Source organism: Drosophila grimshawi, unplaced genomic scaffold (assembly GCF_018153295.1).
Source record: "Drosophila grimshawi isolate 15287-2541.00 unplaced genomic scaffold, ASM1815329v1 contig_311, whole genome shotgun sequence".
Classification (NCBI taxonomy): domain Eukaryota; kingdom Metazoa; phylum Arthropoda; class Insecta; order Diptera; family Drosophilidae; genus Drosophila; species Drosophila grimshawi.
This window is the reverse complement of record NW_025063098.1, coordinates 28,435,244-29,009,580: the sequence shown is the minus strand read 5'-3', so window position 1 is coordinate 29,009,580 and position 574,337 is coordinate 28,435,244. Positions and strand designations below refer to the sequence as shown.

The following is a 574,337-nucleotide window of genomic DNA, read 5'->3' as shown; positions in this document are numbered from 1 at the left end:
AATTACTTTTTAATACTAATACGAACAATTTATTTATTAACTAAATTTGAATTAGATTGTTGAATATTAATATTTTAAAAAACTTCACTTCTTACTAAAGATTCATAATTTCATCATCTCAAGATATTTAATAATCATGCAAAAATCTTTTTTATGGTTCCTGGTTCCAACTAACAGAGTCAATATCTACAAATACAGATAAACACACAGATATGATTAAATCGACTCGGATATTGATGCTGATCAATAATATATATATTCTTTATGGTGTAGAAGATGCTTTCTTTTGCCAGTAACATAATTTTGCACAACTTCCTTTTACCCTTATTACCCATGTTTAGTGTGTTCAGGGTACATTCTAGGCTTAATTTGATTCAGTTTTATTTTATTATGATCTAGGAAATCGCAGTATATCAAATAGAAATTTGCAGATATTTACTCTCAAAGCAATCAAGTAGCAATATAAAAAATATCTTTATACAAATATATATATATATTTTTTTTTGTAGTGCTTTTTTCGTGTGACTCACCATGGCTACCCAGCAAGGCAACGCACGATATTCGCACAATGTACAAAACTACTAAATTCGATATGCGATTTATAAGCAAAAAATATCTCCCTCCCTCTTTCTCATTGTAACTCCCTTCTCTCTCCATTCCGTTTGTATGGTACGCTTTTTGGGAGCTTTGCCTATTGAAGATTTTTGGTAAGCACTGTTTGGTTGATGTCCAAGGCGACTCTTAAATGCAGAGAAAGGCACCTAACAAAGGGCATTGCACAATTTTATGGTTTAATGCAATTTGGCCCAGATGGTTCAAAGAGAGGGGTGTGATTGAGGTTGTGGGTTGGCCAAGTACTGTCTAGTTATTTGCGGTTGTGTGTAAGCTGCAATTTTCTCAGAATTTCTGCATTCAATTTATAATCTAATATTTTTTTTTCTACTTCTAGTTATTTTTGGATTGTGCTGCAAAAATGCATTCGATTTTCCATGAAATTTTCGAGTAGATTACATAAAGTCTGCTTGCAAAAGGAATTCTGTGGAAAATATTTCCAATACAAAGGTAAGTTTAGTTAACCAACGAAGCCCTTCAATTACTTTTTATGTTATGTTTAAAATTGAATTTTCAGATCAAAAATGGTGCTTAAAGGGTATGAAAGGATCTACTATGTATGCGTTTGTATTTAATATTTGATTTGGTTTTTGTAATAATAACATTGCCTGCGCCTGACACAAAACTGCAACTTTTTCAATTAGCCAAGCATAGCAGCAGCATTAGCCTTATCGGCACAGAGCATTGCCCAGTCTAATGGCCTGGGGAGCTGGTCCTAATCCACTGTGGCACAAAGTTTTCAGCACGTCCGTGCTGACAGTTGAGTGCCCCAGGCGCCACAAAATGTTGCTCACCGTTTGCCTCCCACCTATTTTTATAATCGATATTTTTGTTTATTGTGAACACTAACGTAAATGCGACTGTATTAACTTTGAGCCTGCAGCATCAGACGAACAGATGCTGTCCACTCGAAGGTGTATAGTTATGTGTTAAATGAATACCTTACAGGTTATTGTAAAAGTGCTAAAAAGTAAATAATTATACGATATCAAGCAACTGTTTATTGTTAATTTTAGCTGCTTTGAGCATATATTTACCACTTAAATTTTATATTATTTATATATGCGGATATTATTCACATCAAGATAAACTGCACGTTTTCTAATAATAATAAGGTATTTCTTCTAGCTCAAAATTTGCAGTTCTTATGCAAATCTTTCCATTGCACACATTTTCACAAAAATTAGTTTTTTACAAAGTCCTTTGAATATGGATACAAATTACTGTAAAGTTTTACAAAAGCATATAAGGGAATATTTAATTTAACATCTCGTACATTAATTATAACATTTGATGTTTTTATATTTCTAATATCATCTATTTAACTGACATATCATTTATTTTTCATTAGTAATAACCTTACGCTTGTCGCAATGGGAATACAAAATTTCAGTAAATAATAATACTTTGAAATAAAATTATTAATAATAATAATAATGTATGATCCATCGGATATATACCATCAGCAATCTTAGAGTTAAGGTTTCCAAACTTAAAGATTGTTAAAAGAAAAATGTCTTAATATCCACCCCTTTCTTGTTCTTTACCACTTACTTATTATTATTCATAGTTTTGGCTCTCACTTAATATTGTAACGACTTCCAAATTCTACTTGGCCAATACTTTGTCATAGCTGAAATATTAGTTTCCATTGCTCACTTCAATCCCAACTATGGCTACCATTAAATAACATTAGTATTATTAATAGTGTCAGCACCCTCGAGCCACAAAATTGTTTATGATTTAGTTTGTTGTTTATACTTACCACAGAAGAGTGGCTCACTTTTCCCAATTGCCTGGAGACATTCAATTGTACCGCCTGTCAAAGTGGATAAAAAAACAATATAAATAATGCATGTGGGAGGTTATGTGCTGAAAATTACCCAACGGCCAATGCTATTAAAAGAATAAGGGAATTGGGGTTGACATTTGTAATAGAAAAGGTAAAACTCATATTATATTTATTTATTTTTATTTTTTTATTTATATTATTTATGTGTATTTGTTTGTCAACTGTTGGTTGGCCCGCGGCTGACCGATGTCAAGCGACTGACCTATGAGACATTTACAAAATGGTTTCTTTTGGCCTGAACGAGTGAGGAAAGACAACTGGAAATATATTTCGCTTTGAGACAATAACTGAAAATGGCAGAGAACTAACCGAAAAAAATGGCAAAGCGTTGTCCTCGGCTCGTTTCGAGAGCAACGAAAACAGCAACAAAAATTCCAATAAATTCAATGCGACACATCGGGGACAGACACTTGGGAAGACTCTTGGGGCATGTCACAGCAGATGAAGCATCCTGTGCAGCCAGTGCGACAAGGAAGGGCGTGGCATGCCCAATTGTTGCTGTTTTTCTCTGTCATTTTGCGGCGAATGTGTGTGTGTGGTAAAGTTCAAACCTTTGACATTTTGTGCGCCGGCATGCATTACTCATACGCAGCGTGGTTTGCCACGGAGAAAGGGGCAGGCAAGTGCCGAAAGCGGTGGAGGTCGGGGCTGTATGTGAGTAACTTAATGGCAAATAGCTCTGCAGAGCTTTACGAAAGTTTTCCAATATACTCGAGGGTTACTTATAAATTTAATGAAAATCTCAGCTAATAGTTTTGCACAGCACATAAATAAAGTTGCTGCTGTCTGCTGCCATTGTTTACCACTCAACCCTACCCCCGCTGCACTGAGAAGAAAATTGCGAATGTTGTTAAAAGTATTTTGAATGAATGAGTTACAATTTTCAAAATCAAAATAAGATGTACAGCAAATTTAAAATAGGAACACTACACGAAGTAGGAATATAAAAAAAAACTGATGTCAATTTCTTTAATCTAGAGAAAACTGACTTTATCTTTGAAACTAACGAACGAGTTAATGTAAAATTATTGTTATTTGATTCAAGTTTCTAAAATCAAGACCAAACTGACTTAGACTTAACACTATTTGCTCTGCTTTCAATTATTGGTACTTGATTTGAGGTTTTTCATTTCGTTTAAACTGACTTAGTTTACAAAATTTGATGCTTTATTCATGTTTCTTGAATCTAGAACAAACTGAATTAATTTAACAATACCTGCTTATCTCGCACTTGTTGGCACTAGATTAAGATTTTCTTACGTTTCTTGCTGTGTAGTCGGAAGTTTTCAAATGTTTTGCGCCTTCGCTCTGCCTTGAAGCATGTGTCACAATTTATATGCAAACTTATCAACGTCGCAATGTCTCCATGGCATCGTTTGCATGCATGTATCCTGGGTACCAAAAAAAAAAAGAAGAGAAAGACTAAAAAAAATAGGAAGGAGAAAAGAGAAAACTTCAATGTGCTGTTAATTCCCAACACTATGCAGGAAGTGCGACAGCTTCTGATTCTGCTTCGGCAATAGCTCCTGCCACAGCTGCATGAGGCAAGCAGGCGCAGAGCACAAGGAGATTGTCTGGCTGTCGGCAGTCGGCAACATAAGTTTGGGGATTTTTATTTGCTGTCTGCCGGAAAATATTGCCAGCAGGCTAACACATGACAAACGCAGCCGTTTGTCAGGGCCAATATGCTAGCCAGGCGGAGGAGATGAACACGGCAGGGTGCAAAGTACTCAGTCTCTTAGCCTTTTATAAAACAGAATCTAAAACTTTACGCTTAAAGTTCAAATAAATCATTTTTCGACTGCTGCTCATAAGGCAAAAACAAAAAAAAAAAATAATAATAATAACAAGACGAAACAAAGCAAACAAACAAACAGGCAAAGCTGAATAAATTGTAATTATTGTTTGTTCATTTCTTCTTCTGCTCAGCAGAGGCTTAGCAAAGTTGTTGTTGTTTTTGTTTGCCACTTGTTGTTTTCGAGTTGTTGTTGTTGTTAATGTTGTTAATGTTGTTAACTTTCAGTTAAAGTGCCACTTTGTACAATTTACTTAATGCGTTCTAAAGTGTCTTGGGGCACAAGGGGAAAAGAGAATTTAATTTAAAATCAGCCCAATGAAATTAGCCAAATAAGCAGCTTTTGCAGCATTTAATGATGTAGCCAAAAAAGTGAAATTAATTTTATTGAATCTTTTTAATTGCTTACCAAAAGTTGCTCGCACTTGTATAACAATTTATGAATATTATGAGCACGTTGATGGAGTTAATGAAGATTGGCTCAATTGTTAAGATAAAGAAAAACTTTTCGACTTTTATAAACTACAAAATTTGTTTCCACTTTAATAAATCAGAATAAAGTTCAGCAAGCTCTGCACAGCGAAAACAAAAAAAAAAAAATATAGTTGAAGTAGTAGAATAAGTAGATCTATATATTTATATATGTTCAGCTGCTTCAAAATAATAGTAGTGCACATATATTCCAGTCAAAATAATAGTAGCTTTTTTAGATTTCCCAAGGGCCAAATAATATTTCTAAAAACTATAAATTAGTGGATGTGTTATACTCCATTTATATACAAATATATATATATATAGAGGTTACAATCAGTAATTGTTGTCATATGTATATTTTCATCACTTTATCATTTAGCTACCCTACGAACAATCGATTAAAGAGTTCTTTTATGAAAAACTATTTTGTTTGCCAAGATTAACTCACTCGATATGCGCACAATTCGTCTGTTAATATTTAAACAATGAATCATCAATATCTGACTAGTATTTCGAATCAGTATATCATTCAGGGGAAAGTTAAATCTTAGATTAATTAAGATGTCGGTAGTTTGAATTTATTCTGTTCATTCCTTGCATATTAATATCTCTGTTGAATGTAGAATAATTATAATTAAAATTGATTTAACCCCCTGTGTTTCTCTCTTCCTCTCCCTCTCTCTCTGTGCATCTCATTAAAAGTGCAAATTTAGCTGCAGCAGGTGTTGTTGCCATAAGTTGCCTCCAAGCCGTTCCGCTTGTCAATTATGCTGCCGTCATTTTTGTGGCAAACAAATTTAGTTTGCTTTTCAAATGCACAAACATTGCGTATACGCAAGGTGTGCATGTCTATTGAATCAACATGCGTTTATTCGAAGAGATAGAGTGCGTCAGGTAGAGAGTGTTGTCGAGTCATTCACAGCTATTTGCCACTGGAAAATAAATAATGTAAAATGTTGCAAATACTCGGCTGCCATTTTGCATAAGCTCAGTATTTTGGGGCCTAATGAGGTGCATGAGGATTTAACCGAAAATGAGATAATTTCAAAGGTGCGTACACTGAGAAAAAAATAGTGACAGCTTTTTGCTCAAGATGTGTGCCTGGCATCTAGATTTCAGTTATACCATTTTGTGCGGTGTGCAGCAGCAAATAAAACGCGACGAGTCGTGAAGGATATAAAATGGATGAAATCTGTAATTTTAACACTTTAGAGAGGCGCATCCGATTTGAATACACAAATACACACATACACAGAAAGGAGAAAGCACACTCTCATCCAGATTCGCAAGCACATTAACATGCAAATGAGAGGGAAGCGGGGGAAATAGATAGACACTCACACACACACACACACATCTTTGAATCTCACATTTAATAGGGATTACGACAATGGAAAATTGCGTTAAATGTTACGTTTTTGCTTGGCTGAATTTGCATTAGCTGCGCTGTTTTCTGTTTCTGTTTCTGTTTCTGTTGCTGACGCCTGACTTCATTTCACAGGCAACTAAAACTCAACGAGCCGAGTGTTTTTCCACTGGGGCCTTCATCTTACAAAATGAGATTAAATTCAATGGCAAACAATAATCTAGATAAGCGCCAAACAATGCCAGAGTTAAACTCATCCTAAGCATTTTCACTTCACATTCATTTGTGCTTGTGTTAATATGCATTAAAAATAATCAGTTCTGTTTCGATTTCAACATGTTATTCAAACCAAAAGTTTTTAACATAATATTTCATTTAAAGTAATGGTGCACAACATTTATTTTGTCACAAAATATATAAGTTAGACAGAAATTATTTGAACTTCTATTGAAAACTATTATTTATTTTTATTTAATTTTTTTTATTTACTTATTTTTATTTACTTTATTTCAAATTTACTTACTCGAAACTGAGGAAAATATAAGAATTTATGCCTGCAGAATTTGTATATTCCACTAAGTATATTTCCCGAGCAATTTCTGCTTTTCCAGAGCAATTTTAATGAGACGAGAAACACTTTTACTTAAACCTCTCACGGAATCGAAACAACACTTTATTGAAATTTGAAGTGTGATTATTGCTTGACTGATTTGCCTAGTTTGTTGAACTATAGTAAAAGTGCATTTATTGCTGTAATCAACAGCATTTGAGATATTTGTGCATTGTGGTAACATTTAAATTGCATGTTGCTGCAAATGGGCTGCAATTTGGCTGTTGTATTAGTGCTCATCAGCTGAATCAAGCTAGTTAGTTGCACTAATGAGTGCTTATGCCACACACACAGTCGCACACACAGGCAGAACATATTGATGACGATAGCACTTGTGGGATTAGACAATCGATACTCACACACAAATGAATACTCAATCACATTCACATTCGCTGGCTGTAAACGCTTTGCTCACACTCCGCAGTGAATTAAATTACAGGTGTGAGTGTCTGTCTGTCGGTGCGTGTAAATATCTGTTATACATAAGTACCAATCCTAAATGATGACAAGTGTTTTGTGGGCTAATGAACACAAGTGCTCAAGTTGCTGCCAGCAAGTGTAATTTATAGTCATCTAATTGGTCAACCAAAATAATGATATCTATCGACCACACAGACTAAAACTAATCGATTACTTATCACATAATTATTTGATTGAGCTTTTCAATTTATCCAAATTCGTATTTGATTTACCAGCATTTGTGGATTGCTTTACTTTGAATGATTTAAGTTTTTTATCTATAGTTCTTGTAGTGAAAAAGTTTAGAAAAATACTACTTTAAAGTTAAGGACGCAATTTATGACCGATTTCCATGTGAAAAGTATACATCCAAAATGTGAAATTGTAATGCAAAAGCTATGTCAGAGCTTTACAGATTTTAAAAAGCAATCACTTTCTTTTTAGTTCTTGCCTTATCAAAGATTGTAGTTGGTTTTACGCAAAGGCTTCCATATTTATTGTCGGCAACAAATAAATCAAAAGAAAGATTGAGCGAACAATTTTAACTTAGATCATTTCATACGAATAAAATGTTGGTTATCCGAAATTTAAATAGTGACCGCGATGAAAAATTGTGTACAAAATTAAGTATTTAAATATAAAACAAATAAAATACCCTTGCTTACATTTTGCGATATACATTCTACTGTGCGTATTTTGAGTTTTCAACACCAACACATTTAAATTGATTTTGGTAAGCCCCGATTTAAGTGCACGAGCCACTTAACAAAAAATTGCTGCTTTAAAATGCAATTGCATTTTTATTGTTTTTATGACAGTCGTTGACAAAAGCTCAACTGCAACATTTAAGTGCGCACAGCGAGGAGAATGAATATTTAAAAGTATTTTAATGTGATCATCTCTTTCAGTCAATCAGCTTTTGCGAGCTGTAAGATTTGGGTTTAAATGCGATGTTCAAAATTTAATGGCAGTCTGTCAAAATTGTCAATAATTAAAAACACATTTTGAGGGTATATCCAGAAAATGTGTGAGAAGAGCGAAACTTATTCACATTTTTAATACTTTTGAGTAGGGCAATTCGAATTTGTACTAAAATGTGTAACGCATTAAAAGAGAGGAGAAGACTCTCATTGATACATCACTTTGTTGCAAAGGAACAAACTTTTACTACACAAGATCAACCTTAAGTCAGTGTTGAAATTCACCACCTTAATTGAGAGCAAGGATTCCAAGGATTCCAGAACAACCGCCACATCCAGTAAACATATGCAATTAATTTGCCAAAACTCCATGCCCCACTCATATTAACCAAGGCTGTTAATATATTGTTTATAATTTAAAGATTTTCCTCCTAAAAACAGATTATTTATAAAAGTAAAGCAAAAACTCTTCTACGACGGGGTTTCACTTATTAACTAAACTTTGCTTAACTAAGAATAATTTACTTGCATTAGTTGTCAATGGCTTCTTAAACATTTGAAAATATATCTGCTTTTAAAGTGAAATTTAAATATTTGCTATGAACTTAAGCTTCCCCCTCGAAAACTTGCACGACTTGTTCATTAATCTATTCAACTGACTGGCAGAAACTCATTACAATTTTCTACTGAATTTGTTCAATGGTTGAGTTGAGTTTGCAGCCGTCGTTAGTTATTAATTAATTAATTGCGCATACGCCACGTCTACTGTAATATGTAACTCAAAAGTGTTGCTTAATAATGTGCGTTTGTTATGTTTTTAAACATGAAGTAAATCGAAATTTTACACAGTTTAAATGAGGTTTAAATAAAGGCTACATGTATTTGTATATGTATATATTTATTTTATGCCATTAATTTATGATGCATAAACTCAGATATTTTGCATTTAAATGCGTCCTTGTCGGCTGTTGTTTTTTTTTTTTTGTTATTTTGTTGGTCACGTTTTATTTTGTTATGAATAAAAATATGCGCGAAAAGCCCAAAAACGTTATTTCCAAATTGAAAAAGTTCCATAAATATAGAGATACATGTTAGTACAACAGCGACGGAAAAAAATTGTATGAAAAGTTCTGCCTTTTTTTGTAGTCTACATTTTTTACTTTGTTTTTTTATTTTTTATTTGGCTACCCAACTAAACTCAATTTAGTTGAGTCTGAGTGTGTTTTGGGGAGTGTGTGAGACTCGATGTCGGCATAAACTTTACTACTTCGTGTCTGTGGCACTCGATAACGGCCGCAAAAATGTTATATATTTATACACATACAAACATATATACAAATAGATATATATCTGTATATTATATAGCAAAAGCCAGCATCTGGCCATAACTGTTGCCAACTTATGGAGAGCTGTGCAAAAAGTTTTGCATGGATTTAATAGAAGCAGTGATTGCCAATGCGAAGCTCACTTTCCGAGTTATGTGCGGGTTAGCTGCAAACTATTTATTTTAATATACATATGTGTATTTGTGTGTTGTTATATGCACTCACGTGAGAACTATAATATTCTGAATGTTTTGCGGTTTTAGTGAGGCATATCATACTATTTATTTTAAAAGCTAACAAATAATGAGGTGGAACGCTCCACTCATGAGAGCTCGACTGGAAAATGCTTTGAGCACAAACTTTAAACTATTATAGTTATTTTATTTTTTATTGTTTTGCATTATAATAGACTCGATTCGATAGACTTATCGCCAAAATTGTGATGTTAATGTAAGCTGTAATCGATTTTTATTGATATCTTCGAAGCGAGAAGATATTGTATCGATAAAATGAAATAAACTTAGTATTCGAGAATTTATATTTCGAATATAGAGTCTGAAACTTTTATAGTGGCTTGCTCAGATTTATATGACTAAATCGACTTGGCCGTTGATGCTGATTCAGAATACTCTTGCATGAGTTCATTATACCCTTCTCACCGCTTTTAATGGGTTCAGGTTATAAAGCTCTTAACCCCATTGAACTTGCAGAATTTATTTTCAAAAGTATACCTTAAAATTTATATAGTTATAGCTATAGTTATAGTTTTCATTTATACATATAAATTTGCTTTTAAAATAGAATAAAAATGGGTATAAACTTCATGAAATAGTACTGGCTTTGATACACTGGGATGCCAGAACATTTGTTATTCATTTTAGCCATAATTATTGATCCACTTCAGCAACTCTTTATAAATTCATATTTTTATTTGTAACTACAACTTTTACAATGTTATATGAGTAATCAATTAAATACACATACTCATTACATAAACATGTTTGACTTTTTCTTGATCATGTTCCACATTTAAATATGCCATTTATTATTGTAAAATTCCATGGCGTAATTGTTAGCGACTTTAAAAGGGATTAAAATGCAGTCTAATTAATAATTAATGTATCAATTAGCACAATTAATTTATGCAACTAAGTAGCTGTACCTAATGAATTTGGACATGACTAATTAATTCGATTCGCCTTGATTTGTGAAATATTTGCAATGAATAGCCAGTGCGAGTAATGATGGTTATACACTAATTAATTCTTAATACCCAAACCACATTCCACATTCGTGGCAAATGGGATGCTTGCAAAACGCTGAAATGACGTAATGCAGCTTTAATTATTCTTAACAATTGACGTAGTCAACCTGCCGGCATTTGGCCAAAACAATTAAAACATTTTAGCTCGTTACGATTTTAGCCAAATGCTTAAAAATGCGCTAATGGCAATTTGCAGAGGACTATATATACATTTATATGGTACACATCGTAATCAAATTAGATCCGATATCCTGTTGCACTGCGGCCACCATTGAAGGAAGTCGTGCATGTTGAACTTGAATGGATGCAGAGGGGCGAAAGCATGTTGCTGGGGGGAAGGGGTTCCAGTTGAGGTTGTGCATGGCGGTAGCCACAAAACCAAATATTGCTATTACACTTACAGGCACGGAATTTAATTACATGCACACACACAAACACACACACACACACACACACACATACACACACACACACACACTCTTCTCGCTGGTCAGTGTATTCGTGGGCGTCCTCGTGGTTTGCGCTTTGGTCGAAACGGGTATTTTTTTCTTTTTTGTGTAACTCACATTTTTCATTTATTCAAAAAGTTCTGTTTTTATTTTTTTTTTGTGTGTGTTTTTAAATATTTAATGAAATACTTGGCAAACTCGCTGTTATTCGAAAGCGGTTGAAAATATAGTGAAATATTGTATCAATATATATACGAGTATATACATATATATACACTTAATTTTTGCTTTTTGATGTCATATAAAGCTAACTCATATTAAAGGGGAATAACAGACAAAGCCTGCAGTTTGTTGAGTGTTTAGTTTGATTTTACTTTGTTAATTTCTTTACAATTTAATATTTTATGTATTACGAAATCTAAGAAAAATTTAAAGTTGTGGCTAAAGCATAAAATGAACGGCTCAATAATGTTGATTGTTACAAAGCCTTGCTGTAAAATTCAACCATTATTTTTTTGTATGCAGGCAGCAGTCAGCTGCCACATTATGTTGCAAGCAAGCACATTAACTCGTTAGCGCGTTTGTGAAATGAGTTGTTGCACTCTGACCGATGGCATCTCAGCCATCTTAGTATAGTTTTTCTGTTCGCCTATCACGCTATCAATCTCTGGGTGCTTGGCTTGTGCTTTGCGGTACACTAATGCAATTTGCGCAAATATCTTTTATTCATATTTAATCCACTTTGTGCCAATTCCACTTATGCCTTGCTCTCCTTTAGACGCCCACTGCCAATGTCCTTGTCGTCTTCCTGCCCTGAGTTTGAGTTGGAGTCTGGCAACTGACATCTGCAGGGCCATGTAATTGGCATTCGAGTCAAGTGCAATTTCGCCAGCCAGCAGCAGGCAAGTCCCAGCTCGACACCCACGGTGCCGTCTCCCGGCTACAGTTTATTGCGGTAATGGTAATGCAAGAGGACTGCCATCTAGTCACCTCGTTAAAGGTAATTTTGCACAAATAATGTCCATGGCACTTCTCGCTTCATTTTGGTTTCCTTTGCTGCCATGCACAGTGCACAACTACTTCAATTCAGCTGATCTCGCATTAAGTATTCACAATTATTGAAGGTTATACTTTATAAGAAGGGTTTACTCAAGTCGAATACTAAGTGTACATAAATTGCTACACTTGGAAAAAATCGACGCCAAACTTTAACTTGCTTCTGATTTAAAGATAGGATTTTTTTCAAGACTCACGACTAGCATTGTGACTTTTTAGGAATGCATTTCTGAATTATGAAAAATATTATAAAAAACCCCATATGTTTCGAATTGTCGACTAAGGGAAAACCTTTCTATTTTATAGACATTTCTTTTCTTACTATTATAAATTATTCCATAGAGACTATAATAACTATACGAGTATACTTAAAATTTATAATATAAGTTCTTGAGCTTATTTCATTTCATCGGTCGATGCGAATATCTACACAATTGTAGAGATATGGTCTTCTGATATAACCAACCATATTATATTGTACAATTTGTATTAGGATCGCAGATTTTGCTTACCAAAACTTATTTTCATTTCGAAAATATGTTGAAATAGCAAGCCTGCAATTTGTTTTTTTTTATTGATCGTAACTCCTAGTCGAGCTATCGTCAATTGTTCAAGTCTCCAATTACTATAAATAAGTGAGAAACTATTTATTGTGGAGTCCATAACGGAATCCATAAAGTATGCTTCTTATGCTAAAATACTTGAAAGCATAAATGTTTAAAATTAAAATGAAAATAATATAAATTATATATAATATATGAAATTATATTATATATATAAATATATCGAGTCTTTTAATGTGAATTTATTTATTTAGCGTACTTTTTAGTTTCTTTAATTTTAATCATTTAAATTTATACCACCTTGTACTGCACATTTTTCTCACAGTGTACGCATTTGCGCTTCCGCTGTTAGCACACACAAAGAAACCGTGGCATACTTTTGTGCGCTTCGTGCTTAAAGCCTTGCATTTTAAACTGTTTTAAGTGCTGCTTTGGTTGCTTGGCCAACTTGGCAGCTAGTTGGAGAAGCATTATCAATGCCGCTAAGTTGACTTTTGGCTGCGCTGTTGCGTTTGGCGTTTTGAGCCATTGATTTTGCAATCAGGGCGTTTTATTGTTGTTGCTGTTGTTGCTGCTGCTTTGGCCTGGCCAAGTGGCCTTATCAGCACTTGTGCCTGCTCATTGGCCGTGCTCAATTTGCATAAGTGCGCATGGCTTACTCAGCAAGTTATCTACGTTTTTGGCTTTGTAATTCAATTACTTGGGCATTTGTCTTCTTGTCTCTCACAGTCGCATAAATCATTAGCGAGCCAACGAAGCGACCAGCGCGAGTTGCGAATGGGCCAACAGATTTATGGCTTTTACCTCTGCACATTGATTACACGAGTTCGCCTTTCATTACACAGCTGATTGCGTGTACACAATAATTTCAACCATTGAATATGCAGCAGCTAACGAGCAGACCGCAGCAACAACAGCAACAACAGCAGCAACAGCAACAACAAGAATAACAACAATAACAACAACGGCCACAGAAATAGACAACAATGCAAATACAGCAACATTTGCATTTGCATGAAACTTCGCTTTCAAATGCGAATGCAGTAATTATGAAAAGCAATACTCATTAGTTTGGTTTAGCTGGAAAATGTAGCTATTTCCCAAAACTACTACAAGTAATTAGCTTCGTTACACTCTGAGGACTTGGTAACTAACTCAAAGTATAAATTGCAAACACAGAATAAGCATGTGCAAATGCGCAGGAAGAGCGAGCTTGATTTTTAGATACTCTCTGCGTGTGTAGATTTTACTAATAACCAGAATATGTTGAAATATATTGCATGTTGTGAATTAAATATTGGAACGTGAAGCAAATCAGAATGATTAATTCGAGAAAACTCGAATCAGAGATACGCTGAACTCATCTGACTCACAACACAAATGCTTTTGAGTGTATTATAAATCAATCCAAATGATATATCTTTGCAACAGTGTCTCTTATTGCTATCGGAAATCGATTTGTATTGATGTTCTTAAATGGGGGCAGTTATCGATAAATTGAAATAAATTTTGTCTGCCTATGGTAAACGAGAATTTGTATTCAATATTTTTGAAGTCTTTAGCTCTTTGACTTTATTCATGCAGACAGGGCTATATCGGTGTTAGATGTTTCCATCTGCCTGTTACATAGCTCGGATTATAAATAAAAATGTGCACAATTTATATACATATTAAATGTATATTAAATGCGTATACTTAATATACGCCCTTTGTGAAATGCTTATCAAATACGGGGTACAATATGCTGATGCCGTTAAATTTTGAAACTGATTTTAGTCAAGCAACTTGCTCACATGACAGAACTGTTGTTCCCCACTCTCTCTCTCTCTCTCTCTCTCTCTCTCTCTGTCTCTCTCTGTCTCTCTCTCTCTCTATCTGTCTGTCTGTCTGTCCCTCCCTCTCTCCTCGTAGCGGTGCTGTTGAAGTGCCAACAATGGACCCTTTTGTGGGTCCTGGCAGAGAATGCAGACAGACATTGCTGTGTGGCATTGTTTATTCAGATTGGCTCAGACGCTGCTCCCGCCCCACCTCCTCCTGCTTTGGCTGCTGCTCCCTTCTGCTGTGAATGATAATCCGCTTAGGGTTGCCACGGCACCGCTAATCCTGTAAACTAGCGGGGCAATCATCCCTCTCATTGGCGTCGATTGTCTGAGTTCCTGGGCTGTTACGGACTTACATCCTTATTTAACGTGTCTAATGAGCTCACTTTTAATAATTTTAGCAATATTCATTTAATGTGAAATTAACATTTTCTTATTTAATTTGCAGTGTCAGCATACAGAGTTATGCTTAAGTTAAGATTACATAAAGTAAACAGAGCGGTAAAAATTTTATGCCAACTGTATAAAGTTAGATTAAGTCTGCAATTAAGAAGCTTAAGTTAAGTTTGTTGTTGCCTCCTGTTTTAATGCTTAAACTGTGACCATACTGAGTAATTAGAGCGTCCAAGGTCTTAAATTAACCATATATTCGTAGCTTAGGTCTTTACACTGAAATTAAGAATCTTGGATCAAATTTGTAGTTATGATTTCCATTAAAATTAAATTTATATTAATCATCAAGAGTATTAATCACATATTTAATCTATTTCAAAGAGAATACAAAGTAATTAAAGAGTCAAAAGTCTTCATATTCTAAGTTTATTTAATATGGAATGAAGAACCAGAACCATAACTCAAGTTTTTTGGCTTCTGGTTTATGAATCATAATGTTCGATTCTGAGTGGACAAAGTAATTATAGCTGCAAAAATCTCAACTTACAAACTTGTAGATTATGTCTACTTATAAAATAAATAATTATTTTTCTTTTATTTTCATTTTATATTTTAATTCAATTTTTGCCTGTCACCATTATTATTTTCCACTCTAATTTGTAATTTTAATTTACAGTTTAATATCAGAAAATTTGTATATTTTACTTTGGATCAAGTGTGTTGTCTTTCAACTTCTCATTTTCTTTCGCCTTTTTATAAAACCTATTCTTGATTTGCGCTTTTAGATTGTAGTTTGAGGTTGATACGAGTATTTTAAATTGAAGAGATATTTATCATGAATTTTTGTGTTGTGTATAGATTTTGGCGCTTTTGCTATTTTCGCTCGCGGATTCTTTAGCAGCTGCCGGCCGCAGTTGAGCTGTCAAAATTGCTTTAATTGGGCTAACGAAATTTTGCCCGCCTGCAGCCACGCCCCCTCACGTCCACTCCCCAACACATGCTCCATCTCCTGACGATTGCTCTAGCTAGTACAGTGATGTCCTTAGTAGTCCTGTTGCCGGGGTGCTTTGTTTGTTTGCTTTTTCGCCTGACTGCCTGGCGATGCTTCAACTTTGGCGTTGTTGTCCTTGCTGTTGTTGTTCCCATTTTTGTTGTGGTTGTTGCTGTTGCTGTTGTAGTTACTGTTGTTCTTTATGTGCTTTTTGTTTGAACCTTATTGTGTGCTGCTTGTGCTAATAATCGATATTATTTTGTTTTCTTTAACAGCAAAAAGTTTTCAGCGGCTTTTCAATGGCTGCTGTGTTTGCTGAAATGAAATTTTACCACCAGTTTTAAATGCAACAAAAACAAACAAATTTGGCTAAATTATATTTTGAGATGCTGAAACCAATTTAAATTATCTAATTGCAGTCATCTGATATTAGGCAAAATTTGCAAATTATTTACCTCGTCAGCAAGGATTTCCTATTATCTCATTATGCAATTGCTATTTACTTGATTTGAACATTTATTGTTCACTTATAGAGAGTGAAGCTTGTTACGCACTGAAGCAGAGGTCTCCGATGCTGTCTGTCTATTTGTCACTCTACGAACTAGTTACCCATTCTTAAAGTTATTCTGGCGAACGTTGGAATATATTCGACTTTATGTGAAGTACGTTTTGACACTAAAATAAGTAAGAGATTAAAAGATTTCAATTAAGATTAAAATATTTGACTTAAAATTGATTGTGTTGTTATCGAGTTTAATTTTAATCTTTCCTTCTCGAATTTATCCTGATGAAAGTAAGAATATATTCGATGTTGTGCTTCAGGTATATTTATTGTGTTTTACTACAGAAATTGACTGCAACACACGCCTCATTCTAATGTACTTTGAGAATTATTACAAAAAAGGACCCATTGTTGCCCGAATGCTCTAATTGTAATTGAATTCGATACATATTTTGAATTCAAGTTAGCAATTTGCGTAAAAACAACGATCAAAACATATTGCGAGTTTATCATATTAGCTAGCTGTGACTTAGTTTGCTCTTTCCCAAAAATATATAATATGTTCATCAAATGCGTTTGCTCATTCTGCTACAAAATTAAAAAGTCTTTGCTACCAACAGAAGTCGCCTACCAAATTTCGCTTGAGCGCGTCTCCAGGACTTTATTTCATTTTGTTCTTCCTTTGCTTCACATTTGCTTACTTTTATGCCTTTTTATGGCTTTGTGCTGGTTTTAATTGCTTCGAAACTGGAGAAGCCGACTTTGAGTGTCGGGCTGCTAGCCAGCACATAAAATTGCGATTTTGCTATCTCTCAAATATAAACTCACACACACACACACACACACACACACACACACCCACACACACACACACACACACACACAAGAGCACACACATCCATATTTAACGTCCTATTCCAATGCATTTTTCCTTTTTTTCGTTTCTTTTTGGATTTTGTGCCTATTTTAGTTTGCCTTTTGCTTCCTGTAAACGTTATCCTGACCTGTCATTGATGTTACTCCCAAAGTTTCCTGTGCTCCTGTGATCCCTTGCGTCAAAGAGCCCAAACCAAGCCCCCCACATGGCCGTCCACCTGCATATGTTCACATCTCAGTCCCCCATTTGAAGGCATGCATATTCAACTACTTTTTGTACTCCAGCAAGAAGGTATTCATTTTTTTTCATAGGGTGTGTAACGTCGAAGATGATAAATGAGCATATACAGTATGGTTGTTTCTACACCATTGTCTAACAAGTATAACTTGTCTTAAAGTTCATTCAAAGAAAATTTGATTTTCTTTAATGTTAGGAATATATTAAATTAATATATTTTATTCTAAAACATTAAACTTTGCCATAGCTAAATATATAAGGCCAAAAAGGCAAGTTTTTTCTTTCATTCAAAAATTATTCTGATAGTTCCCATATTCTTAAAATACTAATGAAATAAAAATGTGAATATGGTTTCTTATATTTAGTGGGGCAATCCTTATGAAGTATTCAAAATAATAGGAACTGTTTTTCGGCAAAATATTGGTTTCATTACCACTTATTTTTTGCCATTCAACTAATTATGCATTTTTTTAAGTTTTCTTTGATACATTTATTTATCAGTCTTTCCAGCATGTCTCAAATATGCTGAAATAGAATATTATATTTATATTTTTATTAATTGCTTTTTTAAATTAATTATTTCTAAAGACAAATAAAACCTTACCGATTAGCTGTTTCATCTATATCAAGCGGTAATTTTGGCACCCAACGCAGACTCATAATGGAATCGCGAAATGTAAAGAATGTGAATGTTCGAAATGTTGGGCATAGTGGAATCCTGCTATAACAATTTGAAAAAAACTATCAAAATTAGATTACTATATCTCTGTTCTGAAAGGGTATGTAATCTTTTGAGTGCCTAAAATAACAATTCTCACTTGTTCCATTTACATTTTTTCCATTCTTGATTCGATAGACTAAAATTGGAAAAAATGCCTCAGCTTCATCCCCAGTTTCATCGTCAGTTTCGACTTTAGCCTCAGGCTCTGGCTCAGGCTCAGTTTCAGTTGTAAACCATAAAATTGGTCACAAGTTGTGGGCGTAACTCCAACAGCAGCATTTGCTGCTTGAAGCTTAGCTTTCTGTTTATGTTGGCGCAGGCTTCGAGCTTAGTGGCGAATTCATTTCGAGCCGTTTCCCTGCCACTCATGACAATGGCGAGCCGCTGCATGCAACACACAAAAAAATAAAGAAAGAAAAAAAACTGCCACTTGTGCCAAAATCCAAATTGAATTTTTTCTTCTATCCACTTGGTTCTTTATGCCGCAGCCAATTTATGCAAACGCATTCGCCACAGTTTGCGGCTGGTTGCACTGTGCAGCATGCAACGCGCAGACCCTCAAGTGAAAAAAGTGGTCCATTTTGTCCTGCCACGGTATAAGCCAAAGGAAATTGGTACTACAGCTCATGATACATATACACCAACTGCACTAGGACTTTTTTTGGAGAGCTTAATGGGAGACAATTCAATAATCATCTATCTGCCTGATTTAATGTGAATATTTCAGTATAGTAGCTTCCTTAAAGATAGTCGCCTAAGGAGTTGGTGAATGAAGGAAATTAATTTTATTTTTAATATTCGATTTTAAATAAATATTCGTGTGTCAAACTGACTCGAATTTCGTATGATATTCCGATAAAGTTTATGATTTGGCTTACATTTTTTTGTTGTAATCGATGCCGTCTTTTAATAATTTAACCGGTTCCAGCTTTGAATTGATCTCTGAAATGATACATTAAAGACTGTTATTCAGATTGTGAGTTTGTTAATTGCCGCATGTCTGGTTGATCCACTTATTTTAAGTGCATTTAAAAGCACGAGCCATTTAACAGTTGTTGACATGAGCTCGACTGCAACATTTAAGTGCAGACAGCCAGGGGAATGCATATTTAAGAGTATTTTAATGTGATCATCTCTTTATGGGAAAGGCTCCCTTCCAGTCAATCCTCTTTTGCTGTCTGTTTGTGCTTAAATGTGATGTTAAAAAAGGAATGACACTCAACTGTGTCATTAAATTTTGAGGGAATGTTTCAAAAATGGCACAAACTGAACTTAGTTATAAGTTAGTCTAAGCATAACGAAACTTATTCATATCAAGATTCTTTCTTAATACTTTTGAGGGGGTCAATTTATAGTTTTTTTTTTTTTTTGCAAGGTGTAATGCATTTAATTGGATGCTTCAAATTTTTGTAAGTTGCAACTAGTTAAATGTAACGCTTAGAAAGATGGTTTGGTTATTGGTTAGAAAGTCTAAGCTGAAATTAGGAAACAAACTTATTCCACACAAAAGTATATATTTGCCTGTCTCGATAAACGATATCCATCAAGTAATATAATGTCAAGATTTTACAAAAATTACAGATAGACTCTGAGATATATATATATATATATATTTAGAAAGAGAGAATAAGTGAGAGCAACTGACAGTTTTTAACAGAAAGGCAATAAAAATAAATATGTTTAATATTTTGGAGACAGAATGAGAGACTGACTAAGGTAGAAAGGATACAGGAATAGAGAAAGGGTAGGCAAAGAAGAAGACTAAATACTACAGATCATAACTCTGATATTTATTTTATTAAAAACAAACTAACTCGTCAATGGATTAACGGTTGTCTTACAATTTAAACTACTGCAAATTTAATATCTGTATATTTAAGGGTACTTAAACTTTAACAGTCAATTTAAAAAACTTGCTCAACTTTTCACGTTGCACAGTTAAGTTTTACAGGCGTTTCTATTGTTAAAACAAGCAACAACATTTTTTTTTGTCCTTATCAGTTGTCATTTGTATTCCTCTTTGTGTTTTTAGGTGGTCTCTACGCTCTCTATGAAATTAAAGCTCGACAATACTGTTTTTGGTCTGCTTTATCTGGTGAATGTATAGCGGTCAAGAATAAAAACATTGCCAACGGAGAATAAAGTAAAAGGGGTTGATTTTTATCTTTTATTTTCAGTTGCTCCCCAAAAATAAACATTGGGAAAAAGGCGCGGAAAAATAGTTTTCATTTACGCCATTTGCGTCCGGCTGTTGAAACGGAAACGGAAATGCAACGCCATTGTCCTGCGTTTCAGTTGTTGGCCGCTATTCAAGCCAACGGTTGCTGACTGTTTTCTAGCTTTGTCCGCGCTGGTCACCGCCAAATATTTCCGTTGAACTGCATTTGGTTTCAGATTTTCCTGCAATTTGTTTATTATTGTTGTTGCACTATCTTCTTCATATTTGACAAAGACAAGTAAATATTTATTTACATGTATACAAATTGAGGTTTGGCTTAAGTCCAGCTATGCTCTACTAAGCTAACTAAATTTAACTTCTTCAGTAAATTTGCGACTTGTGTTTGTTCTACATATTGTTTAGACTTTGGTGGATAAATCGATTGCTTCTGTTATTTTGGCACTTTTAAATATACATATGCAATGCATTTGAATGCTCAGAAACCGATTTAACACTTCATTTAAAGTAAATACAACACATTTCGGTCAGATTCGAGTCTAAAATAAGCTAGGGTGCTTCTATGGAGAGAGCTCGACTGCGAGATAGCCTGTACTTAGCAGTTAAAAATAAGTTTTGGTCAAGAAATTCTTATCTGATATTAAAGAAATTCTTACAGTAAATTATATATCAATTGGCGGGCAAAATATTTGCAATTGTTTCTTGAATTTCTTGAATATCAATTTATATATATATATACATATATATTATAATATTAGTGTATAGTCGGTAAAATGAAATAAATTCCATCTGAGTTCTCGGAGATCGTCTTGTTCATACAGTTGGCTAAGCTCGACTGATCCAGAATACACTTTGAGTCATCGGAGCTGCTTTCCTTTGCCTGTTACTTACGCTTGCTCAACTATATTATACCCATTTTACGCATTTTTAATTGGTTTAGGGTGTACATGCATATATTCAGCTTCTCTGACAAAATATGTAAAGCTTTTTATCTGATTAAAATGCAAAAATCCAATTTGTTCAAACTCGAATTGGCTGGCGAATTCAGCATATCAATCAGTTTCGGCAGCAGCCAGGACCTCGTCCAGATCCTGCAGGACTGCATCCATTGAAAATAGATGGCACACGTAATGTATCAATCTGTTTTGTGGTTTTTATACCTCTACTCCCCACCCACCCCCAGCTTGCCCAGCTCTGTTTGTAAACCTGGCTAGAGTTGAGTGGTGGCTTTTAGTATTAGCCAAGGTTTCAAGCAATTTTTTTTTTTCGGTTTGCTCATGTTTTTACAGCCAATGGAGTCGCATAACATTCTTTATGCTTTGCAAGACTTTGTGTGTATATATTTAGTACACTCAGGAAAACATTGTAATAAACATTAAAAGCGTTATCAAAATCAATCGAAATCATTCTTCACATAGAATTCCCCTTGCATTATGGGTACATTTTTAATTATAGAGTGATTTTTATTTATTTTAGAATCTTCAACAAGTAATTGTAATTCAAGTTCTATTCAATATCGTTTTTTCGCCGAGTGCATCATTTATATTCATATCAGTTGGCTGTCATTTCATAATTACGCTCTGAGCTTGTTCAAAATTTATAAAAAGGGTATAATGAAATTGTAAGAAATAATGTAACAGGCAGATGGATGCATCTGCAAGCCCATAAAGTTTATATATTCTTGATCAGAATCGATAGCCAATTCGATTTCGCAATCTGTATGAAAAAAAGACTATAGAGACTATGAAAACTAAAGACTTTAAATTATAAGTATGCTTTGTATATATTATTTTGATGACTGCTCCCATTTCCCAGAGCATCTAGCTAGTCGAGCGCTCTCGTCTTTTGTATTCTAACTTATGTAAGTTGGTGCCATGCATTGTTCGCAGTTCGTTTAAATCTTTAAATATGCATATTTTTGTAATTAAAATTGTCAGGCTGGGCGAGCCAAGTCAGCGCAGAAACATTCTCAGCTGCCTCAATTAGTGGCAAGGCGTGGCTAACAACGGTTTCTGGCCCTGTCAGGCGAGGACAGGGCAGGACAGGACGGGCACATAGCCTAGAAGGCTGCCAGTGAGATCTCATTAAAATTAAAAAGCTCAGCAAAGAGCAGACAACGCTGGCAACTCATTGCTGCCTACGACCACTTACTGCCCTGCAGATGGGAGAGATTTGGGCCAGGCCAAGAGTGTGTTGGCCTGCTAGAGGAGAGGGCGAGGCGGCTTCTTCTAAAATTAAAGCCACACTTGAGGTCATATGGCCGGGACAGGTTGAATTTAATAATTGCAACGAAAGTCGCAACTGCTGCTCGAATTGTATGCTGGCACAGGGCTTTAATTAAACACCAAGTTGAACCAGATATCGGACAAGGACACTGGGAACTGGATGCCTACTCGGCCTACAACTCTTTGTAAACACACGGCTGATGATTGACATGCCTAACAAGCTTTGCTGCCTGTGCAGGTTTTCGACAATGCTCCACTCCTCCTCTCTCTCACTCTCTCCCTCTCTCTCTCTGTCACTGTCTCTTTCTCTGACTCTCTCCTAGTCTAGTTGAATTTTGAATGCACGTGGAAGTATGCTTAATGAAGCATTCCAATCCAAAATTGGTTTGTGCTATGTGCTAATCGAACCATGGGCCAGCACTTTTAGCACAAGATGAGTAGCACTCATACACAGAGAGAAATAAGCAAGTACTGAAGCAGTGAGCTGCATAGACAGAGGCCTTATATTTTAACACTAGGAAATGAATCAATTTTACCTTCAGTATCTGTGTGAAGAAATATTGAAATAAAATGTCATCAATGGGATTTACGCAAATAAAACTAAATTATATTGGGTATTTTATAACTTATTTCTAATAATTCTGACTCTGAGCTCCTAAAAAATTTAGAAATAGTTAAATAAAACTATGTAAGAGGTAATGGTAAGCATCGTCGATCCCATAAAGCATATATATTCCTGATCGATATCTCTTAATACAATTTAAAGAAGATTGGATAAGATTTTCTCCCAGTCTAGCTCTGTAGACTAGAGCAATCTTATTTGCTTTTTGAAGATTGCTTATATTGACTAAATCGTTCTCATATCAAATACTGCGAATAATTGAACACATTCGAACTTTTGCCTCTGTGTACATTCAGAGCATTCACCCATATTCCTGCATATGTACATAGATGAGTTGCAGGTTGCAAGTTACATGTTGCAAATTGCAAGGCACTGGCATGTTGGTTATTAATTAAGGACGCAGGTCATCAAGGCAGTTGACAGTTATAAGCATTTTGCTATAGTTGTATTTAAGAGATGGATAACAATGCAGTAAATCGTCCAACATGTTCACAATAACAATTTACTTGTCACATTTTCCGTCCGAGTGCGAGTAAAATTCAAATTTCCATTAAATTTTGTCCTGCATAACTAAGACAAATGCAATTTACTCGGTCAGCGAAAATTCAATTAGTATGCAAACTGTCATAATTTGCATTTAAGTAATGGCAAAAGTTTTTTCCATTAAACTCGGCCAACTAAAAACTGACTCAACTGAAGTAAAGTCCTGAAGCCTTGGAGTGACAGAAATTGCAAGATATTATATATAGTCGGTTGATGGTAAATATAGCTCATGTATTTGTGGTTGATAAATTGGAGCATGCTAATGGATATTTGAGAGTTATTTATAACAGCTATATATATATATATATATATGTATATATATTTTGAGTGAACACTGCAACTGAGAAACTTTGGTCGGTCTTTTAAGATGACGCCAGTTCGAAGCTGGTTTTTTTCTTCTGGTAATTCCGAAATTCCTTTAATTAAAACTGTTTCGATAAAGTTTAAGAATACAATAGACTTGTTTATTATGCGTAGCGAGAAGTTTCCTTAACAAATAACATTTTCTGGTTCTGTAATTAATAAGTAAGAGTTGAAAGGCTAAACTTATAAATACAAACAATTATATAAATAGGCTCTGAAAAGCTTATAGTGAAATATGTTTATTCTAGGCGGAAACTTGAAATATCAAAATAATAATATAAATAAGGTTTGAAAGGCTATTTGGGAATTATATTTATTCTAAGCAAAAAACATGATTTTTGATTGTGGCCAACAAACATGACAGTGCCGAGAGGCATGCAGCTGCAACATATTGTAATAAATTTACTTACACGCAGGCAATGTGCAGCGGGGTATGGGAGTAGGTTAAAACAAATGCATTTAATGCCGCATGGAGCTGGCAACAAACAGCATACAGCTGTTATTATGTAATGCCCGCCACCCGAACTGAAAGGAGACTGAAAGGGGTTTTTTTTGTGCATGGTTAAATAAATTTTGTGCTGTTGGCAGGAATTGCACATAACTCTGTTGCACAGATAAACAAACACACACACACACACACACACACACACATGGTTAAAAGGTTGAGTTGCATTTTTGGTTATATTACCAGCAATTATGATACTCGTTCCATATATATGTTTGGACTACAGTTACATAGCAAATAACTGTAGTTTGTGCTTTAAAGCATTTGTTGTAGTTGCAGCAGCAGCAGCAGCAGCAGCAGCAGCTTTGCTGAATGTATCCATTTAAATTGTGCACTGTGCTGTGGACAAAAAGAGCGAACCCAAAGCAACTAACCTACAAAATGGGAGTAAAGCAACCATAAATTGCTTCGCTTTTGCATGTGTTTCTCTGTTTATTTGGATATAAATAAATTGCAGGGTTCATAGTCAGTCGTAGTCATAGTTATTGTCTATTTTACCCCAAACCAGTTGTTCGCATATCCATTAGTCTGCCTTTTAGTCCATTTTGATACCCTCGAAAGAAGGGATCTTTTTACGCAGCGCATAACGGAAAGAATAAGGCAAATGCATACTTTTATGTGGTATATTTGTGACTTGTTTTTATGTGGTACATTTGTGGCTAAAGATAATGTAGCTTACGGGTTTTTTAAAGTGTGGTTAATGATGACGTTGAGAATTGGTAAGTGGCTGAAATAATTGAATTAAATGTCGAAAAAATTAGCAATTTTTTTTATGTAAAAGTATGTAATAGATATAGGGAAGAATCTCCAGTAGAAGAAACGATAAAGTATATTTTGTATTGATCAGTCTCAAAAGTGGAATTGATCTAGCTATGCTCGACTGTTTGTACAAGTCGTCCTACTAAACTATTGGAGCAAGAGACTTCAAATTTGGAATATAAGTATCTGCAGTTCAATTTTGTGTCATCGATAACTTAGCTTAGCAAATATCGATATTCGATAACAACAAAGTACTCAGTTGCTAAGATTTAGTCTTTCTCATAGTCGTGGTCTCTCGACTGGAGCATTCTAACTTCTTCTATAACATTTTGGCAGAAGTGATTTTATGATTATTATTATTAATATTATTAAATAATTGAAACTGCTACATGATAGATCTATAGTCTCTTTATCAAATTCAATTAAGCAAGACTTTCTTGTAGCCAATTGTATTCAATCATTTTCAACTTAAAGGGTATTTATTAGTCGTGTATAAATCAATTTATTCTAGTTATTGCTGCTGTCAGTTAAATAAGAAAGCAAAAAAGCACAAATCACAGCTGTGTTGGTTTGCAATTAGAATTTCCATGTTCACCGACCCTTAAATCGAATTTTGATGAAAGAATAACTGGCAGGAATTGAAATTGGAATCGAATAAACAACTGATTGACAATTTGAATTGAATTAAAAGACCGATGAGTAAACACTTAGAGCTCCAATTAAAGTGCGAAAATAACAAGTAATTAATAAACATTTAAGCTGCTGGGAAAAATAAGACCAACAATCCAACAGTTAATGGACAACTTGAATATAAAATCTCGGTCGCGTCAAGTGAAATCAATTTACGGGACATTTACGGACATTGCTTGTAATTGCATTTGCTCATCAGAGTTGACCCCCCAAACAACATTATTATCGGCACTGATTGCCGTTTGGTGGACATCAGCATATGAAGTATACGCCGCGTTGGTTTATAAAAATTTCAACATTCTGCTCCAGCTCGAACTGTCCGTTGTGGTCTGATCTGATCTGGTCTGGTCAGGTCTGGGCTCGTCAGGTCTGGTCTGGTCTCGTAGATTTTTCGTTCAGTCGTAAGAATGTAGCAGTTGCCTTGGCCCCCCTCGTCACTTCTTGTGTCCAGTCGGGCATGTCAGGATTGTGATAAATGACGTAAAATGATGGCAGCGACAACTATGCAACAACAACAACAACAACAACAGCAACAACAACAACAACAACTACAACGACAACAACAAGAATGTTGCAACGTTGTCGCATGTCATTCAGTGACCGAACCTCATGCCTGGTTTCTGTCTGTTCCTGTTTCACTTTGAGTCTGCTGCTGTGCTGTGCATTTCTCCTGATATATACTTTTCCATTTTTTTTTTTTTTTTTGGTGTTTTATACATATAGAATCCTGTAATTTCAGGCCATATAAAATGCAGGCTGCCATTTGTTGCCAGCCTTCATTCATGCAACGTTGACAACGTTGCCGACGAAGAAGCAACGGACAAATTTGTCTGCTGGTGCTGCTGATGCTACTCTATCCATTTGTTTGCTTTAACGAAATTGAATTTCATGTTGGCTTCGCTCGACAACCCTCCCATTTCCTCCCCATCCCTGCATCACCAGTTAATATTTTCAGCTCGTCGTGTTAAGGCAAACACAGTAGAAGAAATCAACTTTGGCTGCATTTACCGATTGTGCAATTAAATAAGCAAACACAGTCAGCGCATGCACCTTAATTAAAATACGGCAAAAATGCTTGCAAGCTCAACATATTTAAACTTGGCTTTCAACTGATTCTTTTGCTCAGCTCAACTACCAACAACAGAAGCAACAGAAACAAAAATGTTGCCTCAATTACGACTTCATTCACAAAATTGCTTGATAATATCGCCCCATAGTTGAATTCATATAAATATATATATTTTACTATCCTTACCTTAACGGGCAACTGGCGTGGGCTGGCGTGACATAAATCTAATCATAATGTGGCGCCCAAAACACTCGCAGGTATCCATTTCGTATTTGCAGCGGTCTTATGCATGGAAATCACGCCCTTTAATTGAAATATTTATGTTATTTATGCGTAGTGGAACGAACATTAGTCTCAGTCCCTAGACAAGAGCGACGAGCGAGTCTAGTTCGAGTGGCTTTCAGGTAGAATTCAGTGATACTCTATCTCTAATGTAGTTCAGTGGCAAAACTTTGCTTCTACTTAAATCGATGAATTGAAGTTGTTCTTGATTATGTATCGAAAATTGAGATGTCTAATAATAATTATCAGCCTGATTGTTACTTCATTTTGGGGTCTGCTCGCAATGACAATTTGAGGCTAAGATACTTCTCCTTAATTGCTCATAGATTATTGCTTGATGTCTTATATGATACTTTGAACAGGATATTATTTTTGTTTCGATAATTGAAACTCATCTCGCTTGTTTCATTTCAAATTTTGATACTTGTTAATTCTGTCTTCTTAAGTGTTGTTTCTTTTTAGTCTCTTGTGATTGATACCCAATGCGATGGTCCGACTTTCTCGTCAGTTTCATTTCCGTTGAGTTAAACTTCTCTTTAAAATTGTCGCTATGTGTGTTTTGTATTTTATTCATTAAGTTTAACTTCTCGTTACTATCGCCTCGTTATATGCTTGTTATCCATCTCATCTGTTTAATATTTGACTCGGTTCCATTAAGTTTCCTAATACTCTCATAGCTACCAGTAGGCAAAACATAATAATCGTATTACTCGCAAAGCTTTCATTAATGTTTTTACTTAAGGATATTTCTGGCTGTAATAGTATATTATTTAATTAAGCTACCGAATAATTTTATTCGCTTCAGTTATTCGTTGTCACTCGCGACATACATTCGTAAAATACATTCACACCCTGGCTATAGTGTATATCAATTGGTGTAGCGAAAGGCACCACATAAATCATTAATTACAATTTATTGTTGGCAATTTGCACCTGACTAAGGGCAATATATATCACCAGCTATCTTTGATGGCAAAACAAAAGCATTGCACAGCAGAGAAAAGGAAAGCAAAAGCCAAGCATTTTCAAGACTCCTTCCCATTACTCCTCAAAATTGTTGTCGTCGCAAAATTTGTTTACCGTATCGAATATGGTTGGCAACAAACCGGAAAGCAAACCAACCCACCAAAGCATCGTTGCCAACCAATATTTATTGCCTGGCACATTGAATTAGCTAATTTAGTTTGACAATCATCATCGAAGGCTGCCTGCCAAGTGCTCTGATTGTTTTGCTTCCTAGACGCTTGCCATTTATGCAAGTAAGTACTGCAAGCAACCAGACTAAAAAGGATGTCTACTGTAGTTGACATTTCCAATGGGTGTCAATAAATTACAATTTGTGACCATAAGCTTGAAAACACTCAGAAAGCTTTTAGTGAGTGATTGTTGATATAATATATTAATGGACCATCTAACTGTCATGGAAAATAAAACTATAAAAGATTTGAATATGCAATTTATTTTGTAGAATTTATTATCTGGAATATATTCTTTACTGAACAAATTTGCGTCAAAGGTGAAACGAGTTTCAAATCTTTTTAAACAATGTTATATTTTTAAACTTAATCCGTGCCTTCTTGAATCAAATTTGATGTTGCTTTTTTCTTCGAATTTGGAGAAGACAATCTAGAAAATCGATTCAATTTGCAGTTTCAATTTTTACAAAATAAAAACTAAAATTTACAATAATGTTTTTAGTTTTAGGAATGCATTTGTATACCCTGTGGCCAATAAATTGCAGATAAAGTGATAAAATTATGAATATACTGGAGTTGTGCAAAAGTAAATGTATTGGACAAAAGGAAGCATTTCTGAATAAAAAAAGTGTATATATATTCTTAACATCAATAACCAAAACTAGTAATTCATGTCTGACTGTTTGTCTATAAGATCTAAAGATTTTTCTAGTTTGAATTATAAATACTCGCTTACCAATTTAATCTTAACGATATACAACAATCGGTGAACTAGAGCTAGAACAAAGACACATTTGTATTGATATATCTTTCTAATCACTTACTTAAGAAGGTATTTACCTGTGGAGCTCCCTCGACTAGAGCATTCCTACTTTTTTTTTATTCTGCGTGTTCTTCACTGCTTTAAATGAATAATAAAACAATAAATTGACGATTATTTATGGCTCAACAATTGCATAAATAAATAAATTTCGATATAATATATGCAATTTGGTTTTCAAATCTAATTTACCCACGTTGAGCAATAGAATTTGCATTTATTGCATTTGCATTCGCACATTGACGAGTGTTTTTAAATTAAATTTGTCACGCATAGGTTGAATATGCAACTGCAATAAGTTTGTAAATACTTAATGTAATTTTGCCACAATCATTGGCAATGCATAAATATTTAGTACATATGTATGAGAGTTAACGTTTCTGTGTGTGTTTGAGTAAATATTGCAAAAATTTGATAAAGCATGAAATTAAATATCGTATGCATAAAGTTTCTCTTTTTATGAACGCTTGACTTGGCCAAATATCATGGATTCATGCAAAGGAAATGCAAACTCTGTTGTCCATTGTTTGTGTGTGCCTGTGTGTATAGGTGTGTGTGTGTGTGTGTGTATGTCAAATGCTCTTTGTGTGTGCGTGTGTGTGAGTTTGTTTACAATTGTCATGAATATTGCAATTATTTGGCTCTTGTATCGCCAAGCGTCCACATTTGTTTTTGGCTTCGAGAATTTGTTCAACAAATGTTTGCGGCCTCCAACAGCAATTTGTGTGTGTGTGTCAGTATATTGTTGTTGGTGTTAATTTGATATTTTATTTATTGCAGTGCATGCAATATTTAACTTGGTAATTGTGTTTGCAAATTTTACCATTATTTTCCTCTGTAATAAAAACATTTTACATTTCGATTGTGTGCTTTAAAATCGATTTAATTTCGATACAAATTTGTTCATAATTTTGTGGTCAATGCACAATTTGAAACAATATCGTGGTTTTAATCCGATAAAATTTTAGATGTGGAAATAGCTCGGAAAACACATTTTCTTAATATATTATAATTTATATTTCACTGTTTTCAATGCATACTTTTTGTAAAGAAGCAAGGTCTTTATACACCAATTTTTATATTTATTTATTTATGTTCGTTATGTTTTCTTCAAATATTCTTTAAACCTTATTGTGGGACTGCGTTTTTTATTGGATCTGATTTAAAAGTACAGGAAACTCTTTTTCGGGCATACTCATTTGTAAATACAAAGTTCATCAGAAGTTTTGGATATTCATTCAATTTTGAATTATAAGATTTTTTGTGCTCACTGCCTCAACTGCATACTGCCTTGAAGAAAGAAAGTCTAGAATAGCTTTTAATTATTAAAAAATCTCTAGCAAAGACATATTACTATTTTAGAGATATTTTTTCTTTCTCAGTCAGTTTGAAATTTCCATATTCATAGTAAATGTATCTTTCCTCCATCAACTAGTTACACAAACTAAAAAGTTCGTGTAGCTCGTTTCCCACTACAGTTTAAATTCGTTTTTAAAGATTGTTTCCCACTTTGTTTTACTTGCACTGCGGTTTTTTCTTTTTGCTTCAAACTGAATTTCTATGTTCTGTGTTTTCTGTGTTTTGAGTTGCTGCCCAGTTTAAACCCATAACGAGAAAGACAATGCCAGCAGTTTTTGCTTCGATTTTAAATTAAAAACCAATGAGCCTTCATCAGTTCAGAGGGTAGAGGGCTGTCAGTGAATGAAAAGGGTGAACACGCACTATTATATATATACATATATATATATACATATATATTATATATACATATATATACATATAGTCTGGGGCGCTACATCAACATCAACTTTGGCTGTTTTGCTTTGTTGGCCGATTTCAGAGCTGAAATGGGGCATTATTTTTACGGACCCCCATCTGCACCTTGTTCTCCCCCCACCCCCCTCCCATAATTTGGTGTTGTGGGCGCGTTGCATGTCAACTTCAGCTGGGGTAGCAAATATGGGGGCGGTGGGTATCGAAGGGGTATGGGGGAAGACCGGTTATGCATGCATTTTTATGGGCAGTTGAAAGCGTAACACGATAAAATGTTTTGTGAAATTTTTGTTGTATGTAAAGTTTTGAATGCCCCCAACACCCAGCTCGTTTAGTGTGTGTGTGTGTATGTGTATGTGTGTGTGTATGAGTGGGTGTGCGGATATTTAAGCCCTCTTTTGCCAATGCAGATGCGAGTATAAGCCAGACCACCAATGGGTTATCTACATACGAAAATACACTCGGCCAAAAATGAAGAATTTTTATCAAAAATAAATAAATTTTAAGACATAAATTAAAGTATTAATTGCAGTACAATAATTTCTATAAATATATTTTTAAGTACAAAAAGTAATTTTTACTTAATTAAGAAATTGTATTAATAACAATTTTTAAGTATTTTAAATGTCAAAATGAATTTAAGAATATTGAAGCAGGAATTTTAGTTGGAACTATGATTATAGTGTTCTTTTCGCACAGTGTACACACGACGTGAAGGTAGCTAAAGTTTTGTGCTGATAACGCGGCAAAGTTGAAACGCTCATAAATCACAACACCACAAAGAAGTTTTCACTAAAAATATTCAGTCAACCCTCGTTTTAATCCGCCCATCCACAACAACGACAACAATAACAACAGAAATCGACAACAACAACAACAACAACAACAGCAGCAACAAGAACATTGATTTGCAGGCAGGATGCATTACGGCGACTTCTGACCGAACTGTGAAAGCCAAATGGCTTATAAGCCACCACAAGCACAGCTGGCTAACTGCTGTTGCCAATTGTCGAGCAAGTTTCTTTTTGGCCTGTGAGTGCTTAAGCCGTAAGGCTTACACTTGACCAAGTTTTGTTTGGCTGCCGTTGTCACAGTTGCAGCACTTGGCTAAGAACTTCACGTGCAAATGCATGCATTGTGCAGCAATAGTAGGGTGATGTCGTGATACACAGAGAGAAAAACATTGACCTAAACTTGGATATAACTTGGGCCTAGCTGGTTTGTAGTTTTAAGTATTGTATTTTCCATAATTAATAGGTAAAATGCTTTTTGCTTGTTCTTCAAAATGTGAAGGTAACTTTTGATTTCAAAAAATAAATAAATATAATTAGATAAAGAATACAAATTTTTAATCACTTTTAGAGTAAGCTTAAGAACTTAAGTTTTAGTTTCAAAGCTGATTAAGTTATATTTAAGGATGATATCAGGATTGACAAGAATTTGAGTACCTTAGCTGATTACCAAATAATTAAGTTCATTCATTCTTCTAATTGATTCGAGCAACCATTTAATATATCTTCGAGTGTAGGGATTTAGTTTTGTGGGTGGATTTGGGAAAGGCTGTTGTTGTTGATCTGTGGTGCATATGCAACTAATGCACGTTCTTATTGTGTGTGCGACTTTTGTGTTTTGTGCTGACATAAGTAAGCTACCCCTACTTACAGACAATTCACCCGCCCCCTATTCATCTCTGACTCATCCTCATCGCTCCCTGGCAAATTGATTTATGTGCAGCAAAGTGTTGTTGTCTGATTTTTGTTTTTTGTTTGTGTGTGTAAGCCTTGCTGTGTATAAGTTTTTGTGTGTGTCCTGCCAAGGTCCAGTTTTTATGTTCTGTTTACTCATCTGACCCAGACACAGACACTCACTCACACACACACTCACACACACACAAGCTGGCACTCATCTCTTATAAAGTTGCTCTGGTTGCGGCCTGCCATTAAGTTGTTAAGTTATCTATGTCGTATCGGCATTTTGGTGCGGTTCCTTGGGCGAACAAACATTACGTTATTTTTATTGTATTTTGCTATAAATGCCCCCGAAATTAGAAATTGCACAGGGCAACCAAGGACCACCAAACAGGATATGTATAGAGAGATAGACAGACAGACAGACAGACAGACAGACAGACAGAGAGTGAACTTAGGAGCTTGTCCATTCCGACCGCAGTTTGTTTGTGTCTGATGTAGTTCGAGTGTATCTTTCGCCTTTGGTCCTTCTTCTTTCTCGTCGGTCAGCACATAAAATAAAAGCCGAGGGGGGCAGGTGGGAGGCGAAATGTGTTCGGTAATAAAGTAGAAACGTGCAAAAACTAGAAAAATGTGGTCAGAGCAAATAATAAACAGCGTCGAGAGCACAAAAATTCACAAAGGCTGTGGCTTCTCTACACTGTAGGTGAATAAAGAAACAAAAAAGAAAACAAGTTCGCAGCATAAAGTAAAAGTAAGAAATAAGAAAAAAAAAAGGAAAGTAAGAAAGAAAGAAAACTGAAATAGAAATAGAAATACGAGCTACGTGCAATTTGAGCTGTCAGCTCTTCTCCTTTTCATTTTGTTCTCTTGTGTGGGCTGCGGCTTTTGGCCATAAAGTTCTTGCCTGTTGAAGCGAGGTGCAACACTCCATTGGGGGCACTCAGGCATTGAGTGCAATTTAGTCCAATTTAATGTCATGTGCGATTGTTGCAAGCAGTTGATGAATGACAGTTCTTGGTAAACTGTTTGAGATGTTCTGTAAATGATTTGTATAAAAACTTTTGTAGTTGCAAATTAAGTTGTAGCAAAAGAGCTGCTAAACTATTTATAATGACTTGTCATTAAGCAAATATGTGAGGTGATGTAAACTTTGAAGTGTTTTAAATTTAGATCTTAGTCTCTGGGAAATATTAAAAAAATAAAAACATTAGGAACACTATTTTGCACTCGAGTTTTCAGCAATTAATTGAATAATTGAATTTATTTATATAAATAGATATATTTATTTAGATTGAATGCACTTATATAAAATGCAGAACAATCTTATTTATGCTCATTTTTCATAAAATATTCTTGATTTGTAGATAACAGTTTCAGAACATTCTTAATTAAAGATTTTTGCCATTTTAACATTATAAATTCTTGAATCGAATCTAATAAATTTATAGTATAAATTGTCATTTCGATATTTAAGTATATCACCAATCCTGAAGCCAACTAAATACGTATTTAATTATGGCCATTTAAATTTATATACACTACAACTAAATATAATTTAGATTTTTATATTTTTATCTTAAAAATCAAAAGCGACTCATTATTTCATTAAAATCAGTTTATTATGCATTGTTGTATATATTTTATTACATCTCCTTACTTTTATAATTTAAGACCTTTCAAACTTTGTCTCTAACTTTCACCTGAGTCACCCTATTATTGCTGTCAGTGCTCGGACCTTTGTGGCCAGTTGCTGTCCATAGTCCGAACAGTCCATAGTCCTTGGCCCTGCTTGGTCAGTGTTGTAAGTAAGTACGTTAGTTAAACAGCGCCAAGTGCTGTGAGTCAATTACATGCCATATAACGGCAATCTTAATGCCAAGTCCGACCAATTGCATTGTGTGTGCTGCCTTTAGGAGAGAGAAATAGGATATGTCTTTGTGTGTGTGTGTATTAAAATGTGTGTGTGTGTGTGTGTGTTGCTGCCATCTCTGTCAATTGGAATTGATGCAGCGAACGATACGCAAACGTAAATTCACCAATGCAATTGCATTGGCAATATCTGCATTATGATTGTCACTTCAAATGCTTGAAATGCTGATTGAATGGACAGCAATTCGCTTGGAAAGCCTCATTCATCCATCCACATAAATGGCAGATACAGACGGCAGCACATGAAAAAATAAAATGCAATTTTGCCAGCACAAAGTCACGCACTTGGCTGTCAATGTTTTTATTCTGCCAATAATTCACAAAAGAAAAAGAAAACAAAACTCTGCTTGCACAGCGCATGCAAAAATGACAACTCCAGTTTAATTGATTTGTGTTTTGAAGCCAAAGTTAAAGTCAAACCTTAAACTAAAGCTGACAAGGACAGACAGAGAGCTTGGAGGTGGCAGGAGAATTACAGCTAAAAGTTGGCAGGGAGATGAGCTGGAGTGGAACGAAGTGAAGTCTGCAAAGCTGTTGCTACTATGTGAGAAAAAGACCAACTAGTATCAGGTATATACATATTTGATTCAAGTGAACAGAGCAGCAAAAGAACCTTAAATCAAGTTTTTTGTCTCTGCTCCTCTCATTTACATACTCATTGTTGAGAGCAATATTTACTTTATTATATTTTTTATATTGTAAATCTAAGTTTCTTAATTAAATATTTTTCTTGGTTGTTGTCTGTTAACATCTTTTTTATAACTTAGATACGGGCAACAACAATATTTATAAATCATTGCAGTCCACATATCGGGACTGCAAAAATAGTTTAATGCAATTTTCAACTTTTGGGCGCATTTATCTGCAATGTGTACGATTTTTTATTGGTAAAGTTTTATTTACAGAGTATCTCCTAGTCTACCTCCTTCTCTCTCTCTCTTTTCTCATTATGTAAGACAGGTATGTTTGACGAAGACATAACTGAATGATATTAAAATTTCCAGTCATGTCACCAGATAATGCAATTGGGGAGCTGGGCTCACAGAGCGTATGATTAATATGTCATTGTCAATTTGTGCAATAAATTTGACCTTAAATTGGTTGACCATGATCGGTACAGCTCTGTTCGAGTCCTTGTGCAAGCTGTTATTCAATATGAAATTCAGTTACCATTTTCATCCCCCTCTAAACCAGAGTGGACGAGAGGCAACAAAATATCGAACAAGCCTAAAGTTCTGAAAAGTTCTCGTTAGTTGAGCATTTTGGAGAGTTTTGTAGTTTGGGTTTTGTGCTCTGCCTGTCTGTGGCAGGCGTAAAAGTTCTTAATTGAATTCTGTGGAAAAACACTGAATACTCAACACGAGAGTATTTTCTTCTTATGGAAAAACAGTTAAACTTCAAATTTCATCATCAAATTTTAATAATTTCACAGTGGACTTGGGCTTGGACACGTTATCCAGCTTAAAGTTGCGCTTCAAATTATTTATTTATTATTAAATTGACACAATTAACTAATATTCAATTAAATAATTTATTTTATTATTTATGAGGAGGAAAAGTGAGTGATTTACCTTCATTCATTGTTTGTTCGTTTAATCCGCGCCTTGGGACGATGATTGAACATATATTTATAATTAGCTTTTCCACCATAAATGAGTAAATTAAAAAATACCAGCAAAAAAAATGCTATAGATTATATGGCTATTAATACGAAATCATTGAAAATGTATTTAATTTTTTAAGAGATACCCTAACAAGCTCTGCGTTATTTTTAAAATTTTAACAGTTAATTAATAATTTTTGTATTTATATTATAAATAAAATTTGATAACCAAATCCTTTAAAATAAGTCTTTTATTGCAATCATAAATTGATTTCTATCTAAATGTGGACAATTATCAACAAAAATAAATAAACTTGATCGGTATTCTTGATATTCGAAGACTGATACTCCAATTTAGCCTCTGCCGATCAGAATATATATATTTTACGTTATTCTGCCGTAAATTGTTATAATTTTTTCAGCTTATTTATGTAATATCTATTATTATTATCTAATTTATTTTTCTAAACTTGCCCTATTCATTTAGCTTGCTAAATAAAGTTATGCGATTCTTCCAAGGCAACAATTTTGCCTTATTAATTTAAATCTGTCACTGACATTATTCGTATTTTTAAATTAGTTTCGATGCACTCATCTGAAAGAGAAGTGCAAGTTGTTTTTTATTATTTTTTTTTTTTTGTCACATGCAAACGAAATGAATTGCAAACAAAGGCAACTTGAGCAGGGGTTGTGTGCACTCTGCATGTCAATCATGATTGCCAAAGAGTCTACAAGAGGCTAACTCAGGTAGTATACGGTAACAGGTTGTAGAGCGACACGACTCTGGCAACTAACTTGGCTAACTGCTGTAGCACGTTTTTCATTTAAACGCGTGCTGGCCAAAAAAGGGCAAAGAACATTTTCGGTTGACATGCATCGAAGGAGCTGTATGTACTGAGTACACAGAGCGAAAATGCATTATTAAACAAAATTGTGAGATAGAAAGTTATCAGATTTTATTGAGAAATGCAAAGTTTTAAAGAATGTGTACTTAAAAATGGAAAGTTCACGTTGGAATTTTAATTTCAGTACTAGCGAACACAATTTGTAAATATATTCTTCGATTTTCAATTTGTTCACATATTATGTCCTTTTTTATATTTCATATATTACTTTCTTGCTGTGTACTGGCACTGGAGTACATGAGTTGCCCTGGTTGCTTGCGAGGTCCTGCCAATTGGGCGCACTTCAAAGCAAAGTTTTTGTCAAAGTGTTGACATGAGGCGAAGCAAGTGCTGCAAACGGCAATAATTGAGTGCCTGAACATGCTGGTAAACATCAGTTAAAACCATCTGATGCTTCGATTCGAAATTTGACTACAACCAACTGTCCATAATTAGTTGACAACAATTTATCTGTTCGGTCGTCCATTTCTATCCATAATTTGAGACTAATTTATGCAATTTCATTTGCATTTGATATCTAATCTAGCGTTAAATTCAGTTGCAAATTTGTGGCTAATTCCATTCGCATATTAGCTTTTAATTCATTTTGGCCTTTCGGCAATTATTGTAGATATTTTTCAGCTCACTATTTAAATATGCATTGACAAATTATCAAATTGAAATTATGCACTAATTAAAGTACATATTATTAACATTGAAATTCGAATGCATTACAAGCTGAAAATGTATTTTGAATTAAGACAGAGTGACACGAGTTCAGTTGGAAATTACATATATGTATATATATAATAAAATAATGAGTCATAATATATCGACTAATCCAAAGCCTAATTTAATATATAAATATATTTCATTAAATACTTATTTTTTCAGATGATCCATGGTATTTGATCTTTGGTATATAAATACCCGCTTATAAAGATTTAATTAAAAATTGCTGTTTTGATTGCGATCGCAATGGTATTCGAGAACTTATATGCCAGGAGGCTTTATGGAGGCTTTAGCTCCATAGTTGTTATAGACTATGAGATGTGCTTGTTCATTCAAGGAAGAATATATATCATATATATTTACTTTAACTCTTGCATAACTTCATAATAATATAAATACATTTTTCCAGTTAAAACAAAAAACTGAATACATTTGAAGTTATGTCATCTTTGACAAAAGGAGGCAGCTTTTATTTTTACTTCAACTTCACCGCTCAAGTTAAATAAATTTAATAACGCATACGCAAAACTTAAACACACATTGGAACACACGCACACACACATAAACACACACACATAAACACACACGCACACACACATGCGGCACATAAGCAGCAAAAGCGCTAAGCAAAAAAATAACCCGACAATAATAAAAAGTTAAATAGGGTGCAGCAAGCGATGAGCAACGGGGGGCAACAACAACAAAAACAACCGCAGCAGTAGCAGCAGCAGCAGAAGCAGCAGCAACATAAACATTTTCCATTCAACTTAAAATTGTTTACAAAATAATGTGAAAATTGCTGGCAAGCATGTGCTGCCCGTCTGCACACATGTGTCCAAATGTGTGTCCCAGTGTGTGTGTGTGTGTGTGTGTGAGTGTGTGTGCGTGTGTCAAAATGGCGATAAATGTTACTAAACGAGAATAATAGCAGGAGCAACAACAACAACACAACAATATCAGCTCCCTAAGCTGTGTGCGTGGCAATTTAACCCTAAGCGGTTTTTATTTATTTTTTTCTTTTTTTGGGTACATATTTTTTTTTAAATACTAAAAACAATCATTGGACAAAACGGGTTATTGCATAACAACAGGAATACAAAAAAATTACACATACGCAATTTTGAGCACAGCTATAAAATTGGGTATACTTTGCTGCTTGAGTTTTATATACCCTTAAAGAGGATGTTATGATGTAGTCGTAAGGGGAATAATGTCTTACGAAGAAGGCTATTAATTGAGTCACAGAATGTAGAAATTCTGTAATTAATATACACATTTTTACTATTTTCTATAGCTTTTAATTATACTATATATATAAAGCCATCTTTAGGGAGGGTTTATTAGCAGACTTTTTATTTGCCTCGATACGACTACCTCTGAGACTCTTAGTCAGAGACTCAGAACAAAAGTCAGTCAGCAGATCTGCTCTAGATTGGTGCAACTACCATTTGGATAATCAATCGCATTTTTAAAATTATAAAATAATTTAGATGAGAGCAACTTCGGAGTAGGGTATCCAATATTCAGTTTTTCTTAGACAAATATTCCTTCTTCTCTTTTGTTGTTGTTCATCATTATTGAATTTTATGGTATGTTAAAGAAAGCATTTTTATACATTTCACGCGCGCACATAAATAACGATTATGGTTGCAAGGGCAGCCATACAGAAGCTTTATGACTTTTGGCCAAGTAAATTGGCTACAATACGGAACACTGGCAATGGCACTGCATAAAGATTATATGTGGCACGCCAACTGTGGCAAGAGTAAATGGCTTCATTCTACTGCGGCTAAAATGCCAATTGTCGAGCAGCGAGCGGATCTCAACTTGAGAAAACTACAATAAATGAAAACTTTTTCTGCACCAGCAGCGATATATGCATCTGAGTATGTGTGTGTGTGTTGTGCGTGTTGCATCCGCTAAATTAATCCAAAGTGGTCTGGCGGTGCACTCTCACGACAGCACCGCATCAGAAGTCACTGGCAAAGTTCACAATTTCAAGACAACAACAGTGGCAACAACAAGAACTAAAACAACTGATGTTGCCACAGCAAGTGGCGTCAACAGACAACCTTACCCAAAATTGTCGAGCATGCTGTAACGGAAGTGCAGACAGGCTCTTCAGAAAATGCACTGAGAGAAATATTGAAGAATACTGTACTCAATACAGAAGTTATTTAAAGTTGATAATTCTGTATAAAACCCACTATGAAGAAAAGTATATTCAAACATATAATTTCTAAACTCAAGTTAAATTCTTGGTAATTTCCTAAACTTGAAGCTATTTAGATTTAAGCTATAATATTCAGCGAAATTTTAAGTTAAAATGAGATGGAACTCTTTCGCAAGGCGAGAATTTGATAACTTTAACTTATCTATTTATTTTTACTGTATTATCATCAAATAGAATTTCTGCGTCAAGTTAGATTTTTGTAATTTCAGAAACTCTAAACTATTTCGGGAAAGCTAATAACAATTATTTAAAAGGTTTGCTTTAATTCTTCAATTTAATTCTTAAATTATTGTTCACTGACCTCTTTTTATAACTTGAACACATTTTTGAGGATCGATATCAGGAGTTGTCCTTGAGTTAGTATTTACTCCAATATATTCCGAATCCCGTCGAGACAAATTCTTCTAATATATATTTTTTTCTAATAACAAGTACTAATGTTGTTTTGACCAATTAAAACATAATCTTACAAAGAAATGAAATAAGCTTGTATCGATATTTGAACTTCTTAAAAAGTAAGAGCTAATAAGTCTTACACTTATACTAAGTATACCAATGCATATAATGAATATTAATAAAGCATCAGATTTCAGTTGTGAAATCAATAATAAACTCTGCTTATTTATACATAATTCAGGATAGAGAGTCTATTTTAAATTTAAAAACAAAACAATTTTACTCCGACTCTAGTTCAATTTAGAACAACAACTTTCTCTGAGTGCGTATGTGTGTGTGTGTGTGTGTGTGTTGAAGTTGCTGTGTAATCAACACACTCAACACCAGTTGCCATGACAAAAACCTCAAAGTTGCAATATAGCGAAAAGTCAATTGTATTTTGATGTTGCATACGCCGCAACAGCGGCAGCGGCAGCAGCAACAGTCATGGTAATAGCAACAACAGCAGCAACAGCAACAACAACAGATGCTGCAGTAGCAGCAACAGCAATTAAATCACCAGCAACTGTAGCAACAAGAGCTGGAGCAGCAGCCACAGCATATTTGGTGCACAAGTTTCGGCCGCACATTGCAACAATATTCAATTATTTACTACAATAATGGCCTGAGGTTAGTTGTAGATGATGCAAACTTTTGCCTGCAACACTTGAAAATGTTGCTGCCGGTTATTTTGCAGCATCGACACTTGTCTTACTTTATAATGATTTAATAATACATTATCGTGTGCGCATACACTTGGCAAAATTGGGTGTATTCTTTAGCTGTGGCATTTGGTTAGAGTAGAGCTCAAGGATGGAAAAATGTTTACATTATAGTTTCTTATGATTACAAAAATAATAGAAATTAAGTATAGACTATTTTTAATTCATTTATTTTTTTCAGCACTGAATGACCTTATTTTTTATTTATCTAGTAAAGTTATATGTACTTAAGACTCTTTCTTATCAAGTAACTTACTTTCAAAACTGACACAGTTGAACGAAAACTAGACTGGTTTATCCAGTTGAAGACAGTCATTCAAACTTGAAATTTCCAAGTCCGTAATGCTCACCAAATGCACTTAAGGCAATCACACATTAAGAGAGTTCAACTAAAAGCCAATGACATTATCAGGCTTATGGTTGGTAATGCATCATAATGACACTTCAAAAATGAATTTCTCATGGAAATGATTAATTCCAACCGAAGCAAACACCTGGATAAACCTCAAATTCAACACAACTTTAACTCACTTGCTCGAAACATTGCATAAATCAATTCACTGGCTGGAAGAAGACTTGAATGATTTCATCTAAAAACCCAACACTCAAATAACTCAAAACACTTTCTGTGGTATTGGGATCCCAATCAACATCCAATTAACCAGTCTTAACTATTCTTCAAAATTTAAATTATATTATATATTTAAATATTAGATATTTTATAGCTAAAATGTAATTATTTCGAACATAACTACATCTTTTTCTGCATGTTGCATACACAATGAGAAATTATGATGCGCCCCACGCCCCACTTGAAGTAGTATTTAACGACTCACCAAATGTTAATTCCAATTTGGGTTAGTTATAGGTTTGTTTAACTAAAGCGCTTTGCGGCCAGGTCACTTCATAACACTTGAATCCCTTAATAAGCCTGCGGCGTATGTGTTGCAATGTGGAGTAATTAACGGCACGTGTATCAAGAGGCAAACCAAAATTGTAACCTGCTGATAAGCGACCCAAAACCTTCAGCACTTAATGACTTAATTTTTTAGTTTAGCTTAGTTTTTTTATTTTACATTTTCTATTTTTTTTGCCTTTCGCCATTCAGCAGAAGTGTGAATTATAAGCACGCAAAGCCTGTCACGGAGCGTCGTTTAGTAAGCGTTGCGAGTGCATTTTATTTTTATTTTTGTTTTCGCGGCGGCAACAGCAGCGAAAATGTTTAAAACCCTCCAGGCGATAATAATCTGGAAAATGAGCAGCAAAAAAGTTACGCTGAAAAATTGTTCAATTAATGCGAGCGCACTTGTTTTTTTCTTTTGCTGCATGCCACAATGTTGTGTGTTACGTTCGCTTCTAACGTGCATAATTTGCACACACGCACACACAGCCAGCCACACACACGCGCTGTTGTCGATTACACAGCTACATGCCTGTAACTGCCATGTAATTAAGCGCATGCCAGAAAGTATGCAGCAATAATGTTGCCATGCACCGGCAATCAATATGTGGGCGCTGCTGGGCGTGGCACAGTCCCGGCTTCCGTCGAAGCCTTGTCAAAAACAGCAGCGATATAAAAATATATTTATTTTATACATAAAATGTCGGTTATTTTTTTAGTGTTCTGTTGACCAATCATCAATCAATAGCCACCAAATTACGCATACGCCACATTGGACAGCACTAGATCTTCTCTGTTGTTGCAAATTACTTAAATTGCTTTTTGTTTTTCATAAATTTACGAAAAGTGAGAATAAAATTTAGATTTAATATAGAAAGTACGCATATACAATTTAGGTAGATTTTATATTATAGTCAATAACTTTCAATTGTGGTGTAAAGCACATTTATTAAAAAATATATATGCAAATTAAAATAATATAATAAATACATGCATACAATTCCTTAATATATTCATATCTTGGAATATATTGTGTCTGTGTATATTTATCGTTAAATGTTATTAAATACTTTCCTGCCTGTAAATATTTGTATGCAGGGCCAGTCAGCGCAAGAAATTGTTTAAACACTTTTTCTTTATACAAAAGTATACAAATTATGGGACAGCAGTGCACAGACCAAACAATAATAATAATAATAATTATTAAAGGGGTAATAATAAATTTGAAAGTTCACTTACACTTTGCAGCAACAATGGCCTTAAGAAATTTGTTAAATATTTGTCTGTTTATTACAATCAATTATTATTAATTATTTCATTTTATACAGACAACTTCTGGTTCATGACTTGTATATATATATATATATATATATATATATATGATGGACTTACCATCATCACATTTATCATTAATAATAAACAAGTAAGTAAAATATTGAGCTTCATTCAAAAATGATTTATTTAGTTTTGTTGCTCACGGCCGCACTGCTGAACCTTTGCTTTGAGTAATTTATAAATGTTTGTGGGCAAACCAAAAAAAAAATAAAATAAAAGTCATAAATAGATTTGAAAATTTGTTGACAGCTTCAAATTTGTGCCCGCTGGGCATTTGTCTGTCACGCAGGTCCCAAATGAGCGACTATCAAAATAAAAAAGGGGTCCTGTGGCGTTGTTTCATTTTTGTTTATTTATTGCCAACAAAGCCAAAACAATTTTGGTGTCGCTTTTGTGTTGTGCTGTGCGTGTGTTTGTATGTTTGTGTGTTTGTGTGTTTGTATGTGCTTATGTTTTTAATGTGTCTAAATGTTTATGAGTTTCTGCCCAATTTCGTTCGCTTTGCGCCTCATTTGCATTTTAGGTGCTGCCCCCCGAAATGACACTATTAAAATACTCGTAATACAAAGTGAGAAACTGAAATGCTTTATGTTGAATGTTGACACACGCCAAGTGTGGCATTGTGCAGCGTTGCACAGTGCAATGCCAGAGGCAACAACAGCAATTGTGCCATATTCTATATGCCCATTGTTGTTGTTGTTGTTGGTGTTGTTCTGGGCATCGCTGTTGGCTGCTACACTTGGCGTGTGTCATCATTCAACATAAAGCATTGGCAGTTTACAACTGGGTACAACGAGTACTCACAACAACAACAACCACAACAACACACAAAGGCAGCCAGCTGCGAGTGTGAAAGCCACTTGAAAACACGACTAATTGGAGCCGACACTCTTATACACATACACATGCATATGTATGTCTCAAAATAAGTACAGTAAAAAATTGTTCCTTGAGTTTAATACCGCTTGTTGTTTACAGCCATAAGAAAAGAAAAGTTTAAAACTAAAGAAAATAACAGAGAAAGGAATTTTCTCCAATTAAAAATGTATTTTCTCCTATCAAAGAAAAATTCCCGAAAAACAAGTAAATATCTAACAATCGCGATAAAGATTCTGCGAGAAAAACCAGTAAGAACCCAGAAGATTTTTATTAATTTATACAACAACATATTTGCTAGAATTAATGTAAAATCGAATTTCGCAGTTTTCATTACTCTTTAAACACTTTTTAAGAGGAAAAAAACTTGACTGGGTCACTTTTGAACAAAGCTTGAAACCAAACTATCTTTTTCAATACAGAACCATAGCAATGTTTTTTGTCATTGTGATTTCGATTCATGGATAATAATAATAGTTTTAAGTACAGCCTTCACATTTTCTTAGAATAATTGGGAAATCTAATTGAGAATCCAAGCCAGTTTTCGTTTTTTAAACCTGGTTTATAATTTGCACTTCCTACTCATAAACAAAGCTTAACTAAAGTCAACTAAACATATTTATTTTTGAATGTAAATCGAGAACTTACATTAAAACTCACATTTTTGGCACAGTGTACACATATACATATACATATGTATAAAGAGCCTTCCGGCTATCGCATTAAGTATGCGCCGCGTTGTGCAGCGTCCACCAAAAATTTATGAGCGCAATTGCTGCTGCCTGCTGCTATACACAGGACACTCGCAGAAACGCACACAGACACACATGGACACTTGGGCACACACAATTACAAAACTGTCGTCGATTGTTACAAATCAATGAGCACATGGATTGGCTCCACAGTCAGCAGCAAGGAGCAATGAGCAAGGACCAAGGAGCAAAGAGTAACGAGTCATTAGCAGAACGCACAGGACGAAAATTTGCTGAAGTAGCGCTAATTGCAAAGCAATCGAAGCACATGAAACGCGCACTAAATCACAGCCAGGACGGGCGTAGAGTGTGGGGTGGAAGGTGGGGGTAAGTAACACACAGTTACTTACGTGCCATTGATAAGGACACACATGCCACTTAGGAGGCACAGCTGCTTAGCTAAGCATTTGCTGCCGCTGCTGCTGCTGCTGCTCTTACTGGCCATCCTTTGGGACTTAGCTAGGTCCTGTGATGAAGGTCAATATGCTTACACTTAGCCTGATTTTCTTGCGCTTTTGTGCTTTGGCTTTTATTGACAAACACATAAAATGCGCTTGAACCTTTTGTTAACACAGCAAGCAGCTCACAGCACACCTTTGGTTTCACACACACACATATTTATACATATATATATATAGATTTCTTTTTTTTTTTGGGTCACCTTTGTGTGTCGTTGTCCCTTTTGGGATACTGGTCATGAGAAAAAATCTCCCTGAAACTTGCAAAATCTACAACCACTTTTGGCGGCAACTCAGCTTATAATGCAGAATGTATATTTATTAAATGAAAGATTGGCCGCTGCTCAAAATTAAGGTTTTTGTTTTCTCAATGCCATGCTCGATTTTCAGCTCAGAAATCTTCTTACATTACTTTTTTTCTAAATTATTTATTTTCTTCTAAAAAGCAGCACATTTTCTCAGTTCTAGTTAATTTTAGACCGATTTTCTATAATTAAAAAGCAATGCCATGTTCAACATGTTTAAGCTTCTAGAATAATGCTTGAAAACACAAAGCAAAGTCATAAATCGTTATTATTGTTATTGTTATTATATTTTATTATTATGCCAACGTTTTTCCATGCTTAACTCACAAGACAATTATCGATCGGTTATCAAAATGAATATGTAAATTTAGTTACACCCAGTTGAAGTATTTTCGGGTAGTGTATTTAATATTCGGTTAGCCACACTTGACAGTTGTGCATCTTGATTCGGGGTTGCCTTTCATTTCGGTTGCTTAACTATTTATGAGCTAGCAATCCCTGGAACGCAGTGTGTCTTTATTTGTGCTGCTACTTTGGCTGCCTTCGGGGCGTTAAATTGACTTGGCTTAGGCCCCACACACACACGCACACATACACACACGCACACACACACGCACAAACACACACATACTCGCATATGCACACGTGGGACTTACGCATGGACGCACCTGGGCATCTCTTTTACTTTTTAGCCCGGTAAGTTGATCAGAACAGCATTTGGGCTCTTTGAACTTTAAGCGCACAATTTTAAAGCCCCCATTTAACTGGGCTAAATTTGTAAAACGCGTTTTACGACCAAATCTTCTTCTTGGCAAATAAAATTTAGTACTGTCACTAATTTCTGCGCTGGCCAAAAAGAAGAATAAAAAAAAGCGAAAAGTTTTTTGGTGTTAGCCAGTTTAACGCTACATAAGCTACCAAATGCTTAGCCTTTTTTATCGCCGCCGTTTGTGCCATAAATAAGCCTAGATGGCTGACAAAAAACGGAAAACTTGGTAGCCTCTAAGTAGCTACAGCACTCCGGGGACCAATTACCCCATCGGTCAGGTAACAAGTTGGGTGTTGACCCCCCCATAGACCAAGAATTAACTTACATTTGGCCCGGCGAAAAAGTTGGCCCAAAGAAATGCCCGCCGCCTTGGCCATATGTTTCACTAATGGCCGCGCACATTGCGGTCATTAAGGGTAGCCCAGCCTGCAGATGTTGCACAGTTGAGCTGGCAAACAGGTGCCCAGGTGGGTGGCCGTGGGTTTGATGCCAAGGCCAACGGTTTTTGGCCAACATGACTACCACTACTTCGTCCACTATTTGGGCCCACAACACTTGAGAGTTTTATTGAAACGCTTTTCACCAACTTTCCATTTGTGCATTTTTCAGAGTGCTCCTTTTTTCTCAAACACCGGGCAAATGTAAAGTACGTCAATTTTTACTAGGTAAGTTTTAACTATACCAATAAATAAAGAATGGAATTTGAATAAGTGATTTAAAGCAGGTAAAGTTGGCCAAGATTTTTACTATGATACAAATATATTTAGTTAATATTTACTTTAGATTTCTGCCACAAATTTCACTTGACGGCGATTCTCATTTTTTCGCATATATAAAGGCAAGAATTGTTAAGACTAGTAAATTGAAGACATGTGGAAATAAATCAGTGGCTCTAAGACATGTAATTTCTATCATTTGATTATGCTAGGTTGAATAATATAATTAAAATAGTTTAAGTAACCACAAAAAAGAGTCACAGGTAATAACACGAAATTAAGTAGACCACTTGCAATTAAAATGCACTTCAATTAAGATAATCCAATTAGACTAAGCATGAATCAAATAGCGTATAAATATTGGTTAAAATTAAGAAACGTTTAATTGATTGCATTCAGTGTTTAATTTAAGATTTTGGCAATTAGTAATCAAACTATTTGACAAGCTGAGCTCTTGAAAATTGAATATTTTGCTATAAATTCACGAAAATATTATTTACGTAGAAAATATCAGATATCTGTGTGCATAATGCTTATGTGTGAGTGCACGCGTGCTTGGGACTAAATTGTTAGAGCTAATACAAACATAATAGCAATTATGCAAAGCAGCAACGAGCACCTGAAACTACACAGTCATAAATTGGTTGGAGTAGGGAAGACAAAGTGGAAATTGCATTCAGGCAGAGGTACACAGTGAGAAACAATTGAGAATTTCTTGCTCTTTAGGTAAGACAGAAACAACGAAGTTCGTGATGAGAACTTGAATCATTTTAGTGATCACAAGTGAAACTTAATCGATTTAAAAAAAAAAGAAATAATAATAACGACAATAAAAATAATAAAATGGTGTTTAAGATCTTAACACCAGTTAATATCTAGTTGCAGCCAGACTTACTTCTACTATTTTTAAAGCATTGAAACTAATTTTTTAGATTGAAATATTATGACTTACTATAAAAAATTTTAAAATTCAAATGGAATATAAATATAACAAACTCATTTTTAAAAGACATGGCAAGAAAATATAGATATAATAAATAAATATTTTGAATTCAGATTGAAGAAATGTGTTAAAACAATCATTTTTTAAAGTCATTACAAGAAAGTTCTTTAAAAAAATTTAAAAGTTAGTTAAAGATAATATATAAACTTTCTTAAGCATTTTTTTAAGAGTTTTTTCTTTAAATTCTTACTTTGTTGCTTTTTCCAAATGTGGCTCGCTTATCTAGTTTTTCTATCTATGTAGTGCTCCCCAGATGTGCTATTTACTAAATATTTTTCGCAGTGTAGTGCAAATTGCTTTTCATTGTTTGCATGTGCGTGTGTTTGCGTGTGTGTGGCTACTTACATATATGTATATTTATACGTGTGTATGTGTGTTTATCTATTTACTTATGCAACCCACTCACGTATGCGACAATAACCTCATCAATGTCTTGGGAGTTGCACACACACACACGCACTCACACACACACACTTGTATGTGTGTGGTTATGCAATAGTATGCAGGTTATTACCGGGCAAGTTTAAATTGCAAATGAGCTTGCTTAGCTTTTCAGATCGTAATCAAAAGTTTCGCTCACCTCTCGCCGAGGCAGTTTCCATCTGTCTACGAGTCAGCTGGTCAATGATTGTGCAATTCATTTGAGCGAAAATTCATGCCATATCCTTGGCATATCCTTGGCACATCCTTTTGCCAAATAGTTTCAATTAAATGTTTGCTATTATAGATACGCATCTGTGCGTTTGAACAGAACTGCTTAGCATTTATTGATCCGTCGCCTTATAAATCAAAGACATTAATCAATGCTATGCAAAAGCAAATCCCCTAAAAGGGAATTGTCAAATCTGGCCCTTTGTATCTTTCTCTCTCTCTCTCTCTCTCTCCTTTCTCTCTCCCTCTCTCTCTTTGACTGAGCCAAATATTAGCACACTTGAGCTGCTGACAAATCTAGAAATAAGGGGGGCAAAAAATCAAGAACACAAGATATACCGACTATTATTTACTCTTGCAAAAGGAAAGTTTATCTGAGATCATTTAATTCAAGTTAAATTTAGTTTGAAAACTAAGAGAGTTTACATAGTTTGGTAAATAGTTGGATAGTTAATACACGGCTATCATATAGAGTTATAGTTTATAGTGTAAGAGACATCCTCTTCCACGCGACACCTTCTTCACGACAAAATTAAAGCAACCACTGCCAGAGAATACCAAAGAAAAAAACCTCACATCTAAAATGAAAGAAACTCAGAGCACAAAGTAGAAAATTATGCAAACGAGGCCACTCTCAGCAAAAAACAAAAAAAAAAGAGGAAAAAAAGAAAAGGGACAACGAGGCCCAATATCACAGAGCACAGAACCACAAAAGAATTGGCCTAAAACAAAAGCCCAAGACAAAGGCATTAAAGTGCTCAACTGTGACTACTATGTAAATTTTATGGTTTCACCTTTTTGCCAAGAAACAACGAAACAACGAAAAACAAAACAGAAATAAATTCTTGGAAAAAAGAAACCCACACAAGCTGTTCCCTAACACACAGGACCCGACCTACAAGCCAACCGTTCCCCACCTAGTCGGTCGAGCAGGCGCTAATTATGATATATGAAGGTAGAGGAAATTATAAGAATATAGCAACACACACACACATAAATTGATATTAATTGCGGTTGTGCGTCCACAACTCATTGACGTCGAATTTTCTGTCTAATTGTTTTTGGTCATTATTATTTGTTGGAATCAGACTTCGACTTGATTCAAAAGTAAAACGCATTTTTGCAACATCATTAAATCACCGCGGCAGTAGTAAAAATAAGGCTAATAATCATTTAATAGCTGTCTCAGCAATCTCAGTCACTGTCTAGTCCCCAACCCCCGCAAAGTGTTGGTCATAAATAGCAACGACTTTGTTAGAGTATGAAAACAAAGGTATATATTCTTTGATTATGAATGACACTAGCTGAAATCAAAGCTACATATTGTAGTGGTAATTATATAACTTAGCGCTTCAAGTTTGTTCTGACTATTAGCTATTAAATTTTGTAAACTGTATCTTTATTATATACAAAACGTTTATTCATTAAAAAAAAATGGAGTTAAACATTTGTACATATTTTTTTCACTTTTCATATTGTACATCTATATACATTTTTTACTCGATTGTTTTGTAATTAATCTAACTGGATTCAAAACGTTGTTCTTCTGCAGAACTAAAGTTTGCTTCTTTACAAAATTAAAATCTAATATTGGTAGATTTTTTAAAGCAATAAATAAACTATTTAAGAGTCATTTTTAGCTGCTTCTTGTCAAGAATGATTGAAGCCCACACTTTAGTGGCAGATTAGCTGACATGATAAATTTTCTTTTCAGACACTGATACAACTATTTGGAGTTACTTAAGCTGCCTTCCATTGACCAAGATTAATCCAACTGATAAATCACAATTTCTTCCTCACTTGCTTTCCCAGTTATGTCAACTGGATATATGCTGGCTTCTACCCCCAAGATTAATCCAATACATAAATCAAATTTTAATTTTACTAGGTATCTTCCTCCTCCTTTGTTGCCCCAAACTAGTTCATTTTTCAGCACAGCTAACGACTGCCCGAAAGTATTTATATTTAATCGAGAGACAGAGAGAAAGAGAGAAAGAGAGATGGTGGGTTTATGAGGAGGGGGGTTGAGTTTGGTTGGCAATTTATTTGAGACCACATAAAACAAGCGGCGAGCGAAAAATGTAGCCGTTTCCTTGTTGTGCTTTGCATTTGGCTTCGCTGCTGTTTCGCCTTGGCCCGGCTAATGAACAAACAGTGCGGATGATGAAAAAACCACAGTAAACAACGCCAATTGAGAAAGAGCTGAGAATCGCAGTGCTGGCAAATAGCTGGGGCCAAAAGGACTTTACATGTAAACAGGCGCGCTGCATAAGCAAAAGCTAAAGTAAACTTCAAACGAGAGGCAAATAAATGATGGCAACTGCCAACTAGCCAGTGGAGCAACGAAGTGGCAGAGGGGGCTAGAAGCAGGGTGCAGTGTTAGTGCAGCAGTGCAGCATTATTAACTTGAATAAAAATATTTACTGCTCGTCAAGGGTTCAGTTATCCGACAGCGGCAGGCAGCAGTTGGCTCTGCGATGACGAAGTGACAAGGACGAAAATAGTAGTAAGGATAATGTTGATGAAATGCGCCACTTAATGCACTGGCATTTACTTTCCCACCCCACAAGAGGCATGGCCACCCTCATTATACCCTTTAACCATTAAAACTGGGTGAAACAGAGGGTGCCATGTACGTAAGAGATAGAAGGAAGCAGAAGCAAACAGCCGATTTCATCTAGCCCTGCCATGTCCGTCCATATGAACACTTACAAACGCTATTGGAGAAATCATTCTGAACATTAAGAAAATTGTCATAAATTGAATGGCCTGAAAAAGACACAAAAACTTTCTGGTTTTTTCAAATAATTTTTAAGCATTCGAAAATTTGTATGATGTTTAGAAATAATTTCTAAAAATTTGGAAAGAAATGTTGCTGCTCTTCTTTATATTTGTAATCCCATCGGGGCTCGTCTTTAGGGGTGTATAAAAATTGCATAATTATTTACATTTTAAATTTGAAGCATAGTACAGATTCAGAGATAATCTTTTTCTATTAATGTTGGAAGGGAATAATTTTTAAAATTCAAGAAAATGCTGACAAAAAGTTTGGAAATTTAACTTTCAGTATATACGCATATCACATTTCTTTAAACCCGATATTGATAACTTTGCAACCAACGGGGTTCAGGCCACAACATAGGAATATATGTAGCTATAACAGTCACCAACATCGCTTATCGTTTATTAAATACAGTACAGGATTTTTGTGATAACTGCCAACTTGTCTATGGGGTATGTGCTCGTTCAGCACTTTCAACCGTTCAACGCATGCAATTTTCTTTTTTTGGATTTGTAAAGTTTCTGTTCAGTTTTTTTTTTACAGCTCTTTGTTAGCCAAGCCATGATTAAAGTCTATTTTGTTGTAATTTGTTGCTGGCTGCGGCGACAAAGTTGTTGTTTTTAATATAGTTGTTGTTGTTGCTGTTGCTGTTGCTGTTGCTGTTGTCGTTGCTCCCTTTTAAGTGGCACAATTTTGTGGCGCTCAAGTTTTTCACCTGGTCGTCGCATCGCGTCTCCGTCGCCGTCGCCGTCGCCGTCGCCATCTTCATAACGCATCGCTGCTCGAGCGTCTACCCGAGTGCAACTGAGTGAATAAACCGCAGCTGCCACGTGCAGAGTGCTGGTCTTGGTGTTTGAGTTTGAGTTTGAGTTGGCTGACTGAAGGGTGAAATACGTAAGAAGGGAAACTGCGGGGTTGCGTGGGAGCCAAAATGCGAACTGTCGCCCAAAATAGCACCCAACACCCAGCACAAAATTTGCTGGCAAAACATGCGCGAATTAATCTTAATTGAAAATTCCATACCGCACGCCTCTCTGGCTTGCCATATGCCTTTTACTTACTAACACACACACACACCCACTCGCATACACATACATTCACAAACACTTTCGCAATGAAATATTAAGGGAAATTAAAATGCGCATTCACATGAATGCACAGCAAGTCCTTCCCAAATATGGTTGAGCCTGAAGAATGCACAAAAAGAAAATGTTTGTTTGCATTGAACAGCTGGATTTATATTGATTAAGTTTACATAAATTATAACTGTTGCAGTTTTCACGCAAGACACTGGCTTCAATTCCCAATTCCTTTTATTAAAGAAATAGTTCAAACATAAAAGCATTTTTTAATTTGTCTATGCTGTTTTCGAATTTCAATTATTTTTAAATATTTTGAAAATTCACATTACTTTTACTGAAACTTTCTGAATTTCAATTAATATTTTAATCCTTTTCACTTTCAATTCCCTCTACAAATTCACCAAATTTATAAATGTGCCTATTTTAATTAAACTTTCTGAATTCCCTTTATTTGCATGAATATTTTTTCACTTTTTGGCATTGTTGTGGCGAACACAAATTTTTTTTCACTTAAAAACTCACGGTTTTTTCCTGTGTGTTTTTTAATCGTATCGTGCCTCACTCACATCATAACATATTAAAAGATATTTGTGCTGCATCAAATTTCATTTTTCACATTTCTTTTCATGGAAGCGGCAGCGGCAGCAACAGGAGCAGAAACACTCTACTACAGCAGCTCTGTTTATTTTTCATTAAACCGTATTAAAATGCTAAACAACAACAAGAACACACACAACACACGCACACATGCACTTTCTGCCACACACACACACACAGAGTCCCCTCCTCCCTGCCTCTGACACACTCTTCGACTCTCTTGCTGTTCCTTCCACAACAAACAATTAGGCGGCATGCTAATTGTTTCAGAAGGCATTCGCACTTCGTCGCTTCTCAAGTGTGTGTGTGTGTGTGTGTGTACAGACGCCTCCGTTTACCAGTGACGCCTCTCAGCTTCTTCTGGTGCAGCTTAAATTGAAATTTAATGCTAGAGCATAATCCATGGGATTGGGCCATACACATGTTAAACACATTTTTGCCTCGACTCTCGAGTTTTTAGCAGAAAATCCTTTTGGCATTTTGCAGACAGAGAAGTTCTGTTCCGGAGTAGTTGTTGTTGTGGTCCTGACCGGAAGCTTTACCTTGCAAATTCTAATTTGTATGCAAATCAAAATCAATAGGATTAACCAAGTTACACTGTAACTGCTACTCTTTGTTGTTGTTTCGCTCTCCATTTTCCTGCACGCTGCACAAATTGTTTTTTTTTTTTTTTTTTTTTTTTGAAGCGAAATATATTTCAATGCATGCAGTTCGTGCCGCAGGTGTGTGTGTATGTGTGAGTGTGTATGTTGTGGAGTGTGTGGCTTAAATGTGCATAGTTTCTGGCTTATCTGTGAACCTTTTACACTCGCAGTTAAGCCAAAAGTTTATGTTTTATACAGTTTTGGCCACGTTAAAGTTTATAAATTTTTCGCTGGCTTTTGAAAGCATTAAAAGGTAAATTAATAAGCAGCAAGTGGCAAAATAATACCAAGCTATTTTGAATAATAATAAAAATGTAATGCCTTCTTAAAGGAAACCAATTGCAAGTAAGACAATTGTAAATAGGGAATATTTCGTGGTCATAATTGATTTAATACGAAGTAAACAACTTGATAGAACTTAAGCCATACATCAACAATTTACCGGAGAAGACTTAAGCAATTTCAACCAGACAATCCTATTCCTTTCACAAAGTACGCAAACTTCCTTAAGCCATCAAGTCACACAAAACTAATCCAACCAACTTAACACTTTGCAATCAGTTTCCCTTAAGTATTGTGGCTACTAAACACATTTAATAATATAAATAAATTTAAAAATAAAATTGTCCGTCTTTATTCAATAATTTTTCATTCAATATAATTCAAAAGAAAGTTACATATATTTATGACAAATAAAATATCACAAAATACATAAGCCAAGGCATGCCAGAGCCTAAGCCGGAGGCATCTTTTTTTTAATAAAACTTGGCTTACTGCGTGTCAAATGGAATTTTTTCAGCCACATTCACATGAACGGAAAATAAGCACAGAGGCTGAATCGACCGATAATGTGGGCCTTTTATACACAAAATTCGAACTTAAATTTATTTCTCACAGACTTTTGGTAAGCTATATTTTATAAATATTTGAATATGTAAAGAAACTTATAAATATGTTTTTTGCATTTTTAAAGTCCGCTTTATTCGGTTAATTGCAATGGAGAAATTTCTTGAAAATATTTAACATATTTTTCAGTAAATTTCACTCATATTTTAGTTATGAGCAATTTCTATCTGTTGTCCCCTTGCTTTCATATTCCGCTCCTGTAGACACAACTGCCCGTATGTGTAAATAATGAAAAGGTAGTCTGGCATGTCTGTATAAAACAAAACCATGTAAGAATGCGACACTTGCCAGTCATGGACTAGCTCATACCCTGTATTCATTTTCAACTCTTCAGCACACATCATAAATATATAAAGATTGTATATATAAAGATATGTATATGCATTACTTTACTCTAACTCCACGTCTTAAAAATCGAACAATTTAATAATAAGGATTTTACTATCTCGAAATTATTTCAGCTTAAGAATACTTAGTCAAATTTAAGGATGATAATCTGATGTGATAATATGAAGTTCTGATTAAAACAACACTTTGGTTAGTATATTAAATATGTTTTAAAAGAATACCTGCTAAGAATGCAATAGGTTTCCTTTTCCATTTGTTCATCCCGTTCATCATAGTCAATATACCCCTTTTCATACAATTTTCAATCTGCCACGGGGTATACATAACAGGAGCATAAAATTCTTACTTTGTCTGCGCTTTTGCGGCTTTCGTTGCTGCCGATGGCCCCCGTAGCCATAGTCGTAGAAATAAGAGCTGGCTGACAGTTAGGGATTGCATAGTGCAGACATAATCTGCCAGTTATATGTATATATTTTTGTACCTCTGTTGCATTTAGGTTGCGGTATCTGGCGAGTGCCATAAGCGTTGTGAAAACGCATCGTCGCACATTGTTTTTATCAACAGTGAGTGACGGTGGTGCAGCGGTGGTGCAACTGTTGCTTCTGCTGTTTCTGCTGCTGCTGTTTCTGCTGCTGTTTCTGCTACTGCTGTTGCTGCTGCTGTTTCTGCTGCTAGGGCTTATATCCAGCCGCAATGAGCATATTTCATGATGTATATATGCCTCAATCAACAGTGCAGGTGCAATATGCGATCCATTGAAATATGCAGGTGGCATGTGTGGCAACTTTTCATTCCACATTATACAGCTCGAGAGCACTGGCAGGCAACATTAATTAGTTTAACCGAATAAACTTGGAAACTGCTGCTACTTATGCCAAACACACTTTTACTAATTCCATTAATTGTTTCTTTTTTGCTTTTCTCATTTTTTGTTTGCTTAGTTTTGCAAGCTGCGCACCATTTTGCCTACAAGGGGCGCATTTAATTAGCTTAATAAAGCAATTCAAGCAGCGAGAGTGTGAATAAAATCGTGCCTACACTCGAAGAAACACTATGTCATAAATACACAACAATTTTCTTTTAATTTTCATCTGATAAAAACAGTCGTCCTTATCCTTAAAACATATTTTAAAATAATCTAACATTTTTTTTTTACTATGACAAAAAATCAAGATGGCAAACATAAATGAATTTTCTTTCCGGTTCCGATTCTTATTTGTAAAGTTGAAGAACCACTTACAGGTTCATGAGAATGCTGATTCTCAATTCCGGCTCGGATTCTTCTTTTCTGGATCCGTTTTAGCAACTAGCAAACAAGTTCCTGAAATATGAATTTCGTTTAGATGATTTTTGAACGTGCTCAGAGTTGAATAACGTTTGTACTTGGTTCGAGGACAACATTATTTTTATGCTATCATTTTTTCACAGTGTATTGTGAGCAGTGCCTACTAATAAAACTGTTATAATGAGTTTGGCCGTAACGAGTTGAAGAGCCAGACAAACTACGCCTCAATAAAATGAGATAAAAGTTGGCAAGGCAAGTGGTTGTGCTTGTGTGTGTGTGTTTAAGGGTGTGTGTGTGAGCTCGTGCTTATTAATTTGATTAACATTGCCTACGGTGTGTATTTGTGTGTTGTGCCTGTTTTGCTGCTGCTAATAACGGTAATTCGTTCAATATGCCGGCGCCTTTTGGGTATGCAACGCATACATTTTTAAGCGCACAGCAGGCGGGCAAAAGCGGACTGCATAAATTCATTTTAAATTAATTTCATAAATCAGTAGGAATGCATATAATAATGTACGTGTTTGTGTGAGCATATAAATCATGTAATTAACATGCGCATATGGCCCCAGTGCAGCAACCAACTTGCCACATGCTCCAGCTTGCAACAACCACACCGTGATAAACAAGATATTAACGACTTAATTTACTGCATGCCGAAGCGCCTCACAAATGTGTGTGTGTGTGTGTGTGTGTGTATGGCCATAAAATGCAGGCAATACAAATATAAAATGTTAAATAAATAAACCAGGCAATCAAAAAAAAAAAAAAAAAAGAGAAGAAAAAACCAGGATATTTTTGGGTTTGTATAGTAAGTTGGGAGGTCGGTTTGCCTGGCTTGGATAATGCTCTTGCAATTTATTGGCCAGTATATAGATTTATAGTCGCATAAATTACACATACTAGTTCAGCTTAATGGATCTTATCAATCATTGAATCGACATTGTTGCCACATTTGACATACATGTATTTTTAATGCCTCAGTTGTTGCTCACAATCAGCATTTATTCAGAACCTTTTTTTTTGTGGTGGGTGGGAGAGAGGAGGGGCAGATGAATATAAAGAACACTTAAGCAGAAGATTTATTTAATTTATGTGTAGGTTTATCTATTCTTTAGTTGGGTTTATGTTAAGCTAGATTACAAATTTGTTTGTCATTTTCATATTATTTGTTTTATTTTTTAAGTAATAAGGGAAGCATATCAATGAGCCTTACAGATAGTTTAACGACTAACTTATTAACGAGAAATAAGATTTGTAATGTTGCTATATTGCAACGCACTTCGCTTTTGTAGTCTGAATTCGAATTTCAATTTGCAGTTAAATTAAATTTTGATAATTTATCGAAACAAGTTGTCAACTTGTCGCTCAACTGTTGAAATGTTTTTGACTTTACGTTGCCAAAGTTGCTTATACTTTTAATATTTTGTTGACAATTGAATTAAGAGTGAGTTAGTGTGAAATTTTGCAATGATGAAAAGACTCTGTAAGGCAAAAGGTAAGAAAAAATAAAATGTAATAAACTACTGTGGTTTTTCACACTTACTAACCTTTCTTCATCGTTTCTACTGTTCTGATATAATCAGAAAGCTTTAAATTGTTCATATCGAAATATTTGCATCTAATTCAATGTGCATTGAGACAAAATTCTTCTTCCACCTCAGAGCATTAAAAGTATTATTCGCTTTCTCAAATTGCAGTATCTTATCTACAAACTTAGTAGACCTACCCCATATGCCCCAATCTAGTGACTGTAGGGCATTAAACAGTGCATCTCCTGTGTGAAATTTAAACGCTTATCTGGCGCAGAAAATTCGAGCGTTGTTTGCTGTCGCAGGTTCTGTGAATGAAGCCAATTTTTCAATAAAGTGCAATAAATGTTTATCCATTTATGAGCTTAATGTGGTTTCGTATGCCCAAGCCCAAGGCAGCTTGTATATTTTTCATTCTTAAATTGTATACCCTGTAGTTTGCCAAACAAGACAGTGGGCTAGTACATTTTTTATGCTTTAAAAAATTATTCTACATTCTTTGGACCAAGTATTTTATTGACACATTATATTTATATTTATGTAAATATATATTCAAAAGGATATAACATTTTAAATAAATCGACGTCTTAACTCAGTTTTAGTTAAACCTATTAAGTTCAGATAAGCAGGGTATCTAGTTAGTCGTTCAATTCCTCAAATAATTGCTGCTTTTATTAATGGCTGCTGGTCGACCGCACACTCATTGCTGCCACACTCATATAGTGTGTGTAAGTAAGAAATTCTGTCATGTGGCAATGCAATTGTATGTGTGCCCCTTTGTGTCTATGTGGGTGTGGGGGTGTGTGTGTGTGTGTGTATGCTTGACTGCATTAATCAGTTGTTAAACAACGTAAACCTTTTAGTAATTAATTTTACTGATAACTGCAGAATTGGCAACAAGCAAATTCATTGACAGTTTATTGATTGGTTTTGCCAAACTGTTTGACAATTAAGCGATCCTCTCAAAGGCAATCAAACTGATTGCCACCTTTGCGGCAGCAACAAATTATTTATTATTACATTTTTGTGAATGGAATTTAATTGTGAAACTATTTCGAGTTGAGGATATGCAAAAGGTTAAATCAGTCCAACGAGGCAAGTGAAAACATTGCCGATAAATTTACTCATTAGACAAGCGCTGTTAGTTTACAATTTCATCAGACGTTGTGCAAATTCATAGAGCCTGCTAACAAAAGCTTATACGTTTAAATATTACGTATATAATAACTAGCTTCTGGCCATTAAATCAGATTAATTAAATTTCTGTTTAGGCCAACACGTAAATCTATTCCATAGATTACAATATGCTTATGTCAGCTGAGGGTACTTGTTTTGGCTGCCAAAAGTGCAGAGGAAACTTAGCATGCCAGCATGTCCAATTGAAAGCCAAAGTCAAAGACAGCCAAAGTCTGGTCCCTTATCTGATTAGAAATTTAATTAGTCTCTCCTTCAGAAATAATAATTGCTGAGGCAAACACATACAAAACACTGCTATTGAAAAGTATATGCCCGCATAGGTTAAAGTGGAAAGTGCAGCTCTAAACGGCGCAACCAGAGGGCCAGCCAGATATGGCTAAAACATGTGAGCCTTGGCAAATTGGGAGTGTATGAAAGAAATTGTATGTAATTTGAACGCCTTTGCAGTTGGCCGACGGGCGGGCCAAGAAAATAAAAACGCCCATGTGAGGCAGAAAGCCAACGACCTGCTGGCAAAAACAGAAAAAGAGAAGTTGGCCCACAGGACGAATACCGCAACAGTGCACTGAGAGAAAAGCCGGATTTCCAATTCAAGCACAACCACATAATTTCCTCTTGAGATAAGTATACTATGCTTAATTTAAGAATTTTTATTCGTGTCAAATTAAAGGTTGATTTTAAAGCAACGGCAATGTTTATCTAAATGCATCTTATGTCAAGTATAACCGAAACTAGAAACAAAAATGTACAGCTTGAAAATCTTTTTTTAAATGAGTATTTTATAGTAAACATATTTAAGTATATTCTATCTTTTGTCTTTAACATTGAAAATGTACTTTAATTTATGTAGCGCATATCTTTATTTTGTATATATTTTTATTTATTTAATATTTACAATATCAATCATTATTGTACTTACAGGTATTAATACTAATTCTATATGTGTAAGCTTGAGTTTTAATTTTAAGCCAAAGGCTTCCTCCAAGTTTTTACATAAGGAATACTTAAACATATCTAAATACCTTTTCTTCAATAACTTTTCTTTGAATTTTAACTAACTCGAAACAGTCAAAAACTTCAGGAATGGAAAACGCTCTTGAAATAAGAATTTCATACTCTGATCTAGAATTTGTATTAGTCTGAATACAAAGTTCTAGACATTTTCTCTGAGTGTATGGGTAAGTCCTGGCTTGAAGCTTAAAAAGTTGGGTGTGTGTAGACATTTGCACGCATGCTGCCTGCCGACTGTCTCTGCCTCCGCCCAAGTGTTCTCTGTGTGTGTGTGGAGAAAAGGACGCGCCCAGCTTTTAAGTATAATTTTGCTAAGCCAGGCGGAGAGACACGAGATAGAGGCGGGAACAGGTATAAAATGCTAGACAAAAAGATGAGCACGCCCCCAGGATGTTGCACATGGAACATGGAAGCAAGTAGCAAGTAGCAAGTAGGAGATATCAGGTAGCAAGTGAAACTGTAGCTAACCGAGTAGGTGGAGATTATTTAATATGATTATGCTGAAGTAAATTGCTTGCAAAAATGTGTGTTGCATGTGTGGCAGACGAGCCCTGCCGCTCTGCTTGAGTTGTGTTTCAGTTTTGTTTTTATTTCTTGTAAGCAGTTCATTGACTTTCACTCGAAAACACTTTAACTGCAATTAAGCACCATATGAAGCAGCATTTAAGCGCCACAAGCACTCAGTTCTATGCCACACACAGACACACGGGTTGCATGTTCAACTTGACTAAATTTTCGTGACAACTTGAAGCTTAATCTGAAATGCAGTTGACATTTTAATTGTTTGTGCTTAATGTCCTCCTGTTTTTCTATTGAGTTTACAGTGCATTAATCTGGCAGTTTTAATAATGAATTTCTTCTAAATGAACAACAGATGAGTGGTTAGCAAACAAAAAATACAATTCTGTGCTTATCTATAGTTTAAATTGAATATAATATCGCAAAGCTTACAGACTGATATCAAACTGCCAAAATCTTAAGTTTCACTATGCATTTAAAAGAAAGCTATTGCATATAAGAGTCCGACAATTGTCTGTCCTAATATTTGGAGCATAGAATAGGTAAAGAACTTTTTCAAGAATATTCAAGAACTCATCTGTCGACTTATTGTTTCTATGACAGCCATATGATATAGTGATCTGATGTAGTTAGAATATTTATTCAGAAATCTATAATCAGTCCTTCAGCTATTTATACTTTTGAGTTTAACATTGTTTGGTATATCTTAATTTTCTTCTAAGTCTTGTTAATTTCAATTATTGAATCTTTCAAAACTTTCTTGAGTTATTGTAAAATTTATGACTAAAAAGTTAACAACAAGGGGAAATTTATAAGCAACTAACTCTCTTTTCTTGTTGGATACTTTTTAAATATGAATTTATTAAAAATACTTTGCTTATTATTCCGTCATTAAAGGCACCGCGCATAAGAAAATCAACTATTAAATTGATATCTTTCTTTCACGCTTTCCGTGGTTGTTAAAAAGTTTTGCTTTAACAGGACGTAAACAAAATATTTCACTAAACTTGTACAACAAAACAAAATTCTTTCTTAAATTATTTTGACAGGGTTCTTTATATGTTTAAGAGCTCTTGAGATATTTATAGCTGCTTATGAATACTTAAATATGTTTATTTATGAGCTTCATTCACGCCCTGCCCCACTGACCCGTGCGACAGCTCATGGTGTTGCCCATTTAGTGCCAATATTTGGCTAAACACACATACACAAATCCACACACACACACACACAAATGAACACGAGCCACACTTGCAGCTAACACAAATATACAGTTGCCGCTGGCATTTGTTGCACGTTGCAGTGGCAAAAAGGAGTCGTGGGCAATGCGGTTGCTGTTGCCACAGTCGCAGTGGCAGCAACCCGTGTTGGGTGTCGTTTTATGGCGAATTGCTTGCTATACCCTCACAATGGGTCCATTGCTGAAGACATATCGATAACAGTCGAGTCTTGATTTATGCATCAATAATGAATATTTGCAAGCTCTTCCTTATCCATACATATCTAACAATAATACCAATTACATAACGCATCTACCTACAAATATATATGAACGGGATGCAAAAAAGCTGGTATTAGCTTAAGCTAACTAATTAAATTATGAAACATTCATTTCTAAATGCGTTAATTGTGTAATCAATTTGAAAATTGAAAATTGAATTGAAACTGGCTGTGTACTTTTGCTGCCATTACTCTGCAATATAAGTTAGCTTAAAGCTTATGACTATAAGTTAACTTAAATTAAAATAAATAAATAAATAACTAAATATAATCACTTAAAGTTCTAATAAAAATCGAATATCGTCAAGCTATGAATAAAAATCTAATTTAAAAACACTAACAATCTCGATTCAGATAAATCATTGTCTGAGATACTTTCTTGCTAAACAAGACTTTCGGACAAAGTTTATTTATTATATATTTATATATATTTGTACCCATAAATGTTCATTATCTAGCCTCATATGAATCATTTTTAGATTTCCACAGCTCCACTTCATTATGTAAGGGTATTCAAAGTTCGGAGCAAAAATATTTATTCTCGTTTTTATGCAGCCGGACAATAATCGCTGGCATTGCTCGGAGCTCGAAACTCGCACAAGTTGAATTTATGCGGGCAGTTATTGCAGCTCACACACACACAGCCACACACACACACACACACACACACACGCACACACTCACCCACGCACACTCAGACACGTACGCACTCTTGTGCTCTGGCGCCATTTTGTTTTTTAAATGTGCAATATGACGGCGGTAAAAATACTGTTGGTAGCTGCCATTGTCAGCTACATTTCCATAACCATTTTCATTTTTCCATTTAAAGTTGTTTTCGCTAAATTGAAACCAGAAATTGCCGACTTCAGCGCAACAAGTTTTAGCTGTTGTTTAAATTGGCTTAAAGCAACAGCGCCTATGTAAATATTTGTAATTAGACAAAAACACATTCGAGTTGGTGTTCGCTCATTGTAGGTATAGACACAGACATGGAAACAATAAAAATACTCAAAATGCCAAATTCATATTTATTAACTTTGATATTCAATCGAAACAATGCTCTGAGAAAAATTGCATTGTTCGCAGTCAAATTACATTTGTACCTTTGCCACATTTGCATGCAAGACAACAAAAGATACAAATAAACAAATGTAATTTAATTAGTGCTAGTCCAATATGCATTGCATCTATATTTGCCTTGCTTCTATCGTATATACTCTGTATTGATTTGAATGGGGTATGCGTATTAGGATAACTGGTGACTTTCCTACAACTCTCTTTCTGTCTAGAAAAAAATTAAATCTTATAAAGACAATGTGAAAAGGTTGATCTACAAGAGCAATTAAAAATTGTTATAATTCAACATAAAAAGAAATTAGCATTAAAATAAATTCATTTTCATTTTAATCCAGTGGAATATCTGGAAGACAAAAGAAAATAATCTTTTTGCATATACATTTATTAAGTGCTGCGTTGCAGGACAACTTATAGTCTTGCATTTCTCTGATATTTGTTTATGTTTTGTCAATTATCCAATTAACAAAGAGACACTAATTATTAAGTAATGCGCTCAAAAGCCTCAAAACAAAACAAACCAAACCGAAACAATGCGCAATATGTTGGATATGTTAAAGGGAATGTGAATGGGAGCTGAGAGCATTGACATTAATAATTGTGTGCCACACACACACACACACACACACACACACACTCATCAGCTCGCACTACAATAATAATTAAATTACTGATGACATATGAATGCAATCAAATTAAAAAATATAATTATTTTTTCATTGCATTTTAAAGTGGTTGAATCGTATGCCGCGCACAAGTTTGCCAAAAAATTATGTGAGGCATAAAACATTTAATTGAAGAGCGCGCAAATATTCGATTTGACAGTCGCTGAAAGCACCAATCAAAATGACAGGCGTTGAATGACATTAAATATTTAATTGCCCAACGAATTAAGTTTTTATATTGGCTGGACTTGTAAATGTCTCTTAAAAGGATAAGGCGAGAAGTTGAATGTATATCAGCATTATTCAAAATACAATTGGATAGTTTGGTAGATAGACTTACAGTTCTTTATTTGACAATAATTACGAATAATAATTATATAGAAAACAATAAATTTAAATGCAATTTATATTTGTTATAAAAGTATTTAAAAAGAAATTATATACTTTATTCCCTATATATTTCCTTTATTTATTACTGTCGGTATTTGATAATAATTAAAATTAATTACAATTAATAACTTAATAAAATATGTTTCATATTTGTATATTTAGTTTATTTAGATTTAATATTCCTTTCATAATAAAGTTCTTCCCGCTCACACAAATATTTACACGGTATGTTAATTGAATACGTACATAATTTTGCCGCTTTTATCAATTAAGTTGTCAACTGAAATCAAATCACAAAGTGCAATTATTGTAATTGGCTTATTTAATTGGATATAAGTAAGCATTTAAATACGCATGAAATGGGAATCAGGTATTTGCGGTATTTTTTGCCAGGACCTCGATGTTGCCATTACGGTCTCATCGATTCGGTTTTATTGTTATGCAGTAAGCATTTTTAAGGCGAGCAGACCGCAAAATGTCAAATATCAAACAAATAGGTCGAAATCAAAATCAAATGATGAGTTACTGTTGCTGCGGTTTAGTTAGCCAAATCGAAATAAAAAACCATCTACACCAAAACCAAAAAAAAGCGATTGATGGGAGTAATTAAGCAATTATCTGGGATAGGCGAATGTATTAGAGCTGCCGTGTGACAGGACCTTTGCTCAAACACTCATTGAATGCCAAAATAACCACATCTATTAAGTTCTTTTTGGTCTGCCCTTTTTTAATACTCTAGCTGAGGGTAGAGGGTAGTAAGTATTACAGTTAAGATTTGCAACCGATTGAGCTTTGGAGTTTACATGAACCACTTTTTGGTTACCAAGCTATCCTAAATCAGCTCTCCAAGTATGTGTGTATTTAATGCTCTTCGCATTTTGGGCAAAAAACGATCAACATATTCAGGCTATGCAAAGGGTATTTAAACTTTGGCATGCCCAAGATTTTCTTTTCTTTTTCTGCTATTTGCGACCAGACGTAAAAGAAAAAAATAAGTACATAAATTGCAGCCACCATGACACTGACAGTGACTGCCAAAACAATTACAGCCTTTTCAATACACGCCCACACTCACATAGAGAGAGAGCGAGAGAGATAAAGTCCGTTGGACAAAGCTGATGGCCAGAACACACGGTTGACATGTGCCAGGCTCAACAAAAAAATAAAATAAAAATGCCTTTTGGCCATGTGGGTGGCATCCACATAGCATAGATCACAGCTTGACTCGGACAACGTGTTCAATGCGAACGAGCACTCGCCATCGCCCATTGTTTGTAATCTGCTTAAAATGTAAAGTTAACAATGTGCCCGATTGGCAATTGGCCAAAAAAAAAAAGCCAGAAAAACGGAGAAAAAAAATTGAAATAGTACTACAACAACGAAAAGTCGAAAAGTCACAAAATGTCCATTAAGATTTGGCTTAGAGCGACCTGAATGGGAAATAGATTGATTGCATGTAGCTCGCTCAGTCTTTCAAAAAAATAAAAAGCATTTTAAGGAACTTCAAGTAAGTTTCACCTTTCCACTGTATTTGCCGTTTAAAGTTGCTGTGAGCAGTTTATATGATTTGTGCTAGTTGAAGGCAATTATGTCGAAATTTTAGGGATTAAAAAAATCAAAGGTGAGGAGCACAATTAAGTGAAATTTTGTCAACAATTAGATAATAAATATTGCGGACATTCGCTTGCCAATGTAATATATTTCTCCTTTATCTATTTAACCTTTATCCATTATTCATGATTAATTCATGACTGATTTGAGAGCAAACTTGTTGGCTAACAATGACCATGTGTCGACCTTTCCCATCAGTGTCGTACCTAGACTTTGTCAGATTCTTCAAAAGAAAGTTTTTTAAGCAGGAAAAGATTGTGCTCCCGTAAAGAACATCTTCTGACTATATTTCTTATGCACAATATTTACAACTTGTTTGGTTTACATTATGAAAATGTCATTTGTTGATTTGTTTAACGAAAAAATAAATTTAACTTGCAAGTAATTAACCGAAAACTTAATCAAATATTGAGAGGGGGTCTAAGGGTTCCAGGGGTCAATTTTAGATGTGCATTATAATTAACGAATGCAGATTTACTAAACGTATACGTAATCTTCTATATATATTATTTATGCTGCAAATTTGTTTGGCACGTGAAATTTCTTTGACATTCTGCTAGTAAAGAATATGCTTTTTAAGAAAAGTTTTTTAACCCACACCATTCCTCTCTTTTCCCTTCCTTGCAGAAGAAAATTTAATGAAGTTTTCATGACAGAGAAAATGAATAAAGTGTATGGATGTGTGTGTGTATGTGTGTGTGTGTCATATGTATTTGCATAATCGATGACTTATGCGATTGCAACGCAATTCAATTAATCATTTACATAATTAATTCACTTAATGCCAATTCTGAAATAATTCGGTCTGTATGTGAAAGTCGAGTTATGCCACTAGTTTTGTATCGGAATCAGTCTGTTTGTGCCTCAGTCTCAGCATTTGATGTTCTTCCTCAGATTGTTCTTCACTATGTGTGTTTGTTTGAGCTGCTGTATTTTGAGTGGCCGGCGCTGAGTGCTCGGCATTTTGGCCAAGTGGCACTTTGCGTGCGGCCACAAGTCAATTGCAGTGCACAAATACACGCACGCACACTCAAATACATACATTGACATACATTGATTGCAGCAGTAGCAGAACTCGAAAGCTATTGCGAGAATACACGTCGTATGAGTAATTTCAGTGACTGGCACAAGAAATGCACTCGGAGAAACACCTTCTAGTAATATCAAAAGAATAAAAGGGTGAAAATAGCAAGCATTTTGTTTTTATTATCACGCCTATTATTTATTTATGTTAAGGTATAAATTATTCTTGATTTTAACATCGACATTAAATGAAAAATTCAAATATGACAGCGGCAATTTGAAGAACACATCTGTTTTGAAGTAAGAAGTAAGAAAAAATAAAGTCAGACTCAAATCTAAAACGCAACATTTGCTGTAACTTTGCATATCAAATTCGCTGTGCATGTTATTCGCTGAGTGTAGAAATGTCGCAGGTCTGGCAACCTTGTCCCAGTCAAGCAGCCAGGCAGTCAGGCAGGCAGGCAAGCCAAGTCGAGCCGTCTAGCAATGTAAGCAAGTCGTTTCGACCGCATTCCCTGTGTGTTGTGCGGCTTGTTAATTTGATTTCTTGTCAAAGCCAGGCGCAGACATCGAATGGCAAAAGACTTGTCACCTGCTGCTAACCTCGCCTTGTCACACTTTTGACTTTGCCCGTCTCTTTCTGTCTCTTTATGTCGCAGCTTGCCGCTGACGTGACAATTTCACACGAAAAGCACACACACACCCAGAGATAGAGAGAAAGAGACAGAGAGACAGGCCGACAGACACGCGTTTGCCTTACATAAATAAACAATGGCAGACAGGCAGGCTGGCAGGTGAAGGCAGCAGCTGTGACAGGAGCAGCTGTAACAGCAACATCAGCAGCAACTACAGCAGCAGCGGCCTGCCACGTCTTTATCCTTATCGAATCAAGGACATTTCATTTCGCAGTCACTCGCAACGAGGCGTTAAACAAGTAATGCGCGTCAGAAATATTTAAAATTTAAAACCATTAAACACTTTCAAGCTGCACTGCGCTTGAAACCAGCTGTTTTCTATTTTTTTAATAGATACAAGTATGAAAACGTATACGAATTTTAATAAATTCATATTACTAAGCTTTGAAAAGAAATAAAATATTATAAATATTGTATATTTCTATGTCTTCAGAAGAACACCTACAAAAATTGATAAAAAGATTTGAAAATACATAAATAAAAATATAAGAAAATTAAATTAAATCACACAAATATCTCATTAAACATTTCTGACATTAATTATTACATGGAAAAAGGGTAAAAACTAATTTTAAATAGTCAAACTAATTTTTCATTAGTACAATTTAATAAACGTTTGATTGCAGCACTGAAAGATAAAACTATAAAAAAGAAAAGAAAATAATTGTTAAAAATAATCTTTTATGTTGATTGTTAAATTAACTGAACAAATCGCGGATATATAAGCTTTCCTTTCCATACATCGAAATATGAATTTATTAGAATTTTGAAAAAGAAAATCTAAAATAAAAACTCTTCTATCATTTTTTAATTATGTACAAGAGACATGCGTAAATAATTAAAATTTAGTGCGGTTGGTTTAACATTTAACATTAATTTGAATCAGAATCTGTGTCCATTAATGGAAAATTCAACTCACGCAGTAAACCTAAGGATAAGAATTTGGGTCGAACCGTGTTATCTTGTGGCTTGCAGCCGCACTTAGCCGAAAACACTTTCAAGATGCCTCGCCGTGCTTGCCACTTGCCTAATTGTAATATAAAGTGCTGTATTTAATACGCTTAAATGACTTGGCCAGCAGCATGGCCAGAACCAAAGAGTCGCTTACAAAACCGCGCTTCATGAATTTCAAACAAAATGGCACAAAGCAGCGGCGAGCGCATAATCAAAATGGCCAAAGCGCATTTAAGCCATAAGCGCATAAAAAATATATATATATACCGAGCTATTACAAAGAATGGTCCACATTGAGAGAGAGATAGAAAGAGAGAGAGAGAGCGAGACAGAGAGAGAGAGAGAGAAAAGAGAGAGAGAGAGAGAGAGAGAAAGAGAGAGAAAGCAGTCGCTTAAGCTTAAACGCAGAAGCAGGAAAAGAGAAGAGAAGTTGATGATAAGAGCCTGCTATATGGCAGTATGTGGTGCTTGACTATGGCCATAAAGCTATAGCCGTAGGCTCTAGGCTGGCATATAAAAGAAAAACCTACGAAATGGCATCACATTTCAATTGCCAGCACACAATGCTAACAACAAACACGTAAGCACCGAGATAGCTCGATAGGCAAGTGAGAATGCTCTAGTCGAGTGCGCTCGACTGGCAAATACCCTCAACTACAGACTTTAACTATCCATAAGCGAACATCTCTGAGATATTTTAAAGAACATAAAAAGCTTGCTGCTGAACAAGTTGGTAAGCATGAATATAACATTTCCCCAAGCGGTTTTAATGAAATTTGTACAAATGGTAGATAATATCTGTCATGGTATATCGATTCTTATCGACAATTGCGCAATCGAAGAAGTTATCAAACAAATTAAATAAACTTGCACTGTATATGGTGTACGAGAAATTATACCTCCACTTAGAAGTCACTTGCTATTACAGCCTTTGAGAGTGGCTTAAGGTCAAGAATTTATATCCTTTATGAAGTCATCGACTTTTTCTTTTGCCGATTACTTACTTGAATGGGTATAACCATTGCACGCATTCTAAATGAATTCGGTGTATAAAAATCACAAAAAACATCGGAACATATATTCACTAGTTGACTTTAAAATGCTCTAATAAATACCTTTCATTATCACATAAGTATATATATATATATATATATATATATATATATATATATATATATATATATATATATATATATATATATATATATGTTTAATAATCGAGAAACGATTCGGCTGATGATTCAGCCAGATGAATGCAAAACATTCTCATTTATTTATTTTGATTTTTGCTTGTCCTTATAAACGAAAACTCAGTTTTATAATCTATAAAAATAATAAATTGCTACATTAATCATTTTTGTCTAAGTAATCCCTGTGCAAGCATTTGACACAATTTGCATAAGGTTTATCTTCAACAGACTTAAGGGAGTTTTAAATTTCAAATATCATTTTTGCAATTTACCTCAAAGCAAAACAACACACATGGATGAGATATTTCGTTTTGAAGACAAGTCTGATCCCAAACCAGCAAAACAGCTGTTAAACGTGCAACGTGCAACGTGCAACTGCCTGGCAATTTGTCACTCATATGTGAACGTTGCAACATGTAAAGAATGTTTCCCATGGTAAATGAACGCTTTGGAAGATGACACATTCAGTTTGTTATTTGAATTGCTTTCGTAATATTTTTCAGGGTTGTCAGCTTGTTCGGCGTTGCAAGCTGAATGATTTATTCGACATACCCAAAACCAATTGCAATGTGCACAAAAACTGTGGCAATGCAATTGAACTTCTGCATCGCTCTATCCCCACACCCAATCGCCCAAAAAACACACACACATAAAAAGAGTTGGCAGATTTGAAATTGACAATATTTCACATTGGCAAAAGGCAAATTTATTTGCAGCTTGGCAGCCGTTTTGGCCCATTGAACTTTGCTGTTGATTGCGAGAAAAAAAAGGAGGAAAAACGTGACGAAAAAAGCGTTGCCTGCTTTGGGCTGTTAAAAAGTTTAGCTGCTTAAAGCACTCTTTAATAGGGGCCTTTTAGACAAACCAACAAACACTCACAATAAAACGTGGCAAGAGCAAAAAAAAAGGTCCAATCGTCTGTAGGCCCATTGTGCGGCTTGGCCAAGAAGGTCGGTCTTTCGCAGCACAAAATAAAAAGTCAGCCAAGTGTGTAAAATGTTATCGCAACATCAAATTTCATACATCATAAAACATATTGGCTTAGAAAGTAACAATTTTGATTGCGGTAAAGCGGCACAAATACGACAGGCGTCTCGGAATAACAATTTCAGAATACCCACCCCCAATCTCCTACCCCCAACTCTCTCTATCTTACTCTCTCTCTCTCTCTCACTCCGTCTCTCTCTCTCTCTCTCTCTCTGTCTCTCTTTTTGGCTCTCCTTCTACCGCTCTGCCAAATTGGGGCGCAAGCAGGCGTGGCAGGCAACGAGGCGCACAGCTAAGCGGCTTTTAGCCCAAAGAGACTTGAAAGTGACACAGGCAAAAAATGTTTGCTTTCATGTATACCCTGCAAATCAGTAGGAATGGGTAGATCCAGGCAGTTATGAAGTACAAACTTTTATGTATATACATATCGATAAATATCGATATATTGTCTCGGTTATTTAAGCATATACAAATTTATAAAAGTTGTAAATTTAAAAGAGTTAAAGGTATTAAATATAAAATATATATTTTCGTTAAATATAGAGAGGTAATTTGATCCATAACTCTTTTTTATAAGATTGGTAAAAATCGCTTTCCCTCAAAGACTAACGCATATAAGCAATATCACTTTTTGAATATTCTGATTTATTTTTTTTTATGGCTAACTCATTTTTCCAAAATCGATAAAAATAAATTTTCATTCCACAGACTTAGAAGCTATCACTTTTTGATATTCTGCCCGATCTCCCTTATAACTGAGGACACATAATTTTAGTTTCCAACAAAATTGGTATTTCACCAATTACTTTCCATTGCCAACCTTAGGAAGCACAAATTTCATGCCAATCGGGCCAGAAGCCATTAAGGTATTCAGTATTCTAAGTTCATTGTTTGTTGAAAGTTTTATTTTCAGTTTGAGCTGGTTACAGGGCATCTTGTAGTTGCATACACTTGACTGGGTGCCACTCAGCCCGGAGTGCTCTCAACCCCTCTGTCAATCTCTGACTGCCTGCTCTCCTGTCTTACTCTTATCGATGCCAATGAATCTTGCAAGCGTCGCGACGCCTTAAAGTAGGCCAACAAGCTGAAGAGTCTGTAAAACTGTTTTTGTGAGTTAATTTTGAAGCGTCCAAAATGACTTTATAAGTAGCTGTGACCCATAAACTCAAAGTGCACATGCCGCATGCTACATGCCACATGGCATGTTGGCTAGATAAAATCGAATCGGTTCAATTCACTTCTAACCCTACTCAATGTTCATTATTGCTAATCAAAATGCAGGCGAAAACTTTGCAAATTCCACAAGTTGCAAGTGTTGCAAAGTGGCAAGTTGAAAGTTTGCCAGCATAATGTGCAGCAGCCAGATGGCAGCCTTTTTGTATTTGGCTGATAATCAAGAGCCAATGATAATATGGCGAATGCTTCTCGCATTTGCAATGGACTATGGGAAAACGGACACTTTTTTTTTGACTTGATTTCGAAAACTACAAATTAAGTTTAGAAATCTCCCTAAATTTAAAGAATTTTCTTCAATATGAGTAAGAAGGTTTTACTTGATTTTAGAAATAATTTCTTAAAATAAGAAAAACAGTTTCAACAAATTAGAAATCGATTATCTAAAAAATATGGTGTTTTTCCATATATTTCGAAATATTTTCTATTATTATAAAATAAATTTCGAAAAAGTAGAGCAATCCCTCATTTTTAGAAAACATCCTTTCTAAAATTTACTGAGTCAGCTTTCATATTAGCCTTTAACTGTTGCCTGCCTTTAAGCTAAGGATATGAATTTTATAAACTGTGTACAATTTTTGTATAATTGAAATCTTAATTCTTAAGAAATGTGATTTCAAAATTATTCTCCAATGTATCCAAAGAAAAAATATCCTGGAAATTTGTCATGTTTTTCTAAATTGTAAGAAACAAATTAGAAATGAAAGCCTTGGTTTTTAGATAACTACAATTTTTAGTTTCATAAATTTATTTTCTAAATAACATGAATTTGGCTGGTAGTCGGAAATGAAGAGGAACAGATGCGGCAGCAGAGCTGGTCGTAGGGAGTAGGCCTCCTTACTTACTTACCGGTCTAATGACGGGACACTGTAGACTAAGAAGTCACCTCACTAGACTAGGTATATATAGTAGCGATCTCTGCAGGTTCTGTGAAAGAGAGGAGGAATCCTCGATATACATCCTAGCAGAATGTGTCGCACTAGCTAGAAGAAGATGTAGCATCCAAGGGTTGCATGTCTTGAATTTTAGAGACATAGAGGACCTCAACCCAACAACGATGCTAGCATTCGTACAGGATCTGGGGCTGATGGAAGAGCTATAGGCTCAGAAGGGGGCACAATAGACCCAACAGGTCGCGGTGCAACTTCCCAATAATAATAATAACATGAATTTAAGTCGATTTTATTCTGAGTGTAATACGCTTACTTTCCTAACACAACTTCAATAATGAGCTATCAGCCATTAGTTATCTTATCATATCAAAAAAATAACAAACATAAAGTGTGTTCTTTTTTGAACGCAATATTAAAGTTTGAAGCATTTCTAACATTATTAAAGTTTGAGGCGTTTCTAACAAAAGTTCGTTTGCTGGAAAGATAATTTGTTTGCCAGAGAAAAGCTGTTTTCATTCCATTGAGCCACGTTAAAAGTTTTGAGCCAACTAAAACTTGACTTGCTGATTGTCAAAAACCATTGCTGCAAGGCAACAGTTGCTACTACTTAAAGCCGTTGCCCGTTGGCATTGTTGTTATTGTTGTTATTGTTGTGGTGTGGAAGTGTCTTCTGATGCGTGCGAGTGTCCTGAATCTAAACGGAAATAGTTCAAAAGTTCAGCACAGTGGCAACAATCAGGTCGACGGGCGAAAAGAATGATGCGGCGGCAAGCTGCAAGTGGCAAGAGTTGAAGCAACTCTTCGTATTGTTGTCAACGATGTTGTGGCAACGCATGGAGCAGTCAACTGTTCTGTTGTGGTCCTGCCCAAAGTAAACCCACTGCACCCACAGTCAATTTAGGCACTGAGAGAAAAGCGGTGTTCTTAATTCGAAATAAAAATCGTTCCGTTTTGTTGTTCAGACTTAGCATGTTGATGTTTTCATGAATGAGTTTCAACAAGTCTAAATCTATTATCCTCAATGCCTTATTAAGTAGAATAAAACTTACAAAATACTTACCTAAAATAAGAGTAAAACCTTAGTCTTTATCTAAGAACTTTGAAGTTTTACTTTAAGATCTCATAGGAAGAATATCAAACTTGAGTACTACAAATAACAACTAAATACTTTGTTCAGAGCTCTGGATTTTAATAATATCTGATTGAAAACATATAATAAATATTAATTATCAACACTTTAAAGTTCAAATGAATTTAGTTTTATATAAATATAGAACTTCGGTAACAACTCACAGCTAAATACTTTGATTAAGTTCTTGACTTATAAGTAATCTTTAAGTAATCTAATCTAAATAATTATTTACTTTTGACTTTTCGGATTAACAAAAAACGTTCCGAAAATATAAATTTAGTTTCCTCTCTTTCTCTTTCTAACAAATTTTGTGCTGAATTCCCTTTAATTTTGGCTGAGTGTATCTATGCGTGTGTGGGTGGGCGTGTGTGTGGCAAAGAGTTGCTTACAGCTTTGCCTTACGTTGTTCATTTGAATATTTTAGCTGCTGCATTTACTTCCTCAACCGTCTGGGATTTTATGGCAGAGTTTGTGGTGCAAGGGGCACTCTAAGCAAGCTTCTTGTCAGTGTTTATGTCACCGGAAGTTTTGTTTTCACATGTGGTTAACGTCGAGCAGGCACAGTCTATCCTGACAGCCAGTCAGACAGACAAACAGACAAACAGACAGATAGACAGACAGACAGTCAGGCAGACAGACAGCTAGACAGACAGTGAGACAGTTAGTCGAGCAACGTCTTCTGCTTCTGACCCATTTGTCATGCGGCTGTCGGCCTTAACTATACACTTGGCCAGGCTTTCAGTGCGGCCCAGGACGTTTGCCTTTGCGGTCATGTAAGCTACACACACAGACAGGGAGAGGCTAAATCTCGTACCTAGCATATATATTTTGTATGAATATGCAAAGTACTTAGTGCAACAATGCCAGATTATAGTGAAATTTATTAGCTCGTCTGTGCGGCCTGTGGCATTTTAATGTCTTATGACTGCAGTTGGCAAATGCACAATGCACACACACTCGCACACTCGCACACCACCCACATATCTGTGTGTATGCACTCAAAGCTGGGAATATACATTCACATCCTCCCCCCTCTCCCTCTCTCTCTCTCTTCACATTTCCTCTTTGCCCCAGTTCTACTGCTCCTCGACTCGGTTCTAATCAAAGCCCAAAGGCAGGAACAGCAACAACTTCTTGGCTGCTAATTAGTTTATCAGCATGCCATGAATTCAGGTTGCACACAGGCCTGTTCCAAGATTCGTAAATTTTAGAGATAGTAACAGCATTGAGATTCAAAATGGATACAATTTCTACAATTTATTAATAATTTGTTTGAGTATATTATATATTCAAAGACTTTATCTTTATATTAAATCGATTTGTATCGATATACGCGAAACGGATGCAGTTATCGATAATACGAAATAAACCTGAACTGCCTTTGATATAGGAGAGCTTATATTGTTACATATTTGAGGTAACTTATGGCTGTTAAGGCTGACCAAGAATATGTATAAGCCTGAAGAGGTCGTAGATGCTTCCTTTTGCCCAACTTCATCAACAGCCATTAAGCACAATTGTTTCCCATAATAGTTTCCACAAAATTTCAAACGAAATCGAAACTCGGAAGCTGTCTTGACTACTTAGGAATTCTAATTTCAGTGCCACTTGCTGTGCTGTTTATGCAGTAAGCAGAGCAAGAAGAAACAAGTAAAGAAAAAATCTACACAGTATCTGTATTGCTTTCTATATCTGTGTGTGTGTGTGTATGGGTGTGTGTATGTGTGTGTGTGCTGCGTGGGCGCAGCTCAACGAGTAATTAATGATAAATACACTTCCGACTAATTGATGAGAAAACAACAACATGTAAAAGTGGCAGGCAGCATTTGCTGGCGCGCTGAGTGAAAACATGTGTGGCATGTGGCAGGAAGTTTTGGGGGGCACTCACCAACAAGCAACGCTAATGCCACATTAATACCTACGAAAGCCAGCCAGCCAGAGCCGCGATACTTAATTGATAAAACGTAATTACTTGATGCCAAGTAGCAAAATGCACTCGCACGGAAGTCAAAGTTGGCCAATTCAAATTCAAATTCAAATCAAAATCAAATACCGCTTACATAAATTGATGCAATCAGTTGGGACTCGAGTCGAGTGTGTTTCAAAGATGCGGATGCTGGTTCACACATCACATTCACAATCTCATTCAGAGACAGAGTGGTAGATGGGTGGGAGGAGGGGACCAGCACCCACATCGTCATTTGTTTGGCTTTTGGTTTTCCCAGCACTTTTCTGTTGCATTTGGATAAGTTCAAGCTGCTTGCTGCCTGCTGCTTGCTACTCGCCAAGTTTGCTGCTCGCTGCTGCATGCAACATGCATTATAAATTACAATGCGTCGCAGGCTTTCAGCTTCAAACTACCTTTTGCCAGCTTTTTGCCAACTTTGTGTCAGCTCTTGCCACTTTCGGCTGTGGGTGCAAAGTTTCTGTGCTTTGCTTAACTTTGTTCAGTTTTCAATCTCTAAGTTCATGAATTTGTGAGTCTCAAGTTTGCTCCTCGCTATACCCTGTAAATCTATAAAAGTGTGTTATTGTCAATCCATACTCAAGTTTCGCTCTCAGTATATCTTGAAAATAAACAAAAGTTGTTGTGCGAAATGTTGGTATCTATTTAAATTGATCTCAGCAACTATATGAGCTCAGATGATATTTCAGAAAGAAATATGAGTAAATAAATTAAAGTGGTATACACACATAGAAGATATACCCTAGACATTTTTCTCTAATTTTAAAAAATCCACACCGAAATTAATAGAAATAATAAGACAACTTTGTGTTTTAGAAATATATTCTCAGAATATTAAACAGTCAAAAGAATGACTGATTTTTTCTGGTTATCTACTGGAATATTAGGTGTAGCTACTGGGTAACTGTTAGTCGAGCATTCTCGTTTTTAGCTCGTCAACTTTGGCTATTAGTCGGCAGGCTGGCAACTGTCAAGAGCAGAGTTTCTCGTTACTCTGTCACCAAGCACCCGCCCATCAACCCTCCCCCCTCTGCAAACACCACCCCCTCTCGCACTTGGCTCAGCTGCTCTGTAATTGTAGATGGTATTGCATGACATATTTTGTTATCCATTATGTATATATATTTTAAAATATATTCTTGATGTTTGTGGAAGCGATTTATTGTGTGACAATCGCTTTTATCTGTGACATTATATTTGTTACTATGTCAACTTCATTCGTTTTTCGCATTTTCCGTTTAACAAATCATTTCCGCTGCTTGAGCGGAAAATATCGTTTAAGTTCCGCTTTCCTGTTTCACATTTGCGTGCAGTGGCTTTGGGCAAAGAAAAACTTTTTATAACATATTTGTTGGCGATCCGTTTCCGACAGTTGCCTTGGACAATTTTGATGAAATTCTCTGATGGAGTCGAGCATGGGGCATGAAATTGCACAAAACAGCGGGGCATCTGTATGAAAATGACAAATGGCCTTAGCCAGTCTAAGGACGACAACGCATAACGGACATAATTGGAAAGAAGTTGCCACAAAAACCGATTGCAAATCAAACTATGAACTTGCCAACTGTGACCAACCATTAGCAGATTAGACTGGAATAATGGAAAAACTGATAAGTTGACAGCGAGTCGAGAGTGCTCGTCCATCAGACACTTTCTTACCATGAAAAAGCAATTCACAAAGGCTTAAAACAATCGCATATCAAATGTGATTACTCTCGCTTACCTTCGAGATACTTGGCGATATTTTTTCTAGTTATATCACCTTCATTCCACTAGTCTCTTATTGAGCTTGAAATATAGTCAAACTAATTTATTAATGGAAATTCCTGTTACTCGTATCAAATTCAACACAGTCTTTGTAAATCGAAATCTAGATATTTATCTATCTGTCAGGCAGTCGTCTAAAAGAAACTGCATACCAAATTTTATTTCTATCAGTATCTTTGAAATCTCTTATCCTGTCAAGCTGCGCAATCTTGAACTTGTCCAAGACAAAATTTCTGCTAATCGTAATAAACTAAACACATTATTGTCTCCTCAGCCCAAACATCAAATGCTTAGCGATATTTTTCTATAACTTAATTGTCAAAAAAAAACACATTCAAAATTTCAGCTCAATTTGTCATTTTAGTCCTAATAATCATAAAGTTGGATTGGCTGCATCGACAGAGCTCGTCGGATAAGGATACAGTCAAGTTTCATAATCTCAAACTTTTCCAAGTGGAAATTTCTGTTAATCGCACCAAATGCAATACCGTACAATAACTTAATTGTATCTACAACTATTGCAAGTTTATAATATTAAATATAGCCTAAATATTCTTGCATAATAACCAATATTTTTCGCTTATTTTATAATTTTTCTCTAACTCGAATACTTCAAGAGACAAATTTATTCTTTGGCTGCTCAAGCTAGATTTCAAATTAGACCAATTCCACTTTGCATAGAGATGTCTTCTGCCACTTGTTACCTACCTGCCTGAAAGCTTAGAATACACATTTTTGATAAGTACTTAAGTACAGGGTATTGTAAACCAGCTGGAATTTAATTGAGGCTCGACCTTTTCAGCCGAAGCTTCTGTGTCTCGACGTGTGTGTCTGGCCAAGTACAATGACCTCGACGCCCACTTTGGCTTGTCTGCTTAACAGCAAGACCCCCCCCCCCCCCACCCAATCCACTCCCACCTACACACGCACACACCCCCTGAGTATGTGTGTGTGTGTGTGTGTGTGTGTGTTTGTTGGGCACGCAGAATGTGGCCACACGCTGTGACAATTTTGGCAATGCCAAAACGACAGCGGGTGTCCTTTTTTGGGGCGAAAACTGTCAACGAGGACTAGCCACAAAACACAGCCACAAGATGAGCTTGGAAACCAATGAACTGCGAGCTGAGTATTTCAATTCTTACAGTTGCCAGAGAGTGCGGACTCCTGAGTACTTTTAAAGTCCTTTCGAATGCGAATTTAATACGATTCGAGTGCATTTCAAATTTACCTGGTGGATTTTCGACACAAATAACAAGAAGAAGAAAGAAAACCAACTTCTCTTTGCCAATTTCGTGGCACAATGTAAGAGAGTTAAATGCATTAAACTTGCACAAGGAATAGTCAGACAGCCAGACAGCCAGACAGACAGCCGGCCAGTTAGGTAGACAGCCAGGAAGTGCGCCTCAGGATGCGCCAGCTGTGTTCAATGATAGCGGAAACGGAAACTGCTAAATAACGTTGCCACTCACAAGCAAAAGTACACACTCAGCAAAAACATTTCATTGCTGACTTAAGCTTGATTGAACTCGATTCAAGTGTTTGCAGTTCCAAGAAAGCCATACTCGATTTAAAATCGATTTATGACCAAAATAAAAGCTGAAATTAAGCACTTAATATTCCTTTAAAGAAGTATGTTTGTTGACTTGCTAGAAATAAGTAGGAAATCTTTAATAATGCTCTTGTTGCTATATTTGCTATATTTTTGTATAATCTAATAAATTCAAGTTCCGCTATAAAATTTCTTATTTTCGATATTTTTATACATTAATTTTCATTTCAGGTTGCCATCTTAAACGGGTGCAAATAATTTCCTCATCGAGTTAGTCTTTTAAGAATAGATTTTTTATATATCTGCTCCAGTCAGACTTTTAGATAAAGAAAATTAAAAGGATTAAGTCAGCATTTCTTGATTTAAAATCGTTTCCTACTCAAATGAAAAGTAAGGCTGGATTACTCATGAATGTATACTTAAGCACCAAGTAGCTGGTATTCTTTCTCAGTGTACAGCTAACGAAAGAAAGACGATAGCAGCGTGGACTGCTTTGGCAGTTGGCAGGTGCAAAGTGCAAACAATGATTAAACCAGCTGCAATCCCATTTTCTTGTACCGACAACCATGCCCACCGCCCATCGCCCATCGCCCCCACACGGCCACGCCCCCACCGTCTAGCCACAGTAGTCGCAGTTTGATTGTTTAAATATTTGATGCGATACCAGATGGCAAGAGCTGCCATTCGCTTCAACTCCTTGCCACCTGTATAATTCATATCGATATCCCCGTATTGAAGAGCTCACGTCCGTGTCAACTTCTATACATGTGAATGTGTGTGTGTGTGTGTGACGGTGTGCCAGTGTGTACACATTACACTTTAATTTAACTGCAAAGAAAAAAAACACATCCAAAAACTGCTGTGGGTAGAAAAGCAATCTCGACTGTGAATTTGCGCTGTGTGCAGTTTTTTGGAATAAATATTTATTAAAGCATGATGCTTTAACTAGGCATCACTTTTTATAGGGTATCTTAAATGCAAGGCGGATCTTTTTTATGAAAGTATTTATGAAATTTAGAGATTGCGCTGACTACCTATGCCGTAAACCCCATCGTAATATATTTTAAATAATTAAATATTTTTATTTTATTTTATTTAATTTTATTACAGAATCTACTTTATAATTTTGTTGTACCGAATTCCTTTAAATATATACAGCCCACAGTTAAAAATACATAACTGGTTAATATAATTTAATAATATAATGTTGAATATAAATAAATAAATATTCTAAATCTATGCTTACTCTTCTAATGAACTCCCAAAAAAATAAATACAAATCTAAAAACAAAACTGTTTGAATATCTTGCATAAATACAAACAATTAAACTTAGAGCAAATTAGTTTCAAAAGTTCTTGTTTTCTTTTCCCCCTTTTGGTTGCTCCCATTATCAATAGAAATATGATTCTCGATTTTTAGGATGTTTCTCTAAATGATAGGTGTGCTGCAGCAGCCAACACAGCAATTGCTTTCAATTTGTACAACAATACTTCAGCATAATGGTTTTGTTGCACGGATTCCTCGAATCATAAGTGGATGCCCCACTTTCGCCTCTTGTTGCCATGTTGCAGGCAATCTGGCTGGATATTAAAAACACTTGAGCGCCATCTCCTCTCCTAAAAGCAAACTCTGCCAAAACACATAAATACCTTCATATAAAATGCATTTATAAATAACGTAGCCATCGTAAAATAAAAACAAAACAGCAACAACAAAAAAAACAACAAAGACAACAACAAGAGCAGGAAACTGGATTGGCCAACATCAGTTGGTTATATAACAAAGTTAGTTGAACCAGCAAAGGATTTTTTGTGGGCGGCAAAGTGGGCAGTAAAATAAATAAAATATTAATTTATTTTTATTTGCAATTCTCGTAAAATAAATTTCAGTTTCAGTTTTTGGCAGGCAACAACAGGCCATAAATTTTAATTTTTACTTGGCCAACAAAATGACATTTTTAGTTTTTATGAGTTGCCTTTTTGACATGCACACACACACACACACACACACCAGAAGTGTGTGCAAAGTGTGTGGGTGTGCGGATGTGTGGCAAGCACACAAATTGTGAGCATAATAATTAAGATTGATGCTGATGTACAAACCGAAAAGTTTCTGTTGCTATATTTCTATTGGGTTCATCATCAGCATCAGCATGATAAATCCTTTAATAGTAAAATATGTTTAATTATTCTTGTTCCTCGATTGTTCTAACATTTCTAGAAATCAAACAACAAAAGTTGCTCCAGTCTTCTGTGGCTGTTCTGGTTTATTTATTATTTGATTACATGTTGATGCTGTTTGCATTTTAGTAGTTGAGAAACTTCATCAACTGGCGTATTTTTAAGCTGCCAATATTCGAATGAAAAATGATTAAGATCGGACTACTAAGTCAATTAGATTTCATAGGAAGAATTGGTTGAAAGAGCAGCTCTTCAAAGGGAAACTTTCATATTTTCGAAGATATCCAAACAAGAGTCATCAGTTATTATAATGCTCCTGATACTTGGACAACAAATCACATTTTTCGTCTATTATTTTCTATTATATAGCATATCTCCAATAGCAACAATCTGTCGATAGATAAGTTCTTATATTATTACCAAATCATCTTAACGAAAGTCACCAGAAATAGCTGCTATTATTCACCTAACATTTTGACAAAAAAAAAAATATTAGCATCGGATAACTATATCATATAGCTCCCATCGGAACTATCGATCAAAAGTTCGACTTTGATCTGCAAGGGTGTTTCAAATTCGGCAAGTCTCATATAAATATTCCATTTTGTTTATATATATAGTTGAAAAGTTTTCAAATAATCATTAGATGTAACATTAACAAAGGTATTTCTGAAAAGTTTTCATGCTTTTAGTTTTTAACAAATAACATTAAACTAAGCAGAACCACGAACCAAGAAAAGCTCGCTTGAAGTATTTTCAATTCAAGTTGTTTGTCTTTCCGAAATGAGGAAAAACATAGTTTTTTATATATATGTTTTTGAAGCTGGTGAAGGTAATGCGGCAGATCAGATCCAGCCACTAATTAAACGATTAACTCAAGTGGAGTTTCAATGGTCGCAATTTAATTCACCGCAAACAACCTGCAACAACAACAACAACAAGAACAACAACAACTCGGCATGCTTAACAGTGACTGTATCTGTATCCGTATCTGTATCCATTGCAGCTGTCTGAAAGTTGTTGAAAACTTTTCCAAGTGAAATATCAGCGGGAGAATGACTGACTAAAAGGAAGCAAATGGGTAAAGTAGACAGTAGTGGGGCAGGTTGGGGGTTGGGGGGGTACATGCACTTTGCACTTCTTCTCCATTTTCCCTCTTTTTTTTTTGCAAAAAGGGGGAGTCCAATGCCGAAGTTGGCCAGCACTTTCGCCTGGATAAAGCCAACTAAGAAACCCGGTCACGTTATGCACATTTCGCTGCACTTGCGCCACGGATGGCAGCCAGGACGAGCAGCAGCAGGAGCAGGAGCATGAAAAACAATAAGCGACCAGGGAACAGGATGAGCAGTGCGAGGGGCAAAGGAGACAGCACCCGCAAAAAGGGCAGCGCAACGTGCACGTACAAAGGCCAAAAAACGCATTTCATGCATAGCACCGGGTAAAACAACAGCAGCAACACCAACTAGAAAAACAACAAGAAAAACGGCAAAAGAAAAACAACAACAGCGTAAACATCAGAAGAAAACGCACTGGAAAAACACAGATATAAAAATCAGGTACAAATGTTGTCAAACATCAAACAAAATCAAAAATCCTAGAAAAAAAAAACAAATTTCTCATTTAATAAAGATTTCTGTTTGTTTTTGAGATTATCTCGAAATAATTTAGGTACGATTTTTTTAGTTTAAAATATTTAAAATGCAGAAATTAACTGCCAGAAAATTGTCTATTTTAAGTACTTCAGTTCTGTAAACAATTCCTTTTATTCTTCAACAAAATTTGCTTCAGTTGAGATATTAAATTCTTTAATCAAGTAAGCGCTGCTAACTTGGCTAAGCTCAACTTACACTTCTATTTACTTGGTTTAAAGTAAAACGTAGCAATTTCAGTGTACAATTTAAATAAATGTTTTTATAAATGAATTGCTTTAATTCACTATTATTCCAAGACTTTTAGACATTGAAATAGAATCAAAAGTTAAAGTACAAACGATATCGAAAATCGTAAACCAAAACAAATTTTTATTTGTATCGCTTGATGTGACAATTATGCTTTCAGCCTGCTGCTGCTCAAACTTCGAACAGTGCTTTTTCGCTGAGTGTGATGACTAAAATCAACGGCCAGCGGCGGAACACGGTACCAGAAAATATTGGTGGCAACAGTTTCAGTCCAACGTAAATTACCTGGAAAATACGTGACTTCAGCGCGAAACGTGAGTGAGCCGCACTGCAAGGAGAGGTCCACGAGTGGAAAGGTTGCCTACGGCATCAGTGAAAGGCCGGCGAAAGGACATGCCAATGCAGCAGAACCGAAACAGACCAGGACAAACCCAGACAGGACACCAAAACAAACAATTGCAGGCGTTGGCATTGCCGGCATCAGCATCAGCATCAGCATCGTTTGTGTTATTCCCAAAACTAACCAAAAACGGCGAGAAATACACGCACGTCGCACATCGCACATCAGCACAATGCAGTACAGTGCACCTGAACGCCAATGACTTAACAACAAGCAGCTGCACTGCAAAAAAACAACAGCACAAATATTACACTTTCAACTATTTTCGTGTGTGTATGTGTTGTATGAAACGTCACAGGAATTTTCTCGCCAACACTTTCAATGTGTTCACTTAGAGGTTGTTTAACACGAAGTTGAAGAAGAAAAAAGAATGCTCGACTAGCAGATACCCTTGCTGCAAGTATTGTACACCCAATTGTTGCATAAATTGACGTACTAAAAATATGAGCTGGAGTCATTTAAAGAAAGTGTTGATTCTCTTTCTAAAACACGTTCTGTCTCATTCACCTATTCTCGCAATGTCTCTCTCTCTCTCTCTCTCTCTATTTCTGTTTCCCTCGCCCTGTCTCTGTCTCTCTAAAAAACACCATCTGTCCCACTCTCTCTCATTCGCTCCTTCTGTATCCCTCTCTCTCTGCCGCCTCTTCTCTATTTGTCTCTTTTTTTTTGGTTTCTTTTCTATAAATCAATCTTTTCTCTTTGTCTCTAACTCTCTCACTTATTCCATATTTCCCGTTCATTGTATACATTTAAGTCTCTCTATTCCACTCTCTTTCTCTCTAATACTCATTTTTCATTTTCATTCTTATCTTCTAAAGTATTCTATCTCGCTCCATCTCCCTCTTTAATTTGGTTTTTTATTTTTCTATATATTCTCTTGCCTCCCATTTCTAGTTTCGATTTCTCACTGTATCTGCCCTTCTCATCTTATATTTTTCATATTATATTTGTATATTTCTTTTATTCCTTTCTCTCTCTCTATCTGTCTTGCTCTCTTTAATAGTATTTATGCTAGACTGTAGACTAAATAAGAAATATGTGTTACATGCAGCTACTCAAGTTCATAATACTCAGCTTGCTAACTTTCCAATTTACAGAGTGTATGTAAAATTAAATCTGCTGCTGCTGCTGCTGTTGTTGTTGCTGCTGCTGCTGCTGCTGCTGCTGCTGTTGTTGTTGCTAGCCACTTTTCTCGCAGTGCACTTTTGTGTGGCGAGCTGTGCGTGATTTTTATGCGGCCAATGCACTTAATTCAATTGAATTCCGCTTTGAGGCACCATTGTCTAGACACGTGCCCCACTTGCCACTATCATCATCATCATTATCATCATCATCAGCAGCAGCAGCAGCACTCCTGAAATGCTTGTTGTTGTTGCTGCTACGTTTGCAGTGCAATCGACGTCATAAGTACCTTCAAGCAATTAAAACACTTTAAGCCTACATCATAAATGTCAAAATTAATCCACTTCCAGCTGCCAACCGGTGGATGCCGCTGCCATTCCCACTTTGCCCAGCTTTTCTAATCTGCCGACTTGGGTCTGCTTTGGCTTCCTCGTCTTATCATCGTCGTCTAGGGCTCTCCTCCACGTCGCCATACGTCGCACTTCATTCACAGTTGGAGCACATGGAGCAGCAGCTGTAACGACTCTTGAACTTGACATTTTCCTTCTTTTTTTTGTATCCCTATCTTCATCCCTCACCTCATCCCTTCACTGCCTGCCACTGCTCTCCTGCCTTGTGACTGCTTGTCACTCTTATTTTTAATCTCATGCAGCAGACGACACACTGAAAATTTTCTGAAAAACAAAAGATGATTAAAAATAGCAGCGTGTAAAAAATGGAGGAAAAAAAAAACATTTTGCGTGCAGCAGCCAAAGGAAACAAATAAGAGTAACTGTGTTGCAGTTGAGTGTATCCGACGGTGCAATACTCTGTGAAAAGTTGGTAAATCATCACAGCAAGATAGTTTAAAAATTTGATTTTAAAATGCAACACAAAAGTGTTTTTAAAGAACTTAATTACATTAAGTTTCTCAAGAAAAGTATTTTTCTTAGAAATATACTCAGCTTATTATATTTATAGCTATTGTTCAATGACTATAAATTAATGTATATATTATGTATATATGTATACAATAAAACCTAAATCGAATATCATTTAATATTGAATTAAGTGAATTTTTCTTTATTTCTAATTTTATTTAAATTTAGTAGACAATTTTCATAAGATAAAATCTAAATAATTTTTCGTTATTTAACTTATTTGTTTTGAGTAAGATCAAATCAAAAATACGTTTGTGTTGCACAATTGGTTACATAACTGATATACCCTCTCGCATATAAATAGATGTTGCATGTGTTGTTGTTGTTGTTATTGTTGTTGCTATTTGCTGCTGCCGTCCCTTTTTTGGAGCGATTAACGCGAATGCGCAATTGAAATTAATTGTCAGTCAAAGTGGCAGCCACAGCGCCAACAAAGACACAGCACAGTTGCAAGAGGGGCGTTGGCGGTGGGGAGGCAGAAGTGAGCCAGCGACTTGGTTGCAGCAACAGCGGATCAGTGGATTCATGCCCCACGCATCTGCAACTCGCACGTGTTTAAAGCGCATTTTCTATTTTTAATTTCTTTAGTCGCAGTTTTCACTGGAAAAACTCCGAAGCTCCTTAAAAGTTGTTGTTGCTCTTGTTGCTGTTGCTGCTGCTGCAGTTGCTGCTGCTGCAGTTGCTGCTGTTGCAGTTGCTGCTGCTGCAGTTGCTGCTGCTGCAGTTGCTGCTGCTGCTTGCTGCACGCACATGTGGCACAAATGATGTCAACGCGGATTTGCGTCGCCGGCTGCTGCTTGTCTTCGACTACCTTCGACTGCCCTTCCTTTTCCGCTCGAGCAAATCTTGCCTTTATTTCGATGCACTCGCGAAGGGTATTTCACTTTTGTTGGCAAGCAAACGTTCAACTATGCTATAGTGTATATATAGCTTTGATCGGCACGATAAGCCGAGTCTCCCTATATGAATCCCAACCATTTATCTATCCTGTTAACTTTGAAGACTACCTCAGTGGCAAAGCCTTCTCAATGAATCCTCACATATATATCAAGGATATATCTTTTACACATGTTGTGTAAAAAGTTGTAAAATGCATATATAAATATTTTTGATAAGGATGAAAAGCCAAGTCATCTCAGAGACTAAAAGATCTATAAAATAGAATTTCTCGGATACCGCAGGCATATAAAGATTAGTTCACTTTATCGATAGCTGCCACATTTCGCGAATATCGATTCAAATCGATCTCCGATAGCAATAAATTGGACAATTATTAAGACGCATTTATTATTATAATAAGAAACTGAAATTTTAATATTCCGTAAGGGTATTTCAAAGTCAACATTCCGATTTGTATTTTTGTTGTTTTGTTTATTTTCAAAACTGTGGCACAGACAACGAACGCGTTCTCCAAATGAGGCGTGCCTCACAATTTGATTTCATAAATTTTCATATAAATTACAATCCGTTTCCCCTGCTCCTGCTTCTGCTCCTGCTCCTGCTCCCTCTTATTACTGCAGTTGCCACTTCAGCTCCTGGTCCTGTCAATGTTTATATCAAATGCGCCTTGATCTTCGCTCCGAAAGTGCGGCGGAAACATCAATTAGGCATTTCACAATTTATGAAATGAAAAAAGTCGCCTTGAATTTTGTTTATTTCTCTGTTTTTTTTTTTTTTTGTTTTTTTTTGTTTATGGCTGTCTGACGAGATCCTAATTGCTGTAAAGATGCCGTAAATGCTGTGCCTTGCCACGCGGCAGGATGTTTATGAGTCCCATTTAAATTAGGCGGCACTTAATGAAACTAACTGCAACTTGTGCTGGAATTAGCCATGCCTGGCAATTATCTCGATTATTGTGTGCCATTGTTTGATGGCTACTCAGATTTTATACTTCGCTTCAGATGTGTCGAGGGCATTTTTATAGCTGAGCGTGTTATTTATTTTATATGCATATAGTGTAAGAATTTATGATCTTAATTGCTGACAATACAAATATAAATAAACCTATTTACTGATGGAGTCTGTGCACTGCGACCAGGTGGGTCCACGACGTCTCTCTGTAGGATTTAGTCTGCCTAGTCTCTTGGTGTTAATCTCTCATCTCAACTCAGATTCTATTTATGACAGCTTACACAATCTTTAGGTTGTGTAGAGCTCTTAGTCATATTCATAGTCATAGTTGTTTAGCGGTTTCTTACTCTGTCCAGCTCCAAAAGAGGCCTCCCAATCTGTGTAGAGCATCAACCAATTCGTTGCCAGGAATGCCTGTGAAGAGGACCATATCCTTATTGTTGTATCTCTCTAATATATCCAGGAATATGTGAAACAGTTCCAATGAAGCCAAATTGTTTTATTTGATATTAAGGAAGGTGTTAAGTGGCTTTATTATAATAATGAATTAAGTAATTAGTAATGATAAAAAACATTTCGTATTTTCTTTATTTTTTAATTAAGAAATCTTTAGATATTGTATATGAAAGTAATTAAAATACCTTTCCAAAAGTATAAATTTCTTATAATAAATTCATTTTCTCAACAATTGATTGATCTCGTAACTTGAATAATACTTCTATTTTATCTAGTTGTATATTTTTAAGCAAACTACTAATGGATTGGGTTGTGGATTTTTTGCCACTCAATAAAATAGTGTCAAAATGTGGGAAATTGAATAAAAATTAATCAGACAATCAAGCAAATGTTTGTTTTAAAATATATAACTAGACTAATGTCTTGAAATTAAAGGATTATTGAAGTCCACGAAAGCAATCATGTTGAGCGCAGAAATAATTATTAAAGTTAGAAATTGATCCAAAAAAGCTGAAGCTGAAGCTGACTTGGATTAAACTGACCTTTTATTAAAGAAAACTCGAACGAAACTCGTAAAAAATAACCTTAAACATTCTAAGGAATTCCAACTGAATTAGTCAAAAAATGTTATCCGATGCATTCTGAGCGCATCTGAAACCGGCTTAGACTGGTTTTTGTGGCACCAACAACTGCACTGCTAAGAAGAAGTTCTCACTTATTTGCAGCAGATGCTGCAACTCGTATGTGCCTCATTTCATACACACGCCCACACACCCACACACCCACACACACAGACACAGACACAGACACAGCATGACCTGGCAACAATTTTAAGAAAGTGCTGTTGGCAATTTGCATGTGCCGCTGAATTAACTGTGGCCATGCAACACGCTGTTGCACGCCGCGCTCCGACTCTGCATATTTTTCACACTCGCATTGTGGCTGTGCCAGCCACTGTCAGAGATTATTTATAAATTGCCAGTAACTCAAGAGCTGTGTGGCATGCTGCATTACGGCAACATGAGGCATGAGGCATGAGGCATGAGCAACGTGCACACAGAAGACGCTCCACTTCCGGCCACACAATTGCCAATTGCCAACTGGCAACAAGCGAGCAAGCTGCAACCAACAACAACGGCCAACTGCTTGTTGCCACACATGCCACACATATTATGCTGCTCAAATCAGCTCAGCGGCCACTTGAGACGCCAGACAATGGGTGTGGCACACATTGTCGACGCCTCAAATGATAACAACAACAACAACAACAACCACACACTGCGCAAAACCAGAGCCTGTAAAAGGTGTTTGCAGCAGGGCGTTCACCCGAAACAAATTTATAGATTTACTGGATGAAAAAAACAATTCAAAAATTACAATCAAAAATAATAACAACCAAAATTTGGTTGCTTCTTAAATTATATTAAATTTCAATTCTGATTCCGATATTCTAAAGTTTAATTCTTGTTTCTTTCTTTCGCTGTTATGGACTTAAATTTGTAAAAATTAAATTGAAAACTTGTTGCTTTTTTGTGCTTTCATCACAGCTTTAAGGAAGTCGGAGAATTTTGGAAAATTAATTGGTAAACATTGATGTGAAGACTCAGATTGTAAATGCTGAACTTAATATTAGTAGTTTAATTACATTATTTATTATTAGTTAGTTTATATCAGAGTTCTGAAGGGGAGCATTAACTGGTGGATAGATGGGAAAATATATAGATGGATATACAAATGTATAGATAGATAGATAGATAGATAGATAGATAGATATATAGATGGATAGATAGATAGATGGATAATATCGATATGTATACAGTAAGGAATATAGGTAGGCCGATCAATAGATAGATAAACAGATAAATAAATAGACAGATAGTTAATTAATTAGATCGATAGATACGTACATACATGTAAATAGATATACAGAAAGATATATATATATATTTATTATTATATAAATATGTACATATATACACAGATAGATAAGAGATAGATATAGATATATTTATATACATATGCAAAAATGGGCAGTTAGATAGATAGACCGACAGTTAGATAAATAGATAGGTAGATGGATCGATGAATATATACATAAAGATAGATAGACAAAAAGATGCAGATCTATAGATAAATATATTAATTTTACATGCAGATAATAGATGGGTAAACAGTTCATAGATAAATAGATAAATAGTTAGTTCGACGATAGATATATACATATAGATAGATAGATAGATAGATAGTTGAATTGGCTAGCTTAGAATTAGATAAATCTTCCACTGTCGCTAGAAGATGCCTTGGAGATGAGTAAGCCAGTAAATCAGGGTCATATATATTTATATATATATATATATATATATTTATATATCGTATATGGTGTATCCATTGCCAAACCATTCCATATCCTCTGTGATGTCGAGGCCTCCAAGTTCTTGTGTCCAGACTGAGTTGAGATTGAGAAGTTTGGTGCTTAGTTTGAGCTTAGTTTGAGCTTAGTTTGAGCTTAGTTTTGACTAGCAGCAAAACTGAAATCAATATTGATTTACTGAGTATTCTGCATATATTTTGTGTACAAATGAAATAAAAAACAAAAAATATATTTATAAAATGAAATAAAGAGATAAATACAGAAAACAAAGAGAAATATCTACATCAAACACACGGAAGCAGATACAGTTTTTCTCTCAGTGCAGCATCAAGTGGAGCAAGTAACTTTAGCAACTTGAAATCGTATCAGATAACAAAAACAAACAGCAGCTCAAATACTTAGAAAAAACAAAAGCCAAAATAATAATAACAACAAAAAAGGGACAGGCAAATGTCTAAACAAAGGCTCAAATTGTTGTTGTTGATGTTGTTGTTGTTGTTGTTGTTGTTCAACACTTGAGTTACAAATCGACGCATTTGTTTGTTCCTGACTCACTCTCTCTCACTCTCTCTCTCTCTCTCAGCCCGAAAACTACAGTTGGCATTTGCATTTCCCACGTTGCCCCAAAAATAAAAAGTGTTTGTGGCCAAGAGGAAAAAGAAAGAGGAGACTTTTCCGTAATGTCAACGTGAAGTCAACGTCAAAGTTGAGAATGTCAGCTGTGCCACAAAAGATGCAGATACAAAATTTGTAAGTCAAGCCACAGGCTACAGCTAAAGATACAGATACATTTGACTGTTAATTGGAATTTCAATTCACAAGAGAAATGTGAGAAAAGATAAATAGACGAAATTAACACGTACTCAGCTGAAAATGAGCAGGTAGTTGAGCATAAGGGACAGCCACACACACACACACACACACACACACACACACAGCTAAACACATACAGATACAGGTACAGATGCCGAGGCATAACTAGCCAAATAACCCTAATAAATAAGTCAAGTCTCGAGCGAGGCTATAAGTTAATACGAGCATGTTGGCAGTTGGGGCAACAACTACTACAACTAAATGCCACACAGCCCAATGATGTTGCATGCAGCAGGTGGAAGGATAGTCGATAAGACAGAGAACGATAGAGAGTGGGAACCGCTTCAAGATACCCTATAAAAGCAGCAACTACAACAACTGAAAGTCTGACAGATCCAAAATATTGCAAGAGAGTGAGAGAGAGGGGAAAAGAGTGAAAGGGGGAGAGAAAAAATAGCTTGGAAATACCTCTAATAATCCCTATCTTTAAGTATTATTAATTGCAACAGATATTGATGTGAATAATGGAAATACTCAAAGGCTTGGGTCTCTAAAAGTTATTGCTATTAAATTTAATATAAGTAGTATTATAATTATTATTATAGTTATTAATATTATTAGGAACTGCATAAAAGTTGCAGCTCAGGAATAATATCAGCTGCGAGATTAATGTTTCCCAGTTAAGAAACCACATCTGCCTCCATTCACCTGTTACACACTCCACTCGAATATACCCCATGGCCAGGCACCTAATGCTTACAGGGTATACGAAAAAAAGAAAAGTTAATTAAGGTGTTTGTCCGCAATAGGGATAGCCACGACAACAACAACAACAAAGGCAGACCTTATAAATGAGATATTTATCCAGCACTGGACAGACGTGGCTGAGATACACACGGCTAGGAGTAGGGGGTAGGGGAGAGGGAATAGGTGAAGAGGTAGGGGTCGGTGGAAAAGGTAAAGAAAAGGCGAGTGATATGTTCGTTTGGTTTCTGGTTCTGGTTCTGGTTCTGGTTCTGGTTGGGGAACCTGTTTCGGAGTGTTTGCTTTTGAAATGTTTGTCATTATCATCGTTAACTTTTTGATGAGTCGAACGTGTGTGATAAAAGTGTCGCAAGGATTTTGATTGGGAAGGAGGAGGAGGGGGAGCGGGCAACGAGAATGGAAATGGGAAACCAAAGCGCAAAGAAATGACAAAAGAAAAACCTAATAACGCAACGCACACACAGATTGTACAGTGGTCTCTCGAGAACAAGCACTAATTTAACATCCGAATGCAAAGATCCAACAAATAAATAAACAAAATTCTTATTTTGATGTTGGCTGATGTTTTCTATTTATGAATTATTATTTTTACTATCAAAAAAATGTTAGTTAAAAAAATAATAGTGCTTGACAGAAGTAGTTAAAATTAGATAAAGAAAAGTTACAAGTATTTTTCAATTATTATTCTAATTCTTAAATAAAAGTTTTCAAACAAAAACTCATCTTTCGACAGATCTTTTCTCAGACAGCTATATGATATAGTGTTCCGATCCAGCCATACATATACCACCTGTAGCAAAAGGCCGAATATACGATAAGTTTTATAAAGATATCTTTAAAACTTTAAGAATAGTTTTTGTAGAAACAGAATATTAAAAAAAGTATATAATCTAAATGAAATACAATATAATTTTTATAGCCTCTGCAAAGGCATAAAAAAAGTAATTTTATATAGTTTACAATTTATGCCACTAAGATTTGTGGAGACCTCGAGCTTGCCACTTATCGAGCGTTCACTGTAGCTGAGGGGGAGGTCTGAAGTCGGACTTAACTCGCATGTATGTTTCAGATACAAATTGCCATTAGTTTATTGAGCGGCTGGAATTTATGGTTCTTCGTGCTGCATGCGGCATGCGGCAAGCGGCATGCTGCTTTCACTACACTCTCCGCTGCCACATGCCGCATGTGGCATGCTGCGCGTGTGTGTGTGTGTGTGTGTGCGAGTGTCGTGGGCAACCACGCAACAGACGCACGAAAAATGCTCACAAATCTCAGACCCGCTCAGTCACATGTGGCTCCTCTGATGTCCTCTCTCTCCCCCTCCCCCTCCACCTCCTCCAACTCCTTACACCCCCTGCGTCTACCTCAACAGACAGCATTTTTGGCATTTGTGGCACGTACAAAATTCATTTGTTGCACTATTTGATGAAAATGAAATCAAATTAAATTTTCGGCACAAATTCAAAGTGAAATTTCTGTTTGTGCCCACGTACACTGAGCAAAACAATCGTGTATTTTTGTGTGTTTAAATTATTCAATTTAAGAATTTATAATCTCAAATTTCTTCAATTTCTTAAGAATCAAGACTCATTTGTACTAATTAAAACATATTAAAAAAAAGGAGAAAACGAAGCAAAATCCAAAATATAACTTTGACTTAATTGGGACTAGAATAAATATTATTCTATATACATAAATTCCATATTGAATCTGTTTATTCAATATTAAAAATTTGAGTTTATTTGCTTCCTATTTCATTTTCATTATATTTCTCAGTTTTACGAACACATTTTTAATTTGAGATTGTTAAACATATTTTAAGCTAAAAATTTCTTTTCGCGAAGTGCACTAATAAATTTCTCTCAGTGTGTGTGGGCATTTTTCAATGCCAAACATCGAAGCATTTTCCTTGCCTTTTCTCTTATTGTACCCTGGACAAAAGAGAGTATTGAGACGGGTATACTAAAATTGTGCAAAAGTATGCAACAGGCAGCATCGCTATATACATAAGGTATATATATGCTTGATCAGCAACAAAATAGTAGACGATTAAGAAGAGTTCTCCTGTGAGCCTCTATAAATTCGCCGATCTCAGAGACTATAACAGTTGCAGACTTCAAATTTGGCATATACGCTGATGAAGCTCTTATTTAAGGCTATCGATAAATGTATAATCGATGAAAATCGATAGTCACAATTTTAAATATACATTTACTTTTTTTACATGGGTATTTTTAGACCTTGACAGCTCTAAAAATAATAAAAATGTTTATTTAATATTAAATCATATTATGCATGTATTTAGATAGAGGGTATCTCCAAGTCGAGCAGCAGTTTTATTTGTGTTTTTTTTTTGCTGTCCTTGCAATATTTGTGTGTATTTTATTGGTAATATGTTTTCAAGATTGGCATCTGGAAAATGCCAAATTTTGCCTGGCTGCGAATGTGGACAACATTTAACAAAACATTCACAGATACAACAGCAACTAGTAATGGCCACAGCTAAGTGTATCTGTATCTGTATCTATATGTGCATCTGTATCTGTATCTGTATCTATATGTGCATCTGTATCTGTATCTCTAACTGTTTTTGTATCTTTTGACGAGCTGTCTGCAATTCATTTTATTGTTTATCAAATTGCTTTTAATAACATTTGAAATTGCGCATATTTGTGTAGGCTAAAAAATAACGTTGTGGTTTCTGCAGTATTTTTAAGCAATTGTTTATTTTTAAATGTTGAATTTGAATATTGTTTGAGTTGCTCTTCATTTTTATAACGAAGATAAAAAACAGATTATTGAATAAATTGAAAAACTGAAATAAAATTTAAAAATTGGATATAAGAATAAAGACAACAAACTTGTTTTAAGCAAAAACATACTCAAACGAAGAATAGATTCTTAGTTAAAGCCATAAAAAATGATGATAAATTAAAGCCGTTGTTTATTTTTAGCGTAGAACTGGCGACAGCAAAAAACTCGGGATAGAAAAGAAAATAGTCAACTAAAGATATATATATCAATAACTAAATTACGATCTGAGAACAGGATCTACAATCGGTAATCGGTAATCGATTTTTATCGATAAACATGAGTCATGGGCACTTATCACTAAAACTAATTATTAAATAATAAATAATTATAATAATAATAATATAACACAAATAGTTATTTAATTAATTCCATACACATCAAAATTGACCAACAAACACAGTTTTCCAATTGAGTCAATTGATTGTCCAATACTAATCATTATTAAATTACACAAAGTGCGCTAAAAACAATTCTCCAATTGAATTAATCGATGAATTACTCAATTTACCAACACTAATCGCAACTACAACGACAAAATTGAAAAGCATACAAATTGACAACAACAACAGCGAAGGAATTCTCTCTTCGGTTCTCAGTTCACAATTATGCCATAATAATAACTGTAATCAGGCTGTGCTCCTAGTTACAATTTGCCCATAAGCATAACAAGAAACAGAAGAAACAACAGGAACAACAACAAAAACAACTACCGGCATTTGCCCAAAACAAAACAAGTTGCACACACAGGCAGCTCTTATACTACGCGTATAAGTTGTATGAAAACCCAGTATTTGCTGCGCTGTGCGCTTAAGTAAAGAGAGGCCTGCTGCATTAAAGAGCATTACAAATATATATATATAAAATGTAATAGCTAATTTATTGCTATGTAATTTACTTACAGTTACCCATTACTACAATTTTATGAAATGACTCTTAATAAATCTATAATTATTAAAACAGTAAGCCACAAAATCCCATCTCTCTCTTGAAATCACTCTCTCTTAAAAGCGCTCTCTTTTCAGTGTTGCTGGCACCCAACAAGAAAAAAACATTGGTTAAGACACTGCTCTCTGTGGCTGCGCTGCCAGCAGAGCTGCTCACTCGACGCCTGTTCAGTTTTCTCAGAGCAGTTGTCGTGTTCGCACGCGGAGCGCATTGCGTAAAACAAGAGCAAAAAGCAGCAGAGGAAAAAAAAATAAGTTTTCGTTAGTTTCGTGTGTGTTTTTGCGCAATTATTACTGGCAGTAAAATTGGTTAAATGTGGCCAACAAATAACGCCATTTAATGCAAATGTGTGAAAGTGTTGTCTCTAAATAAAAATATTACAACTAAGAAAAACAACAGCCGACTTTGTTTAACGCATTTGTAAAACGTGCGCGATACGGAAAAAAACCACAACAAAAACAACTGCAACAACAATTACCATTTGGAGCAGCTTTCAAAAACGGTAAGCGCAGCACACATACCAATGTAAATTGCACAAAGCGACACATGCACAACATAAATGTAATTTAACATTACACTTTGAACCCGTTGCTTGTTGTTGTTGATGCTCTGTTAGCTTGCCATCTCGCTCTGACCCGCTTGTTGAGATCAGTTGTTCGCCATTAAGCGGTTAATTTGCGCTTTACATTATAACTGTTATGGCAGTGTAACAACTGTTTTTTTGTTACAGTTGCACACACACACAGACTTGTACTCTCTTTCTGTGCATTATTTCCGCCACTTTCTTTAATTGCTCTCTTTAAATCTAACTGCATTTGGCCTTGACGCTTTTTGTCTGCAAGTCAAGCTTAAGCTTTGCATCGAAAGCTCAACCTATCAGCAAAGTCTTTGCGTGTGCGTGCGTGCGTGTGTGTGTCTGTGAGTGTGTTTATTTTTGCGGAACCAGTTTAAAAGAAAGAAATAAAAAAACAAACAGCGTAGCAAGAAGTTTATTTGCTTTGAAAAAAATAAAAAAGCTCAACAGGTTTTTTATGTTTTTTACTCACGTTTGTTTCGCTGTTGTTGTTATTTAGCTGCAAATTTGTGTGGCTGGCTTGACGCTAATTAAATATGCACAATTCCATGGGAGTGTAGAGGATGGGGCGGGGTGCTTTGCACTGAAAATGATAACTAAGGATAAGAAATATACAAAAATTAAAACCCAAATATTAAATAAAAACAAAAATACCAAAATATAGAGTCAAATCACAATTGTTATGCAAATAAATGAACATGACATTAAATGCCCCCAACAAAAGCACATTTAATGAGCGATAAGAACAAGAGAGAGTTCACACTGAGTTTATCAAGCCTAGCTGAGCCAAGAATTTATACAGTGTGTGCAGCAAGTATTTTGACTAAGTAAAAACAATGCATTCAAATTCAAATTTGCTAACGTTTTGTCATTTTCTTTTTTTCTAATTGAAAATAAATAGTAAGATTTATGGATTTCATTAAAAAAAAGAACAAAATAATATCTTTGAAACAAAAATAACAATTTTTTTTGTAAACAGTGTCAAACAAATGTTTTGAGAACATGTTATTTTATTCTACATTTAGCATGTTGATAAGCCTTTGTATGTATTCCTGTGTCAATATATGTACAGTGTGGTATATGTTTATATGCATTTATGTTGATATGCATCTATGTTGATATGCAATTGTGTTTATATGCATTCTCTGAGCAGTTGTCAATCTTGTAAACATATTCGCTTACATATGCAAATATGTATGTATACATGTATCTATGCTTGTACACATGAAACTTACATTTGTATCTATGTTTACCTTATGTCAATAAGTGTTTATATCCATTCTCTCAGTGATTTCAAACTTTGTAAACATAAATTGTTTATCAAATACGGAAAGAAATAAAATATTCTGATATATAAATGTTTATGGACTTAATTCCATATATAGTTATTCATATATGTGCGAAATTCTTTAACTGCAACTGTTCCAAAGTCAAACCTCAAATTAGCAAAAATTTATCTCTAATTTAGATTTGATTAATGGTACATTTCAAGACTTTTGTTCCAGCTTAAGTCATATTTCTTCGTATAATTTAAGTCGCTCACTAAACTGCTGTTATTTTTTATCTTTGACTTAAATTTGGGTCAGTTTCTGTTACTCTTAAAAAAAAAAAACAATTGAAAAAATAAAAAGAAGAGGAAGAAACTAAACCCGGTTTCGGTTTTCTTGTCTTACGGAAGTCATTTAACCGTCTGCTGAGCACAACAACAATAAGAAGAAGGAGAAGAAGCGATGTTCAAAAAGACTTTTTTTTTGGCATCTAGTTTGGGCCATGTTAGAAAGTGGCCCACAATTGCGGCCAAGAATGAACCTTAACTGTTTAAAAACCATTTGTTAAATCGACATGGCATTTTTTTTATGTATTTGTTTGTTTTTCTCTTTGTGTATATATTTTTTATAAGTGTTTTTTGTTTTGCCAAAAGTACTTTTCGCTAAAACTTAAAATTAAATAAAATAAAATAAATAAAAAACCTTTTGCAATTATTTTCACTATTTTTTTTTTTTGTACACATATGTTTGCACTTTAGACAGCAGCTTAAGACAGTTCTCTGCTACACTGTAAAAACCAACAAATAAATGAGTTTCGAAATTGAAGATTCTTTTAACTTTCGTTTTTTATAGTTGATGAGTTTTTTTTAATTGAATTAATTTATATTTGATTTGCTTGGCTTTCAATCCAAATTTTATGCTAATTAAATTGAGGTTTTCATGTCAAAGTTGTTTCACTTTCTGATCTCAAAGGCCTCGTAGCTGTACTCCTGAATAGACTTTAAATTCTTGATGACAAACTCCTTGATGGCTGCAACATACTCGCCAGCTGTCACAATTAGCTGCTTAAAGGCCTCGATCACTTTCCCCTCGCCCTGCAACTGCCCCTTGTAAAAGTCGTCTGCAATCCGGACAACATAGCCCCGGAGGCCCAGCAACTGAGCCTGGGTAGCGGCAAATAGCTCGAATGCCTCCTTGGGCACCGCGCCATGGATCTCGAAGTCGCAGGACACAAGATCAGGTTTTGATTTTGAAGAGGCCATTTCTTTATGCAAAATGTTTTTGGGGAGCTCCGAGAAAATATGTGAACAAATTTTGAATGCCTGCTTTGAAAATGAGAATTGAGAAGAAAAAAATATTTAGATTTAGTTATCATTGAAGTTTGAAATGAATTATGCATAGACTGTATATATATATATATAGATTGATAGATAGATTCATAGTATTTAGCTAAGTTCAACTAAATGAATTATTTATTTATTATCTAATTATTTTGTTTTGTATTTATTTATTTATTGATCTGCAGACTGTCGTTTCATCTCCCCCACTTTTTCTCACAGTGCACTTGTTTTGCGATGCTTTGTCTTTGATGAGTCAACATCTGTTTTGAAGCCACAATCAAATAAGCCTGTTGCTGCTGCTCTCAAACGCTTCGCTTTAAGTTGACCGCCATTTTTGTTTTGGCTCTCTCTCTCTCTCTCTCTCTCTCTCTCTCTCTGCCTGCTTTATCAGCAAAGAGCTTCATGCTGTGACGACAGCAGATCGTGCATAAGCCGCGAACGTATTACAGAGTAAGAGAGAGAGAGAGAGAGAGACAAAGGTAGAGAGAGATATGAAGTGCGCAATCAAGAGCCAGAAATATTTATTTTTAATATATTCAATTAGGTAAAGAAAAAAATGGGATTTTACCCACAGTTCCCGCTGCGACATTCTTGACCACTTTAATGACGTTTTTTCTAATTCACTCTCCAAACTGCCCTCGACTCGCCTAATGCCTTCATCAGCTGCAAAAAAAATAAAAATAAAGAGTGAAGTCCCATTAATATTCGAGGTCTCTTTTTTTTGTTTTTGTTGTTGTCTTTGTGCCTTTATTCCTTTATTTTTACCTGTTTCCTTTTCGCCTCCCGCTGCATTTATGATATCTTGTGCAGCGATGCGATGCAACTACACTGGCAGAAACAACTGATAGCCACAACTGGAAATTCAGATCCTTACTAAAGTCACAAAGTTTTAAGCTACTATTTAAATGAGTATAAAATTATTCTGCAAAAGTCATTAAGCTTGACTTAACTATTTTTCTCAGTGCACTTGCTTGATTAGCTAGCTTTGCCTGCCTTTTAATCGATTTCCTAATTAAACTCTCTTCGCCCCGCAGCTGTTGTCACATCCGTCTATCTAAATAAGACATAAAATGTATGACTATATATATAAAAAAAAGCCCCCCGAGAAAAAAGAAAAAAACGAGAAGGAAATGTATAAATAATAAACCTCTCTGGTTGGGTGGGCAATTAGCTGCCACGCCCACATTTTCCGCATATTTCCAGCATATTTGCCACATTGCTCACTGGCCATTTGAATGAAGGATAGCACAGCCAGCAACAACATTAGACGCGCCTAAACGTTCAAATTAGCGAACCACCAAACTCACACAAAAAACAGAAAAAAAATGGAATAAGAGAGAAATTTAATTAAAGCAACGTTAAAAAAATAGAATGCATAAATTTAAACACAGACACCCGCCTCGCCCCTTGTCCTACACCCACCTGGCTTTTTGTAATTTTGTAACCTCAAAGCAAAACAAAAAACGTGTAATTTTCACGGTCCCAAGCTGCCACTTTCCTCTCCCCCTTCTCTCCACACCCCTCTCGCTTTTATTAGCGCAGTCCCAGCATAATGATTAGGGTCAGCAGGAGGCAGCCCAAAACATGTACATATAAAAATATAAATTATTTATTTTGTAAGCCGAAGCTGGAATACTCTAAGTGCATTTTTTTCTACGAAAATAATATATATAATAATTATTATTATTCTTTTATGCTTATTTTCAATGGTTTTAATTGTACTTTGTCAAACTTTGGAACTTATTTGTGAATATATGATGCTTGTGTATTATTTAACTATTCTACAATTTGAAGTTTCTTAAAGCAACTTATTTACAATTTTAATTATACGATTGTTGACTTCAGATTTTAATGTTTACTTTTCTACGCAAGATCAGTTTTAGTACCTTGACTATCTTTATTATGTTTTAAAAGTACCTTAAACTAAGCTTAAATTTTAGAAAAGAAATAATAATTAACTTAAATTAAGTCAAGCATAATAAAACCAAGCAAACTAATGATTATATATTCATTTATATTACAACGGATTCTAGAATCCGGATATGAATATTGAGCCCGTCAGAGTATTATTCGACTTTACAGTATTTTCCCAAACTATTTGTATCTATCTTTTAATTGCTATATTAATTAATTAATAGCAGTAGGTTGACTAACTAATTTTGTTGACTCATTTGCTGTGAGTTCTGTGATAGTTGATAACTTTTATGAAGTTCCACAAAATTGTTGGGAAAATTCAACACTTTGGATAAAGAAGACTAAAAAGTTCGGTTATTAAACACTTCTGATTTTGCTGACTCACTTACTCAAAAACTACCGAGTTTCTCACAGTAGTTGAATTTTCAGTAATTCAACCAATAAGATTAATATATATATGAAAAGAGCTATTTTCTTTTGATTATCTTCAAGCTGACTTTAAAAAATCTATCCTAAATTGTCAATTTCTTAATTTCTTAAAATGTTTTTTTTTTTTAAATAAATTGCAACATTTTTATTCACAAGTTCTTACAGCGATTATATTGAATGTTGATTTTAATTTTTTCAAAACAATTTTTAAATATTCATAATAAAAATAATGTTAATAATTAATAATAGTTTAAAATAAAATTATAAATAAAGAAAACTAGATAAAGTAAGAAAAATAAATTGGGTTCAGTGTATAAAAAAAAATGTTAAAAGTTGAAGATTAAATTCACAAACTCTTAAAGCAGAGCAAATATTTAAGCAGAAGTCAAACAAGCAATTCGATGTTTCCAACAAGTTGACAATTTGTCAACCTTTCAAATTGTCAGTTGTACAATTTGCCAAGCTGATTACGTATTTATGATGATCGGCGCAAAGGGTATCTAATATGTTTCAGACTTAGCGACGGCAGCAGATTTTAGTTTTATCTCTGTCGGTTTTTTGGCAAAGATAAAAGCATTTGTCATTAGCATGAAACGCTAAAGGTTTTCCTCGACTTGCTCCGCGAATTTCACTTTCGTCTCTCCAAACAGTCCACAAATATTTGAACTTCATTAGAGGGCCAGACGACGGTGCGACCGACCGGCGACCATTCACTACTTGACTTGTGGCCTTTGACCTTTACTCCTAATGACTATTTGCTCATTATTTAAATTAAAACCCAATTTTAATGCAAGCCAATATGAAGCAGAAGAAGAAGAGCTGTGCAACAAGCATAGCAAAATATGTTTATCTTTTAAGGGAAGCATACAAAGAGTGCTGTGGTCGGCTAAGAAATACCCTGTAAAAAAGCAAACTACCTCTGTTTTTAATATAGTAAATAAATATTCGATTGATATTTATATATTTATGTGTATTTTTCTTGTCTTTGTCGATCAAATATATGTTTAAATATATTTCGAGTAGTCATGGCTAAAAATGTTTAGTCGTCGTTAAAAACCTACACAATTTTGTTTAACTAGATATACCTGCCATCTTTAATGTTTACGGATATGACATCAAATTTCATGTTAAGAAACACTTAAGAACCTATTGCGATAAGAACTCAGATAAGAAATGAAATGCCAACGAAAAAAGTGCAGTAAAATCATCAAAACCTCAATACTAAATCATGTTTCAAAAATATCGTGCAACAAGCACAAAAAGAGAAATGCAAACATTTCCGCAGGCAAACAACTGAAATTGATGAGTATCTTAAAAGAGACCAAGCCGCATTATACATATATGTGGGCAAGAACAATCAAAAGACAAATGTCATGCTTGGCTGAGTCCGTATCGGCACTTGAGGAGGGTAAACGGAGGGAGTATGGGGAAGCAAACCTACGCGCTGAAAATTGAGGTGCAGCTCCGAGATGGAAACCACCGATTAGCGGAACAAGTGGACAAAGTCATTGATGATGATGACGACCAACTGACAGATAACGGAGAGTCCCAGGAGTCGGCTTTCGACACATTCACCGCCCAGTGCTGAATGCTCAATGCCCGACCAGCCCTCGTCTTTCGCTCCTAGCTGAGAAGCACCCTCCTTCATAATTGATAACCATCTAATATAGCCTGGGAATATTTCTCAAACTTTAATTGCAGTGCAAGTAAAATTTAGTGAATGAATAGAATTCTCGAAAATCTCATTGGCTTCTTTATAAGGAAAATGCCACCAGTCTTGAAAATGAGTAAAAGGCTATATATTTATTTATTTAATAATGTGTTCAGAGCTTCGCTGCAGGCTTTTGATATACGAAAATGTAGAGTTATAATAGAAGGTATAAAGAAATGGTATGTGGATATTAGAAGTTTCCAGAGAAAGAGATTCAAGAAGAAATATGCTTGTCAAACTTAAGATTAGCATCGAATATAAGTGGATCCACAAAATAATTATTCAAAAATCACATTCGCTTTTAATATGTCATTGATTTAAAATGAAAGAGTAATTTAAATAAATTATATATTAAAATTTGAATGGCATTGATTTTGAATTCAATTGCAACTGGCTAATGGAAGCCATCTGTAAATTTATTTACTGCTTTTGTAACAAATCATTTTAGTTTTAGTTTTGCTTATGACAAGCAAAATATAGCTTTTCTTTACAATTTAGGTTTGCTTTTGTGTTGGAAAATCGTCATTATCTTTTAATTAACTTTCTAGGCCATTTGCGAAAATGACAAAAAGTTTTGCTCCATTCTAATTGCACAGCGAGTGGCGGAGTCTGTTTTGTGTTTATCTTGTGATTGCTTTTAGTTTTAGTTTTTCCCCGACAGCTTTCATGCCAAACAGAATTTTCCTTTTCATTATGCTAATTTCACTGGGGTAAATAATTACAGGACGCAAATTGAAACAGGCAGAGAGAGACAGAGAGAAATGTTTGAAAGTAATTGTCAACATGGAGTTAAATACACACTCACACACACACACAAGTAACAAGAATTTTATCCCAACTTTAAGCCAGTTTTTTGTATTTTCTCTATTGTTGTTTTTCCCAACTTCGTTTAATCGGCTTTTCTTTGAAAGCCGCTTGTTGTTGACTTTCCCACGCTGACTGACTGAATGAGTGATTAACATAATCGACAATGAAATGAAATTCCAATTGAAAATAAATATAATATTTATATTTTAATACCGGAGGTATTATATTTATATAAATCCACATATCTCCCACAATTTGAAAGCCAAAGTCACCAGATTTGGCTGATAGTGCTTAGTGCTAGTAGCATCCGTTCTAAAAGCCAAAGATTGGTTAATGATTATTTTTTGATCAGCCACAAAAAGTGGGTTTAATCGGCAAAAAATCATTCTCTATTGTGAGTTCTTGGTTGGTTTTCTATCTCTCGCGCCTCTAATTGAATTATTACATTGAGCACAGCAAGAATAAAGTTTTAGGTTGCATACTCAACATGCTGCACAGCGAGAAAAGTGGCGTTTGAATAAAAAATCATCTAAGAGAGTAAAAAGGTTGATTTTATATAGTTACTTATTTATTTATTTTTTTCTAAATACATAAATGGTTGCTTGAATAATGGTTACGAGAGAGTCTGAAGTATGAAAAAGTACTCAAAGTTATTGCAACACTTTTCTCGCTGTGCAGCTTCTGACAACATGTGACCCCATTGGGCCCCATCATAATGTGCGAGTAAGCCGCAAAGTTATTTCCGAGTGCATCCATCGTGTGGCAACAATTTGGGACTCCTATGAGTAGGCAGCTAGCCGAGCTGAGCTGGCTCAGCATTAAATTTGTCAGTCAGAGTTTTTTTTTAAGCTGTGCTGGTTCATTCAACTTGACTTCTGCTATGCGCTATATATGTTGACAGTGGTTCGATAACTTTTCAAGTTCTAAGCTGGTCATTAAAAAACATGAAAGTCGCTTTTGTGTGTGTGTATGTGTGTGTGATTGTGTGTGTGTTGGTAATTTCAGCTTTCGGTTTGTTTGTTGAATAATTTATGCGCATCGTACCAATAATAATAACAGTAATTAATGCGATAAGAACATTGAATATCAACCACAGTCAAAATCAACACACAAAACCTGTCGCCATATTCGGCCCACGCATTTCATGTTCAAAAATTAAACGGCGAAATGAAATCCAGCAAGAAGTCGACGAAGATTGAATACTCTTGCAGATGAATGATAAATAGATGTTAATATAAGTAAAGAAATATAAATGGAGATAGAGATAAAAATTAATGTAGATATAGATACAGATATATATAGATTTTTAATAGACATTTATTAAATAAACACTAGTTATGACAGATGACAGATGTGTCACCAGATTCGTGACAAAGTTAAAATATCCCTCTAGTACAAGTCTAAATCAATAATGAGAGAAAAAAAACCGTCATTAAAATAGGTATACGACAGAGTATAAGAAGTATGGGGTAAAACCCGCATACAAAGCAAAGCTTTAAGAACATGAAAAAAAAGAATAACAAAATGAAAATTAATTTTATGTATATGACAAATTTATTTTTATATTTTGTTTTTGTGTCATTGGTGTCTTATTTTGCTGCTGCTTGTGGAGTCGCACAGCGGGTCAACATTTTAAACACCCCAATCTCTAGAGAGATAGCTGAAGGAAGAAGGTGAGGAGGTAGATGAGTAAGAGGAGTAGGAGAAGGTTTTTGTGTTCGAATTCGGTTATCGCAGTCGATTTGGTTGGTGGGTGTTCCTTCTCTTTTTTAACAGGGTCATGGGTCATAAACAAAACGCAGCTATGGCTCTATTTACATATGCAAGTGTGTGTGGGTGTGTGCATGTGTGCGCGAGTGTGTGTTAATGCCCATGAATCACACACACGGCATTCAAATTGCCGACAATTCAAATTGTTGGTGGACAAAACTGATTGCCATACAATTTCAACTAGTTTCACCAATTGATTATTCAGTCAGTATCAACAGCTCTAATATATAATGCACATATGAGCTGAAGTATCTGAAGTAATTTAATACAATAACCCATTGTTCGCTTATGACATTGGTACACTCTAAAAAATAATAGAATACATCATAAAAATTGTTCTCATATTGTTAAAATGTTTGTAAAGTCCAGAAAACGTTTGTTTGAAATTAAATATTAAGTTTCTATTAGAAAGTAGAACTTAAATGGAAAATTTGAAGCCTCTAGCTCTGGAGGGTCAGTCCCTGAGATCGTTTAGTTCATTTACACATTTTGAATGGGTTCAGGGTCAAAGAAAAGCAAGCAAACTTAATGCATAATTTGTTCTTGATTCAACTACTAAAACATATAAAATGTGAGCAGAACATCAAAAGTGGGACTTTTAGATATATTCTTAGCAGGAGTCCGCTAATTCAAGAATAAACAACTTTGCATCAAATCATTTGCATTGCTAATTAAAATAACCCATTCTTTCATTGAATTTATCACTTCTAACTAACACTTATGAATTTGATTACGATTAGAAAAGCAGCAAATAAAACTCGTTTCTCATGCGAAAAATGTATTCAGGCCCCAAGCATTCAATTAGATATACAACTGTATGGCTATTATTTTAATACAATTAATATCTTATATCTGATTTAACTAGGCTCGATTTGCTAACTCGCATTTACTTCACATCCAACTCAGCGTTCAGATTGCACTGAACAACAGCTTATAAAATTACAATAATTGTTTCCAGTTATACAGTCAGCTATTAAATTTAATCATGAGAGATAAGCTCATCTTATGATTAAGCCACTTATTTACTTCGAAATGCACACCTGAACCGGTTTTAATTCTTATTAATCCGTTTTCTGTTGAAGAACGGGATAATTTTACATAAAGTATATCAAATATTACAGTGTTCATTTACAGGGAGATCAATTATTTTTTGGGAGATATTAATAAAAATTTGTTTTTTATTTTAAAGGGTTTCGGTTTTAATTATTCTTAATGATAGATTTTTAGTTCCTTTTTTTATTTTTCATACAATTCTCCTATTTAAATTGCGTTGGCTTCAGCTGGAATGAAAAAGTAGTATTAACTTTTCAAATGAGCATAGCAAATCTAAACTTAAGCTTGAATCTTCTGCCTTTTAGAATGGATAATAGAATACTTAGTGATCTATATAAATAAAAATTATTATAAATTCACCATGGGCCAATAGAAACTTAACATATCTTAGATTGTTCAGGTTATGGTGTAGGCTTCACAGTTGCTGGGGTTTGTTTCTTTTATGTGCTTAGTTTGCAAAATAGATTAAAGATTGTGGAATGTGTTTCATTATTATATTCTTAATAGAGATACGGTTAATTGCATCAATGATTTGTCAGACAGCAAATCAAAGCAAATCATTTGCCATTCTTTTTGCACTTAGCAAATCATCCCTACTCAATTGTCTTTGCAATCGCATGTTGTTCTTAATGCAGGTACCTGGAAACAGCTCATGTCATCAGCTAGATAGACACACCATGATTCGGGTCTTTAATGGATTGGCCAAGCACTCGTTGAAATTTGATTCTTAAGACAATCCACTTGCCAGACAGAAATGATTATTGATATATAGGGAAGCGTTTTGTGTTGTGTTGTTGAACAGTCCTAAAAAAAAAATAAATCGTCGCACTTCTCGACTTCGGTCACAGTGGTTTTTTCTCTTGCATTATCTTGAAGATAGTAGGCTGGATTCTTTAAGCTTAAATATATTCACGAGCCATGTAATTCGAATTGCGGATTATACCTAATTAAAGGTGAAACAAAGCTAGAATTTTTAGCGTGTATATGTATGTCAGTGTCTGCATATAGATATTAATCTTTTAAATGTATTATTTAACATTAATATTGCGTTATGTAAAGAATAAAAAATATAGCTAAAACACAAGCAGAATAATATTCGAAAAGCTTTGCACATCACACCTTTTGCACACCGTTGATGACTTGTTTGCATGTCCTGGCATTCAAGCTGTCGCCACTCAACCTGAATATTGATCAATTATGGCCCGTAGCAAAAAGGACCTTCGTTCACTATCCTCTATCGCCACTCCCCTCTCTCCACCTTCCGCTTTGTTTGTGCTGCACAGGAGCAATTAGCGTTTGACCCATTATCATCATCATCATCGGCACACAATACACCCATATAGTTTTGTACATTCATATCAATCAGTCTGTTTGCTAAGCCACTCTTCTACTTCTTTCTATTTGCAGGTAAGCTTTTTGATGAGATACCTGAAACAACAACAACAACAGCAATTGAGTGAGTATTTTTGAGGGAGCTTTTGTGATCCACTTCAAAAGGAGAGCTTCCCGCTTGTAATTTGATGCCCATTATCCAAGTCATTTCTTTCTTTTTGTTTGGGTTCCTTTTGTTCCATTTATGGGAATTAAATTCGCTTCAAATTTAAAAAATAAATATTTTCCCACACAAAACAATAGCAAGGAAATATGAACTTATTTCAGAAGCTGGAGAACTTTAAAAAAAAACTAGCACAAAACAACTTTAAAATAATCAGCCAGCTGAGCCCAATAACAATTTTCTGGCTACAAATTGAGCACGTCACTAAATATACCTATATATATTGATTCTGTGAAAATTATATCAATTATCATTAGTTGCTGGCAATAAGAAAAACTTGAAACTCACATTTTCCCAACAATTGATGACAGTTGAAAAGAAAATTGGTGGCGGTAGGGGGAGGAAACGTGAATTGCATAAAAGCCAAAGCTAAATAGCATCGAAAATTTTGCTGACTTTTCTTTTTTGTGTGTTGAGGCTTTGGGTTTTCTTGGGCTTGGAATGGGGATTTGGTGGATTGGGATTGGGATTGGCCTCATTAGAAATCCTCGGAAACATTTAATGCCAATTGAAGCGGCTCCCAAAATGAAATAAAACAAAATTAATGAGCTACAATTGGTGCGCAGGCAACAACAACAACGAAAAAATACATTGACCAGAATAGAGATAAAAATAAATTAAATTAAGCGTTGTTTCTCAAGATTTTTGGTCCGTGCAGACGACGACGAAGAAGAAGACGACGAAGATGTACGGCGGGCATTTTAAAAAGTTTTTAGACCAATACATCGAGGGCACAATTGATTGTAAATAAGCATCCACATACACACACAGACACATACACACACACATGCTCATGAAGACAACATCTTAAAAGCAAAGCAAATCGAAAATCGTGACAGGAATGCCTAAGAAAATTGCCACACTCGAAAAAACCAATTGGAAAAATTGCAAACGAAGCCGAAAAACCTTATTTTTTCACCCGAATTAATTTAAATTTTGGCAAAATATATTAATTTTTAAATTACTTACTTTTATATTTTTCATTTTATTTAGCAAACAATTTCGTTCCATTTAACGTACACTTTTCATTCGAATTTTACACTTAATGCAATATTAAAAGTAAGGTTTAGAGTTGAGTTTTTGGGGAATTGAAAGTGCCAAGTACTCCATATTTTCGTCGAGTGCTCAATGGGCTCAGTTGCCGAAATTGTTCGGCAGCCTTTTTCCTTATTCTATTTAGCCATGGATCGCTTTAATTGCAGCACACAAAATGCTGCTCCACATTTGATTCAATCAAACGCAGATCCATTGATTTTCTTTTATATTTGTTGCTTTTTTCTTTTTGTCGTCCTTGTCTTCTGCTTATAATTGAAATTGCTTTGCGTTTAGAAAAATAAAATAGAAGGCAGCACATTTTCAATTAATTTGGCAACCGCAAAAGCAGCCGCAAAGAATTTTATTTATTTATATTGCGCCTGCTGTTGCTGCTGCTTCTGCTGCAAGAGTCAAAGTGTCAAAAGCGTCCCCAAAACAGTTGGGCGGGAAAAATAAGTTAGTGATGGGGGGAAGTAGACGCACTTTTTCCCACCATCAAGTGCAAACAAATCAAGCGACAACGTTTTGTGGAAACAGTCTGATGGAAAGGGAAGGGATGGGAAGGGGGTGCGATGGGGGGAGAGGTCTTATGTTGTTAGGGGGCATTTTTATGTAGATTTTATTTGCAGCAGTCGCGAGTCAAGAAATTCACACAAACAAATTGAATTTTGTATACATTTTTTATATACATACCCCACACACACAAAACATAAAGGGACTTCTTGTTTGCCTTACGTCCTAAAAAATGCTGCTACAGTTTTTTTTTTTTAAATTTTTTTTCTTATTTTTAAGCAAGCAAGGGTTCGGAATTCTTTATGACTCTGCTTTAATGTTTGCATTTTTGCATATGTCTATGACTGTAAAAAATGAAAAAATAACAACAAAAATTGTATCTCTTCCTATTCAATTTATATTAGTTTTCTTTCTATGATCTTTCACATAAAAGAATACAATTCTTAACTAATAATATAAATAATATTTATTTTATTATTTATTCTTATTTTATTTACATTAGTCTCGTTTTGACGCTCTTCTACATAAAAGATTATTGTTAAAACTCTCTTGGCACGAAAAAAATTAATAATTTAAAAAACATTTATGCTTTTTCACTTGAAGGCAGTTTGCTTAAATCTTTCTTAACCTTGGTTTTTATGTGAAATCCGAAGGGGAAAAGAAAAGTTACTTTTTATTATTCACAAATCACGTAATTACAATTTTCACAATTTTTATAAAATCTCACATATCATGTTTAAATTTATTTCGTCAAATTAATAGAATCGTTTACCTTTCCACAAGTACAGAGTAGCCACTTCCTGACAATATATAATATTTTGGAAGCAAAGTCATCCAAAAGAATGTTCTCAATAGCACAAAAAGATGAACAACAATTATAAATGTTACAAAAACACTTATAAATTTGATTCAGACGACATACAAAAAAAAGAGATAAATAAAACCTTAAAAATATACTTCTTTTTGCAAAAGACATAGAAAAATATGATTTATTTAGCTTGTCAAAACATTTTCTTCTAAAGCACTAATAAATTTCTTTTCTTTGCTAAGTAAATAGGAAAACATAATTTTTTGCCTTTGTAGAAATACTTCCTTGACATACTGTATATTTTAAGCACATTTTTTGAAATGGAAGGCAATAGGAAGACATGATTTATTTTCCCTTGTCAAAACACTTTCTTGACATACTGTGCATATCTGTTTTCTGCCACATAACCTTTGTAAGTCAAGCTGAAAAACAAAAACACATTTAATTTCGCTTGTCACTTGTCGGCTTTTGTTTGCAGCTGCTGCGCTGCTATTATTATTTATTATTTTCCATTTTTATTTATTTATTATTATTTATTTCTATTTATTTTTTGTTATAATAAAAATAAAAAATATTTGTGAACATTTTGATGCAAATCAGTGGAGGCGAAAGCGACGAAAAACGTCAACCAAAAGTCGCCACAAAGACACAAAGATAAAAGAGTATTGGAAAGAGAGAGAGAGAGGGATAAAAATTCATAATATAATATTGACATGGCGGACAGCTTGACAGCCGTAAACAGTGAAACATCAAAAAGTTATCACAAACGGGGCGTTTGTACCACGCTGCGTATCCTTTTGCCAAAGGCACTGCAAAAAAAACAAAAGCGCGAACAATAAAAAAAAAACAAAAAAAATGGGGAAAGAGAAAGGAAATAAGAGCAGGCGGAGGGGAGGCACCGAGGCAGGACACATGTTCTGCAACACCGGCTGACAAGAGATTCTCTTCTTTTTTTTTTGAGAAATTTAAAATCAAGCTAAAGTTGCCGCTACTTTTATTTTTTTCGTTCGCTTTTTGCGTTTTCATCGGCAGTGAAATGCATAAAGTTTTACACAAAAGTTGCTTGTTGGATTTGTTTGTCGCAAAAAGGGTCGCGAACATTTCAGCAGTGGGCAAGGGGGTGAAAAGGGCTGTAGTTGTGCATGTATGTGTATATCTATATGTTTGTATATATATATATATATACTTATATGTAAGAAGCAAGTGCTGAAGGCCAGGTCGCCAAAGTTTTGCAGAAACTGACTGTGAAAGTTGCTTTTCTCTTTGTTTGCTGGCATTTTCTTGGGGGTATTAGTATTAGTGTTGTTTGCCACATTTTCTTTAACATTTTTTTTATTTTCTCTTTTTTTTTTTGCTCTGTTATGCTTCATTTTGCCGAAGCCAGAAGTGCGTGCAAAAGAGAACGAGAAATTTGTCAGAGCGGAAACGAAAAACAAACGAGAAAAAACCAATTGTCTAAGACACAGCGAAGCTGAAATGCCCTTAAGGACTGAAGAACACTTCTCAGATATTCTCGTTGTATTGTTCAGAATGTTGGATTCAACACAAGTTCCATCAAATCAGCTTTAAGATATGAATAAACAACTGTATCAAATCGACTCTATATAAATTTATAAATATATATATAATTTCTACATGCGTTACACACTTGAAGAGAAAAGTGCAATCCCTTCGGTAGGGTATCGGAGTAAGGAATGTAGAAGTACAAGTCAAAAGGCTCTCTGCACTTTTGCGGTTAGAGGCGAGACCAATTTGTAGATGTGAAAAGTTTTGAGCAGAGCCATCTTGTTCCCCAAAACCACCAACCAAAAACCAACCTTACACTCCCCCCGCCCCGTTTTTCCCTCACAAACTAACTGTTAACAAGCAGACGCTTTGAATTTTTCGCGGTATTTGCGACGAAAATGAAAAAAAAGGCTTGCGAATTGTTGTGATTTATAAGACTTACTTGCTGAGAAGTAGGTGATAATAAGCGGGAAGAGAGACAGAAAGAGAGAGAGAAAACCTGTTGACAATTGGCTAAATGCGATGTGCCCCCAAATATCCTTTCGAGCATATCCTTTTCACCTCAAAGAAATGAAATCCTAGATATGAATCGGCTACCGCAAATATTGTGCTCAGTTGGTGGCATTTTCGCTTTCAATAAATATCTCATAATTCCACACAAAACAAGGATGCAAATGCCAACGTGCAACGGCAATTCATTGAATTGAATTGCCAAGGCAACACACACAGTCACACACACACACACACACACATAAAAGACTCAAACAGAAGCAAAGTCCTTGAATGGAAAGATTTAAGATCTCACCAGAACGATAAATCGTGCTAAAAGGTGTCTCTCATTCGTTCAGATATTTACCTATGGGATGTGTGCGCATATGTGTGTGTGCAATGTGTGTGTGTGTGTGTTTGTATGGTGTGGATTTGTTTGTCTGATAACCTAAAACTCGCTGTGAAACCTGATTTTTAACTGGCAAAACTGAATGGCGCAGACATGACTACAAAAGGCTCGGCATGTATAGCTGCTTGCATACACGTATGTGTGCTGGAAATGAAATGAGATTTCCCTACAGATAACATACGCACACAATCACACACACACACACACACACACGAACAAACAAACTTATGCACTGTGGTTTCTCGAATATGAAATCGTTTCGGTAAAAGAATTCGTGAATAAATCCAGCTTTTCAAATAACACAAAAATGTCTAACAAACATAAGTATTCCGTTATTAAAAAAGGAACAAATACAATTTGTTAATGAAAATAAGCATTTTAGCTTCTATTCTAATTTTATTTACAATAATTCAGTCTTCAATTATAAAATTTGCATTAATTATTGGAGAAAAAAAACGAACTTTAGCAAAAACATTTAATTTTTTATTTAGCTTTTCATGCTTTGGAATTTATAAAATTGGCTATTAATTAAAGAAAAATAATTATAAATCATTTATTTTATGAAAAAAAAAATGCAGTAAAAAATTCAAGAATCAAATTTTTATTTATAATTTATAGAATTTGAGCAAATAATTTATTAACCGGAAAAATGTGGTAGAATTTAATTATAATAAAAAAGAAAAACAAACTGGTAACATAAATTATTTATTTTTATTTATTTAGTCGGCAAAATTTATTGATTATTTTCATTTTCAAAAATGACTTGCGAAACTGTTGATTTAAAATTGCTGTATAATTCTAATTGATGAAAGTCATAATTTCCCATCAACTACGGTGCCTCATGACCCACACACACATAAACTCACACGCACACACACACACATATATATGTATATATACACACTCGCATTCTGGTGAGCCACACACACACAAGGTAGATATTCTCAATTTGAATGCAAACATGTTGGATTATTATGATTTCCTTCTACCGTTGGCATTTTTTTTATCTCTTGCCTTATTTTTTTAGTAGTTTGTAGACCGTCATGTGGTTCTCTATGGGGTGTATGTGTGTGTGGTGTGTGTGCTGCAATTTTTTGTTTTTTTTTTTCTTTTTTGCTGCTGTGACAAGTATTAAGTGCAATCAAAAGAAGATTTACAAGCGTCATGAATGAAATATTTGCATCATATGCTGCACACTGAGGGACCAGGAACAGACACAGAAATAGAGAAACAGAAACTGGCAGACAAGGCAACAGTTTTGCAACGTGTGTCTGCCACATGAGTCCTTGTCCTATCGTTTGCCCTACCTGCCTGCTAGCCTCTGTTTGCTTGCTGCGCGCATAAAAACCCATTTGACATGATATTTATGGCACTTTTCGAGCATGGCTAATAGAAAATTTTACCTGCTCCTATCTTGATGCAGCCAGGTGAGCTTTAATTATTGATTATGGCACCGCGACTCTTCTAAATATGACGTGTGTGTATGTGTACGTGTGTGTGGAGGCGATGGCAAACAGGCGATAAGCCACCAGGCATAAAGTAAATGGACGAATTGAAATGAGCTGAACTCATTTAGATTTGAACCCACAATATACACAGATAACAAAAAAAAAAAAAAAATATGCTAAGACAAGTAAGAACGCTTTAGTTGAGTTAACTCGACCAGAGAATATCCTGTACTAAACTGTTAAATTCATTGATATGATTGAGAATATATCCTATTCAAAAATCGGTAAAAATGTTACTCTTAGTATTATCGGAAATCGATTTGTGATAATTGAATTGAACTGGTTCTATTCCGCAATATTCCAAATCTTAAGTTTCTAATTTTCCTAGTTTCTGAGATGGGCATTTTCTTCCAGACTTACATGCCTAAATCGTCTCAGCTTTTGATCTTGATCAAGAATCTATATCACTTTATTGGTTAGAAGATGATTCCTTCTGTTTGTTACATATATTGGCGCAAAACTCTTTATATCCAGGATGTAAATTGGCTCAACTGAGCTCGAAGTACATAGTACTAAATTTGAATTCATCTGAGAACTCAAATTTCCTAAATTTTTACATTCATAACTTACGCATACATTTTGATAATGGTTTCACTTCAATATTATATTTTCTTTATTCTATAACGATTTAGCCAATATGACAACGCAAAAACCTTCAACGTAAGCTGTGAGAGCTTTATAAACTAATAAAAGTCTCCAATTACTATAATAAGTGTGAATCATTCAATTTGAGTGCTTTGAAAATAAGAAATCAAAACCATATTCAACACTGCTCAAATTAACTTGAATTAAGAAGTCATTGGCTTGTCTAAAGTTCGCCTAAGTCTCACTAAAGGATAAATACTTCAATCAAAATACGTAAAATTTCATTACCAAAATCATACTTGAAAAAAGATCAGATTTCACTCTTTTCAATCTAGACTATGAAGCACAATGTCGTGCTTGAATTTTCTGTCAGTGTACTGCCTAATAATGAAAGCGTGACAGCATCTTCTTTATTTAGTGGTTTTGATTTTTTTTTTGTTGCTACACTTTGTAAAAATTTCCCATGACTCTTGCGGTAACCTTTCCCACAATTGTTGTTGTTGTTGTTGTGGCTATTGCACCAAATTGGCCAAACAAACAACAAACGTTGCAGCCAGAGTTTAAAAGCGACTGCGTCTTTCAATGTTGCCCCACAATTGCGATTGGCTCTGCTCGCGAATGTATTCGCATATTCATGATTACGATATATGAATGCTTGTATGTATATGCGCATGCATAAATTAGTAGTCTCCTCGCTACCTGGCTCATCCACTTGCCAGCTTGCTACAACATGTGGCAGACAGTTGCGATGATTAAGATGCAAGATGTAGTTATTGTTGTTGTTGTCAAATGCAGTGGCGCTGATTACATGAAATCGACTCTGACTTTTTGGTATCTATGCATGTGTGTGTGTATGTGTGCGAGAAATTGATGGCTTTGATGGATTGACAACCACGCCCATCTCTGCGTTGATAGTGGGCGGCATGATACTTGCAACTGAGATCCCGTAAATCCCCAAAAGTCTCTGTCTGCCTGTGTGTGTGTCTGTGTGTGCTTCGGTGTGTGTGTATGTGTGTGCTTGTAACACAATGCGCCTCTGTCTTTTGAAACTTGACTAATATTAATGATACACACCACAGTTGACCCCCCTCCCCTCCTCCCTCTCTGACACAATGTGTGTCTGGGCTATATAAATTTTGGTTTGTCTGGTGTTATATTTTTCTTTTTGTGGCTTGAGCTTGTGTTTGAAACTTCAAAGGCGCTATAACATTGGCTGATTGGTTAGTGTAGATTGGTTGGTTGACATTAAGCAAATATTAAAGATCTAGCCAAAGCTTCATGAGCTTTCTAATATAATATAATAATATTTATATAATATGTTATAGACACAGCTTAAATGTGCTATAAAATAGTTTGCAAGATTTCTCGAAAACGCAGTCATAAAATCAATTTTTAATTTTAATTAAAAAAAAAACACTTTTTTATCTACAAATGAGCTTAACTATTATTAGTTATTAATTTTATAATGAATGCTATCTAATTGTTATTTCTTCATTTGTTATTTTCAGCTTATATTTGTATCGAATGTCTAGCTACGGATACAAAATCCATGCGCTTTCAGACTTAAGGTAATTATCACATTTTTACGGATTAATTGAATAAGCTTTTAAGTAAGCCAACAAAAACTTATCGATTGACATTACTTGGCTTAATTTTATTTCATTCAATGTCATCAGTATATAAAATACCCACATTATAGCAGTAACATTATTTTCTTGACTGACACTTTTAATTGATTTTCTTGGCTCGATACAGAAAACACAAATGTTGATAGATGACATATTTCAGAACATCTCTCAGTTCGTTGACTTAAAGCCCAAAGTTCACTGAATCTCTGAAGTCAATGTAAATGTGTATTTTATATATATTTTATATATATATTTTACTGCGTTAAGGTATCTGAAAATTCAAGGCAAAGGTTGCCAGATTATTATTGGGGGAGCCCTGCACTCTTATCAAAGTTTAATGGTGCAATTGATAATCTTGAAACTGCTCGCAAGTCAAATGATGTGAAAATGGGTATGTGTGTATAGCTGTCTGTGTGTGTGCGAGTGTGTGCGTTAAGTTTATGACTGTGCGGCTATCAGTGACGCATTTTATGGCCGCAACATGTGAACGGCTCGTTAAAACGGTAAACGTAAAATTGGCAAAAGGCCGACTATAAAATCGATGCAGGGGCAAGCATACAAAAGGTAATCAGTATGTGTGCATGTATGTGTGTGTGTGAATGGGTATTGTATGTGTGTGTATATACATATATTTATGACCAATTTGGCAAAGTGCTTAAAACTGTAAACAGCGTCGAACGACGCACAAAAGTATGCAAAGTTAAAGCGAATGCAAATGCAAATGCCAAAAGAAAAGGAACTCCTCAACAAATACACAAATGCAAATACACTCTTCAAATTAACATAGCAACTTGTTCTCTAATTAAACTTAGAGGCTGGCAAGCTCTAAATTCTTCGTATATAGTACAAAAATAAATTGTTGTAATAATTACTTACAGCTTGAGTCCATTAAAAATAGGAAGAAGTTGCCAAGAGGCAAAAGGAGGCATCCTCGACTATTTAAATTATATATATTCTTGACCAAAATCAACAAAAGAGTCGATTGCAGGGTATTCCAATTCTAATTCCAAATCTAATTCCGGGAATTTGATTCCCGATGTTTAAAGCAAGAAAATGATGCCGCTTTGCACTTGCAGTTGAGTAGATGGGTTTTTTTTCTGAGTGCACGCACAAATATTGCGCAAATTTGCATTGTTATCAGAGAGAGAGAGAGAGAGAGAGAGACGGAGAGAGAGGCCCGGGTTCGCAATGCTGCGGTCGCTGACGCGTCTTGGGGCATGCCCCCGGCTCAAACAATGGGGCAAGCAGCGAGGCAAACAGCAGCGCTTGAGTTGGCAACTGTTTTGGTCCCACTTGGCGTATGCGTAACTTCCCGTATACATATACGTGTGTGTGCGTGTGTATGCGTTATTAAATTTATTCGACTTGACGTGCGCACACACAGAAGCCAATGCAGAGCATGGGAGAAAGACGAAGAAGAGTGAGAGAGAGAGAGAGAGACGGAGAGGGAGAGAGAGAGAGAAATAAAGGAACTGTTGTGGTTGCTGGAGAAACAGCAGAATAACAAGGAAGGTGTCCTTATGGGGGGAGTTTGAGGGTTGAAAGATTGGATGAGATTGCGAGTTGGGATTTTACAGCAGGCCGCCATGGATTTTGGCATGAGTTACTCAACACACACTCTCTCACACACACACACAAACACTCACACAAACATACACACTCAGACACAAAATGTATATGCAGCTGTCTGTTTGTGTTTCGTTTCTCTTTTTTGGCCTGCTCATCGTCATTTAATATTTAAATTGCTTGTGGTTAAAATATATAACTCATGTATGTATGCTTATGGCAATTTATATTTTAAATTATTAAAACAGACATATTGCAGAACATACACACACACACATACACACACATACCACACACACACACATGCTATTTGAAACAGTTCCTTGTGCCATTTCAAACTTGACTTCACACAACACAAAATATTCTGTGGATTTATTTCATCCTCTAATTGAATTTCACATTTCCTATTTTAGGCATATCAAACAGAATGTTATCAAGACAGATGTCACAATAAGTCGGCATTAACTCCTGAGTTTCAGCCTTCAGATTAAAATATATATATACGTATTTTGTTACATGCACTCATGTAGGCCTAAGTCGATCTTAAATGTGTCGTTTTTTGTTGCAAGTTGAAAACTCCTTTATTTGTTGTTTATATTGAGATTATAATCCCAATCAAAACAATACAATTTTGCAGCTAGTCTAAACAGATGAAAGCAGCTAAACTTGCATAACACATTGTTTGTTCTGTCGTGTTGCCAAAAAATGAATAAAATTCGCTTATTGACTTTAATGCTTACAAATACAAGCGTGGCTTCAAACAAAGTGTCAATTACATATGCTGCAGGCTGGAAACGTTGTTAGTAAATGTATGTTATTTATAATTCAATATATTTATTTCATGATACGAGTATACTGTTGAGAATCATTCCAATACTTTTTTATTTCTAGAGAATTTATTTTTTATAAGATAAAGTTTGTATGTGTTTTTTTTTTTTTACTTTTGATTATATGTTTAATTAGTCTCATTTTTTCATAAATAAAACACTTCCATTGCATAATTTTAAAGACTATCCTCCACAAATTTTAAATTAATTTTCATACAATAGAAAAATAGAAAAATAAAACTGATATTTTTTTCTTATTTGCAGTCTCAAAACTTTGCGAGTCTTATGTTGCAAACCTCTTGAATATAACATTGCGTATTTGGGGGTATTCCAGCAACAAAATTTCAACTTATATATGCAAAATGTTTCTATTTTATTTTTTATTTTATGTATATTTTATTTTACACTGAATTTTTGGACCTTTGAAGTTTGTTAATTGCTGAAAAAGTTGCACGAATTCCAGCGAGGATTGAGTTCAGCATTCAACAACATGATATTGAGTTTTATATTATTTAAATGTGAATATACAGCTTATACAAAGTAATAAAATGCTTTGACAACGAAACTCTTAATTCACAGTATTTCATCAACTTTGTGTCAACATTTGTCACGAATGTCAACATTTGATGATTTACTTAACAAAGAAAATATACAAAAAATAAAAAAATAGGAAAACCCATTATATTGGGAGCATAATTTTTGTTGAAACTTTGTGTGCGAATAATTGAAATGTGTGTGTGTGTGTGTTGGTATATAGGTGTGTGCGTGTGTGCGTGTGTGTGTGTGTGTATGTCTGCGTGTTTGAGTGAATGCATTTGCATTAGAAATACGCTTCACAAAAGTTTCTTTTATTTGCAAAGTTGAATTTTGCGGAGCAGTAATTCATATAAGCCGCTTTCTGCACTGATTGCCAAATGCGCCTTGACAAAAGGCAGGAGACAGTGGGGCGGTGAAGTGGGTTGGGCAGAGGGAATTGGGTAGCGTAAGCAGCTTAAAGCTCAGTCTTTTGGGCCTTGTTGCCAGGCGCTTCAAGAGCAATCTCTAATTTAATAATAAACCTCATCAAATGCTTATCTGCTATCAGCGCACAACAAATTGCCAGCAGCACAAAACAGGCCCAAACATAAAAAATTGCAAAGAGCAAAAAAAAAGTAAATATATATATATATATATATATATATATATGTATACGTACACTAAGATAAAGATAATCCCACATGTGCGTGTATGTGTATATGCGTGGCATGTGCAGTCAGCGAAAAAGATACGTATTTGTGCCAAAGTTCGGTTTAACGGTAAGCTAAGTTGGATTGTTAGGACTAAAATGTTTTCTTAGAATAAGTAATAATATGACTTGTTATTTGAAGAACTCAGATTCTTAAGCTCTTGAAAGACCTTCTAAAACTTGAATTAAATATGTTTACTTTATTAACAAATTTGATGCTTAAAGTAATGTATTTAAGATATTATATTCGTATTTGCAAACCACAGTTGCCTTGCATAAAGAAGCCAAGTTCATTAGTTAGGCATGACATTGAAATAAATATTTTATACTTCATTTAAGAGTTTAACTACTTAAATTGATACCATTAACATATATATTTCATATTTGACTAACGCAATCGAACTGAACCAAAAAAACTAAGTTATTAAAAGAAAATATACAGCAACAACCTGCTGAAGAAATGATATGCGAACATTGTTTTTTCGCTCAGTGTACACACTGTGTCGAGACAAATGATGTAAATGCCGCACTCAAAGAGGCTTGCCACAGCTTGGGGATCTACTTTTCATTAGGCGCGAAAATATTAAACAGACGACAGACTGAAATTATTACATTGGTTGAGTCGCCCAGTAGCAGTGTGAGAGAAAGAGAGAGTGGATACAGAGAGAGAGAGAGAGAGAGTTGGTGGGAGAAACGTCATCAGCAGAGGCGATAACAAATTATATCACACATACGCGACGTAGGCTGCACGTGTCATTGAGCAGCTCATCAGGAGCATAAACCGCCACTCTTAGCATCCATACAGCACTAGCACTTTCTCTCTCTCTCTCTATAACACTTGTGCTGTCTCTGTCTAAGAGAGAGGAAGAGCGATGAGGGGCAACTTGTGATGGCAAACACACTTGAAGCTCCTGCTGAGCAAACAGTTGATATGGCATTGTTAACAGCTCCCGCTGTGCGCTGTGTGTCCTCAAGCGGTTTATTATATATGTATCAGTTATGCCATATATTATGACATTTCGTTTTCCAAGTACATAAGTATACACACACACTTGCACACATAATGCGCTATGTGTATTTTTTCTCGTTCGTATTAAAATAGAAATCAGTGCGACTATAAAAACCAAAGTTATGTGCCAAACTTCTATATATGAAGATTTACGCATGTGTGTGTATGTGGCCTTCAGCCTCTGTCGTCCTGTCGCCCAGCCCCGCCCTTCCCCAACCATCACGTGGAAGTGGGCGTAATTGTGTTTTTATGCTCGGCATTTTGTGTGCTTTCATGTGTTCCATTTCCGCACGCAAATAAACACTGAACTCAACTGAACAACAAGCAACCAACCAACCAAACAAACAAATTCAGTCAAGCAAACTCACAATGTCAAAACAAGCAAAAGTATCATAATATATATATATATATATATATATATATATATATATTTATAAATATATATATATATTAATATATATATATATATTAATATATATGTATATGTATATATGCTCACAGCATAAATCATTCAATCACAAATATAAGTGTGAAAAGTTTCGCATGCGACAAAAAAACAGAGAAAAATTATATAATAATTACATGGACTGTTTTTTTGGTGACCCCATTCCATATTTAATATGTATGCTAGGAAACTGGTGTTAGCAAAACAAAAAAGAAAATAATTTTTAAATAAATACTTAACGAAGCTTATTATAAATTCTTTTTTTAATATTATGATTAAATAAAAATAAAAAAGAACAACTGTCTGAGGGACAACGAAAATTATATACTCTTGCAGACTAGAGTTATATCGATTGTTCCTATTTTAGCTATTTGATATATTAATTGTATGTTAATGATTGTTTGTCAAAATTGTAGGAGTATAACATAACATAACAATATAACAATTATAACTACTGATTTAGGTAAGAATAATTTGTTAAACAAAACAGTTATGCATACAAAAACCTATTTATGGATTGTACCTATGGTAGCCATTTGAGCATAGTAACTTTTTCAGGTGAAATCTTGATTAAAAGCCCTTGTTTTTTAAAAATAGGATTACACTATTTGAGGGTCTCATTTTAATATGATAATCGAGTCAGAATTGCATTTGTAACTTTGAATATTGTATTATATAGGATTAAAGACAAGCCTATATCGACTCGGCTATTAAGGTTGATCAATAACATATATTCTTTTACTATAAAACTCTCAAACGCAAAGCTAAAAAAAAAAACGAAAAAAGAAGCTAACTGAAAGTTAAAGCTTGCCGTCAAAAAATGATTGCCATTGTTTTCGCCCTTCTTTCGTCTACTTAGTGTATTAATCATATAAAATTGATTCAAGATTGGATCGCTGTAATGTGTTCATAAATATCCACATATCCATGCGAACATTAATTTACTTTACTTTATATACATTTGTGCGTGTATTAATGGTATATAATATATATATATATATATATATATATATATATATATATATATATATATATATATATATATATATATAAATAAAATCCAGTGCTACTCGTCTAATTCCCTCGGCTGGAGAGGAGTGTTGACAAATCCTTGGAAACGCCTTTCCGTCTAACCCCTAACGGCACTTCATAAAAATGTAATCCGGTTGATGTTGCTGTTGTGGTTGTTATTATAGCCAACTGGGCTTATGACGAACACAATCATTAAGCCATTATTATTGTTATTATTATTACATATATACGACCACCAATACAAAAATTTCCTCGAGTTCTCACACACACAAGAACACAGACACATACACTCGCACACCCAGAAAATGTAGACTTTATGGAAAATCGAGCCAGAGCCGTTTTCAATATGATTTACGTTTGCTGCCCAAAGGCTTCTTTCTGCTTTTCGTTTTTATCGATAAACAACTTGAAAAAGAGAGAGAAAAAACACGCAGAATGAAGCAAGGAGCAGTTGTGGTGAGAGGTGAGGAGGGGGTGGGAAACAGCATACACTTGACAGACATTTATCCTGGCAGCGTCAAGTGTCTACTGCCATCTCGGTCTCACAGTCTCCCCTCTCGCTTTCGCACTCTGCCTCTATCTGTGACTGCATTGCTGCGTTATCTGTTTGTCGATTTTGAAATCTGATTTTATGGATTTTCATTTCGTTTGACTTTGCGCTGATTTTCAATTGCTTTGTCCAAGCACTCTCACTCACTCACTCCTTTTCCCCATTCATTCTTTTTGTACTTTTTATTATTTGTCTTTTTTTTAATAATAAATGCAGAGAAAACCGAGACTTGACAGCAGCAGTCCCTGTCACTTCTCTTCATCTGTGGCTGTCCTGCCGCTCTGACTGTGTCCTGCTGCTTCTGCTGCTGCTGCAAGGAAATCCTCATGGCAAGGACTTTTACCAGCTCATTGTTTGTATTTCATTCGTTCCGTCTGTCTATCGCTCTCTCTCTCTCTCTCTCTCTCTTCCCACACAGTGGGAAATAAATGATTGATTTAAATTAAACTTTTTATACCCCGAACACCTTAAAAATGGCAAAAAAAAAGGGTTGTAATGAAATTGTGCAAATGTATGTCACAGATAGAAGAAAGCAACTCCGATGCCATAAAGTATACATATATATTCTTGATCAGCATCAAAAGTAGAATCAATTTAGGCCTGTCAGATTGACAAGTGACAAATCATATCAAATTGATTTATTTTGATCGATGTCTACCCACACAATTGTAAAAATATAGTCTTAATAGACATATCGAATGAGAAGGCACATGTTGCTAGGGTATATCCAAGTCGCCTTTTCACTTAATGCGAGAATCAAATATAAATTGTTAAAAAGTAAGTAATTCTCGGTTTGAGCGTTCGCAACTGATAGCTATGTATATATATATAGCTATATATATATATATATACATATATGTCTGTAATCTTGGTGGACTATCACCTTGACTCTTTCTCCCTGTGCAGTCAGTTGTTTACTTTGCCTCATTTTTTGTGAAATATATATTTATGCTGTACTTTGGTCAATAGTGAAATTGATTTTTGCCGCTGCCTCAATTGTTACTGTGCCCCGTCCCCGCCCCTCTCGATACCACGCTCATAGCTGACTGGCCCAAGCAATTAAGGTTATGACCACATCAACTGTCCCTCATGGGCACGCCCACCTGTGCCTATCCGTTGAGAGACATCAGCATATATAATGTATGAGCTTGAAAAATGTCATTACATATTAAATAAACGCCTCTTTGCGCTTGTAGATTTTTTCAATCATTTCAAGCTAATTAATTGCTGATAAATTTTCATAATGTCTGTGCTGCTGCACTGTTGCAAATTGGTTGCATGTGTGTGTGATGTTTATGTGCAACACTGCAATTAAACACTTCAATAACAACAACAGCAGCAGCGGACTATTATCATTATTGTTATTATCATCATCAGAGCTGACGGCATAATTCCTTCCATTAAAAGTCATCCCAAAAGATAAAAGTACTTGTGTTCATTTATTATTAATTTTTAATATGGTTTATCTTGTTGTTTTTGTGCGTTCTTTAAATTAATTGCCAAAGTGCCTTTGCCTGCATTATAACAATTTATTTTCATATAATATTGTTACGTGTTTTTTTTTAATTTCCGTAATGTTCATTTTCTGCACAAAATGTTAAGGATAATAATCGCTTCACTTGTAGTTATCACTCCTATTAAATATAAAAATCACAAAAATCCATTGTAAACATAAGCGGCTTAATGTCTCTCTTGATTTTTACATTTACAGTATTAAATTATACACAATAAATCGGTTAAATCTGTTAGTAATTTTATTCGACTGCTTTAGAATACTCTTCAGTAAGGTGGCAATATTAAGGCACTTATCAAATTAAATGGCCTGTCGACTCAAATGAACTCAGTGAGAAATATAATAAAACAAGACAGATATAGTCGATAGAGCTCGACTTTGAAATACCCTATGTCTACCTTTTAAATACATAACATTATTGCTATTTATTTGTTATAATATATGGGGGTATATTATATACCATATCATAGCATATAGAATGCTATATGTTTACAATTGTGTATACAGTTGCTATCGGAAATCGATGTATATCGATATACTTGAAAAATTAAATACACTTGATCTGGCTCAAAATTAGATGTGTCTAGCTCTGATGATGAAAATAGATACTTTATGAGGTTGCAGATGCTTCCTTTCTACACTATTTCCCTTTTACCCATTTTCAATTAGTGCGGGGTATAACTAGTCTTCCATTAATTTGTTCTTATCCAACAAAACATTCTGTTTGTAATCTAAGTTAAATCAGCCGCTTTGAGCATTTCCAAATCATTAATTTCATATACGCTTCGAGTCACAATCGTTTGAATCTGTGCATTTATCATGGCAACCTGGTTAAATTCAAATTAAATGAATTGGATCTAAGTGCCAGTCCCAATTTGACAGTTTTGCTAAGTTTGTCAGAGTAGCACGCACAGCACACACACTCACACGCGCACACACATACAGTCTCTGCCACACATATGCGGAGAAAGTTGCACAGTTGGAGTTGCTTATTAAAAAAATCATTTTTCATTGCCATAAACACTCACACATAAAGAGGGAAGAGCGGGAAGCAAGTGCCAGGACATTGCCAGGACACGCACATGACAGTCATCAGTCAGTAGGTTAACTCGATGCTGCTCCTGCTCCTGCTACTCCTGCTGCTCGCTTAAGTGTTTGCTCGAGCTTTACTCGCGCTCAGTGTGACTATAATCTGCCACAGACAGTTGCACAACAACACTTTCTACTGTATTAACAACAACAACAAATATAACAAAAACTACAACAAACCCCCTATAAGAAAGAGACAGATAAATATAAACTGGCTACGGTGTGTGTGTGTGTGTGTGTGTGACAGTGTGTGTATCCCCCTTGCATAGCCTGATAAATGATGTTGCGACAATAATTAATTATATGCCAAGTGATGTTGGCAACGAGGTGAAGGAGCAGTGGCTGTTGGGGATGAGCGGGCATGGTACACAATTCGAAAAAATATTGTATGTTTCAAGTTGGTTAACTGATTTTTTGCATTTCTGGCCAAATAGTCATTTCAGCATTATTTCAGCTAACATATTCTTTTTCTTTGAGCTGAAATGCGATTTTCATAGTTTGTCAAGTTTAAATAGTAAATTAAAATAAGTCTATCTATACTCTATCGTTTACTGATCTTTTTATTTTCTCTCTCACTCTATACATCTACCCTCCTAACTTTTTACATTCCTAAAATGTTCTTTATTTTATTTCTTACTTCTTAATTAAAACTGTAACATGTGCGGTTTTTAGCCTACATTAAATTAATAAATACTTAAATGATAAATGTATAAATCAAAATAAATTTCAAAATGTTACTTGATCCAAACTCAACACATTAACTTTTATAAGCATTAATTGAAAGCTCAGTTGGCTTAAGTTATTCTTTTGCAAAGTCAAACTTTCTTTGCTCAGCCCACTTCTTTCGCGCAGTGTAGCCACAGAGGGGTCAGCTGGAAATCGTGTATGTTAATAGTTAATGCCGCAAGCATTTCATTTAAATTACGCGGCATTTTACAGGACTTGCTGCACCTCAAAAGCGGCGACCGCACCTGCCACAAGCTGTTGCCTCAAAGATTTTCATGTTAGGTTGAGCGACGATTTTGTGTGCGGTTAAAAGGTGTGTGTGTGTAGAGTGTGTGTGTGTGTAGTGTGAGTTGCGGCAGTCTCACTTACTTTGCTATTGTACATTTTAAGTCAAAGCACATTAGAATCAAAACCTTTTTTTGTGCGACTTTTCTATTTCCAAGTGCTGCGGCATAGTTTAAAAGCCTGCAAGGCAACAATTAAATTGCCATTTGAGTTATGCAGTTGGGTGTGTGTATGTATGTGTGCATGTGAGTGTGTGTGTTGGTATGTGCATGATTTAGACATTTCAATTTGCATGTGTTAACATGCAATGCAAAAAGGATTCGATTCTTATCGCTCCCCCTCACCCCTCATCGTTCAGCGCCCACACAATGCCAAAGGCCAACATCTAACTACCAACTGCCAGCTGTGGTCTTGGAGTCACTGCCTTGGCCAAATAACTACCAACTGCTGCTAGCCATGGCCAATACAAAATGGTTTTTATTCCTATTTTTTCGCTTTTCTTTCGTTAGCATTCTTTTGTTTGTTTTTTTTTTCTTTGGCATTCCTTTCCTGCATTTCGCATTTAAGTTGAGGTTTATTATGGCGCAACTTTCCACACTTGCATGCCATGTGCATGAGCACCGCCCCTACCCTGTCCCTCTCATCGCTCTGCTACCCCATTTGCCATATGCCACACCAGGAGTCGTGTCTCCCTGCTCAGTAAGCGCTGCACCTTCTTTATGTGGAAATTTGAATATCCTGCGGTAATTTCCACTATTTTTAGTACTTTGTTGCCCTTTTGAACTGTTAGTAGTGTGTTGCTCTGCAGCTTACTTAAACTACTCCACACATATTTATGAGCATGTCTGTGTGTGTGTGTGTGTGTATGTTTTTGGGGCAGAGCTTTGGGGTTAACTTGTGGTATGGGTACTGTTGGCTTCGCGGTTAAGTGTCCAACACTTGCAACATCCAAACTGCAAAGCTCATCTTTTGTGGCATTTACGAAGCTCCGTTAAACTTTATACATGCCTCTGCACTCCCACCCCCTTCCAATATGGTTGTGTGTGTGGTTTTTGTGTGTGCATGGCCAATGGGGCAAGGTTGCCATTTGATTTAGAATGTGGCAAATGCATTTGCAACTATTGATTTGGATCTTTAGAAATTCTTAAACATAAAACTTATATTTTATTGTTTGCCTTTTGTAAATCTTAAAAATATCGCAGAATTCAAAACTTTTCCAAATGATTAAATTCAATTTGCCAAAAATGCAACATGACGTTCCGATAAATTAATTGGTGTAGAATTAAAATCATTTTATACAAATATTAAAACTGAAAACTTATTATATATCAATTTAAAAAATCTAGAAGCTTTCAAGTTTGCCAAATGCAGCTTGAACATAGAATAAACTGCAAAGATTCATTTCGCAGAAGTTTTGATAAAACTTGTTGGACCGGAATCAGAAGCATTTTATACAAATTTTAAAACATTCAACTTAATATCTAATAATTTTAAAAATACACAAATAACACAGACTTAAAAAGTGACTTTTCCAAATGAATAAATTCAAGTTGCCAATAATTCAGTTTCAGAGGAAGGCAAAACAAAGCGCTCAGATTCAATTCACATGGAAATCGCTTAAGTTTTGATCAACTTATTGAAGTGGAAGTTTGCTTAGAACTTTTGTTTGTCTCGACCGTCTGTAGAGGCTTTGGGCCAAGTTGCATAACTTTGATGTGGATATCTGTTAGCTCAGCGAACGGATGTCTAGCGAATTGCTAATCATCTCTATACCAAACACACTCGCACACTCCAAACAAGCGCAATTAGAAGGTTTTTGGTGGCAGCGAACATTTCTCGTTTTGTTGATTGAGAAATTAGCCAAGTTAGCAGGACAGCAGTTTGGGCAACGGTTTGGGGGCGCAGGACTTTTATGGCATTACAACGCTCAAAGGCTAAAGCTTCATTATGGCCAGCTTGCTGTCCAATCCTGTTGTGCATGAATGTGTGTGTGTGTGTGTCAGAGTGTGTGTGTGTGTGTGTCAGAGTGTGTGTGTGTGTGTGAATGCTTAGATTGCGTGTGCGTTCATTTTTGCTCATTTGAAGCGCATTGCCAGCTCGTTGGCTGGACAAACAACAAGCCGCTGTAAGCCAACAACAGCTGCTAACTTGTTCTGAGACTGTGGGTGTGTGTAAGTGTGTGTCGCGTGCCTGCGTGTGTGTTTTTGTGTGTGCGTGACAATTGTTCGTACACCGAGTTTTTGGCAAAAGTTTTCGCCACAAACTTAGCGCGCGAGCTGTGTGCACTTCATAATTTTGGTATTTCGGTTTCGCTCTTCACGTGCATTGAGGCATTTATGCTTAGGCTTAATCGACGCTTTGACTAACAAATTCTTCTCGAATTTTTGTTTTTCCTTAGTTTTCTTTTTTATTGTTGGTTAGCCAGCACATTGATGAAGTTGGATCGTTTAGTTTATGCGGCAAGTGCGTGACACGAATGTTAAGCAAAACGTAGTCACAGATACATAACAGAATATATTAGAATAGAATCGTAAAGCCCAAAAGTGCACAGCGAGAAAAAAGGGCAAGTCGGTTGATAGTATGCCTAGATTAAATATACTTAAGTGCAGAATTGTTATCTTATTTAAAGTACGATTTTAGTTAGGCTGTCCAAAGTCAACCGATTGAAAATCAGAACTGGAACTGGAATTGCAATTAAAAATCAAAATTTGTCTCCCTTGTTTTTTCAAACTTGTAGCTTGAACCCCTAAGTAGCAGAGCCATATCGAAAAACCGAAAAGCCACACCCGTACAATATTTTAAACTTTACATACCAGAACTGCAACCGGAACCGGAACCGGAACCTCAGTTCGTTTCGATTTGAATTTTAAAATGTATCGAGTATTAGCAAACTCAAAATTGGCGTAAAAACGTATATTAATTACTTACATCAGCAGGACAAAGAATGTATACAATTATAATTTTGAAAATAATTAGGAAATATTATAATTGTTGGCAAAGATATATCAGTTTTGAATTTGACATTAAAAAATAAAAAACACACGTGAATTAAATGTTGTACCTATTCCTAGTAACCATTAGACACCATTACGTATTTTAATATATATTATGTATATTATATTATAAAGTATCTGTCTACTCTTTAGTCTTTAATTATATTCAACTAAAATAAATGTGCCATAATTGCAAATACGTAAATTAAAGTCCAACGAACTTAACATATTATTATTATTATTTTTTTCCTGCTGTGCATGAACCAGTGTGTCGAGCGATCTATGGGTCGCGGGGGTCGCGGGGGTCGCGGGGGTCGCTGAGGTTCAGCTTCCACTTGGCTAGGTTCAAGCCGCACATTAGCCTCAAATCGAATGTGGCCAGAACGCACAAATTTGTGACGGGTTAAAAGCGGCCATCAAATGCATGGTGTAAACAAACTCGCACAAACTCATGTCCAATTATGGTCAGCGCCAACAGAGCAACAAACACAGCAGGCAGGCATGGTCAGGCAGGTCATTTAGGTCAACTACGGTACATGGCCCACTGGCTGGGCCAAAACACTGATACACAGATACGAGATACGAGGCGCGGCAGCATAATACTAAAAATAAATGAAGACATTAGCGACGCTCAAATGACATGTTATCGACTTTGAGCCACAAAAGTGGCCTGGTTGCCTCTGGTTGCTTGGTTGGGGCAATCATTAGGTGGCATAATCATGAGGCTCCCCCCTTCCCCCATCCGGCACAATAGATCATATACAAACAACAATAATGCGCAAGCTTTTGTATGTGTGGCACTCGCTCTGGGTTTGGTTGCCTTTTCAAAGCTCTCGCTTTAGCGCGCTTTAGATTCTTGCCAATGATACAGAAACATGCAAACTTCCGGCACAGGTCGGAAGTGCAGAAGCGACAATCAAATTCACACTGGGAGAAAATTGGAGAGTGGTAAATTTCTCTCTTCACACATATAACATAGACTAGTTCTTACACATAGTAACATAAAATAGATTTTCAGGCTTATCAAATTTGTCTCGGAAAAAATTGTATTTTTTAAACGTTAAATTAATTTACGAAATTTAAATTTTTATTTTCAGTTTCTAAGGCGATTTCTAATTGATATTGTTTGATGAGTGTATCGACTACGGTTTAACTCTACCCCAATAAAGGAAAACATATTCTAGACTAAGGAAAAGCGGAAAGCTGGTAAATATTTTATACTTCAACTATTTCATAAGTATTCATCTAATTATTTAAATATATTTGGAATTTTAAAGTGAGCGTTTCTTTTAATTCAAAAAATTAACATCTTTCCTATCTTTGGGGTGATTTAAAAGATATATGTATTTATTTATTTTTACAATAGTTTTGTTAGATTTTTGTTGTGATTCTACATAATAATTATACATCATAGTTTTTGATGAGTGCATAGACTACTCCATAACTGCAGATTATTTGGTTAATTAAGTATATTTTTTTCTATTTCTATTCAGGAATTATTTTTGAAAACCAAGAAATCTTTTTCGCTTTCACGGTTACATTTTTACTTAAGCTGTAGAATATTTTTTTTACGTGAACATTTAGCATAAGCCATAAGCAGAGACCAGTACCAAAAAAAAATAGCTCCACCCACACACATAAAAAAGCCATTAACTTTGGAAAGGCGGCGATTGAAGCAACGGATTTGTATTTTTTTTTTGTTTTATTTTTTTCTTTTTAGTATGTGTTTTGCGATAAATTTTCATTTTGGCCAGAACTGCGCTTTTTCGCCTCATCCACCAGCACGTGGACAGTCTGGGCCAAGCTATGGCAATCAGATGAGGCTACGACATGCACGTAAATATTTTAACAGCCAGAAGCGAGTCAATGGCCAATACACGGAGGGAGAGTATTGTAAACGTGGCTCAAATGGCGCAGTTACCAACAGTTGTTGCTGCAACAGCAAAATGCAAATCAAGTTCTTGGTTTGCTTGCTTGCTTGCCCTTTCACACACACGGCTGCAACATACAACATGAGTCGGCCAGCGCAAGCCCGGCACTCAATCAATGCACGCGCCCATCAATTAAAGGTCATTTACATGTCAATGCAGTCCGTCAGTCAGTCGAGCAACACAAACCACAACACTTAATGTTGGCCAACTCGGCGACTACTTCTTGCCAGTAGTTGTGCAGCCAGCCACACGTCATTTTCTTTCGACTTCTTTGTAGGACTTTGACTTGGTTTCTAGTTTCCCAGAACTAACGGCACTTGCATGTGTTCTCAACTACATTTTCTTTTTGTTTTCCCTTGTTTTTTCCACTTCATTTTCTTCGCTTTCTTTTTTTTTTCTTTGCATAGTTTGTGTTGCAAAATAGCATTTTGTTGCTAGCCAAAAAAGGAAAATAGTTTGCAGTTTGTAATTTTTACAGCGTTGTAATTTGTTAAGTGCCTTGGCACACTCATTTTTAGTTTCATGGCTCTTTTAGTTGCACAGTTTTGCATATATACTTACGTGTTTTTTTTTTTTGTATTTTTTTTATTTTTGGTTTTGCTGTTCTACAAATGAAGTCATTAAAAGTACGTAAGATTTTTATTGAGCTTTAAAGTTTTTAGTTTAAAGTTTTCTTCAGCTAAATCATAGTTCGCAGACTTATTGCATATGTTGCTATTGAGGCACTATAAAGTATAATAATATTTAATTTAAATAGATTAATCGTTCGTTCCTATATTTATAATTCGACAGGATACCCAAGAACTGAAAGTCGTTTCAAAATTTGCTTGACAAACTTTTTGTGTAACATTGCTAATAAGCTCCTTGGCAACTAGTTAAACAATTTCTTAGTTATTCACTAAATAATTAAATATACAATTTATTCATATTTAAATCTTTACTTTATACTTACTTTATTCATTACGCTTATTGATAATGAAAGCTGCGTTTTGTTGTATTACAATAAATGTTCACAATACGTTTGGGTGCCATTATAAGAATGTTTATATATGCTTACAATAATTTTGGGTCTGTTAATTGAATTCAGCTATTAAAATGTGAACTCAACTCTTAAGCGACTGGTCGTCAGATTGTGTACAATTATTTGTGTTTATAAGAACTGAGTTGAACCGTATAAATGTATATAGAGCAATGAATATATTTATGTGTATATATGTAGGTTAAAGCAAAGGTGTAGAAGTATCTAATTGAATAATGTTATTCGTCTCGCAGAAGCTTTGCTCTGTTTTTCTCCTACTTTCAACTAGTCTAACAAATATATTTCAGTCTCTGCATTAAGAGTTAAATTCTCACTATTATAGATTATATTATTATTATCGCAACTAAATAATATATATACTCATTGATCTGCAAGGCACATTCTGGGAATCCTTAAACTCAACTGCTTTGCGTATTCTAATGCAGACAGCTCGAAAGTATGCTTTAAATTTAAATTCAGCAATGTTCCTAACAAAAATCATGCATTTCTCGCACACACATAAACACACCCAACCACACACACACACAAATAAGCAATGAATGAGCAAAATGCAGTTGGCGAATTTCTTCACTGCAAACTTACAGTTTGCCATACATAATTGTCATTGTTTGCATGCATTGTTATATGACACACAAACCATTCACACACACACACACACACACAACCATCTCCTCTTGTGCCTTGCAATTTATGTGTTGCATTGTTTATGACAGCTTTATCGCAAGTTAATGACATGCGACTGTGATTTAATGTTTTTGCCACCATTGCAAATATGCCAGACAAAATGTCGCCTGTCGTTCGTCGCCGCCAGAGGGCGCTAATGTGCTGAAGCTTTAGACCAAACTACTTGAACAACTTTCTCATTTAAAGTTAATATTAATGTGAATACAGTTTCTGCTACTGCTGTTGTTGTTGTTGTTGTTTCCTTTACTTGTTTCATTTTATCCAAGCGCAGGGTGGACAATAAATTGCTTGGCGAGTTTTTGAGCAACAGCAAACAAATTTTGTCCAAGCATGACAGTTGACATTTATGCAGCATTGTTTGCCGTGCTGCCCCCGCTCTCCTTCACTCCCACAACGCAACTGAACTGAATCGCAGGTCCTTGTGTGCCAGTTCTTCTGTTCATCCTGCCAGCCTGTTGTCCTGTTTGCCCGTTTGCCTGCTTGCCTGCCAGTTCGTCTTGCCTGGATGCTTGACTGCCTGGCGTCGTAATTTTTATAATGAGAAATTGTCGGCACATAAAATGAAGTCCACACGATGACAGCTGACAACGCGAGCCCATCCACAACCACCCACACACCTCACTCCCAACCCCACCCCGCACCACCTTCCTCCTCCAATGCGCCTGCTACTTCAACAATTGCTGTTAATTTTAAGCTCTTGCGAATTTCCGCATCAGCTGCCCAAACGCATTGTTGTTCTTGTCGCTACTTTTGTACATAATGACTACCCGGCGTTCGCAAGTTTTAAAATACCCTAGGAAAAATATAAAGGGTGGTTTAAAACAGCAAAGAATTACTTTATATATTACAACATTTATTTTTATTAATTATATTTATATCTTTTATTAATATATAAGTTTAATTTCGCATTACTATACATTTATTATTTATATTATTTATCATAGTTTAATATATACATTCAAATATATTTAATTTGGTATTCAATAAAAGAAAAAAAAATAAGTATACTAAGTTATTGCAGAAAGGGTATACTTTAGTCGTATCAACGTGTGCTATTGGCAATGCCAACTTTCTGCGTCACAAACAAAAAAGCAGACGAGAAAAATCAAGTAAACAAAAAAAGTTCGTTTTCGTTTTCTTATTCCTTTTTTTAATTTTTGGCGTTTTATTTATTTTTTTCTCGAAAGTAGGTTAAAATAAAATACAATCTTTCAAGGTTCAATGCGGATAAGTTTTATGTATAGCGGGAAAGAAGCAGGCACAGAAAACAAAGGTCAAATGAACAATTTATATACCTGTACAGGTAGCCCCTAGATATATATATATATATATATATATATATATATATAGATGCGATTCTTGAGTTTGCGTGCTGTTCTTATCCAGGAGGGCATCTTTGCCTTCTTCTTTTTGGGCTCAAGTCACATATTTCAATTAAAGTTGAACATGCAAAGCGCAAAGCAAACAAAACAAACCAACATAAACAACTGCCCCCAAAAAGAATTTTTGGACCTGTCCCAAAATAAAAAAATAGCATTCACCCAATAATTCCTGGGAGCTTCTTTCATGCGTGAGCTAATGAAAAATGATTTATATGAGAATTTGCGTATACGTGTACGTAACTTGCTGGCTTTATGGCCAAGTCCAACGCAGCACAATGGGTAATTAACACGCTGCACAATAACATGGCTAACACTAACGAAAACAACAACATAAACAACAGCAAATAATGCATCAAGCTGTTTTTCAGGTTCAATGCGTCGTCTGCGGTTGCCAAGTTGATTAGAAAAGAAATGCAAAACCGTAGTACACTTAGAGAATAACACGACATTATTCTGATTCAAATATAAAACGTTTAATAAACAGAGTATCAAACTGAGAGAGAAACAGGAACCGCTTAACGATTGACATTTTGTTACAAATTCAGCATCGGAACCGATGCACATCATTTTTTGATAATCTTTAAAAGTAGTGCGTAAAAAGCATCAATTGGTCGTAGTTATACCATTACACTTTGCGAACCGGAACAAGAACCAGAACTTAAATTCATTTCAGTTTGACATTCTGAATATTTCCAATTTCAAAAATTAATGAAATGATCAGCTAAACCAAACTAAGACTTGATTTATAGTAAATTACACATTTAAAAATTTAACTTAACTTGAAATTAAAATACAAAGTAAATACTTTAATTAAAAGAAGATCTTTAACTAATAAAATATATATTCTTGGATTGAGTTCGTGTATTTAAAAAACAACCAAGCAACAGAACATTCGTACTTAATTTAAGTGCAACACATTTTTCGCTGTGCAGCGGCTGAAACCAAAGTCGAACTATAAAACTAGTTTTCATAACATCGAAGCCACATAAACAATAACAACAACAACAAACACCAACAGCAACAGCAGCGAGAAGAAGACGAAGCACAAACACCCACAGCAATTCAATAGTTAGAAAGCAAGAACACTTAAAGAGTGGCTAATCAGAGAACATGGCCCAAAAACCGCAATACACACTCTATGTGTGTGTGTTTGTTTCTACTTGTAATTATTCTTTCTTTTAGCCCGGCAGAGAGCATTGTTACGGCCAGGCATAAACCAAAATAATAAAAGGCAGTCAAGCGCAAATTATGCAGCAAAGCAGCAAACACGGTGTAAAAGATACATTTTTGTGCACCGAAAAAAAACAGATGCACAGATTCAGTAGATACACAGCAGCAGAGACAACAAATTCAAATATGCAGTTCGTATGTAATTGCAACAAATGTTGGCAGTTTATAAATATGCAAGTGGCATTGCATACAAGTTGCAAGTAAATAACGAAAATGAGAAGCAAGTTAATGTGGTGCGAAGGGTGCGCGGTTGCATGCATCCGGCAGATACGCTTAAGCATGTTACTTACAGCCCACTCCCAAAAAAAAAAAAAAAAACAAAAATCAGGGGAGGAGCAGCACAAAAAATAGGAAACCGGGAATGCTAAAATGCCACACAAAAGGCACACACAAAAGAGACAGAGACAGAGAGCACGAGAGATTGAGACGGAAAGAGGGAGACCCAAATGCATAGACTCAAATAAATTAGCAACTAAACTAAAAACAAAGCAAAGTGGCTGCAAGCGACGGGTGCTGCTATCCAGAGGAGGAGAAGGAGATTGGGGGGATTTGTTGCCCGCTTGGTGCTTGTGCAATGAATGGGGAGAAAAAAGAAGCCCAGCTGCAATGAAATTATATACAAATGCAGGGCGCGTGCAGGCATAGAATCACATACACACACACACACACACACAGCACTCAGACACACACACATGCATATAAAATTGTAAAAAATGTTTAACGGTGGATTTGTGGCAGTTGGGGTAGAGGTAGAGGAGTTTGTTGAAGCTCTATACATTTGTTGGTTGCGCCTGGCAACACATTTGCACATATATCATTATAAAAGTAAAAAAAAATAACATTAATAAAAATTAAGCATGTTGTGTCTAGTAATTTATAAGCTTGAAAATACTCTGTCACACAGCTAAGCAACATAAAATATATAAATTAAATTGCAAAACATGGTGTTTATGCTCGACGGAAGTCAAGTCAGGAAATATGGCAAACTATTGCGCTTGCTACTATTTCATTTGATAATTTGGAAATATCGATTTTCTTTTAAGGAAGATTATGTCTGGGTATATTAAATAACAATTGATAGCCTTATAAAAGTCCTGGAACTTGTGTCTTTCATTGTTATTGGTAGTCAATTTGAACAATATGGGAAAACAACATCGATTTTTTGCGTGTTTCTTAACCGATTTGTATACGTATGATTAACATTTTGACTGGATATATTATATGCAAAGGCAGAACTTTTGCAGAACTTTATATAACATTTTTTCCATTTTCATTTTATAAAAGGTTTTCCCGTTTGCAAACAGTTGGAATCGCTACCGGGCGGTGTTTTCAATGTGTTTTCAATGCTGTTGCTGCCCGAAGCAATAGGAAAAATAATGTATTCCGACTTGCATATTAACAAGCATTGAGAATTGGAGCTAAACAGCGCTCATTATGCGGCTTCAATGTGCATCTATTTAAAATTAAAATGAAGCTGCTTTTGTTTTCTTTTTGTTCTTTATTCTTTTCCTCTCTCTTCCCTTGTTTTTTTTTTTTTGCGCTAAAGATCCGAATTTGCCACATACAAAACACGCATTTGTTGTTGTTGTTGTTGTTGTTGTCGGTCTGCCACTTGAGTGATTTTCAATATGAAAATGCATGCGGAAGAGGGAGAGAGCTGACAGAAGAGACATGCAGACAGACAATTCGGTGTGCTGGTGGGGGTATATTGGGGAAGTGTAACAACGGCATGCTTCGCTGAATTCGAGTGCAGCAGCAGCAACTGCAACAGCGCCAACATTATGTGGCAACAAAAGACAGCAAACAGAAGCAATATACTCTGCGGCTTTTACACCATGTGTGTTTATGTGTGTGTGTGAGTGTGTGTATCTGTGTGTATATATAATAACATGTCTGTCTATATGTGGCAGCCTATTTAATTGCTGGCAATGGGCCCTTTGTATTCTGCAATTCGTGTAATGTTTTAAACAGACAGCTTATGCCAAATGCATTTTTTAATTTTGTGCTTTTTGTTACTCATTCTAATTTTGTATAAACATGCAACATAATGTGGCAGCGTCTATTCATTTAAAATTCAACTTGGTGTGATATGTGAATTTGAATACTAGAATACTTAATGCCAGACTATTAAAACTAAATAAAAAATGGGACCGATCTCCGATGTGAATGATGGCTCTATCAATAATTAAATTTAAAAAAAAAGAACTTGATAATAGTTTTACAGTTGTTAATTAACTGGTTTGGGTATATACTATATCAATTGGAAGGCTTTGTCAGTACAATGTGCTTTTATTGCTATCGTTAATCGATTTTTATCGATATTCGCGAAACTTTATCAGCTTGTGGTGAATGACAACTTCTCGCTTTTCCATAACTTCATCGTACCCTTCTTCCCCACTAGAACTATTTCCATATATTGTGTTTCACATGTAATAAACTAGGAAAGCAACTCAACTTCTCTAATATTATGCTTTCTAGGTAATTTCTTTATAACAAACGAAACCAATTACAAGTCCTGTTCAGTTAACTGTAAATTTGCATTTTGGCAGCAATTAGACAAGATTCAAGTTTTTTTTTTTTTTTGATTTTGTATAAATACTCAAATTTTCGTAAATTCGTAAGCAAAGAATACTAAAACAAATAAAAAAGAAAAGGAGAAAAGTGAGGGTCGGGGTGGAGGAATGTTTTACGAAATGCTGAACATAGCAATTTGTATGTGCATAACAAAATAAACAAAACCATTTCTGATTTCATATTTATGGCTAGTCCTGAAAAATATTCAAATTGATGCAGCAGCCATAATTGGATTTCCAAACACAAGACTCAGACACACACGCACTCACACACACACACACACACACACACACACACACACACACACACACACACACACACACACACACACACACACACACACAAGTAACAATTATAAAACTTGACCTCTTTTTTGTGATAGTTAGTTAAGAGATAAATTTGATTATTTATTTAAAAGCCTTCTTTCATCTTTGCATTACTTTAGTTGTGTGTTTATTATTTTCGATTTTTTTTTTAACTCACATCAGATGCTAAATGACAAAGTTGACTTTTGTGAAAGCTGAATTTCATTGAGACTTTTTTTTTGTCGAAAAATTGAAAACTGCGCTTTAAAATTGAGTTTTTATGATTTTATTAAAATATTCAGAAAAATATTGCAAAAATGGATCACATGCTTAATGGCTAGAATTGAGTTAATTAACTCTTATATCAAGTACTTAATACATGAAATCAAACTTAATTTTTTAATGAATGAATTTAAAATCAATAATGATTCATTAATTAATTAATCACTTATAATTATTTAATGTTTTAAATAAAATAATTGCAATCATATTCTGGAATATACTTGAAGTGCGAACACAAAGTTTTTCTGTGAGTGTGCATTGTCCCATTGGTGTTGGTGCTCTTGTTGGTGTGGATTTGATCTGCTTTTGGTGTGCCCTGCCTTAAGCCAAGTGGCATCTTTAACTCATCTCGTATCATCCCCTCCTCTCAGCCTTGAGTTGCAAGACCCTTGTTGCAACATTCTGCACACACACTTGACTTGCAAATGTTTTTTTTTCTATCAGCTGCTGCTACAGATGCATCTCTCTGCTCTGCATTGCTAAGTAGCAGTGAGCTTAATTAAATTAAATGTACACACACACACGCACACACACACACACACAGACACAGACACACTCAGAGTGAGAGAAAGACTCTTATGAATAGACATTAGGTATGCGTTAAAATTTAAGTGGCTTACACGAGCGTGTCATGTATACACACTTGAGCCAGAGCATGGGCACGAGGCGGGGCGGGGGCGCTGCCACGCCTTGTTTGCCACTTTTGCATATGTATGACATAATTAGTGCTATAATAAAACCAACACACACAAAGCCACTTATAGAGGCACTTCTAGTTCAAAAGTGTGCAAAAAGTTGAAAAGTCGCTGTGAACATTTTTTTCCTTTTTTTTTTTTTTTTTTTTGTTTTTCGCTCATTTGAAATGTTAATAAGATACCATCATCATCATCAACATCAACATCATTATCATCATTTACATGTACAAACACATATAGCTTTCTCGTCTAGAGTATTCTTTGGGCAACTTTTTTGCATATATTTCACGCTTCTTTATTTTGATTCTCTCGTTACAGTAAATTACTTGAAAATACATTAAAAATGTACAAAAAGCTGCAGTAAAACAAAAAAAAAAAAAAAAAAAAATACCAAACAAACAGAAAAGAGAGAAAAAAGGTTACTGGCAAAAATAAGGTGAGTTAAAATAAATATTATTTATGCTGCAGCTGCTGCTTTAGCTTATTAATATAAATGGAGAAAAAAAAGTTAATTAATATAGGTTTAGCATATAAAAAAGAAATATGGTTTTTATTTCAACATTGTTTGCAAATTTCTGCGGCTTATTTGTTAAATCGACTGTAAAATAAATTTTCTATTTATTGAAACCAAATAAATAAAATGCGCGCAAATAATAAATGACAATAATCCTGGGCACCGCAAAAAAAAAGAAGAATAAACATTGAATACACTACAGATATGTATTTAATAAAATAAAATATAGTAGCGAGAGCAGATTTCCCAAACCAAATTTGTTTTATTAATAAATATGTTACATGCTCACTTATAAGTTTGTCTACTTATATTATTTTTAAATGTATTACATATATTTATTTATTTATTTTTTTTGTATATGTAAGGCTAGCTCTTAATTTTGAAAACAGTGTATGCAAATGTGCGAACGACATTTATAAATTATGCAATGTAAGCCCTAAAGACCTCATAACTTTTATCACTCACTGTCACGCACGCAAACACACACAAATATTTATTAAAGAATATATAGAATAGTTTTTCATATATTTCTCATACACAAAAAGAAAAAACTGACACTGTTCATTTTGTGATGTGTTTATATTTGTTAGGGGTATGTGTGCATATGTATATGGTTTTGATGTCTGTGTGTAGGTGTGTGTGTGTATGTATAATGTGTATGCTTGTGGGTGCAAAACAAAAACGCATGAGCACAAAAATTATTCTTACCCCTTCGCTGCAATTGTGAGATAAACTTGCACAACAATTTGTATTCTTTGGCAGAGTCCTGCGGCAAGCTGCAGCAGATTGTGTTTTGCGTGTGTGAGTGTCTGTGTGTAATTCATAACTGAAAGCATAGAAACACACAAATAAAAGTAAAACTACTTCACTGCTAGACAAATTATGCGTCAAAAGCGATCCTGCGCATCGAAGAGCTGAAGAGTTTAATTAAAATTTGCACAGAGGTCAACACGAACATGGACTAACACATAGCCTGTAGTCAGCTTTGGAGTAGAGTGTTGTGGAATTTCTTGAGTTAGTTTAGAATGTATGTTTTGTGTGATGAATACTTCACTTTGTATCTGGCATTACAACCGGAAGAGGTTCTTTTGATAATTAATAGCAAGGTGTGAGTTTTGAAGAACTTGAGAAAGTAAATATAGTTTGACGAAGAGGAGTGCAATCGGATGAAGTTATTTGCTAGCCAGTGAAGTGACACGTGCAAGTGAGTTGGTATCGCATTAAGTTGCTTGTCTTATGTGGAATTAATCCTGTCCATTCGACTGGAACTCACGAAGATAACTTAAAATAGACCTTGTGTGAGTTCAAATTGACCACGCATTGTGCCTCGACATGCACATATGTATTTGTATCCATTTGTGTGTTTCCATTTTCGAGTGCATTCAATGCATTCACTCATCCAAAGTGCTCAGTTTAAAACACAGCTTTGCTGAAATGGATTTGTGTTACATTCTATTCATTTAAGGTCACTCTATTGAACTTAACTTGGATTCACATTTTGAGTTTAGTACTGCCGATCTCTAGTCTCTTTATAGATTGAAGTATATCCCATTATAAGTCTGTTTGTTGCATTGAGTTCTTGTTGCACTTCTCATGTTGTTGCATAAAATTACACTTCCGACTCACAGTTACTTTTTTATAAATATAATTAATAACTGGAAGTGCAACAATTCCAGCGATTATTATTTGATTTTTCACGCACGCATAAAGAATGGCGCATTATTTGCTTATGGACAATAAAATGTGAATTAAAATATTGTACGCTACATTAAAACCTACTGATGCATGTCTAGTTGCTGATGCCATAACGTATGGCGGCCCAATAAATATTATCATTTAACTGGTGCCGAACGATTCTGGGGCCAGCACGATGAGGGGTAACACGCCCACGGGTAATCATTCAAAAATTACAAACAAGCGACTGCAATTAAAATTAAAAATTAACAAAATATTTGCCATCAGATATGCGCGTGCACACACACACACACACACACACACACATACGCATGCACACGCATTCACATATACACACACACACGCACACATGCACAGAATTAACACTCTGGCATTTGGGACAGCAGCTTCAACGACTCATTAAATTTACATTTGCATATGAAATGATTCCAACACGCAACAGAGACTAACCCTATACCCTCCAGCCCAATCCCCCAACACACACACAAACAGACACACACCCACACACACACACACACCCACACACACACACACACACACTCATTACACAACTACTAATTAATGCAACTGTTGTTGTTGGTGTTGTTATTTTATTTGGTAACAGGAGCAAAGCTGAGCTTTGCAACTGAAATGTTTAGCTGTGCGTGGGTGTGTTTAATGCATTTTATTATGCATTATGCTTATTTACCATAGTAAATATAGATACAATAATTGGATGCACAGCAAATAAAAATAGTTTCAAATTTAATTTAGCATTTTTTCATTCAAAATTGTTCATATTTATCTGTGGTAAAGTGCACTTAAATTTTAGAAAAGTAGAACAATATTCGAATGTCTGTTGTATCATACTTCAATTATTTTCAGCGCTGAAGGGTTTTTAAAAAAACGATTGATTTAAAAAGAAAACACTATTCTTTCAAACAAAAATAATTCACGCCAACTGAGACCATATTCCCAAGTTAAGATATTTAACTTGACTTTTAGAGTTGTTATTTTCTCTCTCTGTATACATACATATATAATTTTTTATGGCTGTCAAATGTGTCGCTGGCAGCAGCTGAGCATGCAACATGACTACCAACATTTTGTGGCAACCAATTAGGCCAAATTGTGTGCTGGCTTATATGCATGTATATATATATATATATCCCGATGTGCATGTGATTATGACGTTATTGCATTTTATTTTTATATTTTTTTACAGGAATATTAAAATGTAATTAAAAGGCCATTGCCAGATGGATGCTTGGTAATGTAGGTGAGGATGTGGCGGGTTGTTTAATTTCCATAAATTTGTTTGCTGTTTAATTGTATATTTTATTTTATTGAAAAAAATATTAAATATGTCAAAAGCAAATATTTCCAAATAAATTACAAATTGCTGAATTTTAAATATTAAATTTAACTTCGGTGAAATATGCCAGATTCTTTTTAATTATGGCACTCTTACTCGATTATGTACAATTTTTTTGCTTTCAAATATTGTGAAGTACTTTTACAGTTCTCCTTTTTTTTTAGGATCACCTCCCCTTTTCTGTGGCCTTGCTTAATTTTCAGGGCAGCGGTCACGCTTTTCAATTTGTCGATATGTGAATGTTACACATACTTTTGGTGATATTCAATTTCGTTTCATTCTGCAATACCATTCTTAAAAAATTCTTAAAATTTGTAGTTGCAACTTTGTGCGTGCAATTTTTAGCTTACATTTATTCTCTCTCACTCTCACTCCTTCTCTCTCTTTCGCCCGCATGATTCATCAGGACTCGTCAATACACATTTTCATTGCATTGAAAATTGCTGTGTGTCGCATAAAGTGCACTTTACGAATTTTCGCTTTTTTATGACAACATTTCAGCATTTCATTTGAGCCCAAAGGCCATATAACACTTGCAGTTCCCAACACACCCCTCCCCCTGGCCTCCTTGTCCACACTTTGGAGGTTATGTAACTTCTTTTTATTCACTTTCTTTTATTTTTGTACTTTGATTTAATGGCTATAAAAATAAAGAGAGGGAGCGAGCGAGAGACAGCGGAAAGAGCGTGACATAAAAAAGAATCACAATGTACGCTGTGAATTTCAATAAGCATCGCGCACAGTGCGTATACACAATGTCAACTACTGGGCCAAGGCAATTTTTAATGTTTATTTGCTTCGTTTAGTATTCGCAATACCCTGGCTGAGTAATATTGTGCCGAAGTCACATTCTATACATTCTTGCTTAAAGACATCTTAACCAGAACCACATAAAGTTGATATATTCGTGATCAGGATAAACAGCTAAAGAATCGAAATTTGGAATATAAATTATTATTATTGTATACCACAGGCAAATAAAGTTGACTTCAATTTATCAATAACTGCCTTCGTTTAATCTAATTTGTAATATCGATACAAATTGATTAACGATATCAATAAAAACTAAAATTTTAAAGCTAAATCTGACATTATATTGATCAACTGTATATCAAAGATTTGTATACGTTTAGGGATAGGATACAAGGTAAGTGCAGGGTATCTGCTAGTCGTACACTTCCGTCCACAGTTTTCGTACTTGCTTTATTTTTCAACTGTTTTGAAACGGTGGCGAGTTGGCCGCTTAAATTATTGGCAAATGAAACATGAAGCTGGCTGCAACCCCAAAAAAGTATGCAACGAATTTTGATTTATTTCTTGGCATGCCTATGCGTATGTGTGTGTGTGAGAGTGTGTGTCAGCCATTTATGCATATAAATACATAAATTGAAATGAAGTGCCAGCCACTTTTGTGCACATTTCAGAGATTTTAATCTTTATTTATCGCCACTGCATTGTCCACTGGAGCCAGCGGGGCCAACTGCGACGATATGTTAAGCAGCCACTGTTTCCCACTCTCCCACGCCCCTCTCCGCGCATTGATTAATGTTAATATCTTTGCATAAATGCGTTACGCATATTTCAACACGTATTTCTTTTGCAAACAATGTGCAGCTAGATGGCAGAGCCAGTGGCATATTTATGCATTTTTAATGCACAAACAATACAAAATATATGTGTTATGCAAAAAAGGCAGCATTTTTCGGACCGTAAACGAGAGAAAAATTTAAGTCTTGTTTCCCTTGTTTTTGTAATCTTCATTGATTTTGAGCGGCTGATGCAAAAAAAGTCGTCAAATGTTTCGCTACTGTTTGTTTGGTGGTATTGCTACAATATAAATAGCCGGAAGCTGTGGCTGGCATGTTTTTGCATGTGTCTGTGTATGTGTGCAAGTGTGTGTACGTGTATGTGTGCGAGTGTGTGTATATGTGCACGCGTGCGTGTGCGTGTGTGTGTGTGTATTACGTGTGTATCAGACAGTCGCTTACACATCCGCCGCAGGGCGCAATCATCGCCAATATGCACATTAAATCCAAGGCAACACATAAATAATCCATTATATTGGCATTTAAAATATTTATCGCAACTGTGAGTCAAAGCCAAACAATCTATATGTGGCAAATTGATGAGCTTTAGATACCCCTTAAAGAGTACGCCTGCCTAAAGAACAATAAAATTAAACAACTTAAATTTTACTATGCGTAAAAAAATAATTTCCGATTTTAATTTAATATCGTTGCGATTAGTATGATAATTAGAAACATTATGGTAACATTTTGGCATAAATTGAGTGTTTAATGATAGACAGAGATAGACAGATAAGTACAAAAAGCTATAGATAGATTTATATAGGCAGACAGATAGATGGATATATAAGTATTCAATGATAGATGGATAAATATTTAATGATCGATATTTATAGAGATTGATTGAACCATAGAGAGTTAGAAATAAACTGTAGGTAATTATTGAATAGCAGATTTTAAGTGATAGAGCGAGTAATATAATATATTCATCTTGTTCAGTGCAGTTTGCTGCCAACTCTATTTATTTTTGGCTAGTTTTAATTCCTGCCTACTTGAATTCAATTCAAAATAGCCAAAAAGTATTTACAGGGTACAAGCATACATTATGCAATGCCTTTGTTGTGCCCTTTGATTGACTGTGTAAGCTGAACCATTTATAGCAATTCGGAGCAGTAAGTGCGGGCTTAATAGAATTTAAGCTGCCAACGAGGCAATAAAATTGCAATTGTCGATTGGCAATTGCCCAAAAAAACACTAATGGCCCTTAGCAGTTGCCCAAAAGCTGTGTGGCCATTACTTGCTTACCAACTTAGCAGGCCAACATTATGACCGATGGATACCACTTAACTGGCTACTTGCTACTTGCTACTTGATACTTGCAACAACAAGCAGAATGGAAAGCATGCAAGTCGTGTGCATTTATAAATAACAAGCGCAACAAAATGCACACAATTAGCGCTATAAATGGAGCCCCGAGACTGCGACTCTCAAGGAAGAAGAAAAGGAAGACAGATGCTGCTGCTGCTGCTGCTGCTGCTGCTGTTGGTGCAGTTGCAGTTGTAAACAAAACCATTTATGGGTCCCAATGCTTGAGCACTGAACGCAAAACTTTAAACGTGACTCACATTTCAACAAAACTAAGAACTATAATGGGCTGTCTACTTATATATAAATATTTGTATGTATGTCTGTATCCATGTTGCACTGAACAATAAGCAAAAAGTGAGAGCTGTGGGCCCGCGAATTAAACAGCATGCAACTCGTGTAATAAAACAAAGCGCAAATTATGAGGGCCGGACAATGGACAATAGCACAGACAATGTTTACAGACAAACGGAGGGAATGGGAATGTTGGCATGGATTGGCAGTTACCCTGTAAAATTGTTTGTGGTAATGCAATGCTTTCATAGATCTTATGTATGCCATCTTATTTTCACAATTTAATTACGTTTTTATTTATTTTAATACAAATACTGAAAACTTAATCAATTTTCAAATTGTATACATCCAATTACAAGAATTTATTTACATAAATGGAAACAATACTTATTAAATCTAGTACAAAATGATCACTTGTAGTATTAGTCTCAATCGTTGCAGATCTTAACCTAAATTCAAAAATGTTGAAAGCAAGTAAACATATTAGTAAAACATATTAGTTGTTCAATTAGGAATTACAATTTTTAGTCAAGCATATTGCTTATTATTTCATTAAGAAGACCTTTTTTCCTCTGCTTGAATACTTCAATATACCCGTTTGCTTCTTTATGTTTATAGGGCATACAATAAGCTAGAATAAACAGAACTCAGGAAAGCATAAAACTGCGCCGAGTTACGCATTGAGGCAGCTGAGTGCGCAATGCTCAGCATTCACTGTTCAGTGTTCGGCGTTCAGTGTTCAAATACTGTTTGTGTTGGCCACGATGAAAATTAAGTAGTTGTAGAACCAGTCCCTAAAGATTGAAGACGGCAGCGGCGAGTGCGCCCAAAGGCGGCAATCGCAAAAGTCGCCATCATCGTCATCGTCAACGTTGTCATCGTCTTGGACTGTTTGTGGCACTCGTAATTGAAGTGTACGCGTTGTGCATTGCAGTGCTGTGCGGTGCGGTGCGGTGCGGTGCGGTTCGGTTGTGCCCCCTGGCAATCAGGGCCAAGTTAAGTTGGCTTTAACGCTGGCCAGCACCAACTTCTTGGTCAGGTTGGCAATATGCTGTATTATTTACAATACGCTCTCTCTTAAGAGTAACTGCTACACTTGCATAATAAACTGTTCAAGCCAATGGGCGACATTTTCATTTGGCCACTAGATGGACTCGCAGACAGACAGAGGCAGAAACTATACACAGAGACTCTCTCTCTCTCTCTCTCGCGCTCTCTCTCTCGCTCTCTTTCTCTCCCCTCTGCCTCGCTCTATTATCCACTATGCAGGTCTATTATTTTATTTCTATTTCTGTAATGCTGCTGCCCAGTTTCAGTTTCAAGTTGTTTATTTATGTGAATGACTGTGCGTGTGCTTACGAGTCTGTATGTATGTGTGTGCGTGTGTGTGTGTGTGTGTGTGTAAGGTAGTTGCACATAAATTTACGAGCGTTAAGCTGCTTACGTGAAGCGGAGTTAAGTTAAGTTGATAAGCAAAGGGGAATAATATTCTTCAACTGGGAGTGGTTGGTGGCATAAATAGAGATAAAATGAGTGAGCACAGCTGACGAGGATTTCCTGCAGAAGAGTTGATTAAAAATCAGCAAAGAAGTACGGAAAAACGACTGAGAGTCTGATTAAAATAAATAAAACAACTTCACTTGCATCTGCATGGGGAAGAATAGGAATAATTGGAAAAAGTCACCTAACTAAACTTGGCATAATCAGTAGCTTAACAATTCTAAGAGGAATTCAGAGAAATAATATGTTATCAGCTCGAAAGAGTTAGAAGCTCTCAACCAGACTAGAATTCTTGAATTACTTAATAAAAATAGAGATAAAAATAAAATAGAATAGAATAGATATTAACAAAATCTACTTTTCAGAACTGCAATCTTGGGAATAGCATATTAACATTACATTACATTAGGAGACATATAAACAGAGTTCGAGCAGATTGTCTTATAAGCAAATTGCTTGTCCAGTTTCAATAACATTTTTTCCCTTTAAATTATCTGATAATCAACTTGACAAAATATAACTTTTATAATATGGTAATAACTAAATTAATTTATTTTATTATCGTTAACAAAAATGTTGTTCATCGAACTTGAGTTGAAATTAACTTTTTAAAAGTCGTAAATATTAAGTGAAAATTGTTCTAATCAAAAGTTGCTTTCAACTAGGATAGAAGCGAAACTTTGGCTACAATTGATAACCGAGTGGTTTGTCGTTATCTGGAAAAAAGGAAACCAGTGTTTGTTAAATGTTTGTTGGCTTTTTGGCCGCCAAAAACTAAACAGTGGGTGAGGGGAGGGATTGATATCAACAAACTGGACAAGCCTAGGTAGTGCGTGAACAGGAAGCACTAAGGATGAGCTTGTTGAGAATGAAATCGAGGCGTGTTGAATTGACGGGATGGGTTCTCTGACCGCAAAGTGTGCCCATTTGAACTGAGTAAATAGCAAGGCTGATATTCTGGCAGCGTCAGCGACTTTGGTCGAAGCTCGACCACATTGCGCCAGACAAGAACAGGAGTTGTAGTAGTAGTAGTAATAAAAATAAAGACATCAAGACACGGGACACAACAATGAACGAGCCATTAAACATGAATGCGTCACGCACACACACACGCCACAAAACTGTGCGTCTCTTCGCCCAACCCCTCGCTTCCTCTTCCTCTGTCACCCTTTTTAACTTCAGGCTCAACAAGTTCTGTCGCTTGGCTCTGAGGCACGAGGGCATTATGCAAAAAGTTTGCACAAACTTAAATACATATATATGGACGACAACATGATTAACAGACAAATGACATTACAAAGCCTTTCACTTGCCGACTGCTTCTCTCTCTCTCTCTCTCTCTCTCTCTCTCTCACTCTCTCTCTCTCACCCTCAGCCAGCCTTTCTCTTAAGCCAGATAGACAAAGCGCTTGCTTTCAGGCATACTCAAATCAGGTCTTAACCCCATTTTTCTTGCATCTGCTTAGCCTCCGCCAAGTTGCATGCAACTTGAACTTTTGCTGCCCCGCTGTCTTCAAGCTTTTCAGCGCATGTCTTACTTTTCCCTCTCTGCCTGTGCCTCTGCTTGCAACTGCAACTGCAGCTGCTGCTGGTTAATGTAATGAGTGGCGTTTGTGAGGGCATCTTTTGGATTTGGCGCTGCCTCTTTCAAGTTGGCTTTGGCTTCGCACAGCTCATTAGATGCCTGTTCCCCCACCTCCTCCTCAATCCCCGCCAGCTCCCAAACAACTTGACTGCAGCCAGTTCTCATTAACAAACAGCGCAAATGAGTATAATGAAAAACTTCAAATTATGCATAATGTGATTAACTATTTCATACCCTTTTGTATCTGATGCATTTTTATTTGCAAAAGATAGAAAAATTCGACCAAGAAAGAAACAATAAGTAAAAAATTAATTAAATTAAGTTAAAAACGAAACTACAAAATATAAAATATATTTTTAAGATTTGTGCAGATGCAAAATTTTCCAACATTTGTTGCATCTATCGGGGAAATCCCCAAAAAAAAACCATAAAAAAGAAGTTATATAAACTAGTTAGAGTGTCCAAGGATAAATGTTATTCAGAAGACAAGACGGTTAAAACGAAGTTCTTAATGATGATAAAGGACTGAGAATACATAATCCAAAAACAGTTCGCTGATTGAAATATATTCCTTTCAACAATGATAATCATTTGCAAGCTCAGTCACTTATGATACCCGATATGCTTAGTTAACAGAGTATCTCGCTCAACACACAAGCTTGCACTCTCATAAAAAATACGAACCGAAAACACCTCGTAAAATTTAATGAGAATTCCGTTGGAGAACTCTGTGCATGGCGAAGACGATCTGCCCATCTCTGTTCCACTTGAACGCTTCGCCCAACCGCAGCAAAACTTGCTATGCAATTTGCACTTGGACTCGGAGGCGTTATAGCGTAATCAGCCTGTAGTTATTTTTAGTCAGGTTTTGTCTGCAAGACTCCGATTACAGCCATCGCAGACGCAACAGCCAAAGGGTCTTAAGACTGAATTCAAACTTGGAGGTTTGCTTGCTTGTACCCTTGAATGGAATTAATAAGCTAGCTTCCTCGACAAACGCCCACTGCCATAAACATAACTTTATATGTATACACGTATTTATTTATGTATATATAGTTAAGAGCAGCTTAAATATCTTTCATCTTCATGTCGTTAGCGTGGCCATTTGGCTTGTCCCTTTCAAATTATTATCAAGCGAAAATTTCCCAATTTGCTACAAAGAGAGATTAAGCTCATTTATACTATGAGATGTGTAATGAACTTGATATGTGTATGATATGCCTCAACTATAAGTAAGTGAGAAGTAAGACATATTAAAGGAAATTCAAGGTATTCTTAATTTAATTTAAATAGTTTATTGCGTAGATTAATGTGCACTATTAGCAAAGAAATGTGCGAAATAAAAGTTTGACTAAGCACAGTAGTTGTGTCACAAAACATATTTAAAATTCATTTTGAATTTCGCAATTTATCGTTTGCACATTCATCTTATTGTCCATGAGTTTATTTATAAGAGCTATAAAAACAACATTTGGGTAGATAGAACTATATAGAGATAAATGTAGGGCAATTCTCTGATGTTTGAAATATATGTAGTCTAAATGAACGGCAGCGTTATATCTATATTTACAGGAATTATATATACTCAAAGTATCATGGCAAATTTGATTTTATTGAAGAAGTATAAAATTGAACTCGTCTAACTTATTTTTGTCAGCCATACTCTAACTTCTCAGCTACTATTTTTTTTTATATTAGTCGACATATACGGCGATTATTTGTGTTATTGTCCATGTTGCAATATATTTTTAAGTATCTTAAAACTGTTTACAGTCTATCCCCGCCCCACTTTAATACACTCACTGCTGCAACATTTTTAAAACCCATTTGTGCTTAAGTTGCAGCATTTGCGAACTGAAGCAAAGTTATATTCAGTTTATTTGTTTATCGTTGCTGTTCGTGTAACGCCTTTCAATATAAGTTGTTGCATTTGTATCCATCCCTTAACCGCTGCCCTTCTGCCCCTCGAGCAATCGCTCGTCGAGTATTTGCCAATATCGAGAGTTGCAACGCTGCCCCATGCCCAATGTGGAAAGCAATAAGCAATACAGCCGCATGTTTACTTTGGGCTTCAGCTGGCAATGTGAATGTACTCTCGTACAAGTACTTATGCCTCTCAACCAACCCCCCTCCCTTCTGCCTGCACCACCTTAAATCTATCCCCTTTTTGAGGAAACTGGGATGTATCGCTGTAGACAAACATGTCCCAGCTGCCAGTTTGGCACTTCTGTGTACACAACATGTGTGTGTGTGCGGGTGTGTGAGTGGGTGTGTGTGGTGCTTGCCGGAGAAACGCTGTAAACCACGTTGGGCGCCATAAACATTGGCTCACAACTTTGCCAAAAAGTTGCCAAGTATTGAAATCTCTTGCCACACACACAAAAACATTTTACTGTACAACTATAAGATACAAAACCACAAACTAGGCAAAAGGACAGTTGGACAGCAAACTAGAAGTTGAAAACTTGCCACGCGTGTGTGATCCCAATTATACACTCAACAAAATTAGAATGGTCGAAAATCCGTGATCAGACTACGAAATTCTCATTTTGTTGAACATTTTTAGATTTCTAATGTAAAACTTTATTGATAGATTCAATATTAAACTACAACAAGTTCAAGTTCAAGTTCTTAAAATAAAAACTAAAAGCTTTACACTTATTCTAAGTAAAAGCATGCTCTTTGTCAGTCATTTATACTTGATTTTAGAATTTTGTATCTACTTATTTAATAACACGCTCCAAGCTGTTTTTTTCCTTAAGTGTATATATATATGTATAAGGGCAAGTGTGTCCGAGTGTGCAAGTGTGTGCAAGTGTGTCGTAGAACTTCAGCAAGTGTTTTATTGTTTTGTAGTTTGCTCGAAAATTTTTAATAAGAAATTATTAAACAACTTGTAGTTTATTTCATGGGTGTTGTCGCTCTTGCTTTTTAATTTTAACTCAGCAATAGCAGCAGTGTGTGTGTGTGTGTGTGTGTGTGTGTGTGTGGGTGTGGCAACAACAGCGTTTTCAACAAGCTGCACAGCAATTGTGGTAATTAGTCAACTTGATTGATGAATGCGTTTGCGTTTGCGTTCTACTTCCACTGGCCGCCTCACAAATTTTCTGTAGCATACTTATTTAAAGCGGTGGATGAGTTCTAAGACGGAGGAATGCTATGAGGAGAGCATAGGGCGGAGGCTGTGGCGGGGGTATGGAAACGACATGACAAGAAATTGGAAAATTGGAAAAGCCAGCGGAGCGCGTCGCGTCACTCACAGAATTGGAAATGTCATCGTCATTAAAAAACGACGACGGGCATTAAAACACTCTGCCTTAATCCTTAACTGTCGCAGGCTTTAACAAATTTAAGCATTAAATGCGCTGCTTTTGTTGTTGTTTGCGCTTTTATTATTGTTGATGTTGTCGTTGTCGCTGTTGTTGTTGTTGTTGTTGTTGTTGTTGTTGTTATTATTGCTGTTGAATACCCTGCAGCCATTAAATGTGCCTGAAAGTGAAGTCTCTTTCAAAGGTAGATGAATGAATATAGCATCCAAAAGCGAGCAGAGCCACTTAATGTAGGCTGAACCCATCAAAAATGAATAAAAGAGTCTATTCAATTTGTGTCTAGGTATGTTATATGCAAAAGGATGCGAGTGAGCTTCCTTAAAGCATATATATTCCTGATCAGAATCAACAGCCGAACCGATTTAGTCATGTTCGTCTGTTCATCTGCATAAACAAGTCGATCTCAGAGAATAAAAGAGCTACAGACTTCAAATTTCATAAATAAGTTTCCGTTTATCACACGCAAATCAAGTTGAAAAAATGGGATTTTAATTAAAATATCACTAGTGTTGGATAAAAAAAAAACACCGATTTTGTTAACTAATGTGGATATGCATATGGAAAAAATTCCAACCTTCAATTCAAAATACTTAATAGCTGGCTTCAGGGTATCTTCTAGTCGAGTGGATCGACTAGAGTGCCTCAACTTATTTTATCTGTTTGTTTGTTGAGCTGCAGTAATAGTAAGAGCTATAAGCCTGTAATTTGTATAGACACTGAAAAAGAGATGAATAAATCTAAGAACTATATAGAATGTCTCATATAGATCCGGATTCATCGAAATTTAATATATAGAAGCGAGGTTCATCATAGGCAAACATTTCATAATAATCGTTGAATCTTTTATACGCACCCTTAGAAGCAATTAGACATCTATATTCCTTTAGTTGTAACTACAGGGTATCTGTTGGTCACGTTGTTTACATATTTAATTTATCCCCAAGTTAATCATAGGTAATCATTTCATGATGATTTTTTATTCTTTTCATATATATTCAGATTTTTACTAATAGTAAGTCACCGATTTTTAGCTTTGTTCCGACTACGGGGTATCTGTTAGTCGTGTGGCTGTCGACTCTGTTTTCTCACTTATTTTGTATTGCTTGCAGTAATAAAGCGCACCGCAGGCATGCGAAAGCCAATTTTCAAAAGCGCGTTGTGGGCGGTGCGACTATTTAATAGCAGGCAGCACACACACACATACAACACACACACACACACACACAAACATACATATTTTTCAACACACATTGAAGTATTTTGTAGAGATGGAGGAGGGTGCCGCAATAAAAATCCAAGTCTTGTTGCTGGCAACCTGGCGTCAACTGGCACGAACAGAACAGAGCAGACACCCTGCCCCCCCTTCAACTGAACTCAACCTAAACTTATTATACCTGCTACCTCCGGTACACCTCCCCCCCTCCCACCCGGCACCATTACAGCCCTTACCAACAGTTCGGTGCGGTTGTAATTTAGTGTGCCTAATGAATTTAGTGCCGTTACATACCGGAAAAGAGAGCATGTGAGTGCAAAAATGCGCACTCTCTTCTGAGGAATGTGTCCGTGTGTGTATGTGTGTGTGTGTGTGTGGGTGTGTATAAATATGTGAGAAATCTGCGCGTTGGCAAAACTTCGTTAACCTTTATTAACGACAGACGGGAGAGGAGTGTGTTGGGGAGGGGGGGTTGGGTTGCGAGGTTAGCGTCTAATTAAAACAGACAAATGCCAAGCAGTGAGAAAAGAGGAAGAAAACGGTGTATGACTTTATAATTGTGTGCATGTATGTGTGTGTGTGTGTGTGCAAGTGTGTGTGTGTGTGCAAGTGTGTGTGTGTGTGCAAGTGTGTGTGTGTGCAAGTGTGTGTTTGTGACGTTCAAAATTAACAATTATTTTTAATTGCCAGGCAGGATCAGAAAATGAGGTGCCGATGGCGGAGCACTTTCTTCCTTCCTCTTTCCTCTTGGCCATTCCAACTTAATTGCCAGCAATAAAGTAGGCTTTCAATTTTCTCCATAGGCACACAAACACACACACACACACATACACACACACACTTGGGCACATACAAGTTGTGCTTGGCTGAAACTCATTAAATATTTGTAAGGTTTGCTTTTTTAGTCACATTTTGCTCATCTTGCTGCCAATTGGCTGAGCTAAAAACTTGTCAACAGCAATTCGCTTAGATTAGATTGCCGAGATGGCCAGGCCAACCAGGCAAGAAGCCAACAAGCCAAACAAGCCAAACAAACAAACACTCAAGCATATCAATGCAAAGCAGCAGCTCCTTTTGGCCATTGCAAGTGGGTTATTTACACGGTCAGCGTGGCATAAAAGTTAAAAGTAATTTTCTTAAGTGAATATAAATGTTGAAAGTCTTGGCAACAACAACACATAAATACAAGTATTATGCTCCAGCTCCAGCTCCAGTCGAGAGTGCTCGACGACCAGATACCCTCAAATACTTCATTTGGTTTTGCGCATTCTTCTGCACAACTTCATTGTACTGCTTGCATTAGTTTTTAATGGGTTCAGGGCATAAAAACTAGCACAGCTACACAGTGAGAAATTCTATTAAGTGTACTTTAATCTTATAATGTTGTTGTCATAATTATCACTTTCTATTTATTTCTATTAAATCAATGCTATTATTTTAAAGAAGAAACGATTGAATAGGAATAGGTATCAAAAATAGTACATCTAAATGCTCACATAAGCACACCTTTTTTCTTGCTGTGTAGCTACCGAGTTAGCAAGCATTGCCAGTTTAGATAAGCCAAGCTAAATTTAAACGCCAAAACAGACCCTCGTGGCATAAGGCGGCAAGCTGCAAGCGGAGTGGTAACAGGGATGGGTGGGGATGGGGAGGGGGTGATGTTGTTGGTAGTTGTTGTTATACGTATCCATTGCACGGTTAACTTGGCCGCCAACGGGCGAAAGTGCTTAAAGTTTTATGCGAAATTGAAGTTGGCCATACAAATAGCTATGAGGAGGAGCAGTTGCAGCTGCCGTTTACCTAGCTTCTGGCATAAATATCCACACCCACACACACAAACACACACTTCTATTTATGGCTGAGCAAAATCAGGTGTTGAGATTTAAATGGATTTTGGCACACGACACTTGGGCATTGAACTTGGCTCCGCCTTCTGTCTGCACATCGATTAGCAGACTCAATGAATGCGCCAATCACCGAGTTGGTTTTAATGTTGGCTGCCTAATCGCTTAGAGCAGCATTTGGCCAATATTGCAAATCGTCAGATAGTATATCGGACTTTAGATTATTACTTGAGCAAATAAATGTGTTGATTAAGCCTCCATAATTATAATGAAAGAAATGCGCGAAAATTCTTCTCAAAAATATTTGTGTATAACTTGCCTAAAGCAAGGCTCAATTAAAGCTGCTTCACTCGAGTAATAATCTGCCCACAATCGAATCGATAAGGAAGCAAAAAGGTTCAGCCAAGCGCTAAAAATGCAATATCTATAATTATAATTGTTTAAACTTGCTTGAAGCAAAAGAGGCGGCAGTACTGAAAATTGCATCATTGTTGTCGGCTAATTAAAGCCAAGTGGCAAGTAAATTGTACATTTTTGTTCAGGAGCCGGCGGGTGATGTCTGCAAAGGCAAGCTGGAAAGTCACCGAAATTGGAAATCAAATTATAGCGCGCATAATTTAATTGCCTTATCAAAATTTCAGTCAAAAGCAGCTGTCAGAGCCAACAAATTTATGGCGCCCAAATGTGTGCAGCCTAAATGCGGCCCAAACTGGTCTTGTTTGTCTTCTCTCCACCTTTCTCCACTTCTCTGCTCTGATCTGCTCACAACAAAAACAACAACAACAAAGGAGCAAATCAGAAGCATACGAAAAGTTTTAATTGAATTCAATTCAAAAACTTGCCATCCTCCGCCTAATGGGCACAATTAAAATGTCCCTTTTTCGAGCCGAAATTCGCTTAAAGCTTTAAGCAACAGCATTCGATTCGAGAGCATGACAAATTCATTAAGTGCACAAAGCCCGTAAAGTGCACGCCGTCCACAACATTTGGGGAACCCAAACAAAAAAAAAAAAACAAAATAAATAAACGCGAGAGGAGCGGACAGAAAAAACCAGGGAACATTTTACAAAATTGGAAACGCTGCCTTCGAACGTAATTACTTCACACAGAGCGTGGAGTAAAACGATAAAGCTGAATTCGCTGGGACACACACGTTCGCTGGAGGGATGTGTGTGGAGTCCTTTGAGGTGTGCCAAACACATAATGCAACATTATTTTCACAGCGGCACAGAGCGACTGAGAGAGAGAGAGAGATAGAACAACAGAAAAGTACACTTGCAAAATAAATTGAGCAATTTGTACGTCAATCAACATTGCTGAAAATGTTGGACAGTAAATGAAAATTGCTATTTCCAGAATCTGCGTGAGGAGAAAAACGTCTGCGAGAGAAATTAAAAATAATCTTGATCTACTTTTTAGAAAAAGTGTGACTTAAAAACATTACACATACTAGCTAACTTAGAGTTCTTAAAACAATCCAAAGCTATCATCGTAGAATAAATAATAAAATAAATACTCTCAGAAATCTTAGAAATATTTCTTAGTTTGTTTTAATTTAAATGCATGATGAAAGTGATTTAGTCTACTTATTATTATTATTATCTTATTTATCTCTCTTGATATAAAACCTGTTTTAAGCAGGTAAATCCTTAATAACAGTATTTTCTACGTCAAAATCAGAGTTGAGCCCACAAAGAACAGCGTTTTTCTCTCAGTGCATGCTCTCCCTCCGCACGTGGACAGCCTCTCCTTTGTGAAACGCACATGAGTCCTTGTTTTTCTTACTTTGCTATTAAATTCATCTTTTTTCCATTTGTTCCCTGACAGTTATTACTGGACGCATCATTTGCATCTGTCGCGCCCGTCATTCTATCCATCATATATTCGACAATTAAAATGAAAATTCTCCCTTTTGGTTTTTGCATGCGTTCGAGTTGTGTTTTATGAACCTTTTTTTCCACGCACTTTCACCTGTCGCCTCCCTTTGGGGAAAAGGTGCTACTTAAAAGTTGCCCATTAAAAAAGTTTTCTTTCAATTTTTTTTTAATGAAAACTCACTTTTAAACAGTTTAAGTAATAACTTTGTATACCCTGAACACATTGAAAACTGTAAAAAGGGTATAATGAAGTTGTGCACAAATATGTCACAGGCAGCAGAAAGCATCAAGAATTATATCCGTCTGTTAAAGAATATTAGAGCATTAACAAGTTAATCACATTGAACAAATTAATATAAACAAGTTGACACTGTACTTAAAAGCTGAGCTTAGGGTATCTCCTAGTCGAGTAGTATCGACTAGAGTATTCCAACTTTTTTGTGTTCTATTGATTTAAAAAATAAATTGAGGGAGAACACGAAAATATCTTGTATCCTCGAAAGTCGACAAAGTGTGGGAACACATCCGGAGAATTTAATTATAGACATTATTAAAGTGTCAAGTAAAATGAAAAACTTGTGTTACCGTGTTATTTACAGCCCAGGATTGATACTTAAATATAATAATAGAATGTAGGATACATCAGCATACATTTTAAATTAGGATAATTATGTCCAGTGTACACTATAAATAGAGGACTAACGACAGAGAGCTAAATGTTCTCAAGCCAGAAGGGATATTGAGATATTTAAATAGTAGTTTCAGCTTGACCTTTTTATATTGATAAAGACATTTCAAATGCCTTTTAGGCCATTCATAAAATGAATAATATTATTTGAAGTATACAAAAGTATACGAAATAAATAGTTTGGCTTATTAGAAAATCTGATCTCTTTATTTGCAGACACAAACAAGAACATCCACTGCGAACAGGATGCGTGAAGTAAGCGCAGCGGCGCCACTGTCCTTGCTGCTGCTGGTGCTGGTTGTCCAGGCGCTCAACTGGCCGCTAGGCGAGGCACTCTTTGGCCGCGATGATTGTCGAGATCTCACCATATCGTCCTGCGAATGTGCTCCCTCGCTGTCGGAATACGAACTCAATTGTCCCGGCAACAGTTACAATCCCAAGTTTAAGATTACCATTCGACCCGGCAGCACAGTGCAGATCGAATGCAATCTGACAGATGCCTCCGAATACACACAGATGCCCAAGCTGAGCATTGGTAGCATTAATATGGTGCAGATCAAGCGTTGTCCACTGCCCCATCACACACCCATCGCTGGCATCATGGACCATTTGGGCATCCGGGATACGAAGGTGCTCATCTTTGAGGGTAATGATCTGCACGTGAATCTCACACGGATGCACTTCGAGCGGCTGCAGAAATTGCAACGTTTGCGATTTGCTGCACGTCGTTTGCCGTACATTCCCGAGGATCTGCTGAGCGATATGCATCTGCTCAACTGGCTGGATATGCGTGCTGCCAATCTGGGTGCGCTGCCCGCTCGCCTGCTCGCCAACATGGAGAACTTGCAGTTTCTCGAGTTGGGCAGCAACAATTTGAAGCAGCTGCCACGCGGTCTCTTTCACAATCTGCACAAGCTGTTGCATTTGAATTTGTGGAGCAATCAGTTGCACAATCTCAGCAAGCATGACTTTGAGGGCGCCACCTCCGTCAAGGATATCGATCTGCATAACAATGGCATCGTTCAGCTCAAGCCGGATGTCTTTGCCCTGCTCACCAATGTGACAGAGATCAATTTGAATGGCAACAGTTTTCGCTCACTGCCCGAGGGCCTATTTGAGCACAATAAAATGTTGCAGCAGGTCAAGTTGCAAAATAATCGTGTGCCTCTGGCCAACCTGCCCGCTCGCCTCTTTGCCAACCTGCCCGAGCTGCGCACCCTCTATTTGCGCTGCGAACTGGAAACACTTGCAGCCGATCTCATCGAGAACTCGACGGCCTTGACAGACATCTCGCTATATGACAATCGGCTGAGCACATTGCCAGCCAAATTTTTGGAGCAACAGTTGAATCTGATTAATTTGGATTTGCACAAGAACCTCTTAAGTCATCTGCCAGATGGCATCTTTCATCATCTGGTCAAATTGGAGACGCTGAATCTCGCCGAAAATCAGCTAACAGAAATATCAAGGTAAGTTTACAGCTTGAGCTGTGTGCGTCTCTGATGACATTTACCTCAAATTGATTTGATTAATCTCTCAATGGTTTTTTGTGGTCCATGCATAGCTCGATTGGCATTCAAGAAGATTGGAAGAAGAATAGCTTTATCAGATTAAGCAAGCAAGCCTAACGCTTTTCTTGCTGCTTGCTTACGTCCTGACACTAAGCTCAAGAAAAGATCGTCCTGCATTTCTAAAATTCCTCATAAATTTGTTCCCAAGGCTTACTTTATTTCAGTTTTTCTTAATTTGCCTCAAATGCAGAAAAAATTTCTCCAATTTCTAAGGTGTTTTTTCATATTAGTGATTTAATATTAGATTTTCTGTTATTTGTATTATTAGTAGACATTGGTATTTGTAGATAAAAATAAAAAAAAATACAAAGATAAGGATTTATTTAGGACATACTTTTCTAATTTATATAATTTATTGCATCTTATATACAGAAATGATTTCTACAAACTAGATAAACTTTCTAGTTCTCAAGACGATTTTAATTTAAGCGCGAGTTTCTCATTTTAAGCAATTGTAATTTTTTAATAATCTTATCTCAATTGAATATGAACTCATTCTCTGTCTCCAATTTTTTTTTTTCGTCTCTGCTTACAGCAAACTGTTTAGCAAATTGATGAATCTGAAGACGCTGCGTATGAATGATAATCGCTTGTTGACGATTCGTCCTCAGGCATTTGCCGGCAACACTTTGCTGCGTCAACTGAATTTGGCGAACAACCGAATCAATCTGCACGAATATCTGACTGTGCATGGCGTGGATATGGATCTGGGCTCACCATTTGCCCATCTTCGCAATCTGACAACGCTCAATTTGCGCAATAACTCGCTAATGGTGATCTTCAGTGACTGGAAATATGCGATGAGGGAACTGCAGGAGATTGATTTGAGCTACAATAACTTTACGTGGCTGGATTATTCCGATCTGGACTTTGTCTCAGCGTTTGACTTGACAGTGAACATGTCCCACAATCAGCTGCACACGGTGCACTTTTACAAACAGACTGAGTTCCAGCCGCTGGACAAGGGTTTGCGACTGGTGCACGGCGTGAAATCGGTTCACGTGGACCTCAATGATAATCCCTTGGTCTGCGATTGCACCCTGCTGAGATTTTTACAGGTGGTGCGTGGCGACATTCAGCCGGATTATGCCAAGAATTTAATCACTTATACGGATAGACTGAATTGCCAGGCGCCGATTGCTCTAGCGGATCGTGCAATGAGATTTGTGCATCCGAGCGAACTCGTCTGCAATTTTGACCAGGCCGAGGATCCCAAGGAGCGCCGCTGTCCCAGCCACTGTGAGTGTCTGGTGCGCACCTTTGACTCCACTCTGATTGTCAACTGTTCGAATGGCGAATTGACCAAGATACCCAAACTGCCGCGTCTGCCGCAAAATCTCCTCGAGATGGAGCTGTATGTGGAGAACAATACGCTGCTCAAGTTGCCGCAAAATAATGCACCCGGCTATGAAAACGTGACCAGATTGTATGTGGCCGGCAATAATCTCACTCAGCTGGAGCCCAGTCAATTGCCCGCAAATCTAAAGTATCTGGATATGAGTCGGAATCAGCTGCAGTTGCTCAACTCCAGTGTGCTTGGGTATCTCAACAGCACCTTGGATAATGTAACACTGCGACTCTCCCAGAATCCCTGGATCTGTAATTGTGGGGCAAGGGAATTGTTGCTATTCACGCAAAATAAATACGAAAGGATACCGGATCACACGAACATGTTTTGCATGGATGCCGAGATGCCGACGCGTCTAATGGAACTGAATATCAATGATATATGTCCGAGACCGAAGAGTCTGCTCATCGCTGTCACCGTCATCATCTCGCTGGCCGGTTTCCTTTTGGGCATCTCGGCGGCTCTCTACTACAAATACCAGCAGGAGATCAAGATCTGGCTGTATGCCCATAATCTGTGCATGTGGTTTGTCACCGAGGCCGAGCTCGACAAGGATAAGAAATTTGATGCGTTCATCTCGTACTCGCAGAAGGATCAGAGTTTCGTGGAGAAACATCTGGTGCCGCAGCTGGAGCATGGACCACAAAAGTTCACACTATGCGTTCATGTGCGAAATTGGCTCGTTGGTGGCTTCATACCCGAGAACATTGTTCGATCTGTGGCGGATTCGAGAAGAACGATTATTGTGCTGAGTCCGAATTTCATTAAATCGGACTGGGCTCGCATGGAGTTCAGGGCGGCACACAGATCAGCGCTGAATGAGGGCAGATCTCGTGTCATAGTCATCATCTATTCAGATATTGGCGACATTGAACAGCTCGACGATGAGTTGAAGGCGTACCTGCGCATGAACACCTATCTGAAGTGGGGTGATCCATGGTTCTGGGACAAGTTGCGTTATGCTCTGCCCCATCGGTCGCCCATCGGTGTTAGTCAGGGCAATGGTTCGCTGATCAAATCGGCCCTCAAGGGATCCACCGATGACAAACTGGAGTTGATTAAGCCATCGCCAGTGACGCCGCCACTGACGACACCGCCCGGCGATACCACAAAGAATCCGTTGGTGGCCCAACTGAATGGCGGAACTCCACATACGGCAATCATGATTGCCAACGGCAAGAATGGCCTAACCAATCTCTATGCGCCGAATGGCAAGGCACATCATCATCATCATCATGGCAATGGACACATCAATGGCGCCTTCATCATCAATACGAACGCCAAGCAGAGCGATGTATAGAAGTGGCACAAAACGGAGCCCGACGCCGATGAGCTCCTGTTCCATTGAAGGCAAATTCCAAATCCTTTTGCTATGACCAATCCCAAGCCCAAACCCAAACCCAAATCCAAATGTTGCACCCACAGCTGAATGTATAAAAAATTAGATGCAAATTCTGACTAGACAAAACAAATTCTCAAATTCTGCAAAAATCATCCTACATTTTATGCTCTGTGTATGAATGTGTGTGTCAGTGTGTGTGTGTGTGTGTGTGTGTGTGTTCGAGTGTGTGTGTGTGGGTGTGTCATTTTTTTCTGTCTAGCTGAAATTCTGTAGAATAATTTTACAAGAAATTCCCAAGCGCAAAACAAAATTAAATTGGTGAAAATTCGCAATTTTCAAAATTTCATGTGGCCTTTGTTGACATAGAAAAAAAAAAGAAAAGAAAAACAAAAACAAAAAACAAAAGAAAAACAGAAAGCAGAAAGCAGAAAAGAAAATGAGAAACTAAAAACAAAAACAAAAACTAAAACTAAACTTAGGCTAATTAAGAGCTTATCATTCTGTTTAGTGTTAAATACATAGTATATGTAAGTTAAGCATAAGCAATCTTAATTATTTTGTACATTATTCATTATACTACTACTTATGATATTGTACATTTTTTCTTTGTTTAAGTTGAAACGCACGCTAAGGAAGCTCACAATTTAATTTTTATCATCTTCCTGCACGAATCTCAAGTTTTTATAGAACTTTTGAACAAATTGAGCTTTATTTTTTTTTTTCTTATACAATCTATGATTTGTCTATAAGTAATGCACATGCAATATATACATACATATGACGTATCCAAATAGTAGCATATAAAACTATGCCGTGTACTGAATGTAATTAAAAACAAAAAAAGAAAAGAACAAAAAAATTATAAATATATTAAAACGAAGAACAAGAAATTTATCATCCTCTTTGTATGTATGTATTGGTATCTACTGACCTATCCCACTGTACATACAAACAAATGGAAAATTTTGTACACTTCCAAATGCATAACAAAAAATCTCATTTAAAATATATAAATATACGTTTAATATTTACACATCTCTTTGTCATGACGCTATTAACTGAAAGTACTCGTAAATGCACTCTATACACGGCATACAACATATTTACTACCATACATACATCACTTTATCAACCTAATGCATATACATACAAGCATACATACATACATACATTATATTTCTTCGTTTTCGCATTTCAATAATAATACGCATAGCCGATATGTATAAGTAGCTACATATGTCATGTCTCTGAAATAATATGTATTGCCTAAGGTACCTACAAATTTATGCAGACAAAAACACTCATTTACTTATACAAAATGAAAACACACGTGTATGTACATATGCATATGTACAATTACATCATTCAATGTAATTGTGTACACCAGTGTGTGAAGTATACAAATACAAATAAATAAAATATATTTTAAAAATTAATTTCAAATTGTGTGTATTTATTTATCATAATGGAAGAACCTTATCCACTGAAAGATGGTGAATTTTCAAAGATGCAGCTCTCTTAAGGTATGCACAATTTTTAAAATAAGTTTTAACTCTAGCTGTTGATATATATATATATATATATATATTTTTTTTTTTGTTTTTTTCAGTATTTTAAAAAATTTTTAATTATTTGTTTGATGTTCAAGCTTACTCACGTGAAACTGGCCTTCCTACCAGGCGCACAGATGGCGGAAATAGCCTGATGTTCAAGTTGAAATGTTGCTGGTTGCTGTTCGACTGGAATTTAACCTGTCGATTTGAAGCTGAAACTTGAGGAAATTGAATTTGACTGCTGTAATAGAAGAAAAATGTCATCAAAGACGAACGACACAAACAAATTTTTCTTTTTTGTATATATTTTTGACTTTGCTTATATTTTTTCAAATCTATTTTTTATACAGAGCATATATAGATTTACATTTAATTATTGGCGTAGTATTTTAAAGAAAACTGAACATTTTTACAGACGGCTTAAGCTAATAAGAACAAAAGTAAAGTAGCTAAAAACAGAACAACAAAATTAAGTACATTTAGCCCAGTCTCATCGTAAACAAAATACAAACAATAAAAAAATATAACATTATTAATCTGCGCTTGCATTGCAGTTAAATACTTGTTGAAGGCAAACATTTCAGTTGAAATTTTAATGCTGCTTTGGAAAAATACTAGAAATCAATTGTCGCATGCAATTCTCTGGTGTAAACTATATAGTATATATAGCTAAAGGGCTTTTTGTTGTTTTGGGGTTTTTGATGCCTTTACATATGTAAAGTGCAAGTATATAAAATATATATAATATTATTTTTAGGCATATACACTTATAATTCCATTAATTGGGATTTGTTTGTTGTCGTTGTTGTCTTCCATAGACGTCGTATGACACGATAATTAAGTATATATATATATGTAGTATAGTATCATAAGCATTCTTTCAAAACTCGAAAAATTCATTACTTGTCTACTATCAGTTTTTTTGTTTTTTTTTTGCATTAGCTCACAATCAGTTGCGAATATCTATTATTTTCTCTGTCTTCTTTGGTGTTGAACGTTCCTAACTTTGGGATTTTCTCATGTCTTTTCTTTTCTTTTATATTAATTAGTAGATTTTATATTTAACTCTCCATCACTTGTGTAAAACAGCCTGGACTTAAGGGGTGGTATATCCTTTATGTTTAAAGCAGCATATCATCATCGCTCTCGGTGAACTCGCCATTGGGTTCCAGCAGCAGATTCGCCTCCTCGTTGGACTGCACCTGTAACAAAGATAATATTGTTTTGTAAGAAATCTCTATGGATCAAGATTGTTGATTATTTCCTGCCCTCGAGTATCGCACCGAAGAGTTGCTGCGTCGAAAGAGTCGTCGCACGCGTTGCCTTCGCGATGGCGAGATGGCAAAGAGTCCGACGCATGCCACAAAGCACGTCACCGACAGGATAATGCCCAGGATCTCTGCAAATGATGATTCGTGAAAGTTGAAAAACAAAAAGGGGCTCTTTGGATAGCACTTACCGCCCACGGAGGCCGTTGGGCGGGCAACAGATGCCACTTCTGCAGCATCGGATGCTGCAGTTGTCGTTGCATCATTTGGCGACTGCTTACCCGTTGTGCTCCTAGCTGTTGTTGTTGTCGTTGTTGTAGTGGTGGTGCTGCTCGTGCCACTGCCTGCATCCGCATCGTCCTGTGGCGGCGTGCTCAGGCCCAGGAAGGGGCAAATGCTTGGCGTGCGTTGCACATACAGCAAACTACACTGCGTGTCCTACAGAAGAAAACCAGGAATTTTTGTAATTAGAAACTTTCTTCATTAAGTGCAAAGAAAAATAATAAACAAATAAAATTGATATCAGCGCAAACCCATAAATTGAATGTGATAGCTACACTCTTACAAAAAATATATGCGCCACAACTAAGAAAGTTGACTTTAAATATAAGTCGCACTTCTCTTTTTTGGGTTAACTCTTTTTTAGAGAGCTATATATGCGAAATATATTTTTAGAAAATAATTTATTTTTCTGCCTTCTGCTGGCTATAAGCAAGTTTGGTGGAATAAATATATATTTGAAGCTGTTTTTGAAAATGTAGAAGAAAATGTAAAGTTTTACTGTGCACTTTTAAGACAGGATATATTTGTACAGATTCAAACCCGTAAGCCGAAGCTGCTGAATAATGCAGCCTTGAATTTTAAGCCAAAAATAACCTGGGATTTAGTAAGTAATAGGCTGGATTAGTTTTGAAAACGACCAAAATGTGCGTTGTAGAAATTCTATTTGGGAAAATTAATAGGAGCAGATTTTATTTAATTTTAAATTTTAGCCTTATTTCAGTACGCCCAACATTTATTACATTCACATTCGTCGCATTTCGCGATTCCATTGTGGGAGTCACAAAATCACATTTTGACTTATATAAAAAAGCTAATCGGCTTATTATTATTTGTGTATGCGAAATAAAAAATAAAATAATTTATTAAAATATAAAACAGACCAAAGACACTTTTCAGAAAACAACCCAATAAATAACATACTCATTTTAACATTTTAAAGGATTTCATTTCAATTAAAAAATAAATTAATTTGATTTAACTTTTCTTGAAATATCAGTTGTTTACTGACGAAGGTTGAATGTATAAAATGTTGTCTCCTACGTCGAAAATACTTTACTGGGAACATTCAAGAATGTAAGAAATGTTGAGTGTGGAATCCAGGCTATAAGATGCACATTTTTTGCAGTGGCTCAACGCACGACCCTTTGGCGCCTACCGAAGCACGGCGACTGGTGGCGCAACAACTGTTTGCACAGACCTGCCACGCCCCCAACAACAACAACGACAAGAACAAGAGCCACCAGCCACCAGCCAGCCACAATGGGGAACACACAGCCGCACTTCACAGAGTCCACAGAGTCGTTGTTGCACGGTATCCGTTGAAGCTGCACGCTGCGTGTAACACTTTCGGCCAAAGACCATTTCCGGCGGCAGGCAACAACAGACGGAAACATGGCAGGGCAGTGCAACAGAAAGACGAGGAGTGTGGAACCATCGTGGGGGCGGTGGAGAAATAGAGCAGCGCTGCAAATGTGCGCATAATTTAAAAAGTTTTGCGCCGCCTGCAACTGGCAACTGCAAGTGGCAACAAAAAAAGCGACTCGGCGTTGCAGCAACTTTTTCCCGGCAACCCGTGCAACCCGCCCGCCAAAGTAACGGGTCCGGAGGTCTCGACACAAACTAAAGTTGTGTTGCAGAACAAGAAGGACGTGGCACGCGGCAGGCGGTAGACGCATTAAAAAGTTTGCAGCCATTTAAAATCCCATTTCATTGAATCGCTAATTTTCCGACAGCGTCCCCAGACAAGGTCCTTTTTCGACATTGTTCGTGCGTTCTGGCCAAAAAAAGTAAAACAGGAAACGAACAACGAAAATTATCCGAGACTCAAGTGGAGACAGAGCACGACATGTAGATACCCTGCACTGCAAGTTTTATAAACGATTTCAATAATATCTTCTGTAAGTATTGCAGATGATCAACTTCATGTGAAGTTATATTAATGCTGATCAGGAATAAGATTGAAGTTGTCACCGTGTGCCTATCACGACACATTTTTAATGACTACAGGGTATCAAGATGAAAATGTGGTGCATTGTGTCTAAAGTTGTTTACCGCTCAATGGTGTTGTGCCACCAAATTTCACTTGGGTGTGGGTGTGTGTGTGTGTGTGTAATTTCCGCAATTTGAGACAACAACAGAAAGTTGAACAAATAACCGCAGCGCTAAACTGCTTTCGCACTGCTGACGAAAAGTAATCAGCAAAATATATTTGTGCTTAATTTAAGAATCAACATTTCATCGCTATAGTTCCCAACAAATGGAATTTGATAACTTCAAATTGCTGGAATGCCAGGCATAGAAAGAGTTTATCAACTTTGGGTTACACAAATAAACGTCATTTATTTTGGGAAAATGTTTTTAGCAGCTGCACGCCAAAACCACATTATCTTCCTGTTCCTGTGTCAAAGTTAAGTTAAGTTGGGATTTGGCTAATCATCAGCATTCTAGTTAAACTCAGAATAAATAAACGGAGTCAAAGTCAAGTTCGAATCTTCACAGACAGCTCGACAAGGGGATAACCTGGACTCGTCTGTTAAATAGCTTTTCTGATAGGAGTTTCTTATGTTGCTTGATATGAAATAAATAACTAATGTTCAGAATCATTTAATCAATATAGAAATATCATAACATTATTAATAGCTTAAAATTATAGTTAACTAAAAAATGACTGCAACTTATAAATAATTGTGCATTTATAAAAGCCTTGCGTGACTTTTTTAATACAGATAAATCAAACTTCCCCTTTGATGTATGTAGGTATTTAAAAATGTTGACAAAACTTTCGAAAAGTACGAGAAAAAATGAGAACACAAAAATGCAATTAAACTTTGCTGTCAACTCATCCAAACTGAACTTTCGGCGCTGTACAGCAAACAAGCCTTGAATTAATATAAGTTTAAGCATTAATTATCGATTATCTGAATTTAGCGCAGTCTAATTAAAATTGACTTTTATGCTTCCGGCAGGCCAAGAATAGTTTTAAGTATATTTTATCACAAAGTTTCACAATCGCATTGAATCAAACACTTTGCGTCTATTTGACTTGAGTTTCGTTAGCTGGACGAGCTATTTTTGCAATGCTGCCTATTTGCATTTACTTAATTGAGCATGAAATGTATGTCAAATAGACGCAGAGGGCAAATTGCAAGTCCATAGCCAAGCCAATGGTGCGAACCCAAATGCCATTACATTCACTTGACAAAGAAATGAAATTAATAACACCTACATATCCAAGTGTGTAATGCAATTAACGGCAATCAGACAAACAACACTCACAACACATGGCTGAACATTCCTCCCTCTCTCTCTCTAAATGTATGTGTGAGTGGGCATCTTCCTAATATACACTGAGAAAAATGACCACGGCGAGTAAAAGAATCACTTAACAACTTAATCTCACACAGCAATCCATCAATCGATGAATAAATATTTAAAATGTGCTCGCTTAAAGCTCTAAAAATGTTTAATATGTCGAAAACGATTTACTTTAATTGAGTACGCAAATATACAAATATTTACCAAATCAATATTAAAAAATAAATTGCAGTTAGGACAAAAAAAAAAAAAAACGAGAACACATTTCTTTAATTTTTTAATTAAGGTAAGTTTAGTGCAATTTTATTTTACATACATCTTGGATGTCTCACTGAATCATAATTGTATGCGTTATTTCTTTCTGTGTACTAATGTCAATCGGTAAGCGAGTGAAAGGACGACGTTTTGGTTGCAAGCAGCTTGCAGCTATTTGTGAACTGGTTTAAATTTGGGTCAATTGGTTTGTGCCACATGCGAGTAAATGCTATGTTGCAACTAAGCTTGGAGCACACAACGACGCTCCACTGTTTGTTCAGCACAAAAAAAAAACACACACAGAGAACGAGAGAGAGAGAGGAAAGTGACGAGAGAGTGGGAAAAAAATAACAAACAAACAATGGCAACATATTCAGAGAGAATGAGAACAAGCCTATCCACAAAATGGACAGGCAAATATTTTCAATCGCTGTCGGCGACTCCTTTTAGCAATTTGTGTGAGCGTGTGTGTGTGTGTGTGTGTGCGAGTGTGTTTTGTTAAACCTCAGACACTAATTGCTGCATTTTGGGACCTGGCTAATAAAGTTGCCAGCCAGCCAGCCAGTTGGTCAGACCACTAATTACAACGTGCTGCAAATTGACAATTTTGCTGTTGCAGCATGCGGTTCTCTCGTGTCTATCTTTCTTTGTGTCTGTGTGTCTGTCATATATATCTATCAATCTATTTGCAGCTAGGTAATGTAAACAGAACGCAAAATCAATTAAGAGATTGGTTTGCAAACATAACACACACAAAAGTGTTGCATCAACATCGTTGCAGATTTCAAGCTCAACTTCACATTTCAATTTCGGGGGCAATTCACGCTCCATGACATTGAAAAATATTAAATTGATGAGCATTTTGTCTTCTACACTAAATATCTACCTGCTCAATATACTGAAGGCAGTTGCGAATTTTGTTCAATAAATATTTGAAAATCACACATTTGGCGACTGGCAAATTTCCTAATTATCAGGCAGATTTTTGTTGAGCATTCATTTGTCCATACACAAAATATTTGGCAATTAAATAGCTACATTTTAAAAATGTAATATGCACGATTAGTTTAAATAAATAGTTTTTTCTTATCGATAAAGCTGTTCACAATTGTTTGACTCACTCTTTGCACCAAAATAAATGGTTTTGGTTGCACAAAAGACTGACAAAAATGTTAGCTACGAATGAAAGCCTAATTACTAAGCAAAAAGAAACATTTTTTGGGAAGAAAATGCTGCTAGCGAGGATAAGTTTAATTAAGATATGCGCAGCAGAATTGAATTTTATAGAACCCTGCTTTGTGCTGGGTGTAAGTAACTAATGCAACTCCTGCAGCCAGGACAATGACAACTATTTGATAAGCAAGAAGCAAAGTAGAGTAGAGCACAGAACAGCAGATGCTGATGTTGCCGTTGATAATGGGGAAGGGTCAGCGTCAGTTTGCGACAGTCAACAATAGCCAAGAGATAGAGAAAGGTAAGAGCTGAAAACCGCGTGTATCTGGGATCTAAGGTAAAAGGCCACAACCCCCCAAGAAAAGGGGCAACAACAACAACAAGCAACAACATGTTATTGCTGTAACAAGCAAGGCACGTACATTTTTCATACACTTCCAAAATGTTATTAGAATTTGTGTCAGCCGAGTTCTCTATGCTTATGATGTATAAATATTCCTCATCAGCACCACAAGCCAAGTTGTATATGTATCTATTTACCCCAAATGCGAGCCGAGTTAGTTTTAAAGTTTATTTGATTTAAATTGATTTAAACAGACGTTTTTTGTAACAGTCAAATACATAAAGCGAAATCTGATTTTAGAAAATTTATATAAATGGCAAATCACCCTGAAAAATACATAGATCTTCTGGTTCTTAAAAATAAGTTATAAATCAACTTCTTAAAATTAGTCATTATTCTTTTCCATTTTTTATAAATGCATTTAGTGAAAGCCAAAAAAAAAAAATTGCTCTTCTGTGAAAATCGCCCTCAAAATTGGAAAGAGGATTTGGTTTTCAGAAATTAATGCTAAAAATACGAGAGAACAATTTCTTAAAATTTGAAAGACATTTGTTCCTAATATGTTCTAGATAGGTCTTGTATTCCATAAATATTATAAAGAAATATATTTAAAAGTAGAAATAAAGACATTTGTTTTTAAAAAGCTTTGTAATATTCAGAAAAATGTAATAAAATGTCCTTGGTCGACTGCTTTATTAGAGTCGCCTGTTTGTTATTATAAGCATCTTAGAAATTAATTGTATTTTTTTCTATATTGTAGAAAGCTGTACACTGGCATTAAGACAAGAAAAGCCTGGTTTATAGAAAGACATTAACTTCTTCTCCTCCTGAACAGAAATATGTTTACCAAGGGCGCAAAGAGTATGACAAATTTGTAAGATTCACGGCCATATTTTTTCTCCAAAAAACCATTGCGTTAAAAATAAATGCTTGTATGAAAAAGTAGTTTGTTTGCCAGAATATGTCAGTTGTTGTTTCGTTTTTTTTTTTTCGCTGTTGAACTCTGTGCTGCAAGAGTATTTAAATATCGGCGTGTTTAAGTTGTTTGTCCCTTCTTGTTAGCTGTTGCAATTGTTGAAGACAACAAAGGCATTGGACCAAAACAATAGCACGCCCGCCGGCCAAAAGCGACGGGAACAACAACAACAACAACAACAATACCAACAACAAAAACAGAAACAGCAACAAGAACAGCCACCATGCCTAAGAAAGAAGAAGCAAACCAAAAGCCGCACAGGTCGGCAGGCAACATTTTTGCTGAAAGCAGCAGCAACAGCAGCAACAACAAATGGCTGGCAAAGGGGATTTGCCAAGTGGTAAGCATAACAAAGGACACCTGCCACATTGTTTTGCGCCCAGTTGTTGCCACGCTCCCTTTTTGCTCTGGTCTGTTCACTTCTGTTCTGCGTCCTTTTCTGCATATTTCTTATACATTTTTACTTTGAAGCAGCCCGCGACGAGGGTTCCTTTGGCCAGACTTTACATAAGAAACTTGCTGCCGCAGCCAGCACATGCAGAGGGCTGCAAAAATGTCTGTGTGTGTGTGTATGTGTGTGTGTCTGTCAAATCCACTTTGGGCTTGTCGCCTTACTGCGTCTGCCAGGTCAATTTAATGTTGTGCTTTTCTACAAGCGCTCAAAGATATGCTACACTTTTTACAAAGTAGTTTTTTACGCCTTTCATGTACAACTTTCTTTTTACATTTCGAAGGAATTCATCTGGATATTTCGATGTAAGCTTGTTTCAAGTGGAAAAAAAAAACAAAACAAATTTAATAGCCAAGAATTAAATAACAATTTCAATAGAATTTTAATTGAGATTTTTCATGATTTTCTTCTTAGCGAAAAGTTAACAAGTCTAGAATAAAATGATTTCATTCATTACTATAACCTTTACAAGCCTGATTTATAAATTTTGTCAAAACGAAAGTCAAAGAAAATGCCAAATCCTAATTTAAACGCAGATTAAAACTAGAGAATATATCGAATGTGTTCCTATCTGAATAAAAACACTTAAGATTTTGCAAAACTCACGCAAGGACAACATGTATTCGTGGTAAACATTAAATAAGCTACATAGTCTACTTTCTTAGTGTATATAGTTAAAAATGGTTGTACTCACATCTGTAATGCTGCTGGAACTCTCAGTTTTGTTGCTGCATATCAAACGCATCTGAACATTCATCTTGCCTGCAATAAAGTGAGTGAATAGAACAGATATTAGAATTTTAATTAGCTCAAATGGAGCCTCTTAACCAAAAAACCCAACCCAAAAAAAAAAGGAAAAACAAAAACACAACAAACTTGACCCTAATAAAAAGTGATGAAAACCAGACTAGAACCCATACTAAAACAAATCGGCATTTTATTTTAATTGACCGAGAAACAACGCAACACAACACACACACAACTGGGGCTACAAGTTCAACAACAACAAAGCGGGCTTAAATGAATCCTTATCATATTGCGAAAGTCTGGCCAAAACTACGGGTTGGGGCCTCTGTCGGTCCCTCTGTCTGACATGCTGCAAAGTTATCACATAAAAGCCAAAAATAATTATCACTGGAGACGACAACAAAAGCCGCATGATATGAGTGGCAAGGGAGGTAAGCGGGCTGAGCGCAGGGTGGGCCAGGGGGTTGATGGTGGTTCCCTTTTGTGGTTGCGGCCGTCGTTCAAATGCGCAATATATGCATGAGTGTGTGTGTGTGTGTGAGGGTGTGTGTGTTTGTCAGACAAAATCAGCACACCAGCATTTAAGGCAACGCTGCACTGTGCAAAAATAAACAACATTTTTTTGTGACAACTCAACGAAGACTTTCAGTGTTTCTGCTATTGTAAAATGTTGTACAAAAGTAGTTAAATCTGATGGTATTTAGTGGAAATAATTTATTGAAATAGACAAATAGACAAAATCAAAGTTTTATCAATTTTTGTGATAACTCAAAGATAATCTTTTCAGAGCTGACCAATAAAAATAACCACAATTAAAATATTGGTGATATTTAGTGAAAATAAATAATTGAAAACAGTCAGCAAATAGACGCATAACTCTAAGCATTATCAAGTTCAAAACTGAACAGGTTAACAAACTTTCGTAAGAGTATATAAATTATTTTTTGTTGGCAAAAAAATAAACTCAGTTTAGCCCACAATGCTCTCTGGGGAAACGAGGGAGCTGTATTAGCAACTGTTGTGGGATTTTTGCCTCAGCCGCACAGTCAAACAACCAGCACACCACACACACACATACACACACACACACATACACACACACACACACAGACACACACACAATCTACACCCTCCAATCTAGTCCCAGGCCCCACTTGTTCCGCTGCGTAACCCTTTAGCAGTTTGGTTGTGCATGTCAGTAAGCATATTAGAATTGTCTGATCGCTTTCAGATTGCAACCACGCACACACACAGACACACATCCAACACCCTATAACAAACACAAACACGCATAATTTAGCACGCACAACAAAAAAAATTTAGATTTTATAATACTTGGTTGTATTTTCATTGTGTTTTTGTTGCTTTTAGAGCTTTTGGAATGCGGGAACGTTGTCATAATTAAATTGACAGTTTTATTGCCCGTTACCATATAAACACAAAGTTCTATTTAATGGCAAAGTTTTTTCGTCTGTCTTTCTGTTTTTGTTTTTTAGTGTCACCACACCAAGCGGCTGATGGTGCCAATAAAAATCATTGCCATGCACGAAAAACAACACACCACAAAAGTCGCCAGCTGTTTTGTGTGTCTCTTTTTGTGTTTGCGAGCTTTTAAATATTCATGGCTCGAATGCAGCAAGCAACGGTCGCAGCTTAAAAAACATAGGGGCTTAAAATGAAAAATAAAGCGAGTGTAGAAATTATATAAAACCTGACTGCCAAATAGCCTGGAATCAGCTGGGCATAAGAAAGTGTGACTTATGAATACATGTAAGACAAACTTTTGAATGCCAATGAAATATAATCATAATTGTGTTAATAATCTATCTTTGTAAGAAGCTTCTCAGCATTAGCTTGCATATAATATAACTCACTATGTAAAAAGAGTTTGCACCGTATTTAAAAAACTAATGCAAAATAATAAAAAAATATTTATAAAAATACAACGCTTTTGTCCTCATTGTCAATGGCTGTTGTATATGCTATTATCTGCATAAGGCAACATCATAATATTGTTGTATATGCTATTATCTGCATAAGGCAACATCATAATATTCTTAAAGGTAAATCTTTTTTAAATTCTCTAATCGCTTTATATAAACACGATGGCTTTTTCCAATCCAGAAGTTAGTTTTGCAGATCTGATTTGATAATGGTGCTATTATACAGATATATACCTCATTCATCCGCTTCCTTGCACTGCATTTTATTTAGACTATAAGGTATTATTTCATCTTTTCATCTTTTAATCTTACATTAACATTATTTTTGGAGGGTATTAGGTATTAGAAGCGCTCGCATTTGCAGCCCGATTATTTGACGTCTTTATCTGCTCGACAATTATATTTTTGTGTGTTTTGGTTTTTGCTCTCGTTAAAGCTGCTTTCTTTGTACGCCTGCTTATTTTGATAATTTCAAGTGCTCTGCGTTTTTTGTCAGCGGGCACGACATAAAAGACTCTCAGATAAGCGACGAAGGGAAAAAGTGAATGAAAAAACGCAGCGCGAAACGGTCTCGACTGCAAAGGCGCCTAAAAACAGGCAGCCAAAAAAAGAAAAAACTTGTCATGAGGTTTTTCAAATGTGTATGTTTGTGTGTGTGTGTGTGTGTGTGTGTGTGTGTGTGTGTATTAGATGAGGTTATGGGTTGCTCGGGGTTGGCAGATAAGCGAAAAGGAAGTGCATTGGGCTGTGCGCCAATTGTAATGCGATTTTGTCATTATCAAAACAGCAAAATAAAAAGAGAAAAAAAAATGGCGGGCCGGAAATGCGCGTGTTGCGCCAGCGGAAGTGCAAGCGGAAACGGCAGCGGATGCGGAAAAGGAAACGACAAGCAGCTACTTTGAAATAAGAAGAAGACGTGCAAGCAGTGCACAACTTAAACGCTAATCGAATTCGTCAACACACACTCGCACACACACACTCGCACACACACTCGCACACAGACTCACCCTCTTTGCCGCAGCCCGGCAGGTCGTGTGTGAAGAACAAATTGACCACGTCCTGCGAAAAATCGGTGACAACCTTGCGATACAATCCACAAATATTCAATTCGATTTTCGTATTCTTATAGTCGACCTGTAAAATGAAAAACAAAAATGGATTTAGCGCAGTGCCGGCTGATCCAGTTTTCTAAGCAATAATGTGAACTCACCTCAATTTTGCCGGAATTGGTGAAGGATGCGTTAGTCCGGAAGTTGTAGCGCATATTCGGCTCATCCTGCACAAACTCAATCTCACAAGTGTCCGCTCTGAAGTTGCACTCGTGCGGCGGACAAATGACACTAGTCTCCCAATCGAAGCGATAGTGGCAATCATCAATGGAACTCAACACCGGTTGGCCCTGCATTTAAGGCAAACACACACAATCGTAAAGCAGCTGCTAAAGAAGACCCAAAGCCAACAAGACGAGCCACAAGTATAGCCTGTACTTACACGACCAGAGCGCATGTTGCAGCTAAAGTGAATGCGTGTCGATAGATTCATGGCCTTGTCTGTCGGACAGGGATCGCCCTTTACGTAGAGCAGCTCAGCGGCTGTGCGGTTGATGGGCGATAGCTTAACCCGCGGGAAACCGAGGCTCTGTGAAAAGGTGCAACAGATAAAACGAGCAAGAGCAAGAACTGGCAGCAAACCAAGTGTGAGTGTGCGTGCTCGACTGGCAGATACCCTGTACCTCACACACACACATACACTTGTATACACTTATGCACAGAGTTATGATGAAACAATTGTAGATTTTATATATTTATTTATATACTTAATGGCGCCTAATATCAGTCGAAACAAGTCAATAAGTAAAATTAAATTAAGTTACAAATAATATGTAACTTTTATGCTTTTTGAATTACAATTTTTAAGACTCGATTTGATAGTGAGATTTCATTGCGCTTCTGATTCTCTTTTAATTACTCTTTTGATTGTCATAAAATTGAAAACATAAAATTAATTTGTATACAAAATTTCGACTCGACTGTTGTTATCAGATATGTCTACTAGATCTTCATTTTTAGCATTTTATGTTACCCCTTTTGCCAACCAACTTCAATAGCAACAGGGTATAAAAAAAAGAAAGATATGAGAAGAGAAATGAAAAGAAGGGTAAGGGGCAGCTGTAGTGTATCCTTGGGCAAACACATGTCCAACTTTATGACTGAGATTGCTGCAAATAACTCGAAATCTCTATCAGAGGCACGTTTACGTTTGTCGCACTTCTCCTCGGTCATTCCACTTGTTGTTGCTGTTGCCCCACTGGACATGCGTTTGAGTGGCCTCGCATATCGATGAGTAGGTCGATGGGCGAAATGAAAACGATAAGCGTCGCAACCGAATGGATGGACAAATGCCCAGAAGTAAAACCCGGACAGAAAGTCGCAGTCAATGCACAGCAAAAAAAAAAAAACAAATAAATAAATAGAACACAAAAAAAAAGCGACAATTTAATGGATGGCATTTTCATGATTTCGACGAGCAGCCGACAAAAGAAATGTAGTTCAGCTAATGTGTGTGTCTATTAGCTCCTTAATCGATGCGAGGAGATCAATCAAAGTTAAGTACAGAGATGCTTTTTACAAATCGAATATAAATTATATTAGTTTAGCTTGCAATATCAGCAGCTACAGTGGTCGCTCACAAAGAAACACAATTTATAATTATATAACAAAGATCGAATTAAATTTCATTAACGAATTGAGAAATTGTTTACTGTTCATAAAATACGATGGGTGATTGAAAATTACACATAATTTGTAAAAATTCCATTTTCAGTAAAACATTTAGATTTTTATAAAAATCTATATCCGAAAGTATTAAGACGTCAAACAGAACTCGATTCATTTCTGCACTTTTCGACCTTTTAGACAATTCAATTTCCGAATATTACTGTGCAAATATCAATTACAAATCAAACACAAGTCCACTCAGCTATAACTAAAATATTCAACGAGTTGCAAGTCAATAGTTTGTGGTGCAACAACAACAACAACAACAAACTCTCGAGAAGCAGCTCAAAAACTGAGAGAGTTAGGATGTGCTTGCAATGTGCTTGGCAAGCATTAGCTTTGCAAATTGCTCGATAATCGACCTTTTTGTCGCCTGTTCAATGCCGCTTCAATTGCAACAGCCACTGTGCCACATGCACCACCCACCAACACCCACTAACGGAACGGATGCATGCAGCACGCGCCAACTGACAACTGCCAACTGGTGCTCCTGCCCCTCCTCCTACTCATCCTGTTCGTCCTGTTGCCTATTGTTGTTGGCAATCAGGCAGCTTAAACATTGTCAGCAGCAGGACAACCAGAGAAGGAATAGTAGACCGGACAGTAAGGCAGCTACACTCAAAAAAAAAACATAACAAAATATTTTAAGCAAGACAGAATACTCTAGGCGAGAGATGACGGCTAAATGTTATCCTGAACACAGCTGTTAAATATAAGACAGATTTAGATAGATCATCTATATATTTAGATTCTTGCAGTTGAGTATTTTATTGCTATCGGAAGGCGATTTTTATCGATATTCGCAATTATTATGAAAATAACTAAAATTGATCTGCGTTTACGAGAACTTTCAAAATTTGAATTATCTGAAATCGTTAAACAGACGTATTTGGCTGCATCGCATCGACTTTTGATGCTGATAAAAAAATATTTCTTTATGGAGTCGGAGAGTCTTAACAAAAAAAGGAATAGTTTGAAAAATGAGCTACAGGATGGACACTTAACCTTAATGGCTAACTCTACGAGAATCCTACCAAAAATGTAAAACACTATTTTCAGTTGATATCTTTATGTTGGTTAAGAAAAAAATTAGTATTTATTGGAGATTTAACACAACTTTCTCTGTGGCATCGAATAAATTGAGTTGATTTGGAAAATATTTTTGCAAGGAGATGATACAGAAATATTTGTATTATTTTTTAAGAGACATTTTGTTACTATATTTGTGTTTGTTTTTTCTTTTTTTTCTGTGTGTAGTCTATAGTCAGTTGGGGCGGACATTCAACTGTGGACGTGAGCTTAATGCTTCAAAGTGGAGCAGTTGCAGTTGCACGGAGCAGCAAGAATGGCGCTCGAGTGGCTGGAGATTTATGCACCGGGGTCAGTGCGATGTCGAATGGTGGCAAACGTTGCACATGTTGTCGTATCATCTTAAACGTATTAGCCACTGGCGAGGCAGGAGGACAAGCGGACGGCAAGATGGACCAGATGAGCGGGGCAGACAAACTCATTTTGTATGCAGCTCAGGCACGGTTTGCGCAGTTTGCTCTCTTATTTATTGCTAACCGTTACGCTAGCTGCCAGTTTTCCTATTCGCTTCTTCTTTTTTTTTCTTGTGCCATTGGAAATCCATTGAAAACTCAAAATCTGAGCTAATGCGGCATCAGCAAACAAGCAGCTGGCAGCAGCATCTAAAAATGTTCTTCAACAGGCAACCCTCATTAGCTATGGATATAGCTGCGGCTATATAGTTCGACTTTAAACATATATCTACATCTACATCTATATATATATATATATATATATATATATATGAAAGTAAAGTAAAGCTGGCGCCAGCTTATCAGCTTAGCTTGCTAGACGGCAAGTTTTGAGTGAGCTGCTGTTCTTCAAAAAAGAATTTATTGAAAAACTTTCTTATCGCATTGGTACAAGTCAGCCACTCGAACGGACGACTCCTGTTTGTCCATGTGTCCTGGCCGCTTGCTTATATTTTGCTTCAAGTCTCGTGAACTTTTCGCTCACAAATAGAGAGTGAGAGGGAGAGAGAGAGAGAGAGTAAAGCACAACCAAAAACACAAAGTTAAAAAGCATTGACCGGACGGGTGAAAAACTAAAAAAATAAATAGCCAGCTTAATTGTTTGCAAATACCAAATAAATAAGTTGGACAAGAAATGGCAAAAAAAGTATCAATAAAATAAAAATACAATGCCAAGACTTATTTCTATTGAGCACAAAAAAGAAACGAAAAGTTTGAGGCACGTTTATCTCTAATTGAAAGCACTGTACTGAAATTAAAAATACTATGTAAGTAATAATTTTATGCAAAATTGAGTACAACTCGAAATCAATAATCAGAACACTGAACGAATTAGAGTATATATAAAATATTGATAAGCAACTCGGATTCGAAATCAAATATAAAAAATGCGGAGAATTATGCAGAGAATATATGTTTTGAATGAACTTGTGTAGGAGTATGCAACAAGCAGAAGGAAGTGTATATATATTCTTGAGCAGCATCAACAGCTGTATGATCAAATCGACCTCATAGATTACAAAAATATGGAATATAAGTTATCGTATGCTATTCGCTGATCAATTTTATTTCATTTGATCAATAACTGGGATAATCCCAGATAATCGATACAAGTCGAATTCCAACAGCAATAAAAAAACCAATTCTAAATTCATAGAACTCCAATTGATATTTAATACAGCCTGACACTGATCAACTTTTAAGATTATAGTAAAATCGAGTAGGAAACGCAGATTTCGTTAACCAAATGAGTCTTCATATTGAATAAAGTACAATCAGTAAGTCAACTATGTATTCAAAAGCTGACTTTGAAAACCTCGCAGCGGATAATATTTATTAAAATGCAAAATGCATTGAAGAGCAGTACAATGTGAACATTTTTGCAATGATTTGAAGAATAAATAATCGAGAATTGAAACCGGTTCTATTGTGAAATCTATATTTCTTTATAGATGCAATGTAGATCGTTCCGAAACAACAAAAAATCGCTTATTCATAAGTTTAACTAACTTATTTTGCATGCTTGATTTATTAGATGCATTTTTAATTGGAAACAAGTGTTGGCCGAGGTAATCTGAGATGTGTTTTTCTAAGCTGTTTTCAGTTCGATCCGAACACTGAGTTGGACGTGAAGTGACTGCGGATAAGCAAATCGAGACGAAATGAATACTAAAGGCAAACTAGTTTTGCTGCTACTGAGCACCATGCTAAGCGGTAAATTATATTTTCCATATTCAATATGAGAACGTCAACAAATTGTTTCTTTTTTTTGCGCAGTCAATACAAACGCATCGGCGACGACAAAGTGCGGCAGTTTTCAAGAGTATCTGCTCTACAGCACTGACACGGAAGCGAAGCCCACCGAATATACCTGGATGGGTGTACTATATGAATTGGAAGGTGAGTTCGCAAACTTATCCTCTGAATGACTCTCTTGAATAAACTAGTGTGTTCTGTGCAGACTCTTCCCTGACGAACACAAACTGTAGCGTGATCATTGTGAGCGAGTCACACGTCCTGGCAACCGGCTCCTGTGTGCGAGAGAAGCGTCCGGAGTCGCTAACGGTACGACTGGGCATGTGGGATGAGAGGCATAAGCCAGGCAACGAAGTCGTATGCGATTTGGATGGGTATTGTGTGTCGAGACCCGTGGACTATCAAGTAAAGGGAATCCTAGTACACCCACAGGCCGATGCAAAAACCGGAGATTACGATTTGGCCATACTGGAGCTGAAGGAGCGCATTAATTGGACACAGTACATTCAGCCGTTGTGTGTGAATCCGAACTCCGAGCCGGAGTCGTTGATCAGTCGCATTTATCATTATAGTGGCTTCGATAACAGTGACTATATAAAGGGCAAGGGTCTGACGGAAACCTTATCGAATGCATACTGTAAGGTGATAGGCAAGCTGTCCGCTCTACCATCGGCCCATCAATTCTGTACCTATCCAGACAAACAAACCCATTTCTATAATGGCGCCGCCCTGATGGGCATCAATGTGGAGAAGGATGTGCCGCGTAACTTTTACTTGATCGGTATACTGTTGAAATTCTACGAGAATGATGAAAGGTCGCTATTATTCTTCCATGACATTAGACCCGTGCGTGACTGGATAATAAGTAATACCCGTACAGATTAAAAATCAGACATCATAGATATTTTTACTTGGGAACTTCACACAAATTTGCATACGAAACGAGTTCATTTTAACCCTATTTTATTCGTAATTAAGTTCATATTTATTAGTCAGATAGCTGGTGGCAAGTAATTGATTTTAAAGTAATAATTAATTCAAACTACAAATTTAAATCTCAAATAAAGATCAACAGTCTCAAATCAAAAACGTGCTCTTAAAAATGGTAATGAAGATGACTTGATTTAAGGCTTTTCATAAATACTTTTCACGCGCTGTTCATATTTGATTTAAGTTTTACTTGAATCAGGAATACATTTTATTCATTCTGTTGTTCCCGTTTGGTGCCACTAAATAGATCGCTTCCAAAATATATATTTCGGAATAGTTACTTTCGTTGTTTGCAGCTTTGCTTCTAAATAAAATAGAATACTTCTTAAAACTTAAAACTTGCTCTCATCTCATGCGGCCTGCAAATACTTATTACACTTATAGGAACATTAAACATTAAGCCTATTAAAATTTTATACCCTGATCATATTGAAAATTATTCAAAGAGGTATAATAGAGGCAGATGGCATATTCTTGAACAGCATCAGATGCTAAAAGAGCTGGTGATGGTAAAATTTTCAAAGAAGTTCTCAAATACCATACTCAAATAAAATGTATTTCATTTTATCGATAACTCACACCATGTTCCGAATATCGATATAAATTCATTTCACATTGCAAAAGAAGACACAATTTTAAAAATATTGCCTTTTAATGGATATATTATTGATCAACTGTACAATTTCTTTAAGATCGAAACAAAATTCCATATTGAAAAAACTAATATCAGTAAGTCTTTTATTATATATATATATATATGTATATTTATTTATATATATCCAGTTGCACTTTCTCTAGTTTCACATATATTTTGTAAATGCTGCAGATCTTAAGAAATTATTTTAATTTGTCGTGAAGTGTGAAACGTAAATGGATACTTAATCAGGCAGACCGGCAAAGTCAAATCCTTAACATTGTCTTGTTTTATGCAAACTAGTTTGACTTTCAATAGTTCAACTATTCATCATGCGATGTACCAGCTAAGTATATAATATATGTCAGGGCAATGTATAAATTAAAGTGGCCCGCTGTGTATTTGCTGAAATTCAAACTTCCTTGGTTTTGAAAAGAAGATAGAAACAAAACCCCAAAGCGAAAGCCTTAGTTCAAAAGCAATAAAGATTTGTGCAAGTTCAGCGAATGGTGTTTTTTTTTTTCGAGAGCTGTGTGCGAACCGAACTCGGCACACACAGGACATGGGAAACAGGAGCATCAAATGTCCTGTGGCGACACGCAGACCATGTCCAAGGCTAGCCGAATAGACGCCCCATCAGAATCATTGGCTCTGTGTGTGTGTGTGTGTGTGTTGGCAGCAGCATAATTTGCCGTGTACACTCAGAGAAAACAGTGAATTGGATTAGAATTACAAACGTTTTGTTCTTTAAATTACAAGTACAATTTGATCTAGAATATTCCAAAAATTTGCATTTATCAATCTAGAGTTTAAAGTGGACCGTTCAAGTTCAAGTTCATCATTTATTTTGAGGAAGTGGTCCTAAGATATTGAAGCTAATAGCAGGATTGATTGAAAATTTTTAGGGTGTATCTCAGTTAATTAAGTTTTTGAAGCAATTGTAAATCATTGGCCGCATTTTCAAACAAATATTTGAGTATAAAATTTAAATAAATATACTTTTTTGAGTTTTTGTGTTGATTAACAAAGAAGAGACAGCATATTTTCTGCACAACAATGTCGAATAAATTAAGGCAAGAATGGTATTGAGACGCTTAAGGCCATTTGCGATAAAATTGCGACAAGCGACATTTTCGCATTGACAAGCTCCAAGTCAGATTTGCAACGTACGCGAAATATGCTGCATGACAATGAGATGCAAGTTGCAAGCAAGAATCAAGCATGTGACAAGTCAATGACTTCTCAAGGATGTGCGGGCAGCGCACATTAAAATATAAATATATATATATATATATATATATATATATATATATATATCTGCAAATGCCGAAGTGCAAATTCAAAGAAATATCAGCTAAAACGACATTTCGACAACTGTCAATGAGCGTGATAGAGAAACAGCGGGTGGTTGTGGGAAGTTAGAGGAGGACTGCGCTGCCGCTAAGTAAAGAGTTGGTGCAGCGCTCAAGTGCGCGTTAGCAGCTAGCAGCACATTTCCGTTTCCGCACACGAAATGCCGCTGAAAACGGAACATTTTCGAAAATGCAAAACGTGGCGCAAATGTCAACAGCAGCAGCAGGAGCCAAGAGCCAGAAATCTCTGGGTGTGTGTGTGTGTGCGAATGTGTGTGCAAATAAAGCAATATAAATTTTTAGAGAAATATGTAACCATGGCTACGTTTATTTCTAGGCCAGTGGCATGCAAACAAAAGCCAACGGCACTTTGCCCCAGTCGACAACAGAATCTGCAACCATACGCAACCCCTCTACACTCAGACAAACGCCCTGCAAAATAGAAAGTCTACCTTGTTTTCGAAATAATTACAAAACGTAGGAAAACAACAATTTCTAAAAATGATTAGGCTACAACTCTAAAATCTACAATTCGAAAAAAATGGTATTTTTTTAGAACTATTTTCAATTAGTATTTTCTATAACCCTTTTCAAAATGCAGAAACAAATAATTAAATTTATTAGCTCGGCTCAGACTCAAAAAATAATTAATAAACAATCTAAAATGTTTGCAAATGTGAAATCTTAAAATACTAACGCTTATTAATAATATAAGCAACCCAATGTTAGAGTTGCTATCACATTTGTGACAAAAACACCGTGATAATTAAACATATTATTTCAAAATGTTAGAAAAGTGTACGCTGAAATTAAGAAAAATATAAACCAGATTTTTGGAAAGCCACAACTTTTATTGCTAGAATAATAAGATGAGTTACCTGTGGCACCAAAAGTTGCACAAATTTCGAAAATTCAGTTCAATTTTTTGCCTGAGTGTACCCCTTTCCTCAACCACCACCCCTTTTTTTCCTTGCCACACCACAAGCCGGAAATGTTCAGCACAGCACGTAGCATACACACAGACACACACACACACACACACTCACACATATGGCTAACTCCCCATTTGGATTTCAGTGGGGCAACCACTGATGGCTGTTGGCCGCTAAAAGCTGTTTTTACAGTTATATATGCATATATGCACATATACATATACATATATATATATATATATATATATATATATATATATATATATATATATGCGTGTGTGTGGCTATATTTTTACGCCATCGTCAACGCCATAGCCGCATTTTGCCATATCCTTCCGTTCCGTTCCGTTCCGTTCTGTCGCGTTGCGTCGCGTTGCGTTACATTTACTGGCCTTACGTTCACAAATATTTCCCTCGCATATCGCAAGCTCTGCACCACCCACCCACACGTACCCTCTGCTCCCCCTCCACCCTTCGTCAACCAGTCGCTGCCCCGTCATTTTCAGCTGCGTACGTGCCTCCTATTATTATTATTTTTTTTTAACAACTTTAACATTGTTGTTGCTGCCGGCATCTGATAAAAGTTATGTTGCCCATGGCCAGATGGGCCTTGGGGGTGGGCAGGGCAGCACAGCTCGGGGAACTGACGGGGATTAGGGGCACTGCCTGTGGCATACGGTGCACGCATTCAGGCAATGATTGGTTAGCGCCCGAGACAGCGGCTTTATAATTTATATAATTATTGCACAAGAACACACACAAAAGAACGGAAACATTTTAATCGAGAGCTGACCTTTAAATTAAGTTAAGCTTAAAACTTCTGACCCAAATACACATAAAATATAAAGTTGAATTGACATCAAGAATTAAGTATAAAATACCAAAGAAAGCGATTTTTAGTATGCAATAAAAAATACAAGTTACGAGAACAAATTAGCTAAAACAAATATAAAATACACTCTGCGAAATTCAATAGAAGGCATAGAAACTTTTCCCTTAAAAAATTTAAAATATAATTTATAACAGTGTTGTTTGCTATACCTCAGTTGACTATATTATTATTATTGTATGCCATTTAAAATAAAGCAAGAAATTCTATTAAAAGCATATTAAGAAAAATAGATTTTTCAGCTTCCAAATTTATTTATTTTCTTTTTTTTTAACTAAAAACAATAATCGGATCCACTTGTTGGGTCCCAGAATGTGATATTTGATATCATTCTCTTGCATAGTTGCCCAACTACCAGAAATGTTTACCACCAACCTAATCTTGACGAGAATGGTTTCCCACTTCCATAAATCTCTTTTTTAAAATTTAATTTTTTTTGTTACGAATCAACTTGCTTTTAACTGAATTTAGTAAAGTGTAAATCTTGAATATTTATTTTTAGATAAGAAAATTTGAGCATTCACAATTATCGCCATCAATGTACACAGATGGGAGATTAGAAGAGAAAGCCCAACGAATGTTAGTGGACCAATTTGTAGCATGATCTGAAAATCTCATTTCAAGCGAATTTCATAGCATACTTTTGTGGGCTTAAGTACTTAGTTAAGCGCAGGCCAACGCAGCACGACACACACACATAGATACATACTGTGGATAAATGTGAAAAGAAGGGCACACAATTTGTGGCATTAGGCAACTTTTAGACACTGGCCTCCGTGTCGACTCTTCAACTGTCAACGACAGACGAGGGGGCATGACAGCGATGTGGATATGGGGTGTGGAAAGGGAGTGAGTTACGCTTAATGAAGTAACCAAATCCACTGGTCACTCACAAGTGGTGTGCCGAGCAAAGAGCAGCTAGCGAGCAGTGGAGCTTAGCAGTTGGATTTGCTGCATATTTAATGCATGAATTGGCGTCACAGAATTTTGTCTTTTTTTTTGGCATTTAGCCAAAATGGCTTGATGACCAAATTGAAGCGTTTACCCACGGTTCACAAAAATTATTCAATTGCACTCGGAAAAACAAATATAAAACACTTTACACTCAAATCAAGTACATAGGCAAAGGCGGAAGTTGGACCAGTGAACGAAAGGATTTTTTCTTAAGACCTGAACCCAATTAAAATGGAACAAAGGGTTAATAAAGAAGGTATATATATTTTCTTGATCAGCATCAATAGTCGAGTTGACTTAGTCATGTCCGTCTGTCTGTGTCTATTAACAAACCGAACTCAGAGACAATATGAACTGAAGACTTCAAATATATCGATAGAAATCGATAACCGATAGCAATAAAGTACACAATTATCTTGCAATAGCTTTGCAATTATCATATAATCTAAAATATTGTTGATCAACTGTGCATATTTCCTTATGATTGAAAAAAACACAGATTTGATTAATGAAAACATTTTTTCACATTTGACAAACTAATTTCAGCAAGCTGCATTTAATTGGATTCGAGGTATTCCCTAGGCGACTAGCACACACTAACTTATTTAGGTAAATCATAGTTTACATACAATTCCAATATAAAAAAACTGGTATCAAACTAAATATATCTACAATCTTGACTCACTGTCGACTTGTGTGGATTCTGTGAACAGCTGTTCGACGAAATGAATGAATAATGAAACTTGATATATTTCCACGGCAGTTATTGGCAAACCACCACAGAAGCGACATCGAAATGGAATAGTAAATTATGAATGAAAAATGATTTTAATCTTGAAGAAAAAAGTGTGAAAAGTGTGCAAGTGAAAAAAGTTATGAACGCCATTGAGGCGAGAAAATTAATTCATTCTTAGCAGACTGATTTGTTTTTGCGTAACGTTGTAAAACGAATTTTATGCATGATGCAAGCATTTTTGTTTTGACTGATGTAAGATTAATAATCGATTTGCAAATCTACGTAAAACTTAATGAATTAACCGCTTTATATACTTTACAATAGCCTTTTTCTCTGAGTGTAAAGGATACAGGAATTGCCGCCAATTAGAAGGAATATCAAACACACACACACAGAGGAGTACAGAGACAAGCGACATACGGTCGGCGTAAGCGTATAAGCTACTTTTTGGATATTAGGTTGAAAGGAGGCGGGGGGTGTTACGGAGGGATAAAGATAGACTACTTACATGCTCCTCCTCGGGTGCACCAGCTGCCGACATTTTGGCCATGCAAGCACCTGAACCGCCGGCGCAGCCTAATTGGTATTTTGGCACTAATGGACGGCACACATTCAGAAAGAACTGCAAGAGGCAAAAAAGGGGAAACAGGGACATGGATAGGGACAAGGACAGACAGATAGACAGACAGAGAAACAGTGCAAATTAGAGTCGACCGTTGGGAAATCAACATTCGACACTCACCTTGGTGTTTTTGGGTAGCTGTTGCTGCTGGCTGGCCGGCAGCTCGACCCGTGCCTCATAATTCTCATTGGCGTTAATCAGGGGAGTTAGATCGACCAGTTCGTCGCCGCCGCTGCCGCTGCCATCCGTTGAGTGCTCCACGTAGACATTGGCTTTGCATTTAATCTGCTGCTGGCAGGCAAACGGCGTCTGATATTGAATTAACAACTGACAATTGGAGTCCTCAATTATTTGGACAGCATCAATGCTTGTCGTTCCATTGTCCTTCGTCGCATTGTTCGCGCACACAAATTCGATTTTTGTCGACCAGTGGCGGCCGCCCGTTCCACAGTTCGCTCCATCCTCGTACAGCAAATAGGCCGATCCACTCTGATTGAAGCGCAACTGTGTATTGAAGTTGCCCAGCTTGTAGGTCTGTCCATTCTGTTCGTAGCAGGCGCCTGAAAAAATGCACAACAACAACAACAACAACACAAAGTGCTATGAGAGTGTATTCATAAAAAAACAGTCGCGACAAACACTCAGAAAAAAAATCTAGAAAGTTTTTCATGTTTTTCGACATAATTTATAAATATAAGAAAATCAAAATTTATAATAAAAAATATATATATATATATAAATCTACAATCCTAAAAAATGTATTATTTTTTTCTTTAACTTTTTACAAATATTTTCTGTTATTAAGAAATGAATTTCTAAAAAGTAGAAATGCAAACCCGGATTTTTTCAAATTAAATTATTTATAAGCAACAAATAGGCTATTTTTAAAGTTTCTTTTGTACACATTTGAAAAAATACATTGAAAATTTAATATATTTGTGCAATATTTTAGAAAAATATATCTAAAATTAAATTAGAACATCTCTGGTTTTTAGGAATCTATTTTCTGAATATTACCCTTGCCGTCAAAAGTATGTCATATATCTCAAATTGATGACTTTTTTCTCAGTGTACAACCTACACTCAGTGTACCACACACACATCACAAGGCATCCATCAACCTCTCAAAGGCTAAATTAATTGTTGCGCTGGTTTCCCACATCGATCAACTCCTTTTTATCTTCCTTTCAACTGTTGCTGTTGACTTTTGGCTAGCATTTTTGACATGTTCTAAATTATAAAGGCTTTGCCAGTTGCTACATGACCAATCACCATGAGATCAATTAGATAAGAAATACTAGAAGCTCTATATAAATTAAGAAAATTGTTCGGAATAATTAAAGTTGGAACTGCAAGCTGAAATAAGTAGAAGTTCAAATCTAAAGTTTTGTTTGGAAAAGACTTAACTTTATGAATCCAGACAAAAATGCATACTATAAAACAAAACTGCAAATATTAGTTAAGGATTTTATATGCTTGAGTGGAAAATATTTAATTAAAAATGATCCTGACTGACATGCATAAATGTAGCCAGACAAAAAAACCAAATGATAATTTACAATTTGATTATATTAACATTCAAAATGATTCTGATTTGATTTCTAAATTAATAGTAATTTTTAATTAGGAAATACAATTTTCAATCGGAACTAATGTACAATTTCGAAACTAATTAGAGTGCTCTAGTCGAGACGGTTCGACTACAAGATACCCTGAACTCAGCTCTTAAATATGTACTATTCTTTTTGATATGAATAGTTTAATCTTTTAATATGAAAAACATTCTGGTTAACAAAATATGTGTTTCTTATCCGATCTTAATAACGGTGATCAGGAACATATATACTTTAACTATGTCAAACCACGAACACTTTTTAGCTAAGATTTCACAAAAATTCACTGTACTCGTATATGTTGTGGAGCACAGCACTGAGCACTTATCTTTTCTACAAACAGACTTCCTAGCAGCATTTCCATAGTCAAATTTAATTTCTCTTTAGAAAAGAAAGCAATCCTTGCATTGCCTGATTTTGATTGAAAAGCGTACAGTGGACAGCATTGTGATTGTGATTGTGATTTGACTTGAATATGGTAATTTCACTCAATCATACCTCTGTCTTCCTCTTTCTCTCTCTCTCTATCTCTCTTTCTCTCCCTCTGTCTTTCAGTCTTCCCCTTTCGTGTCTATCGGTCTGTCGCCCCTGTGACTATCCATCCATTTGATCATATTTGTCGTTTATTGCACATGCCACAACAACAACCGGAGCAGAACAGCACAAACAGCATTTGATGTCATTTGGCTTTTTGATTTGGCCGCACAGGTTGCACACCCCCCCCCCCCCTCCCCCCTCCCAAACAAAAAAGGAAAGTAGAACAACAAAAAGTCAATTCAAGTGGGGGTTTTTGGCTCGAATTGAAAAGAAATCGACTGTCAACTAAATTGATAAATGACAATTTCGTAGCAAGGTGACAATGCTTATGTAAGTATCTATGCGGGCTCAATTTGTGGATGTGAGTGTGTGTTTGTGTGTGTGTCTGTGTGTGTGGCATGCATGTCCTGCGGAAATATGCAATTGAGTCTTTCCAAAGCATCAACTGTTGACCACCTTCTGGCTTTGCAATCATTTCCTTGTCGAGATTAGCCAAAGAGATTGATCTGCTGCCAACAAAGAATCAAGGCAAGAAAAACAAGCTTGAATGCTCGACTTGGAGATACCCTGAAGCCAGCTGTCAAGTATAATGTCGCTTTTTTTGTTTATTTTTATTCCTCTCGAAAATCTTTTTGTCTCCAGCTCTTGTAATTTTAGAGATCGGCTTCTTTATACAGACAGATAAACGGACATGACAAAATCGAATCGGTTGCTGATGCTAATCATATATATATATATATATATATATATACTATGTAATATAATGAGCCGAGTTGAATAACTGCGACTTATGTACTGCATTTATCAAAGAAGCGAATATGTTTCCAGTTGTATCAGGATCGCCTTTAGACTGACAGAATTCGCATAGTTAGCTGGATAAGTGGACAGTTCGAATATCGAATGTGTAGCGATGTCTCCTTCTATGAGTTACCACTCCCATTAGAATAAGCAGCTGCATATTAAAACTGTGCCTCGCTTTACATTGTGTTACATATTAGATGTTAAAATGAATACGTGCTTTCTGTAAGGGTATTAAAAACAAGGAAGAAAAACACTCGCAAATTCAATTTCAATGCAATCACAGCTCGGTCAAGACCCCAAGGGTCTTCAAGGAAAAGGAAATGTGTGGCCAACGGCCAACGGCAAACGGCCAAAGCAAAAGTAAAAACAAAAATAATCTATGCCGCAAATCGTTTAAATTGCATGAAAGGGTTAACTATAACAAGAGCCATGACTTGAAGGCTTCAATCTATCTGGCTAAAATATAAGAAAATATACCAGCTACATGCATATACGTGATGTATACATTATTGTATTAAAATTGACAGGGCCAGTAAGAAAAACAGAAAGAAAAAAAAACAAAAAAAAGGAAGGCGAGCAAAAACGAATGGAAACGAAACTCTTGCAAATTGAATTTCAATAAGAAAACAGTTAAGAAACAGCGCCAAGAAAAGGGCAAAAAATATACAACAAAAAACATACATAAATAAAAACAAAAAATGAGAAAAACAAATGTATAAACGATTTAGTAGCTGCTGCTGCTCCTTGGCTGGCTAGCTGCTTGGCTGCCACATCCTTGCACATCCTGGCGCAAACCAGCTGCCGGCAAGTGTCAGGAATGGGGCGTGTCTCTAAATTCAATCTGCCCGACGGCGCAGCAGCAACAGCAAAAACAATAACACACACACACAAAAAAAAATAGAAAATTATAAGCAACTGGCCCCAGTGGCAAATAAACACTCACAGTTTCAATCATGTACAAATATTGCTATATTTTTTGCAGCTGCAGCAGAAAATCGATCAGTCTTTTTAATGCTCGCTTTGGTTGTAAGTTAACCAATTGTAAATTAGACATTTAATATGTCTCTATTAATTATAATAAAAAGGAGCTTCATTTCTTTCTGTTAGCACTTTTCGTTCTACATATATACTTAAGATGTAGAATATATAACAGGGATAGACTGGATTCAGCTATTAATTTATAAAATTATATTTTTCACTTAGAAATATTTGCGCATTTAACACTGCCCCCCATTTCTTTGAGAGGGATTTCTATCTAAATAAAAGAAACTGAAAATGAACAGATCTTTTGTGGAAGCCTGTTTAATTCTCAGTTCAGATGATGGCTGCGCATTTTCCACTTTTATACCCTCAATCAGTTAAAAATTAGAAAAGGGGTATAATCATGCTGCGAAAAGTATGTAACAAATAAAAAAAAAGCAATTTCGATTCCATGAAGAATATATATTCTTGACCTACATCAAAAACTAATTCGATTAAGATATATAAGTTTTTCGTACACCCAGCGCAGATCGGATATATTTCATAAGATCGATAACCGGCCAAGTTTCGCTAATGTCGAAACAAATCGATAACCAATAACAAAAGACAACTCTAAAGATTCCAATTCCTTCCAATTGTCACATAATATACGGAGACGAATGATTGATCAACTGTTTAGAAGATATGCATTTATCTGGTTAAGCCTAACGCATGTTCACATTGAATAAACTACTATGTCTGATGCTGGGTATCTCCCAGTCGAGCTGCGGCCTAAACATAATTCCAGGTTGAACAACAAAACGATAATAGACAGATGAACTCTATTGTTTGCCGACAGTTTTTTTTTTTGGTATTTCATGCTGCTTGTCACTTAATTCGCTTAGAACCAAAATTGCTGTTGAAATCAAATCATACGCACCGTTGCCCAATGAAAAATATGCCACACACATACACACAGACAGAGCCACATGCGACATTTAAAAAGCGATATTGATACGATGGTGGTGCATCATCACTCATTGTTTGATTCCTAATCCCCGAAGGCCAAACGAATTCACGCAAATATTCGGTTGCATATGCAAATTACATAGAATGAAAGCTTGCAACGTGTGCGGCATAAGCAATTAACAACAAATGTTGGCTATAACCTGCAGGCAGGCAACGGGCAACGGGCCGCAAAATGTGCTCTCAAATGTGAAATTCAATAAAAACAACAGCAGCCAAATAGAAGGGACAACTACACAACTGAACAACTGATTCCAAATGTTTGCCCAATGCCGTCGAATTCTTTAATGACAACAAACAGCAGGTCAGCGAAAAATTTCTGTTGACTGCTTGAGACGAGGAAAATACCCTTTTTAATTACACTTGTAAATATATATTATATTATATGTACACATAATTAATATAATATTTTATTTTTACAGGCATTTCAGATTTCGATCATCTTCTTGTCATTCGATCTTTTAAATACATACACTTGCATATACTTTAAAATATATGCTTATTTTATATCATATATTGACGATTTTAAAAAAATATCTCCTTATAAGAATATCTTCTACAGATATATGTATTTCAGTTTTAATTTAAGTTTAGATATAAAATTTCAGTATGCCAAATTGTCAAGTCTGTGGCACATGGTCAATTAATGCCAGAAAAGAATCTTAGCAGATTTCAATTACTTAAGACCTTCATGCATATGCCAAGACAATTGCATTTGAGATATACCCAGTAGTGTGTCTAGGGTACAGAGTTGCACAAGCAACAGCAACAAGATATAGAATGTACATTCAGCAATATGGTTGTGTCTGCCAGTGTCATCCGGGCGCCGAGGATACACTGAGAATAAAATAGCCCCGATACTTAGATATTCGACATACCATTGACCCCAATAATATGTAGTTACCCATATTATTCAAAATGTATAATTCTAGAATGCAAGTTTCGTGCTTTCGAAAAACAAGGACTTTTGCTTTTGTTAATTCCAGGCTAAAATTTAGAAAATATATGTCTAATTTCCGTTGGGTTTTTTCTAGTAATTTAATAAATTATATTTTTAATAAACATTAGTATTTTAAGTGTTCACATATACACAGAGTTTAGATAGTTGATTAATTAATATAACTTAAAATCAACAGCTCAACTTTCAAATTACAGTTAAGAGATCATATTTTATTACTTCTTTCTTTATTTTTCCTACAAACTTCTAGAAAACATAAAAAAGGCCTACTTAATTAGAAGATATATTTATATATGTACAAAACAAACAAAACAAACTTACAGCTTCAGGTCGTTTTTTTTTTTGAGTGTAACAGCAGGAGAATTGCATACAAATACAAAGACAAATAGAAAATGCAGGAGGCGCTTTTCGCGGCTCTCTTTTCTGTTTGCGTGACCGTGTCCGCTATTTGCTTAACAAATGAAATTTTCGTGTAGTATGCCGGAAAATGTGATGCCCCCTACCTCCTCCTCCTCCTCCTCCCCTTCACATGCCGCTAACACTGCACCATAGATGGTGTCTGGGCCGGATAGCAATGTCAGTTGCCAAAAGCGAGTGTGCTTATTTATTTGTTTAGGCCCAGCGGTGGCCATGATTTCGTGCCCCAATCTCTCTATCTCTTTTTCTACCCCTTTCTCCATATTCTCTCTCTCTCTCTTCCACTCCCTCTCCCTTCCTGCACCTCGTTTTAAAACATGAGCCGCGAGCAGGCGCATCCAAGCAAAAAGGACGCGCCAAATGGTAATGCGTCTGCAGTCAACTAGAAATGCAGGCATGTGTGTGCGTATGTGTGCGTGTGTGTGTGTGTGCGTGTGTATGTGCGTGTTGGGATATGCTGGTGCTTTGTATATTTCATAGATATGCCCAGGCACGTTTGCCATGCCAACAGAAGCCCCCACATGGTTGATGTTTACTGTTTTCGCTTACATTCGCTTTCATTTCACGAGCATATTGCCAAATCAATGTGATCTGAGCTAAATAAAAAAGTAGCTCAACATAGAAAAGCTAAGCTTCTTGTGTTACAAATATATATGTATTACTGATTCGCTGATCTGCTTTACAATTAGCTGAAGAATTCAATTGACTTGATGGGAAATCGTGCTGAAATTCGATGTGGAAATGTTCTTATGCCGCAACCGAAAACTATACAGTTTTTATGCTAAGTTTAATTGAAAATATTAGAAAATAATTTGTTAAAAATGCATACATTTTTAGCCATTGTATCCAAGCGGATACACATTACTCAATTATCGTTGAGTTCTTTAGAAATTTAAAAAATTTGTTCTTTAGTATGCAAATCAAGTCTTTTTTATGGATCGACATGCTTCAAATTTCATTTAACTTGCTAAAATTACGAAAAATTTTGAATAGCGTTATACCACATTGTGCATGATGAAAATATGCCCAAGCAGGTACCGGGAATCAGTTACTAATCCTTGCAAAGAATCGTTATATAGTTTTCAAACAAATTATTTAATTTTATTATAACTATTTTTTAATTTAAATTTAATTTATTTATGTGTCACATTTGTCAATAATAAATTTTTTTTAAATTTTTCACGATTTCTTAAAATTTTGAGATTTCCTTTTCATTTATTTAAGAAATTTTAAATTACTCGAATTGAAGTTCTTACATTCAGAACATCGTTTACAAATATTGAATGAACAGAATGTTGTGCCTTATGCGAAAATAAACTAGTTTACACATATGAGATGTAAATTTAAGAAATGTTGAGGTTATTAATCTAATATAGTATAATAATTAGCTGCTATTATATAAGAAAAGCAGAGCAGCAAAGCTTCGGTTTGTTCATCAATGAAGAATTTCACAAACACTCTCTCTAATTTTAAAGCAGAAAACTAAAATTGTTGGCTTTGCCTAATGCGCACTCGACTAGGTCTTGCACATGAATTGTTCATAGGTATATACATGCTTATACTATATATACTTATGTTATATATATATATATATATATATATATATATGTTTCTGATGACCGCATCGTGAATATGAATCATCCCCAGAGCTTAAAGTGTGCAAATTAGCACAGTTATGCAATTTTCTGTAACGCGCACAAAATGCCCACGGATTAAAAGTGAACAATTTGACTGAAAACGTGTAAAAAGTATATATATATATATATATATATATATATATAGATATATATATATAAATGTAATTCAAGTTACGAGAAATAAGCAGTTAAGCAGTTTAAGGCATTGCCTCGCAGCGAGTCAAAAGAATTTACCTATTTTTTCGCGTACTTAAATATATATAACAGCCGTAAAATTTTAATTACGCTTGTGACGTGCAACATGCTACACACATACGTGCAACCTCGACAGCTGCAGCTGCTACTGCTGCTGCGGCTGCTGCTGCACTTAAAATCTTTATTTATAATTCAGACAACAAATGACCGACTTACCATCATTCGCCATGCAGGGCGTCCCAGCACTGTTGCACACGGCCACCGTATAGCTTTTGCCATCCTTGCTCAAAGTATGCGCCGCGTGGCTACCGAGCGGACTCAAGTCCAGCCTGTTGCATATGCACAGTAAAATATAGAGAGTTGAGTAGATGTGGCGACTCGAGTCGCGTCAAGTTTACTTACAGCTCATTACCAGCAGCGATGGCCGTGCAGGGTTTCACATCCTTGCAGGCAAGCGGTGTGAAAAAGCTAAACTGATACGTGCAGCCATCCGGATCGGTACCAATTAGTTCGGGATGTGCATTCTTAAAAATATAATTAATTAAATTTAAGCATATATTGGCAAATCTTATTTCACACACCATAACACTCTTGTCACAATAGAAATTAACAATGCTCGTGTAATTAAGGCTCGCATTTCCGCCACAAGGCGTAAAGGACTCATGACGCAGCAGCAGCTTGCCATCCTTGATTTCCGGCTGCGCTTGTACATTGCCAAAGTTAATGAAACTGCAAATAAAAACACACACACAAAAGAGATTGAAAAAGAATGTTTAAAATACAGCTAAAGTTTTTTCGGCTCAAGTTCAAGAATAGTTCAACCAAATGTAGAACGTACCGCTTCTTGATATCAATCTGGCCTGGCGACAACAAACAAATACTGCTGCCGGCAGGGCACATGGCATTCTCGCCGTAAAGCACCGGCTTGCAAACGTTGATTATGAAGAAACCGCCCTGACGATCTGTGGTCCTATAGTTAGTATCGCTCAACGACATCAAATCGAATCTATCGCCCTTATTAGTATAGTCGACACTGCAACTATTCGACTGCATCGCATCCGGTATGGGTAAGCATGCCAGCGGCGTCTCATAGTCAATATAGAAGGAGCATGAGTCATCAGCCTGCAGCAAAGCAAATTGTTAAATACATATGATTTTAGATAGTGTATACATACATAGGCAGTAAGATGCAGCGGATTGGTGTCCAGCGTATAATCACAGATGAGACGCACATGCAGCTGATAGTTGGGATTGTCAGCGGTTCCATTTGCACACTTGACACCACTCAAATAATTTAGATACATTTTGCCATTGTGATAATGCAGCTCATGCTGTCGACCTGTCATTGTATACATTTTTCAATATAACTATTTACAATTTACATCCAATATCAAATATATTGCACTTACCCAGCACATACTCCTTGCCCTGTTTCTTGAGACAGGCGGCGACGTTCGTCTCGTTGTTGCAGCTGCGCTTCAGATTGCCACAGACGTTAAACTCAAAAAGATCGCTGTTGCTTTCGATGCCCACTACATGCCCCAGTTCCGAGTGTAGACCGCTAAAGTCAAATTTGTAGCCGTAGACCGGCTCCGTTAGCGTGCAATCGTGTGATGTTGAATCCTGTAAGGGAAATTTTGAAAAAGTAACTGTCACTGTTAGTGCACTGTTAACTGTTAACAAGTATGTTCGGCTGCCTAAATTGATTGATAATACGGCTAACAAAGAGTAATTATGGAGCATACACACATACTCGCGTACACACACACACATTGTATATGGCTGACCAAAATCCATAGCTTATCGTTGTTAACATGGCAACAAGTGCGCAGTATAAATGCTTAACAGCTGTTAACCAGTGATTGGTAATAAACATTGGTTACAAAAACAAACACAATGCAATACTGACAACCACAACCCCAACACAGTTCAGCCCAACACTCACCAGCTGATTTGCGTCATCTCCAGCACTGGCGTTGCACACAAACGCAAACATCAGTAGCAGTAGCGGCAACGTCTTTGTGGCGCCACAAGCCCCTTTTATGTCCATATTACTCATGACGGATAATAATGGCACAGCTTCCACAAATATTTGTCAGCAAGAAATAACAAATACTTATAAGAAAATATTGGATTTATCAGCTCTTCAGCCCTCCTCCTTCATCACTTCTTAACTATTTAACAGCACTCAATTGTTTATTTGTTGTTGTTTCGATTTTTCAAAGAACTTATCTGATCGGCGCGCTTTGAATGCAACCAACGATAAGCGAACGATAATGAATCATACAAATTGTGCGCAGGCTTTTGTTACTCTTAGAGTTAAATAAACACTGCACGGTACAATTTGCAAACGCAAGCGAAATTGATTAGAGCACAAAAAACTCGGTTAACAGTCGTAGCGGTTTGTGGGTGGCAAATGCAAGAAAACAGCGCAACAGCATTGAAGAGGAAGAAGCACAAAGTAAATGAAACCAGGGCGACGTCAATAACACAGTGTTGAGTAACGCACACGCACTAAAACAGCTGTTCGACAATTAAAGTAATTTTTATTTTGCTTTTGTTTTCTTAAGCAAATTTCTTGGCTCCATGTTTTTTATTAGTGAGTTGTTAACAAAATTGAAGTAGATTTTAAACATTCGAATCTTTTAGTCACGCAATAAACAATGGCTGCAAATATTGTGGCAGCCGCCGCTGCTACCCAGGAAGTTGATCCTGTACTGAAGAAGGCAATCAAATTGTTGCATTCAACAAATGCAAGCTCGGCGTCGGAGCTTCGGTTGTTGCTCGATGAGGCGCTCAAACTGCGCTTCGGGCCGGACAAGATGATTGCAAAGAATCTGAGCCAGCGTCTCATGGATGATGAGGCGAATTTTCCGGGCAGGGCGACGCCACAGCCTCAGCAAGCGGCCCAAGCAATCGCCACGGATGAGATTATCAATTTGACCAATTCACCGGATAAAGCGCCATCGGATTCACCTGACACCATTGCCGATTCAGATGATGGCAGCACCACCATCGGTGGTCTGGTCGTAGCCATGAGCGGTGTCGTCAACACCGGCGATACCGGCGACTTTGGTGACCTAAATTGTTGTGTCTGTGGCGAAATGGTTTTCACGGCCACCAATCGGTTGATCGAGTGCTCCAAGTGTGGTGCCCTGTATCACCAGGAATGCCATAAGCCCGCCATTACCAACGAGGAGGCGAGCGATGATCAGGAGCACATCTGGCAGTGCGACAATTGTTGCAACAAGCCCACCACTAGCCGTGCAGCTACCACAATCGCTGCGCCTAACACAGTTCCAACTTCAACGCCGACGTTGACGCCAAGTGTGACTTGTCAAACTGGCACGCCCACTGTTCTCATACCGGATGAGCCCTTGCCGCTGGCAGCGAATAAAGCCAAATCATCTGTGCCCTCGTCACGTTCATCGACATCCTCCAATTCGTCGTCGCCCTTCTACAAACCGGAGCTGAGCAGTTCAGCAAATGTGGCAAGCAGCAGTGGCAGTGGCAGCAAACATGGCCACAAATCGTCCTCCTCGTCAAAGTCGCACAAAGAGGAGCGCGGCTCGAGCAAATCGGATGTGGCACATTCGCTGAACACCATCGGTGGTCAGGACAAGCACAGTGCCACTTCCTCCTCCTCTCGTCGCATCAGCTCAAACACTAAATCCAGTTCTAGCAAAAGCAAGCATCACGAGAGCAGCAGCAGCAGCAAGCGAAGATCCAAGTAGTGGGCATTTAAATGCACTTGGATAAATATATGGAATAATTATCTTTAATCTATAAATACAAAATCAGCATTTCAATAAATATCCCTAATCTATAAGTATCTTCAATTCCCTGCACTGGGTTTGCTTATATTTTCGCAGTGAATGTCAATTAATATTAGTGGTGCACCGAAAATCACTGGCAGTATTTTGAGTGCAGCAAAATGATTTGTTAGCAACATAAATAAAAGCTGAATAGGATTTCGACATGCGCATTGGTATTTTTCATTTAATACATACAGTGTCTCGCAGTTCAACTGGAACAGCGCCCAGCAAAAAATTTAATTGCCTGCCATAAACTAATTATTCAATATTTTTCAAAAATTCCAAAGACCGATGGCAGGTACATATATTAACCACCTAAATGACTATACGACCCCCATAAACTGGGGTTGTAAAAAGTACCTTAATTTATGGTCACATATTATTTGGAACAAAGGCGTTATGGACACCTGGGTGCCATAAAACCAGGATTTTTTACGTCAGGTTGATTATTTTCGGTATAAGTAGACCTATTCTTCGTAGTCAGTTTAGTTATATCCTGCATCTCGGGTGCCACCAACCAACAAGGACTATGGACAAACGGACTACCATTGAGCAACGGAATATCATCCTGGAACACTTCAAGATCGGATATTCACATCGCCAAATAGCTAAAATGGTAAATCTAAGCACCACAACTGCATTCAACATCAATCGGCGCTTCGTCGACGAAAATCGGATAGAGGACAAGGGCAGAAATGCACCAAACAAGATTTTCACCGAACAGGAGGAGCGGAGGATCATCAGGAAAATAAGGGAAAATCACAAGTTATCGGCTCCAAAACTGACTCAACAGGTGCAGGACGAAATGGGGCAAAAGTGCAGTATGGAAACTGTGCGCCGGGTTCTGCACAACCATGACTTTAATGCCCGAGTACCACGGAATAAGCCCTTTATAAGCGCAAAAAATAAAGGGACTAGGATGTCATTCGTCAAAACCCACTTGGACAAGGATTTGGAGTTCTGGAACACAGTCATATTTGCAGATGAGTCCAAATTCAACATTTTTTGCTCGGACAGACGGAATTATATGTGGCGACAGTCCAATACTGAGCTGAGTCCCAAGATCCTAAAGGCAACAGTCAAGCACGACGGAGGAAGTGTCATGGCATGGGCATCTATCTCGGAAGCCAGTGTCGGAAATTTGGTGTTCATTGAAACAACAATGGACAAGAATGTGTATTTCAATATATTAAAGGAAAATGTACTCCAAAGTGCCGAGAAGCTAGGAATCCGGCGAACTTTCCGGTTCTACCACGATAACGACCAGGACAACAGCCAAGCATAAGTCCGGATTATTACAGTCCTGGCATATCTGGAACTGCCCCATAATTCCACAGGCCCAGTCTCCAGATTTAAATGTTATTTAAAATTTGTGGGCTCTGCTGGAAAATAACATCCGGAATCACAGATCCGATCTCAAGAATGCTTTTCTGGATGAGTGGAGCAAAATCAGTCCAGAAACTACCCGGAAGCTGGTATCTTCCATGAATAATAGGTCAAGGGAAGTTATTAAGGCTAAAGGATAGCATACTAAGTATTAACATCCTTATTTAAGTTTTTATACGTCTAATATGTTACTTTTCTACGACTGTTCCAAAAAAACTTTGACATGTATTTTGGATATGTCTTCAGTTTTTGACTAATTTTAATTAATTAATTAATATTTTAATAAAAACTTATGTTTATTTTTCAAACGTGATATAACATAAAACAAAATGGCATTTAAACATTTTGCGTTTGTTTCTTTGATTAAGCTTTATAGCACTTTAAATTTTTTGCTAGACAATGGTCTTTTGAACTGTGAGACACTGTACATATGTATATGTATCAATCTATGTATGTACATATGTATGTATGTACATATGTATGTATGTATGTACATATGTATGTATGTACATATGTATGTATGTACATATGTATGTATGTACATATGTATGTATGTACATATGTATGTATGTACATATGTATGTGTGTACATATGTATGTGTATCAATCTATGTATGTACATATGTATGTATGTACATATGTATGTATGTACATATGTATGTATGTAAATATGTATGTGTGTACATATGTATGTGTATCAATCTATGTATGTACATATGTATGTATGTACATATGTATGTATGTACATATGTATGTATGTACATATGTATGTATGTACATATGTATGTATGTACATATGTATGCATGTACATATGTATGTATGTAAATATGTATGTGTGTACATATGTATGTATGTACATATGTATGTATGTACATATGTATGTATGTACATATGTATCTATGTACATATGTATGTATGTACATATGTATGCATGTACATATGTATGCATGTACATATGTATGTATGTACAGAAGTACATGCATCCGAGTCAGTTCGGTCTTGTGAATAAAAGCATGCGCCGCATTCGTTTGTTTTTTTTTTAACTGGTGAAAAAGCAACTTTTTTATTATTGACAATAAAGCTATCAACAAGCTGATAGCGCAAACACTTATCTTAGTCTTATCGCATGCGATGAGTCAATTGCGATTTCCTCAGTGCATTATTGATATTCGTTGGGTGCGGTCGAACAACATATGCGCATATAATCCACACATTCACATTTTCAAAGATGGCCGACGATTTGAAATTAAGTTATTTACATGTAAATACCGTTGAAATATTTAATATATTTTTAGATACAAAATAATAGAGTGCTAAAATTTCAGGATATTCGATTTGGTGATTTCATTGCCCATAAAGCGTTCTGGCATAATAAAGAGATGATCGCAATCTCAAAATTTGAGTTTCGATTTACGAAAGACGATATTGAATTAGTTACGCGACTCAGACATACGAATATTATTGAAATAGATTACATTCAGGAGTATTATTTACTAATAGAATATTCAGATTGTGGATCTCTCAATAGTTACCTACATGGGAAGGAGCAGAGAGAATATACAGTAAGACATGTGCTCTCCTGGATGCATCAGGCCGCCCTGGTTGGTTATACATACGTATCTTTGATGGCCTATGTAATTAAATCATTTCAATTATAGAGTATGCAGTACCTCCATTCTATGAAAGCAATCCGGTTCCTTCAACGTATAAGTACCGAGAGACTTATATTATTCAACCAATTTCGCACATTAAAAATCTCACCTATTTCGAAGATTTTCAACGAGTATTCGGCAAATACATCACCGGAGGTTCTCTATAAATAGACTAAATATGAATAAATCTATATATATACATATATAAATCATCTCCATTTTTTTCACGCAGCTGAAAGCAGAGAGCATATATAGCTTTGGCATTATCTTTTGGGAGTTAATGTCGCGAAAGACACATTTAAGTCGCCTTGGTGATGATCTGCCTAACCCGCGAAGGATCCCAATAATTATTGGTGAATAACTTACCCAATAGCGATTACACACAGATATTAAATGCATTACTTTCGTAGGAGAGATTTCGTTACTTAATGAAATAAAAATACCTAACTCTGAACCGATCAAAGAATTAATTGAAAAATGCTTTAATTCGGATCCGGATAGAAGGCCAGCGATGGAAGAGATATTGTCCGATATCGGAAATTTTCTTGAGTAAGCTCAATACGAAATTTACCATTCACAGATAACATATCTATTTAATGATTTATATTATTGCAGAAGTTTCGACTCTTCAGAATTAGATCATGTGTTAACTGCTGATACAGGATCAATCTGGGACTTTGCAGCCATTGAAATGGGCGAGGTAATAATAAAAAATCGCGTTGGATTACTACAATCTTGTGCTCTGAACAATATTAACTTACTTCTATCCCGAATAGATTTATAAATTTATTTTTCTACATTTTACAGGAAATGCATAAGGGCACCTTTGGCGTTACGTATAAGGCGACGTTGTATCATTCGACTATTGTTGTAAAAAGATTGAAACAAGTTATGAATGAAAACATTAAACATCAAATCAGGGAGCTAATTGCTTTATCAGGTAAATCTGTTGTATCAGTGCTTGGCATTGCAATGGAAGGAGAATTTACATATTTACTGATGGAATACATAGAGAATGGATCCCTGTTCGATCGTATCCACAATAACACGAAACCCATTCCTTTGCATGATGTTTGCGCTTGGATGTTGCTTGCTGTCAAGGTATTTTCTATAACTGAGCATATGCACTTATATGTAATAACTTACAAATTGTAATTACGAATTTTATTTGTAGGCTATTGATTACTTTCGATCTAAGATAAAGATGGACATTCGTTTCCTTTGCAATTTGAAGTCTTCAAATATTATGTTATCTAATAACAAAGTGAAGTTATGTAATTTTTGCCTTGCGTTCGACGATAAAGATGTGTTAAAGCACAATTTAGATAAGTCCTACATAGCACCAGAGGTTTGTGTATCTGCCAAACAAATTTGTAACAATTTATTATATATATTACTTCACGCGTAGGTAATCAAAGAAGGAGAATACACTGAAAAGAGCATCGTATACACCCTTTGTATTATCTTGTGGGAGATACTAGCACGCAAGATGCCTTTTTATAACTATCAAAATCAATTCCAAATTAAGAGAGCAGTCGTAAGAGGTACGAAAGATGATATTCAACCGAAGAGATTTCATCACTTTGACTCTTGCAGGTGAACGACCGAATATTGAGGATATTCCTGCAGTATGCACAGATGAATTAAAATTATTTCTTACCAAATGTTGGTATGAGGACCCGGCGGACCGACCACAATTGGAAGATTTAAAAAGAATATTTGAAAGTGGCCCAAATTATATGATTCTCTCAAAGTAATTACTAAAGAATGTTCTTAAAATCTTAAAACAATTTTCAATATTAACTACTAAATTTAATCTCTATTGTTTTTCAGGAAATTTGATATCGTCATCATCGATTTTGCGGACATAAATATAAATGATGTATTATTCTAACTAACTACATTTATTATTCTATTCCAACTAACATTTATTTCCTGCAGATTCTTGGGAAAAATGACTTTGGCATTGTCTACAAAGCTGATTGGCGTGATTTGGAGATCGGCTTGAAAAAATATAAACAAGTTTTAAGGAATGAAGTCAAATCTGAACTTGAAAAAGAGATCACACGACAGTCACGCATTGACCATTCGAATGTTGTGAAACTATATGGTATTGGTTATATTAAGGAAATCGCACATTTAGCCATGGAATATTCTGATTGTGGATCCCTCCACAACTACTTGCACAGTGAGGAAATGCAAAGTTACACAGTCAAGCCATTTTGCCTCCACTGGATGTATCAGGCGGCAAAGGTATTTTATTTTATTTCTTACTTTTTATTTTTGCCCGATTAATTTAAAGTGATTTTCAATTTTGCCTAAAGGGAATTGAGTTTCTGCAGACGAGGCCAAAGTCAATTATACATTGCAATTTAAATTCTCAAAATATGTTGCTGTTCGACAACTTCAGGCTCTTGAAAATCAGTGATTACTGCTTTCCGGGAGATATTAAATCCCTCGCAAAATATCAAGATCACGCCTATGTAGCACCGGAGGTTTGTATTTCCATTCACTCCATTATTTTTTCTTTTAATAACAACATTAATTCCTGAGCAGGTCTTCAAAGAAGTCCGATATACAAGAGAGAGCGACATATATAGCTTTGGGATCGTATTTTGGGAGGTGATGTATCGCAAGAAGCCCTTCTCTCAATTTGAAAAACCTTTTAAAAGCAATGAAATAGATGAGATCCTAGAAGGTACGAAAGTTTGAAAATTAGCAACAAAGCATACAAAAACTTTGAGTTTTTCAGGCACGCGTCCGCCTCTGAGTGATGAAATTGAATCAGAGTTGAATTACACACAGGAAACAATTAAAAATTGCTGGGATGCAAACCCAGAAAAGCGTCCTACAATTTCTAAACTTGTCAAAGAGCTGCATAAGCCTGAGTAAGTTTTAATTCGAAATCGAATTTAGTAATATAAATGATCTTTCAATCTTTCTGTTGTTCAATATACAAATTATTTCGCAGGTTTGTCAAAGTTGCTAAGATTGAACCTGAAGTGTTTACGGCCGTAGACTTTGCGGATATTAAACTTGGAGAGGTTGTGTACAAAATATAAATATATTTCATTTTAAAAACATTTACCTTAACCCACCAGGAATGTGTTGAACAAGGTTCCTTCGGAGCTATCTACAAAGCTAATTGGTGTAACAAAAAGATCGCAGTTCAGCATTGCAAATGGATTTCAGCAGACTTCGAAAACTTAAAAGATTTTGCCAGCCGAGTTTCCCATGAGAATATTGTGAAAATATTTGGAATTATAGCTCATAAGAAAGATGCATTTATCCTTATGAATTATCTTGAGTGTACAACTCTTCACAACTACGTGCATGGAGGAGAGAAGTTTGAGTATACGTTGGCTCGTGGACTCAGTTGGATGGCCCAGTGTGCCAAGGTTTATTTTGCTTATGCTGTACAATTTGTATTTAACAATTATGATTTTAATTAACATTCCCACTTATAGGGCTTGGCCTACTTGCATGCCATGAAACCAGAACCCATTTATCATAACTGCTTGACAACACACAACCTACTTCTAACCGGCAATAACCGAATTTTGAAAATATGCAATTTTGGCATTCCTGCAAAACTGTCAATGCCTCTGGAATATGAAATGTATATTAAAGCGTTATCAGACTTTCTAAGATCGGAACCGAATTCTTGGGATATTTTCTGCCTTGTCACTATTCTATTGGAGGTGATGACACGCCAGACATTTGATCGTTCAGTAACTCGTCACTCACCAATGTTTGTTTTGGAAGGCACAGAGCATATAGAAGGTATAATTGATGCGCTTTCGACAATGAAATTGGAAATCGAATATATCGCCTCTTTTCTTGAAAGTATACTTATGTAAGCTTGATTTGAATTTCAACTAGTTGTAAGATAACTGAATTTGAATTTGTGTTACTTATTTGATTGCAGAACTTCTGAATCTAGAATAGTTTCTCAAGTCATACGACCCATGAAGAAAGAAGAGGTAATATTAATATACTTATGCGTATCTGTTCTCACTTTTAATGTTTTCTGATCCAGTTTAAGAAACTTATAGATGAAAGATCGAGGTAAGTTGTGAATGTAACAAATTAAATATTTTTCATCCTGCTTTCATTTCATTTTATTCTAATTATTTACAGCAAATTGAAAATTAAAAATGTGGATTATAAGCATATACAGATTGTTCCGATTCCGAATATACATAATAAAAACAAAACAAGAACTCTTGGAGAAGGTGCCTTTGGCAGTGTTTACATGGCCCTTTGGTGTCACAAAATTATTGCGTTGAAAAAATTCAGACTAGAAAGAAATTCACAAAGTGTCCTTGATTCATTTAACAAAGAGGTGAAAATGCTTGCATCTCTTCACCACGAAAATATTGTGAAACTATATGGTATCTCCTCTCATCTGGAGACTGATTATTTACTCATGGAATATGCTAAGAATGGATCGCTCTATGACTACTTGCATGGGGAGGAACAACGCAATTACACAATGGAAGATGGAATTCATTGGATGATTCAGCTGGTTAAGGTTCGTTCGCGTAATATAATAAATATGTAACATGTAATTTAATTCCTGTTCTCACTTATAGGGTATGGATTACTTGCATGGTCGAAAACCAATGCCTATAATTCATCGCGATTTGAAACCTCAAAATTTACTACTAACCGAAAACTTCAAACAGTTGAAGATTGCAGATTTTGGCACCGTTAAAGAATTGATGCCAAAAAATACGACACAAATTGGCACACCTGGTTATATGGCGCCCGAGGTTTTTATTAATTAACAAATTTACACATTGTCAAAATATATAGTATGTTCCTTTATTTATTCGCAGGTTATAGAAGGGCTACAATATACGGAAAAATGTGATACTTACAGCTTTGGCATTATTGTATGGGAGGTAATGTCTCGCAGAAGGCCTTTCGATCACCTTGAAAATCCCAATGCAATCGCACTTTTGCATAAAACCGCAATCAAAGAACGACCGGAACTGGATGTTAAACTTATTACGGACTGTAACCAATTGATAGAACTGATTGAGAGTTGTTGGAACCACGATCCAGGGAAGCGACCCTCTGCCGGATCAATTCAACTTTCTGGAATTCCGTGTTCTGATATTTATATTGTCAAACCTGCAGCTGCTACAATCGCTGCGCCCAACTCAGGTCCAACGCCGACGCCAAGTGCAACTTGTCCAACTGGCACGTCCACTGTTCTCATAGCGGATGAGCCCTTGCCGCTGGCAGTGAATAAAGCAAAATCATCAGTGCCCTCGTCACGTTCATCGACATCCTCCAATTCGTCGTCCAATTCGTCGTCGCAGCAAGAAAGTAGCAGCAGCAGCAAGCGAAGAAGGATAGATATATAGAATGATCATCTTTAATCTATAAATTCAAAATCAGCATTTCAATAAATATCCCTAATCTATAAGTATCTTCAATTCCCAGCACTGCATTTGCTCACAATTTCGCAGTGAATGCCAATTATTATTAGTGGTGCACCGAAAATCAATGGCAGTTTTCTGAGTGCGGCAAAATGAATTATTAACAACATGGATAAATGCTGAATATGATTTCGAACTGTGTGATTTGATGCAGCATTGGGATTTCTCATTCAAAAAATATGTATGTACATACATATATCAATATGTTGCATTTGCAGACATATCGATATTCAATTATCGTATGCCACAACCAAAAGTGAAATTTAAAGAGCCACATTGCTGAAAAGAGGGAGCAAGTTGGCAGGGTCCGCGAGATCAGCATTGCATGTAAGGACATATAAGGACAAGTAACACGTGTGGGAAAAGAAAAAACGCTGCGAGGCAGGTCGTGGTCCATAGCGCTTACATTTTTGTGCCGTACGAGCAAATGTTGACGTACCTTTAGGAGTGCCTTAACCCTCCATATTCGATAGACCTTGTGAAGCCAAATTCGGCTGAAGTGTGTCTGTGTGAATAATTGTTGTGCTGTTCTAATTTTGTGGTTTATGTTTAGGTGGCCAACGGCAGGTCACGCCGCAATTGTATAATTAATGTCATATGCTCTGAAGTTGACGCAACAACGACCTGGCCGTCGCGCAAAAATTGCTGGAGGGAAACACTGGGCGAATACACCATCCCCTGATATTGGCAGCGCGCAAGCGCACCGACGGTATTTCTTCAGCCGGTGAGTGCGTTCCGGTATGGAATAGGTGCCATCAGGATAGGATAAACCTTCAGTAACCAGCCACGTAGTTCGAGCGCAGTAAACTCAATCGACCCAGAATTCAACATAAACTACAAATTGTAAAAAAAAAAAAAAAAAAAAAAAGGGGCAAAGAGAAACACATGTCAAACAAAAATCAGATCCACGCCCTGTCGAGTGCAAGTCGACTGCGCGCATGTGATCAGTGCCAAACCCAAATTCAGCGCCCAGGGCGCAGTGCTCCAGCACACCCACCCCTCCTCCAGTATATTTATGTAAATGTTGAATGTTATGTTAAGCAAATTTGTAGAGCTCTTCGTTATTTATGTTAATGTATTTATTTATTCACGTATCTATTATTAATTTAAATTTCTAAGTTATCCGTGTTCTTCAACAAAATCCGGCGTCCGGATTTTTGCCAAATTGGGGAATCCATTTTTGCACGACCCCCCCATACACTGAATACTTATATTGGAGCTCTAATAGGGTATGATAGGGATTGAGGGCCACCTAAAGTAATAGTCATATTTGTTGAATTTTTTTATTTTGGTTTCATCCGATTTGGAAAGATTCCCGATTTAAATTCAAAATTGAATAGCCGTTGCAGCATACAACGCTAATTGTTTGTTAATAAATTGTAAGGAAATAACGACGATCTGTCAGTAAGTTAAATACAGGGGAGAATCCCCGGGAGCATGGAATAAATTAGTCGTCAACTACAATTTAAGGGCGATGGGCAAATCAAATCCGTGCAGGCCCATTGCAGGAAGGGCGGGTACGTCGTGGGCATAAACACCAGGCCCGTCAGCCTTTTCGTTTGTTTTGTGTGTGCATGTAGGTCTTTATGTAGTGTTGTGTAGGTCGAGTTTTTTTTTGAGTCTGTACCGTCCACGGGCAGGGCTGGAGTTACCCACCTCTGGGAATACTGAGCTGGCCACTGCGAAACACTGGACACGTCCTACAGATATGCAGTGTCTTACAGTTCAACTGGAACAGCGCCTAGCAAAAAATTTAAAGTGCTATAAGGTTGTGGAACAGTCTTAGAAAAGTAACATATTAGATGTATAAAAACTTAAATAAGGATGTTAATACTTAGTATGATATCCTTTAGCCTTAATAACTTCCCCTAACCTATTATGCATGGAAGATACCAGCTTCCGGGTCGTTTCTGGACTGATTTTGCTCCACTCATCCAGAAAAGCATTCTTGAGATCGGATCTGTGATTCCAGATGTTATTTTCCAGCAGAGCCCACAAATTTTAAATAACATTTAAATCTGGAGACTGGGCCTGTGGAATTATGGGGCAGTTCCAGATATGCCAGGACTGTACTAATCCGGACTTATGCTTGGCTGTTGTCCTGGTCGTTATCGTGGTAGAACCGGAAAGTTCGCCGGATTCCTAGCTTCTCGGCACTTTGGAGTACATTTTCCTTTAATATATTGAAATACACATTCTTGTCCATTGTTGTTTCAATGAACACCAAATTTCCGACACCAGCTTCCGAGATAGATGCCCATACCATGACACTTCCTCCGTCGTGCTTGACTGTTGCCTTTAGGATTTTGGGACTCAGCTCAGTATTGGACTGTCGCCACATATAATTCCGTCCGTCCGAGCAAAAAATGTTGAATTTGGACTCATCTGCAAATATGACTGTGTTCCAGAACTCCAAATCCTTGTCCAAGTGGGTTTTGACGAATGACATCCTAGTCCCTTTATTTTTTGCGCTTATAAAGGGCTTCTTCCGTGGTACTCGGGCATTAAAGTCATGGTTGTGCAGAACCCGGCGCACAGTTTCCATACTGCACTTTTGCCCCATTTCGTCCTACACCTGTTGAGTCAGTTTTGGAGCCGATAGCTTGTGATTTTCCATTATTTTCCTGATGATCCTCCGCTCCTCCTGTTCGGTGAAAATCTTGTTTGGTGCATTTCTGCCCTTGTCCTCTATCCGATTTTCGTCGACGAAGCGCCGATTGATGTTGAATACAGTTGTGGTGCTTAGATTTACCATTTTGTTCCAGGATGAGATTCCGTTGCTCAATGGTAGTCCGTTTGTCCATAGTCCTTGTTGGTTGGTGGCACCCGAGATGCAGGATATAACTAAACTGACTACGAAGAATATGTCTACTTATACCGAAAATAATCAACCTGACGTAAAAAAATCCGGGTTTTATGGCACCCAGGTGTCCATAACGCCCTTGTTCCAAATAATATGTGACCATAAATTAAGGTACTTTTTTTACATAACCTGACCTAGCAGTTGGGGAAACCCCAGCTTATGGGGGTCATATAGTCATTTAGGTGATTAATATATATACGTGCCATCGGTCTTTGAAATTTTTGAAAAATATTGAATAATTAGTTTATGGCAGGCAATTAAATTTTTTGCTAGGCGCTGTTCCAGTTGAACTGCGAGACACTGTATGTATATACATATTTATTTATTTGCTTTATTTGATCGATAGCAGCCTCAGTTTCCCGAATATCGATACATTTCGATTTCCGATAGCTATAAGAGCCAATTCTTCTAATTCATACATAATATGCATGTGTTTATAATTGACATTGACCAACTGCCCAAATTTCATCATGATGGGATAAGAAACACCCATGTTATAGTCGATGATATATTCGCATATTGATCTCATTTCTATCAGCAGCCGCAAGCATTTTCTTTATGCATGAATATGCGAGCGCATGTGTGGGAATGAGACGGCATGTATGTATATAGATATTTATGTATGCATGTATGTATGTACATATGTATGTATGTACATATGTATGTATGTACATATGTATCTATGTACATATGTATGTATGTACATATGTATGCATGTACATATGTATGCATGTACATATGTATGTATGTAAATATGTATGTGTGTACATATGTATGTGTATCAATCTATGTATGTACATATGTATGTATGTACATATGTATGTGTGTAAATATGTATGTGTGTACATATGTATGTGTATCAATCTATGTATGTACATATGTATGTATGTACATATGTATGTATGTACATATGTATGTATGTAAATATGTATGTGTGTACATATGTATGTGTATCAATCTATGTATGTACATATGTATGTATGTACATATGTATGTATGTAAATATGTATGTGTGTACATATGTATGTGTATCAATCTATGTATGTACATATGTATGTATGTACATATGTATGTATGTAAATATGTATGTGTGTACATATGTATGTGTATCAATCTATGTATGTACATATGTATGTATGTACATATGTATGTATGTAAATATGTATGTGTGTACATATGTATGTGTATCAATCTATGTATGTACATATGTATGTATGTACATATGTATGTATGTACATATGTATGTATGTACATATGTATGTATGTACATATGTATGTATGTACTTATGTATGTATGTACATATGTATGTATGTACATATGTATGTATGTACATATGTATGTATGTACATATGTATGTATGTACATATGTATGTATGTACATATGTATGTATGTACATATGTATCTATGTACATATGTATGTATGTACATATGTATGCATGTACATATGTATGCATGTACATATGTATGTATGTACAGAAGTACATGCATCCGAGTCAGTTCGGTCTTGTGAATAAAAGCATGCGCCGCATTCGTTTGTTTTTTTTTTTAACTGGTGAAAAAGCAACTTTTTTATTATTGACAATAAAGCTATCAACAAGCTGATAGCGCAAACACTTATCTTAGTCTTATCGCATGCGATGAGTCAATTGCGATTTCCTCAGTGCATTATTGATATTCGTTGGGTGCGGTCGAACAACATATGCGCATATAATCCACACATTCACATTTTCAAAGATGGCCGACGATTTGAAATTAAGTTATTTACATGTAAATACCGTTGAAATATTTAATATATTTTTAGATACAAAATAATAGAGTGCTAAAATTTCAGGATATTCGATTTGGTGATTTCATTGCCCATAAAGCGTTCTGGCATAATAAAGAGATGATCGCAATCTCAAAATTTGAGTTTCGATTTACGAAAGACGATATTGAATTAGTTACGCGACTCAGACATACGAATATTATTGAAATAGATTACATTCAGGAGTATTATTTACTAATAGAATATTCAGATTGTGGATCTCTCAATAGTTACCTACATGGGAAGGAGCAGAGAGAATATACAGTAAGACATGTGCTCTCCTGGATGCATCAGGCCGCCCTGGTTGGTTATACATACGTATCTTTGATGGCCTATGTAATTAAATCATTTCAATTATAGAGTATGCAGTACCTCCATTCTATGAAAGCAATCCGGTTCCTTCAACGTATAAGTACCGAGAGACTTATATTATTCAACCAATTTCGCACATTAAAAATCTCACCTATTTCGAAGATTTTCAACGAGTATTCGGCAAATACATCACCGGAGGTTCTCTATAAATAGACTAAATATGAATAAATCTATATATATACATATATAAATCATCTCCATTTTTTTCATGCAGCTGAAAGCAGAGAGCATATATAGCTTTGGCATTATCTTTTGGGAGTTAATGTCGCGAAAGACACATTTAAGTCGCCTTGGTGATGATCTGCCTAACCCGCGAAGGATCCCAATAATTAATGGTGAATAACTTACCCAATAGCGATTACACACAGATATTAAATGCATTACATTCGTAGGAGAGATTTCGTTACTTAATGAAATAAAAATACCTAACTCTGAACCGATCAAAGAATTAATTGAAAAATGCTTTAATTCGGATCCGGATAGAAGGCCAGCGATGGAAGAGATACTGTCCGATATCGAAAATTTTCTTAAGTAAGCTCAATACGAAACTTACCATTCACAGATAACATATCTATTTAATGATTTATATTATTGCAGAAGTTTCGACTCTTCAGAATTAGATCATGTCTTAACCGCTGGGTTAATCTGGGACTTTGCAGCCATTGAAATGGGCGAGGTAATAATAAAAAATCGCGTTGGATTACTACAATCTTGTGCTCTGAACAATATTAACTTACTTCTATCCCGAATAGATTTATAAATTTATTTTTCTACATTTTACAGGAAATGCATAAGGGCACCTTTGGCGTTACGTATAAGGCGACGTTGTATCATTCGACTATTGTTGTAAAAAGATTGAAACAAGTTATGAATGAAAACATTAAACATCAAATCAGGGAGCTAATTGCTTTATCAGGTAAATCTGTTGTATCAGTGCTTGGCATTGCAATGGAAGGAGAATTTACATATTTACTGATGGAATACATAGAGAATGGATCCCTGTTCGATCGTATCCACAATAACACGAAACCCATTCCTTTGCATGATGTTTGCGCTTGGATGTTGCTTGCTGTCAAGGTATTTTCTATAACTGAGCATATGCACTTATATGTAATAACTTACAAATTGTAATTACGAATTTTATTTGTAGGCCATTGGTTACCTTCTATCTGCGATGAAGATGGACATTCGTTTCCTTTGCAATTTGAAGTCTTCAAATATTATGTTATCTAATAACAAAGTGAAGTTATGTAATTTTTGCCTTGCGTTCGACGATAAAGATGTGTTAAAGCACAATTTAGATAAGTCCTACATAGCACCAGAGGTTTGTGTATCTGCCAAACAAATTTGTAACAATTTATTATATATATTACTTCACGCGTAGGTAATCAAAGAAGGAGAATACACTGAAAAGAGCATCGTATACACCCTTTGTATTATCTTGTGGGAGATACTAGCACGCAAGATGCCTTTTTATAACTATCAAAATCAATTCCAAATTAAGAGAGCAGTCGTAAGAGGTACGAAAGATGATATTCAACCGAAGAGATTTCATCACTTTGACTCTTGCAGGTGAACGACCGAATATTGAGGATATTCCTGCAGTATGCACAGATGAATTAAAATTATTTCTTACCAAATGTTGGTATGAGGACCCGGCGGACCGACCACAATTGGAAGATTTAAAAAGAATATTTGAAAGTGGCCCAAATTATATGATTCTCTCAAAGTAATTACTAAAGAATGTTCTTAAAATCTTAAAACAATTTTCAATATTAACTACTAAATTGAATCTCTATTGTTTTTCAGGAAATTTGATATCGTCATCATCGATTTTGCGGACATAAATATAAATGATGTATTATTCTAACTAACTACATTTATTATTCTATTCCAACTAACATTTATTTCCTGCAGATCCTTGGGGACAGTCAGTTTGGCATTGTCTACAGAGCTGATTGGCGTGATTTGGAGATCGGCTTGAAAAAATATAAACAAGTTTTAAGGAATGAAGTCAAATCTGAACTTGAAAAAGAGATCACACGACAGTCATGCTTTGACCATTCGAATGTTGTGAAACTATATGGTATTGGTTATATTAAGGAAATCGCACATTTAGCCATGGAATATTCTGATTGTGGATCCCTCCACAACTACTTGCACAGTGAGGAAATGCAAAGTTACACAGTCAAGCCATTTTGCCTCCACTGGATGTATCAGGCGGCAAAGGTATTTTATTTTATTTCTTACTTTTTATTTTTGCCCGATTAATTTAAAGTGATTTTCAATTTTGCCTAAAGGGAATTGAGTTTCTGCAGACGAGGCCAAAGTCAATTATACATTGCAATTTAAATTCTCAAAATATGTTGCTGTTCGACAACTTCAAGCTCTTGAAAATCAGTGATTACAGCTTTCCGGGAGATATTAAATCCCTCGCAAAATATCAAGATCACGCCTATGTAGCACCGGAGGTTTGTATTTCCATTCACTCCATTATTTTTTCTTTTAATAACAACATTAATTCCTGAGCAGGTCTTTGAAGAAGACCGATATACAAGAGAGAGCGACATATATAGCTTTGGGATCGTATTTTGGGAGGTGATGTCTCGCAAGAAGCCCTTCTCTCAATTTGAAAAACATTTTAAATGCAATGAAATAGAAGAGATTCTAAAAGGTACGAAAGTTTGAGAATTAGCAACAAAGCGTACAAAAACTTTGAGTTTTTCAGGCAAACGTCCGCCTCTGAGTGATATAATTGAATCAGAGTTTAATTACACACAGACAATAATTAAAAGGTGCTGGCAGGCAAACCCATTAAAGCGGCCTACAATTTCTAAACTTGTCGAAGAGCTGGATAAGCCTGAGTAAGTTTTAATTCGAAATCGAATTTAGTAATATAAATGATCTTTCAATCTTTCTGTTGTTCAATATACAAATTATTTCGCAGGTTCGTCAAAGTTGCTAAGATTGAACCTGAAGTGTTTACGGTCGTAGACTTTGCGGATATTCAACTTGGAGAGGTTGTGTACAAAATGTAAATATATTTCATTTTAAAAACATTTACCTTAACCCACCAGGAATGTGTTGAACAAGGTTCCTTCGGAGCTATCTACAAAGCTAATTGGTGTAACAAAAAGATCGCAGTTCAGCATTGCAAATGGATTTCAGCAGACTTCGAAAACTTAAAAGATTTTGCCAGCCGAGTTTCCCATGAGAATATTGTGAAAATATTTGGAATTATAGCTCATAAGAAAGATGCATTTATCCTTATGAATTATCTTGAGTGTACAACTCTTCACAACTACGTGCATGGAGGAGAGAAGTTTGAGTATACGTTGGCTCGTGGACTCAGTTGGATGGCCCAGTGTGCCAAGGTTTATTTTGCTTATGCTGTACAATTTGTATTTAACAATTATGATTTTAATTAACATTCCCACTTATAGGGCTTGGCCTACTTGCATGCCATGAAACCAGAACCCATTTATCATAACTGCTTGACAACACACAACCTACTTCTAACCGGCAATAACCGAATTTTGAAAATATGCAATTTTGGCATTCCTGCAAAACTGTCAATGCCTCTGGAATATGAAATGTATATTAAAGCGTTATCAGACTTTCTAAGATCGGAACCGAATTCTTGGGATATTTTCTGCCTTGTCACTATTCTATTGGAGGTGATGACACGCCAGACATTTGATCGTTCAGTAACTCGTCACTCACCAATGTTTGTTTTGGAAGGCACAGAGCATATAGAAGGTATAATTGATGCGCTTTCGACAATGAAATTGGAAATCGAATATATCGCCTCTTTTCTTGAAAGTATACTTATGTAAGCTTGATTTGAATTTCAACTAGTTGTAAGATAACTGAATTTGAATTTGTGTTACTTATTTGATTGCAGAACTTCTGAATCTAGAATAGTTTCTCAAGTCATACGACCCATGAAGAAAGAAGAGGTAATATTAATATACTTATGCGTATCTGTTCTCACTTTTAATGTTTTCTGATCCAGTTTAAGAAACTTATAGATGAAAGATCGAGGTAAGTTGTGAATGTAACAAATGAAATATTTTTCATTCTGCTTCCATTTCATTTTATTCTAATTATTCATAGGAGTTTGCGCGCTAAAAATGTGGATTTTAAGGATATAAAGATTGTTCAGATACCAACAAGAGATAATCCAAACAAAAGAATAAATCATATTCTTGGGAGCGGTGCCTTTGGCATTGTTTACAAGGCCCTTTGGTGTGACAGAACTATTGCGTTAAAAGAATTCAGACTAGAAAGAAATTCACAAAGTGTCCTTGATTCATTTAACAAAGAGCTGAAAATGCTTGAATCTGTTCACCACGAGAATATTGTGAAACTATATGGTACCTCCTCTCATCTGGAGACTGATTATTTACTCATGGAATATGCTGAGAATGGATCGCTCCATGACTACTTGCATGGGGAGGAACAACGCAATTACACAATGGAAGATGGAATTCATTGGATGATTCAGCTGGTTAAGGTTCGTTCGCGTAATATAATAAATATGTAACATGTAATTTAATTCCTGTTCTCACTTATAGGGTATGGATTACTTGCATGGTCGAAAACCAATGCCTATAATTCATCGCGATTTGAGACCTCAAAATTTACTACTAACCAAAAACTGCAAACAGTTGAAGATTGCACATTTTGGCACCGGTAAAGAATTGATGACAAAAAATACGACACGAATTGGCACACCTGGTTATCTGGCACCCGAGGTTTTTATTAATTAACAAATTTACACATTGTCAAAATATATAGTATGTTCCTTTATTTATTCGCAGGTTATACAAGGGCTAAAATATACGGAAAAATGTGATACTTACAGCTTTGGCATTATTGTATGGGAGGTAATGTCTCGCAGAAGGCCTTTCGATCACCTTGAAAGTCGCAATACAATCGTACTTTTGCATAAAACCGTACTTAAAGAACGACCGAAACTGGATGTTAAACTTATTACGGACTGTAACCAATTGATAGAACTGATTGAGAGTTGTTGGAACCACGATCCAGAGAAGCGACCCTCTGCCGGATCAATTCAACTTTCTGAAATTCCGTGTTCTGATATTTATATTGTCAAACCTGAGAACCAAAAAAATTAAAAATGATAACATATTTATAAGGAAAAAGATAATAATAGTTCTAAATTGTAAAATGTAAACGACCCCATTTGTATACTCTGTTTATTTGTTGTTGTTTCGATTTTTCAAAGACCTTATCTGATCGGCGCGCTTTGAATGCAACCAACGATAAGCGAACGATAATGAATCATACAAATTGTACGCAGATTTTTGCTATGGTTTATGCCAAATGCAAGAAAACAGCGCAACAGCATTGAAGAGGAAGAAGCACAAAGTAAATGAAACCAGGGCGACGTCAATCAAACAGTGTTGAGTAACGCACACGCACTAAAACAGCTGTTTGACAATTAAAGTAATTTTTATTTTGCTTTTGTTTTCTTAAGCAAATTTCTTGGCTCCATGTTTTTTATTAGTGAGTTGTTAACAAAATTGAAGTAGATTTTAAACATTCGAATCTTTTAGTCACGCAATAAACAATGGCTGCAAATATTGTGGCAGCCGCCGCTGCTGCCCAGGAAGTTGATCCCGTGCTGTAGAAGGCAATCAAATTGTTGCATTCAACAAATGCAAGCTCGGCGTCGGAGCTTCGGTTGTTGCTCGATGAGGCGCTCAAACTGCGCTTCTGGCCGGACAAGATGATTGCAAAGAATCTGAGCCAGCGTCTCATGGATGATGAGGCGAATTTTCCGGGCCGGGCGACGCCACAGCCTCAGCAAGCGGCCCAAGCAATCGCCACGGCTGAGATTATCAATTTGACCAATTCACCGGATAAAGCGCCATCAGATTCACCTGATACCATTGCCGATTCAGATGATGGCAGCACCACCATCGGTGGTCTGGTCGTAGCCATGAGCGGTGTCGTCAACACCGGCGATACCGGCGACTTTGGTGACCTAAATTGTTGTGTCTGTGGCGAAATGGTTTTCACGGCCACCAATCGCTTGATCGAGTGCTCCAAGTGTGGTGCCCTGTATCACCAGGAGTGCCATAAGCCCGCCATTACCAACGAGGAGGCGAGCGATGATCAGGAGCACATCTGGCAGTGCGACAATTGTTGCAACAAGCCCACCACTAGCCGTGCAGCTGCCACAATCGCTGCGCCCAACACAGCTCCAACTTGAACGCCGACGTTGGCGCCAAGTGTGACTTGTCAAACTGGCACGCCCACTGTTCTCATACCGGATGAGCCCTTGCCGCTGGCAGCGAATAAAGCCAAATCATCTGTGCCCTCATCACGTTCATCGACATCCTCCAATTCGTCGTCGCCCTTCTACAAACCGGAGCCGAGCAGCTCATCAAATGTGGCACGCAGCAGTGGCAGTGGCAGTGACACCAAAAATGGGCACAAATTTTCCACCTCGTCAAAGTCGCACAAGGAGGAGCGCGGCTCGAGCATATCTGTTGTGGCACGCTCACTAAACACTATCGGTGCCAGGAGAAGCACAGTGCCACAGTGGCACTCGCTGGGCCTGTACGGATTTTGTTGACCCATCGAACTTAAATTGGAATTGACGATTAATCTACTCCACGTTCTCGGCGATTCTCCCCTCCGAGGAACTTACTCACAAATGATTATCTTTATCATTTAAGTAACAGGCATTGCTCAAAATAAATAGGTAATAACAAAACTTGCCGCTAGATGGCGCTGTGGCTTTTAAACGGCATTTCCATTTTGAGTTTGAATTGGAAATCTTTCAATTCAACAAGGTAGAAAAAAACAAATGATGGGCGGAAGCACTACGCCCGGTCGTTGAATTGGGTTTGCTGCAATAGTTTTGTGAATCAGATTCAAATGTAAATATGTTTGGAGTTGAGTTATAATAGAACTGAGTATATACTCCAATATTTACATATACCTATATGTGTAGGCGACTCGCCGGCAGTTTTAAATTTCAAATTTTACACATTTTTACAATCGATTTTTTTTGCTCATATGTTGAAATTAATTTAAGTTAAAGTAAGTTTTAATATAAATCGAACTCATGGCTTAAATTTAGGAGTGCGTGATGGCACCATCTCCTTATTGGAACCCACGCAGCGGCTTAAAAAAAAAGTGCGGTGCTAGTTGCTGCTGCGCACGCGCTTTTCCAATGCCGAAGATAAAAAAATCGCTGTGTGATTCCCGCGCCGTTGTAAAAATATTGCATCCCGTAGATTTAATCCAGGCCACACCGTTGTTCGGTTGATTGCAGACGAGATTCATAGCTGTTAGCCACCTGAACACATAGCATTAAATTAGCACAATTTAAAAATTATTTACACGAAGATACTTACGCCGAATTCTACTCCACAAAGCAAGGGTTCGTGCACTTTCATAGAAAATAAAATCGTCTCTCGCACCATACAGAAATTTAACCGCCAAGAAACATGACTTGCCTCACTTTTATTTCTTTATCATGGGGCGGATTCTCCCAAACCCATAAAACGCCATCTTGGGGAAAATGTGGTCACAATAAAGTGTGGTCTCGTTAGCCCTGCCAACCTGTTTATTTGTTTCAGCGATGTGTCCCTTTTATTTTTCCTTTTTGGTGGTGGTATGCGATAACCGCCTATCGATACCCAAATGCAACTTCTATAAATACAACATCGGCATTCAAATATTATGGCTGTGAGTGAATCCAGCATTAGGATTTCTCATTTAATAAATATGTATATTGATATGGGACATTATAAAAGGATAAAAATGGTATAATGATGGTGCAAATGTCCAGCAATGGAAGAGATACTGTCCATTCAGGGATAATATATATATTTAATGAATGATATTATTCTAAAGTCATATTATTTTTTGGTTTTTTGTCTTGCATTTGACAACAAAGATGTGGAGAAAACCAATTTAGATATGTCCTACAGAGCACCGGAGGTTTGTATATCTGCCAAACTAACTTCATGCGTAGGTGATCAAAGAAGGAAAATACACTGAACAAAACCTCGAATACCCCTTTAGTATTATCTAGTGTAAGATACTGGCAACCTAGGAGCCTTCCCATAACTATCAAAATCAATTCCAAATTAAGAAAGCAGTCGAAAGACCACCGAAAAAATTGCTTCACTTTGACTCTTACAGGTGAACATCGTAATATTAAGGATATTCCTGAGAGATGCCCAATTAAGCATGATTAACCTGCGGAATCGACATGAATTGGATGATTTACCTCGATTATTGCGTATTAGCTTAAATTATATGTTACTCTTAAGGTAATTAATAAAGAATCTTCTCAAAATCTTAAAACAATTTTCAATATTAATTACTAAATTGAATCTATTGTTTTTTAGGCCATGGGAAACCGTTATCATCGACATCAATCAAATGTATTATTCTACAAAATTCGTTTATATTTTTCTAACTAAAGTTTATTTCCTGCATATTGTTAAAACAATCGAAATACCAATAAATTTATGTGTTGAAGCTTATAGACTTGAATTCAATGTAAAATCCCATCATTTAATTATGATTATGATTATGATTCACTCATTATTGCTTGAAAACTATTCTGTTATGTATTTAAACAGCTGTACCGGCTGTGTTTACTTATCACTTAAATATAATCTCAGCAAAAATGTTGCCTGCTTCGGAAAATGTTGTGAATAATGTGGAGCTTCCAATACTTATCAGTTCAATTTTACGTTATTTACTGAGACAGTGAGGCGTACACCTGTATGCCTCCACTCTATGTATTATCATTAATATGTATTATTCTTTTTGTAACACCTGCACATTGTGTGGCCCTCGATAGCCATCTGCGTCGCGTCTGATAAACCTCAAACAACTTGGGCATCAAACTCCACAATTTGCTATTTAACGTGGCCGCCATTAGACAATAGTTCCATTCACAGTATTATACTGGTAACAATTTGTGCAGATTGAATTGACCCTTTATAATGTTTCGTGTTGTTTTGCTAACGTTGGCGTATTTGAGCATTGCTTGCAGCGCTACCCAATTCAAAGAATGTAAGTTATGGAAAAATATAGTGAAAATTAGAGCAATTGTGATTTCGATTTTATAAAGCATTCTAAGTGCTAAGCTATAGAAATTTTAAGCAACAACACAAAAAATGCTTGAACATACTAAAAAAAATATATTTAAAGTCAAGCTTTTCTTTTTTCCCTCAAGTGGGCCAAATTCAACATAAAATTTAATAAAATAAACAAAAGGACTGTGAAATATTTAGTTACTAATTAAAAATCAAACTTCAAACTCAACTCAACTCATCCTCTCATCTAAATATAGATATACGGTTTGAGATGTGTAAACAATTGTAAAGAGACACTACTGTTTTCAAAAGTAACAGAAAAATCATTGAGGGGAGCTTAAAGCCGAATAACAGCATTATTCATCTGTATGACTCTTTAATGCTAAGTGCTCCTGTACTCATAGAACGCATGTATTTTTACGTGTTCTTTCTGTGACGAACTTTCGGCTTCTTCGTGCTCTATCTAAACGCCTTAGATAATAAAAGCACAAAGTAGAATATATATATATACCCATAGAAAGGCAAAAAGACTAATTTAAATCCATATAGCTATGGGCGATAAGGCCTATCGAAATGTTACCTAATCAAGGAAAGCAAACACTTTTCAAAAAATTGATGCATACTTTTAAGAGCATTATTAAAAGCTTTTTTCGGAATTTTAGGTAACAACACACCATCGCCATTAAGCGTAAATGTGCACGATTGCGCAGAGCCTCCCTGTGTGGTTTATAAGGGCCAAACTCATCTCATGGATGTACAATTTTTGGGTGGTAAGTAAAAATTATTTTGACTATCTATTATCTATGATCAACTTTAACCCATGCTCTTTATCCAATTGACAGATAAGAACAATATTTTACAGATAGAAACAGTTCTGTCGGCTAAAGTTTTTGGATTGTCCCTGCCTTACGAGTTGCCCGAAGAGGATGCAAATGTGTGTGCTAATCTGTTGTATGGCGCCATTTGCCCCATTGATAAGGACGAGGATGTTACTTATAGATTGAACTTTTTCGTCGATCCATCATTTCCCGAAATTTCCGCCGATGTAACAGTTACACTGAACGACGGACAGGGCGATCCGATTAGCTGTTTTATAATCAACTGTAAAATACGCAAAGCAACCTCATCATTGATCGAGAATATACTTTTAGATGCTGGCGATATCAAACCATAACTCAAATGTATAGAGAGGTCTACCCGACGCGACACTTGTTAGCTAACTGATTTCACAATTTGTCAACTGTCCAATAAACCAATTCGAATTCTCAATAATAACTTTAGTTTGTTTACCCATCTGACGTCATTGTTTTGTTTTTTATCTGTAGCCTTCCAGTGTACCGGATAATCAGTTCTCTTCATAAATGATTAGATTTGTGACGTAGCCAATTTGCACGCGAAATTATAAATTAATTTTATTAGCTTGGCCTAGCCTCATTATTAATAAAATCAGGTATAATAATCATTTATTGACCGGTTAGCACTCTTCATGATTTGGCCATATGGTCAACAGTTTTCGATTACTGTTGATAGGGCTTGGATTTGTTCAGGTGCAAAGCAGCACTGAAAGAAACCGTAAACGGTTGTCAATTATGACCAAATTTCCAGAAATAGAATATTAAAAAAATAATCAAAACTGTGATGGGATGATCAGAGCTAAAGCTCATTTTGCTCTTGAAAAATATGTTTTTGATAATGAAGATGGGTTTATTTCACAACAAAGCCAATTTTCATCTTGTTATATATTCGTATATACCATCAATCCAAAGAATATTGGCAATATAATTGCATCTAATAAAAATCCAGCCATCAGATAAAACATTATTTAATACAATAGGGTGTAATCTAATGATATAATTGAAATAGGAAAAATTGTCCAAATGATTATTAAATATGTGTTTTGCGGCTAAAAAATGAAAAAGCTAGTACCATTTGTGAAATGTTATATTAGAAATTGTAAGCACTTTATTTATCCAATATATAATGTTAATCATTCTTCATACACTTATTCTTATAGTGTTCTATGAAATTCAATAATATTGAAATGCATTGTACCTTGATAAGCGCTTCAGTCTTCCGTTTGGTATTTCTGATCATTTTTTAGCTGCGGTAACTTTTCGACCTTGCTTATCTAATGGACGAGAATACCGATTATGAACAGGTGTGGAAGGCGCATAAGAACGAGTCAAGCACCTGGCGTCTTATCAATTTACGGGGCTCATTACGTTTGCACTACCGAGTGGGGAGCATTCAACCAATACAATGAATTGCACTCTAATAAAGGCTCAATTTAAATTTTAATTGATAGCTTTTATGGACTGAACGATGAGCTGTCCATAAATATGTTTAAATATTTCAACATTTGAATAGATCAAACAACTATTTCGATAATATAACTTGCATTAATTGCTGTAAATAATAAATGCTTGAAATAAACCCAAGTTTTTTTTTTAGATTTTATTGAAAACTTTATAAGGAGTATAAATTTATCACAGTGTGGTATGTCAATATAAGTTCAAAGTGAAATTAGTAAAATTAGTGAAATTAGTCAAGATAATTCAGCTCATAGACTTTTGAACCTGGGCCCTTCTTAACTTTAATATCGCACACAAAACAGGTAGCCGTTTCATTATCCTGATCCTCCAAGTAGATTTCAATTTTGACACCAATTTCTGGATATTCTCCAACGGGGAATTGAAAGAGATAGGTAACATCCTCCGTGGGGTATAGTGGACAATAGGCACCATACTTTAGATTCGGGCAAACAGCGGCGACATCCTCAGGTAGTTCATATGGTACAGTTATAATACCCAACGTTGTGGCCTTAACACGTGTCGTTAGTTTTGTAATAAATTTATCTACTGCAAAATCAATTTCAAAGATCTGAACGGATCCTTTAACAACATCGCAGGGCGGAACCACACATCCAGCAATTCGCACCTCCAGCGGAAAAGGTTTATTATTGGAACCTTTTAGTACAAAAAAATACGTTATTATATATATAGTTATTAGGTATATATTCTCACTCACAGCGTTTGACTTGTGTTGCCGGCATATTATCATCAGCCTGGACCCCATTTAAAAGAAGGGAAACCAACAGCAATAAGCTAAAGCAGATTAATTCGTTAAATTTCATTTTTATATATTACTCTTGCACTGAGCACTTGCTAAATATATTACCAAAATTGGTTCAGCGAGTTCGCTTATATAGCCCATACTTCAGTTCACTTGCTGAGTAAATCGTGTGCCGAGGCGATGGATTAATTATCTTATCGTTCGGGGAAGGTCTTTTTGATTTGTCCAGAATAAAATGTACCCAAAAAGCTTTTGAGTTGATTTTGTGAAAGGAGCACCAATCATTTTTAAACTGTGGGCAGGTTTATATGTATTTGTTGCACATATGTAAACTGAACAATTTATGTTCAAGCTAATCTAAAATCCCAATTGTATATAGAGTTTGAAAATAAATTAGATTGCTGTTTTGTAACTAGCAACAGTCTATATATTCCAATTTGCGTTGACGAGTCAGAAAATTCCTAAAACAGCACTATATTAAACACTCTCTTTCGACCTCAGTGTTCCATTAGAAAATACTTATAAATTGCGAATAACTCGAAGAGTCCCCAACTACAAAGCCAGTGCAAAATAAATCCTTGAACACAAAAAAATCAGACGACCAAGCTGACTGATAAAAGCGGAAGTGAAAACTCAAAAAAACTCTGCCAGAAGCCATTGTCAATAAAACTTAAAAAAAAAAATAAAAATTACATGAAACCGGCTAAAGTAAGATGAAAAATATTATATTTTGGACAACACACTGAAAATGTTTGCCAAAAGGTAAGCGTGCGAGAGGTATTCGAAAAGTTTGCCAAATGTGTAGCACCAATTATTGCATAAATTACAACAAATTCTTAAGTTAAATACGAAATACTCATTTAAATTATTTCGTTCTGAAAATAAGTGTGAAACGTGTTCGTTCTTAATTGAAAAATGTAAGTTTCTGCCCAAAACTGGTTATTTATCTTTTTTAAATGCTTTAAGTTCTTGAGTTTAAGCTCTCAAGTGATCAATTTCTTTCTTTTCGATATGGAGAGATAATCTATATTTAATGTGAATATGATCTAATACTATATCAAAATAAATATCTAGCACCCCTCGCAAAACAAATTCCGGCAATGATGCGATCCGGGTGGTGGTTGGTTATGGGTGGTTTGACATGTGGCTAGCGCAGCATGAGATTTCTGTATGTACGCTTCAGGAAATCTCCCAGTCGAACCCAGGCCTTTGTCCTGTCTCAACTTCTGTTCTGCCTCTGTCGATAGGGGTGGGGGAGGAGGAGTGGGAGTGGGAGTGCGAGTGAGCTTTCACCTGGTCGAGTCTTGTGAGATTTCGATGTCGGTTGCGTCGCTTGTCACATGCTGCACAGTTGTAATTGTTGTCGCATTATTTAATATGTCAAAGCAATGGCAAAATCCTATACAAAATGTCGTCGAACTGTCCTTGCCACACACACACATATACATTTTTCATGTGTGTGTGTGAGTTTCTTTTAGCGTCAAAGCTTTTAGGCTCTTATTTTGGCAATGGGAACCGCAATATTTGATTAGCATCATTCGACTGGCATTGATTTTTGCCATAGATACATAAGTACACACTCACATATATGCATGTCTGTATCCGTAATATTCTATTTTCAGTTCCGTCTAATGCAATTATCTGAGCCCGAAAATCTGAGCACTGAGCTCACTGAGGGCAGCATACTTTCACAGTCGAATTACATTTACCCCATTTCCCATTTCCGCTTGCACTTTAGGGCGACTGAGTATACTTATTTTGATGGCTTTTTATTTTTTGCATATTCCCCAATGTATTATTTGGCTCTTTTCTTTTTTTTTTTGCCGCATACAGATCTTGGGAGCTTATTTTCTGACGTGTCCTTTGAAATCAATATTGGAAGCTGGCGAGAGTTATCAGCACGTCTTTTTATTAGCCAGTTGCTTTGGTTTTTTTTTTTGTGTTACGATTAAAAATAAAAGTAATATTTTTAACAATAAATATTAAATACTGTTTTCAAAAAGAATTTCAAGAATTAAGGCTTTATTCCTTAACAGTTTTGTTTAATTAATTAGGAAAATTGATAACTGAAAAATTAAAAAAAAATTGTTTATTCTAAATTAATATTGAATATTGATTAAGTAAAGCGATCTTGATTAGAAGACCAGATAATTTGCTAATATTGATCTGGGATTGGAATACAAATACTTACTCCAAAGTCTCAGCTATCGTTATATACTTTTTGGGATAGGAGATGTTTCCTGATGTCACTGTGCATACTGTTATAGAACTTCATAAAAATAGTTCTTAGTAATTTTCAATTGTTTGTCAGTAACATCATAACCTGAAACACAATATCTCATCCGTTTACAAATAAAGATACATAGTCTAATTATACAATGCGCACCAGTAATATGGGACAACTTAAATTCCGATCAACCCAAAACTAATATCGTAATATATTTTAAGCACACGCAATGCAATGCATTCAATTTATGCCTCAATAATTTGGAAAATGTATTTTTACTTGTCTTTCATTGAAAGTAAATAAAGTCTTTCAGCCAGCCAATCCCAATTAATTTGTCAAATCAAAAGCCTCACATCAAATGCCAACGTCAGAGCCCAGCGATTTGTCACGCCAAGCCCAAAATGGAAGTTGTGGCTTACACCCATCCCCATCCCCATCCCCACCCACACCACTCCCCTCCCCGAAAGAAAGGACTTGCCGCAGCCTGTGGCCGGGAAGCACAGTCTGGCGTCAACCAGATGGGCAATCGCTGTTGTGTCCAAGACTTTTGTTTACACGTAATTTAATAGCTGTTGTCAGTTTGGTTGGCTGGTTATATTGTGTCTCAATTAGGCGACAATTTGATTTCTCGTGCTGTTAATTTTTCATTAAACTTTACAAGCATATCTGATGACCGGGTCGTGTGCTTTCAATTAATATAGGAATTTTGTCGTGTGTGTCACGCCTAATTGTCACCAGTATGCAGCGCAGCTTGGTCACCCTGTCAACAGGTGTGCTGAATGACAAGATAATTGAACAGCGACCAACCCTTCTTGTACACGTTTTTGGTTTTTGGTGGTAGATTTATGTTGTTTTGTTTTTTCTTTCAGCACTCAGGAAAACGCAGAGAAGGCATGTGAAAACTTAACTTAAGAGCAAGTAAAAATGTTTCTAGTTAAGTGAATTATTTATCATTTCAATTTAAAATAGTCTCCTTTATCGTTTTTGTTTCTCCGAGTGTAATAGTTTATCATCGTCTGTTTCGAGAGCATTCAACTATATATATTTTAACGATGGTACTACCAAAACTTCCACTGTGTGGTTTTCTTTTTTCTGGTCAGCTGACCAACTGCCCTTGAGCTAACAAGTTTTTCACTTGCAATTTTCACCTGCTCCACCTCCCATCTCGTGCGTTGTTTTACGCCCTGTCGCTCTCTTTGATATTGTATATTGCTCAACAATTTGCATATGCTGTCATGCAAAAATTATTACATTTTTTTTGCCTTGCCCGGCGAGAGCACTTATTAATTTGTCAGTAACTGGGCTTGTGCTTTGGGGCGCTGTAATTAAATGAATGCAAAATTCATGTTTCCCGAAATCTGAAGAACATGCGTTTCGACAACTTCGATGTCGAGCAATTTACAAAGCTCACGTGTTGGTATTTAATATACACAGCTCCAACCTCCCCCGCAACGTCACCATTTTGCTGGCCTGAAATGTGCAGAACAATTTTTCAAAAAGATTTACATAAATATGTGGAAAAGTCGATGTGCATTTAAAGTGCACACATACATAATTAAAATTATACTCTCTTCGTTTGCTTTTACCTTAATTGCAGCTTAGGTTATGGCAAAAATTTATAATTTCCATTTTGAAATATTTCCTTGGAAAACAAACATTGAATGTGTACTTCGATGCAGAGAGTAGAAATATAAATTGCATGCAACGGAAAACATTAGATACGAGCTTGCAAATTGCAGTGTCCAAGTGTGGTGCACGCAATATAAATAATTGTATAGGAAACTTTTGAGTAATATGCCGTTTAAAACGCAAAAATATGCTCAAATCTGTACATTTAATTAAAAAAAAAAAATCATTATTAAATGTGTCCTGAGATAATTCAAATGAGAGAATTCCACTTTAAAATATAAGTAGCATTATCAAAAATCAAACTAAAAAAGATAGGACATTTTTACCATTATTCAATAAAGGAATCGATTTTTTATTATTATATTAACAACTTTTATATTTTATCAAAATAATATATTTAATAAAAATTCATTCAATTTCCATGAGCGCAAAAACTAATTAAGAATATGCAAATTAAAATAATTGTCTATGCACTTGAATGCTCAAAAATCCACTCGTAAATACCATGTCAGGCCAATTATTTAAGCATTTAATAATTTAGACCTTAGCATTTAAAAATCAATTTTCAAAAACAACAAAATCAACTTACTCGCAATCTGTTTGGAAAAATCGCTTAGCTAATTTGCATATAAAACAGTTGAAATTTATGAAAAATATGAGAATATTGATGAAATTTGGGCACAAGTGGCTGACGAGAGAAGTTCACCCCTTGACATCCTTGACATGTGCCAGGGTGCTCCTGGTTGCTGCTTGTAAAGTCAAGTGGGTGTAAGAAATTGTATAAAACTTGTTTCAAATTGCCTATGCATATAAATTGACGTTAATGTGCCAGCGACAGGCATAAGTAAATATTCTATATAAACATATCTGAGCAGGGAGAACACAGCAAGTAGCTTGTCAAGGGTGACTGCTTGCCTAGCAGCCTAAAAATATGCAAACAAATATATTTGCTTAAAAATCATTGCCAATCTTATTATCACTATTGCCGATTGATAAGCGGCAAATAGCGCGTTCATTTGCAAAGAGTTATATTTAAGAGACATGTGTATTTTGGTGACAGGTGTTTGGATTCTTCATATCAGGTGAACCGACGGCTAATTTACGGTTATCAGCTTCCTTTTATTTGGCAAGTTCACTTGCACTCGTTGTATCTTTGGTGTTAGGGTACTCGGCGGAAGACTCAACAACAAGCAGCTGATTAACTTATGAACCTGTAAGTGCGATGATGAATGCTTCAATCTTATAAGTACAATTTAAATACTTCAAGTAGTACTTATGCAACCCCATGATTCATTAGATGTGTACTATCAGTGCAAATCAATTAACTTATTTCATTTTCTTTTTAACTGATTAACCAATCAAGAAAAAAATTAACAAATTAAAATATTGCGTCTTCAATGTAAGTTCTATGAATAAACTTATACTTACATTTTTATATTGATCTATTTCCCTTAAGTAAACTTTTTTAGTGTCTCTGTTGTTACAAGAGTGTAATATTCACATCTAAAATAGTTTATGTATTAATTTGTAATACCTCCATTAAATAAATACCTTAATTACCTCCAATTAAGGAATTTGTAAAAATTAATGTAAAATCAATAAGAAAACATTTGAAAACCAATTTAATTATTTATAAAAAAAATGTTTGTTTTTCTTGATTTGATAAAATTCGTATAGATTGAAATATACATAGATATAAATATATAAAAATTAAAAAATAAAGTATATAAAATATAAATATATATATTTATTTCGATTAAAAATCTAATTCAGTGCAAGACCATAGAAATTCAAAGTTGAACTCAAAACCAAATCCCAATCAAACTAATACTTTCGCCGTGCACAAATACATAATCCTAAAGCGTCTAACAAATAATAAAACGTATTTCGCATAAGATAAGCAAAAAAAAACATTGATTGGTTAACTACACCGATTAGATTAAGATTCTTAAGTGCAAGCGAACTGTAGCACGTACTTTGGGTTCAGCTAATGAAACCAAATGATATAAAAGGCTTCGACTGCTGCGAATTGGTATTAAAACTCAATCAGCCTTCGAGAAGCAAGGTTCTAATACCAAAAAGTGACTGAACATACCAAGCAAAACTTAAAATGTTTACTAAAACATATATTGTTTATTCGTGCCTGATCTTTCCACTAATCTGGACAACATCTAGTGCCAGTACACCCATTCGGCAGTGTGAGTAATGTTCTAGAAAAACGCCTTAAATAAACTCAGAGAAATGGATATTGAATATTCTTATATGTACTAATACCCTTCCCGATTTTAACATCGATCGGTTAGTGTTACCTTTATGGGATCCAAAATGCACAAATCGAGTAAACAAATTTTGTGTACATTAAAGTTTGTACTTTAAAAAAGTGTTGAGCTTCGTTGTTATTAGTTCTTGATTTCAAAAAATTTTGTTTTGTTTTCCAAAATAACAAATAACTATCAAGTGAAAAAGATTACTAATATAGTGATGATAGTGATAGTATCAAATGTAGGAATTTTGGGATTATAAAAAACGTTATTGAAAGAACAAATTTCTGTCTCTGACCAAGTAAGTTTAAAATCACTAACTGATGAACTTTTTCTTATAAACAGGCGCCGACAAAAGCATACCTTTACCACTGTTGGTGCAAATAGATAATTGCAATACGCTGCCCTGTGATTTATGGAAGGGTGTGGATGCCAACATTGCCATATGGTTTGTGGCCAGTAAGTCTGAATGATAACTGCTCTTCGCATACGAGTATATTTGATAACTAATTTGTACAATTTATTTAGCACGCAATTCGATGCGTAGACTGACTGCTAAAGTGAATTTCACCTCTTTGGGCGTGACAATACCCTATGAATTGGATTCGGAACGTAGCAATGTTTGCATGAATCTACTCCATGGTGCCTACTGTCCACTCGATGCTGGCGAGGATGTCACCTATCGTCTAATGCTGCCGATCGCCAGCAATCAACCGGAGGTACCCACACGTCTCCAGGTGACTCTGCATGATGCCGATAATGATGACCAGTTGATTGCCTGTTTCTTGACCGATACTCGTATACGCAAAGCCATGAACATTGATTGGGTTAAGTGTAGCAATATTTCTTGTTTATCGTACATTGTATCAATGTGTCAATTAATAGCAACTAAGCTGCTAACCTCTAAGCTGCACCAAAACACTATTAGACATTATGAATAAATAATTAAGGCAAAACATTATGAATAATGGACATGAACATGTGACTTAATTACCATAGAGAGCGAAACACACAAACATATGAAAAGCGTTGACTAAGCCGCATAAGCCCAAAAGCCACCCATGCCACCCAGGCCACCCACCCACCAAACCCAATCGGCTTAATTAAATGACGCAGAAAATTACGCAACACCTGCCACACAACTGCTGGAGCCAATTGATTGGTGGACTGACAGAATGACTGACTGACAGGTGGACTGGTGGACTGGTTGACTGGTTGACTGGTTGACTGATTGACTGATTGACACTCTGATTCTCATCCTCAGTCCCACTCTCCCTCAGACTTATTGGAGGTGTTGACGCTGCGTGCGGTTTTTCATAAATTTTCAACTTTTCATACCATTTACACGCATATAGAAATCCACCCACGCTGCAGTTGCTGGTGGCTCTCTGCTTCTCGGCTTCTCTGCTTCTCTGGTGGCTGTGGTTATGGCTTCCTTCCTGTCATTTGGCAAAAGCAAACGCTAATTGGCTTTTCAACACTTTGCTGCTTCCTGACTGACTGGCAGCTTCATACTATATACTATATGGATTTCTATATGCTATATACATACACACCGAGAAAAAAGAAGCCGGCTTATAAATCACATCTTAATAAATTTAAATAATAATAAAGTTGGCTCTCTTTTTACTTCTTCTTACAATCTTCCTATTTATTTAAGTGCCCAAATCATTCTTGAATTGCGACAGTAGATAAATAGATAAACTAAGAAGACTGCAGACTGTTTTTAAGAAGTCAAAAATAAACGAGCTTGAATAACACTTCTACCGCTTTTAATTTGAATATAGAATGAAATTTCGCAATTTGATCGTTCGAATGTATTTTGCAACCTAGCGCGACTTATTTCAGTTAGATTCATTAATATATATTTAAGGATATAAGGATTGTGGGCTCTTGAAATAAAATGTTCAAGTTGATTCGAGCTTACTCAAACTCATTTTTCTCTCTGTGTACTTGCTTATGTCACCCACTCGTTTGTTTCATGTTTCGTCTAATAAAAGAGCCCTGATTGCGCATATATCCGCCGGTTAGCTAATTGAGTCGTCGACTAGGTGGTGACATATTATAGTAGTTTACAAATTGGCTATAAGCTCGAAAATAAAACATAGTCTACAAAATGAAGGACCATAATGAACGTCTAACAAGAACCTAATTGACTTAATATTGTTGCAAAAATGATTTAAGTTATTGAGAAAATAGCACAAAATGCGCAACATAAAAGTATATAATCTTCATGCTTATAACTCAATTATCAGCAATAGGCTTTTCACGATCTAAACTTCAAACAAAAATAACAAGTATATAATAAATTGTTTACTTTAATCAAGATATATTTAATTATTAGCTACATTTTTGACAGTCTGGTTGATTTAAGTTTTAATGACACATGTTAAATTAAATTTGATTTCCCCAATGTTCTGCTCGTTTTTTGCGACAATGAAATCATTTTAAAATGAAACAGCTTTTGGTGATTTTGTGGTTCTGTGCGCTATTTCAATTTCTGAACTCTGAGGATTGGACAACGAGCATTGAGGATGCGAAAGTAAAGATAAACACTTAGTCACATAATATTTTAATGACATTATATTACAGAAAACGGTCCGAATTGTGCGCATTAAAGTTTTTGGCGAGCGACACTTTATGAAGGTTTACACTCACATTGATGAGGATCGGACACACTTTGACATCTATGTGTCGCTCCTTCGAAGGCTCGGCAGTAACTATCTGATAATGAATTTTAATCTGCGTCTTAAGTCCGAGGGCGCGACGGATTTTCAGAAGATAATCGATATGAAAGGCGTAAATTTTTGTAAATTTCTAATGGACCCTTTGCTGCAGAATTTCTTCCGTAGTGAGATTCTTCTATGCCCCGTAAAAATTGGAAATTACTCTATCATGAGATTGGAAACAGGCAAAGTGATCGATCCACACGTTCTCAGCAGAGGCACCTACAAGTTCTTCGTTGAGATTGTGGAGGCCACTGGTGAGATACCCAAGGTGTTTGCCATGCAGGTGATTTCGCAAATAACTTGAAGGAACACATTTATTATTGCAAGTCTTTTATTATAAATAAAATGTTAATTATCGAGTTAAATAACTAAACAGATATTAATTATATCGTAATAATAATTTTAAATACTTATCTGTGGAAAAAAGAAGACAAATTTTACGTGTTCTCGACATATGCATGTGAGCAGAGACACATGTGCAGCATTGAACAAAGGATACGTAATTACAGCAAGGACACTGCTGTGCAAGGGCTGCTCGAGGTCACCCGTCGACCACCACCCACCACCCACCACCCACCACCTCCATATATCGCTTAAAGCTGGCCCGCTCTATAAGCGGATTGCTGCCTGCCACCTTCAATTTCTGTTACTTTATTTTTATTTTATTTTTTTGTATTTTGTTCTGCTGAATTTTCCACATTGTGCGTCATAGGTGGAACACGTTTTCCCTTGACACAACGCGGCAAACATATTGAAAATCGCTTAAAGCAGCCGAGTGCAGCGTCCGATTATTGTGATTATCTGCGACTATCGCGTGTTTTCCCAGCTTTTTCCATTGCTTCTTGCATTTCCCGCGGGACATTTTGCGGTTTTCCGCCGCATAGAGAGATAAGTAGTTAGTCGAAGCCATATGTGCGCATTGTTCCTGCAATTTTCTTATGTAATTTGTGATATAATTAATAGAAAAACAATATGTTCAATGCTCAATCAAGGGGGACGAAGCCAAATAGATTGCGAACATTTCTGCTCACTCCACGGAAACTATTTAATATAGTTTGCTTTAATGATTTCCCGCATGAATTGAGTTTTTGGTTTTAATACTCGCTCAACAGTCTTATATAAAAATTACTTTACGAGTTTTAAGTAACTTTTGTTTGTGGTATTTAAATGAAAACTGCAAATCGGCCGCAGACTAAAGGCCTTAGAAACATTATTAGTCATTTTATTTCGATTGAAACAAATAGCTTTTTTCTATAAATGATGTTATTTATAGCATATCAACATCGTTCACTGACCCATTTTATAAGCCACTTAATGCTTTCCAACCCATTTACTTTGGCAGCATGTTACCAAAATAAAAAAAAATATCTTTTGTAGTATTATGTAATACGATATTTTAATGGACATCTAACCATTTTACCAGTTAATTAAAATCCCTAATGCGGTTTACCTTGGCCTTTTTATATACATATGTATATCCAAAGAAAAGGGGTGGCAACGAAGGTCGCACCCTGATTTGATGGCTTTTATAACGCACAATAAAATCATTTTGCAAATTCAATTTGCCAAAAAATAATGTGAATATAAACAGCAAATGGAAATTCAAATGGAAAACTCAAGACTGAATGAAGCACATTCCAACAAGTTCTAGTCCAAGCATTTTGGGTCCTTCGTCAAGTGGAAATGCCTGCTATCAAGTGTCACACTTATGTGACCTTATGACCTTTGCAAATTCAATTTGTCGCCTTTTTATCTATAAACATTTTTCTATTAGTCTCGATGAGGGCGCATTTTTTTCTCTCTTCAATTTCTCTGGCCCAAATTTTGAAGAGTGTGCAGTGAAACTAGTCGATTGACAGATTTGGAAGGGCGCTCAAAAACTTTTGTAGATCCCATAAAAAGCAAAGAAGCAAAACTAATTTTGAGACTTGAAGCATTTACTATATTTTATTTATTTATTTATTTAATGTTAACTAAAGTCAATGGACACAAAAAATACAAAAAGTAAGGAAAATTTAAATTAAATTAAATGTGCAATAAAGTCTATAATTATATATATATTATATATATATTATATATATATATATATTAAGAAATATTTATTTTTTTTTATATTTATATTTAAAAAATTTTACTTTTTAAATATTGAACCTCAATTCCCTGATGTTAGAAAAGGCTGTGATATTTTAAATAGTCAAATACTTAATTTTAATGGTTTGAAAATATCATAAGTAAAAATCGGTAATTGAACGCATTCCTAGATTCGACCTATGCTGTAAACGAAGTGTAGGGTATTTGCTGAGCAATAGTCCCGAACACTCTCGAATAGTATGTGTGAGTAACATGCTATCACACACGCAACACACACAAATTGAATCAATCAAAATCGATTTTGCTTGCGACAAAGTCGGCACCAAATTCAATTTTGTGCAGCATAAAAATGAAATTCGAATGGAAGTTGTTAGCCAAGTTGAGACTGAGAACTGCCTGGCTGGCGTCACTTGGCAAATTTTCCTTTTGTTCCACCTGGTACACTGGTAATTATAAAAGGCGTTGAGTTGGGCAATTAAACACACGAACTTTGCCGAGGACGCTGAAAGTAATTCACGAAAAGAACGCAATGTTGCGTAATTCTGTTTCACAGTTTTGTAATTAAACGCATTTGCATAAGAATTGCCGACTGCCCCAGGCATACTTCCATGCAACTCTAATTAAAGCTAGCCCCTGAAAAAAAAAAAATATTTAAAAAAAAATAATCAAAACAACCATCCCCACGACAAAGAAAAATAAATGAACTATGGCCTCGCATATTTGTGGGCCTTCGCTGGGGCCTACAAACTTGCATTAAAGGTCATCAAACGTTGGCTGAATGCCATCGACATGACTTGTGACAATATCGTTTTGTACTCTGTGTGGCCTACAGGAAGTTTATAATGTCCGGAAGAACATTCGACGACTATATTACACAAGAAAACCAGGTGAGGCAAAGAAATTGTTATGGAGATGTTCAAGACTGATAAGGAACAAATTTGAACGAAGTGAAAGTAAGTTTACCTAAGTCATAGTCAGCGCTTGTTAGCTTTTAACTGAAGTTTCTCTCAAAGGCATTAGTTGAAATACCCTTTCCATCAACTCGAAATTTTAATTTTAACAACTTTAAATATGTAAATTGTATAACCTGGAAATTGTATTTTTAATTCAAAAAATACTCAGTACTTGCACATATTTTTCTATTGCTTTTAAACACACAAAAAAATGACCAAATTTGATATTTTAATTGGCATTACAATCTGGCTTGCCATCGAATTTTAATCATGATTAAAAGAAAGAACTTGGATTCTTTATCAGACTGTATGCTGATGCAAATTGATTTCATATTATTGCCATAAAAAGTATCTAAGTATGCTGAAAACTTCAAGATCGAACCACCTATCAGGCTAACCTGCTCTCGAGAATAGTAGATTTTTATTTAACAAATTCTACTCCCCCATAAAGATCACCACATTCGCAGCAATTACGTCTGATGAAGGTTCAGAAGGTTTTAGATTCAACAAGTTGCAGAACATGAATCCGCCTCAATAATTGTAATCAAAATGCTTTATAAAACCTGATCATAAAACTGTCACTTTATTTTACTGCAAACTGAGAAACTGAACAATCGCTAGAAAATAAAATTATCTTATGAAATCAAATTTGATTCGATTACTTTGCGCTTAGCTCGATGAACTGAGTACAGAAAATCAATGTGAAATCGTCATTTTAGATGCTTCAGCTACTCCAATCCATCCAATCCAATCCAATCTAATCGAATCCAATTCGCAATCCAATGAAGCGAATATCGAAAGCTTATCTAGATTTTAGCATATGCACTTGCCTCACTGTCCGCTTTTTCGCATGCTTAGCTAATCGTTGCATCTCTGATCAGATGCGGCAAATAAACATTGCGTAAAGAGAATTTTCCAAAATTCATATATGAGCCTAATTAAGAGCCCATTACGCAAACCCCTCTGTGTAAATAGATACGAGTATGTTGCCAAAAAAAAAAAAAAAAAAAAAAACCAAAACCGCAAGTTAAGCAATCAACCCTTAGGGTAAGGGTGTCATACAACATGTTGCTTAGGTTTGAGAGATTGGGTGGGGTTGGAAGGGAATGTTGCTGTAATGTGTGGTTTGTGCTAGCTACGCGTGTAATTTGAGACTTGAGGCAGACGCAGTGCAAACGGCAACCTGTGCCTCAATTAGCCTTCGAAAACTCATCATCGACGCTGCTGGCATGCAAACGAGTGAAAAATGTTTTGCCAAGACTAATTACAGTGCATCCCAAGTGTCAGCAACAGGCACCAATAACATCTCAGAAAAGCCGCAGCTATTTTAATGAGACGCTTCCCATCGCATTTTCACCGCTTTTCCCCATCCTTGATGAACCGACAATTAGCCGGTGCTAAAGGTAACCACTAACCGAAACTTGTTGTTGTTGACCTGGTCCAAAAGGAAAACAAAAAAAAAAGGAGGAAATTGTAAAAAAGTAAACTGAGATTGTCGAGTAAAAAATGTTTTAAAAAGAGCTACAAGCTTAATGATCAACTTACTGGCTGCTTCCTGTATCCTGTTTTTTATGGTATGGAGAATCGGGTGTCATCAATTTGAATTAATATATAGAGAATAATTATCTTCAAGACGTTGGACGATCTCAGATCTATGCACACAGCATCTTTTATGTACAAATTTATTTATTTAATTTAATTTATATATTTTTGCGCTGTAAGCAGGATGTCCAATCGGAACCATCTTCTGAATGTGTGGAGCATTTTCTGAAATTTCTAAAATAATCACGAATTTCATAATTCTTTCTTTGGAACTGTGAAAATTCGGTGTGCAGTCAGCCAAACTCAGGACAAACTGTGCTATTGAGGAGTATATAGAAAATATTGAGTTCATTATTTAAAAGACATTTGTACAGGGTATGTGCGTGTCACTATACCTACACTTTACCGATTCATCTCGTTTCTTTCTTCCATAGTAAGTGACCTCTTAATTTGGTTATGAGCTGGCACAAAAAGTTCATAATTACATTCCTGTTGATTAGGCGTCCTTGTCTCGAACTGATGTTGATGCTGCTGCTGCTGCTGCTGCTGCTGCTGCTGCTGCTGCAGTCGTCGTTGCTCAGCACGCGTCGCGTAATTAATTAAGTTTTTGGGAAAGCCAAATTTGAAGGACACACGAATTTAAAGGACACTTGGCTAAAGCGCCATTTTGAAAATTGCATTGCCAGCATGCGCAGGAAACAGGCATTAAAATTGTATGAAAAATAAAAAACCACAACAACAACAACAAAAAAAGAATCCTTTTGGTTCTTAAAATGTCTACACAATGTTGGCAGCCAGCAGCAGATGAAGGCAAATACAAAAGAAGAGCAGTCGACAACAGTCGACAGGACAACAAAAGGCACATCCTGTTGCTGCTCCCCTTTTCTATTTTTGTTTTTTCTGTGTGTGTGTGTTTTTTTTTTGGGGCGTCTCTGTGCGGAAGCGGCTGAAAACTCCAATGCATTGCATTAAAATTCTTCATTTGCAATTCAATGACATTCCATTCATGCTGTGGGAGTGTGTGTGTGTGTGTGTGTGTGTGTGTGACGAAAATGCTTTTGCTGTAAAGAGGGCGTGGCATTTGCCGCACACAATATTTCATCCAATCAGCGTTAGCGGCGCAACAGTTGCCAGCCGCTGCTGGCGCCCTCTGGCGACCGACAAAGGCCAAAAAACCCGCATTTCTTTCAAGCTTTTTGCATAGCTGTAGGGCGTGGCAGCGCATGCGCCCCGTTATCAGGGGAGTGGGCGGTTTTCGGTGTTAACACAGTGTCCCGCTATTCGGTGGCGAGCGAATCCCAAGCTGGCTTGCGAGGATTCCACAGCACAGTGTGCGAGAGAGAGTGCCTCGTAGTCGTCTGTTGATGCCACATGCCAATGTCTGATGCCTCCTCTGGCTGGGCTGAGTTGAGGGTGGCTGGCACTCTCTCTCTCTCTCTCTCAAATCCTTCATGCTACATGCTGCATGCACCATCAGTCTCAGTCTCAGGCTCAGTCTCTGTCAGTCAGTGGTGGTTTGGGTGGGTTCGGGTGGCTCGCATTGCCTGGCTTTCATTGGCTTCGCATTCAAACCCAATTTAATGCTGGCATTGCATTGCGACAGGTGACCCAAACTATCTGGGTCCCAAGTCCTCGCTGGCCGAACTTCAGTTCAGTTCAGTTTGGCGCGGTTAACGTGAAAGTTGCGTGCAACGGTAAATGTGAAAATCCAGGTGCGCGTTTCTCAGGTGAAAACATTTCTTACAGGCAAAGTAATTGAATTTAAATACCATTAATTAAATGTGATAACAACCAAAAAGAAAATAGAATACAATTTTTAAATTAAATAATTTAAATACAACCTTGCGAATCAGTGCTGAACTAAGAGTTTAAAATTCATCCATAATAATAATCCGTAATTTAATATTAATCCATAAACTGATTTCATATTTAATAATACACTTAAATAATTTTACACTAACTAATAAAATGTGATTCTGTTTATTTAGTTTCTGAGTGTTTCGAACGGAAAAATATTCGCAAAGTTTTGTAAAGATAAAAACAAAAAAAATATCTGTATTTGAATTACAAAAAAAAAAAATAAAGAAAATTCAATTTTTAAACAAATTTTTTGCAAGCAATTGTTTTAAAAATGGTGTTTGTTGTTATAAAAATCGATTGCGATATACATTTTCAAAAATGTGTCCAAATGGAGTATCCCAAAAGTCCAAAATTATTTCGCGTATTCTTCAATTATATTTGAAACACTTCCAATTTTGGAAAAACCTTGTTGCATAACTTTCTTCACAACAATGAAAGAATTGTTCTTGGTTTCTTATATTATTTATTTATATTGTCTAACCAATATAAATAGTTTAAATATTTTATTATAGAAGAATTAGATATTGGCGGATGTTGATCGAAACTGTATCAGAATACAGATTTGAAAGATTTACCAAAGTTTACTGTTTTCAGTTATAGGCAGCAATTTTAAGATTGAGATGCAAATATGTCTTTGAAATATTTAAAAATCTTGCAGACTTAATTAAACTCACAAAAATGTTTCTAAATAGATTATTCAATTCTTGCATTGATTCAGAACAATAATTAATAATTAATTTCACAATCGGAGACTAATTCAAATTTGTATTTTGCCTAAACTTGCAGTAAAAAAGATCCTTTGAATAAGTGCAAGAAAGATATATATATATATATATATATATATATATAAAGAATCGTACGGAGATCACCAAAGATAAGGATATTTTGCGAGCGTAAATATGTTGAACATGAACCACATGAACCAACTGAGTCAGGCCGCCCTTCAGCCACACCCCCAAATGCATTACGCCGAGTGCCGCCCATTACCAGCAATCAACGAGACATTTGCGCAATTTAGCCAGCAACGTTCGGCAATTTCGCTGCTTTCGCCACTGGATCTGTCCTTGCGGGCGGCAGCGAATATTGTGGTGCCAATAACGCCACCATCGACGCCGTCGCCGCCACGGAAGCGTCAAAGATTAATGTCCGAGGAGAATTATCTGTGGAGGCCGCATATACCGCTGCCAACACTGGTGATGCAACCACCACCGGGAGTCGCTGTCGCAAACTATTTTCCTCATCAACAACATCAGGCACATCAACAGGCTCAACTGGGGGGCAACTGTTACGGCTTACGTGGCTTTGATGGTGGGGCAGCTGGCAGCTATGATAAAAGTCATTTTCACAGCGTAAAAAGCAACTTGCCACAAATTCCGGCAAGTCAATCGAGCGGCATACACGTGGAGGATGAGACAATTGTGTTGACCGAGGACGAGGATGAAACAGTTGTCAGTTCCCATGACTACAATGAGTATGCGACGGACACAGACAACGAGGACGACAGCGCAATACAAGTCAACGATGATGATGAAGAGCAATCAGCAGACCATCCTGATGAGCCTCAGCGGCATCAGGATGATGATGAGGAAGAGGTCTTTGTCGATATCCTTGGCAACGATGATGATGAGCAGCAGCTGCAGCAGCCACAACTGCTGCTGGATGTTAAAGCACTCAAGCGCAACGAGTTGATCTATGACGATGAGGAGCTGCATCATCAGGCAATCGATGGTCTTGCAAAGCTCTTCGAACGTGACTTTGGCCAGTCGTCGAAGGAGGCACTCGAACTTGAGGCGGAGGCACAAGCAGCCGCCGACGAACAAGCTCACACGGAGAAGGTTTATACGGACTTAAGCAGCAGCTGCCCAACCAATATCCAAGCATCTCCTGAGGCACACCGCGAACACTCACCTCCGCTCCAGCGGAAACCGAAGACGGAAAGGAGACGGACCAAGTTGCGGAAACACGCGGCCATCGATGAGGAGACAATTAGTCCCGTCTCCGGCACCATTATCCGCAAACTGCGCGACGATGAGGAGTTGGTGGTGCGCAAAGGTGACATTGATCCGGCTTTCAACGTGGTCGAAATCACCGAGGAGGCCAAGGCCATATTGGCCAGCATCGACAATAAGATTGGCGCCTATCTCTGTCAGCTGTGTCGCACCGTCTACGACGATGCCTTCATGCTCGCCCAGCACCGTTGTCCACGCATCGTTCACATCGAATACAAGTGCTCCGAGTGCGAAAAGGTAACGCCAACTTCTACATTTAATATCATCATTATTATCTTAGATAGCCCGAGACGAATTCCGAATTATTAAAGATTCCTTCAAAAAAGTTAAAGCGTGCAAGGAATCTACATTTACAACATTTACTCAATTCAAAATTGAAATAAATTGACTGATAAACTATTATACCCCATAATCTATGAGCTCATTCCTCAGAACAAATATAAACCTAGTTTTAAAATTCACCGATTGAAATTCCTTTAAATCTACTAAATGTACTGCTTAAAATGTTTTTAAAATAGATCCAACTGCTTTTCGTGTTTATTTAGAAAACTATATTCCATACATCAGTTTAGCTCAGTTAAATGCAAAACATTTGATTCAGTTGTGCACATTTCAAGATCTAGACTGAGTTCTGAGCAGTAGTTGTATCTGAGCGCATTTCTATTTTGCAGGTCTTCAACTGTCCGGCAAATCTGGCCTCGCACCGACGCTGGCACAAACCCAAGTCGGAGATGCAGTCCAGCAAGAAGCGGCCGAGCAGCTCCAGTGAAACCAGCGACGGCGCCAACACCGACAGAGAGATCAACAGCAAAGCAGCTGGCGAAGATGCCAACGATGGCATTTATGCCTGTCAGCAATGCGGCAAATCCTTCCGACGGTAGGCATAATCATAGAAATAGAAATAAATACAAAAAAGACTTTCATTTGAAGAAAGTCGATTTTACACTCGATAAAACCAAGCAGCATCAAAGGCAAAACCTTCTTGGAATTCTTTTACAGCTACGCATACCTTAAGAAACATCAGGCCTCCCATCAAATGCTGGAGAATCTCAAGAATATGGACTTTTTCAATCCACAACAGCAGCAACATCAACAACACCAACACCAACAACAGCAACATCATCAGCAGCAGCAACATCATCAGCAGCAGCAGCAGCAACAATCGCAGGTGGCACCACAGCCAGCTGCAACAGGAGGAGCCTATGTGCTGCCACGCCCACCACCTCATTGCACCCTGTATCCAACGGCAGTGGCCAAAAATTATGTGGCACCTCAGCGCTTCGCAGGCTTCCCCTTTCAGCATTTCGATCAGCGTCGCTTTTACTCCCTGGGCGAACTTTATCTATCACAGCAACTGGAACGTTCCTCGGCCTTTCAATATGTGCATGCGAACCATTTGCGGCAGCTATCGAATGTGGCACACAATATGTTGCCACCGATGCCGGTCAAATGACCCACTTCGAATGTGCTGCGTCCAGTGCCGCGTATTGCATCCACAGCGACAGCCACAGCCACAGCCACATCCTCAACAGCCTCTGCAGCCTCAGCAGCATCCTCGACGGTGACCGGGCAACAGGACACAGCTCCAAGCTTCAATTGGATGCTGCCGGTCTCAACTGTGGCAACCACAACGCAGTGTGCGGCGACGAGCAGCGGGGGCAGTGTTGTTGTCTAATTGCAATTCACATTAATAGTAATCAATAAAAAATTGTACTAGTTCAAGTTTAACATAATCATTAAAATATGATCAACGATTTCTTTCACTCAATCGATGGGGAAAGGCTGGGTATGTTTAGTTAATATGCCTTAAAAATGCAGCATATTCAATATAAATTTATTATTTTCCTGATCGACATCAGCAGCGAAGTCTATATAATATATATATATATATATATATATATATCTGTTCTTAGGCAAACTGTTCTTCAGGCTTCTTCTTTTTTTTGCTTCGATATGCAAACAGAACTTAAGATAATCAGCGAGACAATCATATATATCTCAACAATCGGTCCAAAACTCATCGAATCAAACTCATTAGTTCTTTAATAATTCTTCTTCGACAACATCAGGCTGCAATATCAAATAGCTTTCATAAGCAAAATCGATGGCATTTTTCTTTTGCTAATTTATACTGAAGGTTGACTCAGGTTGACTCCAATCTTCGACTAGACTGACATTATTCTATGAAATAAGTTAGCAGTGCTTAGCAGAATAATAAAACCTCATATTTTACTAGAAATTCACACAGCACTTCGTAAAAATAAAACAAAATCATAGTTTCAAATGAAAAACATTTTTAGAACTCATCGTTCATCAAAGACTTCAGATTTAAGAGACATAAACAGATTGTCATCGATAAATATAGTATTATACATTATACATTTGCAGTTAATTAATATCAATTTCTACACACTTTTTTTATAGTAGGTGTTCAAAATCAGAGCTAAGAAATTCCATCAGAAACTTATCTAGTTTCTCAATGCAATCGAGTTTTATCAGTTGAATATTGTAATCAGATTGTGTAGAAGTAGATGAGAAGTGAGAAATGATCTATTCCCCTAGATTTCTTATCTTAAAACAATAAAATAGAAAAACTGCTGCTTAAAGTTGCAGTTGTCTTCCAAATACATCCATTCCCAGGGCATAGGAAAGAGCATGTGCCAAGTAGGTTTCCTCGTGTACACTGTAGAACAGTGAGGATTTGGGTCCTGCATGTAGAAAAATCATTTAATATAGTTCAATTAGATATTTGGCGACTTCCACTCACCCGTCGCAAATAGCAGACTCTCCGAGGGCATCTGTTGCATTCGGCGCTGCAAATGGGATCCTTGCTCATCGAAAGCCTCCTGCAAAGTGCTTACAATCTGCGTTTCAGCTGAGCTGAGATTGTTGGCATTGGTTAAGAGCACCAAGGTCAATGTATCCTTCGGCCCGAGCAGATTGGCCAGGGTTGCATTGAGCAACTGCAGCTCTTTCACTCTGGCTTCCCCCTGCTGCTGCACGTAGTGCTCCACAATCAGCAGATGACCCACAACTGGTCGTCGGAGCACCTGCAGCGTCTTATCGACCATTATGGCCAGTGATGGCGCCTGGGAATTCCTACTCAGATCTCCATTGGCTAGAACGCCCAGCAAGTAATCCAAGCTGTTGCCATTTACCGTGCTGAGCTGCTCTTCCCGCTGCACTAGCTCAAAATGCTTGCTCGGCTTAAGTTTCAATTTGTGTTGCAGCCAATCGCGCAGTAAATTGCGTCCACTTCTGGCACGGCACAGCAGCTCATCCAGGGGATCATAAGGAAATGTGGACACATTGGCACTCAGCAGCTGCCTGCCACCGCCGATGAGCACATTGAGATTTTGTCCAGTCTCGCCAGAGATCAATTGCTGGGCGACATCTTCGCAGCCCGACTCAATGGCATCCACTGGCACGAGTCCATCGCATTCCCAGCTGGTCTGTGCCACATTCGCATACAGTGCAGCTGCTGTGGCGCCAGTTATCCTTTGGTTTGTCACAAACCCTGTCCGCCTGCCCGCCAGCTGTGCCAGACGCAGCACACTCAGCAGCTGTCCAGCATGGGACGCATTGTGGCCACAACTGCTGTCCAGCTTGGGTGCTGCCTTAAGCGGCACACCTGTCCAGATGGCCTGAAAATCGAGTAGTTGTCAATATATAAATGTTTAATTGATTTTATTAATATTTTTATATAATAATTCCGACCTTAATAACGTTTGCCGCATTGCAGGGCGAGCTGTGGCTGCAGCTGTTCTTGATCCTTGCCACATGCGGAAACCGATCCCAGACAAAGTTCGAGGGTTGTGAGCTGGAGAAGCGTGCGTTGGCCAAAGCTGGAGCATCGATGCCATTGATGACCAAGATCTGAATATTTCTAGGCTGGCTTTCTGATGTACGCATCGCCATTGCATCCTTCAGCTCCTCAATGCCCTTGTCGTACCAGAGTTTCTGCTGCGCTGAAACTGCATCCTTCCAATAGTCGACATCGCCCAGATTGGCCACCTCATTGCTGACCTCGTAGCGAATCGTGAGTCCAACACAAATTAGCGTTATCAGCAGGGATAACAGGACCGAAGCAGCAATTATAAATAATTGGCTGGATTTTAAACGCAGCTGAAAACAAAAGCGTTTTATCCACTGTGACTGGGCCATGATTGAATGAATCAGGGACTCTGAACTAATAGCAACTATCCCCATTTGGGTACTTTATCTTTATCTATCTGCCACAGATAGCACTTGTGTCGAAACTGTTTGAAGTTGTTATTGCCACAATTGTGTTTTAGTGCGATTGCATTAAGTGTTGTAATTAGAAGTGCCATGAATTATTCACGCATTAATTGTCATATAAACAAATACGCCATACACTAACAGAAATTGCTTGTTGATGCAATGATATTTTCTTTAGCTGGAAATGGGAACGACAACAGAGCTCGGCTATGAAATACCATAAAACAAAGATATTTCCAATCAGTACATATATATATCTATAAGATATGTCTTTAATATCTTTGATTTATCGATTTGTATCGATACTCACGAAGCGTTTAAATTTATCGATAACCTGTTGTGAATTGGTTCGCCGAGAACTCAGAACGTTGCTGTATTCATGCATCATCATCGAAATCAGCTTGTTAGTTGATGCTATATAAAAATATACAAATAGAAAAAGAGCTAGATTTGTAATAAGATCTGTAAGATATATTAATCTGATGCTACAAACTGACAGAGTACACAGAGTAAAGTAGACAGATGCACCGATTATTGATGCTGTTAAGAAATATATGTCAGGCTTGGAAAGTTGCACAGATTTGTGAATCAGCAATTTGCTAGGTTATATTTGAAGTGATCTCGTCGCAATTTGGCTCAGTGTGCGTTAAGTAAACAACATTGAAATGGTTTTAATTGCAGTTGTATCAGTTGTATCAGTTGGCAAGTGAGGGTCAGCGACATCTCTGTTTTAGCAATTAAATATTGCACACATTCTGTGCGATAATTTATGAGAGGTCGCAACTGTTTAATTGAGTGGGCGTGGCCAGAAACACTCACTGCCACTGTTAAACTCAAAACCCCACAACACAACCAACCACAAACATTCGAATTGTCATTTGAATATGACGACAAACCACTGCCCAACTATTCACATATGAATTTTCAATTAAATGCATCGAGCCAAGTTTTGTTTCATTTGTAGTTATGCGAAATTGTTGTAGCAATTACCAGTTGTTAACCTGCTGTCACGCCCCACGGCCCCTTCTCCCTCTCTATCACTCTCTCTCTCTCTCTCTCTGTCACTCCCATCTACACATAGAGAAAACAGTCGCACGAAATATTCACAATTCCAGCAAACCATTCCTGATATAAGAAGAACTTAATCTAAAGAATCATACGAGAAAATTAGAGACCAAGCCAAAAGAAATGCTTAAGCCAAGTTACTAAGCAATACTTAAGTTAAATTAATACAAAAATAAATAAAAATATTCTTAATTTCAATTACCAGACGTATCAAACTTAACACATAATTCTATATTCTTGGATTAAGTTTGTCAATTTTATTGTCAATTTAATCTAACAATATTGTCTGAAAATTCTCTCTGTGTAGTTGCTAGCCATCATTTCGACGCTTTGAAGTCAGTTTGCATTGACATGTGGTCAGTTTTCCCCGAGCAAAGCTGTCACAATTTCCATGAGTTGACGGTTCACGTTTTGATTATCAATTTGCCCAGTTCAGTTGTCTATTTATGCATTTGTCCATTTATCTGCTCCTGACACTGACAGTTTTGCCTAAACAAACAGGAAATGTCCTTTCCGAATAAATTATGTGCTCATGCCAATTTTTCAATCATGCTGCGAATTTTGTGTCCTTACGCATGGTGCGTGTGTCCATTGAAAAAGCGCAAGGAATGGGAAAATTTAGCCATGCGTAACGAAAGCTGCAACGCCCCAAACAAATGGTTGGTGTATTGACTAAGTGTGTGCGCCAGCTTTTCGTCGCACGCAGCGCCATCTATCGGCGTTAGATTGCATAAGCATTCAACAGGCGACGACGAGCTTCAATTGAAATCGTGTGTCGGGCTGTATCTATGATTCTATATACATATGCATACTATACGCAATGTATGCAGCTTATATATAGTATATGTACACATGTATACACACTTTTGCCTTGACTCTGCAGGGGCTGCAGAGCGAGAGAGAGAGAGAGAGAGGGAGAAGAGCGCAACTCAGTGGATACAAATCAATTCGTTGCATTTTTGACAACAGCCTGGAAGAGTAATCAATACTTGTGGTATATGTTTGTAATTAATATAGATTCATATATAATATATGGGACAACAAAAATACGAAAGTGGAATCTAAACGGCAATCTGATAATCTTGATTCATTGATTTCTATCTCAAACTAAGATTTGCAATCTCAAATGAAAATGAAATAATGAAGAAAATAATCTAAAAATATATTCTTGATTTAATATTAATTGAAAATGAAAAGAATACGTATATATTCTGAACGAACGATAAAACCATTCTAACTTGAACTTTCTCAAGTTGAGAGACTAAAGACTAAACTCTATTAAAATGTTATCTATATAAGCAGTCGCTTATACAAGAAACCATCTTTTCATCAATATATATATATCTGTGACATATATATATACATATTCCCACAGTTTCAACAAGATAGCTTAAAAAATTATTAAGAAATGTTTACTTCATATACTTGAGATCGGAGGTGAAATCCTTATGCGCAAATCAAGAAACCCTGCAACACTTTTGGTAATATTCCGTAACCCATAATTAGAGATTGACACAGATAAATATGTATGTATCTATGTATCTATAGATACTTGTTAGATGCATGCATGCAATTAGTGTCGAATTGGTTATCAAATTGCATATAGGCGATGGGCAAAATAAATACATATCTGGAGAGCCATTTGACCGCTGACCGACCCCAAACTAATTGAAGGACCTGCCAGCCAGAGCTGCAGGTCCTTGCAGGTCGTCGCTGCTCTGCTACTTCTGCAGCTTGCAACAGCTGGCGACGCCCACACAACGTTCAACGCTGTGAAATGCCAAAGCGTGGGCGGCCTTGCTGAGCCACGTGTGCCTCCCCGCACAGAGCGAGATAGCCAACAAAGAGCGAGAGAGAGAGAGAGAGAGGGAGAGGGAGAGTGTGTGTGAGAGAGTGGGAATGAGAGTGAGAGTGAGAGCTAGGAGTATGTGCCTAATGCAATATTGGGCGGCTCCCAACTCTGTTCTCTTTCAGCCTGGTGGCCTTGTCCTCCAAAGCAAACTGGCTGCGAATTTCCATCCCATCATCGTCAGATGTTTGCATTTCTGCATTTTGTTTGCCCAACTCTTCTTACATTCCCATATGGCGCATGGCTGATGGCTCTTAATATTTTCTTGTTTCATCATTGTTGCAATAAAAATAAAATTGGTATTTAGCTTAAAACTGATATATGAACTCAAACTTGACAAAAATTGGCAGATTTCAAATTAAATTCCATGTGATTTGAAAAACGTAATCACCCCTTAACGACCCCCATTAGGAGCCACTGTATTGCGTTACGTACTTGACTGATTCAATTTGTAGTTATTGCTTTTATCTCTCGGCGATTACGAATAGGTCGCCATAAATGCAAAAAAAAAAAAAAGAAAAAAATAAAATGCATAGTAATAAAAGGAAATATATATAACAATAATAATGACAATTTAATCATTATAATAAGTAGTTAACACACATACACACACACACATACTGTCATTCGTGTACATATATATTTGACAGCGACTGTAATTTGCATGGCTGATTGCATTTGAGAGCAGCTCCGTATGGGAAATTCATGTCGTGTTAATGAAATGCTATAAACGCATTCAAATTCAGACTTGTTTCCATTACATATATATTTATGCGGGCGATTAGATTAGATAACATTTAAAAATGATTAGATAAGCGCTGCATGCAACTCGAATACGCTAAGGTGAACGAATTTCAAATGTTTGCGCAGAAAGCAAAATGAATTTCTTACTATTTGAATTGTAATCAAATCAATTGTTGATTATTTCATATTAGCGGGCGTTCACTGTACAGCAAACAGTTTGGCACGTGCTACAAATTATAGTGAAAGATCAAAAAAGAAAAGAAAAAGAAATAAAACCGTATTATTTCCAAGTAGTGCCAAGGAAGCGGAAAGTTATTGATTATAACTGCATCTGTATAAGTATAATTTAAGAATGGTTGTGTGAGTGTGTGTGTGTGTGTGTGTGCACATGCACAAGCATTTACTGAAAGAAATAGTTTGCTCATCCATGTATGTGCCTGCATCTGGGCGTCTTTATGGCAAAGCAAATACAGTTGACAACTGACGACAGCAGCTCACCAATACATGTACATACGCCTGTGTGTGTGTGTGTGTTCTTCTTATACTAATGCATTTTGATACTGGCCTTGAACGTGAGTTGCATTTGTGCGCAAAAAAAAAATGTATGTGAGAGAGCATCTGGGCAGCAGAGTGCGAGCGAGAAAAAGAGCGTTAGGCATCGCAAGATATTTTTGCCATAACGAAAAGCTTCTAGAACATTCAAACACATGCACACACACAACATGCAGGGCTGCAGCTTGATTTGCTTGCATTTTACACTCTCTTTCTCTCGCTCTCTCTCTGGGTCGAGAGAGAGCGCCCGACAAGCGCCCGTTGGTTTGTCCAACTAAAATTTCAAAGCAGTCTCAAGGTTATCACACACACACACACACACCCACACACACATAATATATGCCTGCGCACGGGAAGCAAAGTAAACGTTTTTTTTTTTGAGAAAATCCAACGTTTTTCCCCCATTTTGATTTTTGTCTCACTAGTCAAAAGTTTGAGAACGAATCCAGTCTAGAAGCCCACTGAACGATGGGTGTGTTATTATATACATACATATGTACATAGGCATATACATATATAAATGCATATACATAAGCTCTCTTTCTTTCTCTCTCTCTCTCTCTCTCTCTCTCTCTCTCCCCCCCCCCCCCCCCCCCCCGCTCTATCTCTATTTGCTATGCGCTCTCCATTAGCAGTTTCGTTTATTTTTCAGCTTAAAAGCTTTAAAACTTTCCAATTGCATTACCTAGCGATCTGTGCTGCTGTAATAACGGCATTTGTGTGCTTCTACGTATGTATGTTCATTTGTGTGTGTGTGTGTGTGTGCGTACTTTTTTCGTGCGCTTTTTTTACTCTATTTCAGAATGTTGAAAAATATGCACGGATTCAATTTTTATCGCTGCTTTGCTTACGTTCGCATCTTTATTTTTATGCATTACGGGCACGTAATCGCTAAGGTGCTTTAAGACCAGATTAATATGTTATTAAATTGAGCGCATTTAAAGCCATTTTATTACTTTTTACTTGTGTGTGTGTGTGTCTGTCTGTATATATGCCTGAATATTGGTTCGTCTTAGTATCTTTCCAGCGGCTACACTGGGAATATAAGTGTTTACTAAAAGCAAAAATGATTATTTTCGTTTCGAACTCTCAAATTACTTTATTTTAAGAACTCTATTTTTTTAAATCTATTTTTGGTATTGCGACAGATTTGAACGTGCCGAAAAATTAAAATAATAATAATAATTAAAAGCAAGCCAGCTTTAATCTAAGCCTAACTTACAAAACTTACAGCACAAATTGCATCTTTGCTGACATTGCCACTGACGCAAGGGGCAAAAGTAACGGCAACTACAGTACCCGAGGTAATTAAGCCAGTGGTGTGCGGTGGTAAAGGCAAAAATAAACTGTTACTGTTTTATGCATACACACACACATACACATACACATACCAACACACACACGCACGCACGAAATGCCAAAGTTGAGTTGAGATACGCAAGTAAAATCAACACACCAAAATTTTGTCAACTGCAACTGAAATCGAAATGAATATTTATTGTAGTCTTCTTATCCAGAGCTGAGCATCATGCACACGCACACACGCACACGCATATACATAAATGAATATGTATACATGTATACATGCAATATGTTTGCTGTTGCATAAAATGCGAGCCCCAATAACAGCACACCACCCACCCACCCCTGCTCTCGTCACTAGCAAACATGAAAGCGAAATTTCTGGCACATATTTCAAATGTCAACTGCAGACAACAAGTCACTCTCGCCGCAATAAGAGAACACGATGATTCATCAAAAGCGAGAGAGAGCAATAGAGTGGAAGAGAGTAAAAATCCAAGAGAGAGCGGCAAGTTTGATAGTCATATAAGGCACAAATACAAGCACAACAGACAGCAAACAGCAAACCCAACTGAACGCCCACAGCTGCAGCTGCAGTGCTGTTTGTGTATTTTTGTACTCTCGGACTCGCACTCTCACTCTCTGACTTTTTGGTGCGCTGCTTTCAGCACTTTTCGTTCAATTCGCCTCTGCCGCCTTCGCCGTTATTTCATTTCCCTCAAAAAATACATGCTGCCTGTGCCTGCACACAGTCCTTGTAGCTGTGTTTTTTGTATTTCTCTTTCTCTTTTTGTGTTTTTTTTTTTATTCAAGTTCACTGTCAAGGTCACCTACTCTTGACATGCGCTGCCACCACAAAGAGCAGAAGGCAGAAGGGCGGATTTGCAGCAGCTCTTTGCCACAGTGCTCGCAAACTGTATGCAGCCCCTCGATCTCCTCAAAACCTCAAACCCTTTGCGTTAGTATTTCATCACGTTCGCTGCTATTCCATTGCTCTCAGCGAATACACAACTTATAATTGTTCGATATACAACTTATATATTCCGTTGTGTCTGTATGTATAAATGCTCTCTCTCCTTTTCTTCGCTGAGCCAAGATTTTTTTAGCTTTGTTTGTATACGAACAAACAGAACAAAAACAAATGCAAAATTATTTATGCCAATTTAGTTTTGTAAACAAATATTTTTGGCTAATTTTTTGCATACCTATTAGATGAACAATTGTGTGCTTACCCGGAATAATACGCTCTTACGTATACATCATTTTACATGACTGTAAACATAATTTCCACATAAACACTGAGTTCCTGTTGGAAACTCAGAAATTGACAGCTTGCCAGTGGTTCACTGTGGGTCACAGTGACTCAAAGCCAGCAACGCACACGTGTCACATGTGCCGCAAATGTAACCAACGCAATCAGCTGTTACTGTACTATTTGCAGTAGAGGCGTATACGTAATGCTTCAGTTACCCAGCAGGAATTGGGCATTTAATAAAATAATCAAATTCTATTTATATGTTTATACATTTTTGAGCATTCTCTTTTCGAAGAGTTTTAGCGCAAAAAGATTTTTACTTTCGTAATTAATATCAAAAACTACTGCTTACGAAACGCGTAGTGTATAAAAAGTAGGCGTTTGACACCCTGTAGGAAATGCGAAACTAGAAAATTTCATTTCATCTAATTTACATATTTTCATAGAACGTTTAAGTAAAAAAAATCTTGGAACAAACAAATGATTTAGCGGGGGAAAAATGAAAGAATTAAAAGAGAAGTACGCAGTTTTGGGCTTATAAAAAAGTTGTATATTTGTAAGATTATTGTATTTACAGTATTTAAAAGAATATCGCTGTAATACTACTGACAAAGCACAAAGCTTAAGTACAAATATATAAATATCAGAGCGGTGTGAAGTGATTTTGTCAGATTTGCTATTTTTATTCTTTAAATCCATTGAAAATGTGAGTATATTTGAAATATGAGGCGGATTAAATACTTAGCTAAATATAATTGCATAAGCAGCGTTAGATGTGTTTAGAAGATGCATGAGAATTGCAACTGGGCTGTTCAAGTGAACATCTGCTGCTGTTGTTGCTCTGTTAAGCAGTAGCTCTATATATGGACTACATGCACGAGCGTGCATGTATGTATGTATGTGTGTGTGTGCTTGCAGGTATATAAATACATACATAGGTTTGTGTAGTTATACCCTTTGTCCGACTGCGGTGCGCATGACATAAGAAAATGGCTGGCGAACTTATGAAAGCGAAGGCATTCAATATCATCTGTTGCACATACATGGCAGCAAAGGCACAGGCACAGGCACAGGCACTGCTACACACACACACACAAACACATACACTGGTGGTACAGGCATCTATAGATACACACACACACACAGAGATACAGATACAGATGCAGTTTCAGTTTGTCGATGCAATCGTTGCAGTTGTAGCATTTAATTAAATTAAACAATTAAACAAATATGCCAGCGAACGTAAGGCACTCAAAAAAAAACACAAACAAACGCAGACATATATATAAATATACATATATACAGATATACGCTAACGACCCCAAACAAATTCAATTAAGTTATTTAAAAGGAGGCAAAGGGCAAAGCAGCTGGCAAAAATTGCAACACACGCACATTTATCACTGGAAATCACACACACACACACACACACATACACCTACACAACTAACTGAATTTACACACTATTTACATAAATACATTTATACATTTATACAGTGTCAGCTCGCCTTATGAAACGCTTTGGTTTTATTTATTTTATTAATACAAGGGATTCGGATTTCAAGTTTAAAAAACCTTAACTTAAAGTACAAATTAAAATAAAATAAAAAATGTGGAAGAAAATTTTGGAAACAGTTAAACAAACTTTAAGTATTTAAATTTATTATTTAAACAATAAATATGGATATTTAACAAAATGTAATTCCAGTAGAAGGAGAAGTTCAGTTTGCTAGCGAGCACTGTATTGATAAAAAAAAAAACATTTGTAATAAAATGTTTCTCATTCTGTTGCGGCTGCAGTTAGCGCTGTAAGTACGCTAATTATATACAATTTGCAACCCAGCAACACGGTAAGCCCAGGTTCAGGCCCAGGCCCAGATCGGAGGAACAGGCCCAGGCACAGGGAACACAGAGCACAAAACATAAATCCACAGACAAGTATATTGTAGGTAAAGATACATATACTTAGTAAATAGACTGTACATATGTGTGTATATGTATGTGTAGTGGCAGTAACTAAGGCGCGGTCAGGGTAGACTGCACAAGCTAAACGCATGAGAGAGGGACAGTCAGCGAGAGTGAGAGAGAGAGAGAGAGGGAGAGCAGTGGGCGCGAGATCAGGGACGCCCTTGGGCATTGGTGTGAGGAGCAGCTTCATTTTATATATATGCACACATGCACTTCGATTATACGTGCAAGTGTGCACTGTCTCTCTCTCTCTCTCTCTCTCTCTCTCTCTCTCGCTCTGTTTGTGCCTGTCTGTCTGTCCCACTCTGTAGCTTGTTTCGCTCTTGCATGCATGCGCTTTATTGCATAACATCCTTGAACTTGAACCGAAATGTGCCGAGCTGAGCTTTGGGTCGCTTCGCTGCTTGCCTGGTTTCCATTTGGCACTGACTCAGCGACACACACACACACACATGCACACACTCAGACGCATACATGCATACATGCATGCTACTTTGCTCCCCCACAGTTGCACTCTAAATTCGCCTCATCGCCGTTCGGCTCAGCAGCGACGAAAATGACGACGACGAATTCAACGATGACGATAACGATGGCGACGGCGACGACGATGGCCTGTGTCTCTGACATTTTCCGCTGTGCTTGGCATTGAAAGCGCGACAGGCAAGCAGCTAACAACGTTCCATTCCCAAGCAAAAAGACAGCACTAAACAGTTCAACACCAATAGCAGTGTTCACTAGGACTAAAAAAAAGCAAAAAATAAATATAAAAACAAATAAAACTTAAAAGTACAATAGCTTAATTGCATTTTTTATACGATGGTAATTAAATTTAAACACGCAAATGACAACAATGACACCATCGAGTCCCAATAACAATAATAACACAAAAAAAAATACAAATTAATTGTGCAACAACAAAAATAAACGTAACACAAAAAAAATCATTTGAGTAGTGCTCCACAAATACGCAAAAACAAACAACAACAACAATAATGTATTCCAATTGTACTTCACCTATACATGTATATGAATATATATATACATGTATATGTGTTAAGTAAGTGCAATTCTGTGAGCTAAAATTGTGAAATTCTTTAAAAAAAATTCTAAATTAATTAATGTGTTAAATAAAGTAAATTCGTATGCACCTTTGGAAAATTGCGTGTCAAAATTTGGCTTTTTCTAAATGCCAAATTGTAATTATGCATGCGAAGAAAGAAATTTCTCTGTGCAAATGAAATGAAATCAAATCGAATTATTGAAAAACATTGCATCACCAGAAACGGAAGAAAAACCCAGGGGAAAACTTGGAAAAGGAAACGCTTGACGCCATATGGATGATGTTATTATGTACTAGGTATGTGATACAAAAAAATAATATAAATAAATAAAATAAACTTATATATGGTATATAAAATGATATATATATTTTTTTTATGTGGTTTCCTTGGCTGTTGTGGTTTTTGTGAGTGCAACAAGCGACCATAAGATTATCCCAAGACTTATTAAGCTAAATTTAATCTCTAACAAAATAATAAAACTTGGACAAAAAGTAAGCTTAAGTCTTGTATATTTGTGGCAACTTGCAATGTATACAATTTGAAATCGATTTGCTACGCGATTTAATTTTATGGATTGTTCATTTTATTTACCAAATCCTAAGAAGCTGAGGAGTATAATTATTTTATTTACCTCTTGTTCTACAAACCAAACTCAGCTAATCAATCTTTTGCAAGTTGGAATAATAATTTCATCACGACATCTAATTTGCATTTATCGTGCTTTTTTCGCTTCTACAGCGAAAGCACAGCACGAGCACATCACTGGGCTGCATGTAGGTCTCAGTATTCCTTGCACTCATGCATGTATGCGTGTGTGTGTGTGTGCATGTTTGTATGTGTGTGTGTTTGCTTAAGCTCTCAGTGTTGGTCAGTGCTTTAGCTGTCTTAGAAGGAGCATAACATAGAAGAAGAGAAACCTGATAGTTATTGCAAAGCTTAAATGCGTATTGAATGGAAATTGTGGAGCGAATTTTATTTATGTTCAGTTAATTGAATTCGGAAATACAACTGTTGCAAACATTCATGTTTGGATACATGTTCGGATTAAAAGGCAGCACAAGAATTTAAGCAACAACATTTCCGAGAAGCTGCCGTCATCGGAAAAGCTTTCACTTCACAATGCAATGCAGAAAGGGCAACGCAACAGAAACAGAAAGAGAAATAACAAAAATGAGGCTGGCGGTCACCAAAAAAAAGCAAAAGTAAAGCTCACACAGAACTAACGCTGACAAACAGGCGTAGATAAAATTTGCGCAGCATGGGAAAGCCAAAACTAAAAAAAAAAAAATTGTATTTTCTAGCAACGAGGGGCAAAAAGCACAGCCAGAACACAAACACACAGGCAAAGCGCACACGCACACGGATAAAAAAAAGCACTCGCACTGTGGCAAAATGAGCAAAGAACGTCATAGAACTGCCAGCGAACGGGTAAGGGACAAGTAGAATGTATGAATGAAAGAATGACAACGGCAGACAGAGAGCGAAAGGGAGAGAGAACAGAGCAGAGACGAACGAGCGAGAGAAAACAGAGCGGAATTACGGCTGAAGGCCACGAAGCGTCGTCGTCAATAGCAGCAGCAGCAGTGTTTTATGTGTGATGGCAACATCGGTGTGTGGGGCAGTAGGGCACAGCACTCGGTGGTGTCGAAGAAGAACAACAGGAACAGGAAGAAACCAAAAAAACAAAAAAAAATAAAACTTGACGAAACTTAAACACTGAGAGTGTGTGAGCAGCGTGAGCGCGCCAACGAGAGCGAATACTAGAAGATAGAAGCTCTGCTCTTGCTCAGTCGACGCCGATGTAGACGTCGACGGCGACGACGACGACAAACTTTCCTTGTGGCCAGTCGTCGACGACGACATTGAGCAACGGCACCTTCAACCGATCGCAGCGCAGCACAGTCCTCCAGTTCGTGTCCGCGTTTGTCAAAATTCGCAGTACGTGGAATGCGGAAACAAAACGCATATTAAATTCGGGATATATGTACATATATATGTATGTATGTGTGTAAATACATGCATAATACATATGCATATTGCGTTGTTGTTATTTCGTCCTTTCGTCGTCGAAAGCAACCCCCGTTTAAGCCAAGCCGCAAGCACAATGAAAATAACGCAAATCTGCCAATGGAGAGTGGAGTGGAGCGGAGCGGAGCGGTGAGGAGAGGAGAGATGTAGAATGTGTGGCTAAAGAGTGTGAGTAAATCAAATTGCGTCGTAGTTACGATTTTTGTGTTCATTGTTTTTGTTTTTTATTTTTCCATTTCGCTGGTGATAACTGTTATTGTTGTGAGAGCGAGACAGCAATTGTTTAAAGAAAAGTTTGCAAACATTTCATGTAACGCCACACACACAGAACACAACACACACACACGTATTTATATATATATATATATATATGCATTTGTGATTTTCCAATAAGAAAAATTTGTTTTCCGTGGCATTTGCTGAAAAAATATAAATTTATTTATAACATAAACAAGATATGCAGAACGTAAAAGCTAAGACAAAAAAAATGTAAAAATCACAAATTGAAAACAAAGTTCGCAAAAAGTTGAAAGCATGTATGTGTATATGTGCAGGTATGTGTGTGTGTGTGCTGTACAGTACAATAAAGCAAAGAAGCAATAAAGCAACAAGAAGAGAGAAAAATGAAATAAATTTCTTGGAAAGTTACGAGTATCTAAAGGTGTTTATGTGTCTATGGTGTGTGTGTATGTGTCTATGGTGTGTGTGTATGTGTGTGTTTGTGTGCAGGTGTGTGTGCTTCTGTTTCCGTTTCACTTGCAGTTACTTAATATAATTTCCCATTTAATTGGCCAACAACTTTTAGCATTAAGTATAAACACTTTTAAATTTGCGCGTTTTTAAAAGCGCTTACAAAGAAAAGGCAATTTAAGTTCTCAATATTTGCATAGCATATAAATTCGATGACATAAATATTTATTATTATATTTTTACATATTCATTTTATTTATTATTTACTATACCTAATTTACTGATAATAAAAACAAATTGTGTTGTGTCTTTGAGCAATCAAGCAGTAAAAAAAATAAATGTACATGATTTTCAAATAGATTTTAGGCAAGAGTGTGTTTGAATTACAATAACATTTACTTATTAAAATTTAACTAATTATTTAGGATTGGCTTATAAACTTCAGCTATTTCAAGCAGAAGTTGAAGATTAAAAGTTCTTGCTGACTGGAGTCAAAACGCCTGCATCAAAATTTCACGCTCTAAATTTATTACTGATTTTTCCAATGTCCGCAATAGTTTCGATAAATTGCTTGAAGAAATAGCTCTAAAACTAAGCAAGTAAACATAGAATCTGTGTCTACATCGACTTGGTTACCGATGCTGATCAAGAATATATCTACTTAATCATAAAACATTTCAAAACAAATTGTAAATACTTCTTCAAATATATAAACTAAACAGAAGTTTAAAATGCTTGCTTTTAAATGTGATTTTATTTTGTAGAAAATTCAGATTTGTTAAGCTAACAACCCAATCTTAAAGTCATTGTTGTAAGTAAATATGGAATAAGTCTTTTCAAAATTTACGTATAATGCATGTAATTTACCTTTCACGAAAGGTTTTCAAAGCTGAAAAGAATTTGTTACTTAATTCTCATTTCTCTATAAAAAAACCTATCTTTATACATATATATTAAATATTTTCAAATTGTGCTAGCTGCTTTGTTTTGATCACGCGACTTAGCCGACAAAATGAAATCGTTTCTAAAATGGTTGCAACCGTTTTTATATGTTTTATAACCATTAATAAGGGGTAAGGGGATATAATGATGATGTGTAAAAGCCTGTACCAGGCAGAAAAGGGAACATCGTTGAACTCATAAGATATTACATATATTGTTGATCAGAATCAATAAAAATAATCGATCTTAGAAAATATCAGACTATAAAAGATGTCGAATCTGGATAATAAATTATCGATCGCTAACTGCTGTTCCCGTTTCGCTGATATCGATATAAATCGATTTCAAACCATGAGTCTATATCTTTCAAATGGAGAATGATCATCTGTAAATGTAATGCAAGATCGGTGGAGAAACGCGAATTAAAATGTCTACATCATATATATATATAAATATGTATGTGAGTATGTACATAGTAAGCGGCGGGCAGGGTATGTATTAGTCGATCTCTCTGCTCACTCCCAAAGCTTCCTTACTTGTTCTCAACTGTTATATAAATATGACATCGACAGCTATTGCAAAACAATTCTGTGAAATTGTAAACCGCAATAATAATAATATCCATGTACGTATAAAATGTATACATATATGTACTGATGTATGTATGTATGAATATATGTATGTATGAATGTATATATGTATGTACTTGCAATACAATGCTATGTAATATTCTGATGCACTCGTTGACTGCTTACTGCTGCCCACTCATCTACAAATACAGTTGAAGGTATATGTGAATATATATATATAAATGTGTGTGTGTGTGTGTATGTGTGTATGTAGGCTCTCACAATCAAGATCTGAGCCGAGCCCCCCTCTCTCTCCCATGTCTCTTTTAGTTAACTTACCTGCTGACGGTCCGCAAAACAACATGTGCCGCGTTCGCTTTGTACATATATGTATGTGTGTATGTATGTGTGAATGTATGTATATGTATGTGCATTTGTATATATGTGTTTTATATCTAAGGCTTTGAGTCAAGTTTGCTTGCGTGTTGTTTTTGTTTGCGCGCACAATGTGAGATTTGGAAAACGTTTACGTAACAGAGTCGTCGGCATGCGAATTAAGATCAACAGGAGAATGAGGAGGTGGGAGTGGATTGGATAGGCGTGGAGAGTGTGGGTTGTGGGTGTGTGAGAGAAAGAGAGAGAGAGAGAGGTGTGCAATGGGGCAGTCATCTTTACGCTTTTGCGATAATTGCAAAAGTGGCGTCATCTATTGGCCTGTTTACTTAACAAGATATACAAATAATAAGTACAATAAGTACAGTGGTTGCTGAAATATACAAATTAACTGCAATTATAGACCTATGAATATATATAGAAATCAATAAACTAATAATGTCAATTAAAATCTTTATTGAGACTAAATTTAATTTCTGTTTTTATTTATCTTTTGTTTTCAAATACGTCAACCATCCTAAAAAAAAAAAAACAACTTTATAAATTGTTGAAAAAAATGTAACTTGCAGCAGAATTTAATAATATTTCCAACGCATTAAATCCCCTCTATAAAAGATTATCACTCTCTCTCTCTCTCTGTTTGTAAAAAGAGGTGCAGTTAGCAAACATTCAACAAAATAAAACCGGTAAATCCCATCGATTATCGCGAAGCTATTGATTATATTGCTCAAATATAAATATATATTTATTTATAAATTGAACAGCAAGAAAAGCATCCCAATTTCAACAGCGGGTCGGTTTATTCCCAGCGAATCGATAGCGCAGTTAACAAGTTAAAGGTGCAAAAGTTGAGTAGAAATATGTGTAGAAAGCTCAAAACATAAAAAAAATAGAAAAAAATAAAAAATAATGTTAACGTACAGACATACACACGCACACACACAGACATAATACGTAAGCGCAAACACATAACACATGGCACACGAGTGAAAAGAAGAACGCAGCAAAAATAAAAACGCCGAAAACGAGCTGGCGTCAGTTTCGTTTGCCTTCCATTTCTCGTTTCGTTCCTCTGCTGTTGCTGTTGTTGTTGTTGTTGTTGTTGTCATTCAGTGTGTCGAGGTGGCGGCGGCGGGTTGTTTTGTATGTGTTTCAAGTTCAAGGTTAAGATACTAGTTGTACATACAGCAGCGCGAGTGTAAGCGAATAGGCAACAGTTTGCCATACACACACACACACATACACAGTGCTTCCCTTTTAACTCTCTATAGTATAAGTGTCTGTATATAAGTGTATACATGTACATATTTCTGTGTTGTGTGTGTGTGGAAATGTGTGATAAACCCGTTTGGCACGTTTCGCTGCGCAAGCGAGAAACGAGACAGCAGGTCAAAGCGAGAGCGCAAGATACAGAGACAGCGAGAATGGCGTCAAACAAAGAGGAAGAGGAAGCCAACGAAAAGCACAACCGAAAAGCAATGCGCGTCAAACACACACAAATTTAACGAAACTTTATAAAAAAAAAATGCAAAAGATACAACAAAAAAAAACAAGTACATCAAAAACGATACGCACGCTTGAATAACTACTACAGTTGCGCTGCTCTCTATCATATCGAACTACCGCTCTCTCCTTTTGTCTCTCTCTGTTGTGCAAAAAAAAAACACAAAACAATAACAGCTTTAAAATAACCGACGGCGTTGACTTTTTTTAAAATGCTTATTCGCGGTAATTTTTGCGCTGTTTTTTTTTCGTCTTTTCTCTTTTTTTTTGTACATTTCTATTATCTGTGAGCTTTGCATTCCGGTCTTGCTTGGACGTTGCTTTAATTGAATTGATGTTGACGGTTACTTTTTTGCACGCATGCAATCGTAATCGCCTCGTCCACTTTCCCTTCCCCTTGCCATTTCCCTTCCAAACATGAACTGTTGGCTCTTCATTTAATTAAATGCCAACGCGCCAACAACGTTGGCTTAATGGATTTTTAGCTTACAACAAGAACATTGGGAAACAGAAATCGATTGGTGCTTTTAATAAAAATGCACTGCTCAAAAATGTTCAAGGTCGCGAAATGCGCCATTAACCATGCAACCCACCGAATGTTGTATGCATATAATTTATGTGTTTTTGTATTTTTGTGTGTGTTGTTTTATGCCAAAATGAATTCCACACATATCTTTACATGAATTTGCTGTTAATTAGTTTCCGAGTTCGTTGCACTGTGCGAACTTTAAGCAACCGTAAAATACCCTGAAAAAACATGTGTGCATAATTTTAATGTGTTACAAAAAGCTATAAAAAATGCATCAATATTTATGTATGTATTTACTGGAATTTCGAAATCTTTTGAAAAATGTTTGCTAAACAAATTAGTGTATTAATCGAAAATTATTAAATTATTAAGAGTAAGTAGTTCAAGGTGATTAATTTAAGAAAGAAAATCAAAGTTAAAATGAGAAAAGATAAATGCATAATTAACACAGATTTAATCACATGCAATATATGATACAATTTTTGTTGATACTGTTTTTCAGACATAAATTATTCACAAAATATAAATAATGTGGAAGCACAGGCAAAGATTTAAATGATCTTATAATCACCTCATATATTAACTAGCCAAGATTGATGGAGCCGTAGGATTATATGTATTATATATTTATTAACATATAAATATATATATGCATGTATATGCATATATTTTGAACTTTTGTTTGCATTTCAAAAAGAAAATTCCTCACTGAGTCATTTCCATTTTTTGAGTACTTTATTTATATGCGCAGATACATGCATATTTGACTAATATATATGTATATATATATATATATATGTGTGTGTGAACAACCACGTTCCAATATTAACAATAGGGTTGCCAAGTGAGTAAATCGCACGTGTGTCTCGACACAAAAACAAAAAACAAGCATTAAATGTCGAATTTCGTATACGTCTGTAGCCATATTGGAGTAATTTTAGGCAAAATACCTAATTATCTATTGAATCCATTAACAAATAATAAACAACCATCAGATTGTTCAAATGTATTTGAAATAGATGTCTGTGTTTAAAACACTCACCTGACTAGAAAAATGCAAAAGAAAATATTAAATTCAAAAATTACTTGCAGCTACCCATCTCGCTCACACACACTCACACACACATGATATTAATTTTGTTTTCTTTGTAGATTCTTCATGCATTTTTCGTTCAGATAATATTTACCTATGAATGAATCTCAAAACAAAAAAAATGTCTTTGTATATTTATTTTTAGTGTGGCGGACAGCGCAGCATCAGCAGCGTCAGCATGGAAGTGTAATCAGCGACAGTCGAGTGAACTGAATCCAGTTACAGCAACAGCAATCACACACACACATACGCACATACACACTCGCCCCTACACACGAACAGAAAGGCCTGCGAAATGAAAGTAAACACAAAGAACGAAAAGAAAAAATAAATAAATCATGCGAGCGATTACGATAAGAGGAAGAGTTGAAAAAAAATGTGTCCACAATTTTCGCATGACGACAGCAAAAAGCAGCAACAGCAGGCAGTACAACAACAACAACGACAATTAAAGTGCAGTGCTGCTGCTGCATCGCGTGTGCGAGCGAGAGAGCGAGCGGGCAAACAAAAATGGCGCATGGCATGCGCACTGAGCAGCAGAACTTGAACTTGAAAATTGCTTTTATTGTTGCTGCTGCTGCTGCTGCTACTGCTTGCTCTGCTCATCAGACGTATATGTTCCATATAACTTGACGCGGCAGCGAAGTCAACGAAGGCGGCACCAGAGCACCATAAAAAGCCGGCGAAGCCAAAGTGCTGAGCGCAGAGAGCAAAGAGAAACGAGAGAGTGAGAGAGAGCGCCGATAGGCTAAGCTTTGCTTGCTGCTGCTGGCAGCGCAGGTACGTATATGTGTATGAGTGTGAGAAGTAAATAAGTGAATATGTGGACAAAAGAAAAACAAAAACAAAAACAAACGGGCATGGTATGTGGGAGAATGTGAGGCGAAAGCTTTTTGCAATAGCTTTTGCGTGGGCGACTTAAGGCCAGGCAGCGCTGCCGACGTCCGCCAACTGTTTGCTTTTGTTGTACTCTCAAGGAGTGCTTTTTAATGCTGCCAGCTGCCCCGAAACTTTCTCTTTCATGTATGCGTGCGTGTGTGTGTGTGTGTGTAAATAATGCTGTTGCATATTTACTGGGAAACGATGACGCGCACCTGTGCGAACCACAGCTGCAGCGTCGATAGGATGCTGCTGCTGCTTGCTTGCTGCCAGCCTGGCGCAAACTTATTCAGTGTTGAGCGCTCTCCAGGCGAGGTCAGGCCTCACTCTCACTCTCCTTCTGTCTCTGTCTCTATACGTGTGTGTTCGCGTGTGTGTGTGTGTTGGTAAAGTTGCCATATGAGTGCGTTAATTGTGTGCCGAAAATGTGGCAAAAATAACATAATCTGGTGAAAATTGATTAATAGCTTAAAATAAGCTGTGTCCAAACGAGAGTGGGATTCTCACTGTGTATGTGTGTGTGTTTGTGTGTAAACTTGTATAACATATGGGAAATCGAAACTTTTGATAATTAATGTTGTGCTCACACACACACACACGGACAGACACAAGATACACAATTGCGCCTTGGCATATGCAACACATTTTTTGGCTTGTTTTTATTTAAGCTTTTGACCTTTTCACACAAATAAACACAGAGACATACACACGCACACTTACGCACAACAAAACAAGCCCATTTAACAAGATGCGATGCGTAAGCAGCAGTTGAGTTATGTTCATATATATATATACAGCTAAACATTTGTATGTGTGTGCCATTGGTATATTTATATATATATTTTTAGTTGAGGGACAGCTGGCAAATTACGGTGGAGTAGTGTGCATTTTTTAAAATTCAAACAAAGGTTTATTCATTTTATAAAATATGGCAATATTTTGAATTTAATCAATCAATAAATTCAAATCATATTGAAAAAAAATATTATAATAATCAATATTGCATATTTAATGTAGTTGTGCAACAGTGTGTAGCAGGCGGAAGGAAGCAGCTCGGATATATATATATATATATTCTTGATCAGCATCAAAAGCCGAGTAGATACAGCCATATGTCTGTCCATATGAACGGCCGTTTATATAATTTTATAGATAAATGTCCCAGTTTCGCGATTATCGATATTAATCTATTTCCGATAGCAATAAAAGACTAGTCGTAAATTTGGAGCCTTTCTAATAACTGATTTTCAATCGATTGGAAAAAATATGATCGGTTATGAAATACAGATTTGGTTAACCAAAGCGTGCGACAAACAGATGATTTTATTGTCTCGGAGTTGCAGGACTAGTTAGATACTCAATACCCTATTATAATTAACAGCTGAGTGTTGGGTATATACTAATAGAGCTCTCTCGACTAGAGAATTGTTCCTTGTTTTACTTTAAATCTTAAAATCATAAGAATTGGCAATAAAATGTATTGAAAATAAGTAAAACAAAAACATTAAAATTATAAAAGTAATTTTTTTTTCAAAATTGAACATTGAATTTTGTAAATTAAAAGAAAAATCTTGATTTAAATTATAATAAACCTTTTATCTCCAATACAAATATTGCTGTATTTTATTAAATTCAAGTTTGTACGAAACATATTTTATTATTATTTAAAATCTTTGAATCAACTTGAGTGAAAATGTTTTTTAATGTTTACAATTGTGAAATATAAAAAGAGACGAAAATTAGCCAAGTGAAAAGTGCAATAAGAAACATGCAGCAGCAGATATGGTTTGTGTCCCCACTAAGCTTTCGTTGAAAAAAAGCTTTTCGCTGTGCAATTGCCACTGGGATATTGCCCTGTGCTCGCTTTGAATATTGTGTAAGCAAGTGAACACAGCTGGTGGTATCCAGTGGCCGTTTGGCGCACATGCAACAACAACAACAAGAGCAACAACTACAGCAACAACTACAACAACAGCAGCTGCAACAACAACCAGGGCGATTGCAAGTGCCAGCACAGGGTGAGTCAAGTTTGCAAATTTGACAATTAAGTTTTACATTTTCTTTGCAAGTCCAAATGTTTTTTTTTTTTTTGTTTTTCCGGTGTTTTCCATTAACTTAAAGTTTTTGCTTTAACTTTGATTGATTGTATTTCATTTGACCATACTAAATGTTTCTTAGTCATAAGCTTTTTTTTCAATGAATTTTCATTTATCTACCCAATAAAAAGAAACAAATGAAATTGTAGTCAAACGTTTTTGCTACAAATGAAAATTCAATCATTAAGAAAATTCGATCAAAAATAATTTTAAGTAAGCAAAAAGCGCGACACAAAAAATATTAAAAAAAAAAAAAAATAATCGAAATCGAAATCGAAGAAGTACAAAAATTGCATATATAAATTATATATTCAGCATTTACTTGTTATTACACATTTCTATTATATTATAATAATTTAACAATTTTAATTTGAATTTAATTACCCAATAATTATTGCCCTATGCAAACAAAATCATTACGCACTTTTTAAACGAGGGTTGATAAAGTGTTGCAGGATGGGATGGGAGGGGGAGGGGGAGGAGGGGTATTGTGGTTGGGAAATGATGAAAATGCGCTTGAATGCGCCCACAACGAATGAACGAAAAGCAACGCTCTGAAAAGTTTTCATGAAAATTTAATGCAGCAGTCAACAGTCCGTATTAATAATGTGAGTGAAATTTTTTTCTATTTTGATGTATTTTTTTTTTTTTTTTGTAATTTGAAGTTGAACGCATTTGGCCAAAACAATTAAAGCAGCGATTTTCATGCGGCTGCCAATTCGAATTGGCTTAAAAGAAAATCGCGTGCAGTTTGCACATTTTCTATTTTCGTTTCGCTTTTTCGGCTTTTTGGCTCATTGACAGCTTGTGTGGCAGAGATGCACGGAGCGGGCTAGGGGAAGGGGGCAAAGCCATTTCTAATTTGTATCTGATTCGAGAAAGGCAAGTTGACATTATTTCGACATTTATTTGCATTTAGCTGCAGCGTCTGCTTTGCAGTTTTTGTCACTTTTGCATTTCAAATGACCCTCAATTATCCTTTGTTGACTGACTTTTCCCCACTGTCTGTGGCTGTGTGTGTGTGTGTGTGTGTGTGTGCTGGTTCGTATTGGTGTGTGCAGAGAGCCCCTTGTTGAGGTCAAGGAAAGCGAAATTGATTTTCTCTACTCTTGCTTATTTCTTGTACACACACTATATATATCTATATAAATATTTATATATCTGTAGTCTGACGCTTATGTAATCAGTTGTATTACACATCACATGATTTTCTTTTGTTGAAACACTTTTATTATTCCATTACCTACGTAATATATATATATATACATAGATATATATATATATATATATATATAGTTATTAGCAAATACAATTTTTGTCTACTGCCAGTTTGTCAAAGTTTAATCGCAGCAGATGACCTCATATCAGGTTTTTGTGATGAAATCAAGCTTTGACTTGCAGATTTCACAGTGAAAAGATAATAAAACCAAAGCAATAAAAAAAGAAAGAATTTTCGAGACGAGAGAGCTCGCTGGGAAATACCCTCAACCCAAGAAGTATTTAACTGTTTGCAAACCGTGTGTTGCTCAAGCTCTATTGATGAGATCTTAACAGATGATCAATTTTATTCTAGGGTATATACAGTATAGATAAGAAAGACATGTCGTGAAATTTGTAGACTTAATTGTTATCGATTTGTATCGAAATGAAAACTTGTGTTCCCAATTTGAAATAATATACATATTGCTATATATATTTCATGGGTTGTGAATAGTGCAAGTAGGGAAACAGTGCAACTGATTGACGCCATTTTGTTGCGAAATTGCATGCAATAAATCAGCCGATAATTAAATGGGCTCCAATATACACAGCGAGTTTCCATCAACGATAACATTTTGTGCGAATTGCGGAAGCTTTGATCTCGTAACTGTTAATTTCATATACATAAAGCACGTGATACAACAGCAGTCGCTAAAAAAAAGCTTTCGCATTTTTGATTCTGCTTCGCTGTGCACTTCCGCAAACGTTGCACTTGAAATTAGTCAATATATGAATAATACGAGTAGCATATGAAATCAATAAATTGCTAATAGAAATATGTGGCTGTTTTATTTATTTAAATTGTTAAAATACTTCAAATATTGATAATACTTGTACAATATGAGTGCCAGAACCAATCGAAAAGATTAAAAGTCGAATAGGATTTGATAAAGATTTAAGGTTTACATTTATAGCTTTCTCATATGAGAATTGAGCTTTATATAAATGTATAATGTATATATGTATATATATATATATCGTATATTGTCAACTCCACTGATGATAATGACACAAAGTGGATTTAGTCATGCACAACGAGATGAACTAACGATTACCAGCTGGCTGTGCCTGGCTAGCCTCACATATAAAACTTAATTTTCAATTTAAGTTGACCTTAGAACACAAAAATTTGATCGATAATTTCGCATAATTGCGCACACACAAAACACACACACATTTAAAGAGCGGGAGAATCGTTCAAAAAGTGTGACACATGGCAAGCCGCCTTCTCACACATAGACACACAAACGCACTCATACACAGAGGTAACTCACCTTGAACATTAACGCCCCAATGCAAAATGCAATTGACATGAGAAATTTTGTTGTGCGAGTGAGATAGCATGCTTTAGTTGAGGGCGAGCCTTAGCTCAACTCAAACGTGAGAGACAGCTTGTTATACATTGTATGCTAGCTTGTGTGTGTGCGTGTGTGTGTGTGGCCCCCGTTTTACTACATTTGCGTCATGCGAAACTACAAAATAAAAATAATAGTTAAAGCAACAACAACAGGGTCAACTGCAGCGACAACTAAAGCTTCAGCTGTGCGCTGCTTCCTACTGTTTTTTTTTTCTTTCTTTCTTCTTCATGTTCGTACAAGTTTCCAAAAAGCTCTTTTTGCTCTCTTTCGCGCTCTCTCTCTGTCTCTCTCTGTGTGTGTGGATGATTATGTTAGCTTTTTTGAACGAGCTGAGCAGCTGACAGTTGCGCTTCAGCATTAGAGCAGCGTAGTTTGCAGTTGACTTTTTGCGCCGAAACGAAATCAAAAGTTTCACGGGTTTCTTCACGTCGTTCGCCCAGTGTGTATGTGTGTGTGTGTGTGTGTGTGCGTGCGTGCGTGTTTGTTTGTTGTTGTTTTGGCAACTTGCAGCAATGTTGCAGACCGTACAAAAATAAAAATGCCACAAAAAATGCATGCAGCCCAGCGCTGCTGCTTAGTATATTCACCTTGAGCGTCTTTGGGCCACCAGCACATAGCACAACGCACACACACATGGGCACACACACACACACATACATTTACAGTTGGATAAGCAGCAGCAGAGCGCAGCGCAGAGCTGCAAGTTTCATTCACGCCGCGTGGCCATCGAAATTGTCGTCGTCGTCGTCGTCGTCAACACTCGTTGTTGGTTCGCGTCGCGTCGCCTCGCCTTCACAAAGAAATTGGCCTAAAATTGTAACAGTTTTCTTTTAACAACAACAACAGCAGCAACAACAGCAGCAGCAGCAGTAGCAACAAGAACTACAAGCAGTCGCAGCTGCAGTTGACGTCGGCAGCGCTGTTTCTGTTGCGTTGGCTGACAGCTGCTGCTGCTGCTAGCTGCTTGCTGCTTGCCGCTAGCTGCTTGGGCTGCATTCAGCTGCAACAGCCAACGGGCAACGTCAGTCGTCAGTTTTAATTTCCACATCGAGTTAACAACACACGAGAGGCGGCAGCAGCAGTCAGCAGAGTCTCAGCAGGCGTCGTCAGTTTTTGGACTTTGTGGAATTTGGATTAGAGACAAATCAGCGGTGTTTTTTTCGTACACTTTTAACTACACTGCCCACAAATGTGTGATCATTGCATAAACAGTGTGTGTGGACACGTAACCAGCACCCAAGCACCACTGCAACACTTCAACCTGCAACACACACACAGCCCCTTTCATTTTCAATTAGTTTTCAAGTTTTTAATCACACTTGCATATTATGCAACAATAATGCAAATGAAACAATGCCATGTGAACAGTTTTTGCAACAATGCAGTTTGCTTCACATTTAAAGTCGAGCTTCATTTCAACGTTTTTCTGTGTGTGTGTCTCTGTGTGTGTGTGTGTGTGTGTGATTGTTGTGCGTGTGGGTTGAAAACAATCAACGAATTGCGGCTCGCGGCTCGTCGCGTCGCGTCCCATCCACGCCTGCTTCCGCTACAGCAGCAAATTTCACGCTCCCACACAAATTCCCATACTCATTCGCTCTCTCTCTCTCTCTCTCTCTTTCTCTTTCTCTCTGCTCCTCTCTCACTCTCTCTCTATGTCGCTGTGCATTTGGCAAACTTTTGCGTTCTGTTTAAATTTAGAATTTAGAATATTTGCAGTTTTTGCTTTTTTGTAATTGCAACCACTGTTTTTTTCTTCTTATTCATTTCTTTAGTGTTCATCAACTATTTTTGATATTGTTGTTGTTGTCTGCTGCTGCATTATATAATGCATAACAGTCAGTTGTTTTTTTTCCAAGCTCATTTTTGTTATTTCTTTGCTTTTTAATTACATTTGAGAGAAATCTGAATTAAAGCGTTGCTTTATTTAAGAGAAAAAAGCGGCCAACTTAAAAGCGAAATTCGTGCGCTGGCAATTAAAATCCAAGACGTATGCGCAATTTCACAGATTATTGTCAGCAGCAACAACACAGTGCTGGCCAAACAATTGGGTACAACTCAAACAAAACACAAAAACCTTAGCTATTCGCTTTCATTAGCTGTCCTCAATTATATGGCCAGCACTGTACACACTGCACTCACTCACACACACACACACACACAGGGAGACTCACTGTGTAACGTAATCACTTGACCTTGCACACATGCAGCTTGTATTACACACACACATACATACACACACACACACATACATACTGTGACCATTTTTATTGGCTTATATAGTTTCTATAAGCACACATACACGCACACACACACACACACACACACACACACACATACATTTACCGATGTTTCACAAATTTTGCAATATTGTTGTGAGTAAAAATAACAAACGGCATATGGTGCTCACATTGGGTGTGCGTGTCTGTGTGTGTGTGTGTGTGTGTGTGTGGGTGTGGATGTGTGTGGGCGTTGCAAGGCTCGTTATGAGGTCGATTTTGTTTGTATTTCTTTGTATAGCACTCTTTGTGTTTTTTTTTTAGCACATGTGTGTGTGTGTGTGTGAGAGTGTGTGCGTGTGTTTGCGAAAAGATGACTGAAAAATGCATTTGACACAGAAAACAGTAGAAACGAAAATGAGGCAGCAACAACTGAAACGCTTGTTTTCGGTTGGGGGGCTTTCCAACGAAAGATTTTAATTTCAAATGGTTTTTTCCTTTTTTCATTGTAAAGCTCTGCTCAAGGCTTGAAATACTTGAAAAATTCCCTCATCGCCTCGTGAGTCACAAACTGATTCTGAGGGCCGCCACACATTAAAGCGAAACAAAAAAAAAAAAACAGCAACTTATATCACATCTGATATTATTTGTAAGACAAACCGATTATTCGCTCAATTAGCGCACAACAACAACAACAACAACAAAAACCAACTTTTGCGTATTTTTGCAGTGTTGCAAAAGCTCTGTTTCTGAAAACCGGTTTGACAGTTTTTTTTGTTGGTGTCTGTATTTTTTTGCTGTTTTTTTTTTTTAATTGCTTTAAGCAATTAATCATGAACTTTGAAAGACGAATATGAAATAAAATAAAATAAACTAAAATAACTCGTAAGTCGTAACTCGTCGTAGCAAATAGGAATTCCAAGTTCAGCTTAATTCGCGCATATTTTTGATTGACGCAAAGCTGATTAGATTAACACGAAATTAACAAATTGATAAATCATCAATTTAGCTGGAATTTCACGCAAATATTGAATGTAAATTTATACGGTAAAATAGTCACTAAATAAAATATAAATAAATAAATAATGATGCAATAATATCGCATATTCATTTCGGAGGTTTTAATAAACCAACTCAACTCGAAAGAGTTTTTCAACAAATGCAAGAATTTAAATTGCATATTCATTTTTCTACATTTTTAATTGTGACTTAAAAGTTATTTCAATGAATCTATACTAAAGATTACAGATTAAAGTAAATAAGAAAAGATGCATTATGCTAATTTTGTAGACAATTCAAGCTGAATATGCCTTTTTCTACATTTGCACAATTTTAGAGACTTTATTGAGTTTCGATCGTATCTCGATTACGTGTTTTTGCGCTCAGCGAATACGCTTTTGGAATTTGCACTGACGAACAACTGCTTTCTCATATCAGCAGCAGCAGACGCGTCAACAACCTAAACAGACAAATTTGTCTAGCTATCATCTATCTATCTGTCTGTCTGTCTGTCTATTTATCTGTCTGTCTGTGTCTACCTATGTCTGTCAGTCGGTCTGTGTGTCTGAAGTCTACGAACAACTTTGCGTAGCTGGGCAAACCAATATAAATATCTTCAATGACATCATCAAGCGTCTGTTTCTCATTAGTTAGTCAGCTGTAGCTGCTCAAGAATTGCTTGATAAATTGATAAAAACTACTTCGAGTTACTCCACTTTCCATACTGCTTAACAGCCATTAACTGATAAGCAGTAAATATATACATATATATAGAATATATAAACTAATTCCACGAAAAATTGATGGCAATTTCCAAGTTTTTATTTTGCTTCTTAAAGCGAAAACTGTTTCGTGTCAAGATATTTTTTGTTCTTACTTCAAGTACTTTTCTCAGCTCAATTCTGTTGAGAGCTTTTACTTAAACTAAATCAATTAAAATCCGAAATTGGTTTCGTGTTGCATTGTTTTTATTTGAAAACAGTTGCGTTCTTAATTCCAAATCTGTTTTAACTAAAGTCAAATATTTTCTTTAAACAACTTTCAAGTTGAACACATGTTTCAAGTAAATAAAATCAAGGAATGTTTTACTTTCTATTATGAATGCCATTTAGTATTTGTTCGATTGTGGAACAGTGTTTCTTTTTCGCTGAGTGTAGTCTGCTTGTGCTCAGCTGAAATGATTCACCTATTTGCCAGATAAGCGCTCCCACAAAATGCTTTGAAATTTGACTAAAAAAAAATAGGCGAAACACATGCTCTCGTCGCCTACTATAAATGTGTGTTGATGTGTATATGGCATATGGATATATATGTGTATGTACCTGATGAGAATTTCATGCTTTGCTGAGTGGGGCGACCTTCAGCGGTGATGGCAAGGTCACCAGAATTGGTGCCCAGTTGCAGCTCTACAGCTTTCCGCACTCAGCCTCCCAAATGCAGTTATTAACGGGGCCCCAAAAGCAAATTGGGTCAGTGTTATGACCCAGTTTCTCTAGGACCAAAGCCAGCCTACACTATAAAAAAAAAAAACAAAAAACAAAAAGCAAAAAGCAAAAATAACAAAACACAGCAGCTGCTGCGCCCAACTTTGGCAACTTTGGCAACTATTACGAAATTGCCGCAAAGGTTTTCATTTGCTTCAATCGATATCTATAGAGTATAGCAGGCAACCTACATAACACGGCCTGGCATGTATCTACACACACACAATATATATATATATATATATATGTATCTTTGTATCTGGTTGTGCATATCTTGTATCTACAACTGCAGTTTTGTTTTGCCGCAAGGCTGAACACGCTGTGAGCTTAGCCAAAGTAGCCAAAAATAAAAATTCTCTTTGGCTCACAGCCAAAATGCACTCGGGCCACCTATGCCTATCTGCAGCACACACTTTGGCAAATAAAACACACACACACACACACAAAAGAAAAGGGCGGGGCCTACCCCTATACATATATATATATGCATATATATATATATCAATTTGAAAGCGAAATGTTGGCCCAAAAAATCAAAAGAAAAGAAGCGGAAAAAAAAGAAAATGTTAGTCTCAAAGCGTCTCGCTATAAATACGGCTAAATGCAAATTGACAATGAGAAACGAGCACCACGAGTAGAACTGCAATGTGCATAAATTTACACACACACAGATACACACACACACACAGATACACACACACACACAGTCCACCTTCTGTCGTGCAAAATCAATGTGCAGAGTTTTGTGTCATTTCGCTTTTCACTTATTACATCACACAACGACAACGACAACGACAACGATAAACAACAAACATTATAAATCGAGGCCCAGCAGCAAATTTGGGTCAGCTGCAATTTCTCGCAACCTGCCAAGAATCGTATCTATAGCCAATTATATACTAGATATATATAGATGTAGGCTGTAAACTAGTTCTACTTCTGCCTAAGCCAGTTCAGTTTGGGTGTCCTTGCTTGCCTGGCGCAGCCCACACTCAACTCAACTCGTGTGTCCTTAAACAATAATATGATAATAGTTATGGCACTCGCTCAAATGAACATAGATAATTCGCTGACTCTTCATATATATTAATTTATATTCCCTAATGGAATAGTTTTTATTATTTCATTTCATTTTCTTGCACCTTTGGCGACTGATTGCATTTTCTCGGAGACTTCTGTCAACATTTGCAACATTCGTCGCTGCTACAAAAAAAGTGTGAAACGTTTTCAAAATAAGATCGACAGTTATTTTTGATAATATTACGAACTGTTTATTTAAAATAGTTTGTGGATTTTTTCGTAACCACAACAACTAAACTAAAGTTGTTTTTCGTTGGTTTGATTGCTATTGTTTATTTTTAAACATTAGAAGCATGAATAAAATATAAACTGTTTTTTCTTTTTGGCTTTGTTTTCTATAGATTGCCACAGAATCTCTCATGAATTTCCCTCAATGAATTCGCTCAGAAATTGTATATGATAATTGAGATATGTTCTCAACATTTTCAACTCAAATTTGCTTTCTTTTTGTGTTCCCTTCGCAATACTTTTCACGCATATCGCAAAATTCCACATTTTGGTTTGCTTTCGCCTTGTTGCACGCACAATTCTTCGAGCCTATCACGCATTTGACGCATGACTCAGTTGACTCAGTTTATTTAAAAAAAAAAAGAAAGAAATAACAAAATTTCGCGTGATTTTTTTTTTTATAAAATAAGCCAAAGAAAAAAAAACAGAGAGAGACAAAGCTAAATAATCTGCTGCTGGGCATAAAATTGTTAAAGCCGATTAGAATTTGTGTTTTTGTTAACAAACACGTGAGAATTTCCATGTTGCTGTTGCTGCCCTGCCAAGAAGTAGCAGACAACATGTGAGAGTCGTTGGCAGTGTGGCGTAACCGACTGTGCTATACCCTGCAATCTGTTTTAAAAGATGTTGACGATATACGCTGAGTAGTTTGAGTACAGATATCATTTCAGTGAACGATCAATACAACATTCCGATTACTAATGTTAATAACAGGGATACTGGATCGATACTGCCTTCAAAACCCCAACTATAAAAATACATTGAATAAAAGTTGTTCTTTGTCTAACCGCCAAACCAAGTGCATCACTTTTGTCGCTTAAAAACCAAACAATTTCCATATACATTTTGTGACTAACTTTAACGTTTTTATTGATTTGCACTTATCGATTGTAATCGATTTAATTGGCTCGAAATGGACTCCAATTTGCATACTTCCGAAGCTGGCTGATGCAGAAAAACGAATATACTCTTCTATCTGCGATAACAGATTACAAAAGCAGCGCTATTTCCACATATCTATTAAATGATGGTTCAAGAATTTATGCATCAAATCTTGTTCTATATATAAGCTGTGCACTGTAGCCAGCGCCTACTGTACTATACTGGGCATGTCTGTATTTTGTGTGATGTGTGTTAAGTGGCTGCCATTTGGGCCACCAAGTTGCTTTTGGCCCATTCGAAACAGTAAATGAATTTAAGTAGCTCGCTTCTTCAGAGCTTTTTACGCAGCAGTACTTGCAACTCTTTTGGCCAACTTCCGCCGACAGCAAGAAATAATAATACAAAAAAAAAAACTGGAAACACTTCGACTCTAAGCGGTTTTACGACAGTTTGGCAGGGCAGGTTTTGTATGTCGGCATTTATGACCCAGATAAAAAACTAAGCGTGTTGGTCAACAACAACAACAACACACACACACACACACACACACACACACACACATACACACAATGCACACACACAAGGTTATTGTGGAGAACTGTTAATGAAAAGCGCTCAGCATTTTTGCCTAATGAAATTATAACTGACTTACTAAGTGCTTCAAAGCCTCAAAAATGAGAGAAAAAAATGGGGGGCAGGTTTTTTCTTTACTACGCTAGGTGTGAGTGGGGGGATGGGGGATGGCGGGAGTTAGTGGGTTGCAACAACTGTTTGTTTTTTTTTTTTTTTAATTTTTGTCTAATCCATTTGACGCACATCATAAATTTATTTAGTTTTTGTTCCCCCCTTTTTCAACATAATTTTTTGTTACGCTTTTTAAGCTCGAGCACACACACACGCACATACATACACATATACACATACACTGACACAAATAAGCCTTAATTTATTTAATTGCCCACGCCGTTTTATGTTTTTTTCTTTTTATAATTCTTTTTTTCATTTCACTGTACGAGCTGTTGTTAATTCTCCTCTCTCTCTCTCGCAGTCTGCATTTATTTATAATAATTTATTTTTGTTTTTCTCTTTTTGCTAGAAATTAGAGCGAGCACGCGATTAAAATGTTTTTCTTTTTTTTTGTTACACTGCAAAATTAGTAGAGCAACTGTTTGTTAATTGTGCGGCGCATGCGGCGTATACGCAATTAATTACTTCTCCTTTGCGTGACTTTTTTTTTTTAGTTATTGTTGTATTATTTCTACAGCTTAACAGAGTTTTGCAGTCGGTACTAAAAGGGAGTTGAAGGTTTATTTATTAATCGCTTTTTAAACTTTTCAAATTTGCTGTCATTTTACTTGTTTATCTCTCTGTTGTTAGCCGCCGCACCTTAGGCGCAGCGCGTAAAGCCACTGAAGCAAGCCATCATTTGAAGGCCAATTGAGTTTTGCACAATGCCAACAAATGTTCAAAACTTAAAAACATTCTACTAACTGCAAATTGTGCCACGCACCAATTCATTTGTTGTAAACAACTAAAAATTGTTTAAATCGAATTCACAAGCAAATTGTAAAGCAAAACTTTTTGTTTAACTCGCTTTCAGCTGCGAATTCGTTAAAAATAATAATAATAGAATAGAATGAAGCTGCGCAGAACGAAATCAGACTCGATCCCATAAATCATATATATTTTATATGGACTTAGTCGTTTTTTCTAGCTGTGTTCATCTCTGAGATTTGATGAGCTGGAGATATGAAACGATAACGATACAAATCGATTTTCGATTGCAATAAAAGGCATAATCGTAAAGATCTGGTCTTATCCATTATTGATTATAGATTTGCTTTAAGCTGGTGATTTTCATTTGCGGGATTCAATTCTCAATTATAATTAAGATCAGCTCTGACTGATCTTGCTCTCTCTTCTAACCAACTTAAACCTATTTTTATTTGAAATCTTCAAATGACAAGAATTGGAATTGGCTTTCGGGTTTGCAGCCCTGCTAGATACTGAATACCCTATTATAATTACGAGCTGGCTGTTAGGTATCTTATAAACAAGCTCACTCGACTACAGAATTTCGCACAATTGAAAAAAAAAAGAAACATTAAAATTAGCTTGAATTGTTGATGATTTAAAGTAACTCAACGGCTTTAATCAAGCTTGACTTGATTCAGGGTATTTGCTAGTCGAACTCTCTCTCTCTTCTATGGCACTTTGCCTTGTTGGACTTTGGCATTAACAAATTGCTAATCGTTCGATGCTTTTTTTTTGGTTTTTTTTTCTTTTTTTATTTTGGTGCGCACACGTTCCTATCTTATCAATGTTTGGTTCCGCCAGCGTCGTCTCAGCTTTCTAATCCATTTGATTCAATTTGTTGAATTTTGACTTTGGCTAACGTTTTGCGCCTGCACCTTTTTGGGAGAAGATATTGTTTTTATTAGATCCTTTTCACAATCTTAATGAAACTCGATACAGTTTTGTATTTTTATAGCATAGGATAGGAGCACTATATCATATCATTTATATAATAATAATAATAATAATAATAGGCCAAGGTTTGCTTTGATGTTTGCCTACAATCAGAACAGACTTTATCTATTATTGGTTTTGCTAGGGTATTTTATATTCCTTTATACCTGTCTTCCGCTTAATGCCGTTATGATTGATGATTGGCATGCTTGCAGGTATTGATAATCACAGGGTATTTGCTAGGCGACAGTTGTGACACACAAATGACTCTTCTACAAGCGATTCTGAACCCATAAACACACGCACACATTGACCCAAATACGGCACCACAACCATCACCCCCGCCCCCACCTTCCCCTACTCCTTCTGTGGCTTTGCTTATCACATTTGTTAAATTGAAAATCTAAAGATAACGTTGCTTCCACACCCCGCCCGCCTGCCCCTCTGAGTGTGTGCTGCATGTGAAAATGTTTAGCTTTTTTGTTTTGGATTTTTCTTTTCTTTTTGTATGCTATTGTTTCTAGTTTGTTGGTTTGTCTCTTTGGCTTTACATGACATGAATAACAATTAAAAACGAAAAAACGAGAAAAAATAATAATAACGAGAATTTTGTAACGAGGCCCAACTGAATAAAAGTTAAAACTGGTTCCCGATGTGCGCCGTTGAGAGTCTGCCACGCCCACACTGACACGACGCCGCCGCCTCCTCGTTGTTGTTGTGTGTGTCAGTTGAACAAATATATATTATTACATATATATATATACGTATATTTATGTATATATATAGCTATCTATATACATATAGACGAAATCTAGCATATCATCTTTGAGACAGTTTTGGGCTGCGTGTCAGGAGTGCATTTGCACTGAAACATTCTGAAAGCTTGTAAATGCACTATCTGGTACGACATTCCAGAACGTACAATCTTCCCGAATGCAAGAAATAAATGCTGAATAAACAAACAAAAAATGAAAACCAAAAATAATCTAAGAAATATGCAATTTTTGTGTGAATAGTGTGATTTTCAATTATTTATAAAGAGTATTTTTAACAATTTACATACTAATTTTAAGCGTTTGCAATTTTATTGGAAAATAAATAATAAATAAAATGAAATGTTAATAAAAACGTATTTTATGAAAAGCATATTTAATATCTGTGGTTTTACTTCAACATCTAGGAAACAAAGGCATTCTATAAAACAGATTGTTAATCTAAGTAAAGTATTTAAATCTGCAACTGAGATCAGCAATCTGAAATCAAGAATGCCATCTACAAAAACAATAACAAAACTTATGCGAGAGAAAATCGTTCTTAAATCTAAGATTTAAAACGCTCTCTTCACTTTTTAAGTTTGCATAATTGTTTTGTTCGATGTGTGTATTTGGGTCAAGTGAAAAAAGAAAAACGGCCGAAATGCGAGCTGCGAGCTGCGAGTTCGACTCGCTTGCAATGACCTTGAAAATGCACCAAACAAACTCGTTTGCCCCGCCCCCGCCCCCGCTCCCGCACCATTATAAAACGTTCAGTCAATAACTTTAAATAAGTTCCGAAATTATAAATATAATAATAATACGCTTAAATCATAACCAAAATGGCGACCTTCAGCCGTTATTGGTTGCTGCCCCACACCAGTAACTATCCCTCGCTGGCACGCCCACTGGCCAAGGCTGACATTTAAACCAAAAATATTATATTATATTGCATATTTTACAGCGCTGCGTTTGAAGCCCCCTCGCAAAGCTTTCGATGTGCTCAGCAACACGCACACACACACGCACGCACAAGCAGAGACACACACACAGACAGCAAGAGCGCCGCCATACGCAACGTAGCATAAATCGTAGCATAAGTGGATGTGAAACGATGTCGTTGCAGCGCAAAGAGACGCAAGATGGCGCCAAGTGTTATTTCGCCGTGGGGGAAAGCTCAACGCTGCTGCTGTTGCCCCCAGGCAGCCGCAGGAGGGCGCCCGTTTTAAAGGGGATTTCCATTTTTCATATTTAAAGTTTTAGTTAATTACATAATCCCAAACAAAACAAAACAAAAAAAACGAAAAGAAAAAACCAAATTCCATTGAATTGGCTATGCGCTTTGGCAGTGTGGTTAGCTGGTTGTGTGGCCAACTGACAAATCACAGCCACTATCTTCACTGCCGCCGCGACAAGCTATGACACCAATAAATATAAATAATTCACAAAAATAACTATATCAATTTTGATATACAGTATTGTAAACTATTATATTGTTTTAAGCATTTTATTAATGTATAAAATCGATGGTAGGTCTGAAAATTGTTTAACAAATAAAGTTTAATACCAAGTAAAATGAATTTCACTTGGGTAAAAAAGAGTTTGGAAAAGGTATCCAGGAACTGGATTAAAGCGAGTTTGAAAAAGGTATCCAGGAATGATATATAATGATTAGTTGCTAAATACAAAACGATTTTAATAGAGAAATCTGGAATCTTGAATAAAGACTGCAAGTGAATCTGAGCAAAGCGATTTGGAAGTGAAGTTCTAGAAAAGTATCAAAACTATTTGTGTACCAAGGCAAAATGATCTTATCTAGTTGACAATAAGCATTTTTGAAAGTAGACATCCAAAAATAGAAACAGTTTCAGTTTCATATTTTATACCCAAGATTGGATTTGTTGTGTTTACAACAGAGCTGTGGAAAATCGAAAATTGCCCCTAAATAAAAGGAAAAAGTTAAATAAATTCGCATTTCTTGTTTTTTTTTTTTATGTTTTGTTGTTTTTATATATATAAATTTTAAATTAATAAAATTTACTTGCTATGTTTCTATATAAGTTCATCTTCATATAAATAATAATTTTAAATCGCACATTTTTTGTATTTTTTTTTATATTTCTTGTTTTTTATTTGAATTACACAACATTACTATTATTTATCGTTATCGTTTTGTTTTGTTTTATACGTATGTTAAAAGATTTTGTTTTTCTTATATATTATTGACATTGTTCTTCAAATAAATGAGAAGATCTGTTTTGTATTTATATTATATTTGTTTCTTATGGTTGTTTTGTTTTGTTGTTGTTGTTATTCTTGTTCTTATGTATGTTGTGTTGCAGTTGCTGTTTTTTTTTTGTTTTTTGTATTTTTGTTTTTTTTTTAGTTTTACATTTAAATATCTTTAAGTTGATTTTTTTTGTTTGCTTTCTTTTATGATTTTTTTTTTCGTTTTTATTTGTTGGTTTTGTGTTTTGTTTATCTAGTTTAAATTATGTTAGGGCTCGATTATGTGTTCAATAAATTTGTTTGTATCTCCAGTTGATTGTTTGTTAATGTTTTAATGTTTATCGCTGCATATGGTTTGGTTGCCGTGTTTGCATTTAAATAATTTAAGAGTATTGAATAGGGGACTAATAAATTAGTTATACGCATGGTGGGTAATTGGCAAAGTTGAATATAATTTTATGATTTTATCAACAAAAATGTAATGAATTATATAATTGTTTACCCCTCCCTCCCCTCCTCCCCATCCCTCCCCTCCAAAATTCTTGCGTAGATGTGTGAGCGAGCGTGTGTGTGTGTATGTGTGTGCTGTGTGTATGTGTGTGCTGTGTGTATGTGTGTGCTGTGTGTGTGTTAAATAATGGTAATAAATACAACGTTATACAAATAAGAGAGGGTTTCCATCTGATCGAACTTAAGCGACATAAAACAAAATGCAACAAGTTCTAAAAGACAAAATGCGAAATAGTTCGCGATTGCTATTATTTATAAACATTTGTTGGCCTTATATAATTTTATTTCGCCCATTTGCTGGCAACTTTCAAGCATTTTTATACGCAACTAAAAGATAATAATACAAAAAAAAAGAAGAAAAAAATGTTTGATTACAAAAAATAAATATAACTGTTGCACTTTTCTTTTCTTTTTTCGTTTTCGTTTCTTGTTGTTGTTGCTGTTCGTTTTTCTTTTTTAGTTTAGTTTCACGCACGAATTATACACAAAACTAGACAAACTAAACTATAAAGGCTAATTTACAAAGTATATGCATATGTATAAAAAAAGAGCAATTTCATTGATTTCTTTCACTATCATTTTATGCATACGCGTATGTAACTAGAAACTTTTCAAGTTGGCGAATAAATGCGCTTTTAAAGCACATTTTCGGCAAGTTTTTTGTTTTGTTTTTGTTTTTGTTTTCATTTTAATTTTTGTTGTGTTTTTCTTTTTATTTTGTTTATGTATATATAATTTAAGTTTTTTTTTTTGTTTTTAGAATTTCTAAAATGAAAAACTATTCTAAAATTGCTGACTGCATTAAGGTTTAAGTTAACATATTTCAATTTTGTTGTAATTGCAGTTTAGGTTTTTGCTTTTTATACACATAATTTATAATTTTATAATAATTGTTATTAAAGGTTTTATTCAATTGCAATTCAAATTATAAGCCTAGGCATTTTCTTCTTTTCTTTTTGCATCTTTTTGTGTATAATTCGAGCTGTCTGTCTGTCTGTGTGTGTGTGTGTGTGTGTGGGTGTGGGCGGGTGTGTGTGTGTGGATGTGTTAGTGTGTGTGTGTGTGTGCTTATGCGTTTTTATAGTTAGTACATTCTTCATGTATGGTATATATTATATGCTTTTCTTGTTTTCGTTACTCACAAATAGTTTCTCTCAAACATTCGCATTGTGTTATTTAGGCCTACTCTACACGTTGTTCCTGTTTTGTTGTTCCTATTGCTGTTTCTGTTGTTATGTTTCGTAATGTTGTTGTTGTTGTTGCTGTTTGTGAGTTGTGTTTTGTTGTTGTTTGTTTGCTATGTGTGGCGGCGATTTGTTAACGACATTAACTTTAAAATTTATTTAACTGCCTGCTAGACAACATTTATGTTTAACGAACGATTTGCAATTTGTGTGTATGTGTTTTGTTGTTGTTGTTCTGGTTGTTGTTGTTGTTGCTGTTTGCTGTTGCCGTTATGTGTTGCTGCTGTGCTGATGTTGTTGCTGCTGCTGCTGCTGCTGCTGCTGTTGCTGCTATCGCTGCTGTCGTTTAGGACGTACCATTGACCAGACCCTCCTTCTTGATGGCATCCGTTGCAGCGACCACCTGTTCCGTATGATTGTTGCGATTCTTGTTGTTGCGCCTTGGTTTGGGCTGCTGTTGCTGCTGCTGTGCCGCCTGCGGCTGCTGTTGCGCCTGCTGCTGTTGCTGCGATGCTTGCTGTTGTTGCTGCTGCTGCTGTTGTTGCTGTTGTGTGCCCGCCGCCTGCTGTTGCGGCTGTTGCTGCTGCTGCTGCTTCTCACTGTTGTTCCTCGGCGCATCCTTCGACTTGGCGGCAACCGAGTTCGCATTGCCGCTGCTCTGTTTGTTGTTCTCCTGTTGTGCATTCAGTGGCGCCGATTTATTCGCTTGTGCCGCCGCCAACGGTTGCTGCTGCTGTTGTGCCCCCGACGCTGCCTGTTGCTGCTGCTGTGTTGCTTTGTTGTTGTTATTGGCCACCGAACCGTTTGCTACACAAACGACAGCAACGTGGAAAGAAAACACAAAGTAAAAAGAATGCAAAACAAAATGTGTTGAGCATGGTTGGGGCATGATTCCAATTTGATGGCTATATTTAGCACACCATACTCACTGTTGCTAGGCGCATTGTTGTTCTTTTGCCTTCTGCGTCTTCTGGAGCTGCCTTCGTACGATGAGTTGCTGTCTGCTGGAGAGATGGACAAGATGGACAACAATTGAAAACAAGTCGCTATCATTTACCCAAAACAAAATACATCAGTTTTATAATGACAAAATAAGGCTGGTTTTACATCGATTTCAATAAAATGCATTTCCATCGGTTTCAGAATTGGCGAACGTTTCCCTCCCCACCCAGCACACACACACGCACACGCACGCACACACACACACACACGCACACGCACGCACACACACACACACACACACACACACACACACACATACAGAAAACGTTCTCAATTCCAAAAGGGGGACGCAACAGGCAACACTCCTCCCTCGTCCTAATCCTTTGCACTATTCTTCTTCTTTGTCTTCGTCTTCGTCTTCATCACCATCATCATAGTCAACTCACCACGCTCCACGCTGCTCACTTCGCGCGTCTCTCGCATCTCATCGGTGTTGTGATTGTGGTACTGATAATCCCTGCCGCCATTCTGTTCATTGCGTGGCGGCCGGCGATTGATGCCACGACGATCGTTGCCGCCGCGATAGTTGTTGCCACCACCTCCACCACCACCACCACCACCAACGTTGCCAACATTGCCGCCGCCGCCGCCACCGCTGCCACCGCCAGCGTTTGGTGGGCCACCACCACTGCTGCGATCGTTGTAGCGCTGTTCGCGCTGATGATCGCCGCGGGAATTGTAATCTTCGTCGTCGCGCCGATTGTTGTGGTAGCGCTGATTCATATTGTTGCCACCGCCGCCACGACCACGACCGCGTCCACGCTGACCGCCGCCGCCACGTATCGAGCGGACCGATTCAATATCGCTGCTGTAGCCCCGCTCGGAGCGCCGCGACACGGCAAAGCTTTGTGTCGAGCCCATCGAGGACTCCTGTATGGCGCGCAACTGTTGATCGATTTCCTGCTTCTCCTGGCGCAGCTGCTCCACTTCCTGTAAAAGCACATCGATGACGATTAATGACTGATGATCTTTTGTGTATATTTAAATCGAAATCGATATCGATATCGAACTCACCTTGAGATGCGACAAATGATATTCGAGCAGCACTTTGGCATTCACAATGCTCTCCGTGGTGCCGATGAACACAAAGGGTACGTGCGCTGGTTCGCGTGGTATATTCTGATCCTGTTCATCATCGCCAGCGATCTATATTTATTTTGGTTTTTTTTTTTGTGTGTGTGTTGGTGTTGACCGAGATTTAGACGAATGTCCAGTTGTGGTGTACAATACTCACAGCACTCACCTTGATTCGAAACACACCGCTTTTGTCGACAATCTCCTGTATGATCCGACCATTCTTGCCAATCACCTTGCCAACGAGCTCCCTGGGCACCTGAAAGAACTCCTCGGAATACTCGAGCATGGCGCGTGCCCGCTCCACAGACTCCTTGGTCTCCCCATTAATCTTGAATGTGCACGACTTCTCCTCCAGCTCAATATTCGTAACGCCGACCAGCGTGCGTGCCGCCTGTATATTGGAGCCATGCGAGCCAATTGCCAGGCCCATGAGATCTTCGCGCACACGAAACTCCTCGATGTAGTTGCTGCATCAATCCAAAATAATATCGACACGTTTACGTTTATTCATATATATAAATTAATCAAAATTGAACTTATATTCATATTCGCAGCAGAGCCACGAATTGAATTTGCCTTTAAATTTAAAATATCAAAATCAACCCATTTTCCCTACTCCCAGTTGGGGGTGGATTTTTAACCTTTGACCTTTAGCGAATGCCGAGCCACCCTTACAGTTATTTTCCTCAGAGGGATATATTTGCCTAAACTACAAATATTTTTACTTGGTTTATGCAATCAAATCAATAAATTCGCATTGGAAATTAAACTCGATCAGATAAGAAACTAGATGCATTTAACGAAAAGTTTTAAAACTAATTTGGTTTGGATATAGTCATATATCGGTGACACCAGATTGGTTTAGTTGTTGAAGCAATTTGAGCAAAGTATTGCCAAATTGCCGATGCACAATTGCTTCCTCTACCAGACAAATTGAAATATTTTAATTCTGATATCTGGAAATCAACTGTTTTCAAATGCCAAAGTATTCTAAAAAGATGCACAGTATTACTACACGTGCAAGTAAAATTACAATTTAAACAATTTATACACTTATCGTCGACACTTATTAGTCGATCGTGATAAATGATCAATAATGTGTCAGGGAATGGAATGTTATACATCAATTGGAGGGCTTCATTATAACTATTGTGTTTTTAATTGCTATCGGAAAATGATTTTTGATCGATATTCGCGGAGTTTTATCGATCAAATTAAATAAACCCAATCTGCCTATGGCATACATGAACATATATATATATATATGTATTATATTCTCGCTTCTGATACAAACGGAAATGGCCAAGTTGATTCGGTTATTGATGCTATATTCTAGAATATATTTTATAGATTCCTCTCTGCTTGTTAAATTCTTTACACAACTTCATATTGTTATATATATATATATATTGTTATAGCAAGAAGCTTTGACTTACCCACGACTCATCAGCTTAGTCGATTCGAGCTGACGCGCAGCTTCTTCAGTCCTTTTCAAGAGCATAACCTGTTGGATGTTGGAGTTGAGTTAACAATTTGAATATGTATTCGGAGGGGATGGATTTTGATTTGATTACCTTTTGTAAGAGATTACGAAAATGCATATCCTTGAGCATACTGGCGCGCTTCTGAGTGTGTTCGCATTTGGAGATGACAATTAAGGCATCGATATCGCGATTGTAGTTGCAAACGCTCGCTTCGATGGTGCGCTGAAACTCCTTGTGTATGCCATCCTTTTGAGCTCTGCGTGTGTGCATGCAAGTGAATAGAAATATTTAATAGAAATACAAATATATAGTAAGTAAACATATTTATATAATGTGGCATACACTTCGCGGAGCTCCTCGGGCACGGGCAGCGTGAACTGAAAGAAGGATTTGGGCGTAATTGGCGGATTTGGATTTTTGGCGCGCAATCGGCCGAGTTCACAGATTTCGGTATAGGGCGTCTCGAAGCCAATATATGCCACCGCACAGATATCCGCTTTGAGCATTTTGATGACGGCCACCCACCAGCCGCATGTCTCGCGCTCGTTTGTCCGCGTAAACACCTCCACCTCCATGCCCTCCTCAAAGTTGGGCGCCGTTGCATTGGCCTCATCGGGCGGCAGGCGAACATTGACGAATGCGTATTTCAGCACCTCGGACACGCTGCAAAAACCAGAATAGCAAAACAATTGATAAGAATAGAGTAAAACAAAAGGTTTTCAAATATACACAAAGCAAACAGCAACAACAACAAGCAGCAGCAACAAGCAGCAGCTGCAGCAGCCTTTGTATTCGTTAGTTTAGCATATAATGAGCGAGGCAAAGTGTTCATTTAGCCAAATATTTTATTTGTACATGTGTATTTATTGTGAACATTTCGGTAAGACAAGTGTTTGCCGACGCTGACGTTGACGTCGCAGCAAATGTCGGCGTCGGCGTTGGCGTCGGCATCGGCGTCTATTGCAGCTGTCTGTTGGCAGTGCGCCAAGCGAGCTCAACACACAATTGCGGGGGCGCCCCTATATTTTTTCACAGATTGTTATCAAGACACAGATCGGAAATGACCGGACAAAAAAATAAAAATAAACATTTGCATACTTATACATATATATATATATGGAAAAGTTTCGCTGATTAGACAGACTTCGCTGACAGATTTGATTTTAATTGATAATTGATTAGAATCATTTGCTGATGGATTTGATTTTAATTGTAAATTTTGTGCATACCAATTTAGCTTGTTTAGTTTGTTAATTTATAATAATTTAATTGATCAAACAACTAATTATTAATTAGAAATATATAAACAATGTTATGAAAAACACAAATTTTCAATTATAATTTCTGTAAATGTTGAAAATGTCGATGTTAAATGGCTCAACTATTTGCCGGCAATTCTCATTAGCGAAGCACTACTGTAATGCTGTCTAAAGCGCCCGCTCAGCCAAGACACAAACCAAAAATAGTATACAAATCCAATTAAATAGCAAAAAAAAACCTAAAAACTATTTTCAAACCAAAAAAAAAAACCGAAAATTTTGTTCCAAAAATGTCACCAAAAATGCAACACAAACGAAGACAAAAAAAAAAAAAACATAATAAAAAGAAAGAAGAAAAGTCGAAGCAAACGAAAGAAATGTGACAAGAAAAATGGTTTCTTTCCGTGGTTAAAAATAGCGAAGAGCGCGCAGCAAAAGCAGCGACGCTGACTGCAAGATCTGCGCTGCGACCGCTGCTGCTGCTGCTACGAGTGCTGCTTAGTGGAATTTGCTGTTAACGCTTGACAGCTCGGACGGTGCACACATAGACAGATTGCCTTTGAAAAGCTGCCACTTGGGCGGACAGCCCGTCGATGAAAGAAAGATGCAGCAACAACGCAGCATTTAACAAAATTCGCCAAAAAAAAAAAAATAAAAAAATCGGTGGCGTCACAAGCAAAGGGGATGTCGCAGGGGGAGAGAGCGAGAGGGAGGGAGGAGTGCGTTGCGGGGCATGCAGTCAGGCAGTCAGTCAGTCTGCATAACTGATGCCAAGAAAGCAAAGTGCAGCAATCATTGTTGCAAATTGATTATAAAATATATGCTATATTTTCATTGTTGCAAATTTATTACATATATATATATATATATTTGTTGTATTTTGTGTGGCATTATTAATATTGTTATTGCTGTTATTGTTGCTGTTGTTTGAAATGATTGTCGCAACTTACCCGTCCACATCCACAAAGAGGCCATCATCACCGACAGCTGTCACCTGGCCCTGTTGTTATTACGTTGGTTGGTTGGTTGTTGTTGCGTTGACGTAAAAATCAGCAGCAGCGGCAGCAACAGCAACAGCAGCAGCGGACATCGACGGCAGCAGCAGCGAGAAAAAGACACGAGCAAAAGAAAAATGTGTGTCATTAATGTGGTTGTTGTTGTAGTAGTTGTCTGTTTTATGATATTTCCTATTCCAATATACATACAAATATTTCTTTCAATTATAACAGTATTTATGATTGTTTCAGATGCCAATCGAGAGCAAGAAACATCATGCAAGATGCCGCTGAAAACGTGCCACTCGAGCGAGTCATCTTTTCCTCTGATAACAAGTTGCCGCGAATCGGGCTTATCACAGAAGCCTAGGCAAATGCATAGTTTATGAAATACGCTCCATATCCAAAATGTTCAACGACTACCATCTCAAACAAATAATAAATAATCATAAATATATTTCATACTAACTGCGTTTCAGAGAAAGAAATCAAAACCAACATCATAATTTCTAATGCCTCCAATTTTCAGCAAATATTTCAAATACATTTTCAGTTTTAAGAAGATATTCTGCATATATTCGAAATATTCAAAAATGGAATTTAAACTCGAACTGCAAGTGTCATATTATTGAGAGTGCACTGTACAAAGACTTGATAGTAATTAAAAGAAAGGACAACTAATAAAAACAAACAAAAATTATAATCCCATTGTGAAACCTATGCGATTTCAATTTTTAAGTGACTCTGTTTGCCCAGTAAGCGACGCGACTATTTCATATCGGAATATAACCCGTTTCCCCCTTCCCCCACACTAGACCATTCCATTATCAGAACGCATTTCACACATTATGTATGCAAATCTGATAAGCTTCAGAAAGGGAAATCACAAAGCAGCAACATTTTCGCCGAAAACGTCAACAGTGTTGAAAGAGCAACTTCTCGCTCACACATACAAACGCATACGGGAATATGCAGTCGACGTCGACATTCGCGCAGGCGACACACACACAAACACACATACACCCACATGGGCAGAGACAGAGTGCGCCCTGTATGAAAGCGTGTGTGTTTGTGTGTGTGTGCGCGTATTTCGATGCGAGACTCCACTGAACAAAATGATGCAGAGTATTTATAGAAATAAAGCTAAAATTTACGAAATTAGAAACTGAGGCCTCTGTCGCCGCTGCTGCTGCTGCAGTTGCCGTTGACAGAGGCAGCGGTGACTTCAGTTCTAAATTCGCCAAAACTCTCATTTCGCTTACCTTGTAGTAGGCACCGTTATCGAGTCGCACTTCGACCATAAGATCGTCCATTTTGTTGCTGTTGTTGTTGTTGGTGGTAACTCTGTTTTCGCCGGTTGTTGTTATTATTGTTGTTGTAATTGATATAATACAGTAGTCGCTGTCAGTTGACGCCTCAACCGAATGCAGTCCTTTTGATTTTTCTCTTTTTTCTGTGTTTAGCCTTTGAAAGAGAGAGTGTGTGTTTAAGAAAGAGAGAGAAATTAAATTAATAGAGAGAATGCAATTAAAAATTAAGAAAATCTGTTGCACCTACAACAAAGTTTTTTTTTGCGTTGCTTCTCCGATAAAAAATTCCCTTTATATTTCCCTGCTTCGTTATCAGTCTTTTTGCTTTTTGTTACTGTTGTGGCTATTGTTTTTGTTTTTGTTGTTGCTGCTTCGGCTGCTGCATCCACACACACATACGTACGTTCGACTCTCACAGTTCCTGAAAATATAAACAAGAGGATGAGATGAGATGAAAGGCAGACAATGACGACAACAACAATAAATAAATACAGTATGAAAAGGGAAAGGAAATTATTGACAATCAAATTAACGGCGAAGGCAGCGCCTGCTGACCAATCGGAATGGCGATGACAGCCAAAGGAAACAACAACAGCAGCGGCGGCAGCGCGATGGCAATCAAAAGTTTTGAAGTTATTTTAGGCCCAGCATAGGAAATTGAACGGTAACAACAACAACAATAACAAATGCATTGACAAACGTCAACGCGCTTTTGCCGGGGCAGCGCCGCTGCTGCGCTGTATGTCTTCTTCTTTATTTTATAGCCAGCGCCGCTGCGCCGTCGTCTTTCTTTTGTGTCTTCACATCACTTCTCAGCTCTCACACAGACGCACACCAACACTCACACATACATACACACACACAGGCAACTGTCAGCAGCCGCCGCCGCCGCCGAAATGCTGAGCACGCTTTTCCAATAAGAATTTCATGACACTCACACATGCACACATATGCTCATCGCACATGCCGATTTTTCATACACACACACACACACAGAAATACTTGGCAAATTTAGTTATAATTTTGTGCAACTTCTATCAATTTCGTGTATGTGTAATTATTTCACTGAATTCGTAGTTAGATTCTATTCCAAAAAGACCGTGCGCCTTTTTAGTAGAATTTTTCATCTTTTCAGCTCCCTTTTGCTGCACAAATTCGCCGCAGTCGCGGCTGCTGCCGCTGCTTCTGCCTCTGCTGCCGCCTTTGCCGCTGTGCAAAAAATTTTTTCGCTTCTTGCTAATGCTCTTGGGATGAGCAACGCGCCTGTGTAATAACGTTGAATTTTTGAAATGTTTATGCACTTACGACTGCCCGGCACGTTGATCCGCTAGTTTGCTTAAATAATTAGCTTGAACCCTTTTGAAAATAAAAAATATATCGCGTGCAGTGCGCTGCTTAACTGCTTCCAAAAAAATTTTTTTCGGCTGCGCTGCGTTCTCTTCGCTTTGCTTTTGCACACTGTTTCGCAGCTCAGCATTTAGCACGCGCTGCCAACTCGTTGCACTTACCTCGCGTTCGTAATAATCTTCCGCAAATTTAGGTTTGTTCACTTGGCTCTTCAAATGCGCTGAACAGGAAAAATTCTAGAATACTATTTTGATAAATACTTTTTGTATAATAATACGTTGTTTGCTTTAAGGCACACTAAATAATAATATGTGACATGAAGCGCATGGTGGGGCAACGCTGGAAACTGACAAGCAACTGGGCGTTGCCAACTGTTTGATTTTGATGTTTCACTCAATTTCTCGCCAGGGCTGCAAAGTCGTTCAGTGTTGCATTGTGGCGCGAAAACGCAATGAATTTGAAATGACCATTGCCTTAACTAACGTAAATTTTGTGTTTGAAACCCGATTTGCTCTTTTGCTGGCGACTTAATTAAACTGTTTGACCATTTAACAGAATCAATCAATTTAAATCAAAGGTTTGTCGCTACTCAATTGAACTTTGCTTGTTTTCAATTTGCTAAATTGTTAAATGCGGACCAAGTCACACTTTCATGTTTGACTCGTCATTTTACAGTTGACTTGATTCTTTGATCTCTGCTAAATAATGTAGTTTTAATAGTTTATTGGGGTCATTCTATATTTATGCTCAGCTCGAGCTCAGAGAGCGAGTCGCGTGACGCCACCTGTTGATCAGTGAACTTTTGTTAAATTGCTTTTTCCCCTATTTGTTGGTTTTGTTAAATGCATTTAACACACATTTAACACTCACACACACAAATTTAAATAAATCTGAGCTGCTACACTTTGATTTATGAGCCCATTTATTTTGCCATACTTAATTCCTGTTTACAAAGGATATCATTTATTCAAGGACTCATTGTGGCAGAGGTCATTTTGCAAATTACCAAAGTCAAGCTAATTATAATTATATATGAGATGTTTAGAGACATTGTGAATACCCTAACTCCCTCTTAAAAATAAGAATAATAATGACATAATAATAATACTAATACCACTGCTAATAATAATAATAATATTATAATTAAAAAGTTTTTTAATTAATAATAAGAGCAATAATAATAATGATATATAATATAATATATATATATATATAATAATGATATTGATAGTGATAATAATAACATTTATAATAATAATGATATTACTAATAATAATAATAATAATACAAATAATAATCCTACAAATAAAAGCATATATTTTTTTGTTCTTAATTTTCCAATTCCAATTTTAAAGAATTAAGTCTGAATAAAATGTAATTAATGAATAATTAAATTGGCTTTCAACACAGTTCAAACTATATCAAGTCGATAAGTTGCAAATGTACTTTAGAATATCTGAGGACTGTAGAATCATGCACAAATACAAATCCCAAAGCAATCTTTTTCTGCATAGAGTATCAAGATTGACAATTCGATATCAAACAAATTGCTGTCCAACATTGGCGGCAATTTGTGGCGGAAATGCATTTAGATTTATACTCGAGCACACAAGAGAGGGTAGGGAGAGAGAGCGAGAGACAGAGAGCGAGAGAGAGAGAGAGAGAGAGAGAGAGACAGAGTGAGAGAGAGATACACGCGACCCATTAGGCTGTCGGCAGTGCTGAAAACAAACAGCAGCAATTTGACATTGACTTTTGTTATGTATTAACTGCAATTTGACGACGCCGACGCCGACGTCGACAGTTAAAACTGACAGTGACCAACAAAACACGTACACAGTGAGAAAATGTTGAACATCGATTATTTTGTTAGCCTCAATAGATAAACTCTTTATGCCCCTAAATATTTAATTACTAAAATGAATTAACAACTCTCATCACTTGAGCCGAGTAAATTTAATCTAGCAAGATCAGATGTTTTTTCTCTCTGTGCACACGCACACACACACATATCTATTTACATAGACTGACAGGCCTGTAAATATGCATAGAGACCGGCGTCTAGGAATTGGTCTCTTCAATTAGCGTTGCATGCCTCATATAATTTGGGTGCAACAACAAATGATGAAGAGCGGTCGGTGTGCCCCTTAACCTCTCACTTATTTATATACAAAAATTTAATTAACAAATCGCTTCCAATATAAATTCATTGTTCATTTTGATCCCCCACGGCTTATTATCAATTTAGTTATTTTTCAAACGCTTCAATTGCCAAAATTACGCACAGTGGAAGCCCGATAATTGAGCAAATAAATGTTCGTAAATATATACAAATTTATAAAAAAGTAAGAAGAAAAATAAAAAAATATCGATCGTTTGCTGCACCTGAAAAATGCACAACAACAACGTCACTTCCGGCGTCACAGTCACAGTCGCAGTCGCCGTCGCAGTCGCTGCTTTGCATAAGGCATGTGCCATTTTTGCACTTGCTCTCTTGGTGATCTGCTTCGCTGTTACCGCTCGCCAGCTTCTTGCTACGTCTACTTATCCGCTCATTTGGCGTTTCCGCGCTTGCTTATCAATTAATCGGCTGCGCTGTCAACTTCAATGCAGTGGCGCGGCAGAGACGCTTACGGCGACGTCGAAGTCGAAGTCGACGCAAATGCTCGGCGCATTGCAATTCACTCGGCTCGCTTCGGCTGTTGTCAACGGTTGTTGTTGTTCTTCTTTGCAGTCGCTTAATCAGCTCCATTTTGTTCTGCGAGAGAGAGAGAGAGTGTGTGAGCATAAGAACCCCGAAAAAAATAACCTCTGCCATAATTCAATTCAATTCTTACCGTCTCTCTGCATTTGCTTGCGTACGTGTGCATGTGTGTGTGCGCGCACTTATTTGCTCGATGCTCGTGCGGCATTCAGTAATCATTCTGTGCTGTGGGCTGCGGGTTCTGTTCTTCGTATCGGTTTTCGGATTTCGGTTTTTGCCTCGGTTTTCGGTTATAAAAGACGACGGTTCTATTTCACTTTTATGGAGTTGTCTTTGAGCTGACACAAGTTCCGAGTCCTTTTCACTAACCGGTTTAAAAAACAAGAGTGAAAGTGCAAGTAAAAAAATAATATTTTTCAAGTTTATATTTAACATTGCAAAAAAGAAAAAATAAATACAAATAATAAAAGATGCATTTCCCAGCCGTAGTACTATTAGGTAAATTGTTAATTACATAAGACTGAATATTCAACTAAGCCCATTGAGTCATTAGTTTTAAGTTTACCTGAACAATGATCGCACATTCAAACTTCTCTAACGGGAACTAAACAAAAACGGTTTCTTACAGAGAATAATAGAAGAATTAACAGAAAATTGACTGGCATTTGTTTTGAATTGTTTAGTTTAATCTACAAATTTCGAATAGTTTTAATTTCAATCAAAGTTATTTAGTTTACTCACATTATTAATTTATATAAAAAAATTATTTTTTGAATTGTTTAGTTTAATCTACATATTTCCAAAAGTTTTAATATGAAAAAAATTTATTTAGCTTACAATATAATTTTACATTTAAAAAATCATTTTTAATGGTTAAACTTAATCTACAAATTTGAAAAAGCTTTAATTTGAAAAAAAAATTATTTCATTTACACACAATATATTTTTACATTTAAAAAAGTCGACTTTTGGAATTCTTTAATATGTTATGAAGAAATTCCAGTTTTAAATTTGAAGTTGAAGTCGATGTCGAGTTCGGTTCGAGTCATAGAAGTGCTACTGTAGTTGCCAAAATTGTTGTTACTAAATTGAGTGACATGTAGTACAAGTGTAATTAAGTGGGCTTATTTATATATATATATATATATATATATAAGACAAAGACATTCGTATAATGGTGTACTTCAAAGTTTTCCATCATCGCAAAATGCGAGTAGTCACGTTTGGGTATTGGGCAGCCTGCTTGCAAAGCCCCTTGTTGTTGTGGACTTGGCAATATTCTGATAGATCCCACGCTGATAATTTGCAGTCAACAACAACAACAGCAACAGCAACATTTTTAATACTTATAATTACATGTGATCTTGACAATTGATATGAGGGTAGAGGAAATGTTATTATGATCAATGGGATTGTGAAAGCGGACCTTTAAATCGAAATAGGAAATTACACAGCTGCTTTTTCACTGCGAAGCCATAAAAATGGCCAATGAAAATTAATTTCTCGAAGTGTTGGATTTAAACTGATATAACTTTAATTTCAATGAATTCTTAATCTCTTTTTAAAGCAGATAAGTGAGTTTCCGAATTTGTGCTCACTTTAATTAGGGGATTTTTTTTCACTTGTACTCTTCTGTATCTAATATCGCATGGCTAATTTAAAAACCGAAGCACACATCACAAAATAAAAATATAAAAAGTAAGCGCAGAAAATAAATAAATCAGATCAATGTGCTGACTCATTCAAAATCGGGAGTACTTGAAATTGGATACACACCAATATCATGAGTCATTCGGCACTCGGCACTCGTAAAGCCTAAAGAAATAGGTAAACAACTATCCTATATTCCGGAGCAATGAAATTTATCAGCAATTGCCTTAACTTACCTTTTTCAGCCCAGGTGCAAATCGTGTAAGTACACAGAAAGAAAAATGGCAACAAAAAAAAGTTGCAAAAACCCTTAAACATAATTGTAAACTCGAAGTTTGTTTATCTCATTTGAAGTACGTAAGCCGTAAGACATTTTTTTCTCTCTGTGTATGTCCGATAATGCAGACCATTGACTCAATGGCGCCAGTCAAAATTCGCTGAAATAGCCCCTGCCCACGATGCGTAAGAAGTTCACTTTAGTTAAACAAAACTTGAACTCACCGATCGTAAATTTTTCTGCAAATCGATGTGAGTTATAGGCCAATTTGGTTGTTTGAGATCGATTTCACTAATCGGCGATTAGCACTTTGGAAAACAACATTTTGTAAGTGGGTGATAAGCGCCGCCAGTCGATAATAAGTACATATTAAACAATTATTTGAGAATTATATATAAAAAGCTTAACGAATGCCCGCTCGCCTGTGATTTGTGATTCGATTTAAAACAATAAATAACTTTATATCAAGGCGAAGAGCTCGTCTTGATAACGCTTTACGTAGCTACTGGGCGTCTTTTTTTTTTGTTGGTGTTAAAGATTAGCCGAGATTTTGTTTGAAGATATATGGGACAATTGTTTGTACCTGTTTCATATGTAATTACTGATTGTATAAGCACGGGCTGGGAGCTTCACATTTTGCGTCAATTGATTGTTTTTATTGATTATTGGGCGTTTTCATTAATAATGGCTTTTGTCAAGTGTCCCAACCTGATAGCTCAGTTTTGATAGCTTTATTGCTTGCGGTAAGCAAATAATAATTTGAACAAAATTGCGAATCTTAATGAACGCAATTTCCAATTTAACTTTCAATCAATTAGAATTATTTTAAACACATTATTATCAATTTGAAAAGCAAGACCTTAAAATAAGACTTGAAATTTGCATTGAATCGAAATTGAATATATTTAAATCTCTGAAGAATTCCCAGTCTATTATATAAATCATACATCGTACATAAATTATAAATAACACAAATGAACCCTGAACCCAGTCTAAACATGACTTATAGTAGTATATGTTGGTGTTGTTGGGGTATTCAGGGGATTGATTTTAACAGCATGCAAAAGGACATTCCTCTATCAGTGCCAATAATTGAACTACCTATTTAGTGGTTCCGTGCTGATTTGCTCTTATCAGGCTGTTTGCGGTTGGCTGTTTATAACGCATAATAACACTTTCATTCTTTGATATGCGAAGACGCAAAGTCAGCAGACTCAATAAAAAAAAAACAATTAAAGACCAACCCAGTTCCTTCACAGTTGATGGAAAAATTTTTCAATTTACCATCGATCATCCACAATTACAATCATAAAATCTGGCAATTAATTAATCAATTTTTAGCAAACAATTCATAACAGCCAAAAGAAAGCAAAGATCGCATCAATTTGTCCAATCAGTTGGGTTAATTGCCATTTTGGCCACGTCAAATCATAAATACTATGTTAACAGTTGCTTATTATCTAAATATATACACAGTCTATTAAATATTGGGATTTTGATTAAACTCCTCTGCAAGCTAAGTTAAATCGAAAATTTTTGTGGTATATAAATTATATTATTTTAATAATTTACTTATCAATTTTCTTAAATATAATTCTTTTGTTCAAATTGTTGTCCACAAATTATGACGAAATTTTAATTCAAAATTTGAAAAAGTTGTAGTTTTTCGTATTTATTCTTTCTATAATAGTGGACATGTTATATAATCAGGCCTATGTATGTTAAACACTAAACGATAATAACTTTATAAGTAAGTGAATAATATAAGCCGGTCTTATATGTATGTTCAGCGGTGTACGATAATTGTATATAGTCGTTATCAACGCCGGGCTTGAGTGATAATCCCATAAAACAAAGCGCACTCCCGAAGCCGTTTATCAGGTAACATATTTGATTATAGTCGTATACATCGTAAAATGTAAATGATTATTCACACTTGGAAAATCACCAAACATAGATTGACTTGACTCACAAAATGATTTTAGGGGGTGTCTATGAGTCGACAGAAAACAGAGGCCAACAAAATGTTGATCGCATTATCGCACCGAATGCAAAAATGTTTCAATTATTTCCAGCTGACATGGCCAAAAAAGCGCTGCGGCCATAAACCGTCAATCAGAACAATGTTGAGAAGACGCCACTTGACAACGTTCGCAAAAATTAACTCTATGCTGAGAAACTGAACATGCCGCATTTTTCCGTTTAGCGTAGCAATTGTTGTTGTTGTTGTTGTTATTGTTTTTCTTTTTGTTTTTGTTTTAGTTATAGTTGCTTCTGACGTCTGTGACATGTGCATCTCTCTGACAGCTGAGACTCTACAAATGTCGTCTATCCACTCACACAAAAAAAAACGTGGTTCCACAATTCCTACACAGAAATAAAAAATATACAAATCGTATCCTAAGTGAGCAGTGAGTGCCACAAATCTATATATACAAATAATCAAAAATATATTCCTAGATTATGTCCTACTTCACATTTTTAGAAACACTTCTTACAATTTTTCATTCACACATGTAAAAGGTTTGAATCAAGATTTGCAATTTTGTTTTTTCTCCGTGTGCATTGCTTGAAATAAATATTTTTGTAAATCTGTTCAAGGATATTTGAAAACACGCGTAATTCATTGAATTATAAAATTCTTCGGTTTTTTCTGAGTGCATCTCAGATCAGCATTTTTGTGCCAAGATCGCAGCACTTAAAAACCAAAATGAATCAAATCAGTTGAATTGGTTTTGCGCATTTTCTCTCGAGTATGTTTTGTGCAATTTTTTCACATTGTTTTGCCATCCACAAAGCAATTAACGTTTTGTTTGGCAGTTTTGTTCAACACTCTGATAATTGTTAAATTCCCCGATTCCGCTTGCAGTCCCCTTTCAACAGGTCGCTCAAGCTTTTAATTGTCTTTGGTTGCATGCGAATTCTAATTACTACCTGGCCAATGTTGCATGCAGCTGTGGCTGCTGCTGCTGTCATTAACTGCATTTATCAGCTAAATATCACACATACGTTTATCTGATCTCGTTCAAAAAATAACTATGTTGGAGTGATTTTTCGCAAAGTGATATGCACTGCAATTTAAGCTAAACTTTCTACCCTCGAAATTGTCGTTTTATTATTTGCTATGGGAATGTAGGCATCGATATAATAATGTGTACATGTGTTTACTAATTGAGTTGTAAATGTAATTTTGATAGTCGCTTAGATTCTGCAGTTTGTTTTATTTTCAATTATTTTATTGCACTTGTTGTAGTAGAAAATGTATTTAACATTATCAGCAACGGAAATAATTGATACTGCAGTAATCAGCTGAAAAACTCGATGAGCGACAGTTTTTTAAAGTACTTTGTTTTTAAATAAAGTTCTAGCATTTCTGTATTAAGTGAAAATGGTTTTGCTAATCTAACACAATCAATCCTGAACACCATCTAATTTCAAGCAAGACCTATCAATGTATTTTAGATTAAAAAATAATTTTGTGAAATAACTTATAGCTCATTATAGATCATTATCATCTTTTTATTGTCAACAACATTTTCTAGGAGATGCAGAGACAATGAAATCTAAAAACTGAAAGCTGTCTCCCGCGTGTCAATAACAATAAAAATATGAATTTAAATGCATGTCTGGTCAATTAGCTTGAAAACATTATAAGTAGGTATAATTTATTTCTTTGGACTAAAAACGAATCGTAAAAATCTCACTACACATGTGCACAGAAATTCTAATTGAAATATTTAAAATCAGCTGATGAACGGGCTCTTTAAAAGATTCTTTTATTTTAAAAATACACTGCACACATTTCAAAATTCTTAAATCCTAAACATATATTACCGCTGCTGTCGTCACTTTGCTAAAAAGAAACTAAACTAAAATAAATATTATCTATTCTATTTTCTCTGGTTTGCAATAAGTCGTCCAAAGTCAAACCGAGCGCATAAATTTTTGAAAGATTTGACACAATGCGTAAACAGTAAATTAGAAGCATTGCTTTCTTGTCAGCTTTTCGCAATTTGTTGAATTACCAAAGCACTTTTCTCTCATTTCTCGAGGCTTTTATTAACCCATTAATGACTAGAACTACTTTGCTGATGGATGAATTATTAAGGGTTTTGATCGCAAGACATGACATTCAAACATATGCAAACAGAAAATGTTTTCAAAAAAAAAAAGAAAGAAAGATTTTCACACATAAATTTCGTTGATATTTAATGGTTGCTTGTCAAAATGATATTAAAAATGTTCGCTAATATTTAAAGTTGTTTATGTTGTTGTGCTAACCTTTGCGATGCAATTAAATTTTTATTGTATTTAATATAGTTTTTATTATGCCGATTCTTTTTCAGGTCTTCGTCGTGGTCGACATCATAAATAATGTGTCTTATTTTTAGCCAAGTCAAGTGCAAGGTGCTTCTGAAACTCTTGACGTGTTGCCAAACAGCAGACGCCAATTTTAACATTATGTAGATCTCATTAATGCCCCAACCAACATTTTTTTGGCATTTCGATTTTATGTGTTTCGTCAACTGCACATTTCGTGCACTTTTCATGGTCAGGAAACGCGGCTATAAAGCTAATTTTAATGTCGGTCAAGTTTAAGTCGACTAGAAATGTAAACACATATTATAAATTATTGCCCTAATGTGTGCACGACAATGGGTGCATTAAACTTTTAATCGAGCAAAGATACATAAATAAATACGATAAGACAAACAAATTGCACTCTCGCCCAAACAATTTGATGCCTATTTTCTAATAGCAAATTCATTTTTCCTTTTTTTTTTAATTTTTCTAGCTTGCAGCATTTTAGCGTTGTGCAGCGCTGACCATGGTTGGGGCTATCCAGACCTCGACATTAATCAGGATGAACGTAAGTAGTGCCAATAAAAACCATATAAATTCAATGTCATCGCTTCACTCGTTGAAGTCCGTTTACTAAAATTAGTTAATCAACGCCGATTGCCGTCTGTCATTTATAAGTGTGCTTATATACTAAGTGGGTCAGCTGATCATTGTCAAGTGTACTCATTCCAATGCCCAAATAGAACTATACGAATCCCGTATTTTGATAGCTACATAAGTTCACCGTTTATTTCAATTGGGCCAAATTGCCGTGCATGCAAATTTGACTCGTCAACTATCAAGACTAACCAGAAGGCTTAGCTATATTCTGTGGGACGATGATTAAATACACTGGCAGATAAGCGATATATCTAAATTATTTACAGAAGGTTTTTAGCAAATTGGGCCAAATTGCTGTGCCTGTAAATTTGACTTGTCAATTATTCAGACTAACAAGATGACATGGCTATATTTCGAGTGCCAAAGATTGAATACCCTAGCAGATGTATGGTATAGCTATCTATATATATATATATGATACATAATAAATATAATAAAGCTCTTAGTTGGGGGAAATATTTAAGATATATTTAAATAAGAATGTTTATATCAGTCAATTGCTAAAGTTTTGTGAAGCATTCTTTATGTGTTCAACGATTTCTGCTTTACATCTCGACCGTTTTAGGTTCATTGTGCTTTAATTATGTAAAACGAAGTTCTTTTTTGTGATATGCTTATCAAGCTCTGTATGTATATGGTCTTATATAATTCTCTTTGATATTTATAGCATTTCCCAAGTGGGGCGGCATTTGCGACAATGGAAGAAGGCAAAGTCCAATCAATTTGCATGTCAAAGGCTCCCTGAAGGGTGAGTTCGATGCCCTGAAGTTTGAAAACTACGATGAGCATCAGAAATCCCTGCAAATGGTCAACAATGGACACTCAAGTGAGTCGAAAAAATGAGCTACACACTAAAAAAAAAAAAATAAACATAACTTTATGAAATTCTTATTACTCTACTTGCAGTTCAGCTGTTTGGCTTTGCACATGATTTGACCCTAAGTGGGGGTGGACTTGGGAGCGATTATGTTGTGGAGCAAATACATATGCATTGGTGGTCGGAGCACACTATAAATGACATACGTTATCCTCTGGAGGTGCACATTGTGCATCGCAACAAGATATACCCTAACATCACAATGGCGGCCAACTTTGACGATGGCATTACGGTGCTAGCTGTTCTATACCATGTCTCCAATACGCCCAATGAGGCCATCGGTAGCATTATCAAGAGTTTGGATGCCATTAAGACATATGACCATATGAATGTGCCCGTGAATGTGGAGGATAGTCTGGCAGTGGATGATTTGGTGCCGAGTGTTAACACGTATTTCAACTATGCGGGTTCCTTGACCACGCCTACCTGCGCCGAGGCGGTCACCTGGATTGTCCTAACCGACACTCACCCCGTGACACTCGACCAGGTGAATCAGTTCAAGGAGATTGAGTACAACAAAGACAAACAGCTGCACAACAACTATCGCGAGCTGCAGGCCGAGAACAATCGTGCCGTTGTCCTTGTGCAGCAGCGGTCTGGTGCAGCAGGACTAATGTCCTTCAGTTTGATGCTACTCTTGCTGGGCGTTTTTTCCCAGAAGGTTCTATTCTAATGAAGACAATTGACAGCCATAGAGCCATTAACCAAAGAAGACTGCACGAAATTCCTAGTGCGGATTACAGAGAGAGAAATTTCGAGAGAGAGCAACGATTTACCAGACATTTTTATATACTCATTATTTGAAATCATTTGTTTGAAATTCAAATAAAAAAACAAATGCAACTAGTCAGTTTGTGTGACATTCAACAAAGAAGCATGTGCCTTAAACTCTAACAATTTATTAGTCAACGTAAACATGTTTAATAAAAACTTTTATAAGCTAACTCTAAAAATGTATTTTTAGGCTGCGTTATTTATTCTATGGTTGTAAAAATGTAGTTCACATTTTTTGGGTCGCAATTGTTTTGCGTAGCATTTATTGAGATCGATGGTCAACTTAAAAGGTTGCCGCTTGCCAAAAGTCAACTTAAAAGGTTGCCGCTTGACTATAGTTCAACTGTGTTGACTCCAAAGAGTTCACACCTGTGGTATTTATCAATAAATATGTCTAAAATTAACCGGTGAGCAATTGAAAATTGCTTTTATTGTCGCATTGGTCACGTTGATTCCGAATAATGTAGCACGCGTTTCCAGTTTATATCCCATATCAATCATATCACATGCTGGCAAATTGCTAAGAATGCACCACGCGTTGGTCAAGTTTATATAGCATATTAAATATATACGACATATTAGTGTATGGCTAAATATACTAAATAGAATCACCGATAAGCGTTAACGTCAACTGACCAAGCAAACCTCCAACGATAACATTAATGGACAGTTATTGGCTGAGTAATCATAACTACACTTATAATAACTGCAATGTAATTTGATTTGTTTATAACGTTTGATTTCGTTTCTGATTCCTAATCAGTATTTTACGACTTAGCATTTACAGGTTAATGTCCAGCGATATGCCTGATGAAATTAGATTTCAATCAATTTGCAAAGTCTTTTAGAATCTTATAAATTCATTAAAGAATAAATCCATTAAAATTAAATTGTTTTGTAAACCAAAGCAAATATTCAGTTAATATCACATTGATATTATTATATTTGATTGCAAATTGTTATTTTTATTTAATACAGAAGTTGAGTAAAACCAGAAAGCAGACAACACATTGAGGCGTCAAATTGGCTAACAACTGACTACATGAAATATCTGATTTTTTGGCTAAAAATATCGCTAAGCAACACTTCGGGTGCTGAGAGCGCGGGCCCCAAGGCAACGTGTTATCTGCTTAGTGGTAAAACCATTGGGTAAATAAGTTAAAAACATCACAAAAGATTTAAAAACACCTACGCAAGCGTTGGAAAAACTTTAACATTTACATCAATCTTATGAAAATAATAATAGTTCTGTTTTTCATATCTCAGTCGGAGGAAAGCCACTTGTTGAATGAGTTAAATATCCAACCAAAGGTGGCGCCACAAAAGCAGTACGCCTAAAAGTGAGTAACATATTATTAACCTAACACAAATTTTGTTTGAAACTAAAAGGGATTTATCTTCAACTTTATTTATATATTGATTACTTTTTAAAAATTGTCAATAAAATGTATTATTCAGCTCCCTTATAAGCAATTGCAGTTCTTTCAAAAATAATAATTACAATTGTATGCAAGATAAAACTTTGGCGTGCCTACGATAGCTGTTCTATATTGTTTTTATGTCCTGATCCAAAGGAAAATTGTTAAATTTTTATGTTGAACAAACTAGGACCGTTTTTGTCACAAGTTAAGTCAGTTTCGAGTTTGTGAATAGAAACATAAAAAGCCTTCAATTTTTTTTTTTAAACCTTTCAGTAATTGTATCAGCCATAAAATAAGTCCACTTTGACTTGCATAATTGCCTACTTGTCATGTAGAGCAATTAAAACTAAAACCTGTGTTTTAATTGTTTTAATATAATTCTTGGTTAGACTAATTAAATATTGAATTGAATTGAGCTTGGTTCTAATTAACCATTTAAATAATATAAATTAAAAATGAATCAATCAAATAAACAAATATGTACAAAAGCAAAAGGCCCATTTTTAATGCGACATCTATTTAATCGATTTGAATTCATTCATCAATTTCTACTACGCCGGCTTAAGACCAAAACAAGCTTGTCTTGTTGTCTTGGCTCGTTTTTGGCTTAAATAGTTTTTTTGTATATTTTATAACACAATGTTTAAGATGGCCTTTAGGCCATATGTGTAATTTGTCAATCTAAATTATACTCTATAATTAATGTGAAATTATTTTTAGGCCAATAATCAAATGTGCATTAGTCATTTGAGCACCTTATTAAATGTCTTTACTCTCTAGACTCTAGTTGGACACAATAATATTATGCAGAGGAGGAGTATATTCCACATTCGTATTACCAAAGCAAACAAAGGCCCAATGTCAAAATCCGACAGTGTGAAGCGTCAGCCAAACAATAAATTAATAAATTAAAAAAAAAGTTTGTTTCGAAAATGCACAAATAATTTATGTAGTCGCCAGCATTCACTTTTTATCTATGTAACTTAAGTATTTGTTGTGATTTAGACTACATTTGTTCAAATAAGACTTATAAATAAACATTTTATTTATTATTTGCGAAATATATGATATTTTTTATTTTAATTAATTTATACTCTCGGTTTAGTTTCACTTTAGATGTTTTTAGATAAATTTGCACTGAGCAAAACAGTCAACTATTTCATACTAAGATTAAAGTTGTTTTTTAGTTGTCTGAAATTGATTAAAGTTGCCGTCAGTCTCTTTATTTATTTTCAATTCAACACATTAAGATTTGTTTAAAGGTGATTTAAGAATATTTATGCTGATTTCGTTCTAATCTCAAATATGGCTTATTTAAATTGCAAATACTTTATTTTTACATTTTATTTAATTCATCGAGGTAAGATCCCATTTTTCTACAGCTTTTTTCTGTGTGCATTTATTTTTGCATATGTAACACAAAACCGAGAAAACGGAATGTTTAAGCTCAGTTCCATTCCCAACTTTGGTTTTTTTTTTTTTGGTCATGCCTCACGGCATTGGCGTGAGAAAGTGTGGAACCTGTTTTTTGATAAGTAGCTCCGGCTCAGACTGCGCTATATTTTAGACCAACTTACATTGGCAATAATCCGAGAGGTTGAAGGTTAAATCTAATCAAATTTGTGCGCAAACTTCATTTAATGAGATGCACTCTGAGCCAAGACTAACTGCATTTGATACTTGCATCAGTTTGGTCAATTTAATGATTGGGATACTACTGAATCAGCATTTCTTGTGGGGTATCATTTTACGAACTTTTTATATTTATATATTTTTTTTGTTATAATTGGATCACAGATAAATTAGGTGTGTGCTCAACTTTTGTTGTGAGTGTTACATTTTAGTACGCATTTTGACAGTCAATCCAATTAGCTTAGGTAATAAATTGATAATGCTTGTTGTGACTGAAGAGATTTCCGTTGCCAAAGATTGCCACTAACTAGCGCAAAATGTCAACCTTAGCCAAATTCGATAATCGAAAGTGATTTACATTCACTTTTATGTAGCGCAAATGACTAATGGCTGAGCTTTTATACTATTTCGAACGGAAATCTACAAACATTTACATAAATATGCGCGTATTTGTTATAGTTGACACAATAAATAAGATAAACAAATGCACAGAGAGAAAAGTGATATACATTCAGTGACTTCGAATCAGGTATTAAAAAAGACAGACGAATGAATTTGGATTCGTGCTGTGGAATTGAATCTGATTGAAGACATCCGCTTGGGTTTTCCAAGAATATATTTATTGAATTATATAATAATATAATCAATACTTAAAAACAAGCAGATCAAGAAGTAAATTTATTTATATTAAGAACTCATTAACTTATCCAATAATCCGTATTTATTCAGTACTGAAATAGGATCAACTTAAATATTTTCTTTCTGTGTATACACAATACAAACCCAAACCTTGGCGTCCTCTTTATAGAGTAGCAAATACGGAGGCTGCTGCCCATCTCCAGTCTCCGTCAACAGTGCCCATTTTTTCCATCTTTTTTATAGTTCGAGTTGCGTTGACAGTAAAGCACAATGGACCGGGAAAAGACAAAAGTGCATAGAAAACGGTTGTAATCGGTTGTAGTCGATTGTAACCTCGACTATTCGACTATTTGCATATGAATAGGGCGAGTCATTCAACTGCAGAAACGACAGTCCTCTAACAAATTGGCATATTGCAAAAGTTTGTTTATAATAAATATTTTTTATTAATTTCTTGACACTTTTTATTTGCAAACGCTGTTTGAGTTTGTTTTTGGTTTTATCTAAAGCAAATTAATACAAACTAGCAACAAGATACGAATTTAACCGTCAGCAAAGTTGTGCTTTAGTTAATTAAGTTTTGAGCATTTTTTTGGCGCAAATTAAAATAAATTAAGTTAAAGTCGTGCTAAAAGTGGCCAATAAAGAGTGAAAATAAGTATAGAAGAAACTGCAAAAATGGTTAAAATTAGAAAAATTTCGAGAATTTAGCCAAAATTAACAAAAATGGTAGTCTGTTTCTATCTGGTCTAGAATATATGTTGTACTTGCTTTAAAACTATTAATATGTATTAAAAATAAGCAAATTAAGTAGTTTCATTGACTTAAACTAAAGTTTAACTTGGCAAAGAAACCAAACCACTTATATTTGGTTGGCCATTATCACAGCTGGTCGCTCAAGTTGATTTGTTGTCCAAACAATGGCCTGTTTATTTTAAGGCGTAACACAAAAAGGCCCACTTCGAGTTGCCACCCAACCAAGTGTTGCTACCCCTCTCTATGCATATAAAATGTGAACTGTTGCAACAATATTTGATATTGTTAGCTGGCGTAGCTGCTGTTTCATTATTAGTTGCCGATTGTAAAGTTGGCTGCGACCACGCATAAAACTCTGGGACGGGCTGGTTGGTATAAAAGGCGTTAGCAACTGTTGACCCATCATCACAATCACTTGACACACAGAGCGAGCAACATCAGAGTTCGTTCGTAGCTAACTGAAACTAAGTTCCCAGCCTAAGCAGCAGCATGAAGATATTTGTGGTGCGTTTTGTGGATTAATCAGCGGCGATAACAGCATGGATTATTACTAATATTTGTTCATATTTTCGCAGACGATACTTGTGGCCACATTGGCGCTGGCTCGTGCCGACATCAGTTTAACGCAACAGGGCTACAATTATCGCATGCAACAGCAACCCACTGTAGTGGCACATCTGCTCAACCAGCAGTTGCAACAACACCAACAGCAGCAGCAGCAGCAGTCACATTCCTCACATCCGGTGTTGCCACCACTGGCCCTGCCATTGCCCTATCTGCCACCTGCAACTCAATACCAGCCGCAGCCACAGCAACAGCAGCTGCCACGCTCCACTTCCCCATTTCCCATGCCAGCCAATTTTCCGATCAACTTCCAGACAGCGCCACTGCAACAGCAGCGTCGCGCTCGTCCACGTGTCCGCATTCCCAAGAAGCCAATTGTCACAAAGAACTTCTTCATTCACTCGGCACCCGAGGAGTCGGACGATGAGATTCAGGATGAGCTGCAGCAGCTGTCACAGCAGCCACGCAATCACTACAATGTGCTCTTTGTTAAGACGCCAGCTCAGACGAATCGCGCCGCTGCCTTGAATCTGGCCAAGTCTCTGAAGCAAGAGAAGACGGTGGTCTATGTGCTGGCCAAGAAGACAAGTGCGTCTGATTTGCAGGACGCCATTGCCGATGCGCCACAGCACATTAACAAGCCCGAGGTGTTCTTCATCAAGTATCGCACGCCCGAAGAGGCTTTGAATGCCCAGCGACAGATTCAGTCCCAATATGATGCTCTGGGCGGCAGCTCCACCATTACCGATGAAGGTCTGGCGCCAATCACATCTGTTGTCGGCTCACTGGATGCACCCGAAGAGGAGGAAGAGGAGCTGCAACAGCAGAATATTGAGGGCAATTCCAACACCAGTGGCAACCTCAATGGCAATGGGCCAATAAGCAATCATTATTTGCCCTCCAATCAGTTCTAAAGTATCTTCATTGCTCACCAAAACTGAATCTTAGTTAGTTACTAGTTACATTGCCGTTGAACTCGCATTTCTTGTTGTCTAAGTTAATAAGTGAATTTATAGATGCCAATTTGAATCAAGTCTGTATTAAAAAAAGGTTCACAATTGTTTAAAAAAACATATGTTGATTTATTGATTGGAAACGACATTCTGGTTTAAGGTACCTGGTTTTCAAAGACCAGGTCTTTTTGATCATGGTTTGATTTCTAGATTAAAACCGTGTTCATTCATGTATTGAAATTACATAGTTGCAAAGTGATTCCATAAGGCAAACACTGCTGCATGGGTCCAATCCTAAGAAAACGCCATCTGTTGTTATATTTTTACACAAACCTCCCAAAAGTATGCTACCAAAAAGTCAGCTACACAAAATCTTAATTATTTTGATTTAAGTGCAGGTTTAGCAGACATGGAGGAGTTTGACTATCGGAGAGATTCGATATATTTGAATGGAAGGAATCGAAGTTTTTTCTCCCAAAGTGACAGAAGAAGCTGCTCCTCTTCTTGCTATTAATATTTTATTTTTCTTATATTTTTTTTTGACAATGCTTGATTTAAGTTTATGAAACCAGTTTTTGCTTGAAGTATAAATAAATTGTGTATATACTGTATTTAATTTTAAAATTAAATTTAACTATTAACAGCTTTGAGTTGTGTGGTTTTTATAATAAAAAAAGATCTATTCGGTTTAGTTTTTTCCTTTAATACAAAATTTATGATTGGTTGTAGATTCCAAAATGGAGATTTCTTTACTTTAGATTTGATATGTTTTAAAATTCAGTTATTCGATGTGTAAGAAACTTTACCCCAACAGTCGGATCAATGACAATGAGATTTACTTTTCGACGCTCTCCGCTCCTGAGTTGTAGCCTCTGCTCCAGCTTCTTCTTCTGCTTCCGATTCGTGCAGTGTAAGATGTGTGCGGATGAAGTCATGATAGTAGGCAATGCCCGCATGGGCATCAGGCTTCCCCTTGGCGCAGGGCATGCCCCAATTGACCAGGGCAACGAGCTTACCGTTGTGCACCAGCGGGCCGCCAGAGTCACCGTGGCAAGCACCCCTCCCCTTATCGTTGTAGGTGCACACATGTCCGATGTCCACGTGGCTGCTGTTTCCATGCGCCTCGCGGCACTCCTGGTGCGGCACATATTCCACTTCTAGGCGCTGCAGCTTGGCGGGCACCTCGCCGCCCAGTGATAGAGTGCCCCAGCCGGTGAGCAGCAGCCAATCGCCCGGAGCGAGTGGCTCATGATCCAATTCCACGCGCTGCGTGCCATTGTCGAAAACAATCGATTCGTTCAGATGAAGGAGCGCAATATCGTTGCGATACTTGCGGGGCTCATAGTTACAGTGCTCGACTATCCTGTCCGGATAATAATACTTGGACACGTTCTGCTGCAAATCCTGTGTGCCGGTGAGCACACGGAATGCCTCCGGTGTCTTTTTGTGTATGCAGTGGGCAGCAGTGATTATCCAACGCTCATCAATGATCGCACCGCCGCAGGAATGTTGTCCACTTTTCGCACCCTGTAGCGAGATTTGATAGGGTGCTATGCCCTCGGGTGCATCCTCGCCACCCACAATGCGCTGCGTTGTGTACTGTGGTGGGAAGAGCACTTGGCCGAGGCATCCGCCAACTAGGAGAGGAGACAGCAATAGTAGCAGCATAATGGTTTGGTTCAACTTGAAGTCTGCATTGGGTTTGTGGTTCTTTTATGGCTTTTCGAATTACAGTTTTGTAAATGCATGTCACGTAGCTTCTACACTCAGCAAATGTAAATACCTAAATCAAGTGCGAATCAAAAGCTGGCCAAGGTTGGAGCTGGCCAAGGTTGGAGCTAGCCAAGGCAAGGAGCTCATTACTAAGAACCACAATTCAGAATTTTATATTTTAAATGAACGTTTTTCAAATATTTGAAATACTTAAATGTTTGTGATGAGTATTTTTACTTGATTCAAGAATTTCTGCTGTAAAATTGGTTGATTTTCAACTCAGAACTTTTTGAGCAATTAGTTATTGCAATTTCGTACACTGATTTTCTCTATGTGTAGGTTTAATTAGGGCTCGTTGCTCAACAGCTAGCAATGGGTTCTACAGATAGACTATGTATATATGCAAGTATATAGAGTAGGGCTGCTCTGATAAGGCTTGTGCCCCAGCTGAGCCAGAAGGGTATGTCGAATATATAAATGGTCTACAATAGATAGCGAAACTTTGATTGTCTATAAGCTTATGGTATTTAATTTGAAGATGGGCTGTCAATTAGACTGAGTCAGTGCGGCAACTGAACAACAACTGAACGGGTTCTATTAGTGAGTGCAATTCCATTTTGGCGTGTAACTATTTATTAGTTAGAGTCCGAGTGTGACCTGGATTTTGGAGATCTTGTTACAATTACGTTTAAGAAATAAAGATACTTAGTAATTTAAAACTGTTGTATCTGCATCAGCGTATTTATTCGGGTGCTGATTGTTAAATGTTTATCAGAGATTACTTTTGATTAATAGTGTTAGTGGCCGTCATAATATTTACTACTAACTAATAATATTTGAATTTTAGGAACTATTCGTTCCAAGTTAAACCAATCAACTTTTTCTTCGATTTGATAAAATTCGTTGTTTACCAAAGAAACTTGCCTTCAGTCAAATATTAAATAATTATATTATTGAAAGGTTTATCAGTTGATAATGCCCATTTAAGGTGCCTCGCCTGCCTATGCTAGCAAACTTGTCTAAGAATAGACAACGGTTTGAGTCATAAGATTAGCCATACCCTTCCAAATTTTAATCGATAAGAATTCTAATTAATTGGGGGATTTATTTTATGGAAAATGGGTTCTACGTGACTGCCTCGCACTTCTCAGAAACCCGACTCTTCAGATAATATTGCTTGCAGATCTGAAAAGTCCACTGGGGCTCTGGCTCTTTTGGTAGACTTATCGAAATGGTTTTCAGGATCACCTGATCCACCTTATTTGCCCTCTTCTTATCTAACCAATCGCCTCTTTCCCTCCAAACAAATTAAGTGATATAACATTTATGAGTTTTGTTTTGTAATTACTTTTTATATTTGCGATATACATTTGTGTGATAAAATTTATAGGTTAATTACTTAATACGGACTATATATCAAAGTTGTTCAGTGTGGCTTTTTGTTCGCGACGCTTCTTATTTTGCTCTTCGTTGGTTTTCTTCTGTTTCACATCCTTAGCAGGCTTTGCCCTCGTCTGTCATCATGGTATTGATCCAATCACGATAGTATTGCACTGAGGCATACACATCCGGGTAGCCCACGGCGCAGGGTTCACCCCAATTGACGAGTCCAACGAGTTCGTGATTGGCATTGATCAAGGGACCACCGGAGTCACCATTGCAGGATCCCTCACCCTCCTTTGTAAAGCTGCAAATGTGTCCCTCGCCCAGCCAATCAGCATTGCGCACCATCGCCTTGCAAGTCGAGTGATCCACGTAGGACAAGTCAATCGTTTGGAGTTGAGTGGGAAATCTTCCCCAAGCTCGGGTGCTGCCCCAGCCAGTTAGTGTTAGTTTATCACCCGGATGCAAGATATTCTTTTTGCTAGCCATTTGAATGGGCTGAGTGCGTGCATTATAGACAATGGGCGTGGCTGTGTGTATAAGCGCAATATCGTTGTGATACATGGGCTTGTCGTGTTCGCAATGTTTCTTCGCTGAATCCACTACATATTCGGCACCAGGTTTTGTGTAATCATTGGTGCCGGTGATAATCCTCAGAAAATTGATGGGCCACTCCAGGCAATGGGCGGCTGTTAAAATCCAGTGTTCATCAATGATGCTCCCTCCACAAACATGCTCGCCAAAGGTACTCATGATGGACACCTGATAGGGTGCCCAGGCCTCGGGTGCTTCACTTCCACCCACAATTCTCGACTCCGGAATTACAACATCACCGTCCAGCTGACGACTCAATGATTTTCTTACACCAATTTCGCGTGCAACACTTTGTCCCACAATTAGGGCGCTAATTAAAATAATTAACTTCATCTTTGCTTTTGAAACGTTCACGTTCTTACGACTTTCGTTTCCGAATTGTGGAAACTTTTAGGCAGGGATTTCTTTTTATAGTCGGCTACCTGTTTGACGTGTGTTATCTGTGTTCGGAGCTTTCTTTGAATAAGTGCGCGAGTTGTTAAGATAAGGAATGAAACGCCGTTCTAGGGAAGTTCTAGTAGGAAACATTACCATAGCCAATATACGCTGATAATAATAATGAATTCTCATAGAAACGATAAGAACCGCCAGTTTGCCAATTCGTAATCGAATAAAAACAGAAAACAGATTACTCATACGTCGTGTGTGCGAACTTTGATCGAGCTACTGCATTATCTGGCAGATCTACCAGACAGTTGATAATGTCATAATCGGAAGCACTTCCCAGTTGAACTTGGCCTTTCACGTAAATATGTCAACAATTATTTTGTACAAATTCGTTGTAAATTGATAAGCAGCTGATCGGCTCAAGGAAAGCTAATCTATTACAGTGGTTAACAAATGCCTGAAATTAAAAACGTCTAATCATCATTAAATTCCCAAATTTCTTATTATTCCAACAAAGGCTTTTTAGTTTGTAAACAATTATATTTGTTCCTATATTACTAAGTGGTTGAAAGAAAATGATTTGCGATTCTGGACAATCGTGTTGGCAATTATTTGCTTTATAAATTTTCGTGGGTACAAGGTATAATTGTGGTCTGGGTGCTGGCTTAGGTGATAACAACAATATCATAGTCTAGACGTCTGGAATCTTCAGAGATTAGAATCAGGACTCATTTATTTAATCGCACATCCATTAATTGTGGCCTGAATCCAATCGTGGTAGAAGCTGACACGGGCAAACACATCGGGAAAACCTCTGCCACATGGCACACCCCAATTATTGATGCCCACCAGGCGACCCTTGCTATCGACCAATGGTCCACCGGTGTCACCATTGCAGGCTCCCTCACCAACCTTGCCGACAGCGCACAGATGCCCGATGTCCAGATCCTTGGTATAGTTGTACGTTGAATTGCATTTAGCATTCGGTACATAGGTCAGCTCTAGCTGCTTGAGATCGAAAGTAAAGTCGCCCTCCTGCGTGGTGCTGCCCCAACCTGTCAATTTCAGCTTATCACCCTCCACGAGATCATCCAAAGGTGCTATTGGTATTTTCTGTGTGACCTCATCGTAGGCCACCTTCGTCGTCATCTTGATCAGTGCAATATCATTATGATATAGCGGCTGATCGAATTTACAGTGCGGTATGATCTCCTCAGTATAATACTCCCAGGCCTCACCGGCCCAATCGTTAGTGCTCATCACCGTCTTCAGGTTTTTTTTGTTAATACCAGCCACGCAACTAGCCGCAGTTAGAATATACTGATCGGCAACTATGACACCACCACACATGTGATTGCTGCAAGAAGTGGAAGAGTATTTGAAATTTGTTAATATTTGAGTACCACTAACTATCTGATATAATATTAAACTCTCTCAAATTAAACTCTTTTCTTGATTGTACAAATTTCAGATTCATTTCTATATCCGAATCTCTGATATCGCTGTGATATTCAATGCTGTTTTTACAACAATTACATTCATTTTTCGTTCAATGATTATTGCTTTTATTAATCCTAACTTACTTCTACTGAGGGTTGTTTGTTGATGTATGAAGTAAGAATTGCACTATTTACACTTTGCATCAATTTATCGATTTAAGAAATAATCAAACTATTTCATTTAAAAATACAATTCACTTTATTTACCCAAAATTATTCTGGAGTGACACCTGATACGGTGCCGCACCCAGGGAAGCGACACCACCTCCAATGATACGGGAACTAAACTTCATCTTCGACGCCGGCAAAGATTTTAGGTTTCGACGCAGATCCGCCTGCGAGTAGGATACCAGCAGGAGAACAAGAAGGCACACTCCGATTTGGTACAACATTTTGCTAACTGAGTTAAAAGTGGACTGATCTGAAGGTACTACGATACCAAGCAGTTAAGCAATGTTCGGATACTAATGACCAGTCATATAAAATAAATCATATGGTATCAGAATAAAACCATAGGGTTTTTGGATACTATAAAGTCGTATAGCACTTTTATTGCAATAAATGCTGATAGTAACAGTACACTGAGAAAATGGTAAGTACCCAAGTAAATAACAAGCATTATCAAAAAATTCGACACTGGAAAACATAATATTTATTTATCAAGAGCATTTAAAGGTATTTCTAAAATCCAAAACTTTTCTACTTAAAATTAGATATTTAGTTCTTATTTGAAGTATCAAAATTCGAGAACTATAATGGATATATCATATATATATAGTGCAAAACATCTTGTAATGAGAGTTTTCTATTTATTCAAGAATTTCGGTCTTCTTTGTGTAAAATAAACAATCGATTTTAAAAGCATGAATCATTTTTATTTAATTTCAATTTTGAGTTTTTAAGAACAAAGAAAAGAGTGGGCGCCTTTCGCTGAGTGTATATATATTTATATGGCTATAGTTTAGGCAATGCCACAGCCCTCAATGGTGCTGCGTATCCAATCGTTGTAGAAGGCCACTCGACTATAGACATCGGGAAAACCTCGGGCGCAGGGAATACCCCAATTGCCGATGCCCACCAGTTGCTGTCGATCATTGATTAGAGGTCCACCGGCATCACCGTAACAGACACCCTTGCCGGACTTCATTTGCACACAGACATGACCCAGATCGACATCCTCAGTGTCGCCCAGCGTCTTGCGACAGTCATCCACATTAAGGTAGCTGCCATCCGATTGCTGCAAGTACTGCGAGACAGAACCTTCTGTTGATTCCATGCCCCAGCCAGCAAAGGTCAAAGCTTCGTTCTGTTGCAGCTCATCGATTTCCGCCAGCGTAATCTTTGCTACCACTGAATTATACTCAATCTTCTCAGTTAAATGCAACAGTGCAATATCGTTGTGATAAAGGGGCTTATCAAAATTGCAATGGATATGAATCCGATCCGTATAGTAACCCGGAGCGGTAATATTCCAAGTGGATACGGTGCCAGCGACTATTACTAAATTACGAGCACGCAAGCCCGCAACACAACTGGCTGCAGTCAAAATCCAAACATCACCGATGATCACCCCACTGCAAAAGGGAAATTCGAACTGATTCTGTATAGAGACAATCCAAGGCCAAGCGCCCTCTTTGGCCTGCTGTCCACCCGCAATGCGACCCTGGATTAACCTCGAGGAAGGACGACTAGCCTTGGCCAACTCGCCCGGCAGCTGCTTCCCACGCAAGCGCATTCCATGAGAAGATTGGGATTGCAGCAGCAGCAGACAAAAGCTGAGACTTAAGCTGATCAGCATGGATTTCGTTATTGATCCCATTGTTTTTACTACACAATTGCAACTAAAATTATTCAATGATTTGCAGTCGAATACAGTGAATACACGTCGGACGAGGCTTATCTAATAGGCTATAGCTTTTATGATCTGTGGTGAGACGATAATAAGTTTTACACCTGGCAAGAGTGGGCATTATTTGTTTGAATGGCGAGACAATAACCGTCCTATATATACAATACAGTCTTTGGGCAGTTTATGAGCCCTCCAATTAGGACGCAATTACCGTGTGGGTTTTATCCTCAGCCGTAAAGATATGCATTTTATATGGACTGATATTCAAGTCATGTTCATAAAGATTTGACCAATGCGCTGGCAATACCAATAACAGTGCTCAAGTCAAAGCTGATCAACTTGAAGATGCCCTGTAGTCTTCGTTGTTAACTAAGTAATAACAAGTATCTTACAAATAAAGTTTTTTTAAAAGTAAAATATTAAATTTATTCAATATTTAATAATTTACAAAGAGAATTTAAAAAAAAATAAATCGACTGTTTGTCTTGTAATGGAAAATACTTTGATGGCTGTAAGATGCTTCCTTTCCCCTAGTTGTTAATGACTACAGGGTAGGAGAGCGATAGCCGTTGTCCAAAGCTTTCCGCATGCGATAAATACCTTATAAAAGCTGCGACATGGGACATACATGGGTTTTCATTGCTGGTCATTAATTGCAGTGCAAAAACCGATCGGAACCGTAAACATCCACATACCACATAATGCCAACATTGCTCGGGACATGTTTTGGGTCTTGGTCACTCTTGGGCCTCTGTATATTGCTGGGAAGTTCCATTGACGTCACACGGGCCAAGCGAATTCATTATGGATATCACCAGTTCGGTAATCGGATTGTGGGCGGACAGGAGGCAGAGGAAGGTGCAGCACCTTATCTGGTCTCGATACAAACGTCTTGGAAAACAAATATCTGCGGTGGTGTCATCATCGATAAACAATGGATCCTCACTGCTGGACACTGTGCCAACGATTTTGATATTGAGGAACTGCGCATTATTGTGGGCACAAATGATAGATTGAATCCCGGACAGATCCTTTTATGTGGATAAGGCTATTGTACATTGCATGTATGACATACCGGCCATCTATGCGAATGATATTGGACTGCTTCACTTGAATGAATCGATTGTGCTGAATGAGCGGACTCAGATTGCGTCACTTAGCACGGAACATCCGCCAGCTGGGTCGACTGTCATCCTAAACGGCTGGGGTGCTCCCGAACTCAATTGGCCATCCGTGGAACGTCTGCAAACTATCAATCTAACGGTGTATGATCATGCCGAATGCAAGCGGGCCTGGGATGACACCGATAGCGTTGATATTGGACATCTCTGTACCTTTAACAAGAGGGGTGAGGGTGTTTGCAACGGTGATTCCGGTGGTCCGCTCATGTGGGAGGGCAAAGTGGTTGGCCTCGTCAACTGGGGTGCTCCCTGTGCTGTCGGCAAACCGGATATGCATGCCAATACCATTTACTATATGGACTGGATACGACGTCAAATTGCCGGTTGCAATCAACGAGTTAATTGATTTATCCAATTTGTATTAAATATAATTGAATCATAATTGTCATCGACAACTCAAAGTCTTTCTCTCCGCTGGGCATTGAATTCATATATGGGTTTGTTTATATAGGAACAATTGATGTCATTCAATATAATAGCTTCATAAAATTGGCTTGATTGGTCTAATAAATTATTATCCAGTTATGTTTTTAAAGGCTATGAGGCTATACTATTTTAATGGTATCTTTATTACAACACTACTTATGTCTGCCCTATTCTTTTATTTTGGATGTAACGACTTAGTTCACTGCTTCCAAAATCTGATCCCACATTATATTCATATACAAAATTGTACATTCTATTTTTACTTTACTTTATCTATTTTAACACAAGTTCAGAAAGTTATTTGTATGTGGATTGTATGTACTAAAAGTGAATTAGATGATATTGGCCAATCTGTATTATACGAAGCCCAAAAGTATGCTAATGGATTTTCCAATTGATTTCTTCTGACTGATTTGTTGTTTAATATTTAAACTAATTTTTAAGATGTAATCTTTTTTTTACATAAGCTTTCTGCAAATCCAAATCTTCATAGAGTACCCAAGTGTCTTTATGCTATTCTGTAGTTAGTCAATAACCTACCTACCTTTCCACACACAAAGTTGCAATCATAAGGCTTCCAAATTATTTTATGATTTAGATATCGGAGTAAGATATCAGTTTACGATGAGTCCCTGATTCCGAAGATTGATATAAAAGCAAAATCACAACTTGTTGGCGAGCTTATTGCGCGAATGGATATTGAAACGTTCAAATGTTAAAATACTGTTTACTATTTTGCCTGCTCCTTGCCGGTAGCAATCTGGTTAATGGCAAGAGGATAGCAAAGTTGACAGCCAAGCGGTTGGAGAAGATATCAAAGTCAGGTAGTGTCTTTGATAGTCGTGTTATAAATGGCATCGATGCCACCGTGGGTCTAGCACCCTATCAAATCTCCCTGCAGTCCACATTCGGAGAGCACATGTGCGGAGGAGCAATCGTCGATGAGCATTACATTCTGACAGCTGCTCATTGTGTCTATGGCTATAATCCTCTGTATCTAAAAGTCGTGACGGGGACTATACTGTGGCAGGAGCCGGGTGCCAAATATGATGTGGAGGAGTTTTGGGTGCATTGCAATTATAATACTCCCGACTATCACAATGATATTGCAATAATACGTGTGACACAACCAATTGTTTTTAATGAGTATACAAAGCCGGTGATTCTACCCGATGTTCCACTGGCGAATGCATCGAAAGTGTTGTTAACAGGCTGGGGTTCGACAGTATTGTTCGGCGATACTCCAGATGTTCTCCAGCAGGCGACCCTGACCTATATAGACTATCCCTCATGTCAGGAAGAAATGGGCGGCGATGATGACAATGGAGTCGGGCATATTTGCACCCTTACGGACGAGGGAGTGGGCGCTTGTCATGGCGACTCTGGCGGTCCGTTAGCGATCGATGGCGTTTTGGTTGGCCTCGTCAACTGGGGAATGCCATGTGCAATTGGCTATCCAGATAGTTTTGCTTCAGTACATTTCTATCGGGACTGGATCAGACGCACCATGGCCGAATCAAGTTGCAAGTCGTGTCATTGCTATGCCAGCAACTATGACTAGTGATCATCAAATAACACCCAAGTCATTCAATTATGTCAGGCAAATCATTTTTAAAATAAAGTTGTATAATAGGAGGAATCAATTGTCTTCGATCCCAAAAAAGCAGCAGATTTGTGTTGATCTCAAAGACGTTCAGATATCAGCTTGAAATACGAACTGCGAATACCCAAAAAGCTGTTTAAAGATCTATGAATAAACACAACAGTAACAATTCAAAATTTTATTTATATTTGAACAATAACTTGCAGCAGGGTACAGGGTATCTCTTAGTCAAATGCTGTCGATTACCATTGTTGAGGTTAACGACTGCACTTGGCATTGCCGCTGATTACGGTCCTGATCCAGTCGAGATAGTAGTACACATTGGCCTGCACATCTGGAAATCCCATGGCGCAGGGCCGGCCCCAGTTCACCAGGCCAACGAGGTGGCCATTGCTCACGAGTGGACCACCCGAGTCACCATGACAGCCGCCCTCACCCTCCTTGGAAAAGGTGCAAATGTGACCGATTCCCAAAGAGCTTGTCTGATTGAATATATCCATGCACTGATTTAATTCCACAAACTTCATGATGAGCTTTTGTAGATCGCGATGCGTATCGCCATAGGGTTCCTCGGCACCCCAACCAGTGAGCAGAATCTCAGCACCCTCACTGAGAGGAGCTACAGGCAACGGTATGGGTTGTGTTAGCTCATTGAAGGTTATGTTTTGGGTAAGTTTCAATAATGCAATATCATTGTGCATATAGGGATTATCGTACATGCAGTGGACATGCTTCTCCAAGGTATAATAGACACTTCCTGGCTTCGCAAATTGATTTGTGCCCGTTACCACCACTATTCTGTCGACTGAATAGCCAAACACACAGTGTCCCGCAGTTATGATCCACTGATTGTTTAGGATGGCCCCACCACAGTTGTGAGAGCCCAGTGTGGGCTGTAGGGAGACTTGATATTTGGCCAATCCAATCTCAGCTATCTGACCACCCTTAATACGTCCGTTGATATAAAGGGAAGGAGCAGAATCCTGCTCTAACAGACGTTTGCTTAAGGACATCCCCTGAAGCAGCAGGAATATCAGGCAACAGCTGAGCAACTTCATCTTGTTCGTTAAACTGACAGAGATAGACTAAAGGCTAACTTGGTCAAAGTTTTATCGTAGGTTTTAAGTTACTGTCGTCCATATCAGACAGACTCTATAGACACTTTGGACAGTTTATGATTGGAATATATTGTTATAGCTATTCCTACTGATTAGATACCGATTTACGATATAACCGAATATTCATTAAAATTGTAAAATGTTGTTGCTGCGAACAACTGTGTTAGAATGGTGGCGAAGACAGCCCATAAATTATAGTTCACCAAGTCCAGAAGACAATAGTTATTGGCGATGAGGAAAAAAGACCCGGTCGCATTGCAATGATCATAAAATAAATTCAAAGCCTGTGAATTATATCAAACAAATCTTTTTTATACTAAAATCCAATACACATTGAGCTCTGAGGATAAAAGTCCAGACAAATGTGTGTAAGAGGATCTTCGATCGATTCGAAGTATTTAAATGTGCTCTTTTGTTTCCATATTGCATATTGCAATGTCTAAATTCCAAAAAATACAAGTCCCAATTTGTGTATTATTATTTTAACTATTGTAAACTAGTGTAATACTTGTAAATATGCACTATTTATAACATGAAATTAGTTTCCATCCCTCACATTTAAAAAGTTACATCATTTAATTTACTGAATTCTTGATGAAGTCTTAAAATATTTCAATATTTTCAGCCCTGTCTAATATACTATTGGCCAGCTATTTTCAGGTACAAAAGATTATTACACCAGAACAGAGTATTTCGCAGTCGGGAAATTTCTACTGCCAACCTTGACCATTTATCAAATAGACCCATATAAAAATCAGTTTATTGACCATACACAATACACTGGTTATCAGATTGCTGATAAATTCGATATTGAGATAACTTTCGGCTGTCTGGGCACTGCCCAATTTTTGATTGGCTCAGTCTGCACTGGGATATTAAATATGAAACAACTATTTGCGTTGATATTTCTATTGCTGCTACTGCTTGTCAGTCCGGTAGAGCTCATTGTGGGCGGGCAGAATGCTGCAGAGGGCGAGGCACCCTATCAAATCTCACTGCAATCTCTAGTGGGCAGTCATTTGTGTGGTGGAGTCATCATTTCAGAGCGTTGGATACTCACAGCCGGCCATTGTGTGGGTGGTTGGCCAGCGGACCGACTGAGGGTAGTTGTTGGCACCCTACGATACACTGAACCGGGTGCTGTGCACTACCTCTCTGCTATCTATATGCACTGCAATTACGACCAGCCAAAGTATCATAATGATATTGCACTACTTCAGTTGAATGAAAGCATTATCTTCGATGCATTCACTCAACCCTTGCCAATTGCCAAGGATCCGTGGCCCGAGGGCACCGCGGATCTCGTCTTTACCGGCTGGGGCACTCAGTCGGCGGGCGGTACCACGCCCACTCGGTTGCAACGAGTGAAGCAGCAACACATCACCAGACAAGATTGCGAAAGCCGACTTGCGGATTACAAGGATGTCCAGCTGGATGCGTGTCATGTGTGTGCCTTTAGGCAGATGAATGTTGGAGGGTGTCACGGTGATACGGGAGGTCCCTTGGTCTACAATGATCAGCTGATAGGCATTCTAAACTTTGTGGTGCCCTGTGCACAGGGTGTGCCAGATGTGTTCATGGATATGCGATACTACAGGGAATGGATAAGGCGCGTTATCAGCGGGAATACCCGATGTGGCATAAACCAGCAGATTGTCAGTTAGATTGTTAACTATATTATTAGTTGTAATTGTTGTCAATACTTTAGTGTGTTCTATATTTATTTTCTATATAGTAATTACCTATATTGAATTCTGTAATAAACTCCTTATGACTAATACGTCACATTTATTGAGTGATTTATCATTATGTAAGTGCTTATTATATGCATGACATTCATACAAATTTACTATAATCGAAGTTCATTATCATCACACATAAATGTCTTTAATTTCTTCTAATACTCTCTATGAATAATGTTTTATGGATATGTTGAAAAAAGAGAGCATTTTTCTGATAAATATTTGTACTTTCCACCGTGTGTATTTGGGTCTTTCTATTTGGTTATGTACACACTTATCCGATTTAATCTACAGGGTGTCGCCTATTTATTCATTACCTCTGCCTTGATTAGATTATTTCTACATAATCGAAAAGGAAAACTTTAAAGATAAATGACAAATGAAGTTTTCAATTTTATTTAAGACTATGATTCAGTCAAATTTTCCCCGCTTATCGAATGCCAATTTGCTAAATCTATATCTAGAGAGAGAGAGAGTTGAATTCCATAATTTTGATAAGCTTGTAAATAAAACAATGACAAATTTCGTCTAAAAAGTTTTTATTTGCTTGCAATGTTGAGTTTTAGTCATACTTCGTATCTTTATAGCAGGTGTTGGATTTTTAGAATTTTTTTGCTGATAACAGCTTTTAAATAGAAAAAATGGTTTGGCAGAGCCTGACTACTCCATACCCTGTTCGGATAATTAAATGGCATACTAAGTGGTCAATTAATATGAAATTTGCAGAATTGAAAATCCAATTAAGTTCAATATGAAATACAACATTTTGTGAACCAGTATTTTGTGGCTGCAGTCATTTTAATCTATACACTTAACTGTTGCAAGCTTTTGTGTAGTCTGAAATCCCCTTTCTAATAGTTTCTATATGTACAGGGTATAAAAAGAGTGATTGTGGTTGAGTGCATTAATACATTTTGCTAAAAGCCGCAAACAATTCAGTCGATGATAAATCGCCAAAGCGAAAACATTAATATTGAACAGCGATAGGGAAAAGCCCCCAAATCAAAGTCAGATATATTAATATTTATAATAAATTGAATATCCTGTTTAACTTATTTGAACTGTGGCTTCTAACTGGAAAGCAAAGTTGGATCGATAAGACAAGCATTTCAAGAACGAAATGGAGGCCGAATATAATCTTGGCGAGCATGCACAATGGAAAGAAATCCAACAGAACACGTTCACAAGGTGGACCAATGAGCACCTGAAGACAGTTGGTAGTTCCTTGGACAACTTGGAAACGGATCTGTCGGATGGTCTCCGTTTGATTACACTGGCAGAGGTGCTGTCGCAAAAGCGATTGCCTCCTCATAATGCTCGTCCCACATTCCGTGTCCAGAAATTGGAGAACGTTTCGGTTGCTCTGACGTTTTTCCAAAATGAGGGCATTAAAATTGTGAATATTGGTGAGACAAAGCTTCTGTCACATAAATCAGCAGTTATATTCAACTTCACCTGCAGACGCTTCGAATATTGTTGACGGCAATTTGAAACTGATAATGGGTCTGATATGGACGCTTATTCTGCACTACTCGATATCGACGCCGATATGGGACGATGACAAAGAGCAGCCACCAACTGAATCGGTTCAAACACCCAAGCAGCGGTAAGTTAAACACTCTTGCAAACACTATTTGAAAAATCACCAATCGCAGCTTTGCTTGAATCTTGTACTTATAATGCAGTTAATAATGCTTTGCTTTGCTTTTATTCGCAGTCTACTGACTTGGATACAAATGAAAATACCCGATATGTGTATTAATAACTTCACCAAAGATTGGACCACAGGCAAGCCAATAGGCGCTTTGGTGGATGCCTGTGCGCCAGGCTTGTGTCCCGACTGGGAACTGTGGAATCCCGTGGAGTCAGTACGGAATGCCACCGAAGCCATGGTCTTGGCAGATGATTGGTTGGATGTGCGTCAGCTGATAACGCCGGCCGAACTGGTCGATCCCAATGTGGATGAACAATCGGTGATGACTTACTTGGCACAATATCCCAACTGCAAACTAAAGGATGGTGCTCCATTGAGGCCTAAGACGGATCCCAACAAGTAAGTTAATATTCAAGTAAATACATACATGTATCTATGAAAGCAGTAAAAACTTCGATTGCAACTTGCTGAAGTATGCAACATTTTCTCAGAACTTTCAACAAGTCAAAGCATACTTTTGGCCGTTACTCATAAGAAGCTGTTTCACATCTGATGGCAATTCAAAACTTTACAATGGAATGCATTTATTTTCTAGTTTTCCTATTATTGAAGCACCAATTGTGGCTGTGATTGATCCTATCATTGAATCCACGCCTGCTGAGGTTTTTCCTGGCGTTGAAGCAGTTCCTGCTGAACTCTATCCGGGCGATGAATCTTATCCTGCTGAAGTTTATCCTAGCGTTGATCCAGTTCCTTCAGAACTGCTTCCTGCTGAGTCGTATCCTGGCAACAGGCCTTCAGGTCCAGTTGTTGGTGAACCTGCCATCATTATTATGGACACATTACCCATAGATGAAGGTGAATTATTGAGATTTCTTAAAATCACTTTAGCTACATGTATCCTTTCTTCATTTAGCGGATTATTTTACGGAAATCGGTCAGCTTTATGAAGGCGCTACATTTTTGTTTACCGGACTTGTTAGCCTTAATTGCGACAGGTGAGTTAGTCAAGTTAATTAAGTCTTTTATTTACTAGAAATTCGCATTTTTTTTAAAGATTCTCCATCAACTTTGTGCATGGCAATAATAATCGCGATGTAGCGTTGCACATCAATCCCCGATTTTTTGAACAACGGATTATAACTAACACCGAAATACATAATAAATGGGGTCGTGAGGAAATTCCCGCAACGCTGCCCTTTTTGCTTGGCCAAGGTGAAAGATTCGCAATTCAGGTGCTGGTCACTCAAACCTGTTATCTGATAGCGATAAATGGACATCATTTGTCAGCGTATTCGCATCGTTTAGCCTATGATGCAGTCAGATTCCTAGAGGTGAAGGGGGACGTGGGAGAAGTAAGGATGCATAGCTCCATGGTGCGGGGCTATCCACAAAGTTTCTTTGAAACGGCGGTAAGAAATCTAATATAAATAAGTAGATAACATGCTTAACACTTGATATATATATATATATATTTTGTAGATACCACCTCACGTCTATTTTGATGTGTTGCCCATGTATCGTTTTGCCGATGATTTTGCCGAAGTTGGCCAACTTGACGTAGGCGACAGCTTTACGTTTAGCGGCCTAATTCCAAAGAAATCCAAGGAGTAAGTTTATCGAGTGTTAAACCCATATCCTTTTCATAACAAATATCCATTCAATTGCAGGTTCGAGATCAACTTCTTGTGTAACAACGATACAAATGATGTCGCTTTCCACATGAAGTCACTTTTCTCGCATAAGCGCATTATACGCAACTCCAAAATTTACAATGTTTGGGGTCATGAGGAACAGAGCACTACGCCGTATCGCCCGGGAGAGAGATTTGCGGTTCAAGTACTGGTGACGGACTCGTGCTACCTCATTGCCATAAATGGTCAACACTACACACAGTATTCCCATCGATTGCCCTATAATTCGGTTGCCACATTGGAAGTCAAGGGCAATATGCAGGATGTTCAAATGCAGCGCTCAACGGTTCACGGCTATCCACAATACACCTTGAAAAGGCAAATCTTTTAAAGCTAGTAGCAGCGAGCACATTTTGTGGAATACGAAAAATATGCCTGTGAACGATCGATAAAAATGCATATAGGAGTTATATTAAAGCAATTGTTAGCTAACAATTTTTCAAGCATTTTCTAATAGTGCCCATTTTTTTATTTTTAAATTTGTGAAACGATGGTTTGAAAAAAATGTTAAATAATTTATTAGCAATAACTGAGGAACAAAGAAAGAAAGTGGCAAAGGCACCAGGTCTCCAATAAACCAAAAAATACTTACTGGTCTCTTAAAAGACCAATATAGACAAAGAAATCATCTAACTAAAAAAAGGTACAAGGCACATCATAAATTTTGGAATATGTTCAGTTAAGTTCCATTTCAAGAAATTACCTCTATTAAAATATTTTTATTTTTTGTTTTTAATTTAATTGTTTTAGAAAATGTTCACACTCCTAACACTTCCTTATTAGCATAGCTCATATTCACGATTTTATTCACATAATTTTATGTAATTACTAATTAGACTTTTGTGCCATTGCGTCCTGCTCATAAAAAGCTTGGCCAATGTCCAACAAATATCCGAGAAGAATAGTCAAATATTGAGTTGAGTCAGCTTGAATATGCTGATGGCATTTCGATGATTTACGAGTGTGTCATTGTCAGTTGTTATTGTCAGTGGCGTTGTTGTTGTCTCTTTTTTGCTGGCTAGCCAGACACGTGTCGCAGCAGAGCAGGCTGCTCTAATTAAAAGGCAGGTAGACGAGAAGGCGAGACGAGACAAGATGAGACGAGACGAGACAAGATGAGACAAGACGTGACTCTTAGTCATAAGTTTGTTCAAAGAATTCTTTATGGGCAACGCTCAAAAACATATTTGTTTCGTGTGACAGTCGCATGGAAATTTTGAAAAAAGAAAACAGATTTTCGAAGCAATTTTCTGTTCCCTCTCAAATTCAGCAATATGCTTCTGGCTAAAGTTTGTCTGTGTGTGTGTGTGGGTGTGTATGTGCGTGTGTGTGTGTGGGCCATAACTGAGGCATTTTCGAAAAGACTTTTTCAGTTGCTGCACTGACTTTGAAGTGTGCGGTGTTTTCATCTCCGTCAAGGCAAACGCGGCGTATACGCAATCGGAAAACATTTTTGAGCGGCCACAAAAAATCAAAAACGTGCATACGTATACATCTATATACTATATAGACGCGTGTGTTTCTCATACATATAGCGCCACATAATTACTCAATTAGTGCATAGCGAGTATTATGCATAAAATGTCTAAGTATGTGAAATGATTTTGCCTTTTCAAGGCAAATTACGCGACAAAAATCTAGAAATATACTAGAAGAAAATGCGATGAATAATACGTCCAAGATCTATATGTGTGTGTTTCTGTGTGTATATATATATAAATATATATGTACATATATATATAAGTGTATAGCATTTTGCAAGCAAATTGAAAATTCTCAATTTTCTTTTCAGTATATATTTTGTTGAAAAAATACTTGTTTGCCATTTTGTGAAACAATTTTTGACAAGCCCCTGCACTGGAACTTCTACACTTCTAAAGTGATTTCAGTCTGTCCGAAATGTAGCGCCAGATGTTGAAGTTGATCTTATTTTAGAAACAGTTGCACGCCTCGACACACCTGAGTGCCAAATTGGAATGAAATTCATGAAATTTATTCACAACAAGAGAAAAAAAAACTATCTTGGGCATGTTGAAGATTGCACACCCTTCCAGACCATAGTGAAACTATCGATAACTAAATATCAGTATAAGTTTATTAAATTGACTTATCTTTCCTATGAAAGCTATATGTTATAGTAGTCCGATATTGATGATTTTCTATCGAACTATTATAATATAACTGATGACTTTGGTCAGGATAAGTTGGTAAACAAGAGTTGTTTATACAAGAACATATCTTTTAACAGATCACTCCTATTGTAGCTATATTATATTGTTATCCGATCTGGCTGACTCCTACATATTTATTGTCTGCAATAAGATATACGACAAAATTATAATAACCTTGGGAAGGGTATAACAAGTTTCCAGCATTGAAAAAAAGCCGTTCGATTTATGTTGAACTAAAACATTCAGAGATTTGAAATATTGCGAAAATTTGTACGTTTGGCAATTGTGTTGAAGTATAAAATGGTTTTTATTTTTGGATATATCGAAAAAGTACAGACGAGAGAAAGCAAGACAGAGTGAGAGAGAGGGAAAGAGAGAGAGAGAGAGGGAGGAGAGAGCAAGGGAGATGTGGCGGGAATGAGGCACTTAAAGCCAATTGGTTGCACGTGAATATTAAGTATTTAGTATACGCCGAGTTGGCCCGAATACGCAGCGCAAACATCAAATGATAAACAGCTGCTGACATGCCATAAAATGTAGCATGCAAAATTATAACTAATATAAATTTGTATTTTTTTTAATTGAATATTTAGAAACACGCGAAAAATTTGGCAACTAAAATTCTTAAATTAATTTATGTATAGAATTTTTAGGCTTAACATTTATAATGTTTTCCACAACAGTTATGCGTAGTATGATGTTTTAAGTATTATGAAAATGTAGGACTACCGTTGGTATGAGTATTATAAATATTATATATGTTCTTGATCAGCATCAGCAGACCAGACGATATAGACATGTCAAGTTGTCGGTTGCTAAGCGAAGTAGAGTATACATATTGGATTGCTATATCATACAGTTGCCATAATAAGTAAAAAGTTTTGTTTGGCTCTCTTCACTTTTACGTGTTAAAATACTTCTAAAATTTTGAAAAATCGGTGAAAGAATGAGTTCTTTTGTGATTAGATATTCCGACTAAACTCACTATATATACGTGTTATTAGGCTCTACTTTGATAAAAAAAGTACCTAAAAAAAAATAATATAAATAAATAGTTGTACTTTCTTATCTGAAGTAATTTGAAATAATTAATGAACATAGTGGAATGTTAGCTAAAACGCAGTCTTTTATCTAAGAAATATGATTATAATAAAAATGCAAACTCGCAAAGTGATGACTCAAAATAAAATTGAAATGTTATGATGTAGTGACTAACACTAGTCATCAACTAAGTCTAAACATGCCGCAAAGCATTCACACAATTTATTTCATATTTTTATGAAGACTTAATCTTCTTTGTTGTTATACAAATGGTTTTTGGGGTATTCAACGGGGTAGGGGGGAAGTGCCAGCGATCCTGTCCTCTTTATATATATGATTCGCGTTGCTAACCGAATGAAAAGAAAAGATTTAATCTCTTTTAATTCAATTAAACTATTTAAAATTAAGAAAAAAATTGAAAAAATATAAAAATTATTATTATATACTTTAATGCCAATCTGTTTTGTGGATTTCAAGTACAAATTATGTTGCAATGAGTCACGAGTGAAAGGGGTGGGGGAGGCTGACTGGCACATGGGGCAGGTAGACAAAACGACAATATGAACTTGAGTGCGATTTTTTGCAATTGGCAACAATCAAAAGCATGCTTGCCGCTTTTAATTGTTTAAAATCAAGCGCAACAACAATAATACATAGAAATATCTATTTATAAAAGAACAACAAAATCAGCTGCGCGCAAAAATCATCAAGTTGAGAGTAGGGAGAGAAGGTGCCAGAGAAAGAGAGAGAGAGTGGGGGGGGGACCAACAAATATCGCTGCTGCTCCTGCCAAATGGCGTTGAACAGAATCAAGAGTGCCGCAAGCGTCACAGTCATATTCGCAGTCGTAGTCGCAGTCGCAGTCGCAGTTGACGTTGACGTTGTCGCCGACGTCAGCTGGCAAACACCAAAACACAACACAAAACAAACAGCAAATATTGAAGAAATTATGTATTGATGATCACTACACCTGTTGCCAATTTATTAGAAACTTTTTTAGTCAAACATTTTAATACATATTTAAGAAAATTATTACGTTTTTAATAACAATCCATTTCTGAATATTTGTTGATAATAAGAAATCATTCTTGGTTTTAAAAATAATTACAATATATAAAACAATACGTGTACAAAATTATAGTTATTAATATGAATTCCAGTATTACCGTTTCTCGGTATAATAGCTTTATTAATATGAGTAATATGAGTTAATATTCGTGCAACGGCCTTAGAATTTCAAACTGGGATGGATTTTGACAAAGTATGGATTTAATTTGAGTACAAAATTTAAATTTTTGATCTGTTTGTGAATTGGAAACCTTCTTTTTTTGCATTTATATCTATAGGGTTAGTTATAACTATTAACCATAGATCTAAAACTGCCACAAATATTTTCTTCAATTGATAAGATAAAAATAATCCGGGTTAATTCAAATAAAAAAAGTCCATACATATTTGTCCATATTTGGTAAGTTTTATTGTGGCCCCCAACTCAAAACTGTTGCTATGCTTTTGGCCGCGGCTGTAGAAATTCTGAAAAATAATAATAAAGAAATTGAGCGAACAGAAAGAATGAAGAAGAAGAGCTGCGCGCATTTGGTGCCCCGCACATAAAAACATTGAGCAAGGAGGCGAACACAACTCAGTCGAACTGAGAAACTGCGACGATCAGAACATGAACATTATTATTATTATTACAACAAAGCGAAGGCGGTGACAAATAAAAAGAAGAAGAACAAGAAAAACGCATACTAGTTTCCCAATGCAGACCCCAAAGTCAAGTCCCCAAGTGAATAATCAAAAGTACAACAAATAAATAAACAAAGCGCGCAGCTCATAAAATATATATATATATATATATATATACGGATATACAAATCAGCTGTGTGTGTGTGTTGAAAACGTGTTTAGCCCAGACCGAGGCATTGTGGTGATTAGTGATCAGTATTATAATCAACAAAAATATAACAAAAAAGTATTATTCACTTGCAAACATTCAAAAATAGACAAAAACGCTCAAAATGGCATCACGCAAAGTGAGTTGGTTTTTTTTTTCCAACTGTCGAATAAAACATAAACTTCGTCATCTATATTACCTGTCCTACACACAGAGGAAAACAATGCAAAAGCAAAGTTATTGCAATATTTTTAACTGAAGAATATTAATCACATTAAAAATCATTCTATGAAAAAAGAAGTCAATCAATTTGATTCAAGGTTCTTTAACCAGTTCAGTGGCTTGTAATTTTTTTCTCTATAAACGGATCCACAATTTCGTCATCTGCTTCACTATTTTCCATATATTCTTATGCATCTAGCTAAATTGGAGGACATCTGGCTTACATTACCTTTTCATATAAAAACAACCAAAATATTTTGTCAATTATTTATTTTTAGAGAGAGATTGTAAAAATTGTTGTTGGCTGTTTTTGTGATGTGTAATTTAGTTGCACATAAATTCAAATTAATTAAAATGGAAGTGCAAATTTATTTAGCATTTCATTACACTACGTGCGCTGATTCATGTTGAACCCCCCCACCACTATCCTACCCACCTCCGAGAAAAGTCGACGCAAGTGGCGCCTCACGTTTTCCACATTGTATTTGTTGGCACCATTTTTGGTACGAGGCGACTGTTTTAGATTTCCATATGAGGACAAGTTGTTAGCTACTTAGCAACACTTGGAGAAAAATTGTTTATTATTTGTATGGTTTTGATTATTGTTGCCATATTTTTTTTAAGGTTTTTCGGTGATTGACTAAGTGAATTCTTCCCAATAATCTAAAAATTCAAAAGAGAAATCTTGAAAAGCAATTTGTCGTTGCCATGCCAACATTGAACTTAGTTTTTCTCTAAGTGTATTTGTTGCTGGCAATTTAAGGTCAGTCAGTTGAGTCGACTGCTTAAAATGGTCACCCAAATTGGCACTCCCTTGTGGCAACGAGCATCGAAGGATTTCTGTGAGGCAGATCAATTCAACTTTTCATCAACTGATCAACCGATCAGCTGATCAGTATTCAAGTTGCTGCTACGATTTGACTAATTTGGCTAAAATTAACAATTCCTAACCATATTGAGAAGGTCACATTTGCTTCGCTCATTCAAATGTCAGCTTGCATTTGTGTATGCCTCTCTCTCTCTCTCCCTCTCTCTGCCTCTCTGTCTCTCCCTAAGAAGGTGATTGCCAAAAGCAAAATTCGCAAGTATGCCAAATATTTGACTACATTTATTTGTTTTTATTTAGAGTGTTTGAGTGCATGAATCATATTCAATTGCATACCGAATATAAGGAATTTTCTGTTATCTTTAAAACTGTGAGACTTTAGCAGACGTGGAATCAACGAAGCTTTCGGAAAGAAACGTTTGAGGCATAAATTAAAGTTATGCCGTTTAACATTGTTCAATGATTCATAAAAATATATGTATTATTTTTATTATTTAAAAACAATGTGAAGCTTTGATTTAAGAGTTTAGCCACATTTATTTTGTGAGCCTTCCTCGAATTGCTAACTGATTACTTTTGACTCATCACTTAAATGATGTAGGCAAATCCATATTTATATTCGATATCATAAATGGTATAAAGGGAATAAGAATTCTTTATCAAATATATAACCTTCATTTGAGCCCCTTCAGTTTATTGCCAAATAAATTGCATACTTTGAGGCGAAGTTGTAAATTATTAAGCCGGAGTCAGTCATATAAAATATGTATAAATATTATTTAATGTCTGTACTAAATATCGCGCTTATAAGCAGTATTCAAGAGAAAAAAGCACTGTTATCAATTCAAATTTAAATAACTCAATTATTAAAAAAATTGCTCTTGTTTTGGTGTTATTTTTTCGTACGCAGCAGAATATATGTTATTTTGTTTATGTATTTATAACAAATTCAGCAAGAGAATAAAATACTTTAATTATAATGCACGCATACCAACGTTTTGGGCAGAGTGTAAATGGCACTGAGAGCGTGAGTGGCAGAGGGTCAAGAATTTTTGAAGGCGATGCCAGAGAGTGCAGAATGGAAAAGAGAGAGCGAGCGAGAGAGGGATAAAAAGAGCGTGAGAAGAAGTGGGAATGCAAGCAAAAGACCGGTAAGCAAATCAACAAAAAAGACAAAGGCAAAAAAAAACAAACCGGTCATCGCAATGTTTGTTTGTGTATCAGGGCTGTTTCCAGAATACATTATAGAGGGGGCTTAAAGCATATTCTATTGAATTATTCTCGCTATTTACAACTTAATTACTTAGAATCGGCAATTTACTTTAAACTTATTACTTAACATGACAATAAAGTCGCTCAAATTAAGCAAACTGTTACACACTTATATGTGTACAAAAATATATATATGTTATATACACACAACAAATAAAATACATACAAATAAATTCTAAATATTTTTTGATGCTATAAAATGCTAAATGAACGTTTACTTATTGCACAGAGTGTAAAATGCGCGCAGCTGAGAGAGTGTAAGCAAGAGCGCCAAAGCAAAGGAATTTTTTGTAAGCAACGGACAGAACGAGAGAGAAAGAGAGTGATCGAGTGCAGCAGAAACAACGAGCGAACGACCATTCAAGAGAGCGCTCGCCTGAGGGAGAGAGAGAGAGAGAGAGAGAGAGTGAGTGAGAGAGAGAGAGAGCAATACATCGATAAACAAAAACAAGTAAGAAGCAAAAGCGTGATAGCGCCGCTCTCTGATCAACAGTGGGAGATCCAACAGCAACAAAAACTTTACTAGCAGAGACAACCACAGGGAAACCGGCCATCAAAATGTATAGCGATCAGCAGCAGTTGGTTTTAGTTAACGGCGGTACGCTCAGCAGTAACGACGCAGCTGTCGGCGACGAGCGGCAAAGAAACCCAACAAATATCAGTCAACAACAAAACGCGAATTATACAAACGGCAACAGCAACAGCACCAGCACCAACAACAACAGTCAAAAGCAGACGCAGGCGACATTGTTTCTAAACCACAACAACTACAGAAAGAACCCGCCAAATATACAGCCGCAGAGCAACAACAACAACGTCGCGTGTGCTTATACAAATTACAACAACAACAATTTTAGCAATTTAAGTTTTTACGCCCAGCAGCCAACAAGCAACTACAACAGCAACTCCAACAACAACAGCGAACTCAATCAACAAGTGCAGGTGTGTGTGTGTGTGTGTGTGCGTGTGTGCTTGGGCTTCCATTGGAGTCGCCTTTTCAGCTTTGCTTTAGCATTTTTTTAATGTTTTTTGGTAAAGGAGACCTTGTTTTTTAATTGCAACATTTCTTTCAAATTGTGCGAACATTTCGCAATTTCGAATTAATGAAAATGTTAATGAACTTCACACGCTGCGCAACGAGCGTTGCGACGAATTAAGTTGTCCTCTCTCCGCGCTCTCGCCGTCGCTCCACTTTCTTCTTCTGTCAGCCCTTTTGCATTGGATTGCCGGCTAATAAGTGTTGACAGCATAAAAAGTTAAAAAAAAAAAAACAATAACTAGCCGCTAAATAGTTGTAATCAGAAACTTGTATTCAGAGTATTGATTCTGACTTCAATATGCTCTGCTGGCCAACGATTGGTTCTTAAGTTTTTGTTCTCATATTCATCATTTTTGCTTATCAAAGAGCTAGAGTCAGCTATTAAATAGCCAGAAGGCCAGCACTGCTGGCTACCTACTCTATTTTGGTTGCCGGCCAGACGACAACACAGAATCAAAACACTCACGCACACCAACAAACGCAGACAGAATCAAACACACATCTATACAACTATATATCCATATATATATATATATATATATATATATATGTATATATGCATTATATATATGTATATATATTCGGTCAAACTTTTGTGGCACTGGCACGCGAATCTTTCTTTTTTTCTCACTTTTTGCTTCGCATTCAACTCCTTTGCAGTTGGCGAGCTTCTCTTTTGTTGTGTGTTCTTCTTTTTAGAATCTTTGCGATTAAAAAAAGTGTATTATTTGCCACATTGAATTTTGTTATGTTTTCCAGTTGGAAATGCTTTAGAGCTAGCGTAGGCAAATTTCGTGGCGACTCTATTTGTATAAGCCAGTGTGGCCTGCCTGAAGATGCGTTTGTGTGTGTGGAAAGTTGTCCCAATGCACACTCCAACTTTGCTCTTTGAGTGTGTGTGTGTGTGTATGTGTGAGTGTGTGTGTATAAAAGTGGAACATGCCTGCGTTGCTATGTGTCCAATGCCACGCCCAAAGCTTGTATCGAATACAAGTTGCCACGCTCAATTGTTGGCACTGTCAGGCAGAACTTTATTTTGTAAATACCCTGTCTCCACATCCAAATAGTCTCGATCAGCATCAATTTCATTTTATTGTCTGTTTAATTTCAAAGCAATTGATTAAAATTTCGAGATTTTTATTAATCCATGTTATATATATATAATACTGTAACTTTGGGTTCGTTTTATGTGTTCCCTAGTTCCTATTTCCCTAGTTTTTACTTTTTTTTCCTCCCTTTAAAACTCTGAAAATGAGAAAAAAAATGCATTTTACAGATATTTCTGTTTGTTTTTTTGTATTTATTTTTCTCTCCTAAACTCTTCACAAGAGAATAAACACCTTTTTCAAAATATTTCAATGGATTTTGATATTTGTAAGCTACAAGTTTTCAAATAAAAATTCCAATTAATAACTCACGAATATTAAATAATTTGTTAGGCTTGGGTACAGGGTACTTGCTAGTCGAGCGCAGTTTTACTTGCTTCCATTTATTGCATATGGCATTAAGTGGTTTTCGTAGTTAAAAAGCCCCAGCCACCCACACTGAACTGTCATGTCATCTCACACATGTCCATGTGGTCCACGTGTCCATCTGTCCCATCTGTCCACATTTCCATTTTCATATCCTGCCCCACTTGTTGCCAATCAACAACTAACGAATATTACCAACAGCAGCAGCAGCAACAACAGCAACATCAGCAGTCGGAAGAGTACGACGAGAACTTTGACGAAGATATGGAGGCCGAACGGGATTTAGCCGAGGATGCGCAATGGAAGAAAATTCAACAGAACACGTTCACACGATGGGCCAATGAGCATCTGAAGACCATCGATCGTTCCATCAACAATCTGGAAACGGATCTGTCCGATGGACTGCGTCTGATTGCCCTCATCGAGGTGCTCTCACAGAAGCGTCTGCCCAAATACAATAAACGTCCAACATTCCGTAGCCAGAAATTGGAGAACGTATCGGTTGCCCTGAAATTCCTTCAGGATGAGGGCATCAAAATTGTTAATATTGGTAAGTGACCTTAAATCTTAATTCAATCTATCTAAGAAATACCAAAATTCAAACGCTGTCACTCGGTAGATGTGGGTTCGAGTTAAAGATGTTTGGTTTCTGCGAATTTCGGATTAGCTTTTGAAATGGGTTGGGTTCCTAACGGATATACAATGCATACAGTATCTTTTGTGGTCACATATTGGCAAAGCAAAACGAAGTGCGATCCAAAGTCACGTTTTCTTTGGGCCAATGAGTCATCTTCAATTTGCAAATTACCTTACGTGTGGTAGCTGGAAAATAAAGTCTCAAATATTTTCACGCAAATTGCATAATAGGCGATAATTGTATTATCAGCGAGGAAGCCAAAGAAAAAAAGCAGAAATAATTCCTCGAGTTAGCTAACAACTCCTCCATTGCATTCCAAACAAATTGTATTTTATTATGTTATTTTTCTCATTTGTTTGGTATTTTGTTGTAGCCTCGCTGTTTGACTAAAAAAAAATGATGTCATATGTTGTTTAGGGGCCCAGCAGTCGGTTATTTTATATATATATATATATATCAATTTGTATAGCGCCAGGTTTCAATGCGAGTTTTACTTTCATTTGTATTTGAATGCATAATTTAAGATCAGTACTCACTTGACAATAAATTTGCAGTTGTTGCACGATGCGAACACGTTTTTTGTTTTTCATTATACTCATATGTATATGTAAGTGTGTGTGAGTATGAGTGTGTCTGATGTCAGTTAAAGTACTCATATATACTAATGAATGTTTTAACACTCACAGCGATCAATTTTGATGGCCAGAGTTTTCCCACAAAAGAACAGCAACGAAGCGTGGACAGTGTTGAAGGTTAGTTTCATTAGATGCGGCTTCACTGTGGTAGATGAGACCTTAACTTATCACGAGCTTGATGCGTTCTGAACAATATGTTTGATATCACGCTAATTTGCATTGATTAAAAGTATTGAGCATGTGATATGTCAGCCTAGGTTCTTTGATGACTCAGTCCCGACTCGAAACCTAAGCTCAACATTTTCATTAGATCACTCAGTCAGACATACTATATATACCATATGTATACCATATGTAGATTATGTCTATTAACTCTCGTGCACAGCGCGAAAATTAACATAAAAGGCCGCTTTTGTAACTCATTAGGTGGTTTTCACTTATTTCTAGTAATTAAACACTGCCACTTTTTTAACGATATTTTCAGGGTAGAACATTGAAAATGAGTCAAATGGGTATAATGAAATTGTGCAAAATTATGTAAGAAGCAGAAGAAAGCATCCTCGACGCCTTAAATTATATATATTCTTGATCAGCATCAATAAACGACTCGACTTAGCCAATAAAAACCTTGGGTAGCATGATACTAATTGTATATTTAAATATATCTTTTGTATCAAGTATGTTTTATTTCAATTACGAATACTTGCTTTGGGTTTATTCAGCTTAATTTCAGTGCAACATTTTCTCTCTGTGTAGTGTAGTTCATATTTAATGGGCGATCCATGACGCAATTGATGAGCCGCAAGTTTGTTTGTCAATCTCGACGAGTTGCTTCAGTTCACTGGGCCTATATTCAGTGTAATTCCATTCAGATAAGAGAGCAAATAGTTCAGTAGGTACTTGTATATTTATATAAATATATATATATATATATATATAAATATATATGTATATATAAGTGTGTATGCGTATTCCATATACTTGTGTACACAAAAAACCAGTTTGTCAATAATTGACAGCTACGTAAACAATGTTAACATTTATGTGTTTTTAACCGACATATTTTTTAGGGCTGCCTGCTGCTGTTATCAACAACAAAAGCGGGTAGAAACAATGCCAGTTTAACGAGTTATACCAAATTTAGAGAATCGATTAGAGATACGTAGCAAGGCAAAGTACATTTTGCAAATAATTTAGAGAGAATTTATAATAAGTCAAAACTTTCGACTTATCAAATTGCGCATTGAGCTGACATATCTTTTGCCGAATTCTTTGATTAACATCTGGCAAAAAAAAAAAGGTTTGTGGCAGTTGGCAAAATTAATGCATGTTATGAATCATTTTTCAATATAAAATATAATTTTTAAGCAACCTGTTAGTCATTTAGATGGCCAATAACAATCCTATTCAATAAATTCAGTTATTCATTCATAATCAAGTGAATCATTTACTGACTTTTACATCAGCAGCAACTTGCAGCTATGACAGACATATCTCTCGTATTTGTCATTTGCTGCCCCTTAAAGAGAAAACACATCACAGTTTTATATATTTGGCTCAATGAGCCAATTGAATTTGATTGCATTAATACAGTTAATGAATTTAATGTTGATTTAAGACGCACCTTTTCCTCTACAAATTAAGAGACAGAGAGAAAATCGCTTTTCGAAACTTTGGGAACATTGAAACCGATCTGCGAACTGGTTTCCCAAAATTCAACTCAACTCCACTGTCAAAATTCATTTCTCTGCTTTTTTTTATATTTTTTGTAGCTCTTTTGTGCTGTCAATTGAATTAGCGCAAAAGTCGTATGGAGTTATATATATATATATATATGTGTGTATCTACACCAAGACCCTAGCAACAAATTTGTAGAAGGCTTCGCGTCACTCGTATCTCAAAAATGTTTGCGTTAAAAATCTACCAAAAAAATAAATAAAAAACAAGAAGAAAAAATGATTAAAACAGTCGCGCGCAATAAAATGCAAAAAGAGTAAAGAAAAAATACTAAGCAAAGAGAAACAAGCCTAATACGTGTGGGGATACATATAAAAGTCGCTCAGTTTACTCAATGACATCATCTGTGGCTTTTTATGGAGAAGTTTGCACTGCAAAATAAGTACATTTTGGGTTTGTGTTTCATTTTCGTAGCCTGAACGCATTGACAAAATCTGAAAAGGGTATAAAGTTCTGCAAAAGTATGTATGTGGCAGCTGTAGCCGCACAAGGTATATATAAATTCTGGATAAGCATCAACAAACGAGTCGATCTAACCATGTCAATCTCTTTGCCTGTGTGATCCAACGATTTCAGAGAATTTCTGAATTAGAGACTGAGAATTTTGAGTAAGTTCTTGTATATCACAGGCAAATCACGTTCACTTTATCGATAACATTCCGAAACATTGATTCAGACTGATTTCCAATAGCACTAAAAACCAGCATTTTTAAGATTTGTCTTTCTAATCGATGTATCTATGTGTAACAACTTGTTAAATATCGGTTAAGAAACACCGGGGGAATCGGAGGACGTCGGAGTCTTGTTCTAAGACGAGCACGACTTATCAAAGGTAATGATTTGGGTTCACGGACGAGCTCTCACGACTAGAGCACTCTTGCTTGGAAATTTTTCATTTTCATTTTACTGATTTTAGTTATAGGAACTCGCAGTTGTCTAGTTCAATTTGTCACAGCCAATTGATTGTTATTGATGATGATGCCATATGAAGATGAAGCCCTTGGTTTGCTATAGATGAGTCAAACAGTTAGCCACATTTTATTTTTATTGAGGCTTCATGTTTCATCTGACCCAATTTCACTTATTTTTGATTGCTTGTTAATAATCATTTCAAATATTTGAAATTTTTATTGGCGCAAATCATAAAAGAACAATAATTTTTACAGTAAATTCCGTTTTTATATTTTGGGTATAACTCGAATGGAGGCGATTCATCTTATAATCTTATCATGTGCGCTTCCCGTCATTTAATATTTACTAAATAAATATTTACTCACTTTTTAATTTAGCTATTTCTGGAAAAGCTCAAAAATGATTAAGACCAACGATAGTAACTATTATTTTTGTGCTTTTTATAACATTTTTACGATTTTTCGACAGGGTATTTTATGATAATCGCAAAGTTTGATGTATTTTTCTTTATCATTTGCTTGCAAAATTTGATATTGATATTGATCAATATTAATTTATTATAAAGAAAGGAATATGTAAAAAATTTAATTTTTATGCAGTGCAAGAATTTTAAGAAAGTTTCAGTTTATCATTGACAGTGTTCGATTTTCGGCTCGTTAAGCACAACTTTTTCTTTCCAGAAAAACTTGTTAATTGTGGTTTTACCTAAATTGATTATAGATTATTTTTAGAGCATTAAAATTTCGTTTTTAAATAGTTATTTATATTCAGCTTCTGTTTTTTGTTTCTTCCTGCTTAACAAACAAGATTATGTTTGTGGTTTCCGTTGTGTTGAGTTGTAGTAGTTCTTATTTTTTTAAGCAATATATTTGCTTGAGCCAAACTCACGTAGATGAATCAGTTTTCGAAATAGTTGACAATGTGTATGCAACCCACATTATCAGTTAATTTCCGTTGAATTTTTGCTGACCAAGACTCGAAAATTATTTAATGATGGTGAAGTGCATTGAGCACGTATTAATCATGGCATATGATATGTTGTTAACATGACGCAATCAATTGGAACGATGCCGCGTCACGGTTGTGATGCATGGCATCACTTAAAATAGAAATGAATAAATAAATACTCTTGACAATCTAAGCACTCTGTATCATCATGGTCATAATACAATTTTACAATTGTGATTAGATTAAGGCTTATTCGCTTTATTGTGCCACTGAGCAATCGGGCAATCGCCTTGGGATCTCTTCTCTCCGTCTCTCAATTTAGTGACTTATTCAAATTAGCAAGAGGCCGTTAGTGAGAAACGGCGACCCGGTTCAATTAACCCCAAAAGAAAAAAAGAAAAAAATAAACAAGTGCGCGACAATGAAAAAATACAATGCTTGAGAGAAATGCCACAATAACAAAATGTGTGCCACAAGTTGAACGAATGCCTTTCGTGGCCCACGCCAAAAGCTGTCCAAAATTGAGCTGAGACCGGCTCAAAGTTGCGATTGCGTTGATTGTCGTTAGCTGGTGGTAAAATTGCACTTGGAGAAATAATTGGAGAATGTTGTCAGTCGGGGTCGTAAATCATAGACTAGAGAATAAAAATCGCTTTAAATTTTAAGACTGTTCCGAGAAAGGCTAAGAACAACTGTTCTACTTTTAAAACCGTTCTTAAAACATGCTTATTTATTATTCAAGTTGGAAAAACCGTACTGATCTTTGACTTAAACTAAATCAACTTAAAATCAATAATTTAACTAAGAGCTAGAACATTTCGCACCTGTATCGGAACTGTCAAGCGTAATTAACTAATTAGAACCAAACTCTTCTCTTGAACATACCAGAACTGTGTGGTTTCAATGCGGAACCGAGTACTTAAAATAGTTAGCAAAAAAAATAAACTCTTTACCGGAACTTGGCATACTTAAACCAGAACTTAAATTCGTTTCACCCTGAGAATGATTTTAATGACTACTTTTTAATTAATTGTGTATTTTCCTTCAATTCATATGACTGAAATTTCAAAGGTCGATTTTGGAAAGCATGAATTATTTTAAAGAATTGCAAATTGGGTGTTAAAGAGAAAACTGTGGAAGTTTTTCTGAGTGTAGTCTCTTAACTTTCTAAGCAATATGCGATTGGAATCCGTCGCAAAGTGGGCTCCGTTTGCCCTGCCTCTAATTAAATTAGCGACGCGAACGCGCCTCTAGGCTTCTAAGCCGATCTGCGACGTCTACATGATTAGGCCAAATAACTGGTTTTTCACCGGCAGTGCCGTTGGAAAAATTGTCGGAAAAATCACAGCGTATTAGATATCTCCGGTTTCCGTGTCGCTCTCTGTCTCTCTCTCTGTCTCTATGTCTGTCTCTGTCTCTGTCTCTGAGTCTGTCTTTGCTGCAGCTGCTGTGGTATGCCGCGTGCCACGCCAGAACGTGTCTGACGACTGTGACCCAGCCAGTTTGGCCACGGCCCCATTCATCATCAAAAGACTCCAATTCCGACTCCAGCTGAGTCTTGGACTTGCCAACTTGTACAATCTCTGTTTGTTGTTATTGTAGTTGTTCTTGTTGTTGTTTATCTGTGTAAATTAAGTAGTTTTCTGCAGTTGTGCGCTTAACATCATAATTCTTGGAGTTGATTTCCTTTGCTTTTGATACGACTACTTAAATATGCCATGTCATCGTGCGGCATACCAGCTAAACTCGTCTATGAAGAAGATTAAAGTGATTTCTACAAATTTCGTGGTTTGAGCAGATAAAGCGTTTTCTGCAGAATACAACAAGAAATTGCGTTCATAATCTATAATAATCTTGAGCAAATGTTCTTTGGCTAATGTATCATTATAATTGCTTAAAAAATATGTAAAATCAGTTTGCAGTTATCTTACTTGATTAGAAACTGGAAATCTTACTTGGAGCTATGCCAAATGCATACCAGGAAAAAGTAGCTTTATAATCCGCGTAGAGCTTAGTAAGGCCTTCTGTATTAGTTGTCTGAGATTTGCTTTAATATTCTGTGTGGTGAAAGAGTATCTTATGTTTGTATAGGGCATATAAAACGATTAAGCACGCATATTCAATAAAATTGATGGGATGGGCTTAATTTTCTTATTATGCAATGATTGAGGATCTTTCATCTGTCGTTTGGGAATGTCATGAGCATCCGTTCATAAAGCAGAGGTAATTTATTTAATTACAGTGCTATTTTATTTTAGCGACTCAACTCTGGAATGAAACCAATTTATTTGCATAAAAAGCTCCAAAATATCGATAACAACCTTATCGTTAGGTAAAGATTAGAGCTGCGCTAAAAGGTTTATTATTAAAAAAAAAAAACCTTACAAAGACAGATTATAATTTTATTTGATTCTTGTGAAAAAAAAACCATAACAGATTGTGATTTTCGGTGTTATGTTTTCTACCGTAAATATAAAAACATTAAGCTAACAAATTGTGTATAGGGTATCTACTAGTCGAGTTCTCTCTTCTATAGCACTTATCCAAGCAGCTAATGAACGCTACATGATTGCCAGAGTCCGGGAGTCCGGTTGGGGAATTTTGACATTGTGCTGTCAAAATATCTGTGGATCGTATCAAGCACTTATGTAGATTTACATGATGTTGCAACAAAGTTGCATGAAGTCGCTGCAGATCATAAAGCTAGGGTTGGGCTGCCACCTAAAGGCGGTGCATGCACTTGCCCTGTGTCTAGAGACTAGAGACAGTTGAGGGTCTTGACTCTTCCGCCTCGTGATTAGCTGAAATATGTTCACACTTATGCATATGTATGGGCTCCGGGCTCCGGGCACCTCTTAAGTGACGTGACTTGCCGGGGACTGGGAACGGGAAAAGCATGGCTAATATACATTAGCTGGAGGAGGAGTAGGATGAGGAGGTGGGGCAGCAGCTGATGGTTATCGCAGTTATGGCATACTCAATGGCATGTATTAGCATATTTCTACATTGTTAACTGGCATTCTATCGCATGTCGGGGCCAAGAACAAACAAAACATTGAGTTGACACGAGGAGGAGATGTTCGTTCCAGTTGTGCAGAGCACAGTTAGACATTCTCTTCAGATCGAAGCATGCCAGCCACACAACTGGCCTGCCTAATTAGCCAAATCATCTGTCTCTTCCATCTCTTATTGGCAATGGTTTTTATTTATTTATTTTTATTTATTTATTTATTTTTTTTTTGCAATGAGCCGTTTTAATTGCTACTTTCTTTTGACTGAAGCTGGATGCCAAGGCGACAAAGTCTCTGTGGAGCAAGAAAGACAGACCAGGCATAAAATAAAAGCCATGGTAATACATTTGTAATGCCAACAGTTTAAATGGCCATTGAGTTGTGCGTCAAAATAGCCACAGCTCTGACAATTTGACGGCTTTTGACTAGCCGGTTATCTTCTCTCTCTATCTCTCTCTCCCCCCTCTCTCGCAATATGTTTCTGTCTCCACTCTCTGCGCAAGTGGCTTAAAGTAAACAATGCCAAATTGCAAATTTTGCAAAATGTGTCGTCGTCTAAGCATCGAGGCAAAAACGCGTCCGAGTGTTTGCCATAACAAGAAAAGCGACTGCACACACACATGTTAATTAATGTATGTGTGTCTGTGTGTGTCTATGTGTGTGTGTGTTTGTTTATGGAGGAGCTGTATCAGTAAATGGTTTAATGGCTCGTTGAGCAGCCAAAGCAGCGGCATAAGCGTTCTACTAGAAAGCACCCAAAAAGACCACACAAACAAATAGATATGCTCGAGTTTAATATGATAGACGAGCAGATATTCTACAGTAAGATTTGATGGGATTTACATATATTTGTTCTCTTCATCTATCCTCAACCTATATGAAAGAGATTAGTTTGTAAATTTTCTTCGATGTTTATTATTCGTTTTAAATTAGATTTGTGAGATAGTTAAAGAAATATAAAATTATATATTAATTATTTTTGATACATACTTTTAAATATTTAAAAATAAATCTTAGACAATGATTTAACCAAATATAAATGTGTTTATCAATATGCTTTTATGTTTGTTATTCGACTCTTAAAAACTCTTTTTTAACACTGTATTGATTTGCTCTTATTTTTGATTAATTACATAAAATTTAATTTAATAAACCCCTGTGGTAGTTATATTGAAAATATTTACAACTACTTCTTACACAATAACTTCAGCAACAAATTATATAGATTCTGTAAAGAACATTTAATGAATGAAGGAAAATATCGAAATATTTGCCAGTGAAAATGCGAATATGATTAAACAAAAATATAGTCAAATGTAGTCAAAGGAAAAAAGCAAGTTGTTCAAGATTATGAATGGAATTTTTAAATAGCGTTTTTCTTCAAATATGACTACAGCTTTATTACAGTGTATAAAGCACTGCAAACACTGCATTGCGTATAAAGATTAAGTGCCCGACTGTCGTCACTTAGAATTTGAATGTGGCATGCAACTGTGTTCGTATATGCAAATCTAAATTTGTATTTGTGCACTTGAATGCTGTATTTGGTTACAATCAGTGACCAGGGCGAACAAGTTAAAGTTTCGCTAAACTTTCACTGTACATACGATAAAACGCATTTCACAACGTTAACAACAACGCTGATGATTTTTCTGCAATGCGTGGCTGGTTTTTAGGCCCGCATTTCCATTGATAGTTTTTATGCTGGCCATAAAAGAGCGATGGACTTGACAAGTTTTCCACTTGGTTGGGGAGCAGCTAATTTGTTCAGTTGTTGGGTAATCTTCCAGGCCAGTATCAGATCAGTGTGTGTAGAGAACCTTTCACTTTGCTCGCTGCCAAAAAGAAAAAAAAAAAAAACAATAGTTAAGCTTATCAAATTGTCATTTTGGCATCTTCTTAGTTCATTAAACTCATATAATGAAATACAGCTCGATTTGAAAATGATTATCATAACAAAATGAGATGTCTGTTGACGACAAGAGCCAGAGCTGTGAACCGGCCCGACGAGTTGGTCGCGTGCACAAATCAGCCCTGAACTTGACCAGGCCAAAACACACACTAACTGAATGGTTGTGGTGACCGTGGCTCTCTAAATAGAAGCAACATGTTGTAGCAAGTTGTTGTAACAGTTAGCAAATGCCTTTGCACATAATTGGCAGCTTGTGGTCCATGCAACAAGTTAGCAAAAGCAGTGTTGGCATTGACAGATGGGGAATGTTGCTGCCTGCTGCTGCCTGCGGATGCTGCTGCTGTTGCTGCTGCTGTTGCTGCTGTTGCAAGTTGCAGTTTCAATTGGCCACAGTTGTAATTTATAGATTTATTAAGCTTTCGTAACGGTGATCTTGACCATTCTATTTGCGGTCGGACTTGAATTAACAGCTTTACACAGTGAGAAATTAAACAAGTATTGAGAGTAGAGTATTTATATTAAATTTTAATTGTGCAATTTTTCTCTCAGTCTAACAGATGATTTATGTCGTTTTTAAATTGCAGACTCTTCGGATATTGTCGACTGCAAGCTGAAGCTGATACTGGGCTTGATATGGACGCTCATTCTGCACTACTCGATCTCGATGCCCATGTGGGATGGCGAGGATGAGAAGCAGTTGAATGGATCGGGCCATACGCCCAAGCAGCGGTAAGTTATCTTTAATCTCTCCAACTAAGTTATGATCATGTTGCTCATGTTGCTCACTTTGTGTGTGTGTCTGTTTGCAGTCTGTTGAATTGGATACACGCCAGGATACCCGATATGCCAATTAATAATTTCACCAACGACTGGACCACAGGCAAGGCTGTGGGTGCTTTGGTCGATGCCTGTGCGCCTGGCCTGTGCCCCGACTGGGAGATGTGGGACCCCAAGGATGCCGTCCAGAATGCTTCGGAGGCCATGGGTCTCGCCGATGATTGGTTGAATGTGCGTCAATTGATCAAGCCCGAGGAGCTTGTCAATCCCAACGTGGATGAGCAATCGATGATGACATACTTGTCGCAATATCCCAACTCCAAGCTAAAGACCGGTGCCCCACTGCGTCCCAAGACGAATCCCAACAGGTAAGCAGACACTTGTTTAAGCGTTTAGGGGTATTTTAGTTTTGTTTACAAGAGTAAGCTGCATCTTGAGATAATTTTGCAACTGTGGCACGTAATATATCCAACTCTGTTCTCAATTCAATTTTCTTCGACTTTCAAATTTCATTTTAAGCGTGCAATGCATTTTTGATTAAAACCCAGGCATACCAAACTGATATTCTAATCTTGTTCCTCTCTCTCTCTCTCTCTCTCTTTATCTCTCTCTCTCTCTCTCTCTCTCTTTATCTCTCTCTCTCTTTCTCTCTATCTCTCTTGCTCTGTTTTACTGTTTCTCCAAATTCTAAATACATATTGTTTTTGTATTGTATTTATGCATAACTGGGCAAACTTTTAACTTATTGAATATTGTTCTCTTTTTTTTTCTTCTTATTGTTTTCCCAATACTACTCTACCTGCTCACCTATAATATATATATATATATATATATATATATATATATATATATTTATATATATTTATATGTATATGTATATCTATATATATATATATATATATATATATGTATATGTCTGATTATTGCAAAACTCAGCATTCCTCCGCCGCGGTAAGTTCTCGGCATGCTTCTTCTTTTTGTTTTGGTTTTTTCTTTTTTTTTTTTCTGTTTTTTTTTTTGTTTTTTTTTTTGACGATCGTTTCTTTTGGGCTTACGTCTTTTGATATGTATTCGTTTTTCTCGTTGGCCACTTTACGGCCTTTTGTATCTGTGTGCGACGGCTTCACATGATTTAAATGTTCTACCAGTTTTATTTTTGTATCTCTTTTTTTTTTTTTTTTTTTTGTTATCTGCGGCTTTGCGTTGCGCCTAGCCTTGAGCGCGTGTATCTAATGGATACTTCTCAACACGCTGGTTGGCATCGCTGTGTCTGGCTTCTGGCTGCCTGCTGCTTTTCTTGTTGTTCTTGTTGCTGTTCCAGCTTGGCTCTCGGCTCTTGTGCATAGCAAAATTCTTATTCGCTTTGTGCGGCTTCATTAGCGTATTTTACTGCCAAGCTATTAGCACTATGGGCAATTTATTTTCGTATCATGTTTCTATTTTTGCCAAGTTCATTTGCAAACTTTTGACGTCATTCTTTGAGCCCATCAATGTATGCAATGCTCTAGAAAAGGATGTGTTTCGGCAAATAGGACTCGTTTCTTTAGAAAACCAAATGATTTTCAGTTTTATGTTCTCGTTCTTTATTTTATAAAACATTGCGATTTCTCCAATTAAGTTTAGAATAACTTGATTGTTCTATAAAATCCTAGTTTTCATGGTTTCTTTCCCATTTCCATTTTAATGCATCTATCTATATCTGTGTCTATGTATGAATTATCTATGTATATTTTCAAAAGTTTAACTACAACAAATACTTTGCGCTTTCTGCTCCATTTTGTTGAAATGCCATTGCTGAGCTGCCACGCCCACATTTAAGCTGCAAGCATTTTACTGCGCTTAAAAAGCAAACTGAATTTTTGAAAGCTGCCAAAAAATCGTTGCATATTTTTAGCTGCTCTAATTGAATGTTGCAATTCTAAAAAGCGCTGCATACTTCTCAGCTGGCTGCGAGAATTGGATTTATCAAAAATAATTGATTGAAAATGTAGCTCGACTGCTAACTCAATGCTAAGCTAAAAGCTAACAATTTACTGATTATCATTTGTCACAGAGTGCGTGCTTATGGTCCTGGCATTGAACCCATTGGTCCTGTGGTTGGTGCGCCAGCCAACTTTACAGTTGAGACCTTCTCGGCTGGCAAAGGTAAGCAGTACAATGACAACTCTTAACTCTCAATATTAATCAAGGCAATTCGATTCTGGTTTAGGTGCTGTCGATGTGAACATCGAGGGACCCAACGGTGTCGTTGAGAAGGCTGATGTACGCTTCAACAATGACAAGAATCTCACGTACACCATTTCGTATATACCCAAGGAGGAGGGTGATCTCAAGGTGGCCGTTAAGTTCTCGGGTCGTGATATACCCAAGTCGCCGTTCCCCGTTAAGGTCGAGGGTCATGCCGGCGATGCATCGAAGGTGAAGGTAACCGGTCCGGGCATTCAACCCAGCGGTGTGACCGTCAAGAAGCCCACCTTCTTCGATATACTCGCCAAGGATGCGGGTCGCGGTGTACCCGAGGTGATCATCATTGATCCGGCCAATCACAAGACATCGGTGGCGGCCAAAGTGCGTCAGTTGGAGGATGATACTTGGCGCTGCGAATATGTTACTGCCCAGCAGGGTCTGCACTCGGTGAATGTCTTCTTTGCCGGCACACCCATACCGAATAGTCCATTCCCCGTTAAGGTCGCCCCACTCTCCGATGCGCGCAAGGTGCGCGTCTCCGGCCGGGGACTGCAGGCGACCGGGGTGCGTGTTGGTGACGATGCGGACTTTAAGATCCATACCGAGGGTGCCGGCGAGGGTGTGCCCGAGGTGCGGGTTATTGGACCCGGTGGCATGAACCAGAATGTCATGCAATCCAAGGTCGATGGCAACACGTACGAGTGCCACTATTATCCGACCAAGGAGGGTCGCTATGTGGTCATGGTCACGTTCAGCGGCCAGGAGGTGCCCAAATCACCGTTCGATGTGAAAGTTGGTCCCAAGAAGGAATCCTCCATTGTTGCCTACGGCCCAGGTTTGAACAGCGGCGTCATTGGCTATCCGGCCGCCTTTGTTGTGGAGACGAATGGCGAAACGGGCGCACTTGGCTTCACTGTGGCCGGTCCCTCGCAAGCCGAGATCGAGTGCCATGATAATGGTGATGGATCCGCATTGGTCAAATATCATCCAACTGCCGTCGGTGAGTATGCCGTGCATATTCTCTGCGACAACGAGGACATACCCAAGTCACCGTTCATTGCCCAAATACTGCCACGCACCGATTTCCATCCGGAGCTGGTTAAGGCCAGCGGTCCGGGTCTGGCCAAGAATGGCGTGACCATCAATCAATCGACCAGCTTTGATGTGGACACCAGCAAGGCGGGCAATGCCCCACTCGATGTTATCGTTCAGGATGTCTATGGCAACAAGCTGCCCGTGCAGATCAAGAACAATCCCGATGGCACCAAGAAGGTCAGCTATACGCCCACTTCCGGCGTGCCACACACTGTGGAAGGTAAGTTGGGCTGTTCAAGCTGTGGCATATCCATGTGGAATGGTCTTAACCCTTAACTATTATTACTTTATGCAGTCAATTATGGTGGCGTCTCCACGCCAAATTCACCGCATCGCATCTATGTGGGCGTGCCCGTGGATGCGTCTAAGGTGCAAAGTTTCGGACCCTGGCTGCAGCCGGGTGTGCGTCCCAATGTGGCCACCCATTTCAATGTGGATGCACGCGATGCTGGCGAAGCGGAGCTGAAGGTGAAGGTTGTGCACGAGGACACCAAGCTGGATGTGCCCTGCCGCATCATTGACAACGAGGACAGCACGTATTCGGTCGAAGTCATTCCACCCATGAAGGGCGCCTACACCACGACCATGACCTATGGCGGTCAACGTGTGCCCCTGGGACAGAAGGTGGTCGTCGAACAGACCGTGGATGTGTCCAAGATCAAGGTCGATGGCCTGGAGCCAAGTAAGTACAATTTACATACACGATTAACGTGACAAAAGCCCATTTTAGGATCTTTGATAGACATGCACTCAGATAAAAACATATTCAAATATATCTTAAACCAAGAACTTGATTAGTTCAAAGATTTAAGTCAATTCTGTTATCGTCATTAATCGTTATCGTTATCGTTATCGTTTTTCTCTGAGTGTTCGTTCATATTGTGAGTTTTGTATTCATGGTCTTAAGTCCAAGTCATTTCACATTCACATCCACAAAAGCCGCGCCCCTGAACAGTTTGCAGCAGTTTCGCATTATCACCCACGGTCTGCCCAAGGCGGATTTGGCTGTGACGATAACCAGTCCGTCGGGCAATCGGGTTAAGGCCCACATTATACCCACTGCTGAGGGTTTTCTGATCAACTTTACGCCCACGCAGTTGGGCGAATATCTGCTGAGCATTTGCTTTGGCGGCACACCGATTACGCCACGCCCCTTCCGCCTACAGTGTTTGACCGGCAGCGATTCAAACAAAGTGCACGCTTACGGTCCGGGCTTGGAGCGGGGTATTGTTGGTCAGCCGGCGGAGTTTATGATCGATACCCGGGGAGCGGGCCAAGGTGGACTGGGCGTGACCGTTGAGGGTCCGTGCGAGGCGGCAATTAATTGCCGGGACAACGGAGATGGCACCTGCAACGTGGCCTATCTGCCAACGGAGGCGGGCGACTACAGTGTCAACATTACGTTCAATGAGCGCCACATCACTGGCTCCCCATTCCAGCCGCTCATTGTGCCCGTACCGAATCTGAAGAACACACGGGTCAGCGGCATCGGCATCCAGCCGCATGGTAGGAGTTCCCATTGCCAAGTTACGAGTTGCCAAGTTACCAAATGTACTCCAATATGCTGCCGTGTAAACACCTCTAATCCGCCTACGCTCTAATTCAGACAGCCAAAGCCCAATTTAAAGCCGCAAATCGTTGCAGCCTAATATCTAATTGCCTCCTTGCCACCCAACGTTGTTGTTCTTGTTGTTGTGTTGTTGTCTTGCTTGTGTTGAAAACTAAACCATTTATGATACACTAATCGCATCTCATTGTTATGTAACCTTGCAGAGGATATTACCATATATAAAAATATTATATATATTCCTCAGTCTAACTACAACTATCGTTCAAAGATCTTGATTTGCCTATCTGTAGCAGGGATTGAAAATATTTCTTGAAAATTGAACAGTAAATTAAAAAAACTTTTCGTTGATATCTGCATATATCTAAACCGATGAAATATAGAATTTCTGAAAATTATAAATATCCAGGCAAATTTAATAATTTTGTCTTAGTTTTCTATCTTTAAACTCTTTTTTTTGAATAGATTAAATTGAAATTTGCAGAAATGAGTATTTAAAATGCATGTTTTTAATATGTAAGCAGAATTTAGTCTGCATCTAAGTACTATATCATATAGGTCAATCTGATCCAAATTGGTTTTTATGCAGTACTTTTAATTTTTGAAGAGACCTTTATCTAACTCACTCTTACAATATGAGGAAAATCCTGTAAGTGCTCTCCAATCGATAATTAACTCTGCAAGTGTATCCAAGTCTCGGCACACCGAAGATCTTCTATTTTCAATCGTTCTTGTTGTCCGTTGAAGTTGGCACGTTGAAGAGACACATTCCTAATATCTTTGATTTTCCGTAATTAGGTGTGATCATGAATGCCGCAACAGACTTCATGGTCGATATGAGCAAAGTGGGCAGCAATATTGAATCTGGCAAGCTGTCGTGTGCCATCTTTGATCCCAAGGGACATGTGCTGCCCAGCAAGATGGTGCAGGGACCCACAGACGACATCTTCCGCATAATGTACACACCCTTTGAGGCTGGTCGTCACACCATTGAGCTGATGTACGATAATATACCGGTGCCGGGATCACCGTTTGTCGTCAATGTGAAGAGCGGCTGCGATCCGACTCGCTGCAAGGCCTATGGTCCTGGCCTGGAGAGTGGCCTGACCAATCAGAAGAACAAGTTCACCGTGGAGACCAAGGGTGCCGGCAATGGCGGCCTCTCGCTGGCCATTGAAGGACCCTCCGAAGCCAAGATGGTCTGCACGGACAATCGTGATGGTAGCTGCGATGTAGATTATCAGGCCACCGATCCCGGTGAATATGATATCACCATACGATTTGCGGACAAACATATACCCGGCTCGCCGTTCCGTGTGCTCGTCGAGGGTAGTGTGGATCCCAGCAAGGTGAAGGTCTACGGCGCAGGCATTGAGCATGGCCAGGTGCGCGAGAGTGTGCCGACCGTTTTCAATGTGGATGTGGGCGAGGCTGGTCCTGGCCCCATTGCCGTCAAGCTGACCAATTCCGAGGGCATACCCGTTGACAATCTGAGCGTCGAGGATAAGGGCAATTGCATTTATGCGGTCCACTATGTTCCGCCCAAGGCCGGCTCCGTTCTCACTTGCCAAGTGAAGTTCGCCGATGTGGAGGTGCCATGCAGGTAAGTTCACCTCAAATCGAGTAGACAGCTTAGCTGGTCAATGTTTAATGAATGGCATACCTATTTTTAGTCCCTTTGTGATGACCGTTTTTCCCAAATCGGAGGCGACCAAAGTCACCGTCAAGGGTGTCAACGAGACGAAGAAGACTCCGGCCTCTTTGCCCGCCGAATTTGAGATTGATACAAAGCAAGCCGGTCAGGCCGACATCAATGTGGCTATCAAGAATCCCAAGGGAAAGCCAATGCAGCCCCGCCTTGAGGAAGTAGCCACTGGTACCTATGTCGTCTCATTTGTGCCCGATGAGTGTGGCACGTATCAGTGCAGCATCAAGTATGGCGACAAGGAGATCGAGGGCTCGCCCTTCAAACTCGAAGCATTCCCCACCGGCGAGGCCAAAAAATGCAAACTGGTCGAAGAGGCGCCCAAGATTCAGCCATCCGGCAGTCAGTCCCATATCAAAGTGGATGCACGCGAAGCTGGCAACGGAGCCGTCACCTGCAAGATAACCAACAAGGCCGGCAGGTCTGTCTAAATGAGTCGTGTCATCAATTGTTAAATACCTAAATGAATATAATTGTTTTTCTTCTGCAGTGAAATTGTTGACATTGATGTCATCGAGAAGGATGGCTTCTTTGACATTCTGTATGCCCTCAACGATCCTGGAGACTATGATATCAACGTCAAGTTTGGTGGCAAGGATATACCGAACGGTAGCTTCTCCATTAAGGTAGCCTGAATTCAGACATTTATAAAAAAAAAAAACAAAAACAAATTCGTCACAACTCTAGTCAAAATCAAATGCGATAAACTTTGTTGAAAATTAGCAATTATTATCATAATTTATATATATTTATATATATCAAACTCTAGTCAAATAAGCCAAACAGAACCATCTGATATATACTCCAATCTACTCTAGTCAAATCTTACAGTCATTTTTTGGTGTTTGTGTTTTGTGTTTTGTCCCCCTCAATGTTAACGTGTGTCTCAAATTATTGATGTAAAATGAAAAGTCAAAATTCGTATTGCTAGCAATACACAAGAAAAGAAATTAAAACACGCAAACAATTTACGTATATATGTATATATATAAATCAAGCGTATATATTCAAGCAATGAAGACCCAGCAATAAAACAAAGAATACAATTTTAAGTGCAACATTGTAAAACATGACAACATAAAATAAATGAAAACAACAAACAAACTTTGTTAAAAACCTCTCAAAATCAAAAAAAAAAAAAAAAGAAAAGAAAAACAAACAAAAATCGTACAAATTTGAATCGCATGCAAATGTTAATCGTTTTCAAAATTATACAAAATCTGCTCTGCTATGCTAAATTACAAAATGCTTTGTTTTACATTATGCATAAAATGCACAAAATTATTCAATTGTTTTAATGCTTCACTAGTTGTATGTCTTAGTATGCGTAAGTTGTTTGAGTGTATTTATAATTGCAATTTTTATAACACTATATATATATGTATGTATGTATATATATATATATATATATATATATCCTAGCCGCACAACCAATCCGATACCCCATACACTTGCATTGGTTGCGCAAGCACAATTACCAAAAACAAACAATATTAATTCATAATAATTGCTAATTTAACAACAAATTTTTTTCTAACCCATATGAACGAATACCATGCACTTTCAAATATATTTCTTTCAGCATAATCGTAAGTATAAAATGCTGACAATTTGAATAATGAACAGCCTGCAATAACGTGACAAATATATTAGATCCGACAGCAGCAGCAAATGTGTTGTGCGTTCTTAGAGCAGAACAATTCAAATTAAACAAGTTGCAATTTGCGGGCACTGTGCCCAGAAAACAAGTACCAACAACCATATTCTGTATTAGAGCAAAAGCAAACAAATTATTATGTTAATTCTTAACAGTTTCGCTTAATTAGTCAAGTGTTAAATTGAATTTCATATGCCATGGCAACATATTATATAGAATGATTCTCGTAAAGAGATATATCGTTTGTCCGTTTCATGACAGCGTTCCATATATTTGAGCACATTGTTATGTTGCTGCTAATATTGTCTACGTGACGGACAGCACATCAGCCATGTATCTGATAAGTTTTTAACAAGGCTATAATGTTATTTTTTTATTGTTTACACAGCCCACTGATGTAAATATAGACTTCCAATTCAACATCAAATTGGGCACAACAAAAAAGACATTAACCTCTTAAGATTGTGCGACATATTTTGTGACTTTCTAAACAACATTTGGACTTCTCAACTTAGTTTAGCTCCTGCTGGTCTGCCATTATTAACAGACTACGCTTTCTTTTCGAAACTTGGCATCCTCACCATTGGTGAGAAAGTAATTGTGTGGAAAATAGACTGCCACATTGTATATATTTGAGATGAATTGCACTGTATTAATAATTGAAATTATAAAAATGCTAAATATAAAAGTGCAAAGCTGAGCAACATTTGTGCAAGCACAAATATTGACTTTTTTTTTAAAGTGTCCAACAAAATATTTTGAAAACACTACTATATATATACTACTATATAGCTGAATTATAAAGCTGTATATGTGTACAATTTATATTTATATATTCAGAAATGTATAGATATACATATATTCAAGCGGAACACAGGCTGCTGATTCACATTTGTTGTTGTTGCTGTTGCTGTTGTTGTTTTTGTTGCTGCTGCAGGCAATCGCGTATCAAGTGTACATCTGTGACTGCAGATGAAATGCATTTTCGAACAATTAAAATTCAGTGAAAAGAACACTAAAATTCACATTTGAAAAGATTAAATTTTTGTACTCTCTGTCTTTGTGCGTTGTTGTGGAAACTATTAGTAGCCACAAGAGGCAGAGTCGTGCAGCTGCGACTAGTTGTCTTACATAGTCGCACACAATTTGTTAGTCAGAGTTTGTCCTCGACGCCAGCGTCATCTTCATCGTTCGTCGTTCCGTTCGCGATTTACACAACTGGAAAATTGAAAAGGTGGAAAGAAAAAATCTTGCAGTTTTCGTTTGTTTTCCTTCCAAATTCTGTGACGTTTTTTTTTTTGATGCATGTCATACATGTGTAAAAATCGACGGGCTCTGTCATTAGATCGACTCTACATATATACAGAACGTGCAGTATATATGCATGTATATGAGATAAATATTCAATATTCGAATATTTGCCCAGTTGTCCATCTATTGATTGGCTGTGAATTCGCGTACTTCTTATTAATAGTGAAAATATTTTATTGAGATTTGTATCTTTGACTTTTTGGTCGATTTGGCCACAGATATATGCCTCGACGGGGATTATTGCAATATTTGCACTCATTATAATGCGCTTATGTAACAGCCGTGGAAATTCTCAGAACATTACCAAAAAAAGAAAAGAAAAGAGAGGAAAACTACTTACGACTACAAACCTGTCAATCAATGCCACTTCCTTTCAAATCGTGTGTGTATTATTATTATTGTTATGTTTCAATCTTCGTTTTTCATTGTTTCACACTTTCAAGTTTTTTCCATATCAATCAGTGGCAACAAGTTTTAATAATAAGCAGACTCGGCCCATATGCATATATAACATATTTGTGCAAATTTCATCACGAGTGCAAAGTATACGGATATTTGAAATATCTTTGGCCTATATAGTACACAAGTAGCACTCTCGTGATTGTGCTCTAAATTCTAAATCGTCAGCCAATCGCGTGCTTGGCTGTTTTCATTTATGCATTTCAATTGAATTATAAACATCTAAATCTGGTGGATAACTTTTGGTCATTTTCAATTTTATTTTCATTGACCTCAGGCTGTCGAAAGCATCGAACAATACTCGCATAGTGAATACGTCGAGGAGCATACGACCAAAGTACTTAAGCAGACCACAACACAGGTGAGTAACTCTAGCAGATATTAACAAGATGTTGAAAATATTGTGGATGAAAAAGTGAATAAGTACCGAGATATATATATATATACACAGATATATATTTATTTATAAACATTTATTTATTTATTTATTTCCTTGCAAAAATAATTATTAATTCATTGATAATTGTGTAAAATTTCTAAGACCTTTAAACTTTACTGTATGACTGATTTTAAGACAAATAATGGATTTTATGTGTAGTCTTTTTGGAAGTGGAAACCAGTTGGGAATTTTTTTCCTTAACAACATTTTCCCGTATTATAATTATGTAATTTGGCCATTTTTATAGAGCGGTCTGGTCAACGGAAAATCGGAAGTTACTTATCGAAGTGTTGCCTTTGAGAAATTACCACTACCCACAACAGGCGGAAACGTTACAGGTGCGTAAAACAATATTTACTACATATAATTGTATATACAAGTCCCAAGAGACATGAGAAGTGAGCCCAAAATATTTTCTAAAAGTCCAAAATTCCTAATAATATTTATCTAAAAAAGATTACAAATTTTTGTCAGAAATACTTTAAGTGATTAAAGAAATTTATAATCTTAATACACAATTTAAAATGCGGCTCATTGCAATTTAGTGAAGCACCACGAAGAAGCTGTCTGCGGCTTTTCATTTGTGGCAAAATGTTGAAATACTTACGTATAGCAAAACATGTAGAAATGATGAGGCGCAACCGAGACCGAGACCGCGACATGTGAGATGCAGATAAGTATGATGTTAAAGATGGGCGGACAGATGAACTGTCAGTGTGACGACTTTTTTGACGGCTTATCTTGCTAATTGTTGACAACGACAAAGACATGAACACGGCAAAATGAATTTTGTTTTCTTGTAAAATATATGTGAGCCATTTTGCATTTTTCTAGTTTACGGGTCATTGAATGGAAGTAATTATGTATTTAAATGTGCACGTTAATTAGCGGAATTTATGGGAATTGTCGATGGATATACGAGTTGTAAAATGCTTTTCAAAAAATGCTCAATATGATTGATGAGCTGTTTTGCTTTTAGATCGTTCTTCACTTATTTTTTTTTCAAAATCAATAAATAAATATAAACCATATATACATGTATACACTTATATTTATATATATATATATACATAAATTCGAGCATCCGCCGCCTGTTGCGAAATATTTGTTCGATTTTTCACGCTTCCATGCAATTTGCAAACATTTCGCATTTTCGTCGCTTGGCTACGCGGCAATGCGACCCCGTCTGTGACGCGAACTCGACGTACTGCACCCAAAAGAATATGAAGAACAAGAACAAGATGAAGAAGAAGATGAAGACGAAGAATATCCGTGGTCTGGGCTCCTCATTAAGATCACACACATTTCACTTGGACCATTTGCTAGACTCTCTGAATAAAATATCAATAAGTTGGCGGGTCGCAAGTGTCGCCTCTTTGTGGCATGATGGCAACATGCAGCTTTTATGGCGCGCTCCATTTCGTTTGAAGATGGTTTATTGTAAATGATTCGTTTTGGCCAAATGACATTTTTTGTCGCGCATTTGTTGCACTGATTTTTCATAGCTCATCAGACTACAAAGTATTTGCAATAGGCTAGTAAGGCTAGGATGTAACCTAGAATTGCAAAAGCCCGTCAAACTTACCCAACTCGATTTGCAACGACATTCAATTGAATGCGCATAACTTGATCTTAAAATCTACATGCTAAAGTATTCTTATAACTCTAGTAAAAATTGGATACGCCCATATCGAATGTTTAACTACAAATTTTGATTGTCGGTAGACAATCGCCAACATATTATTTTGATCCAATTTTATGATTGAGGTTTTCCATAAAATAAAGTTTTCAATAACCAATTACAATAATGATTTTCAAATATAATAATATAATATAATATAATATGTAAAAACCGTGCTACTTCTGTCGATATAGAATATAAATTCTTATTTAATCAAGCTAAATCTATGATTGAACTTCCTCTTATATATCTTCAGAATTAACTAAAAATGTATTTAATGAGAATTACGAATTTTGATGATTTTTGCTGCATTTGATTGATTTTAATCAACTGAATGCTTTAAGCTGTTGCAATTCCTTTCAAAAATTGCAGAACTATTACAAAATCAATTGCATAAGAGATTACATATGAAATGCAAATTTATTTATACATATATATTATATATATAAATATATATCTCGACACTTGTGTCTACGAATAATTCCATATAATTATCGTATAGTCAAGAAAAACAGTTTGACAAAATATTTAACGCATATTTTGCATTCCACAAATTGTTATCATATATATAATTTATTATTATTTTTGTATTTATGGTTTACGGTTTGTTAAAATTGGCGTCTTCAAGCCAAACAAATCTACATAGAAGTATCTATATTTATCTTTAATATATTTTTCTTGCTTTAATGGGCAAATATTAATAAATTTTATGTCGTCTGTGCTGCAACAAGTAATAAATTGTATTTCCTATGAAACATGCTAATTTATATGTATATATATATGTATATATATACATATAGATCCATATATATAAATAGGTGTGTCCAAATAAATGCAAAAAAAAACTAATTTTATATTTGCACCTTTTCGATCTCGAAAAATTTGACAACTGTTAAAATATCCAAGAGAACAAATACTAGGACACGATGGCGCATTCTATGTTAGCCATGTTCTATATATATATGTATATATGAGATGTATGTGTATATAGAAAGTCGCACACTTGTCATAAGCAAATATTTCCAATTTGCTGTATATTTTTTATATTTTATATATCGTTCAATGGCTCTGCCTGCTGCCTGCCAGCCTGCTGCTGCCTACTTTATAGCACAACCACAATTTCGATAGATCCCATATCTATGTGTATGGATGTGTGTGAATGGATGTGTGTGTGTGTGTGTGTGTATTTGCATTTGTACGAGTGTTGGCTGATCTATGCTGCCAGCGTCGCTGCTGCGAACGCATCTTTGTGGTAGGAATGGGCCTGCTTTTATATATTGGCCTTAATTTCGATTTGGAACTGTCGATGTTCACTTGAAATCGGGACGTAAAGACGCGCGGACCTTGCAAAACGTCGCTGGCAATTAAAATCGAATCGTGCGCTCAACAAATGACAAATTCATAAATTAACCAAATTAATTTAATGCCCAGCCAATATTGAACTATTCAAGTGTGTTGTGCGTGGCGTGTGTGCGTGTGTGAATGCGTGTGTGGATACTCTGGCATAGGACTAAAAGACATTACAATTTAGCTGAACATTTATTATAACATTGCATTATATAATTCAAACAGTGTGTTTAACTGTGAGTTTTATAATCCCTTTTTGGTTCACTATTGTTTGTGCTGTTTCAGCTCAGCAAGGATATGCCTTGACAGCATATTAATTATAGTAAATACATATATAATATATAACATGATATTATAGTAAAAAATATGTATAATGATTATATATGCATAATCATGGCAAAGTAATTCTTAACGCATATCCTTGCTCCGTTGTGCAGTTAAAACATGCAACAACAATTATTCGAGTTGTTAAATTAAATTGTTCTAAATTTTAAGTGTCTTTATTTCAAAATATAACCATCCCGTACTTGAAACTATTTAAACACCTATTATAAAATACAAAATAAAAATAAAAATAAAACCGACGCGTGAAATTGCAATAAAAAAATGCACTTCAGTTGGTTATCAGAGAAAGCGCCAACGCCGGAAGCGACCTGGGCGGATCATTCGTATTATTTTCGATCCAATTATTATAAAGTGACCGTATCTGAACGCGATCACCCGGAACGTACTCACGTTTACTTCAATGAGACCATCATACCGGAAAATCAAGGATTAAATGGTTCAGATTTTATGCCATTAAATTTTAAATCATCGTTTTCAATTGTAACACATCAAGGTAACCAAGAATTAAAAAAAAGACATCGTATAACAAAAAGTATAAAAATAAATAGGCAAATATTTGATACGTTTACCTATGAAAGGACTGTTTCATATATAATTTGCAATTAATAAAATATATAAATAAATGCACAAACAATAATATTTCATGTTGATGGACTGTAATTAAATCCATACTCTGGATCTGTTTCTATATCCAAAAACAACAATTTTTTTTGTGGTTTTCTATTTTTGATATTTTGCCAGGCAAAATGACGCGGACGCTGTCGTCAATAAACCCAATTTCGCTGAGTAAAGCAGCAAAAATGTGTTGTTATTTGTGTTAATGACAAAAATCTCACCAAAACGGCTCCGATTGAAGACGGCGCTTGACCGACCACACACGTTGCACCTACAAATACCATTTACCTTTTGCCGCATCTTGATTAATGACCAAAATGTGTCTTCTTTTATGGCACCGACACATTTGACTGTTGCAAAATGGCCAGCGAGTTGTTGCACATTAAATTCTATGATTTATAATCGCAGTTTTCAACAAAGCATAAAATTCGTTTAGAACGGAGGGGCACTCTATGAGTATGCTACACTTCTGAATTATTGTTTACACTAGCCAACAAGGCACAGCAAATAATCATGAATTTTATGCGTTACGCACAATTTCGATGGTAAAAAAAAAAAACAGTCAGAAAAATAATAAACTATTTTCAAAAATAGTATTAACCAAATATGTAAAATATTTTTGCATTCTGTGCTGACTAATGTTTTATTCATTTTTTTTTTTTTTTTGGTTTACGCAAATTGGCGAAAACTTTCGCTGATATATCGAGAACAGAACGGCTTGAGAGTCATTAAATCTTTCATTTGTCTTGCCAGCATCGTCCATTAGATGATGCCAAAAGATGCCTTCTTTCTCATGCTTCAATGGGCAACGCTGGCAGGTAGCATGGCCCGAGGGTGTGGTGGGGTAGGGTGGTGCTTGAGGGTGTCGGACACTGGGACGGACAGAAACAAATGTTCAAACATAAATATTCACAATTATTATTCTTTTTTCTTGATGAGAACAGCCATAGAGTTGTCTTGGCATCATTTTTTATACGTTCAAATATTTCGTCAAATAATTTTCTTTCTATTTTCTATTTAATGTACGCAGTGAGCGCCAGATTTTGATCGTTAATTCGCAAAGTTCTTTGAAAAGTATTTCGAATTATTTAGATTTTACATGTCATTTCCTTTATGAAACCGAACAGCTGAAAGCGCACAGCCTGAGGGTGGGTGTACATATAGTTTATTTGGGAATTTTAATTGGAATGCATTGCTTATGCTTTATTTTGCCACTTATGACACATTAAAACTTTAATGAACACCACTTTGCTTGTTCCTCCACAGCATGCGGCAAACGTGAGCCAATAAATTTTTCAATTGTTTCCCGACAGGCATTCCACTTGGCACTAACGCCAGACATTTTCCACAATATCTTTTTCTTCCACTTCCGTCTGTTTATTTTAAATATTTTTGCTAATCTTTGGTCGGGGCACGCGTCATGTTTTTCTTCTAATTTATGTTTGTTTACCAATTGAGTTTTTGTCTTTAGATAAGCGAAACATTTGTGAATTGTCTTTTATTTATTTATTTTTTATTTTGTTTTTCTTTTCCGCCCATATCAAAACAAAGCAAATTATTTGCCCGACAAATATAAATGTTACGCATATTTAAATGTTGAATCTGCAGAAATTTATGACGTCTTCTCGATTGAAACAACTTTAAATATTTTTTAGTTAAATCTTGTGTTAATGCGGTGACGACAGCTGAACTAAAAGCATCGCGCTTGTTTATTTAATTTATCATCTATTAAATATGATATATGAATAAAAGCACTCACAATTTTTTGTAAACAATTTGAGAGTCGCTTGTGAATCATTTCGATTCGAGTGAAAATCTCAATTTAACTAAATTCCATGCAGGTAGTTCTATCAACAACATTTGGGTCTTTTTGGCACTTAAAATTAATTATCCCCTCGTGTCTATATACACTTTGTTTATTTCGAATATTTTTGTGAACTTTACTTATATATTTATATATATTTATTATATATGCTGCTTCATTTCTTTATAAATAGGATTCCCGAAAACTAAAAATATCGAATTTTCCATACATATAGGCACGTGTCAATATTTATCCAATAAAAAATATCTCCAGCTCGCTGAAGCTGCACCTTAAAAATAAAAATCATGAGTTTACTTTGTGTATATATGTATATACATGTCTCTTGTACATAAGTGCCCAGAAAATATAAATAAATTCTGTCCTATATTTGACCTTTAAAAAACATCCGGGACAGCATTTTTTTTTGTTTTTTTTTTTTTGACAACGTGGAAAAGTATAAAACTAATTGTAGGCGTTGAGCGAAATTTCTTTAGAAAGTCGAAAGATTACTGCGGACTCAGTTTGTGCTGATCATTCGTTGTGTTGAGAAGTGAATTTTGAGCGTTGTTTCCCAATTGGAGTGCAAGGATTATCCAACAAGGATATACAACCCAATATATATTGTGGGACCAAATAGTATGTGAATACTAATGACAACATTGAAATATTGTTGTCCTTTTTTGTAATAAATTAAATTAAATTCAATTAAATTAAATTTTGCAAAATATCCGTTCCGAGTGCAAAAATAACGGACGAAAACATTTGGTGCCATTAATTAACTGTGCCTGTCATAAGATCACACAAGTTTCAAAAAACACATTTTATTCTTGGCATACGAAAATAGATTCGTTTAATAATAATTGTCACGCAAATTCGAACATTAAAACTAAAATTATGATTCCACTGCAATATATTGATGAAGAAATTTTTGAAAATTTATGACGACCACCCACACAAAAATCTATGGTTTTGATTTCAATATTCCAAATTTCTAATATTGATGTGATCATTTTTGGTCACTTCACTCACCCTTCATGCTCTGGACTATTTTATTATTAGGTTATGTTGAGTGCTAAGACACAACAACTGATGCGTCACGCGATTTGCTATTTTCGTTACAGCTGAAGTCAGAATGCCGAGTGGTAAGGTAGATAAACCCATTATTCAGGATAACCGTGATGGTACCGTCTCCGTGAAGTATGATCCACGCGAGGAGGGCTCCCACGAGTTGGTTGTTAAATACAATGGCGAACCTGTCCAAGGTAAATATTAACGTGGAATTCATCCATATACATTTGTATACTTATCCATTATTTGCACGGGCTTTGCAGGCTCTCCATTCAAATTCCATGTGGATTCCATAACATCCGGCTATGTGACCGCCTATGGACCTGGTCTGACGCACGGCGTCACTGGCGAACCCGCCAATTTCACCATCTCAACCAAGGGCGCCAGCGCCGGTGGCTTGACCATGGCTGTTGAGGGTCCCAGCAAGGCAGACGTAAGTCAATTTTGCAATTGGCCAACTTCAGTTCTGTAGTTATTTTCTTTATTTAACAGATCAAGTATCATGATAACAAAGACGGCACTGTTTCGGTGCAATATCTGCCCACTGCTCCCGGTGAATATCAGGTGTCAGTGCGTTTCGGTGATAAGCACATCAAGGGCTCACCCTATTTTGCCAAGATCACCGGTGAGGGACGCAAACGTAATCAGATTTCCGTCGGTTCCTGCTCGGAGGTGACGATGCCCGGTGATATTACCGATGATGATCTGCGTGCACTGAACGCCTCCATTCAAGCGCCCAGTGGCTTGGAGGAGCCGTGCTTCCTGAAGCGCATGCCTACGGGCAACATTGGCATTTCCTTTACGCCCCGTGAGATCGGCGAGCATATGGTGTCCGTGAAGCGGATGGGCAAGCACATCAACAACTCACCCTTTAAGGTGACGGTCTGTGAACGCGAAGTCGGCGATGCCAAGAAGGTCAAGGTTAGCGGCAAAGGGCTCAAGGAGGGTCAGACGCACAGCGATAATATCTTCTCGGTGGATACCCGCAACGCCGGCTTCGGTGGTCTGTCTGTGTCGATTGAGGGGCCCAGCAAGGCGGAGATTCAGTGCACCGATAAGGATGATGGCACACTCAATATCTCCTACAAGCCCACCGAACCGGGCTACTACATTGTCAACCTCAAGTTTGCCGATCATCATGTGGAGGGTTCACCCTTCACCGTCAAGGTGGCCGGCGAGGGCAGCAATCGCAAACGCGAGAAGATTCAGCGGGAACGCGACGCGGTGCCCATCACCGAAATTGGCAGCCAGTGCAAGCTGACCTTCAAGATGCCCGGCATCACGTCCTTTGATCTGGCCGCCTGTGTCACCTCGCCCAGCAATGTCACTGAGGATGCCGAGATTCAGGAAATTGAGGATGGTTTGTATTCGGTGCACTTTGTGCCCAAGGAGCTGGGCGTTCACACCGTTTCGGTGCGCTACTCCGAGATGCACATACCCGGCTCGCCGTTCCAGTTCACAGTGGGTCCACTGCGTGATTCGGGCAGCCATCTGGTTAAGGCTGGCGGTTCTGGTCTGGAGCGTGGCGTTGTCGGCGAGCCGGCCGAGTTCAATGTGTGGACACGCGAGGCTGGCGGCGGTTCGTTGGCCATTTCGGTGGAGGGTCCCAGCAAGGCGGACATTGAGTTCAAGGATCGCAAGGACGGCAGCTGCGATGTGTCCTACAAGGTGACAGAGCCTGGAGAATATCGTGTCGGTTTGAAGTTCAACGACCGCCATATTCCCGACTCACCGTTCAAGGTGTACATATCGCCGGATGCGGGCGATGCTCACAAGCTGGAGGTGCAGCAGTTCCCACAGGGCAACATTCAGGCCGATGCGCCCTATCAGTTCATGGTGCGCAAGAATGGCGCCAAGGGTGAGCTGGATGCCAAGATTGTGGCACCCTCCGGCACCGATGACGATTGTTTCATCCAGGCCATCGATGGCGAGATGAGCTCGGTGCGTTTCTATCCACGTGAGAATGGAATTCACGCGATTCACGTCAAGTTCAATGGTGTCCACATACCCGACTCACCCTTCAGAATCAAGGTTGGCAAGGATGTTGCCGATCCAGCGGCAGTGCATGCCACCGGCAATGGCTTGGATGATATCAAGACTGGCCACAAGGCCGATTTCATAATCAACACCTGTAATGCGGGCGTTGGCACATTGGCCGTTTCCATCGATGGGCCCTCCAAGGTCGCCATGGATTGCACAGAGGTGGAAGAGGGCTACAAGGTGCGATACACACCACTGCTGCCCGGAGAGCATTACATCACGGTTAAATACAACAATATGCACATTGTGGGTTCACCGTTCAAGGTGCATGCCACCGGCGACAAACTGGCCGATGAGGGCGCCCAGGAAACATCCACAGTCATTGTGGAGACAGTGCAGAAGATTGCCAAGGGTGGCAAAAGCACTGGCGTCCACTTGCCCAACTTCAAGTCCGATGCCAGCAAGGTTGTGTCTAAGGGTATGGGCCTGAAGAAGGCCTACGTTGGCAAGCAGAATCAGTTCAGCGTCTGTGCCACAGATGCAGGTGAGTAATGATTATAATTATTAGATGGAGAGCCACAATCTGAATTGAAACCAACCCTCTCTTCTAGGCAACAATATCCTGTATGTGGGCATGTACGGCCCGAAGGGACCCTGCGAGGAGTTCCATGTCAAGCATGCTGGCCACAACAATTACAATGTGCAGTATCTGGTGCGTGATCGCGGCCAGTATGTGCTTCTTATCAAATGGGGCGATGACCATATACCCGGATCCCCATTCCAGATCGATGTCTAGGCTAATGCCAAAACCAATCATATTTATGCATACATAGATACTATACACAGACCCATCCCCGAATGTCCACGTCTGTTCCATGAGCCAACGTTTATTCTGTGTGTTTTCTTCATGATTGTCTTTGTTTTTAATTTTAATTATTTGCCTATCATTATTATGTTAAGTGATTATTTTATTTTTTGTTATTTGTACATAAAACAAAAGAAATGAAATGTGTTTTCGACTTAAAAAAGAAACAGTTTACGCGCCATTTTCACATATTAATTGATTTGGTTTTTTTTCTTTGTGAATACGTAAACTAAACAAAATTTAATTAAATGCATTCAATTAATTTTCATAATCAAGATCGAGATTCAAATGAGTTGATAAATATAAATTACACACAATGTTAAAAGAAAAATGCGAATAAATCTCTTAAACAATTATTTAATACTTAAGCCCAACACTTATGAAGATGATTAATATGATTATAACGTATTATGTTTTTTATTATCACTATCGCGATGTAATTTACGTAAACTCAAATAAACAAATTAAAAATAACTCATGGACATTTATTAATAGCTATAAGTATACACAGCAAACGAAATACTTGAAAACTTACATCAAATTATTAAGTTACCAAATTAATTCAGCTCGCTTTATGACCATGCCTTAGTTGCTTCATATGCATTCTACATATGATATTGTAAATTCTTCGTTTTGCCTCTATTAACAGATCGTCATTCAACAAGTTTAGCTCTTTAACAACAAACTGTCCAAACTGATCAGATAGCTGAATTTTGCCGGTACTCCGATCGGAATTTCGAATACTTGACACCTCCATTGAGTCATCTTGCAGCATCTCAAATTCGAAATCTTCTGGGTCACTTAATTCGATTACATCTAATGAAGCATCTATTGGATTAATTTCATTGTGTACATCTTTAGTTTTTTCCAATGTATCATCAGCTTTTATAATAATTCTTTTTTTCGTTGGCGGTTGTCCTTCATCATTCAATTCAATTTTTAGGTATGTTTCTGGGTAGATTCTTGTTGAATTAGTTTGATTTTGTATTTTGTCATTGATATCATCACGGCTTTCCGAAAGCTGATCAGATGCCTCCAAAATACCCAGAAGTTCACCAACCTTAGCATAGTTAATCCATGTGGTATCCGAATCCACATTTCTGAATATATATAGGAAAATTGAACAGTTTAATGTTGTGGTTTGAAGTATATTATAATAATTTATGATCTTACCGAAATTTGCGAGCAAACGTATCAATTTTCGCTTTGATATTTGGGATGGTGATTTCAATTCCTCGACTACGCAGTTCTGACTCCATTTTTTCATAAGCTTCGCGCTTTTTTTCTTGGCTTCGAAAATTTTGAATGTTAGTTTGCCATATATCAATGAAAATGTCTTCATCTTGTTGACTCCATGTGCGTCTTTGTTTTAATTTTTTAATCATATTCGATATGGTTTTATTAGTCTCTTTTCTGTTGCGTAGACGTTGCGATTTCTTTGGAAGTGCTCCGTCTGATGATGTTGCTCTAATGTCGTCCTCAGTTTGTGATGATTCTTTAACAGTAAGTAAAGCTAAGAGTTAACTAGAAAATCAAAAAGTATACTGAAGAATCACTTACTTGAGTTATCTTCCAGCTGTGATTCAGAGCTAGTTTTATTTACCGCTTCTTCATATTTCATAATTGTGACCATTCGGTCAAAATGTATCCACTCACTTTGCGCTTTTTTGTTGTCTTTAACACTGAAATGGAGTTTGCCATTATATTAAGTCTGAAAAGGGATCAGCAAGTACAAATATTACTTATAATATCTTCGCTTGAACGTCTGCATTTTTCGCTGGATTTTTGAGGATGCCACATCGATTCCTTGATCTATGAAATCAGCCACCAAGTCCTTGTGGAAATCTTTTCGTGTTATACCTTCGCGTAGCGCAACCAGATTGCTGTACCAGATGCGTAGAAAGGTTGCGTCCTCCGCTGGTGTCCAGTCCTTTCGATTGGCACTCACTACAGATATACCGCATTTATACATCATTCATATAGAAATTCCCACAAATATACTTACTTTCAAATACTGTTTGATAGTTATTCAATTTTGTTTATCACCGACATTTACAGTGCACGCCGAATATTCATTTCAAACAATGTGTTACATATTCTCAAGGTGCGCCACAAGCGAAGCGTCGTTATGTGATTACGTCACAAATACATGAAATCATAGCATGGCGTTGACATAGCAGTAATGGCGTCACAAGCCAATTTATTAAGTGTAATGCCCTTTTTATGTACCATGAGATATAGTGCAAACAGCTGTTTACAGCGCTGCCACACTGTCAATATTAAAATGAATTTGAAATCGTAAAGATATTATTTTTTTCATTCAATTTCCAGTATTTTTACTTCGCATATGATGTTAAAAGTTTTCTATTGGTATCTACGCAAAATTAGGTGCACCTTATATAAACTATAGGCGAACGCAATACACATCAGTTACTCGAATTTGTAAAAACTGCTTTTAAATACTGTTTTTTTTCTTTTCTCGTTTTCTGGGCAGGTTGTTGTATAGGGTAGATAGCATTTGCACGCACCAGTGTCACAAATTAGGTTGCTGCATTGGCTACGTTGACATCAAATTAAAAAATGCGGCATAATTTTAGGGGCACCCATATCCAGATTTCTGAAGAACATATTGGTCCAAAATTGCAAGGATCCAACTTATCGATATTCATTTAATAATAATAAGAATCCAAACAATTGTTAACATTTCACTGCATGCTGAACGAATAAGAGTTAAAAGCACAAAATTCTTGTTTTCTCGAAATATTCAAGGAATCGTCAGCAACTGCAACGATATGACCAGTCTAGAGTAACTTTCTGTTAGATGGTTGTGCTATGGAACAGGAAGTCAGCTCCGTCAATTATTAAATTTCAAAACAAAACGAGTAGTTTGTAGACGTTTTTGGAATAGAATCGCGCTGATATTAATAGTCATTTTTTCTTGTTGAGTTGGGGAAATTAAAAAAGATAACTTTAATTAAAATGTACGTAATTACATATTTTATTTATATATTTATAATATTAATATGCATTAAAACTTATTTACAAGGTTGTGCACTAAGCGAATATATATTTATGTGTTATTCATTATACAAAATATATAAATAAGTTATATTTAGGTATGTTTGCTTGTGCAAAATCTTTAAACCATGCATTAAGGACACTCGTTTCTCCAGTAGCAAAAATAAACTTAAATCTGTGCACAAGTTCTCAAGTTTGTTTAATACAAGTTTTAAAATATGATTTTTTTCTTCTTTGTTTGGTTTACTTAGTGCTAAAATGGCTTAGTAGTTAAGTTCCGAGTGTTTTTATTTTAGTGTATTTGACAAATTGATGATTTTACCCAAGCAGCATTAGGAGGAGTGACTAAATAACCAATGTTCTTAACAAGGTGTGATAAGGATACTCTTTAGTTTTTAGCCATCTACTATTTGAAACATAGGAACGTTACGAAAAAAAAACTCAAATAATAAATTACAATACATGAAGCAATCGAAGCCAAAAGTATAAAGATGTTTGATTTCTCTTTGTATCTTAACTAAGTTGGCTAACTTACACGTTTATATCACTTTTCGCAAATAAAATTAAATATTGAGGCTGTTGAATAATTATAAAGTCGAGTTTTTTTCTTTCTTCTTATTCTTTTTTTTTTGGTTGAAAAGCTTCAGAACTAATTGAATGTTGCTTAGAAGATATTAATTTCGAACTCGCTGACAATGCCCTCGAGGAACCCTTTGAGCTTATCATAGGAGTGAGTGCGCCAATAGATATTATCGTTGACCTGCTCCATCGCCATGCCAATGGCTATTTCGACGGCCTTTAGGCCCAGTTTGCGACAGTTGGCGGCCAATGCCTGCAGCTGCTGTTTATGGTACTCCTTGTTCATATAGATGGTCAGCGATTTAATCATCTCCGATATGGTGGAGAAGCCATCGCCATAGCTGTAAAAAACAAAAAAAAAATTCAATAAATTTATAAATAAGGAGTGTGAACTGAAATTTTGATCCAAGTTACTCACTAGTCAGCAATTTCTTTAATGTTCGTCTGCAGAAAATCAAATGCCATCTCATGTCCAATTGCATTTGATGCAACAGCTCTGAAGGCCAAGGCACCATCCTGCTTCAAAATGCCCGATGTGGAGTTAAGTGTCAAATTCAGGTATCTGTAAGAGCAGAAAAGTATTTAATATACGAACAACTTTGCCTAAAATTCGAATTACAATTCTTTTCACATTCATAAGTCAGACAACAATTAGACTAAGTATGCTATTTGTATGTATATCAATAATAAACCTACTTGGACAGCAGCCATGGCTTTGTGGTGCAGCCCAGTGAGGTGAGTATCTCCTCCTTTTCGGAGGCACTGTTTGACCTCTTGTATTGCTTGTAGGCGAAATACCATTCCTGATAGGAGCCCTCCGCCAGCGCCGTGCAATAAATGACAGATTTCAGATTGGGCTTGATACTGCAAGAGAAAATTCATTTAGATTGATTACCAATAACAATGACCAATTTACTCACGGATTCCTTTTGGGATCACGCATCCATTCGCGGAACCTCGTTTGGGCCACCTGAGTGCAGCGATCATAGTTGAATTTGCAGGCGAAATTGGCTACCAAGGCGCGATGCTTCAACTGCATATGTGATTCATTGTCGGGCTCATGGAGACCATAACGATCGAATGCGGGTCTCACAATAAACTTCATGAAGGCCTAAAGGAAAACAGATTTTCATAATTTACATATAAAATATTTATATGTTTTTTTTTTGTTGTTGACAAGTTTAATTTGGGAAAGTTCGCAGAGGCGAGAGATTAAGACTTACCCTGAATGTCTCATAGGCTGGTTCTCGTTTCAGATTATAGATGAGATAGTTGAGGCCCGGCTTGGCTGCGCTCCACAGCAGCTCATCATCCATGGCTGTGAAAAGCTCCATCAAGAATGTCAAACTGGAAATAACAATGATTGTAGATCAATGCGAAAGGTTACAATTATGATTGGAACATACGGTATGTCATAGGAGAGGTACTCTGCCTGCGCCAGATGCAGTGCATCATCCAAGAGTTGGGCTCGTGTAATTGTTGGTAGATTGCTAAAGTTCTTCTTCAGTGCCAGCCAGGAAGTCATGTCATAGTTGACGCGATAATAGCTCTGTCTGTTCAGATTTAAATAGAGAACGTTGTCGCTGTTGTTCATTTTGGTAAATGCATCGTTGATCACAATCTGCTCCTGATCCTGGGTCATCCAGTGTGTGGGTATATTATCGCCCTTGTGCAACTCATCCGTTTCGTAGGTGATGGGAATGAACCAACGACTGTGATCCAGCGGATTGCGAGAGGGCAGCAGATAACGCTCCTGCCGCAGCACCAGGTCGGCTCCATTGCGCTCCACATGAACCAGCGGGTAGCCGGGTTGTATTATCCACGAGTCCATAATCTGTTTGACATTCATGTCCTTGGGCAGAGTGCCCTTCTCGTGTCCATGACGTGTGAGGTAGGCCCAGAGATCATCGCGATCAATGTTCTCGTACGCGAAGCTCTTCAGCAGATCCTGCGTTGCCGCACGGAATGCCTCGTCACCCACAATGGAGTTGAGCATGCGCAGCAGGATCGTGCCCTTGGAGTAGCTAATGGGATCGAAGATGCGACGCACATCGCTGCTCGTCTTCACATCGAAAGAGATCGCATGCGAGGTATTGGTAGCATCATGTTGCATCGATTCCTTGAATTCCTGGAATATAAATAATATTTGAAAATTAGTTTTCCATCAAATGTTCAATAAAATTCTGCCATTTTTTAAGATTGTGTCTGACTTACCAGCATTGTAAAGGTGTCCATGATCTGAAATTCGGGATACAATTGATTTAGCGCCTTGTAGCTCATGTAGCAGGCAAAGCCCTCCTTTAGCCAGAGATCATCCCACCACTTGGGAGTGACCAGATTGCCAAACCATTGATGTGCCAACTCATGGGCTATGATCTGTGCCACATATTGCATATGCTCCGATGACGAAGCCAGCTCAAGATCCTCTGGCACCAGCAGTGCCGAGTCGCGGAAGGTAATCAGACCCCAATTCTCCATGGCACCGAAGCCAAAGTCTGGCACCGAAACGAGATCAATCTTGGGCAGCTGATTCTTGATGCCAAAGTATTCCTCATAGTAGGGTAAAAACTGGCGCACCATTTTATAGGCATAGTTGGTCATTTCGACAAACGTTGGTCGTGTCCAGATCTCCACGCGTGGCATAAGTCCACCATCCAGATTCCCATACAGAGAGTCAACCATGTTCGAGACAATGAACGCTAAAAGGTACGTGGGCATTTTGGGCGTGGTCTTAAAATCATCGCGAATGTAGCCAGTGCGATGGGAGCTGCAAAATGAATATTGATCAGAGGTTAAGTTTAATGTTTTAAACATGTTTTTTTTTATTTGTTAGCTGCTCACCTGCTGCGTATTCTTGGCATATTGGACAGGCACATTTTGTGCTTGATATTGCGAATAATGCTTACGGTAAAGTTGGCTTTCATATCGGGACGATCGAAGCAGGGAAAAGCACGACGTGCATCGATGGGCGAGAACTGAGTGCTGATTACCCATCTATAATGAAAAAGACATTTATCATGAGTAATGTAGTCATTAAAGTGCTTCAGTCGAGTGTGGCCGACTGATGAATACACTGTATATTCTACAATCAAAAAGTTCTGTTGTGCTTTATTTAAGATTTTAATTTATGTAATATATTTGTGGTAAACGGCGCCAGAGATATGCAACATGTAACCAATATTGAGATACATTCTCATTATCAATTTCTATAATCTCCTTGGATCTCTCAAATTACATCTGTTGAATTTATTTTGTATTTAAAGAGTTAAGCAAACTTGGTTCGCATATTTTCAAATGTTTTAAGAGCTTACTGTGGATAGTATAATTATACAAGATCTGACATTCTCGTAGCTTAATAAGACAGACAGACAGAGGGTTAATTAAGAACCGTATTTTATTGAATATTAATGAAAATTTATTCAAAGGTTATTATTAAACATGTGTTCAATTTGATGAAATATTTAAACATTTTCCAATTGAATACAATTACACCCTTATTTACATATTTTATTTATTCGAAATACTTACTCCAACTGATTGGTATTCGGATTTGTGTAGCTCGTCTTGTAGATGCCCTGCAGTGTGTCCGTAACCTGACTGACAAAATCCATGCTGAGCAGGACACGCAGATTCGATTCCGTCGCCAGAGACTTGGCCAGTGTGACGATGAATGTATCATTATTGTCGCCATAGTCGCTGTCAAAGTCCAGTTCGACTTCGTCGCTGCCATTCACAATTGGTGATCGAATGACACGCACATTCGCAATGCTGACATTGTGGACATCCAGGACGATTGGCTCCCAGCTGTTGACCTTGGGGTCACGTTCGATTTCAATCGACACGCTGCCATTGCTGCTAGACGAATCGACATTTGGCTCAATGACAATCCTGCAACAAAAGAGAGAACGGAAGTTCCGATAAGTGATTGGCCAGCTATTTAAGTGCAGGTGTTAGTTTTAGCTCCAATGACTGCCAAAGTGCCAATCAATCAATGCACTCATGTGATTAAAGTGCAGCGGCGGGTCAAACAATTGAAAATAATGACGCTGCAGAAAGGCAGAAAGGTCTGGTGAATTGGCCAAATGAAATGGCAAAATAGCCAGCCATAAAATGCGAGAAAAACAAACAAATCAGAAACGCGGAAAGTATCGAGAATTAAATGCGCTACTAAGCGCAACTAAGGTTAAAGTAGGTCTAATAACTCTTGTTTAAAAATAAATAAAGAGAGAGAGGGAGAGGGGGAGTCATGAAACTGATATGATAATTCGCATAGAATAAAGATTACTTGAATGGTGCTAATCATTTCGACAAGATATTACAGATAAATTAAAACAAAAATGTATCTGATAAACAGCCTGACAAAGTTGAATTGCATGCAGTGAGTAGGTAGGGTATAAGATTGAAGATTAATTCTCCTGGGCACATATACGTATATGCCAAGAATGCCACTGGCAAATAACTAGTCGGCAGATGCATTGCGTTGTGGTGCAATGCTGCAATGCTGCAATGTGGTGCTATCTGTTGCGCCTTGTGGCTGCTTTTAATTGCAGCGATTGGTTTACAATGTGTTTGCAGCCCAAGGGGCCAACCAGGAAGCGTGTTCAACGCAATTTGCCGTGGACAGACAGTTGTTGTGCTTTGATCAGCACACAGCTGCAAAATCAGTTAACATCGATACCAATACCATCGATAGCCAACTCCATTGCCATTCATTGGACCATGTGCTCCAGCTGCGTGCCAGCCGCAAATTGAGCGCCTTCTTCGCGTTTTCTGTGTCAATTATATTAATGCATGCGGCAGCTACTGAGCATCATCTCTCATCGCATCTCTTGTCGTATCTACACTCAGAGCAAAAAGCTCTGTTCTTAGTTCAGGAATATTTTTAACTTTCTATTCTTAAAGTGCTAACTACTTTGTTATTAAGTAAATATTTCGAAACGAGTTTAAATTATTCTGGTTACATTTATAAGAATAATATTTTTAGAATCAAATACAAAGCACTTAATATAAGAATTTTTTAACTGAGAAGCAGTTAAGAAGATAATCCCTTTTCTAAGTATTGAGTATTTTAAATATTAATTAAATATCTAACTTAAAGTAATCCAGATTTAAATTTAAGAAATATCTGTGCTTGTTTTAGGAACCTTTTTTATAACTAGAAAATTTGTATTAACTTTTACTGGTTAAAATAAAATCATGTTTGAAATTAGAATTTCATTCTCTAAGCCAGATTTTCATAGATAAAATGAACTAGAACGGTATTACTAAATAGTTTTCTCTGAGTGTATGCATTTAGCGTGCTGACAGTTGGCATGCGTGCTGTGCAAAAGTTAGTCTTTAGATCTTTTGCCGCAGTTCCGCGTCTCTTAAGTGTCATTCAGTTGGATTTAACTAGCCGACAAGTTTGGCCAACGTTCTGAGTCGCATATTTGGTCAGCTCCTGCTGCGTTCACTTGTTAAACACGTTGTTACGTCTGCATTAGCTGACATCTGTTTGGATATGTTGATGTGTATTTAGCCAAAGTGGCGACTACTCAGCTGAAGCGAACTCTTTTCAATCTCGCAATCCTTGACCTACTTGGGCAACTGTGCATCACATTTGAAGCATAAACAAATACACGTCCGACAAGGATCTTTGGCATGACGTCAATAAGGACATGCTAGGACATGCACAATCGAGAGCACGACATGGGGTCAAGGGTTCTAGAATGCCTCATACTACTTTCTGCATAACTTTTGCAGTGACAAGACGAACTAATATATATTGAATTTTTTGTGTGCCAGCACGTGATTTAAATGGACTGTCTGCAGAGAAAATAATTGCATTCCGGCACATGATAGGAATTGAACGAGGAAACTCAGCTCGTTTATTACCGAAGTAAAGTAGAGGAAAAATTAAATAATAATTGAGTGCAATTAAATGGTTACAATTGTATATATATTTTGGAAGCTACAAATAATTTCTCAAGCAAGCCCCAGCTTAGTATTAGTAGAGTATTCCCATTTGATCAAGTCGACCAAAGTGTGTAAAATAAGTAAGAGTGTAAAATACGTTGCACATCAAACGACTGACCTGAGACAGCTCTTGCATTTCAATTACTAACTATAGTCGTTTCTAGACAGTATTCATTTCAAAGCGATTAATGAATTGGAAAAAATATAAAATATACATAACCGGTGTATTTAATTTTGTAACGTGTCATTTTGACATCTGCTTGTAACACGCCCTAATATCAATTTAGTATTGAAAAGCGCCTATTAAAATGTAAATCCATTCTTAAGTTGATGCCTGTACGTAGAAGTCTCAACGTTAATTGCAATAGACTGAGACGGAAACGGTGGAGACAAGCCATCACCACTCCAAGTCAGCAATTTCTGCCAACACGTCTATCAATCTTTGCGTGGCTTCCAATTGAAATGCGAGCATGCAAAGCAATTTGAGGAGAAGCCACATTATTCAATTGAGACTAATGTGCAAAATTGAGCAACTGCTGTTTAGTTAGAACTGCCCCCCCTTATCTCTTGCCTCCCATTTTACATACTTGTAGTTCTGGGGGCGCCAACCCTCGAATAGCTGCAGTGGGCGATCCATTGACTTGGTGTTGGTCTCCAGTGCCTCCTCTATGACGGGAATATCTCCTACGGGAGGCACAACAACGGCTATTTCTGGCGACGATGTTGTTGCTTGGTTCTGCTTCAGCCAGTCAGGTATATCAAACTTGGCACTCGCCAAGTTCGTTGCATTTGCGTGTGAAGGACTCGTTGCTGCATCCACGTGATGATCCTTGATGTGTGCTTCGGCGCTGCAAAAAGTAACAAGAAAAAAAAAGAAAGGGTTTGAATTCTGGCTTTAGTGCAAAGTGCTTAATTATATTTGCTTTTGCATACAACGGACGCACCCAGTCTGACAGCTGCTTCCTTTGACCCTTCCGCACCTCGAAATGCGTCAGAGTCAAAAAGGAAGAAACCAATTGCTTTCGTTTTCGTATTCGCTTTCAAGACGAGTCGGTAAATGAGGTCATTTCGAACTCAACTGCCAATTAGCTGGCTTCACAAAAACGCTTATGCGAATACTAAAAATATTAATAAGCCAAGGCACACCCTCAAATTCACAGACAGCTTTGATTTGCCCAGTTTAATAGGGCAGCAAAAAACAAATCGTTTCAAAACGAACTGTTCTAGATACTTTTCGAAGCAACCAGACTTTAGATATACTCCTTGAAACAAACACAAGTATTAAACAACAATCAGACCACAATTTATTACAAGCTAAATCATTGAAGAGCTTCAAAAAGATACAAATTTGTACCTGTTATTTAATAGCACTTGTAATGCACTGCACTGCCCCGTTTACCTATCTCATCGTGATCTACAAAACTATTTACAGCAGCTCATAATTAAAATGACTAACTAATAAGGTTTACTATAGACACTTCCTGTTATCCAACTTAAGCTACATCAATAAAAATACTGATTTCATAGCCAAAAAACCAAAACACTTAAATTGTTAAACTTTAAATTTGTTCCCCTTTCTTGCAATGCCAAAATCAGTCTTACAGCTTTAACCATATCAACAGATAAATGAATAATTGGGTTTACTCACCTGGGGCTGGTGTCCACAATTGGCAGGCTCTGTGAGGTGAGGAAGTAGGTGATGAGGACGGAGGAGATGAGTGCTGCCAGCATAATGACTGCCGAGATGACAAGACACGTCCTGGAGACATAAACACCCGATGGTGGGCCATTGAACACATATTTCTGACCATTTTTCGTCTTTAGCTGACCGCCTGGAACAAAAGCAATAATAAGATCTGTTAGAAATGGTTCCATGAAAGACACGAATACGAAGTGCCGCAATTGATGGGCCAAGAAGTTTAACGAGTGCATCGTAAAGTTTTTATGTATTGTCCAATCGTTTAAATGTTGCTTTTACTGTGCACTACAAAATGTCTTTAGCCCCCTAACGAAGTTTATGGCATTCCTTGCATGCCGATGCATTATAAGAAGTTTCCATCAAATAAATGATACACTTCATGTACAGAAAACAAAATGTGAACAGAATGCGTACATCAAAATGATTTATCGCATTATTTAGCCAATATTTCAAATGCAGGATATTCACTGCTATCGAACCATTTAGTTAGGTGTTGAGTTAGCCGAAGATCATTAAACTCGTTGCAGAAAAAAAAAATACTGATTTGGTATATGGCGAAAACTTGAATGGAAATGAATGCGTGGATCATTTATTTTAGAGTCGGAACATTTGTAGAAAGACGAAAGAGCCAGAAAGTGGGCTATGCATAAACAAGTAGCAAATGACAGTGCTGCACAAAAGTTGATTCACACATAGGCAAGCTAATCTAATCTCCAAGTTGCTCTCATAATTAAAATAAAGCACATTTTTAGAAGATGTGCTTATCAAATATTATTTGTTATCTTGAAGAAGCTTCTCAGCGATTTCCGTAACTTCTACTCTGTAAGTTAGAGGTTATCAAAAGGTGTGATTATCAAATACAAATATTATCTTTGGGAAACTTGGGAAATTCTTGACGTGACTTATGTTCTATGTTATAAAAATTCTTACACTTTACATATCTGCTAGAAATTCCATTTCATCTCGTTGAAGATACTTGCTCAGTTCTCGCTGAATGAGTTGTCTATTATTTAATGTTTCATAGTATGTCTATCTACACTTGATGCTTAACTATTACCACCCACTGTTCCCCAATTGAACATGAGCAACGTGTTGAGCATACACATATTATCGATTAGCATGATCCAAACAAACTGCGGGGTTCGCTGGTCTTTTGCTATGAACCTCAATGGGCCAGCACATCGATGAGTGTTTTATGACGTGTGCAAATTGAAGAAAGACAGAGAGGGAGATACAAATATAGAGATAGAGAGTAAGGGGCACCTTTCTATCAAATTTGTTTGTGGACAAATGTCAGTGACTTTTTGGCTCTTTTTTGGCACACATGTTACTTGCTTTTAATTAAATTGCAAAAAAAAAGAGGGTTAACAAAGTGAGCCCAAAAAAATAATAACACAACTTTCTACCTGTTACCGTGTCTGACTAATACCCGCTGTTCACCTGTGGGACAACATGCGACAACATGTGGTGGTGCAACCACCGGCACCGCACACCCACAACTGGCTTTGATCTTCGTGCCACTGGCACATGGAATTTATGTGGCACATTTTTTTCTTCATCTTTTTTGTGGCAGCCAGCAAATTAAAACTTACACGAAGTTGATTAGTGCCAGTGAAATGGATCATGTTTGGATGCGTTTTTTTTGGGAACTGCCAAGCGGATAAATCAGTTGTCAGGGATTTGTAACTTACGCTGAAAGCTTTTTACGAAAAAATTTGTTCCCGCTTTTCTCAATTTTTTCGTTTTTTATTCTTATTTATTGTTTATTCAGTTTCTAGCTTGCGGTTAGGTGAGAAACGATTGAAAAATTTCATTAAATTTTAAAAAGAGAAAACAACAACCACACAGAACACATGTTGCAGCCCACGTGTGGGAGCTGCTTCATTAACAGCAGACATTTTTCGAACACACCTCCGCTGCTCCGAAGCAGACAAAATATATTGTATTGAGTACATATATAAATTTTAATATGCATAAGTCGAGGTTTAAGTAGCATCAAGATACAATAAAACATTCAAATTAAGTTGTGAATGAAGGGAAGTGTCTACGCATGACTCTCTGTCTCTGTGTGTGTGTTTGTGTGTGTGTGTGTGTGTGTGCGTGTGTGTGTTTGTGTGTGTGAGCGTTGTGCGTGAGGCGCCAATGCCTCTTGTGGAAACTGGAACGCCCACGAGTTTGAGCTCGAGTCGGGAGCGAGCATTGAGTAGGCGACGTTGAAATTAATTCGGGAGCTCGTAAAAGTTCTTAGTTAATTTAACGAATATTAAATATCTTATTTATAAAATCAAATGACTAGTATTGAGCTGGCTACATTGAAATTAATTCCGTCATTTCGAGCTCGTAAAAGTGCTCACGAAATGTTTAATGAATATGTCAAATAAGGTTAATAAAATCAAATGGCTTGTAAACTAACAAAATACTACACTGAGGAAAATGAATGAAATATAAATTGGAAAATTCGTAATCATATTTTTCACAGAAATATGAACAGCTGATATAGAGAAGAAAAATTATTTACAAATGACTTGTTTTATTTTTCTGAAATTTTGAGGCAATGATTCTCCTTTTATAATTATTTTGTAAGTTTTCTGAAAAACATTAGGACTTTATAAGTAGCATTTTAGATTAATTAAAATGTCAAATAAATAAAAAAAAGAAATACCATTTAGTCATTTTTTAACGATCTTAAAACTGTCAATATGGTAAAATATTTGTTTAATTAGGAAAATTTTGAAACATACCCAAAAATCTGTCCTTTGATATAAAATCGAAATGCAAACGTTTTCTAATATTTTTCGAATTGTCGAACTTGAAATTACGCAATTTCGCAACGAATCCATGAAGCGAACCCCCAGCATGACTGGCGCCCGCTGCCACCCCCACACACGGTACTGCAGATGAATCTGATGATGAACTTATTGGTGGTTGTGATGGTGGTGTCGAGGATGACGATGATAATGTGGCTACTTCTATGCCGGTGTGAGCGGTCGTTGTTGTTGGCGCATAGATTGATGCATTTTGCAGTTTGGGATTTGTATAGGATATGATGGCTGTAAATATGCGCGAGAAAAGAGAGAGAGAGAGAGAGAAAGAAAAGGAGAGAAAAATGCGAAAATGTTTGAGCAAAATGAGTTAAAGGCCAGGTGAATGTTTTAGTTTTGATTTTTGTTTTTTTGTTCTATTGGTTGAATCTTGTTAAATGGTTGAATCGAAAACAGAAAATGCACTAAAATGAAAAGTAAATGTGTTGATTGAGTGTATGTGAGTGTGTGTGTGTGTGTGTATGCAGTGTAGTTCATGTCAAATCGATGCCAATGAGCGAAAGCAACAATTAAAAGACATTTAATCAAATTGACGCTGCTCTGATTGAGTCCACGGGGCTGGCTATCAAAGGGAAGTGTTTGAGTATGGCTCGATTGCTGGCACGTGGCGCGTTGGGGGTGCGTCTATGTTATTGTTGTTGCAACAAACAAATGAAATCGCAAGCGAAACGAATTCAATTGCCGGCGCTTAATGTTTAAGGTTTTTTTTCTGCTCTCCTCACATACTTTGCCGATATGTATACGCAACAAGCATACGATCAGAAATAGAATCGATTCGCACAATGCTCAGCCGTACTATTCGTGTATACATCTTAATATAGAACTGCCAGCACCCCAAATTGTTTCTTTGGCAATCAAATCAGCGCCTGATTAAAAATAGCATTAGGGAATTTGTTGGTGGTGATTAACAGCAATAATGAAATGGATATTTGTATATATCCCAATTACGAAATGGTTCAATAATTATAAAATTCCATGCCAACAGAACTGGAATTTCAGCAATCACAATGTAGGCAGGCATTTTATTTATTTACAATCTAGTTTCAAGGAATTTAAAGCTTAAACTACAATTAAGAATGTGATCTTCCCAGGCTGCTCTTGTGCAAATTAAGATCATTCAATTTGGAGAATGTACTCTAGGCTTAAGATGTTTTCCGCTTTGTTTACATGTGTTATGCGTTTTTTTACAAATATTTTTTGTTGTTCTAAATAAGTGGAAAACCGCGCAATGAATCACCAATCCGTTTGGTCAGTCAAATGAAACCGAATGCTTTGCCAGCTACTCCAATTCGCCATTCATTTAATTTGTGTGAAAAGGGAGAAGTTCTGCGGCCCATAAAACTAAAATGCTTCGCTCTTAGCAATTTGCGAATAACACAACGCGATCGTTTTACATCGTCAGCTAATGGGAGAGGAGAAGTTGGGGGGCAGGGTGTGTGAGAGAGTAGTATATCTTTTTGAGTCAATCATGCGTAAAATATTCTATGGGCAAATGAACCAGAGTTCAATAACAGCAAAAGCGAATCATTAAAAAAATGTTCGACTTTGATCTTGAATAGTTCGAACAAAAAAGGCGTTGAGCTCGTAAAAATTGCTGTAAATCGATTTACAAGCAGCCAAAATCGTATATGTAATTCTTTTGAACGAGAACTGTCTGAGATAATGTTTGATTTTTGTGCTTTTATCTACAAATATTTATGGAATTTAAGTGCGCGTTGAATTCGCACGTTTTTTTGCCAGCAAAAATGATAAGAAAACTCCAAGTTATAAAAAGAAAAGTTATTGCAGAAGATACATAGACAACTAAGAAAGTATTCTTTCAAATAAAAGTACATTTTTCTTTTTGGCCCAGCTGCAACAAATGTTTTGTTGTGAAAGACCCGAGTGCTGATAAGTAGAGTATGAACTACAACTAATTGGTTCTCTCTCTCTCTCTCTCTCTCTCTCTCTCTATCTGTCTCTATCTCTGTAGGTGTGTGTGTGTGTGTTACCTAAATGCGGAAAGAATGAGTTGTATTTACGTCATTGGTAGCATTCAGCTGCATTTGTACCCCATTGCCCAGGAATCTTATCTTATCGCTTGCCATCGAAATCACAGAATGACAGACAATCGCTTTTTATTTGTGTGGTTTTTCGTTAATTGTATATGCTTCATTCACTTCCCGTTCCCATTCTCATTCCCATTCTCATTCCCATTCCCAATCCAATTCCCATTCCCATACGCATTTCACATTCTCAACACCTCATTTAATGATAACCCATATTGGAAAAAGAGTTAACGCGGTCGACAAGTGGGTTATTTAAACAACTTCTGCTTTGTTGTGCGTGTTTACAAGTGCATTTCTTTCTTCTCCCTGCAAGAGTTGGGCAATCTCCACGAACAGATTTATGAGTTGGAGAAGATGCCAACCTCTGATATACCGACACTTGATTAACTTTTTCTGCCTTTTGCTCTTTCTCTGCCTCACACTCTTGGGGGCAATTGCAATGTGTGGCGATATGCCACATGCTTGGGATCTGTTTGCAACATTTACACTCAGACAGAAAACTGTTCTACCGTTGCCATCTATAATTTTTGAGTACACATATGTTCTTGTATATTCTTAGTCTGTTTATTCTTCTCTGAGGAACGCGACTGTTTTAAAATAATGCCCTCTGGAATATGGAGATTATAAGCATGAAATAACATGAAATACACATTTTTTTAAGTACAAAATCCATTCATTTTTTTCTTAGTGGAGCATTTACTATTTGTGCTCATAGCCTGTGATTTAACCGCTGCTCGTTGACCCAATTACGGTCTGGCTGAGTAGCTCTTCAAGTTAAAAAAAAGGAGAACATAAATAAAATAAGCTGACAATTTTCGCATTAATTACAAGCAGTTAACAGATGTTGGCGCTGTGACATGGCTCAAATCGCAAAAGAAAGCTGAATATTTGTTTGTCCTCACAGTTTTCTGCGTACTGGTGACGAGTGAGTAGGGTTCTCCCCACTTCAAAATGTAGGTCAACTTGAATTCTACAAAAAAGTACATTTAGTTTTATATACCGGAAAAAATGAGTGGCTAATTGAATTGTTATTGATAATGTCGCACACGTAGCCAAAATGTCTGGAATTACGAAAATAAAAACAACAATAACAAAAAAGAACAAGTATAAAAACACGACATAAAATTGTTTGCTGATTCTTCGTCTTTTTATTTCATATATAATTTTCTCTTTTTGTCATTTGTTCAGCTGAGTTGTGAAGCTCGAGTATTTTATTTGAAGTGAGTTGATTGAACTTTGCAGTACGTGTGTGGAGCTGTGAGTGGGGGAGGAACCGCCAAAGTAATAAATACACAAACTCCCTCCAGTATTCAGCATGTTACTCAGCTTTTTATTGCCCGTATTGTTTTGCATGTCTCTAATGAAGCGTTCAGCATTGCAATTAACCGAACCTGGGGCTTTTAAAGTGCCATTGATTCGCAGGTTGGGGCAACTGAAGTTCTGCAGAAATGTCCGACGATTTATGCTGGGGATGTTGTACTCCACAATAAGTTGCATGCACTGGCGTAATAAACAATTCATTTGTTGTCGCATCAAAGCTTCAAATCTAAACAAACTTTCAGCTCCATTCGTAGTTCATATTGTGGTCATGTTTGCCGTTTGCCGTTTGCCTTCTGCGTTTTCAGTTTGCTTTAACGCCTCGACAAAAAAACAAAAATTGTTTATTTTCACGTCTTTGAAAAAACTCTCAAAAACTCTGGACCCAACGAGTTTTCTTTTGATTAACGCCGACACATCCACAAAAAGGCCAACATCAGCAACTTTATTTGTTGTTTTTTCTGAAGTTTGGTGTTTTTTTCCTCTTCTTTTGATAAATTCAGCAGAATTTTTTGATACACTTTCTAGGGCAGACAATCGAAAGTGAGTTATCAAATATATTGTATAATCATTTATCTGAAATGTGAGATTAACATAACAAGCTAATAGCTTTGTTATAGTTATTGAATATTTGTGTTAATCAACAAATTTACATATTAATCTGAAGTTTTTAAAAATAACAGAAATAAAAACAAAACAAACTTGCAGCTTATTATGTCAGTGGCTAATTAGGCAGCCAGATGGGCAGAAAAAGTTCCCTTTGGGTCACATTTCCGGCGCTGACAAACTTGAAAACCAGACGCATTATTTGCACTGCCTTACAGTGGCAGATGCAGACAAGAAATACATATATTTATAATGATGTATCTCAACAAACACACAAGAAGTAAGAGACATTCAACACACCGAAGCTTATATACCCTAGCAGAATGGAAAGTGAAAAGTGTATCTATTGATTTCCCGCATAACTCTGATCTTTGTAAGCAAAACAGATTTTCGTAGAGTTCATAATTTAAACAATTGTTCCTTAGGTTTGTGTATTATATGGTGTTCCGACTAGACCGAATCTGATATATCTACTGCCAGCAGCAAAAAACACATTTCTCTCAAGCTTCGTCAAGATAGATTTCAAATAGAGAGACTAATTTGCGTAGATAGGAAATCTTTACGGCATTACTACTTTATAATACCCTCGGCAAGTGTATACAATGAATTATAATCATAGCGGGCAACAACACATTGCGACAAGATGTGGCACACAGACAAAGCTAAGCCCTGAGAACTGTCACCAGTTGACTTCACCTTGAAGTGTAAATCAAAGAGAACGAGGATAAGGAGGAAATGTGCTTCATTCTCTGCTCGAGTGACTGCATTCGGCATACAGAAGACAATTTAGCGAGACAAATAAGCGTGGAGAGATGTTAAATGCTGCCAGCTTCTTCGGCTGTTTACCATAATTTATCAATGGCGACACCTTGGGGCAGCAGAGCAATGTGGGCATGTCAACAGACATTGCATTGCTAATGACACTGGCACCCCTGCAGAGAGTAACAAAGTGCCCGCGATTATCATTATGTTAAATGCAGCTGATATTTATAAGAAAAAAATGAAGGGAGTGACAGACAGCTGAAGAGGAGAACAAATGCTATGAACTTCAAGGAAAACACGTTGTCCAAAACAAGCACCAGTTTAATAACAGCTTTATTTGTGCCACAATATTCATGAAATCTGTCTGATGTCTCATAAATATTCGGCAATGTACAACATGAAATATAAAACTAATAAAATTATATGACTTTGAATATATAAGTAAATTAAAATGCAAACGTTTAAGTGGACGCGAAACATACTTTTCTGGATTATAATGTCTTATTTACAATTTTTTTTTATATATATTTTAGACAACTTCATGCCTGACAGTTTCAGGCAAATAAAAACTATTTGCGTCACTTGTTTTTTTTTTAATGGAGAATCACTTTCTTATAAGCGCATCATGAACCGATTCAGATATATAAGTGTCCTTGTGAGATACATTTGGGTTATCAATTACAGTGCTTTGGGTGGCTTTTTGTGTATACCTAGCACACACATGATCTACGAGCATTTAATAGCTTCCAGTCGGCAACAACAAAATATGACACTTGTCGGTCGACGGCTAATTTGCAAATTAAATTAGCGCTCATTCTCATTCGCCGGCTGAAAATGACGCCATGACGCCACCCAAAATGCAAATACAAACTGAAAAAGCCGCACTAAAAAAAAAAAACATAAAACAAATAAATATATAACAAAGCCATCGTCAGTTATCAACATCAGTGAACCACAGCCGAAGCTAATTGCCATTAGCTGAGCAGAGTGAACCGGGGCAGAGAGTAGACCATTTACTCAGCTGGAAACAAATTTTTATTTTGGCCTGTCAAACGTAACGTGGTCGAAAAGCCATAAAAAAACACGCAGCAATAAACAAAACAATGAATATGTTTGACAGGCGAATGGTATTAAATTTGCTACCTGCAACTGAACAACTCTGATGATCTCTAGCCAGAATTTGGCTCGGTTGAACAAACCTCGTGGCATGAGGTCACTAAACGTGGCATATGAGCAATGCATACACTTACAGCATAAATATAAGCGATATTTCAATGTTTGATTGCTTCAGAAAAGTTAAGTTCGATTTTTAAAGTAGTTTTGATCTTTAATCGTTTGAAGATATTTCATAAATTGAGAATTTGATTAGTTGGAGTTGTTATAAATAAGTGATCAAGTTCTTTAATCAATCTATCATCAAATACAAATTGTTCAGCATTGATCAAGTACTGGACAGGAAGATTGTTTAATTTATTGTACTTCGTACTTCGTACGTATTGTACTTAAATCATCGCAATATTCAAAAACGATGACATTTTGAAGACAGTGCTTTTCTGTAAGTGTAGCAATGCGTCTCATGACTGATGGCTACACTATAAATAAATTACTAAGCAACTCTCAATTTTAATTAACAATGACACGTTACCCAACTAACAATACAACGAATAGTATAACAATTTTTTATTTAGCAATTTTGATTGTGTTACACGCAAAAAAAATGTAAGAAACGTTTTTTTTTTGTTTTTTAACAGGCTTTGACATGCAATCTGGTTTTAGATGTGCTCGTGATTTGCCATATAATTAAGTAGTTGGCAGTTTTGTAACTGGAAATAATTCAAGTACTTTAACCAATTGTCACACTTAGCAAATCATCAAAAATGTGGTTAACAATAAAACTCGCAAAACTGCAGTCAAGCAATTAACGCTGTGCCTATTGAAAATGAATACATCCATGGATACCCGTGTGAATGGCAAATTAGTTGAATACTTAACAACTTTTTGAAGTACGAGACAAGCTATGCTGTAATTGCAAAATGTTCAATTGCATATTTTTAAATTTATTGTTGATCGTAACAAATGAAAAGTTTATTGCCTTTTGTACAGTAATTTATTTGTGACTTGGCAATAAAGTTATTCTGAGGCGAGATCTGTTAGCAATTTATTACAGTTTCTAAAATTATACGCTAAGCTGTTTTTTAATGACATAGTTTTTATGTTTCCGACACCTTTCATGCAATTATTGGCCTTGCTTCGAGCCAGCCCCAAATTACGACATCAGCATGAACATAAATCGGCTACTAAGTGAATGCCAGTAGTAGAACAACAATATGTATAATCAAATGAAATTAAGCACTCATAATTCATATTTTCATATAATTAAATATGTCTCTTGTGGCATTGTCTTAGCCCTAGTTTCATGTCCTTCGGCGGCATTAAACTGTCAGCCGAATCGACAATAATTTCTAAGCTATTTTGTGTCTGAAAAAACACACGAATTTGTAAGGCATTAACCAAATTTCCGCTAAACAACTTAGCCTTAAGTTATTGAATAGGATCTCAATTTTAGCGCCACAATTTTTGGGCCTTTTCTTAAGACATTTATTCTGTAGAGTGAAGGGTATACCAATTTAATAGAGTAGTTTGCATAAACCGTTTAATATGAGTGAAAATTCATTCAGGTTTGACATTTTTATTTCAATTGTAGAATATATACAAAACCATAATTTGTGGCTAATTTTGTAACTAAATAGTATATCAAGAACTTTGAAATTATTCATATTCATCAAAGTAAATACAGTCAAAAGGTATCTTTGTAGTCGTCACAATCGGCTTAATATTATTTTTCTTTTTTTTCGGAATGCTATATGCGATGTGAATGTTGTATGTTTACTTTGATTTTTTATTTTTTTTATATTTATTTTTTGTTATAACGGCATTTCATTTTTTTATGCTTTTCATTTCACGAACGAGGTACGAGGCGTAATCGAGTTTTAATTTGGCCTGACGCCAAATTAGTTTTGCTCTCGTTTTCACCCGCCTGGCACTGACATTGCCACAGTTGTGTTGTTGTTGTTTGTTTTTTTGGTTTTAGTTGTTTTTGTGTGAAAGTATTTAGGTTTTGTTTATAAGCTAAATTATTTATAGGCACTGTCAAAAATATATGCTTAAAATACTCACACGATGCGACACATTGCTTTGAAGTGATGGAATTAGGTATATAGGTAATTCACTTGGAAAATACTCGTAGATTAGCTTAAGTGTGAGCGTGGGCATTTGGATTTTAGCCGGTTTTGTGATCAGCACGCATGCCACATTGGCATTGAGCCGTGTGATTTATAGCCAACCATTTATCTGTGCGCCAAGCCGAGTTTCTGTCTTTGTTAATTTAAATTTAATGAAGTTTTTTTCTTTCTTTAAACCTGCCCGAGGGCTTGTCGTTGTCCAATTGGCAAAAGATAGGCCCACGCCAAGACAAGATTCGTTTTCATTATGACAATTGATTAATTGTTCCTTTTGTGGTATCCGTTCGCCAATTTAGAGCAGCCGAGCCACATGAAAACAATTCCAATTCATAGTGTGCCAATTAAGACAGAGTTGTGAATAAAGTGCGTGGGCTCCAATTGAACTCTGTCTTCACTTTGCTGTCAGATGGCATCGTTTCATATACAAATATATCTATGCACAGCACATCCATTATGAATGACGTCTATCTATTCCGCATTATGACAAATGGTCGACACGTTCTTTCTATTCTTAATGCAACTCAGGTACTGGCTGCTTTTATCTATTAAAGTGCAATCTAAGCTCTATGATTACGTGCCGGCTTCCATAGTTGTGGGGGCCTTTGTTGTTTGACCGGACTTCAGCAATAGATTATCCATGCCAACTAAATCATGATCTGTCTCCCGGCTATATGCAGTTTATTTTTTTATAGTTAGCCATCAATTTTAATGCCAATTTTGGTAAAGTTTGCATACCAGCCCCCAAGCTGTGAATTACCTCAGTGGCGGTATGCATTTTAATACCCTGCACTCATACATTAGTTAAGAATTATTGATGATTCATCATCTAAGTTTTAGTGAGGTTCATATTATTACCATATTACCAACTCAAGTTCATTTTAGTCGACTAGGAGTGTCTCATAACCTACTTTATTTTTTATAACTCTAAAATTTGAATACGAAAGCCATAATTGTATGGTATTTGCAAGTCGCTCATTTTTCACCCACGAAGTTTGTTGTTAATTTCATAAGTTTGTCTTGGAGTCAACAACGAAAAACACTTAGCCCCGTTAACATGGCTAGCCATTAAAATAAATTATTTAATTTTATTATTTTCAGATTGAACTGCTAAATAATGCACATAAAATCCAAAAGATTTGACAGGCAGTCAGCTTAAAACGATTACCACGATTACCAAATTGAAAACCAGAAGTTTTGAATACACTCAAACATAAAGCATAAATTGGTCAGGGAGACAATTTAAAAGTTATATAATTTCGAAATTACGTCAATAAAATGGGCTTACAGCTTTTAAAATAAAACACAGCTACCGATCTGAGTTAGAGATGCCGCCTAGAAAATAGTTGCAGCACAGCTGTGAAGCTGACTAATATAATTTGCATACAAGGCATGTATCTCTACACTTGAAAAAAAAGAAAGTATTTTGTACTCAATATAATACAAACGTTAGTAAAAGCTGACTAAGGTCGCAAATCCAAGGCAAACGAAGGAAATTCATATTTGAAATAATGAATCCTTTACAAATATTTACAATAAGAATTTAAGTTATATGACACTTTTTCTCCGAGTGTTTTTGTACGGTTGCATATGTATGTACATGAACTTTGTTATTTATCTATATTAGAGTGTTTATTTAGCTAAACGATGGGCGTTGCACAATATGTGTCAACGCCAATTGTTGCCTGGAGTTGGTTGCAGCGAGCCGCAAATTGTCTTTAATTGTGCACATTGTGCAGACACAGATCACACAGGCTGACGTCACAACATGTTGTTGATCTGTTGTTGTCAGTTGCATTTCTGAATCATATGCAAATTGGTTTTTGGGTTCGAGAGCCGGCAAAGAGCCAATGTAAATAAAATATTGAGAAGAAGGCCAATCGATTTGGCGGTTAGGCAAACAATTTAAATGCAAATCACGTGTTTTTCTTAATGCACTTGATCAATTGACTGATCTTGAATTCAGAATGGAAAGGGAAATACTATGGAAACGATCGCCAATGAAAATTGACATTTGAATGTTAATTTTAATGGCGCAAGTAGGTGAAAATAGAAATGATGCAACTGTTGCAACTGTTGCAACTGTTGCAACAAACAAACAATCATTCATTTATTGTTATTGAATGCCTCTGACAGCACTTTAAAGAGAATTTATGATATTTTGTCGTTGCCGTTGTTGTTGTTGTTGTTGCTGTGTAGCTTCCTATTTCAATTGATCCGCTTCATATCATGTTTTTCACTATCACAACAGACACTTACAATTTTCTCTGATGCATTTTTCATGTCTGGTAATTGAACACCTTACCAAATGCGACACTTAAAAGCATTGGAAATCATTTCAATTAACTGTCAAACTGCTGAGAAGAAAAAAAAACCGAAAAAAAAAACGAAAAAAGAAATCTGGTTTAACAACTCTATATTCGAGCTGCACTTGTGAGTCAGGCCTATCTGGAGTTTGTTTATCGCTACTTGTCATTTGGCAAAGGTGTTAATTTTCTCGCCTTTTTGTCGTGTGGATTATGCAAATCCAGATACCTTATCATGTCTGATTATGTAGATAGCATTAGCATTGCTGCCTGCTGCCTACTGACTGCTCAAAAGATGTATATATCAACATAATTCTAAGGTCAAGTTTAAGTCCAAACAAATAGCAGCTGCCAACATTAATTCGACAACAACTACTACGACGCATGATGCTAATAAATTTTGCTAAAAAAAAATATATATGTGTTCTTCCCCCTTTGAATTAATTTCATGATGATGTCTGTCGTCACCGCTGAGCTGCTACTAAATTTACATATGCATAAATCTACACACAGATACTTTAAGTTGTTCGTGTGTGAGTGTGTGTGTGTGTGTGCGAGTGTGTATATTTTTTGTGTGTAAGTTTTGTTTTCAGTTCAAAGCACTCGCGGCCACAGGGTCAATGTAAAATTGAGCTGACCATGTCCATGTTTCAGTTTCGTTTTCCATCTCTGCACTGAGAGAAAAAGCTTTGGAATTAAGTCCAATATTGTTCAGTTATGGGCAAGAAAACGCTACACCAAAATTTCAAATTACATAACTTTTTTTGGATACCATTATGGTTTTTCTCTTTATAAAATTGATGTGTTTCTTGAAACAGTTCCAGATATTTCGGAAATCAAGGACTAAGTTAAACAAGTCAACGAATGTTCTCATTTTCAAATATCGAAACCGTTACAAAAATATTTCTTGAATATGTGTTCAAAGCTTAAGTTCAAGATAAAGCATTTAATTTAAATAAATAATTGTTTGTAACTATGAAGAACTTTCTACTTTGTTCGAGAATTTTTGTACTCATTTCATAGCATACAACAATGAATTGCTCAAGAAATTTGTAGATCAATGATGCTTAAATGGCATGTTGAATTTTAAAATGTTCTCCGAGTGTACCAGTGCCCTAAAAAAGCTGAATAGATATGTTATATATTTAATTTTGTGGGCTAGGGGATATAAACACCGACTGACGCTATAAATTATCGCTGTGCTCGCATAAATTGCGTATTGCTCTGCTATCTAATTGCGATTTGAATGCGTTGTTAAATTCGGTTTATTTAGCTGTTTTCCGATATTTAATGTGTCTGATACACACACACACACATATATATATATATATATATAGACACGCACAGTATGCGGGTGGTTGTTAATTTTTTTTTTTTTTTATTAGCTTTTAATGATGTCTGTTTTATTTTTAAAGCTTTGTTGACTTTAAAAAATTGATGTGAATTTAACACATGCATTCAAGGTTATCCAAAATTTTCAACTCAGTTATCAGTAGAATGTATAAGAAGAACATTTGTTTAGCGCTTGCGGCAGCTATCCACAAAAGCAAGTTCAAGGCTTTTCCTAAGTTTTAAGACTCAAAACGAAACGATCCGAGGCAGACGCTGCGCATAAAACCCTGATTTCAAAAGGCTGACCACGTAATTTATTATAGTTTTTTTTTGCTGTGGCATACAGAAATTCCTGGAATCAAATTTGTATCCAAAGCGATTCAACAACAGCAAAAAATGGCATTAATTTTAAGGCGCTGCAAAATTTATCTTCATTGTGTCGCGGTCACAAACTTTTTGGTTTGAAACGTGATCAAGATACACTCAGCAAAATATTTATATTTTTTAGCTATGTTCTCAGATATAAAAATATAATTAGTTTATAAATATCTTAAGTAAGTTTAAGAATTATTCTTTCTTTATTCATCATTTCTTAAATGATGAGAATTACGCGTGTAGTTTAGCTACAAAATGATCTATGTTTTCTCGAAGTGCACAAAAGTCACAAAAAGTGAATCACGACGATCCTTGAAAGTTCTTTCATTTCATTACCGATGACATCAGCAACGTCCGTTGCAGTTGCCCCAAATTTTTTGGAACTTGATGCCGCATGTCTCGCTTGAAGCGGCCATCTTTTTATTTCCACATCATTTTGTGACGCACGTAACAGACGTGCCTCGTGTTGCATTTGCATTGCGAAATCTCAATCTCATTTACCGGGTGTGTACTTGAAATATGATATTGCATCAATCTTTTAATTTGATGCCAAAGACTTCTCGGAACTGCCGCCGTTCAATGAAAATGTCTGCGGAATTTAGGACAATTTTAGCTATTGAATTGAATATTAATTGGCACGTTTACGCTGTTCAGCATCCGTCAGTTGCCTTAAATGGAACACACAGTTGTCAACAGTGGCCGACTACTTAAGTTGGCCCATAATCCGCTTAAGGCAAAGACGTTTAGAATACGAGAAAACCCCACTGCGTAGTCGAATTAACATTTAATATGTTGCTTATGTAAATATGCGAATCATTTACAGATCCGATCGGGCTATATATGTGTGTATCTCTGAGTGTGTTTGCACTCAAGCCCTAAAAGAGGCGCAGCCAAAGTGGGCGGCCGGGAAAGAACCGGCTCGTGCCTGAGCGATAGCAAACCAGTCATAGCGTCAATGACTTGTCTCATGCACAGAGAGAAAAATATAGTAAGTGATCTCGAATCGGAGTATATTTAATTGTAGCTATATGATGATGGAGAGATTTACCAAAAATCACACAAAACCAATCAAAAAGTATTCAAACAAGTCACAAATTAAAATGTGTGTTTATTTTCACTTTAATGATTGAGTTTGAAAATACGAAAGTGAAAATAACATTAAGTCGTCTTCTACTCGACTATCTAGATTGTAGAACACTTTTGTATATTTTTCCTCTCTGTGTAGAAGATGCAGCAACATCATCGTATCAGTAATTGAGTGTCTGCCACAAATTTATGCCACTTGGTTTAATGACCCCCACGAACCCATTGGTAATTGAGCACTACGTATTTATGGATATGCATTTATGCACTTATTACTATGTTTTCTTTTATGTTTCAATTTACCTGGACTTTCCACACCCATTATGGCATCGCTATCCTCTGTTCGCGCCGCATGCATTAATATTAGAGAATTATAAAATAGAATTTATCAGCGCATCTATATCAATGATGTCAGCTTCACTTAGTCAGGTAACAAACAACAAACAACAAACAAGCCTCGTCATTGTCTATTTCTAGGAACCGAAACATTTGCCAAAATAACAAAAAGAATGAGAAATAATCGTTGCATGCAAATCTTGATGTATTGGCTCATTGCGCTGAATAATTCGCAGATCACTTGTTATTCAACTAAATGGCATTTTGTGTCACTGTGCAAAATAACAAAAAATATTTTCGGCATTGCACTTCTCGTGTATTTTTCGCATTATTCAAAGTCAAAATGGCTGCAAACAACTGTTGAATGAATTTTACTTGTGGTGCATAGGTGCGAAGACGGATGAGCTAATGGCAAAAACTATATATATGCAATTAACAATCTAGGCTAGAATGGGCATATATTATGTACAAAATACCAAATATAATATTTTTATGCAATGAATGATGCAATAAACCATTGAGAAATAGCCAGCTCTTAATTTAGTTATCTAAGTTTTTGTGATTGCAGGTTGGACTAAATACTGCTATCGTTTTAAGTGCATCATAAATGCACAGCTATAACTTAAAATAAAAGTGAAAGCATCAGAATAAAAAATAGACACACCGAAATTTATATACCCTTGCAGATGGCAGCTCTAAACTGAATCATTCATTTGAAAAAAGACGGCTTTTGTGTATTGATGATTATGATTTATACTTTATTGGTTTGCAAGTGTTTCCTTTAATACATTATTCAGCTTCCCTCTGCAAGGGTATGCAAATGATGCAGTCTCTAGTTGAATTCATAAACGCCAAACTCATAAAAATAATTGCATAACAACTTTTATGTGGTTTACACACACAAAATATAATTTGTAGAAAATCATGAGTTCATAAATCCATTACTATGACCCATAAATATCTATGAAATAGGTTCTTCAAAAAGATATACCTATGGGCAAGTGCTAAATATCAATTTAGTTTAGCACCAAAGTTGAATGCAGCCAGTGGGTAAATATGCTTGTATATTGTATATCGAGAGATTTACGAGTACTCACCTTCGTTTACGTAACCGCCGTCCATGGTGCCAAATGTGTACACCTCGTTGCGGCTGCGAGTTCGGTTGCCTTTGAACACCTTGGCCACGACCTACGTCTATATCGACACACACACACACGTGCTGGAGAGGGGCGCTGGGTGGGGGGTGGAGGGTGTTGGCAACAATTCTGCTATCTGTATCTGGGCGATGCACTCGACACCTCAGCTGGATTTGTGGCTGTAGCTCTCTGTTCCGCGTTCTCAGCGATTTTTATTTATTTATTTTTGTGGCAAGATGCTGCTGTCTGCCTCTTGGCTGGCTATTTATTAAAATGTATTTGGCGATTTCACAACGCTACACACTCCACAAAAATTAATGAAAATATAGTGTTGTTGTTGTTGTTGTTGCTCAGCACTTTATTTTGAGTGGGGGGGCATGGCCTGTTGAAGCAGCAGCAACAGCAACAGCATCAGCGGCTGTACTGTGTTTATTTTCATATATGGATATTGTTAGATGCTTGGCATATTGTGGCACGTCTGATAGCGAGTACCAGTTTCATTTGCTACCATAAACAAACAGGCGTTGTTGCGGCTTCGTCCCACTGTGCAGAGTGCGGAAATGTGCTGTAGTAGTAAGTATCTAGCAATTGTATCTGCAAGTCCTCTTTATGTGCTTTTGTCTCTGTCTGTCAGTGTGTGTGTTGTGTTTGTGTATGTGTGTGTATGTGTGTGTGTTTGGGGCAATTCTTGTGAATTTGCATGTGCCTGTGGCGCGTATTGGGATTTGGCGTTTCTAATACTTGATGGTGGTTGGTGGTAGATGGTTGTCTGCAAATAAATAAAAGAACGCGGCACACATAAATTATCAAGCTACAGTTAGAGAAAAACAAATCTCTTAATTGAAGTACAAATAATATATTTAATTTGCTTAATATTAAACAAGTTCACCAAAGTATACATTTAAAATTTCTACTGAATCGAAGAAGTAAATCTCTTAATTTTTAAAAATATCTGTCTTCATATCGCAACTGTTTTATACCATTCAATACAAAACCCACCATTTTTCTTTGAGTGCACAAAATTGGACGCTGATAAATGTTGGACCCTATGATGACCCCAGGATGTCTTCCCGAAACACATTCGCTGTTAAATGAAATGGGCTTGTCTCGTGCAAAGTGCAAGCCACCGAGATGAACTCTCAGATTTCAAGGCGCTGTCATTGCAGAAATGCTTGTCTGCATCTGTATCTCTATCTGAATGTGTATCTGTGTATCTGTGTCTGTTATGGCCCATTGCCTGCTCGACAGCCGACTGTTCTAATTTTGGATGAGAGCCATCAGAGAAAGAGAGAGAGAGTGAGCGAGAGAGAATGAGAGAGAGAGAGACGCCTTGACATTTGCCTGACTTTGTAAAATGCGCGGCTGCATTTTTAATGAGAAGAGATGCGAAGCAAGCATTGCTAAAATCCCTCGAATGCCACATGGAACAGACAGACAGACTATGTGGGGCAGATTCATGTCACCGCAAATCAGTATCTTAAAAGTGTATCCGCAAATGTATTTGTTTATTTTATTTGTTTATTTGCTTTCTTTGTGTGACAATTGACTTAAGAAGTAAACAAATTGAAGGTTTGTGATTTAGAACCAATTTACAATTGATAAGTTTTTTTTTGAATTTCATAAATTGATTAATTTCCTATGCCAACTGTTAGTTGAAATTAAGTAAATAGCAAAGCAAGTAATAAATATTTATAAAAATATATGAAGACACATCGATTAAGCTCGCAACGATTTCATTCTGATTTTGGTCATGCCATAAAAATCCATTAGACCAATTCAGGCTTAAATCGCACTCAAGTTTGGCCAATTCAGGCTTAAATCGCACTCAAGTTTAGCCGCTTGCTTGGCTTCTTTGAATTTTCACGCCAGTTCACCATTGCTGTTGTTTGTATGTTTTAACTGTTAGTAAACACATTTGCAGGTACTTCTGCAAAGCGGTTTTGAACTTAAGTGCACACAACTGCTGATGTCATTTATCCAATATTTGCGGCATAAATTGAAAAACTAATTTGGACTGTAAACACATTGTTGAACTGAAAAATCACTGCGTTTGTTTGTTTGTTTTGTGCCGTTTTGAAGTAGCAAGTTCAATGCCAAAATGTACTCCCATAATTATGCTAATAGCTGTAAGCTGCCAAAGTATCTCTTACTTAAGTGCTTATCGGTCGAGTGGAATCGAACTGAAATTCGAACCGCACGCGGACAAAGCTGTTGGGCAACTGCCAGAAAACGAAAGCCGGAAACCAAACGAAGCGTGAGTCGCAGTGATAAAAACTGAAATTACTTTACCAAAAAGCGCCGAATTTATGCATATTATAATAAAAAAAAGCAGATGCCGATGCACGGAGAGCGACAAATGTCTGGAGGGAAAAATAAGAGAGCTGTAATCGAGATAGCTCGCCTAGCACATACCCTGTAGCCAGCCCAGACATCAGAGCCAGCCAGCCCTCTCTGATTTTTACATTTATCAGACATTATTTCTGAAATAAATTGATCGTAATAACATTTTTTGGATATGCAGATCGTATTCAAGTGTGTGAACATGATAAGTTTCTTGATTTGAGATTAAATATCTTAATTTGAGATTCATATTCCTCAAGATTATTAATTTCTTTTAGATTCCAAGTTTTAGACAGACGGACATGGCTACATTTATGCTAATGCTGATAAAGAATTTATTAATTTTTTTGGATGTCTCCCCTTCTGTGTATACCCCTTTAAAATGGTTGCAGGGTAGCGAGAGAAAGAGTCGCATCAAATAAAATTGGCCTGGCGCTGACAGCGATGGGTAAATCATCAATGGATTCATACTTGACATTCGTTTAAGCGACAAGAAAGAAGAGTGAGCGAGAATCTAATGCCAAAAACGTAGCTGGTCGTTAGACTTTCAATTTGGGCAGTTGTTCAATTTGATCGAAAAGGCGGCAGCGGCAAGCGAAACGAATTTTAATTGATGCCACAGACAGCGCCGAGCGCAGAGAAGAAGACGGAAGACGTCACTTTCTGGGCTGCCCCTGAGCGATTACTAGAGCATATTACATGGGAAACGAGTGTCTGGCATAATTAGTGCGGCACTTGATTAATAATCGTTGAACTCTCTGTATGACCCGCAGGCGCAGCCGCAGCCGCAGCCTCAGACCACGCCTACAAATTTTATTTTATTTTATTTCCCATTCATTTTTTATTGTTCTTGTTGTTATGATTGTGGTTGATTTGTTGTAACTATTAGCACATTATGCATTTTTAATTGAACTTTATTGAGTTAAATCTGTGGCTCTGGCCTTCGTTTTATAATAACCCCTATCACGCCCGGCCCGGCCCGGCCCAATCCACCCCACCCCTCCCTCTCTCACACTTTTTGTTTGGCAAACAATTTAAAGAACCACAATTTGATCAATTGATTTTTCTTTTATGCGTTGTTTATGAGTGTAAATATTTGAAGTTTAGGACGGCTGCTGGGCCCATGCAGCTGGATAGCTCTTAATGCATTTAATTCAATACCACAGTGCCATCAATCAAAACAACAAATTGAATCCAAGGAAAGGGTTTTCGGTTAACTGCATGTCGGTTGCTTGGTTTTGGGTATCGAGTTAATTGCCAACACAAGTTCGTAATTATGTAATTGTCATCGTTGTCTTGTTGTTAAATTCCCGCTGCCTTGAGAGTGTCACATTGTTTCTTTGACCATGACAAGGCTTTGTTGCGTCAACTTGTCTACCAAAATGACAAACAAGAAATAACTGCAGAAGTTCAACTTTACTAATTATGCTAAATGAATTATATGTGTATAACTGAAAATCGGAGTTAAGCTGAGAATAGAGCTCATTTTAAATACAGGCAACAGCAAAACATAAATTATGTTTGTAATTATTGTAAGTTATTGCATTTGAAAATGGGTTTAGCCCTAATAAAATGATGTTGCTGTCTGGAGTGGGGATTTAACTCAAACCCTCTTTCCCTTTTGGGACATACGAATACAGCTAAATTTCAAATAAACTTCTACACTATTTTAATTGTCAATAGGTTAACCACACTGCACACAACCGAAAATATAAGGCCATCTCTGAATAAGTGTTGGGCAAGTAATGGTCACTTAACCTTTGTGCGTTATAACTGCATATGCCATCGTCAAGAAGCCAGTGCCCCGAAGCTTTAGGCTTTAGGAGCACTTAAATTAAGTGTTAAGCTTCTAAAAGGTCAATAAGTCATAGTCAAGCAGTAAACATAATTTTTTTATGCTAACACAAATGTTTTGTCTATTTGGAAATTTAATTTATATTTATTGCTTAGGTCATTTTGTATCTTTGTTTATTGCAGTTGTAACGACAATTTTGTCACAACGCTCAACGCCCACTGATAGGCGACTTAATTGCAACCTGTCCACACTAATACTACTTTGCCACACCAGCTGAGTTGAGATATCACGTATACGCATTATGTCTACGTCGCTGGGAATTTGAGAGGCGATCATTAGGCAGCTGCTAGCCTCACAAAAACCAATTGAGTGTCAGTTCAGCAGACCATACAAAACAATGGAGCTCGATCGTGTTCAGGAGGGGCCAAGGAAACTGTATCGCAGTAAAAAATTTATTAGCGCCAGCTTCTGTTATTGTTTGTTAGTCGATCGACGACGACGTCATCGTTGGCTGTCACCGTTGTCAGCTGCTGTGTAGCGGCGCAATAATATATATATATTTTTTAAAGATAAAACAACATGATTTTTTTTCGCTTGAAAAGTGAGAGAAAAACCGAAACAAAAATCATAAATTCTATTGAAAGTAAATAACAAAAAAGTGGGTCAACATTTAAAATCTGACATTGCTGCGCCTGAGGTAGTCGCACAAAGTGCCAAAAAAAAAAACACATCACTCATATTAATAGCCTAGAACAAAGTAGAGAGAATATTTAATTTGATGCCCAAGAAAAACGAATACAAATTATATTACGATCATTCGCAGTAATACATTAAAATATTAATTTTGGCGTTACACGTGGCGAATGCTTAATATTACTTGCTCATAAAAAAAGCAATTACGTTGAGTACCAATACATTTAATATTTTGTGACTCAAAGGCAAAAGTTCAGTGCACTTTTGCCGGCGTTTGAAAAGAATAAGACGAAAACAAGAATTCATTAAACAGCTCAATAGACATTAACAAATTTGAGTTCCGGCCGATTGCCTTGTTGGGTAAAAAGCCCTAAGGCGTGATGGAAATGGCTGCCGAAGCCGACAAAGCCAATTGCCAAGATAATTAGCAACTGAATTGCCATGCAGGCCAAATTAGTCATAGCTTTTAAATGCTACACTAAATTTTACCAAAATTGAAATGTTTTTGTCTTCAACACCTACGTGCAGAACTACCGCTGACATCATTCAAATTCAAATTGGCCTAAATAAATTACTTAATTCGCAGAATTGCAAAAAAAAAATAATTCTTATTTGAAAACTCGTGAAGGTAATTCCAAATTTTCACACACACTTGTAGTTTATTTGTACATTTTTAAATTCTTTTGAACCGTTTTTTATATTTATTTGCCTTGCTATTTTTATAGCTGATCATATGTTGGCAAAGTCTGCCCAACTTGTGCCATTGGCAGTACCAAAGACGCACTAAATCACCACAAGCTGTTTTGATATCAATACTATATACTTTTATCCCACTAAAGTTTACCGCACAACGGTATTTCATCGCTAAGGTTGACTAAATGACGATTGCGTTCCAAATTTTTCATGAAATCAGGCAAGTCAATTAACGGGGCCCAAAGTCGCTTTTGACAGTTTCTTGTCAGCCAATCGCCGGTGGGGATTGTGGCTAAACACACGCAGTTGCACACTCTTGTTTTGTGGACAAATTGTATATGTTTTCGGGTTGTCGTGTTGTCGTGTCGTCTTGTCTCTTGTCTCTTGTCTCTTTTCGTGGTCAGGTGACGTAATTTGGTTGCTGCGATATCATTTCAAGGTTAGACAAAGTTGACGCTGTTCGCTGCGCATGAGTTGCATCAACTATTTATGTGGGCACTATGTGACTAAAAGAGTGTTAGGTAGCTTTTAAGCCATTAACGAGCGGATAGACCCAGCCTATTTATATAAATAACACAGTTTGTCCTGACAGACCAACTGAGGGATTGACTGATTGACTGGCTGACGACCAGCTTGGAAAAATTAAATGGAAGTGCCAATTAAATTTAAAGTAATAAAATAAGTTCAGTGATTCGGCAATGAAATTCAGTAAGAATCATAATATTTGATCATTGTTTGGCATGCATGTGAATACTATATCAAATAAGGAAAAAACGTTTTTGGTTGAAGTCTTTGTTAATTTTCTGACCTCAAAAATGTTTAATAGGGATGGTAAAACTAGATTTAATTAAGTAATGTATTTTAGTAATGTATTATAGTATTGTAAGCACAATATTCGCCTGTAATGTTAAAGTTATACTTTTTATTATTATTCATTTGCCAAGTTAGTTTATAGAAAATGTTTAATCTCGCTCATTTCTACGACTGTCTGTCAGCCTGCATAAGCTGGCTTATCTCTGAAACTATTTAAAGGATGCATATTCATTTACATATGAGAATATTAATTTGTGAAGCTCATTTCAATATCTGGAAAATAGGATATCAACTTGTCAAGTATTCTCGTGTAAAGCAATTTCATTTTCATAAATTCCACTTAAATTCTTTTAGTGCTGAGCACAATCATAAATGATGCCATATTTGCACTACAGAAATTATCTACGGCTGGCAGCTGCTGATAAGAGACGCAATCTTTTATTATAATAGCACATAATTACTTATCGCGTATACAAAATAAAAATATTTAATTTTTAAAGTGGACAATCTATAAAAAAGCCGGAAAAGATAACTCTGCAGCAGGCTGATGTCATATCCCAAACATTGTGCGAGTGTGTAATTGAGTCATGTAGGAATGCCCATATATGGAAGAGTTTTTTAGCACCCTCTGCCCCCCACCAACTTGCCACAATAGGCATTTCACTGGAAACTATCAGCAGCAATCTCTTCACTTAAAAAAAGTTTAATTTTCTTTTGAATTGCGTGACCAAACTGGCGGCTACACCTTCAACTGCACCACCAACTGCAATTGTCATATATATATATATACATAAGTATATGTGTGGCATATATCATTTTTTCTTTGCTGCTAAACACGCATAAAAATTTAACGCTGTTGCATGCTTCATGTTTGGCCTTTTGACCTGCCGTCGGGGCAGATGAAGTTTACTGATATGGCCAAAAGTGTGGGGTGGGTGGTGGTGGTGGTGTGATGTGTAATGTGGCTGTTTGTTTAGTTAAAGAATAGTATAGTGTGTGGGAGCCGTCATCAGCTACGCTTCAAGCTTAGACAGGCGTGTCCAGCTGAAGGGGGTTGGGGTCAACAACTGCCCCACCCCCCACCCCTAAACTCTTTTGTGTGTCAAGTCAAATTAGTTACGCTGTGAATATGTATGTGACTATGTGTGTGTGTGTGTGTGTGTGTGAGTGTTGCAGGTGGTTGTAGCTGTTGCTAACTGAGGCCAAATGGAACTGTCACTGCTGCACTTGACAACTGAGGCTGAGTCCAAAAAAATAGAAAGAAAACTGCTGGCTCATTTAGCCAGCTCATTCAACATTTCATTCATCTTCATTGTCGGCCTGCATTTGCATTTGCCACATTCGCTTTGTTTTGTCATCTGTCAAATGCATCGTTGACTTAAAAAAAACTGTATGCAATTATGTGTGCACACTGAAAGAAAAATGATACTCTAAATGCAACTAAAAGTCTAACTCTAAGTAAAATAAATAAATAGAAAATATAATAAAAAGAATATATTTTTGCAAAATTCTGCTTTAATATTTCGGTTGTTAATAAAAAGAATAAAGCCATTAACACATGCTCACAAAATTATTCATTATTGTTTCGCCTTTTGAAAATAAGAAAATATATCAACCCTATTTTTTTTCTTCAAAATTCTTCGTCTGTATTCTCACAGTGCATGTCGCTGTCATAGGTTTTGGGATTGCCCTCGGCTAATTGGCTGATAAGCGAGCAGAGCTTATCAATCATAATGCGGCACATGACACACGGGCCTGAACGAAAGCTATGTGGCTTGATTCAACAATTTGGCACCTATTCAGTTGCTATTTTTGTAGATGCGCCAACTGATGTCTGGCTAATTAAATTTGCTGCTCGCCTCACTTAAATAAACAGTGCATTTCAAACATAGAATGAAAACACATGCAGCTAAATTTGCTTTTGTTTTTATCACCAATACGTTAAACAAAATTTGCACTATATAATATAGATTTGCGGCAATTTATAGTGCAAACAGTCGCACGTATTAACATTTTATTTAAATGGCAAACGAAATTGTCGTTTTCATTTTCACATAAAAACATCACAAGACTTTTACGATGTGCCTAACCTTGAAGCTACCAAATTCACCAAAAAACAAGAATGTTGTTTTTTATGAGGATGAATATTGGTGATAATATGAATTAATATGAAATATTCAACTTATATATTTCAAATATTTAAGTATAATAAATAAAGTAAATAAATAAATTTGCCGACAAATTTTTCTTATATATATTTTAATTTCGATGAAACATCTTTGAGATTCTTGATTTATATTTGTATCTTTCGGATAATAAAGAAAGATTTTTCGTATATTTTAGTTTTTAATAAGAAATAGGTTTATTATTCACGAATTTTATATTTCTTACACTCTTTTGCGTTGTTTATACCCAAAATATGAAAACGACACAATGCAGGGTATTTTTTATTCGACTACGTCACATTTTCAGTTAATTAAATAAAGAGGTGGAAATACGGAATGTCAAATGTTTCAAAACAATTTCACCAAACGCCTCGACGTACACACAATCGAAAGCAGAGCCAAGTTCCCCACATGTTGCAAAAGTTTTGTCAATGTGTGTGTGTGTTTGCGTTTATCTGTGTGTGTGTGTGTGTATTTTGTGTTTGCTTTTGCCTCACATTGCACTTGAAATAGTTTCTATGCACATATAAATTTCATTTGTTTGGTTTTTGCTATTTCTATTTCTGTTTCTGTTGTTCCCATATACGTTAACGATATACGGTATATTCCAAAGATCGCTTCATGTAATGCTGTAATTACTTCTTATCAAATGACTCATGAGAAATCGTGTAAGAAACTTGTGTTGGTTCTTTGGCCGGCGTCTGTCAAGTGTAAACAATCAGATAGCAATAATAACAAAGGGCGAGCGCAAGAATTGTGCATGAATTGTGCAATAAAAATTACACGCTTAGATGAACAAACGTGTCTAAAAGAAGAGAAGTTTTAACCAACGTTTCTAATGTTCTTGGAAGTTCACGAAAAATATTTGAACTGATTCTTAATTTTGTTTGCCTGCAATGCATTTCAAAAATCTATGAAAATCAAAAAAAGCTGTTCGTTTTATATATTTAGAAAACTCTGGTGAACTCTCATAATATAAATATCTTTTTCGATGACTGAAACACTTTTCAAACTTCACAACTCTCTCTCTCTCCCTCTCTGAAGACGAATCCAGACGGACAGAAATAAAAAAAATAAAAAATAAATTATCATAATAATAACGTTTATATCGAGTTTTTTCACACTGTAATAACTCTAATCATATTTCCCCAGGGTGTTATTTTCAATATCTATTTCCGCAGAGCTTCTCAATAACCAATACTCAATGTTGAAAAGTCGCATTCTGTGTTTCCTTCTATGGCTTCCCGCATTTGGTATTCTGTGACAAAATTATAATTAATGCCAGTCAGGCAGTAAAAGGATACTCGCCACACACACACACACACACACACAGTCACTTTCTCCCCCTTTCCCATTTCACAGCTGGAAAAGGAAAAAGGTAAGAACTACAAAAGAGCGAAACCGCACAGAAAAATATATTAATACAGAGCTAAACGGAAACCGCAAAACGTTGCAATCAACTGCAGTTGGCTGGGCAGGTAAAGAAAATCGCACAAAAAAGGGAAAATTGTAAATGCAATTATGCAAATGGGTACCAAAAAAAGACAGTCGACAAAGCGAAATTGTGGAGTAGAGAAAGGGCGGTTATAAAAGGGTAATCAAATCAAAAGCAAATAAACACACACACAAAGTGAAAGAGACAATTGACGAAGAAGAGCCACGAAACGAGCAATTAAACTGAAAATAAATCGAGAACACGCGCCAAAAGCCAGAATAAATAATAAAAACCGAATTCAAGTTGTCCCTTAATGTGGAATCGATATGTTGAAAGGCGGAGAGGGGTGGGCATGGCCAAGGAGAGGTCGCATAGGCCAAAACGGCGAGGGGTAAGTAATGAGAACCGATTGTTTGACTGCTCATCGAACCCCTCCCTCATCCCTTCGAGGAGGCGACTGGGAATTTGATACGATTTTTGCTTTAGCTTTCTGTTTTTTGTTTTTTGTTTTTTGTTTTTTTTTTTGTGCCAAAATTGCAGCCGCTGATGAGCTCAGAGCCCGAGGCAAAATCAAATAGGCAGATAAGAGCAGGCATGTTACAACAATGCCTCGCCCCGGAGCCGGATGAAACGAGCCTGACTCCAGATAGATACATATATGCTTACACTCAGAGAAAACGCTGTTTCTAATTCAAGTACAAGAGGGATAGAATATCAATCGCTTTGCGATTCACATTCTAATCTTGAATTAAGTAATCGACCGTTAATGTTATTTAGTAAGAATAAAACTTCTTGAATCAAGTATACGTTCCAATACATAATGTAGGAACTTAACTGCTGAACTTAAGTTGTAATAAATATGTTAATAGTTGATTTAAAGATTGGCTTACAGCTTGAGTACCTATAATAAAACTTAAGCAATATTACTATTCACTTATTATTATGATATTTTAAGTTCCAAAAAAGTAATCAATTGGAAATTCCTGACTAAGACCATTCTTGAAATATAATTCCCATCTTTCCATATTTTAACAGAATTTGAACTTGGTTTCAGTACAAGATCATCCATTTTTCTGAGTGTATTTCGAACATATTTTTTGGCATATGCCAGCTGTGTTGTTTGACCTTATCTGCGTAATTCTATCAAATTACAATCGAGTAAATGTTGTGGTTCCTGTGCTGAAATCTGATAAGCAGAGCCCCTCCGACAAAATCGCTCTAGTGTTAAATTATGTGTTGACTGGGGCTTGCATAATTTTTATAAAAATAGTCAATTGTCGCATGGATGGGCAGGCATTTGATTAATTAATGAAAAGTGTGCGCACAGAGTAAGCCCAATATAATTAAAATGTAAGCCAAACAATGCCCGGCATACAATTTTGTGAAAAGCCCAAGCTTAATGGAAAATGTGAAAGGAAAATGGAGTTGGACTGTTGCAACAACGAATCATGTTTATGAATTTCTCGTTTTTTTTCTTGCAATTTTGATTTATTGACAACAGAGCCTTGCGGACAAATTGTAGCATATTTGCGGGTGTTCCTGCATTGCGAGCATTAATGCAAAGTGCTGTGAAAATAATAATGCCAACAGAGGGAGATACAAATAGCGACCACGACGATGATGACGACGTCGATAGCGACCCACTTAGGCGCTTGCCACGCTGAGGTAATCACAGTGGGGCTTGTTTTTGTATGAACGAGTATATGCAATTACGTATACGCCCTGTGTCTATTGATAAAAACCCACATCGCTAACAAGTGGTCCCGCAAGAGCGTGCAGCACACAAAATGCGGCTGCATGCTGCAAGTGGTACAAGTGGGTGCCGGTGCCAACACCACCCACACATGCCACACAGCAGGGTGCCCGCCAGGCAGACAAAAGTCTGACAAAACACAAAATATTTACAGAGAATAAACATAGCCTAAAATTAAGTTCACCACAAAACATGTATTTAAAGTGAGTACTTTTTGAGATTTTCAAAAGCTTTATTTCATTAAGGAATATGATTTCTTAATGAACATTTAAATATATTAGAGCTTAAAAGTTATGTGTGTAAGTTAGAGAAAATCTACAGTGCTCAAACTGAAAGCCTGGTTTTCAAGAAGCAAAGCTCGAGTGAATTTGCTTTGCAGCAATAAGTATTTATCGAGATTTCCCTAACTCTCCGCCACACACAGAAAATGCCGAGTACAGTAATTTTATTGAAGAAGCTATTTTCTTAATTAACATATCAAATATTCTATCACTTAAAAATAGGTGTATAAGTTTGGAAAAATCTGCAGTAAAATGTTGAAATTGAAAGAATGGGTTTTAAAGAGAGTTATGAAGGAAAGAAAACGGCGAGTTAGCTTTGTATTTAAAATTTAAAAAAATTTCCACTCAAAAATTCTGAGAGCAGCAGCTATTTTTTTCTGTTTTCTTTTTTAGATATGAAAAATAAAAGCTACTCGAAAAATGCTGCCAGGGAAAACTTTCAAACAGCTGTTTTGTCGCGTGGACGCAGGTGGTGGAAAGTTCAAGTACCACTGCAGTAACAACAACAGTAACAACAACAACAAGAGCAGCAACAACAGCAGCAACAGCAACAACTGTGTGAGCTGCGTCCTTGGGCTCTTGGCGTGACTGTGGACCCGGCACAAGTTGCAGCCTGCGAAGGACATTTGCTGCTTGCCGGCTGTTCAAGCTGCAACCTGCGCACATGTGAAAATCAATAATACTCGTACTACACACAAGTTTATAAAAAGCACTTGCACATATTTTAAGTGGGTTCCTCCTCATCCACCAACATTAAATACGCTCGATGCGATTGCGGAAACTCACCAATATTCCACTTGTGTTACACAAAATGGATTTTAGGAAAACACTAAATATATATGGAAATTTATAAAGCTTTCGAAATGTGCAACAACAAGAAAAACTCGAGTTACACTTTGAGTTGGCAATGCTTTGATTTGATTTTGATTAGATTGAAAGCAACAAAAACAACACTAAACAACATAAGCAATGCAAATCGATTGAGCATATTTCAAATGCAGTTGTTGTTTCTGTTGTTCTTATTCCCTGGATTTGAGATAAACATGTTTGTTTGTTCGCTGTTAGTCTTTATTGTTATTGCCTATTTTGCGTTTTAATGAATTCAAATTTAGAATTTGCCATTATAAAAAACAAATAAAAACCTGCACACAAAACTCATTTCAATTTTTGTTGAAAATGTGATAAAATTCGATGTTCTATTATATTGTATTTAAATGGCCTAAGACGCCCCCACGCGCATATCGCCCACACGCACTGCGATAACGGGCTCAAAAAACAGAAACAACAATACCACCAATAATAAAACTAATAATAATACAAATTTTTGAAACTCTCTTACGTAGATGGGAACGCTTGTTTCGCCGTTGGCCCAAACAAAACGTTAGTTGGCCAACAAAAAACTACACTCTCCCTCTTTCGTAGAGACACTGAGAACTTTGCCGACGAGAGACGTGAAGCGCGCACTTCGACAACGACAGCGACAACGACAACCTTCGCGTTTCAGTTGCGACAACAGACTGATTTTTCAAACAACGCCGCTGCTGCTGAGAGCGCGACGATGAGCGCAATAATAAAACAAGAGCAGCAACAGCAGCGACGCCAGCAGCAGCAACAGCGACGGCAGCAATAGCAAACGCCAGCAACAGCAAACGCCGGCAGCAGCAGCATTGGTCGATTCTTGCTAGCAGCGCAGTCGATTGATAAGAAAATCCAACTCACACACACACACACAAGCACACACGCACACGCATACAAACAGAATAGAATGTTGCATACTCAATGCAATAATTCAAGAGCAATTAGTTTGATTAATAACTTATTTATTTATGCGAGCAAATAAACTATTTACTAAATCATTGAGTTAAGAATATATAATATAATAAATCGATTGATTTCGCAGTGTTCTATGTTAAATTTAACTAAATGTTCTATAAAAACAATAAGAAAGGGTGGCACTAAAATGCAGAAAAAGCAACTTCGATAAGATATCAAATATATATATGATGATGAGCATCAAAAGATCGCTAATCTCAAAGAAATTATAAGAGCAAAAGATTAAAATTTAAAATATAAGCTTTCGCATACCTCGAGCAGATTAGGTTTACTTCATTTATCGATCATTTAATCTATTTCCGCAATATTGATAATAATCGATAACCGTTACCACTAGCAGTCACTATTGTAGAGTTATTGGGGTTATAATTTAACCACCTGCAACATTTTTAAATCAAGATTTGCTACGTTTAATATACAATGCATTTTTCTCACTGTATGCAAATAAATCAAATAATTCACGGGTTGTCTTCTAATCATGACTCCAGCTCAGCTTTTGGTAAATATGATGGCATTCAAGCCGTGACTCAAGCGCAACGAGAGCTAAGTTAATTTTTTTTAATTTATTCGGACATGACGCAATTATTGTGTTGCCCAATATTTGCCAGAACCAATTTGTGATTCATTTTTGAAATGTTTTTGTTTTATAAAATAAACTTTCTATTTAGGCAAACAAACTCAAAATCGTATGTTTCTTATGACCATTTAAGAAGGTTCTTCTATCGATAGCAAAGTGGCTAATAAAATATACAAAAGGACACACAGACAATAACGAGCTCGAGCCAAGGCAAGGCTGCAGGTGTAGTCCGAAAAAATAAATAATAATAATAAAAGAAACTAGATTATTTATGTAGCGACCCAGAAAGCGCGCCCATTGGCAAATGCGCCAAAAGCGAATCAATTAATTAGTACAAATTATGAAATAGAAATGAAAAAAAAAAACGGAAATTAACACAAAATTCAGTTGAGTTATGCGCTGTAAAAACGCAGCTCCACCTTCGTCTTTGATATGTCCTTGCAATCGGTGTGTCCTTCTCCAGTGACCTAAATACCAGGCAAAGGCTTCAAAGCCGCATGCCCCATAAAATGCAAATGCCGCGAGTATTTCACCATTTTACAGTTACTCCAATTTCGGGACTTACGGCTTGTTGGGCAGCCTTATCCATGTGGGAGTTGTCCTATTGATTTAATTTCAACATACAACTATTTTGTTACAGTGTGTGCTCGCTAATTGAAACGCTATTCGTATTTAACTTCATTTGAATTGTTGCCAAATAACAATCAGAATTATATATCAGAATATTATATTTTAAAAAAAATAAATTGTATATATTATATTTAGAATTAATCATTTTTAAGACAAATTCGTTAATTTTAAAGAAAACATAAAACAAAATTTATGTAAGCTATGGTTTTTTATCATAATCACTTTCTTTCTATATTTTCAAAACTATTTATTTATTGGATGTAGACAGTTCTTAAATTTGAAAAATGCTTAATAATAAATTGGCAAAATATCAAACCAAACCAATAATTGCTAAAATTTAGCAACTTATTAATAAGGAAGGTAAAAGATTAAGAAGAGAGGGATAAAGAATGAAAGAGACAATAAAAGAGAGATAGATAAATCTCTGTGGAGTAAGAAGAAAGAATCGAATATTATACAATATTAAAGATATTTCAAGACAAAGGGGTTTGATGATAGTTGTACTTTCAGCGAGGTACTACTGTATTTTAATGACGCAATGCGCGGAGTTTGTCGAGCTGTCGAGTTGAATGCGCTATTCTGTCGCCGTGGCGTCCAAATAATCCTGTGGCGCCTCCAAGGGGTTGTTTTTGCCACGTTCGGTTGGCAGGCCGCCGATTCCTGGCTCTCATAAGTCATGTTGTATTTGTATTTGTTCTTGTTGTTGCTGTTGTTGCTGTTGTTCTAGTTTTATGTCTGTGTGTCTTTTTTGACGGCGCCACAATGACTGCGCATAATTTTATGGTTTTGTAGTTATGTCAGTCTGTATTCCCTGGCGACTTGTTATTCTTAGCCTCAGGCACATAATTGATATCAATATCTTTGGGCTCGTTGACTCGCACCAAGAAGTGCAGCTGACTGAAAGACATGACCTAGACACTTTTGAACTAGACAAAAGTCAAATAGTTATATCTGCATATATAGATATCAATCTGTTTAGGTTTGAAGGCCATTAAGTATGAGAAACTTTCTTCTTGAGCATATGCTAATTGAAACTTGGCTGATTTACCTATATATTATTTAAATGAATGAGTAATGATGATGCACTTTCCGCTGACTCAATTGCAAAGAGTCACTAAATAAATTTTAACTTATCTCAGAGGTGAGCTAAGCAGCTGCTGAAAAAAATGTGTTAGTCAACTAATATTGATATTAAATAACGAAATAAAAATAAATTAGGTGACTTATACTTGTTCCAAGAGGTTTGCCTAGAAGCAAGTGTTCAATTTGCGGTTTCAATTTATTAAATAAAGAAATTCTTTGTTGTAAGTTCGAACTATAAATTTGGAACACAGGCTAAAATAAATGAGAGCAAATTTATTAATTGACAAACAACAACATGGCCCACAGCGCCCCCATATTTGAATTTGTAATTTTTAGTTTATTGTCCACAGCTGAGCGATAAGTGTGTAAAAATCTATAAATGAATGTGCTAAATTAAAAACAAATAAGAATGAGTGAGCTCGATCACGATATATCCAGTTAAATATATTCCAGTTTTATTGCCAACTTTCGCCTTAAAAGTTTTGCAGAATTTTACAGAAGTGTAATAAAAACTAATCCAGCGCATATATTTATTATGAGAATTCGATTTCCAAACCGATCTAATTTGACTGTTCAGCTGAAATATGTCGGCAGTAGTTACTGATAAAATGAAATAAACTTGATTTGCACGGAGTATACGGGAACAAGTAGTCTAAATTTGATTCGCGTGAGATATAAACGAACGGACGGCAAGGGTAGATTGACTCGGCTGTTGATTCTGATTAAGAACATATATACTTTATGGAGCCATGTCCGACTTCCTTCTGTAATTACATTTTTTTGCACAAGAGCTTTTCCAATTTAAACTTTTTACACATTGTAAATGTATTCCGATATATTTTGAATCCGGACAGGATTCGTATTTAGAGAGAGATTTACAGCATCTGAACGAAAAAGTGTAGTTTGTTTGAAAGCCAGGTGTAAAAAAAAATAATATTTTTTAATTTCTAGATTTAGATTTAAACTCCATTTTATGCACACTTCCTATTTCTGAGCGACCATTTGTTCCCCATATTGGCATCGAGCATAATAATCTATTTGATTTGTTGTGCAATTTTGTAGGCACATGATGAGTCTACTCCCCCCGCCTCCCCCGCATCTCCTCGCTCTCCAATCTTAATTAATACCTTAGACAAAAGTATTTCATGTTTAAGGTTTGATAACATCTACGAAGTGAAATTGGCAAGACCAATTGTGTCAACAATGAGGTAATATACTTAACTATATTCTCTATTCTGTATATTCAGTGCAAAACTCGCTTCCAACTTTTGTGGGGGATGACGGGGCATTGGGGGCGTGGCTGTGCGAAAACATGAAAAATCGTTTGTATTTAACAAGTGCGTTTTGCACTTGAAGCAGCGACAAATTGTTTAACTAGACTGATAAAACAATTGTCTGCCGTTGTGTCTTTGTTAGTCCTATGGATGACTGTAGTTTTTGCCTGTGCATATGCACAGAGAGAAAAAATCTAGTAAGTCATGCGAAATAGTCCATCAGGCTTGAGCTAACTAAAGTCTAGTATTTAATCTCGGATTAATTATATGAATAATAAAACTAAACTTGAAAAAAAGCCTAAAAAATAAGTAATTCGATTAGAATAGGAAATATTTTATTTGAGTTCATGCGAGCAAAATGGAAATAAACTGACTTTAATATTATTTGTATACAATTAAAATAAATAAATACAATTTAAATATGCCTGTTTTCTCGCTGTATATGAGAAATTGAACAGGTTTTCTTTTCGGCATTTTATCAGCATTAAATAATCGCACTTGGTGTTTATTCACTTCCTCAATGCGCTTAAGTAAACATTGACTAATTTAAGTATATACAAATTTTAGATTGGGATTGTGCCCCTCTCTATCTCTATATATAAAAGTGATTGTTTTAAGAGCTGCTTATTATTGAGTGCGTGGTGAGTTCTTTAATTAAACACTTCAAAATGATTGCCTGTCAGCAGTGATCGTAAATTTTGTGATTAGTTGCGAACATTCAGCAACAATTTAAGTTGATCAAACGAAATTTTCATTTCATTTTGATTGTCACATTTTGTGTGTGGTTAATTAAAATATTTTTCGCATGAAAATATAACATTTGCTTAACATTTTTTGCTGATTGAAGACAGAAATAGAAGACAACGCATTGAAATCTAAGAAATTCAACCCGTAACCTTGAATTTATAAAATCTGTCAATTGAAAATCTTGTTCACTTAAATATGTGAACAAATAAAACGTCTCATTTAAATTCAAATTCAACCGCCAACTAACACTAACGCTCAAGGGCTGCTTGCTATAGCACGCAAAGTTGGCAGCACCATTGAAACAATGCACTAAAAATGGGCCACGCGCAATTAGCTTCAAGACATCTGGTCACACTGCCGCTACTTTATATGTGAATCGTTGACAAATTTGTGGCAAGCTCCACAGAAACATAAACAATTAAAAATGGACAGCAACAACGACCTGTCGGAGGAGTTAATACGACGTCTCAGCGCTGGTGGTGGCCTGGGTAAGTCAGGAAACGCAAACGCAACAAGTGCAGCAGCAGCAACAGCAGCGAGGAGCAGGCAGCATGCCATCAAAGCGCACCTTGCAACTTGCAATCAACACACACACACAGTGTGCGCACAAAGTATTCGTGCAGCAACAGTTGGCAAATGCACAAATCAACAAGTGTACAAGGGAAATGAGCGTATGCGACTGTCAGATAACCTGTAAACAGTGTTGACCCTTTTAATATATTAAAACTAAGTTGTGCATGAAAATATGCTGTAAGTTCAATTAAGGCAACTGCTTCTTCCTTGTGCTCCACACTTCAATGGAATATACTTTTTGTAGCTACTGTGACAAATTTCTCCAACTCTTAAGACTTGCATTTTCAGTTTGCAATCAACACACAAAGAGCGTGCGCAAAAAGTATTCGTGCAGCAACAGTTGGCAAATGTATAAATCAACAAGTGTAGATGAGGACTGTGCGTATACGACAATCAGATACCCTGTAAACAGCTTTGAGTTGTAATAAACATCAGCTGCTGTTTTTGCTTCTTCTTTATTATATGGAATTTACTTATAGTAGCTACTGTGAATAATTTCTCCATTTGCTAAAACTTAACATTTGCAGAGGAAGTCATCGCAAGCGAGATTTTCGAGGAGCAGAATATCTACGAGGATGGCAGCTGCGATGTGGAAAATGAACCCGATGACATTATCATTGTGCACATGGACATCAGGGAACCACTGAGCACACTCAAGTAAGTCCACATATCGAAAATAAAACACTTCTTTAAATTCCTTCCTAATTTTTGCCCCTACAGAAAGATTGTGGAGCAAAAGATTGGCGTCGAGCTGAACTATTACACATTCTGGCTGCAGGATGCGCAGGAGGTAAACTTTAAATTGTATTTAAACGACTCAAAACTAACTGCATTGATTTGCAGCTGGAGCCGCACAAGAATCTTGTCGATCAGTGTGTCAAAGGCGAGGGATTAGTTCAAATCAACGTGCAAATTCAAACGATACGCAAGAAGATCAACATTGCCGATGTGCTCAAGCCAACGGAAGCTGCGCTGGCCACACTTGCCGTGGAGGACACTAGCTGTGCCCAGGACACAAATAGCAGCAGCAAGAGCTGCTCTTCCTCCAGCGGCAGTCCCAGCAAGACAATACCCTCGAATAAGAAACGCAAACTCAAAGATGAATCCTTCGATGTTGATGTCACCGATGAGGACAAGGATGCAGATGCAGATGCCGAGACGGATGCAGATGTTGAAGTGGCCAAACCTGTGCTCAATTGGGTGCTTGATAGCAAATTCAAGCGGGAGCAAGTGCGTCTCAAGATACCCGAGGCAGTCAGCGATTGGACGCCGGCGCATGTCGCCCACTGGTTGGATTGGGCCATCAAAGAGTTTGATCTGCGCGACATCAACATGGACACGTGGCAAATCAGCGGGCAGGCATTGTGCGCCATGAGTCACGAGCAGTTTAGTCGTAAGCTGCCCAAGGATCCAGGAAATGTGTTCTGGACGCATCTGCAGCTGCTCAAGGAGTGCAATTTCGTCTCCGTGGTCCACAAACAAGCCGAGGAGCTGCGTAAGCCCAAACCAGCCAAATCAGGAACAGGCTCTGCTCAAACAGCTGCAGCTGCTGCTGCTGCTGCTGCCAGTCTGGAGCAGCGCATCATGCGCAAATCCTATCAAAGCGTAAAGAGCACAGACTGTAAGTAAATGCTCCACTTGGCAGCAACTAAAGAGAAAATGTCAATTTAGCTTAACAAACTTTAGATCTGATTAATATTGTAAATTTAATTAATTACTCTAACAAAAATCAGACAGCCGTCGGCACACTGTGAGTTGATCCCATTGAGATCATCGAGACAATGAAACCCTCTTTTAGATGTGCACTATACAAACACTCGACCGAGGTGAATGCACTCAAAAAATTACATTTTCCATGCTGTCAGTTTTTAGACGATTTGTCGTGTCAGCTTTTGTCTTGTTATATTATTGTTATTTCAATAATGTTATTTATCCTTCACTAAAAGTAATGAGAACTTCTAAACTTGGCAACTCTCAAATATCATTGTATTTACTTTGCACTGCTTGCTCTGACGATTCAAAAACCATTTGCAATTATTGCACTGCTTCCTTTGTCGTTGGCATTTTTCATCAATTTCGAATTGGAATAAATAAATATTCTAATTTGTTAAGACCAACCCACTGTAATATTCAAATGAATTTATTCAGTAATTAAATGCTCTCTGGAAATGGACAAAAGATATATTCTGAATTATTCAGCGACTAACTTTTCGCAATTTTTGTTGCAGCCTCGGAAGGCTCGTCGACGCCGCAGAGTCCGAGTCACCACAACAGCATTGGATCCGGCAATAATGGTCAGGTGCAGCTGTGGCAGTTTTTGTTGGAGATACTCACGGACAGCGAACACACGAACATCATCGAATGGGTGGGCACCGATGGCGAGTTCAAGCTAAGTGATCCGGATCGTGTGGCACGGCTGTGGGGCGAGAAGAAGAACAAGCCGGCGATGAACTATGAGAAGCTGTCACGTGCCCTGAGATACTATTATGACGGCGACATGATATCGAAGGTGTCGGGCAAGCGATTCGCCTACAAGTTCGACTGTGATCTGAAGCTGTTGATTGGCTACGATGCCAGCGAGCTGTCCCGTTTGGTCAACGAGCGCAAGTGGGCCGATCATCTGCAGACTGTGCACAAGGATGCCATGAGCAATGAGGAGACATGACATGACAACGTGGAGCAGAAGCAGGAGGAGAATATTGCTATTAAGGAGGAGCCATTCATATTGTGGAAATATGAGGCGCCGTAACGCTGGCTAAAAATGATAATTGTTAGCCGTACGTTGAGAGGGCATTTAAATAGTTTTAGGCACATGATTTTATTGTTCATCATTATCAGCATCATCATCATAATAATTATAATAATAATGTTGTATTCATTAGGCATTATAATCTCTGTCTATAAATATCATAGATGTAGTAGTTACTTTAACTATAAATATAGTAAGCATATATATTATGTAAGTATAGCTAATATGTATTATCGAATATTGTTGTTCGTTACATGATATTTGTATTTGTGTTTGCCGATTTTTGTAAAATCCATAAAATTCAAATCATTTTCCACGCGAATTTCATTTTGCTTGCATTTTGTTTTGCTTTGTTTTGATATTGTTTTCTTTTTACGTGACTAGTTCGCTCTTTAGAGGCTAGACTAACTAATTAGAGTTACGTTAAGCTACAGCTAAACTAAACGTTAACATTTAGCGACTTGTATCTAAATGTGCGTCTCAGTTTTCTTTTGTTTTGTTTGTTTTTGTTTTTGTTGTTGATGGCATGATGGCTGGAATGATGGAATGTGATCAACTCCAGAATCCTTCTGGACAAATGCTGCACTTTGAACGCGTGTAGCATTGCCAGCTTTTGTTTTGTGCTAAAATTAATACTGTGGTAAGCTAGAGCTCTGTGGTGATCTCGTCCTGCGGTCGAAAGCCCAGCTTGTAGAACTCATCCTCCAACCAGAGTGAGCTGGCATTGAGATCCGATATGAGATTGCCGCTCTTAAGTGTGTTGAAGCTGCTGCCAAATGGATCCGAGGCACGCGGCTCCTCAAACTCGTGCAGACTGATCAGCGAGCCAAACAGATGCTGCTTCTGTTGCGCTGAAGCGTTGCTATTGCGATCCCCGGGCAACAGATCTCCGCCCAGTTGATTACCCTTTGTGGGCGTGCTTGGATGCTTCTGTTGCTGCTGGTGCTGCTGCTGCCTGTAGATGCTGTGTCCAGGCTGCTTCTTGGCCGGAGCCGCATAGAGCACCTCGTGACCATTTTGGGAGGCCTGGAAGAAGTCAATGAGTTGGCCCACCTGCGGCTTGTAGCGCTCCAGAGCCTGCTCCGACCACGCATAGAGACGCGCCCAATCGTGCGGCGGTGTCGGTATTAATTCCATCGGCCGATTCAGCAGGATGAGCAACTTGGCCAGATCCCGCACAATGGGACGATAGGAGTTGGCGGCCGCCACCTCGCCTGATAAATATAGTTTACGGATTTGCCGGCGAGTGTCGTTCAACATGGCCAGAAAATACTCGGCGTTGGGACGCATCTCGTTCAGTTGACGCATAAAATCTGCACGATCCATGGTGTTCTCATTGATCAGCTTCTGTTTGACGGACTTGCGACGACGCTTGCGCCGCACCAGCAGCACAGCGACCGCGAGCAGTGAGAGGCAAACGAGAAATCCGCCTAGAAGACCAGCCAGGGCCGCCATCAATGGTCCCGAGTAACCCGTGGGCACACAAACACGACCCATGAACTCTGTGTGCGCCGACCATTGATCCAGATAGCCAGTGGGACACTCGTCCACACATTGCCTGGTGTCCGTCACCAGGTACAGTGGACACTTGATGCAACCAGCCTTGTTGCAGCGCAAACAATGCGAACTCGTCGTCACCGGGCAGCCTGCAAATAGAAGACACAAATTGGGTTAGTTATATGTTTGCCGTGGTCTACAATTGGTTTGGGCTTGGTCTGGTCTGGTCTTTCAATTAGCGCTGCTGGTTCACAATCAGCATTCATAATTGTTGTTCATTTGCATAGACTAAAGTCACAGTGCTCCCACAGACAATTCCATTCCCATTCCATTAATAGTCGCAAATTAAGTCATCATCTGTACAGAATTATCACTGGACGTACAATTGCACTAGGTAACAAAAAGTAAATTATAGGGTATAGCGAGAGAGCGGGATAAAAGCAGGATTGAGAAATCCAAATTAAAAAAACCATCAATCTGATTAAGTTTGCAATGGAATTGTCGAAATCCTATAAAAGCTCTGTTTTTGTCAAGAAATGGTTGGGAGAACTTAAAAAAAAACTTCTAAAGAAGATAATATCGGAATGGTTAATTTTTTAATTATATTAACAATATATGTTTTTGTCGAGAATTTTTGGTAACATTTATTTAAATTCTGAAAATAAATATATTAAATAATAAGGGCGAATCAGCGAATTTAAGATACACTGAATCTAATTTCATAACCCGCTGAAATCTTAAATTGGACCCAACGAACCCAAATCTTGCTGGCTAGTATTATGCTGCCTAAGTTATGCATATCTATGAAATGTTCACATTAGATGGGCTTTTTTGTCGCTGGCTATTTGTGGCTTTTGTTAGCTTTCAAATTCAAGGTAAAGCCAACAAAAATGGTTTGACTTCGACAAAACATTAACATAAGAAGTGTTGGGTAAACAGAGACGGTGACCGGGACGTGGATGGGGACAGAGAGACAGACAGACGATGCTACATATTCTGGGAAGCCTAGTCGCAGACGAATGGGAAAGTTCAACATGGAGGAGTATGTGGAGGGGGGGAACATATGGGTTGAGGATACGAGTATATCCAAAGTGTCGTCGCCGAACATCAAAAGCTTCTTTTTGACAACTGAAACAACGAGAGGCAACAACGCAATGCGACTCGACTCGACTCCCAAGCAGCACTCGTCTGCAGTTGTTGTCATCGGATCAGCAGCTGGCCCATTTATCTTGGAGCCGAAATGGTTGCTGTTTTTATACACTGCAAACCGTAGCTACAAAAGGTTTTTATTGATATCCGACTTGATATCCTCAAGTAATTATAAGTGATACCGAAACTAGGGACTTGATACTTCAAATAATATATATATAAAATATATATAAATCAAATGTTAATAAGTAGACAAGGTTGACAATCGTAAAACAGAGAATTAAGTTCTCAACTGTTACTTATGCAACATAACATTGTCCACCTACTCTGCTTCTCCCAGATGTTCCACTCGATTCATCAAATCAATTTATTTACAAGTCATGTTTTTAAAGACTGAGGTGGATGCCTAATTTCAAGGCGATCGATCGCTCCTTACTTTTTGGTCATCAAAATAAAATGAAAAATGAATTTATTAAAGAGAAGCCTAACATATATATTCTGAGTCCACTACTACTATTACTATTTAGTTATTTTTTATTTATTAAAAACAAATTGTGATTACAACTTTAAGAGCAATAGAAATATTAATCTGCTTCAAAGAGCGTTGGGCTCTAATGAGAGTGTTAAGCAGTCGTTTACTCTCCGATTTGAAGCATTCTTACTTATTGTTGATTTGAATCGGAGCCTTGGCAGTAAGTCTCTGAATAAGTCCCGGCACCACGTACGCAACTTGACTTGATCTCGACCACATTGTAATGCATTCAGCGTCTGTTTGGTTTCGTTTCGTTTGCTTGTGTTCGGTTTCAGTTTCTGTATCTGTTTCTGTTCAGGTGCTTTTTCGTACAGCATCGGAATCGGAATTGGAATCATCATCAATGGCATTAACTTGTTTAAGCGCTAATCAGACACAACCCCCGAGCTGTAGAAAAGTCAAAGAAGCAGCAGCAAAGGCAGCCGCTGCAGACAAAAGCCGATTGTTTGTCCGATTGCCAATTGGATATTGCCGGCTCGAGTTGTTTCGAGTTATGCCTCCATTTGCCTTGGCCATGGCCAATTTCCCCCCAAACAGCCAGTTGGCTGGGATAATCAGTCGCAGCTTGCAACTTGCAACTTGCAACTCGTAATTGATATTGTGCAGTACGAATGTGCTGGTCTCTGCCCGTTGTGCCCCTCAGTCCACCTGGTGGTGTCCCAGTGGGCTGGTTTCTGGGCGTGCAGTTGATCAATGATAATTGGTTATTAAATGGAAGATTGGTTTTATGCGTCTTGTCAATGCGGCAAGTGCCCCATCTGCCGTATCTGCCCCAATGCAAAAATGCATTGAAATTACCCCGATCATGCCGATTACATTGATATAAATAATGAGATCTCGATGGGAGAGCTGCATCCATTGCCATGATCAACGTAAAAACAATTTGTCGATTGCCGAGCACTTGAGTGGAATAAATGCATAACAAATGTTCTCTTGCTGCTTTGATTGTGCATCGAGCCGGGTATCCGTAACTCAATAGAGATATTCAATTTAACAATTGATTAAATAACACGACACACAATTATCATCGTCGCAATCATTCTCACATGTAAGTGTTGCACATAATTACATCCATGGCATATTAATGATGGGCGAAGAAGTGAATAATAAAGCATTTCGAATCTGTGTAATAGTTAAGAGGAACTTGAGTTGAAGCATCGTTCTGAATAAAAGGGAAAAATATGAAGTGAATTGAACTTTTAGAAATATATCGTTTGTTTAGTTGACTAAAATATTACAACAGAAATCATTTGCAGCAGGGTAGCACATATCTAAATCATGATTGAAAAAATAAACTATTAAAATATTGATTTGAATTACATTTGATTCAATTTTAACAATTATTTTTCATAGATCAAATCAGTATATTTGTAAACTAGATCAACAAATATGTATTGTAAGCAAACAATATTATAGGATATGTTTGAATCGATCATTAGAAGACTTGACTGCATTCTTATATTAATATTATTACATATTGTTGCATTTGCATTTGCATTTCTCAAACCCTTTGCACAACATCAATACTCGATGCAATCACGAGTGCCGACTGCACCTTATTCTGTCGAGCCACGCCCACAGCCCACACACACACACCCTAAATGAATTTCTTTGTTAGGAGCCCTGCGCTAAATGATTAACTAAATAAGTGCTTAACGGTGCATAGTATAAACATTTAGCGAACATTTGATGATTGCAATAAGTTTCGATAATGAGCCAAACAACAACAACAATTTGATGGCTAAAACAAAGTTGGTTAAAATGAAAAAAACTTTCTATGATTACACAGAGCATCTCGCAGAGATCACTTACTCAGCATGTGAACTAGCTGACATAAAGATGTGAATTTTTGAATATCTAGGCGTGTCCCAAATCCAGATTCGAGCAAATTACTTTCACTCAAAGACGGCAACAACTTTATAAATAGCAACTGTTAGCTGACAATTTGATTAACATGTGGAAACGGTACGAAACAAGCGTTAATTTAATGTCGCGTTAAATGGGACACGCATAATATTGACAACTTTACAATAACGATTTGTGTGTGAAGTTGCCTGAGTAATTCTGCACACACACATATATATATATGAATATATATATTGGAATAATTGAACTGGTTTCACAGCTCAAGGTCGTTTCATGTCAGAGCGCGAGCATTGAAATTGAAAATTGGCTATCGACAATCAGCATCGGGCAAATGTCGACAAATGTGGAGAGCTGAACTCGTCACCGAGCCGCCCAAGACAATGCCTATCCACTGTCATACATATACACAGTGAGAAAATCTCCTGATTTAAATGTTCAATTCAAGTATAAAAAGAAAAGTTCACACAGTGTTGAAGATGATTAATCAGCAGCAAAAGATGACAGAATTATAAAAATTAAATGAGCTTCAAATCAAGAGAAAATAAGAGGGAGAGATACAAAGAGAGAGAGAGGAGAGAGAGAGAGAGAGAGAGAGAGAGAGAGAGAGAAGAGAAAGAGAAAAGACGAAATTATTTAACTAACAAATTTTCATATTTAGGCAGTCTTGATTCGAGCTGAATCGTTGTTCATTGATACAATCTTCAATACAAAAATAAACTGCTTAAAAATTTGTGACCACTGATCGAAATGCTCGACTCGCAGATTCAGATGGCAATGCTAAAATGTTGCTGTTTTTTCTCGCTGTGTATGAGGGAGGGTTGGCTCACATTGTCAATTAAACATTGACATTTAAATGACTATGCGCGCTAAAGTTCTTAGCACTCGGTGTGTAAATAAACAAATACGGCGCGTTTCAAAACAAAACGTTTAGTTTATTTTATGAACTGGGCACATGAGGCAAAGGCAAAGGCAGAGACGGGGGCAGGGGCAGGGGCTGCGGCAGCGGCAGAGTGGCGTGGCAGTGGCGTGGGCGTGTTGCCAAATTGTTATTGCTATTACCGTCGGCCTGCTCCATAATTTACCACTAAAACGCTTTGAACTCGCAACGCGTTTTGCTTGCTTTGATGCCGCCAGCTGCGTTTCAATTTTTGGGAAGAAAGTCGTCGCTCCGGAAAGAAAAGCAATGCAAAACTTTTACCCAACAAAAACCAAAACTAAAAAACCATAAAAAAATATAAAGAAAAGGGCAGGAATCGAGTTAAAGTTGAGTTTGAGCCGAGCTGAGCTGAGCAGCGCTGCGGTGCGGTGCGCTGTGTTGCATGCCCAGGCGGCGTTTATTAAAATAACGGTGCTTTAGTACGCCCTAAGCAAACTGCACTTCAATAAGTACAACCAACAACAGCAACAACAACAACAACAACATGCAACCAAGGCACATGCAACTAAGCAAGCACAGAAAGCGATTCAATTCAAATGGGCGGCAACCAAAACTGGCACAGAACGAACACAAGGAGAAGGTGAGTGGCAGCTAAGAAGGAGCAGAGGTAAATGAGAAGACCTTTAATAAGCACTTAAGCGACATGCGACATGAGGCAGGCAACAACAAGAATGTTGATAAGTACACACAGTGTTTGCAGCAACAAGATGAACAATATATGCCCAAAATTATAAAGTTTCAACTAGCAAATTAAGACGAGAGAGAACTCTGTAAGTTCTTCAATGCATGTCATTATTCTGATTCTTCGCAGGCAACCAAACTATTCTAAAGATCGTTCCAAGTTCAATGAGAAGATATGTGAAATGAACCAAGAAACAAAAATATAAATTTCATGAAGATCTGATGAGAAACACATATTTTCACATTGAGAAAACTACTATCAGTGTCCAGCTTATTTCCTATATCTGCCCTATATCTTACTAACTTCTGACTACATTTTGCATTGCTAAGCAAAAGTTATCTATATCGTGTATCAATTTCAGACTTAATCGAAGTAATCCATCTTTGGATCGCTGTCAAACTGTTCTTCACAATACAATGCTATTTTTGTTTTGACGATGAAATATTTATCAAATTATGAAGCAAGAAGCAAAGTTAGCTAATCTTTGCAGATAATAGAAAGAAGAAGACAGAAGCTCAATTGGAAAAAGGTTAACTAGCATCTTGAGCATTTCATATTGTTATTCAATGTCTTTTTGTGATCTCAGCGTTTGTGCAACTTTAGCCTGACTGACCCACCCCCTTGCAGAATAATGAAAAGAACAAATTGTATCATGAACAAATTGTTTACAGCGACTTTTAAGCACACCCATCGACGCTTTTGTTGGTGTGCTCAGTTCGTGACCTCCATAAATTGCAAAGAATTGCACCAGGAGGAGTAGGGTGTGGGTGGGGGGACATCCAAAAGCGTCAACCCGCTGAGAATTTGTGTTTTTTCTTCTTTTGTTGAGGGGCGCCTTTTTTAATTGCCAATAAGTTCAGCGAGTCAAGATCAACTTGCAAACACGTCAAGCGACAATTTATTATAAATTATTTTTTGGCAGTCAGTTGCCATATTTTTTTTATAAGGTATTTCTCTTTTCTTTTGTTTCCCTTTATGATAAATTGCTTAATTTTGCGGCGGCCAAATTCATTTTAAATTTGTCGATTTTCAAACATCCGTTCGATTTGGCATTATTGTCACGATTTTCTTGCTGCTACAGACCAGACACAACAACAACAACAACAACAACAACAACAACAACAGCAGCAATAGCAACAGCAACAAACAACAAAAGAAACCACACGATTAATTTGCGGAGCATTTAGAGTTTATTTGTTGTTCGCTTTCGAGACGCAAAAAGTAATTAAAATGCAGCTGGCAAAATGAATTTTTGTCCAATTCAAAGTTCGTCACAAAACACAAGCTGCAGATGCAGCTGAAAGCCAATAAAAGAAAAAGTCTGCAAAAAGTTTTTAATCACTTTTGATTAGAATTGGAATTCCATTTAGTCATATATATCTGGACATTTACTTACATTCAGAAATATGTTTGCTTTGCTCATGGTATGGAATGTATAAGCCAAACAATGCACAGAGTTAAATTACGCTTTTCTATTGAAGGAACATGTTCTATTTGAAACAGCTCGACTCGAAGATACCCAGTTTTAAATACTGCGATCTGCGCAACTAATATTTCAAAGTTGAAGACTCTAGCTGTAATAGACACACAGACGAACATGGCTAAATCAACTAGGCTTTTGATGCTGGTCAAGAATATATATGGAATAAGCTTTCTATGTCTTTTACCTATTTTTATTCAACTTCCTTATAGTCTTTGTTCACATATTTAATGGGTATCTGCATTTGAGTTAAATTCTCTATGATCGAAATTGTTATACAGCTTCAATTTAAGAAAGCTTTGCTTTTCACCAATAAATATGTTTCATACGTAATAATTATCATCATAATTAAGTCTTCATTTGAAAACTCTGTTACGGCCAAATTAACACCTCAAAGCTACCAAAAAAAAAATAAAAATAAAAAAATTGAATCGAGCCGTTGCAGTTGCAGTTGCAATTGCATTTAGTGGTGACAGCAGATATCAGAAAACTCATTGAGCCAACTTGTTTGGCTGGTTGGTTTTGCTCGAAAAGTGTCTGTTGCCAATTGGCAACATGCTTGCTAGCCATAAAAATCAAATTTACAACTGCAGCTGTCAGCTGTTGCTTGTTGATTGTTGTTGTTTCTTGTTTTTGTTGTTGTTGTAGTTAGTGCCTTGGTTATTTAGTGCTCAATGCGCATGCCTGCCCCGTTGCCCCGTTGCCACTTGCCCCCGTTGTGCGTTGCACGCTCAGCTCTAATTGGCGGGCACAGCGCGAATAAGTTGACATTAATGCATGTTGAGTTTAATTGTTTAATGTACACGCAGTTCCTTGTCTTACCAAAGAGGGGCCCACACACGCCGCCGCCCAACGGGGCTTTTTTGAGGGTTGGGGTGCCAAAGTAAATAAATTAAAAATTGCACCAGGGAAATGGTTTAAGCAAATGTCACAATTGCCAATTGACAATTGACTTGGCAAACGCGTGACGTTCTCGTCCCACACTCATTTGCATAATTTGTTGATAGCTGAAAGCCCCGCAAACGTATGCATAATAAAGGCAAGCTATTGCTTCGATACACTCAGCGAAAAAATGCCTTACGATAAGTAGCTAACAAATTTTCTTAAACACGATAAGAAACCCACAAGAACTTTAGTTCCGGTTCCAATAAAGGTTCTGATACAAATTATTAGTTGGTTCTAATTTTCACTCAGTTTCCTGTTGCGTTTTAGTATCTTGATTTTTACCAGTTATATTTATATTAGATATATATATATGTCTTGATTTCTATATTAGTTTCGCTTACTGGTTCTTAAAACAATTCAATCAGTACAACAAAAATTCAGAATTTCGGGTTCATAAAAATCGATCGTGAAACTGGAGTTTTTTTATGTAAGCCAGTTTCTTTATATTTTTGCGAGTGTACAAAATAAATTAGTCGCTGCATATATGCAGCTAAAGAAGGTAAAAAGCGATAGAGACAACGACTTTGGCAATGACTTGATTGCAATTACAGCAATTTTCAATCAGCAACAGATATCAGAGACCAACGTATATAATCAAACACCAATCACAAATGACAGCAAAGAACTCAAACTCAACCCAAATTGGCAATTGGACAACGTTAAGTGCAGAAACAGCAAGTTAATTATTCTAATGTTTACTTCATTTATTTAATTACCACATAAAGGTGCCTCACATTTATCTGTATTTTGTTAATGCTTACATTCAAATGAAATATATTAGCAATTAAGTTAATTTAAAGCGATTAACGCGAATAGTTGTAAATCATTGCCAAATGTTGGGCAACTAGAACGAATTATTTTTATTTTTTTTAATTGCAGCACCTGTCGAATTTATTACATCACATTTGTTACTTTAAGTAGAGCTATTTGTAAATCAAGGTCACGTGTGAGTTTCCAAGATTTTTCATTTGCCTGCCAAGGTCATTTGATTTCTCTCAATTGTCACTTATTGCCCATCTATTGTTACAATATTTAACTGCTTTTTGTGTTCTATATTACTTTTCGTTCTACTTATAAAAAAATATGTCATTCATGGTCATATTATTTCTGTCATATTCACATCTATATTATTCGAAAGATTTTTTAATCTGCCTGTAAGTGTTGTTTGTCCTTCAGGGTCATTTAATAATATTATATCAAACTCCATATTAATATTGTTTCCTAAATCATAATCATTTCAAGCTCGAACTTGCTCATCTAATTCCCTGCCTAAGCGTAGATATAACTAGATGTAATAAGTTGGAGATATTTTGATCTTTTGATCTATAGCACAAATGATTAGTGTCTTAACAGAATTTCATGCTGAATTAGATTAAGCGACATTTGGCATCTTAAGCAGTTTCACATCGCTGTGTTATTTCGCAACAGCCAACAGTTTATAATCCGCATCTTCGGCTTGACTTCATACTGATTAGCATGACGAAATGTCGTACCCCATTTAAGATACATACACAGACCCCAGAAGAGAGTGTGGGTGCACGACGGGTGGACGGGCAGCTGGAGACCCCAACACAGCCAGAAAAAAAGCCAAAAGTTCAAATGCTTTGGCGGTTTACATCAAATGAAGTCATTGATGGTTGGTGCGGGGAAATGTAAGCTAAGCCGGGTTAAGCTGGGGTGGCATGAGGTGCAAGCGTACGAAAACAAATAACAGGCTTTAGTTGAGAGTGCCCGACATGCTGATACCCTGTAAGCAGCGGAAAAAATGTACAATACTGCATTTAAGACATTCTCAGTATCGATATATAAACTCTAAGAAGACGTTTTAACCTGTTGGTTCCATACACTGCCACAACTTGCCACAACTTGATAATACCCTTTCAAGCATTTCAAATGTGTACAGGGTATAAAAATGCGACAATATCTGCGCGGAGTTGCACACGCGCTCTGAACCGGAGACCGAACCGGTCCGGCTGTCTGTCTGTCCGTCTGTGCGGCAAGCAGTGGGTTGGCTGCACTTGCGCAATGCGGCAAGCAGCGGGCTCCGACGCATGCGCAACCCGTTAAATCCCCCCTCCCCCACCCCCAAACTCTTCGCTTTGTGCTCCAAAACGGTTGCAATGCTTTGGCCAAAGCAAATTGTTTGGCTAAATGCCGAACTGCGTCGATTGCAGCAAAACGTGGCGATAATTTTCATTTTGCTGGCCGGTTTTCTTGGCATTTTTTTTTTGGTTTATCAATTAATTTGAATTTATTCAGAGGCGTTTAATGTCCGCAGCGATATGGCTAGCTGGCCTTCACCGATGCCTAATGCCAGTTGACAGGCGGCGAAAGTGCATGCTGATAATGATAATGAGACTCTCTCGGCCAACAGCGGGTCAAAAATTAGCCAAATTCATTTCATTTCAGTCAGCAACAAACAATGACGACGGTAAGAAATGAAAACTCTTTTCCTTTTGGCAAATAGTTTTTTTTTTCTTTTCTTTTTTTTTTGCGAGCGCTCATTAAAGTAGCAAATGGAAACGAAAAGAAAGTGAACTCTCATGCTAAATGCTTAAATTGCGTTTAAGGTTTTGCACTAAAGTATGACCATATTAATTATGAGCTTATACTTAGGAAGTTTAGTTTTGCAATGGGGTATAATGGGATTATAAAAATGTACGTAGGAAGCCAAGCCTAACTATCTTTATGAAGTGTAAATAGATATGGTAAAATGCGGCTTGATACAATCTTGAAATTGACATTTTTGTTTGGCTTATTTTTTATTTTTATATGCAAAATAGCAGCACATTTTTAGCCTAATTCCACTAATAACATTTCCTACATTCCAGAATGTTGATATAGTAAAATCAGATAATAACAGCACACAAAAACTATATTTAAAAACTCTACGTTGCATTGAAGAACATAAGATTATCGAAAATGGAAATACCCATTTTAAGGCACAGATTACGAATTTCTATCTTATGGAAAAAGAAATGTTTAGTCCCCATTTTTACAATAAACAAGTTAATTTTTCTATCATTAAAGAGAATGATTTACTCAATTCAAGGAAATGGAAAATCACCTAACCTTTTCTAATACAAAGGAAAATATTTGCTGCCCCAATAAAAAAGAGTTTAAGAGTTTGCAATGATTATAGGGTATGTTTAAAAGGCACACTTTCACCCAAGGCATTCTTGGTAGCTGCTTTGAAAATACCTTATGATAAATGATAGTTTTGCGTCAAGGTAAATTGCAAGTAGCTGCTTGTGAGAGAGTGTATGTCAAATGGCTAGGTACACACAGCAAACGGTAGCTAGTAGCAACAACAGCAACAACAGTAAGTCAAACAATGACAACAACAATAGCTACAATAACAGCAACTACAACAATGCACATATATATATATATATATATAAACAGCAGCTGGCGTCGTCAGCAACAAGCGGCAGCTTCATTGAAAGCGCGTCCGCCGCACAGATGAGCCAAGTCATTGGACGGGTGCCCAAGACAAGACAAGGTAAGACAAGACAAGCCAAGACATGGCCCAGACGTGTTATCACGAACTTTCAATTGGTTTGAAGCTGCTCGTCGTCGTCGTCGTAGAAGTCGTGTGGACTTTCTTTTTGGAGGTCGCGTCGCCTCATTAAAAAATGCTTTACGTTCGCCTTTTTGGCTGACAGGCGAAATAATTAAATAAATGCATGTGTGTTTGTTGGGCCAAATGATAAGCGTGGGCCGACAAACTGTAACAAATGCGTAGAAAGTTGCGTGCCACATTTAATGTATGCTTAACGGGTGGCGGGGTTAACTGTGGGCTGTGGGGTGTGGGTTGTGGGGTGTTAACCCATGTCTGCATGTCGGCATGCACCACTGATAAAGTGTCAATAATGCGCTTTAGCGACAGCTTCCACATGTCACCCACAAATCAAATCAAACAAAACCGAAGCAAAGCCAAAGCGAACCAAAACTAAAGCCGAAGTTGGCAGCCAGCGTTGCATTAAGCGAGTGGCAAGTACTTGACCGAATTCCACAGCGAACACCCCCCCCCCACCCACACACACGCACACACACATACACCTCACACCCCACTGTGACTGCCCCTGCGCCTGCCACAATGTTAACAAGCTGAGTGCAGTCAATGTACACTGGGAAAATTAATAGTTCGTTGAATGAATTCTTGATTTGGAAATCGATAGTAATTGTCACATAAATCAAAAGAAATGTGCTTGAATCAAGCAATAAATATTTATAGTAAGCATTTTTACACTTTGAATTAGTAAGAAACGTTGTAGTTATTAAAATTCTCAAGTTTTTACTTCAAGCTGATTTAGTTTAATTTTAAAAGATATCAGAATTGTTTGAATAACAAATGCAAAAAAATGCATAAATTTAATTTAAATTTAAGAAAATATCTGGATTGTTTGAAGAACTTGATTACATGAAATATGAAACAAATATCTTACTACAAGAATTAAATGCTTGACTTCATTTAAGCCCAAACTTGCTTTAATTTTGTTTGAAACAGAATACAGGAGACAAGTTTTGGTATTACAATTGATAGAAGCACTTTACTCATGAAAAATACTGCTTAAGAAATTGTGTAAGTTTTCTCCAAGTGTAGCAGTGTGCATAATTATGTTCAGCACTCGAACGGCGACTGTCAAAAAGTTGTTCCCCAGTTCTGCAGTTCTGCAGTGCGGCAGCTGCATCTGCGTTGACACCAAAAACTCTGTCTGCAACTCAAGCTCAGACAGTGACGCAAGTTCATGCAACGCGACGCCTTGCTGCCAGCAGCTGAGATGTGCCAAGTTGCAAATTGCAAATTGCAAATCAAACATTTGAGCTGCACAGCCAGGATCTGCAAATATATTTGCATATTGCACACAAACTGCTTCAACAGATTCGACAAACAACAAACCAAACATCAAAATGCCAAAGGCAGTAAAACTCAGTTATTGCCAAAAATTTGTTACATGTCCAAAATTTGTATACAAATTATTTTGTGGATAAAATTACTTGGTTTTTTTTTAATGAAAGATGAAGACAAATTTACAAGAATGCTGTAGACTAGTGTGATGAGCTATGAGATGCCCAACAAACAGAGTAATAGCATTTAAGCCAGCAAAATTAATTAACAGCTGGAGCATTTTAAGCGTGTGAAAATTGTTATTTCTGCATAGATCATTTGGATCACTCTTTGTAGTTTGAATACGCTTCTACACTCTAAAAAGAATTACAATGAATTTTAGAAAACTCAACCAAAAATTCTTGTTTTTAGAAATAATTTCTATATATACACGAAAAGAAATTCATTACATTTTTTCTGAGTGGAGTGTCATATAAATTAAAGTTTGTTACGCATTTAAGGAGACATTTTCGACTGACTCGTCAGCTTCTCTGCAAACTAAAGCGTCAGCTTTAAGCCTATCTTGATTTATGATTTATTTATAATTTGATTTATGTAATTTTTGACATGCCAAAGATAGCCGTTTTTACTTGTTATTTAATTAGCCAGCTACATATTCTTGTAACCGTCACAACAATAGCTCTGATTACGAAACAGACACTAACACAAGCACATATAATATGTCCATATATATATCTATATATATGTATACATATATACACATACTTTCAAGTCTGTAAGCTTACAAAATTTGAAGCCCGCATCAGGCAGGCAGCCTGAATAACAAATATTTTCACACATGTCAAACAGAAATATTCGTTGTCATGGCTAAAGGAAAATTGATAATAATCTGCCATATAGCGCAAAACAAACAACATACAACATTCAACACACAAGGCACACAGAGATGCAGTTGAGCACGACAACAACGACGACGAAGCTATAATGTCGCCATAGATGGCGGGGGATTTGGTTGGGGGTAGGGGCGGTATCGGGGTGTAGGGGGTATGCAGGAAGCGGCCCAAACTCGATCGTGCTGCAAGAAATATGGCAAAAAATCGTGCAATAGAAAACTGAAGCAAAAATTCAAGCAGACATTGCCACATGCAACAGCAACAGCAACAGCAAAAGCAACAAAACGCAGCTTCCTTGAAAGGTGTGTTTTTGAACAATTAATTTTGCTTTTTCGGCAGACTTGCAGTAGAGTAGAGTAGCGTAGAGTCAAGTCAAGTCTAGACTCTAGAGTCTAGAGTCTAGAGTCTCGAGTCGAGGCTTATGTATGGATTTGTCGTATCAAATCGTTGAGCAACAGAATGCGGGCCAATGACCAGAGAAGCAGCAGCTGAAGAAGAAGATCTATGAGCCAATAGACTTTAACCAATGCAGCAAAAGATGCTGCTGCTGATGGCAGTTTATTTATGGCTGCCAAAGAACACAATAATGATGTTGATAATGTTCTTAATGATGATGATAATGACAAGCTGGCAATGACCATTTAAGTGTTGATTCTAAGCGCACACTTTGGAAAGTTGCATTGCGGATTTCCAGGGAACAGAAAAGCAATTTGATGACGCCAATAAAATGTATTTAAAGGCAATTGATTGTTGTCGACGCGTCTGCAGACATGCGCTTCTAATGGCAACGCCACAAAGCCTGTAGCAAAAAGAAGTAGGCCTTAGAGCCACATCTTAGATATGGCAGAAAGACCCCACCAGTCGCGGCACACACTCAACCACACACACAAACACACACACTTACACGCCTATGTGGAGCCCACAACTGACATCTAGTGGCACTTGAGCTAAAACTTGCAGCTTGAAGTGCATTTCGGAATGCTACACACACACACACACACAGCAGTTGTACACTCAAAAAAAGATGCAGATTCTCTCGTTTAATATATTATTCTTGCTTTTGAGAAAATCATTTGGACATTTACATTAATCTAAATTATTTTCACAATAGGGAAATGTCGAAATTATTTTGTTAAAAGCAAGAATATTAATTCTAAAATCAACATTCTAATCAAAAAATGCTATCACTGGTAAACGAGAAATCTATCTTTAAAATACAGCGAGCTTGCTTTGTGACGATTTTCCAATTCATCCATGTTTTTTCTTAGTGTATTCGAGGTTCAGGGCACTTGAGCATCAAAAACTCTTCAAGATGCAACTCCGACTCATTTTTTTTGTTCGATTTATTTTTGTTGTTTTTTTATTTTTATGTTTTTGGCAGTTTGAGCTCAAGGTAATGTAAATTTTGTTATGTTGTTAACAAAACAAGTGGTTTTCACACACAGCTTGATAAATGAACCGAACCAAATGCAAACCAAATCGAACCAAAAACTGAACTGTGTTGCATTCAATCTAAGTGGTAATGGCGCAACTTTCACAAAAAAAAATATATATAAAAAAAAACACAAAAGTCCATTATAAAAACTTTCTAGGCCTAATGAAACTGAACTAATTAATGATGCTGCAAATGCGTAGCGAATTATCTAACGTAAAAAAGTGCCAGAATGTGTGCATGTATGTGCCACATGTGGCAGAGTTAGCGGTACGTTGACATTAGCCACATGTTGCAGTCCCAATTTGTTACTCGCAGCACCACTAATGTGGTGCACTAGGTCAGCTTTGTGTTTCTTTTTCTCTATTTTTTGTTTGGGCGTGGCATTATATATTGCCATTCCCCTCCATATTGTTATTAAGCCAGTGCCAGACTGCAAATTGAAACACCCACACAAAATACAACAACTACAACAACACACACAACAACAACGAAAAGAACAACACACTTGTCAGGCTTGCAAATGTTTGAGCATATGTAAATGAAACCCACTGCAATTGCACTTTGGACATTGCTTTTAATTACCCAAAAAAAAAAAAAAAAAACAGAAAAAGCAGAAAAAAAAACAGAAAAATCAGAAAAAAAAACAGAAAAGGCAGGAAAAAAACAGAAAAAATGCAACAAAATGCATTTAAAGAACGAGTCCATACATAATTTGTAAGCACTGAGCAAACAACAACAACAACCACAGCAGCAACGGTCTTTAAAAGTGAACGGAACAGCTGGAAAATATTACGGGTGTGAGTGCGAATATTCGTTGCTACTTTGAGGCATGACAACACAGTGGCACCAATAATGTGGCACATGCCACGAATTGTGTTAGCGCAGTAAAGTATTTAAACGAGAGATTTTGAAATAAAGTATGATCGCACACCAAAAAAAAAAAACAAAAAAAAAAAAAAAACAGGGAAGCATTAACTACTTAAACTAGCTTCAGCTATTTTTTACGAATTGATTTTTATTGGTTTTCATAAAAATCCGTTAATCATGAGCGCCAACTAGGTCTGTGCGAAACAAACCCAACTCAATCCTCACCTAACCCACAATCTGACAATTTTGTGATAATGAGAAATAATCTTCAAGGCACATCATTATAGAAAACATACGGTAGACTAGGGCATTGGAAAGATGTCTTAAGCTTGAAGGACATAGAAACCCTCAGCCCAACGAAGATTCTCACATTGCTGTAGGAAATATGGTTTATGGAAGAATATGGTTTATGGAAGAGTTGTAGGCTTCGAAGGAGGCAGAATAGATCTGACAGATCGCAGATCATGAAGCCTGCCAATAGTATTAATAATAACCAACTATTCTATCTATTAATTTTAAACTCAACCTTTACATTTTACTGATTATGAATTAGAATGTAGTAGGCTTTACGAATTGTTTTTGCAGCAAGCAACTCTGATATATTAGTAATTCATTCGAAAAGTGTTTTTTATGAGTCCAACAGAGCTCTAAGTAACTTTTTATTAAAATTTTTTTTTGCAATTTTTGTAATGTACTTTAATCAGGATCAGACAGGATTTGTAATTTATTGAAAGTGTAGAATAGTCGATAATGAACGGAAGTCGATGCCCACCACGGGCATGTAAGAAACCACCGACTTTAGCCCAACAAAATGCGGCAATCGAAAGACTAATCAAAACCGTTTGCAGGGAATGCAGAAAACTTAAAAATAGACTTGTGGGCGAGTGTAGAAACGATGAAAAAAATCCACTAGAGTCTATTAGAGAAAAAATCCATCAAATTAATGTGGAGGTTCTCATCAAGTTGAAGTGTCTGCTGGATGGATTAAGCCTAGAATGGCATAATCTGGAGCAGACGATATGCGCCTTGCAATACGCATTGCTCAATCCGCGCCACAACCTCCCCTGCATGATGTGCATCGGCGAGAGCGGCGAGCAACATCGCAAGCTCTCACTGCCCTGTGGACACGTGTGCTGCGAGCCGTTCATTATCGATCGTTTCAGCAATTGTAAAAAGTGTCCAATATGCGAAAAGAACATCAAAATCGACCAATTGTGGCGTGTCTACTGTGTAATTATAATCTTTGAGATATGAGCTGTTTATTCGCATGGTTAACGACTTATTTTCTAACTATTTAGGATCCTGAATGACAAGGAATTGCAGCCAATTGAAAGTATGACAAATACTGAATCTGAAATTAACAGATAATTTAATAAATAAGGAAAATACTGTAATAAAAATGGATTTAAATATTCACTAACTAGTTGCGACTTTGAAGCGGCAAGCTTTTCATATATTTATTTGTACAAATGTTGCGGCTTGAATATCCTTGTTAAAGGTATTATAATTTTCTCATAATGTGTCTAACCCAAGTCTACAGAGATATAGTGATTGATATACATCTAGGGTACATACGATATATATTCATTTATATATATATATATATAGTAAAGTCGATATAGTCATCAGATATAGCTACCATCGCAATTGGTCAACAGATAAGTTCTTGTGTAAAAACCAGTTATCCGCATCAAACATGGCAGATAATGCGAATCTAACACTATCAACATCGGACTATCTTCTATGATCTGTGGGCTTTTTTAAATTTATAATGAAATTTGTATTTCTAAAAGTCGATTACAGTATTCATGGTCCTGTAATCTTCGGTGTACTTGAGATAGCCTCTTTTTTTTATTTTTGCTTAATTTTAATTTCTACACTTTAAACTACTGTGCGCATAGCTTCTCAATTAAATCCCCCCTTCGAGTTGCCCGCCTGCGCAGCAACAGAACGGAAATGGCCGCGAATTGTGGCAATAATGGCGATTCACCAGCTACACACTGTAGAACCAGCAGACCAAACCGACTAAAAATAACAACAATTACAATTTTAATTTCAATTTGGAAATCGCTTGATTTTCACCTTTATTAATTGTGCTGCGTTGCTTTGCTTTAAATGTGCAACCTACCGGCAATTGAGAAAACCGCTGAAATCAACACAATTATCAGCGTAGAGCCCGTATGGGGGGAGGGAAGGGAGTGACATGTTTTGGTTTTTCTTTTCTGTTTTTTTTTCTTTGTGTGTGTGGGGGGCGGGATGGCAACAACTACAAGGTGGGCGATGTGTCAAGTGTCACTCAATGACATTTTCGAAAACAGACATAATAATACATTTTCATTTTCTCAAATGGAACATTTTAATTTCGTTTCGAAAAACGAAAAGCAAGCCGAAATTATGAAATTTCCGGCGGCAATCGGGAGACGGCAAAGACAAGCAAAAGATTCGTGGGCCGTTGATAAGCTGACGGTGTCCAGGAAACCTGCACCGAGCTCCGTCAGCACACACCAGCTGCTGGTGCACAGAAACTACCAACAATTTCTATACTCGACAGTCATAAAAATGATTTTTTAAAAAATGTTATTTAAAAGTTATGAACATGGACCGAAGGTGACATCTGTGAACCCACTGAGTACTAAAAGTTGTATATCCGGGTCTATTGATTACAATGCCCACTTTTGCATACTCAATTAAATTAGTAATCAATTTTAATAACAATCTTTATAATGAGCTTACAGGGCATCTGTTAGTGCAGCAGTCTTGTTTAGAGCATGCTTAGTGATTGTGTGCTGCTTTTGGTAAGGCATTTTCCGGCCGAAAAAACCAACCAAAATTGCCAACTGCAAATGCGCATTAAAATGAGCATTGACTATTTTTCTCTCTATCTGTATCTCTCCGTATATCCCCCTCTCTCTTTATATATATATATATATGTATAGTTTTATGGCTCACTCTCTCTCTCCCAACGCTATGGAGGTTTATGGGCACTTGGTTTCAACCACTGAATTGACATGTCTGACACATGTTTCGGTTTTGGTTTTTGGCTTTTGTTTTGACTTTGGAAGGGGCCAAGTTAATTTGAATACACTTTTGGTACTTGCCTCATAAAATGTTCAGCCTGAGTTTTATGCATGTTTCAAGCTATCTAATATATGTACATTTTTGGTGCGAAAGCCGTTTTGTTTACCTGTAAATACACAGAACAGACAACAAAAAAACACAAATTAGGCAAGTGTTATGTATTGAAAAATAATATAAAAATGTTAAAAGTTCAACATTTTTTGATTTGAAATTTAAAAAAATAAAAAAAAAAAACACCAGAAAAAATGCTCGAGGCAATTTTAAAACGCTGACACCCACGACCAACAAGTTATCTCCAGTTAATTAATTGAGTTCAACAAGTTGAGAAAATAATCAAAATCAATTGAACAATTTTTCATTTTGGGGTCAAGCGGTAAACGGCGAATGTTTTTTGTTGCTATTGTTGTTTTTGTTTGCTGACGATGTCAAAATCACATTTTGCAAATATTGCGAAAATCGTAAAAAGTGTTTTGTGTTGCGATTGTTGTTGCTGGTATTTCATAGCTGGTTGTTATTGCAATCGCCAATTTAGCGCTATTCATTCATAAAAATTTGTTGTTTCATGCGGCGCTTGAATTTCGTATTGAAATTATTGTTAAACGTGCTCAAAATGCTCAATCAAAAACGCATTACATGAATTTTGATTTTTCATTTAACATGACAGCCAAAATATGAAACAAACAAATAATATTTGATACTTGGGCAAAACTTGCGCAATGCTCGCTCTATTGGCTTACATATTTGTAAAGGGAATGTAATATATGTGTATATGTTTGTATGTGTGTGTGTGTGTTTTTTGTCAATTGAGGCGCACATTGCGTGACATAATAATTTTAATTACATTCCATTTTAGAGTGAACTTGAACCAGGGTTCAGTAGTCGCGTCATCGTCGGAACTCAGATAGCTGATAGCTGCTCGGGCGCACATAAATTGTGTAAAGTAGCTCGTAAATAATCAATAAAATGAAACAATCGGCACATTTTATTCACATTTTATTTCACACAGCAGCTGAAATTTCGAGCTGCAGAGGAAACTGTTCTCCTAGTTTTGCTTAGCAGCTTCAAAAAGCGCCGCGCCTCAGCCAGTTGTGAATTAAAAACAAAGACAGATTTTTCTGTTTTTTTTCTTTTTAAGTGTGGGAATGAAGCAGCCTAGAGACATAAGTTCTTGTCCCTAGAAAATCGCTCTTTAGTTTAATTAAAAAAAAAAAAACATTAAAAAAACTATTATAAACTATTCATCAATAAGTTAATGAGGGCAATGATTAAACTATGAAAACTATTATAATCATACAACTAAGTTGTCTCTAACATGTGATTCATAAATAGATTGGTAAAACCAATGATTCAACAACTCTTTAACAGTAGATATATGCAAATGACTTTAAGATAATTTTTACTTTGCTGGAATAACAATGTAACAATATAAATTATAATGGCACTCAACACCAAAGAGTTGTTAAATATTCCACTTGTTATATGCGCACATTTCTATGCTTTTGGCATATTAAAAACCTTTAGGTTTTCATTAGAGATCTTGAAAAGTTTTATAAGTTCGTTGCTCTGGCACATTTCGGGCACTTTGAATGAATATACTGCCCACAATAACCACTACTAAACACTGATAGGCCATATAATATATATTATATTATATTATAATCACTATGTAGAGTCTATAAAGTATTTTGCTGTTAGTCATCATCGTCAGCATTGCGAAACCAGTTTACAAAGCAAATTTTATTTTGCATGCCAATGCTTTTCACTATTTAGAAATTCAGTACTTTGCATTCAACTTATCTAAACAATAACTCAGCTAATTGCATGGAACAACAACAATAATAATAGTCATAAAATGCCTTAGCAGAAGCCACTTTTGAAAAGTGGATGATATCATTGCAAATTGTAGAACAACTGTTGCAATTGAAGTCAAGTATTCCAAAGTTTCTATAGTTTTGCGTAATGCTCTAAATTCCTTGCCATCAAACACACTCATTAATTTATGGACAAACACAACACACACACTCGCCACTCGCGCATTATAAATAATGTGTGTAAGTATATTAAAAGCCGTAGCGAAAATCTTACAAAACTGGCCAAAATTTATGAGAGGAAATGAGCAGAATATATTCAACGTTCAATGTCAAATAGCGCGAACGCGTTTGTTTATCAAATTGAATTTGTAGCGAGCTCTCAATTCGCCAGTTGGGCAAGCAGCAGATGCACTGAGAGAAAAATGAAATAGCACTAAAGCAAGAACTATTTTATTTAGGTAAAAAGCACTGGGAAAAGCACAGAGGGAGCAAAGTGGAAACAAATCATGTGAAACTTAATGGCCGGAACCGAGATACAACTTTTTTTTAAAACCACTTACAGGAACCGATAATCTTTGTCCATATTGAACATCAGAATCGAATAACAAAGAATTTGGAATCAATTCATAATGTTTTCGGAACTTGTATTCTTTACGTACCGGAACAAGAACAGAAATATATTTAAGAATTTAAATTATTGAGTCAAGCTGATGAAGTTTCATTTTCAAAATGATATTAGGATTAAATTAATATTTTGAGTATTTAAAATAAACAAATAAATATCTGACTTAAAGTAATTATTATAGTAAGAGCACAACTATTTTAAACATTAAATTTACGAATTTATTGGTCTGCGTTCGGCAAATTCTATACATGATTTTTAGCTAAGTGTAGCTATTGAGCAAGTTGTGGTTTTGGGGCGTGTAAATTGCTGCCATCGAATGTGGCAGCCAAGCGGCGCGATGTCGAGGCCTTTAATTAAGTAAGAGGCAGGGAGGCAGTCGGGGCATTTAACGGTTGATTCTTAAGCAAACATAAATTGTGGGGTATTTATAAGAGATACAAGTCAAGATCGCGCGATTAGCTAGCAGTAGATGCAATTACCGCCAGTTGCAAGTTGCAAGTTGCAGTTGCAGTTGCAGCAGCAATCATCAGCCATCAGAGCTGACCAAATTGAATTGCTGCAGCAACAAGTCACTGAACATGGCTAAAAAAGAGAAGAAGAAGCGGTTTTATAGATACTCATGATACTTTTGAATTAAATTTAAAATGTTGGCTAACAGGCAAATTCCATTGAAGCAGCTGTTGCCGTTCATTAGGTCGCTTTTAATACGAGTATGATAATGTGCCGATCACATTTATCAAAAAGAAAAACAACACAGAAACAAAAGAGAACAATCATCTAATAAAAAAGCCAAATAACAAATCAGCAGACGAACTCTGAGAAATGGATTATGCTAATTTGTTTAAGATTTTGCATAATTTGACTTAGTTTACAGAATAAACATATGCTAGCGAATGAAAAATAGCTTAAGGTTATTTGAATTTCAACGTTTTTGTTTAACTATTTGTGGTTAAAAGCCACCAATTTGCCATCTAAACTTCCAATTGTTGACCAACTTAATCAATGAGAATTTATGTTGGACAATTCGATAACTTTACTTTGCATATATCTAAATTTACCCAGTAGCAAATTTTACCTGCCAAACTTAACTGCTGATAATTGAAGTTACGTTAAATAAATATTTACTTTCTTTGAGTGTTGCAAAGTTTTCGTATGCGAAATCGTTCACGAAACTTTTACAAGCAAAAATTATTATCAATTTGATTTGGGCTTTTCATTTAACTCTTTTTTATATTAAGGATAACATCTTGAAACATTTTGCATTGGTTTTATCGACATCAAAGCTCCGTTTGTTTGATTATCTTTTGACTTATGCGCTCTACTCTAAAGCAAAGATTGCAAACTTTTCAACTCTTTTGTTTTTGCACATTCCAAAATCTGTTAGTCATAACACGTACACACATAGGCTTGTGCGTATGTGTGTGTGTGTGTTTGTATGCATATTTATTGAGCGCACTGTGCGCATTCGACTGCCAAAAGCGTTTTTCATGCACCAATTTCAACCTGGCCGAACCAACCTCCAACCTAGCTCCCCCCTCCTAACCATCCTCTCTCACAGTTTGTACTGCTCCATGGCTTTTAAGCAGTTTTACGTGCATGTTGCTGAGTTCAGCCAACAATAACAATAACAACAACAACAACGGCAGCAACAGCAGCAGCAACAACAACAATACGAACCACAATAATAATGATCTGACGTATGCACATTTTATTGTTAGCATTTGTTTGTTTACTTAAAATAAGGAAAAGCAACGCCGCTGTTATTTAATAAGAATTTTTGTTGCTGTTTGTTGTTTGTTTTGCAGATTTGATTACAAAATGCATGTTTGTTGTTTGTTTTCTTAAATGCTCGACAAGCCGCAAGCATTTTCAAATTAATTGAACTAACTAGTTGATTGAGGCGTTGAAAATGCATTTTCATTGTAAGCACACGCGCGCGTTCATGTTCCAAGTGGTTTTTCCCGTTGCTTTGTGTATACATACTCGTATGTGAATGTGTGTATGAAGAAGTTTCCATCAAGCAGCGGAAATGGTCAGTCACAAACGTTTGTCACACCAAATACTTGTGGGCCTGGTCAAAAGCAACCGTCACGTAACGCAACTCACAAAACTTCCGCAGAGCGCAGAGCACCCCGAAAACAAGTCTAAACGATTTTCGCATGAAACCGCGTCAAGAATCTAGCCGAACTTGGCCTATGCCCTTGTCCAAGCTGCTGGCTTTATCATTTCGTAAATATCGCTTGGGCACAGGATGAATGCTGCCCATTGCTTGCAACCATCAAGTTGAATAGACTATAAAGTTGTACGGGTTGCCATTTTCGTAAGCATACAAATAAAATAAATATAAATATATTCTTTTTACGTTAAAAAACTTACGTCCCAAATATAGTGGCTATAATTTATTAAGTATTTTGCTTATATATTCATTGAAGATAGATTAATTAATAACCCAATAAGAAGTTTTTAAATATCTATTTATTATGTAAGCTGTGTACTCTAAACTAATAGAAATATATTCCAAATTGAATATAAATTTCAATAATTGTTGCACCAAAATGCAATGATGAATTTTACATTTATTTTAATATGTTTGAAGTTGGTATAACAATTCAAATTTTCCTTTTTACTTAAATTTATATATCTCTATCTATGAAAAGCTTACAGGATACCTTTAGGTCGCGCACTTCGATTTATTTATGATCTTTCTGACTTTTGCCGATAAAGTCGCATTTGCTTAAGTTAGAAATAAATTCTTGTTGGCCAGAAAAAAACGAAAGAAAAAAATTCTACAAGAGTGAGAACCAGTTTCAAAAACTTGTTTTGGCCAAAAAACACTGAGCTTAGCAAAAGCAAAAAAAGCTGAAAAAAAGAGTCAAGTTGGGGCTATTAAAGCGCCGCCAACTTGCAGCTGTCTGCCAGCCATATGAAGCCATAAAGAAATTGTCCAAAAAACACAAAAAAAAATAAAGGAAAGAAAAAACACAAACGAAAAAAAATCAAAAGAACGACAAAAAAAACAGCGTTGCGCCAGTCTGCAAAATGTTTACGGCGCACATTTCTTTAATGAATTTTTATGCGGAGCGTCCGCGCTTTCCAAATTAGTTGCGAGTTCATGTTAAATTAATTTCGTAAAAATTGCAGTCACCCCACTGCAACTGTTGCTGCTGTGGCAGTTGCAACATGTTGTGTTGCACAGGGAACAACAAACACAACGTAATGCTGACTCTTGAACTGGCAGCAAGTACCGCAAGCTGCTGCCGCACAACTGTTCAGATCAGCCGAACCGATAAAGCCGAGGAACAACAGCAACATCAGCAGCAGCAGCAGCAGCATCAGCCACAGTTGCCACCACCAACTCCTTCAGAACAATGCAGCTTGCCTGTTGCTGCGCCAAAGATCAATGACACCATGATGACGCTTTGGGTGGATACTGTCCACCCGACTGTCTGACAGTCTCCCTATCTGACTGTCTGCCCGCCTGTCCCGATTCTTCTTAGACGCTGTCACTGCACGGCCAGAAAGAAAACTGCTTGGGTCTGGACTCTGTGTTTAGGTCTCGGCCTTAGGTCTCTACATGGTCAGAGTATACACTCAGAAAAAATATATTACCTAGAATTTACAAAAATTGCTTTCAAATGAAAATCACCATCGAGAAATAAAAACGAACATTGGTTGACCAAAACGTTCTCGATTTGTCTCAAGCTGTCTCGATTAAAGCCATCTTAAAATGCATTTTCGTTAAACTAAGTTTAGCAATTTTTAGCAATTTTCTTAAAACTAGTGCAATATTTTTTGCTGTGTGTACCATGTATTGGTGGTGTCGTGAGTGGCAGCCACTGACTAACTGCGCGAAACTAACTGACAAACTGACTAACTGTCTGACTGACAGACTGACTAAAAACTGAAGAACTCCGCGCTTCTAACACAGAACAAACTGCAGCGCTTGTTGTCTATCTATCTATCCATTTGTCTGTCTCTCTGTCTGTCTCTCTGTCTGTCTGTCTGTCTGTGTCTTTTTGTTTCTCGCAATTTTTTCTATTTTTTTTTTGATTTTTTTTTTCATCTGCGAGTTTTGTCTGCTGTTTTGTAAAGTCGTGACACTGAACAAATGTCAGCACTTGCGGGCGTGCAGCATTTGGCTGCAGCAGCAACAGCAACAGTGGCAGCAACAACAACAGCGGCAGCGGCAGCGGCTTTGACTTTGAGCTCGAGGCCGAGCCAAGCAACCAATCAATTAACTTGGCCGACTTGGCAACAACACCCAGCGAAATTTGATATGCCTATGAGTGTGGTTAATGTGATTTGTGTTACCCTCGCTCTGCCTCCCCCTGGAGGCTCGGCAAGCAGCTTGTCAAAGGCAGCCGACACAGCCCTTAAGCACAGTTGTTGGCCAAAACCCATCTCGAAGTGCGCAACAGGTAAATGCTGTGTCAGCTAACGGTTTACAGTATTGGCTACACAATAGTGCTAAATCTAAAAATTAGACTAACAGTTGAAGTATTTCAATTTCATTGCAAGAAAATTGGTAACAACTAAAGGCAATGAACTTAATCTTTTTATAATTATTCATTATGAAAGAATCTCCACTTTAACGATTAATATATTTTTATGTGTCACTCGATAAAAGAGATCATTGCTAATACTCAAGCTGATTTAATTAATTAAATAAGTATGTTATTCACGTTGTAAACATGTTTTCACATTTTATTGTCTGGTCTTAGATCTATAGAAGCCCCGAAGATGAGCAACACCTGTGCTCAAGTGAGACATTTGCATTAAGGCTGACCCTAAAGAGATTACAGCCGGCCACTAAGTGAATTGTGAATAGTTAAGTCAGGAGCCAATGCTTTGGCACGCCCACAATATACGCACATGGTCAAAATCAGCCAGTGGAGATGGCCCAGTGTGGCACGCCGCTATATTTAGATCAAATTTTACACATATAGACACAGATACAGATGCAGATGCAGACACAAGAGATATAAAGATACATATCGAACGGCCACTTTGGCCATGGCCAGCACAACAGTCAAAAGCAAATGAATGTCAACGCTCTCAATCAACGCAACTGAACCAAAAAACTTACAAAACAAAAACTTTACACTCAGAGAAAAAGTTCATGCAAGCGCAAAAATTTCCCAAACCCATAAGGGGAGGACTTCTAAAACATGATTTGAAAACGCTATTCTCGCTCGATATTAATGTTATAGCCTCAAAGGTGCTTCTAGGCACGCGTCAAAACTTCCCAGAGCCAATTGATTGATTGACTGACCTTATACAAATTGACTCTATTTCTTTAAGTGCAGTTATCGGAAAAAAACAGAAGTAGTAACAAAGTGTCGTTGGTAAAACATCAGTTGTGCCTCTTTTTTTTTGTTATTTTTTGGATCGGCACACGAACGATCAATCAACTGCACACATGATCGTTATGGCCCGTGCGGTTAGCCATGTCTTTAAACTACTTTCCCGAACAGCGCGAAATGAGTTTTCGTTTGGCCTTTTGTGTGCATATTGGGGCCCTGAGTTAAACTTCAGCCACAGGAATGTCGGCAAATTTTGTATTTATGCCTAAGTACAGAGCAGTGAAAAACTTATAAAGACTTTGCAATTCCCACAACTAAACCCGAAACGAAAAAAAAAAACGCGGCCAGTGTTTAACCCCAACCAAAAAAGACTAAAGAGAAATTGCTGTTTGGTCGATTGTGCCTAAAAATAGATCATACATAGCTATTATCATCATGCCAAGTGAAAGATTTATGCTTCGGACTTGGAACATGGAACTTATTCATTCGCACTTTACCTTGTGACAAATATCAACAGCTAATGGTAAATGCCCAAGCAGACCTCGAGCCGAGAAAGCTCCCATGGATAACCATGACTGAACGTTGAACGTTTTCCTACACACAGTCACACAACCACACACACAGCCATACACAGACACACACACACACACACATTAAATGTGATACACGAATTTCATTGGAAATCTTGAGCGTACAACTTTAAGGGGTGATCGGCCGTGTCGAACTTTGACGAACACCGTGCGGTTGTCGACAAGCAAAGCGAGAGACATGCAACCTTTAGATACAAAGATACATACATATCTGTGCAACATGCGGCAGAACAAACTCACAGCTCACACATGTGTCTATTGCGCCCATTATTCTAACGAGAGAGAGAGGGTGGTTCAATAAGTACTCGGAACCAGGCAATCAAAAACTGTATATATTATTAGTGGAAATTATTCGAACAATTGATTTCTTAGATGAAATACCCATGGCCACATGTAGACGCTCAGTGCAAGAAGAATTCGAGCTGCAAGCAGCAAACAGGAAATGGAAATCACCTGCAACGATTCGTTTGCGATCTGGCCATGAGGGTTGATATAAAACAAAAAAGCGCCCAGAGCAACAAATACAAGATTACAAGAGTAAACTGCTTTGCAGTGACCCCAGCGCCATCATATATGCAACCAGACTGTCCGTCCCTCATGGTGACTTCTGCAGAAGTTGCCGTGACGAACAAGATGAGCAATCCATCCATCATTTCCTCTGTCGCTGTCCAGTTCATAGTAGGAGAAGGCCAACATTTTTGGGGTCTTCATTTGCCCAGACATATCAGACCTTGTTCATCCAAGCATGGAAAACAGTGCCTGCAAATTAGTTATACACATACACTGTAGGAGATACAGCAGAAAGGGAGCCAAGTCTGTGTAGCCAAGTGGGCGGCTGACAACCGACCTATCTTTGTGTTTATTGGTTAAGAAAGTTTGATATAAAAGATAATACCGAATGATTTTAATTCATTGAATTATTTATGCATTTATTGTGCGCCTAGACTAATATCAATAAAAAAGATCTACTAACCACAGTAAATTTATCTTGGTATTTTTTTAAAGTAACTCACATAATCAATTAAAATTTATTACAATTATTTCGGTAATTTGATTTAACAGCACTCACATTCTAAATACTTTTGGAAACACCCTCGTTGCCTGGCGCGCCTTGCTTTCTTTTTATATTTTTGGGTTCTAGACGACTTTTCACTGCATGTCTCAATTTCCGTGTGTGTGTGTTGCTGTGGCTAATTAGCTTGTAAGTTGAATGTGAACACATTTTGTCGAGAATGAAATGTTCATTTTAACACTTTTGTTTGGTTTTTAGATATGGCTATTGGGGAGTGGGCAGATCCAACGATCAGCAGAAACGACACGCTTATAAATTCATTCGGGTGAAAAACGTCAAGTCAAATTGTGTTTTGGGTGAAAGTTTTGTGTTCGCTTTTCAAATATTTCGATTTCAGAATATGCGCAATAGAATTCCAAACAAAGTGTGCGTTAATTGTGGACATCAACTGATTGTCTGCCTGGTCATTTGTCTCTCAGTCTGTCTGTCTGTCCAACTGCCAGTTGCCATCTCCATTTCAAGCCCTTTGGCAGATAATTATATATATATATATATAATTTGTGTCTGCAGCATTAGCTAATTGATAGCTGATCGCTGAGACAAGAGGCACAAATGTATGCATAAATTAAACAATATTTCATAAATAACATTTGATTATGGGGCCGCTGTCACAAGACAAGTGGCCAAAAACAACAACAATACAACAAAATACGACAACAACAAAATGGTCATTTCAAAAAGTCATCGGAGCCGATTCGAAGTTTTTTATTTTTATTTTTTCAATCGGTTCGTTCACCTGTCCGCCGTATGCAAAGTTGGGGTGTCTGCGTGTGCCGTTAGAAATAGTGATAACGGTATCTTTTCGAGACCTGCTGTGGAAAAATGTACATAAATTGAGAACCCCAAAAGCCATATACGAAATGTGACAAAAGAGCTTATGAAAATAGAAAAACACCCCCTACCTTTGAAGCATATCAAATGTATTCTAAAGTCCCAATTGGAAATCAATTGAGTCTCGTCCGCCACTCGAAGGTGATAATTCCGAATCGATTTATGACGATAAGCTCAAGTTTACAAGAGGGCACAAGATTAACATAAACATAATGTTGTGTGGGCCGATCGATGTAGTTAAGAGCCATGAAAATAATCTGACTAATGCGTTTAGTTAATGTCGTAAAATAGACTTTCAAGCGGATAATTCTATGCACTCAGATCAAATACAGAAGAAATAGAAGATAAAAGATATCGAAATTCTTGCTTGAACGTTTGAACGTTTTTTATAATCACCAAATTCAAAAATATAAAGTTCCTCAAGTCTTACTTTAGATACTTTCTAAAGACATCTCAACAACACAACTTAAACAGCTGGAATCAAACACTTAAATGTGTAAAATAATAACTAGAAAGTTGTGCACTTATTTTAAGCGCGAAAATGCTTATGATCGGTGTCTCTAAATAAAACGTAATCAACTTGAACCAATCTAAAAGTAAGAACTAGAAAGCTGTGCACTTATTTTAAGAGCAAAAATTATGGAAAGTGGCATATTTTATTACTTTGTGGAAAAGTGGTTGTCAATATTTATACATTTGAAGATCAAAAACGTTTTAAACGTGTGGTTGTGAAAATGAAAACAAAGAAATGAATTCGATACATTTTGTACAGCATATTTCTATGCGTGTTAATCGTTATGATGCAACAACTCTGCAGTTTGTTGTTTTAATTCCAAAGAGGTTTTAAAGGCATATTCATTTGTGAAAAACCAGAATTCTTTGACATTTCAATAAATCTCGTCAGATTTCAATTACTACAGGCATTTTTCCAACAATTTTCTGGCTATAAAAAACCATTTTATAGCTGCACTTGATGCCTTGATGACTTGACAACTTGATGACTCTGTCCGCAACTAAAAAACGATTCGGCTAACTAATTTTAATGCCGCTGTCGCCACTGGGAGCCCCATGAACCACCAAACAGATCCACATGTAAATGTTAATCCCGCCAAAGCAGTCACAAAATGTCGCGACAATGTTGAAAACTTTAATTTAAGGCGCCAGCATAAGTCGAAAAGATACAAAACAAAATATATGACTCACAGAAATCATATTGAGAAATATCTTAAGCGACTGCCATTTAATTGAAAAAGAAATTTTTTTTGTAAAAGCCTGGTCAACTTTTATAGCCAAATATTTTGGGAATTTATAATGGGGCGCACTAAAGAGAAGAAAAAAAAGCTAATCAAAATATTGCGACAGGCGCAATGAAAAGCTTCGAATCTTTTGCCTTGTAAGCGGCTTACTCAGTTCACACATGTTTACAATATTTCTATATAAATATAAATATAGATAAATATAAAACGATTGCCAAAGTTTCTGTTGTAATTCCGGTAGCTGGCCAACAAGCTAGCCAAAAGACTAATGCGTCGCCGACGGCTCTTCTTGCCAACAGCGATGCCTAATGATGATAAGCAGCAGACGCATTATGTGGCATGCATAAGTGCGAATGACACGACTAAAGAATTCCCTGTAAATTAGATAAGCCAATGCAGTTTATGCATTTGCTGTTAAACAAGTTTAGCAAGCTGAAAAAAATAAAAATATTTCATATAATTATATGCTGATTTATTTTGATTTTATTCCAAGTTGTTATCTATTAAAAAGAGAGGGAGAGAGACAATATTGAAATAAGGGTTTGGAAAATCTGTGAATTTGTGAACGTATCGCTGAGAAATCTCTAAACGTGTTTAACAGTGGTCAGTAGTATAAACTCTACAGGATTAGAGATCCATCTATCTCTCTTTCTACATATTTCTAACTCCATATGTCTGTCCTCATCGCTTTCCATCTTTTAATTATTATCTTTTTAAAGATAAATAAATATTGTAGTGGCAGCTGCACATACCCATTCCATCATTCACTTGCTGGGCATCGTTTGGAGTGTGTGCCGTGATGAGCAAACAGAGAAGACGCCTGTCTGGGAACACCTCCTGGGAGGCTGTGGGGCCAGAACGAAACTGGCAATTTTCATTAAATTGCCATAAATTAACAGTGGCGAACTGAGTATCCAAGTATTAGACAACAAGGTGAGATGCCAACAACAACAACAATAGCAACAACAACAACAACAACAACAATATGGGAACGTTATGGACAAATGCAAATTTGTTGCAGTTGTTGTAAAGTAAACCTGCTGCTGCAACTGCTGCTGTTGGCAAAATTTGCGTAATTTGTAATGCTGCTTAGGTCAAAGCTGCAGCATTGACTGAATGATTGAATGAATGACGATTGGATGGAGCGCCGCAAGCCCAACTAACATTTAATGTTATGCACTTCTCTCTGAGTGTGTTAGTGTGTGTGTGCAAATGAGTGTGTGTGCGTGTGCTATAATTGACTGTTTATTGGCTATGATGTCGTCGCCATCGTCATCGTCATTGTCGGCTTTAGCTATTTGATCATTTAATGGGGTTGGAGGGGGGGGCCTTAAAGTCAGGTTAATATTTCGCACCGCTGCGCATTTTGTCATATAGCACCACGAGAGCAGAGTCGGCAAGTTGGTGCCCCAAAGGTGTTGCCGTGACAAATTGTGCAGCGCGGAAGCAATTTTCGTATATCAAAAGAAATAAGCATTTTGAAAACTCAACTGCTGCAAAACGGTTTCTTTTTGGCGGCGTGTAATTGCGGCTTTGACTTTGATTTCCGCATGGGCGCTAACTGATGGCGCCCAAAGTGCTGACATGCAAAATAACGGGGAGTGCCCCCAGGGGCGGACAACAACAGACAGCAGCAGGGGGGAGATTCGGAGTGGAAGGGGAGGGGCTGAAACTGCAAATCAAACGAAATAGGCAAATGCATATGAATTAAGTTTGTTTGGCATCAAGTGCGGAAATGGAGATCTCTGCAATTTAGAATTTTTCAAAAGCAATATATTTTTTGTAATGTTTTTAATTTGTAATAAAAGATTGATGGGCTTTCTTATATTACTGATTATTTATTTTCTTTGCGCAATGAAAGTGTTTTAATTTTAGAAGTTAATTCCAATTTTTTCGCCTCGCATACAAATAAATTATATTTAATAATAATCGGTGCATTCTCTCGAATGTATTGAACTTAATAAAAAGTACGCCATTGGTAAAAAACAATCGTAAAAATAATAATTTCTCCACAGAAGAGGTCAAAATAATAAGAACACTAGCATACCTTGTGTTTGTATTCAAATAGTAAAGAAATAAATGTTAAGATTGTTGAAATAAATTATAAATACAAATGAATAAGCGATTTCTCCTGTGTTTCTTAACCAAACTTTATTAACTTATCTTTAATTAGAACATCTTATCTTTAATAGAATTATCAGTAAGAAGTCTTGATTTGTGCGTTGATTCCAAATTTTTATTAGCTCTAATTTGGCTTCGTATTCACCTTTTCCTTAAATTAAGCAATTCTAATAACTTGAAAGCGTTTTAATTGTGTGTGCCTCTTGTCTATTAATTTAAAAATTATCGACTCATTCTCTTGAATATTTTGTTGTTAATAAAAGCAAAACAGATGCCAAAAAAGTAAAAATAAGAAGAAAAAAACTAAAAAGAAAGCCAAATTTCTAGGTCAGTGTATAAAACACACAAAAGATGATGCTGTTGATTTTGTTGATGTTGATGCTGTTGTTGTTGTGGTTGTTCTTTATTGGAAAAAAAAGAAAGAAAGAAAACAACAAGTTTATTTATGCAATGTGCCCCGAAAATGGCCCCAGAGCCGCATGTTGCGGTTTGCGCGCCTGAAGTTCAAATGTCAGCCAAACCCAAAAACACACACACACAAACACACACACACGTGTGAAAGAGAGGGGCAGGAGGGGGTGGCGAGTGCGAGTGAGACGGCAACATAGAACATAACTCAAATCATGAAATGAAACATCTGCGCGTGTGTTTATGGCTGCTGTTGCAGCAGCTCGACTCTGATTTCTATTTCAATTAGAGACTGCATGCTGCATGTGGAACGCCAGTCAGTGCGCCAGTTTGTCAGTTTGTCAGTTTGTCAGTTCGTCAATCCGTCAGTCCGTCAGTCAGCCGGGGCCAGAACTATATAATGAGCCAACAATAATGCTCTTATTTTTTTTTTCTTTTTTTCTATCTTGTAATTTATTATGCAGCCGCTGCCTGCACATGAGCTTTATCTACGATCGACATCTGCATCTGCATCTGCATCTGCATCTGCATCTGCATCTCGCATCTTGTTGCTTGTATCTTATATCTTTCGACGCCCGCATCGCATGTCAAGCGAACAAGTTTCAAAAATGCTGTTCTGCAAACTGCGCAGTATTTCTGAATTTATTACCCGTTTTTCAATTTAAGCTATGCGGTTAACAGCACAGCATAGTCAAATTAAATATTGGGAATCTTACAACATAAAAGCACACCATAGTCAAATTAAATATTGAGAATCTTTAACATGCTCATTTTCTCAAATAGAGTATTCTCAGCATTCGCCCACGCAGTCGTTAGTTGTTTGGAATTTTGTTGACATGGCTACAATAAAAATGTATATACTTTTTTATGTCTCCCCTTTCGGTGGTTATTATGGCTATAACACATTAATGAAGACGTTGCTTCGACGTTTAAATGCTATCTGCTTGATGCTTGAGGCTTTGACTTCTTGTGTGCTCTAAATTATGCGCAATTTTGTTTTGCGCAAATTGGAGCATCCGCTGATTTTCCGTTTTAACAAATTGTTAACCGTTTAGCTGCGATCATTATAGTCATGGCATTTCTCTATCGATCAAATGTGACTACTGAAACGTAGTCGATTCTGTCAGGGTATATAAACTGTGGCATAAACCAAACGATTCTTTCCTGTTTATTTTTTGTTGCTTACAATGCGTGGTTATATCTTTTATCTTTATCTGGATTTTGGTTGTTTGACATTCACTTTTTTTTTTTTTTTTTTTTTTGTATTTTTATTTGGCACTTTCTTTCTACTTAGCTGAAAGTTTGTTTGTCTTAACGGATTCGCTGTGTGGGTGACAAGAGGCAAAGTCTGACAAAGAGTAAGGGGGCATGGCATGCGAAGTAAAAAGATGAAAAATCAAAAAAAAAAAATAAAAATAACAGCCGTTAGTTTGCTATTCAAAAATGTAAATACATCAGGCAGACACCTGTTTACGGGGTTCACGTTAATCTCACTGTGCATGTGGATGGAGGGCCTCGGGGGCGCATTGCATTGCAACGTAGGTGGTTCGTAGCTGGTGTAGCCTCAAATTGTTGCACTTGCCATACAGACATTGTCTGCCATTGTCCGTGTGGCAGGTAGTTAGTTGGCTGCTTGTCGCTTGAGCTCAATCGAAGCTAAGCTAAAATAACAATGCTCAATGCTCAATGCGCCGTTGTTCGTTCGTTGTTCGCTTGATAAAAATCTACAAAATTTACCCATAGAAAGTTTAATTTGAATTCAATAAGACGCTGGATCCATTGCACAGTGGTCAACAAAATCTTAAGTTGAACCTAATATTTGAGTACGCAATTGATAAGAACGAACTGTAAGAAAATTAATGTCTCAACAGAACGGGTCAAGATAATAAGTACACTATACAAATGTACTTATATACTTATATATATATATCTCTTAAGGGGTCGCAGATACTCCCTTCTGCCACTTACATATTGCACAACATGATTACACACTTTTTAAACAGTTTCAATTCTAACAAAATTATCATGCGACATAATTCTAAGATGTAAACCATTATTCTAGAGGTCAAATTTGACACAAAGAGATAAGCAAAATTTTAAAAACCAGAAAGCGACTAGACTTTATCAATGTTAAGCAACTTTTGCAGCCTATGCCTGCTTTCGACAGCAAAACAGCTGAGAGGCATGCAGAAAACAACAAAGCGGCATAAATATATAAAGAAATAAATGCATGTATACAAATCGTTGCATGTATTTATATATACACACACACACACACATGTAAATGTATTTGTAGAATGCTTGTCTTGCACAATTTCCAGGCGATGTAAAATTTAAAACAAATAAATAGCCACAACAAACGGCTGCTAAAATAAACAAGGCAACAGCAAAGCAAAGCGAAGCCAAGCCAAGCAAATCTTCGGCACTGGAACTCAACTGGGCAGAAAATAAAAGAATACAACAACCAAAGTGTAAAGGAGTCATTATGGAAAATGGGCTAAGGCAACGGAAAACCGTTGTTCTTTATTTCTTCTTGTTATTTTTTGACTTTTTCGCTAAGGTGTAAACAGCCAAATGCTCGGCAAAATCATCAAGCAGCATGAGTTGGACCGAAAAACTACCTGTAGGATACGTAAATGCCTACACTCGCAGAAAAATATGATAAACACCATCGGGATTGATTTTGTGCTTACAAATTTAAGCACATATTATTAATAAATTTATTAAGCTTTTAATGTATAGAATTTGTGGTATTTAGTAACTTGAGGAGAATTTTAAATTTAATTTTCGAGTTAAAAAACCATTCTTTAGTCAAGGATTTGAATTTTCTTCGAGTGTATATGCTTAGATGCGTGCAGCAAGGTGCAGGCTGGATGGTGGCATGATGCAGGCTGGATGTGGCATGGATGCTGCTGCAAGTGGTCATGTGGCGTGCCGAATCGGCAGCCATGAAATGTGGAAAAACGCCATGAAATGGGCTTTCATCAAATTAGCGTGCTAGCGTTAACGATGAACGCATCTGTTTCTGTGTGTGTCAAGGTGTGCGTGTGTGTGTGTTAAGGTGTGTGTGTGTTAAGGTGTGTGTGTGTGTGTGAGTCTAAGTGTGAGTGAGTGTTAGCTGCATATACAAGATTGCACTGTGGGATATTTCGCACTTTGCACTGGCAGCTCAATGCTGTTCTCAATTTGCTACCTGAACCGTCTGGCACGTCTAACTGAGCGACCAACTGACTGACAAACAGACGAACTGACGCAATAACGAACTGACAAACTAACAGACGTGCCAACTTGATTTATTTAACCAGCTTATTGCATCTGTGCGTTGTGGTTCATTATGCCCATTACAAATTGGAAAGAGGGTATAATGAAGTTGTGCAAAAGTATGTAAGAGGTAGAAGAAAGCATCTGCGACTTGATAGATATATATTTCTGATCAGCATCAACAGCCGAGTCGATTAATCGATGTTCTTCTGTCTGTCTATCTATAAAAACTAGAGACTCAGCTTTCCTATATAAATATAAACTTCCAAGTAATATCAAATTGACCCTGACATATTATTGATCAACTGTAAAAATATCATTAAGATCGCATAAGAAAAGCAGATTCTATCAGATTACCAAAATGTATTTTCATAATGAATAAACTACTTTCAGCAAGCCGATTATTTACCTAACAGAGTATCTATTAGTCGAGCTGTCCTGTCCAGAGTATCCAATCATAAAAATCATAAAGTGGAAAGTTATTCAATCGTATAAATTAAAGCTTAACCAAAACACAAAACTGACGGCTTGAAAATTCTTTTTAGCCATGTGGACAACTTTAGTAAGCTGGCCAAACATGCGTTGCAAGCACTATGAAATGTGCCAAGCAACTATTAACCAATCCAATGTCTGGTTACAGGCTATCTTCTAGTCGGGCACTCTTTTGCTAACTGGTTTTTATCTGCATTTGCATTTGCATGCCCGATGCAAGTGCTGCAAAGCCTTGACTCTTATCTAACTTAAACAGCGCTCTTCTCTGACTTTGGCACTTGATCCACACACACACACAATAGGCACACACACAATACACACGCACAGCAGAGCAATCACACACTGGGAGACAACGAATGCCGTATAAATGTATAAACTGAGCGTCATAAATACTCCCGTCGTTTAGTTTTTACGATTGTCGGCTGTCTTTGTTAGCTATAGACACACACACACACACACACACATACACATACACAACACACACATACACAGAGTCCGACACATCCTGAGCTACAAGTTCCAAGTATCTTTCAACGTATCTAAATGCACATACACAGAGAAAAAATAATAAACAGTCGCAGTTTAGTTTAAGTTCTTACTTCAAATTTTAAGTAAGTCGAGCATAAAATTCTAATAATTCTTTTAAAAACAATCCAAGCATACCGAAACGCATTGATTCGAGTACGTTTTTCGCTCTGTGTACAAGTAAAATGCCGCTGAAGAGTTGAAGTGCCAACCAAAGACCAGAGACCAGAGACCCAGAGCTATTCGCTGAGAGCTGTGCCGACAACAGCCTCCTGCTAAGATCTGCGAGGCGAGACTCCTGCGTACTGTACCCCGACAACAACAACAACAACAACAACTGCAACAACAGCAACAACAGGAACAACAACAGCCACCAATGAATGCCAAATACCAAAAACAGGTCCCCGCCAGGGCCAAAGTTTGCGTGCCTTGCAGACATTTTTATGGTTTCTGCTCCCCACCCAAAAAAAATAATACATATATACATATATATATATATATATATATATATATATATATATACACAAAAGAAGTACCAAAGAGAGCATTTATGAGCTCAGGTAGACGTCCTAAAATTTGAGTCTGCATTTTGGCCAGAACTTCAGCTAACTTTAATATATACATATGCACACACACACACATACATATATTGCAGTCGAAAGCGGTTTAAAAATGCTCTTAGAACCATTTCAATAATTTGCTCTTTTTTATGGCCAAATAACATTTAATGGCTAATTGTAAATTTGTTTGCAACAGAAACATTTAAGTATTTAAGTATTTTAAACTAATACGATTTTAAACTAACTTGATTGTTTTTGTTTTTTTTTTTGGTAACAAGAATGTATTTTTTGGATTTTGATTAGCATTTCTCGGTAGAAATTTTACTTGGAGAAAGATTAGGTCGAGCTGTAGCCGGAATATATAACTTATAGAAACTAATCTGCGCACCGTTTAAACAGACATGTAAATGTGCATAGTTAGACGACTTTTAAGTTAAAAAACATGCCCGATTATATAGCGTTAGTTTACTTAGAAAACGGAACTAAGACTTTCAAACAGGATCTCCATAGTAACAATGATATCTAAGACTATAGAAATTTGGTAATATCTATACGAAAGTGTTGCTTACTCATCAGGCAATCAGGTAATCAGCTTTTTGTGCCACTTTTCCGAAAGCCCCAAATTTACGTCTGTAAGTCTCCCCAAAGAAACAAAGACAAAGAGCTGCAGAGTCATATTTTTCTGAGAGATACCTATATAATGAGAGGGTCTGAGATAGAGAGATATAGAGAAAGAGAGAGAGAGAGAGGCGGGGGCGATTGAGAGTGAGAGCGAGCGATGACGAAATTACTTTCATTTTCACGCTCATAAACGTGGCTTACAAAATGGTTGTCATAAAAAGAGAGGCAAGTTAAGCCGCTTAAATGACATTTAAATAAATAAAGAACTGGCCACAAGACAAATGAGGAAAGGTAAAAGCTTAAAAAAAAAAACAAAAAGAGTACAAAAAGACGGGCCCTTTCACTCGGTCCGCGAAGGCAGACACAGGAAGTTTGCACTTTAGTTTCAGACTCCCAAAAACGAGAGAGAGACAGCAAGAGAGATAGAGAGAGGCAGACAGAATCAGAGAATCAGAGAGCACACGTCTGGCAGTGATTAGACTATAATCTCGTTATAATGAGGCAAACAGAATATATATATCCAGCGGATGTGCCGAGCGTGCTCCGAGTGGATAGTGGAAAGCGTTAAGCTGCGGTTGACATCCTGAATGCCCCAGCTGGGCAGCAATTGCTCAAGTGGAGGTGCACAGATTGAGTTACCCTAAGAGACACACACGATACACAGAAAGAAATATGGCGTGAGTATACAAAATGAACTTTAAATTAATCACAACAACAAAAAACATATACAAACCACAAAAATGTATTGAGCAACAACCAGAAAGTGGTACGAAATATTTATTTATTTTCGAGTTCAAACCCCAATAAAATAAAACAAACTTTAAATAAATATATATTTAGATTCCAAATACTCAACTTGGACCAAGCAGAAGAAGCTTTTATAGAAGCATTAAAGTCAAATAACTAAAATGAAGTAAGAAATATTTATTGCAAGTTCGAATTCATGTTAAACCACTAAAATATTTAATGTAAAATCGTATTTTAAATTAAGATCTAAAATATGAGTACTAAATACACAGCTGGTAGTCTTTAGTCAATCAAGATGTGCTTTTTGTCGCAGTGCAGACCATATTATGCATGGGAAGGAGGAAGACTGGAAACAAAAGACACAAGACACAAAAACCAAAAAGAAGAGCAGACAACAAATGCACTTGTTGGAAGCAGTTTTTGAAATATGATGCCAAGCAGCCGCCACGCCAAGGCGCAGGTCATAAACAACCCAAAAGACAAGCGGACACGAGACGGCCAAAGTGTTGCAAGATAAGGTTAGATAAGCGCCGCCCCAGCATATATATATACAGTACCTGAGACGGACGGATTTTTGAATGGCACCAAGATGGAAACGGAGATGGAGATGGAATTGGAGTTTGAGTTTAAATTGAAGTTCAGGCTGCATTCGAATTCGAGTGCGGCAATTCTCAAAAGCAAACGACGACTTTGAATAACCCGAAAACGAGCTGAAACTGATAAGCGGCACTCATCGAATGGAAGGGGTTTCAAAAACCGTCAAGGTGTAATAGATACACATGTGTGTGCCAGTGTCTGTCTGTGTGTGGTATGAGTGTGAGTGTGTACTTCCATATTTACATATGCTCAAGATAGAAATGCACAAATGCATTAAGAAATAGTTGACAATAAAAAGAAAGACAAAAAAAAACAGCAGTCAGAGACAGATAAAGAAAAGTGCATCCGATTGTGGAAAATTACAAGAAGGGGAATGTAAGAATGGGAAATGGGGAAGAATCCATCTGCAGACACACTCTGAATATATACATTTTTATTTAGTTAGTTGCAATAAAAACTATACTCGATTTTATTATTACTAAGAATATTACAATGAAAATTAACATTCTCAATATCAGAATTTCGAATCTTGATAAGTGCATCAAAAAATTCCTACAAGCCATTAATACTCTGGGGAAATCCGTTATATTTCTGATGAAACAGCGGTTAAAATAATAGTTTTGCTGCTCTATAAAACAAATAATTGGTCATTTCCTATAACCCCTTCTTTGATTCGATTAAGTTGATTGAGTAAAATAATAAATCAGTATACATTCCATATTAATATTTAAGTCGATTTATTTGATTTCTTGATTATATCATAATATAGCAATAAAAGCAAAATCAGGGCGAATTAAAAGTCATACATTTATGACGATATCAAAGGGGCGTGGCAAACATTGTGCTGCTCATTAGTGAGGTCTTATTAAAAAACTTCAATCTGCCAAAAAGTTCTCCTTTGCAGCAAAACAAATGCTGTCTTTTTCAACAACAATAATTAATAAAACAAATACTTTTACTTTTGGTCAAAGTTGTCTGATATTTTTGAAAAACTCATCTTTAGTTAAACCTCATATTATCTCTCATTAAAATAAATAGATTGCTCTGTGATTGATTTTCTATTTTAAACGATAAGGTCGAAGTCAAAAAATATACAACAAATTTTACTTGCAGAGGAAGGCTTTAACAGTGTATTTAATAATAGAATAACTTTCAATTTCGAGGCGTATTGAAACTCACCTGAATTTAGCTGAACACCCGGCAGAATAACCGACGATTCCGCTTTAAATCCAAGCATATCATCCGCATCGGAATTTGCTGCTGCTGCAACTCCAATGCTGCCTGTGGATAGCTTCTCGGCGCCCATGTCGAGAGTCGTGGCTGCATCGAGTTCCATGTCGATGAGAGTGTTGCCCTTGAAGAGACCCGCACTGCGGTATTCCTTGGCAAAGGGCGTGGCACCCAAAGCCGCCCCCAAGAGCATTGAAAGGATTCCGATTTGTCGGCAGATGTTGCACAACATTTTTTCACATTCGATGGCTTTGCTCGTCTCAAATACAACACAAACAATTTCTGTTTGAATTATTTAAAAGAGTGCCTCAATTAATATGGCACAACGACGACGGCGACGACGACGACGACGACAGCAAAACTAACAAATTGCAACCTTTTTCACAGCAAATTAGTTCAAGTCTTGACCGCGAGTCGAGACTGAGCAACAATTGCCGTAAAAATTCAATTACGTGTCGGCTTTTTGCCGCTGCCTTTGCCAGTTATAAAAAAATTATGTCACCAATTAGCGAAACTTTTAAATTGTTGGTTTTTACTTGTTAATTTTTTTTTAATTTATCGCGGTTTTTGGTTTTGTTTTTTTTTTAACACTGCAAAGATAAGAAAGGGAAAGCATCAATCACCTTATCGAAAAATCAATTTTGTGGGAAAATCAAGAAATGCCTTTAAATGTTTATCCACAGCCTATTTTATACTTAAATATATTATTTTGAACACATTTACATTGCTTATGATCCAGACTCCTTTTCCATACTTAAATATAGTACATAAGTATATAAACATTTACATTAATTTCTTTATTTTCTTGCTTGCACTGCTAAATTTATAAAGTTAAACCACAAAAACTTTTTAAGCGGAAATGACTAAGCAAAATTTCAAGTTTCGAAGATTGGAAATCAAATGGGTTAACGGAAATTCTTGCACATATTTGCAACAGCTGCTGTCGCAAATGTCACAGAGATTAAAACCGAAAATCAATCAAACATTCATATGTGAAGCGACATACAAATGTATGTGTGGCCCTGTGGCTGTGTGTTAATTTCCAGTACAATTTTCCATAAGCTGTTGGGCATGCGCGGCGGAAATACGTACAAATTTCCACAGTGAAAATGCGCGTAATAAAAATAATAAATGAATAACAACGGTAAACAAATTGCCCGGCAAAACTACCTGCACCCACAAAAACGCCCGCAAAACGCCCAAAAAGGGCGAAAGCAAAATCACGCACACACTCACACACACATATGAATAAATTAAAGCGCATTCAAACTGTCAATGGTGCGTGCACACACACACATGCACACATGCATATACACATACATGCGAGCATATGTAATGCGCCGTTAGCGCCGCTCATAAATGTCAATGTAAAATGTTGCTGCTGTTGTTGTTGTTGCTACTGCTGCCGGCACACATGTTGCGATCGCACTGTCTCTCTCTTTCTCTCTCTGTCTCACTTGCTATGCAGTCTGTCACTTTTTTGTGTTGGGAATAGATGCGACTGGAAGCGATCAATATGCTTATGCATGTGCATATGTGCGTGTGTGTGTTAATTCCCAAACACAAAACTCGTTTTGTCAAAATATTTTGCATTGAACAACAAAAAAAAGCCAAAGCAAACAAATAAGCAACGGTCTTAATATCCGGGCAGCAAGTAGAACAACAATAAAAGCAAACGCGCAAAATTGATGCCAGTTTTTGTTGTTGTTTATTTGCAGCACATAACACATAATTAATTTTTGCAATTCATACCTTTTATGGAACAATTAAGACACTTGAATTTTTAATATTGATATCCATATTTCATATTAGATAAACACACACAAAACACAGGAAACAATTTGTTGTAAATTCTCGACAATTTTGCGTGTATTTGACGGTAACGGTAAAATCGAGAAAAAACGTAGCGAAATTCCGCTTAACCAACCGCACACTTCGACAACGATCTTCACAATAACAATCCACAAATGTTGCACAACAATGTGCCCAGTCGCATATAGTGCGTAGCCTGGCAACATGTTTAAATTACCACTCGATAAGTGTCGTTGAGTTGCTTATACTTCTTATCGATAAGTTGTCTGCTGGCATGGTGAATTTGTTTTAAACATGAGGTGAGTTAAGTCTACGTTACTTTTTGAACTAGCTTGAAACTAAATTTTTCAGTTAGGCGAGTTCTTGAAAATTTCAAAGTTTTTGGGTATATTATTTATTTAGTTTATCAAGTTTAAAACGATACAAATATATAGAAAATTAAGACTAAATATTAAACAGAAATCTCAACTATTTTGCACTTACAGATAAGACTTTTAAGCAGTTATCATTTAAGCTGAGAAAACATCGATTTTATGAAGCTTACAGTTTAAATCGAATATACATTTTGAAAGAACGAACCTAAAATAGAAATGGCAATGAAAACTGGTACAAATTAAAACATATTCTCATTCATTAAATAAAATACTACAAATCCCAATTGTAAAAATTAAAACAAAAATTAACCGTCCATTTGACGGCGATGTTGCATTTGAAGCTCAAAGCGTCGATTGGAGCGCACGCCGCGAATCAGTTCGCTGCGCTTCTCCTTTGTGGCACCACGCCCACCCTTGAACATCTCCATGTGCCGCCGGCGACGTGCCTCAGTTTTATTACAATCTTGCAACGGCTCCGCGGCAGGTTTACTCGAAGTGGAAGCTGAGTTCAAAATCTTTGGAGCAGTTGTGGAAAAATTAAATACTGCTCGCGTTGCAGTTGTTGCTTTTTTTTCTGTTGCTGTTGCAATTTTTGTTGGTCTTTTTGTGGAAGTGTTTGTTTTAGTTTTTGTTGGAACAATTTTGCGTGGCGTTGGCAACCGTTTCTGTCGCTCCATTTCACCTGGCGTCATCGGCGACAAATAAATGCTCGGTAAATCAATCTTCTTTAGAGCTCGCGGCCGAGAACGTTCCTCATTTTTGTTGGATAACTTTTTAATTGTTGACGATATTGTTTGTTGTTGTTGTTGCTGTTGCAGTTGTTGTTGCTGTTGCAGTTTTTGTTGTTGTTGCTGTTTGAGTGCTGAGCTTGTTAGCATTTTGGCACGCAAAGCTTTGCGCTCGATGTGATCGACCAGATTCTCCATTTGGCCAAAATGCTTTTGATGTATGGCCGCAAAATCGGGTAGCTTTGTGCGTGTCTTCGACTTGCCACATGGTGTGGCAACTTTGACAACAGCAGCAGCAGCAACTGGAGCATATTGTTCTGCAACAATGAACAACATATTAAAGATCAGGCCGGAAACTAGTTATATTAATGGCAACTTACTCGGCCTGGGTATGCGGCTGATGTTAGGTCGCTTCTCATCCAAGGATTTCGAACGTTTGCGACGCTGGGTGACATCTGAATGATAGGAATACATATATAAAAATATATATAGAATTATCAGTATGGATATACGCACTGCTTGTGACCACAGGTGGCTCCCAGCGTTTGTCGATGTCTTCCACGCGAGTCACCTCGATGGGACTGAAGAAGGAGACACTTTTTGCCTTGTCATCGTTTGTCAGCCCCGACGCAGATTTGGAACGCTTGCGTGGACGACACTGCTCACTTAGCGATGTCAATAGACGTGCGTTCTCCATAGCGCTCCCAGCATCGATTGTAGGCAGTTCATTGAATTTAAAACTCGGATTGATTTTACGCTTGAAGGGTGTAGGGAAGCGATATCCTTCGGGTTTGCCTTCACTTTTGTTGTCATCAGCATTGCAGAGCCATGCAATGTGGTCAACACTCGCCATTGGATCCGCATCGAAAGTGCTGTTTAAAATGTTCTCATCGTCAGAGGGCATTACAAGTGGCAGCATTTCGAGATCATGATCATGATCCGCATTATCGTCATCTTTGAGCTGCTCGTCAGGCGGCAGCGGGCACAGGCCAAGTTCATCCATATCATCAGTGTTCAGTTTGGCTGTCTCCAAGATCAGATTTGGTCTTGTGGCCAGATTTGATTTAACCGAATCTTCGTTGGATTTAATGTGCCCTGCGACGTCTTCAACTCGTTCTATCTCCACATTTGATTGAGCTGCCTCCGAGATGGCTTTAGTATCTTCCAGCTCAGTTTCGAGCGCAGCTGTCGTAATTATAAGAAAAAGTTCTTAATAATATATTCATTTAATATATTTAAGTGTGAATCTTACCTCCCAGTTTTGATTCAGCCTCCCCCGGAATGGGATTTGTGGATGCTTCAACAGGATCCAGCTTCACATTTGCCTCCACGATCGAAAAAAAAACATCTTCAACTATTTCCAGCTCCAGATCTGTATTAGTTTCTTCTACGACTGGATTTTTTACTTCCACAGCTTCTAGATCCAGATTTAATTTAGCGACCTTTACGACAAGAGTTTTGGTCTCGAAAGCTTTCAGCTCCACACTTGATTTAGCTGTCTCCAAGACAGGATTATTGTTCTCTGACTCAGCTGTTATAGTTGTTATTATATATAAAATATATTAATCTAATATATTTCAGTGTTAAACTTACCTGCTGCCTCCAGGATGGGATTTGTGGCATCTAGCTTTACTTTTGCATCCTCTTGAGCAACTTCCAGCTGCGTACTTAAATTTAAGTTCGAATTATCGTTTTCATAATTTCCCTTATGACTGGGTTCAGCTGCCACCTCCAGCGGGTCCTCTTCTGCTACTCCTACTGCCTCCAATTGGAGTTCCTCCAACTGCTGTTCCTTTTCTACTCCATCTCCGTCTTCCAACTCCTGCTTGTCTTCTGCTCCTGGTGATTCTTCTTCTATTTCGTTTTGGAATTTAGCTCGCTTGCTGGATTTGCGACTGCGACTGCGATGTCGCTTCACGGAATGACGGCCCACCTCGGCAGCCGTCCACTTGACCACCTCCTCTACCACCACAGCCTGCGCCTTAGAATTCCTGTCCTTTTTCTCCTTGCGTGCGGAGCTCAGCGTATTCCTTTCGATGATGTCCTCATAGTCCAGGGGAGGACGCACGCTCTTCCGGGCACTGCGACGCGGCGTCTCACTTTGACTGCGATTGGTTGTTGTTTTTGGCGTTGCTGGTGCCCCAGCAGTAACCTCATCGAGTATAAATTCACTTTTATCCACCATTTTCTGCTTTTGTCGCACAGAGTTGCGCGTTTTTTTAGCCGCAGGCGTCTTTTTTGCCTCTCCAATCTCCATTTCTGTTTGTAAGTTACATAAATATCAGTTGGCTTTTCTAATTAGTAATTTTTAATTATGCACTTGCCTGTATTTGATGCCATACTCAACTCAAATTCTTTTGCACAAATTATTTTTCTGGCGTCCTTTCTGTGTGGTTTTCTTCGTTGCGTTCAAAATACTAATGTAATCGCAATGTTAGTTAACATGCGTCATTCGCGCGTAAAAATTGATGGTATCGATGCTTGCAACGCTGATCTTGAGTGCCGGGTATCGATAAAAATGCAATCAATTGCTATCTTTTGAATATGAGTGAAGCCGTTTTTGTTTCATTTTTCAGTCAGAAATTTGCGAAAAATTTTAATGAATATGTACAATTTCATTTAAAATTTCACAGAAATAAAGAAAAATAAAAATGGATGTCATAAAAAAGTGCTGTTGTATTTTTACATTCGCGATCAATAACTTATCGCACATGTATCGATAGAAAAATCAATCGGTCGTTTTCTTTTTGAATTAACCATTTAAATTTTATTCAAAGATTTGTTGAAAAATACTATTAAAGAGCTGACACATTTACAAAATAATGACAGTTTTATGATGGCATCAACGACTAGCACGTCAAATAATAATACATGAAATGAACAATAAAATGGCGTTAATATTATAAATGACCTCATAAGGCAGTTTGTGGCACACAATTTCTTAGCACTCTTCAGTTAAGTTAAGCGGTGTATTCTGCCTGCTCAGGGCTAGTTGATAGGCCACCTCAAAGGCTTGGCCCAGAGTCAGTATGATTTCGTTGGCCAACTCCTGCAATGTGAAACAATTAAAGATAACCACAATCGCTTGAAAGGGGACATATTGAAAAACAAACCAAATTGTCAACCATAAAGACATGGCAATAATGTAGATCCTGCTCTTTGGTTATATAAGCGAAGTAACGCATATCTTCCGCATCCTGACAGACACAATTAATGTTCTCGATGTCATGCGAGCAGATGGCAGTCTGCAAAAGTAACACAGGTATAAATAATAAATAAACTAGACTTGAAGCACATTTCATTATGACCAACCTTTGTATCATGATCTATAAACTTCACGCCCAGGCAGGAGGCAGCGATGTCCACTTTGAGACGCGTCTGCAAATTGGCCGCTTTCAGATACTTTGTGGATGTTGTGCAGTTCTCAAGCAGACTAATGTCGCTAACACTCGCCGTGGGCTTGAAGTTCTCATCGATCTTTAGCTTCTGTATTGATTTACGAGTCGAAATTGTTCCCTGCAATTGCCGTATGACAGTCGAACCCAAATACTGAAATAGATTTATTTTCAATATAAATTTTGAATTTATCTAGCTTGATCTTTGTATAGGGCTTATCACTGCTGGTACTCACAAAAACGGAGTAGCGTATTTCGCCGTAGACAAGCGTATATGGCGAATGGCACCAATGCGAAGCTGGACTCTCCTCCGCTTTGCCCAAAAGCAGCTCGACAGGACTGCGTATGTGCAGCGATTGTCTCGGATCTACGACCGGGCAACGTTGTGGTTCCTCCTGCACCTGTTCAACCTCCTCCTCCACCTCCACCTCCTGCTGCTGCTGCTCCTCCTCCTCGTGTCCATCCTGTTCGTATTCCACTGTGGACACTTCATTACCAATATGCTCGAAGATCGTATCGATCTCAGCCCAGACACGCGAAGCACTAAAATCCTCGCCAGTTGTGGAAAAGCGCTGCTTGGACAGACTTCTGCGTTGATTGTTCAACGCATTCACGGATCTCACCATGCTGGGTGACCGCAAGTTCTCACGTGCCACGGATGCTCCACGTCCACCATCCACCATATCCTGTGCCAAGTTCAGTGTTGATCCCTTGAAGAGACCTGCAAATGGCATATCGCCCACAAATTCCTCCACCTGATCCGAAGAAAATGATGTCGTAGACTCCTCAAGAGTTCGTGGCAACACAGGCTGCATGAAATTAAAGATTGTCGTCTCTGCCTCGTTGACAGTGGGTGGCGGATAATCTGGAGTCGGTGAATGTCGCATTATCTTCAGGTTGTTGCTGCTATTGCTATTGTTGTTGTTGTTGCTGCTATTGTTGTTGTTGTTGCTGCTATTGTTATTGTTATTGTTGTTATCAATGCTTGTGTCGGGCAGCAGATTGGCATAGTCAGCGTTTATGTGCCGGCGTGGAGCGGGAATTGGAGATGGCGATGGATCTGGCAGTGTCATTTTCACATAATTAACAATTGGTTGACGAGGAGCCGATGCAGCTGTGAGAAGAAGCAAATAATCATTAAACGTAAGAAGTAAGAATTCGAGATATTTCCTGCCTCTTTGGCTTGGCTATCACATACGACTCCTCAATTGAGAGGATCACATCTACTTACAACTACAACTGTTGGTGGTGCTCTGCTCCTCACTGCTGGAGCCTGTTGTTTTGAGCAGATTGATGTACTCGTAGGAGCGCGAGGGTATTGAACCATTTGAGAAATTATTACTGTCCTGAAGTAGGGCACTCTGGTAGGGCTGCTTGTAGACGGGCTTGTAGCTGATCCACATCTGATCCACACGTGGCTCCAGAGTGTGCACATCATTGAAGGACTTTTGTGGACGGACCGGTTTCATGTCCAAATAATTCGCTGGCGGCCGCGTATAATTATCCAGTGAGCTTAAAGAGTGCGAAAGTCCATTGGTTTGGTCTTGCTTGCTACAGATTCGTAGTTGCAGTTGCAGTTAGTTGGATTAGGTTATGTGGAAGAGAGAAAGAGATCAAATAATGACCGAACCCGTTTTATGAAGGCGCTTCGTACGAACCAACCAACCATTTCCGATCGATGAGTGCTGCATGTGAGTGTGGAGTCGTGCAGGGTGCAAGTTGTGTTGTGTATGAATGCGGGTGGTGCAAGTGCGTGATATTGGATGGTATTGAGTGTGTGGTGGTGGTGGCTTATGCATTCCGGCATGGGGAGCATGATCTGAACAAGCACATACACAAATTAGTGGTTTCTTTAATCATGTTCATGTTGGTTAATTAAGGTCACAATTAAGACACAAATAACAAATAATAATAACAACGACAACAAGACAGCAGCATGTCTGATGTTTGTTTGGGTGGGCGTGGCACATTGTTAGTGTTAGCTTACTTCCTCAGTCTGGCTGGATCATTGTGCTTGCTGGTCTTGTGCCGCTGTGCGTTCTTTTCGAACAGACGCCGGGGCAGCGATTGACCGTTGTTCTCCAAAACCAGATTATTGTTGCTGCTGTTGTTGCTGTGGTTGTTGATGTGGTTGTTGCTGTGGTTAACCAGCTGCGTTTGGTTTGAGCGCAACAGCTGCGACTCGGCCAAATTTGTAAATTCTGAAAAAGCGGAAAGTTAATGTGGGCGTTAGAATTTTCGGTTGATTCCAAATGAGTGTAATAAATAAATTAAGCGACTTACAGTGATCGCTCGCTAAGAATAATAAGAATTTTAAATTGCACGCATCGCCTTTAACATATTTATATATAAATATTTTCTTTATATCCAATCTTTGCGAGAATTTAAACATATTCATAGCTTTCCTATGAAAATATCCCATATCAATATTAGAATTCAAAATGTGGACCACATTTTTCATGTTTGTTTAGAAATAATTGATAGTTTTCTAATTCTTGATATAGAAAATAAAATCACACTTCTTATAAGGCACTAATTCAAAATGAGTGTAATAATTCGTTTAGTGTTCGCTCGCTAATTGGAACTTTTAGACACTAATTCAATTGCCATGAATCAACAGTTTCTGTTTTGGAAAAACGTTTCTTACGCCTCAAACTTTTTAGGTTCTTTAAATTACAAATAGCTTTCGAAAACCTCTGATAATTGGCGGAAAGAAATAATTGTATTTCAAATGTTAGATATTAAAATCAGACACTTTTCAATTTTATAAATCATTAATTGAATTTAAAATTTTAGTTATTAAAATCATAAGTTTTGTACGAAAAAAAATGCAGTTCGGCAAACTTAAATAAAATTGTTATTTTTTCTAGGCGTTAGTTAACAATCATACAATTTAATTAGATTTAAATATTTAAAATAACGCGTTTATTAGTGGTCGTTTAGAGTGTATTAATCACTGTACTTGATCGAAAACTACGAACCGTTTATGACGCCGACAATCTCGTAGGTGACGTGGGGCGGGTAATCGTTGAGTATTTCGAGTGCGGTGCGTCCGTTGCCATCTGTGGCATGTACATCGATGCCCGCCTTGAGCAGTGCAACAACCACAGATTTCTTGCCACACAACGCTGCCTCGTGCAGTGCGCTGCCCGCGTGGGTGAGAATGTTGACGTCAACGCCGGCTGCCAGCAGGGTTTCAACCACTTTCTTGTGGCCATTGCGACTAGCCAAGTGTAGGCATGTGTGCGTGAAGATCAGCTTTGTGGGCGTTGCCGTATATCGATTGGAGTAATCCAGCACCTCGTACGAGCTCTCGTTCTCAACAAACCGCCGATACGGTGCTATCAGATCGGGTGCGACACGTAGAAGCGTTTGCACCACCTGCAACCGGCCAAATTGTGCTGCCAGATCCAAAGCTGTCTGGAAGCTATTGTTGCGTATGGTGGGATCAGCGCCATACGATAAGAGTATGGCTACGACGCTATTATGTCCGTGCTGGGCGCCCGAATGCAGCGGTGTCTCATTCTCAATGGTCTGCGCATTGGGATTCGCCGCAACGGGAGTGTTAAAGAGCAGCATTTTCACAATATCCTGATGACCCGCCCACGAGGCCAAGAAGAGCGGCGTCGATCCGCGTATATCCGGCACATCCACCTGGACATTGTGGGCGAGGATCAGGCGCACAATGCTGCTGTGTCCGTTGAGGCAGGCATGATGCAGACACGTGTAACCATTGACATCCTGGCAATTAATATTCACACTGCGCCGAAAACTAAAATAAACAAATATCAATTACATCTATCCAATTATATAGAATTCTATGATCATTCTCACCTGGACAATGGACCATGTCGCTTGGTTGTCAGCTCGAGCAGCTTGCCAACGGTTACGATGTCGCCATTGCGCGCTGCCTCCAATAAATGCTGATCCTTGCCCATTTGTGTGCTACTTAAAAAAAAATAAAATAAACTTCAGTTAAATACAAATCTTGAAATAAAAACTTTTTGAAAATTGTGACTGTTTAGCGGATATTTACTGTATCACAGATATTGATGCATTGCCGCATTGATATAAACAAATTGCAATGATTTATCAAAGCGCTACAAATTCTTCTTCAGAAGATAATAAAAAGATGTGCGAAATGTTCCACATTCCAATTGGACATTGGACGAGAATTTGAGTCAGCGATTTAATGTGGCTGTTTACCCTTTGCTAGCAATAACCTAATAATACAAATCCGTAAAACTTCGCAAGTAGAATGAAGACGATGATATCACGCACCCGCCCCTCCCCAACCCACCGCACCACACACACCGCCCACACACACACACACACACACACACACACACACACACACACACACACACACACAAACACATACACACACACACCCAGCCTAGCAAGTTAAAACGAGTCGTTCCTCATCATCAGGTGGCCAGTCAGCTGTTTTTTTTTTTTTTTGGCCCCACTGTAAACTCTGCAACAGCAAACAGCAAACGCTCCAGTTCACACACACATACAAATTCACAAATTCCGATTGTGCACATACACACGCAGAGCATGTTTGTTTTTATAGACGTGCTGTATTTAGGGCCTAGTCTTCCAAGGTCATCGCACGGCATTGCCACCCAATTTTACACCCAAAAATAGTTCAACTTCTCCATCAAATTTTGCATGCACTTACCGACTATTGTAGCAAATAACATTTAATTTAGCACTTCTTTATGAATCTTTTAACTTATCCATACGTTAATAGCAAATGACTTGATTTGCACATTATTTATCAAGTCTCCTGTTTTATGTGTTCAAATTGACTAAATATTATTTACTGTACGTGGAAGTGTTTAACGACTGCACATCATCATTAACAGCAGTCTACACAATCAACACAACGAAATCAAATGGAAATGGAACGATCGCTTAACATGCTCTGTTAAACTTAACGAGTGTTAGAATCGAAGAGATTCCTCAGAGTTGGTTAGAGCTCTGTTAAGCAAATACGTTACTACAAACAACAGCGTGTGCAATTTTCAAGATGAGATTTGCCAAACTCATTACTCAATTTATGAAACATGTGCAGAATTAAAAGCAACTTGTGTGATGATGATTGTCGAGCTAAAATATTTGTTCTAATTTGACGTCACTAACGCTTCTACATTGTGAACAGAACTAACATAAGTTATTCTATGCTGTGCGCTCAATTTTGCGTTCTGTTAACGCAGCGTGTATCACGCGCTAGCCATCAATGGTAATCGATATTTGTGTAGTTGTGGTACATCGATGTTTTTGCTTCAGACGCTCGATGCACAAAATTCATTTGGTTGATTTTTAATAAAATTTAATTATACAAATATGGAACAGACTAGTCCCCTGAAGCCCAAGCGAAAAGACAAAACCGAAGGTGAGTGGCAGCTAAAAACACGTAACTTGAATAAGTAGCAAACACACGCGGCTATAGCGTGTACAAATTTACCGGCACAACAGTCAAGTCCAAAGAGCCCCACACACCCCGGTTGTGTGTGTGTGTGTGCGTATGTGTGTATGTGCCTGTGTGTGCTCGCACGTTCGTACATGTGTGTGAGTGGTGTGTGCGTCAGTCAATGTTGCGCGGCCATAAATTAAAATTTAAGGTATGCCCTCCCTTATTTTAAATGCTTAATGCCATGTCATTCATTGTCTTGCCCTTCCAGATGAACCCGAGATGAACTCGACTCAAAGCGAAGAAGGACCTCAAAAGAAATTGCAACGACTCAGTGGTAAGCAGGATGCAGTGGAAGCCAGCGAGGAATTAAGCTTGAACCAGGCTTATCTACAAAAGGATGTCACGCAATGGCTGCAAACAGCGTGGGTTAAACAAGCACCAGCCACAAAAGAAGACAAAACCGGTGCACAAATCTATGGGGAACCATTTCAATTATGTTTTGCTACCCGAACTGCTGGCCGAGGACAGCACCCGATCTCTGGTGCACGAGATGATCAATAAGGTACACTGGTCACGCAAGCAAATGGATCTCTATGAGTTCTATCAGAGCACCGATCTCTCCAATATGCTGGACAGCCGCCTGCTTGCCAATTTCCTGCAATTGCTGCGGAAGCAGGTGCGTCCCTGGCTGGAGGAGGTGACAAATCTGAAGCTTGACTACGTATCCGCCTCGTGCAGCATGTACACTTGCGGCGATTACCTCCTGGTGCACGACGATCTGCTCAAGGATCGTCAGATTGCATTTGTCTATTACATGTCGCCGTGGCAGGGCGTTGAGGAGTGGAACGAGGAGCAGGGCGGCTGCCTGGAGATCTTTGCCAGCGATGATCAGTGCTTCCCACAATTCCCCGTGCAACGCAAAATACCACCGAAAAACAATCAGTTTGCATTCTTTAAAGTTGGCTCACGTTCCTTTCATCAGGTGGGCGAGGTGACCACATACGATTATCCACGATTGACCATCAACGGTTGGTTCCATGGCGCAACCAATGAGGCCTTCGTTGGTGGGGACTCGTCGCGCGCCTTTCCACGCCTCGCCTACCTGCAGCCGGATATTAATAATAGGCCCACGTTGGGCTTGCTACTCAACGATGTCTACCTGAAGGCGGCGACACGTCGCAGCATCCAGAAACGTATCGAGGAGAATTCCGAGATTTGTCTCTATGAGTTCTTTAAGCGTGAAAAATTCGAACTGGCCCGTGCACAATTGTTGAATGATGCGACGCTGACATGGCGACGACAAGGACCCGCCAATGCGCACAACTACGAGCTGATGGATCTGAGCACTGCCAAGGGCACAGTGGAAGAGCTGCTTCAGCTATTTCGCAGCAATGCCATGTTCCAGCTGTTGCGCGACTTTACCGACCTGGATTTGTATGGCGTCGATGCAATAACGCCCACATGCAGCGTTGAACTCCAACGCTGGTCGCATGGCAACTATACCGTGCTGGGCGATGGTTTGGTCAGCGAGGAGAATACCCTGGATTTGGTGTACTATCTGAATGCGGCGGAGGGTGCAGCAGTGATTACATATCTATCACCGGAAGTTGAGCAGCGCACAACACATCATCAAAATGGACTCGACGACCAGAGCATCGAGGAGGCGGAGGACGATCCTGACCAAGAGGACGATGAGACGTGCCAGGATGATTCGGTGTTGCTGACGATATCGCCGGTGGATAATGCGCTGAATATTGTTTATCGCTGCGAGGGCACCACCAAATTCACCAAATATGTGTCGCGCAACACGCCGCTGGACAAGGGACCCGTTTTTGTCATATCCTGCAGCTACAAGGAATAGGAAACCAAGACACATTTATATATATATCCCTCTTCATATGCCGCCACACACACGTACAGGCCACACTATTATTTTGTTTGTTAGACTGGCCAAAATGCACAAGAAACGAAACCTGTGTACAAGCTTTGCATTATACACGTTTGTTTGAATGTTAATTGTATACAAAACAAAGAAAAGAAAAGCAAAAGATTAACTCTTAGAAATGCCCAATAAAGTGATGTATAAAGAAAACAAAAACTGTGCTAATTTTAATCCAACATTTGCTTCCATTCTGTGTCTATATCTTAAGCAACGAATGTTTAACAATTGATTTAATATTGTATTTTCTTTTCTCTCTATTTACAGACAAATATCGCATTGCAGCAACGATTGCGTTCATTGTGGTCATCGTTGGGATTGGCGTGCCGATGTGGTGGAAAACAACAACTGTCTACCGGTTAGTGAGCAAACACTTAATGCAACCTTAATGAAGATTCCTAATGCATATTCTTCACAGCGTCAGTTTGCCTTCGTCGGCTATTCAGCGTTTAAGTGAGCAGCCCATCAAAACAGCTGTCCAAATTGCCATTTATACTCAGGAAACAAATCGCGGACAACTGCTCATTACGGAACTGGAAACCGCATTTGCCGACAGCGGTAAACGCACAGCGTGTTGAGCAATTGGCAATCATTCGGCAATATTTAATAATGTCTTCTCATCATTTAGATATATGGAACGTGGAGTTCAAGCAGCTGTTGCCATTTGCCAAAGCGGCTGAGGTGCATACGCCGGCTGCTCTGGAGAAGCTGTTGCTTCAGGCGCATCCCCAAAGCGTCGGCGATTTCCTATTCATTGAATGGGCAAAGCTCGAGGATGAGCTGCTGCTGACCACGGAACGATCGGCGCTAATGCGCAGCGATGTCAGTGAGTAGCTAGCCAAGAAGCAATCTGCATCTGTGTTAAATATATTATAAAGGGCTAGGTAAGATTAGTTAGTTTAATCGTTTCCTACGTTTTCTTTTTTAGCTTCCACCAAAATAGCGCAGCTGCTGCACTCGAAGATCCTGCAAACGTATCGCATCAATCAGATACTGAGCACTGATGAGCGACTGGGCACCAAATCGGAGGCACCACAGCCCGCCTACGATGTCGTCATATCTGTCCTAAATCCCAAGCCAAGACTCACGTTTGCCCAGTGGAATGTTGCTATGGCTGCACAGAGTATGTTTTAACGCAATTTATATATATAAAATATGTATATTTTGAATTATTTATAATACATTTGAATTTCAGCATATATTGAGCCATTTTTGGCACAGATCTCCGATATATCCAACTATACGGTGCGCACTCAATGGAAATATCGTGTTTCGATTGAGGCGGATCTGAAGCAGATGCGCGATTCAAGCAAACTGGGTCGCCATTATGCATTGCAGGAGTCTTCGCTGCCCCATTTGCTCACTTCGATTGCCCAAAATCTGAGTGGTAGTATTACGGATAAGCCTGTTATCAATTTAGTGGTATATATACCGCCCTGCACCACGGCACCGCTGCATATCTACAACAGCAAGCAAGAGATGCTAACTAAACATGGCGTTGACGCTTTCATTTCGCCGCCTTGGGGCGGTTTCATCATTGCCAATCCACCGGAGCATGTGTGTCTGGCCCATTTGAATAATGAACCGCCAGTGGAATATTATGTTAACACCAATGACAACATGCAGGTGATGCTGGATCAGTTGCACAAGCTGCTGGACATCAGTAGTGAGGTGCAAGTAGCTGGCGTCAAAACGGTGGACATCGAGCAACTCGCTCCAAGACGCTGGGAATATGAATCATATATGAGACGCAGCGCCATTCGCCACATTGCCACGGCCAGCAATACGCTGCAGAGCCTCATCAAACTGCTGGGTAACATCAATTAAATACAATTAATAACACGTGCCCTAAAATACTACCCATAATTAATTGGCAGATCAAATCAGCTACATTGTGATTGACGACAAGGTGGGTGCTGCCATTACCAATTCCTATGTGGACATAATGGCTGCCAAGGTCGCGCTGATCGAGCATCGTCTGGTGGATGCTTCGGCGCTGGCGAAGCGTGCTTTTGTGGCCTCGGAACGCGGCTTCTTTGATGCGAGCCTATTGGCCCAACTCTATTTTCCCGATGAACAGAAATATGCCATATATATACCACTCTTCCTGCCCGTCATGGTGCCCGTGTTGAGCTCTTTTAATATGCTGCGCAAATTGTTGCACGGCCGGCGGAAGGAGAAGCAGCAATAAATGAAACGAGGCGAAACGAAATGATACCAAACTTTTAATTAAACAATTAAGAAGATTCTTTAAACTTGAAGGCTACTCATTTATTTATATTTTGAACATCCAATTGTATGTCATTTATTATGATTTGTTGAGCATAGACTGTAGACGCCAGCGCACACGATGTAAGTGAACAATATTCGTAGCCACATCTTTTTAATTGGTCTAATGATAGATTCCAGTTGCCGATATTGTTGTTGCAGCTGTTTACAAGTATATTTGTCTATAATACCAAAATTTTGATTACTAAATCGAAGCGCTTGCGAAGATTGTAGATATGTATTTGTATCTTGACGCAAAAATGTGTTGATGACTTATTGTTAGTAAGTGCGATATCAGCGCTGCACGGCAATTTTGATGTCAGGGCTGAAAGATGCCACGCATCCCTCCCCTCGGGCTCGAATCCGCTCAGCGTGTGAACATGCCGGCCCGGCATAGGTCAGAAGCGGGACCGAAGCGGGCTGCCACCGCTGCTGCTGCTGATGAGAGTGTCAAAACAGGCAACAAAGCATTGCCAATTTTATTTTATTTTTTTGCAACAAAAATGTTAAATACACTTTCGCAGACAGTTAACTGTTAAACAATGAGCGAGCATGCTCGTTGTGCCGACAATACAAATACACTGACAGATAATACAATAGCTTTTTTTTAGTCGCTTATTCAATGCTTAAATAACAGAAGAAAAAACTTTGAGTGGCGCCTAAGAATTGAGTTTATTTGGTAGTTTTTAAATATACACACAATATAATAATAATATAACTCTCCAAATTAACTAAACTTCAAAATATTTATAGATAGGAGTTCAAACTTGGCAAATATTTAAGAGACTATTATATGTGCATAAGTGTTTGTTGCAAATCTACTTTCGATAGCTTCTACATGACACAGCTCAAAAATAGTGATTTCCATTGTTTTTTTTTTTTCATTTTCTATTGATGGTTACATTTTTGGCCCATGAATTTAAAATATAACAATTCAATACCTAAATGATTTGCAGATTTTTTCAGTAATAAATTATTACTTGGCAAATCTGCAGATTTTGAACAAATTTCGGAATAGTACTCAACATTATGTTTGTTGAGTTATGGTAAAGATATTTACAATTAATTGTTTCTTTTTATTAGTTTAAGATCACTACGATCAAGATTAAACTAAAAAACAAAAAATTTAAATAAGAGAATAACTTGTATGCAACAGAAATATATCATGTCTCCAACAGAAATATATCATCTTCAAAATTGAATGAACATCTGAACTTTCAAAAGCCTGAAAGATAAGACCGATTGATGTCAATTCACTTGCTATTCTAGGACGAAACCTTATTGATTTGTGAAGAAAATAAATCTATGAACATATCCTGCTTGGGAAAGTATTAAAGTATTCATCATTTGTATATGATGCAGAGAATACAACAATGAACATGTAAGGGTACCAATGTTTTGGTAAGGGCATTTAAATTGCATGCGAATGCAAAATGCAAAAATATCAAACAAAAAACAAAAAAAAAAAAAAACATCAAAGCTGAGCTGCTGCTGTCAAAACTCGTTAAACATTGAATTGAATTTAGGTAGGGGATGGATGACAGGGCGGGGTTGGAGGCGAAACGAGCCGCATCGCTATGGACATTAAAAACTTAAAAGTTAATTTTTAATTGCGCACGGCTCGTTGGCTCTGCAGATGGACGGACGGGCCAAAAACTAACAAAAGTAACAACGCACGAAGCGAGTGAATGAGTGCCTATGAATACATACGAAAATATGTGTGTGTATTCAACAAGTATTTGTCTCTTATTCAAAGGTTAAATATTATTTTAATGAGCTCAGCTCGTTGCCTGAAACGAGAGGCATCAGCAGCAATAACAGCGCCAGCAGCAGCAGCAGCAGCAGCAGAAAAAAACCTTTTCTCCAATGTACGATCGCTAAAAAGGTCAACAATGTGACTTTTAACCAACGCCAAATGCCGCCAGCTTGCCAAGTGGCTTTGTGTCACGGCTTTCAAAGACTTTCTGTCCCTGTGCACCAAGGCGGCCCATCATACATATGGCCGAAATGTTTGGGTCCAGCACACTCTGCGAAAAACGTTGCTTTAATCAAGTTCGAATTGGTATCGATTTGTTTTTCAAATTCTAAATAGAATTCTTATGGAATAATAAAAGTTTCTTGATAACATAAATGAGAACACAAACTCTGGAATTAAGTGCAAAATATATCAGAAGTAAAGAGAAATGTTCTAAGATTTAGTTCGTTTATTCTAATTAATTCTTGAATTAATTTTGTCGAATTCAAACTTCTCGTTTTCATTCCCATAAAAATACTTTCTACTTAGATTGAACCTAATCATTTAATATATAACATTGACTGAAAAGTTCTTTGTTGAAGATGTGCAATTCGGTGTTTTTTTGTCATCGAATTCAGTACACGTTTCTGAAACATTTTGTCCAAGTGTAGTTTACTATCTGACACGCCTGCAATTGCGCCGGCCGAAGGGCCTGGGTCTAAATGCATTTCCGGGCAAGATTGAATCAAAATCCATGCCTCCAAAAATTGTTATTGCTTTGGCTGGCCAGCAACACCACAAAAAAAATAAAATAAATAAACAAAAAAAAAATAGATTTCCCACACGCAGGCCCGATCTTTAGCTGAAGCTAAAACCGCACGCACGTAAAAAATCAATTCAGTTTTGTCGATCTGCGCTTAAGAGTTTTTATTTTTTTGGGCAGTCAAAGTTGAAGTATTGTAGTTGATGTTGTTATTGTTGTTATTGTTGTTGTTGTTGGTGCAGTTAGAGTTAGCTTTAAGCCGAAGGCTAACACAATAACGAAACTAATTTTGATGCGGTTGTTAACTATTTCCAAATATTTCAAAAGAAAAATGAGCAACAAATTTGTGGAAAAATATTTTCGGATGGGGCAGTTGATGAAGATGTTGCACTATTGTCTATTGATGGACACTTAAATGCAATTGCCGCAACAATGGCAACAACAAGGCGTATAATTAATAATTGATTGCATTTTATACACAAAATGGTAAATGACAAGGCATAGTTTCTATGCCCAGCAGCAGCAGCTGCAAAAGAATTGAAGAATTTTTCTGTGTTTTGGATCGAAAATGGCACAAAGTACATGGAGTACATGGAGTACCAGGTGTGCCCAATAAGTTGGCTTATATGGCCGCTAGCCAACAAGCCAGCCAGGCACGTAAAAGTCGCATTGCAAAATTACATTGGTGCTGCTGCTCCTGCTGCTGCTGCAATTGTAATCACTATTGACCATAAGTGCAATTGAAGTTGTTGTTGCTGACGGTTTATAGTTTTTCGCTGCATTCCCATCGTTCGGCGTTAAGTGAAATTAATAAAAATTGCAATCAACTTCAAACTGAATGCTACACCAAAAACGTCAACGCGTCTGCGCAATGCACATAATTTGTTTAATTAATTACAGTCAACACATTTTCATTGCCCGACTATTGGCCAATAGTCGATGTGATTTTTCACATAAAAAAAAACTGTAACAAAACTGTAACTGCATTGAGAGCCAAACGCTTTTTGGTCGCTTTCGAAAGATGTTGCTTCGGATGCTGTTGGCGTTGCCGTTGCCAGTTGTTGCTGCTGATGCTGATGCCTCTGCTGCTGCTGCTGCTGCGGCCCGTCAACAACATTCTCAGCATGCGCCAAGGCCAGCGGCATTTTCTGTGAGCATATATGTTGTCTGAGAGTCTGCGACTGTAGACCATCCGAGAATTGTTGGTGCAACTGGAAGTTCAACACTATTGACAACCAGCCACCAGCAACATTTACGGCAAACTTTTGTGAGCGGCAAACAGCAACTTTTGTATTTATATTTAGCATGAGACGCTTTGCATTCGAAGTTGTTCTGGGAATCATGGTGAGCTGCGTGCAACCACAACTGCAGACTCAAGCTGTGAGATAGTGTGTATAACTAAAAGATATTCACATTTTTAATTTTCCATATAATGTATATTCTATCTGAAATAATTTGTACTCAATTTGAGGAAGATTTCTGCTTGTTATCGTAAATATAATTAAAAGAACAAATAAAAAGTATGTGTTTATGTAAAATATATGTTATGTACTAAAGAATTTTCTATGGCCAATGCTTTAAGTAAATTTATAAAAATGTTGTGGCATTTTACATTACTGTAGATTATTGCCAAATTTTTAAGGCCAACTGAAGGCCTTAAAAGACGCATAAAAAAATTTGCATAGATCACTCTTTGATAGTGAAGAAACAAAGCATTTCGTGCGACAAAACAAAAAAGTATTCAGTATCAAAAATTATTGTCGCTTTAGCTTGAGCAATTAAACTATTTGCTTAACGATTGCCATTCAACAGGCCAATAAAAGGTAAGCGAATAACACTGCAAAAAATAAACAAAAAAAAAAATATATATATATATATATAAATATTTTTAGGTTGAGTGGCAGCCATGGGAACGAGAGCTGAGGGCTTGGATGCTGCTGGAAAAGTGTCGATGTTGAGAAGCGGTTTATGATCGTGCTCAAGGACGCTTATAAAACAAATAAAGCGAAATGTATTAAAAAAATATAACTTACCCACCATTTGACATAAATGCCAATTTAAATGCTGCAAAACGCATAAATCAACAAACGAGAGTTGTTGCTGCTGGTACTGTGGTTGCTGTCGTGTTTTAACCAAAACAAACGATCAGCAAGTGGCGCACCTTAAAAACGTTTTTACTGGCAAAAATGTGCTTTGTGCTGATCCGCCAGCAGCAGACGGCAACAACAGCAATTGAAGAAGACACCCGCAACTGCAACAGCGAAAGGCACAGAGTTCAACTCAAGCCAACAATCTACTAATCCATGGGCTTAGACAGGATCTCAGCTAGGGGGTGGTTTGCAAAGTACTTAATCAAAATGAATGGGATATAAAACATTTGTCCAGTCAAATCATTATTCATTTTCTAAGTTCTTTGCATACTTTTTTGTACACTTTAACCAAATATAAAAAATATATGAAATAGAAAGTTCTTGAGTCCAAAGAACTATTCACTTAATAGATATTCATCTTCTGGGTGTATTCCTCTCTCTCTCTGTCTCTCTCTCTTTCTCACTCTCTTGACTACGCCCATGAACCCATAATAAGCACAAAGTTCAGGCAAAAACGAACTAGTGACAAAAGTTGCCAGCGTTGCTGCAAATGGCATCTAATTGAATTAACATAAAGAGGGAAAAGTTGCCTTAATAAATGCGCATAAATTGTGCTTAATAGCAAATGCAAGATGACAACATCCTGGTCAGCTGGCATTTAGACAGAAATTGGATGCTGCTTTTATAGGAAATGATTGTAAGTCAGCGTCTTTGGTGGCTCACAAAACCAGCTGCTAGCTCCATAAACAATGTGCTGGCCGAAAAGACTTGGCTGAAAGCTCATTAACATGATTACAATGAATAATTCCACACATATAGTATTCCAACACTGTTGCGAATAATTACGACAAAAAAATAAAAACAAAATAATGCATTTGTATGGGCAAACGCAATTAGTCACAGATACTACAACAACAACAACAACAGCAGCAACTTGTTGCTGCTGGGGTGTTAGTGCAGCATCTGCAACTAACCGCGCCGGATTCTTGGCGAAATCAACGTCTTAAGTTGTTGTTGTTGTTGCCTTTGCCGTTTGCCATTCCCATAATTTGCAAATATTTTTATTTATTTTGTGCTGTGTTCGCCTCAACTATACAGCTATATGCACATGCCCAACTGGAATATCTGTGTGGCATAGCAACTGCCTTCACGTCTATAACATTTTCTCACGTTTCGTCTTGAAAGATTTCGGCACAAGTTGCGCCTCTTGGTGTGACTATATATACACTTTATGTATATATATATATATCTATGGCGGGGGTGAGCCTAATGCACATTTTATGCAAATTCAGACTTCAGTTGCAGTTGTAGGTATGTCTTTATTGGTTTTACTTTTATTTAACATTTGTCGGTTTATGAGTGCAAATTAATCTGACATAGTCGGGAGTCTATCAAAAACAAGTTCGTTGCCTAAGTCTTTCGTTTTTATGTGCTGAAAATAATAAAAACGGCTGAAAATGGAATCGTAAACTATACAAATGTATGTTAGAGGCAAATAAAAGCAACTTCAACATCAATTTATATAGATGTATATGTATTCGTGATCGGCATCAGCATCAAGTTGATGTAGCCAAGGAATCTTCGAGACTGCAAGAACTAGAGGCCTACAATTTTGAGTATAACGTTTCGAATCCAAACATATTTTAAACTTCTTTCATTTTTGACTTCGATGACGGTTTTGTTGACAGCGCTATACATTTAAACATGTGTGATGTGTACGACTTATGCTAGTTAAGGACTTGACTGCAGGGTGTTTAGTAGTCGAGTTGCTTCCACAAGAATACTCTTACCTGTTTTTTTTTATATGACCTGCTCATTTCAAAGATCGCGCATCAGTTAATTTCATATATATTTTTTTGGCTTGTTGCAGCTGTCAAATTAGCCGACTGACTGACTGACTAGCTGCCTGCCCCAATCCTGTGCCGCAACTTTTGCGTTAAGCCATTTCGCAAGACTCTTTCGCACATTGCTGTCGCCGTCGCATCATAAACAGTGAATTTACAGCACAGCTGCAGTTGTCGGCATTGCCACGTGCATGCGTCCCAAATCTCAGAGCCATGCGAAATTCGACTCACTCTGGGTGTATGTGAGTGTGTGTGATTTCTTATTATGAGGTTTTCCAACCAATTCACTTTATCAACGGGAAATCTTGGATGCCTATACTCATGCTCATAGCTACACAATTACTCAATGGCCCAGACAGACACAATTCCAATTGAAATGCCCAGGCTCCAGACTCCTCAACCCCCAAACACCTTAACTGACAAACCCCCAACCAGCAAACACCCAAAGGCAACAGCTGTTGCACGCAGAAAAATTTCCTAATTCAAAGAAAACATTCAATAAAGTGTGTGTTTGGTGCAAGAAATGTATAATATACATCTTACGATAACATAGAAATGAATTAAAATAATATATAATTAAATAAGTGATTTTCAAAATATATTTATTTTATTGAATAAACTGAAACATGTTAAAATGTGAAGAACGGTTTCTTTTGGAATATAAAGAGGCACACATTTCCCAAACAAATATTTTATAATTTTTGTGATGCTTATGAATTTGTTTATTTAGCCAATGATATTTCCTCTTTGATCTGCGCGACTTCGTTGAAATATAAAAATGCTTGATTTTCCCAGACATATTATTAATTACATTTAGCTTAGGGATTATTTGTCCAATCAAATTTATTACTTCACTAATGACATTTTCAGTTTAATGCTTAAGATATTGAATTTAGTTATTTGACAAACTGACTTATCAATCATATTTGACTCTACAAATTTTCTTACTTGGTCACAAGTTTAGGTGTCCATTTCTTGTGAGCAATATTTTTTTTGTAAGTGTTGACAGCCATCAACCCCATTCACATTCCCATTCCCAATCGAAATGCTCGACTCGTTAGTCGGCCTGCTGCTAAGTTTTTGGCATTTTTTGGCACGTCTGTTGGCCAGCCACCAAAGTGCCTGAAGAGCTGCTTGCCTGCCTGCTGCGCTCATCTTCAGCTTAATTGAAATTTACTTTTGCTGCTGCGGCTGCTTTTGCTTTTGCTGTTGCAGTTGTATCAGATGCTGATGCTGATGCAGTTGGTGAATGTCTGTATGCATTTTTCATTGGCTTTGGCTCCCACACATTGTGCAAATGCTTTCGGCACTTTTACTGCGCTTATATAATCCCAAACGAAAAATTAAATAATTTACGTGGCAAATATGTATAGGAATTCTTAATGATGTTGCTTGCACGTTGCTGTGAGGCCCTTATTGCTATTTATCTATTGAGCTGCTTGTAGCTGCCAATGTTGTACAGCAAAATCGTGTCCGTGTCTTTGCGGCGCATTTATCAATGTCAGAGCCAAAGCGGAGGCCATTCAAATTGATGTGTATTTAATTGAAAGCCAGGCGCTAATTAGAATTATAGCCAAGCTGCTGTGTAATGCTGACACTAAGTAACTAACCGAAGGCAAAGCCAGTTCGTGTCTGCAGTCTTTTGTTTCCTTGCGCTGCTTTTGTTATTGCCGTTTTTTGTTGTTTTCGTTTTTATTTTCTCATTATTGGCACTGTCCAGTGGACGACACTTCCTAGTTATTTGGCCTTTCCCACGCAGTTGGCTCAAAACAGCATCGCGTGAGTCACAGCCTTTCTTTGCCGAGGATGACACAAACGTAGTCCAAACAAAATAAATTGAACATTTATTATGCTTTTCTAGGCAGCCCAAATACGACAGACAGATGGACGAACTGACGGGCGGACAAAGGCAAAACCTCTTACACAATCATTGCAGCTGACTCTTCATGAGACGAGAAATTAGAAAAAGAAAAAAATGATGGTAAAACAGTCAGGCTCAGCATCAACTACACAGCGCGAAACATGATGTACGAAAATGTATTTTGAATTACCTTGAATTAAGTTGTCACCAAGATTCTTAGGCCAATATATATTTAATATAATTTCTAAATACATTTTTTGTCTTTTCTAAAGGAATGAGAATTGGAACAAAAGGTCATCTACTTATTTTAAGATTATATCTACCTTAAAAATACCTCGAAAATAGATCAAAATACTCAGTTTATGCATTTTCAAACATAGTGGGCTGATCGCATTCTGCCGAAATACATTTTTTTCGCTCTGTGCACTGTTAGAGGCATAACTAAAACCAGGTTGCAACCATATGCCTGCGCCTGCAGCTTGGGCCAGGCTGAAAGTCAGAAAGTCGCAGGCTCGTCTTCAGTTCGCCTTTGTGCAGGCAGTTGACATTTTTTTTTGTGATAGGTTGGATTTGCTTGATCATTTTCCGGCAGCCAACCTCAACTTTGAAATGCCAAGCTGGCACTTTTAGGGCTACGCTTTGATGGACATTAGTTGATTGTTGCTGGCTGTTGTCGTTGCCTTTTGACAAACAAAAATCTAAATAGCAACGCCCAAATACAAAAAAAAAAAAAAATACAGCAAACAATCTGCAGATTTTTGTCTGAACTGCAGGCGTGCAAATTCCCACACTGCAACCAAAATGCCGCGCATTCCCCACACTCTGTGCCACACACTACTCACCCATATACGCGAACCGGATTGCCGACGGCAACAGCAGCAGCAGCAGCAGCAACAGCAGCAACAGCAGCAACTACAACAGCGGCGCGACTTTTGGCCCGACACAACAGCAACAGCAACAGCAGCGACTGCGGCCGAAGCAGCGACAGTAAATGACAATGCCGCCGCGCCATGACTAACTATGACATAATACCAGCGGAAGATGCAACCGACGCGACGCGACGCGACGCGCTGCTAGTCGACGCTACTTGCAAGCATATGCATTGTACATGGTACATGTAATTGCAGGCGGATTGCGGTGGGAGTGCGGTTGGGGCTTAGTTCAACTAGCGACCTGCTCATACACAGCGAAAAATAATCACGTACAAAAGATCAAAGCACCACGCTTGATAACCTAAAGTCATTGTTTTTCAAAAGTGAAACTTATCTTCAAAGTTGATGTGAAAAATAAATACGATTTTTACACGAGCACATTTAAAATTCAAGTATCAAATAAAAGAATTAAACAGGATCACTTATTCTTAAAGTAAAGTACGGCCCTGGGATCCTTTCCTTCGTCTTCTCTCAGCAAAAACAACAACCAAAGTCTAACATAGGCGAACAATGAAGGCAATTACTACAAATTATTTTATTAATAAATTGTATATTTTATATTTATATATATTGAAGATATTTTATGCTTAGTCTATGACTCAATGTGCAATTTTGAGAAAAACGTTCATACATCAGGTGTGACTTACAAGAGTTTTAAATATTTATGTCGAGGTCATTGAAACTTAATATTAGTGCATACATTTTCTCTCTCTGTATCAATATGGCGTTGGCCCTGCGGCCCTGCAGTCGCTGACGTAAGTGAGTGACAAACGATGCTGGCAAAAAACTGAGGAAAAAACTCCTTGTCAGCTGGTCAAACAATGAGCACAAGTGTCACACGCTGCGTATGCGTAATGTGTAATGTGCGTTAAGCATGCGACACATGAGCACTCAAAGAGGCCGCAGATCAGATCGACAAAAGCTGAGTAGAAGCGGAGTTAAAGCCGAAGCGGCTTCTTCTAGCAGCGACTCGTGTGCCGCCGACGCCGCTTGTATTGTTGCTGTTGCGAGTGCGATTGTTGCTGCTGCTGCTGCGACTGCGACTGTGACTGCGTTTGTTGCTGCTGCTGCTGCTGCTGCTTCTGCTGTTGCTTCTGCTGATGAGGCCCAAGTGGTTTTTCCTTTCGCTTTCAGAAATCATTTCGCTTCGACAACGTAAACGATATAGTCGCAAAACGCGCATCACTGCGCCACTCGCTGTGCTCGTCTCGTGCGGTTCGTAACCACATCTAAATTTAAAACTTAAAACAAAAACAAAAAAACAGTGACTGTCACTGTGACTTGTGACCTGCCAGTGACTGAGTGGTTGTTTTTTCTGTCTGCCTGTCTGCCTGTTTGCCCAGTCAAGTGAGGCAGACAGCGAAAAGACTCTTGTTGGTTGTCTTCTTCAACGTTTCGCTGCACATTCTAAATGGCTTTTCCGTAGTTTTCGCACCTTGCGAAACACATTCGTATACGCATTTACATACCAAATATACCAATCCGAATACGAATACGAATTTGAATACGAATATGAATACGAACAGGAATATGAAGAAGAATTTCTGTTTGATTTTTGTCGGTATTTCTTGCTCGTTTTCTAGTTGAGCGCCCGTCTTCCATCCACCATGACAAACAGTTTCACCTAATGGAAATGAATCGCTCGTTGATCTTTGTGTTAATTTAAGAGAAACATAAAAACAAACTTGTGCGTTTTGTAACACTTCGAATTATTAAGATTATCTGCGTGTTGTGTCTTTTATGTTTTACAGTGCATTCCATGTGAATATCTACTACTACATATATTACTAGCAGCTTAAGCACTTTGGATAACCCTTTGGATACTATAAATTACATTTACACCTCGATTTGGATTAACCACTTAAGTACAGCGCCATGTCGATTATTAATTATCATATGTGCGCCTTTCTATTGGGTGAGTATGTGAAGACTAATTGAAAAAAGAAAATAATTATACACTAAAATACAAAGGGAATGACTCGTTAACATTATGTTTTTCATTTTGTGGTATTTTTACATATGAGAGAGAGATTATCGGAAAATTAATTAAAGTCAAACAAATTTAAAAAATGTTCAATAATTAAATATCATCAATGTAGCGTATTTGTGTATAACAAAATGAGGGAAATATAAATATTATGAAGAAAGCTCAAAAGATTTTTTGAAAGTGAATTTTTTAATAATAACAAAAACGAAGAAAATGAAATGAAGTGCACAATTTTGGAATTTACTCATAACCTACTCAAGAACGTTTTTTAATGGAAGGGAAAAATGTTAGATAATTTTTAAAGAATTTACAAAGCACACTTAAATAGAGTTGAAATGAATATTTTTTCTTTACGCGTTTTTGAATATATACGAACAAATCTGCCAAGACTAAAGGACATATATGTATAATATCTAGGAAAAAAAGATCTTGAAGAGGAATAATAAAATTAACTTGAGACTTAATGCATTATTTGCTGCTGCATTTGTATATGAATGAGTTAGAAGTATATTTAACAAATGTCTTAACATAAACTAAAAAATTGCAAGAAATGTATTTATCTATACGGTGGATATAAAATTAATTTAAAATTAGTACTTAATTAAAATCAGATTAATTAATTAAAATCAAAATCATTAACTAGATCGAACGTCTTAAAAAAAATTCAATCATAACCAAAATGCAACAGCTTAAATTCTGCAAATATTCTGCGTAAAATTTTAAAGCACAATTTGCAATTCATTAAATCCGTTTCCTTATGATAAATATCATTAGGCACTCTATCGCTTTGGTCACGCATCTCACTGACCTTCCTTATTTGCGATAATTACGTATTTGAGCACACATATAATGTATATATATATATAATGACATATATATAACATCACATACATAATATGTACTGAGCTCATCTCCGATAACTAATTCGCATGATCATTAGCTGACGCAGCCTGCTCAATCTTATATTATATATATATATATATATATACATATATATAAATATAAGAAATTATGTATTGACCGAAGGTCTAAGCAACAGGCCACGTTTCTACAAATATTGTCTTACCCCGAATTCGAAATAAATGCAATTAGTGAATTTTGCCCAGAAAAAAATATGAATATAAAAGGTCTGAACAATTTATTTGACTAATATATTGGGTCAGGCATAGAAATAATAATTATGTGCGCATGAACAAATTTATTGTAAACCATCTCTTCAATGGTCATTAACATGCCCAGACGACGACGCCCTACGGAAGCTCGACTTCAAGTCGTGCGAATCACTTGTCTGGGACTCTAAATTGGGGGATTGAATAAGAGGCAATAAACAATAGAAAAATGGTTTGGAGATTCAACCGCAATCGGGGCATCATCTGCCTAGTCATAGTTCACACAGGCCCAAACAAAGCCAACAGAAATTTGAAATTGGTAGGGAAAAGTGGGAATTGAAAATGAAATTCATTTGAATTAAATGCGAATCTTTAAAATAGACGAGTCTTTGCATTTCTCTATCTCTCCGGCTGTTTGTGTCTTGTATTCGCCCGATGATGAATGAGGCACTCCGATTGCATAATATTAGCCAACGAATTTGGTTGCAATTTGTGCTTTGGACCAACTCAAGGCGATTTTAAGCATTGGTTCTGCAATTGCCAAATTGCAATTGCCTTAATTGCGGCAAGCATTTGCATCTTCCGCTTCGAGTTTTGTAAGAACAGTAACCACAATAAAAAATAAAAAAAACAGCATTAGACTTGGCTATAAGTCATACATATGGGCGTCATGGTAATTAGGCTTTTTGGGCCATTAACGTTCCGAGCTGTAGTGGCTTTTAGTGTTAGTTGTGTACACCAATTGCTTCGTAATCCATAATACTTTGATTGACATGGCATTTTAATTGTTTTTAACCCTCATGTGGAGACGAACATACATATATATATTTATGTATATTTATATATACATATTTTTATTGGCCAATTTGACAGTTGAATTTGACATAAGTGTACAAATATCGCTGTGGGAATTTTGCAGACCATAAAAGTTAATTATGTCTGTTTTGTATCAAAAAGCCATCAATTGTCAAAATACAACAAACAGAAAATACAACAAAATCACACACACTCACAATCACAGAACTTAACTAGAGGTAACCTTGAGTCGGCTTGAAGTACTCCATCACAACAACACACTCAAATACACACATAAATCATGTGCCTCGTCTTGAGTCTTGTAAGCGAAAGTGTTGCGAGTGTGTTGCGAGTGTGCTGCGAGCCACATTAAGATGAAGGTCAGCGGGGCAGCTGGCCCCTACTTAGAGTCTATCAACTGCACCACTTGAGTCCAACAAATCTTTAACGATTTTACTCACTCACGATTTCTTCTTCTATTCGAAATATTACAGCCACAACGACGGCCATACTTTATGGGAAGGCCCAGCTGCTGGATGAGGATGATGATGTCTTTGGGCGACCATGGCCCACGTATAGTCTGCAGAATATGCCCAAGACGCAGTTCACGTGCCGTGACAAGATCCTTGGCGGCTACTATGCCGATCCCGAGACCCAGTGTCAAATGTTTCATGTTTGCGTCAAGCTGCCAGGAATTGGGGTAAGTGTTGACATGCAACTGTTTAAAGACAACAACAATAACAACAAATATAACATAAAATTATTGAAATAAATGTGACAGGCTGTGCTAAGGTAAATAAATAAATAAATTAATTAAAATTTCTCTCGATTCCCACATTAGAATATATATATATATCAGTTTTGTGGCATTTAATTTTGATACAATCGCTGTAAATTGACTGCGACAATACTCTTCAAACCTGTATAAAGTGTGTCCTAAGTCCATAATTTTAAATAGTTAATTATTACTAAAGAAAACCATTCATTTTTTAATTATAAATATTTCATTTTTTGTCATGACAATACCTCGGTTAGTACTTATTGCCAAGTCATAATTTTGTTAATAATAAATTAAAATAAATATACGAGTTGATCTTCAACTAGAGATCTCCCTATTACATAATTTTGGCTTGTTATCATCATAATTATTGTTATTACATTAAGCTTGCAGCTCAGCCCATAAATATAAGTGCCTATCATGGCCAGCAGCTAAAAGTTCACAACTTTGGATTGAAACCTGACTGCCAACTCAAGGGCTGATTCTTCGTCCAGATGCTTAGATAAAACAACTTCCTATCAAATTATCAGATTTTTAATATATGCACGCGTGTTCGAAAATCGTGCGTTTTGTAAAAGTCATAGAAAATTTTGTCTGCCATCTTTATAGGCTTTAACAAAACGTAAGACTTTTTGTTGTTGTTGTTGTTTACTTGGCGGACTTCGTTCAGTGTAATCTGTTTGCGCTTGGTTGCCGCTGTCAGCTAAATGGCAAAAGTTGCACAGCACCGAATGAGGGGGCCAGCTGTGGGGCAAGGAGGTATGTGTGATGAGACTTCGTGACTGCCAGCCAAGTTGCCAGGTTGCCAAGTTGCCAAGTTGCCAGCCGGTTGCAGTTAAGGCCAAAAGAGGAAGATGAAGAAGCAGAAGAGGGCGCAGAGCAACAGTTGCTTGACTTGGATCGCTGACCTTTAAGCAGAGTGTGTAGAGTTAAGCGATTCCAATTTTTTTTCTTTGTCTCGTCTTAATTGCCAATGAAGTTAGTCCGATTTGACTTTGCTGCTCTGCAGTTCATTATAAATGGTCTCAAACATTTGCAATAGTTGCACCTCGCGTTCGTGTTCGTGCAACTGCAGCGCACTACGCTGCTGTTGCCACAGGCTCTTGAACAGTTCCGAAAACAGCAAGAGTTTCTTCTGGAAGCCTGTTCGCTGCCAGTGCACCTTCTTGTTGGCCTTGCGGAGCAGCTTATTTAGTTGCGACAACATTTCATTCTTCTGCTCCAGTTGCTGCGCATGTTGGCTGAAATGGTTTTGCAGTTGAACAATTATCTGTTGCAAGTGCAACAACTCTTCCAAGTTAATTGTGGCATCCTCTTTGATTTTTGCTAGTTCCTCCAACAAATTCTGTTCCTTCACTTCCAGCTGGGAGCAAATATTCGTCTCTGCTTTCAAGCTTAATATATCTTTATTAAGGATCTCTCATCTTTTGCGCTCTCGCATAAAGAGCGCCTTCCACACCTTGGCGCACCCGAGTGTCGAGGCCTCTTTTAGTGGCACATCCGGCATTGTTGCATAATTGAATATCACTGTTCCATCAGCACCCAGGAAATCCTTTAAGTTTCGTGCTAGCCCAATGTTGTAGTATCTTAAGTGAGTTTTGGTAATGTTCGCCAGCACACTGAGTAGCTTTAGTACGCCGCTCATTGGGGTATTGAGATCTCGCATCTCCTGGAGATGTAAGTCCTTGAGTTGGATTAGCTGCAATTTGCCCAGAAGATGCATTGACCGCTCTAGATTCGTTTGCCACACGCATATGGTGAACATAAAATGTGAATTATTATTGCAGATTGCTTTCGGATTGACCGTTTGCATTTGGGATGAGGCGGCAAGGTTCTCCGGCGATTCAATGCATTTAGGAATGACCTTTTCCATGTACTTATAGACATCCTTGGTTGAGGCGACAAAGTGTTCGCTGTGCTCAAGGGAATATTCATTGGGAGTGTCCTCTTCAACATTCCCCTGCTCCTTAGTAAATTCATCCGTTTTATGCTCAACCTGTTTGGCAAAGAGCTGTCTATGCTTAATGAATATATTGATCTCCATGCTAGCCTCCATAGTGTAAACATGGTCAAATAAATCACTTAGAATGCGATCAAACATATCCTGCTGATCAATTTCATGCTGACCACCCTCTGCAGCGGTGCCATAGCTGAAAATCGTGCTAGTTTTACCCCTGAGCACATCATCCAAAGCACTCGAGACGGCTTCCTCACACACATCCGTTTGCTGCCGATTGAGCGACGACAATTTGCGAAAGAAATACATTTTGTACTATTAAAAAGGAATTGGCATTGAGCACTAAGCATGGATTGCACACAGTTGGCACTAGCCTGTCTTACCATTTTAAGCGAAAGTCACAAAATGGTACGAGTTTTACCTGGTAATCGAACAGAACTATAAATATATATACAAACAAATTTTAGTTGTCAATTAGCCTACTGTATATATATATACGTTCTTTTATGTGTTAGTTGCAACGCCAACCAAGATCGAGAACGTTCACTTCACTTCACTTCAATTAACGGCAAAAAGTGTGCAGCATCACCTGGCTGGCTGACTGGCTGGCTGTCTGCCTTCTCACTGCCGGATACCAGTGGAAAATGCCAAATACCAAAAGTGCCACAAACAACAAACGACTCAACCAAATGGCAAAGTTCGCTAGTCAACTTTTTTTTGCCTTGTTAAACTCCAAAAGCCTTGTCGAGGCTATTGTAACGTTTGTCACGATATATTCTCAGATACATCTATTTGAGATAGTAGACTATGCATGCATATCATACTCGCCTCAATATCTTTTGGACAAACTGCGAAGTAAACAAATTATACTTGCATTAGAATTCACAAATGGTCCCACTAATCTCTGAAAATGAGTAATTGAGTATAATTTATTGTTTAAAGAAATAATCATGATAATTAATTGGTTTAGAATACATTTTACGAACAAATATTTCAAAGTGTGTTATATTATTATTATTATTATTATTATTATATATGTATGTATAGATAAACAAGTCTTCAAATTGTTCTCTAATAATTAATATCAATTTTATAGTGTGCTACATTAAACCGAGTTATAACTGACCTATGTATTTGCATATTTATACACAATAAAAAGTAAGAGCAATTTTGTATGAGGAAGATTTCTTACCTGTCTATATATACTCATATATATGATATTTATTGTTCTGACACGATTCTGAACTGAAATAAGAAAGAACAGCTATATTAGTGGGAAGATTACATACTTGTCTATATAGGATCATACATTTATATATGATATATTGCTCTGATTCGATCTATTTCAATTAGAATCCAGTTAGTTTTGGGATTTAATTATGATTGTACAATTATTTAAATTTGTATTACTTTATTGCTGTTGTTGTAATTGTTGTTGTTTTATCATTTACAAAGAGACATAGAAGAGAAATGCTTCTAATTCGAATTCTAATTTTGCCTTCACTTATTTAACATTGAATTTTGCATGTTTGATCTGCTTATGCTGTATATGCTGTTTATGCCGTTTGTCTGTTTGCGCAGCTCTCACATCGAAGAGTTAATTCGTTTGTCCAACAGGTGCAGGACTATCGCTTCCTCTGCCCAAATAGCACGGCCTTCGATCAAGAGCTGCAGATCTGCGCCAACTGGGCGGACGTCGACTGTGACAAGGCCACCGCCTACGATGACAACAACAATCTAAACGATCTTTATCGCGGAGCGGATGACAGCAAAAACGCCAACGAGGAGGAGTCCACATTTCATTTGCAGCGTGCCGAAAGTGGTCAGCTAAATACATAATGAGCCTCAATAATGCCGCTATATTTCTTCTTCTTTTTCGTTTTGTTTTGCATCTATTAACATAACATATATATTGTGACCCAATTTGCAGGTGATGTACGTCGCTCAAAGGAGAATCGCAAAGATCAAAAGCCGCGCCCAAGACATAATTATGCGCAGACCAGTTCGGACAACACGCAAACATCCAAGTCCAGACCCATCACCAGCTATTATACGCCCACGACAAGTAGCACCACCAATCGACCCACAACAACAACAACAACTACCACAACTGAGCGCAGCTACTACAACGTTTACAACAACAAAGAAAACAACGATGATTCAAAACGTAAGCCACAAATATTCAAGAAATAAACGTTTCTCTAATCGAGACAAGATTGAGTTGAAAATACCCCGCAACAAATATTTGTATAACGATCTATTTCTTAATTCAACAACTCAAATTGATATGGGAATTGGCTTAAGAGCTTAAGTATGCCAAGATATTAAGTATAAGAACAAGTTTAGCATTTAAATACTCAGACTAATCAAGTTTAAGTAGCATCTTAGCACATTTCAAGTGCATATCTAAAAAATGGACATTCATATTTAATTTATTCAGAAACAGCATAATTTTCAGAATTAGATATAATCTTTCTTTAAATTGAGTACATATATATCCATATATATATTTTTCTTATCAAGTAGAAAATTTGTGAAATGTTTGTCTTTGCCAATGTTGCACAACTTTGTGATACCATTTGTTTACACATACAGGGTATATAACAATGGGACTTTTAAATTTATTACACAAATTAATCACGCGCTTGTCTGCAATCTTTATTTATTTTGTTTTCTTTTTTGTTTTTTTCGCATAACCACAGAAGACATCGATGATATCTTTAAGGGTTCCCACAGTTCGCACTTCTTTGCCAATCGCCATGGTGGCCGCGAATTTGATGAGGAGCCGGCAGCACGTCCCCGACCCAATGATTTCAACGAATACAATCGCAAGACAACGGAGACGGCCAGCAAAACGCGTGTGACGCCCACCAGATCCCAGAGGATCACCAGTACAAGCTCGGCAGCAACAACAGCAGCAACTACAACTACAAGTGCACCCTCCACTAAGGCCCTAAAGAAGATCACCCTGCATGCTTCGTTCAATACGGATTTCCAGGCCTACAAATCGAGCACGCCCAGCACGACTTCAGTGCCCACAACTCCTCGTCTGGGCAACAGCATCACCAGTCGCTTCAGTTTCGGGCAGAATGACTATCAAACCCAGGAGCGCATACAACCAACCACATATAATCCAAATGCTTATCGCATCAAGAGCACCGAGGGTAAGAATGCCCAGGACTTTGATAAGGAGACGACCAGACGAAACAAGCCCACAGTGGCGGCAAGGAAGCAAAAACTTGGCCCCCAAGAATCCAACTACGTCAATCACAATGAGTTCGTTGAGCTGCCCAAGGCGAAACTACAACAACCACAGCCGTTCCAGGCGACACAGCAAACGTCCAGAAGGCCTGCTCCTGCACAACTGGAGCCACAATATCATCGTCCCCGAGCACAGGATATATCACGTGTGGGCGCCCAGGAGCCATCGCCATTTAAATCGTCCGCCAAGCCGCGCACTTTCACCAGCCGCGGAAGTATAACCTACAAGGCAACGACTCAACATTATGCCGATGATGAGTTCCATTATCCAACGACTACGAGCACAGCTAATCCTAGCTATGGCATCTCCAAGAGGACTACCCAAGCTGGTAGGGATTCATTCACACCCACCACCTTCAAGCCCACCACATACAAGAAACCCTACGAACAAAGCTACTATCAGACACAACAAACACAGCGTCCCAGCCAAAATCAGCCAAAGCAGCAGACTCCAAGTGTGAGTCCAAAGAAGTCGAGTGCTGTAACCGCTGCATTGCCCACCACAGCCAATCCCTATTATAATGTGGATGAGGATGATGGTCAATATCATCCGGAGCTGTATGAGAATGACTTTCCACGCAATCGCCTCAAGCTTCTGCGCAACAGATCTGGCAGCAACTCCGCATCGTCAACGACGACAACACCTTCACCGGTGTCCAGTCGGCAGCCACATGGCTTCCAGCAGGCTCACAGTCATCTAAAGAGTCAACAGCAGTCAGCCTATCAAAAGGAGCGCGAACAGGAACAGGATCTAAGTGATGAGGATGAACTCTTCAAGACGGCTCAGTCCCTGAATTTTGGTGCTGCCAGCATTAATAAACTACGCGCTGACATCTACAAGGCGGAGAAGAACTCTCAGCAGTATAACTCCCAATATAGTCCACAGGTGGCGCCATCTAGTCCCAGGACGACCAACCGGCCAACAACAACAACGGCTTATCCAACTAGCACCACAACAACAACAACAACGACAACAACAAGACGTCCTACAACTACAACAAAAGCAGCAACAACAACAACAACATCGACCACCAAAGGCTCCTCGGCGGAGCCAAAGAAATCAAAGAGCAAAAAGGATCAACAGGACAAGAAAACCAAGTCCAGACGGCCGCCATATGCTGACGAGGATACCAGCTATGATTACGCCTACTATGACACGGACTGAGGCTCTCCCAGTTCCCAAACTACCCAACTTAACCACAAATACCCACTTTACATATCCTTCATCAGTTCATAGCATAAAATACATAAACTAATATTACTATTTCTCCTCTCAAGAAAATAATCTCTCCGATTCCACTTTAGTTATCGTTCATTAAATATTCCCGATCATTGCATTATATACATAAACTACACTATTCTATACATATGTCCACTCCCCAGCAGCAACTATATACATAGGTGCCACAGTATTTTATATACATATTAACTATGAAAAAACAACATCCCGCATTAATCAACCGTCTTCGTCTTAAAAGGCAAAACTCTTCGTTGCCCAATGAAAACTCGCGTACATATTCATTCAATCAGACACGTTCTAATGAATTTCCAATGCGTGTATCTAGTTATTTAAATAAATCAAACATATTTTTAGTCGTTAGACAATTGTTAAACTGAAATGATGCAAACATACAACAAAATCGAAAAAAAAGGAAAAATTTGAAATTATTTTGAACTACAGATGGCTAAATTTGCAAATGTATTTTATATTCAAGAATTTGGTATTTGTAAGATTTATTCGAATGTATTCATTACGAAATTTATTTTAATCATAAGTTTTCTTGTAAATAAAATGATAAATAATAATTGTTGTTGAATTTTTGTCAGCCAAAGAAGGCAACCAATTTGAAAAACGCGCCAAAGTACTCAGTACTCAAAATCTAGTAATCGATGCTTCGCAAGCCGAACTTATCGATGCTGACTTAAATATATGAAATGCTTGCCAAGCCTCATTTATCGATGCTTACTTCGATACCAATGCAGGCAAGCAAAACTCGCTCGTTTAGCGGGCAAATTCTAATTCGGTTTATATGTTTATTGTTTATTAAATATTATTTAAAGTCTACTAATTAAATTTAAGTTAATTTGTGCAGTACAAAATTAAGTCGTGGCGCTCAGTCTTTAAATTTCTGACGTACGCAACGCGGCATTGGGAACAAATAGAGCAGCATGTTGAAGGCGGCCAAGCCAACGGCAAAGGCGCAGGATGCAGCCACATCAATAGTTTCCTGCAAGGAAAAAGAGGATATCAATGTATTATAAAAACTATTCATGCTATGAATATTTAGATAACTCACATCTGGATCTGGCAGACCCAAGCGCTCGTGCATAAAGTCCGCCGGCTTGGGACAAATTACGGAGGCGGTGGGCGTGCAATTTAGCTTGCGGGTCTGAAAAGCGATGCTGTGCAACAGCGAGGAGGCGTAACGTGTGTGAGTGCCCTTGGTGTTATCCTGCAGCCAGGGTTGCAAGCCCTTGAAGGAGCTGAAAATAAATATTTAACTCAAATCGAAATGTTATTTAAAATATTGCAGTTTCTAGCTTACCGCACTGTGCCGCTGGCCAAGGCAATGCTTATGACCAGGACATAAGTCACTGCAATGGCCGCATTGAAGGGCACTTTAACCACCAGTAGAAAGGCGATGCTCAGCTGCTCGGCCAGAACATAGCTGGACCAAAGGGCCACAAAAAGATAGGCAAAAACAGTGCCATTGTTGTACTTGGTGTCCAGCAATAAGCTGCAAAAGAAAATTGTGTTATTAATATAGTATAACGGATTTTATATAAAAAAAATTAACTTACGGATACACAACACAACTGGCGAGGACTGCAGATACCGCTGAGAAGGGTATGGAAACGGAGTTGTAGGCAACGAGTAGCGTAGTGCCCGAGTAGAGACCCTCCGGTGTGTCCTGCGAGAACTTTTTGCGCCAAATGGGAACTGCAGGTAAATACATTTTAAATTAGAGCCCACCTAAAAAAAATCTGGTATATCCCAACTACGCAGCGCTTTTTTACAAAATTAATAACAGAAAATTTGCAGACTACAACTCAACATTTTAAATTTTGATAATATCGGTACTCTATCAAAATATAATTATGCCTGATCTATATATAATATAAATAAATATATATATATTGGCGAAGATTAGAGAAAACCAATAGACGCTTTTCACTTCGGAACGAAGTACAAACATAGAAAGATTAGGCTTAAAGCTTACATAGAGATATGGTAGTCAATATACCACAGCCATAGGATAGACCAAGTATATTCAATATCATTCCATTTCGAGTAAAAAATCCACTAGCATCATCCTGAAATATATACGGGAGTATTAAACAAAGATTAAGTAGTACAATTAACAGTTACTCACGCCCACATTTGTGTAGAAAGCCCACATAATGCTCATAGCTATGGGAAGAAGCAGCATACGCAGGAAGAGCGTCTTCATGCCCACAACGCCGCAGGAGAATGTCGAGGCCAATAGTTTTCTAAAAAAGAAATCCATAGATCATCAATTCGATATAAAGTGAGGATCTTCTGGGATCACTTACAAGTAGAGCATGACCCAAACTTTGAGTTCACCTGGCTTGCCATAAGCTAATGGTACCTTCCCGGAACCCATATTATTCAGCGGTGCATCGGAGATGGGCGTTTCCCTGGAAAAGCGTTCGACAAGCGCCTCAATCTGCTGACTGGACTCAAGGAATCGATCACGACTGCGACGATCCACAGTCGACAAGCACAAATAATACATTAAGGGATTTTCCAGTTGCGGACAAGGGAAGCCAATTGCATGAAAGTATTCCAACATTGCACGAGTTCCGCCCGAGTAGACAACTCCGCCCAAGCAGAGAAACAGCGCACGATCCAAAAATGGAAAAACATCGGAACGCGGTTTCTCCAACGAGAGCAAGATGCCACAGCCCGTCTTCTTGGCCGTATTCGAGAGTATCGAGATGAGCAAATAGGCACTCAAGGGATCTAAGCCCTGTGTGGGCTCATCCAGAAGAAGCATGACTGCAAAAAAGAGAAGATGAAAATGTATAAAATAGATACAATATGACAGAGGTTTTTATAGATAGATCGATAGATGTAGGTTGATATAGATAAAGATTAATATATAGATTAATGATTATATAATAGTTAATAAATACAATAATAATTAGTACTATTGATGTGATGTAGAATTGGTAGGAATTTTTAGATCAATATAAAAGAAATATTTTCATTATTATACTTTCAATATGCAATAGATTATATGTAAAATTAGCTTACCCGGATCTCTAACCAGCTGTATCCCAATGGCTAAGCGTCTGGCCTCGCTGATATTTAGATACTCCACACGCTTGTGGGCCACCTGTGAGAGCGCCAAATCAGCCAGAACTTGACGCACCTTGGAACTTTTAAGGTAACCACCAAGCTAAACAAAAAAAACGAAGTAATATTTTATGATCTAACTTTTTCACTCTAATAGCATTGCCAAAAATCAAACGAAATTTATGATCCATATTAACTTATCATAGAAATCTTAAGAGTAACTCACAATAGTGGGCGTGTAGTGGAGTGTTTGAGCCACTGTCAAGCCAGGAACGAAGGTGCACGATTGTGTCACATAGCCACAGCGTTGCTGGAAGAGCGCCTTACTCAGCGGAGAACCATTGAGGAGCACCTGGCCACGAGTGGCGCCATCCGCTCGCCTCGCGATCACATCCAGTAAAGCGCGTTTGCCACTGCCTAGGAATGAGAATGGGTTAAAGATAATAATGATAAATATAAGTGCGTTAAGCTGCTTACCCTTGGAACCCAATATGGCCATCACCTCGCCACTGTGTACGGTCAGATTGACGCCTTTGAGCACCAAAGCTGAGTTGCCGGCACCATTGAAACAACCACCACCGTCCACCTGCCAAGCGAGACAGAGAGAGAGAGAGAGGGAGCACAAGAGAGAGTGGTCAAAATAAAAGATAGCTTGGCGTTTCCAGTGTTCTTGCCTCGGTGGTGTGGAATATGTTGTGCGCTTCCAGTACGTAATCGCTGCCGATCATTTTCATAGCCAAAAATCACTCGCTCTCTCCAAGTGGAACAATAACGACAACAGTTTGTTTGTTGTGTTCTTCTGCTCTATGCCTCACACGCTGTACGCCGTTCAAAGAGCGGCTCAAAGAACTTGCTGCGACTGGAAAGGTGAGTTGAGTTGTGAGCAAAGAGAGAGTCACAAATAGAGAGAGACAGAGAGAGAGAGAGAGAGAAAAAAGTTTCTGAAGAACATTTCACATTTAATTTTTAAGTGCACTTGGAATTAATATTATTGAAATACATATTTAAATTATATTGATAAACTAATTTAAATTATAATAGTGTTTATTATTTTGCATATCTTTAACACACCAACAAAAAAAATACAACTCAACAGCCGTTAATTATCCGTCGACACGTCTTAACCAATTGAGCGCACAATTCCAACTGACAACTAGTTGCCCTGTGGTGCTTGCTGATCGGCGCAGCGCACTCACATTCCAATTGGCAGCCAAGCGCTATGTGAGCGCACACTGGAATGTGGAATGCGCGCTGTTGCGCTCCATTCCAGTACGAACTGGCTAAGATGGCGTCCCCGAGGCCAAGTTCAGCTCAGTTCGGTTTGAGCAGAGCACTGAGAGAGTTGTCTTTTTGCGCCGCTGGCTGGCCACTGTTCACGTTTGTTGGCCAAAAGTGAATAGGAAAAAAATAAAATAAAATAAACGACAAATAGTAATAAAAATTGATAAATAAAGCAATAAAAATTAAAAATTATTGCGCGCTTGAATATCGAATTGAAATGTTGACGGCGTAAATAACGTTAACAAACGCGGTAGCCAATTTCTGATTTATATTTCTCGATATTAATGGCAATGTGCAAGTGCAAAGCAAATTGTGGTCTATGAGCCTGGCCGTGTGTTTCTGTGTGTGCGCGTGAGTGTGTGCGACAAATGAGATTGCAAATAGCGGCATTTGTTCGCCACATCCAATAAGAAACACAAACGTGTGTGTGAACTGTGCGTGTGTGTGTGTGTGTGCATGTGTATTTATGGAATATGCACAGTGTTCTGAAACAACAACTTTAAGCCACATAATAACAAGAGCAACAAACAAGCTAAAGGGGCCTGGTAAGTACTTTTGTTAAAGATACAAAAGTATCTTTTAGTCGCTGCTTTTACATTTAAGTGTGTCTCGTTTTCAGCTGTCCATTCAGGCAGCTAATTTAAGTTTGTACAACTGGTATTAACTGTTAATTTTATTAAACACAAAGTAGCAGCGCAGTCAAGCGACCAACACTTGCCAACTCAAAAAAAAAACACATACACACATGTGTAGTTGTACATGTGTGTGTGTGTGTGTGTGTAAATGTGTAAAGTATCTATACGGCTTAGTTGAGGCGTTGACGGGCGCGCTGCTGCTGCTCCTGCTCCAACTCCACGTTGTTGATTTCTTGGCCGCTCTTCGGTCGTCGCCATTGCAGGTCAAAGATCCCACAAGCAAGTTTTATTGTTGTTGTTGTTGTTGCTGTTGTTGTTGTTGTTGTTGTTGTTGTCTAGCAAACGTTTGCCGTTGCGTTCATGCCTCTCATGTCTCTCGTTCTTAGCCAGCCTCTATCGTTGTTTCCACCATTTCCACCACTTCCACTTCTTGTTTCTTTTTCTGTTTTTTTTTTGTTCGTTGCTGTTTCCACTCGGCTCAAAAGTTCTTTTGCGCGCTTAGGGCGCTCTGTATCCATAGTCAACGCCAAAGCTATGCTGCACTCAACGAAAAAGTGTACTAAGTTCCACTATTTTTTACTAATTTTAATGAGTACCAAACGACCTTCTAGTGATAGTAAAACAATATTAAAACAAAGATTTGATATTTGTTTAGTTTGTCTTGAGATTTAATTTAAGTTTAATTTATTTTATTATTAATTTTTATTTATTTTATTTTAAGATTTGTATATATTAAATATGTTTTACATTAATTATGATTTAGTCAACCCGAATTTTATTACATTACTTTTCTCTCTGTGTCTGCCCCAACTGTGGCTGTATCTGTATCTTTATTTGTGTGTGCATGTGTGTATTTTACAGATACAAGTTTCTGTTTGTTTGTTTCGCTCGCTGACTCGCCGAGTTCTTTTTCTTGGCGAGTTCTGCGTAGACGCTCATTGTTTGTTTGCTCTGCGCAGAACAGCGTCTTTGGCATTTCCTCTTTGGTGCTGCTGCTGCGGCTATTACTATTGCTGTTACTGTTGCTATTGCAGTTGTTGTTCTTGCATATTTGTGGTATCTGCTTATTGAGGTATTTGTGTAAAAGCAAAGATAACATTTGACCAGCTGGCTGTGTGGTTTTCAAGACAACCGACGCAGCTGCATCTCACAGCATCTAAAAGTTAATTTCAATATTATATTTGTTTTCGTAATCATTAATTTTATTTGCGTTTTGGACTCATTACCAAGAATTGGGCTTTTGGCCAACGGCACGGTAAAACTTTCACATTCATTTTATGCAATTTTTTTGATCACTTTCAACGTCGAGAAACTCTTCAGCTTGATTTTGCGGCGACTAATTTGATAAGACAAAGCTGGTCAAAGTGTCAATAGTTAGCACAATTCTCAGCATTTGGCATTTGGCCGATGTAGATTCTGGGCTAGCATTTAAAAAACTACTCACACCTAATTACAGTGCCATGATTTACCGTTAGTTTCGCCGTTTTGTTCATTGAAATACCTTTTGCTATCAGGCCCCAAAGATTTTTCCTGCTCTTATGCTTTTTGCTTTAGTGACTAGTTATTTTGTGTTGCTCTCTACTGTTTTTTTTTTTTTGGGTTTTTTTTTTGTCTCGTAAATTAGTTAACAGTATTTCTCATAGCTATTAACGGTGCTGCCGGCTGGTGATTTGTTGCTAGCCAAATAATGTTGAAAAGCAGGCCGCCGGTCAAAAGAATCTTAGATCTGCGAGATCTCCCGATGTGCGTAATTCAATTCAAGTAACTTCAAATCCAGAACGAAAGATTTCGAACACAAACTTGCAGAAGAGCTATTTATCTTTTAGATATTTTGTATTGTATCAACTATCTGCGCAACTCAATCTTTTTATTAAAAAAAAACAATTATTTCCACGTTTTTTTAAGAGAAAAATAAAATTCATATTTTAAACACAAATCAAAAGATAATTGACAAATTTCATTTTTTGATTTATTTAACACTCGGATTGGAAAGACTTAAGACACAAACTTGCAGGAGCGCTGTATTAAATTCCAAAACGAAAGACTTAAGAAACAAACTTGAAGTCAATGACAAAGTCAAAAGGCGCAGCAATAGCAGCAGCAGCAGCAGCAGCGACTTAAGTCGAATAATTGATTGTCAGTTATGTGCTTTGTGGTGGAGTTTTTGCCGCGACTCAGCGGGCGGCGCTGTCTTTGTCTAGCCAAACACACGGCTTGTAGCCATATAGATTTAAAAAAAAGGTGTGGCTGCATCTCTTGGCCAGAACTTGTCTTTGTTTTTGTTCTTATTATTTCAGCCTTGCCGAGGCTATTATAATTCTTGTCGTGAAGTAATGGAAATATCTTTGATGCCACAATTTATAGTCTCAATTAAATACCTGCGTCAAAGATTCTTTGTTTTGCAAGGGTATATAAACTTCGGTATGTCAAATATTGCTGATGTTTCATCTTTTTCTTATGGCACTTTGTTTTCTTCGTATTATTATTTTTAACTTTTAATGCATTGACTTTGCTTTAGTGGCTGCCATTAGCTGCTCTCGTCAAGAGTCATGATTCATTGCATTTAATGGGCCGCAATTGATGCGATGAAGTCAGCAACGACATTAATCCGCTATTGAAAGCCCCTCAACGTAGTAGAACCAAGTGAAAACTTAACGAACCGCCGCAAGTGAAAAAAAAAAGGAAAATGTCGGTGAAAATAATGTTAGGCACATTGATAAAGTACAGAGCGGGTTAATTTGGATTTTATTGTAATTAAATTAACACATAAAAGCGGCCACAAGAACAGCTGCATAATTAGACGAAGAAAGTGCTACGAAGAGTATCCATCCAACCAGATGCTACACAGCTCGTGAGTTTAATGGCGATAAAAACAAGAAGTTCATTTCACTTCAACATCAAAGTTGAACTGCGTGACTGGCACAAGTCTCAGCGTCTCTGACATAGAATCAGAATCAGAACTGCAGCTGTAGCTGTAGCTGTATCTGTAGGCATATCAAAGACTGAAAGTATCTCATGGATGTGTGCATGTGTGTGTGTGTGTACTATATACAATAACTAGGCAGATATTTTAACATACATACACACGAGCACACCCCAACGTGCTGTGCATTAATTGAGCCATGGATTTATGTCACTCAGCTGCGCAAAGACATCGTGAGTTTGGCTTGATCTACAATAGGTTTTGAGTGACAGTGACATGCACAGTGGTTCTCGAATAAACCTCGATTTTTGTCTTCTTTAAGCTGATATTACATTTCATTTATATACACTATAATTTTTGTTTTATTTTATAAGTAATAATCATGGTCGAACGCCATAGAAGCCAATGTTATAGTTAATGAATTGGGAAAAAGCTTTGTAATTATTACCTTGTTTGATATAAGTATAAATTAATATATAATTCTTAATAATGAATTAAGTAAAACTTTGATATTCATAGCATTTTTCTTAATAAGTTTTTATAATTAATTGATTAAGTGCTGAAAATAGTGTGTTGTTCAAATAAAGGCATGTTTTAGTTTTCTTTTCATTAAAATTGCTTTATTACATAGATTAATTCCACTTTGCCTATGTTGGTTTAAAATTAAGTTTTAATACTCGTTAACTTTTCTAAATATTTGGTTTGTTTTGCTAATCATGAGAACCCAATATATATTATACTTATTTAAATTAAAAACCATTAATATTTTAGTATATGTTTTACTTATTTAAATAACGTACTTCATTATTGCGAAAAAAGAGAGACCAGATCGTCAAGCCGGAAACGGCTTAAACATTTAAAAAAAAACCAGTTGTTGTATCAGATCGGAACACAAATTTGAAATCAATCCGTACGCACTTATCGGCAACGGAACCAAAATTGTACTCGGTTTGACACACTGAAAAAAGCATTGATATGCGTAGAACTTTTAAGCAAGTCTACAATTTCTTGATGAGCATTGAATCAGTTGTTCATGTATATATTAACAGAAAGTGAATGTAATTTGACAATCAGTGGTAAAACAAAATGTATCAAAATTCTAAACAACTTTATGCAAAGATAGCTCCGAGGTCCAATTCGATAATGTAAAACGCTTAATCTATACTTTGAACTAAAACTAACTATAGATATACACTTAATAATATGCAATTATTCAATTATGTTGTCAATAATTGGTACCTATTATAGAGCTGAGCTGTAACTTGTGCCCACTGTATGTAGACGGTGCCATTTGGTCACGTCTGTCTGCCTGGCTGGGTGGGTGCGTTAGCTGTTAGCTGTCTGCTGATATGTCCAACTTCGCTGGTCTCTCGCATTTTTATGCATGTGATGGCAACGCAAAAAAAAAAAAAACCTAAAATTAAAAAAAAAAATTTTGTTTGTATTTTGTTTGTCATGGAATTTGTGTCAATTAGAGTGGCGCACGTGAGGCGGGGCTTGCGGCTTGGGATATGTGGCTGGTTTTTGATGGTCCACAGTCGCCAGGCAGACAAACAGACGGACAGTCAGACGAACATACAGAAATTTGGCATGCAAATTTTTGTGGCCCAGCGACTTTCACAAGTTTGCTGTTGCAACATAGGAAAGTGTTTTAAGCGTTAATTGCCTGTAAAGATGGCCAACAAAAAAAAACTGTAGCATGGAAAACACAGCTTGGGGGCTCGAGGCAATTAATAAAACTGACCTTGCTGCTTAGATTTTCCGACGTCAAGCCGTCAAAAGCAACAACAACAACAACGCTGAAACATAATGAAAACTGAGTCACACGATGAAAACACCCGCAGCAAGCGAACTGAGTGAGGGCTATGCAGCCATGACGAGTATTTGTTGACGGAATGACATTAACTTGGCTTTTTTGGGGTCACAGCTGGAGCGGCGAATTGGCGATGTCAGCACAAGCTGAAGCTTACAAGCGCATTCTTCTGCTCGCATTTATTTGCTGTATTGCTGTCGTTATGGTTTTGTAGTTTTTGTGAGATTGCCTAATTTAATAACAATTGGCTAAGCTAATATTGCCCTCTTGGCCCCGTTAAAGTTAAAGTTACTTACATTAGCCTAGCTAAGCAGTTATAAACTGCTCGGTGCATTGAGCAGTTAATTCATCTTTAAGTCATCATTTTATCTAGTAGAAGGTTTTATAATTATATCATTTAATATGCAATGCATTGAATTAACGCAATACTTTTCCGTTCTTACAAGATGCAATATTGATAACAGATTAATAATTCTAAAAGAAATACAGAGCAGGTTATTTAAAATTTTACTTTTTCAAAAGGAAAACCCTTCCGTTTTCGTAAACTGGAGCATCCAGATGTCTGCTTTGGAAATGAAAATGGAAAGCGCTTCTGTTTTCACGATTTGGAGCAGATTGTCATGCTTATGATAAATATAGGCTAATCTGTTTTAAGCAGTTGAATTTTTAAACCGAAATCATAATGAAACTTCTGAATTTCATGAAGCTTAAATTTAAGTTTCAAGCATTTAACTCAAAATTATATTTTAGTCTTAATACGCTTTTAAGCCGAGGACAAATGTAACAAAGATATTTTTCACGCTGAAAATGATAAAAACCATTATTTTACTGCACTAAATATAAAAACCATAAGAAAATGTGTACTTGATATTAATGAAAAATAAAAGTTGTTAAATAGAAATTAGGCTTATAGTTCAACTGCTAAATCATTAAACTTTTATTCGATATATTTAAAAACCAAGCAATTTAAAAAAGCAACAGCTTTAATTATTTTTGCAATGTTTCAACAACTTTAATGAGAACTGATTGATTGCATCAAAACTAGTTTGCTTATGAGGTGTACAGCATTATCTTTAATTACTTCACATGCAACACCGCTATTGTCCATTTACCAAGATAATGGCACACATAATTGCACTCATACACACCTCTCGGCCATTTGTTAACGCATTGGCCAAGAACAGTTAGCGGCTTACTCGTTAATCTGCTGTATGAGTAGGGTATACAGCTTGCCGCACAGCTGCTGCTGCTCTTTTCCATCTCGATTCACATCGATTAAATCACACAAATCTTACCAGCGCCACTCGATAAAGATGGCTCACGAGACACAATCAAGCAACAAAAGTCGCATTTAATGTACATTCACAAACTGTTCATAATCAATTTTCGAGTACACACAGAGCGGCAACAACTTTCACAAAACCTGTGAATTGTGAATCGTTTTTTATATCGTATTTTTGCCAGTTTGGGTCGAGATTGGTACGTTTTCCGTTGGCTGACTGACGGACTGACTGAGGGACTGACTGATGGACTGACTGTCGGTTATCTCAGCTGCCAGCTGCTTGATGCTGTGTATCTATGAGATACGACAAATTTGCATACTCGCTTGTCCGCTACAAATGCCAACACATAAAATGTGCTAAAATTCAAGCAGACAAAAACCCAACTCAAGATTCGAGTGCTCAATTAACACACATACGCACACAAACACACACACAATATATATATATATATATATATATATATATATATACCATATTTCGATTGCTTTTGCGCTCGAATTTATCAAACATTTCATTTTTCTGGGGACAAGTTCAACAAACGGCTTTTTTCTCCGCCGCCTGGAATGTTGCTCACTAAAACTGGTAATCAAATTTGTGTATGATTTGTTTATTATTATCAATTTGCATTTGGGCATTACGATTAGTATTAGTCAGACACACACCACACACAGATTTCCCAGCCACGCCCAGCGACATTTTTGTTTTTTGCTTTTTGATTATTAATTGAAAATTGCAAATTGCAACTGCGACCCACTTTGGCAGGCTGCAATTGGCATTTATCATACTGGTAACAGTAAATTATGCCACAACAACAATAACAAAATATTTTCACTTTCCCACTGGGCCAAGAGGCCAGAGGGGCAACAATGTGTCTGTCTGCCTGTCTGCCTGTCTGCCCGGGAGCCTGGACACTCTGTCAGTCAGTCAGCGACAATCGCAGAACAGCTTTTAATTTTTGGGTGGCTGCCAGTTTACCTGCTTACCTGTTACCAACTGCCAGTTACCTGTTTGCCAAGTTTCATCCGGCCAGAAATCGTGTCCAACGCCGGCAGCTGTACACTGAAAGAATAAATGAAGATATCAGCACTTGAATTCCCCAAAAGAAATGCAAGAACTACGTAAAAGAAAGTACTCCACGATATATTTTAAATATAAAGAAACGGTGGGTAAAACGATCTTAAGGCTAGTATATTTTTAAAGTGAGTCGTAGCAAATAAACTCAGGGAATATGCCAAGAAAGTACTCCAAAGCTCCATTCAATTTCAATCCTGATAGTCAACCAAAATGACTAACTTCACTTAAAATATTTAAACTTGTCAAAAGTCTGAATAAAGTAAGTTTGAACATGTGGCTTAAATAAGATGTGGTTTAAATTTTAAGCCAAATATTTGAGAACTTTTCTCTTGTCCAATCGCCAATTCAAATTATAAAAATTGTTATTTATTTTAGGAGCTGTAAACAAAAAGAGAGGTTAGCAATAAGGCACTTGAAATTTGATGAATTTGAAGGCTTTCAGCAACATTTTTTTCTCTGTGTAGACAGCGCAAGGGAAATCGGGAAGATCGGTTAACCCAGTTTAATTGGCTGTTTTGCGTGGGAATGCCCTAGACCGTAGTCCGTCGACTGGCCTCTCAGGTCAGTTAGCTTGTTTGTGATCTCGACAGCTTGTTTGTAATCCAATCAGCTATCCAAAAACACACACGTTTTGAACGTTGCGTTGTAAAGAAAAAGCCACTTGTGGCTGCCCACAAAAGACAAATTGTTATGGTCAAAACCAGCACTTGGGCGCACATGGAACTACTTGGGCGCGCTCCATTAAATCAAATAATGTGTGTACGGGCCAATCAGTGACCGAAAAGACGGTATTCTCCTCCTCGCAGTCGTCATCGTTCAGTTGTGTCTAACTGCATTTTTACATCAATGGTCATGTGACTGTGGCCAAGACACGCAACGGGTTAGCCACTTGTCAAGCTGGCGTCTCTTGGCCAACTAAATGCAGCACAAGCAACGGGAATGACGACAACTTGGCCAGCAAACGGGTCTCAGACTGTGTCGTCGTCCAAGTCCAAGTCTGAGTTCGAGTCTGAGCCTGAGTGTTCCAGTCTGGTTATCGGATGTCTTAGCCAACTCTTTGTATCTTGGCACAACACTCTCCTCGGTGCTAACTCGATGCCTATTCACATAATCATTGTGACTTGCGCTTAAGAAAAATGCATTGCCAATAACCGTTTAGCCAATTAATTGTTGGCATCATTCACCGTTGACAAACGCCACATCCGCTGGCCACATTCATCATCATGCAAAAGCGATTGGCCACATTGCATATGCCTTGTGATATAATTCTGGCCACATGCAACCATAACTGTGCCAGTTTTCATCTTGGCCACCGTCTAGCTCCCAGTTTCCGACTCGACGCTTTGGCCATAATTCTGGTTTTTTGTTGTTTTCGGCTTTGGTATGAGCTGCAGCTGCATGCCCAACTTTTTGGTAACGGCCGTCTGGCATTTTGGCTGCCACACACAATCAGATAAAAATGTATCTGTGTCTTGGCTATGTGTAATAGATACATGCAAACCTATAATTTCAATTCAATGCAAATCTTTGAATGCACTTAAACACATTCAGCGGAATTTTTGTGATTAATGCAACAATGAGGCTATTAAAAACTACACACAGATACCACAAAGCAATTAGATTAGAAGCTAAACAGTAAATAGTTGCTTATAAGGTGGGAGAGAATGTGTCTAAATAAATATTTAAGTGCTGCCAGCGACGAAAAACTTCAGAATAATTATCACAAAAAATGGTGTTGACTTTGCAATTAGATAAATAAAATATTCATCAACGTATTTTTTAAAGTATTGTTCGTATGACCATAATTTATGTTTAATTTTATTATATCCTGCTCAAAAACAAAAGGTGAAAAATAGTAAAGCTAAAGTCTAGTTCTTATAAAATAACAGCATTATATCAAATGAAAGATGAGGTATCACAACAATATAAAATCAGAGATAAAATATTGCCAGTCTGTTTTGAGATTTATTAATTATTCGTTTGGTTTACGACTTAACATCGAAAAGAAAATGCTCAACTAGCTTTATTGTCTTTGAGCTCAAAAGTGCTTTAGGTTGAGTTGAGAAAACAGCCAATCTTCTCGGAGTAGACTGAGCAGCACAAATAAAAACTTTATGGGAATCGTAAAACATACTTTGTGTATCTATTTGGACAACTTTATTTTGCCCAACTTAATTGTAAGTGTCTGAAATTGCATAAGTTTTTGGGTTATTCCCATGCATCTGATATGCGGCAACTAAAAGTTGCATTCCACAAAAATTATACTTTCATTGCACACACTTAAAGCACAACTTTGTAACCAGATCTGCTCTCACTTAAGTATACGATAAGTATATTCAACTTTATGAATCGCTTTTTTTTGCGTTACGCACTTGCATTCAACCAGAGAGCTAAATTATACATGCAGGCAGGGAAAAAATGGTGGTACTTAAATTAAGTTAAAATTACTTGAAATTCAAGTTAACCAAATTTGACAGAGGATCCATTTAAAGCGAGCATAGAAAAAGCCAGAACTAAGCACAGAAAGTCTGAAAATTGTTAAATTAATTGTGTCAAGTTACTAGAAATGAGTACGAAAAGACTTAAGTTGAAGTTTCTTGCTTTGAATATATTCTATACTGCAATAAGCTAGTTAAACCGCCACAAAAAGAACCACAAACAGAACTTGACTTAAATACAGTCAGCTAGGGAAATCGTAATTAGATTAAGTTCATAAGGGATTCGAATTTATTTCGATCTTAAGATCGTGTTTGTGCCAAATGATTGATATTTTTCTCACTGTGTATAGAGTAGTACATACAGATATCAACGACACCGACAATGTTCCCATCATGCACACATAAATCAATGCTGCTGCTGTGCCCTCAATACTTGCAGCATTGATTCATGTATTCATTCATTCATTGAGTCAGTTATTCATTTCACAGTAACAACAAAGCGGCCGACAAGTTTTTTAAGCTTCTCGGTTTTGTGGCCCTAAGTATGCCTTTAGGTAGGAGAGTGGGCAGATAGGCTGGTAGCTTGGTAGTTTCAGTTGTAGCAGCCTCTTGAGTTATATTTACATTATCGTTGAGCGCGGAGGTATTAAAAAAAAAACGAAAAAAAACCTTTTGCCAGCCATAAGACTTCCACTTTCACTCCAATGGCCAAGCAAGCACATACTAAAATACCGAGCGACAAACAATAATAAGAAGAGCAAAAATAACAACAACAACGGCAAACCAGGCAAATGAAAAGTGTAAAGCAAAAACAACAACAAACTTGAAAAACACAAAAAAAAACCAAACGAAGAAAATACACATAAAAATCTAGTAACTGCTATGAACTCTTAGAGGGGTGCCGAAGAGGACGGGGGCGGTTGGTGGGTGGAAAATCGCTTTTAGCAGCTACCTGGCAATAAAACACAAATGATTTTAATTAAAGCGAATTTAACACGCAATTAAAAATGCTTGGATAAGGAAAACGACTAACGAAAAAAAGGCATTTCATAATACATTATAAACACAACTGTTAACGGCGCTGAGCATTTAAAAAATGCGGTAATCAAGCGTTTTGATGCGTTTTGTCATTCACAGACTCGGAGACTCTGAAAACAACATCAGCTCCAGCTTCACTTTCAGCTTGGCTCTAATTATAAGCCAACTTGCAAATAAAAAGTTAAGAAAACAAAAGGCAGCTCAAATATGCTGCAGGTGGCTGACTGCCACTCACTTTCGCCAGTTTGCCACCAGTTCAAAAACAATGATTTAAAGGAAATATAAAATAAAAAGCTGAGCGCAATTCGTAGAACACTTGGCTATATAATTTTGCACCCACTTCCACTTCCACTTGTGTGTACACTTAGAGAAAGATTATTATAAATGTATATTGTTTGGTTTTTAAGTACATTAAATAAAATTAATTGTTTACTCAAAGTATTTGCCACCGTTTTGCAATGAGAACTATTTTACTTTATTTAGCTTCAAAGAAGAATATGAGTATCTAGTCTATAGTTCTTTAGTATACGATTTTCTACAAGTTTACTCCCTATTCGAGTACAATAGTCTCTAAGGTTTTTTGCTGAGTGTAGCAACTGTAAGCATTGCTGGTATTTGCTTTGACTCGAGACACAAACACTCACATTCATAGAGCACATTACTCATGGATCACTCTTCAAAAAACGGAAACGCATACGGCTCGCTGCACCAGACGAAGGTAAAAATGTAACAAAAAAAATAAATCAAAAAATGGCAACAGGTGCATTTTGTGGCAGCCGTCGTCGATTGCATAATTGCGGGTGCAACAGATTTGGGTGCCTTTGCGGCTCATTTGCATGCGTTTCTCGCATTAGCAATTAAAAACGCAGCTGCCGTGTCGAAATCTAGCATAAAACGATTTTACCTTTGTATCTTTGTTCTCCAACTTCAAGCGATTTGGATTTGCTCAAGTCAAGAAAATTAAACGTGAAAAACTTGCAACAATAAAAAAATCCAACTACTTGAATTGGTTTCATTGCTTTCAAGTTTGTACACCCTGTAATTATTAAAGGTTAAACGGCGTTTTTTCTAAGAACTTTAAATATGCAGTTAGTCGAAAATGTGGATGGTAGAAATTATTGAGACAATCTTTAGTTAACCCTTTCTTATATTAAGAATTATTTAACAATACTAAGTTGAAACAGTTTCATTAAACTGTTTTTAAATATATTAAGAATAGAAAACCCATGCGCCCATTATGAAGTTATTGTCTTTGAATTTAATTCTAATATGATGTGTATATTTCAAAAAATTATTTCAACAATTCCAAACTCATTAAAAAACAAAAATCATGAAATGAAAGTTATCATTTAATTTAATTGTTAGGCTTCCCCTAAAATATAATAAAACTACAGTATGCAGAACTGCAGAGTATCCAACAGTCGATACTCTTGACTTGTGCCAGCCTGACAATGGCTGACTGTTGCATGTGTGTGTGTGTGTGTGTGTGTGTGTGAATCTGTTGGTCTTTCATTAAGCAAATTTGCCGCAAATTATGACTAACAATCGCCACGCTGGCATTCTTGACCCAGTTTAACTTGAAATTAGCCACATTTTTTGACACCAGCACACTAAATCATTCTATATCTTTTCCGCTCTTAACGTTTTGCAGACCATGGAGCTGAGCAACTTTTCCAACAATAAGAAAATGTCACGCGAGGAGCGACGGTATTCAGTGCCGCATGGTCCAAATACGCCGCTGCCACCGGCGGCATCCGAAGATCTGCATGCCTGGTCCATCTATAGGTGAGTCCGGAAAAGCATTAAACAGTGGGCGTGCCCTTGATGCATCCGCTGTGGTTGGAGCAGCTACTGATGGGGCAGCGGCTGCACCTGTTTTTTTTTTTTATATTTTGACAATATTGACGCTTGATTAAACCGCAGCAGAGCGGAAGTTTAAATGACATAACTTTAATTAAACGCTACACTCAGAAAAACCATTTTTTTTTTTTTTTTATGAAATATAATTCTAGTTTTTTACAATTGAAATATGAATTTAGCTTGCTCCAAGTGTTTTAAGTGAGTTGTTATCAATGCGAATAATATATAAATAGTTATAGAATATCATTTTTAAAAATCAATGTAAATGTTTTTCAGAAAACTTTCAGAAAGAGAATGTTTTTAAATGTATTGAAAATTGTATAAAACAATTCGGAAAGACGTGTTTGGCTCTAATAGAGACACTGCCATGCTTGGGCACATTTTGCTCTGAGTGTAGTTAAACTGACCACACCCCATGACTAGCTAACCGCAACAGCTTAATGCATTAAACTCTCTCTGATCTGCAGGCAAAATTTAAACTCTGACTTCACCGATTCGGCGCTGGGATCGTCAGACAAATCACCGCTGCCATATGGAAATTTCCAGCTACGCGATACCACAGTGCAATCAATCTTGAATCATCCGCGCTACGGACCCAAGTAAGCAGCAAGACAAATCAAAAAAAAAACAATTATATAAATATATATATACTATATACATTCTGTTCGAACGTGTGTAGATAAACAAATTAACAGCATTCTTAAATGCTGACAGCGGAGCGATAGAATTTAAATATGCTAATAATAATCCAATGAAAAAAGAGCTAAATGTTTTTCAATATAGGCCCAAAAATATTTATGTCATCAGCTAGAATCTGACAACTCAGAAATGTAAAAGATTCGAGAAAGTAAAGGTATACAATTAAATTTTAAATAATTATATAGTAATTAATAGATTTAGACTCATTTTGCTTCGTTGCTTATTCTAAACATGCGTTTTTTTTAGGTAGAGTGAGAATAATTATGATAAATATATCTATTAACTTAAGGTGAGACATCAGCTAATTTTTGTGAAGACAGAATAAGTCGGTTTTTGTGTAGCCATTATTTTCTTAAAGTTAGGACAGAATATATAGCAATCGCTATAGATACAATTTATATGGACTTAAGTGCTCTTTTATGCATGATCAGAAGGATGGCCTAAAACACAATAGGAACATAAGTTAACCTTTTTCTTATATAAGAGGCCAACTTAATCTTTTTCTTATAAGTGGAGAACTCATTTTGAATTCAAATGTTCTGTGTCTTTGTGTAGATCACCGCTGGGCTCCAATATGTATACATATCTAAAGTTTGGACTGCCGCGCGTCTTTCCGCCCAATGCCGGCTCACAGCGCTCGCATCGACCTGGTCCGGGACCGGGTTCGGGACCCGGTCACGGCAACTCCAGCGCATTGGGCGGCGTTCGTGGCCGTGTGAATCGCGGCTTTCGCGATAGTTCGGGTGTACCAGCTGGCGCCGGTTCCAGTGGCTATGATAGCAGCGACAATGAGACCACCCGGAGTCGTGTGCCTCCGAATCTACGCAAATATCGCAGCGAGTCAGATTTCCGTGCCATCAGCGGCATGGGCATGACCATGGCGCATTCCCGTCCAGAGTCCCGAGCCCAGGGCGGTGTACCCTCGGCGGCACTGCGTCAGGCAAATAGTCGCGCCAGCATAGCTGTCGGTCAGCATCATCATCATCTCCAGCAGCAGCAGCAGCAGCAACAGCAACAGCAACATCAACAACAGCAACACCAACAACAATATATGAATGGCAAACACTATGGACATCGTTCGCACAGTGAGGCGGATCTGCTGGGCGCCGGATTGAGCGGTGACGGTGGCGGTGGGCTCGGCTATGATTACGGGGAGTCACGGATCTATGGCAGCTCCCGACATGGACAATCGTATGGGCGCAAGCAGTCGAGCATGGGTCTGATCTATCCCAATATTCAGGTGCACTGCCTCGATGTGAGTCCTTGTCTCCATGGCGTTTCACTCCAGGCGAAGGCTGGCGATTTGTTTGCCATTATGGCCACATCTCAAAGGGAGGGCAGTGCTCTGGCTGAGTGCCTGGCGGGTCTGCGCGAGCGTCTGGGTGGTGAGATCCTCATCAATGGCCAGCATGTGAATCGTCGCGGACTAAGAGAGCTGTGCAGCTATGTGCCGGCATTGGATGTGTCCTCTCTGGATCCTCGCATGAGTGTCCAGTGCACATTGAATTTCCATGCAGCGCTGCGTGGTCCGTTGGATCGCAGTGATCTTAAGGAGCGCATGGATGTGCTCATTGAGGATCTGGGCTTGAATACGGTGCGTGCATCGAATGTGTCCACGTTGACGCACTCAGAGAAGCAGCGTTTGAGTGTCGCCTGTCAGCTGTTGGCTCAATCTTCGCTGCTGATACTCGACCAGGTCACTAGCAATATGGACATCTTTGACACGTTCTTCCTAGTGGAGTATTTGCGTCAATGGTGCAGCGGTGGTCGCATTGTCATTATGACCCTGCAGCCACCCACCTTTGAGATACTTTCCATGTGCTCCGGCGTATTGCTGTTGTCCGGCGGGCGCACCGTTTTCTCCGGCAGTCGAGCCGATCTGCCGCGCCACATGGGCGAATTGGGATATCCGTGTCCGCCATTCAAGAATCCAGCGGACTATTATCGTAAGTGAACACATAATTAACTTATAGAGAGAACTTTCATCAATTCAAATCTTAAACTAATTTCGCTTTTGGAAATGGTTTACCTTTAATTGAGCTTGAATTAAATTATTTAGCTTTATAGCACTTTATTTAAGCATCTTTTGCTTGTCTTCCTCAGTGGATCTGGTCACCTTGGACGATCTGTCGGCAGCCGCCATGCTCGAGTCCTCGGCACGCATTGAATCGCTGGCTAATGCCTGGGATCAAATCAACTCGGAGCCGCCGCTCGCTGCTCCGCCCGCCTCCCTGCCCAATTTCACGCTGAAGGCGGGCTTTTTTGGCCAAGCCAAGGCGTTGGTCAAACGCTTTGCCGGCTACAAGCAGCCCGGATCGTTGCTCACCTGGATCAGCAAGCTGATTGCTGCCGCTGTGCTTTCGCTCTGTATTGGTTGCATCTTTTGGGATGTGCCCGCTTCTGATCCACAGTTGTCTTACAACGATCGCCTTGGCTATCATCATTGCGTCATGGTGCTGGCCTATTGGCCACTGGTCATGCTGACCATACGCGACACACAGGAGGATCGACGCCATGCGGAGCGAGATATACGACTGGGTCTCTACTCGCGCAGTCTTTACATCATTGTGCAGGTGAGCTAAGTCCCAAGACCTCCAACTAAAATAGCTGTGCGAAATTTATACGAAATACAATTCACATAAGGAAAATATTTTTATATGTATTATTATATGAGCATTAACATACACTATCTTTATTTGAAACAGAGTCTGCTAGGCCTCTTTCCCAGCCTGTGCATTTGGCTGGCATACCTGCTGCCCGCCCATAGCATGGCCGGATTATATACCTACTCGAATAGCAGCGATACTGGCATCTATTTATATATGGGTATGTATCAGATCAATAAATATATATATACATAACTGGCTTATCATTTCTAATGCCATCTTTTTACAGGGTATATGCTGCTCTATCTGACGCTAATACAAACACTTGCGTTATTCTGTGCTCATCTGCTGCCCTGCAAGATATCCGCCAGTCTGGTGAATGGTTTGATCAGTTTGGCATTATCTGCCGTCGGCGGTTATCTGGTGCATCCACGTAATCTGTCCAAGCTGTGGTCCTGGCTACAATTGGCTTCACCGCAGCGTTGGTTGCTGCCGGTCCTGGTGCAAGATGAATATAGCGCCGAGACGCTGGCCAATTCGGCCGGTTTGCAACTGTGCCGCAACAAACAGGTGAGCTGAACAAGAACACATCCCTTGGACATATTTTAGATGATTCAATTACTTTTTCAGGTCCAGCACCAGGAGATCATTGTGCAGCAGCCCTGCCCGCCGCCAAATGGCACTCAAGTTCTGGTCGACTATCAACTGCTGCCGCAGCAGCATGTCCTCGACCCGACACTCAGCTACGATCAGACCACCTCGGTGGCTCTGGTCCTTGCGTCCGTGCTCATCTTCTGTCTGACTTTCGTTATATTTGTGTGCAATTGTCGGGGCGCCTGTCGCAAGCGCCGCAGTCGGCGCTACTAAGCTGCAACTGCAACAACTGTTGCAGCATTTGACAAACAAAACAAAACTGTACATTAGTTAGCAACTAATTTTTTTAATAAATAGCTTTTAGACGAGGCAGCGAACGTTTAACTAACTAATCAAACTGACTTTTACTTTTTATTTGAAGGTATATTCGAGATTTACCCCGATTAAATTTTATATATATTTAATAGACCATTTTACGTTCTAAAAAATAATATATAAAAAATGGGTAACGTTTAAAGTGACAATATTATTTTAAAACATGATTAATCTTGTCATCCAATTTTTTAAGCAGTTTGGTAAACTTATATTCTGCATGCTTCCATGAATTGTATATAGATTTAGACAAATGATTCTAAAGCTGAAAACTAAATCAATTAAGCACTCAGTCCATCAATATCTCCGACATAGAAAGTTTGAGGTTGTGGAATCGAGATTGGCGTAGACAAACATGTAATCCTTTCTGATATAATATATATTTATTTATTGATATTATTATTGTTGCAATTAGGTTTAAGGAATGTTCTTGTTCAGGCAGTTTGAATGTGAATTGAGCTCATAAATTCCGCGGTTTCCAAGGTTTAAAGGTGAGTTTAATGATGGAACAAACGGAGATCGGTGTGAGCCATTATAATGCCATGTTCATCACAGGCAGCAATGACGCCTGCATCATTAGTGGAGCCCGATGGACTGGCGATGTAAGAGACGCCACTCTGCAGAAACAATTAGTTAAAGTTATACATTTTATTAGGCGACATAAGCTAAATTTACTCACCAATCTGGCGCGATCAATATTGTCCCGGAAGGGGAAGAAGGCATCCGATCCCAGGGCCACACCACTCAACTGTTGCAGCCAGTCAAGTTTCTGTTGCTCCGTCAGCTGCTCAGGCGCCTTATCGAACCTGTAGAGGATTGAATCATGTTAGGAATATTTATATAGGTTCAAAATTGAATCCACTTACATGCCCTTAAGCTGTGTTAGGGGCATATCCTTGCCCACAGTGCCATTCACATAGTTGTCAATTGCATTTGAGATTTCGGCACGCTTGACGCCCGCCTTGAATTTCATACCAGCCACGTTGGGATGCTGCCTCAACCACCAGTTGTCAGCTTTCTCGCCAGCCAGGCGTGTGCAATGGATACGCGACTGTTGTCCGGCTCCAATGCCAATGACTTGACCATCACGGGCATAGCAAACAGAATTACTTTGCGTATACTTCAAGGCAATGGTGGCCACAATCAGATCACGAACAGCGGATTCAGGCAACGGCCTCTGCTTGCTGACCACATTTGCGAAGAGCTTGGCATCGATAATGGCATCGTTGCGCTTCTGCTCCAGTGTCAAGCCAAAAATAGTTTTGCGTTCAACAGCGCTGGGCTCATAGCTGGGATCCATCTGCAAATGTAGATGTAATTTATATTAGTAAGTTAATCAGTTATATAAATATATATCTATCAAGTCACCTGCAGAATACAGTAGCTGCCTTTCTTCTTTTTCTTGAGTATCTCCAAAGCCTCCGGTTCATAGCCAGCCGCAATGATGCCATCGGAGACCTCACGTGCGATAATCCTGGCCGTGATCACATCACACACATCGGAGAGTGCAACGAAGTCACCAAAGGAACTCATGCGATCCGCCCCACGTGCTCTGGCATATGCTGTGGCCATGGGCGTCAACTGTTCGTAGAGATCATCGACCATGCAGAGCTTGGCCTGTGCGGGACTGAGTGCCACGCCCACAGCAGCGCCAGCAGGTGAGACATGCTTAAAACTGGTAGCCGCTGGCAATTTCAAAGCTTGCTTCAACTCTCTAACCAATTGCCAGCCATTGAGTGCATCGCACAGATTAATAAAACCAGGTGAAGCATTCAGCACGGTCAGTGGCAGCTGAGCTAACCGAGTGTAGAGTTGAGCCGGTTTCTGGTGAGGATTCATGCCATAGCGAAGCGTTAGCTGTGACGAAGCAGCGCTATATTGCTTTCGGAAATAATCGGAGATGGCATCATCATAGCTAGCCGTATGAGTAAAAGCCTTGAGGGCCAAAGCCTGTCGTGTCTCCAGTGTGGTGTCACCATTTGCGGCAAGCTCTTCCAGCACTTTGAGGTAGTCAACAGCCTCACAGATGACAGTGACGCGCTGATGATTTTTGGCAGCGGCACGCAACAAAGTCACGCCACCAATATCAATATTCTCGACGGCATCAGCCAGGGTGACATCCGGCTTGGCAATGGTGCTGGCAAAGGGATACAGATTGCAGACGACCAGCTGAATAAGATCATAATGCTGTTGCTGCATATCAGCCAGATCGCTCTTAGTGGTGCGCGACAAGATGCCCGCATGGACAGCTGGATGTAAAGTCTTGACACGACCACCCAACATTTCGGGTGCACCCGTTATATCAGAGACATCCTGTACGGTAAGTCCTGCGCCACGCAGAGCCGTTGCAGTGCCACCACTAGCAACTAGCTGAAAGCCAAGGACCTGCAGCTGGTTGCCCAGATCTAACAGGCCTGTTTTGTCCGAGACGCTGAGAAGTGCTGCAAATGAGATATAAATGAGAAATTGAGGAACCGAATAATTAATATACACATCAACATACCTATTTTCTTGGTTGCCATCGTTGCTGATCCTTTGAGTTCGTATTGCCGTTTTGCGTACGTTTCACTTCGAAGACTGAAATGCAAATGAAAGATGAAATGATTTCAGTTTGTCGGACGTAGGCTGCATTTGCACAAACATGTTTTCGCTTTTTCGCTAGGCAACGACCTCTGTGGGCTGCAATTTCACAGATAGCTGATACCTCTGCTGATCGCAACTCCCGGCCCCAGAGAAACGTCATTTGATACGCTTGCATCAGCCAATAAATAAAAATTGCAATAATTTTTAATGTGCCGCACATTAAATACCCTTGCAAAACATTGATAGTAGGATGTTAAGAGTTGTTCATAGACTAATAATGAATCATGAATATATGTAAATACATACAGACGCTGTACACTTCATGACATACTTAAAATACCCTCTCCACTCTCTGTATAGAAAGCGACAACTCAGTTTTTGTAGACGTAAATAGATTTATTACTAGATTTCTGTCTGATTGTGTCTCTCAATTTACAGCGCCTTATCAGACAACGGCTCAGAGGCAGTTGTTGCTGCCGTCGTTGTTGCTGCATCTTTTCCTGCCGCTTGCCTCTCCTTGCGTCGCTGCGACTCCCGTCGACGTTTGTGTTTGTTCGACTTGAGATGCAGGTTCCATTGATATTCCCCAATGAAGAGTCGCTCGCAGATGGCACAAAAGTTGCTCGTCTCCTCGTCAAGATCGGCGCCTGGATGCACACGCTTAGCCATGGGCTCCAACTCACAGATTTGCTCCTGGCGATAGCTACCGATGATGCACTCGGCACGCTTATAGACGCAATCGTGCCACTTGCTCACATCACTTGTGTCCAGCTCGTAAAGATCGGGCACTTGTCGATCCTTGCTGGCGAGGAATCGATTGTTGATCCACTTCAGCTGCTTCTTGGAGTAGCGACGCGTCACAAGCTTCAGTTCGTCACAACAGCTGCGTAGCAGTTGTAGGCTGGCAGCCAACTGCACTGATTCGCTGCTCTCGATGATTAGCAGCTGCTCGTTGCTGGGCAGCTGGTAGTTGTTAGCGCTTAGATACGCCTCCACACTAGCATCCTGCTGATCGTCATATTTTGTCAGATACGGCACAAACTCCTTGTAGCCAATGGTCTGCAGCACACCCTTTGTGAATGCTTGCTGCGTGGCAGCCGCATTGGAATTGTGAAAGTGGCGCAGCTCCTGCAGCAGTCCCTGATGCAGCATACCATCCACACGCTTGTCCAGTCGCTCATTGAGCACATCCTGCCGGCAGCGCAGCCAGAGCAGGATGGTATGTGGATAGCGCAGGGGACCACCCAAGCGATTGCCACCTGGCTGCTGGCGCTGCTTAGCCAATTTGGTTGTCAGAGTTTGCCCCGTGCTCTGATAGACTTCAATGGCTCGTTGAATTTTCCGGCGATTATTTGGATGAATGCGATTCGCACTACTCGGATCGATTTTGGTTAAATGCTGATGCAGCTCAGCAGTGCTCAGTTCGTGTGTTGAGTTTGTATCATCTGCGGTCTGCTCATCCTTGGTGTTTACCAGTATATCCCAGAGCAGGGATTCGATGTAGTAATTGGTGCCGCCAACAACAATTGGTGGCTTCGATTTGGCCAACAGTTGTTCGACAATTGGCAACGCTGCATTGCGAAAATGGGTGACAGTGAAAGGCTCCGCTGGTGTTGCCACATCCAGCAGATGATGCCGGGCTCTCGATTGCTCTTCTTTGGTCGCCTTCGCTGTGGCAATATACAAATTTGTATAAACTTGCATGGAATCTGCGCTAATTATCTCGCCGCCAAAGCGTTCGGCTAGCTCCAGCGATAGTTTCGTTTTGCCCGTGCCTGTAGAGCCCAATATCACTATTAATGGCACCTTTCGCAACATTTTTTTATTTAATTTCACATCCAATTTATCCACAAGTGTTTTTGCGGAAATTTACAGCGCAATGAGTGAGAGAGAGAGAGAGGGAGAGGCGCATGCTCTCACATTTCCGCGCACGTGTACTTAAACCACTTGTTGATCCGTTATAAAAAAGTACACAAATACTTAAACTAAAAGTAAGAATAAATCACAGCTAGTGTTTAATTATGATGATGTACCTAAAACCAATCAACTTTTATTAATATGTTAATAAACTTACAAGCTATTTGCGCGGAAATGTTCTTATATCGATACTTATTAGTTCAGCCTATCGATACTTCAGTCGGCACTAATGAACACTGCATTGTGGAGTAAAATCTAATAATTATTGTCACAACATCGCAAGCAATTCTTATTCGATGTGCTCTAATTAATATTTAACTTTGAAAACACCGGACAGACCGAAAGTATTAACTTATATTTTACTGCACATTGCAACAAAGCTACATTTGTTTCTCAAAATTAGTCAAAGTAGCCCATCGTACAGCACTCAAGAAGCTTTGAAAGCTTTATCAATTGCCGGCATAGCAGTGCGTTCAGTGAGTTCAGTGCGCTCATTCTCTTTGAGATATTCAGTTCGAGAGGTTGTGTCGCTGCTGCTGTTACAATCTATTTAATATCTCCAAGCAAAACTCAACAAGTGAATTTATAAGTTAAAGTTGTTTGTATAAAAAATGGCATGCACAAAGTTCTTGACGCTCAACAATGGCGAGAAAATGCCCGTCATTGGCATTGGCACTTGGCAGGTAATGATTGAACAAATATTTTATTCCAAGAGATATGATTAAAATATTCTAAACATGATAAAAATAGACTTAAATGAAAATTATTTTGACAACAGGAACAGCGAATATGTCACGTCATTTAGTACTTTTTTAATCAGTCTTTTGGAATGGGTTATTTGCTCAGGGAAGTTGCATTTATTTCTTTTTAGATTTTTTGATTTTTGTAACGGGCGAACCGGTTCTCGAGCTTGTGTAAATAAATCGACCTTTGTGGGGCACAAGTACGATAAATCGGCTTTCTCCAAATATTGTACAGACAAACGGCAGCATTGTGCGTAATTAAAGCTGCATCCACATCAGAGGCACAACTATCTTTACGACTGAAAAAAAAACATATTAATTTTACAATCTTTTCAAATGTTCATTTTTAATGTATTGTTTAATATTCCACTCAATATATATCTATATCTTTTTTTTAAACCTGAAAAGAAAAGTGCCAAAATTAGTGAATAAATACTTTTGCCACTGAGAAATCGTTTATTAATGTCAAATTTTCATAACATTTAGATAATATTGTTATAAGTTTTTCATTAATGTTCCTCCTCTTTCATAAAATGCAGTTTTTATTTAAATTTTTGGGTAAGTTTTAATAAGTTGAAAATGGTGGTTAAAATAATGTTTTTCTTTCTTGCTCACTTAATCTTTCCATAAACTTACAAATTTCAAAATAGCACCTTTGAAAATTGGTACTATTATTATTATCAGAACTGTAAATGCATACTTAATAAACCGCAATCTCCACATTAAACGTTGAACAGGCTTCGGATGAGGAAATCGAGACTGCAGTAGATCTGGCCTTGGAGGCGGGCTATCGTCATATCGACACGGCTCCCGTCTATGGCAATGAGAAGGCAATTGGACGTGTTCTCAAGCGCTGGCTGGATGAGGGCAAGGTTAAACGGGAGGACTTGTATATTGTGACCAAATTGCCACCCATCGGTAAGATCTCATTTATTATTTATAAAAAAAATTTGACAGTTGGTTGTTTTTTTTGGATAACCTTTTAACCTTTGAGTCCATGAATGAAGCATAAAATTATAGTTTAAAATTAACTTTGATAGCCAACCGTCCGCACGAAGTGGAGCCTACAATTAGGGCATCGCTGTCGGACTTACAGCTGGATTATGTGGACATGTATTTAATTCACACGCCATTCACCGTCTTTATTAATGAGGATGGGAGTTTTCAGTTTGACGCCGAAGGTCGCGTTAAGGTTGACAAGTCGACAAATCATATCGCCACCTGGGCAGAAATGGAGAAACTTGTGGAATCGGGCCTGGCCAAATCCATTGGGGTTTCCAACTTTAGCAAGGAACAAGTGGCGCGCCTCTTGAACAACTGCAAAATTCGTCCGGCCAACAATCAGATCGAACATCATGTTTATCTGCAACAACGTGATCTGGTCGACTATTGCAAGGCGGAGAATGTGGCAATTACGGCGTATTCGCCACTTGGCTCCAAGGGCATTGCCAAGTTCAATGAGGCGGCCGGTTTGGTCCGTGAGCTGCCCGATCTGATGGACATAGAGGAGGTCAAAGAAATTGCCACGGCTCACGGCAAGACCCCAGCCCAAGTGCTGCTGCGCTGGATCATCGACAATGACTTGGTGGCCATTCCAAAGAGTACAAATGCCGTACGCTTGAAGCAGAATCTGGATGTCTTTGACTTTGAGCTGAGCGCTGAGGAGGTGGAGAAACTCTCCGCCATGGACAAAAACATTCGCATTTGTGACTTTTCCTTCTTTCGCGGGTAAGCAATCGAGTAACTTCACTTCAAGTAATCCCATTCGCAACTAAATCCTCATTTCTTGCAGTGTCGAACAGCATCCAGAATTCACCTTCAAAAATCAATTCACCGACTAAGTACAAACAGTTGCACTTAGTTCAAGCACAATCGGGTTTTTTTTTATTTTGATTTCCTAACAGAATAAATAATGCAGAACATCTAAGAATTGTTATTACAAAAATAATCCATCATATTTTGCAGTATCGAATCTTTTTCAATAGCCAATGCTATCATATTTATATACTTTAACTTTATATTTGATTTGATTTGCGTGCAATAAAAAAAGAGAAGCTCAAGAATTTGTACTGGTTTTCAGTGAATCCAACGGCTGCAGCATTCTGGTTATAATTTTCATAACGACCGGTTTTCCCTGTCGTTTTCCACTGGATCGGGGCGTGGCTTCCGCCAGAGCAACAACCTTTTCGGTATTTTCCCTCTCGGTTTTATTATCGCTTAAGCTTACGCTTTGTTCGTTTGTGACAAATAATTTTTCACTGAAATTTGAACTTTGGTATTATCTGTTCTGAATCAGAGTTTTATTTGTTAGTACATATTAACATACAAATATTTGCAACAAAATTTAAGTGCATGCATTTTCTACTTAAAGCAGACAATACACGGGCATAGCTTTGTATGTATGCGTATTTGTGTGTCCGTCGAGAAATATTGATTTTGACATGTCGAGACAATGATCGGTCAGCAGTTAAACCAGTCAGTCGGCCAACAGTTAAACCTGCCAGTTTACGAAAGGTTATAACCCTTATGACCTAGCAGAAAAAGTTCCAATATGTATTGTCTGCTTAGTGGTTTAAGTCCACCTTTTCTTTCTCTTCCTCATTATCACTTTTTACAAAAACATTAAGCAATAATATACTATAACTAGAAAGCCAACTTCAGGCAGTAAAAAAATTTATATACCCTCGATAAACGTTTCTTGAACATTTACAATTTTTAGAATGCTTCCTATTTCAAATTATATGCAATTACTTTTAAGACTAGTTAGGAATAGTTATTCTTCCCTGACGGACTTAAGAACCTGATTATTATAGTAAATACAATTGATATAAAATCTTGTCGAGGGTATATAAACCAAATAAAATATTAGTAAAATCAATAAGCTTCAACACACACAGCTTTTGTAGACGGAATAAATGACTTGCACAATTAAAAAAAAAAAAAACAGAAATCAGTTAACAAATCTACGAAACGAACATTAAAACATTTAAAAATATGTATATAAACTGGAAAAAATTTGCTTAGCATTGCTAAAGTGACATTCATTAGTAGGTACAATCAGCTCAGTAACTTGGCCATTAGGATTGTTAGATTTGCAATTCGAGTATTAGGAGAAATTCGTTGTTGTTTTTAGCCATTCCATTAACGGCATGCAGCAGATCCGACTCACGTGGTGCGCGTCTCCTCATCCGAACTGCGCCTGCAAAATAACAAAGTTTGTCTTAAATACTTTGTTGCATTTAAATATGTACACCTATACTAAACCATAAACAAAAGCTTAATCGTACAAACCAGGGACCGAATCTAAGCGTTATTGATTAAACTAAAAAAACATAATTCTTAATTTTTAAAGTTATCCGTTTCGGTATCTGTGTAACAGAAAAATGTTTAAAACACATAAAAAAGACTTACTCTTAGTCTTCAGCCGCAGAGGTTTCTTTTTTTTTTGATAAAAACAGAATGTTCACAATTTGCATGCAAAATGAAAAATCACAGCGGCGAGTGGAGTAATTAGTGACTCCAAACGTACCTGGGCTCCTCCTGATTATTGCGCATGGCCAAGGTGGCCACTTCGAAGAGGCCAATGAAGAAACAGAGCATTAGTGGCCCAAATATGGCACCCTGCCAACCAATCCAATACATGCCGCCAGCGATGGCCAGCCCATTGAGATATGGATGTCCGCCACTAAAAATATATATATAATTTTAAAAGTAGTTCACAATTGAATCTAATACAACTTACCCCTTTAGATCCGCATAGATGGCCGTCTCAAAGGACGAGGGCACAAAGAATTGTAAGAGGAAGAGTATCAGGCCCGCATAGAAACGATCCTGAGCCAGCCACAGCTCCAGGAAGGCGGGCACCGCACACCAATAGCTGCCCAAAAAGGGAGCCGCTGCGAGCAGAGCAGCCAATGCAGAGGGCAGGAAGACAATGCGTGCTCCGAACACCGTATGCACCAGCCATGTGAAGAGGCCCGTAAATGTGGAGCACTTGAACATGGAGACGAGCACCACCGTAATGGAATTCTCCAAGGCATCAGCCACCTTGATGCCGGACGCAGAGTAACCCATATATTTGGTTATCTGCATCGGCGCATATTTCTCCTGGCTAGCCGTGAGCAGATAGAACAAAGCGGTGAAGAACACGATCTGAAGTGGGTAAATAGAAGAGATGTATATGAGATGATATTTCTATGTATATTGTTACTAACTGGAATGAATCGACTTGGTGTGGGCCTACTCAATTTGTGTTTATATATATATTTTTTATTCAATTATTCTTTATTCTATTTCAAAAGTAATAAATTTAAATTCATTCTGACGAAACTTTAAATCATATATAAGATGCATTTAAATGTAGAAATATTCTTATATCTGAGAACTAGAATATGATGCAGACAGTGCAAAAAGATAGACAGACAGACAGACGGAATTTAGTAGATCTTTCCGGTGCCAAACGATACCAGGTGTTCAGGGTATAAGCACCACAATATAAATTCTCAATCAACCGTAATTATCGATATTCAATTCAGTTCTTACCATATCCAAAATGAACTCAATGCATGCCTGTCCGCCCGACAGCAGCAATGAGAGAATTTCGCCTGTAACGCCCATGATGACGGAGATATTGGTGCGTATGATGTGCCAAAGGGATTCGGCTACTTCGAGGATTGTCTGCGTATTGCTCTGCGCCCAGCCAATGATGCCCTGTTTTGCCACTAAAACTAGCTCTTTAAAATGTCCTTTGTTAAAATAAAATCGTTTGTTAGCCCAAGCAAATGCAATGAGTTATTTCTTTGACGCATACGAAAATCAAACAAGATGTGGGATTAGGCAAAACCAAAAAAAAAATAAATCAATATGCGAGTTAGAAGCTCAAAAAGAACTAAATAAAAATCAATAAATAGCTCAAAACATACAACAACGAAAAACACGTTGGACAAATGAAAGAAATCGAAAGTATAAAAACCAAAACCGGTATTAAAACTTACCTGGATTATCGACAATTTCACCAAAGGTGCTCTTCAGGGCATCTGTGGGTACTCGTGGACCATATGAAGTGCCCGCCTTATTGAAATCAATCCAATACTGGATGAGCCTGTCCCAGACATCGAGAATTTGCTCCTTCAGCTTGGTCGCATGCACTTTGTCCGCATCCACGAGCCAATCATCAATGTAGGTCTCAATCTTACGTCGTCCATAATGGTGCGCATTATCAAGCGCATCATCAATGGACGCTTGTATATTGGCGGGCAAAATATCAATTAGCTCAGGACGATCGGTGATTGTCTTGTTAATTAGATCTTTGCCCAAATACGCGACCTCGATTGTCTCTGAATAGATGTTGACACAAAAGAAAACACTCAGAAACACAATAATTAACAGCATGAGTATAATCATTATAATGGACGTGACCGACTCCACAGATGACTTCAGCGAATCTCGCACAATGCTATTGACCTTGTAGTTCAGTTCGAGGACACCAGGGAGGCACAGCGGTAACACTGCCGAATGATGTTCCAAAGCCCAAGACTGCAAAATGATGAAAGTTAATAAATTTGGAGGATTGAAATGGTCGGAAGTTTATGATCAGTATATAAACTGGATTCCTGATTTACTTCGAAGCATTTCTTTTGTATTTTTATACTCTGGTAAATCGAGTGTCATATAAACATATCGAGTTAATCAAATACGTATCAAATTTATAAGATCGACCCTGACATCTATTACCAGTCTCCCAACAAAGTCTAAGATGATAAATTTACTTACTCTCAATGCCTGATATCCATCGTTAATTTTGCCGTAAACAAACTGAGTAATTCCCGTATAGCTGCCGAGTTTATACAGTAAATGGAGCAGCACTGGAACCGCTGCCAATATGAACATCCAAATGTTGCGATACAGAAATGTGCCCAGACAGGCATAGAACAACAGTTTGAAATAGGTATCGCTCTGATGAGCGTCCGCCTCCTCGGCCGGCTTGTCATCGAATGTGTCCTCTGAGCCGAGAGTGTCACTCAACGATATGTCCTCCACGTCCGATTGCAGTCCGCTTGGATCGCCACCAGCTTTGCGACAGATGCTCAGATTACTCAGCGATTTCTCAAAAGCATTCTTGTCGAACAATTTGTACACACGATCCATATAGGAGCTAGTGTCATGGTCATCGCTCGTCTGTAAATGATACGCCGTTGAGACGCAAACGTAGCCCATCACCAGCAGAAAGACGGGCACTTGAAGAGCGCCCAAAAAGCTGCACAAATAGCCAGCAATGGCTATCCACATAGTTTGGCCAGCGATAACGAAATGCGAGCTATTCTCCGGTTTCCAGAAAAAGTGCACCGAAGACAGGTAGAGAACAATTAAAAGGATGAGCTGTGGAGGAATAAAGAGAGGAAGAGATGAGATGGAGGCCTCACAGAGTCCCTTAATATGATTACAACACTAACCACATAGACATTGAGAAATCCAATGATGCGCACAAACAATCCATGCGAGAAGGTCAACCAAGACCAGAGTGCAAAAAGGAATCCCTTTGGCGCATATAAAACAAGCAGCTTTATGCAAACAGCGACGCCGCAGCCTGCGAGGAGGAGTTGCCAATGCTGGCAGAGCCAATTGATGAGCATGCGTCCGCAGTGTTCGGTGGCTTCCAAAGGAGCTAAACAAATGGCGACAAGCACATTTGAATCGCGGTCCTCCAACCGCTGAAACCAGTTGTTTAACAGCTCGGCCAGCTTGCGCTTGAAGGGATACAAGACTGCGCCCATGAGGAATGCCCAGAGCAGTGGACGCACAAAAGGTCCCAGGATAAAACAGACTGCGACAAAAGCAGCCACGCCCGCTGCAATCAAAAAGTTGTACATCGCAGCGCGAATACTCTCCTGATTCTGGCTGCGCATCCTTAGTAGGCGATTTAGAACGCTATCAAAAGAGCGATCTCGCCGTATGGGAATGGAGTCCGAACGGTTCATGACGAGGTCAGATGATCTGGGAATCTACAATGAATCGCAACAAATTAGTCAAAGGCGTTGGCCATCTGTTTCGGGCACGCCCGTATTTTTGGTGGCAGTATTTTTAGCAAAATGACGAAACTTACAGATATTATTGTTTTAATCTCAAATTGAGGCAATGACAGCTTCTTTGCATTGTAGGGATAGGGTTATGTGTATATTTTCGTGGTTAAGGGCTGAGGTAGGTGCCGGCTTTATAATTTTATAGAATCATTGACAATAATTTCACTTCAACTTGGCACATAAACAATAAACAGACTTGTTTATCTCTATGGGCAAATGACGTCAGCTGATGACGCCGTTGATCGTTATACAACACTAACAAAACATTTAAAAACGAGCCAAAGACAAAAAATAAGTTAAAATTACTTAATGGAACTATTTAACTATTCAAACTTTTATTTATACATTTTCACACAACTTTCTTTTCAATTAGGTTCATAAACAAATACGCCTTTTTTCTATACGCAAATGACGTCAGCTGTTCACGCAGTGCTGTTGTCTGTCCCAGAACATGTCGTTTTACAACACACACAAACATTCGAAAAGAAGACGCCAAGACTGAAAAGAATTAATCACTATGAATAGTGAGTACAAATAAATAAGAAAATTATATGGAAAATATTAATTATTTTGTGTAGAACTAACCCTCCAGCAGGTTCACACTTTGCGGAAAGCTCAGGAGGAATTGAATGACTGCAAGGCCAGTTACTTAAAATTCTACCCAAAATTAGCCAAACATATTTACACCGCGGATCTGAATAATTTGGTGAGTAAATAAGTGTTTTTTTTTTGTATACATGAATATTTAAATGAAATGCCATGCTATATGTATTTGCAGATACGTAGTGAATTCAGCCGACTGGATGTTCAGTTGAATATACCCAAATTGCCCGCACGGAGCGCACAAGAGGAATACACACCGTTGTTACAGGTAAACATAAATATTTATTAACAGTCTTTGGTTTTTTGTTGTTGTATGTGATTAACATTTACTATTTTATATAGGTGGATAGAATGATCGAGCTTTACGATGCAACAGTTGAGGGCTCCTCCCTACTGTGAGTTGGCTGCGATCTATTTGAATTATTATTAAGCCAATAGCCATGTAAAATGCGTTGAATATGCTGCAAACACTCAAAGCAGGGCGAAAGACACTGCAAAAGGATAAAAACATTTGTCAACAGTTGTGGAACGAAAGGTCGCGACACTTACATGGAACATTGGGATAATGGGCCGCTCCTTGAACAAGTTGCCTTTGGTGCGCAATATGAGCATGTATTTTATATCCAACTGTGAATAGATATATTTTAATAAATCTTAAGAATATTTGTGCAGCAGTTAAACGCACATTTTCGATGACTTCATTGAGAACCATGTCATGCAAATGACCCCGTTGCACACAAAGGACCGTTTGCCGGCCAAAAGTGCGAATTGTCTCTGTTTGGAGCGCCATGTCCCAACTGTAAAATAATCGCTCCGAGTGCACCAGGCGAAGAGTGTTGCGAAATATTAATAGAACTACAGCTAAGCACAACAATGCTGGATATAGAATGTGAGCTTGTCTCAGGGTAACGGATCCTTCGCTCCACCTCACAGCAAAGGCAAAATAAACAATCGCCAAGCTAATCATAAATAGAAAACGTTTTAGTTGCGCTCGACACTGCTTGCCGTGCAATCGATTTAGTAGCTGTATGCGGACAACATCATCGCCGTATTTCTGTATGGTCAGCTCCAAATCCTCCTCTTGGCTGCCCTTGTATTTGGCTGATATGCTAAAATATCTGTGCTTTGTCGGTTCCATTATCAATTTGTTTTTAATTGAACAAATAAATAAAATTGACAAACAGCAGCCAACGGCACTAGCTGAAGTTATTTTGCAGCACTGTTCCAAGAAGTGGTCATACTTTTGTTTACATTTTTGTGCATCGATAGATTTGGGCACATCGATTACACTGTATCGATGTATATAAAAAACAATATGGCGTCGCAATAGCACAAAAATCGTCGTCGTCTCGGTTGGAACAGCGTCCGTTCCGCGAAAAAAATTGTAAAATTACAGTTCAACCGCAGCATATGTGGTAAATAAGGTGTTGGAAACAGTAAATATGCGCAAACGCAAATTATATATACTCTGAACGATTGTGTAAAGGCGCAGCCAAACAGCATAAACAAGGAATTGCAACGTGAGTGCATACACAATTTTTTTTTCCGTCAAGATTCAATATTACCCCTCGCGCTTTCGCTTACACCGCTCTTGCCCTCTTGCGGCTTCTCTGTCTCTGAGCGTGTACGTATGTGTGTGCGTGTGCGTTAAGGTGTGCATATGTATTTTCGTGTGTAACTATATTTGATATTCTAATGGACTTCTAAATAGACAATTAGTATTATTATTAAAGACTTGTGAAGCTATGCGACTTTTTTGTAAATTTGCTGGATGTAATTTGTTTTCATTTATGTGGAGTGAAACTTGTACTTTATGCAACAAACGATTGTCGAGTTGAGTTTTTGGTTCTTCTATTTTGTAGTGTGTTGAATTTGGAGGATTTGCCGCTGTTACATGTGGTGGATTTTGCGCTCTCTCAGTGTGTGCATGTGTGTGTGTACGTGACGGTCTCTGTGTGGTTTGCTTGGTGTGTGTTGTGTGTACCCGTTGTTTTTATAAATTTTCCTGTGCGCCTTCAATTTGATTGAAAACGTAAAAAAACCGCAGATAAAATGGTGTTAACGCAAATCAAAACATCTTGCCAAATAATGCATGCGTCATTTAAATTTTGAACGAGACTTCGTTTGTGTGTGTGTAGCGTAAACGGCAATTTTCTTTTGGCATGCTCTTTGTGAGATATACGCTGCAATTTCTTGCAATTCTGTTTTGTGCTTGTCATTCGCAATAATTTAGTGAATGAACACAAAAGAGATGGCCGAAAAACGATGTACTCACTAAAAGGCCGTAATGTGTGTGTGCGTGAGCGTATGTGTGTGTGTGTGTGAGTATTTCGTCAAGAAAATTGAATGTCAAAATCGAATTTTTTTTTCCGCATTCAAGTTTTTCGAAATATGTTTTACGTTTGCACACAATTTACTTTTTGCCCACCCCAAAAAATGTGCATGCGAACCCACGCACACAAACACACACAGATGCACAAATACTTGCAAGCGCGCGTATTCCTTTTTCGTTTTCATTTTCTTCCAGCTTTTTGCGGACCATTCATTATGAGTGAGATCCATCACACACACATCCGCATACATACAATCACATACACACAGATACAGAATCATGGCGCATTGTCACTGTCCTGTGTATATGCTTTTTATTTCATTTTGGTGGGCTTATGCATATTTTTCTTTTTCCTATTCCTGTACAACTATAGTCGGAAGCGCCTCCAGCCTCGCCCCTTTTGTTTGTGTCAACTGCAGACAGCGTCAATATTTTTAATTAGGTTTTTATTGCGAGTGTGTTTGTCTTTTTTTTTTTGACAGCGCTCTCCCGCTCCCAATTTCAATACGACAATGAGCAGTGCTGTCAAACGGCGGACTTAGACTTAATTTGAACTCTGTTGCTGGGCGACAGAAAGTGTTTTTTTCTTGTGAATGTCGTTTGCAGAAGACTTTTTGACCAAATTAAACTTCGCTGTTCTTTGGTGTTCTATTAATGATCCTAGGCGCATATATTTTTAGTTTTGCATTTATTTTTAAGACTTTCATTGAGTTGAGATTGCGTAAACGTGTTTCAATGGCAGCATTTGTTTTTTTTTTTTTAATTTGTGCTTTTGTTTTGATACGCATTCGCTGGTAATGGCGCCCTCGTTCAGAAATCTCTATCACAGATTAGTGCTTTATCAGTGTTTGCAATCGTTGAAATTGTTCACGTTCCTTTACTTAATAAATGAGTGTATGTGTGTGTGCAGCACTATTATTATTTATTGGCCATTTATTTTTGTCACTCTTAATAGAAAACATAATTTTATGTGTGTGCATAAAAATGCATGCACTCGCAAATGGAAACAAGCCTAAATATTTATTCAGCCTTGGCGCCACATGAAACGTTTTAGCGAACTGGCCAAAGGTGAAATTCCACAGTTTCCTCTATCGATGACGTAGACCTTGTCGCTGTATTTTTTGTTCTGTTCTGTTTACACACACACATTTTTTTTACACTTGCTACTCATTGATTTTTGCTGTATAATGCGTACGTCTTACGCTGTAGCAACAGTGTTTGTATATACACATAGTAGATGTATATGTGTGTGTGAGTGTGTGCTTGTGTGAGTTTGATAATCTAATCTTGTCTCCGCAAATTTGGCCCCGCCAGCCGGCAGTCCCCCTCCTCCAAGCCCACCTCCAAAATGCTGCATACATATAAAAACGTACTTGCACTCTCTCGTGCACACGGCTCGCTCTCTCGCTCTCGCTAGTTTGTTCTGACCACTCCGCTCACTTTGTTTGTTTTTGTCGCGCGCGTGTTTGTGCTCGTCGTCGTTGTGGGTCGCTTTGGCGAAAGCGGGATAATAGTTTGCGAATGTGTAGACATCAGAGACATGAGAAAAACATCACACACACACACATAGAAAAACTAACGATGGTGCATTGTGTAGAGATTTTAAATAGTTTTATTATTTTCAGCGACTGTTTGTAAACATTAACTTTTTATCATTTCTTTTTTGGCAAGTACCTTGTGTTGTGTATACATACACAACTGCATATGTATGCTCCCAATATCGAAACGTAGCTTTCACATTTTCATTCATGTTGCTGTTTTGCATCTTCTGTTTTGATACGCATTTATTGTTATCGTCTTTTGTGTGTGTGTGTGTGTGTGTGTGTGTGTGGGGAAAATGTTGTGTATGGGAATTACTCATTATGATTGGAAGACTGCATAGTGTTGTAAAACAATGGAAGAAAAATGTACTCAAAAAAGATATCGATATTGTCAGTGACTCAAATTGATCAAGAATGTAAACAATAATAACTTTGCACGATTCTAATTAGTAAACGTTAATGAGAAATATGTTTAAGGTGCTTATTTTCTTCTAAAATCTGTTCCAGTTTTGTGCGTAGGCCTCAAATCATCGCCTAAAATAATAACATGGATAAACAAGTCAAGCGTAGAGATTAGTCGAATGCTTTGAATTTCAAATTCAATATCCTAATTAAATTGTAATAGTCTATAGTAGACTGGAGGACACCAAGCGCGGCTACAAGCCAAACAATAACAACGACAAAAAGGCACAAATATAAACAACTTGAAAGTGTTGTGCAACAACTAAAAAAAAGAAAGAAAGAAACAATAAGAAAAACCAAAACAAGAAAAGAAGAGGACAACAAAGTTAAAGCCAAACGATGACGACTGACACCCGCCGACGTGTTAAACTGTACGCTTTGAATGCGGAACGGCAATGGGATGATCGTGGAACTGGCCATGTCTCCTCCACATATGTGGAGCGACTCAAGGGCACCTCGCTGCTGGTGCGAGCCGAGTCCGATGGCTCCTTGTTGTTGGAGAGCAAGATTCAGCCGGATACCGCCTATCAGAAGCAACAGGATACGCTGATTGTCTGGTCGGAGGGCGATAATTTTGATTTGGCGCTCAGTTTCCAGGAGAAGGCCGGTTGTGACGAGATATGGGAGAAGATATGTCAGGTTAGTAGCAATTAACTTCTTAAATCTATGAAACGTCCTCATATCTATTGCCTATTGCCGTCTACAGGTACAGGGCAAAGATCCATCAGTGGAGATTACCCAGGACATTGTGGAGGAATCTGAAGATGAACGTTTCGAGGATATGTCGGACACAGCACCGCCCATTGAGTTGCCGCCGTGTGAACTCTCCCGGCTCGAGGATATATCGGAGACAATACAAAGCTGTTTGTCGACGCCGTTGCGCAAGGAGAAGTTGTCCATGGCTCTGGAATCGGAGAACTACATCAAGAAGTTATTGAATCTGTTTCATGTGTGCGAGGATCTCGATAATACAGAGGGATTGCATCATTTATTCGAGATATTTAAGAATATTTTCTTGCTTAATAAGAATGCACTATTCGAGATCATGTTTGCCGACGATACCATTTTCGATGTGGTTGGTTGCCTCGAATACGATCCAAGTGTGGCACAGCCAAAGAAGCATCGACAGTATCTGAAGCAGTGGGCAAAGTTTCGTGAAGCAGTCCCCATCAAGAATCTAGATCTATTGGCCAAAATTCATCAAACATTTCGGGTGCAGTACATACAGGATATTATATTGCCAACGCCATCGGTTTTTGTCGAGGATAATATGTTAAACACGCTGTCGAGTTTTATATTCTTCAACAAAGTTGAGATTGTTACGCTCATCCAGGAGGACGAACGTTTTTTGGTCGATGTTTTCACCCTGCTCACCGATCTCTCAACCAACGATGCCAAGCGACGCGATATTGTCCTCTTTCTGAAGGAGTTTTGCAATTTTGCACAGAATTTGCAGCCGCAGGGCAAGGACTCGTTCTACAAGACGCTCACGTGCCTGGGCATTTTGCAGGCCTTGGAGCTGACGTTGGTCATGAACGACAGCAAGACCAAGTCGGCCTCCATCGATATACTCACGGCCATTGTGGAGTTCTCGCCGCTTGTCGTGCGCAACTACACCCTGAATCAAGCCAATCGACCGGAGGGCGTAAGTTGAATTAATATCTAATTTTGTTTGTTTTTTTGTCTATAGCTGATTTGGTTTTTGATCTGCGTGCATTTAGGATCGTATGTTGCTAAACATTTCCATTGAACAAATGTTGAACGATTCGGAACCGGAGCTGGGCATTGCGGTGCAGTTGATGGGCATCATTAAGATCTTGCTGGAGCCGGAAAATATGCTGACTGAGAAGGGCGATTTTCTTAACTTCTTCTACAAGCACAGCGTCCAAACGCTAGTTGGTAAATAGCGCTTTTCAACTGAACAACTACAAATTGGAATTGTCCAGAAACTATAATTTTAAATGCTATTTATGAAATGATTTTTATAAATATTATTGCTGGATAAGTTCTAATTTACCAAATCCATCCACTGTGTGCAAGAGAATGAATTACATGATTTATTATTTTAAACAGCGCCTCTGATGCTCAATACGATGGGCGATCGTCCTCTGAACGAGGATTACCAGACTGCACAGTTGCTTGGCATTGTGTTGGACATCTTGTCATTTTGCGTCGAACACCATAGCTATCACATTAAGAATTTCTTGTTGCAAAAAGATCTCCTCAAACGAATCCTGGTGCTGATGAAGAGCACACACACGTTCCTTGTACTCGGTGCCCTGCGGTTGCTGCGCAAGATAATTGCACTCAAAGATGAGTTTTACAACAGGTGAGTAGTAATTGTAATAAGTAAATAAATATGTCTAATTAATTATGCATAATTTCCAGACACATTGTCAAGTGCAATCTATTTGCTCCCGTTGTGGATGCCTTTATTCGTAACAATGGTCGCTATAATCTGCTCGAATCGGCCATTTTGGAATTATTTGAGTTTATAAAACTCGAGGATATACGCACATTGTGTGTATACTTTGTGGAAAACTTTAGCAAGATATTTGATGAAATCGAATATGTGCAAACATTTAAATACCTAAAGAACCGTTACGATCAATATCAGGATCGGCTCAAGGATCGCGATAAGTTGGAAAATCGCACCGATGGGTAAAGTATTTCTCAATAACTGCAATGAATCAAATGCATATATAATTCTTTGATTTTGTTATTCAACGCTTTCTCAGAACTCTGCCGAGGATACGAAGTGGTGGACGATTTTGTCGCGATCAACGTCAAATGGAGGAGGAGGAGGAGATGTGGTTCAATGAGGAAGATGACTTTTCCGAGGAAATTGATAGCTACAACAATGTCATAAAAAGTAAGTAAAATAGTACTCAAGGAAGAGCTAGATAAATTACATTTGGAGTAAATACACACATATCTGAACAGGAGATTGGAGCTGGAAATTTAATTAAAAAGAAATAATCTTATTTCCCATTGATTTTCATTGTAAATTGTCACTTTTTGTGTGGAACGCTCTTCCTCCGTAGCCGTCAGCGAAAAGAATGGCCCGCTAACACAGAACCAGTCGCCGCAGCAGAAATCACCGCCGCACAGCACATCACCGCACGGTGGTGGACTGTTGGGCAATTTGAATGCGACGGCGACACCAACTGCCACCTCATCAGTATCAGCTGCCGCACCGGTGGCAAGTGGCAGCAGCAGTCCCGAGCCGTCGTCGTCGTCGTCTGCAGCGGCAGCAGCAGCGAGCAGCATCGATGAGCAGACACAGGCCGCAGTGCAGCTGGCAGCAGCTGCAAATATTGCACTGCAACAACAACAGCAGCAGCAGCATTCATTCCAGCAACAGCAGACGTTGTCCCTGAATAGCACACTTGTTGCAGCAGCAGCTGCTGTTGCCGTCGCCTCCACATCGAATGCGGCTGCTGCGGCGCAGCTGGAAAGCCAACAACAACAACTGCAACAGCAACAGTCTCAACAGCCCGAGATTGCAGAGCTGCAGCAGCAGCTGAGCGCGGTGGTGATGCCACAGACACAGGAGCTTCTGCTATCGGCCACAACAAGCTCATTATTGTCGTCATCGTCATCGTCCTCGTCTTTGTCATCACCAACAGCGTCATCTGCATCGGCAATGGATGTTGCGTCCACGTCCTCATCATCATCAGCATCATCACCATCACCATCAGCAGCAGCAACAACATCATCATCGCCAACATCCGCTGCTGCACTCTGCGATTCGGCGACAGTGGCCGCTGTGGCAGCATCTCAATTTCTAACAACGATTGCAACAGCCATGGCTGCCTCGGTGACGGCGGCAGCTAGCACGCCCAACACCAACAACAACAACTTGACGTCACCGACTGCTGCTGCCGCTGCAGTGTCTTTGCCTGTGCCCATTAACTGTGCCGACAGCGACAGTCAGACACCGCCAGCCGCCACAGATGACAGCGATGCGCTCAAAATCGATGCCGATGGCGATGGCGATAAGGTGGGGGCGACCAGCGTAGATGCGTCAACAGGCAGCGATGCGGATAAGGCGACCAAAAAGGTGAGATATTCATAACAACGAGAATCAACATTACTTCAAATTGTGTGTGTGTCCTTATCTGCTTAGCTGGGACTGGTGGACTATGAGAGCGATTCCGGTGAGGATGATTACGAGGAGGATGATGACTTGGATGGGCCCCAAGCACAAAAGCGCGCGCGTATCGCATAGACAGGAGGAGCGTTCTTTGGCAAACAGCGGCGGCATCAATTATAAGCTAGACTACACCCACACATAGACACACAAACTTCTGTCTCTCACACACACACACACTCACAGCTACACCTACACACACACAAACACACACGAATGTAAGGGTTGGAATAAAGTGGGCGCGACAGCTGGGCAGCACCAACAACAGCAACAACAACAATTTATAAACACGGCAGACAGCGGTACGATATAAGATCGAACAAACAAAGAAAAGAGAAAAAAGAGAGTTAAAATAGAGTTCGGGTGTTTTGCTTGCAAGCAATCAATGTAAGAACAAGCAAAAATCGTAAAATTAATTTTTAGTCTAAACCATTTATTTTAAAGAAAACAGAAAAAAAAACAAAAACAAAAACAAAACAAAACAGAAACCTACAAAGTAAAACAAGAAATTATAAAATCTTACTTTACTAAATTAAAAAAAGAAGAAAAAAACAATATATATATATATATAAATATATATATGTTAAAATGAATATAACTTATAGGGTATAAATATTATATGTGCACACAAAACGAAAAGAAAAAAAAAAACAAATACCAATTGATCAACAACAACAAAAAGAAAGAAAAATACACATTTATTGCCGTTGCAAAAAAGTGTGCGTTGTGTTTTGAGTGCTTAAAAACATAAGCAAGAAACCAAAATAAATCTATATATATATGAATATATATATATATATAACTAAATAAAACTAAACAAAATACCAATAGCAGAAATACAGAAAAGTAAATCAGTGTCTAGATCCGTTAAGCGGGGTGCTTGAGTTGTGTGTGCCAAGAACGCTCGCTCGCCAAGCTCACAGAGAAAGAGAGAGTTGCGAACCGCCCTCGAAGAAAAAACCAGGCTTGTCTAGTTGGCTAGCGTGCAGTTGATGTTGTGTGGAAGAAGAGTATTAAACATTTTTTTGTGCAATATCCTTTTATTGTTGTGGGTATTTTCAAAGGCAATTGTTTATAACTTTTGGCTGTCAAAAGCCGATGCAGAAAAACAATTGGCAGCATTTGTTAATTTAACACAAATTTAGTAAAAGCTCGCCTTGGACACATTTATATCCATGCACCAAATTAACCGGCTTCGTAATTTATAATATTATATTTATTAAGAATAATGTTAATTATTGTAAACCTTATTTAACTTTCAGTCAAACATTAATTACTCGGCTGATCATGCTGATTACAAATTTGAATTTCTTGTATTTCAACAGCTTTTGCCCAGAATATTTGGCAAAAGTTTGAAGTGATAAGAGTTGAAAGCTTCAAAATTTGCTTAGATTATTTAGGATTATAATTGCCTATCAATATGCCCACAACTATATATATACCCATAGCCAACTAAACAAATTTGTTGTTTTGTGCATTCACAATTTTTAGCCATATGTAAAACTCACTTTACATAAAACAAATAATAAACCTTGTATATAATTTAGCGTTATCCCTTATATCGAATTACAATACATGCTACTTATAATGAAAAAACTAAAACAAAAAAAAAAAGAAAAGAAAAACATGTGCAGCAGCACCATTTTGGATAATAGTTTTTGGGGAACTGCGACAATTTGTAAAATTGCTAAAGGGGGACATTTTTCTAGACAAAAAACACTTGAAGAACAAATCTAAGCAGCGAACTGTTTAATTTGTTAAGCAATTAAATGCTGCAACAACATTTGCATTCAACACAGACACACACACAACACACATCAATAACAAAAACAACAACAATAATACTAATAATGATAATTAACACAAAAATAGCAAGTAAAAGGTTTAAAATAGAAAAACATTATGCAAAACAAAAAAGAAACCAGAAAAGTCTTCTTTGCGTTTTCCATCGATAAGTTTTTTTGTTTAGTTTAAAATACTTCTTAATATGAATGTAGTTAATGGACATCTCCACACACAAAACAACAAACAAAAAAAAAAAAAACAAAAAAAACAGCAGCAGCAGCAACAAGAAGAAATACAAAAATAATAATATCCGAAAACCACAATAAAGTTATTTGTTAATAATCGTATTTTTTGCCATTGTGCATTGTGTGAGCAACAACTTTTTCACATATTTATTTTAGTTAAGTTTAGTTTCAACCTGCAAAATGGTTTCCCTTCTTAGAGCAGTTGACACAAACACAACCCCCCAAAGCGATGAGTGTATGTGTGTGTGTGTGTTTGTGTGTGTGTTGTGTGGCAAAAACAAAAAGCACACACATAGACTTAAAATATACTTATTACATAAATATATATCCTTCCATGTTGTTGTTTTTGTTTGATTAACTTGAACTGCAACAATAAAAACAAAATAATAAACATATTGCATAATACAAGATAACAAAAATCAAAAACAAAAAAAAACAACTAGTATTTATATGTAAACAATGTGTATTGTATTGATATGCTGTCTAACCCCCTTAATCCTAACACACACACACACATACACATACAACTACATACATATATACATACATACATACATACGATACCTAACGTATACATAAACACATACATATATAATTTGAAACATCTCTATATTATGATTCGAGTAAATTAAATCATAGTTTTTAATAGTTTTTAAACAACAGAAACAAAAACAAAAAAAAAAAAACAACATAAATGGCAAAACTTTTAATGAGTATTACTGAAATCGGTGGGTTGTTGCTGATGGGTGGGGTTTATTGTATTTGATTACCATGACAACCACTTCAAGGACCAAACATTTCGACAAAGGAAAAGCTGACGACATTTAGCACTTGTACTTTGACGAGGTTTATGTCAATCAATTGAAAATGGCTGCTGAAGATTCGTGGGTCTTTGATTCTCTCGTCTGTTTCCTGCATGGACCAGTTTGGAATGCGCCACTTCAAACTTTTATCGAGCAAAAGTCCTTGGGTAGGAGCTGAACACAGCCACATAATATTTTGTTGTTGCTTATGCATTTTTGTTGCGGCAGTCTTCGATCCGAATTTGCAGCTGGATGAGAACAATGAAGATATAAGACAAATCCACGAGGAATACAAGAATTTGGTGGACTTTATGCTGGGCAGCTTTATGGAGGAGATGCACATAACACCCGAGCAATTTGAGCTGGCTTGCCTGGAGGGGCGCCAGCAAGGTCCGGGTGAGAATCCATTTCAGTTTCATCAGGTGCTCTTTCAGCAGGTAAGTTTGTAAGTTTAATAAGATTAATAAGATTTGTCTGACGAGCTGCACTTTAGATATGGGCCGCCAACGATTTGAAAATCTTTATACGCATGATGACGCAACGGAATGTGGAGCTGCAGCTGCAGGCACTCGATCTCATTGAGAAGCATCAATTGGCACGCATCTCCTCCGCGGAGCTGGCCGAAGATGAGAAGAGCGCAACGGGCTCAGCGCAGGGGTAGGTCAAAAATGATACAAAAATAACTCTTCCATATAAATTCAACATTGAGGAGACTAAACACCATTTTCTATTCCAGTGATGCTGTTGCCGAAGTGGAGCAACTGATTGCTAAAACTGTTGCGGATGAGCTCGAAAGTCCAGAGGCAGCGCTGACGCCCGAGCAGGATGGTAGCCTGGAGCTGGTCAACGATAAGTTTCAACGCTTGAATCTCTTCTTCGAGCAGGAGGACAAGGTAGATCCCAATGATGTCGTCTCTCGGCAGGAGTACCTGCGTCAGCAGCGCGACAAGATTGTCGAGATCAAGAAACAAACGCGCGCCAAGCAGCTGCAGGATACAGTGGCACGCAGCACGCCCGGAGCACGTCCCAGTTCCGCGCAGGTGGCGCAGCAGCTGCTCGAGACGCCGGAGCTGGCGCTGCCTCCAGCGTCAGTGGATGAGGCCGAGAATACGGCGCTTCAACTGCGACGTACGCTGGCCAAACGTCTGCGCAACGAGGTCGTCGAGCACAATTAGAACAGCAATTTAAAGAAGGCTACTTTTTCCATTTGCGTTTAATTATTATTGCAAGCTTTCAACGAAGTGCGTGTTGTGTCTATTTACCATATTAGCTGACTAGTTTGCTCTCTGGACTGGCACACTCAGAGAAAAAACCCGATTCTAAATTAGTAACATTTTGTGGTACAGAAAATTCGTGCTCAACTTATTTAAAAACAATCTTACATTCTGAAATTTTAATATAACCAAAAGAACATTTGATAAACATTTGTATAGAATTTTGCACTTTGTCCGGATTTTAGCAATGTTTCTTTGTTGTTGTCTTGACTTTTTTTCTGAGTGTACAGGTTAATTGGTACATAAGGTACTACGCGCGTATGGCGCCCACACACACATACACACTCACACATCCACAACATAGGCAGTGCTGTGTGGCATGTGTGGGTGGGCGCTACTTTAATTTGGTTAAGCTTTTTGTCTCATAATCAACACAACAATAATAAATGAAAATAGCGCTTAGAACATGCGCTAAATAAAACTGGGCTATACATATATATGAAATATTGCTTCAAATTGGGATGCGATCACGCAGGTACGACATTATGGCATCGGTGCCCTTCATCAAGATCTGATGACGTGGCTGGCGAAATGGATTACCCACCAGCTCCAAGTGGCTGCAAGTGGAATATATATCAAAATGGATGCTCAAAATTGAAAAGAAGAATGCTTTCAGCTTACGTAATATTTGTTAGATTGCCGAGAATGGGCGGTATAAATTCGATATCATTATTGCGCAAATCGAGTGTGCTCAGGCGTGGCATACCCTTTAATCCATCCACATTTAATGCCTTAATGTGATTCTCGCTGGCAATCAATATCTCGAGGCCCTGCAACTCATACAGTCCCTTTGGCAAGAACTCAAATCTGAATCAAATTAACGAAATCGTTAGTGGTGTAATTATAATAATGATATAACATTAGCTACCGATTATTGGCAATGTTGAGTTCACGCAGCGTATTCAGCACGCCAAACTCATTGGGCAAGTCCCTGATCTGGTTGTTGGACAAATTTAGAAATGTGATGCGAGTGAATTGTGTGATGAACGTCGGCACACTCGCGATGACATTGTGTGCGAGGACCAGCTCCGTCACCAGATTGCTCATAAGCTGCAAACTAAAACGAAAGAAATGATTGTAGTTAGTAAAAAGTTAAAATACAAGGCAAGAAATAGTTATTCTTTAAAATATACTAATTATTATGATTACCCCTGTGGCAGCGACCCAAGCTGATTGCGAGCAAAGTCCACCACATGCACATTCTCTGAGCTGGCCAGTTGAAAGACATGCTCGGGCACATTGGTCAGGTTCTCCAAATTGACAGCCAATGTACGTGTATGTCGAAGTTTGTATCTGTGTAAGATCAATATATAAAATAAGATGCATACAAATAAAAGCATTATATGTAAATCTATTGCAGCTTGGAACTTGGTGATACACTACACCAAATGTGGTTGCTCAAATGTTCTTTGTTGCACTCCCCTCATGGGCACACAGTCGGGAATGTGTTTGCCATTGAAATAGGTTTCCTGGCGAAGGGGAAACAGTGAATGCGGCATATAAGGATTATCATAGAGAAATTGATGCCGCTGCTCGAAGTCCTGTGGCATGTATTGTGGGCTTGGATTAAAGAGTGGAGAGTAAGCACCGTATTGTTGTTGCATAAACTGTTGATATTGGCACTGACATTGACAGGGATAGGAATGCATATAGGATCCTTTCTGCTGATAGCTGTTACAGCGTTGAATCATCGTTGCTGAATGGAAATAAATACTTCTCTCCGCCAACTCACCTGTCTGTCATATTGTTGGGCAGATTATTCATTGCTCCTTGACTGCCTGTTGAGGATCTGCTGCTACATGGAGCTTCCTCATCCGCACCACCCTCCTCCCTGATCTTGGCCTGGGCACGATCGTGCAACGTTTTCAAAATACGTGCCGTGCCGCATTGCAAAATATCGCGTCGGATTGTCTTAATGGGATTCCCGTCCACTTGCAGGCTTATTAAATGTGCCAACGAGGATAAGGTAACAGGCAGCACACTGATGGAATTATTGGTAAGATCCAACCGATTCAGATTGCGCATCAGGCAGATCTCGTCTGGCAGCTGTGTGATTTTATTGTCACGCAAATCAAAAATTTTTAAATGCGGCAAATTGGCGCAAAGGTCCTGGGGCACGCTCTGCAACAAAAATGTGGTTAAGTTAATTTCTTTATTTAGAGGGCAAGGAAATGAAAGCAAGGACATCTTCAACAAGTCTTTTCGTTCGTCTCAGTACTGCCAATCAACTAACCTCTATAAAATTATTACTGGCATGCAGCTCACTGAGCATCTCATTGCCCTCGAAGGTGGGCAGCTCCTTGATGTCATTGTGTTGCACGTACAAACACTCCAGCTTCCTCATGAGGCCCATGTCCTCTGGTAGGGCGATCAGATCGTTTTTCATTAGATCCAGTTTTTGTAGAGCTTTTCGCAAAGGCAACATTTACTATGTGGTATATGGAGTCCATGTTATGAGTGTTAACTTACAGCGCATATTGACAATATCGGTTGGCAGTTCCTTGATGTGGTTATTGGCCAACAAAAGCGCTGTTAGACGCACCAGAAAACCAATGCCACCTGGCACAGTGTTTATGTTATTGTTCCCAGCATCCTTGTGTAAATTGTGTTAGCAAGCATTTGATCAGTTGTTAAGTAATCAGCGAAACGGGACGAATTAGTTTCAAAGTGGTTAAGGTTAAGATTCAAAAAAAGCATTGATTAAAATCTGTCTTTTTCAAATGTTTAAGTGTGCGAATTATTTGAAAATAGCAGGTGTTTTGAATTTTCATCCAAAGTGCTGGTTTATTTATGTTTTTGAGTTTTGAGTATAATTATGGTAAAGGATGAAATCTTAATAAAATTGTATATATTTATTATATTATAATTATAATTTATAGATAGGCAAGGCAAGTGTGTAGCGATATGCTTCGAAATACTTTTATATTTACATTTTTCGAAGTACGGGGTTTAATTTAAATTAAAATAAACTATAAATATATATTGCAATCATTATTTTTAGTTATAAAAGAAAGGACATCAGGAAGTTAGAATTATTACCGAATTAAAATCAACTTAGGACTCGTTCCAAACGTCCACTGTATTTAGAATAAACAAGTTCTCCAAAGTAATGATTAATTTATTTTTTAATTTTTGTTTTTTAAATTGAAATTTGAGAAATATAAATTGCATTTTTTTTTATTTGGACAAATATTTGCATCACCATAACCGATATAAGAGAAATTTGTTAAATTACTTACCAGGAATTCCAACATATGCAAATTGCTGATATCCGGATTGAGTTCGAGGAATTCATTGTGCGATATATTTAAATGCCGCAGCTCTGGCAAGCTGTAGAACTCGGCTGGCAATTCACTTAGCTTGTTGTGGCTAAGATTCAATCGCACCAGTTTCTCCAGCTTGCCTATCTCTGGTGGCAGTGAGACTAAAGCATTGTCATGCAGCTGGAGCACGGTGAGTGTCAGCAGATTCTCAATTTTGGGTGATATGTGCGTTAGAGCATTCGAGCTCAAGTCTAGATTATTAATGGGTACTTGATTCCACCAGGCATCCTCCTCGTTGATCGACAACTTCACCAAGTCGGCCCTCTTGCTATCAGCATCCGCCTCATTAATATCATACAGCCGCTCGGGAACTGCAATCAAAAGGAGAATTAGATGAGCGTTAGATGAGATTTGGGTTGTTCGTTTAGTATCGACTACTAGGATCTTGGCTGGGCTGCGCTGCTGGTTCATCGTCCAGTTCGAGCTCATCGTCGGGATCCTCGCTTTCCAGCTCGTCACCGGATGAGGCCATTTGGAATTCACGAATCTGATAGTAGCGTCGCTGTCGCCGATGCGGACCACACATGCAAAACGATGTGAGCTGCTTCTTGCGCGTTTGCCTGGAGGACGCAATCTTGAAGGATGTTTCTGTTTCAATCAGCGGAGCGACGACACTTCTGCATGCAGCCAGCGCAGCGCACAAACTAAATGCTAAGCGTGGCGCCAACAACGCCTAGGTCGGGCTTGCGTCATGGGAAGTCTGTGCAACCGATGAGGCGTGTAATTTGTACGACGCCTTCTTTGGTCCGTTCAGGGCCAAGTTCGAGATCGAGAGCGATGGTAATCGTCATCTACATATAGAGAAACCACAAGGCGCTGCTGTCCATGTACCCGATGCCACGTTCCCCATTGAACGGCTTTTGTTCGATTGCTACCGGTTTTATCATGGATTTCCAACGATGTATTTGCTCCGCCGTAACGACTATATCACAGATGATATCAATCAGAGATGGGAACGGGAAAGCCCATTTCGATGCAGATCCATGCCCATCCCGTTCGCATCCCTAATAGCAAGCAATACAATTCATAACTGTTATACTCACCACGTGCCATTCCCTTGTTGGTTAGATTCAGGGTGCCTGTTTTGCGGGCCAGCTTCCACAGATTGTTGGACAACAGCGAATCATCCTCGTGCTTGGACCGCTCATGGAACACCGGCTGAAGCGAGTACTTCTGCCGCGGCGTTGGTCCTTGGCGTATCTTTGCAGAGCCCCGGGGTATTTTGCTGCAGCCACGCTCATTCATCTCGCAGGGCCGGCGACAGGCGTATTGGGTGTAGGAGGAGTTTCCAAAATCCAAATTGAAGTCACCACTGCAGTCCGCAGAGCTCACACAATAATTATCATCAAATTGGCTGGGGTTGGGGAAAATGGAATTGTCGCTGTCGTTTCTGTTGCTGCTGGCAAGTCGAAAAAGAATTCAGTAATATATACATATATATTTTGTTTTTAATTTTATTTTCGGCGTTGTTTTGCGCCGTTCGTCGATTTTGTTGTATGTCAACAACAGCTGATGTGTGCGTGAGGTGTTGCCCAACACTTGCAAATAAAGGTGTGTCCATGCGTTTTTCAACACCTCAACATAAACGCTTAATTAAACCAAATATAATCTAATATATAAATCAAAAGAAATGAAACGAATCATTTGAAATTGCATATTAGTATAGAGTTCCTCATATTGCCTTAATAGTCTAAGAAATAAAAGGTTCTAATTAAAAATGATTTTTAAAGACAATAATGGGCATGGCTATAGCCAAAGATGAATTCTAAATTATTTCCAAATTGTGTATATATAACTAAATTAACTATGGCAAAAAATTCTTTGTCATAAAATTTCAGTCGCCTATCGATTCTCATCGAAAATCAAGTTGCAGCTGGTCAAATTTTCAATAATTGAAAACAATTTAAATTCAATCTTAAGATGCCTAAACTAGGGCAATTCTCAAAAAGATGCACCTGCCCAGAGCTGATGAATTTAAATTGTCAGATGTAGACTTAACTTGTGGCTGTCCCACAATTGATACGATCATGAACTTAAGTCCAAAGCAAATGTGTGTATTGAACACGGGACGTATGCGCAATTTGTGTGGAGCACTTTATCCGTGGTGACGAAAGCACGGCACACTTATCATTCAAATATCGGAAATAATGCAGTTAAAAAGTTGTGAATAAATTAATATTTTTTCATATTTATATTCTGAAAATGTAGAAAACATTTTGTCTATGCTGAAGAAACAGGAATGTGAGCGTTCATTTGTCCAGTGTAGCTTATGGAGAGATGAAAGTTGTCTTTCTTACTTCAACATTGTGTTGCCATCCATTTAACTTGTTATTGTTGCACCTTGTTTTGTGGCTTCTGCAAGAGATATGAAATACAAAAAAAAAATAATAATGACGCTTTACTTGGCAGCAAGGTCAGACACTAAAAGTCAGTCAGTGGTGTGTATTAAGTTTCCCCTATTTGCATTAAGCCTATGCAAAAATGTTAGTTATAGTATTTTGCTCAATTGTCGCCGAAGCAGCAAAAATGCTATGTGCCATGTGCTATGTACAGGGTATTCTAAATTATTTGTGTTGTGTGTAACACATTGAAGCAATCATCTCCGACAACAAGAGTATTTTTTTCTTGATCAGCATAACATGTGTCTGTCTACCCAACTATTAGAATCCATATTTATAAAAGAAATGGGAAAGAATAAGTTATTTTTGGTACAGTCGGAAAACTTGTGAATATGGTTCAGATATAGCTCTATATCATATAGCTGTCAATGGAATATTCCTTTGAAATATTGCCTTGGCCATATATCATGTAATTATTAAATATATATAGATATAGATATAGCTAGACCAGGTGGAGTCAACTCTGCGAGGGTATTTAAGCGGCGGCCTGCCGAATAAAGCGGAAAATTCTTGTTTCTATTGCGACTTTTGCTACGAACATGCTTTGTTCTACGTTGAGGCTTACAAGCGACAAACAAACAACTCTGGCGACGACGAGTGTCAATCGAAATTATGAATAATACACGGGCAAATCAACTGCTCGGAGGGTCAGTTGCCTACGGTCCCCAATGTGCCCACCCTCACAGCAAGAGAACGCTTTGCATTTGGTTGGCGAGCTGCGACTGAATTGGCTAACTTGCCAGTTGTCAGTTGTCATTTGGTTTTCTAGCCGGTCGCTTCAGTTCCGTAGCATCTACTGTCAGACATTAAAGTACCTGTGATTTCCAAATTTTTTTTCTTTTCTCTCTCTCTCTTTGTCTCCCTGCAACTCTTGCGTTCCGGCAACAAACTGTTGCAATGTCAGCAAGCGTTTTTAAGAATTTTCTACGTGATTTTTTTGCGGTTAGTACAGAACAAATAATTGTGAATTTTATGACAAAATTTGAAAAAAATTATCGAAAGAAATGTGCCCAACAATTTTAATAACTTGAATTTCAAACACAGTCGAAATTTTCAAACTACACAATGAGAAATTAGACTTACTAAAATAAAGTTTGAGTGAAATCGTAATTTTATTGAACCATTAATGATCAAAAAATCGATGTGAGCAACAATAAAATGTTTTATAGCTTAATACAAAACTAAACATTTAAAAAAGATATAAAAATTTAGATATAAAGGACTATATACAGAAAATTCGATAAAGGAGAGTTCAAGTTAGAAATAAGTTCGACAGACGCTGATAAGGGTAGAAAATGTTTTGCCTTGTGCCACCTGGTCAAGTTCGATGGGAAAATTTGCAGCTGATGAAATACATGGAATGCGGCAAACAATGGATTTGACAGCGGATAATCCACATTAAGCCATGACTTAAATTCAGCTTATTTCTGCTTTGTACCCAATGTCAATCAATAGCGCGTTAATCTTGCCTCTTCGCCGTAGGTCAAGTACGATGAGCAGCGGGCTGATCCGGAGGCAACACGTCTGGATGGCAGTGCTGGCTATTATCCCAATTGTGCCTCGGATGTTTGGCTGCGCTCCTGTGAGCGTGAGATTGTTGACCCCATTGAGGGTCACTTGAGTGGACATATACCCACCTGGTTGAATGGGAGTCTCTTGCGCAATGGTCCTGGCAGCTGGAAAGTGGGCGACATGAGCTTCAATCATCTGTTCGACTGTTCCGCTTTGCTGCATCGCTTTGCCATTAAGAATGGTCGGGTCACCTACCAGAATCGCTTTGTGGACACGCAGACGCTGCAAAAGAATCGCTCGGCTCAACGGATTGTGGTCACCGAATTTGGCACAGCTGCCGTGCCGGATCCATGTCACTCGATCTTTGACAAGTTTGGTGCAATCTTTAAGCCGGACAGTGGCAGCGATAACTCCATGATATCTATTTATCCGTTCGGTGATCAATATTACACATTTACCGAAACGCCTTTTATGCACAGGTGCGTATACTTAATATTTGTGTTTATATTTGAAAATTCATTGTCAGAATATATAGTAGTATATACGACTACTATTTATTACTATTTATAAGAAATAAGAACAGTCGCTTGACCACTTGTTTATGCATCTTGAAATTCTAAAGGAATAATTTGATAATGTTTTCAAATATCCTCCCATAAAAAGGCATAGCGAAAGCAATATTTAATGATGTACTTCTTTTATGTAATGTTATTAATCGTTGATTGCAGGATTAATCCGTGCACTTTAGCCACTGAGGGCCGTATTTGCACCACGGACTTTGTGGGCGTTATTAATCACACATCGCATCCGCATGTGGTGGCCAGCGGCACAGTCTACAATTTGGGCACGACTATCACAAAATCTGGGCCGGCCTACACTATTATTTGCTTTCCCAACGGCCAGCACATGTTCGAGGATGCACATGTGGTTGCCACACTGCCCTGTCGCTGGAAGCTGCATCCTGGCTATATGCACACGTTTGGACTGACAGACAATTATTTTGTGATTGTGGAGCAACCGTTGTCAGTGTCCTTGACGGACTACGTCCGATCGCAGTTGAACAATCAGAATTTATCTGCCTGCCTAAAATGGTACGAGGACAAACCCACACTATTCCATCTCATTGAGCGGGGAAGTGGAAAACTGGTACAGACCTACGAATCGGAAGCCTTTTTCTATCTGCACATTATCAATGCTTACGAGCAGGATGGCCATGTTGTGGTTGATATATGCAGCTACAAGAATCCCGAGATGATCAATTGCATGTATATGGAGGCCATAGCGAATATGCAAACGAATCCCAACTATGCCATGCTCTTTCGCGGTCGTCCTTTGCGTTTTGTCCTGCCACTCGGTGCAGGGGTCGTGGCTCTCAGCAAGCGTCGCCTGGTAAAATCCTTGTCCCTGGTGGGTCTTACCGCACCCCCATCCTCCCGCCTCAAGCACTCTGCCTCGCAATACACAGACATCACCTATATGGCCACAAATGGCAGGCAGGAGAGTCCACAGCATGGCCGCCATGATGAGGATGCTGGTGTTAATCTGATCACTCTGGGCCACACTAAGGCCGAAGCATATCAGAGTGCCAATGGGATACTGTTGCGACCCGAAATGCTCTGCGATTGGGGATGTGAGACGCCAAGGATATACTATGAGCGTTATATGGGAAAAAAATATCGCTACTTTTATGCCATCAGCTCCGATGTGGATGCACATAATCCGGGAACGGTAAGCATAAGAATCACACTAAGAATCCACTCGCTTGGTAACCATAAATCTCTCTCTTCGCAGCTCATCAAAGTGGATGTTGAGACTAAGACGTGCAAGACCTGGTGCGAGGATAACATCTATCCAAGTGAACCAATCTTTGTGCCTTCACCACAGCCACAAAGTGAAGATGATGGCGTCATATTAGCCTCCATGGTGGTTGGAGGACTCAACGATCGTTATGTGGGCTTGATTGTACTCTGTGCCAAGAGCATGACGGAGCTGGGTAGATGTGACTTCCATACGAATGGACCTGTGCCCAAGTGTCTGCATGGCTGGTTTGCGCCGCATACTGTTTAGGATTACATATGGAAAACTAGCTGTTAGCTTTTAGTTTACTCTCTTTGTATTAGCTTAAACTCTAGTTGTAGTTAAATCTTATTTTCTATTTGAACTTGGGATTTAAGATGTTTGCAATAAACTCTTGCCACTTTCGCTGGAACACTCGATTGATTTTGCGCCTCTCCAGCGATGTGAGCACCGAATACTTGATGGAGTTCAATGCCAGCTGCTTCAAGAAACGCAAATCCGCCTCCACTGGGGCCATGGCCATAAAAGCATAGTAGAAATCATAGCTTAGACCCTTTGCACCCCAAACTCCAGGATCATCCGCTGAGATCACAATGGGAAAGTTTTCGGCAATCAGAAAACTCGCTGGATGATTTCTCAAATCCCAGAGGAAACCCAAGACCTGATTGGACAACGGATTCACCTCGATGGCAATATTCCGTTTCTTGATCGTCGACCACAATTGTGGATGCTTGGGTAAAGCGAACCCGTGTCCAATCCGCTTGGTGTTCAACAATATGGCATCCATCATATTCCAATCCGTGCGACCATACCAATCTAAATGAGTTTTGTCATTAGATGAGGTATTTTTATACGATATATAATATATAAGAAGGGGACTTACTTGTCTCGCCCGCATGGAAGAAATAGTTGGCTGTGTTGGGTAGATCGGAGAGTTCATTCACATACTTTCTCAACATGTCTCCGGTATCCTCTTGGCCTATCATATCAAAGCCTATGATAAAGTTTGGTTTGGCAGAGCTTTAACAGGATGTTAAAGAATGAGAGAATTTAAACTTATTTCCCTTTGGAAGCCGAAGGCTAAATGTTTGCTTACTGCAGCTGTTTAAAAGTGCGAATATTCTCGGCCATTTTCTCCTCCGATGCCCGATTGCGCTTTGCGTAGATGACCTTGAGGCCCACAAAGTCCTGATGCTTGGCCTTGAACTCCTCCACAATGCGCTCCAGCTGATTGGCCACATCCAGCGAGCTATACGTGCGATTATTGTCATCATAAAGCTGAGCACAGAAACTGGTCTTAGTAGATTCAATTCTTAGGACTTTTCCATTGCATACTTACTGGCGACAGCGAGGCTCTTATCTCGGCATAGATGATGTTATCCTCGCACAGCTCCTCCAACAGCCGCTTGTGATAGGCACAGTAGGTGGGCTGATATTTGTACAAGCGATCCACAGTTGTGAAAATATTTTCAAACCGATTCCAAATCTTTTTTCTATTCGGCAAGAGAGCTGTAAGTTTTCAAGAAAGTTGCGATTTTATAATATACAATAAATATATCTCCACAGAGACATATCTCTAAAGTCTAAGATAAAGCTGACTGCAAGTTCATTCGAAACTGATCAATAGACACACATTAAAATAACCATTACAAATAATTAAGTTGCATGTAGTAATGCTGATCAATTGCGGAACATTTACTTACATTCTGGGTGATTGCTATGCATATTGATGTGCTTCTCCAGCTGTCTCTCATATTGTTGACGATCCTCGGCGTTGATACGCTCCGTGCAGACATTCTGCTCCTCACTGTGGCAATTGGAACTGGCCGTATCATAGGTGAATATCAGTAATCCATTAATATCACGACAGGTGTATAGATTATTGGTCGTGGTGAGATTCGTTATAATCCACTTGGAGCTGACCATTGCGGTGTTGTGGCCATGCAGGAAGGCGCCCTTGGGCATCTTTTGTATAATGCGAAACACTTCGCTCTGTCGCACAAATTGTTTGCCCTGGAAGAAGTGCAATGCTGGCGGATATTTCTCCGGATGTTTGACACCCTCCGCGATCTCCGCCCGTTTCGCATTCATCAGAACACTGTTGGCTTTCTCCTCATCCGCCGTGAGCCACAAACTGCCACCCAACGAGGCCATTTGTTCAGCTTTCATAATTCGCTCGCGAAGCGTCTCATATGCTGAAATACGTATTTTCACTAATTAATGGGAATATCAAATTGAACCGATTTAGCTGTGTATCCTTGCAGAAGGTATTATCATTTTGTTGTGAAATAATCAGTTGCCAAGGGGATTATCAGTCGAATGAGGAAAAATGAGGTCTTGTTTGAACAACTTTTTTGTTTACCAACATATCCGGACTAAATTCTGATTAACGAGTGGCTCTGATTAATGCTCGGTTTTTAGAACATATTACGAAATTTTAATATCAGCACTGCAGTCTGCAAGGTCGTGCCTAAAAGAGTTGTTGTTTTTTTTGTTTTAAACATACGTAAATCTGCGCTTAGTAGATGACCCACTAGGGACAGCCACAGACACAATAATTTGATCAGCATTACGCAAAAATAAATAATAAATAATCCGTTATGTTCTTTATATATTTATATATATATTTATATTTATATGTAAGATGATGCGCGTCGTCTGCCGTTCAGTTGCTCACTGATAAAGCCGCTGGCAAATTGCGACTATCAACACTTATGCTTGGTATTCTCCAAAAAGTCTCCGTGATTCCGGTTGCTCTCGGCGCTCTGGGCGAGATCAGCGCCAGCTGTGCCCAGAGTTCAATGTCAGAGATTTGTGCAAATTGTGCATACTGACCAACGGGGGCGCGAAAAATTATACATAACATAACATATAAGGCTTGAGCCCTGCATAAATCGCGAATATTACACTTTTGAATACCCTGCAATTTCACATTTGCATATTTCGAAACTTAGTTTGCCTTAAGTCGACTGATTTTGCTGTTGTCCTGTGAATTCATGTTTTAAAAATAGAAGAAATCTAAATATATCGAAGAATACACATAAGATAAAAAAGTTTTAAATTATTAAAAATTGTATTTAAATGATCTATCATAAAATTGATGTAAGAACTTTGTATATAAAAATAATTTCTCTATAAATCTCATAATGCAATGCCTCTTAAGCTTTTCGCTATATGTGGGTCACTTGGGAATCGTGTATGCCGAAAGCAGCATTTACTATATCTATGTAAATATGTTATCAGCATTGTTTTGTATATTTATAGTGAACAATTTTTTTTTTGCTGCATATTGTTTACTAACCTAAATTGTTTTGGGGACACTTAAAATTGATACTTGTCATTGAGTGGGACATGTACAAATTTGCCACATTTGAAAGAGCAAAATGTGTGCGAAAAGGTGAGAAAAATGTCGAGTCGGAGGGGTGAAAAGCAAGAGATGGGTTTGGGGGGAAGATGTGACGAATTAGATTGTCATTGTCAAGTGAACAACGTTGGAAAAATAATAAAATAATACATATAACATAATATATAAAGTATAAATACAACATTGAACTACAAAAAACATGTAATGGCTCAATAGTTCATTTAATTCAATTTTGTTGGAGAGAGCAACACAAAATTACCATAAAATAATATACAACAAATTACAAGTAGAAACCACCTAATTTGCTTCGGTACAAAAATAAAATCCGTTAAGGGAAATTTGTCGATTCGTTGTCGGCATTGCCCCTGGTAACAGCTCTGCAGAAAAGAAGCTGCTGCTTCTTAGCTCCAGCTTCCTTCTTTTCCATTCGAAGTCGAGGAGCAAGAAGACGTGTCCTTCCTCGTGATAATTATAAACAAAAAAATAAAAATATCAATTGAGGACGAGCAGGACAGGAAAACAAATCTTCAAATTTCTAAACCATCCACGGCCTAAAGTGGATGGGATCGTTATCGCTGATTGGAACAGCAAAAAAAATAAACAAATAAGTAAAATATCCCAAAACTAAATGTTTCCCGGCACATGGTTTCCTTAATATGAGAATAAATTACTATACATATATATATATATATGTATAATCAAAACTCCATATATATATATATATATATATAAACTCCAGCAGACGAAAGTGCAGTGATCACCAAAAAAAAAAGAAATCCACATAAAAATTAACCAGCCATGCAGCGTAAAACGCCGACTGCAACTTACAATTATAAATTACAGTTATAACTGCAAAATTATATTTAGCTATAAGTGTAAAATTATATTTAGTTATAAGTGCAAAATTGTTGGTATCGTTGGTATAATATCAACCAAAAACAACAAAGACAACAAACCATTGACAACAACAACACTAGTTACGAGAAGTCCTTCATCGTGCAGAAATTTGGGTGAGTGATTGCATTGTTTGTCCCACTGTGAGGGCTAGCGCAGGTTTTTGCACGTGTGTGAACAAAGAGAGTGAGCAATGAATCGAGAGCGAGCTAAAACGAGCGTGAGCGAGGTTACTCGTAAGCGTGCGCGTAAGCTCAATAATGATTACGCTCTAAAGCTCTTGCGCTCTCTGCTCTCTCTTAGATTTTGATGATCTTTTATTTTGATTGACTCTTACAACGTCACTTTTAATGACTTAATATGTAACGTATGCATACTCGAAAAACTTGAAAGAGAACATTTTGAATTAAAGTAAAATTATCCCCTCCTTGTAAAACATTTATTACAAAATTTCTTTACATTTATCTACAATCACACATATATACCCTTTTCAATTTTTACATATAAAGAAAACTATTATTCTCAGGTGCGAAAGTGAATTGAATTGAGGACATGTAATAAAGAACAAAAATGAGAAATATAAATAATAAATAACATGAATAAAAATGCTAGTTGAAAAAGTTAAAATGAAAGAACAAAATTTAATATAATTTTCTTTTGTATGATAAATAATTTTGCATATACACTGGAAATATTTTAAGAATCTTTAGTTACAAAAAAAAAAAAAATAAAATAAAATAATAATTAAATATGTAATCGACTTCAAGAAATCAATCTCCAAATGTTAGTTTTAAGAATTCTCACACTACCCTAGATTCAATTAGGTCTTTAAAAAAATGAATAATTCAAAGTCCAAATCTTATTTAAAAATAACGAATACTAAGTTTAGTTTTTAGATACCATTCTTTTGCCATTAACGATTAAAACGGGGTAAAGTTTATAAAATGAGAACATACATTTTTTTTTTCTCCGAATCATGGGGTCGTAAAGTCTGAATTGAATTGATATGCACATATGGGGATCTGCAATCACCATTACCCGTACAGGTCCTGGTCGGGTCGGGTGCAGATTATCTTGATTAGCCTTTCTGCGATCTTTGGGCTGAATTCGGATTGACCGGAAGGGTCAATTCATTTAAGTATTACCCAACAGGGCTTTTTAGGGACCCTATAAATAAAATTCACCCAGTGTGCCGAGATAGGTCAACAAAACCCCCGCCCACATTCCCGAACAGAGCTAGTTCGTTGACGGGTCTCGACCGTTGGACTATATCCGGCGAATGGAGAATTTTCGGCAGCATTGCCCAGGTTCTTCAAACATGTATTTTTTTTTTAAATGTGAACGATCGAACATTACGAACAAGAAACTTAATAGATAATTTTCATTCGTCATTTGTCAGTTATTTGATAGCGCTCGCTGCGAAAGATAAGCTGCAAGATATTTGCAATGTGAATCAGAAGTTAAAGCTGATTTTCAAACCGTTCAAGAACAGACAATCGCATTATGCAACACAGTCAAGTATAATTTCCCAAAATTGTTATATTCAGTGACTTTGCGAATACTGTTTAAAATAACAAATTATTTCTTATAAATACCGAATATTACTTTGTTTCAAGCGGGCGACAATTGATGTCTCCAATTACCGTTAAGTATGTGTACAGTATATGTACCACGCCCAGCCCCCCAAAGCATCGCTTTTGATTGGGAAACAGCTCATTTCGTATGCGATTAGAAACCAGCTAAGCGCGTCCGTAAACGTCAGTGACAATTTGCCAAGTTCTTCAGAAATATTGCTCTACCTGCTGATACCCTCTAAGCTCTGCACACATTAATTGTCTCAAGAATAAAGTAACAGGTGAAACGTAAATGGCTAAGTGAAAACTTGTCTATCAGCTCTAAGATGGAGGCAAGGTCAAGTTTATTGTTCTTTTATCGATTTTTGTTTAGCATTTAAGTGACAAAGTTTCGTTTATTCACCTACTGTGTAATTTTGAACTATTTGTTAATTGGTTTTTATAACGGCAACTAATACTACTAACACTACCTTACTACAAGTAGTATCTACAAGTAGGGTATACAAATTAAAAAAGGCGCTGGGCGCGTGTCTATTTTGTATTTATTGCTAGTTTTTGATTCACTTGATATGCACAGCCATTCCTCCTCCAGTCAAAAAACTCTGAAGAATAATTTTTGCAACAAAAAAAAAAAAAAAAACAAAAAAAAATAAACAAACAGAAGGGAATAAAAATTAATTGTGAATAATGCTTATGCTTAAGTAATTTTGTAAACAATTTTACAAATTGCCACTGTGAATTGATAAAGAGACAGCATTTTGCACAGTTCTCGATGAGCGCTGCTGGCGTTCGGAGCAAAATACTTGGCAATACCAAAATTGTTTTAGGCTGAAACCAGCTAAAGGAATTATACGACAAGTCTCAACGTGTCAATCAGGCGAAAGTCAATATTTATGTGGGCGGCTCGTTAACTTGGCCAAAAATAAATCGAAACTAAGGCCAACACATATTTTATTGACTTCATTTGACAAAATGAAGTGTCTGTTGCTGCTTGTGGCTCTACTGGTCAGTCCATCATACGCCGAACAGAAAACTGCATTAAGTAAGCCTTAAATTAAGAAGTATTAGCTAATTTCGACATGCCGACGTTTATATATCCTGACAGTTGTGTCTAAAGTTAAACAGTTAATCAATATGCCATTCCATGTAGTAGTCCGACTTTTTGTCAACGGATTCAGTTGGTCAACAAAAAAATGCTTATACAATAACTCAACTATTAGGGAATATTTACTATATTGTTTTTATATATTTAATATCTCTAAAATGAATATTTAACAATACAATTTGGTTTTCTAGGCTACGAGAAAGCTCGCCAGGCGGTGCTCAATGCCGAGGAGCAGCTGATGACAGGTGGCCGCACCGAGCTCAGCAATCAGGAGTCCAAAGTGGATGATCTCTTCATGCAGTACAAGTTGGGCGAGTTGGCACAAGGATTTCGAAATGCCGATCAAAATGCAGCCGCTATGCATTTCTTCAAAGCGAAACCTTTAATCGATCGCAGCGCAGTCTTTAAGTTCCTCCAACAGATGCCCAAAGGGGCGCTGCTCCATGTGCACAACACGGCGGCTGTGAGTTCCAAGTGGGTGGTCCAGAATATGTCATATATGCCAGGATTATTGCGATGCACGACTGCCGAGGGACGCAGCAGATTGACCTTTCGGCGAGCTATCAAGGAGCATGGATGCACATCCCAGTATGTCTATGTGGCAGATGAGAGACGCAACTCCATAGATCCGGCGATGTACGATGAGAATTTCGAGAGACTCATTAATTTATATACGCCTGTGCCGGAGTGTAAGTAGCGAATAAAACGATCAACCAAATGCAACCAAAAAGTTGATCTTAAAGTTGATTTATATAAATTTTATAAATAAGTGCAAATCTTGTTTAAACGTTTTAAACACACAAGTTTTGATAATTTTAAATCTTGACGCAATCTTATGATCAGGTGTGATTTAAACACTTACCTCCTTCCAGATTGCAAGTGTCTTCGAAACTTATCTAAAAACAATATTCATAAACGTATTGTAGCTCCTTAAATAAACCATTAACTCACTTCATTTTTCTCTCGGCAGTGGAACATCCAACAATAACAGTTGTGTGGAATAAATTCCAGGGCATGTTTGATACCTTAAGAGATGCCATTTATTATCTGCCCGCCTATCGCGCTTATCATTGGCAGCTGCTGGAGGAGCTCTATAATGACAATGTCATGTATGCCGAGCTGCGCATAAGTCTAAGCGAGGTGAGCTGAGTCTACGTTCCGATAAAAGTGATGCCTTTGACTTTGCTGTCTAATTCTTCTCCGATCACACAGTTGTACGATGCCAGTGGACGTACTTTTCCAAAGGAGCAATCGGTGAGGGAGCTGCAATTCCTGAATGAGAAATTTGTGAGACTGCATCCAAACTTTTTGGGCATCAAGGTCATCTATGCGGTTTGGCGGGGAGCAGATATCGAGAAAATAAAGGAGAATGTGAAGGAGTTCAAATTATTACAGTAAGCTCTCAAATTATTAAGTTGGCAATTCATATTTTGAGCCAATCTTAATCCTTGTCATAGACAGGAATTTCCGCAATTTGTCGTTGGCTTTGATCTGGTGGGTCAAGAGGACAATGGTAAGCCGCTCTATCAACATCTAGCGGCATTAAAGGATCTGCCGCCCAGCGCCCGCTTGTTTCTGCATGCAGGGGAAACGAGTAAGTAAATTGGCCAAAACAAAAAGAATAAGTTATCTAAGCATAAATGTATTTTAAAGATTGGTATGGCGCTTCAACGGACATCAATTTGTTAGATGCTCTGCTGCTAAATACCACAAGAATCGGACATGCCTTCGCCTTGGTCAAGCATCCCATTCTGATGAATGCTGCGAAAACTCGGGATATAGCTGTGGAATTGAATCCAATCTCGAATCAGGTGCTGCATCTCGTTTGGGATATGCGTAATCATCCGGGTGCTCAGCTTTTGGCACTGGATGTTCCCGTCGTCATCTGCAATGATGATCCGGGCTTCTGGAATGCCAAGGCATTGTCCTATGATTTTTATTACGCTATAATGAGCTTAGCTCCCAACAATGCCGGCCTTCGTCTGCTCAAAACTCTTGTTTTCAATTCGGTGCGCTACTCGACGCTAACGGAGAAGGAGCAGAAGAGGGCCTTTCAGATACTGGAGTACAGCTGGACACGTTTTATGGATAAAGTGCTGCAGGGCAAAGTATTTTAAAAATAGTAATTTATGTGAATTGAAACAATGCTTTATAAATTATGCCTTATGTTTTATTATATACAACAAATTGACAGCCTTTAAGCCCGCATTATAAATGACTAGAAATTGGAATAGAATTTTCATGTGAATGAAATTGCTTGAAGCTAAAATTTTAACATTTAAATTGACTGAAATTGATATCTCGCAATATGACATTAAAATTTAAGATAGAAAGAAGCCCAGTGATTTTTTAAAGCGCATATGATCATCTATTAAATCAATATTAAAACACTTAATACTAATTTAGAAATTTAATTGCTGTGCTGCTGCACAAAACGCTCGCAGCTCTCCAGAATCTGTGCGAACGCCGCATGAAAGCCGCCCATGCCTCGACTCTGCGAATACAAAAGAATTAATTAATTAAATTAAAAAGAAAACTCAATTAAATCTCAAACAAATTACAAAATATGGATCTGGAATAATCTCATCTTCCTTGCGATTCAAGTAGCTGCCCAGGAGTTGGATTTGACATGTTGGTGGTGGCTGCAAACGGGAAGCTATTTGCTGCAGCTCCTGAATGTTGCTATCATCCATGCCGAAGATGTAGTCAAAGTCATAGAAATCCTGAGAGGTTATCTGAAAGATTGATCATAGTATAAAAAAAAGATGCACATAAGTTAAACTATTTATATATATCTATATACCTCTCGGCTCATGTGCTCAGTCTTCAGGCCATGCTGCTTCAACAGGTCCTGAGCGCGTCCTTGTGGCAGCCAGCCCACATTCCAATCTCGCAGTCCGGCGCTATCCGTCTCCCAATCGGTCAGCTGCTTTTTAAATATCAGCTGTCTTAAGACCGCCTCCGCCATGGGTGAGCGACAGGTGTTGCCTATCGAAAGTATAAATGATGCAATTAGTAATTGTCTCTGTACCCATTATTTTATTCAGCGCCACTTACCCAAGCAGACAAATAAAACTTTCATGCCGTCAAAAAAGACGTCAACAATGCACAAGGAAATTTTACCGACTGAATTTCACCACTAACAATCACCACTCGAGAGAATGAGCAACACTACAGTGGTCGCTCGCAAAAGTAAACGCATTGGTTGAGTGTGAACAATTTAAGATTCTGCAAACACAATTTGTACACCAAAAATTAGTTATGAGTTAAATAAATCAATTTTAATAAATTTATTATATACGTAATCAAATTTCATGGGGGTTAATTTGCGAGCGACTACTGTAAGAATTACTCACCTACTACAAGAATAATCAATCGAATTCACATTTCAAAACTGGTTTATTAATTGTTCAACAACATACAACAACAACAATTTACCTACTATAATTATTTTTGCAATCGCTGCTCTGCAAACGCTTTACAGGCAACAACACATTGTTGATAAGCCACCTCAAAACCCTCATCGCCACGTTCCTGTAAACAAAATAAAAGCTATCACAGTAACTGCAAAGCAAAGCAGTTTTACAACACTTACATAGTAGGGATCCTCAATGATGCGATTCTCTTTGCTCAGGCCAAAATCGCCAAGCAGCAGCAGCTCCGCTTTAGAGCCATTTGGCGCTAGACGGCGCAATTCGCTCATATTTTCCTCATCCATGCCAAAAATGTAGTCGAACTCATTGAAATCCTGCTTCGTTATCTGGCGGACAATGTGGGTGTTTTTCAGGTCGTGATTCTTCAGTGTGCTCAATGCTCGCGGATCTGCACGTTTTCCAACATGCCAGGGACCAATGGCGGCGCTGTCCACCACAACAGATTGCAGATTTAACTTGACCAAAACATCAGTCATGACAGTTTCAGCTATGGGCGACCTGCAAATGTTGCCTTTGTGTGCGTGTGTAGGGGAAATCAATTAACGAGTTGAGTGTTTTGACTTATTTTGAATTTATTACCCAAACAGATCATTAATATCTTTTGTACCATGTTTTAAAAGTAAATGTACACGTTTAATTCTAATTTTGTTTGCTAGCTGCCTCTGGCGAAATTTACCAACACTAGCAAAGCGAGCGAATTGACAGCATGAGACACAAACAGCTGTTCGTTAACCCTGCACTAGTGCCAGTGAGTTGAATTCTAGGTTATAATTTCACCAGAGCGCGCTTGTTTTAAAAAATTTGAACAGGCACAACTGCACTGCTTGAATATCTTCTCAAAGGGCTCCTCACCCATTAACTGCAAATGCAAACAATGAAATAATTATGCAAGGTACTTACTATGTATGCACTTACGTAATAGGGATCATCAATGATGCGTTCAGTGGGCTTCAGGCCAAACAAAAAGTCACCCAGCAGCAACAAATTGGCTTTGGCATAATGCGGCTCCAACAGACGCAACGAGGCCATATTGCTGTGATCCATGCCAAATATATAGTCGAATTTTTGAAAATCATCCGCTACGAGACGCCGCGCACAACCGTTATACACAATCTTGTGTTGGCCGAGAACACTCAGGACTCGTGGATCTGGAGGTGCGCCCACATGCCACGCCTCTATGGCTGCACTATCCACATGCCACTCATACTGGAGACCATTCTGCGCAATTACGGCACGCATCACAGCCTCCGCAACGGGTGAGCGACAAATGTTGTCTAAAGGATGTTTGTTTATTTTTTTCTCTTTTATGGGAGTTGACTATTTTAATATTATTTATTTTTACCCACGCAAACCATCAGGATGTATTTTGGCTTCTGCGACTTTTTACTCATTCCGCGCAATTATTTTAATTTTACTTTTTTACTGGTCACTTGTCAAATTAGTTGCCACAGTTTTTATGTGTGCGGAAAAGTTTACACCAATTGATATTGTGTAAAATTGTAAATAAAAATTGTTTGAATGTGCCAACAAAATGTAAAATGATAGCTGGCTGACAGACAGACTGACAACTTGTTTATTTTGAATTAATGTACATTTTGTAATTGCTTTTTTTCGAGGTTTTTTTTACAGTGCTGTACTGACAATTTATTTATTTTAAATTAATTTAAATGTAATCATTTTTTTTGTACCATTTCCACAATTATCGATAATCGCAAACAAATATGTCATTCTTTTTTCTACGACTTTATAGAACAATACAGTTTCAATTAATTATATATATACATGTTTTTTAAATTAAATTTTGTGTTGATTTCCTGATAATTAGGTCTTCAAAACATGATTCGGACTTAAGTAAACATTCAAGACTCGTTCTAGGCTAGAGTTCGACTTCGACACCTTCTTGCCCAGATGCAAAGTGTTTTTCTTTACATGCCTCATTGAGAGGTGTGAATCTAAACACCTCGTTTCTATATTTATATGTAGATTGTCAAGTGGCTCTGATTGTGAGACTTCACACAATTCTCGTATTTCCGGGCTTGCGAGTAATTTTAAAGTGATGCGAAACGAGTGCAACGATTAACATTTAATTAAAGTAAACTTCTGCAAGAGATCCATTTCCCAATTCCCATTTCCCATTTCCCAATTTCCATTCCCATTTTCCTTTTTAACATTTTCCATTTCCAGTGCCAAGTTTTGTATGCAAAATGATGTGATGAGCGCAGAATACCCATGAATATGCATTAGGCTGCAGATTGCCAGGACCTCGGCCCTTTTTTTAATGACTTTTACGAAACTATCCCCGCACCTATCTCTCGCTTCCTCTTGGGTGAGCAGGCGGTCAAAGTGCAGTTTGGCGCTTAAAGCTGCTGTTTGCCTCTCAGGTTGAGAGTTCGTCTGCCACAGAGAAGGGCACCAACAGCTGGTAGCTGCCGCGGCAGCCTTCTGCTGCAAGTATAAACTAAGTTTTATGCAAATTTCACATAACAACAAGATAAACAAAAGCCAGACACACATCAACTTCTGCCAAGTTTTGAGCTTCATGTTATGCTTTATACCCAGTACCCACTAAAATTTGCCAGACTGAGAAATCATATTGACTTATTAATTGTAATACGAAACGTTTGTAATTTTAGAAACCTCAATTTTGGCATGCACACAAAATAATCAAAGTGGAATTTTAAAGATCAAAATACACTTTACTTTAAATCAGCTTATCTTATTATTCAGAAAGTAAATTTCCTAAAACTCAAAATTATTTCTTTTTTAAAACCAAGGTTTTCATTTTTTGTGTACACAGAATTCCCACAATAGATAGTTTATAAATTCATATAAATTAATTTGAATTTATAATTTTACACTATTTTTTCTTTAAATAGCGTATTTTTTTAATGTTGAATATAAGTCGATGCAAATAAAATGGTTAGAACAATTCTTGCAGGCAAAGATACCAGCAAAATCAAATCTAAATCTAATTTACATATGCTAAAAGCTGTGGTATATTCAAGTTGTGCTAATCTTCGCTGGAATCACTTTTACTTGAAGTAGTTGTTGCTCTTCCTTTTTTTTTTTTGGCGGGGCGTTTGGTGCATATTTAGGTGCAATTGGAGAAGGTTCAAAGAGAGGCATCAAAGTGAGCTTGTCTTGGCGTAGACAAGAAATATTACACGCTCGTCTTCTTCTACTCGGTAGACAGACAGACAGATAGATGGACGGACTATGCAAATTGTGTTGGCAACTGGCAGGCGATGGCAGTTGCTGCAGTGCGTCCTCAACTGGCAATTGACAATTGTTCACAAAATGCAAATGGAAAATGCGGAGACACATGCAACAACAGCAGCAACATCAACAACTGCAGTAACAACAGCAACAACAGCAACAACAGCAACACCAACAACAACATACAGTAATAACTCATGCATATGCGCTGAGGGGCAATGTTGAAGGCGTTGACATTGCCACAGCAATGACAGCGCGAGGATGTCTGCATTTTAGATAAGATACAGCTGAAGTTAAAGATAAAGGCAGCTGTGCCTTCATTATCAACCAACAGTCAGTGCAAATACGAATGTACCAACAACAACAAAAGAGGCAGAAAGCAAACAACAACAAAAACAACAACTACTGATAAAAGCTACAACATTCTGACTTGACAGTTATGGCCAAATGGGCAAAATGTTCTATAAAATATGACCGGTAACAGATGAGCAGCCATTTTGCAAACGAGCAACAGATATATAATAGATATAGATATATATATATATATATATATATATATATATATATACATACTAACTGGTAGCCCGTCGTTCTTTCTAATATCTGACTAGCTGTACAGATGTCTGCATCTCTGCTATCTCTGCGCTGGCAGCTTCATCAAATATTTAGCATCAGACATTTGTACATATTGTGAAATGTAAATACGAAACGATGTCGAAGTGGTGGGAATATATATGTATCTGTGTATATATGTATGTATATATGTATGTGTGTGCCTATCTCTATGTGTGTATGTATGTGTAAATAGAAACTACCCTCTTTCTATGCTGCTGCTGCTGCTACTGCTGGGGGAGGGGGTGTGGGTGTTTGCAGCAGTGCCAATGACCAAGAACAGCAACAGCCGAGCCAAAAGCACAAGCAAAAGCAAAAACAAAAGCAAAAACAAAAGCAAAATAGCAAAAGCATCGCCAGCCAAAAAGCCGGCAACAACAAACGACAGCAGCAACAATGCCAGCAGAGATGCCAGCAACAATTTGGATGCATCTCTGTTCAGGTGCGAAGCGAACTATTTGAGGGTTTCATGAGAAACATTTTCGAATGCCAAAACACAACTAAAAGTGAGAAGATTGCAAGTGAAATCAAAATATCATAATATATTCATAATATTAAATCATATTTCTCTCTTTGGAAGATCGACTTCCATAAATTTCTCTCTAAATTAGAAGAAGTAACATGTACAAATTCATATACATATACCTATAACATATGAAATACATTTAAAATAAAACAATTATTTCATAATGTTTTCATTTATAGAATTTTCGTGAATCATTAGTGCTTCTGGTTTTGGCTTTAAGACAATAACTTAATAACATACAATAATATACAAATAGAATATACAACAGCTAGCTACAAACATGTGTATATGCAATGTAATAAAATAGCACATTGCATTCAATAACAATCTCATTCTAAGCGTATTCACTTGAAATAGATCATAAAATAACACACTCACACACATGGGCCCAACAACATTGCAAATCCGCTCCTGTGTGTGTGTGGCTGCTTGCTAGCGGCGAGTGCATGTGTTTGCGTGCATTTATCTCGTTTCGACTTGTTATGTTGCTTGACTGTTTGTCGACAGCGACGCCAGCGGCGACAGCGACCGAGCGGCAGCGGCAGCGGCAATGGCAGCGACAGCGACAGCGGCGTTTCAGAAACTTGTTTTCAACGTAGTTGGGTTTAGTTTACTTTGAGACGGCAACGCAGGTGGACGTGCGAGACGCACGACTAACGACAGAAAACGAACGTGAAACGGGCGCGTCAAGAATCGAGAAACGTAGCGCGGCGTTTTTAAAAATATATGCAAACAAACAAACACACGCACACAATAGCAACTACAACAGCAACAGCAACAACAACAACAAGAACACCAACAAGTGAAGCGACCGTTTGCGTTTGGTTTTTATGACGCGTCGGTAACGCGTCAGGTAGTTTTTTCGAAATTAATATTATCGTTTATTATTATTATTATTATTACTCTTGTTGTTGTCAGTGCTTGTCCGTTCAACTTTTTTTTCGTGCGTTCTGTTCAAAAGTCCAACGAGCGTGTAAATGTTTGTTAACAACTACAAAACACACAAACAACAACAACAAAGATAATAGTAAGAAGAAGAAAAGAGAAGAAAGTGCAGCTTCACAAATAGAAGCGATTAACGGATACGTGTTTCTACTTTTTGGGATTACTCATCTTTGGACAGGAGCAACGAACCAAAAGCGGCGACATTTTCACTGTCGCCTTTGCTCCACAACGAATCAGCCATCTCTCTCTCTCTATCTCTTTCTCTCTCACTCTTCACGAAATCGAAAACCAGTATCTGAAGCCAATGTATCTGTAAGATACAACAACAAAAATAACAAAGAAAAATAAAAATAAAATAAAAAAAAAGCACCAGCGCATATTGGAATTTACTTGACACAGCAGCGATCTGTCTATTGGAATTGTACTTGATTTAACTGGGCATATTTCTTCTGGCTTTGGGTAAGTACGAAAAGCAGGCGGCGGCGCCTTTTTCCTAGAATTATAACACATGGGTTTTTCCAACCCTCGATCGGCTAATGATGTAGCTGACCCTAGCTGCTGCACACGTCTGCTACCTGTTTTCCAAAAAATAAAAATAATAAAATAAATACAAATCTACGCTGACCCTTTCGAGGCAAAGATTTCACCGCATATATCGAAATGCTATTTATAAACTACAACTACAACAACAGCAACAACAACAAAAACTCCAACTCCAGCAACCAACTCCCAATTCCAAACACTCAGATCGCCCAGTCTCAGATCGCAGTCCTCGGCTTACGCTTGTGCGTTTTTCTTTGCCACAGACAAGAGTCTTGTCTTGGAGCCGGTTTTTACCTTGGCCAACAACAACAACAACAGCAGCAGCAACAACAACATCAATTCAATTTCTACTGGCTGAGTGAGTTTTGAGCTGTGATGAAGAATCTCAGCAGTCGCCACATCATTGGAGGCATCGACGACGACTTCTGCCACAGACTGAGACTGAGACTGAGACTCAGGCTTCAGTTTCAGCTTCAGCTTCTCGCGTCGCATCTTTTCAAGCAGGTTTCTTGTATTCTGCTGTTGTTGTTGTTGCTGTTTTCTTCTGCTTTTCGTTTTCGTTTTATACCACTTACAATATTTTGTGGCCAAGATTTATTTATTTATTTTTTTTTTGCTGATTTCTTAGTGTATTCTGGTTTGTATACCCTTGCTGGGGGCATTGAAAATATGCCAAGAAATGTGTGACGCTTTAGGGAATAGATTACAATTGAATATACATATTTCTGATAAATTGATAAATGCAAATGAGTAAAAGTAAAAGAGTGAATTGTTTACTGAATAGACTTTGTAGTTCTTTTGATCTTACAATTTCTTATAAATCGACTATAGAATTATACAAATTGAAATCCAAGCCCGAGGCTAAGCCCAGGAAAAGATACTTTTTCCATACACAATTTAACAAGTGTATTCAAAGTTCGTCAAACTGCTTAGATAACTGTACATTCTTGTTTTATATTCGTAAACTATTTGGATTTTTTGTTGGATTTTTTGGCCAAGTAGGTGCATGGCCTTATTTACCCAGTTTTCAAAACGGCTATTGGCGATTTCATTTTTGTGCTGATTCATAATTTTGTTTGGAATATTTTAGTCAAATATGCCAGACATATGCGATCGAGTTTCGAGCGGACGGCACACCCATGACAAAAAAAAAGAAGGCAGAAACTGTAGCTAAAAATGTTCATTACCAGCATTTGAGTCACTGCCGAACAATGTGGCCAGCTTGGCAACGCTTTGCAGGCATGACCGGATTATGGCCGGAACAAAACAATGCAAAACATAAAATGCAAAACTTGTTGCTAAACAACAACAAAATCAACAACAGCAGCCACTAACGAACAAATAAAATGCTTTTAAAAAAAGAGTCGTTTGTCTGCCATGTGCCTGACCAGGTGAGGCCCGCATTTCGTTGTTGTGATTGTTGTTGTTGTTTTTGCTTTGGTTTTTGTTTTTGTTTTTGTTTTTGTTGTTCCTGTTTGTTGTTGTTCAAGTCAATAAAGCTGCTTACAGCCAAGGCAAAAATGTTAGCACAAAACTTGGAGCAACTGTGTCAGCAGTCTGCATTCGCTGAGTATTAAGCACACAGCTTTAAGATTAACCCAGTCTTGACCGTAGTGCGCCAAAGAAGATGCCGCCCAAAGTAGCCGTCTCTAGTTGTCTGGCAGCGATTAAGTCTAATTAAAGCTGACAGTCGTCCGCATAAGATACTAGAACATCACCTAATCATGAGAGAGAAGGGAGAGAAAGAGCGAGAGTGAGAGAGAGGGAGAGGGAGGGAGAGATTGGAGAAGGGCGGCACCTAATTAAAGCAGCGCCATTTCATCTGTCAGCTGCATGGCCAATTAAAGCCAAAAATAGGAACAAGTTAGAGTACTCCAGTCGAGGTCTAATAGATACCCAGCACTAAAATACAATCTTTAAATTGTGATTATATAAATAGTGTATAAATAAGGAGATACATTTTTAAATGAAAGATACCCAGCAATAACACATCTTTTATTTATAAATATATTTTTTTAAATAATGCTGTATAAATAGAAAGATAAACATTTAAATTCTTATTATAAGCTTCATGGGAGTTTCCAAGAACATAAGATGAATATCGATAATTGTCGATATTTGTCATTGGCAGAGTTATCGACGAAATGTACTCAGACCCACATACATATCAGGTTTCAGCTTTCTATCCGTTGTAGTTTTGAAGATAGAGAATGGGCGACTTGCTTATGATTCTGGTTAAGAATAAACTCTTTTTGTGAGGTCTGTCTTCGCCTCCCTTGTTAAATACATTCGCACAGCTTCATTATACCCATTATTTATTACCAACACTTTTAATGGGCACACTTTTGACACTTTCGCCTCGAGGCAGCTGTGAAATTAACTCCAGGCCCTATTATTTATTTATTTTTATTTTTTTTTGTTGCAAGCACTCGCTCAATTTATTCGCATGCTTGAATTTTGACCGTTGTATGTATTAATTTAAAGTGAGAGTGAGAGAGTGAGACAGATAGAAAGAGAGCGAGAACGAGAGAAGGAGATGAATTGGGATAGGGAGAGAGCTGTGGGAATGTATAGATCTATGCTAGACCTCTTCCTGACTGCGACGCACACATCGAGTTACTTTCCGCTTGAATTCGGCATAATCTTCGCGAAACTCCTTGGCCGCATCCACGTTGGCCGCCGACTCATCATTGGGATCGGCCAACATGGAGATCACCGATAGCAATATGGTCTCCACGGTGTGCACTGGCAGCCAGCGCTCTTCGGCCTTCTCATAGCCAAATTTATCATCGCCGGGCTCATGGAGTATCGAGATGCACACATTGCCATTCTTCTCAATATTGGGATGCCAGATTTCTGTGACGAATTTCATGTGTGGCGGTCGCAACGGGTACTCCTTGGGGAATGTTAGATGTGCCTTGAAGCAGCCGCCCTCGTACAGGGTATCCGGTGGCCCAATGATGACCACTTCCCATTTGAAGATCTCCTCATCGTTGATCAAACCGGCTGAGAAACCATCGACGGGATTGCGATGCAGTTCAGCCAGTTGACGCTTCAGCAACAGCGATGCTTGCAATTCAGACATGTTTCGGGCTCTTAATATTAATAGCTGATGATAGTTGGTAGGGATAGTGGGCTAGTCTTTGTTACTTACTGAAAATTTGCTAAAAAATTTTTTTCTTTTGTTTTTTTGAATTTATGTACCCTTTTTACAGTGCTGAACGCTACGGCCAAGCAGCATCGACAGTTCTAGATCTCTTAGCTCTAGATCTCTGCTTATATATTCAGACAGTTCTAGCAAGGGAAACTAAGAGTTAAAAGCAGCCTATATAAATATATAAAAATATATTTTTCAACCTTTTAGTTTACTATTTTACTATATTTTTTCTCTGAAATCATAAGATAAAAACATGAGAATTGCTTAAAAATTTGTTTGAGACTGTTTTTAAGAGCATAAGAAAAATTACAAAAATTGTCATTTGAAATGTTAACGGGAATTAAAACGTAACTAAAATAAACTAAATTATTTCATCATAATTTTTCGACATAATCATTCAACAAAGCCAAGGTCAATGAACTAAAGAATATTTCTTTTAAATGTGAAATATTTTAGAGTGCTAAACGCTAAACGCAACACTCTAAAATAAATAACAGTTATCAACAAATACTTCTAATGTGGCAAATAAGTTGACATAAAAGCCCACAGTTTTTACTTCAAGCATAATTCATAATCTTCTCAGCTTTGTTTTATATGTCATTAAATGCTTGAGTTGAAGCAGCTTTTCTTGAATGCATTTAAGCTTGAAAAGTCTTTTGAAATGCCTCTTAACTGCTACAGCCATTAGTCATATATTAGTTGTTAGGCATTTTGCTGGTCTAGACCAAAAACCACATGATTGCCATTCCTAAGCAACATACAGTGTGTGTGTGTGTGTGCGGTAATTTGAATTATGAATGCTGCCACAGTGTTGCAACTGCGTTTTTGTGCTGTTTTTGTCGTTGTTGTTGCTGTTGCAGTCTTTTGGGCTTTTGTAATTGTGCGCAATTGTCGGCACCGACTTTCAGTCCAACTGCACACAAACATATGATATATATATATATATATCATAGATACGTGCTCATATGCCACATTTGTATCTCATTCTCATGCTTTTCACACAAAATGCGGTTTTTTCTTTTTTCGTTTTTGCCAATTGCATTTTGAATTTTCTGCTGCCATTTGGAAATTGGCAGCCCTATTCCCCCCAACCCCCTGCTCCTCCCTGCACTTATATTTATGTATATGTATGCATGACTATCACTAACTGAAATTATGTTGCCGCAAATGTGTGAATTGTTTAATGTGTTGTTAGCCAGTTTTGCCAGTTGGGCCCATTTTCATGCTATTTGCCCGTTGCCGGTTTTTCAAGTTTTTCATGTTGCAAATTTTCACCAAAAATTCCATGAAGCTTGCATGTGTGTGCTGTGTGTGTTGTGTGTGTGTTGTGTGTGTTGTGTGTGCAGTTTTAATAATATTTACCTGCCAACATCAACAACATATTCACATGCCGAGGAGAGAGTCGACC

At 37.4% G+C, this 574,337-nt stretch overlaps 55 protein-coding genes and 4 long non-coding RNA genes across 98 annotated transcripts; 31 read left to right on the top strand and 28 right to left on the bottom strand.

Annotated features, from left to right (window-relative positions):
- Positions 1-18,019: 18,019 nt before the first annotated feature.
- Positions 18,020-18,719, bottom strand: LOC116806009. Of its 3 annotated transcripts, none has more exons than XR_006246664.1 (3): positions 18,384-18,719; positions 18,170-18,306; positions 18,020-18,090 (listed from the first exon to the last, which is right to left on the bottom strand). It is a non-coding gene; the product is annotated as an uncharacterized LOC116806009 (long non-coding RNA). The 3 variants fall into 3 exon arrangements; XR_004365493.1 differs by having other exon boundaries at positions 18,170-18,286; XR_006246665.1 differs by having other exon boundaries at positions 18,170-18,283.
- Positions 18,720-96,537: 77,818 nt separating this feature from the next.
- Positions 96,538-165,134, top strand: LOC6569893 (protein toll). Its single transcript, XM_001995939.2, has 6 exons — positions 96,538-96,871; positions 117,152-117,211; positions 131,629-131,737; positions 140,972-141,089; positions 159,654-160,906; positions 161,544-165,134. Exons 5-6 carry the CDS (start codon positions 159,684-159,686, stop codon positions 163,654-163,656), a joined length of 3,336 nt encoding a protein of 1,111 aa, XP_001995975.1. The 5' UTR covers positions 96,538-96,871; positions 117,152-117,211; positions 131,629-131,737; positions 140,972-141,089; positions 159,654-159,683; the 3' UTR covers positions 163,657-165,134.
- LOC6569892 (acylphosphatase-1) lies at positions 99,083-99,509 on the bottom strand. Its single transcript, XM_001995938.3, has one exon. It carries the CDS (start codon positions 99,471-99,473, stop codon positions 99,165-99,167), a length of 309 nt encoding a protein of 102 aa, XP_001995974.1. The 5' UTR covers positions 99,474-99,509; the 3' UTR covers positions 99,083-99,164.
- A 404-nt stretch (positions 165,135-165,538) lies between the features above and the next one.
- LOC6569894 (cation-independent mannose-6-phosphate receptor) lies at positions 165,539-199,745 on the bottom strand. Of its 4 annotated transcripts, none has more exons than XM_032741686.2 (16): positions 199,276-199,745; positions 198,740-198,953; positions 198,506-198,669; positions 198,169-198,452; positions 197,912-198,059; positions 197,733-197,854; positions 197,547-197,659; positions 189,307-189,746; positions 189,073-189,186; positions 177,496-177,642; positions 177,215-177,403; positions 177,012-177,138; positions 174,009-174,076; positions 166,801-166,957; positions 166,535-166,650; positions 165,539-166,453 (listed from the first exon to the last, which is right to left on the bottom strand). In XM_032741686.2, exons 1-16 carry the CDS (start codon positions 199,387-199,389, stop codon positions 166,373-166,375), a joined length of 2,598 nt encoding a protein of 865 aa, XP_032597577.1. In that variant the 5' UTR covers positions 199,390-199,745; the 3' UTR covers positions 165,539-166,372. The 4 variants fall into 4 exon arrangements, with proteins under 4 accessions (XP_032597577.1, XP_032597575.1, XP_001995976.1 ...); XM_032741684.2 differs by having other exon boundaries at positions 165,606-166,453; positions 166,520-166,650; positions 166,711-166,957; positions 199,276-199,659; XM_001995940.3 differs by having other exon boundaries at positions 165,606-166,453; positions 166,711-166,957; positions 199,276-199,651.
- On the top strand, positions 181,927-184,203 carry LOC6569597 (CLIP domain-containing serine protease B9). The gene is made up of 3 exons (XM_001995941.3): positions 181,927-182,035; positions 182,099-182,221; positions 182,283-184,203. Exons 1-3 carry the CDS (start codon positions 181,984-181,986, stop codon positions 182,960-182,962), a joined length of 855 nt encoding a protein of 284 aa, XP_001995977.1. The 5' UTR covers positions 181,927-181,983; the 3' UTR covers positions 182,963-184,203.
- Positions 199,746-199,810: 65 nt separating the features above from the next.
- On the top strand, positions 199,811-201,307 carry LOC6569598 (integrator complex subunit 12). 2 transcript variants are annotated; one of them, XM_001995942.3, is made up of 2 exons: positions 199,811-199,869; positions 199,980-201,307. In XM_001995942.3, exon 2 carries the CDS (start codon positions 199,994-199,996, stop codon positions 201,062-201,064), a length of 1,071 nt encoding a protein of 356 aa, XP_001995978.1. In that variant the 5' UTR covers positions 199,811-199,869; positions 199,980-199,993; the 3' UTR covers positions 201,065-201,307. The 2 variants fall into 2 exon arrangements, with proteins under 2 accessions (XP_001995978.1, XP_032597578.1); XM_032741687.1 differs by having other exon boundaries at positions 199,852-199,929.
- Positions 201,308-203,713: 2,406 nt separating this feature from the next.
- On the top strand, positions 203,714-209,621 carry LOC6570989. Of its 3 annotated transcripts, XM_043215062.1 has the most exons (24): positions 203,715-203,793; positions 203,858-204,133; positions 204,191-204,340; positions 204,417-204,537; positions 204,595-204,733; positions 204,800-204,884; positions 204,992-205,124; positions 205,197-205,285; positions 205,359-205,532; positions 205,593-205,728; positions 205,781-205,937; positions 206,018-206,066; positions 206,126-206,437; positions 206,509-206,679; positions 206,741-206,882; positions 206,937-207,072; positions 207,156-207,228; positions 207,286-207,582; positions 207,652-208,040; positions 208,113-208,167; positions 208,224-208,252; positions 208,325-208,718; positions 208,780-208,959; positions 209,026-209,621. In XM_043215062.1, the coding sequence occupies exons 1-24, from the start codon at positions 203,761-203,763 to the stop codon at positions 209,557-209,559; spliced, it is 4,254 nt and encodes a 1,417-aa protein (XP_043070997.1). In that variant the 5' UTR covers positions 203,715-203,760; the 3' UTR covers positions 209,560-209,621. The 3 variants fall into 3 exon arrangements, with proteins under 3 accessions (XP_043070998.1, XP_043070997.1, XP_043070996.1); XM_043215061.1 differs by having other exon boundaries at positions 204,992-205,285; XM_043215063.1 differs by lacking the exons at positions 208,325-208,718; positions 208,780-208,959; positions 209,026-209,621 and having other exon boundaries at positions 203,714-203,793; positions 204,992-205,285; positions 207,652-207,967.
- A 4,543-nt stretch (positions 209,622-214,164) lies between these two features.
- On the top strand, positions 214,165-219,843 carry LOC6569599. 3 transcript variants are annotated; one of them, XM_032741530.2, is made up of 24 exons: positions 214,165-214,266; positions 214,331-214,606; positions 214,664-214,813; positions 214,890-215,010; positions 215,068-215,206; positions 215,273-215,351; positions 215,459-215,591; positions 215,664-215,752; positions 215,826-215,999; positions 216,060-216,195; positions 216,248-216,404; positions 216,485-216,533; positions 216,593-216,904; positions 216,976-217,146; positions 217,208-217,349; positions 217,404-217,539; positions 217,623-217,695; positions 217,753-218,049; positions 218,119-218,507; positions 218,580-218,634; positions 218,691-218,719; positions 218,792-219,191; positions 219,253-219,432; positions 219,499-219,843. In XM_032741530.2, the coding sequence occupies exons 1-24, from the start codon at positions 214,234-214,236 to the stop codon at positions 219,814-219,816; spliced, it is 4,038 nt and encodes a 1,345-aa protein (XP_032597421.2). In that variant the 5' UTR covers positions 214,165-214,233; the 3' UTR covers positions 219,817-219,843. The 3 variants fall into 3 exon arrangements, with proteins under 3 accessions (XP_032597421.2, XP_001995979.3, XP_032597422.2); XM_001995943.3 differs by having other exon boundaries at positions 215,459-215,752; positions 219,499-219,829; XM_032741531.2 differs by lacking the exons at positions 218,792-219,191; positions 219,253-219,432; positions 219,499-219,843 and having other exon boundaries at positions 214,187-214,266; positions 215,459-215,752; positions 218,119-218,434.
- A 334-nt stretch (positions 219,844-220,177) lies between these two features.
- Positions 220,178-221,451, top strand: LOC116805983 (integrator complex subunit 12-like). The gene is given in 2 exon segments (XM_043214929.1): positions 220,178-220,207; positions 220,258-221,451. A coding segment is annotated over 1 exon segment (1,011 nt). The 5' UTR covers positions 220,178-220,207; positions 220,258-220,271; the 3' UTR covers positions 221,283-221,451.
- A 2,172-nt stretch (positions 221,452-223,623) lies between these two features.
- LOC6569600 (NPC intracellular cholesterol transporter 2) lies at positions 223,624-225,068 on the top strand. Its single transcript, XM_032741532.2, has 3 exons — positions 223,624-223,747; positions 224,433-224,540; positions 224,613-225,068. The coding sequence occupies exons 1-3, from the start codon at positions 223,678-223,680 to the stop codon at positions 224,942-224,944; spliced, it is 510 nt and encodes a 169-aa protein (XP_032597423.1). The 5' UTR covers positions 223,624-223,677; the 3' UTR covers positions 224,945-225,068.
- Positions 225,069-226,246: 1,178 nt separating this feature from the next.
- LOC6569601 (NPC intracellular cholesterol transporter 2 homolog a) lies at positions 226,247-226,893 on the bottom strand. The gene is made up of 2 exons (XM_001995945.2): positions 226,798-226,893; positions 226,247-226,736 (listed from the first exon to the last, which is right to left on the bottom strand). The coding sequence occupies exons 1-2, from the start codon at positions 226,820-226,822 to the stop codon at positions 226,312-226,314; spliced, it is 450 nt and encodes a 149-aa protein (XP_001995981.1). The 5' UTR covers positions 226,823-226,893; the 3' UTR covers positions 226,247-226,311.
- Positions 226,894-227,983: 1,090 nt separating this feature from the next.
- LOC6569603 lies at positions 227,984-235,992 on the top strand. Its single transcript, XM_001995947.2, has 3 exons — positions 227,984-228,010; positions 228,676-228,716; positions 235,557-235,992. The coding sequence occupies exons 1-3, from the start codon at positions 227,984-227,986 to the stop codon at positions 235,990-235,992; spliced, it is 504 nt and encodes a 167-aa protein (XP_001995983.2).
- LOC6569602 lies at positions 232,733-233,931 on the top strand. The gene is made up of 3 exons (XM_001995946.2): positions 232,733-232,896; positions 233,305-233,418; positions 233,488-233,931. The coding sequence occupies exons 1-3, from the start codon at positions 232,809-232,811 to the stop codon at positions 233,898-233,900; spliced, it is 615 nt and encodes a 204-aa protein (XP_001995982.1). The 5' UTR covers positions 232,733-232,808; the 3' UTR covers positions 233,901-233,931.
- Positions 235,993-243,063: 7,071 nt separating the features above from the next.
- LOC6569604 (lateral signaling target protein 2 homolog) lies at positions 243,064-245,876 on the top strand. Its single transcript, XM_001995948.2, has 3 exons — positions 243,064-244,380; positions 244,815-245,020; positions 245,143-245,876. The coding sequence occupies exons 1-3, from the start codon at positions 243,094-243,096 to the stop codon at positions 245,594-245,596; spliced, it is 1,947 nt and encodes a 648-aa protein (XP_001995984.3). The 5' UTR covers positions 243,064-243,093; the 3' UTR covers positions 245,597-245,876.
- A 623-nt stretch (positions 245,877-246,499) lies between these two features.
- On the bottom strand, positions 246,500-253,922 carry LOC6569611 (alkaline phosphatase). The gene is made up of 5 exons (XM_043214935.1): positions 253,824-253,922; positions 248,693-248,796; positions 247,861-248,268; positions 246,911-247,787; positions 246,500-246,851 (listed from the first exon to the last, which is right to left on the bottom strand). The coding sequence occupies exons 2-5, from the start codon at positions 248,771-248,773 to the stop codon at positions 246,745-246,747; spliced, it is 1,473 nt and encodes a 490-aa protein (XP_043070870.1). The 5' UTR covers positions 248,774-248,796; positions 253,824-253,922; the 3' UTR covers positions 246,500-246,744.
- Positions 253,923-257,619: 3,697 nt separating this feature from the next.
- Positions 257,620-283,077, top strand: LOC116805985. Of its 2 annotated transcripts, none has more exons than XR_004365483.1 (3): positions 257,620-258,474; positions 259,480-260,374; positions 266,071-267,731. It is a non-coding gene; the product is annotated as an uncharacterized LOC116805985 (long non-coding RNA). The 2 variants fall into 2 exon arrangements; XR_004365482.2 differs by lacking the exon at positions 259,480-260,374 and adding an exon at positions 282,593-283,077 and having other exon boundaries at positions 257,717-258,474; positions 266,071-266,705.
- A 1,503-nt stretch (positions 283,078-284,580) lies between these two features.
- LOC6569615 (synaptic functional regulator FMR1) lies at positions 284,581-294,304 on the bottom strand. 6 transcript variants are annotated; one of them, XM_032741522.2, is made up of 12 exons: positions 294,187-294,304; positions 292,926-293,099; positions 292,631-292,832; positions 291,324-291,373; positions 289,457-289,777; positions 289,205-289,370; positions 289,067-289,134; positions 287,797-288,097; positions 287,568-287,699; positions 286,940-287,483; positions 286,481-286,552; positions 284,581-286,358 (listed from the first exon to the last, which is right to left on the bottom strand). In XM_032741522.2, exons 3-12 carry the CDS (start codon positions 292,679-292,681, stop codon positions 285,898-285,900), a joined length of 2,166 nt encoding a protein of 721 aa, XP_032597413.1. In that variant the 5' UTR covers positions 292,682-292,832; positions 292,926-293,099; positions 294,187-294,304; the 3' UTR covers positions 284,581-285,897. The 6 variants fall into 6 exon arrangements, with proteins under 6 accessions (XP_032597413.1, XP_032597409.1, XP_001995986.1 ...); XM_032741518.2 differs by having other exon boundaries at positions 286,481-286,555; positions 287,788-288,097; positions 294,187-294,262; XM_001995950.3 differs by lacking the exon at positions 294,187-294,304 and adding an exon at positions 293,984-294,137 and having other exon boundaries at positions 286,481-286,555.
- A 1,910-nt stretch (positions 294,305-296,214) lies between these two features.
- LOC116805995 lies at positions 296,215-296,929 on the bottom strand. The gene is made up of 2 exons (XR_004365489.1): positions 296,863-296,929; positions 296,215-296,783 (listed from the first exon to the last, which is right to left on the bottom strand). It is a non-coding gene; the product is annotated as an uncharacterized LOC116805995 (long non-coding RNA).
- A 234-nt stretch (positions 296,930-297,163) lies between these two features.
- Positions 297,164-305,452, top strand: LOC6569616 (carbonic anhydrase 2). Its single transcript, XM_032741599.2, has 4 exons — positions 297,164-297,227; positions 303,452-303,526; positions 304,286-304,444; positions 304,525-305,452. The coding sequence occupies exons 1-4, from the start codon at positions 297,200-297,202 to the stop codon at positions 305,166-305,168; spliced, it is 906 nt and encodes a 301-aa protein (XP_032597490.1). The 5' UTR covers positions 297,164-297,199; the 3' UTR covers positions 305,169-305,452.
- A 4,754-nt stretch (positions 305,453-310,206) lies between these two features.
- LOC6569617 lies at positions 310,207-311,278 on the top strand. The gene is made up of 2 exons (XM_001995952.2): positions 310,207-310,221; positions 310,293-311,278. The coding sequence occupies exons 1-2, from the start codon at positions 310,207-310,209 to the stop codon at positions 311,193-311,195; spliced, it is 918 nt and encodes a 305-aa protein (XP_001995988.1). The 3' UTR covers positions 311,196-311,278.
- Positions 311,279-312,010: 732 nt separating this feature from the next.
- On the bottom strand, positions 312,011-313,097 carry LOC6569618 (chymotrypsin-2). Its single transcript, XM_001995953.2, has one exon. The coding sequence runs from the start codon at positions 312,900-312,902 to the stop codon at positions 312,054-312,056; it is 849 nt and encodes a 282-aa protein (XP_001995989.1). The 5' UTR covers positions 312,903-313,097; the 3' UTR covers positions 312,011-312,053.
- A 1,181-nt stretch (positions 313,098-314,278) lies between these two features.
- LOC6569619 (chymotrypsin-1) lies at positions 314,279-315,299 on the bottom strand. The gene has a single exon (XM_001995954.2). The coding sequence runs from the start codon at positions 315,255-315,257 to the stop codon at positions 314,442-314,444; it is 816 nt and encodes a 271-aa protein (XP_001995990.1). The 5' UTR covers positions 315,258-315,299; the 3' UTR covers positions 314,279-314,441.
- A 598-nt stretch (positions 315,300-315,897) lies between these two features.
- On the bottom strand, positions 315,898-317,224 carry LOC6569875 (chymotrypsin-2). Its single transcript, XM_001995955.3, has 2 exons — positions 317,018-317,224; positions 315,898-316,668 (listed from the first exon to the last, which is right to left on the bottom strand). Exons 1-2 carry the CDS (start codon positions 317,200-317,202, stop codon positions 316,044-316,046), a joined length of 810 nt encoding a protein of 269 aa, XP_001995991.1. The 5' UTR covers positions 317,203-317,224; the 3' UTR covers positions 315,898-316,043.
- Positions 317,225-317,663: 439 nt separating this feature from the next.
- LOC6569876 (chymotrypsin-2) lies at positions 317,664-318,648 on the bottom strand. The gene has a single exon (XM_001995956.2). It carries the CDS (start codon positions 318,627-318,629, stop codon positions 317,772-317,774), a length of 858 nt encoding a protein of 285 aa, XP_001995992.1. The 5' UTR covers positions 318,630-318,648; the 3' UTR covers positions 317,664-317,771.
- Positions 318,649-319,317: 669 nt separating this feature from the next.
- Positions 319,318-320,235, top strand: LOC6569878 (chymotrypsin-1). Its single transcript, XM_001995958.2, is given in 2 exon segments — positions 319,318-319,693; positions 319,695-320,235. Coding segments are annotated over 2 exon segments (825 nt in total). The 5' UTR covers positions 319,318-319,360; the 3' UTR covers positions 320,187-320,235.
- Positions 320,236-320,949: 714 nt separating this feature from the next.
- On the top strand, positions 320,950-321,905 carry LOC6569879 (chymotrypsin-2). Its single transcript, XM_001995959.2, has one exon. It carries the CDS (start codon positions 320,979-320,981, stop codon positions 321,825-321,827), a length of 849 nt encoding a protein of 282 aa, XP_001995995.1. The 5' UTR covers positions 320,950-320,978; the 3' UTR covers positions 321,828-321,905.
- A 133-nt stretch (positions 321,906-322,038) lies between these two features.
- On the bottom strand, positions 322,039-322,950 carry LOC6569880 (chymotrypsin-2). The gene has a single exon (XM_001995960.2). It carries the CDS (start codon positions 322,925-322,927, stop codon positions 322,127-322,129), a length of 801 nt encoding a protein of 266 aa, XP_001995996.1. The 5' UTR covers positions 322,928-322,950; the 3' UTR covers positions 322,039-322,126.
- Positions 322,951-323,868: 918 nt separating this feature from the next.
- LOC6569881 (chymotrypsin-2) lies at positions 323,869-324,763 on the top strand. Its single transcript, XM_001995961.2, has one exon. It carries the CDS (start codon positions 323,869-323,871, stop codon positions 324,649-324,651), a length of 783 nt encoding a protein of 260 aa, XP_001995997.1. The 3' UTR covers positions 324,652-324,763.
- Positions 324,764-325,666: 903 nt separating this feature from the next.
- On the top strand, positions 325,667-328,533 carry LOC116806003. Its single transcript, XM_032741647.1, has 8 exons — positions 325,667-326,135; positions 326,191-326,335; positions 326,447-326,782; positions 326,979-327,241; positions 327,300-327,381; positions 327,441-327,795; positions 327,866-327,993; positions 328,054-328,533. Exons 1-8 carry the CDS (start codon positions 325,850-325,852, stop codon positions 328,406-328,408), a joined length of 1,950 nt encoding a protein of 649 aa, XP_032597538.1. The 5' UTR covers positions 325,667-325,849; the 3' UTR covers positions 328,409-328,533.
- A 9,685-nt stretch (positions 328,534-338,218) lies between these two features.
- On the top strand, positions 338,219-369,185 carry LOC6569882 (filamin-A). Of its 4 annotated transcripts, XM_032741565.2 has the most exons (16): positions 338,219-338,567; positions 348,394-348,538; positions 348,619-348,954; positions 350,640-350,731; positions 350,796-352,088; positions 352,164-352,550; positions 352,808-353,374; positions 354,234-355,038; positions 355,109-355,561; positions 355,631-355,766; positions 358,845-358,928; positions 359,254-359,344; positions 365,920-366,060; positions 366,130-366,299; positions 366,359-368,390; positions 368,458-369,185. In XM_032741565.2, exons 1-16 carry the CDS (start codon positions 338,282-338,284, stop codon positions 368,640-368,642), a joined length of 7,203 nt encoding a protein of 2,400 aa, XP_032597456.1. In that variant the 5' UTR covers positions 338,219-338,281; the 3' UTR covers positions 368,643-369,185. The 4 variants fall into 4 exon arrangements, with proteins under 4 accessions (XP_032597456.1, XP_032597457.1, XP_032597459.1 ...); XM_032741566.2 differs by lacking the exon at positions 352,808-353,374; XM_032741568.2 differs by lacking the exons at positions 338,219-338,567; positions 348,394-348,538; positions 348,619-348,954; ... (5 more) ...; positions 355,109-355,561; positions 355,631-355,766 and adding an exon at positions 357,951-358,031.
- Positions 341,277-342,110, top strand: LOC116805989. Its single transcript, XR_004365485.1, has 3 exons — positions 341,277-341,634; positions 341,718-341,858; positions 341,943-342,110. It is a non-coding gene; the product is annotated as an uncharacterized LOC116805989 (long non-coding RNA).
- LOC6569883 lies at positions 369,176-370,785 on the bottom strand. Its single transcript, XM_001995963.3, has 5 exons — positions 370,717-370,785; positions 370,454-370,658; positions 370,272-370,393; positions 369,885-370,206; positions 369,176-369,811 (listed from the first exon to the last, which is right to left on the bottom strand). Coding segments are annotated over exons 1-5 (1,188 nt in total). The 5' UTR covers positions 370,718-370,785; the 3' UTR covers positions 369,176-369,273.
- Positions 370,786-371,642: 857 nt separating this feature from the next.
- Positions 371,643-410,811, bottom strand: LOC6569884 (aminopeptidase N). 2 transcript variants are annotated; one of them, XM_032741487.2, is made up of 13 exons: positions 397,286-397,627; positions 396,156-396,191; positions 379,912-380,095; positions 378,851-379,111; positions 375,837-376,196; positions 375,150-375,302; positions 374,523-375,075; positions 373,715-374,436; positions 373,532-373,655; positions 373,229-373,419; positions 373,005-373,172; positions 372,727-372,870; positions 371,643-372,649 (listed from the first exon to the last, which is right to left on the bottom strand). In XM_032741487.2, the coding sequence occupies exons 1-13, from the start codon at positions 397,308-397,310 to the stop codon at positions 372,394-372,396; spliced, it is 3,177 nt and encodes a 1,058-aa protein (XP_032597378.1). In that variant the 5' UTR covers positions 397,311-397,627; the 3' UTR covers positions 371,643-372,393. The 2 variants fall into 2 exon arrangements, with proteins under 2 accessions (XP_032597378.1, XP_032597379.1); XM_032741488.2 differs by lacking the exon at positions 396,156-396,191 and adding an exon at positions 410,632-410,811 and having other exon boundaries at positions 371,793-372,649; positions 397,286-398,093.
- A 4,908-nt stretch (positions 410,812-415,719) lies between these two features.
- On the top strand, positions 415,720-418,839 carry LOC6569574 (DNA-binding protein Ets97D). Its single transcript, XM_001995965.3, has 5 exons — positions 415,720-415,924; positions 416,537-416,666; positions 416,730-416,799; positions 416,853-417,630; positions 418,238-418,839. Exons 1-5 carry the CDS (start codon positions 415,861-415,863, stop codon positions 418,672-418,674), a joined length of 1,479 nt encoding a protein of 492 aa, XP_001996001.1. The 5' UTR covers positions 415,720-415,860; the 3' UTR covers positions 418,675-418,839.
- Positions 418,809-462,976, bottom strand: LOC6569575. The gene is made up of 3 exons (XM_001995966.3): positions 462,774-462,976; positions 460,971-461,611; positions 418,809-420,404 (listed from the first exon to the last, which is right to left on the bottom strand). The coding sequence occupies exons 2-3, from the start codon at positions 461,251-461,253 to the stop codon at positions 419,404-419,406; spliced, it is 1,284 nt and encodes a 427-aa protein (XP_001996002.1). The 5' UTR covers positions 461,254-461,611; positions 462,774-462,976; the 3' UTR covers positions 418,809-419,403.
- On the top strand, positions 436,575-437,304 carry LOC116805992. 2 transcript variants are annotated; one of them, XM_032741594.2, is made up of 3 exons: positions 436,575-436,674; positions 436,742-437,123; positions 437,192-437,304. In XM_032741594.2, the coding sequence occupies exons 1-3, from the start codon at positions 436,658-436,660 to the stop codon at positions 437,201-437,203; spliced, it is 411 nt and encodes a 136-aa protein (XP_032597485.1). In that variant the 5' UTR covers positions 436,575-436,657; the 3' UTR covers positions 437,204-437,304. The 2 variants fall into 2 exon arrangements, with proteins under 2 accessions (XP_032597485.1, XP_032597484.1); XM_032741593.2 differs by having other exon boundaries at positions 436,580-437,123; positions 437,192-437,301.
- Positions 462,977-463,302: 326 nt separating the features above from the next.
- On the bottom strand, positions 463,303-466,507 carry LOC6569576 (formin-E). Its single transcript, XM_032741682.2, has 6 exons — positions 466,260-466,507; positions 465,529-466,194; positions 465,188-465,466; positions 464,452-465,120; positions 464,316-464,390; positions 463,303-464,252 (listed from the first exon to the last, which is right to left on the bottom strand). The coding sequence occupies exons 1-6, from the start codon at positions 466,273-466,275 to the stop codon at positions 463,513-463,515; spliced, it is 2,445 nt and encodes an 814-aa protein (XP_032597573.1). The 5' UTR covers positions 466,276-466,507; the 3' UTR covers positions 463,303-463,512.
- Positions 466,508-466,679: 172 nt separating this feature from the next.
- On the bottom strand, positions 466,680-472,215 carry LOC6569577 (ankyrin repeat and sterile alpha motif domain-containing protein 1B). 6 transcript variants are annotated; one of them, XM_032741578.2, is made up of 9 exons: positions 472,015-472,215; positions 471,165-471,275; positions 470,312-471,102; positions 469,318-469,531; positions 468,562-468,842; positions 467,567-468,444; positions 467,248-467,484; positions 467,049-467,180; positions 466,680-466,984 (listed from the first exon to the last, which is right to left on the bottom strand). In XM_032741578.2, the coding sequence occupies exons 2-9, from the start codon at positions 471,266-471,268 to the stop codon at positions 466,877-466,879; spliced, it is 2,745 nt and encodes a 914-aa protein (XP_032597469.1). In that variant the 5' UTR covers positions 471,269-471,275; positions 472,015-472,215; the 3' UTR covers positions 466,680-466,876. The 6 variants fall into 6 exon arrangements, with proteins under 6 accessions (XP_032597469.1, XP_032597466.1, XP_032597467.1 ...); XM_032741575.2 differs by having other exon boundaries at positions 468,562-468,881; positions 472,015-472,209; XM_032741576.2 differs by having other exon boundaries at positions 468,562-468,881; positions 471,165-471,278; positions 472,015-472,141.
- A 394-nt stretch (positions 472,216-472,609) lies between these two features.
- LOC6569580 (GPI transamidase component PIG-S) lies at positions 472,610-476,952 on the top strand. The gene is made up of 7 exons (XM_032741528.1): positions 472,610-472,731; positions 474,959-475,049; positions 475,110-475,249; positions 475,320-475,517; positions 475,620-475,814; positions 475,887-476,504; positions 476,569-476,952. Exons 1-7 carry the CDS (start codon positions 472,683-472,685, stop codon positions 476,880-476,882), a joined length of 1,605 nt encoding a protein of 534 aa, XP_032597419.1. The 5' UTR covers positions 472,610-472,682; the 3' UTR covers positions 476,883-476,952.
- Positions 473,086-474,844, top strand: LOC122322494 (prolyl 3-hydroxylase sudestada1). The gene has a single exon (XM_043214908.1). It carries the CDS (start codon positions 473,150-473,152, stop codon positions 474,611-474,613), a length of 1,464 nt encoding a protein of 487 aa, XP_043070843.1. The 5' UTR covers positions 473,086-473,149; the 3' UTR covers positions 474,614-474,844.
- Positions 476,953-487,364: 10,412 nt separating the features above from the next.
- LOC6569590 (endochitinase A) lies at positions 487,365-497,751 on the top strand. 2 transcript variants are annotated; one of them, XM_001995973.3, is made up of 6 exons: positions 487,365-487,399; positions 487,936-488,099; positions 490,570-490,775; positions 494,428-494,632; positions 494,741-494,977; positions 495,513-497,751. In XM_001995973.3, exons 2-6 carry the CDS (start codon positions 488,060-488,062, stop codon positions 497,234-497,236), a joined length of 2,412 nt encoding a protein of 803 aa, XP_001996009.2. In that variant the 5' UTR covers positions 487,365-487,399; positions 487,936-488,059; the 3' UTR covers positions 497,237-497,751. The 2 variants fall into 2 exon arrangements, with proteins under 2 accessions (XP_001996009.2, XP_032597574.1); XM_032741683.2 differs by having other exon boundaries at positions 494,392-494,632.
- A 365-nt stretch (positions 497,752-498,116) lies between these two features.
- LOC6569592 (ATP-binding cassette sub-family G member 5) lies at positions 498,117-501,536 on the bottom strand. Its single transcript, XM_032741529.2, has 12 exons — positions 501,464-501,536; positions 501,067-501,251; positions 500,870-500,978; positions 500,619-500,809; positions 500,351-500,495; positions 499,627-500,092; positions 499,446-499,563; positions 499,293-499,386; positions 498,874-499,012; positions 498,618-498,809; positions 498,369-498,555; positions 498,117-498,299 (listed from the first exon to the last, which is right to left on the bottom strand). The coding sequence occupies exons 2-12, from the start codon at positions 501,124-501,126 to the stop codon at positions 498,186-498,188; spliced, it is 1,815 nt and encodes a 604-aa protein (XP_032597420.1). The 5' UTR covers positions 501,127-501,251; positions 501,464-501,536; the 3' UTR covers positions 498,117-498,185.
- A 169-nt stretch (positions 501,537-501,705) lies between these two features.
- Positions 501,706-519,023, top strand: LOC6569593 (ATP-binding cassette sub-family G member 8). The gene is made up of 8 exons (XM_001995976.2): positions 501,706-502,218; positions 514,529-514,662; positions 515,205-515,336; positions 515,992-517,382; positions 517,540-518,009; positions 518,142-518,262; positions 518,332-518,612; positions 518,673-519,023. The coding sequence occupies exons 2-8, from the start codon at positions 514,532-514,534 to the stop codon at positions 518,907-518,909; spliced, it is 2,763 nt and encodes a 920-aa protein (XP_001996012.1). The 5' UTR covers positions 501,706-502,218; positions 514,529-514,531; the 3' UTR covers positions 518,910-519,023.
- Positions 519,024-519,372: 349 nt separating this feature from the next.
- Positions 519,373-521,585, bottom strand: LOC6569594 (bifunctional purine biosynthesis protein ATIC). The gene is made up of 5 exons (XM_001995977.2): positions 521,512-521,585; positions 520,377-521,449; positions 519,875-520,308; positions 519,688-519,814; positions 519,373-519,625 (listed from the first exon to the last, which is right to left on the bottom strand). The coding sequence occupies exons 1-5, from the start codon at positions 521,528-521,530 to the stop codon at positions 519,506-519,508; spliced, it is 1,773 nt and encodes a 590-aa protein (XP_001996013.1). The 5' UTR covers positions 521,531-521,585; the 3' UTR covers positions 519,373-519,505.
- On the bottom strand, positions 521,568-523,551 carry LOC6569595 (tRNA dimethylallyltransferase). Its single transcript, XM_001995978.3, has 2 exons — positions 521,995-523,551; positions 521,568-521,585 (listed from the first exon to the last, which is right to left on the bottom strand). Exon 1 carries the CDS (start codon positions 523,407-523,409, stop codon positions 522,024-522,026), a length of 1,386 nt encoding a protein of 461 aa, XP_001996014.1. The 5' UTR covers positions 523,410-523,551; the 3' UTR covers positions 521,568-521,585; positions 521,995-522,023.
- A 401-nt stretch (positions 523,552-523,952) lies between these two features.
- Positions 523,953-526,178, top strand: LOC6569596 (1,5-anhydro-D-fructose reductase). The gene is made up of 4 exons (XM_001995979.2): positions 523,953-524,191; positions 524,989-525,169; positions 525,292-525,979; positions 526,044-526,178. Exons 1-4 carry the CDS (start codon positions 524,120-524,122, stop codon positions 526,090-526,092), a joined length of 990 nt encoding a protein of 329 aa, XP_001996015.1. The 5' UTR covers positions 523,953-524,119; the 3' UTR covers positions 526,093-526,178.
- On the bottom strand, positions 526,109-531,510 carry LOC6569853 (transmembrane protein 245). 5 transcript variants are annotated; one of them, XM_032741569.2, is made up of 9 exons: positions 531,354-531,509; positions 530,704-531,252; positions 530,024-530,629; positions 529,246-529,786; positions 528,794-528,996; positions 527,994-528,403; positions 527,781-527,936; positions 527,421-527,450; positions 526,109-526,509 (listed from the first exon to the last, which is right to left on the bottom strand). In XM_032741569.2, exons 2-9 carry the CDS (start codon positions 531,226-531,228, stop codon positions 526,308-526,310), a joined length of 2,673 nt encoding a protein of 890 aa, XP_032597460.1. In that variant the 5' UTR covers positions 531,229-531,252; positions 531,354-531,509; the 3' UTR covers positions 526,109-526,307. The 5 variants fall into 5 exon arrangements, with proteins under 5 accessions (XP_032597460.1, XP_001996016.2, XP_032597461.1 ...); XM_001995980.3 differs by having other exon boundaries at positions 528,794-528,984; XM_032741570.2 differs by having other exon boundaries at positions 528,794-528,972.
- Positions 531,511-531,735: 225 nt separating this feature from the next.
- Positions 531,736-532,613, top strand: LOC116805990. The gene is made up of 4 exons (XM_032741574.1): positions 531,736-531,854; positions 531,909-532,036; positions 532,109-532,201; positions 532,276-532,613. The coding sequence occupies exons 1-4, from the start codon at positions 531,848-531,850 to the stop codon at positions 532,330-532,332; spliced, it is 285 nt and encodes a 94-aa protein (XP_032597465.1). The 5' UTR covers positions 531,736-531,847; the 3' UTR covers positions 532,333-532,613.
- On the bottom strand, positions 532,296-533,136 carry LOC6569854. The gene is made up of 3 exons (XM_001995981.3): positions 532,619-533,136; positions 532,483-532,560; positions 532,296-532,424 (listed from the first exon to the last, which is right to left on the bottom strand). Exons 1-3 carry the CDS (start codon positions 533,069-533,071, stop codon positions 532,296-532,298), a joined length of 660 nt encoding a protein of 219 aa, XP_001996017.1. The 5' UTR covers positions 533,072-533,136.
- A 3,416-nt stretch (positions 533,137-536,552) lies between these two features.
- On the top strand, positions 536,553-540,874 carry LOC6569855 (serine/threonine-protein phosphatase 4 regulatory subunit 3). The gene is made up of 8 exons (XM_032741494.2): positions 536,553-536,907; positions 536,975-537,913; positions 537,990-538,167; positions 538,342-538,597; positions 538,657-538,929; positions 539,007-539,140; positions 539,313-540,331; positions 540,398-540,874. Exons 1-8 carry the CDS (start codon positions 536,608-536,610, stop codon positions 540,497-540,499), a joined length of 3,201 nt encoding a protein of 1,066 aa, XP_032597385.1. The 5' UTR covers positions 536,553-536,607; the 3' UTR covers positions 540,500-540,874.
- A 2,300-nt stretch (positions 540,875-543,174) lies between these two features.
- On the top strand, positions 543,175-544,454 carry LOC6569856 (cilia- and flagella-associated protein 36). Of its 2 annotated transcripts, XM_001995983.2 has the most exons (4): positions 543,175-543,421; positions 543,483-543,691; positions 543,748-543,911; positions 543,991-544,454. In XM_001995983.2, exons 1-4 carry the CDS (start codon positions 543,319-543,321, stop codon positions 544,427-544,429), a joined length of 915 nt encoding a protein of 304 aa, XP_001996019.1. In that variant the 5' UTR covers positions 543,175-543,318; the 3' UTR covers positions 544,430-544,454. The 2 variants fall into 2 exon arrangements, with proteins under 2 accessions (XP_001996019.1, XP_032597395.1); XM_032741504.2 differs by having other exon boundaries at positions 543,304-543,691.
- Positions 544,450-551,129, bottom strand: LOC6569857 (leucine-rich repeat-containing protein 40). 7 transcript variants are annotated; one of them, XM_032741495.2, is made up of 12 exons: positions 551,066-551,129; positions 550,149-550,206; positions 548,895-549,250; positions 547,768-548,162; positions 546,998-547,121; positions 546,762-546,934; positions 546,261-546,649; positions 545,912-546,199; positions 545,678-545,821; positions 545,397-545,585; positions 545,150-545,335; positions 544,617-545,085 (listed from the first exon to the last, which is right to left on the bottom strand). In XM_032741495.2, the coding sequence occupies exons 2-12, from the start codon at positions 550,169-550,171 to the stop codon at positions 544,980-544,982; spliced, it is 2,373 nt and encodes a 790-aa protein (XP_032597386.1). In that variant the 5' UTR covers positions 550,172-550,206; positions 551,066-551,129; the 3' UTR covers positions 544,617-544,979. The 7 variants fall into 7 exon arrangements, with proteins under 7 accessions (XP_032597391.1, XP_032597390.1, XP_032597392.1 ...); XM_032741496.2 differs by having other exon boundaries at positions 548,895-549,247; XM_032741500.2 differs by lacking the exon at positions 550,149-550,206 and having other exon boundaries at positions 544,450-545,085; positions 548,895-549,247; positions 551,066-551,092.
- LOC6569858 (carotenoid isomerooxygenase) lies at positions 551,076-553,978 on the top strand. The gene is made up of 4 exons (XM_001995985.3): positions 551,076-551,192; positions 551,733-552,241; positions 552,491-553,490; positions 553,554-553,978. The coding sequence occupies exons 1-4, from the start codon at positions 551,148-551,150 to the stop codon at positions 553,827-553,829; spliced, it is 1,830 nt and encodes a 609-aa protein (XP_001996021.1). The 5' UTR covers positions 551,076-551,147; the 3' UTR covers positions 553,830-553,978.
- LOC6569859 (adenosine deaminase 2) lies at positions 553,855-556,237 on the bottom strand. 2 transcript variants are annotated; one of them, XM_001995986.2, is made up of 6 exons: positions 556,066-556,237; positions 555,263-555,754; positions 554,899-555,068; positions 554,656-554,837; positions 554,443-554,579; positions 553,855-554,375 (listed from the first exon to the last, which is right to left on the bottom strand). In XM_001995986.2, the coding sequence occupies exons 1-6, from the start codon at positions 556,127-556,129 to the stop codon at positions 553,915-553,917; spliced, it is 1,506 nt and encodes a 501-aa protein (XP_001996022.2). In that variant the 5' UTR covers positions 556,130-556,237; the 3' UTR covers positions 553,855-553,914. The 2 variants fall into 2 exon arrangements, with proteins under 2 accessions (XP_001996022.2, XP_032597394.1); XM_032741503.1 differs by having other exon boundaries at positions 555,263-555,772; positions 556,066-556,165.
- A 3,922-nt stretch (positions 556,238-560,159) lies between these two features.
- LOC6569895 (adenosine deaminase 2) lies at positions 560,160-562,804 on the top strand. Its single transcript, XM_001995987.3, has 6 exons — positions 560,160-560,433; positions 560,688-561,185; positions 561,467-561,636; positions 561,709-561,890; positions 561,954-562,090; positions 562,150-562,804. Exons 1-6 carry the CDS (start codon positions 560,364-560,366, stop codon positions 562,611-562,613), a joined length of 1,521 nt encoding a protein of 506 aa, XP_001996023.1. The 5' UTR covers positions 560,160-560,363; the 3' UTR covers positions 562,614-562,804.
- Positions 562,805-562,814: 10 nt separating this feature from the next.
- Positions 562,815-563,710, bottom strand: LOC6569896 (low molecular weight phosphotyrosine protein phosphatase 1). The gene is made up of 4 exons (XM_001995988.3): positions 563,554-563,710; positions 563,300-563,484; positions 563,058-563,231; positions 562,815-562,990 (listed from the first exon to the last, which is right to left on the bottom strand). The coding sequence occupies exons 1-4, from the start codon at positions 563,576-563,578 to the stop codon at positions 562,907-562,909; spliced, it is 468 nt and encodes a 155-aa protein (XP_001996024.1). The 5' UTR covers positions 563,579-563,710; the 3' UTR covers positions 562,815-562,906.
- A 166-nt stretch (positions 563,711-563,876) lies between these two features.
- LOC6569897 (low molecular weight phosphotyrosine protein phosphatase 1) lies at positions 563,877-564,642 on the bottom strand. The gene is made up of 3 exons (XM_001995989.3): positions 564,510-564,642; positions 564,092-564,441; positions 563,877-564,030 (listed from the first exon to the last, which is right to left on the bottom strand). Exons 1-3 carry the CDS (start codon positions 564,538-564,540, stop codon positions 563,944-563,946), a joined length of 468 nt encoding a protein of 155 aa, XP_001996025.1. The 5' UTR covers positions 564,541-564,642; the 3' UTR covers positions 563,877-563,943.
- A 40-nt stretch (positions 564,643-564,682) lies between these two features.
- Positions 564,683-565,432, bottom strand: LOC6569898 (low molecular weight phosphotyrosine protein phosphatase 2). The gene is made up of 3 exons (XM_001995990.3): positions 565,273-565,432; positions 564,846-565,204; positions 564,683-564,789 (listed from the first exon to the last, which is right to left on the bottom strand). Exons 1-3 carry the CDS (start codon positions 565,319-565,321, stop codon positions 564,691-564,693), a joined length of 507 nt encoding a protein of 168 aa, XP_001996026.1. The 5' UTR covers positions 565,322-565,432; the 3' UTR covers positions 564,683-564,690.
- A 6,737-nt stretch (positions 565,433-572,169) lies between these two features.
- On the bottom strand, positions 572,170-573,018 carry LOC6569899 (ubiquitin-conjugating enzyme E2 G1). The gene is made up of 2 exons (XM_001995991.3): positions 572,927-573,018; positions 572,170-572,867 (listed from the first exon to the last, which is right to left on the bottom strand). Exon 2 carries the CDS (start codon positions 572,855-572,857, stop codon positions 572,354-572,356), a length of 504 nt encoding a protein of 167 aa, XP_001996027.1. The 5' UTR covers positions 572,858-572,867; positions 572,927-573,018; the 3' UTR covers positions 572,170-572,353.
- Between the last annotated feature and the right edge of the window lie 1,319 nt (positions 573,019-574,337).

Coding starts and splice junctions, on each gene's coding strand:
- LOC6569599 (XM_001995943.3), top strand. CDS start 214,234: ATGGCCGACGATTTGAAATTAAGTTATTTACAT. Junction 216,534..216,592: donor CGGACATAAATATAAATGAT/GTATTATTCTAA, acceptor TATTTCCTGCAG/ATCCTTGGGGACAGTCAGTT. Junction 217,696..217,752: donor CGGATATTCAACTTGGAGAG/GTTGTGTACAAA, acceptor TTAACCCACCAG/GAATGTGTTGAACAAGGTTC.
- LOC6569884 (XM_032741487.2), bottom strand. CDS start 397,310: ATGGACGGCGGTTACGTAAACGAAG. Junction 380,096..396,155: donor AATGGGTGTGGAAAGTCCAG/GTAAATTGAAAC, acceptor CTTTTGTTCCAG/GCGGTCAGCTAAAGACGAAA. Junction 376,197..378,850: donor TGGCGCCCCCAGAACTACAA/GTATGTAAAATG, acceptor CTTTTGTTGCAG/GATTGTCATTGAGCCAAATG.
- LOC6569883 (XM_001995963.3), bottom strand. Junction 370,394..370,453: donor TTCAAGCGAAGATATTATAA/GTAATATTTGTA, acceptor ACTCCATTTCAG/TGTTAAAGACAACAAAAAAG. Junction 370,207..370,271: donor ACAGCTGGAAGATAACTCAA/GTAAGTGATTCT, acceptor TTACTGTTAAAG/AATCATCACAAACTGAGGAC.
- LOC6569880 (XM_001995960.2), bottom strand. CDS start 322,927: ATGAAGTTGCTCAGCTGTTGCCTGATATTCCTGCTGCTTCAGGGGATG.
- LOC6569580 (XM_032741528.1), top strand. CDS start 472,683: ATGGAACAGACTAGTCCCCTGAAGCCCAAGCGAAAAGACAAAACCGAA. Junction 472,732..474,958: donor GCGAAAAGACAAAACCGAAG/GTGAGTGGCAGC, acceptor CTCTATTTACAG/ACAAATATCGCATTGCAGCA. Junction 476,505..476,568: donor GAGCCTCATCAAACTGCTGG/GTAACATCAATT, acceptor ATTAATTGGCAG/ATCAAATCAGCTACATTGTG.
- LOC6569899 (XM_001995991.3), bottom strand. CDS start 572,857: ATGTCTGAATTGCAAGCATCGCTGTTGCTGAAGCGTCAACTGGCTGAA.
- LOC6569893 (XM_001995939.2), top strand. CDS start 159,684: ATGCGTGAAGTAAGCGCAGCGGCGCCACTGTCCTTGCTGCTGCTGGTG. Junction 160,907..161,543: donor CAGCTAACAGAAATATCAAG/GTAAGTTTACAG, acceptor CTCTGCTTACAG/CAAACTGTTTAGCAAATTGA.
- LOC6569881 (XM_001995961.2), top strand. CDS start 323,869: ATGAAACAACTATTTGCGTTGATATTTCTATTGCTGCTACTGCTTGTC.
- LOC6569601 (XM_001995945.2), bottom strand. CDS start 226,822: ATGCCGGCAACACAAGTCAAACGCT. Junction 226,737..226,797: donor GGCAACACAAGTCAAACGCT/GTGAGTGAGAAT, acceptor TTGTACTAAAAG/GTTCCAATAATAAACCTTTT.
- LOC6569574 (XM_001995965.3), top strand. CDS start 415,861: ATGGACAGCAACAACGACCTGTCGGAGGAGTTAATACGACGTCTCAGC. Junction 415,925..416,536: donor CAGCGCTGGTGGTGGCCTGG/GTAAGTCAGGAA, acceptor TAACATTTGCAG/AGGAAGTCATCGCAAGCGAG. Junction 416,800..416,852: donor GGCTGCAGGATGCGCAGGAG/GTAAACTTTAAA, acceptor ATTGATTTGCAG/CTGGAGCCGCACAAGAATCT.
- LOC6569896 (XM_001995988.3), bottom strand. CDS start 563,578: ATGAAAGTTTTATTTGTCTGCTTGG. Junction 563,485..563,553: donor AGTTTTATTTGTCTGCTTGG/GTAAGTGGCGCT, acceptor TACTTTCGATAG/GCAACACCTGTCGCTCACCC. Junction 562,991..563,057: donor TTATTCCAGATCCATATTTT/GTAATTTGTTTG, acceptor TTGTATTCGCAG/AGTCGAGGCATGGGCGGCTT.
- LOC6569596 (XM_001995979.2), top strand. CDS start 524,120: ATGGCATGCACAAAGTTCTTGACGCTCAACAATGGCGAGAAAATGCCC. Junction 524,192..524,988: donor TTGGCATTGGCACTTGGCAG/GTAATGATTGAA, acceptor AACGTTGAACAG/GCTTCGGATGAGGAAATCGA. Junction 525,170..525,291: donor GACCAAATTGCCACCCATCG/GTAAGATCTCAT, acceptor TAACTTTGATAG/CCAACCGTCCGCACGAAGTG.
- LOC6569618 (XM_001995953.2), bottom strand. CDS start 312,902: ATGCTGCTACTATTGCTGTCTCCTCTCCTAGTTGGCGGATGCCTCGGC.
- LOC6569611 (XM_043214935.1), bottom strand. CDS start 248,773: ATGATGATGCATGAATACAGCAACGTTCTGAGTTCTCGGCGAACCAAT. Junction 247,788..247,860: donor ATGCGGCAAACGTTATTAAG/GTCGGAATTATT, acceptor CTCGATTTTCAG/GCCATCTGGACAGGTGTGCC. Junction 246,852..246,910: donor GAGTCTGCTATTTGCGACGG/GTGAGTGGAAGT, acceptor TTCTACATGCAG/GACCCAAATCCTCACTGTTC.
- LOC116805990 (XM_032741574.1), top strand. Junction 532,037..532,108: donor CCGCGGATCTGAATAATTTG/GTGAGTAAATAA, acceptor ATGTATTTGCAG/ATACGTAGTGAATTCAGCCG. Junction 532,202..532,275: donor AATACACACCGTTGTTACAG/GTAAACATAAAT, acceptor TATTTTATATAG/GTGGATAGAATGATCGAGCT.
- LOC122322494 (XM_043214908.1), top strand. CDS start 473,150: ATGTCACGCAATGGCTGCAAACAGCGTGGGTTAAACAAGCACCAGCCA.
- LOC6569894 (XM_032741684.2), bottom strand. CDS start 199,389: ATGAGTAATATGGACATAAAAGGGGCTTGTGGCGCCACAAAGACGTTG. Junction 177,139..177,214: donor CCAATTCCGGCAAAATTGAG/GTGAGTTCACAT, acceptor TTCATTTTACAG/GTCGACTATAAGAATACGAA. Junction 166,651..166,710: donor CCCAACGGCCTCCGTGGGCG/GTAAGTGCTATC, acceptor CATCATTTGCAG/AGATCCTGGGCATTATCCTG.
- LOC6569598 (XM_001995942.3), top strand. CDS start 199,994: ATGGCTGCAAATATTGTGGCAGCCGCCGCTGCTACCCAGGAAGTTGAT.
- LOC6569597 (XM_001995941.3), top strand. CDS start 181,984: ATGAATACTAAAGGCAAACTAGTTTTGCTGCTACTGAGCACCATGCTA. Junction 182,036..182,098: donor ACTGAGCACCATGCTAAGCG/GTAAATTATATT, acceptor TTTTTTGCGCAG/TCAATACAAACGCATCGGCG. Junction 182,222..182,282: donor TGTACTATATGAATTGGAAG/GTGAGTTCGCAA, acceptor TGTTCTGTGCAG/ACTCTTCCCTGACGAACACA.
- LOC6569855 (XM_032741494.2), top strand. CDS start 536,608: ATGACGACTGACACCCGCCGACGTGTTAAACTGTACGCTTTGAATGCG. Junction 536,908..536,974: donor TATGGGAGAAGATATGTCAG/GTTAGTAGCAAT, acceptor TGCCGTCTACAG/GTACAGGGCAAAGATCCATC. Junction 539,141..539,312: donor CTACAACAATGTCATAAAAA/GTAAGTAAAATA, acceptor CTTCCTCCGTAG/CCGTCAGCGAAAAGAATGGC.
- LOC6569876 (XM_001995956.2), bottom strand. CDS start 318,629: ATGGGATCAATAACGAAATCCATGCTGATCAGCTTAAGTCTCAGCTTT.
- LOC6569593 (XM_001995976.2), top strand. CDS start 514,532: ATGGAGCTGAGCAACTTTTCCAACAATAAGAAAATGTCACGCGAGGAG. Junction 514,663..515,204: donor CATGCCTGGTCCATCTATAG/GTGAGTCCGGAA, acceptor TCTGATCTGCAG/GCAAAATTTAAACTCTGACT. Junction 518,263..518,331: donor TGGCATCTATTTATATATGG/GTATGTATCAGA, acceptor ATCTTTTTACAG/GGTATATGCTGCTCTATCTG.
- LOC6569898 (XM_001995990.3), bottom strand. CDS start 565,321: ATGAGTAAAAAGTCGCAGAAGCCAAAATACATCCTGATGGTTTGCGTG. Junction 565,205..565,272: donor CATCCTGATGGTTTGCGTGG/GTAAAAATAAAT, acceptor AACATCCTTTAG/ACAACATTTGTCGCTCACCC. Junction 564,790..564,845: donor TCATTGATGATCCCTATTAC/GTAAGTGCATAC, acceptor TTGCATTTGCAG/TTAATGGGTGAGGAGCCCTT.
- LOC6569604 (XM_001995948.2), top strand. CDS start 243,094: ATGCATTACGCCGAGTGCCGCCCATTACCAGCAATCAACGAGACATTT. Junction 244,381..244,814: donor AGTGCTCCGAGTGCGAAAAG/GTAACGCCAACT, acceptor TCTATTTTGCAG/GTCTTCAACTGTCCGGCAAA. Junction 245,021..245,142: donor TGCGGCAAATCCTTCCGACG/GTAGGCATAATC, acceptor ATTCTTTTACAG/CTACGCATACCTTAAGAAAC.
- LOC6569859 (XM_032741503.1), bottom strand. CDS start 556,129: ATGCTGATCAAATTATTGTGTCTGTGGCTGTCCCTAGTGGGTCATCTA. Junction 555,069..555,262: donor GCATAGCAATCACCCAGAAT/GTAAGTAAATGT, acceptor GAAAACTTACAG/CTCTCTTGCCGAATAGAAAA. Junction 554,838..554,898: donor TAAGAGCCTCGCTGTCGCCA/GTAAGTATGCAA, acceptor TTCTGTGCTCAG/CTTTATGATGACAATAATCG.
- LOC6569594 (XM_001995977.2), bottom strand. Junction 520,309..520,376: donor GCAGCTACTGTATTCTGCAG/GTGACTTGATAG, acceptor CTACATTTGCAG/ATGGATCCCAGCTATGAGCC. Junction 519,815..519,874: donor CTAACACAGCTTAAGGGCAT/GTAAGTGGATTC, acceptor AATCCTCTACAG/GTTCGATAAGGCGCCTGAGC.
- LOC6570989 (XM_043215061.1), top strand. CDS start 203,761: ATGGCCGACGATTTGAAATTAAGTTATTTACAT. Junction 204,734..204,799: donor GATATCGGAAATTTTCTTGA/GTAAGCTCAATA, acceptor ATATTATTGCAG/AAGTTTCGACTCTTCAGAAT. Junction 206,067..206,125: donor CGGACATAAATATAAATGAT/GTATTATTCTAA, acceptor TATTTCCTGCAG/ATTCTTGGGAAAAATGACTT.
- LOC6569875 (XM_001995955.3), bottom strand. CDS start 317,202: ATGTTGTACCAAATCGGAGTGTGCCTTCTTGTTCTCCTGCTGGTATCC. Junction 316,669..317,017: donor TCACTCCAGAATAATTTTGG/GTAAATAAAGTG, acceptor CACTTCTTGCAG/CAATCACATGTGTGGTGGTG.
- LOC6569595 (XM_001995978.3), bottom strand. CDS start 523,409: ATGTTGCGAAAGGTGCCATTAATAGTGATATTGGGCTCTACAGGCACG.
- LOC6569857 (XM_032741495.2), bottom strand. CDS start 550,171: ATGGATGGCAACACAATGTTGAA. Junction 548,163..548,894: donor CAACAAGGGAATGGCACGTG/GTGAGTATAACA, acceptor TTTTGATTGCAG/TTCCCGAGCGGCTGTATGAT. Junction 546,200..546,260: donor CCCAACAATATGACAGACAG/GTGAGTTGGCGG, acceptor ACGCTGTAACAG/CTATCAGCAGAAAGGATCCT.
- LOC6569853 (XM_032741569.2), bottom strand. CDS start 531,228: ATGAACCGTTCGGACTCCATTCCCATACGGCGAGATCGCTCTTTTGAT. Junction 529,787..530,023: donor ATGGATATCAGGCATTGAGA/GTAAGTAAATTT, acceptor ATCATTTTGCAG/TCTTGGGCTTTGGAACATCA. Junction 528,404..528,793: donor TTGAGTTCATTTTGGATATG/GTAAGAACTGAA, acceptor TACCCACTTCAG/ATCGTGTTCTTCACCGCTTT.
- LOC6569854 (XM_001995981.3), bottom strand. CDS start 533,071: ATGGAACCGACAAAGCACAGATATTTTAGCATATCAGCCAAATACAAG. Junction 532,561..532,618: donor TCAATGAAGTCATCGAAAAT/GTGCGTTTAACT, acceptor ATCTATTCACAG/TTGGATATAAAATACATGCT. Junction 532,425..532,482: donor CCATTATCCCAATGTTCCAT/GTAAGTGTCGCG, acceptor ATCCTTTTGCAG/TGTCTTTCGCCCTGCTTTGA.
- LOC116806003 (XM_032741647.1), top strand. CDS start 325,850: ATGGAGGCCGAATATAATCTTGGCGAGCATGCACAATGGAAAGAAATC. Junction 326,336..326,446: donor GTTCAAACACCCAAGCAGCG/GTAAGTTAAACA, acceptor TTTTATTCGCAG/TCTACTGACTTGGATACAAA. Junction 327,242..327,299: donor CACATTACCCATAGATGAAG/GTGAATTATTGA, acceptor TTCTTCATTTAG/CGGATTATTTTACGGAAATC.
- LOC6569600 (XM_032741532.2), top strand. CDS start 223,678: ATGTTTCGTGTTGTTTTGCTAACGTTGGCGTATTTGAGCATTGCTTGC. Junction 223,748..224,432: donor CGCTACCCAATTCAAAGAAT/GTAAGTTATGGA, acceptor TCGGAATTTTAG/GTAACAACACACCATCGCCA. Junction 224,541..224,612: donor GGATGTACAATTTTTGGGTG/GTAAGTAAAAAT, acceptor TCCAATTGACAG/ATAAGAACAATATTTTACAG.
- LOC6569616 (XM_032741599.2), top strand. CDS start 297,200: ATGCATTTCCCAGCCGTAGTACTATTAG. Junction 297,228..303,451: donor CCCAGCCGTAGTACTATTAG/GTAAATTGTTAA, acceptor TAATTTTTCTAG/CTTGCAGCATTTTAGCGTTG. Junction 304,445..304,524: donor GGTCAACAATGGACACTCAA/GTGAGTCGAAAA, acceptor CTCTACTTGCAG/TTCAGCTGTTTGGCTTTGCA.
- LOC6569897 (XM_001995989.3), bottom strand. CDS start 564,540: ATGGTACAAAAGATATTAATGATCTGTTTGG. Junction 564,442..564,509: donor GATATTAATGATCTGTTTGG/GTAATAAATTCA, acceptor ACGCACACAAAG/GCAACATTTGCAGGTCGCCC. Junction 564,031..564,091: donor TCATTGAGGATCCCTACTAT/GTAAGTGTTGTA, acceptor TTTTGTTTACAG/GAACGTGGCGATGAGGGTTT.
- LOC116805992 (XM_032741593.2), top strand. CDS start 436,644: ATGAACGGAAGTCGATGCCCACCACGGGCATGTAAGAAACCACCGACT.
- LOC6569576 (XM_032741682.2), bottom strand. Junction 465,467..465,528: donor TCCCATCCTGGAGGCAGCAG/GTAAGTTTAACA, acceptor CAACTATAACAG/CTGAGTCAGAGAACAATAAT. Junction 465,121..465,187: donor GGCTGAATCAAAACTGGGAG/GTAAGATTCACA, acceptor TAATTACGACAG/CTGCGCTCGAAACTGAGCTG.
- LOC6569615 (XM_032741518.2), bottom strand. CDS start 292,681: ATGGACGATCTTATGGTCGAAGTGCGACTCGATAACGGTGCCTACTAC. Junction 291,374..292,630: donor ATAACGGTGCCTACTACAAG/GTAAGCGAAATG, acceptor TAATAACAACAG/GGCCAGGTGACAGCTGTCGG. Junction 287,484..287,567: donor ATCATTTGTCGCATCTCAAG/GTGAGTTCGATA, acceptor GTGCTTTTACAG/GAAGTGGAGCAGCTGCGCCA.
- LOC6569592 (XM_032741529.2), bottom strand. CDS start 501,126: ATGAAAATGATCGGCAGCGATTACGTACTGGAAGCGCACAACATATTC. Junction 500,093..500,350: donor ACAGCTGGTTAGAGATCCGG/GTAAGCTAATTT, acceptor TCTTTTTTGCAG/TCATGCTTCTTCTGGATGAG. Junction 499,013..499,292: donor ATTGACTACCATATCTCTAT/GTAAGCTTTAAG, acceptor ATTTACCTGCAG/TTCCCATTTGGCGCAAAAAG.
- LOC6569882 (XM_032741565.2), top strand. CDS start 338,282: ATGGAGGCCGAACGGGATTTAGCCGAGGATGCGCAATGGAAGAAAATT. Junction 353,375..354,233: donor CATCGGCATCCAGCCGCATG/GTAGGAGTTCCC, acceptor TTCCGTAATTAG/GTGTGATCATGAATGCCGCA. Junction 358,929..359,253: donor TTAAGCAGACCACAACACAG/GTGAGTAACTCT, acceptor CCATTTTTATAG/AGCGGTCTGGTCAACGGAAA.
- LOC6569577 (XM_032741575.2), bottom strand. CDS start 471,268: ATGGGCAAGGATCAGCATTTATTGGAGGCAGCGCGCAATGGCGACATC. Junction 469,532..470,311: donor GATTGTCGGCGTCATAAACG/GTTCGTAGTTTT, acceptor CCGCTTTTTCAG/AATTTACAAATTTGGCCGAG. Junction 468,882..469,317: donor GATCCAGCCAGACTGAGGAA/GTAAGCTAACAC, acceptor ACGAATCTGTAG/CAAGCAAGACCAAACCAATG.
- LOC6569575 (XM_001995966.3), bottom strand. CDS start 461,253: ATGTTGTGCAACATCTGCCGACAAATCGGAATCCTTTCAATGCTCTTG. Junction 420,405..460,970: donor GGGTGTTCAGCTAAATTCAG/GTGAGTTTCAAT, acceptor TTCTATTTGCAG/GCTGCCCGGTGACGACGAGT.
- LOC6569603 (XM_001995947.2), top strand. CDS start 227,984: ATGTGGCTAGCGCAGCATGAGATTTCT. Junction 228,011..228,675: donor TAGCGCAGCATGAGATTTCT/GTATGTACGCTT, acceptor TGCCGCATACAG/ATCTTGGGAGCTTATTTTCT. Junction 228,717..235,556: donor ACGTGTCCTTTGAAATCAAT/ATTGGAAGCTGG, acceptor ATTACAGAAAAC/GGTCCGAATTGTGCGCATTA.
- LOC6569602 (XM_001995946.2), top strand. CDS start 232,809: ATGTTTACTAAAACATATATTGTTTATTCGTGCCTGATCTTTCCACTA. Junction 232,897..233,304: donor CAGTACACCCATTCGGCAGT/GTGAGTAATGTT, acceptor TCTTATAAACAG/GCGCCGACAAAAGCATACCT. Junction 233,419..233,487: donor TGCCATATGGTTTGTGGCCA/GTAAGTCTGAAT, acceptor CAATTTATTTAG/CACGCAATTCGATGCGTAGA.
- LOC6569895 (XM_001995987.3), top strand. CDS start 560,364: ATGAAGTGTCTGTTGCTGCTTGTGGCTCTACTGGTCAGTCCATCATAC. Junction 560,434..560,687: donor CGAACAGAAAACTGCATTAA/GTAAGCCTTAAA, acceptor TTGGTTTTCTAG/GCTACGAGAAAGCTCGCCAG. Junction 561,891..561,953: donor AAGGAGTTCAAATTATTACA/GTAAGCTCTCAA, acceptor TCCTTGTCATAG/ACAGGAATTTCCGCAATTTG.
- LOC6569858 (XM_001995985.3), top strand. CDS start 551,148: ATGTCAGCAAGCGTTTTTAAGAATTTTCTACGTGATTTTTTTGCG. Junction 551,193..551,732: donor TTCTACGTGATTTTTTTGCG/GTTAGTACAGAA, acceptor TCTTCGCCGTAG/GTCAAGTACGATGAGCAGCG. Junction 552,242..552,490: donor GAAACGCCTTTTATGCACAG/GTGCGTATACTT, acceptor CGTTGATTGCAG/GATTAATCCGTGCACTTTAG.
- LOC6569856 (XM_032741504.2), top strand. CDS start 543,368: ATGGACCAGTTTGGAATGCGCCACTTCAAACTTTTATCGAGCAAAAGT. Junction 543,692..543,747: donor ATCAGGTGCTCTTTCAGCAG/GTAAGTTTGTAA, acceptor GCTGCACTTTAG/ATATGGGCCGCCAACGATTT. Junction 543,912..543,990: donor GCAACGGGCTCAGCGCAGGG/GTAGGTCAAAAA, acceptor TTTCTATTCCAG/TGATGCTGTTGCCGAAGTGG.
- LOC6569892 (XM_001995938.3), bottom strand. CDS start 99,473: ATGGCCTCTTCAAAATCAAAACCTGATCTTGTGTCCTGCGACTTCGAG.
- LOC6569619 (XM_001995954.2), bottom strand. CDS start 315,257: ATGAAGTTAATTATTTTAATTAGCGCCCTAATTGTGGGACAAAGTGTT.
- LOC6569879 (XM_001995959.2), top strand. CDS start 320,979: ATGTTAAAATACTGTTTACTATTTTGCCTGCTCCTTGCCGGTAGCAAT.
- LOC6569590 (XM_032741683.2), top strand. CDS start 488,060: ATGTCGATTATTAATTATCATATGTGCGCCTTTCTATTGG. Junction 488,100..490,569: donor TATGTGCGCCTTTCTATTGG/GTGAGTATGTGA, acceptor GAAATATTACAG/CCACAACGACGGCCATACTT. Junction 494,633..494,740: donor TTTGCAGCGTGCCGAAAGTG/GTCAGCTAAATA, acceptor CCCAATTTGCAG/GTGATGTACGTCGCTCAAAG.